This window comes from Chrysemys picta, chromosome 23 (assembly GCF_011386835.1).
Source record: "Chrysemys picta bellii isolate R12L10 chromosome 23, ASM1138683v2, whole genome shotgun sequence".
Classification (NCBI taxonomy): domain Eukaryota; kingdom Metazoa; phylum Chordata; order Testudines; family Emydidae; genus Chrysemys; species Chrysemys picta.
In genome coordinates, this window is record NC_088813.1 from 5,619,494 (window position 1) to 6,193,129 (window position 573,636).

The 573,636-nt window shown below is 50.1% G+C and overlaps 3 protein-coding genes, 4 long non-coding RNA genes and 2 other non-coding genes across 40 annotated transcripts in view; 5 read left to right on the forward strand and 4 right to left on the reverse strand.

The window, feature by feature from the left end:
- The window catches only part of PUM1 (pumilio RNA binding family member 1), a 119,412-nt gene extending 80,440 nt beyond the window's left edge, over positions 1-38,972 (forward strand). For 16 of the 29 annotated variants that reach the window (XM_024105852.3, XM_008168915.4, XM_008168918.4 and 13 more), the window contains 13 exons: positions 1,637-1,788; positions 8,136-8,274; positions 9,886-10,029; positions 11,229-11,525; positions 12,319-12,555; positions 20,669-20,936; positions 21,440-21,569; positions 22,801-22,935; positions 24,670-24,807; positions 26,936-27,061; positions 28,515-28,636; positions 30,411-30,603; positions 37,218-38,972. In XM_024105852.3, coding sequence (XP_023961620.1) covers positions 1,637-1,788; positions 8,136-8,274; positions 9,886-10,029; positions 11,229-11,525; positions 12,319-12,555; positions 20,669-20,936; positions 21,440-21,569; positions 22,801-22,935; positions 24,670-24,807; positions 26,936-27,061; positions 28,515-28,636; positions 30,411-30,603; positions 37,218-37,349 — 2,213 coding nt within the window. In that variant the 3' untranslated portion in view covers positions 37,350-38,972. The remainder of the gene's footprint in view (positions 1-1,636; positions 1,789-8,135; positions 8,275-9,885; positions 10,030-11,228; positions 11,526-12,318; positions 12,556-20,668; positions 20,937-21,439; positions 21,570-22,800; positions 22,936-24,669; positions 24,808-26,935; positions 27,062-28,514; positions 28,637-30,410; positions 30,604-37,217) is intronic. The other 13 variants (XM_008168917.4, XM_065576886.1, XM_024105853.3 and 10 more) reach the window with 2 other exon arrangements.
- Positions 6,266-6,349, forward strand: LOC112059615 (small nucleolar RNA SNORD103/SNORD85). Its single transcript, XR_002888918.1, has one exon. It is a non-coding gene; the product is annotated as a small nucleolar RNA SNORD103/SNORD85 (small nucleolar RNA).
- Positions 31,178-31,255, forward strand: LOC112059614 (small nucleolar RNA SNORD103/SNORD85). The gene has a single exon (XR_002888917.1). It is a non-coding gene; the product is annotated as a small nucleolar RNA SNORD103/SNORD85 (small nucleolar RNA).
- Positions 38,973-61,328: 22,356 nt separating the features above from the next.
- Positions 61,329-237,086, forward strand: SDC3 (syndecan 3). Of its 2 annotated transcripts, none has more exons than XM_008168913.4 (5): positions 61,329-61,716; positions 224,702-224,819; positions 226,397-226,953; positions 235,167-235,443; positions 235,730-237,086. In XM_008168913.4, the coding sequence occupies exons 1-5, from the start codon at positions 61,627-61,629 to the stop codon at positions 235,894-235,896; spliced, it is 1,209 nt and encodes a 402-aa protein (XP_008167135.1). In that variant the 5' UTR covers positions 61,329-61,626; the 3' UTR covers positions 235,897-237,086. The 2 variants fall into 2 exon arrangements, with proteins under 2 accessions (XP_008167135.1, XP_065433190.1); XM_065577118.1 differs by lacking the exon at positions 61,329-61,716 and adding an exon at positions 124,209-124,235.
- On the reverse strand, positions 217,100-252,552 carry LOC122172729 (uncharacterized). 2 transcript variants are annotated; one of them, XR_010594659.1, is made up of 4 exons: positions 252,397-252,552; positions 252,264-252,315; positions 222,851-222,981; positions 217,100-218,142 (listed from the first exon to the last, which is right to left on the reverse strand). It is a non-coding gene; the product is annotated as an uncharacterized LOC122172729 (long non-coding RNA). The 2 variants fall into 2 exon arrangements; XR_010594658.1 differs by lacking the exon at positions 217,100-218,142 and adding an exon at positions 220,721-221,869.
- Positions 252,553-254,304: 1,752 nt separating this feature from the next.
- LOC122172728 (uncharacterized) lies at positions 254,305-339,850 on the forward strand. Its single transcript, XR_010594596.1, has 6 exons — positions 254,305-258,528; positions 315,224-316,038; positions 316,943-317,026; positions 321,442-321,562; positions 323,262-323,597; positions 326,779-339,850. It is a non-coding gene; the product is annotated as an uncharacterized LOC122172728 (long non-coding RNA).
- LOC135977224 (uncharacterized) lies at positions 260,085-264,892 on the reverse strand. The gene is made up of 2 exons (XR_010594597.1): positions 264,121-264,892; positions 260,085-262,779 (listed from the first exon to the last, which is right to left on the reverse strand). It is a non-coding gene; the product is annotated as an uncharacterized LOC135977224 (long non-coding RNA).
- A 100,663-nt stretch (positions 339,851-440,513) lies between the features above and the next one.
- On the reverse strand, positions 440,514-447,310 carry LOC135977225 (uncharacterized). Its single transcript, XM_065576896.1, has one exon. The coding sequence runs from the start codon at positions 446,323-446,325 to the stop codon at positions 441,541-441,543; it is 4,785 nt and encodes a 1,594-aa protein (XP_065432968.1). The 5' UTR covers positions 446,326-447,310; the 3' UTR covers positions 440,514-441,540.
- Positions 447,311-473,572: 26,262 nt separating this feature from the next.
- On the reverse strand, positions 473,573-482,428 carry LOC135977260 (uncharacterized). Of its 2 annotated transcripts, none has more exons than XR_010594667.1 (3): positions 482,250-482,428; positions 480,966-481,079; positions 473,573-473,827 (listed from the first exon to the last, which is right to left on the reverse strand). It is a non-coding gene; the product is annotated as an uncharacterized LOC135977260 (long non-coding RNA). The 2 variants fall into 2 exon arrangements; XR_010594666.1 differs by lacking the exon at positions 473,573-473,827 and adding an exon at positions 479,249-479,467 and having other exon boundaries at positions 482,250-482,426.
- Positions 482,429-573,636: the final 91,208 nt, after the last annotated feature.

The following is a 573,636-nucleotide window of genomic DNA, read 5'->3' on the forward strand; positions in this document are numbered from 1 at the left end:
CCCCCTTCTATGCTACACTTATGCTTGGAATAGTTTCCCTGTTCTCTGATCCAAATACCCACCCTCTCTTCATTCATATGTTTGCTAAACTTGCTTCATTTGCAAAGATTTTTTTAATGAGCTATGAAAGACAAAATTTGTTCTTAATTGCAGCATTTTGCAATTGAACTTCCATCAGGTCCACAAATTCATTTTGTCTGAATGCATTGCTTGTCTGTCTTACAGTCTAAGCTGGGGTAGACAATAGGCAGACTGCGGGCCAAATCCAGACTGCCAGATGCTTTTCAACAGACTGTGAAATTGTTTTATTTTACTTCTTGTTGTTGTTGTTTGTTATTTTTGTATTATTTTCTCTGGAATCTGGACTTTGACTATACCTCTGGACCTTGACAGAAAATAATTGATTACCCCTGGTCTAAGATGTGTATTCCTCTGTTAGAAGGCAAGCATTCTGTCTGAGCATAGTAAATACTCATCTCTGCTACAGTGGAGGGCGCATCTGATGTAAAATTTAGTGTTGTATTTCATTCAGCCAAGCACATTCTAATCTCAAGTCATTTTCACTGCAACAGTGAGTAATTTAACCCTCAGGCTTTGCATTGGTTTTGAAAAACGTAGAAATTAGAAGATTTTTGTTAACCTTCTGCTGATCTCTCCAAAAGACATGAAGCAGACATAAAAGATTCTATTGCTTCCAAACACTATTGTATTGGATGGGATGCGTTCTACCAGGAAGTGCAGCATATAGATTTCTCATCTGATTGTACACCAGTCTTCTTTGGATAAACTTTTAAGGACAGAGGCTACACCAGGCCATAATTAAAATAACTGAGAGTCCTGGAAATTGACACAACCCACATGACAATTCACAAATCTATTGATCATTTAAGGTAAACATACATTCTCTCTTAAATGTGACATACAACATGTTAAAAATGGGACCTGTGCCCTTTTAATCCTTTTTTATTACTGGTTTATGTGGTGTACAAAAACCCTTTCAGGCCTTTTTTATTTTTTGTTTGTTTTGTTTTATTTATTTATTTATTTAAATTCTGTTTGTTTTTACATTGGAAATTGAGGTGTTCTCTGGGTTGGAAAAGTCTCCCTGGTGACTGGAGAACTAAATGACAGATACCACAGGAGTCTTGAGAGCAGAAGTGACTTTTTGTCAACTATGTTGTAAAACAGTGTTCACACGTATAGCTTAACAGTTCTGTTTTGGAGAAAGGATGCCTTCGTTAAAGGTTCATTAGCCATGCCTTCAGTTCTGGCATTGAAGCTCACAATAAAAATCACTTGAGGTTCCTACTAAATGTTGACATGCCCGGTATATATAAAGCAAAGAACAACAAGAAGAAAAAAACTTCAGGTCCTACTTGTATGTTGTGATAAAGGAATAAAAATGGGCACTAACCCAATCAGTGGTGTAGTAGTTAAAAAGCAAGAACTGTGTAAATTCCATGTATCCTGGACTACACTCCTGAGCCCAATGGTTTTAAAATCCTTTGCAGGTCACCTTTAAAATAGGCTCTGTTGACTCAAGTGTGATGTGTGCAGGTGTTTTTTGGTCATGGCTTACTGTTGAGCAGGTCTTGTTTACTACAGAAGTTGACTGAATCCTCCTTTGGCATTTTAGGCCCTGCAGTAGTCCCTCATCAGTACTATGGAGTTACTCCCTGGGGAGTTTATCCTGCCAGTCTTTTCCAACAGCAAGCTGCAGCAGCTGCCGCTGCAAGTAACTCAGCAAATCAGCAAACCACTCAACAGACCCAACAGGGACAACAACAGGTAAGTGGCAGTGTTTTGCAGGTCCCTTGGGTACCTGGGATTTACATAAGAATGCTCATGTGGGTTAAAGAATTGCTATTTCCAATGACAACACTTGACCATATGAGACTCAGTTGATTCAAAAGGCCTTGGCCTCTTTAAAATTGAGAGGAAAGTATTACCTGTAAGCTAACTATTGGGATCGTGCCGTTCTTTCCATGTTTGGAGTTTCCCGTATGCAGTCTGGCAGTGATGGTCTCTTTTGCACAACATTATTTGTTTCCAAATCAAGGCCAGTCAACAGTGAAAGTAGGAAACTTAAAAATAGCTTCTTGCTGCTTCAGATATCTGGCTAAACCCATGTTGGAAGCTGTAACTAGCAGAACAGTAGAATAGAAATGTGAGATCTTGTTTCATTTCCAACACACAAAGGAGATAGGGGACAGCTGTTTAAGCAAAGTAGTTTTAAAAAAGTGAATATATTGCAGCAAAAAGAAATCCCGTGATGAGAATTAAAATTATGCAAAGCAGGTTTAATGGGGAATAGGCATTTGTGTGAAAAAATTGCGTTAGGAATAAGATGTTGCCATCACATAGTAATAGCCATAGCTCTGTTGCTATTGACTATCTGCAGCTCTGAAGCTATAACGGTTTAATATGATGGAAGCAGCTTCATCTTAGCACATTTTTTTTCATACTGATGCATTTCCCAACTCCCACTCAACCCATTTCCCATCTGAGAAGGAGGGATGAGCTTGCTTTCTGTGCAGATGTGGGGTGCTTCAACATTTGCCCAGTTTAAAACAAAAACTAACATTCTTAGACTTGTATATTATCTGTCCTCCCCTCTCCCTTTCGTTCACTGTAATGTTTCAAAAACAAACAAACAAAAAAATACTAATATTCCCATTTCCCAGTGTCTGAAGCAAAAGAACTTTAAAGGGCTGGTCTACACTGGGGTGGGAGATTGATCTAAGATACGCGAATAGCGTAGCTGAAGTTGAAGTATCTTAGATTGAATTACCTGGGGTCCACACGGCGCGGGATCGACGGCTGCGGCTTCCCTGTCGACTGCGCTACCGCCGCTCGCTCTGGTGGAGTTCCGGAGTCGACGGGAGCGTGTTCGGGGATCGATACATCGCGTCTAGATGAGACGCGATATATCGATCCCGGATAAATCGATTGCTACCCGCCAATACGGCGGGTAGTGAAGACGTATCCAAAGTTTGCTGCTTCTCCTTCCTCCTTGTTCACGTTTTCAGATGGCAGCAGCACTGCAAAACAAGGTGGATCTTGCATGCCTGTTTGCAGAAACTCTAGCAGTGACATAGAGGCAAATCCATTCTGAAAACGTAGGATCCCAGAGAACCCAAATATGGAGCAAATTTTAAGATCTTTCACAACAATGTTAGCACCAACTTTGGTTATGTAGATTGTAATCTCTGTGGGGCAGGCACTGTCTTTGGTTACATGTCTGTATAGCATCTAACACAAAGGACCTCGAGGTGCTACTGTAATACAACACATGTACATTTATCTTCACCAAATGTGTCTCACGATTCAAAAGTGCTTTTGCTGCCAGTGGCAAAGTTGCCATGCTTGTAAATCCTCAAGCTTAGATGCCTGCAATACCTAGGCACAAAGGGAGAGCTCCATTGCCTTATGACTAAGGTTGAGATTTTGTCACGATTATTTTTAGTCAAAGTCACAGACAGGTCACGGGCAATAAACAAAAATTCATGGAAGCCCGTGACCCGTCAGTGACTTTACTGAAAACAATTGCGGGCTGACCAGCAGATGACTGAAGCCCGGGGATTGGGGTGAGAACAGAGCCCAATCCCTGCTGCTGGCGAAGGGGTTTCCAGCACCTGCTGCTGCAGTAGACGACAGCTCCACAGGCCTCCACTGCAGCCTCAGCGGCTTCGAGCTCCAGGGTCCCCCCGCTCCAGCGGTGCCTGGAGGCTCTGGAGCCTCCCCCCAGGGTGGCTGGGGCTGAAGTGGAAAATGTCATGGAGGTCTCTGAAAGTCGTGGAATTCATGACCTCATCTTATCCTTCCTTGCATCTTACATTGATCTGTATCACAAACTTGGTATTTCCTAAACATCACTTTTTGTGTGTTTCATTCCTCTCTTATGATAGTTTTTAAGAGCTGAAAATCCCTTATAGAAGGGTATGAGAGTTCAGATGATAGGCCATAACAGTCTGGATCCCTTAGGTCTGTTTGTAAGTATTTATGGAGACTCTAAGGGCTTGTCTACACAGGGACACTCAGAAAAATTAATCCAGGTTACCTAAAGGTGCTAAAGTGGATTAGTTAAACCACATTGAACCCCTTTGTGGACTCTGTTAATCAGAGTTAAAGTGACCTTAATTTAGTGTAGTTTAATTCACTTTCGAAAAGAGTTAATTCAAAGCAAATTAAGGTCACTTAGGAAAAAACTAGATGGGAAGGAGGAATGTGAGAGGAGATGCAATATGGAAAAGGCCAGCCAGGCTGTTTGGGGTTGGTTGGGTTATTTATTTATTTATTTTGCCTTTATCTGCACCAGAACAAGGAGGAGTATAAAGAATTTAAGAAGTAGACGTTCAAAATGAATAAATGAAATCGGTTTTTACATCAGCATAAAATTAGCCTCTGAAACTTTACTGCAGGACAATATTGAGGCAAACACTGTCATGATTTAACCAGTGTTTATAGAAATACGTGTCTGCAGCCGTAATGAGGACCAACTAGTGAGCAGATCCCAGCTGGAATCCGAAGGAATTTCCCCATAATAATATTGCAAATCAGATGTATAATGCGGCTTATATCTTCTCTGAAGCAACTATGTTTGGTCATTGTCAGAGAGAGGATTCTCAAGTAGATGGACCATTGTATTACAAGTCATTTGTCATAAAAATGCATATTAATATCGGTTTTTAATGCAGCAAAACTTGAGCCATAAAGAGAGTTAGAACATTTTGAAAAAACTTACTAAGCTATTAATGTTAATTAAGTACATATGAGCTCTTTACAATGCATATTTTATTAATAGCAACAACCCTTATTAGATGTAGATCAGGTGCGTTCAACATTAGTGCCTACAAGCAGGTGAGAGTGGAAAATGAAAATGACTCTGAAAGTACTGATATAATGTGATGTGGAATGATAGCTACATTAAATTGTGTTACTTAAGGTGGTTTTTCATTGTAGCAAAGTAAAAATGCATCATAAATGGTCTGCCTCTGTATGGAAATCCAGAAAGTTAACTTAATATTCAACTCAGTATTTTTGTTTCAAAAATAACTTCCAGATTAATGTTATAACAAATTTAAAATTATTCCATCATTGCTAAACTCTCCCAGCTCAAGATGGATGATAAAAGGGCTGCTGGTGGCACCACCGTTCCTTTGTTTGTAGTCGTCATTACCATCATGACACGAGTAAGAGTAGTCTCTGCCCCTCTCATTTTATACCTCAGAAATGCATGCTAATCTGAATTTCAAGCTCTGCATCAACCCTCTCAAATGCATTTACCTAAAACTTGTGCGCACATCCAGAGATTGCAAGTTAGATGTCTTTGAGATTTGAACCTGCTATATTTAGTTCAGAACTAATGCTGAAAACCCACTGCTAAACCAAGCACCAGGTCAGGCTGCACATAGTTTAACAACCAGTATCTAATGATTCTTCAGGGCTAGAAACAAAATAAATCTATTATACAGCTGGAAATCAGAGCGGTACCATCTTTGCAGTGGTATAAAGCATTTGTTTTTTAGCTCTTGCAGGCTGAGAGTTACTGGACCTTTACATGCTCTTTCTACGTGCCATCTTCCCTACTATATAGCTAGCATCTGGACTTAGCAGCTGTTGTCTTTAGAACTGCTAGAGCCAGAAACTAATGCTTTGTACCATCTTAAAGCCATTCCAGATAAAATAAAGCAATAATCTTTCACTCCATTGATTCTGGATCAGCGATGAGAAAGAGACCACTTTTGCTTCCTGACAAAATCAATCTTCAAACCTCTGCACCTGGCAAGTCACCAACATGCGTAGGTTGAATTGAGCTTCCACACTTACATCGAGAAATACATACACTGGTAAAGCAGAAGAAATGAAGTGTGATAGACTTGCCACTTTAGCCTTGACATTCAGAATAGGGTCCTGTGCCCTGAAATAAGGTATATGCTGAAATGGCTTTTGCAGTGATTTATAGGCTGGTTCAAAAACCATCTCTCATAGATATAACCTGTAATATCTTTCATTATTTTTACAGCCCCAAAAGTGGCCAAAGTGCTTTAGACTTAAAAATGTGTGTATATTTTAAACAAAAACCTTTCTTCCCCCATGAGACAGACCCTGCATTTCTGAGGGAAGTCCTCCCAGATGCTCCCTTGGAAGAAGTGCTTCTCACATGTTGCTGTGATTTTTTCAGAACTCGTTTGGGAAACCTAGCTTTTCATTTAAAAATACCAGTTTTGCCCTCATTCCCCTGCGCTTTAGTGGTTTTCAAAAGTATGGCGATGATGATACACTTGCCCTCACTGAGAACACTGTTCGGTAATGAGAACCTTGAAGTACTCAGAAGAGCTGAGCCAGCACTTTTGGAAACCTGCTAGAATGATGTATATGGATACTTCCTCTTTGGTGCTTGGGTGATCCCAAAGGGGATGGCAGATTCATAAAAATACCAGTATTTCACTTGCTGTGACATATCCTTCATTATGCATGTTCACTACATTGCACCAGCATTGTGCACGGTCATCAGTTCACTGCAGCTGTTGAAACCACTTAGATTGGAGGTGGGTTGAGCGTTCGTGAAAATCTGTTAACTACTTTTCTCTCTGTTGATGCACCAAGTAAATATTTGCTTCTATTAACTTTGGGGGTGGAGGGGCAAGAGACACCTTTCTATGTGATCTGTTATTGTAAAATGTCTGTATCATGCGTGGCACCAAGTGACAGCTTTTAATAGGCTGAACTCACAAGAGGGTGCACACTTTTTCATTACCACTTGCATAGTAGGCTTTCACAGATAAACCGCAGAGCAGTTAGTGCATCGCACACTTTAACCGCAAGGGCTACATATAGAAGATGTGTGATCTTGTCATTGAAGGGGTCACTGTTTCACAGATGGGTCTACAGCTTGGAAAAACTCAAGCCAAGCCACCATGTCTCACTAGCCTATAGGAACTAAACCGAGTATTTCTTCATTTCTGCTCAAGTTGGTAAGCTTTTAAGTGTAGTTTCTGTGCACATCAATAGCCAGATGTGTTATCTTCAGAGGACAAATATCAATAACCATCCTTTTCCAGGGGCAGGGACTGTTTCTTAAAGATTTGTTTAGAATGTTGTAAGTTAGAGATGTATGGAAACAGGAGTGAAAAGATTAGTGGGTGAAATTTTCCCAGGTCGGGTCTGGTAAACTTGACTGGGGCATCTTTAGGTATCATGAAAGCATTTGTACCCATTTTAACATCAAGTCTTCAGTGTGTATAAGACTTTGTATCTGAGAGCATAGTCCACTAAGAATAGAGAGAAGAAAAACTACACTAATTGTCACACATTTGTCATCGCACAGCGGTTCTCAAATTGTGGGTCGTGACCCCATTTTAGTGGGGTCACCAGGGCTGGCCTAGACTTGCTGGGGCCCAGGGCCAAAGCTGAAGCCCGAGTCCCACCACCTGGGGCAGAAGCCTGAGGGATTCAGCCCTCGGTGGCAGGGCTTAGGTTACAGGCCTCCTGCCTTGGGCTTCCGTTTTGGCTCCCTCTCCTTCTCTCCTCTCCCACCCACCCACCCACACACTCACTCTGATGGGGCTTTGGCCCTCCACTGTGGGGCTTGGGTGGGCTCAGGCTTCGGTCTCCCCTCCTGGGGTCATGAAGTAATTTTTGTTAGAAGGGGGTCGTGGTACAACTAAGTTTTGAGAATCCCTGTCACAGTGCATAGGAAGCTGTACACTTAAATAGAGAGACAAGGTGGGTGAGAACAACGAGGAGTCTGGTGGCACCTTAAAGACTAACCGATTTATTTGGGCATAAGCTTTTGTGGGTAAAAAAGGTGGGTGAGATAATCTTTTATTGGACCAACTTCTGTTGGGGAGAGAGGCAAGCTTTTCAGCTTACACAGGACTCTTCTTCAGGTGACCCGAAAGCTTCAGTGAAAGCTTGTCTCTCTCCCCAACAGAAGTTGGTCCAATAAAAAGATATTACCTCACTCACCTTGTTTCTCTAATATCCTGGGCTGTATCCGTGGCCAAAACAACACGGCATAAACTTCTTAACTAGACTGTTCATGAAAGTTTGTAGAAATGTTTTCAGTTACTTTGACTTGTAGACTAGTCTCAAAGCAGACAGAGTAGTCAATGATCCTGTTTCTCACTCAGGTTCTCCGTGGAGGAGCCAGTCAGCGTCCTTTGACTCCAAACCAGAACCAGCAGGGACAGCAGACTGATCCACTCGTGGCAGCTGCAGCAGTAAACTCTGCTCTTGCTTTTGGACAAGGCCTGGCAGCAGGGATGCCAGGTATGGACTCTGCCGATGCCCGTTAAGCAAAGGAGCGCACTAGATAAACTGCTACTGATTTTCTTTCAACCAGCCATGCTTTCTGATGGTTTAAATCCCTTTGTCGGAGATGAAAAGAAATGTTCTCTCCTGTACTGCTTCGCTTACTCTTAGGATACAGGTTAAATTTTCTATAAAGTCAGAAGAGGATGCGTTCGATAGCTTGGCTGTTTGAAGGAATTAATGACTTCTGTTGAAATTTCAAGTTTTGGGATCTATTGTATCTTTATAGATCTTTTCATTAGGTGAAATCCTAGCCACAATAAACCCCCATCGACTGTAATGGAGCTAGGATTTCACCCTCACGTAATATGCCCAAGATTTTGTGTAGACGCTAGTGGCTTTAAAAATAATAATTACAATACATTAAGTTATCTAATATGGTTTGTCGCAACTGTTTCTATTTGTACCATGGAAGCCAATGAGGAAGATGGTCGTGAACAGCTGAGAATTTAATCTTTCACTGTATTGGGCCTTTTGTGGAGCCTGGCTAGGCTGACATCTTTCTTCCTCAGCACCCTACATCATCACTTTCCAATAGCTGTTCCTGTGGGGGCACGTGCAGGCAGCCTCACTGTCAAGAACACCAAGGTCTGCAGAAGATGAGCTCCCATAACATTAGCTGTGACCCACAAGGCTGTTACAAACTCTCTTGACTGATAAATTGCAGTATTGTATTCTACTGTGTAAAGTATACAGGCCATTATTGACCCGCTAAACGGATCTAAGTATGTCTGGTTGGTCAGAGTTAGGTTAAGTGAATATTCTATAACTTTTGAGCGTGAAGTGTCTTGCTTGAGAATTCCATATGGGTATAGGCCTTCATATGACTAGAGTGTAGCTGTAGAAGGCTTTATTTTGATTATAGAGTGAAAGATAACATGCATGTTGCAAGGTGTGTTTGATTTATAGGTAGCCTCGAATTTGGCATTATTACTTCTTGGGCGAAGTTTTCAAAAGGGCTCAGCCCCCGTTGAGACATGTTAAGCACTTCTGAAAATCTGGTCACTTGGGTTAGGCATCTAAATGGGAGTTGCCCTTTGTTGACAGTCTGGCCCTTGGCTTTGGGAGGGTGGTGATTCACAATGTGTAAAAGCTAGGTGTTTTTGTGATCAGATGTTGGGATGTTCTGCATCAGTCAAGCTTTATAATGTAGTGTTTGTGTGCGTGCACTATGATACTGGGGTAGTTAAAGTATGGACACAGCTGTAGTGGTATACAAGGTGCCTTATACATGCATCGCTTATTCCTGTAAGGGAAGGGAAATAAGTTGTGTTGGTAGGACTGCTTTAGTGCGAACTCCGCACCTTTGAGTTTGCACATGCAGCGTCCACATGGAGGAGTTACAGCTCAGCACTTTAGTGCACACAACTATTTACGCCCACTTAGTCTGAACTGCGGGGCAGTGTAGACATGACCCAAGAATCAGAATTTATGCCGTTTTTCACCTATTTATATTTGAAAATGTCCTGTCGCTGTAATCCGAGCTTCTCTTGAAACAATCTGAAATGTCAGTGGCTCCTGGTGGTAGATGGCTTCGTTGCATATGTTAATTTGTCTCTGTGTTCTTAGGTTATCCTATGCTGGCTCCTGCAGCATACTATGACCAAACAGGTGCCCTGGTGGTGAATGCAGGGGCTAGGAATGGCTTGGGGGCCCCTGTGCGCTTGGTAGCCCCTGCTCCTGTCATCATCAGTTCCTCAGCAGCGCAAGCAGGTAAGTTCCACATAGCTAGAAATGTGTGTGCAAATCTGTCCCATCCATGTAGAAGATGGGGACGATTCTGTGAATGGTGTTTGTGCACTCTGCTGTAGACGTGCTGGCAATGATGACACACTTGCCCTCACTGAGATCCATTACAGGGATTGCTGCTGAGAACGTTCTCTGTACTCTGTGGGCTGAGCCTCAAAATACGTCACTGGAGAGTGAGCATAGAATAGCTTTTGGCACCACTTTGCAAAATTCTGAGATTATCAACAGTACCTGGTGGCACCTACTAAAATGAAGATTTTTAAACAATTTCCATTATAATTATTTACTATGCTCATATCTGTCACCTTTTTGGACTGAAATTTCCCAGGCTTATTTTTTGGATTACTGTGTTTGGGGTTTTTTTATTCGGATTTTTTGAGAGGTGTTGAGGGGAAGTTTGAGCCAGTTCCTTTCATACACCTTTAAATGATCGGAGAGTGGAAGGAAAATGTTCCCTAATCAGAAAATAACTCGTTTCTAAAGGAAACTCTCAGCATTGATGTTGTGTTAACAATCTTGGCTAATGTTACTTAATACCTTAGATTAGTAAAAATCAAAGTCATTTTGACTGTCAGATCCTTAGTACTGCGTGTTTGGGGTTTCACGCATGTCAGGGGAATGCTTGTTTTTAAAATTGTTTTTATTGGGTGGACATATTTCTATTGGCCTTCAGTTTTTACAAAATTTAAATTTAATCCAAGTTGACAGTCGTCCCTTTAAAATTTAGCTTGGAAGCAGCTCGTGTTTGCTTTTGCTACCTCTTGCTTAACCCTCCACAAATGGTGATTATCTTGAAAAAGACATACCCAAATACAGTGACCAGCTGTCACAGAGAGAGGAGGGGATACTGTAGCAGGCCAGCAAACGAGCAAGACACTTACAAACGATCTGGAAAAAAGAAACGCTCACTGTTGGCCGCACAACTAAAGTGATTTCAAACCAGAGCTGTGTAACGAGACAGAAGATCAACACAAGGTGTAGGCAGCACTGCATGCTGTTTAAGTGGAAGATGTATACATTTTGTGACAACTCCCTGCATGGGGGGTGAATATCAGCCAGAGGGAAGAGTAGTAAATATAATCAGTAGTAAATAAATGGGATCTGTAGTTCTAAGCCCCAATGTGGATTGTTTTAGACTATATTGTTTCATTGCTTTTCTACAGCGGTTGCAGCAGCTGCGGCTTCAGCCAATGGTGCAGCTGGTGGTCTGGCAGGAACAACAAATGGACCATTTCGCCCTCTAGGAACTCAGCAGCCACAACCCCAACCCCAGCAGCAGCCTACCAACAACCTGGCATCCAGCTCATTTTATGGCAACAACTCTCTGAGCAGCAATTCCCAGAGCAGCTCGCTCTTCTCTCAGGGCTCCGCCCAGGCTGCCAACACTTCCCTTGGCTTTGGAAGCAGCAGCTCTCTTGGCGCCACGCTGGGATCTGCGCTGGGAGGTTTTGGAACGGCAGGTAGGCATGTTAGCTGGTCTCTTGGGGAGATGGAACAGCTCAGAACACAGCTGAATGTGCTTGTTGAGTATCGATTATGGAAGGCCTAGGCTGATACAAACCTGCTTATGCCAACTTCCGCCTGGGGCTAGACAGAAATTTCCCTTATTAGACAGGTTCTGATTGTGTGTCTGTGGGGTTCTTTTACCTTCCTCTAAAGCATCTGGTATTGTCTGCTCTGAGAATGGAATTTGAGCTAGATGGGGGCTTGATCTGATCCAGTTTAGCAATTCCTGTGTTAATACTGTAGTGCTCTTTGGGGGGAGTTCTTCATCATCCTGTTGCCCATGAGGCTGACCTCTCCCCTGGTTGAACAGGGTGGATGTTTCCATCCACAGCCCATCCGTTCCTGATAGTTCAAATAGGCTCATTCAAGGGTGACACAAACCCTCTTCACCTGAGGCTGAACAAGCTACATTGTTGGGCCCCTACTAGCTCCAAGAGCCATCGTTGTTTTACTGTAAAAATCCATTTTTATGGGTAGTGTATTAGAGATACTAGATCGACAAATTCTACTAAACAAACTTGGCATTGGGCCCGGCAGCCTCTTTGCATTGATGGAAACCATCCTAGGGACTGATTGTGCCAGAGGATGCATATACGCAATTCCCATTAACTTATGAAAAGAGGAGCCCTGTGCCAAACAGTTAAAGTGGACACCGGTGCATTTTTCTGTTTATTACACACTTTTCAACACTCCCATCACCCTGAACGGTTTGTAAATTTCATTTAGTTTTATTCTCTCCCATTTCAGTTGCAAACTCGAACACCGGCAGTGGCTCCCGCCGAGACTCCCTTACAGGGAGCAGCGACCTGTACAAGAGGACATCCAGCAGTTTGACACCAATTGGACACAGTTTTTATAACGGCCTTGGCTTTTCCTCCTCTCCTGGGCCTGTTGGTATGCCTCTTCCTAGTCAAGGACCTGGCCATTCTCAGACTCCACCACCTTCCTTATCTTCACATGGATCCTCTTCAAGCTTAAACCTGGGTAAGGAATATTATCCCAACATGGAAATAATTACTGGTGAACTCTCTCTCCATGCTGAGAATTAAACTGCCGTGTCATTATTTAGGTAAGATGAGCACACTCTGGGAACCATCCACACCTGGTATTTTTATGGCAGACCTGCTACTTTCACACACCAGACTGAACTCTGAACAGGGAGTTGGAAGAGCTGGGTTCTAGTCCTGGCTTTTCCAGGGATTCACTATGATTTTATGCAAGTTTCAGTGCCCCAGTTTCCCATCTCTCCCACCTCTAAACTGGGAGTAATACTCAACTACCTTCCTAAAGCATTTTGAGTGCATGGAAGAAAAGCATATTAAAAGTGTCGAACATTATTATTTGTTTATATATATTTAAAAAAAAAAGACAGGTAGGCTTGACCCATAACCTTTTCAGATGTTTTAAGATAACTTTAACCTGTAGGTTAAAGATTTTTGAATAAGGAATTAATAGATTATAAGGCAATTTCATATTTTATACCAAATGTAGCAATTTCTGGAGCAGCATTAGTTTTATGCTGTGTTATGTTTAACTATTCAGTTGATGAAAATTTCACATTGATGTGGCCTATCAAAAGAAGATTCATAGTTGGATGTTGAGTTTAGTATATTGCTATATGAAGACATCCCTGGCCAACCAGGACTTAAATAATTCTGTAAGAAATGTCATTAAAAACAACTAGCCTTTTTAAATTATGCCTAGAAAAGATTGAAATGAAATGACTTGTAGACATTGAATGTACAAAAATATACAGAAAATTATTGGACTAAAATTCATAATAATATACTTAACTAAATAATGTGTGTGTTCATATGTGAATGATGGGCTTGTAAACGCTGCCTTCCCACATGAGAGAATTTCACTCCTCCACAGTGATTCAGGGGACCGATGACTAACTGGTTTTTTGTTATAATGTGTAGTACGAAATAGGAAATTATTCAGTATTCAGTTATTGCCTTGTTTTGACTCTTCATATGAACACACATATCCAGATTGGCAAATCTCCTAATATTTAGAACAGATCTCCCATTGCAGCCACCTTTTTTTCCCCGCTTTGCCGCTTGAGGCAGCAAAAAAGCTGGAGCCAGCCCTGGCTAATAGCCATTGATGGACCTGTCCTCCAGGAACTTACCTAGTTCTTTTTTGAACACACAGTGGACAAGAAAGACGGGCACACCAAAAAAAAAAAAAAAAAAAAAGTCAAGTATAAGCCTGCCTAAATAAATGGGCCTTATGCCATTTCCTAAAAGCAACCAGAAAGGAACTCTGATGGCTCTCCCTCCACCCTCCCTAAAAAACTCTGCTCCTAGCCACATATTCACTGTGGCTGATTCTCTGCCCAGTAGTTACACAGGGTGAAAGGTGATTTAAGAGCAGTTCCTGTACAAATTATTTGCTCTCCCTGCGTACAGCTGTTCTCCATAACGTTTGTTAGCCATTTAGATTGTTTTTAATTTTTAATGCAAACTCAATGTGGGTGTTAAAATTAAGTGAGCTTCTTCCACCCGTCTATCATGCAGTGAATGCAGAATGGGGCTTTGGGTATTCACAGTATAGGGAAAGCTGTCGTCATCCTCCTCCTAGTGGATGCCCAATTCACTTTGAGTTTGGGGATGATTTAATTATCATCTGATAACACTGCATTCATCATCTTTACTTAGTGCAGAGTCCGGCCTCATCCCCTTTAGAGCTTAATATTGGAACTAGTTTCTGATGGGGAAAGGAGGGGACTCTCGTCTCAATGAAGATTTAAAAAACAGCTGGAACAGTTATAAGGGATTATTAAACCACCTGTTCCTAATCGGTTTGCAAAAGAGGGATTGGAGAAGCCTGGTGTAGAATAAAGTTCTGCCAAGGTATCAACTTGAAGAAAAAATAAGTTAGCTTCGTTTCAGGACCACAATGAGATGATGGTAGGTAAGGCTGAGGTTTGATTTTGTTTAGAATCAGCAATCCTTTTGGTTAAATGGTGTCCGAGTTGTTCCAGGTTTGTCCTTTATTTAGCCCTGGTCTGCACTACAGAATTATGTCAGTGTCTACACTATAGCCTGGCTTCTGCTGATCTAAGTGCCATACTACACCGATCTAATAACTCCACCTCCATGAGGGGTGTGGAGCCGTGAAATTGACAAGAGAGCCACTCACAGTTCAGGCTGTCACCCTGGGGCAGGTGGGGGGCTCCAGCTAGAGCCCGGCTGCTCGCTGCCTGGGCTTCCTGCTCCCAGCTGGGCTGCTGCCCAGGGTCCTGGCTCCCTGCCAGGAGCCCAGCTCCCCACTGGGAGCCTGGCTTCTGCTTGGCTCCCTGCTGGGAACACCAAGGCTCTCAGCCAGCCACACTGCCTCTCTTAAGTCAGCAGAAGCGCTCGTGGTGAGGATGCGCACCACCAAAAGAAGGAAGTTAAGTAATTACTGCGGTGGCTGTACGTGGACCTATCATAGGTCGACTTAAGTTTGTAGTGTAGACATGCATGCCCTGAGCCATGTCATGGCTTTGGTCTTGTAACTGGGAAGTGATGTATTCTCGATTACTGAGTGCTGTACAAACCAGGAAGATTCATCCCAGCTCTTTCAGCTGTCTGATTATATCATAGCTTTAAAATATGTCTTATATTTAACCAAACTGGTTCTTTCTGGCATTGTAATCTTGAGAGTTATTTGGGCAGTACCAAGTACCGCGAACTGCAGGTAAGCAGTTCTTGAAATAGCCCACAAAGAGAGACTCTGAGTGAGTGAGATGATGATTATACCACAACTCAAAAGTACAATATTTGCATAGGCAAGATAAATATATTATTGTAACACTACCTCCATGGATTTTAGTTCAGTATACGTAACCAGTCTCTCTCCAGTAGTGTTTCTGCTCCTGTCTGAGGTTGCACAAAATATTTTTTTTCTTCTAACCTCTCCAATTCCATTGCAAACATGGAGATTCTTGCAGATATGTAGGAGAGACAGCTGTCAAATTTTGAAGTCTAGCATGTTGTGGCTCTCGGTGGAAACGTTGCTATTTAAATTCCTGTAGCACACAATGAGAGGCTATCATGTAGACATGTGATGTGTGGTAATCTCTCCTTTGCAGGGTTGGGGAAAAGAGGTGCTTAGAAAGTTGGTGAATCCTTAGGGTTTGTCTTCATTGAGAGTTATTCCTGATTAACTACCCAGATTAAATTCCTGTGTGGATGCTTTTATTCCAGAATAAGGGTGTCTACACAGAGAGTTAGTCAGGAATAGCTATTCTGCTTGAAATTCATACCCTACCTTAATCGGAATTAATTTCTCAGTGTAGACAAGTCTTTAGCTGTGATTGATGGATGGGTTTTCATGCTGGATGTTCTGCTGCAGTTAGTGGCACACTTCAGGGCTCTGCAATAGATTGTACAAAAAGCTCCCCAATGAGAAGTGTTAATCAGCTGGTATGGCAGTATTGCTGGGTAATCCTGCCCTTCCTTGCAGCTTCCAAGGCAGTTTGGTTTGAAAACTCCTTTTCCTTTTTAAACAGGATCCAGGTGCCCTCTAGTGGACAACCACTGCATATCACCCACCAGCCCAAGTTCAGTGTCTCCCTTGGTGAGAGTCACAGCTGGCTGTTTCTCAGAGAGCCGCCTTTTCATTGCCCTTCTGCTGGGAATAGCTCTCATTCCAGCAGTTCCTCCCTTCCGAGCAGCCTGGAGACCCTGCAGGCGGCGCAATCCCCAAGCGCTGCTTCCAGGAACAGTTAGAGCCGCGTGGCTGCAGCTGCCGCTTCGCTGCTCCAGAGGTCTATGCCCTCCCTTGCATAGTTCCTGAGCCCCTTGAATTCACCACCTCAGGATCTCTCTGGCTGGCTCTTGAATAAAACAGTGCCATCCGCTTAACACCCGAGTCCCCTACCATGTCCCGGCAGGCACTGAGGAGAAACCCAGCAAAAAAGTTACTGCCGGAAGTGGGAAGTGTCTTGACTGGTTCAGCACAGTCAGTGCTGGGATAGCTGCTTCTGCCTCAGAGCTCCCCACTACCCAAAGCCGGGAGACAGAAGCTGTCGATTCCCTCCTACCTAGGCCAGGCATTCTCAAGGGGCCATGGCTTCTCACTCCAACCCCAAATTGAGCAAGCCTTAGCTAGGCCCTCTGCCCTGCTCAAGGAGGTAAAACCATCCTAGATCTGTCATCTATATGACCGGGCAGGTGCCAGTTCACCTTCCCTGTTGTGTAATTCTGGCTTGTGGTAACATGTGCTTAGGACACTAGATGCAGATGCCACCTCCAGAGACAGTCTGATACGAGCTCCATTGGATTGCTTCAGTCTTTCTGGAGAGCCACTTGCAAAGCTTTTCAAGGGTCTTCAGAATAGACCAAGATAATGCCACCTCGGTTCCTCCAGGGACTCTCTAGATCCCTTCCAGGGGATTTTTGCCCTTCGTATACTGGATTATGTTCCACAGGTCCGACCAGTAAGCCCTTTCACACTGCACCTGCACCAGAAGTTACTTTGTCAGCAGGAATCTGCAATATCACATCCAACCGTGCTTCAGCAACAACCGCGACAACGAGACCTTGCCCTCCCAGTTATGCACCAGCCTAGAAAGAAGGCTGAGAAATGTCAATGTCTGGTCTTTTTCTGAGCTCCAGAAATCAAATCAAATGGGCTGCAGTGTTACCCGCACAATCTAGGGCTGCTTACTGTTATCGGAGAACCCCTCTCTTATACAGTCTTCAAATCCCACTTGTCTTGTTGAGCCCTTTGAAAAGATCAACAATTGCAGTTACCTCTGTTCAGGAACAGCATGTCAAAGCAATTTTCCTTGTCCCTCTTCAAAGTCAAGGTTTTTAATTCATGGCTTAGTTTTAGTCTCTAAAAAGATGTGAGGCTTTGTGACTGGTTTGCCCTTTCTCAACCTCTCCAACACAAGAATAAGACTTTCAGATAAAAACATTAACCCTTATGATTCAAAATTAGGGGCGAGGTCTGTGTGTAAGACCTCTACCTCTGAATAACTGTGCCAGAGAGAGAGTCACAGTAGTTGTTATGGCTCACCATAGTGGCATTACCATTTTGGAGCTGTGTCATTCAGGCCATCAGCACTAAGTCTTCACAAAGACAATGGTGATTCTGGTCTCTTAGCACACCTCAGGGAGTGTAATTCTGCCATTCCTTAGACCGGGGGTAGGCAACCTATGGCACACGTGCCAAAGGCGGCACGCCAGCTGATTTTCAGTGGCACTCACACTGCCCGGGTCCTGGCCACCGGTCCGGGGGGCTCTGCATTTTAATTTAATTTTAAATGAAGCTTCTTAAACATTTTAAAAACCTTCTTTACTTTACATACAACAATAATTTAGTTATATATTATAGTTTATAGAAAGAGACCTAAAAAAGTTAAAATGTATGACTGGCACGCGAAACCTTAAATTAGAGTGAATAAATGAAGACTCGGCACACCACTTCTGAAGGGTTGTCGACCCCTGCCGTAGACAATCTCCTGATAAATTCCCATTACATAAGAAGTAACCACCTGCACCCTGCTCCAGGTTGGTTTCATTATGAGCGGAGAGAAGAGCTCATTGATTCCATCGTAGGCTATCATACATGTGAGTGCCCATTTCAGGATGGGCCACATCATTACGGTCTGTTCTAAAGACAGTTTTCAAAAATTCACACTGATCCCTTCTGACCCCAGAACGCACCAGGCTTCAGAACTTGGTGATTATGGCAGTATGCACAGACTCAGTTTGAGGCGGGCTTTGACTTTGGGATGTCTAATTGGATAATTGGAATGTCCAGAGCGATACAATGAAGAAGAGCTTTGGGCTTCCCAGCTCAGTATGAAAATCACCAAGGGTCCCTATTGCAAGCCTCTCTCTGAGAAGTAGCTATCAGATCTTCCCATCATATGTATTCATCAGATGCCACTTCAGATGGAAAATGACCTAAATAGGAACTAGTTTGGGAGGGAGTACTGGTAAAGCATACATTTCCTGGACTTGCCATCGGCTCACTTGCTCCCAGAATTCCTGCTCAGCTAGCCACAGTGCACATAGAAAATGAGAGTCACACCACTGGCAGAGAGCTCTTCTCTCTCCTGGGGTGTGCAGGATGGTGCATTTTCATATATGCCCCTTGCATCCAGAAGAAGCTGAACAATCGAGATTCTTCCCAGGGGAGTGGGAACTCAATGAGACCATTTTCAGTTACTTGACTCCCATGGGATGCTTCCTATCAGGGAACCTCTTCACTAACTGCCGTGGGAAAGCACAGTTAATTTTGTTCCCGGCACTGGAAGCTGCAAGCTTGGCAAAAGGAGGCATGCTTTTCAGGTGGGCAGGCCTACAGATGTATGCATCACTCGCCTTCTTTCTCCTCCACCTCCCTGTCAGAGGTGCCTTATTGGATTTTGGGGCACTGTGCTCCTGTCTGCCCCCATACTGGCCTCGCAGACTGGGTTCCACTTGGGCCTAGTCTTCACTTACCGGCTGGTCCGGCGGCACGCCATCGATGTTCTGGGATCGGTTTATCGCGTCTGGTTAAGACGCGATAAATCGATCCCGGATCGATCCTGGAAGTGCTCACAGTCGGCGCCGGTACTCCAGCTCGCCGAGAGGAGTACGCGGCGTCGACGGGGGGAGACTTCCGGCCGCGTCTGGACCGCAGTAAGTCCGGACTAAGGTACTTCAAATTCAGCTACGTTAATAACGTAGCTGAATTTGCGTACCTTAGTCCGAAGTCCGGACTAAGTGGGGACCAGCCCTTGGATAAGACTGTCCTTCTCTGAACCACATAGGAAAATCTTGTTCCTCAAGATGAGTTGCAACAGCTGTCCACTAGAGGGAGGCTGGGTCCTGTATATCCGTGTTTCTCAACGACTGGTCCCCAGTTTAGGAAGGCAGCACGCAAGTCCCTGGTATCAAGGGTTGAGACAACACTGTTGTATATAGAGGGGAAAAGTCTTCAGCGAAGCTGAGTGGGCAACAGGACTGAGCGAGTTTGTAACAGTTGATGGAACTTTGTGAGAAATTAGTTATGGATAAAGAAACGGTGTTTGGGGGGTTTTAAGTCACTTTCCATCCACCTGTGCATCCCCTAAACGTAGGATGAATCCAAAACTCTTCCCCATGTCTCCTAACAGAGAGATGATCATTCGGGGGTATTTTTGAAAGCTTAAAACCTTTTCAGTCTTTATATTTGCTCACCGAGGTTTCCCAGTGAAACGTGTATTGAAAGGACAGTAGGGCGCCCGTTAACCAATAAGAAGTAAAATCACTAACTGAAAGACAGTAGTGGAAAATAAATAATTGTTTCTTTTGTGCACTTGGCAGCTCATTGTGTTGAATTTCACTGTTTTCTTGTATGGTTTATTTTGAGTGGGTCGTTTCACACGGCAATAGAGGAGAGAAAAACATTGGGAAAATTAGGAAATTATGATTGAAAAACCACACAAGTTGACAGGGAGACTTGGGAGCCGTTGTATCAGAAACACTTCTAATGCACCTGAGGATCCCTTTAAAGTTGTAAAAGTGGCTTTGGCGGCCTGCCTCACCCTGGGGGAGACAGTCCAAGATGGGCCCCACTCTTGCAACTTTAAAAGCTGCTAAATTCCTATTGCGTTAGCAAGGGCTGCCACTAGTGGAAATGCAGATGATATCCTTTCACACTTGTACATATTGCTACACTGCGTAGTCCTTAAAAGGGACTTTAAAGTACAGGGCGGGCCCTGGACGGGCTAGGAGAGTCAGAAAGGGATGCAGACAGTTGTATTGTGATAGATGGGAAAGACATGGAACTGGCAGCATGCCAGATTTGTAGACTCCTTTAAACAGTCTTAGGAACCAAAGGCCTTCTCAGTTTTAAGCCAAACTCCCCGTTGAAATCTATAGGCGGTTCTGCTTAAATACAAAAGGGCCGGGTTAAAGAACCATGCTCAAACACAGTCCTAGCTAAACTGTTTTCTGGGACAGTTTGCCCAGTCTGTCTTCCAGAACAGTTGCCTGCAAAACCAGGTTAGCTGGACTAGGAATAGCATAGAAATAGTGTTACACAGAGCTCCCGTCTCTGTTTGGAGCCCAGGCGTTCAGCTGCTCACCTCCAGCTTTTGAAACATCCTCCTTTTTGTGACCCACAGGAGGGCTCACAAATGGTAGCGGCCGCTACATCTCGGCTGCCCCTGGAGCTGAAGCCAAGTACCGCAGCGCAAGCAGTGCCTCTAGCCTCTTCAGCCCCAGCAGCACACTGTTCCCCTCCTCTCGTCTGCGCTACGGGATGTCCGACGTCATGCCCTCTGGCCGAAGCAGGCTGCTCGAAGACTTCCGCAATAACCGGTACCCTAACCTACAGCTCAGGGAGATTGCCGGGCACATCATGGAGTTTTCCCAGGATCAGCACGGATCCAGGTGGGATTAAAAACAATACACAATATGACCCTTTTAGGACAGCCCCTTCTTGATCAGCTCGGTGTGCAGTGGACATCCGAAGTCCAAAAGCAAGGAGGTGCTACACAGGAGCGGAAACCGGCCAACCAAATTGCTTTTTGTAGATGCTCTGCCACCAGTGTTTGCTCCCAAGTGCTTTGTGTGTAAATAGGAGCATTCTCATTACATAGTTAACCTGCTTGCTGTGCCAGCAGCACTTCATGCTCCCCGTGGTCAAAGGGCTGTCCGAGCAGGAAGTAAGCAGTAACCCTGCGTCATGATGTGCTTTGCAGTGCAACGGGGAGATTCTTGGGATGCTTTATGCTTGCGCCATCACCTAGAGTGTCAAATAGGCACTGAATAGAACTCGGTTTATTTTGAGCAACACGGGGCTTTGGAATGGGTTTTGAGTTGAACAAGTACAGTGAGGGAGTGTGTGCCAGTAGCCCTTTGAATTACAACATCCCACCAATCCTGTTCCTCAGGTTCATCCAGCTGAAACTGGAGCGTGCCACCCCTGCGGAGCGCCAGCTTGTGTTCAATGAAATCCTGCAGGCCGCTTACCAGCTGATGGTCGATGTGTTTGGCAATTACGTCATACAGAAGTTCTTTGAAGTGAGTTTTCATTCCCTTCTTTGCTAGTCCCTGTCCGACAGGAACTCATCTCGGGTGCTGGAGGGTAGCTCTGTAAAGACCCTGCCACCACATGGGTAGGAGATTGTTCAGCACTGATGGGCTGCTAAATTCTCCCTGCTGGGGTGACTCAGGCCTGGGGCTCTTAAACGCTTCTGAAGAGTACTTTTTTTGCCTTTAGGATGCACCCAATGTCAGAGATCTTTCTTTAAAAATTCTTCCATCCGGAGGCGCTTAGATCCTCTACAAGGCCGTCACTTGCCTCTGTTTCCAAAGGCACATGTTGGCACTGCCGAACTATCCATACTCCACATATTTAGGAATAAAGTGAACTGCATCTTAACAAAGCTGGTTTGCTTCCTTCTTGGTTGTGGTTAGGAGGGAAGAGTAAGAGCTCTGTGTAGTTTAAAAGCTTGTCTCGCTCACCAACAGAAGTTGGGTCAGTAAAAGATATTACCTCACCCATCTTGTCTTTCTAATATACAACATAATTCGGAGAGAGCATTTTCTTTAAATCAGAAAGCAAATTGAGTTTGGGATTTTCAAAGGGGTCTAAGAGGGTAAAGGGCCCAGCTCTCGTTGAATTTCATTAGGATTTGGGTGGTAACTCCTTTAGGCTCCTAATAGGTCACCCATACTCTCACTTCTTTTTTCCAAGCACATGCACCTCTGGGACCTGGGACGTTATCACAGGCTAAGGCAGAAAATGTTGTGGGAGTTCCTTCCTACTGTATCTGCAACACATCACTCAGCTAGTCTGCAAGTCGTGTTTTTAATCCCACTGTTGTTGAAGTAGAGGTTCTCCGAAGCAGCAAAGCTGAATAAATTATCCCACCTCTCCTTCCTGGAATCTCCATTTCTCCCAAGTCACTTGGACTTGCTTCCAGGATCATGGAATGCATGGTCTTTCCAGAACCTTTTCAGTGTCACTGGGTTAATCAGCTGTTATGTGTCTGAACGTGGTGGGTTCAGTACCTTTGCCACTTGACTTCCGTTGAATGCATCAGGCATGTGTGACACACCGTCCCCTCCCCGTTTTGTTGATACACGCCCAGAGAGCATGCAGTTCTTTCAAGGACTCAGCATGCTCGCCTGAGCTTTGAGATGTGAAACCAGAGACTTTAACATTACAACCTGCTTACTGCCCCTCCTCTCCCAGTCTAGTCCAAGGGTTTGTGCATGTTAGAACAACAGTGTCTGTCCTCCTTTCTAGTTTGGCAGCCTTGATCAGAAGCTGGCCTTGGCAGAACGGATCCGTGGGCACGTTCTGTCCCTGGCTTTGCAGATGTACGGCTGTAGAGTTATCCAGAAGGCTCTTGAATTTATCCCCCCAGACCAGCAGGTAATTGTAAGTTTCCATTTTAACTTTCTTCTTGATGTTGAATGTTTCTGGCTGTTTGGTACTTGAATTATTATACACTTGTTGCCATTGTTTTTGTCTGTCAGTGATTTTCCTTTGATTTGGTTTGTGGTATATATGTGATGTTTCACATGCATGATAAGTGTGTGACATTCTGTGGATCCATTGCAGACAAGGGGTGCCATCAGACTGTGCCATCTCAAAGTTAAACAATTTCTAGTGTTCCCTGTAATCACATTGTAATGTGGCACGTGGGGAGGTTGATAGTGAATTGGCAGACTTCTATTTAAATCCCTCCAAGCAAACAGTTTCCAAGGGGTTGCCTTTTAGCACTCAGTAGGACCTTGCTGCATTAATGTAGGGGGTCAGAATCCTGCCTTTCAACTTCAGCTATATACGCAACGCACTGTTGCGTATTTGGGAGGAATTCTTTATTCCTTCCAAGACATTAGCCAGAGAGACCAAGTGTTAGACACACATGGGAAATCGCCTAGATTCTGCTGCGAACAGGCTGGCAAAGGTCCCATTTTCTCATCCAGGATTTCATGAACAATGTCAATATTTAAAATGAGAAATGCAGTGCGTGATCCAGCTCCAAAGATTTTGGGGAATCACAATTTAAGGAGCTCTCATTGGCTTATTAAAGCCCATTTCAGTTTTTAATTTAGAAGTATATTCCCTTCGGGTCAGGCCTGAGCTATTTCTTCAGCACAGCAATAGGGAAGGGTAGTTGTGCTGCAAGAAATCGTGGTGTGGGCCCAAGAGAAGTTACAGTCGGTCTGGGTCTTTGCTGAATTAATGTCCCGGGATGGTGTGAAGGGGTTCTCTGATCCTGAAAGTGGCATCGTTTGGATCAGTTGTAAAAGTGAAATCCTGACAATTCTTTGTTTTTATAGATTCCATACCGTGTTTTACAAGAGTGGAGCTGTTAGCTCCACTGTCGCCTAAACACCTATTATAATTAGATGAATCTTACCTAAGTTCCACTCACTTTGTCCTGTGCTATTGTTGTGCTCTGAATAATTATCCAGAGATGGCTGCATTTCATTGATGACTAAAGTATTTCTCATGTAGTTTCACTTCAGATTTTTTGAATGTAAGTTCTGTGCATTCTGTATTATTCATATGAATTCTAACTGCAGTACATATGGATGTTTGAGACAGGATGCTTGTCAGTTGTTCCTTAGCTAGACAACTGCTTCACCTAACTTTGTAATCATAAATGGCTTTTAATTAGTTACCTTTGTAGCACAGTAAGCTTACTGCATAGCATCATCAGCTATTGGAAAACGTTCATTGTAGTAAAGAGAACAGGAGTACTTGTGGCACCTTAGAGACTAACAAATGTATTAGAGCATAAGCTTTCGTGGGCTACAGCCCACTTCTTCGGATGCATCTGAAGAATTGGGCTGTAGCCCACAAAAGCTTATGCTCTAATAAATGTGTTAGTCTCTAAGGTGCCACAAGTACTCCTGTTCTTTTTGCGGATACAGACTAACACGGCTGCTACTCTGAAATCTTTCATTGCAGTAGTGATGAGACACAACTAAGTTCTTCATGGAGGACTTTTAAACTTTAGAGTTAGCGTGGATGTCCTTAGGGTTGGTTTTTGTGTGTGTGGTTTTTGTTTTGTTTTGTTGTTAATGAAGATTCCGCATGGATATTTGTCAGCTGTGAACTCCGGGGGTGCTTTCTGTTTGTATCTGTCTTTCTTCCCAATAGAATGAGATGGTACGGGAGTTAGATGGCCATGTACTGAAGTGTGTGAAAGACCAGAATGGTAATCACGTGGTGCAGAAGTGTATTGAGTGTGTACAGCCTCAGTCCCTGCAATTTATCATTGATGCATTTAAGGGGCAGGTAAGTTCTTGAGAAGCTAGAAATAAACTGTTGAGCCTCATTATTTGTGTTATTTAGTATCACTTTGAACAGAAGCTTAGACGCTACAACTCACTCAGAGCTTTGGGTTTTCAGCTTTAACATTTTGTTTCCTGCAAACACCTTTGGGAAGAATTTAGCAATAAAATATGGCTGGACACCTCGTCAGTCACACGCATTGTCCTTTTGCCTGCAGATCTATCACATAGAGCAACCTTGCAAAAATCTATTTCCCTGGAACTAGTCATATTTTTTTTTGGTGGGTGAACAATTAGTGTGTTTCCATCAGTCTTCATAGTTAGGATGATGAGTGTGCTTTGTGGCTGGACTAATACATTTTCATCATGACATTTGTTTTGATCAAGCTTTCCCAGGGGTCCAGTTGTGGGCCAGGAAGTTTAATTTACTGCCAGAGAGAGAGAGAGAGTCATTTCTCCCCTATTCCAGTCTTGGAACTCCTGGCTAGTATACTTTTGAATAACCATTGAATTATGTAGCAGTCTTTATTTGTGCTATGGTAGTTCAGTTATCTTGACCTTTTCATTATAAAATCCCTATTTTAAGTGTCTCCAACTCTGCTGCCATAATTGGCTTTGAATTGAAGCTGAAGGATGAAATCCCAGCCTGAAAGGGAGTTTTTGTTTTGATGCTAGGAATCTTTCAGTCACAATTTCGCTGACATTTTAAAACACACTTAGAGTCAGAAAAGCAACGGTTAAAAAACCCACCTTATACCTTGAGTCTGCTCTATGGATGTTTTCAAGTTGCATCTTTCTTTACTAACACACCCAGTTTGCTTATTACCATTAGCATTGCAAAGCCAGTCAGCTATAGGACAGCAAGCAAGCTTCTAGCTGGCCATATCCCTTAGCAAGCTAGCCAGTTAAGTTCTACCTCTGCCAGTGGAGTTATCAATGCAGGAGGCAATCTAAAAGTCAGAAAGAGTATAGCTAGAAACTTAGATCCCAGACATTGGCAGTTAGAAAAATCCTCTCTCATCTTGTGAAGTGAGCCAGTTCCATCTGGACTTTATACTGAAAGAGTAAACCTAGCACCTCAAGATCATCTCCGAATGTAACTGCCTTTGAAGAGGTTTTTGTGTGCTTGTGCAACTCAGAAGAAGCTTTTTATTAAAATGTTTATAGTCCATTAGGCTCTGATAGAGTAGCGACTTCGTGTTAATTGGTTTTAAACGGCTGAAGAAAATATTTTGCTTTAAATAACAAGTTGAGCAGGAGTGCTAGAATGAGTAGGGAGGTGAGTTCTTCCCAATCCATTCTCATACTTTGGGAAGGGAGAAGATTCTTTGACACCTGGTGCCCCTACAATGAAATGGTAAGGTAAGAAAATAAACCCTGAGAGTTGAGGAAATGCAGTTCTCAGTGTATTTTATTATGTATCCTCAGTTCTGATTGAAGGACAGAATGAACTTCGCCCTCCACTAAGCTTTTTTACCTGTCACCTCTTTAAGCGAATTCTTACATAATTTTTGGCATGTAACTATAGTTGATAACCAACATAAAGTATATATACAGCCAAAGCAGAAACTTATAAAACAGTCTCTGTAATAACAACACCCAGCTCTTGTAAAGTGCTTTACAAGGAAGGTTAATATCATTCTCCCCATTTTACAAAAGGGGAAACTGAGGCACAGACGTGGCTTTCCCAAGGCCACCCAGAAAGCCAGTGGTGCAAAGCTGTCACCCGTTGCTGGAACTCTGGGGGGGGGCTCAGAAGCTGTCACCTGTCGCTGGAACCCTATAAGGGGCGGGGGGAGCCTCAGGAGGCTTTCGCCCCTCGCAGGAACCCTGGGGCTGAAGCAGAAAATGTCATGGAGGTCTCTGGAAGTCATGGATTCTCTGACATAAATGGAGCCTTACTACTTACCCAGTGTGGCCTGGTAGATAGAGCAATAAAGTGGGACTCAGAAGACCTGAGCGCTAGGAATCATTCAGTCATAATTTTGGTTACATATGTGGAACAGATTCCGTGAATAAGATGGTGCTATTTTTACCATCACTTCTCTGTTCAATTATAAAGAATGTTTAAGCTTCAAAAAGTGGGACTAATGGAAGTGTTTCCTGTGCTGACTCGTGTCTATCGAATGCAGGTGTTTGCATTGTCTACACATCCATACGGCTGTCGTGTGATTCAGCGGATCCTCGAGCATTGTCTGCCTGAGCAAACTCTTCCCATCTTGGAGGAGCTTCATCAACACACCGAGCAACTTGTGCAGGTAGCGGGCAGGAGCTGGGAGGGAGGTTGCTGCACGGCCTGTTCTAGTCACCGCTCTGTATTACGGAAGTTCCTGGATTTGGGGCTCTGGCATGGCCGGTGCTGTGCAGACGTACAGCAAAGACAGTCCCTTCCTCGGGGAGCTGACAGTCTCTAACCAGGGACAGGATGTAATGGGGTGTAGCCCACAACCAGGGGAGGATGGAGAAGATACGGGTGGCAGCATAAAAGGAACCCAAGATTGCAAGTATTTTAATCTAAGGGTATGTCTAGACCAGTGGTTCTCAACCAGGGATACACGTGCCCCTGGGGATACACAGCGCTCTTCCATGGGGTCCATCAACTCATCTAGAGATTGGCCTAGTTTTACAACAGGCTACATAAAGAGCACGAGCGAAGTCAGTACAAACTAAAATTTCATACAGTGACTTGTATATACTGCTCCATATACTATACACTGCAATGTAAGTACAATGTTGATCTTGAACTAGATTTATTTTATAACTATATGGTAAAAATTAGAAAGTGAGCAATTGTTCAGTCACAGTGTGCTGTGACACTTCTGTATTTTATGTCTGATTTTGTAAGCAAGTAGTTTTTAAGGGAGGTGAAACTTGGGGGTACTCAAGATAAATCAGACTCTTGAAAGGGGTGCAGTAGTCTGGAAAGGTTGAGAGCCACTGGTCTAGACAGTATGTGGAAGAGTGGTTCTCCGCATGTGTAGACAGACGTGCTAGCTTGCTAAAACAGCAGTGTACCTGTGGCACCATGGACAGCAGTTCAGGCTAGCCTCCTGAGTACGGACCTAGGGGGTCAGGTGTATTTGTACGCAGGGGACTAGTCTGAGCCACTATCCGTGCTGCCTGCCAAAGCCACATGCAGAGCGAGCGCATGTCTCGCAACCCAGGCTGGGGAGCACCCTCCCAGCTGTCGTGTAGATAGACCTTCTGTGTACACATTGGAAGCATCAAAGCTTTTTAGCCTTTTGAAAAGTGAAGAAAAGAAATGATTGATTGACTGACTGGCAGGCCACACACCTAGCCATTCTCATTGGGTGTTACGGTACTGGGAGCGGGGTGGAGTGTCTCAAGAAGGGATGTGGAGGGAGGATAGGGGATTGGCTCTGTGAACTGTGAGCATTCTAGTGTAGGTGTCTCAGGATTCTAGAACTTGGAGGCTGAGGACATTTGAAGTGGTTTCTTTCGGTAAGCAGTTAGTATCATCAACATGCTTCATGCTCAAGAACCAATTATTTTGGATTATAATTGGCACAGAGTTAGTGTTTTACATCATACTAAAATTTTAGAATGTGACCTTCTCTAGCAGTAGAAATATTGATTATATCATTTAAGCTAATTATGGGCTAATTAGTGTGTAGTTAAACTAAAGTTTACAAAACTTATTAGCACAGGGAGCTGGTTTAGTGTTAATGGTTTCTATATGCTTTGTTACAGGATCAATATGGGAACTATGTTATCCAGCATGTACTAGAACATGGTCGGCCTGAGGACAAAAGCAAGATCGTAGCAGAAATTAGAGGCAACGTGCTCGTGTTGAGTCAACATAAATTTGCCAGGTTTGCATTTGCTTAGTAAAGTCTAAATCCTATAAAAACACTGTTTTTCCTAGATGTACCAGCATGCCAGAAGATAGCAGTAGCAGTATAATGACAGTACTGTATAATGTATAGTTCTCTGCTTAAAAATCAGCTATACGTGAATGGGGAAATTTAAAAAGCATTTGGCCCCAGTTAGGTGGCTATCCGTTTATAGAAAGGAGGAGGATGTCCAAGCGTTACCTATTTCAAGCTCCCATGTTTAACCAAGAAGAGTAGAACACAGCTCCTTTCAAGTCTCTTAACGCTATACCTGGATTGGCTTGCTGGGGGCTCACTTGAACAGCAGCCTAGAGCATTTCACTGCCACTAGACTCCCTGGCGGGTCCCCAGGAGTTGGCTATTTTATTATAGAAATTCTTCCCTGCCTTATAACACCTTTCACTGAAGAGTCTCGTTGCTTTGCATACACTAATTAAGCCTCTCAGCCCCTTGTGAGGAAAGTTTGAATTTATAACTGTCTTACACATGGGGAAACTGAGGCACCTGGAGGTTACATGTCATGCCAGACATCAGACTATGAGTGGGGAATAAAACCTAGGGGTCTTGATTCCCAATTATCTGCTCTAACCAATAGGCCGCATTTGCGGAATCCTCTAGTGCCTGTTTCTAGCCTCTTAAATATGTAGCATCTGAGCTTCTATAAGACTTACTTTCCCCCCTTTGTGAATGATTAAATGGTACTTCGTAACGCTAACAAATGTTGTATTGGCAAGCGTTGGGTAAAGTGTGGTCAGGTGCCAGGGAAGTATCTTAACACAGTTATTCCAAATTGCTTCCTCCCTGGCTTGCCTTACGGTTGTGTACTGACCATCTCCCATGCAGAGTGTTAATCAGTTCATTGTCTCCCCTGTGCAGTGCGCGTGAGTTGTGGCAAATCACTTAGTGATTTTGTGCTATAAACCCAGATCCTCTAGAACAGAAGTTGAGACCAGCAAACCCTTTTCACTTTTCCTATGTCATATATTTTAAACTTGGACTTCCAGAAATGCCAGGCAATAGCAGTCATGTGCCTTTCTATCAAACCACAGAGTAATTATGGAAGGTGTTCACCCATGCTAAGATATCAAATCCCTCCCTTAGTTATCTTGCATTTCCCTGTTCTAACCCGGGATCTTCTTTCAGGTTGAAATACAATGCTGAGAGAGACATGTTAAGGACAACTCAGATATCACTGTGATGGATGTGGTATAAGATAGACCTACACTTAAAATCTTACACTATAGGCTTTCAGACTAGGGATGCCAGTTAATTTGGATGAAATAAGACCTGAGTTGATCCTTTGCTCAAATCTCTTATCAAATGCAAGGTCTGAAATAGTGCGGTAAATGTTGTCCATTTTTGCATGTGCTTCTGTGCTTCCTCGTTTTGCTCAGGATGTGAAAGAGCAGTTCTAGACAGACTGCTCTTGGATGTATGCCTCTCAGCCCAACCCGGGAAGTCCTGGAAATCTTGCCCCACTCCTTGTTCTTGTGAGTTTTCCCAATCAAAGTTATGTGGATGAACGTTTAAGTATTAGTCTGTGTGATCCTTTTGAGCTTTGTCCTGAAATCGAAACCAAAAGTTCTTTGGTCAAGAATCCAAAATGTCATGCTGCTGAATTTCCATACCAGCACTTCCTGGCTTTCCTAATGGCCGTTCTTGGTTAGAGACCCAAGATCATCCCTCTGGGGTTGGCTAGAAAGCGAAGTCTGGATGTTGTGGGGTGACATGCTACCACCTTCTTGTGTTGCAGCAACGTTGTGGAGAAGTGTGTTACTCATGCCTCCCGCACGGAGCGGGCCATGCTGATTGATGAGGTGTGCACTATGAACGACGGCCCTCACAGCGCCTTATACACCATGATGAAAGATCAGTATGCCAACTATGTGGTACAGAAAATGATTGATGTGGCAGAACCAGCTCAACGGAAGATTGTCATGCACAAGGTAAGCAGCTGCCACCAGTTGCTAACACTGGGCTTTGTGCTTCAGAATCCTCGTAGATTTTGGAGTGTGTAGCACGAAGATCTAAGTGGGTGGAACTTAAACCTCTTCCGAGAGCAACCTATCAGTCAGGTTATCAAGCATTGAGTTTTCCTAGTGTTACACTCTAATACAAATTCATTAATCTGTAGCAGTAAGAATGAGAAATTCCTCCTGATAAAGCTGATATTTAGTGAGCTGTGCATGGCTCTGATCCTGGCACTTTCAAAAATCATGAGAGTTGGGAGGCAGGCCTGAGATCCTCAAAAATATTCCTTGAAAGTTGGCGACTCAAGCATATATCTATCTCTGTAGAGTGACTGATACTTGTCTCCTCACAAGGACTGCCATTGCTTTATCCCTCCTAGCAGGGACACCATTTACACACGTGGAGGTAAAACGCATCCAGCGTCTTTACCAGTCTTTTCTGGCCTACTTACATACATGTGAACATGGGGATTTATAACAAAAGTGCTGATGCAATTTGAGCTGTAACAAAGCCAGCTAGACGTGTTGAAATTCAGGTACGGTTCAAAGGTCTGGCGATGATGACACACTTGCCCTCACTGAGAACGCTGTTCAGTAATGAGAACCTCACCGTGTACTCTGAGCCAGACTTCTAGAAACCGCTGAATCCAGAGCTGTTACCAGGAATTCTAAGGACAGTCACTATGTTTGTCATTTCATACTGAAGCATTACAGCAGCACTTTAAAGAGACTTTCTTTAACAACTTAATGTAACTTATGCTATGGAGTGTACAGGCTTCATCCATTTGGTGTATGCAGAATACACTGCTTTAAAAAAGCTAGTGTCAGATTACTTTTAAACAAATTTAAGAACATCTTAGATTAATAAAATTAAAAACTGAATTTTGCTTCCTATCTTTAGTTGCACTGTTTGCTTTCCGCATTTTTCTGAGCTTGGTGAGTTAACACATTAGTCACTTCTGTTTGTCAGTTTTGAATCTGTTTCAGATTCTCAGGCATTAGTACACTGTTGCAGGGTTCGAGTTTACAAAGGTTGCAAGATTATGTGTTTTTGTTTTAAAAAGGAAACAATTTTTGTCTTAAATATTGCAATGCTACCAACCTTGATTTCAAAATAATGAGATTTTAAAAATAATTATTTTGGGCTTTTTATTTGCTTTCTGTTTTTTAGAACCTTTAGCAGTTGTGTTCTTCAAGTGATTGCTCATGTGTATTCTACAATAGGTGTGCGTGCTCGCCATGTGCACCGGTGCCGGAAGTTTTTCCCCTAACAGTACCCATAGGGGAGCGCCCCCAACGACCCCTAGAGTGGCGTCTCCATGATGCGATATAAGGGGTACTGCGCGCTCCCCCCACCCTTAGTTCCTTCTTGCCGCCAGTGAAGGTGCTTCGGAACCACTCTGCTCCAGCTTTGCTGTAGCTCCGTCCCCAAAATTGCTTGTTCGTTCGGTGTACGGTACCTGTAGTTAGTTCGTTGTTTAGTTTAGTTAGCGCGCCTGGGGCGGGGCATGCCCTGCGCCCCGGGTTTTAAGTCGTGCGACACTTGTAGGCGATTGTGCCGTGAGTGATCCACACGCGGACTGTCTGAGCTGTTCGGGGGAAACTCATCTCAGCGGTCGCTGCAAGATTTGCAAGTCGTTTAAGCCTCGGACCAAGAGAGAAAGGGACATTAGGCTCCAGGCTATTCTGATGGAGTCGGCGCTGACCCCAGCTCCGGCACGCCGCTCCGAGTCGGCACCACGCACCGTATGTGGTCCGTCACTCCAGACTCAGGATGAGGCCCCTCCAGCTCTGGTTGGCCTCGGAGTTCTCCCAGGCCAGGGGCAGGATGGACAAAGTCCTCACGGTACCCGAACCAGTGATCGCCTCCCTATGGTGATGGTCCTCCCCGTCGCTGGAACTGGTGTCCGATGTGTCGGACCTGGGATGGGGGGTCCATGTGGGAAATGTTCAGACCAAAGGTCTGTGGTCGGCTCGGAATCTGACCCTCCACATAAATGTCAAGGAGCTCAGGGCGGCACGGCTGACATGCATGGCCTTCCACTCGCTCCTGGAGGGCCGAGTGGTCAGGATCCTCAAGGACAACATGGCCTCAATGTTCTACGTCAACAGGCAAGGGGGGCCTGATCTTCTGCCCTCTACCACGAAGCCCTCAGGCTGTGGGATTTTTGGTATAGCCCACGACATCTGCCTACAGGCCTACCACCTACAGGGCGCCCGGAATGCGCAGGCAGATCGCTTGAGTAGGGACTTCTCTCAGCACGAGTGGTCTCTCCACCCAGAGGTGGTGCACAGACTTCTTCGAGTGGGGGAACTCCCCAGGTGGACCTGTTCGCAACTCAGCAGAACCATTGCTGTCCCGGGTTCTGCTCCAGGGGGGGCGCTATCTCCGATGCCTTCCTCCTGTCCTGGTCAGGCCAGTTCCTCTTTGCCTTTCCCCTGTTCCCACTGATTGGCAAGGTCCTGGAAAAGATAAAGATGGACAAGGCCCGGGTCCTTCTGATTGTCCCGGCATGGCCCAGGCAGCATTGATACAGGACCCTCACGGGCCCGGTGGTCGCCCTGCCATGGCCGTTGCCGTCCCGCCCGAACCTGCTCTCCCAGGGCCAGGGCCGCCTCCTCCACGCCAGCCTAGCGGCATTCCACCTCACAGCGTGGCTGCTCAATGGTTAGGTAGGGAGGAAAGGACGTGCTCAGAAGGGTTTCAACACATCCTCCTAGAAAGCAGGCGGCCCTCCACATGCCGAGCCTACTTGGCAAAGTGGTCTCAGTTTTTCAGATGGGTGGACGAGCAGGGCGTTTCCCCGGTGGCCGCTCCGATCCAGCTTATTCTGCACTACCTCCTCCACTTTAGAGCCCAGGGCCTGGCGCCCTCGTCAGTCAAGGTGCACCTGGCGGCCATATCGGCCTTCCACCCGCCGGTGCAGGGCCCATGCTATGACTGGCTGATTCCTTACCGGGTGAATAGTCTCTTCCCGTATTTTAGGCCCCCAGTCCCACAGTGGGACCTAAACCTGGTGTTGGCCCGTCTCACAGGGCCCCCGTTTGAACTGCTAGCCACGTGCTCCTGGTCACACCTCTCGTGGAAGGTGGCCTTCCTGGTTGCGGTCATGTTGGCCAGGTGGGTCTCGGAGCTAAGGGCCCTGACCTCCGAGACCCCGTACATGGTGTTTCATAAGGATACGGTCCAGCTTTACCCACACCCTTCGTTCCTCCCGAAGGTGGTCTCTGCCTTTCACATGGGTCAGGACATTTTTCTGCCGGTCCTCTGCCCCAAGCCCCATGTGTCCAGTGAGGAGCGCCATCTCCACGCTGGATGTGAGACTGGCTCTGGCCATTCAGAAAGTCCTCGCAACTGTTCATCGCCTCGGCCGAGGATGTGAGAGGTCGGCCGATCTCCACTCAGCGCCTCTCCAACTGGATCACCTCGAGCATCCGTATCTGTTGTGACCTGGCGGGAATCCCTCCGCCACCTATTGTGAGGGCGCGCTCGACTCGGGCACAGGCCTCGTCGGCTGCCTTTTTAGCCCATGTCCCCATTCAGGACATTTGTGGGGCTGCCACGTGGTCTTCAGTTCACACGTTCACCTTGCACTATGTGATCGTCTCTCAGACCAGGGAGGACGCCAGGTTCGGCAGGGCCGTACTCCGTCCCGAGAATTTGTGAACTCCTCCCACCTCCAACAGATATAGCTTGGAATCATCTGCTGTGGAATACACATGAGCAATCACTCGAGGAAGAAAAGACAATTACCTTTTCCGTAACTGGTGTTCTTCGAGATGTATTGCTCATGTCTATTCCACATCCCGCCCTCCTTCCCCTCTGTTGGAGTTGTCTGGCAGGAAGGAACTCAGGGTGGGGGGAGCGTGCAGTTCCCCTTATACCGCACCATGGAGACGCCACTCCAGGGGTCGCTGGGGCGCTCCCATATGGTTACTGCTGGGGGGAAACTTCCGGCACTGATGCACGTGGTGAGCATGCACACCTATTGTGGAATAGACATGAGCAACACTTCTCGAAGAACACCAATACAGAAACGGTAACTGTCTTTTTTTCAAGCTTTTCTCTTCAGCCATAAGGGATAGAAACTTGTTTTAAAAAACTCCCCCTAAATCTGAGATTTTCATACAATCACACAACTCCAGGGCCTGGGGCTGTATGAAAAACACCAATTATAGCTAGACTAATAATAACATTGAGAGCTGCCAACATGGGAATGTAAAATCTAAATGCTGGGATTTTCTGTGGAGCCTAAGGAGTCGGGTACCAAATCCTAATGAAATTGAATTCCTTTACACTCCTTTGAGAATTGACGCTAGACATTAGGTCATTTGACCAGCCAGTGTTCCTTTAAAATGAAAGGAGCATGTATGTAATTTGTACACCACAGTGTGTGGGCTTGTTTGCTTGGGGAAGTTAACTGGTATAGTTATGGTGGAATAAAAAAAAATCTACAAGCAAAGGCTAAAATTCTGAACAGGGCTTAATTATCTAACTCCAAGATGGAGGGAGTAATCTGGAATACACCTCTACCCCGATATAACGCGACCCAATATAACACGAATTCGGATATAACGCAGTAAAGCAGTGCTCCGGGGGGGCGGCTGTGCGCTGTGGCGGATCAAAGCAAGTTCGATATAATGCGGTTTCACCTCTAGCGTGGTAAGATTTTTTTGGCTCCCGAGGACAGCGTTCTATCGGGGTAGAGGTGTAATGTAATTTTATTCTAGAGGTGGTGGTTTATACCAGTATATAATTCTGTGATAGCTATGCCGTCACTGGGGGGTGGGGTGGGGGTTGTTAGTACCTTGTGCTTCCTTCTGTCAAGCCAGTTCCTTTCCTTTGATCAGAATAAGCAGCTAATTAGGTTTCTGTGTAACTATGTGGTGGGCGTATTAACATGGCTTTTTAAAATGTAATCCATCTTCTACTGAGCTCGTTCAGAATAATGGACTTTGCTTGTAGATTGTTTTAATGGCAGTTTTCTACAGCCAGTTTATTGATGTGATGCCATTATAATAAAAAAACAATAAATTAATTTCAGCAAACAAGAAAATGGCCAAAACATTAAACCCTATACAATCACCAGATTTGATGGTGAAAACTCAGAAAAGTATCACAGGTGCAGGCCGTTGAGGAATATGACAAAAAGAAATACCATAGCAGAGTTAGCATGTTTTCTAGAGCCAGTTTTCAAATTATCCAGTTGAACCTGCTTTGGATATTAGGGTGAGGAGGGGAAAGGCATAATGGTTTGTGATGTTTGCTAGACAGTTTTATTGGATTCTTCAGGTTAAATGGGCTCAAATCAACTAGTGCCTGAATTAAAGGAAGAGAGGGTGGATTTGGGATTTCCTTCCTTAGGGAAATGCAACAATAATGTATTTTTCTTTCCCAGGGAGGAGAGGAGAGGGAGAATATATTTATGCATTAATTTTCAAATTATTTACTCACCATTCCTATAGTTTCAACCTTGAAATTAAAATCTGACTTCTAGTTACATCGTTGAAGAAATACATAAGCAGTGTGAACCTTTCCCATATTGCTATCATGACTCGTCCTTTTCTCTTGTCTACGTAGGGAAGTTGAGTGGCAGAACTACAGTGGCATAATTCCATGTACTTCAGCAAGGCCCCTGTGTGGATGCTCTATTTCAGAATAAAAGTGACTTTTACCTCAGAATAGTGTCCCCATGGGGAGTTACACTGTTATAGTTCTGCCAGTCAGTTTCCCCATGAAGACAAGTCCCTCGTAAACATTGAGATTCGAAATCAAATCAGAACTGTGCAGGAATTGTCCATCAGAATGATTTTCTAGTGGAAAATGCCCCTTCCACAAAATTGAAATTTTCCATCTGGAAAATCGAAACAGCAACTCCCAGTAGGCAGGAAGTGAAATTGACGAGAGCCTCCCAGCTTTGGCAGCCAGCAGTCCACCTGGAAGGCTCTTGTTGGTTTCACTTTGTCTTTAGAAAGCTGAAAAATTCCCATCTCGCAATGGGATTTTCCTGGAAATCCCTTGCCAGGAAAAACTTCACATTTTTGTCCCAAAGCAGCATGAAAAGACAAACTTTTTCTAAAATACAATGTTTTTCATGGGACGGGATTTCCATTTTCCAGTCACCTCTAAATCAAACTACCCTTAAACAGAGGACACTGCCCACCTAAAACTAACGATTACCCAAACTGCTTTTAGTTTTCCCTTGCTAAAGTCACTGCTTCACTAAAGTTACTGAACTCTAAATGAAAATTAAACCAGTAAGGGATTGGAATAGGGCTCGAAGCTGTCGTCCATAGATCAGATGATCCAAAGAAGGCTGGCTGAGTGCATAATACTGGCTCTCTTCCTTCTTTCCAACTGCTAACGTTATTAAAAGGCCACTAAACTACATGAAATACTTTCCTAATGCAACTTTTCCATGTTCACAATTGATCAGTGGGAGGAGAGTTGTGGCTGGGTGAGGGGGAATGGGAGCGGAGGTGACTATTATGATCTAAGATTGTGTCCTTGAAGGAGCACAGAAATCTCTCCGGGCTAATGTGTATGTGGTTCTGGTTTCTAAGCTTCCATAAACTTTTTTGTCTCCTAGATCCGGCCTCACATTGCCACCCTGCGCAAGTACACCTATGGCAAGCACATTTTGGCCAAGCTGGAGAAATATTACATGAAAAATGGGGTTGACTTGGGGCCAATTTGTGGACCACCAAATGGTATCATTTGAGACAATGAATTTCAGAGAAACTCACTGGCCATCAGGCATTTAAAACCAGCAACCGACAATATTCCAATATACAGTTAGAAAATGTTTTATGGTTGCTAAACTACTAAAAATACAAACAAAAAATAAGCCTTTGTAAATTTCTTTAATTTTATTATGCATAACATGTACTAATTATTTTTTTTAATTAACTAATTGCCCTGCTGTTTTACTGGTGTATAGAATACTTGTACATAGGTATCAAATGTACATGGGAGGCCACATTTTTGTTCACTTGTTGTATCTATATTCCAAATGTGGAAACTTTCAGGGTGGTTGGTTTGAAGAAAAAAAAAAATGTTTTTAATTCATCCGCCTCGCAGGTGACTTTTTTGCAAATACCTGTTTTTCTCCTTTTATTCAAAACTCAGCAAGAAGTTTGAATTTTAGTTAAATGGCACAAAACCCGCATTTAACGCTGTTTATAAATATTAAAAAAAATTCAACTTGCTAAAGCTTCAGTTTAAGAAATTTTTTAAGTTTTTGAAACTTTTTAATTGCTTTTTCTGTTTTGTTTTTGGAGTATAACATGCTAAAGAAGGTGGCTTAGCAGTCAGTTTCGAAAGAAAACATAAGCACCCAGGACGTTTTTAAAGCAAGAAGGGCGGGTGTATTTGTTTACTGCCTACTCAGTTTGTTCTGTTAACACTGAAAGACAAAATTTGATTATTTAGCATGAGGAAAAAAAATCCAACTCAGCTTTGGTCTTGCTTCTATAAATATATAGTGTATACTTGGTGTAGACTTTACATATATAAAAATTTGTAGTATTTTCTTGTTTTGATGTCTAATCTGTATCTATAATGTACCCTAGTAGTGGAACATACTTTTGATTGTACAATTGTACATTTGTAAACCTCTGTAATGTAAATGTGGAGAAGTTTGAATCAACATAAACCCGTTTTTTGGTAAGAAAAAAATTAGCAAAACCTGTGCATTTCAGTGTATATTCACACCTTTTATGGTCGTAGCATATAGTGTTGTATATTGTAAATTGTAATTTCAACCAGAAGTAAATTTTTTCTTTTGAAGGAAATGTTCTCTTTATACAGCCTAGTTAATGTTTAAAAAAAAAAAAATGCTTGGTTTTATTTGTCACCTAGTCGAACAGTAGCGATCCTTTCTAAATGTTATACAGAATGATTCAGTTCAAAATAGTGTTTTTTTGAATCTTAAAAAAGTAATGTTTTGCTTATTTTGTGACAGTAAAAAAAAGTGCAAAAGTACAGAATCCCCTAGTTTTCCTTACAATCAGAGTCCCCTTTCACCTTGTAAAGTGTGAATCACCTTCCCTTTTTGTACAGAAGATGAACTGTATTTTGCATTTTGTCTACTTGTAAGTGAATGTAACATACTGTCAATTTTCCTTGTTTGAATATAGAATTGTAACACTACACGGTGTACATTTACAGAGCCTTGTGTATATTTCCAATGAACTTTTTTGCAAGCACACTTGTAACCATATGTGTATAATTAACAAACCTGTGTATGCTTATGCCTGGGCGACTATTTTTTGTAACTCTTGTGTAGATTGTCTCTAAACAACGTGTGATCTTTATTTTGAAAAATACAGAACTTTGGAATCTGGGTTTGTGCTTTATTTGAACATTTTCAATATAGTGCCACCAGGACAAACTTTCTTATTGCCTTTGCCTCTTTCTTTCTGGTCTTAAGGAACTCTCTCAAAACAATTTTTAAAGGATGATGCATTGGGTAAGGAATCTCTATGGATAGTAATTCCATGCTTGAATAATAAGAATATATTAGTAGGGATATGTTACAGACCACCTGACCAGGATGATGATAGTGACTGTGAAATGCTCAGGGACATTAGAGAGGCTATTAAAATAAAAAACTCAATAATAATGGGGGATTTCAACTATCCCCATATTGACTGGGTACGTGTCACCTCAGGACGGGATGCAGAGAGAAAGTTTCTTGACACTTTAAATGGCTGCTTCTTAGAGCACTAGAACCCACCAGAGGAGCGGCAATTTTTGATTTAGTCTTAAGTGGAGCACAGGATCAGGTCCAAGAGGTGAATATAGCTGAACCGCTCGGTAATAGTGACCATAATACAATTAAATTTAACATCCCTGAGGCGGGGAAAACGGCCCAACACTAGCATTTAATTTCAGAAAGGGGAACTACACAAAAATGAGGAGGTTAGTTAAACAGACATTAAAACGTACAGCACCAAAAGTAAAATCTCTGCAAGCTGCATGGAAACTTTAAAGACCCCATAACAGAGGCTCAGTTTAAACGTATCCCCCAAATTAAAAAACATAGAGAACCAAACAAGAGTCACTGGCTAAATAACAAAGTAAAAGAAGCAGTGAGAGGCAGAAAGGTGTCCTTTTAAGAAGTGGAAGTTAAATCCTAATGAGGAAAATGGAAAGGAGCATAAACTCTGGCAAATGAAGTGTAAACATATAGTTAGCAAGGCCAAAAAAGAATTTGAAGAACAGCTAGCCAAAGACTCAAAGTAATAGCAATTTTTTTTTTTTGAAGTACATCAAAAGCAGGAAGCCAGCTAAACAACCAGTGGGGCCACTGGACGATCAAGATGCTAAAGGCGCACTCAAGGACGCCAAGGCCACTGAGGAGAAACTGAATGAATTCTTTGCATCGGTCTTCACGGTTGAAGATGTGAGGGAGATTCCCAAACCCAGGCCATTCCTTTTAGGTGACAAATCTGAGGAACTGTCCCAGATTGAGGTGTCATTAGGGGAGGTTTTGGAACAAATCGATAAACTAAACAGTAATAAGTCACCAGGACCAGATGGGATTCACCAAGAGTTCTGAAGGAACTCAAATGTGAAATTGCAGAACTACTACCTGCAGTCTATAACCTATCATTTAAATCAGCTTCTGTACCAAATGACTGGAGGATAGCTCATGTGACCCCAATTTTTTTAAAAGGGCTCCAGATGAGACCCTGGCAATTACAGGCCAGTAAGCCTGACTTCAGTACCTGGCAAACTGGTTGAAACTATAGTAAAGAACAAAATTGTCAGACACATAGATGAACATAATTTGTTGGAAGAGTCAACATGGTTTTTGTAAAGGGAAATCATGCCTCCCCAGTCTACTAGAATTCTTTGAGGGGGTCAACAAACATGTAAACATAGTGTATTTAGATTTTCAGAAAGCCTTTGACAAGATCACTCACCAAAGGCTTTTAAGCAAAGTAAGTTGTCCTGGGATAAGAGGGAAGGTGCTCTCATGGATTGGTAACTGGTTAAAAGATAGGAAACAAAGGGTAGGAATAAATGGTCAGTTTTCAGAATGGAGAGAGGTAAATAGTGGTGTCCCCCAGGGGTCTGTACTGGGCCCAGTCCTATTTAACATATTCATAAATGATCAGGAAAAGGGGGTAAATAGTGAGGTGGCAAAATTTGCAAATGATACAAAACTCAAGTTCGTTATGTCCCAGGCAGACTATGAAGAGCTACAAAAGGATCTCTCAAAACTGGGTGACTGGGAAACAAAATGGCAGATGAAATTGAATGTTGATAAATGCAAAATAATGCACGTTGGAAAACATAATCCTAACTATACATATAAAATGATGAGGGTCTAAAGTAGCTGTGACCACTCAAGAAAGATCTTGGAGTCATTGTGGATAGTTCTCTGAAAACATCCACTCAATGTGCAGCGGCAGTCAAAAAAGCAAACCACGTTGGGAATCCTTAAGAAAGAGATAGATAATAAGACAGAAAATATATTGCCTCTATAAATCCATGATATGCCCACACCTTGAATACTGTGTGCAGGTGTGGTAGCCCCATCTCAAAAAAAAAATAAAAATATATATATATTAGGATTGGAAAAGGTTCAGAAAAGGGGAACAAAAATGATTAGGAGTATGAAACGGCTGCCGTATGAGGAGAGATTAATAAGACTGGGACTTTTTGGCCAAGACTATAACAGGGTTAAGAAAAGAACTAGATACATTCATGGAGGATAGGTCCATCAGTGGCTATTAGCCGGGATGGGTAGGGATGTTGTCCCTAGCCTCTTTGCCAGAAGCTGGGAATGGGTGACAGGAGCTGGATCCCTTGATGATCACCTGTTCTGTTCATTCCCTCTGGGGCAACTGGTATTGGCCACTGTTGGAAGACAGGACACTGGGCTAGATGGTCTGACCCAGTATGGCCATTCATATGTGCTAAAGCATAGCCTTACTAAACTAAACACTTGGTTTTAACATGTATTGGAATGAACAATATGATTAACAAGGTATTTCCTAGTTCCATGTGAAATGAATGTTTGGATGTATCATGGTTTTCGGTTCTAAAAAGAACATGGGAGGTTGTACTCCCACAAGTTTTTATTCATGTGCTTAACTTCAACTATAAGAGTAGCCTCATTAAAGGAAAAGGGACTTAAGTACATATCTCAGTGTCTCCAGTGGGGTCTAGGGCCCAGATCCTCAAAGGTATTTGGGCTCTTAAACTTCCAGGAAGTTCAGTGCCAAAAATACCTTTAGCACCTGGATTTCAATGACTGCGTTTCCTTCGAATTCTGCACCACATTGTCACAAAATTACATTTTCCAGTTTAGTTTTTAGGTATTAAAATAATACTCCATGTCTTTGGGTCCATCAACAGCAGAAACCCCCTCCCTTCCCCTGGTGAACTGGCATTGTTTTAATCAGATAGTTTTGACACGTTATTTTAAATCTTAGATTAAATAGGTTTTCCACCACTTTTTTTTCCAGATTTTTAAGTTAGTCTCTGTGTGCAATAAGCACTAATGTCACACTGTCAAATGCAGTCAGCTGCGGTTCATGACAGGTGTTTTGTTATGCTTCTGTACTCTCTCACTGAAAATTCAAAGCCTTTCATACCACTCGAATGCTTATTGTAGCATAATAGTACTTGACATTTAGACAGTCCCTTTCATGCAGGAGCTGGGAATGCTTTCCTGGTATTAATTAATTTTTACAGCAGTCCTCTGAGCTGGGAAAGTATTACTACCATTTTACTGATGCAGGGCGAAGGGAAGGCCAACGTTTTCAGTTAGCGAGTATGATCATCTTCCATGGGAGTTATGGGTCCTGATAAGGCCAATCCTTGACCCACAAGCTCTATTACAATGAGGGCAGACGTTTTCAGGGTCAGCAGGAGACTGTCGACCATGACTGGAGACCAGTCTCTCCTTCCTCCTGCGCCTCTTGTCCTCTTCGGCTTGTCGGCGAGCAAGTTCAAAATGCAGGGGACCATCAAACATTTTCAGGAGCCTTAAGCTGACTTTCGACATACGGGGCCTGGTAATCGGGAGTGCTGCAGCCACCACTCTGGGGCAAGTCACCGGGGGCTGGGAGTCTGGCAGCTCTGGAAAACAGCCCTTAAAAAGTGTCCCAAACGGGGCCAAAGTCTGGCCAATCTTATTGCGCAAAGCTGGGCCTTAGGCCCTGATCTCCAGAGGTAACAAGCACCTGTAGCTCCTATTGACTTTCCCTGAGTTTTAGTGAGTTATTAGCTCTGCAGGCCTAGGCCCGGGCTCCTGAGTTGGGCCTAAAGTAGCTTGCTCGTCTCACTGGCAGAGCCTCCTACGGGAAGAGCACCTAAGAGACCTAATTCGAAGCCTTAGCCCCCACGTCTCATGAGTTCATTGCAAGGTGCTTCTCTTTCGATACGATTGCAGCACTGTCTCTAGAGAATACACGAGCTAGTGGCATCAGAGCAGAGTGCGGCCGTGTTAGCCATCTTCCAAACGGGGCACACACCGTTATACTGTAAAAAGAACAGGAGTACTTGTGGCACCTGAGAGACTAACAAATTTATTTGGGCATAAGCTTTTTGTGGGCTAAAACCCACTTCATCGGATGCACGCAGTGGAAAATACAGTAGGAAGCTATATATACACAGAGAACATGAACAAATGGGCATTGCCACACCAGCTATAACGAGACTAATCAATGAAGGTGGGCTATTAGCAGCCGGAGAAAAAAAACTTTTGTAGTGATAATCAGGATGGCCCATTTCCAACAGTTGACAAGAAGGTGAGAGTAACAGTAGGGGAAAAATTAGCATGGGGAAATAATTTTTACTTTGTGTAATGAGCAGGGCCAGCTCCAGGCACCAACGAAGGAAACAGGTGCCTGGGGCGGCCAATAGAAAGGGGCGGCACGTCCGTCCGTCCGTTGGCAAGGCGGCACTTCGGCAGCAGCTCAATCGGCCCGCTCCGGATTGGCGGCGGGTCCTTCACTCGCTGTCTTCCACTTCGGCGGCAACTCAATCGGCCCGCTCTGGATTGGCGGCGGGTCCTTCACTCGCTGTCTTCCACTTCGGCGGCAACTCAATCGGGTTCTTCTTTTTTTTTTGGGATGGCAAAAAAGCTGGAGCCGGCCCTGGTAATGACCCATCCACTAACACGGCTACCACTTTGTACTGTGTGGCATCGGGCAGCTGGCCACCTGCACCAGGAGTCCTCTTGCCTTCTTTTTAAATCTCATTTTAGATGCACCAGTGCCTTGCTGTATTAGTGCAGTATCCTGTGGTCTTAAACATTTCGACTAGTTTCCTATATCAGCGCATCCTAAGACCCCACCAAAGCCTAACCACCACACGAGAATCCAGAGCCACTCATTATGCTATCCATAGCCATGTGGCGTGGGCCGCTACCACCCAACAGACTTAGAAGCACTGAAGAGTTTTACACAGCTTAACTTCTCCCTAGTCCTGCAGCTTTGAATGGAGAGAGAACCTGAGCACCTCCCGTTGTAGTGAATTCAGGTTCAAAGTAGGCACAGATTTGTAACGTAAAGTTGATTAACCGCTGGGACAAACTACCAAGGGAAGAGGTAGATTCTCCATCTCTTGGCTTCAAAGCGAGACGGGTTGCCTGGCTGGAAGAGATGCTTTAGTGAAACATACAAGTTATGGAGCTCAATGCAGGGGTAACTGACTGAAGTGCACTAGCCTGTGATGAACAGTAGGTCGGATTAGATGGTCCTTCTTGGCTTTAAAAATCTATGAAAGCGAAGTGCTGAGACATGTAGATACAAAACGTGCCACATCCCACTGATGCAACATTTCCCGTGTGTGTGACCCAAAGCGACCTTAATAATTGGCTTGTCCATGATAGTGCTATTGGAAATACCCCAGATTGGGGCGGGATAATGGACGGCGCCTGGAATTGACTCGCTCCTGGCTGCATGTGTCCCGTGTGCTTCAAACCACAAAGGCCTGCAGCGTCTGTCAGTGCAGGAACTAATACATTGACGATCAGCAGCGCTGCTTGTCTTAGCTTCGTTGTCTGCAAAGCAAGGGCAGGGCATGTGGGACACAAGGGGATTTTTCTAGCGTTGAGAAACCATTTTGTCCCCTCCTGAAAACAATGGCTTGGAGATGATCTTTCAGGAACAAAACAATCGGAGTTCCACTAAAGGTGGCTCCAAAGCCCCAAATCCAGGCTCAGTTTTGAGGAAGTTCAGCCTGAGATTTAAGCTTTACAGCGTCTCTAGCTACCCCATCACTTGAGTGTCTGAGCACCTCACAGGCATCTGTGAACTAGGGCAGATTAAGTGACATGCCCAAGGTCTCACGGGAAATCTGTATCAGAGTCACAGATCTGTGTTGTCTCAGTCTAATGCCCCAAATACAGGACCATCCTTGGTGTGGAGAAAGTGAATAGGGAAATGTTATTTACCCCTTCACATAACACAAAACCCGGGGTCACCCAATGAAATTAATAGGCTGCAGGTTTAAAACAAACATAAGGAAATACTTCACACGAAGCACAGTCAACCTGTGGAACTCGTTGCCAGGGGATGTTGTGAAGGTCAAAAATATAACTGGATTCAAAAAAGCATTAGCTAAGTTAATGAGGATAGATCAATCAATCGCTCTTGGCCAAGATGGTCAGGGACGCAACTCCTGCTCTGGGTGTCCCAAAACCTCTGACTGCCAGAAGTTGCGACTGGAGGACAGGAGATGGATGACTCGATAATTGCCCTGTTTGGCTCATTCCCTCTGAAGCATCTGGTGCTGGCTACGGTCAGATGACAGGATATCATTGGTCTGACCCAGGAGAGCTGTTCTTATAGTCTTCCTCCATTTACTTTTAGCTGAATCTGACACCAACAGGATTTCAAGACACTGGTGCCCAGGCCCACGGAGTCTCCGCGCAATATTTGGCCGCCTTTAGTATTGCGCTGATCTGGTGGCGAGGTTGGACTTGAGAATCAGAACGGCACATGCATGGAGCGGCGTCCTCACAAGCCCACCCTGTCGGTGCTCTGCTCAGGGCTCGTAGGTTTCTGTATAGGCGTGTAGCCCTCTCTGGCTGCTGGGCGGGGCCTGCTAGCTCTTCAGGTGTCCCAGTAAACAGCTGCGTAATGATAGGCCCGTGGGCAGCTCCTCTCATTGGGCTAGTTATGAACGGGGGAAACCGCATCCCTGCAAGATTTACCTCAGGTCACCCAGCAAGCCAATCAGCCCAGGCCTCCTCACTCCCACGCTCACGTTCTAGGCACGGACGTCCCAGTATACGCCACCTGGGCTGGCATCGGGTGGCAGGCGGGGTCTTGTGTCAGAACGCATGCTCCCAGTTTGGCCAAATAAGAGGACAGGGCAGCAGCTGGGGCTATAAAGGGTTAGGGAGCTTGGGAGAGGGAGGAGGTCCCTGGTGAAAGGCTGAAGGGAAGCAGAGGGGATGGCCAGCAGATCTCCCTAAACTAGATCATGGGGGCTGAAGGGAGCTGCCGACTGAGCTCTGAACCAGGGCAGGAGGCTTCCCTGGGATGTCTCTCCACCCTGGAGCCAGAGAGCTGAGGACCAGGGGAAGAGTGGCAGGGCAGACTGGCTGGCCGGCCTGAGATGGGAGGTTAATGGATGAGAGGCTGGGGGCTCTGGCTGGGAAAGCCAGGGCTGCACTCCAGGGATGGCTCTCCTGGCAGGACGGGAGAGGAGTGAAGAAGAGCCCGGGTGCGATGGGAGACGCAGTAGTGTGGCATGTGCTACGCTGAAGGACTAGATGTGGTGGGATTTGAAGGACTCTCTGCGCTGGGGTGGTAAATAGACCCTTGTTACAGCTCGTGTACTGTGTGCTTGTAACAAACCGGCCCGCGGGAGGGCGTTAATGAGGCAAGAGAGCCTGTTGTGGAGTACTGGGGGGCCTGAGATGGGAAGTGGGATGGTGGCATCCAGCCTTAGGACACCCAGTTGCAACGGGGCGGGGCTCGGGGATGAGAGGAACCAGTCACAGGCTGGAGAGCAATAGCAAAGCATGTTCCCGAGCATGGCTGTGAGATCGAAACACGCTCCTCCGCTCCAGGGCTGGAAGTGCCTGGGGTGAGCCCCCTGGTGCATGGGAGAGGCCCAGCTGTCTGCCCGGAGAACGCGCTCGGCGCTCCTTGGCTGGAGCAATGGCCATTGTGACAGACCCTAGGGAGTAGCTGTGGAGTGGGTGAGCATCGCAGACCCTGGAGAAGACTCAGCGTGTGAAACAATAACAGGATCTGCCAACAGCATTGGGGGTGTCCCTGGCTTCTCAGGGAGTCATTTGAATCCAGGGCCACTTGCTTCGGCCACACGGGGGTGCTGCAGCCTAACGAACATGTCGCCGTGTTCCAGCAGCTCACTGGCAGTGATCCTCCCAACCTGCTATTTCCATAAACAATCCCTCACCTTGAGCCGCAGATAAACCCACTGATGGCTCAGCGAGAGGCGCATTGTTCAGAGACGCTGTCTTCTGCTTGTTAAGAAGATGCACGCGTCTCATTGGGGCCTTGCAAAGCTGCCAGAGGAAGAGAAACAAAATCGCCTTTTATAATCAAAGACACCTTTATGGCCCCTGGAAATTGCTTTTAGCAGCTTGCCAGGCTGTGGCCTTTCATCTCCTCCTGGCGCACGGCTCTAATCTCTGCTCAGGCATCCTCACGTTGCCGGGAATCTGGCCATTCTCACAGCAGAAAGCTAATACACAAAAACATCTTCCCCACCAGTGTTTTCTGCCTCTACAGCGTGTGAATATTCACTAACCTCCCGTGGGTATTGGGCTTGTTTATTGTCCAACGTTGCAATGGTAGCATGTTCTTGGAACCCAGGGGGTTCATTTGATTGTTTCCTCCAATTAAAACCCACCTGCCTTAGAGTTTAAGGCTAGAAGGGACCATGAGATCATCCAGTCTGATCTGCTGGATATCAAAGGCCATTCAGTTTCACCCAGTTACCCCTACATTGAGCCCGATAACTTGTGGTTTGGCTAGCGCATGTTCCACAAAGGCAGCCAGTCTGGATTCGGAGACATCGAGAAATGCTGAATCCCACCACGGCCCATGGGAGTTTGTTCCCACGCTTCGTCACCCTCACTGGTAAACACTGGTGTGTGGGGCTTCAGCTTCCAGCCACTGGGCCTTGTTCTTTCTTTGCTAGACTAATGAGCCCTTTAGACCCCAGTCTTTTCTCCCCGGGAGAGGTGATCAACTAAACAGATCGAGCTCTTTAAGTCTCTCGCTGTGAGACGTGTTTCCAGCCTTCAAATCATTGTCGTGGCTCTTCTCTGCACCCTCTCCAATGTTTCAACATCCTCTTTAAAATGGGGACCGCAAATCAGGACACCGTATTCCAGTCTGTCTCACCAGTGCCGAATACAGGGGTAAAATCCCTGTGTACTCCTGCTCTCTCCTCCCATTTATACAGCCGAGGATTGCAGCGGTCCTGTTTGATCACAGCCTGGCACTGGGAGCTCGAGTTGAGTTGCTGTGCGCTGTGACCCCTAAATCCTTGTCAGAGTCGCTACTTTCCAGCCTACAGTCCCCCCTTGAGTAGCTGTGCCCTGCATCCCGTGTTCCTAGACGTACAACTTTGCGTTTGACTATATTAAAATGAACGAATGGGCCCCAGTTACCAAGTGAGCCAGATTGCCCTGTATGACGGGCAGAGGGGAAGTCGGAGCCTATGGCGAACGTACAAAAGGGGAAATGACCTCCCAGGAAGGAGTACTGCGGAAAGGGATCTGGGGGTCATAGTGGATCACAAGCTAAATATAAGTGAACAGTGTAACGCTGTTGCAAAATAAAAAAGCAGACGTCATTGTGGGCTGAATCAGCAGGAGTGTTGTAAACAAGACACGAGAAGTAAAATCTTCCTGCTCAGCACTGATAAGGCCTCAGCTGGAGTGTTGTGGCCAAGTGGGCACCACACTTGGGAGTGACGAGGACAAATTGGAGACGGTCCAGAGGAGAAAAGAGAAAAGAAGACTGAGGGGGGACGTAAAGGTTTGTTACAAAGGGGAGGGTAGTAAATTGTTCTCCTTAGCCACTAAGGCCAGGAGAAGAAGTAATGGACTAAACTGCACCGAAGGGAGGGTTACGTTGGACACGTGGTCACACAGCAGCTTAGTGGCCTAGCCAGGACTAGCCCACTCCTGCTTCCATCATGCTAGGGTGACGAGAAGCAGTATCACCGTGGCCACTTTACCTGTCTGCTGCGCCGCTTTGTCTGTATCTCACAGGCTGATTTCCAGCCAGACAGTTGCATGGGGGGATCTCCCCTCCCTCCCTCGCTCCCTGCTGGTCCCTTTCGAGTCCTGGGATTGCAACAGGGAGGAAGAGACGGCAGGAGACTCCAGACTGATGTGCAATGCCTATGTGTGTGGCGGGGAGGTGGATGGGATATAAGGGGACTGTTAGGGAAAGGGAGCGTTTCCCATTGGTTAGAGCAGGGGCTTGGGAGGCAGGACTCCTGGGTTCTGTTGTGATGCTGCTTTCTCAGCGTGGGAGCATCTCATTGAGCTCGGACTCTGCCACGCCTGGCTCAGGTTCCGCTCAGTGTCTCCCTGTTGCGAGCGCTCCCCACCCCGTGCTACCGGGGTCCTTAACCACACCAGTCACTCCGTGCTCAGCACGGCCCCTCACTCCTCCCCACACCGGACTTGGCAGCAATTGAGACTTTAAGGTCAGAAGGGACCATTATGATCTAGTCTGACCTCCTGCCCAACACACTGCCAACTCTCACGGTACCGGAGGGGTGCGTCTCCGAGGGCCACAACGTGCAGGGAGCCACCAGGGACCTCACCTCCCACATGCCTCGCCCTGAAAATTACCTCCCTCTGTTCCTTTTGCAGCGGGACTCGCCGAGGAACAGAGAACCCACGGCGGCATCGCTCTGAAATGCAGCCAATGCACAGACAGCACGGGTGAAAAATCAGGACGGGGGTGGGGGATAACAGGAGCCTATACAAGAAAAAGACCCAAAAATCGGGACTGTCCCTATAAATCGGGACATCTGCTCACCCCAAAGCCAACCCCAAGCATCTGAACACCATGAGCCAGGCCTCAAATATCAGCAGCTTGGCTTAGAATCGCGAGGGTTTTTTTTGGTTTTTTTTAAATAATAAGTGACGAGTCTGTTTGTTTGCCATCTGAGCCTTTCGTGGGCCGTGTTTTCCAGCTTTTTCCTTGAACCTCAAAGGCCTGCGTCTTCAGTTTTGGCCTTAAAATGACAGCTGAGAGTCTCACCTGATCACCTGACTTTAAGGAAACCCTCCGGTACTGTGAGAGTGGGCAGCGCTGGCTTCCTGGACAACCTCCCTGGAATAAGGGCCCAAAGGGAAACAGGGAAATTCAGGAAGGCTCTGACTCAGCATCGCCCTCCTATTGCCTTGGGACACAAAGCATTTTGCAAACGTGAAGCAATACATACTTTACACTGAAATGCAGCCACCTCTGGGCTGCTGCGGAACCAGTTTAACGCTGCCCAGCCATTGAGAACCCGAGGGGAAGGATGTGATCTCATGGACACTGCTGCAGGGATTCTGAGCTGGAGAAAATGGAGAGTTAACTGGGGATGCAAGAAGCTGCAGGGAGTTGTTCGTGCCGACAATGTTCCAGACCTTGGTTTTCTGTCTCATCAGCAAGCCAGCACCTCCGACAACTCCGCGTAGCTGGGTTTGTTTGGCGATGACTCAAAGGGCCGCGCGCCACCTATTGACCCAAACCCAAAGTCCTCCAAGCAAGGCTCCCCTCCCTCTCTCGTTCCTGTCACTGTGATAAAATACATTCATAGTGCACCTCACCTACGCTCTGCCCATGGAACCCAGCTCCCTCCCTAGCCGAGCTGGGCAAAAAACACGGCAAAGTGGCTTTTGTTGTCAATCGACTCGTTATTGGCTGTATTTATTATTTTAATTTCCCAGCACGTTCTTTAATTCAAAAGAGCCTGGCGGTGGCAGAAGTGGGATGATCTGCCTCCACCTCCCCAGGCTAGAGAGCTAGAGAGCTGCTTAAGCCCTGACGAATGAGGTTTCATATCCCTGCCAATGCTTCGCTCGGCGTACTCCTGCTCCCCCAGGCCTTGCTGGAATCTCACTACGTTCTTAACCTCAGCAGTTCCCTCTGCCACCCTGTGTCCTAGCCCTAGCCCTACGTCTAGCCCTAGACTAGCTCACGCAACCCAGCATTATTGACCTGGTCTTACTGGGGTTTGACTCCAGCCGTTTCTGTAGCATTGCTCCGCACTTGTAACGGGTAAGAGAGAAGGAAATCAGCTCCAACAGGGCAAGCCAGGGTGTGAATCTACACCACACCACGCTGTCAAGTCATGCTACCGCACGCCATGACACGCTCCAGGACTTCCGCTGCGCTGAAGCCGTGTCCAGCCGGGCAGACTAGCTGGGGCGCTGTAGCTTCAGACCCTGGCTTGCTGCACGGTAACTTGCTATGTAGACAAGCCCTATACTCCCCTATTTTAGGCCTCATTTTTCGAGGTTTCTAACATGCATTGGTTATAATTTTCCACTGCCTCAGGGGGCCTGAATAATTGGACTTTGGGCAAGCGAGGTATTTGCTGTTACATACAAAGCGATCTATTTAAGAAAAAAAGTCCCAATAAAACTTTTTTTATAACCCCTGGACAACATTCCTGAAAGATTTGTTCTCTTACCGACATGCCAGCTGCAGTGCGTCCCGCCTCCTGCCGCAGCTCTGGGGACACTGCTGTGTTTATCTTTGCCTGCTTTACTTGGCTTGGATTTGTAATACGCCGCAAAGGTGCCTAGAGCCCTGGGTAGCAGGGGGTGGAATGCTTTTTCTAAACGGCTGTAAAATAAACATATAGAATACAGGAAGGGGTGGGGATGGTATAAAAATCTGTGCCTCGGTTTCCCCATCTGTAAAATGGGAGTTAATAATACTTAACTAAGGCCCAGAGGGGAGAAATAACTTGCCCAAGGTGACCCAGCAGGGCAGAGATAGGCATAGAGATCTGGTTGCCCTGAGTCCTAGTTGAGTGGACTATGCCCTAGCCCACATGGCCTCCCTTAAAGCTGCCCTTTTCTCTCCCAGTGTCTTGCCCTGAGAGGCTCTGTCAGCTGTCTGGCCCGGGGGCTGCCTCTCCCCTTGGGGTGTGCGGTGCCCGGCGCACGGAGTCCTGCGCTGCTGTGATACAGTTAAGAATAAGCAAAGTGTAAGAGCTGGGGACACGCCTCTCTTCTCACTGCCGAACGACGCCTTTCTGCTTCGCTGGAGGTGGAAATGGCTGCAGTGCACGATGCTGGGGAAGCTCTCAAATTAGGGGCCAGGTGGGTGGGTAGGTGGGAAGTTTCCCTCTTCCCTGTAATGCTGCTCCGAGAACCTTTTTCCATTTCCTTTCAAACCACTCAGCGTTCGAGGTGGCGGACGCGACGCCCCAGTTCAATTTACAAGGGTCTCTTTGGGCTCGGCGAGTTTCCCCACGGCTGGGCTGATGGCAACCCCGTCTGGCAAAGCCGAACACTGCCGCGTCTGTCCTACATCAGCACGGCCAGTGTCTGCTGAGTAACATGGATGGATCAGAGGGTTTGGCCATGCAGGTAGGAGTCAAGGTAACATGTCTTCCTCCTACGGGACACTGAAAACCACATTACAGAGGGTCCCGTTATATGGGGGGAAGGGCACTGTGCTATCTAAGTGGTCACTAAACAAGTACTAAGGACCATGCATAAGCCATCAACATGATATAAACTGTAGACGTGCTGTAGTACTGACCTCTATTTTTTGAGCTGAAGGAGCAAGTGTATGATCTGTTAGAAGTAGTAGGCTATTATCCTCTGTCGGACCAGCCTTTCAAGGGAGGTGCGACAGTTGGCCATTGTGTTGTGTAGAAATACCTTGTAAGAAGTCCAGACTCACCCCTGCGGCGCCTCCTGCTGGTCGTCCAGGGAATTAGCTCACCAGCCTCTGGAGCGCCCTCTGCAGGGATTTTCCAACCCTTCAGGGCAGGAGCGGGTGTCCACCCCGCTACACCCTTTATAGTGGCTGACAGTGAAGCTACAACTCAGGATCTAAAAACACAGTCCCTAGCACTTGAGCATCTGCTGGTGGTAGTCGTGGTAGTGCCGCTTTTCTCTCCTTAAGACCTCAGCCACCGCATGGCAACAGTTACACACCCGAGTCTGTCGTCTACCCCATAGAGGCCAGCAATGCATGAAACACACTGGGCCAGGTGGGGGGGTCAAAGGAACGTGCAGCACTTGCCTGCTCCCTCCTAAGACCAGCACTGACGCGGGATCTGCACCTGCCAAGGCCGGCGGTGGAGTTGATGGAAACCTGGAATTCCCATTCTGTGGGACACGTTCACATTAAACACGACCAAAAAGTTCTGAATTGTAACAAGGCCACATTTCCCACCGACAACGTTGTTTGGGGGGGGGGGGAAAGGGTTTTGGGGCGATCAAAACGTTTTGTTTTGATTGTGACTTTTTGTACTTCATTTTTATATTCTATTTTAGAATATATTTTGGGTTTATATTTGATGTCTAATTTGTTATGGAATGAGCATCACATCACGACAATTGACGATGAACCGAGTAGATTGCTAAACAAAAAGTTGTTTTAAAACGAACGTTCAAAATGTTCCATTCCGATTATTTCCCCCCAAAAAGACATGTTGTCTATATCCCCGGGCGATGTTTCAGTTCCAACGAACCGACGTCGTCCGAGGGACAGACATTCCACTAGACAATTTTTCACCCATCCCTGCGAGAAACACCTCGGGCTCCCGAGCCCCGGGCTCTCCAGGGGGCTGGTTCCTGTTCACGGAGCGCTAAGCAGAGCTGCCTGCCTTCCGCCAAGACAGGATCAGGGCTTCACCCCCCACCCCACTCGGCAGCATCTCCTATGGGCTAGCTGAGGTGGCTCCTTGCCTTGTGACCTGGTTTTTCGACACCCCACTCTCGCCCCATTCATTGCTCAGAAGCTGGGCCCGCACTCAAGTTTTGTGGCTCGCCGTGTTGGGCCAGTGATTTTCTAGGCACCTGAAGGTCAGGATCCACCAGGCTCAGGCGCCAGGCTTGCAACGTCTAAGTGCCTCTGTGGATCCCACCCAAGAGCCTGTCCGTGCAAATATCCCTGATCTAGAATCAGCCAGGGGGAAAACCGTTGAGGAAACACCTCCAACCTCATTGCTTTCCATTGTGCACCACATCAACCTCTCTAGGGTCTGAAATGAGCAGCTGATTCTTCATCCACAAGATCTGCCTAGACGAAGGGACCATTGGGCATAAGAAGAACGTGCTACAAAACCCACCCTGAGATGTGCAATACCTAGAATCACCAGGAGGGGGCGCTGAGCCACTTATTTTAGCCGATGGGGAAAAAAGCAGAAAGCCTGAAAGCGTCGTGGTGTGTGCGCATGGGGGGAGAGCACAGTGTGTGCATCTCCTCTGTAGCAGGCTGCTGCTCTGAGAACAGCTCTGAGACCGCTGCATGCAGGGAGTGCTTAGAAAAATAAAGGTGCCGTATGCAGAAAACAAAGGTGTTGCGTTTTCAGAGCTCCTGGCATGCTGGGGCTAGGTCAGGCCCAGGGCCTTAACCCCAGCCCCCGGCTGTTTCCTCTTTAACTGGTCATTGGTATGTTTCACCCCCTGCTGTTAAGGGACTTGATCCACACAGTGTGGATCCAGATCTGCCTGGATGCACAGCTTACGGACGTTGGAGCGGGGGTTCATGTCAGCCCCGGCTCCGGTTGGCCGCCCTGAGAGCTGCCTCCTCCGCTCGAAGCGCTAACCCCCTTGGCCGATAAATTCACTGCGCGCTCATTAGCCGTGCAGAGGTTTGCAAAATGAATGGGGGCGGGGGAGAGGGGAAATCATTTCCACAGCCCAGGGGAGAAGAGCAACACAACCTATTAAGGCTCCAGCTTTGAAAACTTCATTAATGCTTATTACCCAACGAGGCACTTCAGTTCAGACAAGCTTTGCAATACCTGGAACTCCTGTGTTAAGCTCCCCACAGCCCCTGCAGCCCCTTCTACCTGAGCCCTTCGCCCGGGTTTTCTGAGCCGGAGACGGGCGACGCGACGTGTAGCTCGGTGAGGCTTTCCCTCGGTTAATTTGTCTGGATTAACCACACACGCTCCTGTCTGTGCTAAAGGGTTTTAGGAAAAGCCCCTGCTGGAAATTGGATTGTTCAGCTTTATTTTATAAGAGGAAAAATCTTGGTCCTGCTTCCCCATTGCCCTGCACCTTGCCCGGGTCTATCCACCAGCCGCTCAGAGTGCAGTGTGATACAGCTCTTGTGATCTAGCAGTTTTCCACCCCACAACGGCCTGGGTGCAGATGACCAGCCACAGCTCAGGGCACTGGACCATTGCTCTCTTGGTCCATGGCCTTGACTGCAAAACTCTGTCCAGTGGAGCAATGACTTGAACATGACGTTGGTGCAAGTGCAGGATAAATGCACGGATCAGGCTGCTTCTCACGCCCTCGTGCGCTGCACGTTGGGATTTCTCGGCTCCTTCCCTTCCCTGGGAACTAGCGTTGTTTCAGGATTGTTCCATTACAACCAGAGGGCGTGAGCAAGCCGTTACCTTCTCTCCGACAACGGGAGCCTGCAAAGGCTGTGAATGTGACAGGCCTGCTTGTGCTGCCGGACATGGTAACACTGGCTAATGCCCAGAGATAGTCTAGTGACTCTACACACACTGCAGCACGGAGACGAGCCAGGGCTGCTGGGTTCTAACTGCAGCACCGTTGCTGCTTGTACTGCGGTTGGGGGTAAATACACCTCTCTTGGGGGGCGGGGGGGTTTGCATGGCTTAACCCTTGGATGGTTATAAAGTGCTTTGAGATCCTGCTCTCTTAGTGGGGCGGCTGGATGCCACAATGCCTAATTTTTCAGCCTAGTTGGGCCAACGGATGAGCTCTTGAGAAAATCTGGCCTCTTATTCTGTTGCCTTTGGAAAATTCCATCCCAAATGCTCTTATGTGAATGCAAAACCTTCTCCGGCTAAGATCTGCCTCATTCACACAGACTCCCTGAGAGGAAGAGAGAACCTTTTGCAGGGTAAAAGCAGCGAAGAGTCCTGTGGCATCTTATAGGCTAACAGACGTATTGGAGCATGAGCTTTCGTGGGTGAATCCCCACTTCGGCTGCATGTCGGTGTGCATGTGGGGTCTATTCCAGCTCTGCCACTGAGTGGCTGTGTGACCTTGGACATGATACCTTGCTTCTCTGAGTCCCATTTTCCCCTTTAAAATGGGGCCAGTGCCCTCTGCTTTGAGATCCCCCAGCACTGCCAGCCCACAGGCTTCAACAATCACCAGCTATTACCAGAATTAAGCGTTTGGGATTCTGTTCTCCCCACCCAGGGCTAGAATCTTCCTTGTAAAGAAGAAACGAAAGCAGGGAGTCCCATGCCAGGAGCTGGCGCTTTTCAGAAAGGACCCCAAAGATCCTAAGGCTAGAAATATAACGGCAAGATATGGAGCCATGAGCTCCTGGAGGGGGAGCTTGGGATCGGCTACAAAGGCCAGGCGAGCCATCCTGCCCGCCCCCCAGAAGCAGTCGGATAGAAGAGGACAGAGCAAGATCAGCTTTTACACAGACACGGAGAGAGGACACTGACCCGTGACCCCCAGGCCGAGCATGCTCAGTAATGTCCCGTCCAGAGCTCTTCTGGGGGCAATTCAACCCTTCCAAGTACATCCCTCCTGTCGCCCTCCTCCCCTGCACTGCTTCAGGGGTCAAAGAGCCCGCATTTTATAGGGCTCCAGGCTCCGCCCCCTCCCTTCCCAGCATGCTTTGCTAAAAGGAGGTTGACACGCAGCCCTTTCTTTCCCCCGAGAACGTGAGCCTGTTGTGCACTTTGCCTTGGCCTATTTCTCCGTATCGGGAGCACAGACCCAGGGGCTGCTTCCCGGAGTAGGGTGACCAGACAGACAGAATGAGTGTGTGGGGGGGTAATAGGTGCCCATATAAGAAAAAGCCCTGAATATCGGGACTGTCCCTATAAAATCGGGACATCTGGTCACGGAGGGAAGGGGAGCCCCAACTCCTCCCCGCTGGGCTTCTGCTCTGGGGCTCTCCTCCGCAAACGGGGAGAACAAGCCAGGTTTGTTGAAAGCGCAGTCGCTCCTTCTGACTTCCCGGTGACTGCGCGCTGCCCCACGGCTAGGTAAGTGCGCGGGGGGGGGGTAGGAGAGGGATCTGGGAGGCGTTGGAATGAATGAAACACTCTCGGGGTTTTGCTGCTCCCCATGCCCCACTCCCTGGCTCAGTGTTTCCGGGGCTCCCTGCTCCCCATCTCTCCTGGGCTCTGCCCCCCAGCTCAGTGTTCTGGGAGGCCCCACCTCTTCTCTCCCCGCTTTGAGCACAGTTTGCCTCAGCCTGGCGGAGGGCGTGTGGACTAGATGCCCTCCTGAGGTCCCGTCTGCCTGACATTCCCATCATTCTGTAACTCTCTCGTTCTCTAGGTTTCCGCTTTCACGGCGACGGTTCTCACACCTCAGTGCCCGACGCTCGGCTCCTACCCGGGACTGGCCAGATTTCCAGAGGTGCTGAGAACCCGCAGCTCCCATTGACTTCAGCAGGATCTGGGGGGTTTCAACACCTCCAGAAACCAAGCCAGTCTATCTCAATGCTCAGCTATAGAGTTAGGAGCCTAACTTCAAGCCTTAAGTTAATAGCTGGATAGACTTTTAGGGCCAGAAGGACCCATTATAATGCTCTAGTCTGACCCCTGGCGTAGCGTAGGCCGGAGCCTGCCTTGAGTTCATAGGTTCTCGCTGAGCTACAGCAGAGCTTCTAGAAAGACACCCTGGCTTGATTTAAAGATGTCACGTGATGGAGACTCCACCAAGTCCCGAGGGAAGCTGTTACCGTGGTTTATTACTCTCACTGTTAAATTTGTGCCTTATCTCTAGTCGGAATTGTCTGGCGTCCACTTACTAAGGTAAAGAGCCTTCAAGTTCTCACAGTCACATACCTGCTTCCCAGGTAGGTACTTATCAATGGATCCCCTCCCCGTGTTTGGAGTTTATTTACCAAAGCTTTGCATTCAAATACCATTTTCTTTTTTATGGTAATGGAAGGATATTTTTAGGCTTTTCCCAGAAAGTGTGTGAAATCCATTAGAAGGGATTAGCTGTTTCTTTTACACATCTCATTTATATCCCTTGCCTTATGCTGCCAACTCACCACAGATTGTCACCTCCCTCCTGGACCCGTAGAAGGCAAATCAGTTTTTCTTCTCTTTAACAGAGAACTATTGCAGGCCACCTGACAATGATAAGACTTGGCACTCATTATCCAAGGCGCTCCAACGGAGGAGTGAATGCGTTCTCACAGCTCTCACATCCATTTTAACAGAGGGGGAAAGAACGGGCCGAGACACCTTTGATCTTGTAGTTAAGACACTGAACTGGGACTTCGGAGAGTTGGGTTAAATTCCTAGCTCTTCCACGGCTGCCCTTTGTGACCGGAGGCAAGTCATGTGATTGCTCTGTGCCTCAGTTTCCTCATCTATAAAACGGGGATAATAATACTCCTTTCCCCCCACTGTTTTTGTCTCTTGGGGGTGGAGACTGTCACATACATGCAGTGAGTAATAACTTTCACACAGCGTTAATTTAGTATCCCACTGGAAACTTTTCTTTTAACTGGATTTAAAAAAGGAGGTGGAGGGAAATTCTGGTGGGAAGACTTCAGGCAGGAGGGAAAACGAACAGTTACAGCAGTTGAGCTTCTGTTGGTGGCAGATGTATGACTCCTGGTGGGTTTGTCTTATCTTTTAACTGAGAGCCCCTGGGTTTCCACTGCATCTGTTGTACCGCTGCCTTCCAGTCCAGGGACTGTCGGGACACACGTCTGAGACAAGGTGGGTGAGGTAATAGCTTTTATTGGCCCAACTTCTGTTGGTGAGAGAGACAAGCCTTTGGTCTCCACAGTGGGAAAAAGACCCGCTCTTAGCTGCAGTGTAGACATACCTGTTGTGCGCAGAACCAATAGAGTCTGCATGGAAGGGAAGGGATCTGTAATGTAGAAAGAACCTTTCCCTGAACAGGGGTGTGAGCCCTTAGATACTACAGTGATGGGCCGTGGAGAAAGCCTTCAAGCCAATAGCCCGGGGCCAGAATTCCTCCGTTGTGCTGTTGGGGCAGAAGGCCCTACTGGTTAGCGCAGGGGCTTAGGAGCTGGGGTTTCTGGGTTCTAGTCCCAGTGGTGGCAGCGACTCAGTGCCTGACCTTGCAACACAGTCATGTGTGGTGAGCAGGGGCTTGAAGGCAGCAGCTGCATCTAGGGAGCTTGTATAAGGGAAACATCTGGCTAAGCGGGAGCCACAGCCAAGCCCAGACAGCTGCTTGTAGAGGAAAACAGCTGAAGCACTTGCAGGACAGGGTGAGGAAGGTGCCTTGTGGGAAGCAGGATCTCCCCTGGCTACTGCCGAGTGTAGCAAGGAAAAAGACAGGGCCCCTTTTTCTTTTTATAGTGAATAAAAATGCCTGGAAACTTTTTTCTTTGTTTTTAAAGTTCTGGTGACCTGGTTTCTCCCAGAAGAGTCTCGGGAAGGCTGGAGAACCTGCAGGGGGCTCTGACCTTGCAGGTGTCGATGCGCGCTGCAGAGGGGAAGCTATTTTTATTTTGACCCATGAATGTTCTTTGCGTTCCCAGTTAACTCGGGAATACACTTGGGAGCAAGATCTTTGTTACAGATCACCTATTCAGGCGCACCCCGCCCAGTCTCTCCTCTTGCCAGACTGCCCGCGAACCTCACTTGTGTGGCCTCCACTTACACGTGTGCTGGAGTCTGACGGCCACAAGCCCCCTGCTAACGAACCCTCCCCTTTCCTCACCCGCACAATGACCCAGCCCTGCCCCCTGCTCTGCCGTTTGATTATCGGACAGAGCCCAGGCTCCAACACAACCCCGCCAGCCTAGTGGGCACTGCATACTGGGGCATGGCCTAATGATTCAAGGCCCAGACCCAGCTCTATGCCATTTACTGCGTGAAGCCCTGATCTTGCAGTGAGGTCTCGGTGGGTTGGACCCCTGCATCCATGTAGCTGGAGCGGGGCCCATGCGTCCTTCCTCCCAGGTAGGTACTCGCAGACCGTGTTCAGGTCACTGGTTGATAAGCCCTATTCATAGCATTAAAGGCCAGTCTATTCCAGACCAGAGAACTCCACGTCCTTCTCCTGCCCCATACTGAGGCTAGGTCTACACTACGGGGGGGGGTGGGGAAGGGTCGACCTAAGATACGCAACTTCAGCTACGTGAATAGCATAGCTGAAGTTATGTATTTTAGGTCGACTTACCTGGCTGTGAGGACGGCGGCGAGTCGACCGCTGCCGCACTGCCGTCGACTCCGCTTCCGCCTCTTGCCGCGGTGGATTTCCGGAGTCGACGGCAGAGTCATCGGGGATCGATTTTATCGCATCTAGTGAAGACGCGATAAGTCGATCCCCAATAGATCGATTGCTACCCGCCGATCCGGCGGGTAGTGAAGACGTGCCCTGAGCCCCACAATTTGGGGTTGGCCCAGCTTCCAGACAGGCAGCCTGGGCTTGACAATGGCAAGAGATGAAGAATTCAACACTTCCAGTGGGAATCGGTTCTGATGATTATTCACCCTCCCTCACTGTGTCTCCTTCTCATTGGAATTTGTCTGGCTTCAGCTCCCGGCCATTGGTTCTTCGCTAGATTAACGAGCCAAAGCGAGAGAGGGCCTTAAACCAGTGGTTCTCAACCAGGGGCCGGGGGCAGGTTTCAGGGGGTTTGCCAAGCAAGGCTGGCATTAGACTTGCTGGGGCCCAGGGCAGAAAGCCGAAGCCCCACTGCACGGGATGAAGCCCAGGGTCCTGAGCCCTGCCACCCGGGCCTGAAGCAGAAGCCTGAGCAACTTAGCTTCACGGTGCCCCCTGTGGCGTGAGACCCGGGCCGGGCAATTGCCCTGTTTGCTACCCCCTAACGCCAGCCCCGGCTTCTATATGCAGGAAACCAGTTGTTGTGGCACAGGTGGGCGGTGGAGTTTTTATAGCATGTATGTGTGTGTGTGGTGGTGGTGGGGGGACGACTCAGAAAGAAGGTTGAGAACCCCCTGCCCTTAAACCTCAGATTTCCAGATCTCAAATCATTCTTGTAGGTCCTCTCCGAACCCTCTCTAGCTGTCTGCACCCACCGTAAGCCCAGCCGGCCTCCGCAGCAGCTCTGAGTGCAGGACCGTGGCCCGCATGGCCAATGTGCTGAAGGCTGGGGGAAGAGGTGGGATCATAAACAGCGCCAGTCCCGGGCGGTGCCGCGTATGGGGCTTGAGCCTGCTCTGCTGCCATGGGTCTATTTTTCACACAGTCTCGGGGGGGGGGGGGGGGGAGGAGATTAGGGCCCCTCCTTAGGACTTTGGCAGTAGCCCAAACCTAACAGGGGCTGATGGGAACCTATCTCAATGGGGAAGAGGGGTGTGTGTGTGTGATGAATTGTGTGTTGCATTCTACACTTTATGCCCATTTTGTTTCCCCAGCCTGGACCCACGAGCTGTTCCCATCCGGCTCCAGGGGACTCAGGTTGCTGCTTCTCCTGACCCCCTAGAAACAACCCGGTGGCGGCGTGTAGACACAACCCCTGCTCCAGCCTCGCCACACGGGGCCTGGCCGGGGAGAGGAGCCCGGGCCGAGGTGAAGCCTACGGTAGGGGGCATTGCAAGCCCTCCATCCGCCCCGGCTCTCCCCTCCCCTCCCCTCCCCTCCTGGCAGGGAGGGATGGAGGCGGATCAGGAGCGCACGCTTCCTGCCAAGGGACGGCTCTGATGCTCGCAGGCAAAGCCGGGGGCCGGCAGGCAGGAAGGAGACGCGCAGCCCGGCTGGACTCGGCGATCGCAGCCCCAGCCCCCGCCGGGAGCGAGTCCGGGCTTCGCCCCGCCGCTGCCGCATCGCTCCCGCCGCCGGCCCGGGCTCGGCAGCTGCCCCCCGCCCGCCCCGGGGCTGCCTGGCTGCGTCGGGAACAAAGGGAAGTCGCCCCCCCGCCGCCCCTCCCAGCATGAAGCTGCCTTGGCTGGCGCCGGGGCCCCGGGCGCTCGGGCGGCTCCTGCCGCTGCTGCTGCTGCTGCTGGCCGGCCAGGCTGCGCTGGTGAGTGACACCTGGTCCCGGGGGGGGGCTTCCTATCCCCTCCCCCAGCCCCAGTGGGGGCTCGAACCCCCCCCCGCGCGAGAGGGGCCCCACCCACCCCGCCGGCACTGCCCTGCCCCCCCGGCCCCCACCCCCTAGGGGATCATCACGGTCCCCCCCCCGTCGCTGCTGCGGTTCCGATTGTTGCATGACCAGAAATGGGTCCTTTCCCCCCCCCCCCGGGTCCCAGGTGCCGCGCCGGGAAGTTGATGGTGAATGTTTGTGCCTTGGTTGGTCTCCCGCGGCGGTGTCTCCCCCCCCCCCCCCGGACCCCCAGGGGCTGCGGCCGGGCCGGGCCGGGCTGCATTGTCAGGAACAAGTGGCTACCCTGGTGCATCCCCCCCCCCCCCGGGGGAGCAGCACCGGCGTGTCTGCCAGGGAGCTGGGGGGGGGGGAGCTGCCTTGGCTCGTCCCGCACGCGGGTTTGGGGGAGGCGGGGGGGGGCTGATGTATTCGGGGGCCATTGGAAGGTCACAGGGAAGCAGGGTTTAAAAATAGCCCTGGGGGGGGAGGGGGGAGAGCCTGGTACTGCCCCCCCCGGGGGGGGCTGAAGAAAGTTGCTGGTTTTGCACCACGCACCGGGTGGCTCCTCGCGGAGCTGCTGCGGGGATGAGGCGCCGGGCTCTGCTCTGTCCCGGGCACTGTCCCCGCCGCGCCGCGCCGCTCGGATTTCCACGCGGGGGGAGTGAGACCGGTCCTAGCCGGAGGAGACTCCGCATGTCACCGCCCCCGGGCGAGCTGCGGCGCAGCCCCCGCGAGAGCCGGTTCCCGTTCGCACCGCAGCCGGCTCCGGCGGGGATGCGGCCCGGGGCTCTCCCGCCGCCATCCCGCGGGAGGTGCCGGCGCTTGGGGCGGGCTCGGAGCAGCAGGTGGGGTCCGGGGGGAAGGGGGCAGCGGGGTGGGTTTTCCTGGCAGGAGTCGCTGCTTAGTGCCCGCTGTATAGCCCGGCCTCCTGGCTTCGCCTTGGGGGGAAAGTCCAGTCCTCGGCCAGCCCTTGCTTTCCAGCCTGTGCCCAGTGTGAGGGAATGGGCCAACTCCCCGAGCGCTAGGGCAGGGCTAGCGCTGCCCTGGCATGGGGCTTTATTTGCCCCAAGGACACTCCTGTTGCAGGTTGAATTCTCCTCCCCCCCTGGATCAAAGTGTTTATTTCCACACCCTTTGCCTCCCGCTGCCTAAAAGCCACAGGCAAGGTGTGGGTGACAAACGCAACCCAACAGCCTGGCACCCAGCAAGCTCCAGGGAGACACACAGGCTGGCTTTGCCCTCTCCCTTTGGATGGAGACAAGCCACAGGGACTGGCTCCTTGCCAGTAAATGACCCTGTCGGTCAAACAACAGCCACCTTTCACTACTCCACGGAGAGTCTCTTGTGCATGAACAGATTCTTTTCATATGTCTGAGGTTGGCAGGCAAAGATTCGTGCTCATTCGTTCCTCCGATCATTGCAAAGGCTGGCAAATAGGGGTACTTGGGGAGACGTTGGGAGTCACAGAACTAGTGCTACTTTGAATGAATGATCTGGACTAGCAGAGACGGCCACTCCTCATCTCCCCCCCGGCGGTTTTTAAATATGGCCCCTTTGTGTGGTATTTTCCTAGTGCCTGTGTGTATTTCGACAGAGTTTCTAGCAATGATTTTGTATCTCAAAAGAGGCAGATGCAAGTTTTCCCCCTAAGGAGGCCAGTGCGCCTCATATTGAGTATGCAATAGGGGGCATAATCTATTTGTATGAACCAACCTGGGCTATAAATACCGCGCAACACTCCACCCTAAGAGCGGTAAAGATAGGCAGATTCTTATGCTGAGTATCAATAATCTATTAAGTTGACCAGCACATTTTGCTATTGATCTGTGGCAGACTTGGTTAAACGAACAGCTTTATTATTTCACTGTTTACACACTGGCTAAAACGTTAGTTTCGCTCCTGGAGCCCTGACTTCTTCTGTGTGTGGGTGATGGGAAGAGACAGCTCAGATGTGGGCTCAGCTCCCAGCGGAACCACGTTTGGGTGCTTGCATTTGACAGCAGGACCAAGCGGTAGGTTATCCTTGGCCATCTCAGAGTGGATTTTGTCAGCACGATCCGAGCCTGGTTATAAAAGATCTCACAACCTTTCCCCTCACGCCCCCCTCCCTGGCTCAGCTCTGCCCCCCAGGATCGCAGGAGCTCCCCCGCACTCCCTCTCTGACTTTTGACGGTTAGTGATGTTTAGATCCAACTTCTTACATGTTGTTTAATCCACAGAAAGCTCATCACTAGCAGGAGACCGCAGACTCCAGGGGTTGTTTGCTCCATGTTTGATGCTGGTAGCTCTTAAACAAAACCTGTTTCACACCCCTCTGGTTACCCATCTTAAAGCGTGTCAGAATTCTGAACTCTTTGCAAGAGCTTGGAGCGTCTCTTGTGAAGAGACAGGGCTTGGCTGTTATGGGGGATTCTTTCTGGAGGCTGCTGGACACAGACAGACCCTGTGGTCCCCTCTGGCTCTCTAGCTCCCAGGCTGACTAGCCTGGCCCAAAGTGCCACTTGAGCACGTGTGTTGCCGCCATGGACCCAAGCACCCAAGTAGTGCGTGCCGTCTCCCTGCTGGATACGCCGACACTCCTCACCAGCTCTCTGCAGCCTCCCGTGATACCTCTGCCATTCCTGCTGGGGCAGATCCCTGCTGCAGGGTGGATCCGTGCCGGAGGAGATCAGGAACCAGCCAGTCGCTATGGAAGCAGCTCACCTGAGTGGGCATGCTGGGAAATTGGTAGATTTTTTTGGACGGTGAGGGAATTATGGGATAGCTCCCAGGGAATCATGGGACAGTGGGAGTCTGACCTCTCCTCTCACTCCGCCCTGCGGTCCCCCAGAGGGCTGGGTGTAGCTGTCCAGATTGTACCCCTACTTGGAGCAATGCTGGGAGCCGTGGGACATGTGCCCCCCAGGCCTGGCTGTTGACTCACAAGTGCAGCCTGGGCACAACCACGTGAATGGGTCCACTGATTCCTGTTAGCTACTGTCTGCACCTTGGTAAGCACAGAAGTGGTCACAGGGGCTCCCTAAATCCTGGCCTGGATTTCACAGTTATGGAAGAGAGTGCTGACTACACACCCGCTCTTCAACTTCCAGTGATATTTCCCTTCCCCCCCCTACCTGTACATTTCAGTGCCCGATTTCTCCTGTTTGGGCTTTGAGTGGAAGGACAAAATGGCCATTTGCTGACATCAACCAATTAAAATCGGAATCTTTCCGGCCTAATTACAGTAAATGCAAGAAAGGATGTTAATGCCAGTTAGTAAATGTGTTAATGGGCTATTAATAAACCCTCCAGGTTGATGGTGCTGGCAGGGAAATGGTTAATTGGGGATTGGGGGGAGTTTCTCTTCTTCCTTAAATTCCAGTTTTGTAAGAGACTATTTACTGTCTGCTGCTTGGAGCCAGTCAGTCCTCTTTGTCTGCCAGGAACGGTCTCTGGGCTCCCCCATCTCCGGCTCCCCGAGGGGACTGTCAGGGTTGCCGCTCTGGGCTGTCTGGTGAGCTTCGAAGCTCTCGTGTCACTGAGGAGGTTGAGGTGGGATGTGCTGTCTTGAATCAGCAGCGTTGCATTGAATCCAAATGTTGTCACCCTGTCGTGACACAGTGTTGGGATGGGCCAGCGTCTCGCTGGCTCTGAGACAGATTTGGGGAGCTGACTGTGGCCCCGGAGCTCCGCTCTACGGGGTAATAGCAGGCCGGGTGCGTCCCCCGTCCCAGCACAGCATGTTCCCGCCGGATCCCCCAGCTAGCATGTGAGCGTCTGTTTGCATCTATTGTTTGCATGCGTTGGGAGCGTGGTAAGGAATGTCCGAGTGCAGCCACTCTGGGTTTGCTCCGTGGGGGGGCCGGTGGCAGTGGGGGGCTGTCCAACAAAGCAGCAGTGTACTGGCTTCCAAACGCCTGCCGCTCGCGGCTCCGGACTTTGGAACGACTCGTGTAGGCAGGGAGCAAAGATCGGGCCTGTCCGGGTGTTTGGGTGGGACGTCCCCCTTGGAGCCATCTCTGGCAGTTACAAACAGGTCCCCCTATAGCCCTCCCCAACCCAGCCCCTCCTTGGCACCGGAGCAGGGCTGGCTGGGAGAGGGCTGCTGTGAGTAGTGGCACCACGGGATGGGTTCTGTGTGGCGCCAGGGTGGGGCACAGCAAAGGGGTCACTAATGCAAAGCTCCAGGCGAGGGAGCTCCCTCTCCAAATGGGAGGGGACCCGCAGAACATGTGTCTATCATCAGGCTTAGCCTGCCAGAGCCTGGCACGCCCACCCCATAGGATCATAGAATCTCAGGGGTGGAAGGGACCTCAGGAGGTATCTAGTCCAACCCCCTGCTCAACGCAGGACCAATGCCCAGCTCCCCTCCCCGGCCTAAACACTGACCCCTGAACTCCTGTGATCTCACCACGCTAGCCCACAGGGGCTGGGGGCTGCAGCAAGAGGGCTGAGGCGAAACCCTGGCAGGGGTGGGAATGGGACCCAGAAGGGACAGGGTGTGAGGTGTCTGTTAATCCGTGTGTGAGGCGGGGCAAAGGAGTGGGCAGGAGCTGGGGGATCATGGACACCTGTGACAGATGGGTGGGTTTATGATGCGTCCCTGGCTTTTTTTAGCCAATCTGGAGCTCTCTTACTTGTGCTGTGGCAGGTGCCGATGGGAATGACCGACGCTCCCTCCCCTGGGGACTGTGTAGTAAGGAGGGATGGTTCTCCCCTTCCCCCGCCGCCTGGCTGTGACTTGAACGCTCACGTTGGGCTTATCAGCATTTACTCCCCGTGTGAAAATATCTGCTGGCGGCTAATCCATCCCTGGCCGTGCTCGCTCTCCCCGGGCGTGCGGCTGGTGCCAAGCGGCGCTCTGAGCAGAGGGGGGCATGTCGGGTGAGATGCTCCTGTTCCCAGGCAGTTCGCCAGGCTCCCGTGGGCTGGGAATGTGGACGTTTCTGGGGTGTCCGATTTCTTGCACCACTGCATTGGGGTGATGAGAGGAGCCCCGGGATGTACCCATAGGCGTCCAAATGCCTCTCCCATGCCATCCAGGGCAGTGTGACGTTCCATAGGACAACCACCTGCACCCCTTGGGGGCTCTGATTTACCATCATTGCCCTGTGCCTCAGTTTCCCCCTTCTGTCCCCCAGGGCCGTGGCCTATTGCTGGATCTTGGTAGAGGGTTGCTGCTGCCCTGCTAGAGATCTAAAGGTGAATGGGCACCGCATTCTTGCCCAGGTGAGAAGATGCCAAATGCAGCATCTGGGCCGACAAGCCAAGACCTGGGCAGCGTGTGTGTCTGTCCATTTGTCTGGAGGGGACAAGGCTAGTGGCAACTGTGCTGGGGGGAGGCACGGGGTAGGGAGAAGACAGCGGACGAGATGAGGGCTGGGTGGTACTGGGGCAGCTGTGACTGTGAGGAATGGGGGGACGGGGATGCTCCCAGTACGTGGGTAGGGGAGTGTGCTGTAAGAAACTCTCCACTTTTCCTGCTGTGCTTTTAAATGACCTAAACCGAATCAATGAGGCTGGAAAGCCCCTTGCTGCTAGAGGGCCATGCCGGGCGGGGAGTCCCTTGGCAGACTCAGACTCATGCCGAAATGGGGGAGAGCCTCTGCCAGGATTCTGTTAACGATTCTCAGTCAAAGCCAGGGTCCATCCAGCCCAGGGTCTGTCTCCAGCATACTCCAGATACAGCAGGGGAAGGTGCAAGAACCCCACAGGAAGCAGATGTTCCTGCAGCGGGCACCTCCCGTATCAAATTAGTGGCCGCTTAGGTCTGAATTGTTGCTACGTTGCAGGCCATGGGTACTTGGAACTTGAAGGCATTAGCTGGGGTGGAACTTGGATCCACTTCAAAAGCAGGTAAGGGCTCTGCTCTTGAGTTATAGGAGAATCACCACTAGCTGTTAGCAGTATGGGGCCTATGGTACACAGTTGAGCAGTTCTGGTTTCAGCCAGTAGAGGGCAGTGGTACATGAACACACACATACAGCGTTTATTATATATGCACAGGAGGGTCTTGAATCTTGGAATACCCCGCTTGGCACTGATGCCCACCGTGCACTTGCTCTTTGACTAGCAAAAGGGAAGCTGATTTGTGTCCTATTCTTGGCTACCTCTCAGGAGGCGGCAGCAGCCATCCTGACAGAGGGGCCCCTGCAGGGCTGCGTGGCTCCAGGGGCTGTGTCTGCTACCTGCATTATATACACAGATGTGGCCAAGAGCATACCGAGTGATTGTTTCTGGGCGCCCAGCTTGAGACAGCTAAAAGGGGCCGGATAGTCAGAGAGACTGAGCACCCGTCCTCGGAAAACAGGCTCATTTCAGAGGCTTCCGGTTGAACACCCAGAATCAGTCACTTATGAAAATCTTAGCGTCTAGGCCGGGCAACAATACAAACGGGTATTGAATCCGAGGGACGTATATTAGATGGAGTGATGAGCACTGCAGCAAGTGGTGTCTGGCTCACCCCAATGGCCGGTGCGACCCAAGGAGAGAGACGCGAGTCTGGTCCTGTGTTTGCTGCCGACCTGGCTCAGTCTCCTTGTCTGTGAAATGGGGCTGATAACGCGGGTTGAGGTTGCCGAGCGCGTTACTGCAGGGCGTGAGCGTTTCTCACTGCTGGGTGCTGCGGGCTGGTCCCTGATGTGGTGCTTTGTTTCCATTAATGGCACTGAACTCTGCAGTGAAAGCCCAGCCCGTAGCACTAATGCCAAAATAATCATACCTGGCTCTTCTACAGTGCTTTTCGCCAGCATTTATCCTCACGGCACCCTGTGGGGGATGAAAACAGTCATCCTCATTGCACAGATGGGAGCTAAGACTTTTCAGTGGGAGTTAGGCGCCTAAATACCTTTGCGGTTCTGAGAGGCTAAGTGACTTGCCCAAGGTTACAGAGGAAGTTTGTGGCACTGCAGGAAATTGAGCCCAGGTCCTTGGCTAGTGCCCTACCAACCAAGAGCCTGGGTGGCTTGTCTGGGGGAGGGGACTGCAGCTGAGATACAGGTCTACAGTCTCCTCTAGGGCACCAGCTCAAACCCACCCGCCCCATGTCATGTTCTGTTGCCCCGGCAAATTGTATCTCCAGCCTGCGGCTGGGAATGCGGCCCCCTGCCCTGAGGGCTGTTGTTGCTTGCGGACAGGACACGTGCCGAATGGGTTGTGGCGCCTGAGCCTTGTCCTGGCACAGAGGGGTGGGCAGGGACAGGGCCCGGTTGCTGGAAAGGATGAAACGTGCTGTGGTGCTGCCCGGGAACCGAGGGCTCCAGCGGGTGGCATGGCTGCCTGGCCCCTCTCCCCACGGCTCCCAGGGTGGAAGGGCAGTCCTGGGACAGGGTGTGGCTAATCCGTGCGGAGAAGAGCTGATCGCTGGGGTTTAGAGGTGTGCCAACGACAGGGTTTAACAGGCGAGGAGGTTAGAATGGCTACGCCTGGTTGGGAGAGCTCGGGTGTTCTTAGCCAGGCGGGACTATCGCCCGGTCAGCGGCCACCGCGTGACTTGGGGCTGTGTGCGCAGCATGGATCTGGCTATGACAAATCAGGCAGGACATGGGCAGGCTCCTGCTGAGAGGCTGCGCTCACCGCAGGGGCTGGGAGACAGGTTGCCTCCTGGTCAGCGCTGCGTCCGGCTCCGGTAGGGGTTGTTGCTGTCCAGCTGCAAGTGTCTGTTGGCATTTACTCTCGTCGGCCAGCCAGGGATCTCCACGCTCGTCTTGCTGCAGAGACGCTTCTCTAAGTGGCTTTCCCGGTGTTTCCTCCCCAAAATGGTCATTAAAGATCAAATGAAATAATAGCCGGGCTGCAGAGAACCGGAACCCCCCAGCAGATCCTTGTACGGCGCTCGGCCACTGGCTGGCAGGGTTATCGGGCCCTGTGGTCCGGCAGTGATGGAGAATGAATGCAGTAAGATTCTCCCAGGCCTGCCCCTCTTTAGCTTTTAAAAACCATTGATTTGTGTTTCATAGAGAGGTTTGCGGGTTAGCAGATGGGTAGAGGGAGGCATGCAGTGCCGAGGTGCGCTCTGCACGAGTCAGGATGCGGGCACGCCGGGCCGCGCTGAGGGTCGGGATGCGGGCGCACCGGGCAGCGCCGAGGTGCGCTCTGCGCGGGTTGGGATGCGGGCACGCCGGGCAGCGCCGAGGTGCGCTCTGCGCGGGTTGGGATGCGGGCGCGCCGGGCAGCGCCGAGGTGCGCTCTGCGCGGGTTGGGATGCGGGCGCGCCGGGCAGCGCCGAGGTGCGCTCTGCGCGGGTTGGGATGCGGGCGCGCCGGGCAGCGCCGAGGTGCGCTCTGCGCGGGTCGGGATGCGGGCGTGCCGGGCAGCGCCGAGGTGCGCTCTGCGCGGGTCAGGATGCGGGCGCACCGGGCAGCGCCGAGGTGCGCTCTGCGCGGGTTGGGATGCGGGCGCGCCGGGCAGCGCCGAGGTGCGCTCTGCGCGGGTTGGGATGCGGGCGAGCCGGGCAGTGCTTGCTCTGGGTGGGGAATCCTTGCCTGGATTGTTCCTTTCTCTCTAGTCTGTGACTCTTCATTCTCGTAAGCACTAAACTCATCCAGCTTAAACAGAGAATTTCGGAAGCTCGATATATGGAGGGGAGTGGCTGGGTTACAAAGTGCTTATTTATGTATTTTTAATGCCCTATGAACCATGGTAGCTAGACACCAGTGTCCCTGCCCCCACTTAGCAGAGGCAGCATGGGAGAAGCAGGGGAAATGTCCTTGCAATAAGAATGTTTGCAGCGGGGTTGGATTCCTGTAGCATTTATAAAGATTCAGGAATCTCCTAGGGGCTGGGTTGTTTTTTCTGATCTCTGTGGCACGATGGCCAAGTTCTCTCTCTGGCCCCAATTCAGGGAAGGTGCTTAAATCTCATTGACTTTGTGCCGTGGGCAAATGACTTCCCTTCTCGGTTTTCCCTCCCCCGCTTTGTGTGCTGTATCTGTTGGGATTGTAAGCTCTTTGGGGGCAGGGACTCTTTCTCTCTATGGGTCTGTACAGCGCCTGGCACAACAGGGCCCTGATCCCACTTGGGGCCTCTGTGTACTCCTGTGATGGAAATAATAATAAAGAAGACGTTAGACAGCCCTTATGAAATGAAAATCAGAATCTCTCTCCCCCTCCTGGGCGGGTTCAGTTGCCACCCTGAGTGCACTGGCCATTCCGGTAGAACAATGCCGTTCTCTCGAAATCATCCCCAGTGCTAAATCAATCATCCCAAGAAATGGATGTTCAGCAAAGGGCTGGATTGAGTTATTGGACTGCAGCCAGCTCCATTCCCCCTAGACAGGGCTCTTCCTTTAGGGGCAGGGAGGGGAAGTGAATGCTCCCGAATCCACACGGGAGGTCTGTCCGCCTCTTCCCAGCCTTTGCCCCTAGCTCCGGAGTCCCAGTCTGCTGTAGCCTCCTTACTTCCGAGACTGGCTGTAACGATTACGTTCGTTGTCAGATGGGCCTTCGGTAAATTGAACTGGAAAGGTCACTGCTCGGCAGCGCGGCTCCCCCGGCTGGTGCTGCCACCCGTTTGCTCCCTCGGGCCATATCCAGTGAAAATGGTTATCTCCTTAATAGGTTTCAACTCCAGCATGTTGACTGTGCAGAAGCGAGTTTAATTAAGCCCTGCTCTGGGGCCATTACTGGTGGCCGCGAGGGCTGGTGGGGGGAGTGTGTGAAACCAGTAGCCTCTTGTTTGAAAGCAGAGTCGGCTAGGATGCGTCGCCCAGCGGCTCAGCATCCCTGCCTCCATGGCTCCCTTCTCGCCGCACCCTCTGTCTTGTGCACGTTTCCAGGGAGAAGCATCCGTCTAACACAAAGCAAATTCTTCCTCGCTGGGCTCCCTACCTTCACCAGAGCTGAATGTGTTTCCCGGCTGTTTCCCATTCCGGCTAAGGGAGCTGTTGGTTTTTTCCCGTTTGGTTCTCCCAGCGGATTCGTTGTCCCTCCATGGTCCCTCGCGCTCCTTCGGAGAGGATGGTTTAATGTTGCCTGCTGGGTGTGTGTCTGTAGATGGAATCTGGTGTCCTTTCAAGCCTTCCTGGAGGATGCCCCGGTGAATAATCAAAAGTTTTGGCCCCTTGGCGAGGAACCATATAGAATATCTTAACTGGCAACATTTTCCCTTTAAACATGCAAAGCCAGTTTTTGACTCCAGGGACTCGAGAAGGTGTCTTGTCACAGAGGGTGTGAATTTGTGGGGGTTGCTGAGTGGATGGGTGAGCAGCATTTGGGGGTGACTCTGGAGAAGGACAAGAAAGGCTCAGCCTTAAACCTGGAGATGTCTCTGCCCATGTTTGAGTTTTAGTGCTGGGGAAAGGTGGAGACCGAAGTCCCTTCTTTATCCAGCAACCACCGTCAGGCTGGCTTCTCTTCCGGTGCGTGGAGGGGTCAGCTCTGGAAGGATGGGGGATGTTCAGCCACCGTGGCTTGTTCGCTACGCGGCCTCTCAGAGTGTCAATAAGGGGGCCAGTTAATGCCGACTGTGACGATGGGTCTTGTGATGGAGGAGACCCCTGCATTAGGCATGAGGCTGAGAACAACCTGCCTCCTTTCATGTAGGCGATGATTTGAACTAGTGTCCTAGAGGCAAAAGTCTCCGCACCCCTCCCATCCCCCCATCCCCATAGCCATCCACGGGCTGGTCTACGCCAGGTAAAAAACGGAGCTGCATCAAAGTGGGACATTTCTGTACTGACATAAGTACAGCAGGTCTACACCAGCACTTTTCACCAGGATAGACGGGAAAGTGTCTCTGCTCCGGGTTGGAATTTAGGAAGACGGAGAGACCCCAGAATAGCCAAGAGCCCAGTGGTTAAGGTACTAGCTTGGTGTGAGAGACCCAAGTTTAAGTTCCTTTTTTCCGAATCAGGTAGAGCAGGAACTAGAAGTTGGATCTCCCACATCCTAGGCAAGTGCCCAAATCGGTGTGCTATTTGGGGTGGGGAATTGTGTGTGTGTGTGTGTGTGTGTGTGTGTGTGTGTGTCTCTCTGCTTTATTTGTCACAAAAAATGTAGACAGTTCTCTGGTTTGTTCCCAGACGGACTGGGAAAAATGATTGAAATCACACAAATGTTCACAGGTCAGGAAAAGTGTTTCCCCCCCAGCTCTAGAAACGTGTCTCTCCATACAGTGTGAATTACACCCCCCGCAGTTATTTCAGTGGAAGTTTGCCTGTAGACCCGTCTGAAGCCCCCTGCTTTCAGCTGTAGACCTGCAGCATCGTCACCCCCTGTCGGATGCCGGGAGACAAAATGGGGTGTAACCAGCCCCCCGCTGCTCCTGCATTGAAAGCTGTAATGCAGCATGAGACCCTTTGTAGGGATAGCACCAACACTGCAGTCCTTCCTGAAAAACGATGCTTTGGATTTCGTTAATTTCCCTCCTCCACCACCTCTTTGCCTGGGTCCTGCATGGTGGGTAGATGAGATATCCTTTAACTACCTGAGTCCCTGCTCTGGCTCCGCTGATGATAAACCTCCGAGGGAATTTTAAATGATTATGTGAGATCTCAAACCAAGGTCCTGACCACTTTCAGGCATTAAATCTTCCCTGGCAGTCTTCCCAGCCGTGGGCCACATTCCAATATGAGTAATTACATTCTCTTTGCTGAAATTTCCCCTGCACTTTAAAATGGAAACATTTTATTCTTCACTTCCCTCTCCTGAAAATACCCATTACGTAATGTTGCTGTGTGCTGGTAAACGGCCGCCGTGTTCCATCCCAGAGAGGGCTGCATTTTTGTGATGCGCGAAGGGATTTATACACTTACAGCAGTGGTCTACAACCTTTTTACGCACAAGATCGCTTTTTGAATTTAAGTGCAACCCAGCATCTACCTCGTCCCATCCCCCAGGCCCCACCCCTCCTCTCTCTCCGTCGCTCGCTCTCCCCCACCCTCACTCACTTTCACTTGCCTGGGGCAGGGGGTTAGGGTGCAGGAGGGGGTGCAGGGTGCAAGCTCTGGGAGGGAGTTTGGGTGCAATAAGGGGCTCTGGGCTGGGGCAGAGTATTGGGATGCAGGAGGGGGTATGGGGTGCTGGCTCTGGGAGAGGGGTCAGGGCTGGGGCAGGGAGTTCGGGGTTCAGGAGGGAGTATGGAGTGCTGGCTCTGGGAGGGGCAGGGTTTGGGGTTCAGGCTCCCAGTCGGCAGTGCAGCGGGCTAAGGCAGGCTCCCTGCCTGCCCTGGCCCCATGCGGCTCCCAGAAGGGGCCAACGTGCCCCTGTGGTTCCTGGTGGGGGGGCACGTGGCTCCACATGCTGCCCCTCTCTGCAGGCACCGCATCCTGCAGCTCCCATTGGCTACAGTTTCCCGTTCCCGGCCAATGGGACTGTGGGGGCGGTGCTTGCAGGCAGGAGCAGCACAGGGAGACCCCTCCCCTGACCTCCTCCGGGGCTGCAGGAGTGTGTGTGTGTGTGTGTGTTGGCCGCTTCCGGGAGCGGCGTGGGGCCGGGGCAGGCAGGGAACCTGCCTTAGCCCCGCTGCGCCACCGGACTTTTAGCGGCCAGAGATCGCGATCGACTGGGAGAGTCTCCAGGATCGACCAGTCGATCGCGATCGACCAATTGGTGACCAGGGACCTACAGGATAAATTTCTGCTCTCACAAAGACCCGTGCCGTCTTCCTGACCGCAGAGGAGTTGCACTGGCATATTGGGGAACAGAAGTTTGGCCCCGGCCTGCAGAGTGCTGAACCAAAGGCACTGCAGTATGTCAAGTGCCATCACTATTCTTTATGACGTCTGTAAATGCCGCTAGTAATGAATAGTGGGAGACCCCGTTCGTGCCCTGGGCTTGGGAAGGAGCATTGCACAGGGCTGGGAGTCGGTAGTTCTGTGCGCCATGTGGTGCTCTGGCAGAGAGTGGAGCCTAATGGGTTGAGCGGGGGGGAATTAGGTGTTCAGGTTCCTGGGTTCTGTTCCTTACTCCCCCACTCACTTGCCATGTGGCCTTGTGTCCTCAGTTTCCCCATGTGTAACACGGGGATAACTCTTCCCTTGTAAAGGGCTGTGAGCTCCTGTGGTGGAAGGGGCTGTGTGAGGGACTGAGTGTCTGTCTAGTGATGACATTTCGTCTGGGGTACAATGAACGGCGCTTCTAGTCTTTCCTCTTTGTTTTCCCTGCCCAGAGCAGGGCTCAGAGTCGACACGATTCCCCTTCCAGATGCAGCCTCGGAGAGTCCCTTTGCCTTCCCCGAGTTCTCTCAGGACCGTATGCTCCGACTCTCCCTCTGGTGCAAATATCTACAGCCAAAACCAAATCAGTTGTGAACCTGGAAACTCGTCTGAGAAATCTGCCCCGAGGTTGTCTGCTGCTTCTAGCCAGTGGCCAGACACAGGCTGTCCCGGCTGTTCCTGAGGGAGCTGCAGTGCAATGGGGAGTTTCGCATTTTTGTATTGGCCGGGGAGGTATTTGTCTAATGTTTCATGCCTTCCCGTTCTCGCCAAGCCCCGTCGGCGTCGCGTTGGACAGAGCTTTTTGATGGTGGGAACCCCATCGTCTCGGAGCCCGTGCAAAGGACTCGGCCCTTGGGTTGGGAGCAGGGGGCCGATTTCTGGTCTTGCAGCAGGTCAGTGCTGGAATGGAGCCCAGGAGTCCTCCCTCCCTGCTCTAACCTCTAGACTGGGGGGAGGGGGGGGGACAAACGTTTTGGCCCGAGGGCCACATCGCGGTTGCAAAACTCTATGGAGGGCTGGGTAGGGAAGGTTGTGCTCTCCCCAAAAGCCTGGCCCCCTCCCCCTATCCGCCCCCTCCCACTTCCCTCCCCCTGACTGCCCCCCTCAGAACCCCGACCCATCCAACCCCCCTGCTCCCAGTCCCCTGACTGCTCTGACCCCTATCCACACCTCTGCCCCTTGACAGCCCCCCCCAGGACTCCCACACTTATCCAACCCTCCCGTTCCCTTACCCCTGACTGCTCCAACCCCTATCCAATCCCTCCCCTTGACAGGTCCCCTGGGACCCCATGCCTATTCAACCCCCCCTGTTCCCTGTCCCCTGACCCCTATCCACACCCCTGCCCCCTGACAGGCCCTCCTGGGGACTCCCACACTTATCCAACCCCCCCATCCCCCGTCCCCTGACTGCCCCCCAGAACCTCCGCCCCATCCAACTGCCCCCTGTCCCCTGATTGCCCCCCGGGACCCCCTGCCCCTTATCCAACCCCCCCGGCCCCCTTACCAGGCCGCTCAGAGCAGCATGTCTGGCATCCGCGCCGCCCGGCCAGAGCCAGACACGCTGCCATGCTGCTCGGCAGGAGCTCGCAGCCCCAGTGCCCAGAGCGTGGCCCGTGCGGCTGCGGGGGAAGGGGGGTCAGCGGGGGAGGGGCTGGGGGCTAGGCTCCCCGGCTGGGAGCTCCAGGGCTGGGCAGGACGGTCCCGCGGGCCGGATGTGGCTCGCGAGCCGTCGTTTGCCCACCTCTGCTCTAAACCCCGCTCCCAGAGCCAGGAACAGAACCTAGGAGCCCCGCTTCCCAGGCCGCCTCCTTTGTTCTTCGGGGCTTCCAAAACTGGAACCAGGAGCGGTGATTTGCCGACTCCAGTACAGAGCCGGAGGGGGCTGGGGATTCTGAGCCTTTCCCCCGCTCCCTGCCCACTCCTGATGTCCGACTTGTGCGGTGAGCGGGGACGGCGGTAAGGAGCAGCGTACCGGCCTAGAGCTTGCTGGGCCTTGCAAGAGACGGCAGTGCCAGGTGAGCCGTTCAGCATCACTGGGGAAACACTCTGGCTTCCATGAGCAGGGAGGTGATTTTGTGTGTGTGCGGGCTCGCCTGTGCCTTGGGTGCGTTGCATGGTGCTGGGTTTTGTGCATGGGAAATACAGCCCGTATTAAAGCCGACCTAGCGCTGCTGAGAGTTGCCATTCCAAGAACCGAAGCTCGCTGGTTAGCTGCAAAGCAGGTGCGGTAGGGGCAGCCTCAGGGCACGGTTCTGTCACCTCATCATGGTGCCCTGACTCGGTCCCAGGATGGGGCAGGGCGGGAGGAGAGATTTCAACCTCCTGGACCCGCTCGGTCTTTGCCCTCTCTGCTGTTCTACGAGCCGTGTGCCAACTGGTGTGAGGTTGGTAGAGACGCTGAGGTGTGGGGCAGAGAGTGAAGGTGGCTGACGGCAGCAAGGGAATGTGGGGGATGAGTGGGAAAGGAGTTAGCCTGGGATTCAGGGCTCCCGACCCCGTCTGCCAGCAGCTCTCGTTCAGCCATTGCGCCACTTGGGCTCTGCTGTTCCCTGAACCAGAACCTGGCAGAGTTTCGTGCTTGCCTATCTTGTGGGATTTTTGAATTCTGAAGCCGGCAGGTTAGCCAGGCCCCGCTGTACCTGTAACCGCATCTTTGCTTGGATTTAAAGTGACTGTGGATTTCGGCCACCAAGCGGAATCCTCTCGGTCAAGATTTTGCCTTCTCTTTAAAAGAGGCTAACGAGGTGTAACTGGAGCGCATGTACCCCTGGGAATGTGCGTGAGCCCTGACATGCAGGAACCCCCGTTGGGAGCCAGGGCACTTCCATGGCTTCTTCAAGCCTTAATCTTTTTGCTCAGGTTGCCAAGAAAGCAGCCGGGTCCTGCCAACAGATGGCCCCAAGGTACTGGATAGAGGCCACCAACCAACCATTCTGGAGCCACTACAAAGTTGGTCTGGGTTCAGCCCAGCCATTCCTGGTGCCCTGAGCCCTCCAGTCTCCCAGCAAAGGATGGGGGGATGCAATGGGGGAGGTCTAGGTTGGATATTAGGAAACACTATTTCCCTAGGAGGGTGGTGAGGCACTGGAATGGGTTCCCTAGGGAGGTGGTGGAGTCTCCATCCTTGGAAGTTTTTAAGGCCCGGCTTGACAGAGCCCTGGCTGGGATGATTTAGTGGGGGTTGGTCCTGCTTTGAGCAGGGGGTTGGACTAGATACCTCCTGAGGTCTCTTCCAACCCTGATATTCTATGATTCTATGATGGGCTGAGACGTTTGTCAGGCGGCGGTGGGGAGGCTGGGGTAGGTTTGTTGCATACAAGTGACACCTCCAGGAGCGGTCGCTGGTCTGCACTGCCCTTGCCGGTCACATGGGGCTGGCTCCTCTTTCTAGCTGCTAAGCTGCAAAAGAAGCTAAAAGTCCATTAAATACTTGGCTACTGCTGCATTTCTGTGTGAGCAATTGCTGTGGGGACCATGGTGTGGAGGCAGCGAGTGATGGGGCAGCTGAGAGTGGGTGAGGAGGAGCCCAGGGTGTGTCCCCATGAGGATCCTGCTACAAAATCTATGCCCTGGCCTACAGGGTCTTGGATCCTCCGGGGGGTAAGTAGAAGGGGCTGGGAGCTTGTCACTGAGTCTCAGAGACTCTAGCTCAGAGGTCCCCAAACTGTGGGGCACACCCCCTTAGGGGGGCATGGAGGGACGTTCGGAGGGGCGCAGCTGGGGCTGAGGCCAGCCCTTACAGGGATTGAGGAAGGAGCGTCACCCAGCTCTGTTCCTGGCCCCGGACCTGTGCCCGGGGGCTCCGCAGCCCCACGCCTGCCCTCAGCTGTGGTCTCAGCCGCCTTACCCCTGTTTGTGTCCCTTCTCCTCCCCCCCAGAGCCACGGCCCCACTCCCAGCTCCAGAGGAGGGAGGGAAGGGCGGGGCCATGGACATGGGTAAGGGGGTGTGTGTGGTGAAAAGTTTGGGGACCACTGCTCTAGCGATAGGGTGTGGTCGGGGAAGGGATCCGCGCCAGAGCCTGACAGAGAGCACAGGGAGACGCTGTCTCGGGGGGAGCGCTCTTGAAGTCGGCCATGATGAGCCGGTTGGGGAATGGTTTTTCCATCCCGTGAAAAGTTGGGAAACATCAAAAAAGTTTCCTGTGGAGACAAAAAGTCGAAAATCTAAAAAATGTTCACACATTGCGAATCTGGGAAAAAAATCATTTTTGGGGCAGATCATCTGAAATCTTTGGTTTTGGTTTTGACCATTCTCCCTCCCCCTCCCTCCCAATTAGCTTCTATTTTGAAATTAAAAGTCATTTTGACCCAGAAAACTGGGATTTCTTCATTTCAACAATTTAAAAGCTTTTCCCCCCAAATCCAAAGCCTCTCTGAAAGCCCCCCCCCCCCGCCCTTTGCCGGCCTTCCCTGTCCCCGTTCCAGTCTCAACAAATCGCCAGTTTCTGACTAAAACATTTCATCAGAAAATTCCCAACCAGCGCTGACCGGTCTCCGTGGGCTGGGCTGTCCCTCTGGGAAATGATGCCCCCACTTCCAGTGCTGCGAATGCCCTGAGCTCCTCGCCCCTGGGCTGGCAAGATGCGGCTGCACTTGCCTCTGGCTCGTGGGGTGGGAGATCCCGTCCCATGAGCAGGGGCTGACCCGCATTGTGCATCTCCAGCTCCCTGCTGCGGTAACTGGAACACCCGCTTGGCTGAGTGCTGGTCCCGCGGGAAAGGGGTGAGGTTTACCTTTCCAGCCGAGCTGGCTTCCATCTCCCCTCGTGCAGCCGCGCAGAGGGCCCCATTCCTGCCTGCGTGGGAAAGGGGGGTGCCAGGCCAAGGAAGGGGTGCAGAGCCCAGCTCACCCAGGGGATGGATCCTGCCATCCGAGTCTCTCGAGCCCTTTACAAACCCTAACAAAGCCTTGCAGGGTGTGTCGGTGAGGCAGTCAGCCAGTCCTGGGCCCCGCTGTGCGCTGTCCCCGAGGGCCTTGCGCCTCCCCGTCTGCCCTCTGCACAGAACCCCCAGAGCAGGGGGAGTGCTAGGGGGATGGGGGGAGGCTCTGGTGCTGGGTCAGGGGCTGGGAAGGTGTGGGGCTGGGACAGTGCTGGGGGAGGGGCTGGGAAGGGGTGGAGCTGGGAAGGGGTGGGGCTGGGACAGTCCAGGGGGTGGGGCTGGGAAGGTGTGGGGCTGGGACAGTCCTGGGGGAGGAGCTGGGACAGTGCTGGAGGTGGGGCTGGGAAGCTGTGGGGTTAGGAGAGTCCTGGGGGTGGGGCTGGGAAAGTGTGGGGCTGGGACAGTCCTGGGGGAGGGCCTGGGAAGGTGTGGGGCTGGGACAGTCCTGGGGGTGGGGATGGGAAGGTGTGGGGCTGGGACAGTGCTGGGGGAGGGGCCGGGAAGCTGTGGGGCTAGGACAGTCCTGCGGGAGGGGCAGGGAAGGTGTGGGGCTGGGACAGTGCTGGGGGAGGGGCTGGGAAGGTGTGGGGCTGGGACAGTCCTGGGGGGTGGAGCTGGGAAGGTGTGGGGTTGGGACAGTGCTGGGGGTGGGGATGGGAAAGTGTGGAGCTGGGACAGTGCTGGGGGAGGGGCCGGGAAGCTGTGGGGCTAGGACAGTCCTGGGGGAGGGGCAGGGAAGGTGTGGGGCTGGGACAGTGCTGGGGGAGGGGCTGGGAAGGTGTGGGGCTGGGACAGTCCTGGGGGGTGGAGCTGGGAAGGTGTGGGGCTGGGACAGTGCTGGGGGTGGGGATGGGAAAGTGTGGGGCTGGGACAGTGCTGGGGGTGGGGATGGGAAAGTGTGGGGCTGGGACAGTGCTGGGGGAGGGGCTGGGAAGCTGTGGGGCTAGGACAGTCCTGGGGGAGGGGCAGGGAAGGTGTGGGGCTGGGACAGTGCTGGGGGAGGGGCTGGGAAGGTGTGGGGCTGGGACAGTCCTGGGGGGTGGAGCTGGGAAGGTGTGGGGCTGGGACAGTGCTGGGGGAGGGGCTGGGAAGCTGTGGGGCTGGGAGAGTCCTGGGGGTGGGGATGGGAAGCTGCGGGGCTAGGACAGTCCTGCTCCTGAGTTATTTCCCAGCTGCCACAGGACTTCAGGGGCAAACCACCCCCTACAGCATCTGCTGCGGTGGCCCAGCTCAGATTAGAACCCAGGAGTCCCGAGTCCCAGCCTTCTGCTCTCACCATGAGGCCCCTTCCACACTCTTACCATCAGGCAGGCAAGGTAAAGCCTCCTCCACCCCCTTGTTAGAATAACCCAGGCTAGGCCAGTCTGCCCAGGGGAGCTGCCTCCTTCCTTGCTTCCAGGGGAGACAAAGAGTTTCTGTTTAAGGCACAGATTCCCCAGTGCCTCTGCCCTGTTCTATCATGGGCTGAGGAGGGGGATGTCCCTGAGGCCCCCCGGCAAAGCTACTGGTGGCGGGGCCCTGGGGTGACCCACATGAGCCTTTCCAAACTCAAGAAGCTGGGAGCTGCAGGGCTCAGCCTGGCTTGAGATCTGGGCTAGATGCTTTTTAAGGAGCCCTGAATTATACATGTCGTTCTGTGCATGGCTGCGAGGAAGCAGAAGGAGCAGGCTGGGGATGGCCCATGGGAAGATGTATTATTTAAGAGGCGGTAATATTTTTATATAGATCTCGGTAGACTTAGAGCCGAGACCCACCCCCTTCTCCTTCACACTTGGACAATTCCAGCATTTTAGCAAACCTCACCCCAAAGACAAAACTGAGAATCAGAATGAGAAATTCTGGCCTCCCAAAGATCTCTGGCTTTTCCCAGAAAGTTATAAGCACCTGGGAAGAGGATCTTGGAATGAAAGAGTCACCCCAGCCCCATCCAAGGGTGCCCCTGTAATAGCCTAAGGACTGTGTGTGAGATTTAATAGACATTGGGCCTAGTTCTCCTCTTGGACTGGTTTTATACTGGTATAGATGCATTGCCTGCTATGGAGTCACTCCTGCTTGACAGGTCTCAGATCAGGATTGGGTTTGAAAGATGCCATCCAGATTGTAATCCAGATTGACTCTCATGGACCATACTACCTGTGTGGGCCAGTGGGTTGGAAACTGGATGAGTTGGGTTCTATTCCTGACTGTGACCTTGGGCCAATCACTTCCCCTCTCTGCCTCCGCCCTCCCCCATCCTTCATTTCGTCTGTAAGCTTGGGGGGGCAGGGACTCTTAGTGGGTTTCTACAATGCTTAGCACCATCTTGGCTGGGGCCCTCTGGGCCCTACTGAAATGTAAAGAATTAGTCCCAACCCTGTGGGCAAAGCCACTGAGATGAAGCCCCTGCTCTTACGCTGAGTGCCTTCTCTAGACCTTAGCGTGCCTGCAGATCAGAGAAGGTCTTGGTTTGGTGGATCTTGGTTCAAAGACCCTTGCCACAGTAGCTTCTGAGGTAGACGAGTGCCCTGCACCCCTTTGGGATCCTGGTATGTATTTGAACCAAATCTGCCGACTACGCCTAGCGCTGGTGGTGAGCCAAGTTGGCTGGTTGGGGGGTAGGGGTGGTGGGTGGCTGTGTGTGTGTTGGGGCAGAGGGATATGTTACTAAACTGGGATCTGCCCTGAAATGCCAGGAATCAACCCCCTGGGCCTTGCTGGGCGACAGTTCTCTTGATTCCGCTCTGGGTTCACCCCAGGGTAAGAGGTGATGGGAGGCAGGCTTGAGACCCTCACCAGGTCCCCTTCCCATGGCCCCCAGATGGGATTTCTCCCTCTGCACTGTCTGGCGCCCATTGCAGACTGGCCCAGACAGGGGCTTAAGTATCAACTTGTCACTTTAATTACTAAGAGCAGAGATTAGCTGTAACCTTTCCACAGGTCTCAGGTAGTTGCTTACGTGTATCCGTTAGAGTTTGGCCTTAGGCTGAGGGAGAGGGACAAACCCAGAGAGAGCGAGAGTGCCGGCGTAATTCCCAGAGAGGCACTAGACCAGGGAAAGCCTGGGAGCGGAGGGGCAGTAGCTGCTGGCTGTACTCCCTCAAACTCCCCCCAGCCCATCCTGCCCTGCCTCCTATAAGCTCTCCACAGTATCCGTCTCAGTGCCGGCTTTGCCTGTGGGCCTACTTCAGCGCCTGCAAATAGTGACTCCTGAACACAACTGCCGGCTCCCGGCATCCTCTCCAGGACGGGCAGGTTCTCCCATGACACGACCCGCAAGGCTGCTCAGCAGCTTGTCTCTCGGCACGGAGTGCGCTGGTCACTGGGTCTTCTCATCCCAGAGCCTGACCTCCCAGCTCAGCCCTCAGCTGGCTTGGCCTTGGCCATGCGTTGCTGACGATGGGTCTCTCCAAGCGGCTGGTGCTTGCTACAGGTTCTTTGGTGCCTCCAGGTGATGATAGGAATTTGGTGGCCCTCTGTGCATTGCCTCTTGACGCCCCAGGAGCCAGCTGGGAGCTGGAGCAGGACTGTCTGGCCAAAGCCGTGCACACGAAATCCACGGAGACGGGACTGTTACTGGGGCAGTGCTGGAGCGAGCGGCAGGCTTGCTGATGCGGCTGGAAAGCGCATTCATTGAGAGAGCTGAAAGGTAGACTCGGACCCCTCCTTTCTGGCGCTCCTGGCCAGTCTTGCTCAAGCTGGCCTGGCTGTATTGTGCACTGCAGCTGCCTTTGCCCATCCTGGGGGGTCACCTTGACCTGCTTCGCACTTAACTTTTTGGGTACGTTGGAGCAATAACAGGTTCTAAACCCAGAGTCCACCGCACGCCTGCGAAACCAGGGCGGAGGGACAGGCTAGCAGAGACAGACTGGGGCTTGGCTCGGCAGTGAGGGGGAGAAAGGCAGCGGAAAATGGGTTTCCAGTCAGGTCTCCCTTTCAGTCGTTTCAAATTCATCTTGGACGCAGTCCAGATAGGGCTATTTGAAACGCTGCTGTAGGTGCGAGCGTGTGTGTGTGCGCACGTGTGTGTGTGTGTGTGTGTACAGGCTCCAGGAAGACAGAAACCCAGAGCACAGGCCTCCCTTCACGTTGTGAGCTTTGTAGGAATGAGCCGTCCGTTGCTGAGGTGGAGAGCTGCGGGAAGGTTTGTAGAGTTTCTCTTGGACCGGGGAGAGGGCCGTCCCTCGGCATCTGCATGGCTCCTTGCTGGGCAATAAGAGCGATCCATCTACTAAGAAGGAACTGGTGCTGCCGGCTGCCCTTTTGTGTAGCAAGTGGAGGGACGTCAGGACAGGGCCGTCCCTTGGGACAGTTCCCCAGGAGGGGTCACCCAACGCCAGCCAGCCAGGCGCGTTTTGGAGCATGGTTCCTTCGGTGCCCCCTGGCCAGTGTAGTACTAAGGGGATGGGCCTACTGGGGCTTTGGCAGAGGGGTTTCTCTGCTTCCCCTGCAGCTCTGGACTGCTCCAGGAAACACCCCAGGGGCTCTGGGAATTGCAATCAGGTTTCTCGTCTAGCAGGACGCCTGGGTTATTACGATGTCATTTGCTTGCTCAGGGAAGTGGAACTTGTTCAGCAGCCGGGGTTTGCTTTGTATGCCGACCTCAGCGATTTGCCTCTTCCAAATGCCACATCAGTGCAGCTAGGATCCTCGGGCGCTGACCTTTCCGTGGGCGGTTACATTTCCTCCCGACACACGCAGAGAGGAGGGCGATGGGGCTCTCTTCCCCACACCTGCCGTGCACGTCGGCAAGCACTGTAGGAGCCTCGGGCCCTGCAATCCACGGCACTCGTCCAGTGGCCTGCACACAACATCAAGCGTATGCCCGAGATCTAAACCACACGGTACCAAATGAGTCTGGTCGGCCTCAGCCCAAGTCCTAGTGGGATGAGATTCCACGCCACAAACACTGTCCTCACTGGCCCTCGCTGTTGGGTCAGAGCGACCAGCGACTGAACGGGCTATCGGGTCTGAACTCCCTTCTCGTCCCTTGGAGAGGGTCCCTGCAGGGTGGAGCTGAGCTGAGGTATATGGAGGAGTCACCACTGGGAAGGCTGCACGGCTGCCGTCTATCCTGTGCCTATTATGCACGTAGGGGCGGGCAGTCTCCAGCGGGGTCAATCCAGCATGGCTCTGCCCTGGTGCTAAACTATTTGATCAGAAAACAGGGAGTAAAGGAAGACTGTGGTGGAAATAAACACAATAGATTCATTGAGTCATTCACCAAGAGCACCGGGGCCCTCTTAAATCCATCCGTGTCCACCCTCTCCCCTGCCCACGGCTCCTGGAGCATCTGCTCACAATGTGGATTAAGTGTAATTTAGTTTATCTGGCCGCTGATTCTTTCAAATCTACTCCATTTAGTTTAGGGCGTTAGACTTTTAATCTGGCTTTAAAATTTTAGCCAACGTCAATGTAAAAAGGTGGTTTTTTGGGGGGCGGGGAATGGGTTGGAGTGGCAGCTGGCTCCTAATGTGATACTGAAAAACTTGTCTCTGTCTCCCTGGTGTCTGTATATTGGACTGTTCTAGCTACGGGGTGCGGGATATGGGAACGGATGGAAAGTCTGATCCTTCGCTTACCGTGGGCAAAGCTCAGATTGATTTCAGTGGGGCAGGATCAGAGCTAAGACCCTTGGACCAGGCTACACTGGTGCTCTGTGTGGTTTCGAAGTGTCACATGAGCTCCTAGTTTTCCCATATTAGAGATACTATTGTAATGTAATACAGTCCGGCAGCTTGGGAAACTACAGCTGTCCTGCCCGGTGAATCCCACTGAACAGGGGCAGCTCTATGTATTTTGCCGCCCCAAGCATGGCAGTCAGGCGGCTTTCGGCGGCGCGCCTGAGGGCGGTCCGTTGGTAACGCGGATTCGGCGGCATGCCTGAGGGAGGTCCGCTGGTCCCACGGCTTCAGCATACCTGCCGCCGAATTGCCACCGAAGCCGTGATACCTGCGGACCTTCCGCAGGCATACCACCGAAGGCTCCCTGACTGCCGCCCCCACAGCGACCGGCAGGTCGCCCCCCGCGGCTTATCGCCCCAGGCATGCGCTTGGTGCGCTGGTGCCTGGAGCCGCCCCTGCAACTGAATAGCATTGACTCTTATTTAAAACAAATGAGTTCCCATTTACCCCCATTTACACCCTATTTTCTGCAAGTCTGGTGGGATTTTAAGGCCTCAGAACTCTGTTTGTTTGAGTTTACGAAATACAAAAGTGCATCCAAAAAACTATACTAAAAGAATATCAAGTTTGCAAAGTGAAGCACTCACAGGCTAGGAAATGCCAGTATTAATGTTGCCTGTGCAACCCAACTTTGTGGGTATGGATGTCGTAAATTACACAACCACACAGTTGTTTTCTTGTAACCCCATCTTACGCAGTATACTGGCTGGACGGGCAGCTGTTCAGTATTTCCTTATCCCATGCATTGTTCCCTGCACACTATCCAAAGCCTTCTCTGAAGACAGAATCATAGAATATCAAGGTTGGAAGGGACCTCAGGAGGTCATCTAGTCCAACCCCCTGCTTGAAGCAGGACCAATCCCCAGACAGATTTTTGCCCCAGATCCCTAAGTGGCCCCCTCAAGGATTGAGCTCACAACCCTGGGTTTAGCAGGCCAATGCTCAAACCACTGCGCTATCCCTCCCTCCACAGAATTATTAATTTCCTCCTGGGCTTTTCTACGGGGCTTTCATCGCAGTATCTCAGTGCTTTACAAACACGAAGGCATTTATCTTCCCACAACACCTCTGTGAGGAGGTTTTATTAAGCCCGTTCTGCACATGGGGAATTGAGACCCAGAGATTAAAGCAAAAAGTGTTAATTAGCCTTGCGTGCCCAATTTTGAGATGCGTCAGACCTGATTTTTCAGAGTATTTAGCATTTTATAGCACTTAATGTGTTCCGTGCAGAACTCCCAGTGGCAGTTGTGAGTACTCAGCGCTTCTGCAAATCGGACGTCACGTGTCTCCAGCTGGGTTCCCAGTAAATGAGGCACTGACAAGCCTCCTGGGAAGATGAGGGTTTAACTGACTTGCCAAACAGCAAATGGGAACTCTGTGGCAGAGGCAGGGATAGAATCCAATTCTCCGTGGCCGTATTCCGTTATCCGAACCATGAAACCCAAGGCAGGGGCCCTACAGACAACAACCTTCACTACCCAACCTTGAGTCATTCCTAGAGAACAAGCAGTGTTCTGTGGACAAATTTAGTGTGTGATCCTGTAGTTAGAGACCGTGTCCTAATACAGATGCATAAGATGGCTGCATGCAGGTGGCATTTTCCAACTTTTGGGTGTGTGACTTTGCAACTCTAATGTTCTTTTAATGGAATTTCCTAAATAAAAAAAAAAAACATTAAAATTGAAAAAACAAACAAACAAAAAATGTAATCAAGTGGAACTATGCTGACTCCTGACATGGGTCATCAGCGCGGTTGGGGTCTTTACAGACACAGCACCGTTCTCCATTACGTGTAGCAGTAGAAGGTTGTTATCTCTTATACCATCCTTCCCTTAGAGTGACACCCTGTGCCAGTGGGTTTCACAGCTATCTGCTGGCAGCAGAGGAATGTAGGGGCTCGGAAATAAAGCGTTCTACACCTGCATCTGGAGGGGAGTGTTCTCTAGTTACAGACCTTCCTGCCCCGTCTGCCTGAACCCCACCCCCACGTTAGTTCAATTAGGGGCCTTAATTTCCTTGGTTTCCTTTGAAGATCTCAGCCTGGCACTCGAGTCCCTGACCCTTCTTTAGGGAAAGCTGGGGCGGGAGAGGCAGTGAAAACAGAGCGCTTTTGTGGAAACACATAGATCTTCCTCTGTTAATTAATTTGACATTTATATAGAGCCTCTCATGCAAAGATCCAGCGTGCTTTGGCAGCCCTCACAGGCAGGACAGCGTATGTAGGCAGGGTGCCCTTTGTATCAGCTAGCGATGCAGTGACGCTCCGCAGACGTCCAGGCTGGAAAGGAAGAACAGTTCTGTCCCCAGCTGCAAGTGCAAGAGAAAGAGCCTCTAGCGCCGGGGGATCAGGGCGGCGGTTGGGTTTTAATCTGAAATACTGCAGCATGACACCCCCCGCATGACAGCGCGGGATTGGGTCCGTGCTAAAGCAGAGGAAAATGCCCCTTTCACAGAGTCACTAACACCATGTCCTGTAGCAGGCAACTGCTTTCCTAGGGATCATTAGAACCATCGGGTGAGAAGGGACCGCAAGAGTCACCTGGTCTAACCCCCCCCTGCCACGAGGCAGGATTTGTTGTGTCTAAACCGTCCAGCCTCCTTTTGAAAATCTCCCATGAAGGAGCAAGGTGCCTCCTCCCTGGTCGATCTAGCTGTGGTACTTAGATGACTCCATCACCATAGATCTGGGCACCTCACACTCTATTTATCCTCACGCCCCCCTGTGAGATGGGGCAGGCTATTATCTCCACTTTACTGCAGGGGACACTGAGGCACAAGGTCACACAGGGAGTCTATAACAGAGCAAGGACTTGAACCGAGGTCCCCTACATCCCAGGTTAGTGTCCCAGACCCTGGACCATCCTGCCTGGCTTGTGTTCATTAACAGGCCACACCTGCTCCGCCCCAGGCCCTGAAGTTGAGGGTCAGGAGCCCAGCAAGGTTCCCTCTCCAAGGCAGTGTTGTATGACGCAAGATCTTTCTCCCCGGCAGACTAGGCGGGATGCTACTTGATCTGTTTGTGCACGTGTATCGCCGCCATCCCCAGTGTCTGAGCGAAGCATTTAAAGCCAACAACAACAGCCACCATCTCTCTCTTTCCTCCTTCCCAGCCTGTCGGAGAAATAGCTCCGTTCGTTTACAGGGGCAGTTTTAGGGCCGCTGGGTCTTGCACGGTGCTGAACCTATGTCAGGGCCCTAAAGCTTCCATCCTAGAGCGAATTGCAATGATCGAGCCCAGAGGTCGGGAACGTGTGGGTCGCTCGGGCCAGGTCTTTACCTAGTAGGGTGGGGCAGGATCTGGGTAGGGGCCAGGTTTGGACACCAATAGCATGGAGGAACCTTAGGCTACACCCAGCTTAATAATCAGAGGGCAGGTACCCTCATTAGTATGTGTGTGTGGGGGGGTGTTTATACAGGAGGCTGGTTTTCTCTTTTCACCAGCATCACCTGGCCCAGGTGCTGGTCTTAGCTCAGCATCGGGTCTCTAGATTCCTCTGCAGCGGCTGTGACCTCTGGCTCCCTTCCCCCTGCTGTACCCAGCCAGGAGTGGGGGGAGCCCATCCCGCCCCCACCTCCACCTCGCTTCAACTCCCCTCCAAAGTGCAGCTGGAAATAGCTTTACATTTTAAAGCCAGCCCATAAATATTTGACAGTCCCTGCATCCAGCTCATTAAAGGGATATTACCGTCTGATGGCTTTTTAGCTGGTGTCTGTCCTGCGGCTCTTAGCTCTATAACGAGATCTCGACAGGAAACCATCCCGGTTCCACGCCATAAAGATTAATCAAAACAAGCTGAACGGGGGCCGGGGGGAGGGAGGCAGGGGCTTCTGCAACAATCACTTTTATTTTCCTGGTGTGCGGCTCCAAAGGCAGATAACTAGCAAGGAATGGCCAAGAGAGATGCGTGTCACGGGGAGAGCTAGCCCAAAGCTCCCGTTAGGGAGAGAGCCCAGGAGCATTGCCAACTCTGAGCGTTCAAGCATCATGATCAAGGCCCCAAGAAATCCTGAGGTTGGCTTAAAAATCCTGAGGTCTTATTTATTCATTTGTCTTCTTCCTTCTGAGCCTTTGTCGGGGGGTCACATTTTCCATTTTTTCTCTGCTAGAGCCATTGTATTTAAATGGAAGCTGAGAGTCCCACATAATCACGTGACTCCAGGAGCTGGGGCTTTAAGGAAAAACAACCAGGGAGCGGGAGTTCCGTGATACAATTGCAAATTCTGGCAACACTGGAGGAGGGGATGGCGTGCCGGCATGGCTGGACAGTTGCAAACCGAAAGACTGGGAACAAGATCTCACTTTGCTCTGGAGTTTGTTTCGTTACTTGTTTGCCCCGTAGTAGCATCCAGAGGCCCTAGGGGAGATCGGGGCCTCATGGCGCTAGAACAAAGGCATACGAAGCCCCTGCCTGAACAGCTCTTTGTGCATTAAGGCTGGCAGCACCTCGAGTGCTGGTTTGTGTGAAGTGATCCCCTGGCTGCGATGAAACTGGAGTGAGGATCCCCCAACTCCTGTCGCGTGGGAGCCCTCAGACAGGAAGGGCTACCAGCTCACTAGTCATGGCCAGTGGGGGCTGGAATTGAAGTGACGACCTAGAGGGGGAGGCCGCATTTCCCCTCTTAGCCTCCTGAGTCGTGGGAGTGGGACATAGGCAGAGTCCAGGTCGGGGAGTTGGTGAGTTGGGCAGGGCCGGCTGAGGCGTTAGCAGCGTGTGGATCCCCCTCTGTCTTCTGTCCGTCACTAGAGCAGCTCGCTCGTCGGAACGATGCTCCAATGTATCCAAGGCCTTGGCTCCAGCCCAGTGGAAAAACCCAGAGTTGCCAGGTATTTGTTGATGAAACAGGATTATTTTATACATCTCCAGCAAAGCTTTAATCTGCTGCTGGGAGTCTTATCAGAGCAAAAAGTTCCCTTTTTTGGAGTTCGGCGTGAGCTGCCCAAGACGGAGATGCTGAGCACGGGAAGGAGTGGGCAGCCCGGGCACTGGGGTCAGCGGCAAAGCCAAAAGCCCACGCTAGGTTTGATCTGTACCACTAGCCAATGATGAAGGCAGGTCTGGGGCTGAGGCCCTGGCCTGGGGACCAGGGCTCAACTCTTGGCTCTTCCACAGACTTCCCGGGTGGCCTTGCACAAGTCATTTAACTGCTCAGTGCCTCATCTGTAACATGGGGATAATGATGCTTCGTCCAGTGTCCCACCTCTTCATCTGCCTGGTCTGGTCACACTGGAAGCACTTTGGGGCAGGGATCCTCTCATTACGTACAGCACCTAGCCCAATGGGGGCCCTGGTCTGGGCAGAGGTCCGTAAGAGTGACTGTAATGCATGTACTAGGTCTACCTCTGCCTTGTGCTTGAGGCCCGGTGACTGGGAGGGCTCTGCCGCGCGAGGGCACAGTGCAGCCCCAGTGCTTATGGTATATTTGAGGGGGTTAGTGGTGGGGGTCAGAGCAGGTTGGATAAAGTAAAACCGGACTGGGGTTTATTGCGCGGGGGACAGTTCATGTGGCCGGCGGCTGCAGCAGATGGGGCCAAGGCCTGGGCTGGGCTCTGGTCTATCTGAACCGCAGTGACCCAGGCGAGAGAAGGGCTCGCTTGTGGCTCTGAGGTTTCGGTGACTCGCCCACCAGACCTCCCTGCACACACGCACGGCTGAGTCATCGCTTCCCTGCCTGCCGGCCTGTCTGGCGGCCCAGGGAACAGGATTCCCCGCGCTCGTGACCCGGCCGTTGCGACACAAAGCGGCTGAGCAGCTGCTGGGCACGTTGCACAGAGCAGTGGCCAGTGGTTCTCAATCAGGGGCCCCGGGCTGCGAGCAGGTTTCAGGAGCCCACCAAAATAAACCAGAGAGCAGGGCTGGCGTTAGACTCCCTGGGGCTGAAGCCAAAGCCTGAGCAACTTAGCTACGCAGGGCCCCGGGCAATTGTCTGCTTGCTACCTCCAAGCCTGGCCCTGGCTTTTATAGGCAGGAAAGCAGTTGCTGTGGCCCACGCGGGCGGTGGAGTTTTTATAGCATGTGGGGGCGCTCAGAAAGACAAAGGTTGAGAACCCGTCTTAGGGGCTGGCTTCGCTGCAGGTAACGTGACTCCTCTCCGCTTGAGTCAAAGCAGCCAAAGGGAAAGGATATGCATGCTGCTGTGTCCCCATGGGCACCGCCCCACCCCGTGCGGGCGCTAGGACGTTGGGGGGCACATCCCCTGTGGCTTAGGCTGCAGTTAGCAGTGGAGCTCTTTGAACTCCTTCCCAGTGAAGGGGGCGGAGAACGTGTCTGGCCTTCCTGGCACACGGGGGGATTGTGGGAAGGCTCTGAAGGCAAATGGCGCTAGCCAGCATCCACCGGCAGCATGATTGTGTCAGCAGCTGACTAGCCGGGCTCCCGAGCGGTAGCCAGTAGCCCCACGGGGCCAGAGAGAGAGGTAGGAGCCCAACCGCACTCAGGTGAAGGGGTTAGTTTGCAGATGGGACTCGAGTTAGGGGCAACACTTGAATTATAACTCAGGTTAACTTTGCAATGACAGGCCCTAGGAGGGGTCCCCCTTGGTCCATGACATCTCCTGCCCTGCTTCTCTAGTCCTTCCCCACTGCCCCCAGGTAACGGCCTACCAGTGACACAATTACCCTGCCTTCCATGCAGCTGCGTCCCATCCCATTTGGGCAGGGCCACTGAGACTAGGGGTCGCCGGTCACTGGAGTGGCTCGTTTGCTGGTTAGCGTCCCCTTCGTTTCTGTCTCTTCTGTGAATGCTTCTGAGCCTCCAAGCCCAGCTCAAGCTACACTTTGGAATGCAAGGCCACCCCTGCCCTGGTCCTGGGGGTTTCAGGCTGGTCTGGCCCCTGTGCGCTGAGCCGTGGAATGGTGCATGGACCATTAGCTGTTCAGGACAGGCCTGGCGAGGGGCGTTCGCTTGGGCTGCCGTCAGCTAATTTGACCATGTTTATTTAAACATACTCTGCAGCCCAGATCAGAGGAGTTTGTGGGCTTGTGGCTGGTGGAGGGGGGCGGAGGGGAGGCGAAGGAATTCTCTGGCATAATCAGGATTCTGTCTCTCCTTCCTTACACATCGTAAAAATAAACCCGCGGCGAGAGACGGTTTAGAACAATATTCCATTCAGAACGTGCGCCCGGGCCCCCATCCACCAGCCAGTTCCTGGGCATGGCTGGTGTTCTTGGAGGGGACTGGGCCCATTTTCATGCCGCAGGGAAAGGAGATGATTGAGGGTGGAAAGTATCAACCACGTTCCAGCCGGAAAACGTGACGGGCTTTCTCCTCCACTTGCAGATCTCTTCCCTCCCGTCTCGCCTAGCAGGGCCCCCCAGCTTCAAAACCCAGGAGGGTGAGCTCTTGGGGCTTGGATCATCTTGTTCTGGGGCTGTGCAACGGGGCCCTGGCCCACGGCTGCGGCTCCTAGGTGCTACTGAAAACAATCCTCTGTGCGGGATGGGTTTGAAATCCAAGCGCTTGGCTCTCACAACGAGGGGCGCTGTGTAAATACTCCCATGCAGAGCAGCGGCCTCCTGTGCAGGGGACGTGTCTTGTTTGTCGCCCGCGGCTCCGGAGGTCCCCGGTTCATCCAAGCTCGTGGTTAGCTGGGCACCGGTATGTGCTGGTTGAAGGGACGTGAGGGGCAGGGTGGCTCAAGGAATTACTATGCTCTGAGAAGAAATCAGCTGCTTCCTCTCCAGCTGTCTGGAGGTGTCCATCAAGAGGTGTGGTCAGAATGGGATGGGGCTGATTGTAGCTAAGCCAGGATCTTTGCGTGGCGGGGGTTGGCATGCCCATTGCAGATGTGGAGTCCCTGCAGTCCTGTCTGGCAGGTAAATGTTAGCCCCATTTTAGAGATGAGGCGACTGAGGCCTGGAGAGCGGCAGTGACTTGTCCAGAGGGAGCTGGTGTTAGGGCTGCAGCAGGAACTCACAGTTCCACTCTGCCATCCCTAACCTGGGGCTGCTAGAGCCTCTGGTGTCTTCACACATTCGCGGCAGTGGGGGCGGGCATGTTGTTCGAAGGGTTTCTTGCCAGCTCGGTTTCGGAGGCTGGTCCTGTGTCGGGTTTGCCACCATCCAGGGGGCTGGAAGGTTTTGCTCCTGATAGGATGGGCAGTGAAGGCTTAGCCTGGCCTCGAGAACAGAATGCAGCCCACGGGCATCCCTGCTTCCTCCTGCCCCGCTACACTGGCCTGAAAATGCTACTTCTAACCACCTAGAAACAGCACCTCCGGCTGGGAGACCATCCCACTGCCCTGTCCCCGACCTGAACCCTTGTGTTCCCACTGGGGCCTTTCCCAGTGCGCTGCCTCGCCACGATGGCAGAGCTCGCTTGGCCTCACCACTATCATCTCTTGGGGGCCCCTTCCCATCATGCACCGGTGACCTCCCCTACCTGCTCAGGCCGCCTACCACTGAAAGGGGACCTTGGGAAAGAGGCCCCAGTAGTGCCCTAAACCAGCCCCTATTCCTGTCTGCTTCTGGACCCCTCCCCGTTTCCTGTCCTAGCTCAGCAAACCCTCCCCCGTGCCCTTTATGACCAGTTTCACCTGGGGAGCTCAAAGCTTCCCCCTCCCTTCAGGGCAATGGGAGTTTCACCACCAAATCGTTCCCCAGACGCGCTGTGTTCCTGGAGTTGGTTTACATATCTGATGACTCCTGGGATCTCCCCAACCCTGCAGCCCTGAGATCCTCTGCCCCCGACCTGGCCCATTTCATCAATTCCACAGAGTTTATGGCCAGAAGGTACCATTAGTTCATAGTCTGCCTCCTGTCTAGCACAGGCCAGGCAGTGTCCCCCAGATACTCCTGTATTAAGCCCAGGAACTTGGATTAGATGAAACCCTTTCAGCCCTCGGGAGACACAGTGGCCGTGTGCCACAAGCAGAAAGCAGGAGAGACCAAGGTGCCAGCCGAGTCCCCTGCAGCCGCCGGGCATCGATTCAGTGAGACGTGTCTGGGTGAAGCCAGCAGGCGAGCCACCCCCATGCTACAGAGGGAGGCAACTCCCTCCTCTCCCCCACGCAAGATTCCTCCCCATCTGATCTGGGGGGAAATTCCTTCTCGACCCCACATCTGGTGATCAGTGTGACCCCGAGCATGCGAGACAACTAAGAAAAAGGATTCTCAGGACCGCCTCAGAGCCCGGCCCACCCCATCTCAGCCCTTGATCTCCCTTGGATTCTTCGACCATGGGATGTTGTTCCAGGAAGAAGGATTGCTAGGAAGAGATGGAATCCACCTAATGAAGAGAGGGAGGCAGGCTGGCTAACCTAGTGAGAGGGGCTTTAAACTAGGTTCGCCAGGGGATGGAGACCTAAGCCCAGAGGGAAGTGGAAGACCATAAGGAAACACAAGGAGGAGGGTGCAACAGGGGAGGCCTCCTGAGTCATACTGAGAAAGTAGGGCAATCGGCTAGTTATCTTAGGTGCCTGTACACAAATGCAAGAAGCCTGGGAAACAAGCAGGGAGAACTGGAAGTCCTGGCACAGTCAAGGAATTATGATGTGGTTGGAATAACAGAGACTTGGTGGACTGGAACACTTTCATGGATGGATATAAACTGTTCAGGAAGGACAGGCGGGGGAGAAAAGGTGGAGGAATTGCACTGTATGTAAGAGAGCGGTATGACTGCTCAGAGCTCCTGTATGAAACTGGAGAAAAGCCTGTTGAGAAACTTTTGGGTTAAGTTTAGAGGCGAGAGCAACAAGGATGGTGTCATGGTGGGCGTCTGCTATAGACCACCAGACCAGGAGGAGGAGGTAGACAAGGCTTTCTTTGGAAAACGAACAGAAGTTTCCAGATCACCGGCCCTGGTTCTCATGGGGGAGTTCAGTCACCCTGACATCTGCTGGGAGAGCAATACAGCAGTGCACGGACAATCCAGGAAGTTTTGGAGAGTGTTGGGGACAACTTCCTGGTACAAATGCTGGAGGAACCCACTAGGGGCCGTGTTCCTCTTGACCTGCTGCTCACAAACAGGAAAGATTTGTTAGGGGAAGTAGAAGTGGGTGGCAACCTGGGCAGCAGTGACCATGAGATGGTCGAGTTCAGGATCCTGACAAAAGGAAGAAAGGAGAGCAGCAGAATACAGACCCTGGACTTCAGAAAAGCAGACTTAGACTCCCTCCGGAAACTGATGGGCAGGATCCCCTGGGAGGCTAATATGAAGGGGAAAGGAGTCCAGGAGAGCTTACTGGGGGCGCAGGAACAAACCATCCCGATGTGCAGAAAGAATAGTAAATATGGCAGGCGACTAGCTTGGTTTAACAGTGAAATCTTCGGTGAGCTTAAACACAAAAAGGAAGCTTACAAGAAGTGGAAATTTGAACAGATGGCTAGGGAGGAATATAAAAATATTGCTCGAGCATGCAAGGGTGTAATCAGGAAGGCCAAGGCACAATTGGAATTGCTGCGAGCAAGGGATGTGACGGGTAACAAGAAGGTATGTTAGCAACACGAAGGTGGTCAGGGAAAGTTTGGGACCCTTACTGAATGGGGGAGGTTGCCACTAGGTGACAGATGATGTGGAAAAAGCTGAAGTACTCAATGCTTTTTTTGCCTCAGTCTTCACAGACAAGCTGGACATGTACAAGTCCATGGGGCTGGATGTGCTGCGTCCAAGGGTGCTGAGGGAGTTGTCTGATATGATTGCAGAGCCATTGGCCATTATCTTCGAAAACTCATGGCGATCGGGGGAGGTCCTGGACGATTGGAAAAAGGCGAATGTAGTGCCCATCTTTAAAAAAAGGGAAGAAGGAGAATCTGGGGAACTACAGGCCAGACAGCCTCACCTCAGTCTCTGGAAAAATCATGGCGCAGGTCCTCAAGGAATCAATTTTGAAGCACTTGGAGGAGAGGAAGGTGATTAGGAACAGTCAACATGGATTCACCAAGGGCAAGTCATGCCTGACCAACCTGATTGCCTTCTATGGTGAGATAACTGGCTCTGTGGATATTGGGAAAGCGTTGGACTTTAGCAAAGCTTTTGATTCGGTCTCTCACAGTATTCTTGCCAGCAAGTTAAAAAAGTATGGCTTGGATGAATGGACTCTAAGGTGGATAGAAAGCTGGCTAGATTGTCGGGCTCAACAGGTAGTGATCAACGGCTCGATGTCTAGTTGGCAGCCGGTATCATGCGAAGTACCCCAGGGGTCTGTTCTGGGGCCGGTTTTGTTCAACATGGGGCACATGACTTATGAGAAGAGGCTGAGGGAACTGGGCTTGTTTAGTCTGCAGAAAAGAAGAGTGAGGGGGGATTTGATAGCAGCCTTCAACTACCTGAAGGGGGGTTCCAAAGAGGATGGAGCTCGGCTGTTCTCAGTGGTGGCAGATGACAGAACAAGGAGTAATGGTCTCAAGTTGCAGTGGGGGAGGTCTAGGTTGGATATTAGGGAAAAAAATTTCACTAGGAGGGCGGTGAAGCACTGGAATGGGTTCCCTAGGGAGGTGGTGGAATCTCCATCCTTAGAGGTTTTTAAGGTCTGGCTTGACAAAGTCCTGGCTGCGATGATTTAGTTGGGAATTGGTCCTGCTTTGAGCAGGGGGTTGGACTAGATGACCTCCTGAGGTCCCTTCCAACCCTGAGATTCTATGATTCAAAGCACCGGGAGCCGTTCACAGCGGGTGGTGTGGGCTCCTGGACATCAGTCGGCACAGCGCTGCCATTGAAGGTTTTCTTTGCTATGTCACCGGAGCGCCCTTTGAAGTTGCCCTCAGTTTTTTCCTTCCTGCCCTCAGTGTGGCTGAGGTCGCGGGGCTCGGCCGGCAAGCGCAGGCCAGGAACACATGCAGGAAGGGCCGGGGAAGCGGAGGGAGGGACAGGAAGGGAAGGGGGGCAGGAGGTGTGGATGACATAGCCCAGGACTTTTACCGTCTCTGCTTCAAATACCAGTGAGCCGACAGGGCCCGGCCATGGCACTGTAAATTTCTTCCGTTGGGAGATGAAAGGCCCTCAGTTTTGCTAGGGGAGGGGTGAAGCAGTGCTGGGGGCTGTTTGCTGACCTTGCGACTGTTGTGCTCGGTTAGGGTGAACCCAGTCTGTGCGGGCTGTGGCCTGGGGCTCCATGTGCCACCAGTCCCACAATGTTGGGATCGGGGGGAGGCTGGGATGGAATGAGTTTGTCAGGCCTCAGGCCATTTCCTACCAGCCTGTGGGAAATCGTCCCCATCGTAGCTGGTGCTGACTAACCCTCTCATGCACTGTCTCAGCTGGGAAACCAAGAACTGGCCAGACCCGGGAGACTGAGCTCCTCTCTCGGCCCACACTGCCACTGCCCATGCTGGAGCTGCTCTGAGTATGGAGAGGCAGTGTTGCCTAGTCAGTGAATAGAGCACTGGATGGGACACTGGAGACCTGGGTTATGTTCCTAGCCCTGCCACTGGCCTGCTGGGCGACCTTGGGCAAGTCACTTCACCGCTCTGTGCCTCAGTTTCCCCATCTGTAAAACGGGGATAATAATTATGACCCCCCCCCCCCGGTAAAGTGCTTTGTGATCCATTGATGGAAAAGTGCTACATCAAAGATTAATGAATAATTATTATAGGTCTCTGGGGTTGTCAGTCCAGCCCCTTTTAAAATCCCTCAGTGCAGCCTGTGCCATAGAGGATGCAGCATCGTGGAAGTTGCTTGGGGCGCAGCCGGGCCCCTCCCTCTGGTGCTGGCTCCAAGGGGCCTGTCCATGGCTTGCCACTGACTCCTGGCACCAGGACACTCGAGTTGTTCCAGGGTATTTGCTGGAAGCGTTGCAGGGCCAGCAGGGAACCTTCCTGCCATAGGGAGGGTTGGGGCAGAGCTGGGCCCGGCCCTAACATCCCGATGCAGGAAACGCAGCCCCCAGGAGACACCAGCCTAAACGCTCCCTCGGGGGACGTCTCTGGCCTTGGTTCCCATGTGCTCGCCCTGGGTTCTCTCTCTGTAATTACCTTGGCAGCACTCCAGCGAGCTCAAACTGCCCCCACGCTGTCTGCCGTCTGGGCTGAGACTTTCTGGCTATTCCCACCCCCTCCCCTTCCTCCCTCTGTGCAGCTCAAGGTGCAGAAGGGGCCCGTGGCCCCAGGACACTGCACCAGCAGGGCACTGCGCCCTCTGGAGTGAGGAGCCCCGTCTGGCCCTAGCTCTGTACCAGGGCTGCAGGAATCCCCGTCCCCACCCCTGATTTCTGCTGCACCCAGACGTCCCCTCTGATCCAGGGCACGAAGTCACCTAAACTCTGCGCCCCGACCAGCCGGAAGCCCGGCGCAGCCATGCACCCACCCGCGGGGCTGCCTCGAGGAAAATCGATCCCTCAGCAGGACCATGGCTATCTTCCAATGGCGCTGGCGAGCGCTAATTGAGGCCTCATTACTGATGACTGGTCGCTGATAGCAGCCAACTGCCCCACTGAGTTCCCTGCTGCTGCGCTGTCCTGGGCGGCTGCTCGGAATCCATCTGGAGCACCTGCTGACTGATTTCCCCAGGTGTGCCCGTTTCAGAGCAGGTGGCACTTCCATGGCACCCAGCCTTGGAGGAGTGCGTAGCTCTTCAGTAATAGCACGTAGCACTTGTGCAAAGCACTTTCCAGACATTAACCGGGCCACGCAGAGCCCACCCGTGACGCTAGGTCGGTCGTTATCCCCATTTCCTGATCGGGAAACCGAGGCACAGAGAGGTTAAAATCAAATGGAGTCAGTGGCAGCGCTTGGAATAGAACCCAGGAGTCCTGACACCCAGTCCCATGCTCGTCCGCCTCCCAGCATGGCATGCTGGGGGTTGTAGTTCATCGGTGGTCTTATCTGCATGTGTTTCCTTTCTGGCCTGCTATTGAAACAAAATTGGAAATTCACTAAGGATCTTGGCTGCTTGAAACGAGATCGGGTGACCTTTGCTCTGGCTTTCGTTCCACCCCTTGAGCTCCTGCCACACAGAGATTGCTCTCAGGCTTCACTCCCATGGTATGCAGCGTGTACCATACGTCTAGCCCTGGCTGGCGAGATCGGGCTGTCATGGAGCACAGCAGCACCATGGCAATGCGATGAATATGGATGACCCTATACCTACCCACTAGATATTGCTCCCCATTGGGTGGAAAGAGTGAATTCTCTGCCAGGGGCAAGTGTGGGTCTGTTTGGGCCGGATATCAAACACCTAACACATCCCAGGCAGCTGAAGGTGTGAACAGAGCGTGGTTGGAGCAAGAGACAAAGGGAACAGACAGGTGTGACCAGATGGTACTTAAGGCAGGTGCTGGGAACAATGGAGAGGGACAGGGACAGAGAGGGAGCACGGATCTCCATTTAGAGAGGACGGTGCCCATGTTCACCTAAGGACTCTTGGAGGCTAATCAATGGTACAGTGTTTTGAGAAGGCTACTGGGTGTCGCTGCAAATGCTGCCTGAGGCGCATCGTGCCCTGCGCAGGGAAAGTCTCTCCCAGGAATCTGACTTCAGCTGGACTCGCTGCAGGAGCCACAGAGAGAAACAGCTGTTGGCGCTTGGAGGCCCAGTTTTGGAGCTGTTGAGGCTGTGGGCCTGCCCTTGTGAAACAGCCTGGATCTCTGGGGTCCGGGTTACTCCCAGAAGCCTGTGTAAAGCCGGGACATAGCCCAGGCCCTGTGAATTCGTGACACGTGGTCAGAGGGAGATTTGGCTGGAGGGGTCCATCTTGCCTGGGGATACACGTGCTGGAGGAAGAGGTGCTAAGATGTTTCGTTCATCCCCCTAGGAGCTCTGAGTCCAGGAGAGGCCGGTGGGGTGAGCTCAATATCTCTGCTGCCCCGGGGAAATCCCAGCGGAGTGTGTGCGTTTGTGTGACCGAGAGCGAGACAGAACCCCTGTTACCGGTGTAATTTGGCACCCGGGCCCAGGGCTCCTGACAAGCACAATAACAGGCTGTTCTCGGCACCCGGCCTCCTTAATTGGTTGTTTCTGTTTGTGACGGAGCTGAAAGGAGCTGAGCCTGCCCGTTTATCTGAAGATAATTGGTTTGGGTGCTGCTCGGAAAGCAGCAATTAGGAGCCTGGGAGAGGGCTGCATGCGGGCTGGTGGCATAATCATTCCCCGTCTGGCTCACACACCAGCCATTCTTCCCGAAGAGTTCCCACCATTGCAAACGCCCGGGCAGGCGGGAGAGTCAGCGCAGACGGGCCGCAGGCGTTTCAGCCGCTGGGCTCTCCCCCTGCTCTGAGCAGGCCCGGTTGCTGTGGGGGAGCAAGCAACCCAAGCTCTCCCACCAGTGGGGCTGCAGCGCCTGCATCCGGGCTGGGAGATTTTAGGGGGAAAAAGCTGGGGTGGTTACAGCCGGAGGGAGCTAGAAGATGGGAAAACAAACGTTCCCCACGGGTAGCTGTGATTTCTGCCTTACTGCTGGATGTGCAGGAGAGCTGGCTGTCTGCAATGGAAAACTCAGTCCCCCTATGCCACAGCAAGGCAGCCGTGGGCAGGTTAGACGGCAACGTGGGGAATATATTCACACTTCCCTCAGATGCGGTTGGTCATTCATATTATGTATATCATGGTAGTCCCGAAAGGCCCCCACTGAGATCAGGGCCCCATTGCCACAGCACCTAATGAGAGGCAGCCCCTACCCCAAAGAGCTTCCAGGGTAAGTAGACAAAGGGTCGGAGAGAGTATCATTATCTCCACTGTCCAGCTGGGTAACTGAGGCACCGGGAGGTTAAGTGACTTGCCCAGTGTGGCAAAGGAAGTCTGTGGCAGAGCTGGGAATTGAACTTTGGCTAATGCCTGGGCTCACCGTGCAGTGCAGAGGAATATTTGCATTGCCGTATTAAGCTGTGGTACCGCGTCTTTGCCGCGCAGGTACAAGGGGAGGCTGCCCAGAGCAGGGCGCCATGTGAGACTTGAAGGGGTGAGGATGCTAGGTGTGTGTGCGTGAGGCACGGGGGGCTTTGAACGCAGGGCAGCTGTGTGGGAGACACACTGAAAAGGGGCTGGATAAGGTTCTCCTTGCCAGCTGCTAGGAGAAAGAGCTGGCTCGGTGCACCCGACCCCCGTTCCCAGCCCCCTCCTCACGGTGCATTCTGCTTGCCCTTCATTTCCACGCCTCTTGTCCTTCCCTTGGTCTCCCTCAGTCCCCCCTTTTGAATTACACTTGTTGCCATGGGAACGGTGTCATTGATGCAAGAGATGCTCGGTGACATTCCCAGGTGCCGTGCGGAGCCGGCATCTCTAATCGCTTGAAATGCTGCACCCTGGGGTGTGAGACGGGGGAGCTTGTGCCACAGATGAGGTCATGTGTGGGTGGGGGTGGTTCTGTCCCTCCAGGCCGCAGATGACCCCCCACCCTCCCCGAGTCAGTGGAAGGGCACTTATGTGGGAATTGGGGTTGGGGAGGGTTGGGGAGGGTTGTCCCCCCCAGTGCACGGTTCAGTGCATTCATCATGCACTTCGTGAACTCCGCAGCCCCACGCCCCAGTTCCCCACCATTATCCTGCAGAGAGCACGGCCCGTGCCACACAGCCATGACAGCTCTAGGCCCCCTCTTGTTTCCTCCCCACCCCCCCACCGCCCTATTCCCATCCCTTTGCTGCTTTTCCTTTTTGGGAGGCAGCAGGCTCCATTCCTGTATTTGCAGCCCCCTGGCTCTCAGCGGACAAGCTGTCATGCCAAGTCACTGGAGGAATCCCTTCCCTGTATCCCGACTGAGCCGCGGGGCCCATCAAAAAATGGACTTTGTGTCAGGGACTAAAAATAAGTTGGGCTGTATTTTTCCTGGGAGGTGGGTGGGGCTGAGTCTTGCCCATGTACACATTGTGTGTGTGGCTCTTGCGTGTGTGTATTGTACATTTTATGTGTGAGGCATGTGTGCATTTTTTGCATATCTTGCGCATGTGTGTATTGTGTATTTTGTGTGCCTTGGGTGTGTGGTTTATGGGTATCTAGCATGTGTGTCGCATGTGGGGCTCTCTCGCATGTGTGTATTGTGTATTTTGTGTGCCTTGGGTGTGTGGTTTCTGAGTATCTAGCATGTGGGTCTCTCTCGCGTGTGTGTGTTGTGTATTTTGTGTGCCTTGGGTGTGTGGTTTATGGGTATCTAGCATGTGTGTCGCATGTGGGTCTCTCTCGCGTGTTGTGTATTTTGCATTGTGTGTGTCTTGCGTGTGTGTGGCTGTGTTTAACATCAAACCCTTACAATGTTTCACGCTGCCTTGCGAGCCCTGTTCTTCGTTTGGAGACCCATCCCTGAACATCCTTGGCACTGCCCATGGGCCGGGAGCTCGCTTTGCCATCGCCTGTTTGCCTGGAGATGGCAGAGTGCCAGGCTAGAGTGTGCTTTGGAGAAATAATTATGAATCATTGCCTTCCGCGCTGTAATCTGGTTAATTCAATTTGTTCTCCACTACTTTCCCACTCGACTTCAATTTGGATCTGACTTGCTTTCCTCCAAGAACACGCTTTCCTTGAATGACTCTGGGCTTTTCTCTCTCCTTTCCCCGCATATTGGGTTATCTGTGAATTAGTGATGAAAGATGAGCTGCCCCTCGCCCTGCGCTGGTGTGGCACTCGTGTGCTAGGGCCGAGCCGGGAGATCGGCCAGCTCCAGGTTACACCACTTAACGAGATTAGGCCGAGGGTGCCTTTGAGCCCGGTTAGGGCACGCAGCCTTTAACCTCAGCATCGATTGCTTCCCAGGGACTGCGTGGAAGACAGTGGGCGAGACACTCCTCAGCATCTCCTTTAAATCGCTGGCCCGAAGCCCACGGAGATGCTATGTCTCCTACACCGGGGGTTCCCGCCTGGGCCACAACAACTTTATCTGCATACCAAGTGGATTAAAAGCCAGGGCCGGCATTGGGGGTAGCAGGCAGGGAAATTGCCTGGGGCCCCACGGCACAGGGGCCCCGCAAAGCTCAGTTGCTTGAACTTCAGCTTCCACCCAGTGCAGTGGGGCTTGGGCTTCAGCTTCAACCCCAGACCCCTGTGAGTCCAACCCCGGCCCTGCTCTCTTCCTGGTTGAGAACCCTTCCCTACACCCTAAAGACTTCCAACCAGATGCCTCCAGCTCTTAAGGCACACAGCGCTTTATAAGCCCAGGGAATACTCAGTAGGGATAACACTGTCGCAGGAGATGGGCAAACAGCCTGTGCCAAATCCCGCGTTCCTGATGGCTGGGCCATTTCCTTGGGAGGGAGTGTTTCTAGTCCAATCAGTGCGCATGGAAGAGGGAGATTCTGGCTTTTCCACCTGCTAGACTAATCACTGGCGGCTGTCGGAATCGACAATCGTGAAATCCACAAGCGAAGCCCAAGGTTGTCATGCCAACCGCTTTGCTCTGGATCTGAATGACAGTCATCGTTGCAGGCCTCGCCCTTTACACGCACGGATCCAGCTTCCCAGGTGGCGAGATGGGTGGTATCAGGTTAGCTCCGGGGGGAAATGAGGCACAGAGAGATTGAATGTTTACAGAAGTTAGGCTTGTGGCAAGGGCACTGGACTGGAATTCGGGAGAGCTGGGCTCAGTTCTTGGCTCTGCCACAGACACCCTGGATGACCTTGGGCAAGTCACTTAATCTCCGTGCCTCAGTTTCCCCTCTGTACACTAGGGATCCTCCTTCCTTTCTCCTGCTCTTGACATGTCCATTTAGACTGGAAACTCTGTCGAGGCAGGGAGTGACTCTTTGGCCCCGGGTTTAGTCAGGGCTTCTAGATGCTCTTGTCAAATAAATAAGGAAATAATTGATTTCTCCCAGCGTCCTGAGGGGCAACCGCTGTCCAAGATCAGGACTCAGAGCTCTTGGATCTCAGTCCACTGCCCCTTCCTCAACCTGCATTAACCCTTTCCTGGGGGCCTGTTTCGGGGCACAGCTTCCACGTTAACCCACAAAGGAGAAGTTTGTCAGCCCTGCCCACTCCCTGCCTCCCCGGAGTATCACAGACAGACCACCCATTGGATTCCCATACAATCTGCCCACCCCCGCCTTTGTTCCCCTGTGGGGTCTCTGTGTATGTCGAAGCATCTGCTGCCAGGGGTGCAGAACGGCTGCTCCTCGTAGAGTCACAGATTCCAAGGCCAGAAGGGACCACGGTGACCACCAGTCTTGATTTAAACGCGGTCAGCGATGGAGACTCCCCCCCGAGCCTCGGTAACTTGTCACACAAGGGCCGATCGCCTGCACGGAATGGACATAACCAGGGGTAGCAGACGCCCCGCTCTGCAAACCAGGCTCCGGGACCCTCGTCAGCCCCAATGCAGCCAGGTGCAGCTCTCGTTTGAATCCAGCCTTGTGTGTGTCTGTCTGTCCGTCTTCGTGTCTGTCGCAGGATCTGCCCCTTCCCCGGGGAGCAGCTCTACCATTCGAAGCAGGAATCGAAGTGGTGCTGGGCTGGCCCGGCAGGACGTCCCCTCCCTCCGTGCCCGGCTTGTGCCAGCTGGGTCCCTCCCTCTGGCTGAGCTGGTCGGCGCTGGGCTGAGCCGCTCCCATCTGGACCTCTCCGAGTGCTGAGTTCAGCTGTTCCAGCTGCAAGTTGCCGTCTGCTGGCTGGGCTGGGCTGAGCTCCCAGCTGGGAGAACTGTCAATTGGAGTGACACGCGGCTGGGAGCCGAGGTCCACCAGGGGATCCAGGACTGCTGGGTTCTATTCCTGGTGCAGTCTGACCTCAGGGAAGCCCCTTCTCTCAGTGCCCCGTGTGTAGAATGGGGCTGATCCCCCATCCGGGCCGCTCTATTAACTTCTCAGGAGGCGTGTGGAGTCCTTTGGATGAAAGGTGCCATGGGCGTGCCCAGTATCCAGCGTGCCTCATGACCGTGTCCCCGGGCATCCATCTGCTGCCGCGGCGGCTAGCCAGCCCAGGCCCAGGGGATGAGGCCGATCAAAGCGGTGCTTTTAGAAAAGGAGCCAGGCCTTCTTGCTCGCAAAGGCCTGTGTGTGGCAGGCCGGGCAGTGCAGATGTGCTCTTTGGGGAGGGGACACCCCTTTACTTCCTGCTCCAAGGTCTTTCCAAGTGAAAAGCAAAGGCCAGAGGAGGAGGAATATCTCTCCCCCCCATATAGTGAGGGGGTGAAGGGGCTGGCTGCTCGGTGCCCTCCGAATGCCCTTCCTGGGCGCTCGCCCGCCCTGGGGGAGTTTAGGTAGGTGTCTTCGTGACTGCTAGGTGGGCTAGCTCCCATGCATTCTGGGCCACTGAATGAAATGGCCACCTGTACTCTCCCATTGGCTTGCACTGCTGCATGGGCCCTGGTTGGTGCAAGCTACATCAGGGCATTGTGACCGGGCGATCTCTGGGCAGGGGTGGCTGCGTGCGGGGAGTCTGGGGGAGGTGCGGGGCTCTATGCAACCCCGCGTTTGTGCCTCTTCCTGCGTGTCTGTGGGCTGGGCACCTGCGCCAGTTACAGCCCATCTCCTTAGCCGCTCGAACGCTTCACAGCAGCAATAACGTGGTCACAGGCATGATCCCCTCCACGAGCCTGCCTGGTCCCTGATGCCCCTGGGGCGGAGGCTGATTCCTGGGAAGGGCAGAGAAGTGCCAGACTCTGCTCTCGGCATCCATCCGGCTCCCTGGCTGCGTCTCACTCTGGTTATGGCTGTGTCTGCATTATTACTGGCCACACGCTGCCGCGCAGCCCCCTCCGCCCGTTAGCTGCCATCAGCCTGTCTGCGCTCTGGGGGGCGAGCTGTGGCTGAGAGGCGGAGGGAGCGTTGGCTGCCCTGGTGCAGGGCTAACGCCAAGGGGATGGGATGCCCTTAAAGGGACAGTCAGGACATCTCGCCTGTGCCAGGAACCATGTAATCTCCCATCTCTCCCAGCTTGGCCTCAGTTCCCTTTTGCGGCCAGCCACAAGGATGCTGGGAGTCAGAACTGGGTTCTAATCCTGGCCCTGTCACCGGTTCCTGTGGGCCCTTTAGTGAGTGTCTCAGTGCTTCAGTCCCCTTTACAGGGGTAGTGCTACTGTAGAGAGCTGGTGTGTGTGTCTGCTCCTACTCCTACTATTTGATGGAATGAGGACTCTGTGTGTCTTAAGCCCTATACTGCTAACAGCCAATGGTGATTTCCCATTAGATCAAATGGCAGGGGACTGTGCCCCAGGAAAAGTTAGCATCCTCACTGTCATTGTGAAGTTCCAAGTAGCCACAGCATGTAGCGCAGGAACAGCTGTGAATTCCTCCACTGGCCGCAGATGAATTACCACCTTGGCCCAAAAGGGGCTGTGGGGGCTGAATTCATTAACATCTTTTAAGGCCCAGGCATTCCGCAGTTCCCCGATGGAAGTTGCTAGGACAGGGCAGAATGTGGCTATGGTAGAGTTTGGGGATAGTTTGCAAATAAACAGCGTGTGTTTGTGCCAGCAACATCCCCAACCCCAAAATAGCCCTGTGAGAAATGGATCCGTTGCTCCTTAAAAATAACACGGATAAGAAAAACCCCACCTCCCTGAACTCTGTCTGCAGGAACCTCGCTTCAAACGCTCTCAAATTAGAGAGGAAATTGAAATGATAACTTCTGTGGAGGGAAAGCAGCAGGTGTGGAGCGGATGCGACCGAATCAAGCAATAATAGCCTCTCTGCTGTGCATGCCTCATTCGTCAGTGCCCCAGTCCTTCTCCGCTGAGTGCTTATTTAGCGCCTTTGGGTACACAAGGGCATCTGTGTGTGTTTGTTCTCACTCCGGGCTAGGAGTGCCTTCCTAACCAGAGAAGCCACTCTGCCAAATTGACATTGTGGGCTTCCTTATTTAGCTCTAACACAGATTTGGGGAAAAGTGTTTTTCTCCATTTACAAATCCCAAGGGAACTTTTCTAGCTGCCAGTGATTCCAACCCAGCCTGGGATCTGAAAACCCATCTGGGTTCATTCTGTCTGTACAAGGAATGACAATGCCGGAGGAGAAAGTACGTTCTCAGTGTTAGAGCAGGGGACTGGGAGACAGGACTCCGGACTCCTGGGTTCCGTGTCTGACTACACCACTTGCTCACTGCATGACTTCTCCGTGGCTCAGTCTGTAAAACGGGGAAGTTTGAAACCAAGCTCCCAGCGATGTAGAGAGGATTAATTTAGGGGTGTGTGTATAAAGTGCTTTGAGATCCTCAGGCAAAAGGATCGCTCTGTGGGTAAAATAATCTTCATTTTGTGGTTGGAATTTAACTGACCTGCCCGCTGGGACGTGAATCAGAATCGAATCCAGTTTCCATAGCTGTATGGACTCCACAGGGCTTACAGGGATAAATGTTTGTGCCAGTCAAATCAGCAGCTCCAGGATTCGAAGACACAGATGTGTTGAGTTAAGGAGGAGCTGTTGTAACAGCTATTTTCCTGGCCATACCTGCACCCGAGCTCTCCTTTGGGGCAGGGCCGGCTCTGGCTTTTTTGCCGCCCCAGGTAAAAAAGCCTCCAGCCGCCCTCCCCCCCCCCCCCCCCCCAGCGCGGCAGGGGAGGGCGGCCGGGGCCCCAGGGGAGGGCGGAGTGCCCGGCCGGGGCTCCGCTCTCCCCGGCGGCCAGAGCGCCGGGGGGAGGGCGGCGAGCCTGGCCGTGGCCCCGTTCTCCCCGGCGGCCGGAGCCGGAGCGCTGCACCGCGCTGCCCCCCTCCAGGTGCTGCCCCAAGCACAAGCTTGGTGGGCTGGTGCCTGGAGCTGGCCCTGTTTGGGGGCACGGTGGGTTCCACACACCCCGCAGCACAAGAACTCCCTGCGAGATGCAGGTAGAAGCCCCAGCAGAGCCGGGAGCAGCTCGGCGGCTGTACGATCAGTCACTGAGGCCGGGGGAGGACATCTGGAGCACTGTCACAGGCAGCCCCACTAACTGGTCCTCGGGCCATACACCATTGGGCTCGAACCCCGCAGCTCAAAGGGGTTGCCGAATCCACGTACACTGTAAGTGCTGTGTGTTACTGTGGGTGAGGAGCCGGGAGCACAGGGTCGGTGGGGGAACCACTTGTTTTCATCAGGCAGGGGCTGAATGAGGGGGTGAGGCTGGGAGGTGGGCTCTGCCTTCTCCGTGGAACAGGCTGCTGGTGTGAAGCAGCAGGGGCTACAGGTGGCCACCCGCTGGAGATTTCAATGCCCCGCTCCCCCCACAACTGACTCTCACGCCGCATCTCGGAGCGTCCTTCCATGCCTCCCCCCCATACACCCTGAACCCCAAGGGCTGGGAAATGGCTGCATGCTGTGCCCACGCAACTAGCTTCCCAGGCAAATGGGCATTCCCCCCTCCCCCCCCCCCCCCCCCCCGATCTCTGCCTTCACTCCCATCTTTCGGAAGTAGTTTGTTCTGAGAATCTGATGGATTATAATAAATGTGCGCTGTAAAGCGGACAGGCTGTCAGCTATTAGTCTAATGCCAGGCTCCCAGATCCTCCGCTCTCTGCTCCTCTGCTGGGGGAGGGGTACAGTTCGTCATTTGTAACAATGCGGGGGGAGGGAGGGCGGGTGTCTCACATGGAGGCTGATGCGAGTTTTCTGCTGGTGGATCTGGAGACAAGGGGTTATTTATGCACAGTGTATTTCCCCCGGAAAATCCTGCGGAGCCTGATTCAGAGTGGAGGTGTGTGTGTGTGTTTGTGTGTGTAAGGTTGTCGTTTATTTCCCCCAGGGAAGTTCAGTTCAGATGCCTGTCTGCTTTTGGTGAGGTTCCTGCTTTTTCTGCAAGATTTCCAGACAGAGAAATGAGGCAGGAGGTCAGGATATAGTCCCAGTGTCTGAGTGAATCATTGGGGTATTACCCAATTTCCTCCCGGCCCCTGACCTCTGAGATCCCTGATCTTTGCTCTGAATTCCTACAGCTCCTAATCTGAGCATTTTGCCCTCCGATAAGCCTTTCTCATTACCACTCATTCCAGAGCAGAAGAACGTCGAAGGGGATTTCTGTAACGTTTCCTTGGTATGAATCTTATTCCTTTAGGTTTCAGAGTAGCAGCCGTGTTAGTCTGTATCCGCAAAAAGAACAGGAGTACTTGTGGCACCTTAGAGACTAACAAATTTATTAGAGCATAAGCTTTGGTGGACTACAGCCCACTTATTCCTTTAAAAAATGCTCCTGGGGTTCAAATATCTGTAGCTACATAATGGGCCAAATTCCCCCTTTGTGTCACGCCGGTTACACCAGTGGCATCACCCCAGGAACGGCCGTTGTGTGTGAGGCCGAACTGCGGCGGGGTGCTACTGAGAACCCACTCACTAAAAGATGTCTCCATCCCATGTGCCAATTTCCCTGCTCTAAGCAAGTGGTGGTTGCTGGCTGTCTCTGTCCCAATATAGAGTCCCTCCACCCCACCCTTTGATTATCATGCATGGAGCGGCATCTGACCCTAATCCGGTTCCCCCTGCCTGGTGTGTCTGGCTAGGCAGGTACCACAGGCAACAGGAACGAGTTAGGTTTTCAGAAGCTGCCTGCAACTATAAATATCTTGGAGAGCAGCAAAATCTCCCAAGGGTTTGGCACTAAATATAGTTCTCTGCTGCATGAAGTCATTGCCATGGAGAACTGTTGGTTGGGGTCTCGCTGCTCCCTGCCTCCCTGTTAAAGAAAGGGTGGAGGAGGAAAAGAGGGCAGAGCGGGAGAGGCGTGCAGGAAAACCATCGCGCACAGCAGGATGTGCAAAGGAGAAGACTCTCACGTAGCCAGTGGTACGGCTGTGCGAAGGGCCGGGGGTGTGGGGAGGGGTCTAGCGCGATGAAGGTGGAGACTCTGTGCTAAGCCCAGAAGAGCAAAGGTGGTTTTACCTCTTCACCAATGGAATTCTGGGCTGCTCTCGGGGCAGAGACGTTCCCCAGCGTAAATTAGAGCAGCCCCTCCCAAGGCGCCACCCAGAATCTCTGTAGCAGGAGGCATTATGGAGAACCCCTGCCCTGGGCCTGTCGCACCAGGACTTGTGATTGGCAGCTCTCTACTGTTCCCGCCCACTGCTCCTGCAACATCCCTTGCCATGCAAGTCCTGGCCTGCTCCAAATGGCTCTGTGAATGCACCGAGGTTCTGACATGCCGCCCCCTGCTATTCCGGTCCTGGGGAACACACACGCATGTGGATCTGACAGTGCACTTGAAACCTGACCCACCGCACCCCCGCCAGTGAAACTCCATTCCGACCTGCACCTTCCTCCCCAGCCATTCAAGTCTGTGACCCCACATGATACATCTTGATCCTGACCTGCAACGCCCCTTGCTATTCTGGGTTGGAACCCTCCTTGCTTAGCCCTGCTCAGTCATGACCTGTTATTCAGTCCAGGGCTTTTCCTTCTGGGTTTGCCACTATCAGTAAATTTACTGACTGTGAGTTTTTTTAAAAAGAGACATAAAAAATTTATAGCCATTGAAATTTGGCCGAGAAATTTATATCTCTGTAAAAATAGGAACGGTAAAAAAAGGAACAGTTAGAAAAATACGTTTTTTCCCTTTTATTCTGGTGTAAATTCCCAGCCCCTCTGAGCACTCTCCATATTCTTTTTTTATTTTTTAATTCTAGAATGATTGAAAACAGTGGATTCTGTTTCTAAAAACAAACCCGCTGGGACCAGAAGCAGCAGCTATTACAAATCCCCCAAATTGCTTTCTAAACTTAATTTTGTGGATTGCGTGAGCACTTTCAAAATGTAATCTGGGTTTAAAATTACAGGGCACCGGAAAGGGTCATTGCAAAACCAAAAAAAGACTAGGATCAGCGAGCCAAAATGAAGCTGGCTAGTACCTACTGAGTGGGATTAGCATGTCTTGTCTGTCTCTGAATAAGAAGTGCGTGCGTGTTTGACATTCATATAGCATCTCAGACAGGGAGAACACACACACACACACACACACACACACACACACACACACGATATTTGTTTTCGCTGCAGCGTGGTTAGTCTGGTCCCTACTCCAGAGGATCATGATTACTTTACTCCAAATTTTTTAAGGATCAGAGCTTGTTGCCTCGTTAAATGACTCCAATTTGCTGCCCCAGCTCAGATCGGCTTAGGGCTCTCTCTTATGATACAGGTCACTGCAACAGCACCAAGGCCTCGTTGCGTAACACAGAGCTGGCCGTGTATGGAGCAGCTTGACTGAGGGAGGATTGCATTGTGGGTAGTTATTTGTATTGCGGATGGCAGCTCCGAGGGACCCAGGACTGTGTTGTGCCAGGTGCTGTACAAAGAGAACAAAGAGATTGTCCTTGTCCCGATGATCTTACAATCTAAGTATAAGACAGGAGATAGTGGATGGAGACAGACAGAGAGAGGGATGGGGGAACCCAAGAAGACAATGAGACAGTACTAGTCAGCAGTGTTCCCTCTAATTTTTCCCACCCATGTGCGGAATGACTCATCACCTTCGGATCGGTGCACATAACAAAATTCATGTGGTGGGGGTGGGGCCAAGGGGTTCAGAGTGTGGGAGGGGGCTCAGGGCTGGGGCAGAGGTTTGGGGTGGGGCTCCGGCTGGGGGTTTGGGCTGTGGGGTGGGGCTGGAGATGAAGGGCTCAGGGCTGGGGCAGAGAGGTGGGTGCAGGGGGTGAGGGCTCCGGCTGGGGGTTCAGGCTCTGGGGTGGGGCTGGGGATGAGGGGCTCAGGGCTGGGGCAGAGGTTTGGGTGCAGGGGGTGTGGGCTCCAGCTGGGGGTTTGGGTTCTGGGATGGGGATGAGGGGTTTAGGGTGTAGGAGGGTGCTCTGGGGCTATGGCAGGGAGAGAGGGATCCCTGCAGCGCTGTCTCCCCGCAGCAGCACCTGGGATGGGGGGAGGTGGGAAGGGAGGCATCTCTCCCTGCCACTGGAGCTCTGGGGCTGGGGCTGCAGGATAGGTGCCCCTCCCCCAGCCGCGGCAGGTCTGGGCTGCAGGCTGACTTGGGGAGGGGGAGGACGCCCCTCCCCTGGCAGGTTGGGGCCAGGCTAGGTGGGGGCTGGGGGAGGGGCACCCCTCCCATGGCAGGTTGGGGGCTGGGCTAGGAGGTGGTCAGGGGGAGGGGTATCCCTCCCATGGCAGGTTGGGGACCAGGCCAGGTGGGGGCTGGGGGAGGGGCGCCCCTCCCATGGCAGGTTGGGGGCCGGGCTAGGTGGGGGTCAGGGGAGGGGCGCGCAGCTTACAGGGAACATATCTGGCCAGCACGAGAGGCAGGTCTCAGAGCAGCAGCAGCGCAGCTGCGGTCACGTTTTGGGTGGGCATCGCAGCAAAGGAGAGTTTGCAGGAGGAGAAGGAGGTGGATTTGCGGATATTCACGGGACAGAACACAAAGGTGTTTGTGGGAAATTTTCAGAAGTGGGCCATGGACACAGGTCTGATTGGCAGAGGGGAGGTGGGCGTTGACAGCTGGATGGTGAATGAGACATGGGTGGGGATAGCAACAGAGGCAGTGATTCCAGCCAGTGGTTTCTGACGACTCCAGGAGGAGCGATGCACGCCAGTGGTGACGAAGTCTTTTGCAGATTGTCCGTGCGGCTGCGTTCCTGCACTTTTGTTCGGCAGCCAGCGGAACAACAGATTCAAGGTTCAGGACCAGCTATGCTTAGCACCTTATGGTCCAGTAAGTCTAGATGTATAAAAGGTCACATAAGTCATGCATAGCGTGATCTTCTGACAGCAAATAGGACGGAGAGCTTGGTTCACTGGCTGTTTGTTACTTAAACATCACTTGGAGCCAAAAGAGGAACCTTAAAGGGAAGGAAACTGATGAGCAGAGTTGTGTGACACAGGGAAAACCTTTTCGTGATGTGTGCAGTTCTTGCTTTAGGGAGATTTTGCATCTGTAAAATTTTTCCTTATTTTGCAATATTATGTCAAAGCAAACGGGTGGTAGGGGACGTGTGGAATGCCGTGTTCAGGTTACGGTGAAAATTGATCTTGGTTTAACTGAAATGTAGAAAATGTCCCCTTGAAAAATAGGGCCATTTATGAAGGCAAAGTGGCCTGTTTTGACCTGAAGATGTGTGTGATTTAAACCCAATAAATGAAAACACTCTCAGTTTCTTGCAGCTGCTTTTGTCAAATTGGGCCATTTTCACAAAATCACAGCGAAAAGAAGCCAAAGGCTCTGAGGTTAATCCAGTGTTTGCTTGTGACTCTTTCAGTCTTGCCAAGCCCAGGCATTTAAAAATCATCAGTCAGGCCTCCCCAGATCGTGAAACTTTAAGAAATGATAAAATTTGGGTTCCTTTTTGTTGGTTTCTGAGCTTTTTGGGGTCACATTTTCAAGCTTTTCCCTGTAACCTGGAGGACTAGAAACTTTTTTTTTTAACATGAAAGCCGAGATAATCGTGTAACACCCTTTATTCCGGCAGATGAGGCTTTAAGAAACCCCCCCAGCATTGTGAGACTTGCCATAAAATCATGAAAGTTGGCACCAACTGCTATTTTGCACGGAAACCCAGGACTCTTTTCAAAGGGGGAAGGGCTGGGTGTATGGTACATCAAAGAGACCACTTTGGATTTCAGTGAGGAATTTGAAAATCAAACTCCCAGAATCCAGCCCTTCCCTGAAATGGTTACAAGTGACATTATCTGTACTAGTTACCAAGAGACTTAATTTAAAAAAACCCCAGTGACTTCTATATTCTTTCCAAGGAAAACTAGTCACTGCGCGACATCCTCCACTCCTCACTCAAGCGGGCCAGTAGCTGTTAGTGGAATGATCTGGGTGAGAAAGGGAGAGCGGGATGTTGTGCAGTTCGCCAGCTGCAGCAGCAAGCCAGATGTGGTGTTTATTAAGCTGTCGTAATTTGGTGCCACCCACGTGCTGTGGATTTTGCCCCCTATAGAAATCTGGCTCCTCCTCAAACTGCAAAACCATGTAGCAGAGGAAGAAAAGACTTGACTTTCTTTCTAATGGTGCTAACAGGGGGCTTTGAAATGCGGCCGTTCGCATGCAGTGGCAGGACTCCCTGACTCAGCCAGCCCCAGAGGACTGTGATTTAGGAGGGAGTTTGCAGGCAGACAAGACGCCCAAGAGCTTTGGAGTAAATCTAAACATCTGAATCGCTGTTTGTCTCGGTCAAATTATGGCTCTGGCGAAGCCGACGGGCCCAGGGGAGGATGGTCCCTGCTGAGCAGTGCTGCCTGGTGACGTAATGCCTGCATGAGCCGCAGGAGAGGCAGGCCTTGCTCAGGGCTCTGCTCCTACCCCAGATCCTCCCCTCGCCCTGGGGCAGTTAGTGGTGCTGCTGGCAGAAGGAGCCGAGTTCAGGATGCATGAGGGAGGCTTTGCCCTGTGTGAATGCACCCCTCCCCCCTCCCCGAATCTTAGCTCCCAGGTCGCCCTGGGATCCGCCACTGTCCTTACCCCAAAGCCTGGCCATGCCTCTGATTTAAAGCGGGGTTTCGGTAGCATCTCATCCCTTTGCGAAAGTTGTCGGGGGCGGGGAGAGTGTTATTTAAAGCTCCTTAGTGAGGGGCATAAATCAGCACCTGCCTTGAATACAAGGCACTGCCTGGGTATCCGCACAGCAGGGGCTAAACTTCCCACCATGCACCGGGGTCAGTGGGAGGATTCACTAGGTCTGGTCTCTCTAACAGCCGGGTCAGGCAGCAGGAAGGGATGCCCAGCAGGTCGCTATGGAAATATCCAGGGCCACATGAGGCCTTTGGCATCAGCCAGCGGGGGTGTGTGAAGGTCGGGGGGCGAGGGGTGTCTTCCAGGGACTCGGATGGAGCTGGCGGGATGTGTGGGTGGGAGATAGGATCAGGGAGTGGCTGCACCGTTTAGTCTCTGCTCCCCAGTCACTGACAGAGCACCCGGCCGTCTCCTTTGATCACGGGCAGCATCTGGCAGCGTGGAGTCGCTGGGCCCGTCACCGCGTGCTGGGGAGATATGGCTCCCACGCGGCACCCATTAGGGCTGTGTTCTTTTGTGCCCGAATAATGCTGAGACCACTGCAGTCACTACAGCACGGGTCTGGCCCCGGGGGAGGCCCGGGCTGTGCGCTCGAGCGAGGCTGCAGGGAAAGGCTGCAGTCAGCCACTGCTCTGTACCGCAGCCTTGTTCCTCAAGGACGCGGGGACGGGAGTGTCTCCCAACTGCCCTCTCCATCCCCCATCCTCTCACAGGCGCCACACGTCAGGCCTCGCTGCCTGCCAGAAGCAATCGGGCTCCACACGAGCTGCCTCCGTGCCAAGTTCTTCCTGCAGAGCTCGGTCATTTTCCCTCCCCACTGCTCTCCGGGTCCAGATGTGCATGAACCACTCTCGCTTCTCCCTGCCCTCTCCTCCTTCCCTCGCCCCGTCACACACACACACACACACACACACGCTTCTCCCTGCCCTCCCTCCCCCCCGTGGCACACACATCCCCCCATCTCCTCCTGTGACACACACACACACACACACACACACACATACACACACAGAGCTACTCCCGTACCTTTGCACTACGCTGTTCATTTCTTCTGTAAATACAACCTCAGCAGGCTGCAAACTCACTCCCCTGTCAATCATTTGTGCAGCTCTTACTGATTTCCCATCCGATGGCTGGCGGCTGCCTGTGTGAAATGAGCTGGTGGGTCTCAGTGTGGTTCCCAGCGGGGGAAGGGGCTCTCAGTGTAGGGCCAGGGGTTCTCTTGGCGGTGTAGTTAATCCACCTCCGCGGGAGGCGGTAGCTGTGTCAATGGGAGTCGACGGAGCGCTGTCTACACCAGGGGTCAGGCCGATGTGACTGCATTGCTCACAGGGGCGGATGTAGTTACACCGATGTCAGTTTGTTGTGTAGACCTGGCCTAAGGTGAACTCACACCACTGGAGGCCACGTCTGCACTATAACCTTTCATCGGTAGAACTACGTCGCTCAGGGGTGTGAAAAACCCACACCCTGAGCAATGCAGTTACATCGACCTAACCCCTGGTGTAGACAGCGCTATGGCAGCTGGAGGGCTTCTCCCGTCGCCATAGTGACCACCTCTCGGGGAACTGGAGTAACTGCGCCGATGGGAGAACCTCTCTTGTCGACGTAGGAGTGTCTTCACTGAATCGCTACCGTGGTGCAGCGTTTTAGGTGTAGACTTGCCTGGAGTGCCAGGCCAGCACCCTAATAACAAGCCAACCCTTCTCTCTCTGCTTCGCCCTGTTGTCAAATGCATCATGTGTGATTTCGCTTTGGTCTTTTAAGGCTTCAAAGTAGCAAATCTAAACCAGCTGGGGAAGGGGGTGACTGTCGTGAAACTCCTTTCAGCTGAGGCGGGAGCTGTGTGCTCACAAATCAGAGCGTGGAAGAGGACAGCTGTTTCACTATTGGCCGTGCGGTTTTTGCACTGGTTGGAAGGTCTGACAGCCCTGGAGACAGAAGGTCTCTAGCCACAGGACAGGGATGGCCTGGCAATTGGTCAGTGATCACACAGTGCTGAAGGTGCTTGCAAGAGTTCTGCTTACTTCTGTATCTGGTTCCCTCCTCTTCTAAGTGGCTGGCTTCACATAAAAAAGAACTTCACAATACTGTACCCCACCCAGGCCTGCTTCCTGGGATGCTCAGCCCTTAAAGAAACAGTCCCCATTACCACATCAGTGAGCCCCACGTCTGTGTTGGAGGGACCACCTCTAGGATGGAGAGGGGAAAGCATTCTCTGTGACTAAGGCTAAGATTTTACCTTGGATATTTTTATTAAAAGTCATGGGCAGGACACGGGCAATAAACAATAAATCATGGAAGCTGGAGCCCCACCATGTGGGGCTGAAGCCCACAGCCTCTGCCCCACTGTGGGGGACAGAATCCTGGAGTCCCACTGCCCGGGGCTGAATTCTTGGAGTTTTCAGGAAGTCGCGGAGGTCTCATAAAATCACAGAATCCGTGACCTCCTTGAGAGAGTCGTAGCTTTATCCGGGACCATTCAGTCCCGGGGCTCTCTGCTTAGGCTGCCAACAAGGCAGCCAGTAAGAGCAATCGCGTTGTCCTGTGTGAGCATGGGGGTGGTGTGGGATGTGGACATGACTGACCTGGCCTGGCGTCTTCGTGATGAGGACCAGGCTCTGCGAGGAACTGGATTGACACCTACCGATTCTTTGCGCGCAGGCCACCAGCCAGGGATTAGGCTCTATAAGGTGATGGATTCAGACCAGTGCCCTAGAGACGGAGGCCCCCATGGCTCCAGCTTGAAACCCCTGAGGCCTCAGGCTCCTCTAATAACTGCCCAGAACTGGAATAAAGTGACGGGGAGCCGTGTGCTTGCGAAGGTGGAATAACTCCTTGTCCCCGGAGAGGCGAGGGCCAAGGGGGCTGGAGGTGTCATCCCTCCCCGGGGGGTAGGGAAGAAGGGCCCAGCTCCCTTGGAGCTCTGGAAAGGAGGCTGAGAACATGCACCAGCCAAGCCTGTTGCTGGCGCACGGTTTACCCAGCTGCATGGAAGCTGAGCTCCATTGACGAGGCAGCCGAGTTCTCCCTGCGCGGCCACTCCAGCCACCATGAAAGGAGGCTTCTGCTGTGAGTGGCATTTAAGTTAAGTGATAAGGTGTCTCAGGAGAACAGGAAATTAAGCCTGTCTGTTTTCTACCTACTCTGGTGACTCCACACCTGACAATGGGGAGATGGTTGTCAATTGCAGATTGCAGCCCCCTGGCTGCATGGAATTCGGTTTCAAGAGGCAAGTAAAATGTCTTTGAGCTGGTTTGATTTGGTTTGGTTAAACGTCCTGATCTCGGTATGCTCTCTGCCCTGCCAAACCTGGGAGCTGCAAATGATTTCTCTCCCTCACCCTGCACAAGATTTTGTTCCCCTTTAAGCCAAGAGCTCCCACCGCCCCCGGAGAAAGCATTCGGGGACGGTTGTGGGTGGTAGAGTATTTTCCAGACCGAGAGCCAAATTAATTTGGAACCAGATGCTTCGGGTTTGATTCCCAACAGAGCTCAGCACCCACCCTGCTGAGAAGCTCTGAAAACCCAGTGCCTTGTTTTAGTGCCTGAATTGGAGTCCAGCTCTTGACTTGGAGAATGCCTAGACGGCAGTCACAAGGCGTGATCGCAGCCCCCTAGCATGGAGCAGTGACGCTGGGGCAACACGAACAATTCCCCAGGGTTCCGGCCGGGCTTACAGAGTGCACGCTGAAGTGCATGCTGCTTCGGCTGCACCATTCCAGCACCCTCGCCAGCGAGATGAGAGCTAGCTCAGGTACGTTGGCCGGCACTGTAGTCACACCCAAGGGTTGCAGGCTAGACATAGCCATAGAGTTGCAAGGAAATTGCAGCTCCCATGGAAGTCTGTGGCGCTCCAGTGCCTCTGAAAATCAGGCCCAACGTTTGTACATGTTCACAGTCTTGCTAACCTCCTTGCTCCTGTGGTGCCAGCCCCAGAGCAGCAGCTTAACAGGGGCGGAAGGATGGCGTGGGACTCTGGAAACCTGGCCTCAGTTTCTGCCGTGCCACAGCCTCGCTTGGCAAAATCACTTAATGGTTTAGAGTTCTCTCTCTGTCCGATGGGGATAATAGCAGTGACCTGGCTCCCCAGAGGGCTGTGAGGATAAATGCATTGGATTGTGAGGGGCTCAGATAATGGAGGCTACGTACGTAGCAAACAAATGTTGTGTTTACACTATTTGCCAGTCCTCTCCCTCCTATGTAGTGGAAACCATTGGATAGTCACTGGGGGCTTTCCAGTCACTGGTCCCTGGCCAAAAGGGGGGTCAGGAAATCACTGCACACTCTGCCAACTCAAAGTTCCTCTGGAGTTTCAGCTGGAGAAGTTACTTGCCGCTGACAATTGCAAACTAGTATATAACGATCAACCTGTGAGACTCACTGCTGCAGGAGTCTTTTGGGACAACGTTTATAGCTGGGTTTTGAGAACAGCCTGGATAACGTTCATGACCATTAATAAATACACTCCTGCTAAGATGAGGGTAACAGGGAGTAAGCTCCTTGCTGAAGGGGTCAGGAAGACGTTTTTCCCCAGCTAGAACGGTACAGTTGGCCGGGTGCATTAATCCCCCCCCTTCTTTCTCTGAAGTTTTAGATGTTGGGACTGGAGCCCACATACTTGCTAGGCTATTTGTCCATCTGGTATGGCAATACCTGTGTCCAGACCCAGAGGCAGCTACATTTCAATCCAGGTGAACCTGTTCATTATAAAAACTTTGCATGGTTCTAATCAGCCATCCTGATCTTTATTTCTAGCTCACTGTGTGGCTTACGGGGATAGGGTCAGATGGTCCAGTGAGTAGGGCACCAGACAGAGTCAGGAGATCTGGGATCTAGTTTCAGTTCTGCCACTGACCTGCTGTGTGACTGTGTGCAATTTGCTTCACCTCCTTGTGCCTCAGTTTCCTCATAGAGAGAGTGATGTGGCATCGATCCTTGAGGGGGCCACTTAGGGAGCTGGGGCAAAATCAGTACTTGGTCCTGCTAGTGAAGGCAGGGGGCTGGACTCGATGATCTTTCAAGGTCCCTTCCAGGTCTAGGAGATAGGATATCCTTTATAAATGTTTGTCCAGTTATTATCAACTGTAATATAAAATAAACAAATGAAATTAAAAAAAAATGTTTCCATCGACTTGAAACAATTTCGTTTATTTTGTTTTGGGGGAAATTTCAAACTTTTATGTTTGGCTCCAATTCCAAAGAAAACCAAATTTGGAAATTGGGGGCTTTCTGTGAAATGGTGAAATATTACAGTTATACAACAAGAAATCGATTCCAAGGCCAGAAGGAACCATTGTGATCACCTAGTCTGACCACAGGTCATAGGACTCCCCCAAAATAATTTCTAGACCAGAGTTTTTAGACAAAGGAGGAGAGTAGAAAAGAATAGTCCAGAGAAAAGAGCGGCCAGTCCCATCTGCAATATCCTCATCTTGTCTCAATGGGGCAACGGATCCACCACCGTTTGTCTTTCCAGGACTTAAAATGCAGGGTGGAAATCTTAGACATTCCCCTGGAGTGGAGCTTCTTCCCCCAGGGGCTGCAGATACTTTAAATCCTTGCCAATGCAGGAACCCAGAGCTACCAAACTCCTTCCTGCTCAGGTGCCTGGTCAGAGCTGGCTAGTGCAATGCAAACAATAGCTTGTGAAATGAATATTGGCCTTTCTCCCTCACCGGGGTTTCCAGCGCCATTTCTAATACAGACAGTGGAGTGAATGCTGCACAAACGCCTGCAAGTGAGATGATGCTACTTGGCAATGATTACATTTATTTTAATGGAAAAAACTGTATGTGTACAGAAGCAAGTTGGCTCCTTTGGTTGTTAAAGGCAGTTGTTAAAGAATCACTGGGATGTTACATCACCCGTGCAAAAAAATTGCTATAAATGAGAAATAGCGTGCGTGTGCGCACACATTGATACTGTGCTGTTTACCTTCTGAATGGCTCCCAAACATTTATTGCCTCTAGAACATCCCTATCAGTGTGGTAGTGAGCTATCGTTCCCTTCTTACAGGTGGGGAAACTGAGGCACACCGTGGTTACGGGCCTGCTTTTCAGATGTGCTGCTCAGCAGTTGCAGCTCCTATTGACTCTACTGAGAGTTCTTGGTCCTTTGCACTTCCAAGAAGCAGGTCCGGAGTTTGTCTGAGGCCACAGAGCAAGTCAGCGTCTGTCCCCGGAGTAGAACTCGGGTGTACCAGGCTCTCAGTCCTGCGAATCGATCGACAGAGACACAGTGTATAGAGTCGTCAACTCGCTGCAATGGCTGTGTCGCTGCTGTATGGAAAGTTTGGGATGCCCAGGTTGCTGCTATGTGTGAACGCCCCGACTGTGCCGCTTTGAAAGTAGATTTCAGAGTAGCAGCCGTGTTAGTCTGTATCTTTGAAAGCAGAGTGCTGGCTGCCGCTGGGCTCCCGGCTTCCCTTGATCTGAGAGGGGTGGCCCAGACTGGCTCTATGCTAGTCAGAGCTCTCTGGATTGCCTAGTTTGGGCCTGATCCTAGACTCATTGAAGCTGCTGGCTGTTTGGCCTTTTATTGGGGCAGGATCTGGCCCATTTTAAGCCTGTCACCCAGTGGAGGAACGCAGATCCTGGAAGTCGGCTGTCTTTCCCTTCTTTGTTTCGCTGTCTCCCCCAGGCAGGTGGCTCCAAGGGTGCGTCTACACAGGGAAATTAACCACAATAGCTATTTTCTGGCTTAGCTTAATCAAATTAAAGCTTAACTTCCAAATGAAATCCGAAAACGGCACTCTTACTCTGGATTCAATTTGTCTACACGGGGAGCTATTCTGGAGTAGCTACAGCACTGTAAGGCCACACTCTACATGACAATTTCCCCATGTAGATAAAATCACCTTCTCTGGTCCTGGATCCCACACCAGTGATCACACGCAGCGTTCCAACAGAAGTCACTTACAGGGCAGCACGTGCTCATTCGTGAACTGCCCAGGCAGCCGTACAGACCCAGCCGGTCGGGTCCCTCCTCTCTACACTCCCCAAACGGTCAGCGAATGCACCCCTTGCAGCTCCACAGTTAAGCAGGCTGGGGAAAGTAGGTCGTGTGGGCAGGCTTTGTCCTACATATGTAAATCACGTCTATTTATGGTCACTGGCGTGACAGCAGGATCTGGTCTCTCTCCCTCGTTCCGTCTTTGGGTGCAAGTGGTTTGTTCTGAGGCCATCTCAGGCTGGGTGTGCGCCATGCTTTGCAGTGCAGTGCCTTCGCTGTTCCTGTTTGCTAGCACTCAGTAATGAATGTCAGAGGATCAGCAATCCGCTGTGCTGTGTGGTGTGAAATAAACACGGCACTGGGGTTGTGTTACATCCGCATCACTTGTCAAGTAAAGCTAGAAGAACCAAGGGAGTCACTAGTGACCAGCTACCAGGGAAGCATCATTAGTGCTAGGGCCTGGGAGTCAGGACTCCTGGGTTCTATTTATGGTTGTGCTATTTGCTCTCAGCATGATCTCGGGCAGCTCACTACAGAGTAGAGCCAGGTACATTTTTTTGACTGAAACTTTTTTGGGGGGTGTGTGTGAAAAAATGCAAATTCAAGTGGAGCGAAACATTTTGCACATGTGTGTCAATTGGGCAAATTGTGTTGGTCAAAAAAAACCCAAACCAAACTGCCCTGAATAATGTCTGAAAAAGTCTAAACAGTTTGTTGTGACATTTTAGAAACGAAATATGCTGACTTTGGGTTTTGATATTTACCTTTTCATTTTATTGGTTTTAAAAAGGGAAAATAAAAAGCTCAATGTTGAAACAAAAAATTTAGTTGGACCTGAAACTATTCTTTTCGAATTTGCAATTTGCTGATAATTTTGAAAAGTCTCATTTTCCTGTCGACCCCAAACCAAATCCTTTTTAGATTTTTTTTTCTTTTTCAAAATTGCCCCCAAACCAAAAAATACATTATTTGCACAGCTCTAATTACAGGGGAACGGAAGGGCTCTGGGCTCTTGATTCGCTATATAACCTAGGTGCCCTCTTATCTCACAACGGATGCCACCGTTGGAGTGGAATGCTGGGGAGAGGTTACAAGACCTGGGCTTCCACTTCCTGAGTTGAATGGGACCTTCTACCAACTTATTTAGATACTTACCATATATACTCGCTCATTAGCCCGTTCGTTTATAAGCCGACCCCCCAAGATGGTTAGGTAAAAATAGCAAAAAACTATATGACCCTTTCATAAGCCGACCCTATATTTCAGGAGTTGGCAAACTTTGGCTCCCGGCCGTCAGGGTAAGCCGCTGGTTCGTTGGGACATTTTGTTTACTTGGAGCGTCTGCAGGCATGGAGCCCCTCAGCTCCCTGTGGCCGCGGTTTGCCGTTCCCAGCCAATGGGAGCTGCGGGAATTGGCGTGCCACTTCCCGCAGCGGCCGCAGGGAGCCGAGGGGCTCCATGCCTGCAGACGTTCCAGGTAAACAAAACGACAATGTATTAGATATTCAATTCAATGATTCCATAGAGTTTAAAATCATCAAATTTTGGTGTAGACCCGTTTATAAGCCGACCCCCTTTGCTCTCTGATACGTCACTTTTTTACCAAAAATATTCAGCTTATGAACGAGTATATACGGTATATGGCCTCCATCGCCTCACATCCTAACAGAGCAGCGTCTTGGTATCTCAAATAGCAATTAGAATCGCAATCTCTCTCCGGCCCAGTTAGCAGCTGAGAGCCCGTTCAGTGTATAGTCTCTGACTAAGGATGCAGGAAGCCTCAGAACAGACTTCCCTCCGCTTCTCATACTAGCAGTGTGGGGCAGGCTACCTTTATAGCCCGGTGGTAAATTTGTGACCACTTAGGACAGAGGGCTTCTCCACCGCAACACAGAGGAGGAATTCTGGTTCCACAGAGCTCTTAGCAGCCGGAGAGCCAGAGTCAGTTCCCCCATTTGTTGGTGTGGGTCTTTCTCCCAGCAACAGGGAAGAGAAAACCCTTAAAAAAAATGGTTGTAAAAGCAAGAAACTTGGCAGGGGGACTCGGCGGCAGATGCGTTATCTGAATTCATTCTTGGAAATTGACTCGATTTTCAAGTTGACGGTGCCCCTTTAAATCAGAGCAGGATTACTCAACAGACCTAATTCATATTGGAGTCCCTCGGAAAATAACAGAAGGCTCCAGGCTGCTAACACGTTTGAATTTGGCAAGCGCAGCATCTTAATCAACATCCATTACAATTTTCATGACAGCTTTGGGGGGGAGAAAAAAAACTTCTTCCAGCCAACGATACGTGAGCTTCAAACGGAGTGTCTGACTGTCAGGGATAGGGGTTTGCAGAGCTCCAGCCTTGGCTAATTACTTGTAATTAAGCCCCAGCAGGAGCAGGGAAAGGCCCAGCCAGCAAGGGGCTCCCCCCTTCCACACCCTCCCCAGCACTTTTGGGGAATCTGCGATGGTGAAGGGAAAATCTGTATTAATCTGCAGCTAGCAGAGCAGTGCCCGGGAGCCACTAATATATTCCTGATTAATCATTATTAGGAGGTTCATTATCCATAGCTCAGTGCGAGAACAGATTGGGAGGGGCCTCAAATAATTGAACTGCAACAGTTTTAGGAGTAGATATTAGGAGTAGACCGTTATTGCAGCTTTCCTTGCCAAAGCAAGTGGAAGCTTTTCCCTTTTAATGCTTGTTAAATATGCTGCGAATTAAGCCTCCCTCTCTGTCTCACTCATTCTGATTAATTCCCATAATTGTGTACATTTCTTCCCCCTTTTTGTCACACAATATGGCAATGCACCATAAATGGATTCTGTAGTGGGAGCACATCTTAATGAAACTCCCCATACACCTGTTGTGAAAGGGGTAAATTTGGGATGCTATAATGGTCACACCTGCACAGATTCACATGCACCTGGAACACCTGCCAAGCCTATGTTTGCACCCGCATGTAGGCGGGAAGTTGTGGCTGCAATGGGCATGGTGTTGCAACCACAGCAGAAAACGTTGCTCTGTAATTCCACAGGAACAGCACTATTCATGGGAGAGCACGGGGCAGGCACTGGACTAGGAGACTGGGGTTCAGGTCCTGTCTCTGCCACGAAGTCATTATGGAATCTTGGGTGAGTCACTTTCTGTTTCCCGTCTGTAAAATGAGGAGATTGCTCCTTCCTTTGTCTTGTCTAGTTAAAAGCAGCAACTGACTGCTGCTTGCTACGCGTTTGTACAGCGCCTAGCGCAATAGGGCCCCGATATCAGCTTGACTTTCTAGGTACGACCATAAAACGACTAATAATAATGCTCTCAAATAGCTGCTGTGCGGGAGAGAGTGGTTGTGCTGTGGGGATCTGTAGGGGGAAATCAGGCAGTGGTGTTGGGCTTTGTGTAGCATGCGGATGCCAGGGCCATGGAAATGGGCCTTTGGGTCGCTTTAGACACTTCAACTGACCCTGATGAGACTTCTTCATAATATTTTATGGTTCGTTGTTTATCATTTTAATTACAGTCTTGTTTTGTGGTGCTTTTTACTATACAGGGCTTAAGGGCACTTGGTGATGTACTGTATGAGTGAAACCACCTTGTGGAAGCTAGAAACTCAAAGCCATTTCGCATACGTGCACTGGCTTTTGTTATTGCAGGGTGGCTCAGGCGGGCGGGGGCTGCACAGACTGGTTTGCTCGGGAGCACTGACGGTGATTTCCTCCCCCGGTAAAGGATCACAAGGTCTTTTCCAGAAGAGCTTTTAAAATGAATTATGGAGTAATATGTTTGTAGGTTGGGAGTAGCCGCCTTGTCCCAAACTTTAAAGCTCTGTTGTTATCAAAGCACCGGTGTTTCTTGCAGATAAGAGGAATAATGGAGTGGGCAGAGGGTTTCCAGTAGGAAAAAGCCTTCTCAAAGGGCTGTGAGAGTGCAGGCATCCTGAACTGGCTCTGCTCCTTCTCCTTGGAGTCAGACCCCTCTGAATTTAAAGGTTCCCAGCTAGATTCCTTTTAGAAACCCACTGAGACCAAACTGTTGCTCTCCAAACCGAGGGTATCTCTGCGCTGCCGGAAAAGGTGTGCTCTTAACGCGGGTTAAAATAGCAGTGAAGATACGGCAACTCGATTTTTAACTCGGGTCCGCAGCTTGTGTCCACCCCAGGCTGCCCTACAGGCAAACCTGAGTTAAAAGCCTGGGTCTTCACTACTGTTTGAACCTGAGCTAAGAGCAGGTCTTTTTTTGCAGTGTCGACATACCGTTAGCGACCTTCCTAATTGCCACCACCTCAGTTAACCCAGCAGAAAAAAACGGATTTTCCGTTGAGAACTATCTCTAGTCTGAGTTAAAGGGGCAGAAAGTTCTCACCATCCTTTGGTGGCCCCAAGGTGGAATGACTTGGTTAGTGTGAGCCCAGTTTCCATCTCAAATGACCGCCGTAATGACCAGCACCGTTTGGAGACCGCCCCAGCAGAGAGGTTGGTGACTGAGCTCCATGGGCTTTAAATGCCCCTTTCCCTTTAATTTCCAAGGCTTCAGGAAGGCTCCGTGTGCTGGGTAATGCATTTCCTTCTCTCCTGACTCTCAGCAGGGACCTTCCTTCCAAATCCTTTTCTCCTAAGGTGTCTGAGATGTCCCAGGCTTCCTCTCCTCTCTCTCGCCAACTGTCACTCTTCACAGCTCACTGCTACAAGCCCATATGCCAAGTGCCACTACCCGGGGACCTTCCCAGAATGCCTTGTGTCCAGTCTCTTCGCACCTTCCGCGTTTGTTATGCTTTCCATCACTGAATTCTGGCTGGAGGCGGAGGGACGGCTGCAGCCTTTGTCCCTGCGAGGGCTGCGTGGCTGAGACTTCAGTCTGTCCAACTGAGGGGGATGGTGTGTGTCAGAACCGGATTGGAGCATTCAGATCCGGCACTGAAGGAACCAGTCCCAGGGCTGGGAGGAGAGGCACAAGGGCAGGTGTCTCTGCTGGTCTCTTTGCAGCTGTTTTATGTGCAGCTCCCGTCCCTGGGTTTCCTGTGGAATTTGCTGGGGGTGGTTGGAGGTGTTAGAGAGACGAGAGGGAGATGCAGTCAGGGAGAAATGATGGGGCAGCGGGTGTCAGAGATGTGGTTTTGGGGAGCCCAGTTCTCCCTTCTAGTGCCTTGACCATGGAACAAGGGAGACTCGGCGCTCTGACATGTAGTGCCAGCCGTGTCCCAGTGCCGGCCCAGAGCAGGGTGGGCGGGAGATGGAGCGTGGGGTACGTGGCTCACTCAGTCTGCGTGTGTAATACAGAAAAGGTGGTGTGACAGGAGCAGATCCTGTCATGTCTGCTGTTGCCCTGCAGTGTTGTAAGAGATGAAGTGTGTGTGTGGGGGTGGGGGAGGAGGGCAGGCAAGGTAAAGCTGCCAAAGGCACCAGCTCACTTGTGGGAACACAGCAGCTGCCGGTGCTAATCAGAGGCCAAATGAGGGTGGGGGAAGGGCGCAAAAGGAGGAGGAGTGTCTCCCAAACTCCACCCACAAACCAGGCTCCACCAACCAAAAGCAGGCCTCCCAGTAGATTGTTCAGCTCTTCATAAGACAGCCTTTTCTCTCTTTTCTTCCACGCTTCGATCAGCAGTGATGTAGCTAACACTTGGGGCCTTGTTGTCATTAGGCTTCATAGTGAACACTCTATGAAAATGAGTGAGGGCAGGTCACGCCCCTCACAACCTTTGTTTCAGTCTGTCTGCAGACTCAGGGAGACATCAGTGGACCGGATAACCCTTGACTCAGGGTTTGAAGGTTTTCGTCACAACCGCAAGGGCTAAAAACCTTTGTTTTTAAATTGAAATTAAAGTTTAAATTCTGGAGCAAGAAGATGTAGCCACAATGGTGGAAAGCATTGGTTTGCCAAGCCAGCCTTGTTTGACCCTCGGTACCACTGTGGGACCCATGGTGTCTAAGGGCTAGATAAGTGCATAATGCAACTGCAAACGGTATATGTGGTATGAATAGGCATGCAGTAGATTGGAACTTGGGTCCTTTTGGTTGTTATTAATGACTTGTATTACACTAGTGCCCTGACCAAGATCGACGCCGATTGTGCTCGGCGCTGTACAAACACACAGTGAGAACCCGGCCCTGCCTCCCAGAGCATGCGTTTGACCCAGCGTGGAATCTATTCGTGAGGCAAATCCCTGCAGTGGATGAGATCCTGGGACTGGCTGTGACCATGTGTACCCACGGCAGCGCTAGCCCAGAGGTGACAGACAGGCCCAGCTGCAGCAGAGCGGACGCTGTGTGCAATCTCCCATCCGAGTCTGGTGAGGCTTCCTCTGACTTCCCTCTGTGGCTAGAGGTTACATGTGTGACACTCTTTAGACCTGCCGCTGATGCAGCAAGGATCTCTTGCGTAGTTTGAGCTGACAACTAGCGTGACGGGTGCTGTGTTCCCAGGAGCTGCAAGTGACTCACTGCCTCTTTCTTCGCACTTTCGCACTTGCTGGCTGCAGCCCAGTGGATTAGTGGGGGATTGATTTACACTTGCCCGGTTTGCAGTAATTTTCGGGGATGTCTGTTTTTCCCTGGAGTCCATAGAGGGGGGTGGGGAAAGGGGGAAGGATTACGGAGTGGGGCAGCCCTGGGCTACACTATGCCCACATTATTCCCTCCATCTCACCGCCCTGCCAGCTGGGCAGTGAGCAAGCCCCGGCCGTCGCCTTCCTTTTGATAACCTCGCGCCCTGGGTGAGCCCCCTGGATGCTTTCTCACGCCAATCCTGCTGTTGGGAAGAGCTGGTTTAGGAGCCACAGGGCTCCTCTCCTTAGCATCCCCCCACTTCCTTCACCCCTCACCCCACTTCCCACCCCCATTCAGAAGCTGCCTTTCAGCAGCCGGTCGCCTCCTTGCCGAGATGGCAAGCAGCCAGCTTGTCCATTGTTGGAACAAATTCTTCGAGTGGGGGAGTCCAAGGCTCCAGACAACTGCATCCGGCCCTCCTTCGCTGGCCAGGCGGTTCCCTCTGACCATTCTCTCTGCTTCCCGGGATGCTCTGGGGTTTGGCAGTTTGGCAAAGCCCTTGGGATAGAAAGAGAGGCTTTACTGCTGCCAATGAAGCAGGGTTGTAGCCCTTGAATGGGCAGGAGAGTGGCCAGGATGCTGGGAGGGGATTAGGGGATTCAGTGCTGGTGAATGGTGCTGCAGACCCAATTCCTCTGTCTATGGAGTGGGCATTGACTCCCCTACAGTGGGCCCCCACCATGTCTTTCAGAGACCCCCTTGAGGGGAGCCAGGGAATTCAGTCTGGGCTCCGCTTCCCTACCATGACTGCCAATAAAGGGGCCCGCTGCAGCTGGACTGAGACCCACTAACTCATCTCCTGTAGAAAGCCACTGCCCAGCCCTCGCTACCTACATCGTCTGTGCCGGGGGTTACAGCAGTAAACTGGATGAGGGGAAGGCCGAGAGCCAAACCTGGACCTGCCGTAAATGCATTCACACCCTCCAGAGTTCAAAAGTCACGAGGCAGGCCCTGAAAATCATGAGATTTTAAAAATAATAATTTGGGCCCTTTTTCTTTCCTTTCTGGCTCCTGACTCTGTAGGTCACACTTGTCACGCTTTTTTTTCCCCTCTGCAGCCAAGAGGGGTAGAAAGGTCTCCTGCCGTATCTTGAGTCTGGGAACTTGCAGAAAAACATCAAATATCGTTAGAGTTGCAATCAAATCACTAGAGTTGGCAACATTTGTGTAAACGGGTCCCACCCTATTCACTCCGCTGCAGCTGTGCCTGTTTACCGCAAACCTCAATCTTCAGCTTTCAGGATTATTATTTAATGATTCCTAAATTCCAGGGCCAGAAGAGACCATTGTGATCATCTAACCCGCCTTCCTGTATAACACAGGCCAGAGAACTGCCCCCAAATAATTCCCAGAGCCGAGCTTTTAGAAAAACATCCCATCTTGATTTAAAAATTGTCAGTGATGGAGATTCCACCATGACCCTTTTGTAAATTGTTCCAGTGGTTCATTACTCAGTGTAAAAAAATTAGGCCTTATTTCCTGTCTGAATTTGTCTAGCTTCTGTTTCCAGCCACTGGGTAATGTTAGACCTTCCTCTGCTAGATTGAAGAGCCCATTATTACATATTTGTTCCCCATGTCGGTATTTACAAACTGTGGGCAAGTCACCCCTTAACCTTCTCTGTGTTAAGCTACATAGATCGAGCTCCTGGAGTCTATCACCATAAGGCAGGTTTTCTAATCCTTTAATCATTCTCATGGCTCTTCTCTGAACCCTCTCCAGTTTATCAACATCCTTCTTGAATTGTGGGCGCTAGAACGGGACACGGTACTCCAGCAGTGGTTGTCCCAGTGCCGAATACAGCAGTAAAATCACGTCTCTGCTCCTAGCTGAGATTCCCCTGTTCATGCATCCCAGGATTGCATTAGCCCTTTTGGCCACACTGGGAGCTCACATTCAGCTAATTATCCAGAGTGACTCCCAAATCTTTTTCAGAGTCACTGCTTCCCAGGGTAGAGTCCATCGTCATGTAAGTGTGGCCTGCATTCTTTGTTCTTAGATGTACAAATTTCATAGAATCTCAGGGTTGGAAGGGACCTCAGGAGGTCATCTAGTCCAACCCCCTGCTCAAAGCAAGACCAATCCCCAGAAAGATTTTTACCCCAGATCCCTAAGTGGCCCCCTCAAAGATTGAACTCACAACCCTGGGTTGAGCAGGCCAATGCTCAAACCACTGAGCTATCCCTCCCCATACATGGAGTTGTATGAAAATGCATATTGTTGACCTGCGCCCAGCTCACCAAGAGATCCAGATTGCTCCGAATCAGTGACCTGTCCTCTTCATTATTTACCACTTCCCCTCACTGCATGATGTAGCAGCTCCCATGTCAAGGTCTCCAAGCTCTTTATACCCATTCTCTCTCCCCCCTCGCCCCCCCAGGAGACAAGGTAACGATCATTACCCTGTTTCATAGATGGGGAAACTAAGCCCAAAGAGGTTTAGTGATGGAAAATCTGCATCACAGCGGGTAATCCCAGAGGGCCCGTCTTGTACAGCAGCGGCTCTCAACCATTCCAGATGACTGCACCCCTTTCAGGAGTCTGATTTGTCTGGCCTACCCCCAAGTTTCACCTCCCTTAAAAACGACTTGCTTACAAAATCAGACATAACTGAGAAATTGGTGACGTTCTCATTTTTATCATATAATAAATAATAAATATCATAAAATAAATCAATTGGAATATAAATACTGTACTTCCATTGCAGCGTATAGCACACAGAGCAGCATAAACAAGTCATTGTCTGTATGAACTTGTAGTTTGTACTGACTCCGCTAGTGCTTTTTACGTCGCCTGTTGTAAAACTAGGCCAATCTCTAGATGAGTTGATGGACCCCATGGAAGAGCGCTGTGCACCCCCGGGGGCACACGGATCCCCGGCTGAGAACCACTGCTGTACAGTGTGTTAGCAGCAGAACCACCCGTTGGTTACCCATTTTGGCCTTCAACACCCTACTTCCTGTTTCTCCCACCCTGGCACCCTAAACTGATCAGAAAGCACCTCCTTTGCAGAATACCTGGAACATATCGAGGAGGCAGAATGACCCAAACCCTCCCTGTGGATGAAATAACAATTTGGTCAATAACTGGCTGAGAATTCAGCATCCCCGTTGAGTTAAGGCATGGTCAGGAAGCGCTCAACACAAGGCATATCTATGAAAGATCTCTCTCGAGCTAGCCGGGGGGTGGATGGGAAGGGGGGCTGCTTTAGCTGGGAAAGGGTTAAGAGCCCTGACACCCATGCATAACAGCCTCTGCTCAGGGGAGCCTGCCGACCTGTACTGAACCAAATTCACTCTCTGTCAGATTGCCAGGGGCCACTTAGCTGGGACTGATGGAGAGGTGACCGCTGGAGTGAAAGCCTATTAATAGTCACAATAAGAGGTTGTGGGGTTTTCATACCATTTCGTTCTCTGGGATCAGTTTAATTACAGTCATTTAAAAGCAATCAAAAGGTGGCAAGAGGAATATTGAAACTGTAATAGCTGGGAACTGATTGCTCGTGTGATTGGGGCGGGGGTGGAATTAGAAAGCCAGATCCTCCACTGCAGCAAACGAGCCTAGTTCTTGTCATTTCAATGGGAGCTGGCGTGGGTCACACCAACTGAGAATCTGTCCCGCTGAGGTAGGAGGCAGAACGTGCTTTCGATGCGCGGAGCCAACCGAAGGTGCATTCGGCTGCCTGGAGTCCTGTTCAGAAATGGCTGCAGGGAGGGGGCCTGCGGAACGAGATCTAAAAGCCAGGTGCCCTTGTTTTTGTATCAGGAGGGGAAAGGAAGTCGTTAAGGAAAGAACGGGGAGAGTTGGAGCCGCTCTTGTGTTAGAGGAGAACAATGCACCAAGGCTTTCCCCGAGTCATGGGCTGCCAGAGATTATTCTGTTCCCAGCCACTTCCTGAAGGAAAGGTACGAAAGGAACGGGGTGGAAAAGCGCTTTGCAAAACTCTCTCACCTCATGTGACGCAGGCACCATTTAATTGGTTCCAGCTAATATAGTTGGTCCAATTTGCACCCAGGGCCGGCTCCAGGTACCAGCTTAACAAGCAGGTGCTTGGGGCGGCCAAGGGAGAGGGGCGGCACCTGCAGCAATTCGGGGGCGGCAGGTCCCTCACTCCCTAGGAGCGAAGGACCTGCCGCTGAACTGCCGCCGCCAATCGCGGCTTTTTTTTTTTTTTCCAATTGCCGCCACCGATCGCGATCGCGGCTTTTTTTTTTTTTGCTTGGGGCGGCAGAAATGCTGGAGCCGGCCCTGTTTGCAGCTACCCAGTAGCTTCTTCGATCTACTTATGTACAGCCCACATCACCACACTACGTTGTTAATAGAGCCGATCCTCAAGCCTGCCCCTTGGTGGGAGATAACAGCCTCCTCCTTTTCAAGATGGTGAATTGAAGGAGGGTAGATTAAGTGACTTGTCCAAGGTCATACCGTGAGCCTGTAGCAGAGCTGGGAACTGAGCCCCACGCTCCTGAGTCTGCTTAGCCTCCGAACCATGAGACCATCCTGCCTCAGCACGGTGGGAAAAGGCCCGTTCCTTGACTAAAGTTACGAACCGAGGGTGTAGTTACGCGGCAATCTGCTCTGTGATCTGCAGTCAGATCCAGGCTAGCTCAGGTATGTCTAGACGTGCGGCAGTCACACCTCTGACTGCAGCAGAGACACGCTCTGAGTTAGACCAGGCTGGCTGTGGATACAAACTGTGTTTGGATCCAACTCCGTCCGTGACTGATGGTGGTGTAGTCCGGGCCTCAGGGGCTGGCCATGCTTGCCTGGAGCTGGGAAAGGGTTTCCCTTAGTGCTTGTGAGGCATCCCATAGCCGGTGTCGGCAGAAATGATGTTTTCCTCCTCTTGCCGTGGGGTGGCACGGGGGGAATTTTTAAGCCCTCAGTCAGTTTGCATGTGATGGGAAAGACGAGGAGTCATGCGGGTGGAAGGCAGAACGTTAAGCAAGTCCAGGTTTAAGTTTGACAGGCTCCAGCTTAGTGAAGACACGTTATCCCGGGGCAGAGAGCTCTCTAAGGGCTTGTCTTCACTGCAGAGTTAGCCTGGGCTCGTGCTAGGATGTTTCCTTAACCCTTGTCCCATCCGTAAACAAAACCGCCTCTCCCAAATGTGGTGCTTTACACCTGAACTCAGCTAGGCCAGACCCTGGGCTTTGCTGACCCTCAGACTGGTCAGCCTCCACTTTGCAGTGAGGACACAAACGCTGATACTCCTTCAGTGCCTTCCCCCAGTTTCACCTACGTGAAGGACAGACCATTCTCGCACCGGGAAAGAATCTTAGTGTATTGCAGTGCTAAGAACCATGGGACTTGCCCCCAGAAACCCGAACGACACACACGGGGGAGTGCAGCATCAGTGAGGACACAGTCACTCGGGCAGGGCTTTGCCGTGTGGCTGCTCATGCCTGGGCTAGGCTAACCCGGGCGTTCAAAGCTAGGTGCTGATCCCCCAGGCGCACTAACTGTACAGCAACAGAGCTGCTGATGGCTCTAATCTCACATTTTTATGAAGGCCTAAATGTCCATCACTCTCAGAAATCCAGCGTCCTGAGACACGAAAAGTTGAGGACCCTCTTTTGGAGGAATATGGAAAAGCCATCGGCGCCCTCACCAGAATAAAGCAGCCTCGTGCCCTGGCTGTCTGTGAAGGCTGCGGCGGATATAAAGGTGACTCCCAGGCCTGAACCATGAAGAACTCTGATGATGTAGGATCCCAGCCTGTACACATGAATCATTTCCCTCACCACTGCAATGCAGCCACTTCTGGGGTAGGATGTGGCAGCTGTTTAGGACACAGCAATGCCACTCACCGATGCAAGATAATCAGTGGAGAAGCCTCCTGCACCCATCTGAAGCTGCAGGAGGAATTTTATGGACTCAGAAAAGAATATGTACAGCACCTAGGACAATGGTATCTTAGTCCATGACGGGGTGCCCATGCAGTCCAAATAATTAATATTCATGATGTGCTCCAGCTGTGAAGAGTGTGGGAAAACGTAGAGACGGCCTTCACTGGCACCTTTATTTTAATGTCATAGCACTTAGCTAGAGAAAGTCGGACACCTCACCTCGCCTGCAGCCGTCTGCAGGACTGATCGGTAACGTCCGTTCCCCGGCGCTCGCCCCAAGAAGTTTTAAATGCCCCGTGCGAAGGAGCGTCCCCCCTGCCCTGTTTTTCTTGGTTTATTGTTACCCAATGTAAATAATACCCGGCTGCAATGGCCATCATGGCAAAGCCACCACTGGGGAGTTAAACTTGGCACATTGAGAACTAAAAGCACGAGCCGCTCTACCTCGGAGAAGTAAATCCCATAGCTGGGAACTGTGGCAGAGCTGTATCTTCGGAGGGCCAGGCACAGATGGGGACATGTAACACAGTGAAAAGTGGGGGACATTTGTCTCTTGCGAATCCATCTGCTCCTTGTTCTAGGGCTAAATACAGAAAACATGGACCACATGAGCACAGTTGGCACTAGCAATGGTTTGCGGAGCACGGCATGAGTCACCACTGGCTGTTTATAGGAGGGGAAGGGAGCCTGTCATTCCTTGAACACGGATCAGTCAATCCTTGGCTATGCAAGGTCTCCTTCCTTGGGGATCTCTGGCACCAGGGGAAAAAGCTTTTAGATGTCCTTGTTTTCGGAAATTTTACAGGACGCTGGCCAGGTGTTTAATCATAGCTAAGGGGGCCTGTATTTTTCCCCACTCTGCATACTGCATTGTAATTATTAGCTGGAGTACAGAGGCCTCTTGCTGGTGCAGGAACGTCACTGTGGTCGTAATTAGGGAAGGTAAAACTGGGGGTGGGGGGTTAATATATAAATGTGGAGAAATGTGCAAATGAATGGAATCAATGAGTGGGGGTCTGCTTTGCTCTCCACCTATGTTCTGGTTGATGGTCTCAAGTTGCAGTGGGGGAGGTCTAAGTTGGATATTAGGGAAAATCTTTTTCACTAGGAGGGTGGTGAAGCACTGGAATGGGTTCTCTAGGGAGATGGTGGAACCTCCTTCCTTAGAGGTTTTTAAGGTCAGGCTTGACAAAGCCTGGTTGGGATGATTTAGTTGGGGATTGGTCCTGCTTTGAGCAGGGGGTTGGACTAGATACCTCCTGAGGTCTCTTCCAACCCTGATATTCGATGATGTCGTAAGCCACGGGTGTCTCTCAAGCTCTTCTGTGTCATGACTCCCTTTTCCAACCCTCCCATCAATGGCACCTCGTCCTGTTCGTTCTGCAGAGTGGCCACAGAACCCTGTAATAAGCTAAGCAAGGTCAGGCTCAGATGACCTGCTAAGGATCACTCAGGGTATGTCTACGCTGCAATGAAAAACCTGCGGCTGGCTGCAGGGGAACGAGGGTAAAAATGTACAGGGGACATCGGTCCTTGTGCCTCAGGTATAAACCATCCCCCTGCTGGGTGGGCAAGGCAGAGACCTCTTCCCTCATTCTGTTGTTGGGTCATTGTCCGGCATGGGCATGGGGATGGAGTTAACCCTTCCTATACTAGTGGGCTTTCTCCCCAGTCCGTGCATCAAAGAGCACAGTCCAGCCACTGGATTTCAGTCCCTTTTTCTTCAGGGCACCTGTTGTATTTCTTTAAATTAAAGCCAGTTAACACAAGTTTAACATCTCTGCTGTGTCCTTTCCCCCTGACCCAGGGTCTCTTGCGGAACCTACCTATTCCCTGCAGTTCTTATGCTTCACGGGACATCTGTCTGGGAGCTAGGGTGAGCCTTTCTGGTCCCTTCTCCTTCCTAGCCTCCTCCCTGCAGGAGCACCCTTCCCGGCCACCCGCCTGGGAGTCTGATGTCCACTGGGTTCTCTCCCCTGACTCGGGACCTTCCTGCTCCCTGCAGCTCTCACTAGCAGCTGAGTTACTCACTGGCTCCTGTGATAGCCTGGTGATCTTCAAGCTATCACCTGATCCCTGGTCACATGCCATCAGCTGGGAGGCAGATGATTTGTCCCACGTGGGGGTATCACGGCGTCTGCTGGTCACCGCTCGGCGGCGCCTCCTCATGGCTCATCTGGGGAATTAGCTCGCCGCTGTCCGTGCCCCGACTGGCCGCCGCTCCATTGCCCCCGGCACTCGCTCTGCAGCTGTCCTCTCGCTCATCAGGCGCTGCAGGGCCTCTCCCTCGTGGCTCAGCCCTCCGGCCAAGTCACCGTCGTCCTTCCCTTCCGGGCTATTATCAGCGTCACCTTCCTCAAAGTCTCAGGCAGCCTCCAGCTCCGCTGTGCTGACTGCGCCTCCCCCACAGTGGCTGGGAGGGGAACCCGGGCCCGCCTTCCAATCCAGGGACCCTCGAGCCAGCAGCTCAGACCTTACTGCTCCTTCCCTGACAGCTTCCTACGCTGCCTTCTGCTGTCCCTCTCGACTGCAGGCTCAGCCCTGCTCTGGCCTCAGCTCCTAGGCTTTGCAGAAGTCCCACCCGTTCCTGCCTAGGTGAGCTTGGTTCTCCATCGGTCTTAGGTCCCCAGTGGGTGCAGCCTAAGGCTAATCGGTCTCTCTTGCCCCTTTAGCCCCATCCGTGCTGGTGTCGGCTGGACGCCCCATCACTGGGGGCTCACCCCAACTCCTGTAAAGGGCCCTCTCACCCTGCAGCACCCTCCCTCTGAAGGAGCTGGTGTCAGCGCTATCCGAGACCGGATACTGGGCTAGATGGGCCCCTTCTCACTGCAGTTCTGATGCTAAGTAATCACTCACAGCGAGCTCCAAACTTGAGGGCCAGGGTACGGGTCTGATCCAAATCCCACTGAAGTCAGTGGAAAAAAGTCACTTGGACCTCCGTGACCTCTGGATCTGTTTGAGCCCATAGAGCTGCCCGGGCTAGCAGGAAACAGCTGGAAGAGGGGAAAGAAGGAGGCTGTCAGGCTGGGTGAGTCCTTTAGAGGACAAATCCTCTCGCGCATGGGCTAAGCTTCTGCCTACCTGCTTGGCCCACTCTTCGCCGGCTCCCCTCTCCGGGGGCTGATGCTCCGGCTGTTTGCTGAAAGTGACAGTAAGCCGCAGCTTTAATTCCCTTTAATCCTTACAGGCAGGCTCGCGCTGCAAATTGGAAAACGCCGGCCCCTTCCACCTAGGTGCTGGCGAGCCGTCAGCCGGACAGGAGGTTAAATGCCTGCAGCACCTCTCCGGCAGGCCGGCGCTGGGATCAATAGCAATTGGATGGGGGATGGGACAGCGAATAAATGGGCCCTGGGAAGAATCGGCTTAAGCCAAGGAGGAAGGAGGAGGAGGGTGGGGATAGAAGGGGATAAATGGCCATTCAAGTGTCTTGGCAAATATAATTAAAGTCTGGGGCCTTCTCCGGGACCCTGGGAGCTTTGATGCTTGAAAATGGCAACGGATGCCTCATCCCCGCCATCGCTATTGAGCGTTAATAACTCCAAGCTCAGGATGTTTAGTGGGCTCCGTACTCACGGGGCCGTGTAGTGACAAGCTCTGGGTTCAGTTCCTGGCTCTGCCACATACTCCGTGTTTGACCCTTGCCAAGTCACTTAGGATGAGAGTCATGGTGTGGAGGCACAGCTCAGGGGGAGGAGGTGAAACGGCTCCTGGAGGAGCTCTGAGTTACGTCAGCCCCCTCAAGGCCGTCAGAGGCTTGTGGCACAAGCCACAATGGCTGTAGTGGGAAGTTCTGTGTCCCCATCGCTTGTACAGCACAGGCCTGGGTCAGGAATTCGCCTCGGCCCCTATATACCAGCACAGTGTTATAGGGGGCCAGAGCAAGGGACAGAATCGCAGGTACTGCCTCCTTGCGCCTCTCCCCTGCCTTGTGCTGGTTGCTCCTGGGAGAAACTCCCCATCCTGCGGTGAGCCCCAAAGGCTGGACGTAACCACGGGTGGGTTTGGATTGAATTCTGAGCCTGCGGCGCGCAGGGTGTAGGGGGACGAGGCAGGCCACAGAGGCCGTGCAATGGGTCCCTGATCTCGTCAGGGGTCTTCGGGTGCCCCCGTGCTAGCAGTGACTGATCATAAACCCCCAGAGGGGTGGTTGTGTCGGCCCCCCCTCCCTTCCAGAGCTGCTTTTCCATAGGAGCTTTTGACAAAAATGAAGAAAAAAACAAGTCATTTTTGTTGAACTTTTCCCTGGGAAAGTTTGAATTTTTTGAGAAAACTCAAAAAACTGGCATAAAGTGCTCCAACAGGCGAAGCAGGTACATCGGTCTCAAGGTGTTTTATACAGTAGAGCTGTTCCCATAAGGGAAGGGGAATAAGCGACGGCACCTTTAATATCAATGTAACCGTGTCCACCCTCAGGGATGTGCTGGTGTAGCTACAGTGGTATAAAATCACCACCCTGACCACCAGGCCTGTACCAATGCAAACACTGTGTGCAGGCCAGAGCTTCGGGTTTTATGCTGCTGCCCATCACCATGGTATCTGAGCACCTTCCGTGTATCATCAGTAACAACAGCAAAGTCCCGAGTTGACTTCATTGACTCTCTAGCACTTCTCCCTTTTCGAGTTTTAAAAAAAAAGATCAACTCTGCTTGGTGGGCAGTTTGGGGTTTTTGTTTTGATTTTATTAATATTTGGGTTTGGGGGTGGCAGTGTCATGGTGGACAGGCCTGTTCAAAGAGGGAGGTTTTGCAGCGTTTCCCAAAGACAGCCAGACTCTGGATTTGCCAGATCCCCTCGGGAAGTTGGTTCCACAGCTGCCCCCCCCCAACAGGCTGTGCCTTGGGCTACACCATAGGCGCCAACTTTCTCCGCCGCCGGTGGGTCCTTGCACCCCCCCGGCCATGCCCCAACTCCACCCCTTCCCCACCTCTGCCCCGCCTCCATTCCAACCCCTCCCCCAAAGTCCCCGCCCCTCCCTGCCCCTATTGGACCCCTTCCCCAAATCTCCGCCCCGGCCCCACCTCTTCCCCGAGCGCGCCACATTCCCCCTCCTCCCCCCTCCCTCCCTCTCTCCCAGCGCTTGCCGCGCTAAACAGCTGTTTCGTGGCGCAAGCGCTGGGAGCTGGGGGGGAAAAGCGGACACACAGTGCACTCAGGGGAGGAGGTGGAGGTGGAGCGGAGGTGGAGGTGAGCTGGGGCAGGGAGGCGGGGCGGGGCGAGGCACCCACCAATTTTTTCCCTGTGGGTGCTCCAGCCCGGGAACCCCCACGGTGTCGGCGCCTATGGGCTACGCAATCTCTGATCTAACTCTGCTCTCCCTGATGTTGTCGGGAATCTTTTCAATGAGAGCAGTCGGGCTGCTTGTTCTGGAGAAATCCCCCCTCTGCCAGGGCAGGGTGCTGACAACTGCTGAATGTGAAACCTGGGGCACAGCTGCGTGGAGAGAAAGGGATAGGAATTGGGTAGTATCCCTTTAAGTAGCCCACGAGTGATGCACCCCATGTTCTGTGCTTTGGAAGCCACCAGAAGCCAATCAGCACAGGCGTGTGTGTGCAGCTAGGCCTGGCATGGTTGGGTGCAGCTAGTCACCACGGCCAGTTGGGACCCCGCTGTGTGGTTTCTGGCTAAGGACACAGCACAGAGAGGGCTGGCTGATCTGCAGGGGGAGACGGGGGACGGGGGGGTTGTTCCTCCGTTTGGCTTTGCCATTCCCTTGCTGTCACTCTGGGATCAGTGTGTCACTTTTTTGCTTGCTGGTCACCCCCCTTGGCGTGAGCGCAGGCTGACTTCCAGGGCCTGTCTCCCACTCGCTGCATGCAGATCTATTCCGATGGGTGGATCCAATGCTCCACGCTGCTCCTTGCCTCCAGCATCAGTCGCGCACAGCTCACCCAGGGCGGGGATTGTTCTAATCCCCAGGCGCTGATACCCAAATGATTTCTGAGCCCGCTAGTGCTGATTACCATACAGCTTGGCGCGCTCCAACTGATGACCCTAAAATGCCTTGAGAAGGGCAGTCAGTATCATTCCTCCCAAACAGGGAGGTGAAGAGACTTGCTCAAGGTTACTTGGCGAGTTAGTGGCAGAGCTGAGAATAGACTTTAGGAGTCCTGCATCGCTGGTTCCTTCTCTGTCCACTACTAGACTGTACTTCCACCAGCTGGAACTCCAGGGGAACTCAGGTAGGCACCGATAGTTCCCCACACCGAAATAGGCCAAGGACATCCCGACTCTTGCCAGGAGATTTCAATGACCCCAAGCAGCTAGGACCTTAGGTTTATATTTGATCTGCAACGGCACGTTCAGCAACATAGTGCTTCCTAGCACGGGCTCGGGTTTCATTTATGGGGCTTTAGCATGTTGAAGCATTGGACTTTGGAGAAATCCACCCTGCAAATGTAAATGGGGAGGGAGGGAGGGAGCAATGGGGTAGATTAATGCTCATCCCTTCGGATAAAATACAAGCTCGGGAAGCAGTCAAGCTGTTGCCCCGGGAGCTCTCTGTGCTCCATAACCATGATTCACCACCTCACAGACATTTATGGCCTCTATCAGCATGTCTGGCTAAATCTGCACCTGGGGAGAGCCGGGGAGGCGTGGTTGGGGGAGCCACAAGCACCAGCCGGGGCATTGGGCTGGAAAGGCCTGGGAAGGGCTGGCATGATGGGCATGTTGGAAGACGTGTTGAGTACATGAGCAGCACGGGGGATCTTTTCACTGCCCTAGCAAAAGGAAGGAAGAGACCCTGATATACTCAGATGTTCTCTCCCATTCTTTATCCATCTAGGAACACAGAAGCCTGTTGTTATTAGCATTATGGTAACACTTAGGGGACCACCAACCATGAGCAGGTCCCCATTGTGCTAGAGGCTACAGAATGAGAGAGAGTCCCTGCCCCAAACAGCTTACAATTAAAACAGACAGCACAGAGAATAAGTTATCTGCAGAATGGGGACGAGAATCTAGCTCTCCTCATCGCTAATGTAGTGCCCACTCCACTAGACCACACTGCTGTCCCAGGCTTGTTGGGGATGGCTTTGTGTCATAAGCGTCAGGTGTGAAATACAGCCTTTCCAGAGCTGCGAGTCCCTGCTGTGTGAGTCTCCTGGCACAGAAGATATATAGAGTCTCCTACTAATAACTATGTGCAGATCTTTCTGCTCTTTGTGGACTGTAAAGAGACCAGCTGGCATTTTTATAAGAGTCAAGGTTTTCTTTAGACCAAAATTTCCCTCTCTTTCCAAGTGTGCTTCTTAGCTGCTGACCTCCACCCCAGAGTTACTGCACTTTGGTGGTGCTGGGTGAAGCCTGTTAAAGTGGGATCCTTCGGCATTAAACTTCTACATAACTGCAATGTAGCAATTACATAGTTAAGACTACAGTAGGAGTTTTTTCCTTCTGACCTCTATTTTTGACCCCTTTCTAAACTTTTATTACAAACAAGAAGAAAAAAAAGAAAAAAACAACCTTTGGCCTAAAATTTCTTCAGCTTGGTCAAAGGCCAGGAGTGAATCTTTTAGGAGTGTTTGAAGTCAGTCGTCCCAGCATTGTCAGAGTTGGAAAGTTCAGGAAAAATGAACCCACTTCTGACCTGCATTAGATCAGAGGCCTTTGGATAGTGTCTCGGAAGCCAGCCTGCTTCTAAGAGCACAGTTATATAAAATGTTACTGCATCTTATTAATTATCTGTTAATCAGACTATCTTTTTAGTCACCCACTTAGAGGACAGCTGTCCGGCTAACGTCAGTTTCGTGGGCTAGAACTGTGTGTATGAAAGCAGAATCAGAAAAATAGCCACCCTTTACATTTTCAAAGTACTGCTGACATTAACTAGGTAATCCTCAGTACTGCCTATGAGGTGGGGGAATCAATATTAGCCCCATTTTACAGATGGGGAAACGGAGGCATAAAAATTGACAGCCACATTTCCAAAAGGGGTCTCTGTTTCTGGGTGGCTTGGTTTATTGAGCACCCACCTTGAGACACATGATTCCTGATTTCCAGAAGAGCTGAGCACCCATAACTCTTGTTGTTTTCAGCAGGAATTGTGGGAGCAAGGCACCTCTGAGAACAGGGCCCTCGGTATCTCAAACTGTATGCCCCACAGTTGAGTCCAGTTCAATCTACTGTGAATTCACTGGCAGGACAAGTCATACATGCATTGCCAATGGAGTAAAAACTCCATCACTCACAATTAGAGGCCACTTGTGAAAATTTGGCCGAAGTGGCCAATGGCTACCCAGTGAATCACAGCTGGGCTCTAGCTTCGAGCTCAATCCTTTAGCTCTCTTTAATTTTCTCTGCCCTATAGATGCACAACATATATGAAAGTATATAGGTGTGAGTGCACATATCTACATATGTATGGAAAACAACTGGTTAAAAATAGGATGTCTTAATATGAGGCATAGACAGAAAGAATCTTCTCTGAGGTAAAACAACAGAAGCAAAAGCACCTGGAATCCAAATTCAGCATGGTCAACCCCAAGCAGTCAAAAATTCAGCCTGCAAAATCATGAGATCAGTTTAAAGATTATGAGATTTATAAAAAATAACCAAACATTTGGATTCTTTTTATTTGCCTTCTGGGTTCTGAGCCTTTAGAAGACACTCACGTCATGTTTTCAAGCTTTTTCCCTGCAATCATAAAGGCCATAAAGTTGTCATTTAAAAAAAAATGAAAGCAGACATTCTCATATAATCACCTGACTCCAGGAGGTGGAGCTTCAGGAAAAAAACAATTAGTATCATGAGAGTTGACCACACGTCATGGTATTCTCCTTTGCGTTAGTGCTTTGCGAACCTCGGGAGGTTCAGAGACTGGTTTCAGGCCTGTGAAGTGAAGATTCTCCATCACTTGCGATTTTTAAATCAAGATTGGATGGTTTTCTAAAAGATCTGCCCTAGAAACTATTTAGGAAAGTTCCTTGGTCTGTGTTATGCAGAGGGTCAGCGTAGATGATCACAGTGATTCGTTCTGGCCTTAAAATCTATGAAAGTCTGGCTGCTTGGAACCTCGTCAGTCTGTCGTCAAACTAGGCTGGGGAATTGCCCAAGAACCAGCCAGCTCTCTGTCTTTTTGGTGTCCCCTGCACCTGAGCAAGCCAGAAAGATCAGAAGTGGCTGTGACGGGTTCCTGCCGGGGTGCCACCTGGAACTGGGGTACCACTGAGCCCTCTGAACCACCAGCCTGGGCTCACACTGTCCTGCTGTGACAAGCTACAAAGCCCCCGAGCCTGCACTTTCACCAGCATTCACACAGGTAGGGACACGCCCAGCTGCAGTTTCATGCAGGCTCCCTAACCACCAGCTTCCCAGCCTGGGACCCCAGAGCACCGCCGTCCTGCCCTGGTCAAATCTGGCCAGTATATGGGTTTAACACCCGGTCCGCCGCTCCCTCAATGTGAAGAGAACAATACACACTTGTGGTAACCTAGCAGAGATTTTCCCCAAGCACTCCAGTCAAAGCTCACTGCTTTAGATAAAACAAAACCAGTGTATTAACTACAAAAGATAGATTTTAAGTGATTATAAGTGATAGCAAACAGATCAAAGCAGATTACCTAGCAAATAAACAAAAACGCAAACTAAGCTTAATATACTAAATAGATAGGGTGGGAATCTGCTATTCATAAGAATGGCCCTACTGGGTCAGACCAAGGATCCATCTAGCCCAGTATCCTGTCTTCCGAGAGGGAATGAACAGAACAGGGAATCATCAAGTGATCCAACCCCTGTCGCTAATCCCAGCTTCTGGCAATCAGAGGCTAGGGACACCATTCCTGCCCATCCTGGCTAATAGCCTTTGATGGACCTATCCTCCATGAATTTATCTGGTTCTTTTTTGCACCCTGTTATAGTCTGGGCCTTCACAACATCCTCTGGCAAGGAGTTCCACAGGTTGACTGTGCGTTGTGTGAAGAAATACTTCCTTTTATTTGTTTTAAACCTGCTGCTTATTAATTTCATTTGGTGACCCCTAGTTCTTGTGTTCTGAGAAGTAGAAAACAACACTTCCTTATCTACTTTCTCTACACCAGTCATGATTGTATAGACCTCAATCATATCTCCCCTTAGCCATCTCTTTTCCAAGCTGAAAAGTCCCAGTTTTATTAATCTCTCCTCATACGGCAGCCGTTCCGTACCCCTCATCATTTTTGTTGCCCTTTTCGGAACCTTTTCCAATTCCAATATATCTTTTTTGAGATGGGGCGACCAGATCTGCACACAATATTCAAGATGTGGGCGTACCATGGATTTATATAGAGGCAACATGATATTTTCTGTCCTATTATCTATCCCTTTCTTAATTATTCCCAGCATTCTATTTGCTTTTTTGACAGCCCCAGCACAGTGAGTGGATGTTTTCAGAGAACTATCCACAATGACTCCAAGATCTCTTTCTTGAGCGGTCACATCTAATTTAGACCCCATCATTTTATATGTATAGTTGGGATTATGTTTTCCAATGTGCATTACTTCGCATTTATCAACATTCATTTAGTTTCTCTGCAATGGCCTTATCATCCTTGAGTGGCCCCACTGGTTGTTTAGCAGGCCTCCTGCTTCTGATGTACTTTAAAAAAAAATTGCTATTACTTTTTGAGTCTTTGGCTAACTGTTCCTCAAATTCTTTTTTGGCCTTCCTAATTGTATTTTTACACTTCATTTGCCAGTGTTTATGCTCCTTTCTATTTCCTCCTAGGATTTAACTTCCACTTTTGAAAGGACGCCTTTTTGCCTCTCACTGCTTCTTTTACTTTGTTGTTTAGCCACAGTGGCTCTTTTTTGGTTCTCTTACCATGTTTTTTAATTTGGGGTGTACATTTAAGAGATTTCACTTTTGGCGCTGTACCTTTAATTTCTGTTTCACTAACCTCTTCATTTTTGTGTAGTTCCCCTCTCTGAAATTAAATGCTACATTGTTGGGCCACTGTGGTGTTTTTCCTGCCACAGGGATGTTAAATTTAATTATATTATGGTCACTGTTACCGAGTGGTTCAGCTATATTCACCTCTTGGACCAGATCTTGTGCTCCACTTAGGACTAAATCAAGAATTGCCTCTCCTCTTGTGGGTTCCAGGACTAGTTGATCCAAGCAGCAGTCATTTAAGGTGTCAAGAAACTTTATCTCTGCGTCCCGTCCTGAGGTGACATGTACCCAGTCAATATGGGGATAGTTGAAATCCCCCATTATTATTGAGTTTTTTTATTTTAATAGCCTCTCTAATTTCCCTGAGCATTTCACAATCACTATCATCATCCTGGTCAGGTGGTTGGTAATATATCCCTACCGCTATATTCTTCTTATTAGAGCATGGAATTTCTATCCATAGAGGTGGTACATTTACGGTTTTTACTTCATTTGATTCTATGCTTTCTTTCACATATAATACCACTCCCCTGCCAGCAGGACCTGTTCTGTCCTTCCGATATATTTTGTACCCTGGTATTACTGTAAGCTTCTCCTAAGGCCGATTGTTTTTCCTAATGGCCCATTACCCTGAATAGGCCCTTCCCCACCAGCTATCTAGACTTAAAGTATCTTGTCTAGTGGGTGTTACCCAGGTGTAACTACATTTGTAATACAGATACATAGTTGATATTCATAACTTCAGATACAAAAATGATACATGCATACAAATAGACGAATCATATTCAGCAAATCATAACTTTTCCAATGACATCCTACATGACCCACCTTGCATCATATGCATCATAATTATGCCATAATCATATCATCATAATATCACTATGAAGAAGATGGGGGGCAGTGTGACAGTGGCATTCTCCATCTCCCCACCCCCTCGAGTTTCAAGCAGGAAAAAAAAGAAGGGGAAAAAAAAATAAAGGTGGACCTGAACTGCAGTACCCTGAATTGGAACCCCTGAACTTTATTTAGGGTAGAGGGATGGGGTGGTTTGAAATGTGGGGCAGAATTTTGCAGCTGGTGCCTTTGTAACTGGCCAACCTCCCCCTCCTTCCCCAGATCTAAATCTACCCCGGATTTTGGATCTGGGTGTTGATTTTATACATCTCCCCTCTGATACAAGGGGCTGCATGAAAACCATGGGCTGGAGCTTATGGTGCTCCAGATCTGGATTTTGTGGCTTGGGACCGTCTCATAATGTTAACTGAACTTTCCCCTACTTAAGGCTGAAGTGACAATGGCAGGAGGGTGAGGTCAGAGGTTCTGATTTTTATCCTAGTGGCTTTGCAGGGGCTTTTCCATTGCTCAGGGTACCCTGGCAAAGTTACAGCTGAGAAATGAAGATACATCAAATATTACATTCCCGAGCGGGGATATTTACTGTTACCAGTCCCCAGAGATGCAGGATGCAACTTATTAAGACCTCTGGGAATAACAGTTTTTAAACAGCTCTCAAGGAGCATCTGTGCGTTACCCCAGTCTGCTTGGTGTATACACACAGCAAGCACACACTGACATTCTGAGCATTGGCAAAGTGCCTGGGAGCATTTTAAACTCCCAGGCAGCTGACCCACTTCCCTTCATGCTGAAAAACTCCCAAGGTTTTGTGTCTTACTTGTGTTTCTGCAGTGAAGGCTTGAGGGCAAACATGTCTAGGACTCGTGTGAAGGGTTGCGATGGGGCAGCATGTGTTTTACATGTTGGACATACAGATAATGTAGAAAACACATGTGCTTTCCAGAGCGTTAGGTCTGGGCCAGTTTGCAGCAATGCAGTATCTGGGGACCAAGTCATCCCCATTGACTTCCGTGGAGTGGTGGCGGGATGAATAATATGGCCTGTAATAGCAACACCTAGAGCTGTAGGTCTCAAAGCACTTTACAAAGGAGGTCAATATTATTATCCCCATTTTACAGATAGGAAAACTGAGGCACAGAGCGGGCCATGACTTGGGCAAGGTTACCCAGCACACCAGTGGCAGGGATAGAACCCCAGTTTCCCACCAGCACACTATATACTGGGCCCCATATTTATATTAGGTAGATAGCCCTAGCTAGACACTACATGGATCAATTCCTGCTACCGTTGACAAAACTCCCTTTGACTTCACTGGGAGCATGATTTAAGCCGGATAGGAGCAAGAGTTGCCACACTGGATCAGGACCCTGATCCGTCCAGCCCAGTATCCTGTCTTTGAGTGTAGCCAGCGCCACATGCTTCAGAGGAAGGTGCAAAAAAAACCCCATGGTGGAAAATTATGGGATAACCTGCCCATAGGGGAAACTTCCTGCTACCCCCAAGCAGTTAGGGGTTGGCTTATGGTCCTGAAGTACGTGGCTTTATAGCCCTGTTTTTTTAGCCTCCCTGGTTTTTCGCCTAGCTGTGCATTCTTATCAACATCTCCTCATTTTATGAATACTTCTAACCCCCTGGCCTCAGCAGTCCCTGGTGGCAATGAGTCCCACAGGTTAATTATTTGCTGTGTTTAAAAATTAATCCTTTGATCTACATACATCTGTCTCTGCATTTATAAAATGGGCAGGATAAAGGGAGGATTCAGATCAAAGAGGATCACAAACTCTGGGACTGTTCTGCATAACCAAGTGGGTCAGGAAAACGCGGTAACATGCCTCACCCGAGGATGTACAAAGGTGGCATTGTGCTTCCTGGTGATTAAAGAGGCCGGGGCTCATGACACATGAGGCCTCTGCCAGGATGTGTCTGCACACCTTCACGTCACTGCATAGCTGAGTCTCTCTAGCCAGCGTAATGGCTGTTTTTCTTCCTGTGCGTACATTTGTGTGTGTGTGTGTGTGTGTGTGTGTGTGTGTGTGTGTGTGTGTATATGCCAGGTGTCAGAATTACAGTGTGCTGCACACACAACCCAGGTGATAAGTCATGGTCTGAGCACAGGGAACTCCTGAACTGGAAGATGTGGCTCCGTGCCTCAGTTTCTCCACCGGTAAAATGGAGACAGTGATCCTCACCCGCCTTGACAAGCTGCTTTCTGATCTACACATGTGAACGCTTGATCATTCATCCTCAAGCTCTGTAATCTCCTTGGAGGGAAGGAGCTCCGGGGGTGCAAAGTTTTTTCTTATTCTTGCAAGTTTTCAATCTAGCTGCTGCTGCTGCTAGTATTTATTTGCATTACAATGGTGCCGAGAGTGTCCCCAGCTGCAATTGGGGCCCTGTGGCGGTTGACAGACAGTCCCTGCCCTGAAGATCTTACAATTGAAATAGACAAGACGGACAAAGGTGGGCGAAAGGGAAATTCTTATCCTCATTTTGCAGGGGGATCTGAGGCACCGAGTAGAGGCATGGAACCGAACGTGGACCTGGCTACAAGCCCAGCACAGCAGGGGCACTCGCTGGCAGGTGCAGGGCACACCGCCGTCAGGGCATGCATCCGCTTCTGCCTTGACCCCTTGGGCAGGAGGCGGCGGCATTGACTCGGGTTCGGGGGCAAACGTTGGGGTTGGGTTTAGGTCAGGCCTGAAGATGAGTCGCAAGCAGACCTCTAGCGCAGAGGGAGCAGGGGCTGGTTTACCTCTCAGCCCCCAAGTGGTGCAGTGGGACAGGCTGGGTGCTGGACGCTTCTAAAAATCTCGCCCATCTTTCTGTGCCTAAAAGGCAACAAAGCACGTTGAAAATTTCGCTCCTCCTGGGGTTCCCGAGCCCTTGAACAATGGTCCCCTAAAGTACTTGGTGGAATCATTCTCCCTATTTCACAGCAAGGAGCTAAGCATTGTTATCCCCATTTTACACACCGGGAAACTGAGGCACAGAGAAGCATGTGACTTGCCCAGCAGGCCAGCGGCTGAGCCACATCTTCTGAGTCCTCGTTCAGCATCTTGACCATAAGAGCACCCTTCTTATCGTTGCTAACCCCAGTGCAATTGTTAGTCCTTTTTTCTATGTGCCAATCATCTCAATCTGGAATCCTACAGACTTATTTTGCTGTGTAAAAGAAGTATTACACATCTGCACCAGAATGGTGGAATGTTAGCACTTAATCCTCCCCAGGTAAATCCTCCGTTTATTTTGCACCCATAAAATCCATCAAATGCCAAGACACAGAAGATTTTATCCTCTCCTGCCCCCGCCCCCCGCCCGCCCAGTACAATCTGCTGGACGCTGTGTGGCTATGAGGGCTGAGTATAATCGCTTCAGCTATCACATCATTAATCTCTTTCCTATCCCCTGCCTAACTGACCACATAGCCGGCGAAGCAAGCGCAAGGAGGTTTTATGCACAGCGGACTGTCTGTTCTTATTATATTTAAGAAGAGCAATCCACCAGGGTAGAATTTTTATACAGAGAGCATTGTATGTCAAGAGAGGCAGTGTGACCTAATGGATAGGGCACTGGTCTGGGACTCAGGAGCCCTGGGTTCTGGCCCCAGCTCTTGCCTGCTGAGTGACCTGAGGCAAGTCACTTTAATGGCTCTGTGCCTCAGTTTCCCCATTTGTAAAATGGTGATAAAGATATTGGCCTCTTTATGAAGTGCTTTGAGATCTATGGATCATAACATATTAAATATGGCAGGGGCAAGTTCTGGCCCTAGTTACACCAAAACTCCCAGCCGAATGCAGGTAGGAGGCTGACAGGTGGGCGGCTGTCAGTCGTGTTAGGGAGTGTGCAGGGGCTGGGCTGATGGGGGCACAGTGACCTGAGCTGGCTGGCTGGGTGGGGAGCTCCCTGCCGCACCTCCCTGCTTCTCCAGCTGGTGTGGGCAAGCCGCGCAGTGAAACGCCGCGCAGAGAGCCCTGCAGCCACACACAGAGCCCTGCGCAGGGAAGGTGCTGGCGCTGCTGCTGTCCAGCCTTGTAGCCAGTGCAGGAGGGGGACGAATGTCACCTCCGGAGTGGCTCAGCACGTCTGCCGTGTGACTCTCTACATCTGAATATCTCGCAAGTCCTCCCCCTGGAATCCCACTGCTAGCCCACCCCGCCACTCGGCCACGTTCAACGCCTCCTCAAGGGGCTCTGGGAGGGGCACCAGCCCTGTCTCCTCTCTGTCCCCCTCCAGCCCAGATCTCTAGGTTACCCTGGGCGGCTGCTTTGGCCCTTCAGATGCCTTTGGGGGCCGTGTTGTTGCCGGCTCTGATTGTTCCCTCCACACCCACCCAGGAAGGGCCTGCTGGGGCTTTGAGGGATGTCTACACTGCGGCTCACCCAGGCTGAGGGGTATGGGCAAAGGGGCTGTTTAATTGCGATGTAGCCTGAAAGGACCTCCTAGGAGCCTGGGCTCCTGCCCGAGCCTGAACCTCTTAGCCGGAGCCCCTTAGCCCAGGTCAGCTGGCCCAGGCTAGCCGGGGGTGTCCGATTGCAGTGTAAACAGACCCTTCGAGCCCTGACTCAATCCGCTCAAGCTGTTTCTGGCTCCGTGTTTCCTAGAGCCCAGTTTGGCAACCTCTGCTCCAGGGTGGATCACGGCATGCCAGCTGCAACTGTCCTGTGACCTCCCACTCCAGATTCCTGAGCCGGGCTTAGGAACAACCAGAAGTTCTGAGCTGAACTGGCCTGGCTTGTACCTGAAGGCTCCCTGCTCAGATGTTCCCTGCCTACGTTGATTAGCCCAGGGCTGCTCAGACAGCACCAACTGTTCCTGGCTGGCAAAGCGCTGGAGTCGCTCTTCTTTCCTTTCTCGGCTCCGGCTGTCTAGGAATCTGCTTGTTAACCACGTTCTGCCAGTAACTAAAGTATATGCTTCTGCATGGGAGGATCACAAAGTCCTGAATTAACTAAAACTCCTGCCCTCAGGGTATCTGTTGCGCTACCCAATTTAAACAGAGGCACAGAGAGAGCCACCGACTTGCGTAACCTCACGGGAAGAGTCACAGCTGGGAACAGAATCCAGGAGTCACAAATTCCCTGCTCTAACCACTGAACCACACTCCCCTTGCAGAGCTGTGACTAGAACCCGGGCGTCTTGGCTACTAGACTTGTGCTCTGGCCACTAAGCCACACTTCCCCCATAGCCAGGACTGCAGCAATGAAAGCCTCCGATTGTGAGGTTCTGCGTCTCTCCTTTGATCTGCTTGATTTTTCCTGGAAGGGGAGAAGGAAGAGCAAACCTTTTCCTTGACACCCACCAAACTTCTCTCTCTCCCCTGGCATGCCCCAGCCTCTGCTCTTAGGGGCCTTTTTTGCTTTTAACTCACCTTCGTAAGAGCCATCAGCACATCCGTGCCTTTGAGGGACTCTGAGCCCTCCAGGCAGCTTGTAAGTAATATTCATTAACGAGCTTGCGAGGAGGAAAGCCGCTCTCCAATCGGTATTTATAAAACGCCGGGGCTAGATTGACATAGAGGGTGTCAGATGTGTGGTGCGCAAGGGGCCCGGCCGTGCTAAAATCTCCATTCATAATGATATAATTAAGCTCAGCCTCCTTAATTGGATTGATACCTGCAGTATTGTTTAATGCCCTCACGTTCTGGCTTGGCAGCTGTAATGTAGGTCAGTTTCAAGTGACACATTGCCCCCAGCAGCAGCATGGGCCAGCCCACGTGTGTGATCCTTCCCCAATGCGGATTAAGCCGCCCCTTTCAGTTCTGGGCAGTGGCCTAGATTTCCCCTGGCCACCCCCACCTGAGAGCTAATTCCCGGACGTCTGACTGCTTCCAGCAGCGGTAGGAGGTGACTAGCCCTGGATTTGGGCTGAGCCATGTGGTGCGCCTGAAATGGGATGGGATCATGACCTGCAGATCAGCATAAGCAATTGGGACAGCCAGGCCGATTTAGAAGATGGTTTCTGTTGGTTTTTTTAAATGTTAATGTATTTATTTAGGGCTAAGAGAGTTGGGTGATTGCTCCCATAGTGTCACCTCTCTGCTGAGCAGGAGCACATGGTGGGTTCTCTTTGTAGGAGAAAGAATTGCAACCGAATTTGGGTATTTCCTTAGGGTAAAGGTTTATTTACACTGTGCACGCCAGTCCTGGCACAGAGGCGGTCACAAACAGCATGCAGACAATCCCCTCTTTCATGGCTCTCAGCCCAAGTCTGATTGCCAGGAAGCCCAGGAATTGGCTCTAATTAGAGAGACAAGGGCAGACAGCTAACTCTCTCCTGCTGTTTACAACAGCTCCCCACCAAAATCCTGCAGCAAAAAACGAACAACAATGCAGCATTTCTTCGAAGACTGAACAGTGTCCACGCACTAAGAAAAAGTACTTGTATGTCTCCACTGCAATCACTGGGTGCAGATGCAGCTGATGTAGACACAGCTAGCTTTGATTGAGCCAGGTACCACAGCACTGAGCTTCAAGGCTGGCTAAGTACTCAAGTAATTACCCAGAGTCCCAGGCAGGCTTGTACAGCCAGCGTTGAAGCCCCTGGCTTCACTGCTTCAGGACCTGAGCTAGCTAGATTAAAGCTTGCTTGGGTATGTCTACATGAGGTGCAATCACACCCTATCTGTAACAGCTCTACCTGGGCATGCCTGCCAGAAGATATCATCTGTAGGAGGAGCTAGAAGTAACACCTAGCCTTAGCCTTGGAAGAATTCAATTTGCATTTTTTGGATCATTGGGATGAATATCATCTATTTTTAAGCAGTTTTTAAGATTTTTATGATTTTAAATTTTCACAGTTGTGAAAAAATATGGATTTTAAGCGTCTTTTTCGGCATTTATTGATTTAAATGTTCAGAGTTGCGGGACGTTATAGAGGGGGGTTCAGGCAATGAAGAGGGTTCAAACAATAATTCTTTATGTCCCCGTAGACACTGGGATTAAAAAATGAAAGTTTATAACTGTTAAAATGCAAATTGTCAACATCACATGTCAAAATATACAAAGTAGGTCTCTCCTGAAATCAAACGCTAATTGTTTCTCCAGCAACATTTTTCTTAGTTTGCTTATCTGTAGCTTCAGTTATTATTGGTGGAAGTATTTTTATGTCAGTTTGTGTGTGTTTGGTGAAATCAACGTTTATCGACATTTACGGGTAAAAATCTATCCCTTCCAAGCCTACCTGTAGTTAAGGTTGAGTCTGTTATACGCTTATATTGCCTATAACTTTAGCAAACTTTTAACTGTTTTGGCTGAAATTTTCAATGTTTTGTGTCTCTCCCGGGCTTAACTCCGCCCCCTTCTGCATATGTATTATAATACAGTATCTACAGGATCTCATATTCTTTGTTCTACAGGATCTCTGCCTCATTCTGTGCATGGCATGGATAGTGAATGAGGCAGGAGGTTGCAAGAAGAGAAAGGATGAGTTGTTGTGTTTAAATCACTGGCCTGGGACCCAGGAGATCTGGGCACTGCCACAGGCTTCCTAGGTGATGTTGGACAAGTGTGTACCATAATTCGTATTCACAAAGGGACCAAATTAGGATTGCACATTCGGAGCACTTGATTTTGCAGCCTTAATGTTCCTTTAATGGAGGGTTTTCTGTATGTACTGTAATCTCTCTCTCTCTCTCCGAGTGTCGGGTGTGCTCATACTATGTGTATAATACAGTCACCCACCACAAAGGTTCTGTGCATCTTCGTTTGGGTTATGAAACGTGGTTGCTGCATCCCCACCCCTTTTGTCTCCTCCTTTCACAAGCACTTTGTAGGGTTGTGTTTCACTAGCAGGAAGCGAAGTTGACGCTGATCACGAGCGTGTGAGGAATGGAACTGATCCCATTCCCCGGGGGCTTGGGCACCTGGTGTGCTGAGTCTGCTGTTTATTGCACCAAACACTGTCACGTACCTAGTGCCTTGTCCTCCCCTTGCACGCGTTCGATCGTAAGCGCTTTAGGGCAGGGCCCCTCTCTTTTCGTGACGTATCTGTACAGTGCTTCGCACATGGGGCCTTGATCCCAGCTTGGGGATGGCAATACAAATAATCCAACAGGAACAACATCATGAATTTAGCTGCAAATCCTGCCTGCCTCCATGCCTATCCCTCAACAGCAAATCTGCCCCAGGTCTGCTGCAAGAGGTTTCCCCATGCCCATGGAGGAGGGGGTGGGAATTGCTCCTTAAGGAGCAGACCATTGAGTGTCTCTTTTCCACTTACCATCCACCCGTGAGTTCCTCTGAGTGTCGCTTGCGTCTTTGCTGCCCCCTTCTCTTCCCCAGAGGCCCTGCAGTTCCTTGCATCTGGTGTCAAGCTGGGAAATGGAACAGAGGAAACCGACTCTAGTGCCCCTCCGGGGAATTGGCCGGGGCGCAGTGAGCTCTCCTTGTGAAATGAAAAAGGCGATTGTCTGTGTGACCTGCATGGAGCCCCTGGGAGACTGGCAGGTGCCACCAAACCCTTTGCATTTCCCAAAGGAAACGGAGACATTGAATGCCAGGGTGCTGTCACAAATTGGTGGCAGGTGAGGAGCTGAACAGCCACGCCTATCCCATGCACCACAGCCACTCAGGGCTTCACGTGGCTACGAGGATCGAATTCAAAACCTGTTCCTATAACGCCCCCCCCCCCCCCCACTGCTTCTTAAGCTAATGCATCTAGGAATTATTTCAGGGAAGTTTTTTGGCCTGTGCTATACAGGAAGTCAGACTAGATGATCACATTGATCCCTTCTGGCTTTAGAATCTATGAATCCCCCTCAGCTGGTGGCAGTATAGGGCCTTTGACACACAGTTGAATAGCTCGGATTCCATCCAGCAGAGGGCATTGGTCTGTTCATCACAGCTCTGTGTCAACCCAGGCCTGATCTCATGGATTGTATCGTGGGCTCAAGATTTGTGCTGTGTCAAGACCACACATCAAGAAACTGACATGCTCTTTCTTTGGGCCCCGATATGAACTTCACTCCTCCCAGTGTCTTACACAGCGTTGGCTCTGTCCGACTTTTCTGCTGCGGCAATTTGCTCCCATCAGAAGTGCTGCATTATAAATGAAACCTTCTAGGAACCCGTTGGAACACTTAAGGCAATAGTTCCACCCTGCCGAGAGTTGCCTGTTCAATTGGTTTTTTGATTTTGATCAGTAGTCCCACATTCCTAGAGGATTGCCGGAGAGATCCCCAGGCATCTCTGGGAGGCAGGGCGGGAAATAGCTCCCTCCAGGGTGAAGAATGACAGGCTCTGTCATTCCGGCCTTGGCGGGAGTCCCTGCACGTGTGAGGTGCTTGGGGTAAGTGTTCAGGGTGTCTGCAACCTGCCTGGCACATCCTGGGCACCTTTGTTCTTGGGAGCCAGTCGAGTTATGAGCTGTAGGGAGGTGGGTTTTCCAAAGAGGGTTTCCATGGAGCTGAAGGGAGCAGCTGTACGGGAGCACTGTTTTGGTATGACAAAATCTGTGTGTGTGTGTGCGTGTGTGTGTACATGCAAACCGTGTACACCCTCAGCCAGACCCTCAGCCAGGTGCTAATCGGCCTAGCTCCATGGAGGTATGCTAAGTTACAACAGCAGAAGATCCAGCCCTTGATGTGTGTTTGTGTCTTGGTGTGTGTGTGTGTATCTGGTTGTACAGGATGGAAGTGTTTACATGGTATCTGTATGGTATGTCTAGTCTATGTATGTGTTTGGTATGCACACTGTGTATGTGTGTGTGTGTGTGTCAGTGTGTGCATGGCACGGCTGTATCCGGTTGTGCAGTGTGGGTGTATCTGTGTACCTAGTACCTGGATTTTGTGTATGTCGGTGTGTGCATGGTGCGGCTGTGTTGAGTTGTGCTATGTCTGTGTACATAATACCTGTGCTGTGTGTATGTTGGTGTGGTGTGGCGCGGCTGTGTTGGGTTGTGCTCCGTCTGTGTGTCTGTGTACATAATACCTGTGCTGTGTGTATGTCAGTGTGTGCATGGTGTGGAGGTCTGTGTGTTTGTGTGGGTCGGTGTATCTGCCTGTATTTGTATGAAGCCCTGGAACAGCCTCTAAGCTGCTGTGTGAAGCGTTCCAATATCTAGAATTGCCCTGCGCCGCCCCTCAGCGCCCTCTCTCCCCGGGCTCCTCAGTGCCTGTGGAACCGCCCTGGACTAATCATCCCGCGTCCAACCTGCAGAGACATCGGCGTGATTCATCTCCCACCAAATCCCCCTTGAAACCTTCAACTCATCAGTTCCGGGAGGAGCCCTCCCGTGGGACCCATTGAAATGTTATTCCCCTCGCTCTGAATGCAGGGGCACTGGGAGCTGGGGAAGGGATGTTAATACATTGGGGGCGGGGAGCCCAAAAGGTCACTTGCCCGGCCAAGCGAGAGGGGGAGCTTTCGGTGAATGCCCAGGGGGGCTCTGGGCAGCCACATTAATTTTCCTGCTCGGTGACAGCAGATGATACAAGTGTGCGGCCAGAACAGATGCTGCCGAGATGCCGGCATGTTGCTTGGTGTTTTGGGGAACATTGAGGCATCCTCCCTCCCTCTCAGTGTCTTCCAGCCTTGATTGGGGAATAACGATGCTCCACAACGACACTCCATTCCCCTTCTGGATCGCCGGTCCCTCGAGGATCCCACAGCACTGGGCCATCCTTGGCAGTGCTGCTTTTCTTGGGTTGTCTGCCCCCAAAGTCAGGAGCCAGACTAGGACCCAGGAGTCCTCGTAGGGCTGGCCCTTGGAGGAGGGAAGGGACAGGACTGGGCTAGGATGACACAGCCCCGGGGTTCTCTTTGGTTCTGCCTGACTGGGCACAGCCTGGGATGCCCAGGGTCTCCCCCCAAGTCCTGGCCGGGGCAGAGGCTGCTGACGACAGGACGGTGCTGTCTGGGGATAAGCATTTCCTTGAACAACCGGCTCATTCGAAGCCGCGTCTGTTCATCTCCTGGTCTCAGGGATTCAGGACCGACATGCTTCTCTGTCGTGCTGGGTTTGTTTCAGCCGCTCCCTACAAACAGGAGAGAGCAGATCGGCTGCTCTCTGTCTACTGCCAGGGTGGTGTTCGCTCTTCCACTGCCACCCCCCAGCCGAAGGGGGTGTTCGCTCTGAGCAGACAGCCGGGGCTTTTCTCTGCACAAGCCTCTGCTCCTCCGGGGCCTGCTAAACTGTGCTGGAGAGTTCGGTGTGAGACCGAGGGCAGGACACCTGGGTTCGGTGTGCAGCCCTGCCGCTGATTCACTGTCATTTCCTCTCCTCGTCCCTCAGTTTCCCCGTCTGCACAATGGGGGTAACTCTCTGACCCTCCCAGGCAAAGCAGCATGGAGAGCCCCAGATGGAAAGCGCTCTATAAATGTGTAATATTAGCGTTTGTTGCCAGCATCCAGACAGGCCACAGGGTGAGATCTGCCCGTCTTGAGCTAGTTGGACACTTCCACTGCTTAGCCTGGGCAGAACGGGAAGGGCAGAGGCCCGGGAATTGCGAACAAAGGCACTTGGGTGGCTAGTGCACAAGAAATTTGTAGAGCTTCCAAAGAGCGTGTTCTGCACACTGGGGCCAATTCGTCTCTGGGTGGAGCTCCTTTGACTTCAGCGATATTGTCCCGAGGAAGAATCTGACCCGCTCTCTGCCGTGTGGCTGAATGTATGTTTGGAGGCATTGTTGTGAAAGCTCCGTTCATTGATACCCACCTGCATGGCTCTGGGGATGGGGAGCCAGAGCCGTCTGGCAGGCTGTGCCACAGGGTGAGAAGGGACCGCAAGGGTCATCTAGTCTAACCCCCCTGCCAAGACGCAGGATTTGTTGTGTCCTAACCTCCAGGACAGACGGCTTCAGCCTCCTTTTGTAAACCTCCGGTGAAGGAGCTTCCATGACCTCCCCTGGCAATTGCTGGGTTGCATTTGTGTGCAGATACATGCAAGGGGATTGCAAGCGAGTTGGGAGAGTTTGGGCATGGGACTGGGTCGCCAGGCCAGGCTGACGGGGGCATCTGGGCGTCGGTGTTGCAAACCAGGCCAGGAATAGCGGAAGGTATGTGGAGCTAACTGGAAACGCGGCCAGTGTGGGTGGGAAGGAGCAAGTGTGTGCGTCTGGGCAGGCTGTGCGCGAGTGTGTGTGTGTGTATGCACGTGAGTGCTTGCAGATGTGTGTGAGTGAGACAGTGTGTCCTCTGTGAGTGGGTGTGCGTGTGAACACGATAGTAAGTATGTGAGTGTGTCACTGTGTTTTTTTGCGGGTGTACATGACAATATGTGTGTGTGAGCACATGACTGTGTGTGTGTACATGATTGTGTGATTTTGTGTGTGTGGACATGTGTATGAGCATGACTGTGTCTGTAGTTTTGTGTGTGTACACGTGTGTGTACACGACTGTGTGTGTGTTGTCTGTCGTTACCATGCGGGCGAGATGTCCTTCATGCCGTTTTGCTCTGCCTGACGCTCCAGACATGGGTCCGTAACTGCCCTGGTGGAAGCCGAGCCGGCCCCCAGCCACTGCACGGCAGCTTTTCAGGGAGCCCCTCTCCTGTCCCAGGCTGACTTGAACGCAGGCAGCTCCGCCCGGCTCAGCTCTGGGAGGCCAAGGACAAGCGTCGCCCCTCGGGAGCATGCAGCAAAGCCTGGGCAGAGGAGCGTGCTGGGCAGAGGAGCGTGCCGTGGGCGAGCTGGGGTATCTACGCACACAGCTCCTGTAGACCTTCTTCTTCTAGCTGATGGCGGGGAATGTCTGTGAGCCCCACAAACTCCATGGTGCAGTGCACTGGCCCTACTGCAAACGCACTGCCGTTCCCTAGCTCCTTCCCCCAGGCGCTCCAGCATGGCGCAGGCAATTAAGCCTACAACCCTGTGCTATGTGTGGGGAAACTGAGGCACAGCGCGGGGACTCGGTTTGCCCAAGGTCACACAGCAGGTCTGCGATGAGGGTATCCCAGCACCCAGAAGGGAGTGACTGCGCTCCTGACTGTGCCCAGTTTCTGAGCATGCCCGGGGGGATGCAGCTGTTCCAGAAGCCGGAGCAGGCTCTGAGTGCTGGGGAAGATGAACCGGCTGCTGAGTCTCCTCATCTCACCTGCCTGCGGGGCCCCGCGCTCGGTGCGACAGGGGGCCGATGAACGAGAGAACCCAAGAGCCCTTGTCCTGGTCTGAGTAACAGACACAGACAGGGAGGGTCACCCATGTTGGCTCCATAAAGGGGGGTCCTCTTCTTGCTTGCTCTCTACCTAGCTTGTGACCTCCCCCTCCTCAGTATATTGGGGGGACAGTTTGGGCTCCCCCAGGTTCCATGGGCCTTTCTGCAGCCCCCTGACTACAAGCCATTGATTGTCTCTGTTGGCACCGCGAGGTAGCTCCTGCCTGATCTCCCAGCAACCCACTGATTTGCAGGTGGCTCCTGGCCCTGGGAAACAGGCTTGGACTGGGGTGGACGGGGTGGAGGGATTTGAGACTGCCCTCCAGAGAACCCTACTGCTCCGTGCCATCCTGCCGCTGCCGCTCTTACACCTGGCTGCGCTGTGCCCTCCACGCCTCACCGTGCTGCCAGGATGTTCCTGGGCCTACAGCACAGGGTGGGCTGCCAGGGCTCCATTCCCAGCTCTGCCGTGACCTGTAAGACCTTGGGCAAGTCATGCCCCCTCCGTGCCTCAGTTTCCCCATCTGCATTAATGTTTCTGGGGTGCTTTGAGATCCTCAGATTCAAGGTGCTGGACAAGCCCGGGATCCTGATTAGTGCTGTTAATTATGAATGTGCTCCCGGCCCCTTAGCACAATCCCACAGCCAGCCTCTGACAGCTGGCGCCTGGGGGATGGGCTCACCCTGCTCTGCACCCCGGCCAGTGCTGTTCACTCCCGGCTGCCCACCCGGTCTCCCTGCGGGTCAGCTGCCCTTGGAGAGCCCTGAGGCGGCTCTGCCGATTACGCACTGAGCAGATTATTACCAGGGTCTAGACGGTGTTTGTGCAGGAGCCTAGGCCTGGTTCTTTAATTCAGGGCTGCCTGGCTCCTTCAGGATCTCAACCCCAGGCCGAAAAGTCTCTGGGTAGAGCGGGTGTTGGTCGGAAATGAAAATAGCATTTTTGCCCCCTCCCTTTCTCCGGGTGTCTGCAGAATTCCCTGGTAGACCCAGGCGGTTCCTCCGGTGCTGGGGGAATGTAACGACTGCAGGTTTTTCAGCCGCTGGAGCTCCTGCGTTCCTTCTTCTCTGCTAGCTGTTCGTGGCAGCGCGCTGGCCCCTGGGCCTGCGCCGACCAGCCAGCCGCACAATACAATTTGGAGGCTCTTTCGAGGGTGAAATTAATGTAAATCCTCGCTGGCACCAAACTGACCCTTCGTCTCCGCGCTTTGCATGCTCCAGGGCTGGCTGCGTTCTCCCGTCTCGGAGCGCCGTGCGGCTCGTCTGGAGACAGCTGGGGTGGAGTTTGCCCCTTGCCGTCTCTCACAGCGCTGCAGCTGTGCCAAAGAAACCCAGGCTCGCTGGAGAACATGGGCCCACAGTGCCCCCCCTTTCCTAGCAGAAAGACCGGGCCCCGTTCTAGCCCAGCAGGGACTTACACATCTCTTATTACCATGCTGAGCACTTGACAGCTTTTAATGTCATCAGCTTCCCGGCACTCAGTGTTATCCCTCTTTTACAGATGGGGAACCGAGGCAGAGAAAGGCTAAGTGATTTGCCCAAGGTCACACAAGAAGTTGGTAGCAGGATAGGGAATTGAACCACTAGCCCCTTCTTCTTTGCCCCCAGTCCCTCTAGCGGGCCGGACCTGCTTGTACTTTAGTATGGCCTGGAGACAGGGCCGGTGCTTCCACTAGGCAACCCTAGGCAGTTGCCTAGGGCGGCAGGATTTGGGGGGCGGCATTTTGCTGTCCTCGGCGGAAATTCGATGGTAGGGGGTCCTTCCACTCTGGGTCTTCGGTGGAAATTCGGTGGCTGGGGGTCCTTCCGCTCTGGCACCCGCCGCCGAAGTGCCCTGAGGACGCAGAGCAGAAGGACCCCCGCCGCCGAATGCTCAGAGGAGGAGCGCTGCCGCCTAGGGCAGCAAAAACCCTGGCGCCACTCCTGCCTGGAGAGATCAGAAAAATTCAAATTCATCGAGTGGAGCAGAGCTGGGTTCCAGCCCCGGGCTCTTCCACCCACTGGGTGACCATGGGCAAGTTGCTGACTCATTCCGTGCCTCAGTTTCCCCCTCTGCAGGAGAGGGGACATTTACCCTCTTTCCTAGAGTGCTTTGAGATCTGTGGGTGACAAGCACAATCCAGGAGCTATGTGGTGGTCTTTCTAGAGAGGCAGGCCCCGGGTCTGTGCTTCTGCTGCGAATTCTACCTCTCTTCTGTGGATAAAGAGAGGATTCCGGTCTGCTGGGCTGTCAGTCTAGTACCTTGTTTCAGCCGCCATTAAGCTCACATTCAAAAATAAAAAAGATAAGTATGAAATCCAAACAGCAGCAACTCCAGCCTACCTCCTCTGCGAGGTCCCTGCTGTTCCGCTTCAGCTGTTTATTCCTTGATGAAATTAAATACCTGCTGTGATTATGTTAATATCGCATGCAGCCCCCAGGAAAAGGGTAAACAGCAATTGGCGAGTTCCCAGGGTGTCTGTCTGTGGTTAACTCTCACCGCGATTCGGGCCAGCCCTGGGCATGGCCAGAGGGCACGGGGGTCTTTAATGCAAGACAGAAATGAGCCTGGTTTATTAGCCGCAGAGCTAATGTGAAATATGGGTGGGTGGCTTTCCTGCTGCAGCTGTGGAATGTGCTAGGAAGGGGTGGGCAGGCAGTGCGGCAAGGACGGGCTGTTGAGTAACTTCCCTCATGACCACAGAGATCGGGGCCCTAGTTTGCCAACGCAGCACCTCCAGCTGCACGGTGCCCGCCCCGCGTCCGCTGAGTCAGCACTGAGCAGCCCTGTGGAATCGTCCGCACCCGTTCTTGCAACCCAGGGTCCCTGTGTTTGGGCACGGGGGCGCTTCGAGGGGTGAGCGCCACCTTCACCTTGGGACTGCTGCTCTGCGGTGCCCATCCAAACACAGAATGGACTGGGCTCCGCTTTGGTTGAGCTCCTAGGGAAAGCGCTTGGCACTGTGCGTCTTCAAAGCGCTTTGCGAACCAGCCTCATGCCCCTCCTATGCAACGTGAGTATCGAACGGCCCAGAGTTTGCACAGATCCGTTTGAAAATTGACCCCCAGCGCAGAAGGTAAAGTAGGCCAGGGCTGCATTGCTGGGACCTGGATCCCAAATCCTCCACCCCTCGGGGGTTCTAATCTGGGCCCCTAGCAGCGACAGTGGGATACCGGCGGGTCCAATACAAGGGATGCCACCTCTTCACAGACAATCCGTCAGCTGCTCAGAGATCCTGGTTGGCGGCACTATCCCGGAGTCTTTCCAATAACCGGGGCCCATGGCAGGCCTCTCTGTCTGCCCCTGAGCGTGGCGCTTCCATGCAACTCTGAATTCCAAAGCTCCCAGAGCTGGAGCTGACAATTAGGAGACGTTGCCTTGAGGACACTGGGTATTTTTGCTTTTCCCAGAGTAGCTGAAACATTGCTGTCTGGTTTGTTTTAAGGGCTGTAAAATTACAGCTGCAAAGGCAGGATGTAAATGGCTTGTTTAGTTACATTTTATTAAGGGACTTCGTTCTGGGGCAGGCAACAATCAGAATTGCTCTGGGTAAATACTTGTAGAGAACTTTCCAGTATTATTTTCCCACTCTGTTCCTTACCACTCCTTTCCCCTCCCCCACAAACTTCTTTGCTCATACTCACGTGTTCACACACACACAGAAGAGGCAAATCTTGTGCCGTTCTGGTCACCCCCATCTCAAAAAAGATCTGTTAGAAATGGAAAAGGTACCGAGAAGGGCAACAAAAATGATGAGGGGTATGGAACAGCTTCCATATGAGCGGAGGTTAAAAAGACTGGGACTGTTCAGCTTGGAAAAGAGACGACTAAGGGGGGATATGACAGAGGTCTATAAAATCATGACTGGTGTGGAGAAAGTGAATAAGAAAGTGTTATTTACCCCTTCACATAACACAAGAACCGGGGGTCACTCAATGAAATTAACAGGCAGCAGGTTTAAAACAAACAAGGAAGTATTTCTTCACACCAGCCACGGTCAACCTGTGGAACTCATTGCCAGGGGATGTTGTGAAGGCCAAAAGTATAACTGGGTACAAAAAAGAATTAGATAAGTTCATGGAGGATGGCTATTAGTCCATCAATGGCTATTAGCCAGTATGGTCAGGGATGCAACTCCATGCTCTAGGTGTCCCTAAACCTCCGACTGTCAGAAGCTGGGACTGAATGCCAGGGGATGGATCAGTCGATAACTGCCCTGTTCTGTTCATTCCCTCTGAAGCACTTAGCATTGGCCACTATCAGAAGACAAGATACTGGGCTACATGGACCATTCATTCGTCTGACCCACTATGGCCGTCTTATGCAAAAATGTTTGTGATAATTCCTGATGAATGGGGCAGATTCTGCTAAAATCAGGAGGGGATATTGGATTTTTTTCTCATGCCAAGTTTTATTCGTTTATAACTTTTTCAAGAGACCCTTTCATTTTGCTAGTGAAGTGAACCCTGTGGGTACCCGATGCTTTCTCTGCAAATCTGAGTGACCGGTAACCAGATACGGGAGTGCCTCCCGCCAAAAATATGCCCTTGCTCTCTTATCTCTCAGGCAGATTTTAGAGAATACTTCATCTTTCTTTGTCTCTCACAACGTTTACTTTATTGGTACCATGAGGTGTACAACTGTTGCCATTGCTAATGTACCAATCACCTGGGAATAGATTCGCCAGCGCTTCTGGTCCTAAACCCTCACACGATGATCTTCTATGCTGTTAAACAGCTGCTGCGTTCCACCCCAGAGGTGGCTGCGTTCCACCCCAGAGGTGGCTGCTTTTCAAGTAATCCTTGTAGCTGGTAAAAGTGCTTTGTGAGCCCTTTGTTTAGAGCCATGTTGTTTAGATATAATCTTTCTGGGGACAGGCCAGCAGAGGGTACAGAGGCTGTTTCTGTGCCTGGTGAATGCGAGGCACAATCTGCTCCGTCAGCCCACTGTTTGCATGTGGCAGGCACGAATTCCGTGCCTTCCTTCTGTTATGGTGAAGTTTCCCGCTTCTGACTCGGCAGCTCTAGGCAATTTTTATCTGCACTTCTGGCCTTTCTTCCTTTTATCACAAACAACATACGCCGCACGCCAGCGCAGTTTGCAGAAGCACAGAGACGCGAGTGCCAGTGAGAACGCTGAGTGGGGTTGTCCAGCCCAGTCAAACCTTAGATCGGTTACGTTTCCAGATGAGTAACCGCGGCCGATAAAGTTCAGGGCAGATAAATATAGACTAATGAGGCTCTGAGCAAGGAAGAAAAAGAGGAAATGCCTTTTATAAATAGCGACGCTCTGGCAGCATTCCGACTGGGCTGGGAGACTGGCGCTGCACCCAACGAATTCCCCCCGCTTCCCCCCACATTCACAGTGCCGGCCCTGTGCATTCGTCACAGCCCAGCTCTTCCAACGTCTCGAGCTGCCTGCCCCCCATTGATTGCAGCGGGAGTTGGGTGTCTGGGTCTCTGCCTACGTACTAGGCCTTAGCCAGAATGGATCTTGTCGGTGCACCGGGGCGGAAGACTGAGGAAGTGCAAAAAAGGATTCCCAGGATCATGGTCTCTGGGATTCACGGGCTAGTGGGCCAGGCATTGGGCCAGCCCGCAGCAGACCCTCATTCCGTTCCTGGCTCTGCTACTGACCTACTATAGGCAAGTGAGAACCTCCCTTGGCCTGTTTAGATTGGATGCTCTTGGGGGCAGGCACTGTGTGTCTGGGCTGCGGGCTCCTGATCTCAGTTGGGCCTCCTGGTGCTGCTGTTCCCCTCGTGAATACTTTGTGCCGTGAGGGAAGGCCGAGGAAATTGTGTTCGTCTCTGTGGAAAGAAAGCGCTGCCGTGCGTACAGTCTGGGAGGCCCCATAGCTTGTTTTTCGTGCTTCCTTTGCAGCCCTAGCACCTTGCTGCTGTCTTTCTAACCAGCCAGCTCTCTATTTTTAAAGTGCTAATGGCTCTGGCATCCAGATGCCAACCAAATAACACTCAGCATTTGCATGTCTTGAAAGTGCTGCTCCGTTACTGACTAATTAACTCTCACAACGGTCCTATGAGGGGTGTCTTCTGCATTGAACAGAGCAGGAAACCAAGAGGCAAAAGGACTTGTCCAAGACAACAGGCAAATCAGCGGCAGAACTCAGGCCCTCCGGTGTCTTTGGCTCCCCCACACCCCCAGAGATGATGAGATGCACTGGTCTGGGCTTGCGAACCCCATCCTCCCAATGCAGGAAGTAATGCTGGTGATGTCGATGGCATTCTTCCCTCTGAATCAGTGGGGGATCCATACCTAAACATGGTGTTGGGGGGCAGCGTCCTGCCTGGGGGTCCATTTTTTGGCTAGGGTGTAACATGGAGTCCCTGGGCACTTGTGGCTATTAGAGATCCCATGGCCAATGTAGTGACCAGATTCCAAACTGGGTAATTACGTTCTGCCTCCTGCAATCCGCCCTGCAGTGCCCGCTGGAGCTGGGCGTTCTTCACTTTCCAGCCTCACCGGCGTGGCACAGTGTGCAAGCTGGCTGGCCCTTTCAGTGAAGCAGTTCTCGGATGGTTAAGCAGGTGCCCCCAGGTGGGACCTAATCAGGGTGGGGCAGCCCCTGAGGGAGAGGCTAAAAGGAGAGCTGCAAAAGGGTGACCTGGAGGGAAGAAGCTGCAGAAAGGGAGCTTGTGCAGGGGGCTGGCAGAGGCACCATGGGGAAAGAGAGCTGCAGGAGGGGAATAGCCAGTGTCCGGATTACCCTGGGGTGGGGCTGGGAAGTGGCTTGAACCCCTCTGGAATGAAGATAGGAGGTGGTGGAGGGGGGGCAGGTGAGAAGTCTGGGGTGACCCTGGCATGGGAGGATGCTGGTTCGCTTGAGGCCCGGGGGGGGGGGGGGGGCGGGGCCCAGGCACAGTGAGAGGAGGGCCTGGAGCGGCTGGTGTGGAGAAGAGGCGGTTCACTGGGACTGTTGGGTTGGGACATTAAGGATTGCTCTAAGACTCAGGGTGAAATTATTTAGACTATTAACAAACAAACCTGTAACGAGGGTGCTTTCCATATTAAGGTATCGGAGTAACTGCTTGAGAACTGCAAGGAGAGGGTTTAGTTATGGCTGTGGCCTGTCAGGCCATACTAGGCCAGGGATCCCGGAGACAGCAACCTCTGTGATACAAGGTAACTGTGTTCAACAGTTGCCCTGTTCCACCCAAGAGGTGGCTACATTTCAGGGGTGGGCAAAGTGATCTCTAGATACCTCATTCTCCACTGGGGGTGCATGAATCTTCCTTCATGATGATAAGGGACTTTCTGATCCTCTGCTATAGAAGTATGAAGGGCTGATGCTGGCAGAGGGATTTAGTAATGAGGGACTGGAAAAAGGCTAATATAGTGCCCATCTTTAAAAAAGGGAAGGAGAATCCGGGGAACTACAGGCCAGTCGGCCTCACCTCAGTCCCTGGAAAAATCATGGAGCCAGGTCCTCAAGGAATCCATTCTGATGCACTTAGAGGAGAGGAAAGTGATCAGAAACAGTCAGCATGGATTCACCAAGGGCACGTCATGCCTGATTAACCTAATTGCCTTCTATGATGAGATAACTGGCTCTCTGGATGAGGGGAAAGCAGTGGACGTGTCATTCCTTGACTTTAGCAAAGCTTTTGATACGGTCTCCCACAGTATTCTTGCCGGCAAGTTAAAGAAGTATGGGCTCGATGAGTGGACTATAAGGTGGATAGAAAGCTGGCTAGATCATTGGGCTCAGCGGGTAGTGATCAATGGCTCCATGTCTAATTGGCAGCCGGTATCAAGCGGAGTGCCCCAAGGGTCATTCCTGGGGCCGATTTTGTTCAATATCTTCATTAATGATCTGGAGGATGGCGTAGACTGCACTCTCAGCAAGTCTGCAGATGACACTAAACTGGGAGGAGTGGTAGATATGCTGGAGGGTGGGGACAGGATACAGAGGGACCTAGACAAATTAGAGGATTGGGCCAAAAGAAATCTGATGAGGTTCAACAAGGACAAGTGCAGAGTCCTGCACTTAGGACGGAAGAATCCCATGTACTGCTACAGGCTGGGGACTGAGTGGCCAGGCAGCAGTTCTGCAAAAAAGCAGCCTGGTGGCTGTCTGGGCTGACGCTGTACTGTGGGTCGGCAGAGGCCTTCACTCGCCAGGGCTGTAATGCCAATGGGAGTCAGGACTGCATGGATCTATTCCTGGCTCTGCCAATGACTTGCGGTACAGCCTTGGGCATGTCCCTTGCTGCGAGGCTGATATTTACAGGGCCGCCCGGGGGGGTTTGGATGGGGAGGAGACATATTTTGTGTCCCCCGCCCTCCCCAAACCACACAATTCTCTGCCTCATGTGCATCCTGGAATCCCACATAAAAGGAAGCTCTCCATTCACTTGCACTGGTCAGTTTCCTCATTGCTCACCAGGTTGGAGCGGTTTCGTTGAAATCGATCAGTGATGTCGAATGCAGGGAGCTGATGGCAGTGAAATTCCAAACTAAGACCAGGTCTTTGCTAGCAAAGGTTGGCCGGGATTCCTATACCATTGTTGCTACAGTGGCAAACTCTGCCTAGCAGCGACGCAGTATACAGTGACGAAGAAAGTACTTTTGCCGGTAGAGTTTATACCGGTTTGGCAAGCAAAATGAGCTACTTCAGTGCTGTGATAAGTGACGCTCGGTCTTTTGCTGGTATAGAAATGTTGCAAAACACAACAAACAGCCCCCTCTCCATCGCACCCTTAACTGACATCACTACACTAGCCTAAGAAACCCAGGGTCTGCCCCTGCCTGCTAAAGAAAGCTGTCGCACCCCATTATCACCCCAGCTAACTATAAACCCCTCCCCATTTGCTGAGCGCCTGTCTGTGTGTGTCAGACTTTAGATTGCCTGCTCTTAGGGGCAGGGACTGTCACACTTTCTCTGATGTGCTGCCAGATGCCTTTGCTGGTGCTTTAATGAATAAATAATAGATGACCAATCCAAGCTGCGAGAGGGAGGGGATGGATCATTTCTGTTCATACCCGGTGTCCCGCCCAGCTGGGAACAACGGCACCAGTGTCTCAGTCCGGATCAGTCAAACGATCCTCAGCATCTTTTCTTTCCCTTTTCGGCATTGGAGACCTATAGAAAAGCTGCCTGTTGGAGCCCGGCAGAGAGGGGATCCAGTTTCCTCAGCTGGGCTCATTGTCATTTGATGCACGGCAGTGGCCTTTTCTCTGGCTGCCTCTTGTGTCCTGGAGTTGCCTTGATGCAGGGTCCGCGGAGAAGAATGTTTTGGTTGTTTCATGGATGTGTAAATTTCGGCTTGTCCGTGTTTGCAGATTAAGGGGCCTGGGCTCGGTGCCATTTCCTGGAACCTTGCCTGCCATTGAGCTCCTCCAGCCCTTTCTGGAAAAAGGTCTCAAATGATGCCAGGTCTGTGACCCATTTAATGTGCGAGGGAAGCCTGACGTGGGCTCCTGCCCCATGCCAGCGAAGTGGTGTTAGCTCAGTGCCGTTTTGCTAGGTGAAGCTCGTCTTCCAAGCTGGGTGATTGGCTGGGAGAGGTGGGCGTGGAGGGAAAGTCTTCACAGCTGAGGCCTGGAGAATAAATGTTTTCTCTGTTTTTTGTAGATGGCCTTGGGGCACTTGGGTGGCTTGGGGCTGGGGGAGTGTAACTGGAAAGCCAACCCCTCTGACTTGGGGGATTTGAATTACATGGGATCTAAAGTGCTAGCGGAAAAACACAGCTCTAGAAAGGGGGCCGGGAGTCTGGGGCCAGCAGGGCTGTCGGCATCTAAACCTTCAGTAAGAAACCAAGTAAACGTCTGGCCGCCATGGCTTGGGAACGTGACTTGAGGCTGCAGAGGGATTGCTCCCGTGCCTTTGGTGCTGCTCCTGCTGTTGCAAAATTTTCTGCTGCTCCTCAGAGCAACGGTGAAAGCTACAAGGCTCACGTCCGTTTTGCTCCACTGCTTCTTGAAGCAGGTGTTAACTGCGTCAGAAGAGGCGGACACTGGAGCTTATTCAAGACTGTGCAAAGGGGAGATGAAGTTAAGGGATTCAGCAAAAGAGTATCACTGCCCTCTGATGTGCCAATCTGAATGCAGCCATTTGCATAAGCAATCTGACTAGTTAACATTGCTCCAAGCCCCAGTGTTGCCGACCACCTGACCGACACAACGCACCAGCTCTTTGCACGGTGTTTGATAGGCAATCGTGAGCCAGGATTTCCTTTATCTGTGAACCAATTTAGACGTTCTCAAAGGCTGTGTAGTTTGAGGGAGACAATCGGCCCTCCCTTGATGCGTTAGATTTGCTGGCGGCATGAAACAGACGAGTGCATCGTTCTCGGTAGCTAATTCGTCCCTGTGTCCTGTAGCGACGGCAGTGCAAGGAGTGCACGGGCAAATCAGCAGTTGTAATTCGTAAGAGAATCTGTTTGTCTCCCTGACGCGTGCCCTGTTTTGCTCCGCACACTGGGCCAGATGGTGTGACTGGCTGGAGCTCCGTTGATGTCAATGAGCTGGGCCAGCAGAGGGTCTGGCCCACGGTGTGCACAGAGCGGGAGCCCCATTCCTTGCACACTCGCACTGGATTGGGGAACGGGAACGTCAGCCAGCGAAGTATCAACAACTTGTTTAGCCGCTTGGAAGAAGCCTCCCTGAGGTAATGAAGCCTGCGAGGAGAGGCCCCTCTGCCGCAGAGCCATGGAAGGCCTTTGTGCTGCGTTGGTGTGTGGGCGTGAAGCCCGGCTCTTCCCGAAGATAGTGGAGGCAGATTTTCTCCCCTCCTCGCTCTGTGCCTGGAGGGAGAGGTTCTCTCCAGAGATTCGAAAGGCCTTTCATCCCACATCCAACGTTCAGGGCAGCAGTGCTGACTTTGCTTCTGGGCATCCCTGTGAAGAGAATCTACTCTCCCTGCAAACTCCCACTTCCCAGAGCAGCCCTACTTAGCTTCTCTCTGGACCCGCCTCCCCAGCGGTAGGAATCTCCGTCCCCACCCATTGCATGTGCAGGCAGGAAGCCGCAGCAGCTCCATTTGCTTTGGCCCAGGCTGGCAGCTGACGTGTTCCTTGCCGAGGTTTCATCCCGGCACGTCTCCCCAGCAGGGGATGCTCTGCCCCAGCCCGTACTCAGTTGCTGACTGAGCAGAAGGCAGTTGCAGGCCGTCTCTTCTTTACGGTGGAAGCCTTGGCTGTGAACGCCTTGGAAACCAGATGAGGCAAAGCACTGCAGACTATTCTCTCTAGCAGGGGTTCTCAACCTTTCCTTTCTGAGGCCCCCCCCAACGTGCTATAAAAACCACGGCTCAACAGTATCACAGCAAGTGATATAAAAGCTAAGGCTGGCATTAAGGGGTGGGAAGCCGGACAGTTGCCCGAAAGGCCACGCCACAAGGGGCACCGCGAAACTCAGTTGCTCAGGCTTCAGCTCCAGCCCCAGGTGCTGGAGCTCAGGGCCCCGGGCTGCAGTCCTGCACGGTGGGGCTTCCGCTTTCTGCCCTGGGCCCTAGCGAGTCTAACGCCAGCCATGCTTGGTGGCCCCCCAGAAACCAGCTTGCAGCCCCCCTCCCCCACAAGCGGCCCCAGACCTCTGCTTGAGAAACACTGCTCTATAGAACAACTGGCTTGGACCTGTCATGGGGAGTGGATTAGGTTTCCTTTGTACTATTACAACCTCCTGCCCAGGGTTGGAAGCATGGACCTCTTCCATTTGAGTGGAAGGAGTGGCTCCACGGGGAGAAGAGACTTGACCAAGGTTATCCAGCAGGCCAGTGGCAGAGCCAGACATAGACTCCAGGGTTCCTGAGTCCCAGTGCTCTATGCCTGGCCACACTACCTATGTTCTCCTCTGCTCAGGATGACCCCAGTGCGCTTACTTTATTCTTCCACGCATTATGCTCCCCATTCCCTCTCTTTGGTGTTTACTCCCTTTATGTACCTGTGATTAACAAGCATCAGAGAAATCTTTGCAGTATGGTCAAACCCAGAGGATCACAAATCATGATTCAGGCCCCACCAACATCATGAGATTGAAAAAATGGAGGTCTTTCTGAGCCTTTATGATGCACTCGAGTCACATTTTCAAACTTTTCTCTGCAACCATGAGGGCAAGAAACTTATTTGTCCTTTTTAATGAATGCTGAGATTTTCATATAATCACATGCCTCCAGGAGATGGGGATTTTCCTAAAGCCCCCATCATTGTAAGACTCCCAATAAAATCATGAGTTAGCGACAAAACAAATCACAGCCACAGTACAATGCATATGGTAAAGAATCTCTGTGGGCTCATCAGCCATTGGTCTAGTCTCTATCTGTTGATTGAGTGTCTGAGCACATTTCTAATCACCCAGCCAAGGTGTCAATTTAACTTCCTTGCGTCCTGAAGTGGCTACATCCTGCCCTGTGGAGACTGACAAATTAGTCCCTGTGTGCACACGTTGCCCCAGGCCAGGCCCTTTCTCAGTAGCTTGTGGAGTGTTTGTCACAGGAAGGGGGTTTTGTGTCTGATTTAGGATGAAATATCACATCCTTGCTCCCTGCCAATTTCTCCCTGTCTGCCGCCTCCCCTCCAGCCCCGCAGTGGGAGGCAGCTCCTGGAAATAGCCTGGCTCCTTTCCTCCTGTCCCACCCGGTGCTGCAGAGAGCATCTCCAAGGGCTGGCTGTGCAGAGGTTTGCCAGTGCAGTTGCAAAGTGTGAACCGGGATCCTCAGCGGGTGTGTTTTGTCCTTCTCACACATGTACCTGAGGGACCAAACTCAGCCCCTGAATCTGGATTCTCCAGCATGTGTGTGTCTCACTGAATTACAGATTTCTTTCTTCCAACGTCTCTGCTTGTTCCCAAGCCAATTAAAAGCAAATAAGCAGAATGGAAAAAAACCCTCCGCTCCCAGGTTGAGCCCTTGTGAGTCTCAGCTCCTCATGGGTGTGAATTTTTACAGTTGAGTTATAAATACATCCCCCCCCCCAAATGAGTGCAGGTTTATATACAGAAGCCATTGACTGTCTTTAACCCTTCGGTAGGGACGGGCACTGTTGTAATTGCACATCTCCACCCCTACGCCGTGTGTATGTGGCTGGGCAGTGCAGCCGTGGGTAGGGAGGATGAGGAGTGTGTGCATGCTCTGCTGGGTTGAGTTGTATTCACTGTGTTGAGGGCTGTGTCTGGCACTGGTTGCGTGGGCCGGTTGTATTGCAGGCTGTAGTCAGGGCGGGTGAGTGGGGGGCTGTACTCGGTACCTGTTGGGTGACGCTGGTTGCGTGGGGGCAGTTGTATTGCAGGCTGTAGTCAGGGCGGGTGAGTGGGGGCGCTGTACTCGGTACCTGTTGGGTGACGCTGGTTGCGTGGGGCGGTTGTATTGCAGGCTGTAGTCAGGGCAGGTGAGTGGGGGGCTGTACTCGGTACCTATTGGACGACGCTGGTTGCGTGGGGCGGTTGTATTGCAGGCTGTAGTCACGGTGGGTGAGCGGGGGGCTGTACTCGATACCTATTGGGCGACGCTGGTTGCGTAAGGCGGTTGTATTGCAGGTTGTAGTCAGGGCGGGTGAGCCGGGGGGCTGTACTCGGTACCTATTGGGCAACGCTGGTTGCGTGGGGCGGTTGTATTGCAGGCTGTAGTCAGGGCGGGTGAGTGGGGTGCTGTACTCGATACCTATTGGGCCACGCTGGTTGCGTGGGGCGGTTGTATAGCAGGCTGTAGTCAGGGCGGGTGAGCGGGGGGCTGTACTCGGTACCTGTTGGGCAACGCTGGTTGCGTGGGGCGGTTGTATTGCAGGCTGTAGTCAGGGCGGGTGAGCGGGGGGCTGTACTCGGTACCTATTGGGCGACGCTGGTTGCGTGGGGCGGTTGTATTGCAGGCTGTAGTCAGGGCGGGTGAGTGGGGGGCTGTACTCGGTACCCGTTGGGTGACGCTGGTTGCGTGGGGCGGTTGCATAGCAGGCTGTAGTCAGGGCGGGTGAGCGGGGGGCTGTACTCGGTATCTATTGGGCGACGCTGGTTGCGTGGGGCGGTTGTATTGCAGGCTGTAGTCAGGGCGGGTGAGTAGGGGGCTGTACTCGGTATCTATTGGGCGACGCTGGTTGCGTGGGGCGGTTGTATTGCAGGCTGTAGTCAGGGCAGGTGAGCGGGGGGCTGTACTCGGTACCCGTTGGGTGACGCTGGTTGTGCGGTGGGGTGTACTCGGTGCCCGTTGTGCTGTGCTCAGTGGGCAAGGGGTGGCGTGGGGTGGGTGGTGCTCGGTGCTGGAGCAGGGAGGATCCCAGAGTGGTTCTGGGGGGTGAATCTAAGCAGTCCCCATTCAGCGCCAGGCAGGCAACTCAGCAACACGCCATGTCGCTCCGAGAGATGCTGCTGCCCACTGCCCACAGCCATCGGTCTGTGTGGTGAGCAAAGCCTGGGGGATTTCCCCATTGCCCTGCACTGTGTGCGCCGCTGACCCAGTGCACCGTGGGGGTAAAACGCTCCCCAACCAGAGGCTTCACACTCACTGTGTACTGGTGTCAATGGCACTCCAGGCTCAGGGGAATGGCCCCTCGTTTCCAGAGCAGCTAGTGGGGCACCAACTTGCCCCTAGCCGGTGCTAGTGATGTGTAGGGCTGTGCGCCTTACCCCTCCCACCCCACTGTGGGGTAGGTCAGCAGCATTATCCCCATTGCACAGACACTGCCTGGGGAAACTGAGGCAGAAACATGGCTAAGGGCTGAGCTTCTGACCCGCTGCCCTGGGCTCATTAACCCCTTCTTCAGTAAGGGAGTGAGCGGGTGTAGTCCGTCTCCAGGCAGCCCCTGGATGGGCGTCACTGATGGGCCTGCTGTGACAGGCGGCTGTCAATTTTACTGGCTGATCTTACCCGTCTCCATCTCCATGTTACCGCCCTGCGCCAGAGCAGGGAATGTTTCTCCTTCCCTCACCCGACTCCCCTCCTGCGCACAGAGCCCCAGGAGGCAGATGGCACCACTAGGCATGGCACTGGTAGCCTTCGTGCGTAAGACTCTGCATGCACCAGGAGCGTCGCAGTGCTAAGGAGATTCTGCTCCTGCCCCCTGGAGCCAGCTGGGAGGAGAGGAGAAGACCCTGGGACTGGGCTGGCTAAGGGGGTTGGAGACCCGGAACTCTTCCTCCTCCCTGATGCTGGTTTTGGAGAAGAGAGTGCCCCAGGAAGCCCTGGACAAGAGGAAAAGATGGCACCACATATGAGCTCCCATCTGTGCTGGTCCCAGGAGTTTACCCCCTTCTCCCACCCCAGGACAACACTGGCCTAGCAAAAGGTCACCTCTTGTCCCCTTAAACTCCAAGGACCCTCCCAGCGCCCTGGGTGTTGGGGATTTGCCATCGGCAGGCTCCTTGGTGCCTTTGATCCGTGGGCCAAAGACAGGGAAGGGGGGTGCGTGATCTGCAGAGACAGCCTGCATCGTGCAGCCAGCCCGAGCCACTCCTGTCCCTCTGCTGTGATCAAAGGTGCGACTCCCCTTCCCCAAACAAGCCAAATTAAACCCCCGTTCCTGGGCCCGGTGGCAGCTGGGCCCCAGGTGGTCTCTGCAGAGGGCTCGTTTGCCTCACCTGGACTGTGGTTTCCATAGCGACCGCTGTCTGTGGTGCTCTATGGGAACAGATGAAGCTTTTTATTCTTTGCTGCCATTGGTCCCATGTGGCACCGTGAGCTCTTCCTCGGTTCCACGCCTGGAGCTCCCCCAGGCTCCCCAGCATGGCTCTTCCTTCGCCTTCCCGGCACAGCCATCCCCCGGGAGGGGAGCGGAGGGGTGGATTTTGCATCAGCAATAACCTTTTGCTCCCCTGGGTTGGAGAGATCCCCCGGTGCTGTCCCTGGGAGTCCTGTCTCCAGGCTGGCTGTCTTCGGCATGTCACTGGCCCCCTTGCCCGGTGACCATCCCAGAGCCACGATGCTACCTACCATCTTTGCCAAAAGTCACCGACTGGCGGGGGGCTGTGCTTGGGCCTTCTGCCTTAAAGGGGCACAGACCATCTATTCTCCTCCCCATCCATAGGGGTCCCTTACACAAACACAGCCACCATCTATTCTAGAGCCGCCCCCACCCCCATTTTACTCTCCCCCTGGGACAAACAGCAGCACCCGGGCTAAACCAGAGAGCGACACAGATTAGCTATCGCAGACTGCGCCAGACACCACTGAACTCTGCACGCGATCAGATCCAGACTCTGAGTCGGGCCCATCTCTGCCACGGATCGGAAGTGGCGCTGGCCTATCCCCGTTGGGTGACGTGTAAAGAGGACACGCACCATTAATGCTTGTAAATCTAATGGACTTGCCAAGCTCTTTCAGCTTTCATAATCCAGGGTGGCTTTGCTTAGGATGTCGTCTTTTAAATCTGATTTTTTTTCTTGACAGTGGGCCCTTTATTCACTGAGTTATTTGGATTTCTACTAACTGTACTAAGGAAACTCCTAGCCAATGCTCGGGGCACCCTACGTACACTTAAAAATGCCCAGAACGACTAATCAAAGCTGCTGCGTTCCCCATATCAGATCAGCCCAGCAGGGTCCTAAAGACAATATGAATCAATCTCCCTGCAGCCCTACCCAATGCTCATCCCCGTACAGACAGGGGAGGGAAGGGTGTTTAATGTGTCTGTATATGGGTCACTGTTTAGAACAGGGGTGGGCAAACGTTTTGGGCCACATCTGGGTGGGGAAATTGTATGCAGGGCCGGGGCAGGGGGCTGGGGTGCGGGAGGGAGTGTGGGGCATGGGAGGGGGTGTGGTCTGCAGGAAGGGGCTCAGGGCAAGGGATTGGGGCAGAGGAGGGGTGCGGGGTGTATGAGGGGGCTCAGGGCAGGGGGTTGGGGTGCAGGAGGGGTGCGGGGTGCAGCAGGGGGTTGGGGTGCAGGGTGCAGCAGGGAGCTCAGGGTAGGGGGTTGGGGTACAGGAGGAGTGCGGGGTGTGTGAGGGGGCTTAGGGCAGGGGGTTGGGGTACAGGAGGGGTTCAGGCTCCGGGGTGGTAGCGACGCGCATTGGGGCCAGGGCAGACTCCCTGAATGCTTGCCCTGTCCCTGGCCCCCGCGCCGCTCCAGGAAGCACTGCAGCCCCTGGGGGGCAGAGGGCTCTGCGTGCGCTGCCCTTGCCGCACCCCCAGGTACCTCCCACGAAGCTCCCATTGGCCGCGGGTCCCCATTCCCCGCCAATGGGAGCTGCGGGGTGGGGGGGGTGCCTGGAAGCATGGGCAATGCACAGAGCCCTCTGACCCCCCGCCCGGGGGCCGCTTCTGAGAGGGGCGCGGGGCCCGCGGCACCATGGGGGGCAATCCCGCGGGCCGGATCCAAAGCCCTGAGGGGCCGGATCTGGCCCGCGGGCCATAGTTTGCCCACCCCTGGTTTAGAATGACATCTTAGGCTCTGAGGCTGTAATGAATTCTTGGCTGGCTAGGGCTCTGAGCTACCTGCTCTAAAACACACGCCCCGTGTGCTGAAGGATTCCTAGATTCTAAGGCCAGGCGGGACACTGTGATCCTCTTGTCGGGCCACCTGTATCACACAGGTCAGACAATTGCCCCAAAATGATTCCTACAGCAGGTCCTATGGAAAAACCAGCAGTCTTGATTTAGAAATTGTCAGTGAGTGATGGAGAATCCACCTTCACCCTTGATAAATTGTTCCAATGGCTAATTACATTCACTGTCAAAAATGTATGCCTTATTTCCAGTCTGAATGTCTCTAGCTTCAACTTCCAGCCACTGGATTGTGTCAGACCTTTCTCTGCTAGACTTGGCCTTTATTACGTATTTGTTCCCCTTGTAGGTACCTAAAGACTGAAATCAAGTCACCCCTTAGCCTTCCCTTTGTTAAGATAAATAGATGGAGCTCCTTCAGTCTATCACTGTAAGGCAGGTTTTCTAATCATTCTCACGGCTCTTCTCTGAACCCTTTCCAATTCATCACCATCTTTCTTGAGTTGTGGACACCAGATCTAGATGCAGTATTCCAGCAGCGGTCGCACCAATGCCAAATACAGAGGTAAAATAACCTCTATGCTCCTACTCCAGATTCCCCTGTTTACGCTGCCCAGAATTTCATTAGGAAAATCTCTGTTAACTGTATAGGGCGTCTGACACAGTCGAGCAGTGGTGATTCCATCCAGTAGATGGCAGTGTTGCATACACACCCAGTTTCTCTATCACCTAGTGCTTCTCCAGCTGTTTCTCAGTTCCTCCTCTCTCCTCTTGATCTTTCTACCCTCCCAGTCCTGTTGCTGTGTGGACCTCGCATGATTCATTGGCCTGCCCACCAGGAAATGCTCTGCCAGCTGTGTGAGAACTGCTCCACTAGCCAGTACATTCATTACAATATTTATTCTCTCTCCGTGTCTTCCATAGGAAATGCACTCAGAATGAGATCTGTGTCTGCCAGCTGCATTGTCATCCCTAGGAGTAAAGATTCTGGAATAGTTGGCAATGCAGTGGCGGCTGTGCCTGGCATTTCCAAATCATGGTGCTGGGCGTGACTGCCACTGGCTGGCTTCATAAAGCAGGCAGGGTAGTGGGGTTACCAGTCATGGGCTTCATCCTGGACACCTCTGAAAACGTTTGGCTCTCCTGGGCCCAGGCCAGCGAGTGCTTTGACAACTGGAGCTGGGTGAATAACAGATTTTTTTTTGGTTCGCTGGCAGTGCTGAAAAATTGGGGGAGGGGAATCACTTTAGGTGGACCTGAAAATGATTTTTTTCCCCCCTGAATTTTTGGTGAACCAAAGTCAACCGTGTCTCGCTCAGCTCTGTGTTCATGGCAGCAGATCTCAGTACCGTGGCAATGTGTCGCCTCTGGGTTTTTTTGCACCTCCCTGACCCTCTCCCATATAGAAGCTTGGCTACTTGCCTCACTGACCCCAACTGCTCCCGCAGGGTCTGGCAAAGCAAACGGAAAAAGCTCAAGATCAAAGATGGCCCCAGAGGCCCTGGAACATCCAGCTGACCGGAAGGGCAATGTCACACTCCTGTGGCGTTCCTGAGAGCTCTCCATCTCGGGGAGCAAGAGACGCAGAAGGGGCAGGGGGACGCCGGCCTGGGCTCTGAAGTCAGTGTTTCCAAGCAGCTACATTCCTCAGTACAGAGGAAGGGAGCCTGCTCTGCTAATCTCTGTCTGGCTGAGGAAGGCTCCCGAGGGGTGGAGCAGGAGGTCAGAGAACTCTCTATGCAGCGAGAGGACTTCATTAGGTGCCTAAAGCCATATGCTGCAATTAGTGCACCTGTTCCTGGAGTATTGTTTGCTTTCTGAAGCTAAGCAGGCTTAGATCAGGTCAGACCTGGGATGGGGGACCCCCGTAGAGATAACCTAGTCTACTGCAGGAAGTGGGATCGGGGATTCCACAGGGGGCATTCTTCTCGGTGTTGGTTCTGTGCCAATGCCCCAGCCTGGTGCTTGTGGCCCATCTTTCAGATGAGACTAAGCTAATGCTGTGACTACGTGGGGGTTATTAAGGATTGCAAGGCACTTTCCTCAAGAACTGGGGACAGTGGGGGGAGGAGGAAGAAGGTGTGTGAACCTCAGGATCCAGTTTCCAATCTAGGATAATTATGTTCCACTTCCTTAAATTACTGATTGATTGATTTGTTTTACAGTAGGCTCCTGAGGCCTCAGCTAAGCTCGGGGCCCATAGTGCCAGGTGGTGCAAAACCCCACACTAGCCTGCCCCATCCCAAAGAGTTTAGTCTTCCCCCTCTCGCTTCAGTTAGCTCTGTGATGTATCCCTTACTGTCTGGAACTGCTGTGTCGTGTGTGTTCTGCATGGCTAAAAGCTCCACCCCAGAGGTGGCTGCATTTCAGTGGTGGGTTAAGCAGGTCTTGTATGCGTCATTTGTCCAGTTCTTTGGGGTGAACTGCAGAATCTTTTTCGAAGAGCAGGCGGGTAAATGCAGATACATGGCCTGGGCTGAGGAAACGAACATCCTTATAATTGAGCGTATCTATCTTAGGCTTGGTCAGCGCTTTATGGTGCCGTGGCTCCATCGGGCAGTGGGGGGAAAAGCCCACACCCCAATCAACATAGTTATGCCCCCAGTTTAGAAGCAGCTAGGTCAGTGGGAGAGTGGTTCTGCCAACAGAGCGAACCTCCTTTGGGGAGAAGCTGTTCCTACACTGACGAATCTCCTGTCCGTGGGCACTGCAGCTAGGCTGGCATAGGGTCCCTAATGTAGACATACCCTTAGGCATTTCTATGACCTCGTTACCATAGTACGGGAGCACCCCACAATCTTTCCTGTATTTATCCTTGTAGCGCAGAGCAGGGCTCTGAGCCCCAGGTGCAGATGTAGACAGACCCGAGCTAGCTGCGTTCTAACCAGCTGGCGTAGGAATAGCAGCGCAGACATTCCCAGTGGGGTTGAACTGCCCCTGCTGCAATGGTGTTGCTGGAGCTGGCTAGACCAGAGCTAGCTCCAGTGTGTCTCCATGTGCGGCTCGGACACCTCTGAGGGCAGTGAAGACATGCTCGCCCGGGGTGTCGCAAAGGCGTCTGCGGCTAGAACAGGGCACTGAACCCACGTCTCCAACTAACGCTGCGGCCGCTGGGCCACGTGTCTGGTGTGCAGGGCTCCTGGAGTTGTGCTGAGCACGACCCCCCTTCAGTCACGTGCAATCTTTATCCTCTACCTTCCCTCCGGCGTTGCTCGCTGAATGGCTGGCTGCTAGGCAGAATGAGCGCCTCCCGGCTCGGACATTCTTGCTGTCTGCCTAGGTGTTGGTACCGTCCTGGTCACTGTGGGATTGAACCGCTTCTCCCAGGCTTCCCTGGGGCAGCTGGCAGGGTCTGTGGCATCCCTGTGAGTTACCACTGCCTGCATAGGCTGAGGTGCTTAACTCCATAAACAGACCGGGCAGCCAAGGGGATTTCCAACAGAGTCCTGTTGCAATGTCCTTCCCTTTCCCTCACTGGTGTCTTGGGCGCGAGTACTTGTCCACTGTTCATTTCGTGCTGTCTGAGGGACGCTTTGCCGCGTGGCCTTTCCAGACCTGAGAATGCAGTACTCCAGCTCTGCACCGTCAGGGGTTTTACGAGACACTTCGAAGCCAAGTTTGTGTTTCTGAACCGTGTCGGGCCCAGCCAGCACCCTCCTGAGCCAAAGGTCTTTTCTAAACTGCCGTCTGTCATGTAGCACGCATGTGGGCATTAGACAGTACTCGCCAGGCTCCAGAGGCTTGTCTGGAGCCCCTGCTGCTCCCAGGCCAGGGATGTTACAGGAGCATGCTGCAATGCTGCGGCTGAGTGCCTATGCGCTTGTCTCCCTTGAGTCACTCTAACAGCTTGATACTCACAGCCGGAGGACCTCCCCTTGTGTTTTTGGTGCCCACCTTCATGACTTCGGTTCCCGCTGCTGTCCGTGTGTGTGTGTTTGGCCGGGGATCCGATTTGTTGGTCCTGGCATGCAGGGCGGAATGTCAGCGGGAATCTGCTGGCTGTACCTCGCCCTGGGTCCCGTGACCACCGCGTGCAGGGTGGTAGGTGCAGGGGGAAGCTCTGTGGAGGAGTGCGGGAGCCTCGGCAGAGGTGACAGGTCGCGGAGCCCTGGAGAAGGTTAAAGCCCCAGGGGAAGCAGGGGCTGTGCAGCTGTTGCTGAGCAAAGAAGGATAAAGTTCAGAGGATGCAACTGTGGAACCAAATCAGTGCTGCCCCAGTCCCTAAGGAGGGGGCTCCTCCCTTCCCTGCCCCCCACTCTAGCCAGTCTGCCCATGTGTCTGTCTGGGAGGGGGATGCTGTCTGTCGGTAACCCTTGGCACTGGGCCCCTGTGCACGCCGAGGGCCTTTCTCAGCCCTGGTTGGGAGCTCAGTGGTCTCCTGGAGGGAGGTTTTACAGGGGGCGTGGCCTGTTGGTTGCCCTGGGGGAGGCGAGCTAGGCCAGGGGAAGGGGCTGTTGTTGATGGTGGGGATCCAGCCCGGGTAAGCGGGAACCTTGGGGCCGATGCCAGGGGCCCCCCTGAGCTCCGGGAGAGCAGCGTGCAAACAGAGCCCCCTGGGCCATAACAGGGACGTTCACGTGCAGCCTCCCCTCATATCACGGGACTCAGTCACCAGGGTCTGTGACGAGATAACGCCCGGCACCCGCAGAGCACCTCTTCCCTCACCCCTTTCATGGGGCGTTCCCAAGAGGGTTTTCTGGCATCAGCCCCAGGGTAGAGATGGGCAAGCTGTGGCACAGAGGAGGGGAGTGACTTGCTGTTGGGAGCAAGAACCCAGGAGTCCTGCTCCCCACTCCTAGGCTGAGGGAGACGACGTGCAGCTGGGACATGCTGCCGGGTTTGCAGCGGCGCCAAACCGATGCTGTGTGCTTCCCCTCCCCCGCGAACCTCGCTGCGTTCCCAGGACTGGAGCTGCAGAGGCAGGCGCCTAGGAGCTGGGCGTAGCCACTCAGGAAGGCAGGATAACCCTTCGCCTGCCCTCGATTGAATCGGTCCATCGATGGCTATTAGCCACAACAGACAGGGAGGCCACCCCGTGCTCGGGTGTCCCTAAACCTCTCACAGCCAGAAGCGGGGAGTGGACGACAGGAAATGGAGCACTTGATAAATTGCCCTGTTCTGGCACTGGCCACTGTCGGAAGCCAGGATACTGGGCGAGATGGACCCTTGCTCTGACCCACTCTGGCCATTGTCGTGTTCTCCTCTCGCTTCGCTGCCGCTCCCAGGGGCAGAGTTCAGCTGCTTCCTCCATGTCTGACGCCAGGAGTTAGCGATGGACACAGGCGCCCGAGCTGGCCGGGCGCACGGCACTGGCTCCTCCTGGCTCATCAGCAGCCAAGACTCGTTAGAGTAATCACTGCACACCTTCCAAGAGGGGCTTTCCCATGTGAGCAATTGCTGCAGCTGCTACGCGGGTGACATATGATGGGGGAGAGGCGGGATGGCAGGGCAGCAAGGCCGGCTGGTGCTTGGGGCGGCCAACGGAAAGGGGCGGCACGTCCTGCTCTTCGGCGGCGAGTCCCTCAGTCACTCTCGGAGGGAAGGACCAGCCACCGAATTGCCGCCGAAGAATGAAGCAGCAGTAATGCTGCCGCCGATCACGGCTTTTTTTTTTTTCCCCCACCGCTTGGGGCGGCAAAAATGCTGGAGCTGGCCCTGCAGGGGAGGCACCCAGGGACGCTCTGTCCACTTTCCAAGCACAGTCTGTCATCGTAGCATTAACCCGGGGGTGCAGCGTCAGTGCAGGCGATGCAAAAAAAGAACCAGGCCTTTTTCTGAGCTCGGGTTGCAGGCATTTCCCTGGTTCCAGTGCAGGCTGTTATTGGCCCGCGCTGATCCCTCCTGAGCTACAGACTGGCTGGTGATGGCGCCGGCCTCCGACACCTCCCTGTCATGTGTGCCGTCCCTCCTCTTGTCCAGGGGAAGAACAGGTCCAGCCTGGCCACTGGGGGGAAGGGGTCCGTGAAAGACCCCCTCACATCTGAGCCCTGAATTGGACCCTCAGCCAGGACGTTTGCATTGGAAACGGGGGAGTGGGATGATGTCTGTGGTATCGGACCCGAGGGGCGGGCTGGGGAAGAACCGCTGCTCTGTGACTCGGCGCCATAGGAGTTAGAAAGTGCTTCGGTCTGACAGCCCCATGTTCGTGGAGGATGGGTAGCGGAGAAGAGCAGAGGGCAAGGAAAGGCGGCTCCTCCTTGGGTGCTCTTCAAAACAAGCTGTCTGCTCCTGCTGGAAGGGCCAAGCCCGGCTCGCCGGCCCAGCTGTGCTGGCCGCAGCGCTGGGGCTAGCTGTGATTTCTCTTGCTTTCTGCTGATGAATTTAGTGCGTGTGGCAGGGAGAGATTCCAGCCCTGGACTCCACACGGCCCTGTCAATCCCCCTCAAGCCTGAGCAACCGCACCCCTGCCATGCCAGCTGTGACCTGCGCCCTGCTCTGCCAGTGCCCCTCAGTCCTCAACCACAGCCTCCTGCTACCCCATCCTGGGCTCCCCCCGCCCACCAGCTCTCCACATGCCCTTCAGTCCTGGCCTGCAGCCCCCGCTCTTCCTGTCCTGGGCTCCCCCCGCCCACCAGCTCTCCTCATGCCCTTCAGTCCTGGCCTGCAGCCCCCGCTCTTCCTGTCCTGGGCTCCCCCTGCCCACCAGCTCTCCACATGCCCTTCAGTCCTGGCCTGCAGCCCCCGCTCTTCCTGTCCTGGGCTCCCCCTGCCAACCAGCTCTCCTCATGCCCTTCAGTCCTGGCCTGCAGCCCCCGCTATTCCTGTCCTGGGCTCCCCCTGCCCACCAGTTCTCCTCATGCCCTTCAGTCCTGGCCTGCAGCCCCCGCTATTCCTGTCCTGGGCTCCCCCTGCCCACCAGCTCTCCTCATGCCCTTCAGTCCTGGCCTGCAGCCCCCGCTCTTCCTGTCCTGGGCCCCCTGGCATTGGAGGATCTCAAAGCACTAGAAATGGATCCCTAGCCCCAGGTCCCAGATGGAGAAACCAGGGTACAGGGAGGAGAAGTGACTTGCCCAAGGTCACCCAGGGACTCGGTGTCTAGTGTGGATAGAGCTGATCCTTTACCTGCAGTAACGTCCAGTGATCTAAATGGGAGCATACAGAGCTAAGAGCCCTGACCCTACATCTCTGGTGGACACAGGGTGTTATCCCAGCTCTTACGCATAGGGAAATGAAGCCACAGAGTGGTTATATGATTTGCCCAAGCTCACACAGCAGAACCCAGGAGTCCCGAAGTCCAGTCTTGTGCTCCTACCACTAGGCATGCTTCCCATCCAAGAGCCGTGTATGGAACCAGACTTCCAGCCTGAGGCTGTGCCCACTGGACCAACCTCCCTGCTTGCCGCTGGCTCCCTGCACATTGGGCATGCGAGTGTCTGAGCCCGACCGTGGCTGAGTACAAGTCTGACCGCAGCGTCCTTGCTTCTGCTTTGCCAAGGAAAGGAACAAAAATCCCTGAAAGGAATAGCTCACAGGGGACTCCTCTCAGCCTGGGAACTATCCCGCTGCTCGCTCAGGATCACCTCTTCATGGGAAAGCCTGTCCTGACCAGCCCTGCGTGTTTTATTGCCTACCTCGAAGCCGAGTATAAATCCTGTGTGAAACGTCAATGTCTCTTCAGGGTGGCTAATACCCGAAGCTAGTGTAAATACATTTCCCCCCCCCCCCCTCCTCAGATGGCGAATGTATCAACATTAACCACAGTCCCAACTAAATTCCTGTGCAGAGAATCACCTCGCTAAACTCCTCACCATGCAGTTTCAGTTGGCTAAATGACTTCTTTTCACTTCCTGTCCTAATCTGCTACTGCATGTTATACAGCTGGCTGTGCTCTGCTCCAGAGATGGCTGCATTTCAGCCTGGCACTTGTAGTGGGTTTGTTCCTAGCTCAACTAAAAGCCTGAATTATAGCATTGGGCAAGTCACTTGGTTTCTCTGGCCCTCAGCTCCCCATGTGTAATATGGGGATTATAACGCTTCGTTCCTCCCCCTTTGTCTGTCTTGGGGCAGGGACGGTCTCTCACTATGGATCTGGCTTCACTAGTGACTCCTCTCCAGTGAGCATAGCTTGGGTGGGAGCAGCCACATGGTGAAATAACACTAGACCTGCTGTGTCCACTGGCATTGCCCCCCGCCCCAGCCCCGTGTGTGGCACTCTGACTTCTGGGGGGACATCCTGAGGTTCTTAGTGCTGCAGGATTGTTCCCCGATTAACTGTGGGGGAACTTGTCTGTCCTTTCTGGGCATGTGGGGGAGAGGCAGGGGAGGCATTGGAGGACTAGCAGCTCGCAAGTGGCGCTAGCCTGCATCTACACAAGGGTGGCCGTGTTAACTGCTGACGAGTTGAGCTAACTGGAGCTGTAGCTTGTACCTGCGTGGGCCGGCCAGTGAGTTAAAAGCACCTCCAGCCTTGAGTGAAGGGGGTTTGTGTGTGTCGACGGGCCCTGAGTTGTAATGTAGGATAACTTTTCCGTGAAGACAAATCCTTAATCCACGTACAGCGCCTAGCACGAGGGGATCCCAATTGGAGCCTCTAGGTGTCACTGGAATACAAAGAACAATACAGTCGAGCAGAGTAGAAGACTTCTGAATTCCTGAACTGAGCCCATTTTGGCATCGCAATTGCCATACTAGATCATGGAGCAAAAAGGAACCATGTTTAAACTAGTATGGTGCGGCCAGGTATATTATATGGCTTCTTATGGCGTCTATGGACAGTCCCCCCAGTCCCTGTCCATCCCCCAGCATCATATTAAAGAACCATGTTCAAGCCAATGTAGGAGAGCCTGGAACGCCTGATTTCCAGTCTGGCCTATTAAAGCCCAGGGCCATCTTTCCATAGTAATAGAAGAACTCCTGCCAGGCAGGGGTTGTTTCCACTATTAAAACTGAGAAGCGGGGAGAGGCAGACAGCGTGTGATTTATAAAGGCTGCCGCTTGGCCAGGTCCCACTGTAACGAGCGTATCGGGGATGCATTTACCAGATACAGCAACAATCCCACTGCATGTAAAAAATTTTTTTTTAAAAAGTCCTTTGTTTCTGGCTGCATGGAGCGCGGATTCTCCACTGCGAACCCAGAGCCATGAAATACTCCTTTGTGAGAGGTGAGAAAAGCCCAAGACAGTTTTGCACATTAAGATGCGATAGGATTACACTGTAGAAGTGAATTAGATCAATTCTGTAATGACTGAAGTTCCCACTAGCATCCTGTTTCTCCTCCCCCCGCCGCCGCCGAGCTGTGAGCCATTCACAGCTGTGCAAATGAAGCCGGTGGACCAAATTCTGCTCTCAGCCTGCCAACTACTAATCTTCAACCCATGAGAGCAGGGTGTCTAAACTGCCGATAAAAACTGCTCTCCTGCTTCGCCTCTGAGAAACACAATCCTTTATGGACAATAAATCTGCAGGAGGTTAGCATGGGTGGGTGGGTGTGCCTGGGTGTAGGAGTGTTAGATTTTAATCCACTGTGTTTCATGTACCGCTAGCTAGGTAATAACATGGGAGGACTCCTGGCTTATAAAACTAAACTGGCTCTTTATGAAGCACTAATGGAGCTGGCCCTTTAGCTCCTGCCTTTAGTCCCAGGTTCGATTCCCGCTGCTGCTCTGTCCTGTTGATTCATTAAACTAGCCCCCGTGGTAGATCAGCAATGAAAAATGTTAAGGAAAAGCACCTTGTACCTAAGAGCTCACATAAATGGCTGAAGGGTCACTCTTGTAGCTACCCGAATAAGAACACAACCGCTTGGTGTATATACCTACATAGCTCTCCACTCTGTGAGTGGGAACCTTGGTCTGCTTCATTATCTCGTAACAAATCCCTGGCCAGCTTGGGGTTTGCAGTTGTTGTTGTTGCTACGCACTATGGCCACTGGGAACTTGAGGTTAACATCAAGGATAGAACTCATGCTCTTCTGGTTCAAAAGCATGTGTATCTGCCTCTTGAGGTAAAGGAGAATCACCTTTAGCTGTTAGTAGTATAGGGCTTATGACGCACAGTTGAGCAATTCCATCCTGTAGAGGAGAACTGTGCACCTAACATATATTAACAAACTAGTCAGTTAATTCATTCCAATATATACTGAGAGATTGTATATTCACACTCATCCTGGAATTTTTATGGTGTGCAAGTAGTTCGGATTTTGGTTTGGCATGTTCTGCATCAAAAGCAGTGGTCTTATTTGGGAACGGCTCTGCAATAGACAGACTCCTCAGTTCCAGCTACAACCGCGGGGGGTGGGGGTGGGGGGACGGAGCTGATTGTTGGCTTTATTTTAATGTTGTCTTAATCTATGTAACCAGTGGAGCAAAAAAGATTTACCACGGGCCAGGTTCCCAGCTGGAGTAAAGCAGCCCAGTTTGGTGGAATGACACTGATTTATACCAGCTGAGGATCTGGCATCAGGGATTCCAAGGCTGCTGACTTCATTGTTGGGAGAATATAGAAGCAAATCTCCTTAGGATCGCTTTGCAGACATGAATAGAAATGGTCTTGCTTTGAAGGTTTCAGTTAGTGATGGGCCTGAATTAGCTCCCCCACCCTCCCGATCTGAGCCCTCCCCCCCCGCAAATCTGAATCCGAACAGTGGGGCTCAGGCCCGACTCTAGTGTTTTGGTTTTTGGTCTTTGCTTTTGAAGCGTCAGTGTGTAAATTCCAGCTGGGGAAAAACGAAAGAACTAACGGTCTGTGGCCAAACTCTGACTCCTGGTCTCAGATCAGCCCAAGAGCCCCATGCCATGCCAATGTCTAGCTAGGTGTCTAGCCCTGGATCCACATCTGAGTCCTATTATGCAAGCAAATAGCCTTGTGCCAGGGACAGGCCCGCGATCTTAAACGTCACAAGCCAAGCAGGATTGGGAATCGTCAGAACGTGGGTGGGAGAGACCGACAAATGTAGGGCACTCCAGGAAGCTGTAATGGAGGTCAGCAGAGGGCACTGTTCTATCAACGTAAGCAGTGAATTCATTCCTGAGCGTGAAGGTAGGGCAGTTCTGTCTTCCAAATGAGATACAGAATAGAGGTTCCTGATGCCATGTTGCCATTCATAGGTGCTTCTCAGGAAACTCTGCAGGACAAATCTCAGTTCAGGCTCTCTGCATCTGTGGGTGGTTTTTCACTTCCTGTCTCAAACTTTTGAGGCAGAGCAGTGTGGGCTGAGCACAGAATTGGGACCGAGAAACGCCTGAGTTCTAATCCCACTTGTTCACATGATCTTGGGCTATTCAGGGTAAGATTTCTGGCTCATTTGGCCTCTCTGCCCGATAGGAATAATATTTACCTCAGAGCGGCGTTTGCAAATCAATTGGAAGTCATCTTCCTGGGTGGTGGTGCTGCACACGGTTTAACAGCTCGCCTGTTCCACCCTGGAGATGGCCGCATTTCAGTACCACCTGAAGTAGTATGTGTATGTAGAGGATGTGTGTTTGTGTGCGTGTGCGTACGCACCCAAGATCTGGTGTCAATTGGCTTCCACTGCTTTCTCCACTAGTCTGAGGTCTTAATCTAGCCCGGAGCCTGGAGAAGGTCTCTGGAATGAAAGTCTTGGGATGGTGCTGTTACAGAAATGGCTTGGCTGTGGGGGACCACTCCCTGCGGCCGGGGGATTTTGCTGCGGGATGACTCTAGCCTTTAGCTAGAGTTGTGTGCTCCTGGGCCCTCTGTGCAGAGCTGTGGAGGTACCCAATGCACCTGGTTCTTGGGTTGATGATCCCTGACTTCTGTAGCTTGGTCCTTGTGTCATTAAAACCTCCAACCCCTTTTTGTTTCCCAGTGGCCCTGCTGGGTCTGTCTGGGGAGGGAGTGTAAAGCGACCCCAGGGCATTGGGCGCAGGCCCACCCACCTGCTGGCTGCGAACAAGCCTCCCTCGGGGTCTGGGGCTGCAGGAGCCTGGCTTGGACGGCATGCCGAGCGGGGCCAGCAAAGGATGAGCCGGGGGAACTCGCCGCAGGAGCGGGGGGGTGAGGGAGGGAGGTTTTTCCAAGGCCTGGCTGTGTTGCCAAGGCGACGCACACTGCACGGTCCCACGGGAATGCCTAAGTCGGGAGTGAGTGGTAAATCTTTGGAGCAGAAACTAAATTGGCCTGGACAGGTGGAGCGAGGGAGCATGAGGGAAAGGGAGAGAGAAGGAGTGACCGTGTGAAAGGCAGAAGAGAAATGGAAAGGGAGAACCGGAGTAGGAGAGGAGTTTATGAATGAAAGAAGTGGATGAAGTCAGGGGAAGAGCAAGAGAAGGGAGGGGAGCAGAACGGAGAAGTGAGGGGGAGGAGGGAGAGCATGGACACCGTGTATGTGGCAGAGGAAGCGAGGGGAAACGGGCACATGACACGGTTAGGGCCAGTGGAGAGAGAAGGGAATCAAAGGGGGTCCCCCAGGGCCAGTGCAAGGAAGTTTCGTGCCCTGGGCGAAACTTCCACCTTGCGCCCCCCTCCCCAGCTAACCCCGCCCCCCCGTGGCAGCTAACCCAGCCCCCCACCCAGGAAGCCTGCCATCCTCCCCCCCCCCGCCTGGGGTGCCCCCCACCCGCAGCAGCTACACCCCCTCTGCAGCTAACCCTGCCTGGGGAGACACCCCCCCCCCCCCCATGGAAGCTAACCCCGCCCGGGGAGCCCGCCTCCACAGCAGCTAACCCTGCCTGGGGAGACTCCCCCTCTCCCCCCACCCCCCGCAGAAGCTAACCCCACCCGGGGGGAGACCCCCCCCGCGGCAGCTAACCCCGCCTGGGGACACTCCCCTCCCCCCCCGCGGAAGCTAACCCCACCCTGGGAGCCCGCCCCAGTGCACCTTGGCTCCGCCTCCTCCGCTGAGCACGCAGGCGCTGCTCTAATTCTTCTCCCCTCGCAGGCTTGCGGTGCCGATTGGAGGAGACTTAGAGCGGGGGCTGTGTGCTCAGTGGAGGTGATCTGGGGCGGGGACCGGTTCCCCTATGCGCCCTGCCCCCTGTTACTGCGGGCGGCCCTCCCCACGCCCTCCTCCCCCCCCCGCCCCAGCTCACCTCCACTCCACCTCCTCGCCTGAGCGGGCTTTTAGGTGCCCCCAACCACTAGGCGTCCTAGGCGGCCGCCTAATTTGCCTGAATGGTTGCACCGGCCCTGGGGTCCCCAGTGAGCTTAGACTCAAATAAGCTGGTTTTGATTTCCGCTTTTACTGGTGACTCATTGTGTGACCACGGCTAAATCCATCCATTTCGCCACCTGTGAAATAGAGTTAATCAGATATCCCCACCATTGTCAAGACCTTTGAAGTCTTTGGATACAAAGCTCTAAAAGTTGAGCGGTCTCACGTCATAGAGTCACTGCAAGAATGTGTTGATTGATTAATTGTGATTTACTTGTGAATCTTCTGCAATCAGAACAACGAGGAGTCCGGTGGCACCTTAAAGACTAACAGATTTATTTGGACATAAGCTTTCGTGGGTAAAAAACCTCACTTCTTCAGATGCATGGAGTGAAAATTACAGATACGGGCATAAATATACTGATACATGAAGAGAAGGGAATTACCTTACAAGTGGAGAACCAGTGTTAACAAGGCCAATTCAGTCAGGGTGGATGTGGTCCACTCTCAATAACTGATGAGGAGGTGTCAATACCAAGAAAGGGAAAATTGCTTTTGTAGTGAGCCAGCCACTCCCAGTCCCTATTCAAGCCCAAATTGATGGTGTTAAGTTTTCAAATGAATTGTAGCTCTGCAGTTTCTCTTTGAAGTCTGTTTCTGAAGTTTTTTTGTTGAAGGATGGCTACTTTTAAATCTGTTATAGAATGTCCAGGGAGACTGAAGTGTTCTCCTACTGGCTTTTGTATGTTACCATTCCTGATGTCTGATTTGTGTCCATTTATTCTTTTATGTAGAAACTGTCTGGTTTGGCCAATGTACATGGCAGAGGGGCATTGCTGGCACATGATGGCACATATCACATTAGTAGATGTGCAGGTGAATGAGCCCCTGATGGTGTGGCTGATGTGGTTGGCTCTTTTGATGGTGTCGCTAGAGTAGATATGGGGACAGAGTAGGCAACAGGGTTTGTTACAGGGATTGGTTCCTTGGTTGGTGTTTCTGTGGTGTCGTGTGTAGTTGCTGGTGAGTATTTGCTTCAGGTTGGGGGGCTGTCTATAAGTGAGGACTGGCCTGCCTCCCAAAGTTTGTGAGAGTGAGGGATCGTTTTCCAGGATAGGTTGTAGATCGTTGATGATGTTCTGGAGAGGTTTTAGCTGGGAGGTGTACATGATGGCCAGTGCTGTTCTGTTATTTTCCTTGTTGGGCCTGTCCTGTAGTAGGTGACTTCTGGGTACTTGTCTCGCTCTGTCAATCTGTTTCCTCACTTCCCCAGGTGGGTATTGTAGTTTTAAGAATGCCTGATAAAGATCTTGTAGGTGTTTGTCTCTGTCTGAGGGACTGGAGAAAATGTGGTTGTATCTTAGGGCTTGGCTGTAGACAATGGATCGTGTGATGTGTCTTGGATGGAAGCTGGAGGCATATAGGTAAGTATAGCGGTCAGTAGGTTTCCAGTATAGGGTGGTGTTGATGTGACCATCACTTATTTGCACAGTAGTGTCCAGGAAGGGGATCTCTTGTGTGGATTGGTCCAGGCTGAGGTTGATGGTGGTGGAAATTGTTAAAATCCAGGTGGAATTCTTCAAGGGCCTCCTTCCCGTGGGTCCATATGATGAAGATGTCAACAATTTAGTGCAAGTAGAGGAGGAGCTCTAGGGGACGAGAGGTGAGGAAGCGTTGTTCTAAGTCAGACATAAAATTGTTGGCATACTGTGGGGCCATGCGGGGACCCATAGCAGTGCCACTGACTTGAAGGTATAAGTTGTCCCCAAATCTTAAATGGTTGTGGGTGAGGACAAAGTCACAAAGCTCAGCCATCAGGTGTGCTGTGGCCTCATCAGGGATACTGTTCCTGACAGCTTGTAGTCCATCTTCGTGTGGAATATTGGTGTAAAGAGCTTCTACATCCAGGGTGGCCAGGATGGTGTTTTCAGAAAGGTCACCAATGCATTGTAGTTTCCTCAGGAAGTCGGTGGTGTCTCAAAGATAGCTGGGAGTGCTGGTAGCGTAGGCTCTGAGGAGAGAGTCCAAACAGCCAGATAATCCTGCTGTAAGAGCGCCAATACCTGAGATGATGGGGCGTCCAGGATTTCCAGGTTTATGGATCTTGGGTAGCAGATAGAATAACCCCGGTCGGGGCTCTAGGGGTGTGTCTGTGTAGATTTGTTCCTGTGCTGAAGCAGGGAGTTTCTTGAGCAGTAGTTTCTTTTGGTACTCCTTAGTGGGATCGTAGGATAGTGGCCTGTAGAATGTGGTGTTGGAGAGTTACCTGGGAGGTAGTATATCCAGAATGATGAAGGGCTTGGCTGGGCTGTATCATAGAAATCAGTGCGAGGTTTCTGAAAAGGGGCTCTGGTTTTACATTTTGGTAAAGTCGGGGTCTCCAAAAGCTGGCGGGAAACTCTACCCAGCTTCTGTTTGTTGTGCCAACCTCACTGTCGACAAAGCAGTTGAGCTAATCAATTATCCCCAGATAAACAAACCATGGTGGGCGGAAGAGAAGGTGTTTGGAAAACTGCGTCAATGCAGTAAAAGGGGAAAAAGAAAGAGAGGCAACTCCCCAGGGAGGCCTGGCGCTTGGGGTTAGCCTCCATTCCAGCTCCGGAGCTGAGAATAAATCTCTGAGCCAGTCTGAAGCAATTTGTGCCAATGATCAGGACCACAGTGCCGTGCTCATTTGTAACTTTTTATTTTGTGTTTTATATACAGCAGTAGGTTATTCTCATTCTTTTTCCTGTTCCCCTGAGGTAGCAAACCAAGCAGCATTGCAGAGAAGGTGTTATCAACAATATGTGGCAGTTGGCTTGTTATTTCTCATTGCAGCCTTCTTTTGTGATCGTTATTGTGCAGCAGGGTAAATGCTGGTGCTAATCCGTTGAAGAATCTGGATAAAAAATGATGACGGTGACAGGCAATCCCAGGCGAAAGCCTCTTCTCTTCCTGCCACACTTTATTTGGATAGGATGCAGAATGAATCACTGCACGTATAGTGGAATTAATCTGTCTCACTTGTATCTATATGGGCACATGGTGAGCTAGGGAATTGTCTCCCCCGTTTTACAAAGGGGAAATTGAGGCACAGGGTAGACCACGTGATTTTACCCAACGTCACACACCAAGTCTGTGGCTGAATCAGATATTGATCACAGCTCTCAAGTGCAAGTTCTGTTCATTATCTGCTAGAACAGTGGTTCTCAACCAGGGGTCTGGGACCCCCTGGGGGGGCCGTGAACAGATTTCAGGGGGTCCACCCAGCAGGGCTGTCATTAGACTCGCTGGGGCCCAGGACAGAAAGCCGAAGCCCCACTGCATGGGGCTGAAGCCCAGGGCCCTGAGCCCCGCAATCTGGGGCCGAAGGTGAAGCCTGAGCAATGTAGCTTCATGGGGGCCCCTGTGGCGTGGGGCCCCAGACAATTGCCCGGCTTGCTGCCCCCTAACGCCGGCCCTGGCTTTATATGCAGAAAAACAGTTGTTGTGACACAGGCGGGCCGTAGAGTTCTTATTCACGCAGCGCACAGTCAACCTGTGGAACTCCTTGCCTGAGGAGGTTGTGAAGGCTGGGACTATAACAGGGTTTAAAAGAGAACTAGATAAATTCATGGAGGTTAAGTCCATTAATGGCTATTAGCCAGTCTGGGTAAGGAATGGTGTCCCTAGCCTCTGTTTGTCAGAGGGTGGAGATGGATGGCAGGAGAGAGATCACTCGATCATTGCCTGTTAGGTTCACTCCCTCTGGGACACCTGGCATTGGCCACTGTCGGTAGACAGGATACTGGGCTGGATGGACCTTTGGTCTGACCCAGTATGGCTGTTCTTATGTTCTTATAGCATGTTGGAGGGCGTGGGGGGGGCTCAGAAAGAAAAAGGTTGAGAACCCCTTTTCTAGGGGGTACATCAACTCCTCTAGATATTTGCCTCGTTTTTACAACAGGCTACATAAAAAGCACTAGCAAAGTCAGTTCAAGCTAAAATTTCATACATCTTTTTTATACTGCTCTGTGTACTATACATTGTACAATATTTATATTCCAATTGATTCATAATTATAGGGTAAAAATGAGAATAAGCAATTGTTCAGTCACAGTGTGGCTGGGACACTTTTGTATGTTTATGTTTGATTTTGTAAGCAAGCAGTTTTTAAGTGAGGTGTAACTCGGGGGTAAGCCAGACAATCAGCCTCCTGAAAGGGGTGCAGTAGTCTGGAAAGGTTGAGAGCCTCCGTGCTAGACTACCCTTCTTATTCTTGCCTTAACTGAGTTGTGTGTGAATCTGACTGTATATATTCGGGCAGATGTGGAGGTCTGTGGGCGTGTTTGCACGCTGTGTGTGCGCATGTGCACTGGTGTATTTGTCTGTTTGTGTGACACCCTTACACAGTGTGTCTCTCTTCCTCGCTTGTGGCTGACCCACACAGAGGATAAGAGCCTACTATTGCTGCTGTTTAACAGTCACTCCTTTGCAACAAGTGGTTCATCACCGGGGCAAATCCCAAAAGGATGTGGGTACCTTGCAGATGGAGCACCACCCAGATCGATCTCTGACAAGGTGCTTAAAATGAATATCCAGCCAGACCACCTTCTTGCCATCGCTGGTGATTTTATTGTGCCGCTGACGCTTTTGGCACCCACGTAATCGCCGGCCATGCTTGGTACACGTGCTTTGGAGTTTGTTGGGCTTCCATTCTAATAATGTGTCCAGCTCCCTGGAGACAGGTAGTGCTTCATGTGGGCTCCGTGACCCGACACCAACACTCACAAGCAGAGCTAGACCTGAACTGCATTTTTCGTTTCGAGGGAAATGTTGCTGGTTGAAACTTTCCAATTGAAATGGATTGGGGGGAAAAAAGGAATTGGAAGTTTCACGTGAAATGAAACTCCCCCCTTTCCCTCTCCCGCCCCAAGAAAACTTTGGTGGGGTCAATCAAAATGATTCAGTTCGATAAAACCAAAACTTTCTGGTCTGATTTTCACCTTTTTTATTTTTAATGTTTTTTATGCAAAATATATTTTAAAAAAAAGTTTGGAAATGGAAATCTACGTGCTTTTTTTCAACTTTTTTTTTGGTTCAAAATAAAATGTCATCCATAATTTTCCTGAAACATTTTGATGAAATGACGCTTTTAACAAAACAAAGGTTGTCAAACTTTCCAGCCAGCTCTGCCTGCAAGATACCCTGGGACCATTTCCTTAACCCTTCATAAAACCCCAGATCTGATGGTTAACGTTATGTTTAGGTAGGGTGACCAGATGTCCCTATTTTATAGGGACAGTCCTGATTTTTGGGTCTTTTTCTTATATAGGCTCCTATTACCCCCCTACCCCCGTCCCAATTTTTCACACTTGCGGTCTGGTCATCCTACGTTTAGAGAGTTTAAGAAAGCATACGAGTGCGTGCACACACTGAACTGCTTATAGAATGTTTCTGGGAGGATTAACAGCTAGGCACTAAAAACAAGCCTGGGATAATTGCTATTACTCAGTAAATGTTAATTATTTCACTTGCATAAAACAACTGGCCTATTAAGCCAAAATGAATTCAAGTTTAGAAGCCTTGTTGTTCGTGTGATTGATTATGCTTTTTCAGTGCAGTCCAAAAAAAGAACTAGATCCTGCTAGCACTGGCATGAGCTAGATATGACTCCGATCCTGCGCAAGACCCTTCCCCCATCCCGCTCGGCCAGTGCACCTCATTCCTGTCCAACTTCCCTCACTCCTGGCCCACCAACCTCCAGCTCTGCCAATGCACCTAAGTCTTGACCAGAAACCCCTCCTGCAACTGCAGTTCTTCCCCGACAACTTTGTCCATATTCCCCCATTCCTGGGCAGCCTCTCGGCACCCTCCTCTTCCAGTCCTGCTCCCCCAGCCTTCAGCTCTGCCACTCCCCATGCCCATCACCTCTGACCTGCAGCAGCTCCCAAGAGGAGGCCAGCCGATCAGTGACTTGCTGTCCAGGGTTTGCTGGGCTACCCCGTCCCAGCCAGCATGTGTTCTCATTCTAGGGTGACCAGATGTCCCGATTTTATAGGGACAGTCCTGATTTTTGGATCTTTTTCTTATATAGGCTCCTATTACCCCCCACCCCCTGTCCCGATTTTTCACATTTGCTGTCTGGTCACCCTATCTCATCCTTATCCTTCATCGTTTGTTTAGCGTGCTCATTGCACAAAGTCACACCTCATCTTCTTATATATGTAAATATAGTTAGAGCGGGGGGCTGGGAGTTTGAACTCCTGGCTTATGTTTCCTGGCACTAGCACTTTAGGGAGATTTTGGTCAAGTCACTTTGCCTCTCTGTGCCTCAGTTTCCCCATCTTTCCACCTTAATGCCTGGCCCTATCAGGAAATGTGTCGCCATGTGTCCTATGCTTTTCCAGGGATACCTGGGCAGGAGGATCCTAAAAGAAAAAGGAAAAGAAAGGAGTGGAGTGTTAGGATATAGATATTCAGGCCTGTCTGCAAAGGCCTATACTTTAAGAATTTAGGTGTATTCTTATCACGTAGCTAGTTATAGAGGTATAAAAGAGAGACTCAAAATCACTGTCTGTGTAAGGGCCTTCTCTCACTGTGACAGTCTGAGGCCTGGTTCTTAGACTAAGGCCTTCGGCTAAGCAGCAGAGGCAGCCATAAACTGGGAAGTGAACCATCACATCCTCACATTCCAAACTAGTCATATGGAAATAAGGTGCTATTGGGCTGTTAGGAATACATCCTGTCCTGATATTCCTATCACCTCCAGAGAAAGGGAAGAGCCTAGAAGATGCAAAAGGAAACTTAGTTTGATAGCATCCTGTCTGGCAAGAACTCACTTATCAATAGCTGGGATGTGAAATCCTCATTTCAGTATTGTTCTATCGCTGTAGTCTTCACTTCCCTATTGTTTGTCTGTATAATCTCCGTCTGGTTCTGTGATTGTTTCTGGCTGCTGTATAATTAATTTTGTTGGGTGTAAACCAATTAAGGTGGTGGAATATAATTGGTTAAATAACCATGTTACAATGCGTCCGGATTGGTTAGTTAAATTTCAGTAAAATGATTGGTTAAGGTATAGCTAAGCAGAACTCAAGTTTAACTATATAGTCTGCAGTCAATCAGGAAGTAAGGGGCGGGAATGGGAACAGGGAATGGGGGTGGGGGAATTGGAATCATGTTTTGCTAAGGGGGGAATGGGAACAGGAACGGCTCTGTGGTGTCAGAGCTGGGAAGGGGGACACTGAGGAAGGAAACTGGAATCATGCTTGCTGGAAGTTCACCCCAATAAACATTGAATTGTTTGCGCCTTTGGACTTCGGGTCTTGTTGCTCTCTGTTCATGCGAGAAGGCCCAGGGAAGTGAGAGGGTGAAGGAATAAGCCCCCCTACCACTGACTTGCCTCTGTAAAGTCTTTTAAGGTGCACAGTGCCATGCCAGTACAATGCAGGTGAACAATGCCATGCCAGTACAATGTATTGCACATGTAGCTTTCTAATATATTGTGCTTATGGGTATTATTTTTGCCTAGTTGCATTGGGGCCCTGGTCCGCGTTGGGTTCCCCTAGGTGCTCCCACGCTAATAATAATTAATATAATTTGTACTGTCTTAGCACCTCCCGAGTGTGTTCAGGATTGCCTCATTGGGCCGGGCACTGTCTGAACCCAGAGCGAGAGCCAGCACCTGCCCCAAAGACGCGCAGTTTAAACAGAGGCGATAGCGAAAGGAAAGCTTATTTCACAGATGGGCAACTGAGCCATCCAGCAATCACCTGATTCATCCCGAGGTCTGAATGGGGGCTGGTGGCAGGGGTAGGAAACCAACCCAGATCTCCTGAGATCCAGGCCAGTGCTTTAACCACTGGACTGCCCTGCCTTTCCTCAATGGCTGTCTGTTTATAGTGCCCGTCACCGTAGCACCTGGGTGCAAACTATTGACGCTAAAAGAAGAACAGGAGGACTTGTGGCACCTTAGAGACTAACAAATTTATTAGAGCATAAGCTTTCGTGGACTACAGCCCACTTCTTCGGCTGTAGTCCACGAAAGCTTATGCTCTAATAAATTTGTTAGTCTCTAAGGTGCCACAAGTCCTCCTGTTCTTCTTTTTGCGGATACAGACTAACACGGCTGCTACTCTGAAACCTTTCATTATTGACGCTAGTCACTTATCTGTCTGGGGGGTGGGGGGAGGCACACGGAGACCCTTGCGTGATGGGGAGGAGGCCAAGGGAGGCACACAGCCTCTGTGGGGGGCAGGGAGGGAGTCCCTGAGATAGAGGGGGATGTACACAGAGTCTGTGGGAAGACTGATCCTCTGGGGTGTGCAGTGAACTTGGCCTGCAGAAGCAGTGAAGTGGCTGGTAGATTGCATCCCGCTTCTGCGGCCGCTTTGCTTCTGGGCTTTCCATCTCGCTGGGCTCCAGGGTCTGGCAGGCGTCTCCGTGCTGTGTGCCGATGAGAACCTGAGAGCTCCTGGCCATTCTGCTGTCCTGTCAGCTCAGCCCGTTGGCAGGAAATCTCCCCCTTACTGGCCACACGTCGCTGGGGAACGGGACACTTGCTGTTGTTTAGTTGTAGCTGAAGACACTCGGGGAGGGCAACTTCCCGTCGCAGCTGGAAACAGGATTTCCATGTAAACCTGATGATGCCGAAGGCTCCCAAAGCCCTTTGTAAATTAGGGCTCCGATCCCAGGCTGTACTCAAACAGGGTGTGACTTAGGGTTGATTCTGGCCTCAACCTGAACAGGGTGATGTTTCCTGGGGTACCCAGGGGTGTGAGGCACCTCACCACCACCTGTCCTTTGCACGAGGGAGCCTCATCTGGGCCCAGGGGGGGTCAGCCCCCTGACGCCCCCAGCCGCAGGCTGCACAAGCATCCTCTAGGCCTTGCAGTCTCAGCTCCCTCTTTCCAGGATAGCGATAGGGACACGCCAGCCCCTGAGCCCGCTGGGCATCACCCTGGAGTGTCCAGCCCCTGCTCCACTGGGTGCTCACAGTATTCATGATCCACTACTCCCACAGGAGCAGGACACCCCAGCGTACGAGCTCCACCTCAGATCCCTGCCCTGCTGCGCTGCAAGGGACGTAGCCGCTGCCCAGCCGATGCCCTGCTCGTGGAGCTGTATAGGAGAGCCTGGGCAGCGCGTCACATCTCGCGGGGTTACGTTGACAGTAAGAGGAGAACGGTTTTTAGGGCACACGTTTCCCACGTAGCCATGGATTTTGGGTGCCTTCACATTGCTGAACAGCAAACGCTGGTGGGCCACATTTTCCTTAGAGCTCAGGGTCAGGTTTTCAAGTGATCAGCACCTACCGTGGGGACCACAACGCCCTGAGCACCCATCACGCTGAGCCCCTGGGGGGAATCTAGCCCCAGGCCTCTCCAGCTGGGCATCCCAAATCAGAGGTCGCTTTCGAACCTGTGTCCGTGAGTATCTCCCTGGGAGGGAGCCAGGGGCCCGGCGTAGAGCGTGGGATATGGAGCCTTTCACCATTTTACACACAGGCCGTTGGCTGAAAGAGGCAGTTTGGGTGCTGGAACTAGGAGTCCTGGGGGGGGCTGCCCCCCGGCATCACATACAGGGGTTACAGTCTGGTTCAATGCCGCTCAGCACCCCCTCTGTACCCATTGTCCCAGCACCGCTGGTTTGGTGTATCGAGTTGCTGAGTCTCAGTGCAGTTGCTAGTGGGACACGTGTCCACATCCTAAAGCCCATCATTCAACTCTCCAGCCGCCCTGCCCAGAGAGCCCCCCCTCCCGCCCCCCCGCTAACGAAGTCACTTGCTCCAGCTAGGGGAGCTCCAGAAGCAAAGCTGGGCTGCCCGATGCCCTCGCGTGGGGATGCCCACAATGCCCATCCAGCTCTGGGCAGAATCCAACATGCCATTGTGACCAACCACAGCCGCCCCCTCCGGCTCTTGGGAGATGGATCGGCAGCGTGTGCCCATGCCAACCTTCTCCTGGCTGCTGGCTTTGTTGAGCCTGGATTATAAATAGCTTTGCTGAGAGCTGGGGGAAGAGGAGATGTTTAAAGCCGCGTTGTAAACAAGCTCTCTGCTCCCAGGGAAGGGCTGGGAGGGCGGAGTGACTGGAGATGCTCAAAGGAGATTGTCGCTCTAGGGGGGTCTTTCTGCCATGGCCTGAATGAATGCCAAGGAAGCAGTTCTGCCCGCTGTCTCGCTGCAGCTTCACCAGGCAACTGGGAAACTCATGCCCGCCCCTCCTGCTGCCCCCACCTGCCCATTCCAGCCCTGCCTACGGCTCCCGTACGCCAGTGCCCTCTCCTCCTGCTCTGGCCACCTCCCCCTCTGGTGCATTAGCTCCAGTTCCACCGCCCAGGCCAGCTCCTCCATACTGGCTTATCATGCCCCCTCCCCTGGGCTAGGTCCATCTCCCCCACTCAGGCCGTTCCTCTCTATTGTACGGCATGGGGGCTCCCTTGCCATAGCATGTCACTGTCCTGAGTTAGCTCGGTGCTCACCACCCAAGCCCTGGTTCACTGATGTTCTCACACGAGTCCAGCTCAGTCCATCCCTCTCGGGGTGTCAGGCTCCCCCTCCGGCACTAGCCCTCTGTCCCCCTCTCCTCCCCACTCCCCTTCTCCCACATTATTAACCATTGAGTTCCCGTGTCGGCAGCAGCTCTCCTCCACCAGTTGTCCGTGGCCTGGAAGATTGAGATAACTACTGAGTTGATTTGAAAATCCAGATTGTCCAGAGCAGGTTATGTGTCCCCAGCTGGGCCAAACACCCCTTGGTTCTTTGAAGGGAAAGCCAGAATGTGGGAGGTGGGGTCGGGGAGTCAATGCTGGAGACCGACCGCTTCAAAGTCAGTCCTGGAGCATGTCTCAGCCTGGTGCGAGGGGGGGTCTCCCGCTAAGTAGAGCACATGATAAGTAGCTCGTGACCACTCCCGGTCATTAGCAGTCCCATGGCAGTTTCACAAGAGGAAGGGTATAGTGACTTGATGCCAGTCCTGATTATTATGTTCCCGCTCTACTTTTCAGTTGCATGTGAGATTCCTCACTTCCTGTCCTGAACAGTTGTGAAGTGCTGCTGTGTGCTGTTAAATAAATGCAGGGTTCCACGCCAGAGACGGCTGCATCTGAGGCACACATAGTGTGGTACCTCCATGTATGGAGCATGTAAACCACAATTGTGTCCTTCAGGATGAAAGACTTAAAGGACCCAAACTTGGGCAAAGTTCATCCTTGGGGTATCTCCGTGGACGTCAGTGACTGGCACTCAGATACCACGGAGATGAGCACCTAACTCGAGCAGTAACGGGATTTAGGCCATAATGTTCTTGTTTTTTCGGATATTTGATTTTGACTCTAGATTAATTTTCATTGCCATTCTCAAGCCCAAACTCTTGCCCTGCCTGCTGAACCTCTTGTGGGTTTGTCTCCTGGTTCTCGGGGTACCTAATGAGATGTTAACTAGCTGCCCATTGCTGAAGATAGGACTCTAGGAAAAGACACACTGCCTGCGGGGCTGCTGCCATGAAGAGGAAAGTCAAACCTGAGCATGTAATGTAATGAATCATTCCCCAGGCTAGACAATCTCTCTGTAGCCAGGTTGTCCAGTGGTTAGGGCACTTCCATGGGACTTGGGAGAGCTGAAATCAAGTCGCTCAGTCTGTGCCTCGGTTTCCCAATGTGGATAATAGTTGGCCCTACCTCACAGGCGTGTTATTGGGATAAATAAATTAAAGACTGGCCAGTGCCCAGATACAATAACGATGGGCACGATAGAAGCACCATAGATAGATAGGTATAAAGTACTGCAAGTTTCTGTTTCAATAGGGTTAGGACAGAAGTAGCTCTAAACTGGAACCCCATATCCTAACCTCCCTCAGTTTGGGGGAAATTTTGTCTCTAGATCCAAACTTTGCAACTTAGGACCATCTAACCCAGGGGTAGGGAACCTATGGCACATGTGCCGAAGGTGGCACATGAGCTGATATTCAGTGGCACTCACACTGCCCGGGTCCTGGCCACCGGTCCGGGGGCCTCTGCATTTTAATTTAATTTTAAATGAACCTTCTTAAACATTTTAAAAACCTTATTTACTTTACATACAACAATAGTTTAGTTGACTTGCATCTGAAGAAGTGAGGTTCTTACCCACGAAAGCTTATGCTCCCAGTACTTCTGTTAGTCTCAAAGGTGCCACAGGACCCTCTGTTGCTTTTTACAGATTCAGACTAACACGGCTACCCCTCTGATACTTAACAATAGTTTAGTTATATATTATAGACTTATGAAAGAGACCTTCTAAAAACGTTAAAATGTATGACTGGCACGCGGAACCTTAAATTAGAGTGAATAAATGAAGACTCGGCACCCCACTTCTGAAAGGTTGCCGACCCCTGATCTAACCAATGAAAAGGGGGTTAAACTGAGTCCCTGACATTAGTCAATCAGTCAATATCTCCTTGCTCTTTCCACAAGAATCACAGGAGTTGACCCCAGGATCCTGGTCTCCTTCTACCTAGTGTAATTCGGCCCCTGGCATTTCATCCTGCAGTTCTAACAGGCTACAGGATTCAGTCTTATGCTGTTGCAGAGTGTTGCTGTGCTCTGTCAGGCAGCTCCACCCCAGAGGTTGCTGCATTTTAGCACTAGTTTAAACTGATCTCGAAAGGCGCTGTAGAAGCCTTTCGTTTGAAAGCCGTGAAGTGGTGATCATTATGTTGCAGTTAATGGTTTGTAATTCTCTTTGCAAAATATAGTGACCAGAACTGGGTTAGTCACTCTGGATTTACTTTGGAGAAACTGGGAATAGAGCTGGGCTCCATGTTTGTGCCCAACAAGATTTAACAGCCGACATCCCCCACAAGTTTAAATCCCAGGCTTGTTTTGAACATCTGTCCTGTCTCATCTAACCCTGAGTTACAGGTCATTGTCCTAATTCCTGCTGTCCGGAGCGTCCCTAAGTCTCGTTCCCACATGGTGTTTACATTCCAGCAGCGCAGCGGGATGGCTGGAAAGGACCCATTCCTTCGGCACAGCTGCAGGGGGGAGAGGGTCCAGCTGCGATCACTGCCTTGCATAGGGTTACCATACGTCCGGATTTTCCCGGACATGTCCGGCTTTTGGGGGCTCAAATCCCCGTCCGGGGGGAAATCCCCAAAAGCTGGGCATGTCCGGGAAAATCGGGAGGTCAGCCGGGCCCGCGGGGAGCCGGTCAGCCGGGCCGGCGGGGAGCCGGGTCAGCCGGGCCCGCGGGGAGCCGGGCCGGCGGGGAGCCGGGTCAGCCGGGCCCGCGGGGAGCCGGGCCGGCGGGGAGCCGGGTCAGCCGGGCCCGCGGGGAGCCGGGCCGGCGGGGAGCCGGGTCAGCCGGGCCGGCGGGTCAGCCGGGCCGGCGGGTCAGCCGGGTCAGCCGGGCCGGCGGGGAGTCGGGCCGGCGGGGAGCCGGGTCAGCCGGGCCCGCGGGGAGCCGGGCCCGCGGGGAGCCGGGTCAGCCGGGCCCGCGGGGAGCCGGGCCCGCGGGGAGCCGGGTCAGCCGGGCCCGCGGGGAGCCGGGCCGGCGGGGAGCCGGTCAGCTGGGCCGGCGGGGAGCCGGGCCCGCGGGGCCGGGAGCCGGGGGGTGCGCCGGGCCGCCGGGGGCCGGCAGTGCTGGGCGGGCCGGGGGTGGTCGGCTGGGGCCGGCACCCCAGGGCCCGAGCTGACCCAGGCTGGAAACGCAGGGGGGCCAGCCTGGGCCGCGCCTCCTCCCCCCACACCCACCTTACCTGCTTCAGGCTTCCCGCGAATCAAATATTCGCGGGAAGCAGAGGAGGGGGCGGAGACTTTGGGGAGGGGGCGGGGCTGGGGCGGGGCCGGGGGCCGTGGAGTGTCCTCCATTTGGAGGCACAAAATATGGTAACCCTAGCCTTGCAGCCAGTTGCTTGTTTGCACAGTGGTTATCGGGGTGCCCCAATATGCTGTATGCTGGCGCTGGGAGCTGGCAGTCTGATCTGAATGCTGGGACGGGCCGTGGGAGGGTGGCTCTGCTCCAGAAACAGTCCCACATGGTGTACAGAAGGTTCCTGTCTGCTCAGCCATCCCAGTCTTTTTAGCAGGATTTTAAACCACCTCAAGCACCGTCCAGTGAGAAAAACACCCCCTTTGGCACCACGCTGAAATTAACTAACTGCAGTACAAATTCGGCTTGTTCCCTCTGGTGGCCCCTTTGCCCTGCTCCACCCTGCTATGGCCTCTCCAGAGCTTGCTTTCTGTGACTAGAGTGGGGACCACATGGGATCAGTTTGACAGACCAGTTGAGAGAAAATAAGAACCGCTCCAAATTCCAAATCCAGATGCCTCAGGGACTCTGCACAGGTATTTTTCCTCTGTTGCTCATTTTTTCCACTGCCTCAATTCTGACGGGAAGAGTCAAAATCTCATATGGAGTTTTTCCCCCTGGTATTTCCATTCCTGGCCGGAAGCAGGAATGACTGAGGAAGCTGGTTCCCAGCATCGCCAGCTCCGGTGTGCAGACCCAAGTGGTTTGGAAGCCTCAGATAAGCAGCATCTGTATGGGGTGCGTGTGTGTGGTTTCCAAACCAGACCCCTAGAGCTTTCCCGTTCTCACGCCCCAGCGCAAGGCCACAATGTTTGGGTTGCAAATAAACGGCCGAGGGATCTTCGTTCATTTAAAGGGACCCAGTTCCTTTTCATGTGATTTGTTGGGGGGAAACGTAATCAGGAAATATTTTAGCAAAAACTTGACAAACCTTAAATCTTGGAGCCAACTTTGCTCTGTTATTGGGGTAAGATCCACACCTCTGCTGGCTGAGGGGACAAACCCTGAGTAGTTCCCTGCTGGGTGCTGAGGAAGGGAAAATTCACCCCCCCCCCCCCGCTGGCATCATTTCTCCCCTTCCTCTGGGTCCTGGAGGGAGCTGCGGGGGACAGAGAGCCAATGTGAGGGCACAGGGCCGGTGCAGGGCTTATGCAGATCCTGTGAGAGGGAGTTTGTGGGTTGTGGGGCAAATTCCCCGGCTTGTTCTTTGCAGTGCAAACCCCTAAGGAATGTTGACCGTGAAACTCCCCTCTGGTGTTTCCAGTTCTTCAGGCACGTTGTTCCCATGTCAGAGAGTATCTCCGGGGTTGATCAATAATTTAGCCATCAGTAACTCTCATTAAATTAGAGAGTGGGAATGGGGAATCCCATGGCTGTCCCCCATTGATCGATCCCCTGGTGTTCCTGTTCTTTGCTTGTTATTAAAGGGCCGACCATCTATTTGATGCTCCTTGTAGATTTCGCCCTTCGCCCTGCACACGTGCTGGGGGCTGCTGGGAAATCACCGATGCCTTGCTGTTAGTTTCTAAGTGAGGAAGTTTCAGAATGATGGGTGCATGCGGAGCACCCTGCCAGCACCCCGGTATATGCTGACACTGCCCCGGCTGCAGCTGATCCAGGAAATGAACAGTGGCCTTTCCAGTGCTTAATTCGTAATGAAAGAGGTGCCGGGGCTCAAGCAATGTTTTTCCATTCAGAACTGATGCAGCAAACCCAGAGGTGCCAGGACTATGAACTGCCCAAGCGTAGAGGTGCCTGGCACAAATTAAGCACTGGGCCTTTCCAGGAAAAGGGAACCATCCTCGCCCAATTGGCAAGAGCTCCTAGAGCCACATCTTCAAACTGTAAAAAGCAACAGAGGGTCCTGTGGCACCTTTGAGACTAACAGAAGTATTGGGAGCATAAGCTTTCGTGGGTAGGAACCTCACTTCTTCAGATGCAAGTAATGGAAATCTCCAGAGGCAGGTATATATCAGTGTGGAGATAACGAGGTTAGTTCAATCAGGGAGGGTGAGGTGCTCTGCTAGCAGTTGAGGTGTGAACACCAAGGGAGGAGAAACTGTTTCTGTAGTTGGATAGCCATTCACAGTCTTTGTTTAATCCTGATCTGATGGTGTCAAATTTGCAAATGAACTGGAGCTCAGCAGTTTCTCTTTGGAGTCTGGTCCTGAAGTTTTTTTGCTCCGCTTAACTCCCAGCACTTTGATATTCTTATAGTGAAATCAAGTCTAAGTTTATTTAACAGAGCACAAGAGGGATAACAAGTAGACGTTTTGGAAACAAGTGGTCACATATAAAATCAAATCAGAACATGCATTCTAGAGCCTAGACTTACAATGCTGCAGCTTAAGTGAAGACACTCCTATGCTGATGGGAACATAAGAACAGGTCAGACCCAACGTCCATCTAGCCCAGTATCCTGTCTTCCAACAGTGGCCAGTGCCAGGTGCCCCAGAGGGAATGAACAGAACAGGGAATCATCAGGTGATCCATCCCTGGTTACCCATTCCAGCTTCTGGCAAACAAAGGCAAGGGACACCATCCCTGCCCATCCTGGCTAACAGCCATTGATGGACCTACCCTCCATGAATTTGAACCCTGTTATAGTCTTGGCCTTCACAACATCCTCTGGCAAAGAGTTCCACAGGTTGACTGTGCGTTGTGTGAAGAAATACTTCCTTTTATTTGTTTTAAGCCTGCTGCCTATTAATTTCATTTAGTGGACCCTAGTTCTTGTGTTATGAGAAGGAGTAAATAACACTTCCTTATTTACTTTCTCCACTCCAGTCATGATTTTATAGACCTCTGTCATAAACCTCCTTAGTCGTCTCTTTTCTAAGCTGAAATTCCCAGTCTTCTTAATCTCTCCTCATGCGGAAGCTGTTCCATACCCCTAAGCATTTTCGTTGCCCTTTTCCGAACCTTTTCCAATTCCAATATATCTTTTTTGAGATGGGGCAACCACATCTGCACGCAGTATTCAAGGTGTGGGCATACCATCGATTTATGTAGAGGCAATATGATATTTTCTGTCTTATCATCTATCCCTTTCCTAAGGATTCCCAACATTCTGTTCGCCTTTTTGACTGCCGCTGCACACTGATGGGAGAGCTTCTGCCATCTGTATAGTTAATCCACCTACCCGAGAGGCAGTAGCTATGTTGAAAGGAGACGCCCTTCTGCAGATATAGCATCGTCTAGGGGCTAGGAGCGGGGGTTAAGGTCGGTATAACTACATTGCTCAGAGGTATGGACTTTTCACACGGAGTTCTACCTACATAGGTCTGTAGTGTAGACCTGGCCTTAATTAACAAGATACTCTGCTGTCTAATAAAATATTGCAGCGCTTTACAGCCAGCCTAGGTGTGACCCTTCTTTCATGAGACAAGCACATTGTCAGTTTGCCTTCTAGGCAACGGATTCAGTGTCTCTCTTTGCATTCCAAGTTATACCACAACGATCTTTATTCATAAACAGGGCACCCCCCTGCTGTTTGCTTTTTCCTGTAGCTTTCCTCACTTGTAGATTTCGCAGTCTCTCAATTCACACCTGGCTCAGCATGCAAATAGGGCTGCGTGAGGTAGACCATACACAAATGGCCAGACAGGGAGACAAGTTACCTCCTGCCTGCAAGGAACATCTCCGAGGTCTGTCACCTCCTGGTGACCTGCCTTCACTCTAAGACCTTAAGAACATCTTTTTTCAGTATAGATACAGAAATCCTTAAATATTATCCGTAGATACATTTTGCAATAATTATGATGACCAGTCAGCAACTGGCTCTCAGAAGAGACCTCACATGCCCTCTTTGGTCAGCTATTATGTAGCTATCTGACCCAGGCATCCCTGTACCACCCCATGCATCCCTTATGCCTCTGCCAGTTAGAACCAAGGGGTCTCTGGGTCACATAGGGCCCCATTGTGCTGGGCGTCACACTAACTCATAGCAAGAGACAGTCCCAGCCCCAGAGTCCTTTACAGTTAAATAGGAGGGTAAAGGAAGTATAGCCACCCCCTCTTTAGCAATGGAGAGCTGAGGCCCAGATCCCTGGAAGTATCTAGGCACTGGAATCAATGAACCATTGCTACCAATGGGAATTAGGGACCTAAATACCTTGGAGCTCTGGGCCAGAGAGACGAAGGTTATGTTGATGCTTCAAGTGAAGGTGTGATTGTAGCCCAGGTAGGTACATCTTGACCAGCTTTAATCTAGCTGCAAGTACTACTGGGAGTAAAGCTGTAGTAGCACTGGGTAGCAAGGCAATGCAAGCTTGCCAGGGCCTGGTTGCTAGCCCATGCGGCCATTGTGGCTTGTCTGAGGTAGCACCTACCAGCCCACGCGCACTCCCGACATATCCCAGCTGACTGACCCAAAGTCACCCAGGGACTGTGATAGAGGCAGGAATTGAACCTGGATCTCCTGAACCCTAGGTCAGGGGCTTAACCAAAGAGACGCCACCCCTCCCTTCCTGATTGGCGCCCGAGGGAGACGGATCTGTTTTGATTCAGCAGCCTGCTCGGACTCCATCGCTGTTTTCTGCTCATTGGTACCATGCGGCTGGGCTGGGCTGGGCTGGAACATTAGCAGAGCTGGCTGACGAGGTTGTCTTGGCAAAAGAGAAACAGAACATGAAACTGCTGGAGGAAACCTCTTGACATCAAAGTGATGCACTCTCTCTTTTCCGGAGCATAGCGGGGAGTTACACATCTCCGTCTTTAGGATGAAGGAGGTAGTTACCATAGTTACTGTTGTCATGTCAATGGCTACTGGAATAGGGCCTAATAGCATTCAGGCAAGATTCACCACCGCATCTACCTGTGTTTAAAGACTGAGTGGTTGATTTGTAAGTCTCTCTTCTCCCCTAGCTTACAACACTGTATTAAATCGACACGCTCAGCAGCTAAGATCTCTTTGCAACAGCAGTAAATTTCATTTCGAACCCAACCTTCGGGGGTGGGAATTGGCCAGTTTCTTTCTTTGAATGTGCTGAGAAACTCTGAGGGGAAACATTTATTATAAAGGATGGCGAATGTCCGAGAAATAGCCCTGAGATGACCCAGGCCAATAACACGCCAAAAAATATACAACCTCCAATCCTTCCATCCTCTTTAGAGTGTAGCTAATGTCTGGACCCAATCCTCAGCTGGTGTCAGTCAGCACAGTGCCGTAGAAATCAGCGCAGCTATGCCAACTGACGATCCGACCCTCCGTGCTTTTCTGCACATAACTGTCCCTTTCATCACACTGGCTGGGGGCAAGGGTATGTGTGTATAAATAGAATAAAAAGGTTGTGCGTATAGAAAAGTCCTATCGAATTTATCAGGGTCTCTTTGAAATTAACCAGGGTTCCGTAGAACTTACACTAAATACCTGTAGGGTTTTATAGAGAAGAAATTACTTCCTATGGAGGTTTGGTGGTGGTTGTTCTTTAACCATCCTATAGGATTCTAGAGCAAGGCTAGAACTCTCTGTTAAATTCTGTAGGATGGGTCAAAAATCCTATCATCTATTCAATTCTATATGGCTCTTCCCTATGGGGAGGTGGAAGTGTGTGAGGTGGAGGTGGTATGGGTATCTGTGTGCTGCGGGAGGGGGGTGGGACCATGGGTGTGGGAGGTGAGGGAACAGGTGGAGCAGTGGGAATGGGGAGGACTCTGTATGAAGGAGGGTGTGACTGGGATGATTGTATGGGAGTAGTGGAGTGTGGGTATATGGTGTGTCGGGTGTGTGCATGAATAGGGGTGCGTGGGGAGTGGGTGTAAGGGTACAGTGGTTGTGCAGAGACCCATGGTCCCTGAACATGTGCTTTTGCTGGGCTGTTAGCTCAGTCCCTGGAGTCTTTTCTCAATCCCGGCCTCCTCGACAGGGAGGAGTCATTGTCTAGTGGTTAGAGCAGGACTCAGGACTCCTGGGGTCTCTGCTGCTCTGCCAGGGATTCACTATTTGATCGTGAGAAAGTTGCTTACTTTTCTGTGCCTCAGTCTCCTCATCTGTAAAATGGGGATGATAGTTCTGGCCTTCCAGGGGCAGGGCGCTAGTGAGGTTTAACTCACGCCTGTGTGCTCACATGGCAGACAAGGGAGAGGGATGCAGTGCCAGGGCTGCCCAGAGGATTCAGGGGGCCTGGGGTCTTCGGCGGTGGGGGGCGGAAGGACCCCCGCCGCGGGTCTTCGGTGCACTTCAGCGGCGGGTCCCGGGGTGGAAGGACCCCCCCGCCGCCGAATTGCCGCCGAAGTCCCGGAGCGGAAGAAGCTCCGGGGGCCCGGGCCCCGCGAGAATTTTCCGGGGCCCCTGGAGCGAGTGAAGGACCCCGCTCCAGGGGCCCCGAAAAACTCTCGTGGGGGCCCCTGCGGGGCCTGGGGCAAATTGCCCCACTTGCCCCCCCTCGGGCGGTCCTGTGCAGCGCTGTCATTCTCAGAGCCCGGCTGTGTGGGGCGTGAGCCGAGGGGCTAACCTGAGCCGTCGCTAGCTTCCCAGCGCTCCTGGCTGAGGATTTGGGCGCTCTGTGTTGCTGTTGGATTGATGGCCTTGGCTGTAGTTCCTGGTCCTCCCACCCAAGGTCCAGAGGGGAGACACAGCTGTGATTGGCATCTGCTTTTTGGGGGCGGGGGTCTTTCCAAGCTCCATTAATAACCGGAGGACAGGGGGGTTCTTTGAGGTCACCAGTGTGGGATCTTTATTGTCGGCTTGTGATATTGTATTTAAAGCCATCAAACCTGAACCCAGATCGCTTAGCTCGGGGTGGGGTTTGTCTCCATCTCTTGCTAACAAACATGATCGCTGCCGAGAGGCTGAAAACCAAGGCGACGAGGAGTCACGGGCTGTGGGATGATCCCTGGCGTTGGGATTAGACCCAAGCCCAGATATGGCACAAGGCCGAGCAATAGAGCTGCCGGTGGGATCACTGAATAGTGGTTGCATTCGGCGCTGGGCTGCCTGCGACCACCTCACCAAGCGCTGGGATGCTCTCAGCTTGCTTAAGCTAGACAGCAACCGGCCGGTCTGTATTTGGATGGGTGCGGTGCTGTGCTCGTCCTTCAGCAGTGGGGGGTGTTTAAAGCCGCTGGAGCCCTTTTCTCCAGGGGTAGGTGGTTAATCCTGCTGACTTGGACAAATCCCAGCTTGGCTGATCATGACTTTCCCCCTTTCCAAAAGCTCCCTGTGCAATTGCACGCTAAGCCAGGGTGCAGCTAGGGGGGTGAACGAACAAGCCGCTTATTTTCCTCAAGGTATTCCAGCTCCCGTATGGAGACCAGCTCGCACCTTATTTTGGCCCCATGAATGGCTCCCGGAGACACAAACACCCCAAGCCCCGAAGCTCAAACACGGAGAAATTCTGGCGTGTGAAGGATCTCCTGGTGCCAGCATACCCAGCGCCAGGCTCTCTGGTGAAACACGCACTTAGACATACTCCTGGCAAGGAACCGATCCCAGCGGGTGTTGGTCACTGCCGCCGATCCTCTGAGGATCCCCCCATGCATTTTACAAGGAATTATTATTCCCATCCTTGCCCACGGTCACGCAGCCAGACAGTGGCAGAGTCACGTCTAGGACCCTGCCTTCCTGGCTTAGAGCACAGCCCCTGGCCTGCGGGAGCTGGGACGCTCCGGCTAGCACAGCCGACTCGGGGGAGCTGTGTTCAGAGCCAGCAGGCCACTGCTCAGTCTTCTGCTGCTGGCCTCTCCATTCACAAAGGGGGACAGTGTAGGGCGAGGCCGGGATCCCAGCTACCATGTGCTTCAAGCCTTCGATAAAGCCCAGCTAACCTCCTGGGAGCCCTTGCCTCCTGCCACCGTATTGGCCCCAGCTTCAGTTTGTCTAACGAAGCCCTTGTCTGATGCGGGGAAGGCAGCTCGGTGCGAGTTAATGAAACCCTCTGCCAGGAGGCATTCGCCAGCGAGATGTCGTTGTATCAATGGGAGTTGCTTTTTCTTGGCTCGCCTGGCTCCAGCCGGGTAATTGGCTCCCCTCTCCATTCTGCACACCAGCACCCGCCAGAGAGCTGGGGGAGCACATGAGAAATGCAGCTGCACCTCACCCCGCTGCACAGGGGTATTGCATTAGGCGGCCGGGGAGGGAACCGGGAGCTCGGAGCAGCTGTCTCTTGGGAGAGCAAGGACTAGAGCCTAAAGCCCGCTCCTGCGTGTTGTTTAGCTGCTGAGGGGGCCTGCCAGGGCTCCTACAGCTCTGTACGCGGCAGGGCCTGCAAGGTTGCTGCGCTCCAGCTCGATTGACGGTGGAGGTGACACGGGGGTGCACCGAAACATCAGCTCTAGGCATCGCCATCTGCACTGTCTGCCCATCCACTTTCCTGGCACGTGTGCTGGGTAACCAACGGGTGAGACGTGGGCATGTCTGAGGAGCTGGATTCATACAACTGAGGGGCTCATCTCTTTGTGAGAGCCTGGCTTGCCACGTGTGGTTCTGTCCCCCTCTGGGGGCTGGCTACAGCAACTATAACAGGCCACGACCTAACGTGGACGAGTTACTTTCTCTCCAGTGAAGAGGGGTCGTGATACTGAGGCTGAATGTCCAGGTCTGATTCCTCCTCTCTGCATGCAAGCGGCCCTAAGTTTGTCACCTACACAGAGAGCGAGTGACCGAGCTGGGAAGAGATCCCAGGAGTCCTGACTCCCAGTCCCCTGTTCTAACCACTAGATCACACTACCTTCCAGAACCAGGAGAAGAACCCAGGAGTCCTGCCTGCCACGGTTGCAGCTACCAGCCCGCGCCCTTTCACTCCGCGGTTGTGGCTGGCACACAAGTTGCTTGGCCATGTGTATTATAACCACGCAGCCCCAATGTGCGGCACAGTCAGGACATTTGTGATCAGAAAAGCATCGTAGCCTGGGTGTGGACTTCCCCCAGCTCTGAATATGTGGCTCAGTCTGATCCCTCCCTCCCATGGCGAGACAGGGAAGTTCGGGGCATCCTCGGTCACTTCTTTGCTGAGACTTCTGAAGCTGTGGATGTTTTCACTGGCCTACCTAGTGGGAACAGACCTGGCTGGAGCGGAGCTCGGGTGAGCTGAGCAGTGGGAGGACAGGGGTTTCTTCAAGGTCAGTCTTAATTGAGCTACCAGAGAGGTCACTTCCCGTGGCTGGTGATGCAGGTGGAGTGGGGTCGCTTGGCTTTCCAGGCCTCTCGTGGCTCCCTTTGGTTGGGAAGCAATCTGCAGATCGGGGTGTGTTTAGTTCAGCCACCCTGGCCCTGCCCCTGTCTCCTCTGGGAGCAGGTCCAGATGCACATGGCCCTGCTTTAGTGACTTATGCGGTTGGCCCCATGTGTGACCACCCACGTGCCCCTTCCTGGGGCCAGCTCTGGAAGGAGGGGGAGATTGTGGGTGAGGCCCAGAATTGGGAGTCAGGTTTCTATTCCTGGCTCTGCCAGGGACCTGCAGGGTGGCACTGGACAAGCTGCTGCCCTTCTCCGTGACATTTCCCCTCCTGCACAACGGGGGTGATAACACGGACAGGCCGCAGAGGCTGAGGGGAGGTTGAATCCATGGGCAGGTGTCAAGCGCTTTGAGATTCTTGGACGGATGTTGCTGCAGAGGGACAAAGTATTGTTGAGGAGCCAGCTCAGGGACCCCACTGGCCGTCCCTCATCTGCATTAAACTAGAGCTGGCGCCCGCAGGAGAATCTCTTATCCACGTCCCCCTCTGCTTCCCGGGTGCTTTTGAACCTGCACCCTGGTTTTCGGTTCTGCAAAGCCCCAGCGTTGCCATCTCATGCCTCTGTCAGACTCGCCTGCAGACGTGTTGCTGGTTCCCTCCCTTCCCCCTCAGCTGAGGTCGGTTCCCTCCAGGCTCTGAACGGTGCCGGTGAATCGTCTTCTGCTGGATGAGCCAGTTGTGCACTAAGTGGCATCGCCAGACCCTTAGGAAGCACATAGGAACTAGGGGGGAGGGATAGCGCAGTGGTTTGAGCATTGGCCTGCTAAACCCAGGGTTGTGAGTTCAATCCTTGAGGGGACCATTTAGGGAGCTGGGGAAAAAATCAGTCTGGGGATTGGTCCTGCTTTGAGCAGAGGGTTGGACTAGATGAGCTCCTGAGGTCCCTTCCAAGCCTGATATTCAATAATCCTATGTTGTAGGAGCAACCTCTGGAGGCTAGAGGAGAGAGAGAACTCTCCCCTGTCTCTGATCAGTCTTGTTTCCTGGTCTCTGAGCAGTGGAAGCATTGCACAGCTCTGTCACACTACAGTGCCCGGCTTGTACAGGTGCTGAGCTGACGGGCACTTGGCAAAGGCTGGGGCCATTGGCAGCTTCTGCCTCCACCCCGATTTGCGATGGGCTGGCTTAGTCCTGTGTCGTTTCTGGTATATGAGCCACAGCCGGATCCTGGCTGGGGGAGAGGAGCTAACAGAGCCCCAGGTAGTCGGGGAAAGGACTCGAAGCTGGCCTTTGCCACCTCACAGCTTTCATCTGCTTGGCTGGCGCTGAACAGGGAAGGTACGTCCCTGTATAGCGTGCAGCTGCCCTGCAGCATCAGAGGCCCCCAGATCCAATGCGTCTGCCGGGGCTGCAGCACATTTCCGGTAGGCCCGAGCCAACCACACCTGCGGGGTTTGTGCGTGTGCCATGCCGGTGCCCTGGTGCCGGAGCAGTGCTCCTAGGGAGAGACGTGCTTGTGCGACATCCAACATATTGTTCCCAGGGCCTCGCTGCGGGCCAGCTGGTCCCTGCTTACCCACGGGGGTAGACATCTGTCACCTGTTGCTAGGAGATTCCTGTTTCAGGGGGGGACCCCAGCCCACAGTAGAGTCCATTAAGGAGCGAACGTGATGTAAGAAAATCTCTGCTCCGCTGCAAACTGTAGCAACTAAAGACAGGACAAGGCACTTCTTTGAAATAGATCCTGGCTTAGCTACAGCGGTAACGTGGTGGAGAGAGTGGATTCCCACCCCCACAAAGCACACAGCCATCGAAACCCCGGGACCCACTGAAGGGGTTGAGCTATTATTATTTGTTTAACAGAAGCACGTAGAGCCCCCGACCCAAATCCGAGCCCCATTGTGCAAGGTGCTGCATGGACACACAGCAGGAGACAGTCCCTGCTCTAAGGCAGGGGTTCTCCACCTTTTCTCTCTGAGGTCCCCCAACATGCTACAAAAACTCCACGGCCCACTTGTGCCAGAACAACTGTTTTTCTGCATATAAAAGCCAGGGCCAGCATTCGGGGTAGCAAGTCGGGCAATTGCCCAGGGCCCCACGCCACAGGGGCCCCCGAAAGCTTAATTGCTCAGGCTTCGGCATCAGCCACATGGCAGGGCTCGGGGTCCTGGGCTTCAGCCCCATAGGGCAGGGTGTCATCTTTCTGCCCTGGGCCCCAGCAAGTCTAATGCTGGCCCTGCTTGGCGGATTCCCCTGGGCCCCGGACCCCTGGTTGAGAACCACTGCCCTAAAAAGTTTGCAATCTAAACAGACTAGGCAGGCAAAGGCAAACTGATTTGCCCAAGGTCGCACAGTAGATCAGTGGCAGAGCCAAGAGTAGACCCGAGGTCTCCTGAGACCTGATCAGCTGGAACGAGCAGTTGGTTGAATGCAGACATTCTCTGGGTGCTAGCTGAAGCCCCGAGGAGCTGAATGAGTGACATGAATTGGTTGCTCTGGCTAAAGGAACTCCTGGCACCGCTTAGATGAATAACTAAGAGCCTGTTCCTGGTCCCTACTGAGTGCGTGGCTGCGGGACCGAGCCCTGGCAGAACAATAGCGTCCATCTGTGCGAGTGAGCACGTGGAACACGCCTGCGCAGTGTTCTAGGGCACCCTGATCGGCTTGGCGCTTTCCCAGCCGGAGGGTGCAAAAAGGGAAAGGTCACGGTGGGGGTTAGTGTTTTCACAAGCATTTGCACCTAAGTTCAGGCAGATCTTGGCTGACACTAAGGAGGTTAAAAGGGACCTCACGCTGCTTCTAGAAATCCAGTCTCCCTAGTCATCCCCTTGCAGCAACAATCATGGCTTGTTTATTATCATAACTAACGCAATTTGCTGTCAGTCCAGAGCAGTGAACAGTAAATCCCGACTCCTGGGTTCTAGTCCCGACCCTGCTACTAACCTGCTATGCAGCCTTGGGCAAGTTGCTTCATCTTTCCCTTTCTGTCCAATAGGGCTCATGAAACTCACCTGCCTTTTCGGAAGCTTTAAAGTGACCAGACAGCAAGTGTGAAAAATCGGGACAGGGGTGGGGGGAATAGGAGCCCATGCAAAAAAAAAGCCCCAAACGTCGGGACTGTCCCTGGTCACCCTACTTGCACGATGAACGTGCAAAGTGCTTTGAGATCCTCTGGTAGAAACGGCCACTGAATATGAGAGGGCGCAATGCGATGGCTCCTAACTGAAGAGTTCCTCTGTGCTCCGCTTTGCCCCATCGGTCGCCGCATGTGAGACCATGGCGTGTCGCGAAGTGCGGGCCCTCACGTGCCAGGAAGCGGGGAAGCTCAGAGCCACTCCCGGTGTCTGGTTTGCCGTGGCGCTGGTGCAGGACAGCCCGCTCTGTAACCAGGACCAGCGATCAGAGCAGGCAGCCCAGTACCGTGGGGGGTGGACTTTCACGGCATGCTGGGCGGGAGATAATGAACCAGCGAGTCAGCCTGCTATGAATTTCACAGCTGCGTCCAGGAACAGAGCCAAGCTATGGATCTGTTTCCTAAATTGCTTTGCCAGTGTCCAGGCTGCCAGTCCAGATCTCTTCAGCCCTAGCTTTCCCCTGGAGCGGGCCTCTGCAGCCATGCCAGTGGCCTGCTCCCGCTGGCGCCGGGGCGGGAAATGCCAGGGAGCCGATGCAGGCTGACACGCTTGGCTGTCGATCCTGGCTGGGTTAGCTAAGTGGTTTCGCTGGAAGGGCTGGTCATTCCGCCGCCCCTTGCAGATGGCTCTTGTGGGGTATTTCTTGTTAGCTACAGACACCGAGAGACCAAAGCGCTATCCCCGGGAGATCAGTGCTGTCTCCTGGGACCCATGGGCTGGGGAAGTGACTTTGGGGGGGATTTGTGTCTTGCCAAGTGGTCTGCACAATGAGCCACGGGGACTCCATGCCTTCCCCTGGCACATGGGGGGCTGTCCCATACCACGCACACCAGTGCAGCTGCTCACAAGCTTCGTTATAGGGCCAGCCACATCTTAACACAGAGAGTGTCTCCTTGACGCCTCCCCACTTCTCGCCTGGCCCCCAGTTCCCTGATCCCCTCTCCACCTGGCCTCCTGCCCCTGACTCCCCCGGCCTTCCACCTTCCCTCCTTTCCGTAGTCACATACCTCTGGGGCAGCGACAGCAAGCACTGACATGGCAAGTAACAGGCGGGACGTGCCTGACGTATTTTTAGCTTCCTTGACTTGGCGTAGCAGCTGGAAAGAGGAAGGAACCCGTGCCGTGAGGTCAGCTGGCTTCGCGCCCCCCCATTGTCCACTGCCCACAAGTGCAGAACATCTGCTCTCGAGCTTTGTCCAGGCTGGTTTCCAGGGTCTCCCCGCCGCCTGCCTGCTAGTCGCTGTCACCGCTCTAACCTGCGATGAAACAGCCTCCGAGGCAGTGTGGGTGAGAGCCCCTGACTGGCCGGCTGGGATACTGATCCCCCGACATCTGACTCTGGCATGATGGGCGTTTGCCTGAAAGGGTTGGGAGAGCGAGGGGGTGTTTTGGCATCAAACCCTCCCGACCCCCCCGGGCTCTTGGGGGATGTTTTATTCATGGTGAGTTGGAGCTTGCACCTGTTGGAAACTCCCATGGGAGAGGGGCTGGGGGGGAGCTGCTGACTGTTTCTCGCTCCCTCTCCCAGGGAAGCCGGCAGCGTTTGCAGAACGCAGGCCGTGAGGATGCAAAGTGGAGAGAGAATTGAGAACAGAGAAGGGAATTTAGTTTCTTGAACGGATTCTTTTTGTGGCACAGAGATGCTGGGGGGCGGGGTCTAGTTCCAGACAAGCACAGAGCAAGGGAGGGGGTCTCTTGCTCCGTCCTTCGGTGTCATGCTGTGTGCACCTGGAGTGTGTCAGGATTCACACGTGTGTGTGTGTGGGGGGGGGGGGGGGAGGGTAATGAAAACGCTTTGTCCTTCCATCCAAAGATCTCAAAGCACCCTGTAAACATCAGTGAACTGAGTCCTGCAACCAACAAGCCCCCCCTCCCTGAGCTCCAACCCTATTATCCCGTCACAGCTGGGGAAACTGAGGCACCCATCGTCAGAGGTGCTGAGCACCCACCGCCCATTGACTTCGGCTGAAGCGGTGGGTGTGTGTGTCTTCCGGAAATCAGGCTCTAAGGGATTTGCCCCAGCTCACGTAGCAAATCAGTGACTCGTGTTCCATGAGCAGCACTGCCTCCCTGGTAGGGACGGAGGCTTCAAATGTCGCTGGCCTGCCTTCCAGCCGCTGTGCGTGGGCTGTCAATCTCTTTGGGACAGGCGAACGGGCTCCTCCCATACCGAGAACCCCTGTTCAGCTGCTGTCTAGCCCTATAGGCACCTAAATTCCTACTGTCCTCAGGAAACTACACTAGTTCTCTAGAACTGCAGAGAAGGTAAATGATTTGCTACTGCACCCAGTTGTCTGTTTTCCTTTAGTCCAAGGGGTAGATGTTCCATGGACCATGTGCTGGGTAATAACATGAGAGGAATCCACGCTTGGAAAACAAAATTGGCTATTTATTAGGAGAGCTAATTACAGAGATGTTGCAACTGCAGCCAGCATTCCAGCCATGTGCACACAGACTGACTCCCTGGTGCGTCTTCCGTCTGGCAACCCATGCTCCTCCTTCATAAGACCCATACAGGTTGTGAGAGCAGAGACCTGAGTTGTTAGATCTGCAGCTCCTGGGTTCTAGTCCTGGCTCTGGTGTGATTCATCTAAGAATTGTGTCTGCATGCCTGGATTCATTATAGGCCTGTTCACAGTGCAACCTTTTTGCCTTGTACAAAGTTGAGCATATACATAATACAGAACAATAATTCAGAAACCAGAGCCTCCTGCTGCAAACAGTCTCCCAGTTGTTCAAATGTTGGTGTCCACCCTTCACAACCAGTATCTCAGCAGCCATGCAGATTCCTAGACCAAGCAGTGTTGCTGTCAATCACTGGGAAATAAGCTGCCGTTGGTAAAGCACCTGGGTGTGCATTGTTCTTAATTCTTCTTTCTTTCCTAGAGACTTTGGGCATCTGAGAAGGGGTTGTCACTAGGGAAGTACGGGCTGTTCTGGAGTCTGTCCAAGCCTGCCATTGATCCTAAAAGCAACACGCTGTGAGGTTTGAAAGCGGCCATCATCCTTGTCCGTAGTTTCCTTGCTTGTCACAGCCTCTGCACTTCCAAGTTCCTCTGCAGGCCGGAAGCGAGACAGTCTCAAACAGGCTGTTTCTGTAGTATTTTCTGCCCTAGGCACAGGGGGCAGCTCTGGACAGCTCACAAGAGAGGCTGTTTCAAACCCCGCGTTGCAGATTCCAGAGGAGAGTTTGGCTGTACGGCTGGGAGGAAGGCAGGTGTGATAGCTAACAGGCTTGGCAGAATGTGATTTTTATTTTGGTATGCTTTTGACGGATAACGTCAATGTTTATTTTTAAGCTTTTTTAAAATTACTTGTATTGATTTTAAATTTTCATGGTTGCAGAAAATTCTGCCGGAGTGGCCAGGCGATATTTAATGACAGACGAGATTCAAAGAGTTTGAGCTTTATAACTGTTAAAACACAAATACGTAACATCGCATGTCAAAATATACGATGTAAATATCCTTAAATCAAACCGAGTGTGTTCTCAAGAAGTATTTGTCTTACGTTGCCTAGCTGGGCATTTGGATAACGATGGATGGAAATATTTGCTCCTCACTTTGTGGCTGCACGGTGAAATTAACGTTTACTGACATTAGCTGATAAAAGTCTCAACCTTCCAAGCCACATTTGGAAGAGGGAGCCATGACCGTGGGTTCAATTCCCAGCTTTGCCCCATGACACACACCTGTCAGGGATGGCCTAGGACAGGGGCTCTCAACCTTTCCAGACGACTGCACCCCTTTCAGGAGGCTGATTTGTCTGGCCTACCCCCAAGTTTCACCTCCCTTAAAAACTGCTTGCTTACAAAAAACAGACAGAAAAATACAAAAGTGTCACAGCACATCATTACTGAACAATTGCTGACTTTCTCTTTTTTACCATATGATTATAAAATAAATCAACTGGAATATAAATATTGTACTTACATTGCAGTGTACAGTATATGGAGCAGTATATACAAGTCACTGTCTGTATGAAATTTTAGTTTGTACTGACTTCGCTCGTGCACTTTATGTAGCCTGCTGTAAAACTAGGCAAATCTCTAGATGAGTTGATGTACCCATGGAAGACCTCTGTGTATCCCCAGGGGTATGTGTATCCCTGATTGAGAACCACTGGTCTAGGTTTACTTAATCCTGCCTCTGTGTGTGGAGGGGTTGAACTAGATGACCTCTTGAGGTCTCTTCCAGCCCTACATTTCTATGATTCTATGCAATCATGTCACTGCTTGGTGCCTCAGTTTCCCCAGCTGTGAATTGGGGATAATGCCTACCTCACAAGGGTGCTCTAAAGAACAGCTGTAAGCACACTGAGGTCCTCAGAGGAAGGGGACGACAATGTTCTTTTGAAGGTAGTTTTTTGGCAGTTGGCAGTGATGTTTCTAGGTGCTGATGTCACTCAAGAGGCCCACGAGGCGCCCTTGCGTTGCAACGCTGCAGCAGAACGCGGCGATGTCTTGATTCTATGGCCAAGCCGCCTTGCATCCACTGCATCGTTCGGCACCAGTGCAGGCCCAACAGGAGTTCATCCCCTTGGACGTTCCTAGTGAGGCGGTGACCTCATGTGCCCCTTAGGAAACCCTCCCTGAGAACAGCAGCAACATAGTTCTGTCTATGCATGTGTAAGTACCTGATTATGGGGGGATAGTTCAGTGGTTTGAGCATTGGCCTGCTAAACCCAGGGTTGTGAGTTCAATCCTTGAGGGGGCCACTTAGGAATCTGGGGCAAAATCAGTACTTGGTCCTGCTAGTGAAGGCAGGGGGCTGGACTTGATGACCTTTCAAGGTCCCTTCCAGTTCTAGGAGATGGGATATCGCTATTTATTTAAATCCCACCGGTTGCAGAGCCATCTTTCATTGACTATTCCTGGCTGGTCTTTTCGCCCAGTGTTTTGCAATTGCAGCGCCTCCAAGGGGAGGGGGGCACTGTGGCGGCGCCAGGTGGCTGGTGCTGGAGGGTTTCAATCTGTCAGGCGAAATGGATCCAGGGCCCAAAGACTGGTTTGCACGTGCCTTTCCTTGGTGGGGGTGGGTGGGGAGCTGGCCACGCTATGCAATGGCTCAGGAATTCCCAGAATGAGCTCTCCTTGTTTTGCTTTCCCATTCCAAGCACAAGTAGCCAGTGAGTCAATGGTTGGAGTGGCCTGGTCTGGTTCCAGTGAGCAAGGAATGAGTTTGACAAAGGGCCTGCCCATCTGGCTCTCGTTACTGGGAGGTTGGAGGGTCAAATAGATGGAATGTGACCTTATATGGAACTCTGGAGTCTCTAATAACTAAACCGCCAGGATCTTCCGCTAACCGGCCACGCCTGGGGGACAGTCACCCCTGTGCAGAGGGCCTGCACAAAGCAACTCTCGTGATTTTCTTGCGAGTCTCACCATAACTGGTGTAAAAAAAGCTCCTGCTCCAGGAGGCATGTGATTAGGTGAGCATCCCAGTGTTCATTTTAAGAAAAAAAAGTAAGGGTCTGGCTGTCAGGCTTGCAGAGAGGTGCCTGAACATGGGACCTGAGTGCACCCTGGAGACTGAGTGCACCCAGAAGCATAAAAAGAAGCCCAAAGGTATTATTTTAAAAACCCAACAAATCTCATGATCTTTAAGCCAAGCTCATGAATTTTTGGAGCCCGATTCATGTTCTGTCAATGCTTGTGGTGAATAGTGCTGGCTCCATTGAATGCTGCAAAGAGGGAACTGGTGTCTGGGCCTCAGTCTCGGCCTCTGTGTGGGGGTGAATCTCACCCATCGACTTTTGAAGTGACTACCAGGGAAGCCTGGGAAATCTGCCTTGTGAAACTAAAGGTACCGGGAGCCGCAGCTTGGCTTGGGGCTTTTCACCTCTCCAGGGCATTTCCAGAGCAGCTTCCATCCCATGATTGCAACGTGTTTTCCCAACATTAATGAAGACTTACAACACACCGCGAAACAGGTTCTCTTGTAACACCCGGCTAGTGAGTGTATGCGCCACTGTCCTCTACTGGGTGGAAGTAGAACTTTTCCGCTATGTGCCATAAGCCCTGTACTGCTACAAGCTGATGAGGATTCTTGTTTATTCCAACCATCAGGGGCCTGGACTTACAGAGCAGGCGGACTGAATTTTATTCCTGCAATCCCTGTGGAGTTTTAAGTGGCCGTAGCATGCAAAGAAACTCCTTGAGAGCTATCAGTGTATTACAATATTATTATATGCACGATGCAAAGGGGGAAACTGAGGCATGGAGAAGCTAAGTGGCTTGCCCAAGTCCACACGGCATGTCAATGTGCGGTGAGGTACAGAGCCCAGCAGTTCCGACACCCCACCCCCTGCTCTCAACACTAGCCAGACAATCCCAGGAGCCAGTCCCATTTCCCAGCCCTATCAATGGGAGCCATTCAGAGAGACACTGCGGGAGCCAGAGTTTTAACAAGACTGACGTACTACGCGGGCGTCAGTCAGCTTTAATGTACTGGAAGGTCAAGGTACAGGAGAGTTTCTAGCTGCCGTACAAAGACCCTTGACCCGGTTGGGAGAAACTGGCATCGTAATTGGACAGCCCACTCCCTTGCAGAGATCATTAACAATCCCCCCCCAGTAAAACGTTCCAGACAGAGACTTTTGATTACACCCCACAGGCAGCTGACGGGATGGACAGCGAACCCTCTCGCCTGGAGCTAGACTTGGCACCGTGACGGACCCTCTTCCAGGTACAGCCAGAGCCAGGAAGGGAGACAGGGGCTTGTCAGTCAATGAGCCCATTGTGGGCAAACCCCGCTGGCTGGGTCTCTGCTATGGCTGTCGGAAACCCAAATAAACTTTCCGCGTATGATTCTCGTGCGTCGGCCCCCAAGCGCAGAGGGAGAGTCTTTGCGTGGGGGGGCCTGGGGCTTAGATCTTTACTCGGAGGCTTTGACTCCGAATGGCGCCCAATGAGAGAGAGAGAGAGAGGAGAGCCCATGGTAGGTGTGCAGGGGATGTATTTGTCTGCGGGACTCCCACGTGCTGGGACAGCTGTGCGCCAGGTTTCCGTCCATCTGGAAGTTTTCTTGATGTGCTGGATGCAATTGCAGAGCCCGATCCTGCTTTCAGCTCCCCTGGTCTCCGGCAGGCGTGGAGGGTACTCGGCATCCAGAGGGATCGAGCCCTTCTTTTGGACAGGGGCTTCCAGAGTCAGGGAATTAAATAATGCAAGTTATGGCCAAAATGTAACAAATGCGGGAGAGAGCAAGGGCAGGTCGACACTTCAAACGCCGCATGGGCGCAGCTGCACGGCTGTAGCGCTTAGGTGAAGATGCTGCTGTGCTGAGGGGAAGGCTCGTGGTGTATTTAATCCACCTCCAGGAGAGGCAGTAGCTCTGTTGATGGGGGAAGCTCTCCCACCAACATAGCGCTGTCTACCCCGGGGGGGCTAAGATCGGTATAACTACGTTGCTTAGGAGTGTGGGTTTTTTACACCCGAGCGACAGTTTTACTGACCTAGGTCTGTAGTGTAGACCTGGCCAGAGAGAGACACTAACAGCTGCAGGCAAGGGAGAAAGAAGAAGTTTTAGCTGAGCTGGGCCAGGGAAAAAGATCCAAGGAGGCTGTGCCAAGGTGCAGGTGTGCGGAAGAGAAGGCTGTTGCACCAGCCATGGTGAGATTGCAGGGAGACGCACAGGGGAGGCTGGGGCCAGATAATCAGGTGCAGTGAGAGGAGCAGAGGGAGATTCGGTGAGAGACGGAGACCAGGTAAAAATGTACCGGCAATTGCTGACCTGGTTGCTAAGACTGCATGTGGAAATGGGGCGTTTACCTGGGCAAGTAGCTATGTAGCTGTCTGACTGCAGGGGGCGATGTGCGCTTACTGCAGTCGTGCCCGCTAGGCGTGCAATTGCACAAACGCTTTTGCACAAGGCCCTGCGCTCTGAAAATCCAGCTCTATAAGACACTAACATGGACCCTCCCATAAGCTGTACGGCACTCTTCTGATCCTAGATGCCCTTTAAGGGTATTGTTTTGTGGCAGACCCTTATTCTAAGCCCTACCTGTGACTGCGTCATTACCGATAAATCTGTGGCCGAGCCTGTTGGCTGATGGCAAGCGGAGACTCAAAGCATAAAACTTAGAGATGGGGAAGACCAACTAGGACATCGTCTTACCTACCTTGTCAACTGCACCCAGCACAGGCCTCCATCAAAGCGATGGATTCCTCCTCTGATTGAGTCAGTCCGAGGGAAGAGGCTCCCTCCACTGGAAGGGGATGGATCGAAAGGCCTAGGAGCGCTACTGGGACCCTTCAATAGATGGAAGAAAAGAAAAGCCTGTAATATACATCTGCGGGGTCTAGGATTCCCTAACACGTGCTGCACGCTGACCGCTGACATTGAGCTCTCCCGGCCACCTCGGAAGGGGCATTATTTTATGGACTAGCCAGGCTCTCTATCTGAGATCCCTAGGTGCTATAAACCTCCCACCAAGCCCTCACTTCTCTCCCACCTGCGCCTGCTCCCCTGCTATCGCCTCTCCCACTCTACATCCTGTCACTTCCTTGTCCCAAGGAGCTCCCCCCCTCCCTCCCTCCTCACACTGTGCCTTCACAGGGAAATTGACCAGCTTTGGTGAGTTTCACTTAGCACCTTCCCTTCGCCTACGCTAGCAGCAAAGAGAGGTGTCTGGGCTGGCCAGCTTCACTGGGCGTTTGTACAGCACCGGGGGACCTTGATCTTGGTTGGCGCCTCTGCTGTGATGTTCTTAATAATCACTGAGTTTCCCTTTGTAAGTTAATACATTACAAAGCACATCTGCCTTCCCCCCTCCCCCCTCAAAACTTCACATTCATTTTGCCTGTCCGGTTCTAGAGGGAGCTGTACTATTCACTCTGCAGAGTGAAGTTCATTGGATAATACTGAGTTCCTCTTTGAAAATAGCGCAGCAGGAGGAATTTCAAAACTCTGGGACTGTGGATTATTTGTGGAGCAAGGAGGGTGTCTTCCTCTGCGTTTGGAACGTGCCTGGCACATTTTAGACACTACTGAGATAAATAATGGATGATAATAATAATGCAGAACATTAATAGCTCCAGAGACAGAGGCTCTAGGCCCAAACAGAGACCTTGGGTCACATTTTCAAAAGCGCTTAAGTGACTTAGGAGCCCAAGCCCCATTTTCAGAAGTGACTTAGGCACTTAAGAGCTTAAATCCCATTGACTTTCAAGAAGAGTTAGGACCCTAAGTGTCAATTTTGAAGATGGGGCTTATGATCCTAAATCACATAGGTACTTTGGGAAATTTTACCCCTTGTTACAAGCCCTCCCAGTGACATATGGGCAGCAGCCTGCAGCTCCTAACAGTCTCCGAGGGGGTTGCGTGCATCCAGAACATGGGCTGTAGGTGAGTGGCAGTGTGGTCCAATGGGTAGGGCACTGGACATGGTCCCACGAGCTTAGGGTGACCAGACATCCCAATAAAATCGGGAATGTCCTGATTTTGAGGAGTTTGTCCCACGTCCCGACCAGAGTACGGTCAGGACGCCATTTGTCCCGATATTTTGTTTCCTGGTCTTTGGCAACAATTCAGCGGAGAGTCCTTCAGTCGCGGACGGTCTTCGGCGGTATTTCGGCATCGGGTGCTTCTGTCTTTGGCGGTAAGGTTTATTACCCGCCACCGAAATACCGCCGAAGACCGTCTGCGACTGAAGGGCTCTCTGCCAAATTGCCGTCGAACTCCCGGATGGGTGAGTGTAAAAAAAAATGCCTTCCCCTGCGGCGGTCCTGATATTTTCCCCTTAACATCTGGTCAGCCTACGTGGGCTCTATTTCCAGCTCATTCTGCTCCTCCTCCCACCCTTTGTCTACTGCAGTGTATTGCTCTTCAGCGTGGGGACTGTTTCTAACTCTGTGTACGTGCAGCGCCTGACACAACGGGGTGCTGATCTGAGGCGGGGCCGTTGTGTGACAATATAACGCTGCTCCTAGTAAGTTCCCTACATGACTCTCTCTCCTCTGCTTGATTCCAGGCACAGCGCTGGCGTAACGAAAACTACGAGAGGCCCGTGGACCTGGAAGGGTCAGGGGATGACGACCCCTTTGCGGATGATGAAAGTGACGACCTCTACTCGGGGTCTGGCTCGGGATGTAAGTAAAGGCCCCTAGGGGAGGGGATCAGATAAGAGCTCCCTGGCTGAATCCTGGGAGCTCTGCTGTTGCCTTCAGTGCTCGGCCTATGAGGTGACTAGAGCATCAAGAGTGTCCTTCGTTCGGCTCCAGAGAAGAGAGTAAATTACAGCTCACCCATCCCCATGGGCACGTGCCCTTTCCCAGCCCCTAGAGCGAGGTTCCCCTGCTGACAGCAGCTCTTAGGAGTTCTGTGCCTGGCCTTCGCAAACAGGCCCTGCGGCATTTGCAGGGTGCTGGCACGTGTCAGTGTTACATGGGGCTCATTGCCTTTGGGAGGCATCAGGGTGTCTGGAGTGGCTCACGGTCGTGGGTACCAGCTGCAGGGCCGGCTGTTAGAAACCACGGCACAAACCCCAGACTGGTTGTGAGCTCCCAAGTGTCAAGTGTGAACTCCTCATGCCCTATAACAGCCTGACCCTGGAGTCCCAGACAGTCCCCTTGCGCACTCTGATCTATCTTGCCATGCAGGCAAGCCTGCCTTTGTGATAGATGGTCCCTTACCCCCAAAATCACAATATTCCGCTTACTCCCAGTCCCAAAGGGCCAGGCACTTACCACAGGTCAATTGCACCTCAGATCTCAAACCAAAGACAAGGTTTGTAGCCAATCCTATGAGAAACTAGCGAAAGGTTTATTGACTAACAGAAAGAAATGAGAGTTATTTACAAGGTTAAAACAGGGAAACATTCACACACAAATGAGGTTCTAAAAGCTAATCAAAGCTTGTCTAATAAGCAAGCTCTGTTTGTCCCTTAGGGCTAAGCCAGGCCAAGCCTGGGGATCTTTTGCTTTTGCTTAGACATTCTTGCCCCTCAGAGTCCAAGCAGCATAAGATGCCGTTCCTTCCCATCAGGGATTTTTATTTTCTTGCCCCAGAGTCCACGCTGATGGGACGAGCCCACTCGCACGCCTCATCTCCATGGGGTGGGGTGAGCCATCAACCAAGTCTTTTCTCCTCTGGCTCATTTGGTTCCCATGGGCCTTCTTGTGGGCAAGACCTGACACCTTCTCTGTAAACTAGTATTTCACACTCGGTAACGCTTCTCTCCCGGCTGAGGGGTTTCTGGTTTCAGGGCAAACATTTTTATAGTTCTAAAGCAAACACTTAAATATTACCTTAGAGCCTGGGATACCGATCTGATCAGTGAGATTAATGCAGGTAGCAACTTCTAAGCATTTCTTAAAGTCCAAACACTAGGCACATCTCTAAAAGCTAATCCCTGTTTTAGCAATACTAACACACAGGTGGGCCGAACTGGTGGCCCGCTCTGCATTTGGCAGTGTTCAGTGAGGCCTACGGGCCTTGGCACAAGCTGGCACCTGGTCTGCCCGCGTCACAGTGTGCACCCTTCTCCTCTCTATAGCTGGCACACAGATCCCCTTAACTACTGCTGTAGGGCAGTCAGCCCCAAGCCCTGGGCATGCTGGAAACCCCGATCCCAGTTCTGGGGCTCGTGACTTCTCGGGGAAATCCCTGGGTGCTTCTCTGCCCGGGCAGCAGCACGTTCACAGCCTCGCTTTTGCCTCCATTGTAGATTTTGAGCAGGAGTCTGGGATTGAGACGGCGGTGAGGCTCCGCACGGACACGCTCCCCACCACCCCGGCCGTGCTGCCCGTCACATCCGTGCAGCCCGTGGCAACTCCCTTTGAAATGCTGCCTGCAGAGGAAACCACCCCTGAGCAGGTGACCAGCGTCCTGTACATCCCCAGGGTGACAGAGGCACCGGCGATTCCCAGCTGGAAAGCAACTACCCCCAGTGCCACGGCCAGTGACACCCCGCCACCCGCAACGGCAGCTGCTGCCGCCAGCCCCACCGCTCCCACTGCCAAGCCAACAACCGTCCGGAGGATCCTGCCTCCCTTCGTCACGACGACGGCCACAACGCGGGCCACCACCCTGGAAATGCCGACCGCAGCTGTGACGGAAGCCAGCACTGTCACGGAGGCTGCCACATCCCGGCTCGTCACCCCCAGCACTGCCAGGCCCAGAGCCGGCCCAAAGTCGAGCACCTCCAGGACCGTGGTCGTCACAGAGAAAAGCACGGTCTTGCTGCCGCCGGCTGCTACCTTGGCCCCCACAGACGCACCCCAGGTACGGGACAAGGGCATATCTACCCCGGGTCACTGAAGGGGTGAAACCCTCTGCCCCGCCTCCAGGCTTGAGAGCCCAGGTTCTGGCCTGAGCTGCAGCGTCACAGCAAGGTCCTCACAGCTCTGAGCACTGCCCAAGCGAGAGGGTGGGGGAGGGTGAAAGCTCGGGTCTACATAGGAATGGAGGAACGGCCAGACTGGGTCAGACCAAAGGTCCATCTAGCCCAGTATTCTGTCTACCGACAGTGGCCAATGCCAGGTGCCCCAGAGGGAATGAACAGAACAGGGAATCATCAAGTGATCCATCCCCAGTCGCCCATTCCCAGCTTCTGGCAAACAGAGGCTAGGGACACCATCCCTGCCCGTCCTGGCTAACAGCCATTGATAGACCTACCCTCCATGAATTCTTTTTTTCTGAGTCATTTCCTGCCAGACAGAGGAGGGCACATCAGAGGGAGCCCCAAGAAGAGCAACAAAAACAACTCGGGAGGTGTAAGAATCAGAACGTAGGACGCGAAAGACCCCTGAGTGGAGATAGGCTAAGCAACGGCCTCGGAGGGGATGGAGGGGGGGGAGCGTAGCGCTCCGTGGGTATCTGGTTGTGCAGGAAATGAGGAGAGGGGAGAAGGGGTTAGGACAGCACAGGAGGGTACAGCTGGCCAATGGGGTGGGACTGTGCAGCACAGATCGGTAAGCGGGTGACTTCCTGAGACAGATCCGCTGCATAGTGTCCTCACTGCTCGAGTCCTTTGAATCACACCCCTAGTTAGACTGGTCCAGTTTTCAAGTGTAGACTCCGTCCGTGCTCCGTGCTAGTGACATGCTGGAAGGTGGCACGTGGCCCTTTGCTGGACATAATGCCCGAAGCCATGTCACTCGCAGCCAGCAGGGTGGTCAGGACAAGGGGTTCCAGCCCAGAGCTCTGATCACAAATCCAAGGGGACCTTGTGGGGAAATGCGGGGATGGGGGCCTGGTCTACACACACTGTTTGCACTGGTATAACTCTGTTGGGTAGGGGATGATTACTGACATAGCTACATTGGTACAACCCAAGTATGGCCACAGGTGTGTTAGTATAGTGGTGCCTTATGGAGGTACAGCTTCTGGTTGTCAGAGGTTTAGGGACACCCAGAGGAGTGGTGATCATCTTGGCTATTGATGGACCTGTCCTCCAGGAACTTATCTAATTCTTTTTCATATCCAGTTATACTTTTGGCCTTCACAACATCCCCTGGCAATGAGTTCCACAGGCTGATTGTGCGTTGTGTGAGGAAGTACTTCCTTATGTTTGTTTTAAACCTGCTGCCTATTAACTTCTTTGGGTCATTGTGTTGTGTGAAGGGGTAAATTAACACTTCCTTATTCACTTTCTCCACACCAGTCAGGATTTTATAGACCTCGATCATATCCCCCCCACCCCATAGCTGTCTCCTTTGGAACCTGAACAGTCTTTTTAACCTCTCCTCGTATGGAAGCTGTTCCATACTCCAAAATCAGTTTTGTGGCCCTTCTCTGGACTTTTTCCAATTCTAATTAGGGCTGTCAAGCGATGAAAAAAATTAATCGCGATGAATCATGTGATTAAAAAAAGTTAAACACTAAGAGAATACCATTTATTTAAATATTTTTGGATGTTTCCCACATTTTCAAATACACTGATTTCAATTACAACACTGAATACAAAGTGTAGAGTGCTCACTTTATATTTATTTTTTTATTGCAAATATTTGCACTGTAAAAAACCAAAGAAACAGTATTTTTCAATTCACCTCATACAAGTATTGGAATTCAATCTCTTTATCATGAAAGTTGAACTTACAAATGTAGAATTATGTACGAAAAAACCTGCATTCAAAAATAAAACAATGTCAAACTTAAGAGTCTACAAGTCCACTCAGTCCTACTTCAGCCAATCGTTCAGACAAGCAAGTTTGGTTACAATTTGCAGGAGATAATGCTGCCTGCTTCTTGTATACGTAACCTGAAAGTGAGACCAGACGATTGCATTCACTGTTGTAGCTGGGGTCACAAGATATTTATGTGCCGGATGCGCTAAAGATTCATATGTCCCTTCATGCTTCAAGCACCATTCCAGAGGACATGCGTCCATGCTGATGACGGGTTCTGCTCGATAACAGTCCAAAGCAGTGCGGACCGACGCATGTTCATTTTCATCATCTGAGTCAGATGCCACCAACAGAAGGTTGATTTTCTTTTTTGGTGGTTCGGGTTCTGTAGTTTCTGCAGCTGAGAGTTGCTCTTTTAAGACTTCTGAAAGCATGCGCCACACCTCGTCCCTCTCAGATTTTGGACAGCCTTCACATTCTTAAATCTTGGGTCAAGTGCTGCAGCTATCTTTAGAAATCTCACATTGGTACCTTCTTTGCGTTTTGTCAAATCTGCTGTGAAAGTGTTCTTAAAATGAACAAGTACATAAAAGGTTGTTACAAGGAGGAGGGAGAAATTTTTTTCTTCTTAACCACTGAGGCTAGGACAAGAAGCAATGGACTTAAATTGCAGCAAGGGAGGTTTAGGTTGCACGTCAGGAAAAGCTTCCTGTCAGAGTGGTTAATCAGTGAAATAAATTGTCTAGGGAGGTTGTGGAATCTCCATCTTTGGAGATTTTTAAGAGCAGGTTAGACAAACACCTGTCAAGGATGGTCTAGATAATTCTTAGTCCTGCCACGAGTGCAGGGGACTGGACTGGATGACCTCTAGAGGTCCCTTCCAGTCCTGTGATTGTATGATTCTATGTACTGGGTCATCATCTGACACTGCTAGAACATGAAGCATATGGCAGAATGCAGGTAAAACAGAGCAGGGGACATACAATTCTCCCCCAAAGAGTTCAGTCACAAATTTAATTAACGCATTATTTTTTTAACGAGCATCATCAGCATGGAAGCATGTCCTCTGGAACGGTGGCCGAAGCATGAAAGGGCATATGAATGTTTAGAATATCTGGCACGTAAATACCTTGTAATGCTGGCTACAAAAGTGCCATGAGAACACCTGTTCTCATTTTCAGGTGATATTGTAAATAAGAAGCAGGCAGCATTATCTCCCGTAAATGTAAACAAACTTGTTTGTCTGAGTGATTGGCTCAACAAGAAGTAGGACTGAGTGGACTTGTAGGCTCTAAAGTTTTACATTGTTTTGTTTTTGAGTGCAGTTATGTAACAAAAAAAAATCTACATTTGTAAGTTACACTTTCACAATAAAGAGATTGCACTACAGTACTTGTATGAGGTGAACTGAAAAATACTATTTCTTTTCTTTATCTTTTTATAGTGCAAGTATTTGTAATAAAAAAAAATAATATCAAGTGAACACTGTACACTTTGTATTCTGTGTTGTAATTGAAATCAATATATTTGAAAATGTAGAAAAACATCCAAAAATATTTAATAAATTTCAATTGGTATTCTATTATTTAACAGTGCGATTAATTGCGATTAATTTTTTTAATTGCTTTAATTTTTTTGAGTTAATTGCGTGAGTTAACTGTGATTAATCAATGGCCCTAATTCTAATATATCTTTTTTGAGATGGGGCGACCAGAACTGCATGCAGTGTTCAAGATGTGGGCGTACCATGCATTTGCATAGAGGCATTATGATTTTTACTGTCTTATTATCTATCCCTTTCCTAATGGTTCCTAACCTTCTGTTTGCTTTTTTGACCCCCGCTGCACATTGAGTGGATGTTTTCAGGGAACTACCCACAGTGACTCCAAGATCTCTTTCTTGAGTGGTCACGGCTAATTTAGACCCCATCATTTTGTATGTATAGTTGGGATTATGTTTTCCAATGTGCATTACTTTGCATTTATCAACATTGAATTTCATCTGCTATTTTGTTGCCCAGTCACCCAGTTTTGGGAGATCCTTTTGTAGCTCTTCGCAGTCTGCTTTGGACTTAACTATCTTGAGTAACTGGACAAAACACAGTGCTATTTCCTGACGTATCAGTGTCCATTGGACAAACTCTCCAGTGTGGTAGCCTTATATTATTACTTATGTTCTGGTAGTTCCTAAAGGCCCCAGCTGAGATCAGGGCCCCATCCCGCTAGGGACTGTCCAGACACACTGAGGGATATCGACACTGCAGCCGGGAGCTAGCCATAAACTGCCCATGAACGTCAGATAGGGACCTCCCCAGATGCTCAGACGTGTGATATACGGGAAATACAGCCGCAAACGAGCTCTGTACTTGAGCTCAAGTTTTACTGCAGCCCATAAACAGCCGAGGGAAACCACGACAGTGCTGCAGCAAGTGTGAATGGGGGCCCCACTAAATGGCTCCACACCTCGATGCAGCGCGTATGGAGCGCGACCTGCGGAGCTCACAGCCCCAGCAGGACGCTGAGGCGTGACTGCAGCTCCTGGCTCAAAGCTAGCCCCAGCAGTGATAGCAGTGAAGAGGCAGCAGCTTGGGACGTGGCCCCTTGACTATGTACCCGAGGCCCTGGGCAGGAGGGGCTAGCCCAGGTAGCCAGCCATGCTGCGGTGGCTTCGCAGCTGTTGTTACTTGAGCTAGCTGGATCAAACCTAGCTCAGGTATGTCTACACCTAGTGCAGTCACACTCCCCATGGCAGTGTAGACACACTCTTAGGCCTAGTCCTCACTTACCGGCTGGTCCGGCGGCACGCCATCGATGTTCTGGGATCGGTTTATCGCGTCTGGTTAAGACCGCGGTAAGTCCGGACTAAGGTACTTCGAATTCAGCTACGTTATTAACGTAGCTGAATTTGCGTACCTTAGTCCGAAGTCCGGACTAAGTGGGGACCAGCCCTTAGTGAGGGCTGCTCTCTGCCCCAAAGAGCTTACAATCTAACAAGACAAAGAGTGGGAGGGTGACCAGAGGCACCAAGAAATGATGTGACTTGCCCCCAGGTCTCCTGGGCTCCTAGCCACGTGCCCTGTCTGCTAGACGATGCTGCTCCCCATGCAAAGGGATGGAAAAATCCATGTCCCTGCACAGCTCTGGCATGGGTCTCGTGTGGTTTGCAGGTGGCGATGGATGCGTTTCCCTGCGTCTTTTACAAGTTCCTCAAGCCGTCTCCTGCTCCCTCCCTGGCCAGTCAGAGCCCCACCGCTCTGCAGTTATGCATTTGTGTAGCATTTCCTGCCCATTGGGTCGCGCAGGCAGTGGGTTTAATCCACTGATCTCTCGGATCCAAAGGCCTGAAGCGTCTGTTTGAAGGAAGCAGTGACTGAGACGCGGAGTTACTTGTCTAAATGAGTTCCCCTTTCTCTGTGTCGCTCCGGGCTCCCTCCAGCCGTCAGTTAATCTGTCACAAAAGGAGGCAGACGCACTCCCCGGGAGCCAGCGAGCCCAGGGGCTTGTTTTAAAGGCAGCGGTGCAAAGGAGAGGACCCACTGCTCCTGCCGGCCTCGTCTAGCCAGAGAAGCAGCTGCGCTGCTCAGCAGGCCTGGAGACTGTTTTGCTTTCCATCTGCAGGCCAACCTACCCGCTGGCTCTGGCAGGTCCTGATAGTGAACACCGGGATCGCGGTGACTGGGGAGCCAGGCATTGCTCCTGAGGGGCTGGGGAGGGAAGGGGGACTGGCTCTGTAGCAGCTCAGCTAATGGAACTTCAGCAGGATTGGGCCCGCAGGGGGCCGGCGGGTAGGTTGGCCCGCAGGGGGCCGGCGGGTAGGTTGGCCTGCGGGGATCAGGCCCGCGGGGAGCCGGCGGGTAGGTTGGCCCACGGGGATCAAGCCCACGGGGAGACGGTGGGTAGGTTGGCCCGCGGGGATCGGGCCTGCAGCGAGCTGGCGGGTAGGTTGGCTCGCGGGGAGCCGGCGGGTAGGTTATCCCGCGGGGATTGGGCCTGCAGGGGGCCAGCGGGTAGGTTGGCCTGCAGATGGAAAGCAAAACAGGCCCAGATGCACAGTCTGGCTCCAGCTGGGAACTGCCCTGTAGCTGAGGGATGTTGGGGTCAGGTGTGCGACAGGGTGTTGGAGCCACAACGCCATCCCCAGCAAAGTCGAGCTTGTGACTCCAGCTCATCTGCCAGTAGCTCCGGGGCCAGGCTCTAAGAGTGGCTGAAGGGAGACAGGGAAGAGGCCCCTTGGCTCCCCTCGGGGCAGAGCACAGGATTGGACCCAGGCTGGGGAGCTCTCCGGTGCCCTCAAGCTCTTGAATTTTGTTGTGACAGACGCTAGCCCGTGAGGACAGACCCTCCTGACGATGACTGTTCGTTGGGCTCACTCAGCCCCGCAGTTCTCAGGACCCTGCCCCAAGCACAAGGGCAGAATCAGGGGCACTTACTGACCCCACCAGGGAAAACCACCAGGAGTGGATCCAAAACCACACCTGCCTCTCTGCCTTTGGAGTCTATCTCTGCAGGCTCTGGAGCGTGTGAAGTCCAAGGGCCAAGCCCACTGCTGGAGCTGAGCAAATCATGGACTTCTCAGTTCAGTGGCCTAAACCAAAAAATCATTTTGCGTAGAACGAAACATTTTGTTCCATTTCATTCGATTTGAAATTTACGTTTATTTTATTTTTTGTTTTTTCCATTTCCTCTGTGGGTGTTTCCCCCCCCCCTTCCCCTTTTGTTGTCATTGGTTTGTTTTTAAATAGAACTAGCTCAATTTTGAAACAAACCGTTTTCTCATGCACCAGCTGTGGCAGGCAGCAGAGACGACGCAGTTTGCCCCAGGCCCTGCGCCATGCACGCAGAGGGGAGGAGATGACCCGAGTAATAAATAGAGCCAGTCTAAATTATTAAACTGCAACATTTTCCCACTAGAAAATGCAGTTTTATCGAAAATGGGGAAAAAAAGCAAGAAAATGGCATTTTCAACAACATTTTTGGATGGGAAATTCCAGACAGAAACACAACTTTTTGTTACCTTTGGTCGCAAATTGAAAATTTTGCTTTGGTGTTTGAAAAATGTTCAAAATGTTGAAATTACGATTTGGGGATTTTCCCCGACTCATGGCTAGAGGTATTCCCCACCCCTCCCCTTTTTAGACACTGCAGCTTTTCAAACGTCTCCAGTTTTCCATCATGCATCCGAAGAAGTGAGGTTTTTACTCACGAAAGCTTATGCCCAAATAAATCTGTTAGTCTTTAAGGTGCCACCAGACTCTTTGTTGTTTTTCCAGTTTTGAATGAGTTTCAGCGCAGGAGCGTTTCCGCATTTTTTCCCCTTTTGCCACTCAGTTGCTCTTGCAAGTTGGAGAAGTTGTGAAAAATTACAGGGGGCAACAAGAAATAAAATCAGAAACCCAAGACATAAATCACTGTGTTGTACTCAATGGCAACAAGGAAAAAATTGGAATGTTTCAGAAAAATATTTTGTGAAAAATGGCTGATTTCAAACCCCGTGAAATGGAAACAATTTCGGATCTTTTTGCACCAAATTGTCTTTCCGTTTTTCGATCCGCTCTCGGCCAGAAAGTCGAGCGATGATAAATGCTAGTGCTCCGGAGAAGCTGGGATCCAAGATTTCAGTTTGGTCCATTATGAAGACGAGCTGTTTGCAAGGTTCAGGTCCAGATCTAGGCTGGGATTCTGAGCAGCTCTAAAACGCTTGGGGGTGTGGAGGAGGGGAGGAGGCGAGGTTTGGGTCAGGCTAAAGGCTGGGTGCTTATTGGTGTAAGCCAAGATAGAATCATAGAACTGGAGGGACCTCAAGTCCAGTCCTCTGCACTCAAGGCAGGACTAAGTATTATCTAGACCATCCCTGACAGATGTTAGAATCATAAAATATCAGGGTTGGAAGGGACCTCAGGAGGTCATCTAGTCCAACCCCCTGCTCAAAGCAGGACCAATCCCCAGGCAGATTTTTGCCCCAGCTCCCTAAGTGGCCCCCTCAAGGATTGAACTCACAACCCTGGGTTTCAGCAGGCCAATGCGCAAACCACTGAGCTATCCCTTCCCCAACCTGGTCTTAAAACTCCCCAAAGATGGGGATGTCTAATGCTCCTTGTGATCTGGCGGGACATTTCAAGGAAGCTGTAAGATGGGCTGGACTGACCCCAGCCCGCCCGACTCACCTGCCCCCAGGTGGTGCCACACTGCAATAGTTGCCTTGGGTCCCAAAGTCTCTCTCGCTGCATCGGACGGGGGCGGGAATGGAGCTGCGGAGATCTGGCAGGGGAAAGGCAGAGTGAAGCTCAAAGCTGTTCCTCCTCACGGTTTGTCCTCCAAGCCTTTGGATGACTGACTCTCTCCTCCTCCGTCTCGTTCCCTTCCTCAGACCGAGCCGCTGGACGTGACCGTGTCCACGGCCCTCGACAACGAGCTGGAGGTTCCTGTCAGTGGAGGGCCCAGCGGGGACTTCGAAATCCGTGAGGAGGAAGACACGACTCTGACGGAGCTCAATAACGAAGTGATCGCCGCGGTTACCCCGGCAGCAGGGCCGGGGCTGGGGAAGAATGCAGAGCCCGGCCTCATAGACAATACGATAGACTCTGGGAACTCGGCTGCCCAGCTCCCCCAGAAAAACATCTTGGAGAGGAAAGAAGTGCTAATAGGTGAGGCCTGACGCTCTGGTGCTGACGGGGAGTTCGAAACCTCTGCAAAAGGCCCTAGAGACCCCTCACCACCCTGAACTCCACGCAGTTGACTGGGAGGCGGGTAGGGGCAGAAAGGGAGGTAGGCAAATAAAAAGGCCCCCAATTTATTATTGTTAAATCTCCTGGGGGGGGGGGGGGGTTCATTGGTGATTTTTGGATGCCTGCGGTCAGCAGTGCTGTTGGTGGCCAGGAGACCCCGTTGTCCTGCTCACTGACCGGCTCTTTCCTTTGCTCTCCATTGCAGCTGTCATCGTGGGCGGTGTGGTCGGGGCGCTCTTTGCTGCCTTTCTGGTCATGCTGCTCATCTACCGGATGAAGAAGAAGGACGAAGGGAGCTACACACTGGAGGAGCCAAAGCAGGCGAACGTCACATACCAAAAGCCCGACAAGCAGGAGGAGTTCTATGCATAAAAAGAGCCCAGAGTGCCTCTCTCTCAGTTTCACTCGATTTCTGGTTCAACCTCCCTCTGCCCCCACCCTCCCCCATCCAATCTCTCTCTCGCGCTCTCTTTCTGATGGGACTGTGAGTTGAACAAACAAACAAACACTATAATAAAAAGAAAAAAAAAACATCTTCAGTTTAAACATATACAAATAAAGTGTCACCGATTTAACACAAATACCGTAACCTTTCTCCAGCGGACACAGCGTTTGCAGGGGACAGCAAGTGTGAGGAGCGAACGGGCAGCCAACTTTCAGTGCCTATGCAAACACTCCTCAGACGAGAGCATGCTTGGGTGGTCATTTTCCTGATGATGGTTGGAGTTTCCTGGGTTTACCAAACAACACGACTGACTCTGAGATCTGAACACCTGTTACCAGAATTGGGGTAGGGGTGGGAATTTGGGGAGAGGGAGGGGTTTCTTTCTTTTTGGGGGGTTGCGGGTTTGGTTTCTTACTGGGAATCGCTGCTCCATGGCTCTATTCGGAAAGAGGATGCGACTGTCAAATACAATGTCAAGCCTTGAAAAAGCACAATGAGATGAAACAGCGAATGCTGCGGTTTGCTCTCGGAATGAAAAATGGCCAGTGGGCTGGAGAGGAGCTTTTAGATCACCTCCTCAGAGAGTTCACATAGCTGCAGGGAGCCCCGTTTTACAGTTGTGTGGGGCTCCCTTCCTCACACCGCTTCACTTCATTGCATTGCTGTGCACAGCCAGAGACCTTAAGTGTATAGGAACCATGTTTTGTGGGCTGGCAAGGGGCTTGGTTGAAAGGGACCTTGCTTTTGCTGGGTTTTCACTGTGACGAATAAAACTCAGCTAGCGCAGTATTCCCGCTCTTTGCAAACAACCAGCGCTGATGGTTTTAAGGGAAACAGGATAATGGGGGCAGGGGCGATTGACAAGAACAACAACAAAAGGCTAGAAGAGGTCTTCTGTGTTCCTTTGAATGTGATAATATTTCACAGACCTCATCAAGCCACGCTTTGCAGCCGTTCTCCTCAGATGTTGTTTGGTGATAGCTCATGTCAAATTGCAGATACCGCAGAAAATTAAAAAAATAAAGGCGACAACGGTAGGTATTCAAGGGTCACTGTCAGGTCAGCTTAGCTCCATGATGTATCGTTTATTAAATCCAAGATTGATATGTTTCCATTATTTCTTTTAGTTTTTATTTTTAAAACTCCGGTCTAAACTTTACAGCTAGGACCCGACTGACTTCCAATGGGCTTTGGGTCAGCTTTGCATGGGAGCCCAAAAGGGAAACCAACTAGAAGCAACCGTCAAACTGACTAATGTGTTTTGAATCATCTGAGGTGCGTTGAAGCTGGAAAGGACATAAGTGGCACGAGGGACTGGGCCCTTAGGGTGGAACATTCAGTGAGAAATTTGAATTGGCCGGCTTTAATAATCAAAAGCGCTGTTCATGATACAGTTAAGGAAACTGGGTTTTTAAAAAGATTATTTAGATCTGGACCATGTTCCTTTGAGGCCCTGACTTTGCTATTGTATTTAATTAAAAATAATAATAAAAAAAAGCAGCCAACATCCTTATGTCACCTATAGTCAGTCACCTTCTAGTCTGACTCTTTGAACCCTTCCAACGGCTGACTCGTGAGTGGAGGTTTATCAGTCTACTAGTGGCTATGGGCTAATGTGAGCATTTGCCTCAGGCAGTATAGACACAGGCATTTACCTTCTGATGTGCTTGGGTCAATCCCCACAAATAACCAACCCGAAGCTGTTGTGACCCATGGAACTCTCTCGTGGATCCGTGCGGGCATACGTAATTGGGAACAGGATATGCTCTGCGAGGGACCTTGGGGACTTGTCTTAGCGGGCTGCGTCGGGGACAATCTGCTCTTGGAGCCAGAAAAAGTTTCAGCATATCCCAGAGAACAAAGCGACTCTGGCATGTGGATGGGAGAGAAGAATTGTGGCCAAAGCAAACATCCGGTGATACCAGCTGGTATCTGGTGAAAGGCACAAGAATGACACCCCGGGCTTGGTTCTGATGTCACACCAGTGTAACTCCACTGATGTCAGCAGAGTTATTCCTGATTGATCCCGGTGTAACTGACAGCGGAATGAGGCTGTCAGTCATATGAAAAGGCCCCTCCAGGGCTGGCAGGAGGTGAGAGCCAAATGTTTCAAGGTTTGGTGCAAATCTGGATGGAGGTTTTTTCCCCCCACCAGCTTTAGGCTGAGATTTTTCAAAAGGGACTTTGATTTGGAGTGTCTTTATTTCTAGGTACTGTATTGAGACCTTAAAGGGGGCTAATTCTCCGGGGTGGATTCTGAAAATCAAGGCCCTTATAGGTGTCTCAATTTGGGCGCCCCAAAGACTGAGGCAACCAAAAATCATTAGTCCCCTTTGAAAGACAAGGTCCTAATCTTTTGAGAATATATTAAAACCTCCAAGCTTTATCTTTTAAATTTTGCTTTTCTCAGCTTCCTCATTAATCTGCTCCATTCTATTTTTTCCCTTAATAGTCTGAAGTACTGTAATACAACTTTTTTTTTTTTAATCCACGTTAGACCTCTCGGCTGGTATTAAGTTGTAATCCTGATACTTAAATCTTTTACAGGTTCGGAAGGGAGTAACGATCTCAAAATGTGAGTGTTAGAGCAGGCTGAAAAATCCTCCTTTGCTTTCTCTTAAAAGAATTTAAAGTACAAAAAGACAAAAATATTGTTAATTAAATCACTGATCAGAGTTGACCAATGTCTTAATTTATTGTCCAGTAGCTGCTGCTACCACTCGCTTTCTGTGTCTCTCTTGGACTGGAAAGTAGAGGTGATCTCAAGGAGATTTTTATCTTGGTTTGTAGCACACCTTTTCTTTTTAAAAAAAATTTAAGATCAGTCACCAATAGGCCCTTCCAACCGTCTCAGCTATCCAGAAGTGAAAGGGTAGATGTAAGAATCAACAGCTAGGAATAATCATTCCAGATGTGTTTGATGTCTTCTCTTCTGTGCATGGGCTGGGGGACTGGAAGTAGCTATACCATGAATGTGGCTTCCTGTATCTTCATTTGTTGGAGGAAATCATCTAAGAGCTGTCAATAATCAGATGCTGCAAGGATTTGATCCACGGCCCATCAGAATCATAGGAAAGACTCCTCTTGATTTCAGTGGGGTTAGGATTGTGGGACCCAATTGGAAGTCAATGGGAGCTGGAGGATTAACGCCGTTGGGTGCTTTTGAAAATCCTGCTATCAACACATGAAGAAATATGAGTTTCCCCAGGGGGTTTGGTGGGACTCCGGGTGTGAGCCTTGATCAAAGGGCGGGGAGGGTGAAAAGCAGGTGGTTTTCCCCAGCTGTTGATCCGGTAATGAAACAGGAAAGGCATTATGAAAATCAACTGGCGATAGGTACCATGTAGGGCAGCATCTTACCACACCCTGGGCTTGTGTGGCTAGGGGACATGGTGCAAATCTCTGGTTACCTTCTCTGCTTCCCTTTCCTACCTGCTTCAAATGCTGATTGGTTTATAGGGCCTAATTCGGTGAGGTGCTGAGTGCCCTCAGCTCCAATGGGCTCGTAGTCAAGAAAGAAACCCCAAAATGGGATTTCAGTGATTCCACATCCAAAGTTCTGGCTCTGCGCCTGCTGCCTCTTATCTCATGACCTGCAGTACAGAGCATGCCTTGATGATCACCTGGAAAGCTTCAGGAAGCCCAGGACGCAGCTGCCCTCCAGCCCCAGGGGTTCTGAATTCACAAGAGCGCTTCTGACCCTGCAGTCATTCCCCCTTCGAACCCGGGCGGTTACAGTCTGTCGCCCTGTTTTAACTGAACTTCTGACCCGTGGAACTTTCTTCTTCCAGGTGTCAATCAAAGGCTGGATGCTGCTGATGCATGGTGGAAGGTGCAGGTATTTGTCCTGGCTTGTGGCTTAACACCAGCTAACCAATGGAAAGTCAGTTGGATGTAGCTTGTTTCCCAGCAGCAGCAGGACTGGCTTTTAGGGATCCCTTGTTGGGTAGCCCACATGCTAAGCTGATGGACGGTCTTTAATCGCTGAAATCAGAGCTTAGCTGACAAGGCTCTGGCCACAGAGGACTCCCTATCCTGGGCTGTATTAGCTCGGCAAGGAGGTATTTGTTCAGCTGAGGTCTCGTTCTCAAAGCCTGTATCAATAGCTCCCGTCACCTTCACCCAGAGCTGTAGGCATTTAGCACCTCGGAAGATCATGTGGCCCTAACGCAAGACACAGAAGGAGGTAATCGATTAAGTTGGAAAGTAACTTTTCCCCATAGTCACGTTCGAACCCTAAGGCCACTCTTCCAATTCTGTCCTTTTCTGCTGCCTGGCTTTGCGAGAGGTTTTCTGGGTGGTGAGCAGAGCAGAACCTGAGGGGATGCCATGACTGCAGGCAGACGCCCTGATGTAGAGAAGGGCTCAAATCAAACCGCTGGATTCCCCCCTGAGCTTTGCAGGGGTTCTGATTCTGGATCCGCTTTGATGACTGACCCCTTGGACTTCCCCGAACCAGGGGTCCGCGCGCACAGGAATTTCGGAGCATTCAGAATCCGAATCTGCAGCTGCAGTGGTGGAACCAGGGCTCAGGTGTGCTGAAAGCCTGGCCCAAATCTCAGAGCCCTCTCTACACAAGGGCTAGCACAGCGACAGCTGGAACATTGCTGAAACCGGGTCCAATGTTTCCTAGCCTTGCTGGCCTCAGTGGTCCCGAGAATGATTTCAGTGGCACTGGTGCTCTGCAGTGAAGCCACTTCAGATTTATACCAGTGTAAACACAAGCAGAATCTGGACCAGAGTCAATAATGGGCCCTGCCACAGGCTGCAGAGTTTCCTTGCACACTGACAGTTCCGTAGGCTGTTCTTCTGTTAGAATGACAAAGGTCCATCTATCGTAACCTGCCTTGCTCAGTTTGAGCCTTTAGCTTTTGGGATAATTCAACGGTAGCTAATCTCTAGCCCAGAATCTGATTCCCCCTCCTTCACAGAGGCTTTGTTCCATTTAAAGTGGTTAGTTCAAAATGAAAAGGGATTTTTTTCCTCCTTCTATTATTATAAATGTTCCTAGTCTGCAGCGCTCTCTGGGCTTCCAGGCTTTGAAAAGCTTTCGGCACCGAAACATTTATTAGAATAACCGAGTCTTGTTAGGCACATGGCCAGCTGCTCTGCAGTCCTGAGCAAATACAAATCCAGTCCAGTGTTTGGAGGGAAAAGCTAGCCGGCTGCAGGTCTGAACTCTTAGAAGAATATATGTATGTATGTAATTTATATATGTATATACATATATACTCATGTGTACACACAGAGAGAGCTTTCATTCAAGCCAGCTACGTAAACTGAGAGGGGGGACACTATTGGCTGGCTTTGTAGATTTAAGAGTGCTAAATTCTGCAGAGACTTTGGAGCCGCTCCTCAGTCATGGGAGTCAGTTGACATCAGAAGAGAATCTAGCCCCTTTCTCAGCAAGGGCCCGAGCCAAAGCCCGGTGACGCTAATGCACAGCCTCCCATTGACTTTGGTGGGTTTTGTACAAGGGGCCTAGAGGCAACTCAACACATCGTGCCCAGTTATAGTGTCAGGCCATTCAGAACCATTTTCCAGGGGATTGCATCTGCCGACTTTCCCTTTCCTCCACCTCTTTGTCCAGTGCAGACACAGAGGAAGATCGATCAGGTAAACCTACACAGAGCTTTCAGTTATTCCCTTCTGACCCCAAGTGTCTTATGCCTCCAGATCAGTGGACATCCTAAATAGCTACAGAAAAACTCAGTCTGGAGTGGCACCTTTTTGGAAAGTTTAAGATCCTGCCACCAGATCTTGCTCAATGCATTTCCAAAGCCCCTCAAGGGTACCAGTGACTTTCTGAGCAGTGACTTTCTGTTTTGGCTCCCAGAGGTCTAAGTCATAAACGTACAGTTGACAATCAAACCAGACAAAACAAATAATAATAATATATATATCTCCACATTGTTTGGTAAATCTGCTTTTCAAAATCACTTATGAAGCAATGTACTTATCTAATACTAACGTTCAACACCATGTCTCCGGGATAAAATGCCACCCATTGGTTATTCTGTAAATAAACACAAAGCCGACTTGTATACATTTAAAAACAAAACCATTGATATACATTCAAAACAAAAAAACAAAAAACCCAATCCCCCCATCTCTTTCCAGAAGATTTAAATAATAAATCTTCACTTTCCTTTTTGGGGCTGATTCAAAAGCCCAACTAGGAGAATGAAAAGTCTTTGGCAGCAGTTGAAATTATAGTGTTTTACTATTCAACAACTGGGGAGGAAAAAAAAAATGCATGTAAATATTTTTAATAGGAAACATATCTTAAACAGAACTTTTTTTTGTATGTACATAACTCTCCTAGAGTTTAGTACTGAAATTGCTTCATAGTGTCTGTTAAAAACGAAAATAAAATAAATAAAAATGTTTGTTAATTGTTTTTGTTCTGACTCAATGGCCAAAACTTTAAAAATAATAATAATAATTAATAATAAAGACTACAAAATAATCTTTGCCAATGGATCTAGCACTGTAATGGTACTGTCTATTTTTTTTAATGATTTCTGTGCTGTGCCCATTTATAAAAGGAAAAATAAAGTCATTTAAACATGGATCGCTGGGAGCTTTGTGTTCTGTGGCTTGTTTCCGGTCCCTGGGTGTTTGTTGCGCCAACGTGTGAGGAGGGCTAAATAAAAAGATAGACCTTGTTATCCGGGCTGCTCCAGTTAGATAGCATCAGGCGAGAGGCTGTGTTTAATTAATGGTCTCCATAGCAACACTTCAGCCACCTTAGAGTGACAGCAGCTCCCCTCTACATGGTCTAGCCGAGTGCAACCCAATTAAGTTTTGTGCTCAGCACATCACAAGTCCTTGCTCATCTTGCCACAAAAGAGACCATAATACCTGGGCATGGGAGCTGAGTCTAGGAAGGGCTGCGTGGTGGAAGGCTGCTAATAATACATTTATAATTACATATAGGGATCCCTTCACACACCACCGGAATGCTGCCACCACTGGGGTGGAACGTGACAGCTGTTTAATGGTTCACAGTAACCCTAACAATAGTTACAAAACAGGAAGTGAAGATGACTGCACCCCGCTGAAAGTGCAGGAAGAATTTAATGTAATCACCAGCGTTGGAATTTGGCTAGGTCTCCTGGGTGGGGGGGGGAAGGAGGAGATGGTCTTCAAAGTGCCTTTGGTTTTGAAGACCATGAGTGGTCAGCGCTTTGGATTTGTGATTCAGCCAGAAGACGATGCCTTCAGCAGCGCGCGGTCACCTAGCACCACTGAGTCAAAGAAACCCCCTGCTAAAAGGCCAGTCCCACTTCCTGCAGTACCCTGGGATTTCCTTGACACTCTGCCATCAGAGACGGAGCAGGACCAACCCTCGGAGTTTGTCAGAACTGATGGGACCTCAACCCAAGGTGGTATCTCTGCAGCTATGCTCAATGCACTGTGCTAAGCAGATTTCTGCTTTCTAACAACCAGGTGAGAGGCCACCAGAGAATAGAAATGACCATCCAGTAATGATTGAGCTCCTGTCTAAGTATCCAGAGAGCCTAATGGCAGTGCTCACGGGGGATGCGAGGGGTGTGGTGATGTGCTGAACGCCGCAAGGAACTACCTATACAGGCAAAAGCGCATGGATGATGAAATCATGTATAATTTACACAAAAGCGTCTTTAATAAGGCAGGCGCTTTGCTTGTCATTTGCAATGCCTCTTGGATAATTGATCTTTGCGGTGCCCATCAGCGAGCCTTGCATCTAACACCAACCGCGTGTTAGGAGCTTTTCAGGCAGTAATAAGCTAAAGTGTCCCTCCCAAAGAATTACAGCAGCAGGTCCCTGTCCTAGCCAACCCGCTAGGATGTTCCTGCCTCTACAGATGGAGGATGGGTGAGGTGATGCAGTGCAGTTACTAACTGATTTGAATTCAGGACCCGAACTGTGACTTTCCTAGCTAATAAGCCCAAGTGTTCACTGGCAGATAATGCTGGTGAACGATTTGGCAGCAAATGCACTGTCTGCTTCCCAAAGGAGACATCTGACCACATCCCACTGGTTTGTTACCAAGGCTCCCATGTTATAGACTTCAGAATTCCCAGCAATCAGCTGTGTTCATGGCAAAACGAGGCTGAGGTGATGCTGCCTGATTGTTGATGACCCCAGGTGTCCAGACCTGGCTGCCAGAGGAGGAAGCCAGTCGTTTAAGTGGCAATGTTGCTAACGTGATGTTGCAGTGCTGTGGTGGAGTCTAGTGAATCATTCTTTCACTGCTGGTTTATATTAGTGACGTCAAACCCTTTCCCCTCTATTATAACCAACTTTCCCAAGCCGGCTCAGAAATGTGGCCCATTCAGTCCGATAGCTCCCTTATTGCTATTTGGGGACAGAACATTACTGCATCAAGGCCACTAGTCAGCCTCTAGCAGTGGCTGTTGCATGATATTATCGAGGCCGGCGTGCCCCCACTGTTCCAGATATATGGGGTGGGGAGTGGGCAGGCACGGAGTCTTTCCTGACTACGGCAACGGCTTATGCTGCATGTCATGAGATCTCGTCATCCATATCAGCACATCAGAAAATTACTCTTCTTCTATGAGTGCTTGCTCCCGTCCGTTCCATTTTAGGTGCTCGCGCGCTCACATGTGCGGTCGTCGGAGATTTTTGCCTTAGCGGTATCTGTACAGTCGGCTGTGGTGCCCTCTGGAGTGGCGCGTTCATGCGTCGGTATATCAGGTGCCACCGGTCCATGTCCTCTCAGTTCCTTCTTATCGCCCGTGGTGGTTAGTCGGAGCGCCTGTTCCTTGCTTGGAAAGGGCTAGCATCAGGGAGCTCAAAGTGGTTCGTCTGGTCTGCCAGGCTTTCTTGCCCCGCCTGATGGGCAAGGTGGTGCAGGTCCTGAAAGACAATACTGCCGCAATGTATGACATCAACAGGCAGGGCAGAGGCAAGTCGTCGGCCCTTTGCCAAGAAGCTCTCTGCCTTTGGGACTTCTGTGTGTGGCAGGCCATTCATCTGGTAGCCGCACATCTGCCCGGGACCGGGAACGTGTTAGCAGATCGCCTCAGCAGGACCTTCTCATCTCGCCACGAGTGGTCACTCCATTCAGAGAGCTAATACGAACTTCCAAAAGTGGGGAACTCCCAAGGTGGACTTGTTCATGTCCCATCAGAACAGGAAATGCCACATGTCCTGTTCACTCCAGGGGCTTCCTGTCAGATGCTTTCTTGCTCCCATGGTCAGGTGCCCTGATTTACGCCTTCCTGTAGGTGCTGTTGATCCACTGAGCCCTCGTGAAGATCAAACAGCACAGGGCGAAAGTTATCTTGATAGCCCCCGTGTGGCCTCGACAGAACCGGTTCAGCACCCTGCTGGACCTTTTGGTAGCCACCCTTCTGCGGCTTCCTCTCTGGCCAGACCTGCTGTCCCAGGACCACACCAGTCTCCTGCACACGAACCTGGAGGCGTTGTGCTTGTCAGCATGGCCACTGCATGGCTGAATGCAGAAGAACAGGAATGCTCGGCCCGGGTGCAACAGGGCTTGCTGGGTATCAGAAAGCCCTCCACCAGAGTGACCTACCTGGCCAAGTGGAAAAGGTTCACGTGCTGGGTCTCAGAATGACATATCCGGGCCGAACAGACCTCGCTGCAGGTGATCCTGGATTATCTTCTGTACCTCAAACTCCAAGGATTGTTCCTGTCGTCAGTCAGGGTCCACCTAGCCATGATTTCAGCCTTCCACCCTCCGTTCCAAGGCAGGTCAGTCTTCGCTCATGATACGATGGCCCGGTTTTTGAAAGGTCTGGAGCATCTCTACCCTTACGTCTGGGATCTGGTCCCTCCCTGGGACTTGAATCTCATGCTGTCACGGCTCATGGGGCCTTCCTTCGAGCCTCTGGTTTCCTGCTCTCCTCTTCTTCTCTCCTGGAAGGTTTCGTTCCTGGTTGCGGTAACGTCTGCCCACAGGGTGTCTGAGATCAGGGAGCTTACTTCAGAGCCGCCCTGTATGGTATTCTACAAGGATAAGGTCCAGCTGCAGCTGCACCCAGCGTTCCTGCCCAAGGTAGTTTCCCAGTTTCATACCGGCCAGGACATATACTTACCTGTCTTTTTCCCAAAGCCTCATAAATCGGAAGAGAAACGCAGGTTGCATGCCCTGGACGTCAGGAGGGTGCTGGCCTTCTACATCGACAGGACAAAGCCGTTTGGCAAGTCAACGCAGCTGTTCATTGCGGTAGCAGACAGGGTGAAAGGTGGCTCAGTGTCTGAGCAGAGGATTTCATCCTGGATCATGGCCTGCATCCACCACTGCTATGAGCTGGCAAAAATGCCTCTGCTGGCAAGCGTGATGGCACACTCGACTAAAGCGCAAGTGTCATCGGCAGCCTTCCTGGCACAGGTGCCGATCCAAGAGATCTGTAGGGCCACTACCTGGTCGTCTGTCCACACGTTCACGTCTCATTATGCACTTACAAGCTCGAGACGCTGCTGGCTTTGGCAGAGCAGTGCTGCAAGCCGCAGGACCCTGAACTCCGAGCCCACCTCCATTGACACTGCTTGTGAGTCACCTAGAAAGGAATGGACATGAGCAAGCGCTCGAAGACGGAAAAACGGTCGGAACTGTTGTTCTTCGAGATGTGTTGCTCACGTCCATTCCATTACCTGCGTTCCTGCCCCTGTGTCGGAGTTGCTGGCAAGAAGGAACTGAGAGGGCATGGGCCGGCGGTGCCTGATATACCGACGCATGACGCGGCACTCTAGAGGGCGCCACAGCCGACCGCGCAGATACCGCTAAGGCAAAAATCTCCGACGACCGCACACGTGGGCACATGCGCATCTAGAACGGAATGGACGTGAGCAACCCATCTCGGAGAACAACAGTTACCGTTTTATCCCAATCTCCAGGTCTGTCCACACTGCAATCAGAGGTACGACTGCAGCACATGTAGACATACCTGAGCTCACTTTGATCTGGGCACACTCGCCCAGAGCCCTGGATACTTACTTGAGCAAACTAGCCCATGCTGCAGCATCACGACTGTATCGCTATGTAGCATCACTACTAGCTACCGCTAGCTAGACCGAAGTTAGCGCCGGTATGTCTACACATGCTGCTGCAATCCCACTCTGACTGCAGGGTAGATCGCCACGTCCTGCTGGGGCTGAGAGCTCCAGGGGTCATGCTCCATCCATGGTGTATAAAGGGGTGAATCCATTTATTGGGGCCACCCTTCAGTTTTCCAAACTGCTCTGAACAAACATACTGCCGGGCTAATGACTTCATGATGCAGGCAGTCAGACTACCCAGAGGCTTGGCAGCGGCAGCTGGGCTGCTGCCATTAACCGCTAAGTGAACAACTGCTTACGCGTAGGTGTGGGGAGTTTGGGCTGAAGGCTTGAAACCAGCTCTAATTATTCCCTCTCCCAATGGCTTAGTGATTTTCCCATCAGCAGTTCTGTGAATGAGCTGGTCCAGCATCAGAGCTGGAGTAAGACCTCCCTGCAGAAAGCAATACAGTGTACTGAAATGTCCGCCTGCTTAAGGAACAGGCTGCAGAATAATACGGAAAAGATGCTAATGCCATGGCTTTCTGTTCGGTGTTTGTACAGCACCTAGCACAATGGGGTGCTGGTCCATGACTGGCACTCCCAGCTGCTGCAGTAATATAAATAATAACACTAATAGTAAATTAATATCTCATCTGAAGTACTGTGACTTTTTCTGGTCACCCCGGGTAAAATTCGCTAAAGTTTTTAAAGTCAAAGGCACTTAGGTGCTTCTGAGACTGTTCCCTCAGACCACAAAGGCTTTACAGAGCAGAAGTCAAGCAAGTTCAGAGCCTGGTGGCTAGACTGGTCAGGGGCCTAGAAAAACTTCCACAGGAAAAGGGATTGAAAAGTCTGACTGTTTATCTTGGAGAGGAGACTAATCAGAGGGGAGATGATAATGATATAGAAAAGCCATGACTCGTCGAAGGGAGATAGATCAGGTGCTGCTCTTCACTGCTTCTCCTATAATAAAAGTCAGTGAAACTGAATGTGGCAAACTCAAATCTGATCAAAGGAATGAGAATTTGTGCATGGTTAACCTGTGGAACTCACTGCCACAGAATATCATGGCAGCTAAGAGCTTAATAGGATTCCAAAAGAAGATTAGGCCTTTACATGAATAACAAGACCATCCACAGTTATAATAACAAGGCTGAAAGACAAATCAGCAAACAACAAACTCCCGCGAGGTGCGGAAGGGATCTAAATCGTCCTGCTTCAATTCATAAGCCAACGTCTTTCTAATGAGGGCCAGGAAGCAACTTTCCCTGTGGGCAACCTCCTACTACAGGGCTTGCTGCAGCTTCATTCTAGAGCAGCTGGGACTGGCTCCTGTCAGACAAGGCACTTGACTAGACGAGCCACTGGTGGAATCCAAGCTGGCAGTTCCTAAATTAGGGCAGTATGACTAAGTGTTGAAAGGGCAGGCACTGCGCACCTTTAACAGTGCCCCGGTGCCCCCCCCCCACCCCCGCTCCCACTGAAGGCAATGGAGTTTTGCCAGTGACTTCAAAGGGAACACCACTGGGCCCAATGTTTTTAACTACTTGAGCCTCAGAAATTAATCCAGTCAGAGATTCATCTTGGGCCTGCTTTGCAGAGGTGCTGGGCCCACAATTCCAGCCAAGGTCAATGGGCGCTGCAGGTGCCCAGCACCTCTGGCGGTCAGACCCCAGGGGCCTGCTTCTCCATTGCCCTGCACTAAATGTTGCCATTTATACCCGTGTAAAGATGGGGTGAAATGCTGCCAGATCACACCGGTGGTGTTTTGCAGTCATGTCGCGCTGGCATAAATGAAGACACAAAGTGCAGGGTAATGGCCAAGCAGGTCCCATATAATTTTCACGGTCCCTGACTCCTATGACCGATAGAGCAGACGTCTATCTGTATTGGATTTAGTCGCGTCTGCACAACCCTGCAGAGGGCCAGGGACAGATGCATTAGAACTTTATGAGCTGTTTCATTTGAATGCATTGATTTTTATGTTTGGGCAGGTGGGGGGTGAGATGAGTGAAATGAATTAAATTTGGGGCTGGGTATAACGGGCAGGTGGCTGCTGGGTAAAGGAGCAGATGAGAGGCAACGTTCTTTGGCTCTTATGTCTGTGTTTGAAAAAAAAAATCAAATACTAAAACAACCTAGTGTTTCCTTTGCTCGCTATTTATACTCTTTAGCACGTACAGGAATCCACTGGTTGTATAACTGTGATGACCTTGGTGGGGAGCAAGGGTCACACTCAGATGATTATGCATGAAATATACAAGAGCATCCTTACCTTGGCCTGATCTTTGCATGTTCCCTGCATTACATCTTGGATAAAACCAAAGATATTTTAATCTGTGGATCTCAAAGCACTTTAATAAGGCTGATCCTTAGTCTCCATATTTTACAGATAGGGAAATCAAGGCAGAAAGGTGACCTGACTTGCCCCACTTGAGCCAAGCTCAAGGGGAAGGGGCAGCAGGGGGCATGGTTCAGGCACATGGTTCGTGCGTCCTCAGCTTGGGGTGTTTAATAATGGATTGTTTTAGCACTGGTCTTACACCGCTGCACACTGAAATCAGCTATCTGTTGAACAGGTATAGCACGAGTAATGGCAGGGCAAGTAACCATGCACACACACAGTATCCCCAGCACGCACAGCAGGGTATGGTACAGTAGGACTGGTCAGAAAATGTGGTCCCCCCGCCCCTGGAAAATTACAACTCTTAGGAGAAAAACCAAAAAGAGAAATATTTCAATTTGGAAATGCTGTAACAGTGCATCATGGGAGGTGTAGGCCCAGTTCCTCATGGTCCCATTCGCCTGTACAGGCTGGCCTCCCCCACTGAACTACTTCTCCCATGATGCATCATGGTCTCCCTTCAATTATACGGAAATCTGCAAATTAGCTCATTAAACAATTCGCCATATCACAGTTTTATACAACTTAGTTACAAATATACAAATTAACCTATTTATATTTGCATAATCAGACTGGAAATAAAGCATACATTTTTTAGCAGTGAGGGTAAAAATACATTGGAATAAGTTACCAAGCATTGTGGTGGCTTCTCCTTCACTGACCATTTTTAAATGAAGATGGGTTGTTTTTTCTAAAAGCTCTGCTCTGGGGATTGTTTGGGGGAAGTTCTCTTTTACAGTGTTTAACAGGAGGTCAGATTTGCTGAGCACAATGGTTCCCTGCTGGCCTTGGTATCTACGAATCCATAAAGTGTCACGTACAGAGTGGAACAAAACTTGGAAGCACTGATGTTGTTGGATTATTTTTTTGCCCATCACTCAGCCTGGCCAGTGAAACTAGACTGATATATTTCTAATCCATTTCATTTGCAGGGTCTCATGCACTCGCATATTGTGAGGCACTATTTGGGTTGTAAACCATGCAAGGAGAATGGTATTTCTTGAACAATAATAATACCCAGCACTTAATGCTGCATCTTGTCAAAAGAGGATCTCAAAGCTTGTATATGTATCATTAGCCCTATATGACAGGTGGGGAAACTGAGGCAGAGAGAGGCCCGCTGAGACCAGAACCCCATTCTTTTGAGTCCCAGTGCCATGTGCTAACCACTAGATAATGCTCCTTATTTTTGATTTTCTGGACAAATGCACGGTGGCCTTCAGAATGTAAAACAACCCCTAAACATTTCTGTGGATGTTAAGCTTTGTAAAAGTTTGTTTCTACCACACCTGAATTTGTGGCTTAAAGCAAGCCATGCCCTTTAATGGTCACTTTGAACCACATTCATTGTTGGGATCCTACATCAATAGAGCAGTGAGATGGTTTGAAGTGAAAGTGAGCTAAATAAATAAATGCAATCCTTAGCTGAAAAGCTGCAAGTGTCTTTTTCAAACTTTCCAGGAAGCCACTGCCAGGAGGAAAAAGAAAAAAGCAGCTTCTACTTTGAATGATTATAATTTGAGAGACTGCAGAGCCCCTGAACAGCCTATGTTGGTTTCCCTGCCTTATTATTTTGGACAGCAGAAGTTCCCAGATGTAGCCCTGAGCGCCAGGGGCTGTGCTGAGAACTTCCAGCTGTCGGTACAGACTTCATAGTACTTCAGTGGTTAAGGACTGTTGGCTCTAAAGAAGCCCCAAATGAGCTGCTGAAGAGGGTGTGGAATGTTTTATTCAGGAGCCGTACCGCAAACACTTCCTGAATGCCCTTATTACCGCATAAAATATCACAACCCCTCTGTACTCGGGTTGGGCAAAGCCGTGGGATGAAATAGGAACTGATCTGAAAATCTGCCTGTAACACCAACTTAAGCCTTTTATTAAGATAAAAAGTATAAAGTAACAACAGGTAAAAACAAAAGTAAATACAGAAATTGCCGTCTCAGATCAGACCATTGGTGCAGTTAGTTCAATAGCTTGTTTCTGACAATGGGCAGCACCAAATGCAACAGAGGTAGGTGCAAGGGACCCTGCAGTGTGCAGTTTTGGGCTCACCTGTCCCCAAGGAAAGATTTCTCCTAACCGCAAATAGCTAGAGGTTGGTTCATGCCCTGTAGCATGAGAGTTAATATCGCTCCCAAAACTCTAGGGTTTTTTGTTTTTTTTAATATTTACTACTTTAGCTTTGGATGTTTTCCATGTAAATGTCCTGTCACTTTGGAATCCTTCTTAATGATACCTTGTGGCAATGCATTCTACAGTTTAATGATGTGGGGGCGCCCTAGGCAACCGCCTAGTTTGCCTTAATGGTAGCACCGGCCCTGGGGGAAGTATATTTCCTTTTATCTGGTTAAAATTTACTGTCTTTCAATTTCCCCTGGTATCAAATGACAGGGCGAAGATCAGTGCTCCAAAAACACAGGCCTCCTAACACTTGAGTTAAAGCACAAACTCCATCAGCCAACATGGGAAGCTCTCTGCAGACCTCCAGCCGGTAGAGGGCTTGACAAACACAAATACCCACAAACAGTGCTGCTTCTGTCCAGTGAAGTGCACCGACTCATGAGCAAATCTGATACTGTCCTTAAAGATATTTGTCGCTCTGCTACCCTGTGTCAAATTTCAGCCAAACACCTTCCCCAGCCCCCCCGCCTGCCTTCCTGCTGCAAATTTAAAGAAACATTCCAATATCCTCACACTTGCTCCCTCCCATAGCTGTATATGGCACAGCATCTCCCCTGTCCTGTAGGATAATGCAATCTGTGCGCTTGGCTTGCTCAGAAGACCTACTACACCTATCTTAGTATTTGTGTTTACTGAATGTTTTTCACAGACTCTTCCCTCCTCCCCAACTCACATACTCGGGGGCAACTTACGTGGGAAGATCTTGTCTCCTTTCGGTATTTTTGCCACCCAGGAGCTGCAGTCCTATGAGATAGAGCAGACCTCAGTGCCAAGCAAAAACGTCAATGCTTAATAATAATAATTATAATAAATTACTACACATACTAATAATTAACACTCTTGAATTAGTTCTGCCTCCTAACGAGCTCCCTTGAAACCTTTTAAAACACAAATCCCAATAAACGCAAACATTGGCACTCCCACGCGAAGATCAGAACCCGCTCCAAGCCCCTGCTCCTGCTGGATTGGCGACATCGGACTGATTTCTATAGCAACAGGCTGTGGTATCTTAGACACAAGACTCTGACTTCCCGGCAGGAGCAGAGGGAGCCGCTGACCTGTGAAGCAGAGAGCACTCGTATGCACTAATACCTTCAACAAAAGCAAGAGGAACACACTGCAAAATACCACCAGAGTGAATTCCTTGCTGGTTTGCACGTTCTCTTATTCCACATTTGCACCATTGCAACCTGTGGCCACCTCAGACCCATCACCAAAGCTTGTGCAGCTCAAATATGTTTATTCCCAGGCTAGGTGAGTAGAGAGCTCAAAATGTCACTGAATTTCTGGTCGCTGGAGACTCCTGTTGCTAAACTCTCTGGGCATGTCTACACTGCAGTCAGACGTGTGATTGCCGCAGGGGCTGCCTTATCTACGCTGTGAAGACGTGGCATGGGCTTCAGTGCTGGCTGCACCCGCCTGCCAGGGCCATGCGTACGTACTTGCACTGCTAGCCCATGCTGAAACCTGTGCTGTGTCTTCACTGCTATTTGTAGCTCTGCCAGCTAGATTAATCACACCTCCAGTTGCTGCGCAGACATAACCCTCTGTGGCTGGGCAACGGAAAAGTGACCATGGCCATGCTGGTGAAGCCCAGGCATTGGCACGAGTGATTTCAGGGTTGGAGACCGTGGAGGAGGAGAGTTTCTCTGCCATGGAGCACTCTTGGATGATTGTTAGAGCACTGTAGCATACAGGCGGGTGTATATCATGTGCATGACTATCCTCCACTAGCTAAGGGACCACTTCACCTGGAATGGTCCCTTAGAATATGTGCAGGGGTGAAAGTAACGTAAAGGACTTACCGGTACACCGGCGTCCTGGGCGGGGGCGTGGCCTCAACCGGAAGAGGCGGGGCCTCAACCAGAAGTAGTGGGGGCCTTTAAATCAAGATTTAGAGCTCTGGCGGTGGCTGGGAGCCCCGGGGCCTTTAAATCTCCCCCGGAGCTCACAGCTGCAGAGGCGGCTGGGAGCCCCGGGGCTAAGGGGCAATTGAAAGGGCCCGGGGCTCTGGCCGCCGCTACCACAGCGGAGCTCCGGGCCCTTTAAATTGCCAACGGAGCCCTGCTACCGCTACCCCGGGGCTCAGACAGCGGGGCTCGGGCGGCGCTTCAAAGGCGCTTACCTTCACCTCTGAATATGTGTGAATTACTTAAACAATCTGTCCCACCTTTGCATTTTGCATGTGTGTGTGTGTGTGTCTGTGTGTGTGTAAGCACCTCTGGCTTCTCCTGTGTATGCGTGAGCCACTCCTCTCTACCGGCCCGACCCAAACCTGTGGTTAGCATGCCCTCTAGGTCTGCAACAAGCCTCTAAACCCTAATTATTTTGCCTGCCACCAGTGGTTCGCCTTTTTCTCAAGTGTTAGAGGCCTGTTTTCACTGTTGCCATGGCAACCCACTGGTCAGCTTCTGTTATGCCTCCCCCTCTGTGCTGATCCCCTGAGGACGAGAGGCTATTCCAGCTCTGACCTGGGGAGCCTGGCTCCTTAGCTCTAGCTGCAGTGACTCGGGCGTCTGGCTCTGTAGCTCCCTGGTGCTGGCTGAGATGGCGGCTGTCAGACCGGGTCACATAATTGGATTGTGAGGCTTGTGATGTTTCTCATGATGCTCACAATTGCCAGTCTGAGGAGCATGCAGGGAGGGAGGAGATGGGGTGGGGTAGGAAGAATCACAGAATAGAATAATAGAAAATGAGGGTTGGAAGAGACCTCAGGAGGTATCTAGTCCAATTCCCTGCTCAAAGCATGACCAACCCCCACTAAATCATCCCAGCCAGGGCTTTGTCAAGCTGGCCTTAAAAACCTCTAAGGATGAAGATTCCACCACCTCCCTAGGTAACTCTCTCCAATTTGTCCACATCCCTTCTGTAGTGGAGGAACCAAAACTGGACGCAATACTCCAGGTGTGGCCTCACCAGTGCCGAATAGAAGGGATAATCACTTCCCTCGATCTGCTGGCAATGCTTCTACTTATATAGCCCAATATGCCATTGGCCTTCTTGGCAATGAAGGCACACTGCTGACTCATATCCAGCTTCTCATCCACTGTAATCCCCAGGTCCTTTTCTACAGAACTGCTGCTTAGCCAGTTGGTTCCCAGTCTGTAGTGGTGCATGGGATTCTTCCTCTCAAGTGCAAGACTCTGCACTTGTCCTTAGAATCATAGAATATCAGGGTTGGAAGGGACCTTAAGGGGTCATCTAGTCCAACCCCCTGCTCAAAGCAGGACCAATTCCCAGCTAAATCATCCCAGCCAAGGCTTTGTCAAGATGGGCCTTAAAAACCTCCAAGGAAGGAGGTCCTTGTTGAACCTCATCAGATTTCTTTTGGCCCAATCCTCCAATTTGTCTAGGTCACTCTGGACCCTGTCCCTACCCCCCAGCTTAGTGTCATCCGTGAACTTGCTGAGGGTGCAATTCATCCCATTATCCAGATCATTAATAAAGATGTTGAACAAAACCAGCCCCAGGACCGACCCCTGGGGCACTCCGCTTGATACCGGCTGCTAACTAGACATTGAGCCGTTGATCACTACCCGTTGAGCCCGACAATCTATCCAGCTTATAGTCCATTCATCCAATCCATATTTTTTTAACTTGCCGGCAAGAATACTGTGGGAGATCGTATCAAATGCTTTGCTAAAGTCAAGATATATGACGTCCACTGCTTTCCCCATATCCACAGAGCCAGTTATCTCATCATAGAAGGCAATCAGGTTAGTCAGGCAAGTTTAGCCCTTGATGAATCCATGTTGACCTTCCTCTCCTCCAAGTGCTTCAAAATGAGTTCCTTGAGGACCTGCTCCATGATTTTACTGGGGACTGAAGTTAGGCCGACCGGTCTGTAGTTCTCCAGGTTCTCTTTCTTCCCTTTTTGAAATATGGGCACTATATTTGCCTTTTTCCAATCGTCTGGGACCTCCCCCGACCACCACGAATTTTCAAAGATAATGGCCAATGGCTCTGTAATCACATCAGCCAACTCCCTCAGCCCCTTTGAATTGATTAGATCTGGACCCATGGACTTGTGCATGTCCAGCTTTTCTAAATAGCCCTTAACCTTTTCTTTCACCACTGAGGGCTGCTCACCTCCTCCCCATACTGTGTTGCCCAGTGCAGCAGTCTGGGAGCTGACTTTGTTTGTGAAGACCGAGGCAAAAAAAGCACTGAGTACTTCAGCTTTTTCCACATCATCCGTCACTATGTTGCCTCCCCCATTCAGTAAGGGTCCCACACTTTCCCTGACCTTTCTCTTGTTGGTAACATATCTGTAGAAACCCTTCTTGTTGCCCTTCACATCCCTTGCTAGCTGCAATTCCAGTTGTGCCTTGGCCTTCCTGATTACACCCCTGCATGCTCTAGCAATATTTTTATACTTCTCCCTAGTCATCTGTCCAAATTTCCACTTCTTGTAAGCTTCCTTTTTGAGTTTAAGCTCACGAAGATTTCACTGTTAAGACAAGCTGGTCGCCTGCCATATTTGCTATTCTTTCTGCACATCGGAATGGTTTGTTCCTGCAACCTCAATAAGGATTCTTTAAAATACAGCCAGCTCTCCTGGACTCCTTTCCCCCTCATATTAGCCTCCCAGGGGATCCTGCCCATCTGTTCCCTGAGAGAATCAAAGTCTGCTTTTCTGAAGTCCAGGGTCCGTATTCTGCTGCTCTCCTTTCTTCCTTTTGTCAGGATCCTGAACTCGATCATCTCATGGTCACTGCTGCCCAGGTTACCATCCACTTCTACTTCCCCTACCAATTCTTCCCTGTTTATGAGCAGCAGGTCAAGAGGAGCACAGCCCCTAGTTGGTTCCTCCAGCACTTGCACCAGGAAGTTGTCCCAAACACTCTCCAAAAGAGAGAGACAGGACAGTGACGGACACATAGAGGACTAGAAGGGCAGCTTTTTGCCCCAGCGGTTAAGAGAGGGCGAGGGGAGCCTCCCTCTGATCAGCCAATGAGAAGGCTGCATTTTTGCATATGAGCTTAGGCTTGAATTTTGATTCTGAGGCTGTGACGGTTCTTGGGGTACCCAGGACTGTGAGGCACCATGTTATCCCACTGCCGTCAGGGTGAGGGAGTCTTGCTTGTGAGTAGCTGGGTGTCAGCTCTTTGGCTCCTCCAGCCTGTCACCCCCGCACGCACTCTCCTCTGGGCCATGCCAGCCCTTGCTGTGCCTTGCAGGTTAACAATAGGTGCACCCAGTCCTGGAGTTCCTTTGTAGCATTCCCCAGTGATAGCCAGCCCCTGACACTCACAGAAATACCAGCTCTGCTGTCTCCAAAGAAACAGAACCCACCAGTGGATACGATTCAGCTCAAGGCCAGCACTTTGCTTAACACCCCGGCGCTGAGATATATTTATCGTGAAATCACGAACAAATTCATTACCAAAGATGATAATAATAGAATGATAATTCAAGTGACAGTGAGTGAGAATGTTGGAAATACAGGGTTACATGTAAAACAAAATCATAACAACTTTCTCGAGACTAAACTTAACTACCAAGATAACCTCCTGTCCAAAAAAAGTTTCTCTCACCCAAAATCCTTTGCAGATTTTTCAGCCCAGGTTAGTTGAGATCCTGTTTTCATGAATGTGAACCCACTCTCTGTTCACTTCCTAGGTGTAGGACGAGGGGCTGTCTTCTTTGTCTCCTAGATATTCCCCCGGGGATCATTGGCTTCGCACACAGCCACGATGAACACCTGTGGCTTGTTGTTCTGTGTGCTGCTTTGCTGCTCACTTCACATCTCTTTGTTAACGTTTGATCTCGTGTGCAAACACCATCCATAATGTTAGGTGACAATGCTTACTTACAGCCTGACAGAGAGAGATGCATTTCTTCCTTCCTGTCTGGAGGAAAACCTGGTTTTCACCTTTGCTGGTGACTAATACCTTAATACAGGATCTAAGAACAGATTTCTGGTATATATACATTTCACAGTGCTAAGGATAAGATTTTGTCATGGGGGTCACGGATTCCATGATTTTCGGAGACTTCTGTGACATTTTTGGTCAGGCCCCCAACATGTTATTTTTGGTAAAAGTCACAGGCAAGTCACGAGCTTCAGTGAATTTTTTTTTTTATTGCCCGCAACCTGGCTGTGACTTATTATAAATAACTGTGATAAAAATCTTAACCTTAACACCGACCAGTGTGACGCCGGCTTTCACATGAGACCTCACACGACGTTCGCTGGGGAACTAGAATATACACACCAGTGCAGGCAATTCCTGTAACCCCCGGCCAGTTGGCATCGAGGAGTTCTTAGGTCACAGAGGCTCCTACACACTCCAAGGGCAGCATCTTCCCATCAGGGTCAGCTGGAGAGTTAAAAACAAATTAATAAAGCAAAAACCAGAAAGTAAGTTCATACCCACCCAGCCCCAGCAAATTATTATGATTTTTGAAAAAAATCCTATGATTTTAAGCCAATCTCATGATTTTGGCGGCCTGACTCATGAACTGTGAAGGTGTGGAGTCAATGATGCAGTGTTTTTGGGTACAGCGTTCTGGTCCCCAAGTCTCCTGTCTGTGGCTTTACCTGGGGGTGTTCCTGAGTGAATTATCCCTGTGGCATCAGGATGTTTTGCTTTGGGGGGTTTGACAGACATTTTAGGAGGAGAGGAGTTTGTGAGAAATGAAGGGGGAGGGATAGATCCCTTTTTTGGACGCCAGCCAGCCAGTTAGCTATAAAGTCCCTCTTGGTGGCTGTTCTCTGCTTGCTTTACCTGTAAAGGGTTAACAAAGTTCCCCAGGTAAAGGAAAGGGAGTAGGCACCTGATCAAAAGAGCCAATGGGAAGGCTAGAACTTTTTAAAATGGGGAAAAAAAACCTTCCCCTTTGTCTCTGTTGTTTTCTCTGGGAAAGAGGGGAACAGGGAGCAGTTATGCTGTGAGAAGCCAGATATGAAAATCAACAGATCATATCTAGAACTACTTTTAACAACCCAAATATGTAAGTAAATTGTGCATGTTTAGAAAAACGCAATTAGGTTTATTTCTGTTTATTTCTTATGGCTCCTCTGTGCTAACCCCAGATGCTTTTGTTTGCTTGTAACCTTTAAGTTGAACCCCCAAGAAAGCTATTTTGGGTGCTTAATTTTTGGAATTGCTCTTTTAAAATCTAGCAAAAGCCTAAGTTCCAGATGTATTTTTTTTGTTTTGTTTTTAATAAAATTTACCTTTTTTAAGAACAGGTTTGGATTTTTGGTGTCCTAAGAGCACATGTTGTTTAATTAGCTGGGGGTGGGGGGGAACAGCTAATTTCCTTTGTTTTCTTTCTCAGCTCTTTCCTGGAGTGGGGGTGAAAGGGCTTGAGGGTACCCCACAGGGAGGAATTCCCAAGTGCACCTTCCTGGTTCCAAGGATTTTGCATTTGGGTGGTGGCAGCTCTACCCAGCCAAGGTCAGAGAAAAGTTGTAACTTTGGGAGTTTAATACAAGCCTGGAGTGGCCAGTATTAATTTTTTTAAATCCTTGCGGGCCCCACATTCTGCACTCGACGGGCCAGAGTGGGGAATCAGCCTCGACACGGTGGCAGAGCGGTGGGATCATTTTGAACCAGAAACACAGACCTCGGGATTTTAAAAGGGCGCTACTACCCCCACTTCATTTATCACCAGTTGAAAGGGGTGAGGGAAGGCAGCCCAGGAGGAACAGGCGAGAGGGTCTTCACCAACACACCGGGGATCTCCAGAGTTAAAACATGAGCTGCTACAGCTTAATAACCCATGCTCCATTGGTGAGGTGTGCAACGACTGGTATCCCCTGTGGAGTGGCACAAGGCTAACCTGTAATGCACTTACCACTGGGTTACAATAGCACATTGTGGGGATGTCTGCACTGCAGCTGGGACCAAGCCCCCCAGCCCAGGTAGACAGACATGCGTTAGTGGGGCTCATGCTAGTGCGCTAAAAATAGTGTGTAGACGGGCCAGCCATGAGCTCAAGCCCACCCTACACCCTGGGTATGAGCCTGGGTTGCTAGCCCAAGCCGTGCCAGGGCCACACAGCTGTTTTTAGTGCCAGAGCATGAACCCCACTAGCCTAGCTGGGCTGGGGGCTCGTTCCCAGCTGCCGTGGCGACACACCCTGTGATGCGCTGGAGAGAGACAAGGGCAAGATGCGTATGATGAAGAGTTTTCCAGACATGGCGCAGGCTCTAGAAACCTGCTGTCATGAAACCCAGTCACTGTGGTGTTCTGCAGAGGGGGAGGGAAGTCTGAAGCCCAGGTATTAAGGTGGGTAGAGGGGGGATCATAAGACACCGCTCCCAAAAAGCTCCACTGAAGTGAGTTTAATTTAGTCTTGTCTTGCTAATTCTGTGCGGGGGAGACCAGTAGTGGCTCCGAACAAGGTGTGAGGTGTTGTCAGATGCTACCGGTGTGGTGCACTGCTTTCTCCTGTTGATATCACTCGGCTGCGTGAGCATGTTCCCTCTGTGTGCTGCCCCAGCTCTGCGCAGATAGCTGACACAGCAAACCCGACGAGAACCCCCAATAACCAGAGTCTAGTAAGGTACGAAGGCACCTCGGCCAGGTTTATTGCAACCCTGACACAATTTCAGTTCCCCGTAGATTAATTAGTCTACCGGGCATACTGCTAGAAAGTGCCGCTCGGCAATGGACTCAGCTCAGTCAGTGGCGGGACTTTCCACCGCCCCCTCGGCTGGACAAAGATATCCACTCAGGGATGCCTTCTTATCCACAGATACAAACAAGTTACACATCACTCCTGACGTAGCAAGGTACAACTCCTCTACGTAGCAAGGTGCCGCCTCTCACCTTGTACATGTTGGTTCGATCAAAACAACTCTATCCATCATTTTACCCTTTTGCCCCTGTCATTGGGATGGGTCGGCCTGTTCCATGTTATCTGTGGAATGTTCCGGTATAGTGTGTTCTGTACTTTAACTTTGCTAGGTGAATATATATTTATGCAACATCAGCCCTTTTCCTGCCAGCTTCTGTGAGCAGGGCCTGCCTCTGGCTCACAGCTTAACTTTGCTTTATGTTAGCAAAGTCTTGACCATTACTTTAGTGTAGGCCTTAGGCCTCATACCGGGCCTCTGATAGCAAGGTTTATATCTCAGGGCCTCCAAGATGTAGTATTGGTACCCAGACACTGAACAAGATTGTTTTGAATAACATGTGCCTCAGTTAGGATGCAGTGTCACTGACCCAAATTATGACTGGTACCAACAGGCAATTTGTTTACCCAATTTGTAGTTACTATGTAACTTTTTGTTTGTTTACCACTTTGTTTTTTCCTTGCCTTCATGTTGTTTGCTGCCATTTGTTTGTTCATTTTTACCTGTGTGTTGGTTAAACAGTTTAGCAAGGTTATGCACATTGTAAGTGTTGTACAGCAATAATACAATATAGCAATAAGACAACAGTACAACAATAATACAGTAGTACAGCAATAATACAGTTGTTTTTACATAGTATCCAAGTTGAAATTAAATGATGGCTTATTTTGGTCCACCTAGTGGTTTTTAGCTGATTGTTAACTTAATTGTCCATATATGGTAGATAGAGGTGTGTTTGACCAGTCTCTTATTTATAAAGTACTTCATTTTTCTTTTCTTGATGCTTGGGGGTTTTCTTCAGTGTATACTGATATCATCTGGTATTTTTGTGGCGTGATGTCTTTTGGTGTCTTTAGTCTGTGGGATGCAACTTAAACAACTTTTGTTAGTTAACAGAGTAAAGTTTTTTTGTTTTGTTTTGTTTTTGTTTTCTGTAACCCAAACTTAATACACAGTTTAACTTAGTTTGTTTACAATGTAATAAGAACAAGGTAATAGGGACCGAGCCTTTTATAACACAAGCTATACTTTTGCAATTGTTGTATAGACATTCATTTTCATTTGAAGTGCATTACTAATATTTTTATACGAAATGTAATGCTTAACGGATAAAATAAATGCTCACAATCTTCCATGCGAATGTGTATTGCTTTCCCTTGCTGAACAATTTGTTTCAGCAAAGGAGTTAACAGAATTTTTACCAAGCTTTTTAGAGTTAATTTGCTTGCGATACCAATTTCACTTTTGTTAACTGTTTAGAAGCACTACTTTAACAACCACTGCTTCCCATTAACATAACATAACAAAAGAAAAGCATAAAAAATTAAACCAACTATAAAATTAAACCAAAATAAATTTTAAATACAGTACTTTGAGGGTATTTGAGGGTATACTTTCATGATGCTTTATGTTTGGGAGCCAAAGGTGAAAACCTGTTGAAATTGTTTGGTTAGCTTTATGCATAAATTGTTATTTTAAAACATTTTGGTTATGACATTCTTATAACTATATTTAAAAGTGCAAACGAGTTTATAAAAAGCCCCAAAAAAGAAATTAACATTTTGTTAATATTATCTTTACCTTAATATTGAAGGTTTCCTCTTACATTTTTTCTTTGAATAACAAATAAAAAAAAAAATCTTAAAAATCACAACAAAACTGTGATTGATTAGAGAATATTTTTTTTTGAAATTGCATTATTTGTTGAGGCAGAAATATATGGAAATATATGTACATATATTTGTCTAATAATACTATGATTATACCCCAACCATAATCTTAAAATAGTGTGGTACCACATATACATAAATTTTTAAAAGGGTATAAAATTGACTTTTGTTGCAACAAAATAAAAATAATAAAAAATAGTCACGTAACACACAACATACAACACACATGACATACAGGACAAACTTACAATTAACAACAAATGGCGCCAGAATTCTATTCATAACTATACAAAGTAAGACAAACAAAAATAAAAAATAAAAAGGGTTATACTTGAATAAACAAATTTATTACCTTATTTAAAACTTGTCACATAAATTGTTAAAAATACATTAATATTTGCCAAATGAATTGTATTAATTTGGTAACAAGGAATTTTGCATTACTTTTATATTTAACATTATTTTAAAACTCTGCTATATGGAAATAAGAAAAGCCCATGTTTCAAATATTAGTGAGTGGTTAGGATTAGAAGCAGAGTGTGCATTTCTGTTGCTTGGCAACCCTATCTTCAAGAAAGTTAGGAATAATTCCAGCTGTTGCATTCCTGAAGAGTTAAAATACTTACTGGATTTATTTAAAGTAAAGTTTTTACCTTGTTTTCTTTTTGTTTCTTGTTTTATTCTGTTTTCAATTGCTTTATCTTTTGGAGGTTTCTGTAACAACTATAACTTTTAAAACAAAGAGAGAGAGCAGAATTGAGGAGAGGCGGGGGGAAAAGGGGGGGGGGTGAAGAGCAACCTAGGAAGGTAGCAAGACCTGAGCCAAGACAGATTAACTCTATCAAGATATTTGAAAGTACAGGCAGCAGCAGCAAATTTAGCAAACTAAGAAAGCATATAAAGGACAAAACTTAACCAGTATGTAAAAATATTTGAGAAAGAAGGTTCTATTTTCAGATATGAGCGTGGAGTGTGGTTCCGTGGGTCAAAGCAGTTGGGAACCTGCACAGTTAGGACCCGCACCCCTGTTTTTTATCCTGGCTTTGAGAGGAGAAGGGGGTAGTTACCTGCTCTTGTAAAACCTGAATTTGTTCCTCCAATGTCTGTTGCTTTTGTGTGCATGCCAGATGGATGGCGGGAGTGCCCTTTTTTGCTGCAGTTAACTGGTTTTGGGCAACTCCATGTGTTAATGCATCAATTTTAGGTGTTAACCCACTTAATTTTGGTTTTTTACTTTGAAATTCTTTTTTATTTACTTCCCTGCGATCGAGTCGCAGCTCCTGTCTCCTAATGTGCTCTGTGAACTGTTCCATATTTTCCGTCATTTGATTTACCAATTCTGTGAAAGTATTATGTGCTACTCTTTCCTTCTGTGCACTTACTTGTCCCGTTCTGACCAGCACCAGTCTAGGTCTCAGTGTAAGTTTAACTGGAACCTGGCTTTTATTATAAGGTGGTGGTTGCAATGCAGTGGATCCCGTTTCATCTTTTAATTTTACTAGGACCACCTTTTTCCACTTCTGTCCCCATTCTTCAGGCACAGGGGAGCTACATGAAGCCTGCTGTTTACCACCAACATTTATAACAGGGGACGGCACTTTTTGCTTCTGCAGGTTTTCTACAGCTGTTTCCAATTTTTTATTTTCCTGCTTCACTTGCTCGAGCATATCATGAGTTTGCACCGCCTGTTGCCCTGCTAACAGCGCTTGGGCTTTCCAGTGCTTGACTTCCCGGGTCTCCTGTTTTTTCTATGACTTGTTTGGCCAGCATGCCAGCATGCTGTCTGAGCCATCTCATTGCCATAGACATGAGTTGCAAAATTCTTGCTTTTTTTACTCTTATTACTGTTTTTCAGAGCCTCGGTTTCTACCATCGCTCTGCATATGCCAGTCCATTTTTCCCCACTCTCTTTTTAAAATTCATATGGACCCCCCTTACTGGCAATCCAGCGGGTCCAAGAGTTATCAAACTCCGTGGGGATCATAAGGGAGGGGATCGGGGGGTTCCCTAGCTCGAAGTTTTCTGCCATGTTAGGTTGCGATTCTTACAGCGGACAGCTCGCTTACTCACCAGATCAGCGGTCAGGGTCACCAGTGTTGTCAGATGCTACCGGTGTGGTGCTCTGCTTTCTCCTGTTGATATCACTCGGCTGCGTGCATGCGTGTGTTCCCTCTGTGTGCTGCCCCAGCTCTGCGCAGATAGCTGACACAGCAAACCCGACGAGAACCCCCATAACCACAGAGTCTAGTAAGGTACGAAGGCACCTCGGCCAGGTTTATTGCGACCCTGACACAATTTCAGTTCCCCGTAGATTACTTAGTCTACCAGGCATACTGCTAGAAAGTGCCGCTCGGCAATGGACTCAGCTCAGTCAGTGGCTGGACTTTCCACTGCCCCCTCGGCTGGACAAAGATATCCACTCAGGGATGCCTTCTTATCCACAGATACAAACAAGTTACACATCACTCCTGACGTATGGAGGTGCAACCCCTCTACGCAGCAAGGTACAACCCCTCTACGTAGTAAGGTGCCGCCTCTCACCTTGTACATGTTGGTTCGATCAAAACAACTCTATCCATCGTTTTACCCTTTTGCCCCCGTCATTGGGATGCGTCGGCCTGTTCCATGTTATCTGTGGAATGTTCCGGTATAGTGTGTTCTGTACTTTAACTTTGCTAGGTGAATATATATTTATGCAACATCAGCCCTTTTCCTGCCAGCTTCTGTGAGCAGGGCCTGCCTCTGGCTCACAGCTTAACTTTGCTTTATGTTAGCAAAGTCTTGACCATTACTTTAGTTTAGGCCTCAAGCTTCATACTGGGCCTCTGATACCAAGGTTTGTATCTCAAGGCCTCCTCTTACTACATGAGGTTGGCAGCGGAGGTGGCCATGAGGATGGTGGGTCATGGACGAGAAGCTGGATATGAGTCAGCAGTGTACCCTTGTTGCCAAGAAGGCTAACGACATTTTGGGCTGTATAAGTAGGAGCATTGCCAGCAGATCGAGGAACGTGATCATTCCCCTCTATTCGACATTGGTGAGGCCTCATCTGGAGTACTGGGTCCAGTTTTGGGCCCCACACTACAAGAAGGATGTGGAAAAATTGGAAAGAGTCCAGCGGAGGGCAACAAAAATGATTAGGGGGCTGGAGCACATGACTTCTGAGGAGAGGCTGAGGGAACTGGGATTGTTTAGTCTGCAGAAGAGAAGAATGAGGGGAGATTTGATGGCTGCTTTCAACTACCTGAAGGGGGTTCCAAAGAGGATGGATCTCGACTGTTCTCAGTGGTGGCAGATGACAGAACAAGGAGTAATGGTCTCAAGTTGCAGTGGGGGAGATCTAGGTTGTAGGGTTACCATATTTTGAGTGTCCAAAAGGAGGACACTCCATGGGGCCCCGACCCCGCCCCAGCCCCGCCCATGCCCACGCCCCAACTCCACCCCTTCCCCAAAGTCCCCGCCCCAACTCCGCCCCCTCCCCTGCTTCCCACAAACATTTGATTCGCGGGAAGCCTGAGGCAGGTAAGAGGAGAGTGGGGGGAGGAGGCGCGGCCCAGTCTGGCCCCCCCAGGCGTCTCCAGCCTGGGTCGGCTCGGGCCCTGGGGTGCCGGCCCCGGGCCAGCCCCCGGCCGAGCACCCCCGGCCCGCCCAGCACTGCCGGCCCCTGGCTCGGCGCCTCCGGCCCCCGGCTCGGCACCGCCGGCCCGGCCCCTGGCCCGGCACCGCCGGCCCCGCATGTCCCGATTTTCCTGGACATGTCCGGCTTTTTGGGATTTCCCCCCGGACGGGGATTTGGAGCCCAAAAAGCCGGACATGTCCGGGAAAATCCGGACGTATGGTAACCCTACTAGGTTGGATATTAGGAAACACTATTTCACTAGGAGGGTGGTGAAGCACTGGAATGGGTTACCTAGGGAGGTGGTGGAATCTCCTTCCTTGGAAGTTTTTAAGGCCCGGCTTGACAAAGCCCTGGCTGGGATGATTTAGTTGGGGTTGGTCCTGCTGTGAGCAGTGGGTTGGACTAGATGCCTCCTGAGGTCCCTTCCAACCCTGATATGCTATGATTCTATGATTGCCTGAGATCATTAAAGAATCATAAAAGAGAAGGCGCGCCGCTCTCTGTTCACTCTGAGCACTGCACTCAGCTCGAATACTGTGTCACGTCAGCGACCCTGCCTGGTTCTCGTGCTCCAGCACAATGGCTGTGCTCCAGCTTCAGGAGAATTTTTACCACCTGAAATGAAACGGTTCAGAGTGAAATTGAAGAAGAAGGGCTGGAGGAATAAGCAAGACAAGAGTTCACTAGGGGGCTGGGCTACATTTTCAGGTGTTGGTAAGAGGAAGGGAGGTCTTCTGGTAAGGCCCTGGGACGGGCCTCTGTGTAGCCACCTGCATAGAACAGTGATGCGCCCCACAATGCTGTGTGGTGCAGAAGGACGGGTGACAAGGAGACGGCAGGTTCACTGCCTACAGGCATTCGAGAGGAGATGTCTTCACGCCATAATAGGTGTGACACAAAGAGTTCGAAATGAAAGCATTAAGCCAGAAGTCTAAGTCTGGGATGTGGCTGATAGAATCTAGGAATTCACTGGCTTGGACTCCGACAGCGGATGAATGAAGGGGATCTGGTAAAGACAGCATCGCAGGCGAGGAAAGCTAAGGAAGCCATGGATGGATTGCATCAAAGAAGATGGTAAGCAAGTGCACCATTGTGCCACCTCAGACAGACAAAGCTGGCAGATGCTCGCACTATGATGTGACCGTTGATGGGACAAGGGGAAGAAGGGTATCAGGAGACTGGGGTCCAGGTCCCAGCCATGCTATAGGTTCCTTACTTAATCTCTTTGTGCCTCAGTTCCCATCTATAACATGGAAATAATAGGTCTTCCTTTTGTCTACACGCTGGCTATGCAGAGCGTGTGCTGTCTATCTTACTGGGCTGGCTTAGTGCCGAGCACAATGCAGGCCTAGGGTAAAAGCTTCACAAGCACCTAAATGACTCGGGTATTTTCCAGAAGTGACTGAGGGTCTGTCTACACAATAACTAAACACCCATGGCTCCAGTGTCTACACTGCGTTCGGAGGGCCTGAATCCCAGATTTACTAGCCCATATCCCAGATTTACTAGCGTCTTCTCAAAATGTGGCTGCTCTAGCCCTTTGTTCATGGTGCAATGTTAGAAAATTTGACTGTCCACCATGGGCGGTGGGTGAACTGGCTGTAGGGCGAGGCTAGCTCCCAGTCCTTCCCCTTCTGCCTGAGGCCCCTCTCCACCCCCTCCCTTCTCGCCCCCTTCCCCACTTGAGCCCAGAGCACCACCACTGTGGCCACTGGTGCCCCTGCCCCAGCCCTGGGCCACCTGAGCGCCTGCAGCCCTGGAGTGCTGGGCAGGTGCCCCCCCCCCCCCCCGATCAGGGCTGGGGTCACGGGCGGGGTGGAGTGCACCAGCCCCAGCTTCTCCGAGTCCCAGCGGCAGGCCATCCCACCCACCAGCCCCAGCCTGGGCCACGAAAGAGCGGGAAGGGAACTCTGGAAGCAGGCACAAGGCACTTCTGGGGGTGGAGCATGGGCAGGACCACGCCAGGCTGTTTGTGGAGGTTCAGCCTCCTCTGGCCTATGATACCCACCGCCCATGCTGTCCACCAAACTTGACTGTCCAGAGGACAAAGAAAGTCCACCCATGGGATTGTGGGATACTTTTGGTGGAGTCCCAGAGCTCGAGTCCATTGGGGCTGTGTCTACAGCAGTTAGTGCCTGGGCAGTGACAGGGCAAAGTCCCTGGCGGCATGCCCCAAAGCTGAGATGAAGGGACCACCTTTGACCACAATGGAATTCACTGCCTGGCCTCTCTGCTGGGACTGCCAGTAGGAGATCAGTTACACGGGTGATTTTTATAACCACCTGGAACTGGATTGAGACTCACCAAACCATTTCACGTGGGCCACCAAAAAGAATCCCCATCAATGTGAGCTAGATTCAAGCCAGTGACTTCTGCTGGTCTCCTGATCCTGAGCCACGTGGTCCCCACGGAGAGCTGCTCTTTAATCAGGCATTGCTAACATGTAATGAAAGAGCTGGCTGGGGCAGGCAGCCCTGAAGTTAAAAAAAGGAAGCTACAATGAAGTTAAAATGAGAACCAGCCTGTGAGTCTCTTGCTCTAAATTACCCTCTTCCCCAAGCAGCCAAAAACCTCAGTGGATCACCTCCCTCTAAATTATCCTTTTCTCTGCCAGCCAGAAACCTATCTGCATCTCCTCCTCCTAAATTAGCCTCGTCTCTGGCCAGTCAAAAACCTCAGTGCATCACCTCCTACTAAATTACCTTCTGCTCTGCCAGCCAGGATAAATTCCTTCAATCACATTTTAATCCCTAGCTCCTGGCTATTTTCAAGTGAAATGTCCAGTGATTGGGCTGGGAAGAGATTTCTTGGCTCTCCAGATTTGTGCTTGAGTCATTAGGCTGGGTGAGGCGGGAGGGAGGGGGAGAACCAAAAATGGGCAGGAGCCCAAAGAGAATCTTTCAGATGGGAGATTCCTGCCCAGAGCTGCTCCTTTAAAGCATCTTCAAATGCGCTGGTAGCTCTCGCAGTCTGGTTTTAACTATGAAAAAAGCCTCTGTTACTCATGTGATTTTTTTGGAGACTTCGGATTGGTTTTGCCTGAAACAATTCAGAGAACTTGGCACACGCTTGTAACATATTTTGCTCAACCCAAATCTGTATTTTTCATCACCAAAAGGGTTTGGATGAGAGATTTTGCCCAGCTCATTAAGATCGGTTGTGTTGAGATTTAAAGGGCCCAGTAGTTAGAGCCGCAGAGAAGCCTTGCAATGTAGTATACATCTACCCAGCCTGTGACCGTGAGACTCAGAGGCAGACAGGCTCGCTGGGCTCACAATACCAGGGTAAAATGGCTGTGTAGAAGTGGTGGCTTGGCTGGAGCTCAGGCTCTGAAGCCCACTGCCCCGTTGACCTGGGCTCTTGGACTCTCTGCCACTCGCTGTGGAGACGTACCCTCATCAGCCTCCCGAGACCACCTGGGTGCGAGTCCATCCATGCCCTACCCAAGGAGGTGGCATGGGAATTAATTTGGTGCTCAGGAAAGTCACAGGGGTTCATCCTGCAGTACTTGAGCGAGGTGGAACGCAGGAGAGTGATGTGCAACCTGCCTCCCCCAAGTCTGCCAAGCAACCTTGCTACGATGTGCACCACCACGTGCCATCTCTGTCCTGGATGGTCTTGTGGCCAAGGCATTGGACAAGGACTCGGTGGGTTCCTTACCTAGCTCTGTTACTGACTTCCTGTGTGACTTTGGGCAAGTCCTTTAATCTCTTGGGGCTCCAGTGATCCATCTGTAAATGAGGAGGAGGATGCTCCCCTTCTCCATAGAGGGGTTGTGAAGAGAATTCAATTAATTAATGTTTGTGAGATGCTCTGATAATGTAGCAACGTGGACCATAAAAGGAGACAGACAAGCACAACTCCGCCAATGCCTCTTGATCTGCTCTGGCTACACCCCCTCCAGTGTTCCCATCCTGGGCACCCCTAGTGCCCTACAAAGCATCTCCACTGAGACCTGCAAGGGTGCGTGACTCGGGGAGAGACTGCTTAACCAAAGCCAAAATGCATGGTAGTTCTGTGACAAGCTGGCCAAACAGGACTGGGCTGAGAAACCATCACAGTCATTTTTCACTTGCCAACGTCTCCACGTGGGTCTCTTTGTCATGGATTTTCAGTGACAGCTCGCAGTGCATTTTAAACAGAGAGATCCCTTGCAGACCTGACCTGAAGCCTTGTATGCAATGATGAAGAAAAACTGCCTGCCATCAACCTACAACCTCTTAGTTGCAGGAGGCTTCCAATCTTGGACAAGTGGAAGCACATTCAGTTACTAAAGATGTTGTTTGTTTTGCCCCTGGTCTATGAATATAACTGGCTGTTTCTTTTGTTCTCCAAGCAGCAGCAAATCAGTATTTCTGCTCTGTTTTCATTACCCGCTCGGTAATTTTTTATTGTGAAATGTTCTGGGAGACGAGACGGAGGATGCTAACAGCTTTCCTTCCCCTCTCTGAAATACCCTCTGCTTCTGAGCTGGCAGATGGCAGGCGAGTCCCCTGGTTTTAAAGGGGAGGGATTAGGCCCTACATTTGAGTTTTGTGTATGTGATTTGGCCTGATTGTGACTGTGACTTTTGGTTTGTGGTTTGTGCTGTTTTTATTATCAATGAACATGAGCAGACAGAGAACCAGCCCCTCGGCTAGCCAATAGCTTGGTGGTTTGGCTGCTCACCTGTGATAAGGAAGATCTAGGTACAAGATCCTGATTTGGAGCAGGGACTTGAACCTGAGTTTCCCACATCCCAGCTGAATACCCTAATCACAGGACGACTGGCTATGCTGGGGTCTCGCTCATAGTTTTTTTTTTTTTTTTTTTTTGTGAAAAATTTCAAAAGGTCTCATTTTTGTTCCAATCCAGAAATAAACCAAATCCTGAAAAGTCAAAATATGTTGTAAGAGGGAATTCTTGTTTCCTGGCTAGCCCTAATTTCTGACGGTGTGGAAGCACGAAGGAACCCTCGTCCTTGACTCCACTGGGCTAGGTGCTAGACAAACACAGAACAAAAGCGTCCCAAACGGCTAATGTGCATACGTCGGTTACTTGCAGAGGTCTGAGTTTTGCATGAGCCGAGACCCACAAAGCCAGCTTTTCTATTCTGAAAGATTGATAATCAATGGCAGTTTTGAAAAGAATTCCAAAAATAATAGCAAAATTCTCTCCGTCGAATTGTCCGAGGAAAATGGGAAAGGTGGAAGAAACACCAACATGCTGTCTGGAAGTCTTTCGCGTTCTTCAAAGCAGCATTTTTCAACCCAATGTTTTGTTTGAAAAGTTTCATCTGGCTCCACTCTTGGCTGAGACAGCAGCTTGTGCTGCAATGCAGGGCTGAGTTGTCAGACCTGAGAGCGCTGAAAGTGACTGGAGATTTGAGGTACATAGACAGAGCTACTGGAGGGGTGTGTTTTGGGGGGAGGGTGCTCAGAACAGCTGGGAGGGGCTGCAGAGGAGGTTAATTATCAGAGGCTTGCAGGAGACATTTGGGAATCATTTAGTCTCTCTACGTTGGGCAATAGACACTGCCTAGCCCAATGGGGCCCTGATCCTTAATTGGGGTTCCTAAGTGCTATTAGAATATATATAATAATAATTACACTAAACCCTTATTTTCCTTAGTAACAAGTCCCCATCAAGCCTCATTTTTTTAAAAAAATCCCAGTTTTGCAACAATTCTTAATGCTCTAGCAGAGCGCCCCGGCTATTTATATACATCTCCTCCACGTCTAATAACCACAAGCATAACTAACAGGAAGTGCTTGGAGCCCCTCTCAATTAGTCTGACGTTAGCGGGCTCCACTGCCGTTAGTTAATTGATAGATTTTAATGCAATTGAGTTTCAGAGGCACTGAGTGAGGAATTCATCTGCCTCCATGTGAAGCAGAACCAGCTCTGCCCACAATTCTCTTGGGGCAGGAGAATCTGACGCGAGAGCAATTGATGGCTGAATTGAAAGGAACCAGGCTTCCAAGCGTGGGTTGAAGTACTTAAATCCCCATGCAGCTTCTGTTGGAGACAGAATGCTTCTTCGCATCCTGACCTGTGCTGCGGAGTTCTGTTCTCAGGCACCATCCGCTCTGAAAGTGGCTGCATTCCGTGATGGGAGAAGTCGTTCTTGTAGGGGATACAAGACGCCGGGTATGTGTGAAGCACTCTGGGATATAAGCTGCGATATCTGTGAGAGACCCATTCGCATTATTGGGAGGCAGGGTGGTGTAGAAACTAGGGAGTCGGGAGGCTGCGGGGGGGGGGTCTATTCTCAGCTCTGCCACTAACCTGCTGTGTAACCTTGGGTGACCAGACAGCAAGTATGAAAAATTGGGCCAGGGAGTGGGGGGTAATAGGTGCCTCTGTAAGAAAAAACTCCAAAAATTGGGACTGTCCCTATAAAATCGGGACATCTGGTCACCCTAACCAGAACTAATCACCCTACTCTTGTGAAAAGTGCCTGGGGATCCTTCATGACCACAAGTGATCAGAACCATTGTTTTGATAGCTGTCAAGATAGCACAGCACCTCCCAGCTGAAGAGTTGGGTTCCAGATTGACATAGTGGGAAGTGCTACATAGGCATTTGGTGCCCCACCAGCACTTCCTAGGATGTTCTTTAGAGATTTCCCTTCCCGGATTCAAAGCTTCTGAACTTCTGAAGCTTGACGAGCTCTTTGCTGGAGGTGGTATGATTGCAAAAGAACTCTGTGCTGGGAACACATGAGGCTTATTTGTCTTGGATTTATACTGACATCTCAAGAACCCGACTTCTGGAAAAAAAAACCCTCCAACGTCTGAGTTTGCAGAGCAAGAGGTAAGATGATAAAAATGTGTGAAATGAAACCCTGGGGAAATGACCCAAGATTTAACCCTTCACCACCACTGAGTTGCCAAAACTTGCAGAGGCAGGTTATTGAAACAGCAAATAGATGGTGAGGTGTGCTGTCCGCATTCAATATTCTTAGTGGACCTTTCAAAGTAAAAAGCTGGGTGTATATATAAAGGAATTAAGAAGCAGGAAGTGGCTGTCTTGATCATCTGAGACTACAGGAGTAAAGTAACAGTTTGCACTTATTGTATTGTATATAATAATACTACCCAGCACTTGATGATCAATAGATCTCCAAGAGCTTTATAAAGGTCAGTATCACTAACCCCATTGTACAAATGGGGAAACTGAGGCACAAAGTGGTGCTGAGACTTGCCTAAGGTCACCCAGTAGGCCAGTGGCACAGCCAGCAATTGAATACAGCTCCCCTGAGTCCCAGGCCAGCGCTCTAACCACTAGGCCACAATACAGCACCATGTAGGTAGCCATCTCAGTGTTTTACATGAATTAAGCCCTGTTGCACCTCCCCCTCCTCACCCTGGTAAGGTTGGGATGTATTAATATCCCTATAGTAGATCACAAATTCCAAGGCCAGAAGGGACCATTGGGATCATCTAGTCTGACCCCCTGTACAACACAGATCAGGGCACTTCCCCAGAATAATTCCTAGAGCAGATCTGGTGGATAATAGCAGGCACAGAGAGGTTAACTGGTTTGCCCACAGTCACACAGGAAGTCTTCTCCCTCCGGCTTCTCCCTCCAGCTCTAACTACTAGCAACATCGCCATCTCTCCTTATCACTAGATTAAAAGGACACTCACAGCTCAGTTGCAGCCCAGATTTTTGCTTTTAGGGACTCTACGCTCAGCCACACTGATTCCATGAAACTAGAGCAGTTGAGACCTTTTTTTTTTTTATCATAGTCTTTTAATGAAAACTGGAAAAGATTTGGCACTCATTTTTTTTTTTCAAATTTCCCCTGCCCGAGATGATCTGAGCAGCACTCTAGTTGGTGAGAAAATACTTTCATTAGCAAACAGGTATGAAAAAAAAACAACAACCTGGGAACATTTTTGGCAAAAAAGCATTGACATTTTCCAAACAGGTCTACTGTAAATTGAACCCAGAATCCAATTGAAACATGATAGAAACATTCGCTGGAAGCCATTGCAACCCCAGCACTGCAGCATTTTGCACATCTCTCGTGAACAAGAGTCAGGGAGCAACAAAAGCTATCCGAGAGGAAGGATGATCTAGTGGTTCTGGCAGCAGTTTGGGATTCAAGCAACCATGGCTCAAGTCCTTAATCTACCGGACCTCCTGTGTGTGATCTTGAATAAATCACTTAGTCTGTCTGCCACAGGTCCCACGTACAGAATGGGGACAATAGAATTCACATACCTTACGGCGTGTTGTGGGAATACCTACATTAAAGATAGTGAGGTGCTCAGAGACTCTGGTGTTAAGGCCCATGTAAGTACTTAGATAGAAAGGAAGGATTGGATGCAATCATGGAAATTTCCCCCCAGTAACACAGCAGTTCCAGGGAGGCCAGCAGATAAGTTTCTTTCTATGTCTTGCCTCTTGCAAGCAGCTTCCGTCTCTCTGACTGATCTATCAACCTTTGATCTGGTTTTGCACAAGCACCATTGTTACTGGAAAGAAACCAGCATGTTTTTAGCAGCACATGTTGGCCTTTCAAGAAAGATGCTTTGATCTATGCTCTTCATAAACAGACTCCTGGCCTGATGAGCGTCAGAAAGACAGTCATGAGATTCCTTTTGTAATTTGTGTAAAGCTATGAAACGGTATATTGGCAAAGCCGCCTGCATCTGCTATCCCGATAGAAACGTCAGCAGAGAAACTCTCGGTACTAACTAGCCTGCCAGCTGGCAGCCATCCAGTCTGGAGCACTGCTACCGAAGGCAGGGGAGGAAATAGACGTCACTATGTGAAGGCAACTGTCAGAGGGTCTGGAATTAAAATTTGCACCATACTGGGCTGTCCAGGCTGACCACGCTAGAGACAAAAAGGTCCCGGGTTCTGAACTTCAGCCCTGGGGTTAATTTCTTCCAGACAGCGATGTAGGGAGGCGGTGGCTCTCTCTTTACACCTCGGGCCAGAAGGTTGGCGTGGTCACATTATCCAAGCCCTGTGCTCTGCTGTGCCTCGTGGCCTCCATTTACCCTGCGCAGAGGGAGGAGACGGCTCAGGCCTACCGAGTCTGCTGTTCTAGCTGGCCTTTGGCTCAAGATAAAAGACAATAACCGAGGTGAAGGAGAGCGAATGAGAGGGGAGTGGAACCCGTCAGTGCTGAGCTAACAGGAAAGAGCCAACCCTTCTCCTCCTGGCTCACAGATTACAGGGGCTTCCCCTTTCACCTATGGGCTAGTTGCCCAGATCCCACTGAATGCCATTGGGGAGTTAGCTGCCTAACTCTCTCTGGTCCCTTTGAAAATCCCAGCCTTGCTTTTTATTGGGCCAGGCTGATCCTCCCACTAAGTTTCACATCTGCCTGTTTGAAGCTTTGTGAGATCAAATGCGTCTATTCTAGCTGGAGACTCCCCTTTCAGATACTGCTTTCAGTAGCAACTGATGTGTAGCAGTGTAAAGGTTTCTCCTGCTCTCTTTCCTTCATGCCTTACCCTCCCTTTAACCCCCACTTCACACACCTCCTACTTGCTTGATGCCATTCCAAAGATTTTCTTTACTTTGAGAGGCCGTGCATCTTCTTGTCCTTCAATGACACCAAGTTACTCTGGACATAGCGGTTTATGAACCATCCCGTACCGTGGTGCTCAGTTATTCTGTGATTGATCGGGGCATTCTGAAACACGGATGTCTTGTGAAACTGAAAGGAATTGAATCGGCAGACATTTTGTAAGGTGTTTGTGAATTTTCTACCATCTTGGGTGACATTTACAAACCAAAGACACCCCACCAATCTGCCCTCACTGAACCTGATGACAAAGTCTTATGGGAGCAAGACCAAGCCCCATCTGAGCATGGTTGGTGTTAACACTAGAGCTTACCCCCAGACAATGCAGGCTGCATTTAGTCTCTCTCTTTCTCTCATTGACCATCTGGAGCCTGTCTGGATTGGATTTGATTTGTTGTGCATCAGTTCTTGGTTTGGTAGAAAACGTGGCAATTAAATGTTTGCTCACATTAAGCTGGACTCCTGGAGTGAACCGAATACATTGCTATCCTGGCAAAATAAGCATCAACCCCATGGGGACCTAGTAGTGAGCCAGTAGATTATGTTAATAAGATATACTGAGATGGAGTTCAGGAAGTAATCGATTAATTCTGAAGGAGACGCTGAGGGGACATAAGCTCTTGTCACTGTGTTAATTCACAGTATTAGACAGACACTGCAATTTAGTTAACACGGCAGCAGTGGGACCATGGGATCATGACCAATGCGTCCCAGGGATGGGACATTAAGGACTCAGCTTAGTCCTTCGCTCCATAGTACATGAGTTGGCAGTGCTGCAGAGAAAATGTGTGTGGAAAGAGGACCATGTCATAACACTGCACTTGAGTGGCTCCCTCAAACCAACCCAGAAGTAACACTGATGTTCTTCTCAGGGATCTTGGCCCAGATGCTCAAAGGTGTTTAGCACCTGACTCCTACTGAAACCAACAGAAATAAAGAATGAAATACCTGCGAGAACCTGGGCTGCAATTCCTATTGAAATCAAGGGGAGTTAGGCAACTAAATACCTTTGAAGATCTAGGGCCTGGTCTTGCTTTCTTTAGCTAAAATATTGGGTTTGTTTCACGATGGAGGAGGGGACAAATGGGCAACAAACTAGAGGCCAAAAAAGATGTCTGAATCTTTATTTAAAACTGTATCTAACAGAGATTTTTAAATCATACATCAGTGTTATTTAATTGACAGTCATCTTCATTTTGTATTGAACTTGGAGATGAGCCCCAAGCCATGAAGTTCTCCTCCAAATTTCCTCACAGTCTAGGTCCAGGGTTTTGGTTTGGTCCATTCTCTAAGCCTAAATTAACATGGAAACATTAAAGATTGACTAAACCCCAGTATGATCAGCACATTCCTCCTCAGGGTTAGCCAGGTTGGGCAGGAATGGTGTCTCTAGCCTCTGTTTGCCAGAAGTTGGGAATGGGTGACAGGGGATGGATCACTTAATAGAATCATAGAATATCAGGGTTTGAAGGGACCTCAGGAGGTCATGTAGTCCAACCCCCTGCTCAAAGCGGGACCAATCCCCAACTAAATCATCCCAGCCAGGGCTTTGTCGAGCCTGACCTTAAAAACCTCTAAGGATGGAGATTCCACCACCTCCCTAGGTAACCCATTCCAGTGCTTCACCACCCTCCTAGTGAAAAAGTTTTTCCTAATATCCAACCTAGATCTCCCCCACTGCAACTTGAGACCATTGCTCCTTGTTCTGTCATCTGGTACCACTGAGAACAGTCTAGATCCATCCTCTTTGGAACCCCCCTTCAGGTAGTTGAAAGCAGCTATCAAATCCCCCCTCATTCTTCTCTTCTGCAGACTAAACAATCCCAGTTCCCTCAGCCTCTCCTCATAAGTTATGTGCTCCAGTCCCCTCATCATTTTTGTTGCCCTCCGCTGGACTCTTTCCAATTTGTCCACATCCTTCTTGTAGAGTGGGGCCCAAAACTTGCTCATTACCTGTTAGGTTCACTCCCTCTGGGGCACCTGCCATTGGTCACTGTTGGAAGACAGGATCCTGGGCTAGATGGACCTTTGGTCTGACTCAGTGTGGCCGTTCTTATGTGCTCAGGAGGCAATTCGTTGCTCCTGGAGTGAGCAGGCAGCTTTGCAGTTGCACCATCCATCAGTACAGATCTTGACACTGAATTTCCATTGAGTTAAAGAAAATCTGGAACTGGACTTCAAGATAGATCATTGGAGGGGTGATTTGGCAGAGGCCTCAATCACAAAGCCAAAGGCAGTCCAAAGACTCTTCAGGGAGACTCTGGGGCTGGTGTTTCTAAAAACAAATGCCTAGAACTGGACTCCTAAATCTGTAGTCACAAAATATGTGCCTGATTTTCAAAAGAGCTGTGCATGCAATAGCTCTAAGTGTAGTCTGCTGGGAGCTGCTGGTGCTCAGAACTTTTGTAAAGCAGGGCACCTCTGTCAGTGTATAAATATGGATGCAAGGGGGGGCTTTTCAAAAGCACCTAAGTGACTTAGGAGCCCAAGCTCCATTGAAAGTCAGCGGGGCTTAAGCTTGTGAGCTAAAGATACTTTTGAAGTATCCCACCCATACAAGCCTAAGATTAGACTCCTACTTTTGACAATTGCATCCCAAGTCTCTCTACATCGTCTGCCTTCCCTGTTGGGCTCAAGTGTGTGTTCACGGACAGCTCCCTCATGCAAGTTATGGGCCACAGCAAGTCCATCTGACATGCTGCAAAAGTCAGTTCCAGCTACATGAATCCCCAAAACATGCTGGGGTCCTTCCACCTTGTGGAGGATGGCTGGGTGTTTTATTTGGATTCAGTCTGAAACCAGAAATGGATCAAAGATTTGGAAACTCATGTTTTGGGCGATGTCCTGAAATTGTCCTTTGCCTTCTCTCTGTGGCTGGCTCGAGGGTTTTATTTAAATTCAGTTTTGCTTTGACAGACTAAACTAGAGCCGTAAACAGCCTCTGCTCACCACTTCCAACAGAATTTTGGCTTCCTCATTCCCATCCATGCAGGAAGCCAGCGCTAAGCCTGTTTAAATGGACTCCTTTGAACACAGCTGCAGCATCCATTGATATGGGTGTGCAGAGTAAAGGTTTTAATGTCCATGAAACAAACCAGGCACTAAAAAAAAAGTTCTAGACCATAAACATCTGGCCTGAGTTCTTGGAAGCAGATTATTTTCTTTTTTAAAATGACAAGAAGAAAAGTCTTTCATGGCTTTTCAGACATGTGCCTCTGAGATTTCCACATCTTTCAGTGGATGCATCGCTTCTGACATATTGGGTTGAGTTGTGCTCATTCACTGTGCTGTAGAGGGAACATGGGATGCACCATGCCTTGCCGTAGGCTGACCTTCCCAACCACAATTCCAATATCCCACATGTGGGGTTGAAGGTCATATCCATGTTGCCTGCAAACCCTGCTCTTGTCTGAGTGTGTGCATGATCAAATGGCCCACGATCGGTGTGATGTTAAAGGCTCTATTCCTTTAATAGAGGAATAGAGAGGGGACATGATAGCAACTTGTTCACCTTAGCCTCTAAGGATAGAACAAGAAGCAATGGGCTTAAACTGCAGCAAGGGAGGTTTAGGTTGGACATTAGGAAAAAGTTCCTAACTGTCAGGGTGGTTAAACACTGGAATAAATTGCCTAGGGAGGTTGTGGAATCTCCATCTCTGGAGATATTTAAGAGTAGGTTAGATAAATGTCTATCAGGGATGGTCTAGACAGTATTTGGTCCTGCCATGCGGGCAGGGGACTGGACTCGATGACCTCTCAAGGTCCCTTCTAGTCCTAAAATCTATGAATCTATTTCCCTGGGACTATATTCTGCTCTCGGTTACATAGAGTGAAATTTGGAACAACTCCACTAAAGCCAGCAGAGTTACCCTAGATTTACCCTGTGATTACTGTGGCCAAAATCTAGCCCCTTGATCCTTCTCTGCGCTGCTTCTTTTTCCCATCAGCCTCTTGGTCATTCCATGCACTGACAGGGTGTGATACTGTTTACCATGTTGTTGGGCACGGCAAGAAAACTGCTTGGACAAACATGGCCTTGTAAGAAAGCTGGGGAAGGATGATCGATAATCATTTCAGCAGAAAAGTTTATCTGCAACGCGTGCAATTTACCCGATGAGGAGAGCTGCGAGAAGGAGTGGGTGACATTGTTCTGCACGTGTCCTCACCAGAGGCACAGCCCCCAACCAGCCATGCATTGTGCTGTCCCCTCCAAAGAGCTCACTTTCAACCTGCAACAATTCCACACTAGCCTCAGCAGAGAATCTGAATTGGATCAGATGCCACGGAGAACTGGTACCCAAGCTAACGTCACGGGAGCCAATCCCCGACAGCTGTGCAGAAATTGTTACCTGTGGATGTGTCAAAGGGTGCATGTCACAACACTGTAGCTGCTGAAATGCCACAATGGCCTGCATTGGGGCCTGTAAATGCAAGGGGTGTGTCGGCACACATAGGAACTGTTACATTACGCTTGCCTAAACAATGTGCAGTATATATAGTAACTGTCTGTAGTGGAATAAAAAGCATTGAAATTTATGAATTTTTCAAATTGTTCTTAAATTTTGAGCTCCAATTTAGAAAGTAAAATATTCACCTTGGTAAAAAAAAATTTTTTCCAGTTCCAGTCCATAAGAACATCCATACTGGGTCAGACCAAAGGTCCATCTAGCCCAGTATCCTGTCTTCCAACAGTGGCCAATGCCAGGTGCCCCAGAAGGAATGAACAGAACTGGTAATCACCAAGTGATCCATCCCCTGTCTCCCATTCCCAGCTTCTCGAAATCAGAGGCTAGGGACACCATCCCTGCCCAACCTGGCTAATAGCCACTGATGGACCTATCCTTCATGAACTTATCTAGTTCTTTTTTGCACCCCATTATAGTCTTGGCCTTCACAACATCCTCTGGCAAGGAGTTCCACAGGTTGGCTGTGCATTGTGTGGAAAAAGTACTTCCTTTTGTTTGTTTTAAACCTGCTGCCTATTAATTTCATTGGTGACCCCTAGTTCCTGTTATGAGAAGGAATAAATAATACTTCCTTATTTACTTTCTCCACACCAGTCATGATTTTATAGACTTCTAACATATCCCCTCTTAGTCGTCTCTTTTCCAAGCTGAAATGTCCCAGTTTTATTAATCGCTCCTCATATGGCAGCGGTTCCATACCCCTAATCATTTTTGTTGCCCTTTTCGGAACCTTTTCCAATACCAATATATCTTTTTTGAGATGGGGTGACCACCTCTGCACTCGGTATTCAAGATGTGGGCATACCATGGATTTATATAGAGGCAATATGATATTTTCTGTCTTATTATCTATCCCTTTCTTAATGATTCCCAACATTCTGTTCGCTTTTTTGACTGCCCCTGCACATTGAGTGGATGTTTTCAGAGAACTACCCACAATGACTCCAAGATCTCTTTCTTGAGTGGTCACGGCTAATTTAGACCCTATCATTTTCTATGTATAGTTGGGATTATGTTTTCCAATGTGCATTACTTTGCATTTATCAACATTGAATTTCATCTGCCATTTTGTTGCCCAGTCACTCAGTTTTGAGAGATCCTTTTGTAGCTCTTTGCAGGCTGCCTGGGGCTTAACTATCTTGAGTAGTTTTGTATCATCTGCAAATTTTGCCACCTCAAAATTGAAGTCCATTCAAATTACGAAAGAGAACTTGTTTAACTACTTTCCCCCCAAAATGCTTCGTACGTCTTATTTTATAGAAAACGTGCCCCGTCTAATTGTCAACATCTCTGGGAATTTTCCTGTCTCTCTCTCACTCCAATGAGTGCCTGCCTTAAGGGCGGGAGCCAAAGCCCCTTGGAGTCAATGGGAGTCTTTGTGACTGCGGGTCCAGCTTTGCATCTTCCAGCTAGATCATAGTCTGAGATGACATCCTGTCTGATTAAGAGACCTTCGGATACTCGGAAACTATAAATTGCAGGTGGGGAGAAAAAGATGCCAATGGGTGCAACCAAATCATTATAGCTGGGGCTTGACAGTGGCTGATAATAAAACAATAACCACAACAAATCTCTGAAAAGAGTTAAGAAGGGAACATTTTACACCCCTGCCTCTTTCAGACTCCTGGGGAGATTTACTCCAAACATTCCTGAAAAAATTCTATCTTGGAGGAAGACCTGGTGTATAAAATGTCAGCTGGATCACTCAGCATTTTAGTCAGGTTATGAGTGGGGTTGGACTTCAAGTTTATAATGGAAAATGAATGGCCTCCTTCACTAAGGAGAGGCAATGCATTTCTCTGGGATACGCTACACTCACGGTGGTTGCCATTAAATAGTCATCATTTGCCAGTGGTCACCACATAGTGGTTTAAGAGATTGCCATGGTTTCCCCAGCTATATACTCAGGGTATGGCTACACTACGGGATTAATCCGAATTTATATAATTCGAATTTGGGAAACAGATTGTATAAAGTCGAATGTATGCGGCCACACTAAGCACATTAATTCGGCGGTGTGCGTCCATGTACCAGGGCTAGCGTCGATTTCCGGAGCGTTGCACTGTGGGTAGCCAGGGCCGGCTCTAACTTTTTTGCTGCCCCAAGCAGCAAAAAAAAGCACCGCCCCGCCGAGCCCCCCCTGCTGAGCACCGCACTGCCGGAACCCCCCCCCTTGAGTGCCGCGCCCCGTGCCGCCCCCCCGCCAAGCGCTGCGCCGCCAGAGCCCGCCCCCCCCGCCGAGCGCCGCGCCACCGGAGCGCCCCCCCCCCGCGGAATGCTGCGCCGCGCTGCCCCCCGCCACCCCAAGATTGGCTGCCCCTTACCAGGTGCCGCCCCAAGCATGTGCTTGGTTGCCTGGTGCCTGGAGCCGGCCCTGTGGGTAGCTATCCCATAGTTCCTGCAGTCTCCTCCGCCCATTGGAATTCTGGGTTGAGATCCCAATGCCTGATGGGGCCAAAAACATTGTCGTGGGTGGTTCTGGGTACATCCTCCCCCCCTCTCCGGGGAAGCAATGGCAGACAACCGTTTCGCGCCTTTTTCCTGGGTGAACAGTGCAGACGCCATACCACGGCAAGCATGGAGCCCGCTCAGCTCAAGACAGCAGTCATGAACATTGTAAACACCTCGCGCGTTATCGTGCAGTTTATGCTGAACCAGAACCTGCAAAATCAGGCGGCGAGGAGTAGGCTACGGCAGCGCGGCGGCGAGAGTGATGAGGATATCGACATGGAATTCTATCGAACCGCGGGACCCGGTGCTTTGGAGATCATGTTGTTAATGGGGCAGGTTATAGCCATGGAACGCCGATTCTGTGCCCGGGAAACAAGCACAGACTGGTGGGACTGCATAGTGTTGCAGGTGTGGGACGATTCCCAGTGGCTGCAAAACTTTCGCATGCGTAAGGGTACTTTCATGGAACTTTGACTTGCTGTCCCCTGCCCTGAAGCGCCAGATACCAAGATGAGAGCAGCCCTCACAGTTGAGAAGTGAGTGGCGATAACCCGGTGGAAGCTTGCAACGCCGGACAGCTACCGGTTAGTCGGGAATCAATTTGGCGTGGGCAAATCTACTGTGGGGGCTGCTGTGATGCAAGTAGCCAAAGCAATCACTGAGCTGCTGCTACGAAAGTTAGTGACTCTGGGAAATGTGCAGGTCATAGTGGATGGCTTTGCTGCAATGGGATTTCCTAACTGTGGTGGGGTGATAGAGGGAACCCATATCCCTATCTTGGCACCGGAGCACCAGGGTACCCAGTACATAAACCGCAAGGGGTACTTTTCAATGGTGCTGCAAGCACTTGTGGATCACAAGGGACGTTTCACCAACATCAACGTGGGCTGGCCGGGAAGGGTTCGTGACGCTCGCGTCTTCAGGAACACTACTCTGTTTAAAGGGCTGCAGCAAGGGACTTACTTCCCGGACCAGAAAATAACCGTTGGGGATGTTGAAATGCCTATAGTTATCCTTGGGGACCCAGCCTACCCCTTAATGTCATGGCTCATGAAGCCATACACAGGCAGCCTGGACAGGAGTCAGGAGCTGTTCAACTACAGGCTGAGCAAGTGCAGAATGGGGTAGAATGTGCATTTGGACGTTTAAAAGGTCGCTGGCATTCGTTACTGACTCGCTCAGACCTCAGCCAAACCAATATCCCCATTGTTATTGCCGCTTCCTGTGTGCTCCACAATCTCTGTGAGAGTAAGGGGGAGACCTTTATGGCGGGGTGGGAGGCTGAGGCAAATCGCCTGGCTGCTGATTATGCGCAGCCAGACACCAGGGCGATTAGAAGATCACACCAGGAAGTGCTGCGCATCAGAGAAGTTTTGAAAACCAGTTTCATGACTGGTCAAGCTACGGTGTGAAAGTTCTGTTTGTTGAAAACCCGCCCCCTTGATTGACTCATTCCCTGTAAGCAAACCACCCTCCCCCCTTAAATCACAGCTTGCTTTTCAAGGAAATAAAGTCACTATCGTTTAAAAATCATGTATTCTTTATTAATTGATTATAAACATAGGGAAAGAACCGATAAGGTAGCCCGGGTGGGGTTTGGGAGGAGGATAGGAGGGAAGTAAAAGGCCACTGAAAAAATTCAATATAATGACAGCCTTTTGGTTGGGCTGTCCACTGGGGTGGACTGGGAGGGTGCACGGAGCCTTCCCCCCACGTTCTTACACATCTGGGAGAGGAGGCTATGGAACATGGTGAGGGGGGAGGGAAGTTATACAGTAGCTGCAGCGGCACTCTGTTATCCTGCTGCCGTTCCTGAAGCTCCACCAGACGCCGGAGCATGTCCGTTTGATCACGCAGCAGCCCCAGCGTTGCAGCCTGCCACCTCTCATTTCGAGTGTCCCTCATGACCTCACATTCACTGGCATCTTTCCTGTACTTAGATACTGTGTCCTTCCACTCATTCAAATGTGCTCTTTCATTTTGGGTGCATTCCATTATTTCTGAGAACATCTCATCTCGCGTCCTCTTTCTCCGCCGCCTTATCTGAGATAGCCTTCGGGACGGAGGAGGGAGGCTTGAAAAATTTGCAGCTGCTGGAGGGATGGAAAAAAGGAGAGAAGTTTTTAAAAAGATACATTTTATAGAACAATGCTTATACTCTTTCACGGTGAACAACACTATTCACATTACATAGCTCATGTGATTTTAGTACAAGGTCGCATTTTCCATCTTAATATTGAATGCCTGTGGCTTTGGTGTTAGAAATCACAGACGCAGGTCTGGACAACAGAATTCGGCTTGCATGCGGCCATGGTAAGCCATTGTCTTTTGGCTTCTGCGCCCTCCTTTCCCACATACCAAGCAAAGCCCGTTGACTGCTGCGGATTTCCTGTTAACCTTCAGCAGCAGAAAACAAACTAGCCCCCCCCCCGCCCCGTCCAATTCTCTGGGATGATCGCTTTATCCCTCATCCCACCGCGTGGTTGGTAGCAGAGAAGATCCCTGCAGAAACCAAACTAACCCCTCCCCACCCGCCATGAATTATCAGGGATGATCGCTGTACCCCTCCGCCCACCGCGTGGCTGGTATCAGGGAAGATCCCTGCTAGCCAAAGGCGAAAAGCTCAGCGCCAATTCTCTCCCGCCCCCTCGCGTGCGCTTGGCTAACTGCAGGGAAGGATTTCTTTTCAGCCACAGGCAAACAGCCCAGTAGGAACGGCCCGCTCTGTCCCCTTAGTTAAATTCCCGTATTTCAACCAGGTTACCATGAGCGATATCACTCTCCTGAGGATTACACAGCGAGATAAAGAACGGATGTTGCTTGAATGCCAGCAAACACCGGGACCATACGCCGCCAGGCTTTGTCATGCAATGATACCAGATTACTTGCTACTAGCATGGCGTGGTCAAGTGTCCTACTATGGAGGATGGAATAAGGCTGCACTGCCCAGAAACCTTCTGCAAAGGCTTTTGGAGTACCTCCAGGACAGCTTCATGGAGATGTCCCTGGAGGATTTCCGCTCCATCCCCAGACACGTTAACAGCCTTTTTTCCAGTAGCTGTACTGGCCGCGAATGCATCCCAAGTTCTCAGGGCAAATTAATCATTAAAAACGCTTGCTTTTAAACCATGTTTTATATTTTAAAAGGTAAACTCACCTGAGGTCCCTTCCATGGGGTCATGGTCTTGGGTACTGGCTTGGGAGGGTACTTCAGTCAGGCTGAGAAAAAGATCCTGGCCGTTGGGGAGAACGGAGTGGTGTGTGCTCTCTGCAAGCTCATCCTCGTCGTCCTCCTCCTCCTCCACTTCCCCTCAGGTATGGCTGATGAGATTACTCCCGCCTCGGAATCCACGGTCAGAGGTGGGGTAGTGGTGGCGGCGCCCCCTAGAACTGCATGCAGCTCAGCGTAGAAGCGGCATGTCTGCGGCTCTGACCCGGAGCGACCATTTGCCTCCTTTGTTTTCTGATAGGCTTGTCGGAGCTCCTTGACTTTCACGTGGCACTGCTCTGAGTCCCTATTATGGCCTCTCTCCATCATGCCCTTGGAGATTTTTTCAAAAGTTTTGGCATTTCGTCTTTTCGAACGAAGTTCTGCTACTACTGAATCCTCTCTCCATATAGCGATCAGATCCAGTACCTCCCGTACGGTCCATGCTGGTGCTCTTTTTCAATTATCGGCCTGCATGGTTACCTGTGCTGATGAGCTCTCTGTGGTCACCTGTGCTCTCCTATGCTAGGCAAACAGGAAATGAAATTCAAATGTTCGCGGGGCTTTTCCTCTACCTGGCCAGTGCATCCGAGTTCAGATTGCTGTCCAGAGCGGTCACAATGGTGCACTGTGGGATAGCTCCCGGAGGTCAATACCATTGAATTGCGGCCACACTAACCCTAATTCGAAATGACAATATTGATTTTGGTGCTACTCCGCTCGTCGGGGAGGAGTACAGAAATCGATTTCTAAGAGCCCTTTATTTCGAAATAAATGGCTTTGTTGTGTGGATGGGTGCAGGGTTAATTCAATTTAACGCTGCTAAATTCAAATTAAACTCATAGTGTAGACCAGACCTTAGACATGATGGAGGCTGGCTTTTCAGAGGGGCCTCCATGAAAGTCAACTGGAATCCTGGAGGCTCAGTCCCTGTTAAAATCAGGCCCAGATTATATTTATTCCAAGAGAAACCAATATTTCCCTCAGGTGGAATCCAAGGACTGACCCTGTGTATTGGATTCTGGATTAAAGCCTCACAGGTGTCCATGTGAGGTTGGTAAGGAGCATACCAGGAAGGGGTGAATATTATGCATAGACTCTGCCGGGTCTCACCTCCCTTCCTTCAATCCCTCCTCAAGTCACTTCCTCTGAATTCATAAACAAGAAAAACTCACGATAGCCATGAAAATGCCAGCCTGAACTGTCCCCACTCCCCACCACACCCCTTTCTCCCAGCAGCATCAGGGTGAGGGGAGGCAAATTTACATAATAGCATGCTGGCAGGGCTGTTTTGCATAAAGTCAGGCTGAATGGGCCAATGGTGGGGCCAGGCTGAAGTCATGCCCTCTCCAGGAGCTGGCATAAGAGGGGGCTGATCCGGAGTGGGCACAGTCGAAGGACTTGGGTAGTGAGTGGGTGGGGTAGCACTGTCTCCTGTGTTATCCAGAGCGGTGAGGGCTCAGAGGGCCCATTGAGGCTGAGCGAAGGAAGGAAGGAGAACAAGGAACTGCTGAGGGTGGGGCTTTGCAGGGGGGAGCCCTTGAATCAGATGGGGCTGAGTGCCAGAGGTGGCGCAAGTGGGTTAGAGCAGGGGAGTATTAGACTAACAAAGTGGGGGCCTGGGTATAACCAGAGGCCAGACACATTCCCTCCTGCGCTACTCTGGGAATCAAAACTCCCAGTCCCTCTGCTCCACACTCTAGATCAGGGATCGGCAACCTTTGGCACGTGGCTCACCAGGGTAAGCACCCTGGCAGGCCAGGCCGGTTTGTTTACCTGCCGCGTCCGCAGGTTCGGCCGATCGCAGCTCCCACTGATCGTCGTTTCAGGCCAATGGGGGCTGCGGGAAGCAGCGCGGGACGAGGGATGTGCTGGCCCCTCTTCCTGCAGCCCCCATTGGCTTGGAGCGGCGAACCGCGGCCAGCAGGAGCTGCGATCGGCCGAACCTGTGGACGTGGCAGGTAAACAAACCGGCCTGGCCTGCCAGGGTGCTTACCCTGGCGAGCCGCGTACCAAAGGTTGCCGATCTCTACTCTAGACAGACTCTCAAAGATCTGGATCTAGAACCCAGATATCCTGCCTCCCAGTCCCCTGGTCTCACTGTTATAGCACATTCCCACCTTGACACAGTGACCCAGATGGAGCTCCAGAACGGAACCGAGTAATTTCCAGCCATCTTTTCCATTTGGGCTGACTGAAGACGCAGGAATTTAGCTGAGGCAGATGGGGTTAACCAGCCCCACAAAGAGCTCTTCTGTTGTGAGATCAAAAGGCCCTTTGCAGCCCCCTATTAGGAGTGGCCCTGCACTCTATGGATGACTCCATTGTATTTACTCTCACAATGAAAGTATTGTGAAGAAGGGAAGATATATAGCACATTGTTGGTGAGAGAACGTGTCTGAGACCAGGGTTGTTTGACACATCTGGGATCTTTAAAAGATGGGTAACACAAGGGAGAAAACATCTTCATTTAAAGTCACCAGCTGCACAAAAATACGTGGGTGTGACCAATATTTTCTTGTGGGTGCACGAATGTGTTTTCTCAGGGCTTTGTCCTTCAAATACAGCTCAGCTCTTCCCCTGTAGTATTGTAAGTAACCGGATAGTGTCTGTGTGCACCTCTGGCCCCTACTAGATGAGATCAGAACTGTATGATTTGGTGTCATTGCCCTCCTACTGCTAAGAGTTCATTGAGATTCTTTTGGAGCAGGAAGATCTCAATTCTCTCCTCGTCACTGGGATGCATTGGGCTCACTTGAGGAGCAGCGTAGTGACCACCAGGAGCTTCAAGATGTCTACATGATTTGTTACGGTGTTGCCATCACAGTTGGAGGAGTAAACGTGGGTAGCAGCTAGCCAAGAGCATGGGGCACACAAATTCTCGCCGTCAACAAAATCGTACAAACTAAAAACAATGGTCAGTTTTGCCCTTATTTCTTACATGCTTTCCATCTCCTGAAAGATGGGTTTTTTTAAGTTTGCTTCTTAGCTAATGCCCCAGATCCATTTTTTTTATAGCACCCAAAGTGGTTTTTCCTATGAATTCCTATTTTCCTATTTATTCCTATGAATTCTTCTAGGGAAAAAATGCAAAAAAATTCAAGTCTTGTCTCCTACTTTGTGTCACCATTGTATTTCTGGCATCATGGCACGAACATTACAAAAGGAAAATGGACGATGCTCACCAAACCGGTCAAATTCATCTGTGGCGAAGATTTTATTATTGTTAGAAATGATCACAATTTTTCCCTCAAAACAATTTTTTGTTGGAAAATTGTTTTTTTCAATGAAATAGGCTTTTGCATGGGGGAAAAAAAAATCTGTTCCCCCCCCCCTCCCCCACAAAATTGAGGTTTTCACTGAAAAAAAAAATGAAAATAAAAAGAATTGCTCTCAATTTTTTGACAAAAAACTGGGGAAAAAATGTCATGGGGAAAATAATTTCTTATCCAGCTATTAATTATATTATAATAATTTTTATTTATGGTCATGTCTACAGGCCCCTGCCTTACAATATGTATCATTTCAGGCCTTGATTGAACGAGCACCCAAATACGTGCTTAATTTCAAGTGTATGCTTAAGTCTCATTGAAAGAAATTAGATTGAAGCATATTGTAACCCTGGGCTGCACTAGAGACCTACGCCGGTTATAACGACATCGCTCAGGGGTGTGAAAAATCCACACCCCTGAGCAACAAGGTTATACTCACCTAACCCCTGTGTAGACAGCGCTATGTCTGCGGGGGCTGTTCTGCTAACTTAGCTACTGCCTCTTGGGGAGGTGGATTAACTCCACCGATCGGAAAGTTCTCTCCCCTTGGTTTAGAGTAGGGTTACCATTCGTCCGGATTTACCCGGACATGTCCTCCTTTTGTGTGCTAAAAATAGCGTCCGGGGGGAATTTGTAAAGCACTCACAATGTCCGGGATTTCCCCCTCCCTGGGCAGAGCAAAGCGAGCGGCTGGGAGGGCTGCAGGAAAGTCCCGGGCTGGACTCCGGAGCAGCTTCCTCCTCCCACCCCCCCCTCCCTGCATTCTGAGCCGGCCGGCAGCTCCTCCTCCTGCAGCCCGCTCCGGCAACCCTGTGCAGGGCCAGGGACCGGGTTTTGTGTTGTGCAGGGGAGCTCAGCCATGTGTCCGGCTGGCACAGAGCCCAACACCCTGTTCTGAGCAGCAGGGTAAGGGGGGGCAGGAGAAGGGACAGGGAGGTTCTGGAGGGGGCAGTCAAGAAACGGGGGGGGCTTTTGGAGGGGAGTGGAGAAAGTTTTGGGCAGTCAGGGTACAGGTAGGGGGTAGGGTCCTGGGGGGCAGTTGGGGGGGGGTCTTAGGAGGGGGCAGTTAGGGGACAAGGAACAGGGAGTCTTAGGTAGGGGGTGGGGTTCTGGAGGGCAGTTAGGAGCAGGGGTCCCAGGAGGGGGCAGTCAGGGGACAAGGAGCGGGGGGTAGGGGGCTGGGAGTTCTGGGGGGGAGCTGTCAGGGGGCAGGAGTGGGGAGAGGGATCGGAGCAGTCAGGGGACAGGGAGCAGAGGGGTTTAGATGGGTTGGGAGTTCTGGGGGGGCTGTCAGGGGGCAGGAGTGTGGAGAGGGATCGGAGCAGTCAGGGGACAGGGAGCAGAGGGGTTTAGATGGGTTGGGAGTTCTGGGGGGGGGGCTGTCAGGGGGTGGGGAGTGGTTGGATGGGGCGTGGGAGTCCCAGGGGTCTGTCTGGGGGTGGGGGTGTGGATAAGGGTTGGGGCAGTCAGGGGACAAGAGGCAAGGAGGCTTAGATAGGGAGTGGAGTCCCGGGGGGCAGTTAGGGGCAGGGGTCCCAGGAGGGGGCAGTCAGGGGACAAGGAACGGGGGGAGGGTTGGGGGTTCTGGGGGGGCGGGAAGTGGGAGGGGCAGGGTCGGGGCTAGGGCGGGGCTCCTCCCGTCCTCTTTTTTGCTTGTTGAAATATGGTAACCCTAGTTTAGAGCATCTTTGTTAAAGTGTTAGAGCAGCATTGGTAAGTGTAGACAAGCCCAAAGTGCTTTCCTGCATTGTGGCCTAAACAAGCAAGACACAGACTGGGATGAAGGAGAAATTTTGATCATATGTTGGGAGAGGGCTCAGTGACAGCTCCTCTCTTTGAATCATCACGTCATTGCCAAAGGCTCCTTCTCTTCTGGTATATTCCATTGCTAGCCCTAGGTACCTTCTTAATCTGTCAGCTGTGACCCAGAGCAGAGTGAAATGCTGGAGGCAAAGGGAGTCCAGATTCTATTAGCTGCTAGCAGCAGACAGACTCTCAGACACCGGTGTCATTTAAAGGAGAGCTGTGAGTTATAGCATACGAGGTGGCAGGCAGGAAATCCTCTTCCACTGAACAAATCTGGCGCCTTTCCAGATACCATGTCATCACTTTTGTGGACATTAAAAAAACTGACCTTCAGCTGCCTTTGCTTGCAGCTAGTTTAAATTACTTATGACTTTTTTTTCTTCTTCCAGATCCTGTTTTCTTAAATTACTTACTGAAAAGCCCAAGTCAATCTACATATTAAACATTCTGGGGATAGGACTCCAAGCCAACCTGTGCATGACAGTACCAGGAAAGAAATCTCACTCCCGATCCGCCTACAACCCTCTCCCCGTCTCCTTTCTCTTTAGCTTAAGACCATAAAACTCTGAAGATGTAATCTAGACATTATCTGCCTTTTCAGACAATGTTTAACAATAATTTTATTGTCGTCTTTATCTCCAAAACAGTTTCTTTAAATTCACATGCTTCCTTCCCCTACGTAGCAAATAACTTTCTGTACATTTCTTCCTTTTGCTTAGTTTTCTTGTCCTGGTTTATTACTGTATATTTTCTCCCCTTTGTCACATGCTTATATTTCTAATATTCTGTTTGGGTTTTATATTGCTTATCTATAATTAATTAATACATATGTATATATTGCACAATCTCAAAATGTCTTCCAAAAGTGACGCCTGAATTCCATTCCTGCCTTTCATTCTGACTCCCTAGAAACACAAGAATTGCCATATTAGATCATAACAGTGGTCTATCTAGTCCAGTATCATGCAGTAGGCAGTTATGGGATAACCTGCCCCCAGCAAAAGATCCTTCCTGACCCCTATTAGTTAGTGGCTGGTTTAAGCCCTGAAGCATAACATTTGATATCCTTTGTTTTGTTTGATCTTTGCTATTAACTATGGATATTTGTGTACTCCATGTGCATGTCCAATCCTTTTTTTTTGTATCTTAGTAAACTCTTGGCCTCATTGCAATCTTGTGGCAATTCATTTCACAGGCTAATTGTTTTTATGTGGAAAAAGTACTTCCATTTATCAATTTGAAATGTGCTGCCTTTCAATTTCTTAGAATGTCCTCTTTGTTTGCATAGTATGAGAGATGCTGAAGTAGCAGAATGCCAGCACCCCATCTACCTTCTATAGATAATTCCTTATTTTGTACACCTTTATCAAGTCCTATCAGAGGGAAAAGATGATCTAGTGGTTTGGGCACTAGCCTGGGTTTCATGAAACCAAGGTTCAGTTCTCTGATCTGCTACAGCCTCCCTGTGTGACCTTGGTCAAGTCACTTAGCCCCTCTGTGCCCCATTTTCTCATCTGTAAATGGGGATGATAGCATTTCCCTTCCTCACAGGGGTGTTGTGAGAGTAAATGCATCAAATAATGTGAGGTGCTCAGATACTGCAGTCAGGGGGCCATGCAAGTACTTAAGTAGGTCATGTCCCCTCTTATTCATGTGCCTTTTGGTCCTTTCTCTCACACACACTCCTCTGTGATGTCTCCTGTGTGCCCATAGGCCATAATCATTTGAAAGGTCACCGTAGTTTCTGTCTCTTTCATTTTTTGCCCCCGCTGAACCCAAGTAGTCAGGACATCAAACTGCTTTTTTTTTTAACTTCAACAAAAAATCAGTTCACTGGGAGAGGTCACTGATTGGGAGCGATCTGGGTTGCATGGTAAACTACGTGCAAGCCAACAATATGCGTTTTAACACAGCTCTGTGTAAATGTGTACATCTGGAAACAAAGCATGTCGGCCATACTCACAGCGTGGGGGACTCTCTCCTGGGAAACAGTGACTCTGAAAAAGATTTGGGCTCATGGTGGATAATCAGCTGGCCATGAGCTCCCAGGGTGATGCTGTGGCCAAAAGATCTAATGTGATCTGGGATGCATAAACAGGGGAACCTCGAATAGGAGCAGAGAGGTTATTTTACCTCTGTATTTGGCACTGGTGCGACCACTGCTGGAATCCTGTGTCCAGTCCTGGAGCCCACAATTCAAGAAGGATGTTGGTAAATTGGAGAGGGGTCAGAGAAGAGCCATGAAAATATTAAAGGATTAAAAACCTGCCCTATAGTGATAGACTCAAGGACTTTAACCTATTTAGCTTAACAAAGGGAAGGTTAACAGGTGACTTGCTTACAGTCTATAAATACCTATGTGGGGAACAAATATTTAATAATGGGCTCGTCAATCTAGCGGAGAAAGAACTAACACGACCCAAGGGCTGGAAGTTGAAGCTAGACAAATTCAGACTGGAAATAAGATGTAGATTTTTAACAGTGAGAGTAACTCACCATTGGAACAATTTACTGAGGGTCGTGGTAGATGCTCCATCACTGGCCATTTTTAAATGAAGCTCGGATGTTTGTCTCCAAGCTCCGCTCTGGGAGTTATTCGGGTCCAGGTCTCTGGCCTGTGCTGCACAGGAGGTCAGACCAGATGATCACAGTGACCCCTTCTGGCTTGAGAATCTATGAGGTCTGCACTGATTCTTATTTTCTTTTCCTCCTCCTTTCTCTCTCTCATAGAATCATAGAATATCAGAGTTGGAAGGGACCTCAGGAGGTCATCTAGTCCAACCCCCTGCTCAAAGCAGGACCAACAACAACTAAATCATCCCAGCCAGGGCTTTGTCAAGCCGGGCCTTAAAAACCTCTTAAGGATGGAGATTCCACCACCTCCCTAGGGAACCCATTCCAGTGCTTCACTACCCTCCTAGTGAAACAGTTTTTCCTAATATCCAAGCTAGACCTCCCCCACTGCAACATGAGACCATTACTCCTTGTTCTATCATCTGGTACCACTGAGATCAGTCTAGATCCATCTCTTTGGAACCCCCTTCAAGTAGTTGAAAGCAGCTATCAAATCCCCCCTCATTCTTCTCTTTTGCAGACTAAATAATCCCAGTTCCTTCTCCAACAAATCCTTCATCATTAGTATACACCCTCAAATATATATTCCTACCACCCTCCTCCCAGGGACATAACCTTCTTCCAATAAAACTCCTCTCTTGAAGCTGGCTCTGGCTCTGACTTTTGTGATGAAATGCGCTGAGTTCAATGCCCTACGAAGGAAGTGATTTAGCAGATAAAGTCTCTTGTTCAAAGGGTGATGTGTCTATTCCAGTCTGATCTGTATCGGGCTCCCTCTTGTCATGTGCAGTATGTGGCTCAGCCAGCCATGAAATATCACGTTTGCCAGTAATATTTGTTTCATTCCCGCCCCCTCCCCCAAAGTCTGTGCTGGATCAGCCCTAGGATGTATGAGGTCCTCTTCAAAATGACATGTGAAGGCAACTTTCTGGTTGCCTCATCTCAAAAAGGATAGAGTGGAACTGCAAAAGGTTCTGAGAAGGGCAACAAAGATGATCAAGGGCATGGAACAGTTTCCATACGAGGAGAGACTAAAAAGATTAGGCATGTGACAGAGATCTGTAAAATCACAAATAGTGTGGAAAAAAGTGAATAGAGAAGTGTTATTTTCCCTTTCCCTAAATACAAAAACTAGAATTCCCCTGATTAAATTAGTAGGCATCAGATTTAATACAAACAAGAGAAAATGTTTTTTCACACAACACACAATTAACCTGTGGAACTCCTTGCCATGGGATGTTGTGAAGGCCAAAAATATAACTGGGTTCAAAAAAAGAACTAGATAAGTTCATGGTGGCTAGGTCACTGGCTATTAGCCAAGATGGGCAGGGATGCAACCCCGTTGTTGGAGTGACCCTAAACCTCCAACTGCCAGAAACCGCGAGAGGAAGACGGGGTGGATCACTCCAACAGCCCTGTGTTGTACAATCCCCCTGGATCACTGGCACTGGATACTGGGCTCGATGGACCATTGGTCTGACCCAGAATGGCTGTTCTTGTGTCCCTCTTCCCTGCCAGTCCTACTCTTTCCTGTTATAATGGGCTGTGTGAGAGAGAGGGAGAGAGGGAGATGGGGGTTTGTCGGCTAGTGGCTGCCCTGGTGATAGACTATGGGCCGTGTTACAAAGCTCTAGGAAGAGCTCTCACTCAGTACACGTGGCAGATTTTGGTGCTGAAGAAGCAGGGTGTTGTCCCAGTGCCCTCTGCACCTGAGATTCATAACCAGGTTGCTTGCTAGCATGATTTTGCTATGGTGTGACATCCCTCCACCCTGCCCCCCCAGGCTCGACGACGACAGTACCAGCTTGTGTGAGAATTCTGAATAAATCCTGCTCTCAACCTAAGCTGTGTGTGCGTTTTAGGGGCCTCTGCCCAGTGGTGGGCACAGATGGGGTTCCAGACAGGAGACTGGGTCACACAGGAGTGGGCACGTGCTGGCAGCTGGGTCTCCCACCTGACACAGAGGTTGGCAGGATTCCGACAAGAACCTGCACTGTTTTGTGTCCTTTCCAGGGATTAGTGGAGCAACTAATCAGCAGTAAAAGGCAGCAGTCAGTGGTGGAGCTAAAGCTAGGAACTTTAACAGTGTTGGGTTTATACAGAGCCCATAATAACATCCACAGCTCTGCTAATGCCACCATTTGCTTAAGTGTGGTGTTCGCGAGCTGTATGCAACCACATCCTCCTTGACATGTTCGTCTCTTCTTCAGCATGTAAAATACTCACAGCCTTTGGCCGAGACATTCTGAGGCTCCTCCACCCAGAACATCCCTTCAACACAGAGTCTGTTTTATCAATGGCTCGTGGCAATGCACAGCGTCCGTCTCATTAAACCAAGGCAACAGCGCTTGCCTCTGGGTTGATGGCCCAGAGAAGAATCCTTCACAGGTGGATGGGTGGAGTGGGGCTACATGGGTAGTGGGGGTGGGGAGCATGGGGGTGTCTCTCCACTTGGCCATTATTAAGTGATGGGAGTAGAATGGACAGAGCTGGAGTGAAGATTATCTCTAGGAACGGAAGTAGGGCTGTCAAGCGATTTAAAAAAATTAATCGCGATTAATCGCACGATTAATCACGCTATTAAACAATAATAGAATACCATTTATTTAAATATTTGTGGATGTTTTCCACATTTTCAAATATATTGATTTCAATTTCAAACAGAATACAAAGTGTACAGTGCTCACTTTATATTTATTTTTTGTTATACATATTTGCATTGTAAAAATAAAAGAAATAGTATTTTTCAATTCACTTCATACAAGTACTGTAGTGCGATCTCTTTATCATGAAAGTTGAACTTACAAATGTAGAATTATTCACAAAAATAACTACATTCAAAAATAAAACAATGTCAAACTTTAGCGCCTACAAATCCACTCAGTCCTACTTCTTGTTCAGCCAATTGCTCAGACAAAAAAGTTTGCTTACATTTGCAGAAGACAATGCTGCCCGCTTCTTGTTTACAATGCCACCTGAAAGTAAGAACAGTCATTCTCATGGCAGTTTTGTAGCCGGTGTTGCAAGATATTTATGTGCCAGATGCGCTAAAAATTCATATGTCCCTTCATGCTTCAACCGCCATTCCAGAGGACATGCGCCCATGCTGCTCAATAACGATCCAAAGCAGTGCAGACTGATGCATGTTTATTTTAATCATCTGAGTCAGATGCCACCAGCAGAAGGTTGATTTTCTTTTTTTGGTGGTTCGGGTTCTGTAGTTTCTTCATTGGAGTGTTGCTCTTTTAAGACTTCTGAAAGCATGCTCCACACCTCATCCCTCTCAGATTTTGGAAGGAACTTCAGATTCTTAAACCTGGGGTTAAGTGCTGTAGCTATGTTTAGAAATCTCACATTAGTACCTTCTGTGTATTTTGTCAGATCTGTAGTGAAAGTGTTCTTAAAACGAACAACATGCTGGGTCATCATCCGAGACTGCTATAACATGAAATCTATGGGAGAATGTGGGTAAAACACAGAGCAGGAGACATGCAATTCTCCCCCAAGGAGAATTTAATTAACGCATTTTTTTTAACAAGTGTCATCAGCATGAAAGCATGTCCTCTGGAATGGTGGCCAAAGCGTGAAGGGGATATGAATGTTTAGCTCATCTGGCACGTAAATACCTTGCAATGACAGCTGCAAAAGTGCCATCCGAACGTCTGTTCTCACTTTCAGGTGACATTGTGAATAATAAGCAGGCAGCATTATCTCCCGTAAATGCAAACAAATTTGTTTGTCTTAATGTTTGTCAGAAAAAGAAGTAGGACTGAGTGGACTTATAGGCTCTAAAGTTTTATGGATGCTCCCCGACTCATGTAAGCATTCCATTCCGGATTGCCTTGCGTAACTCAAATTTTGCATAAGTCGGAAACGTATACCGGCAATTACGCAAAAACAAACAAACAACCCTCCTATTTCTAGCGGATTTGCATAAATTGGGTTTGCGTAATCTGGGGGACGTCTGTACATTGTTTTGTTTTTTACTTACATTTTTTACTTACACTTTCATGATAAAGAGATTGTACTACTGTACTTGTATGAGGTGACGAACAATACTATTTCTTTTATCATTTTTACAGTGCAAATATTTGTAATAAAAATAATATAAAGTGGGCACTGTGCACTTTGTATTCTGTGTTGTAACTGAAATCAATATGTTTGAAAATGTAGAGAAACATCCAAAATATGTAATAAATTTCAATTGGTATTCTATTGCTTAACAGTGTGATTAAAATTGCGATTATTTTTTAAATTGCGATTAATTGTTTTGAATTAATTGTGTGAGTTAACGGCGATTAATCCACAGCCCTTATAGGAAGGATGGTCTCATGGTTTGGGCACTAGCCTAGGAGGGCAAGGCACAGGCACTTGTGGGGCACGATTCTGATCTACTTATCTACATTCATTACCATGTTGTCTGAGCTACTTCCCACCAGTATGCTTAAGCCCGGCCCTGGAGAGACCATCTCTGGGAATGGAAGGAGAGTTTGGTCTCTCTGGCCATTTGTTCCTTAACCAACTCATCTCACGCTGACCACTGAAGAGTTACCCATTGTCAACAACATTCAACGCTCGTTTGGGCTGGATTAAATGAAAGACTCATATGAAAGATTTAATAACCCATCCTTGGAACTATCCAGTCTCTATTGCCCGGAAGCAATTGCTGGAGAAAAGGCATATGACCCAATGTGACTCTCTCTCTTCTGAGACTGTAGCCATTCCCCTCCCTGAGAAAAAAAAAAGTGGGGGGTGCCTTACTCTCTGGGGCCAGTCCCATGTGACCCCAATCCCTGCGGTCACAGAGATCTCTTGGTCATGGGGGCAGATGGCCTGGCCTGGCTGATGAATTGAGAAGCATCACATTCTTGGTTATATCACAAGTATTAGCTATTTCTTTGATTAAGGGCCATATCTGGAAGCAGAAATTGTACCTGAAGGACTATTCCATCAAGAAGATGCATTAATGCACCAGAGCAATTTTTTTTTGCAAGACCAGCACAAGCTATTCATTGTCCTTTAGCCCGGCTTGTTGTAATTTAACCGGAGTCCATATTTTAATGTGTTTCAGAAACACTGACCAGCAATATTAACCCTGCTCTTTTAATGACTGGCTAAAGGAGGCATACTTTTAAAATATTTATTTAAAAAAAAAAGGCTTGGAAGGAAAAAACTAGTTATCATAGATTCAGGTGAGCTGAAACTAGATCAGTCTCATCCCCTCTCAGTCTCTTGAGGCATGGAGTCAAATATCAGAGGGGTAGCCGGATAGTCATGGAGTTAGTTTGCCACTCTGGGAAAGTATGTCTTTAAAAAAAAGGTTAGGGAGAAATGTAACTTTCATGTTCGTGTACAATTCCTGGAGTTTCACAGATGTTAAGGTCAGAAAGGACCACTGGGATCATCTTGTCTGACCTCCTACATAGCACAAGCCAGAGACCTGCGTCCGTGACTGCTGCATCCAGCCCATAGGCTGTGGTTGAACCAGAGAACAGCTTGTAGAAAACATGCCATCTGGATTTAAAGACTCCCAACTGATAACAAATTGAGCTGGGTGAGATTTTTCAGACAAAACTTCCCACTCCCTCAAAACATGCCTATTTGGGTCGACTGAAACAAGAAAATAAAAAAGACAAATTGGAAAAAACAGACATGGTTCGTGTTGACATTTTCAAAATGAAACGCGTTGCTTTTTCAATCTGAAACTTTTTCATTTTGAATTTTATAACCATTTTATTCAAAAAAGAGGAGGGGGCTAAAAATCCTCAAAACCAAAATGGAACATTTCATGTGGGGTTGAATGAAATGTTGCCTTTGACTCCAAACAAAACATCTCCCGATTTTTCAGTTTGGCCACCGCACAGCCCTACTCATCAATCATCCCTTGGTAAGCTGGTGCAATGGTTAACCATACCCACTGTTAAATATTTGTGCCTTCTTTCCGGTTTGAATTTATCTGGCTTTAATGTCCAGCCATCAGATCTTGTTCTGTCTTTGTCTGCTAGATTAACAATGTGTGAGCTCAGTTTTCTAGTTGGGGCGGCAATGTCATGCCTAGACACTCTGATCAGTACAGGGGGCCTATGCATTGATTTTTTTCAGACACTAAGAACAAAACATGCTGTCTCTTAAATAACTTTTATTTTAGATTCTGGGTTACTGCGAAAAGAATGAATCAAAGTAAAGTCTGAATAAATGAGCGCAGTGTGTGTATTTCTCTGGAACAGACTGAAGGACAAAGTGGCTGCTGGGTTTTACAGAGATTTTAGGAATTTAAAGGCACAGTGCACAGAAAACAAAACACATCACAGTTCATAGTAGCTGCCTAGATCGCAGTAGGAGGTGAGTGACTGGAGTAGGAATCATGGAATTTGCTATGTCAGATCAGATTATTGGTATTTCCATTTGAAAACTGGACACCACTATTAGCCAATTCCTGGTACTTCAGAGAAGCGTGATAGCTTCCCATAATGCTCCTGTGCAGTTGTATAATGCAGAATGTATACAAGTTGTACCTCACCCAAGTGACAATAAATATAGGGAGTAAGGTATGAGATTTGGTTATCCCAATCTTAGCCCAGCCAGTTACAGACGAGGTTACTGGTCAGATATTTATCCAGCTGAGCTGTGAGACCCAGTCTTGACCATGGCCATGCAGGATGGACAATACGCCAAGCTGGCCAGGGGTGTGTATACTGCTTTTTTTAATTTGGGGGCTCTAAAGTTAAAAAACAGTAGCTGTTGAATATCACGTCAGTGAGTAATTTTGAACTACGAGTAAATTTGTCCATTTTTAATAAAGTGCGTGAAGTGAACTTCTTTTCCAAATTCAGGGTTTCCTTTATTTATTAATGCAACCCCTCCATTTTTGTTGAGGTGGGGGGAGGGGAGGAAAGTCTGCTCTCCCCATGCTCCCAGTTGACTACACCCCTAGTTCCCTTGTAGCAACTCCTGAACTGTCCCAAAAAGGAAGGTGACTGTTCTAAGACCTGTACTCTACTGATCTGGACAGAAGGACCCAGGCAAAAAGGAAGACATGGATAGGATGACAAATGGTTCTTGCATTTAATAAGCAGGTTATTCTTATTTAAAGTGCTGGTGTGCTCATGCTCTCTGGGGAGTTGCATTGTATGTAAGAGAGGAGTATGACTGCTCAGAGCTCCGGTATGAAACTGCAGAAAAACCTGAGAGTCTCTGGATAAAGTTGAGAAGTGTGAGCAACAAGGGTGATGTCGTGGTGGGAGTCTGCTATAGACCACCAGACCAGGGGGATGAGGTGGACGAGGCTTTCTTCTGGCAACTAACAGAAGTTACTAGATCACAGGCCCTGGTTCTCATGGGAGACTTTAATCACCCTGATATCTGCTGGGAGAGCAATACAGCGGTGCACAGACAATCCAGGAAGTTTTTGGAAAGTGTAGGGGACAATTTCCTGGTGCAAGTGCTGGAGGAACCAACTGGGGGCAGAGCTTTTCTTGACCTGCTGCTCACAAACAGGGAAGAATTAGTAGGGGAAGCAAAAGTGGATGGAAACCTGGGAGGCAGTGACCATGAGATGGTCGAGTTCAGGATCCTGACGCAAGGAAGAAAGGAGAACAGCAGAATACGGACCCTGGACTTCAGAAAAGCAGACTTTGACTCCCTCGGGGAACTGATGGGCAGGATCCCCTGGGAGAATAACATGAGTGGGAAAGGAGTCCAGGAGAGCTGGCTGTATTTTAAAGAATCCTTATTGAGGTTGCAGGAACAAACCATCCCGATGTGTAGAAAGAATAGTAAATATGGCAGGCGACCAGCTTCGCTTAACAGTGAAATTCTTGCTGACCTTAAACGCAAAAAAGAAGCTTACAAGAAGTGGAAGATTGGACAAATGACCAGGGAGGAGTATAAAAATATTTCTCAGGCATGCAGGAGTGAAATCAGGAAGGCCAAATCGCACTTGGAGTTGCAGTTAGCAAGAGATGTTAAGAGTAACAAGAAGGGTTTCTTCAGGTATGTTAGCAACAAGAAGAAAGTCAAGGAAAGTGTGGGCCCCTTACTGAATGAGGTAGGCAACCTAGTGACAGAGGATGTGGAAAAAGCTAATGTACTCAATGCTTTTTTTTGCCTCTGTCTTCACAAACAAGGTCAGCTCCCAGACTGCTGGACTGGGCAGCACAGTATGGAGAGGAGGTGACCAGCCCTCAGTGGAGAAAGAAGTGGTTCGGGACTATTTAGAAAAACTAGGTGAGCACAAATCCATGGGGCCGGATGCGCTGCATCCAAGGGTGCTAAAGGAGTTGGCGGATGTGATTGCGGAGCCATCATCTTTGAAAAACTCATGGCGATCGGGGGAGGTCCCGGCTGACTGGAAAAAGGCTAATGTAGTGCCCATCTTTAAAAAAGGGAAGGAGGAGGATCCGGGGAACTACAGGCTAGTCAGCCTCACCTCAGTCCCTGGAAAAATCATGGAGCAGGTCCTCAAGGAATCAATTATGAAACACTTAGAGGAGAGGAAAGTGATCAGGAACAGTCAGCATGGATTCACCAAGGGGAAGTCGTGCCTGACTAACCTAATTGCCTTCTATGATGAGATAACTGGCTCTGTGGATGAGGGGAAAGCAGTGGATGTGTTATTCCTTGACTTTAACAAAGCTTTTGATACGGTCTCCCACAGTATTCTTGCCGCCAAGTTAAAGAAGTATGGGCTGGATGAATGGACTGTAAGGTGGATAGAAAGCTGGCTAGATCATTGGGCTCAACGGGTAGTGATCAATGGCTCCCTGTCTAGTTGGCAGCCGGTTTCAAGCGGAGTGCCCTAAGGGTCGGTCCTGGGGCTGGTTTTGTTTAATATCTTTATTAATGATCTGGAAGATGGTGTGGACTGCACTCTCAGCAAGTTTGCAGATGACACTAAACTGGGAGGAGTGGTAGATACACTGGAGGGTAGGGATCAGATACAGAGGTACCTAGACAAATTAGAGGATTGGGCCAAAAAAAACCTGATGAGGTTCAACAAGGACAAGTGCAGAGTCCTGCACTTAGGACGGAAGAATCCCATGCACTGCTACAGACTAGGGACCGAATGGCTAGGTAGCAGTTCTGCAGAAAAGGACCTAGGGGTCACAGTGGACGAGAAGCTGGATATGAGTCAACAGTGTGCTCTTGTTGCCAAGAAGGCTAACGGCATTTTGGGCTGTATAAGTAGGGGCCTTGCCAGCAGATCAAGGAACGTGATCGTTCCCCTTTATTCGACATTGGTGAGGCCTCATCTGGAATACTGTGTCCAGTTTTGGGCCCCACACTACAAGAAGGATGTGGAAAAATTGGAAAGAGTCCAGCGGAGGGCAACAAAAATGATTAGGGGTCTGGAGCACATGACTTATGAGGAGAGGCTGAGGGAACTGGGATTGTTTAGTCTCCAGAAGAGAAGAATGAGAGGGGATTTGATAGCTGCTTTCAACTACCTGAAGGGGGGTTCCAAAGAGGATGGAGCTCAGCTGTTCTCAGTGGTGGCAGATGACAGAACAAGGAGCAATGGTCTCAAGTTGCAGTGGGGGAGATCTAGGTTGGATATTCGGAAACACTATTTCACTGGGAGGGTGGTGAAGCACTGGAATGGGTTACCTAGGGACAGGGCCGGCTCTAGGCACCAGCAAAACAAGCTGGTGCTTGGGGCGGCACATTTTTAGGGGCGGCATTCTGGCGTGGTCCATGCCGCCCCTAAAAATGTGCCCCGGCCGCCCTAACTCACCTCAGCTGCTGCCGCTCGCGCGCCGCTGCTCGCCCTCCCTCGCAGGCTCTCAAACCCAGGAGGGAGGGGGAGATCCCGAGCGGCCGCAGCGCGCGAAACAGCTGATTTGCGCTCCGCGGCCACTCAGGATCTCCCCCTCCCTCCCGGGTTTGAGAACCTGGGAGGAAGGGGGAGACCCCGAGTGGCCACGGCGCACGCGCTGCTTCTCTCTCTCCCTCTCTCCTACAGGCCAGGGCTTTATAAAGCAGCGCACAAGCGACCAGGGAGCTTTGCGAACAGGGGCTGCTAACAGGGAGTTTCACAAGGGAGTTTGGAAGGGGAGCAGGAAGGGGGCGAGGGTCCCTTGCCAGTTCCATCTGTTTTCTCTTGATTCCCCTTAATACCTATAAAGCAACTACATTCATAACTTTTTGCTTAAACAACCCTTTCAGCTGACAGGGGGCTGCAGACGGGAGTTTGACAGAGGGAGGCTTACGATGGTTAGGAAGACCCGCAACACCTGTGCCAGCACTACTACTGTCTCCTCCACCTGTGCCTGTAGCCAGACAGAGTGCCTAAGCATGGATGCCTCTACCCAGAACCTGGTGTGGTTTTGCAAAGACTGTAACTTGCAATTTCCACTTACTGATATCCAGGCTGGGGGGACCATCCAATGTGAGAGGTGCCTGCTGGTGGAATCTCTCAGGCAGCAGGTGGGAGAGCTACAGGAGGAGGTGGCTAGGTTGAGGAGCATCCGTATCCACGAGCAATTCCTCGACAGTGTCCATGTGGAGACAGCTGAGGTAGCTGTCCCAGTACACAGGACTGCTGATACACCACTGGTGGAGGAGGAGATGGCTCAGGGTGGACACTGGCAGCTGGTTACTTCTGGCAGCAGGCAGTGCTCCACCCCTGCTCCGAACCCTCCTGCCGTGGTTATACGTAACCGTTATGCTCTTCTCGATACAGGAAAGAAGGAATCACTCCCTACAGTAGAGGAGGAGAAGCCTCGTACCCCTAAGGCTGGAGAGTCTGCTGCCACCACTGCGAATAGGAAACGTAGGGTAGTGGTGGTCGGAGACTCTCTGCTGAGGGGGACGGAGGCGCCCATCTGTCGCCCTGACATTTCATCTCGGGAGGTATGCTGCCTGTCGGGGGCCCGTATCCGAGACGTTACGGAGGCATTGTCGAGGATTATCCAGCCCTCTGACTACTACCCCATGCTACTCATCCATGTGGGCACAAATGATACTGCGTGGTGTGACACTGAGCGGATCAAGAGTGACTACAGGGCTCTGGGAGTACGGGTGAAGGAGTTTGGAGCGCAGGTGGTATTCTCTTCAATTCTTCCTGTCAAAGGTAGGGGCCCGGGCAGAGACAGATGCATCATGGAGGTGAATGCCTGGCTGCGAAGATGGTGTTGCCAGGAGGGCTTTGGCTTCCTAGACCACGGGATGCTATTTGAGGAAGGACTGCTAGGCAGAGATGGCGTTCACCTTTCGAGGAGAGGAAAGACCCTATTCGGACACAGACTGGCTAACCTAGTGAGGAGGGCTTTAAACTAGGTTCGACGGGGACAGGTGAGCAAAGCCCACAGGTAAGTGGGGAACATGGAGTCCGGGGAGATGGGTCGGAAACAAGAGGGAGTGTGGGCTATACTGGCAGAGAGAAAGGAGAGTCAGGACAAAACTGGGAGGAAAGATCAAACCAGTATCTTAGATGCCTATATACAAATGCGAGAAGTATGGGGAATAAGCAGGAAGAACTGGAAGTGCTAATAAATAAATACAACTATGACATTGTTGGCATCACTGAAACTTGGTGGGATAATACACATGATTGGAATGTTGGTGTGGATGGGTACAGCTTGCTCAGGAAGGATAGACAGGGGAAAAAGGGAGGAGGTGTTGCCTTATATATTAAAAATGTACACACTTGGACGGAGGTAGAGATGGACATAGGAGACGGAAGTGTTGAGAGTCTCTGGGTTAGGCTTAAAGGGGCAAAAAACAAGGGAGATGTCATGCTAGGAGTCTACTACAGGCCACCTAACCAGGTGGAAGAGGTGGATGAGGCTTTTTTCAAGCAACTAACAAAATCATCCAAAGCCCAAGATTTGGTGGTGATAGGGGACTTCAACTATCCGGATATATGTTGGGAAAATAACACAGCGGGGCACAGACTATCCAACAAATTCTTGGACTGCATTGGAGACAACTTTTTATTTCAGAAGGTTGAAAAAGCTACTAGGGGGGAAGCTGTTCTAGACTTGATTTTAACAAATAGGGAGGAACTCGTTGAGAATGTGAAAGTAGAAGGCAGCCTGGGTGAAAGTGATCATGAAATCATAGAGTTTGCAATTCTAAGGAAGGGTAGAAGGGAGAACAGCAAAATAGAGACAATGGATTTCAGGAAGGCAGATTTTGGGAAGCTCCGAGAGCTGATAGGTAAGGTCCCATGGGAATCAAGACTGAGGGGAAAAACAACTGAGGAGAGTTGGCAGTTTTTCAAAGGGACACTATTAAGGGCCCAAAAGCAAGCTATTCCGCTGGTTAGGAAAGATAGAAAATGTGGCAAAAGACCACCTTGGCTTAACCACGAGATCTTGCACGATCTAAAAAATAAAAAGGAGTCATATAAAAAATGGAAACTAGGACAGATTACAAAGGGTGAATATAGGCAAACAACACAGGAATGCAGGGGCAAGATTAGAAAGGCAAAGGCACAAAATGAGCTCAAACTAGCAATGGGAATAAAGGGAAACAAGAAGACTTTTTATCAATACATTAGAAGCAAGAGGAAGACCAAAGACAGGGTAGGCCCACTGCTTAGTGAAGAGGGAGAAACAGTAACAGGAAACTTGGAAATGGCAGAGATGCTTAATGACTTCTTTGTTTCGGTCTTCACCGAGAAGTCTGAAGCAATGCCTAACATAGTGAATGCTAATGGGAAGGGGGTAGGTTTAGCGGATAAAATAAAAAAAGAACAAGTTAAAAATCACTTAGAAAAGTTAGATGCCTGCAAGTCACCCGGGCCTGATGAAATGCATCCTAGAATACTCAAGGAGCTAATAGAGGAGGTATCTGAGCCTCTAGCTATTATCTTTGGAAAGTCATGGGAGACGGGAGAGATTCCAGAAGACTGGAAAAGGGCAAATATAGTGCCCATCTATAAAAAGGGAAATAAAAACAACCCAGGAAACTACAGACCAGTTAGTTTAACTTCTGTGCCAGGGAAGATAATGGAGCAAGTAATTAAGGAAATCATCTGCAAACACTTGGAAGGTGGTAAGGTGATAGGGAACAGCCAGCATGGATTTGTGAAGAACAAATCATGTCAAACCAATCTGATAGCTTTCTTTGATAGAATAACGAGCCTTGTGGATAAGGGTGAAGCGGTGGATGTGGTATACCTAGACTTTAGTAAGGCATTTGATACGGTCTCGCATGATATTCTTATCGATAAACTAGGCAAATACAAATTAGATGGGGCTACTATAAGGTGGGTGCATAACTGGCTGGATAACCGTACTCAGAGAGTTGTTATTAATGGTTCCCAATCCTGCTGGAAAGGCGTAACGAGTGGGGTTCCGCAGGGGTCTGTTTTGGGACCGGCTCTGTTCAATATCTTCATCAACGACTTAGATATTGGCATAGAAAGTACGCTTATTAAGTTTGCGGATGATACCAAACTGGGAGGGATTGCAACTACTTTGGAGGACAGGGTCATAATTCAAAATGATCTGGACAAATTGGAGAAATGGTCTGAGTTAAACAGGATGAAGTTTAACAAAGACAAATGCAAAGTGCTCCACTTAGGAAGGAAAAATCAATTTCACACATACAGAATGGGAAAAGACTGTCTAGGAAGGAGTACGGCAGAAAGGGATCTAGGGGTTATAGTGGACCACAAGCTAAATATGAGTCAACAGTGTGATGCTGTTGCAAAAAAAGCAAACATGATTCTGGGATGCATTAGCAGGTGTGTTGTGAGCAAGACACGAGAAGTCATTCTTCCGCTCTACTCTGCTCTGGTTAGGCCTCAGCTGGAGTATTGTGTCCAGTTCTGGGCGCCGCATTTTAAAAAAGATGTGGAGAAATTGGAAAGGGTCCAAAGAAGAGCAACAAGAATGATTAAAGGTCTTGAGAACATGACCTATGAAGGAAGGCTGAAAGAACTGGGTTTGTTTAGTTTGGAGAAGAGAAGACTGAGAGGGGACATGATAGCAGTTTTCAGGTATCTAAAAGGGTGTCATGAGGAGGAGGGAGAGAACTTGTTCACCTTAGCCTCTAAGGATAGAACCAGAAACAATGGGTTTAAACTGCAGCAAGGGAGGTCTAGGTTGGACATTAGGAAAAAGTTCCTAACTGTCAGGGTGGTTAAACACTGGAACAAATTGCCTAGGGAGGTTGTGGAATCTCCGTCTCTGGAGATATTTAAGAGTAGGTTAGATAAATGTCTATCAGGGATGGTCTAGACAGTATTTGGTCCTGCCATGCGGGCAGGGGACTGGACTCGATGACCTCTCGAGGTCCCTTCCAGTCCTATAATCTATGATTCTATGATTCTATGATTCCTCCCTCCTAGGCTTGAGAGCCTGGGGAGAGGAGGCAGGGCTGGGGATTTGGGGAAGGGGCGGAGTTGAGGTGGGGCCGGGGGTGGGGTAAGAAAAAAACGGGGGGGGGGGGGGTGGCGGCCAAAATTGTTTTCGCTTGGGGCGGCAAAAATCCTAGAGCCGGCCCTGCCTAGGGAGGTGTTGGAATCTCCTTCCTTAGAGGTTTTTAAGGCCTGGCTTGACAAAGCCCTGGCTGGGATGATTTAGTTGGGAATTGGTCCTACTTTGAGCAGGGGGTTGGACTAGATGACCTCCTGAGGTCCCTTCCAACCCTGATATTCTATGATTCTATGAGTGGGATACACACTCCCCTGCACTGCAAATGGTTGTAACCCATCACACAGGCCTAGGAGGCACTGCAGTTGAGTGGACGGGAGGGTCTGGGCTAGGAATCAGGAGAGCTGGGCCTGTCATTGCCTCGCTGATTGATTTTGGAAAAGTCACTTCCTCTCTCTGTGCCTGTTTCCCCTTCTACCCTTTGTCTGTCTTGTCTCTCTAGACTAGGGTTACCATATCTCATAAATAAAAAAAGAGGACCCTCCACGGGCCATGGCCCCGCCCATTTCCCCACCCCTAGCCCCGCCCCAACGCCGCCCCTTCCCCCACCCTAACTCCGCCCCCTCCTCCCTCCCACTCCCAGCCAGGGGGAAAGGGCTGCCCCAGTGCTACCAGCTTCACGGTTTGCCGGGCAGCCCCCAGACCCTGCGCCCCCGGCCGGCGCTTCCCCAGCGCAGCTGGAGCCCCAGCGCGCAGGGTCTGGAGGCTGCCCAGCAAACCGTGAAGCTGGTAGCGCTCGGGCTTTGGGCAGCCCCTATGCCTCCGGACCCTGCGCCCCCAGCCGGGCACTTCCCCTCCGGGGCTCCGGCGGCTCTGCGTAACTTACACTGTATAAGTTACACAGAGCCGAAGAGGAGCAGAGCCCCCGCAGCTGGAGGCTCTGCTCCTCTTAGGCTCTAAGAGCCGGGCTGCCCCAGCGCTACCGGCTTCGGGCAGCCCCCGTGCCTCCGGACCCTGCGCCGCCGGAGCCCGGGAGGGGAAGTGCCCGGCTGGCGGCGCAGGGTCCGGAGGCAAGGGGGCTGCCTGAAGCCGGTAGCTCTCGGGCAGCCCGGTTCTTAAACAGAGCCTCTGTGTCAGTTACACACAGCCCAGGGGGCTGGAGGCTTTGCTCCTCTTTGGCTCTGTGTAACTGACACTGGGTCAGTTACACAGAGCCCCGGGGGCTGGAGGCTCCAGCCGCCCCCGCTCTGTTTAAGAGCCGGGCTGCCCAAGCGCTACCGGCTTCGGGCAGCCCCCGTGCCTCCAGATCCTGCACCCCCAGCCGGGCACTTCCCGTCCCGGGCTCCGGCGGCGCAGGGTCTCCAGGCACGGGGCTGCCCGAAGCCGGTAGCGCTCGGGCAGCCCGGCTCTTAAACAGAGCGGGGGCGGCTGGAGCCTCCAGCCGCCGGGGCTGTGTGTAACTGACACAGTGTCAGTTACACAGAGCCACAGCCACTGGAGGCTCTGTTTAAGAACCGGGCTGCCCCAGAGCTACCGGCTTCGGGCAGCCCCGTGCCTGGAGACCCTGCGCCGCCGGAGCCCGGGACGGGAAGTGCCCGGCTGGGGGTGCAGGATCTGGAGGCACGGGGGCTGCCCGAAGCCGGTAGCGCTCGGGCAGCCCGGCTCTTAAACAGAGCGGGGGCGGCTGGAGCCTCCAGCCCCCGGGGCTCTGTGTAACTGACACAGTGTCAGTTACACAGAGCCGCAGCCACTGGAGGCTCTGTTTAAGAACCGGGCTGCCCGAGCGCTACCGGCTTCGGGCAGCCCCCTTGCCTCCAGACCCTGCGCCCCCAGCCGGGCACTTCCCCTCCCGGGCTCCGGCGGCGCAGGGTCTGGAGGCACGGGGCTGCCCGAAGCCGGTAGCGTTCAGGCAGCCCGGCTCTTAAACAGAGCCGCCATTTTCCCGGACATGTTCGGCTTTTTGGCAATTCCCCCTGGACGGGGGTTTGACTGCCGAAAAGCCGGACATGTCCGGGAAAAAGAGGACGTATGGTAACCCTACTCTAGACAGTACGCGCTTCTGGGCAGGGATGGCCTCTGTGTTCGTACAGCACCCAGTGCAGTGGGGCCCTGACCTTGCTTGGGGACATCTAGGTGCTACTGTTATAGTAACAATAATACATTATAAGGATGCAGAGACCTTCAGAAGTGGCAGGTGAATTTAGTGAGAGACAAGGGAAGCAGACTGAGCGTGAGTAGGTGGAGGAGGTCACATAAGGTTTCCAATTATGGTTGGACATATTCCTGGAGGTTCCTGGATGTATTGCTGGAGGTTTTATCACATGAAACACCTGGCTGTATTCATGGATCACAGGATGGATATAATCTGGGGGGAGGGATAGCTCAGTGGTTTGAGCATTGGCCTGCTAAACCCAGGGTTGTGAGTTCAATCCTTGAGGGGGCCATTTAGGGATCCGGGGAAAAAAATCTGTCTGGGGATGGGTCCTGCTTTGAGCAGAGGGTTGGACTAGATGACCTCCTGAGGTCTCTTCCAACCCTGATATTCTATCATTCTATGAACCTGCCAATGTGATGTGGCTGTTTGATGCGGTTCACAAACCCCTCACTAAGGGGAAAGGGTGGCAAAATACTGGGCCAGGAAACCTCTGTTCCTCACACAATGCCAAGCATGCTCGTAGGGAAAGGAGCAGTATAAACAGAGGTCCAGCATCCCTGGCCGGGGAGGAAAGAAGTCATTTCCTGGAGGAGCACTACCCTGAGCAGGAGGAGATGAAGCTCTTGTGGAGGAGGTCTGGGCTGTGAGTCTTTCTGTCCTGCTTCTTTGAGACATCAGGCCAGATGCAAGGAAAATCAAGTGCGGGGTCATGTGAGTCGGGGGGTTTGGAGCAAAGGACTAGAATCAACAGCAGCCATGCCCCAAACTGACACATTGGGTGGGGGTAGCCAGTAGCCCAGGGGAAACAAGAGGTGGGCCAAGCCTAGGCCAGTCTGTGTTGTCACATTTTCAGGGCCTTGGGCCAGGACCTGGTGGAGCAGGATGGCCTGTGTCCCCCTATCCATCCCGGATTCCTCCACGCCGAGCCCTGGGACAGGCAATACCAGGGGTTTATTTCCAAGGAAGCTGACCCAGATGAACCCTGCTTGGGGGTCCTGGACACATTGTATGAAAAGAGATGTAGGGGCAGCAGGCCCTGATCACTACTCCTGCTGACCAGACTGACAAACCCCATTACAGGCCATGAAAAAGGTTAATGCGATCCTAGGCTCAGGGGAGGTATTTCCAGTAGAGACAGGGAAGTGCTAGTACCGTTATACAAGGCGCTGGTGAGCCCTCATCTGGAATACTGTCTACAGTTCTGGGCTCCCATGTTTAAAAGAGATTAATTCAAACTGGAACAGGTGCAGAGAAGGGCTACTAGGATGATCAGAGGAATGGAAAACCTACCTTACGAGAGGAGACTTTAGGAGCTTGGTTTGTTTAGCCGAGCCAAAGGAAGGATGAGGGGAGATATGACGACTCTCTATAAATACATCAGAGAGATAAACACAGGGACGGGGGGAAGTTATTTAAGTTAAGGTCCTATGTTTGCACAAGAACAAATAGATATGAACTAGCATAGGCATCAACTTTCCCTGGCGCCGGTAGGTGCTCATGCCCCCCGGCCCAGCCCCGACTCCACCCTTTCCCCGCCCCTGCCCTGCCCCCATTCCAACCCCTTCCCCAAAGTCCCTGCCTCGGCCCCACCTCTTCCCCGAGCGGGTCGCGTTCCCCTTCGTCCCCCTTCCCTCCCAGCGCTTGCTGGGCAAATCAGCTGTTTCACGGTGCAAGCGCTGGGAGCCAGGGAAAAAAAGCGGGCACACGGTGCGCCCAGGGGAGGAGGCAGAGGCAGAGCAGAGGTGGAGGTGAACTGGGATGGTGGGGTGGGGCGGGAGCCGCCGGTGGGTGCTAAGCACCCACCAATTTTTCCCCATGGGTGCTCCAGCCCGGAGCACCCACGGAGTTGGCACCTATGTGAACTAGTGATCAATAAGTTTAGTCTTGAAATTCTATGAAGATTGCTAACCATTGGAGGAGTGAAGTCTTCGAACACCTTTCCAATGGGAGTAGTGGGGGGGGGGGGGAAACCCTAACTTGTTTTAAGATTGAGCTTGTTAAATGTACAGAGTTGATGTTATAATGAGATTGCCTACAATGGCAAATGACCAGTCTGCACCGGCTATTAGCAAATATTTCCAGTGGCCCCTGATGGGACACTACATGGGGTGGGCTCTGAGTTACTACAGTGAATTCTTTCCCTGGGGTCTGGATGGTGGGTCTCACCCACATGCTCAGGATCCAACTGATTTGGGGTTGTGAAGGAATTTCCCACCGGGTCAGATTGGCAGAGACCTTGGGGGGTTATTACCTTCCTCTGCGGTGCAGGGCACGGGTCACTTGTTTTTTGAACTAAGGGAAATGGTGGATTCTCTGTAACATGAAGTCTTTAAATCAAGATTTGAAGGGAAATTTGGGAAATCCTCGGTAGTGAGAGATGTCTGCGAGGTGTGATCTTCGGTCTTAGGAGATGGATTTATCTCTGCCTGCTTTGTCACAGCAAATTGCAAACCTGATGAGGTGCCGATCAAAGTTTCCAACCCCTGGTGCTCAAGTAGGCAAAGCAAATCAGCTCACCTCTGCTCCAAAATATTCATAATTCTGTAGTGTCAGCATTAATAAGGGTGAGAATCTGTGAAACCAGCTCCTGTGACATCTATATCTATGTAATGGAGAGAGGTAATACACTCACCACATATCATAAATCCAACCTGGGAATCAGCGTCAACCTCTGAATGCGCGGTGAATGCAAATATGCAGATTATGTGTCTGTATGGTAATAAAAGGGCTAAAATGTCGATGTATCAACACATCACTCTTAATTTACATTGCTGGCATTATTTGGGACGAGGGTGCTATTGAGGTGAGATTGGGGATGTCTGCCTGGATTTATGGAACAGCTGCTGAGGTGGGAATCTTCTCTGGTTGTTGTGGACTGAACAATCAACACCAGCTTTGTCTGAAACTGGTGCATCCAAATGCAGAGAAACGTTGGGGTCTTGGCATTACTGAGTGCTCAGAATACGTCTCTCAAACTACCTGAATTCTACAGGGGAATTCAGTCCTTCTCTTTATGCAGCCTGGGTGGGACCAGACCTGGAATACTGCATTGCTTTCTGGGCATTGGGTATCACACCGATATTGACAGACTGGAGAGTACTAAGAGGGGAACAAAAAAAATTCAAGGGCTGGGGAGAGGGGGAAAAAAGCTCAAAATTGTGCCAGAAATTCTCTCTCTATGGCTCCCAGCATCACTGCTTGTCACAATCTTTAATGTATTTACCCTCACACACCCCTGTGAGGTTCGCTCTTGGGACTGAGAGGGACCAGACATCAATCCAGGCTCTCCAAATCTTTCTGAACAAGTCTCTCATATTTCCAACTTGTAAGTAAACAGCCAGGCAAGGCGTGTTAGTTTTTATCTTTGTTTTCTCAACTTGTAAATGTACCTTTTTGCTAGAGTGTTTATCTCTGTTTGCTGTAACTTTGAACCTAAGGCTAGAGGGGATTCCTCTGGGCTCTTTAAGTTTGATTACCTTGTAAAGTTATTTTCCATCCTGATTTTACAGAGATGATTTTTACCTTTTTCTTTAATTAAAAGCCTTCTTTTTAAGAACCTGATTGATTTTTCCTTGTTTTTAAGATCCAAGGGGGTTGGATCTTGATCCACCAGGAGTTGGTGGGAGAAAGGAGGGGGATCCCCTTTGCCCAGACGGGGACCAGAGGCACAGACAAGCTGAGTCACTTGTCCGTGATCACAGAGAAAGTCTGTAGGTGAGGAAGGAACTGAACCCATGTGTTCCACAACCCAGCCTAGCATCCTCATCGCTGAGCCATCCAGCCTCTGATGTCTTCTTCTTCCCTCTGTGGCCCATCGGCACTGCTATAGCATTGAACGGGGCTGTCAGCTGGGGGAGAATTCTCCCGGCTCTGGCATTTTGTCTCACAGACATAAGCTTCCCCATAAAAGTTCCTTGGGGGAGGAAGGGCTAGGGGCAAAAGTAGGGGAATGAGGAGTCCCTGTAGCAGGCACTTGTGTCCCATAGGCATCTTTGAGCAGGACAGGGAGAAGAAGGCTGTAAAATCGAGCAGTTCCTGGATGAAATCAGTGGAGTCACACCAGCATAAAAGCTGGAGTGTCACGGTCATGAGTCAGGCCCGTGGCCGGTAATTCTGCATGGTGCCATCAGGTTCACGAATGGTTCTGCGTAAATCAGTAGAGGGTGAGACTGGAAAGATGAAATGCAGCTCGGAAAGTGCACTGGGAAACCCCTCCCTGCGCCTGGTTACACAGCGTGTGACTCACTGTAACTCTGTCGCTTAGGGGTTCGATTGCTGAGACGGTGATAGCGGTACAAGCCCTAGTGTTTGCACCTGGACCCGAGTTACTGCGGCCCCACCAGTGCGCGTTGTATCACTGTAACGATAGCAGTAGGGATAAAACGATACAGTTTTTGTGTGTAGACAAGACCTTGACTGTTAGAGAGTGGAGGATGGGGAAAGTGACCCTGATGAGAAGGTATTGCTCTGGCAGGGGGCGGGAGGGCTCACAGTTCCCCTTTCAGTGATCTGGGAGAGCTGAGAAAGGCTTAACCGTTGCTGACCTGCTTGTTCAATATTAGTGTACAAGCCGGCCATTTCTTTCCTGTCATGGTTATTGGGCAAGCTGCACCTTAGCCCCTGTTCTCCCCCTGGAGTGCACCCCTCAGTCAGGGCCGGCTCTAGGCACCAGCAAAACAAGCTGGTGCTTGGGGCGGCACATTTTTAGGGGCGGCATGGCCGGCGCCAGAATGCCGCCCCTGCCGCCCCTAAAAATGTGCCCCGGCCTCCCTAGCTCACCTCTGCTGCTGCCGCCGCTTGCACGCCGCTGCTCCCCCTCCCTCCCAGGCTCTCAAACCTGGGAGGGAGGGGGAGATCCCGAGCGGCTGCGGCGGGCGAAACAGCTGATTCGCCCGCCGCTGCTCCCCCTCCCTCCCAGGCTCTCAAACCTGGAAGGGAGGGGGAGATCCCGAGCGGCCGCGGCGCGCGAAACAGCTGATTCACGCGCCGCTGCTCCCCCTCCCTCCCAGGCTTGAGAGCCTGGGGGGAGGAGGCAGGGCTGGGGATTTGGGGAAGGGGCAGAGCTGAGGCGGGGCTGGGGGATGGGGTAAGAAAAAAACAGGGGGAGGGGGTGGTCAAAATTGATTTTGCTTGGGGCGGCAAAAATCCTAGAGCTGGCCCTGCCCTCAGTTGAGAGGCCTGGCTTCCTGCACCCCTCTCTGGCAGTCCATCTTCTCTTAGACTAGTTCTACGGGCTGCAGCACATCCCCTACCTCCCCTCCCTTCCCCTCCCATTTCCTGAACTGTATTAACCCAACAGGCCCAACTGAGTTTGGTACCTACGAGCCTTTTCCTCCGGCCGATTGCTGACTCCACAACAGAGTCTTCAAAACAAAGTGTTGTTTATTCGTTCACCCAAAGGCACAAACCACACAGAGCAAAGGGTGAAAACAACAGGACCCATACACCTATTTACCCTTGTTTATGATGCCTTAAACTTCCCTTGCAAGGATTTGTAAGTTCCCTTCAGTCCAGCTCAATTCGGCCTCTGGCTGGGAGAGGCAGACTCCCCTGTTAGCAGTATGTTCTCTCGGTCTCTGTGCATCCCAGTCAGTTGGGGTGGCTCCCAACCCCCCTCCTCGCCCGTCTTCTTTAGACCCGTACTTTTAAGATTGCAGGGTTCCCTTTGATCCTGAGTTTTTGGTCTGGGAAGAATACCCTTGGCTGGACTAGCTGGAAGCAGGCAAAAAGTATTTCCCCAATTAATGGTTTCCCCATTGTTTCCTCAAGGGCTCGCTGTGATGCTGGTAAACCAAGTGGGTCAGCCCTGGCCAAGGCTGTAGGCGTTAGCTAAGACCTGACAAACTCATCACTGGAAAACAAACCAGCTCACCGGTACGTTAGTGTTCTTCAAAATAGGCATTGGTCTTATAAGACTGTATTCAGTGTTTAGCCTCTATAACATTAAATTAAATTAAATTAAATTAATAGAGATGTCCTATCTCCTAGAACTGGAAGGGACCTTGAAAGGTCATTGAGTCCAGACCCCTGCCTTCACTAGCAGGACCAAGTACTGATTTCACCCTAGATCCCTAAGTGGCTCCCTCAAGGATTGAACTCACAACCCTGGGTTTAGCAGCCCAATGCTCAAACCACTGAGCTATCCCTCCCCCCGCAAATGCTTGTAAGTTGCTGCGTGTTGTGATGAAGTGGGGGATGTTCTTGTTTTTTCCTTGTTTTTCCAATGGTTTGCATGCAGAGGGGGTGGGACTCAGTTTCCCTGGGTGTTACTGGTTTAACGAGGTGAGGGGAGAGGGAGTTTGTTCTTACAGAGGACCGGAGAGGGAACTTGGGACCCCAGCCGGTGGCCTGGAGGACGGATACCCCAGCGACTGGTGTCCGGCCGACCTGGTGGCCCGGAGGCCCAGCTCAGGAGTTGCAGCCGGTTCTGGCTAGTGGGAGGACAATGGGCTGTAAAGAGAGAACCCCGGTGACCGGACCAGGTGATTCCAGCCAGAGGGGGCCAGAGGACAGAAGAGAGGAGAGGAGGCCCAGATGACCCTGTTTACGACCTTGTTTACCTGGAGAGAAGACAATGGACAGAGGTGGGGCTTGGGGCCGGTGATATCAGATGCCCAGCTGGGAAGCAGGGGGGCTCTGGGCTGTAGAGGGGGAGCAGGCAAAGCCCACCTGGATGCAGAAAGACTGGGATGTGCTGGGCTGAGGGAGGCCAGGCCTGAGGCCCTGAGAGTTTCCTGTCCTGTGTTCAACGCTCAATAAACCCTCCTGTTTTACGCTGGCTGAGAGTCACTTCAGTCTAGAGAACAGGGTTGCATCATCCCCTTCGGGGGGTTGGAGGCCCCGGGAGTCCAGAGCGAGGTGACTCCCTGAGGGCTCAGAGAGGTGCGGCTCCAGGAGGTGGAGGGGCCTGACCCCGGGAGAGAGTGGACCCCTGAGAAGGGCTGTCTCACTGAAAGGGGCACCCCCCCACGGACCGCATGGGGCCAAGAGTGGGCACTATCTGTGCGTCTGTGACACATGTATTAATCTCACTTGTAATGTCTGTATTCCAGGCTATGAGGAAATATGTACATTTTGCTTCATAACGTTGAAAATGTTTGCTCTGAACTTGTGAACCCAGGCACGGAAATCGTCCCTCCCACCCATTCAGGAGGCCTACCAAGATTAAAAGGGCCACTAAGGATCATCACAATTCAAAGGATTGGTGAAGGGCCCTATCACACATTGGAAATGTTCCGTGCAAGGGCTGGAAGGCTAAATGCAAAAGATAAAACAGGGTCACAAGAAAATTTTCCATTTCTTTCCCATTTGAACCCTCACAGGGCCAGAGATGCTAAACTAAGGCAGAGATCCCCATGGGTTACCCCGGTCTGCCCTGACAGATTACTACATCTCCGTCATCTTTAGGAACCATAGATTGTAACTCATTTGTGTGTATATACTTGCTTGCTTTAACTTGTAAATAACTCTTTTATTTCTTTTTCCTAGTTCATACACCATTAATTATTTTATTAGAGGATTGGTTACAGGCGTTGTCTTTGGTGTGAGATCTGAGATACAAATTGATCTGAGGTATGTGACTGGTTCCTTGGGACTGGAAGTAACTTTAATATTTTGTGATTTTTGGTGTAAGTGCCTGGGTGACATGATAGACAGGCGAGCCAAGGGACTGACTGTCTGTGACTTCATGGTAAGACTGTTCTCGTGATCCAGGAGTTCACATTTGTTACTGGTTTGGTGAAATCTGATTATAGAAACACACCACACAGGGTGTCTGCCCTGTCCTCGCTTACAGACAGCCCCCCAACCTGAAGCAAATACTCACCAGCAGCCACACACCACACAACAAAAACACTATCCCAGGAACCTATCCTTGCAACAAAGCCCGATACCAACTCTGTCCACGTATTTATTCAAATGACACCATCATAGGACCTAATCACATTAGCCACGCCATCAGGGGCTCGTTCACCTGCACATCTACCAATGTGATATGTGCCATCATGTGCCAGCAATGCCCCTTTGCCATGTACATTGGCCAAACCGGACAGGCTCTATGCAAAAGAATAAAAGGACACAAATCTGACATCAGGAATCATAACATTCAAAAACCAGTAGGAGAACACTTCAACCTCCCTGGTCACTCAATTACACACTTAAAGGTAGCAATTTTGCAACAGAAAAACTTAAAAAACAGACTCCAACCCGAAACTGCTGAGCTTGAATTAATATGCAAACTAGATACCATTAACGTGGGTTTTAATAGAGACTGGGAGTGGCTGGGTCATTACACAAATTGAATCTATTTCTCCATGTTAAGTATCCTCACACCTTCTTGTCAACTGTCTGGAATGGGCCATCTTGATTATCACTACAAAAGTTTTTTTTCTCCTGCTGATAATTGCTCATCTTAGTTAATTAGCCTCTTACAGTTGGTATGGCGACTTCCACCTTTTCATGTTCTCTGTATGTATGTATATTTCTTACTATATGTTCCATTCTATGCATCCGATGAAGTGGGCTGTAGTCCACGAAAGCTTATGCTCTAATAAATTGGTTAGTCTCTAAGGTGCCACAAGTCCTCCTGTTCTTTTTGCGGCTACAGACTAACACGACTGCTACTCTGAAACCTGCCCTGTTTTTGACAGTCTGCCCTGAGGTTGGCAGTCAGGGTCGTGAGCCACTCCAGCCAGCGTGACACTTTCCATATATGTAATCAAAGCGCCACAACTCTGCCATTGTTTCATTTCCTGTCGGTTCCTCCTTCACAGTCTCCTCTGATTTAAGTCTCTGCATTCAGGGTAATATCACACAGGTAACCAGAGGGACATCTGATATTTATCTACTACTCATCACCTCCTCATTCTCCCCTCATTCCATGAGATCTCTTCGTCTCCCGTATGCCTGGTGGTTCATGGTTGCACAGGATGTTTGTTTGTTCACGTAAATAGCCCATGACAAATAAAGAGCAAAGAATCCAGCACAGTTGAGCCCAGAGGGCCTAGTCCTGCTCTGGCCCGTGTGGGTGCACAGGGAGAAGAGGTCTTTGGAAACTTTCTGACTCTCTGGCCCCCAGTTGAGCAGCAGGGCAGGATCGCTACCGAGGGCTAGGCTGTGGGTGGGAAACTGGCTTGATGCTGGCTTGAGCAGCCTCACGAGGGCATGGCCTACTGGTTATATGTGGCCATGTCTGCAGCACATGTTCTATGATCTGCAGCACAGGCTAACCAAGATTGCAGGTCCTTCCAACTCAGAGTGCCAGCTCCCACCTCACACTGAGTCACCCTGCCCCGTGACAACACGACTCCTCTCTTTGGAGTGGCTTCAGCTGGACTCAATTGTCAGATCATGGAAATGGTCAGCATTGGCCAATATCATATCCATGGCTACCTAGGGCTTCTTGATGGTCACTATGCTGCCCTCCATCTCCACCCAGAACTTCGTGGTGACATCGAACTTCACAGAGAACTCAGATGCTCCGACTTAGAAAGCACAGGCCCTGTCACTAGAACTAAATGAGAATCCCTATTAACTCTTAGCAGTATAGGGTCTAGGACACATTTTAGCAGTTCTGACTCTATCCAGTGCTGAGCATTGTTCTCACCCACACACGTGCTGTATGTTAACGTGTTACCCTGCATGCAAAGTCAAAAAGTTACAGAATAATAATTACAGAACCACGTGTGCTCTGAAGGGAAAAAAAGGCACTAAACTCTAATGTCATTTTATTGAATAAAATGATGTAATCACCCATCTGGAAGTTAAATTTATACCTGCCAACCTTAGTCATAAATGTCTACAGAAATATGCATTTTGCAAATCAATTAGCAAAGCTCAGAGGAGAGAAATACTTGTGTCATCTCGGAAGGCTATTCTCCTTTTGAACAGTCAAGGTTAGTAAGTAGGATACAATTTACTGGTGCTCTGGCTAATATATTCTGCTTGTGACCCTTGCCCTGCATTCTTTCTGACATGGTTGTCAGCATCTAGTGTCTGAGGTTATGTCTACACTACAGAGACTATACCGCTACGGCTAAATTGGCGCAGCCTCCCCACTCCCTCCCCTGCCTCCTGAACGCCGCAAACTAGCTAATTGCCATGGGCAGGAGGCGGGGGGAACAGGGGAAAGGCGCTGATCTGCGGGGTCTGGTGGCGGGTGGAAGGCGCTGGGGGTGGGGCGTAGGAGAGCAGATAGGGGGGCTGCCAGCCGTGGACAAAGCAAGCGGCCAAATGACGTTATAGGGGAGCATTGCACAACTTTAAACGAGCATGTTCTGTAATGGAACAGGGACTTAACATTGAAACAATGTTAAGCGAGAGGACATTAAATGGGGTGTTACTGTAGTTAAACTGGAATTAATGGGCACTCAATTAACCCACATCACAACAAGAGCAAAAATTCTGTCCTAGACATTCCCTGTGGCTATGTCTTCACAGCCCCAAAGAGTGGGCAGTCTGCTAGTGGAGACACTAGCTTTTACCACGATGTAGCTAGGTCAATACTATACCCGTCACCTGGGGTTGACCTCACCTAGCCACATTGGAGTAAAAACTACAGAGCCTTGTCTCCACTCGGGTTTTACGGCAAGATAGTTAACTCGAGTTAGTTATCTTGCTGTAAAAAACACACCTTTGGGGACAGCCTTAGCGTTCTAGCAAAGGAAACTAATGTAACCCAGTGCTTATGTACCACAGAAGCATTTACCTTCCTTGTATCGAGGATAATTCATAACTTTGTATGACTGACCCAAGATATTTGCATTTTGACACTCATTCAAGGTCTTTGTTCTACAGCTGAAATCAGTGTTTTAAAGGTGACCCGCAAAAGAAATGTTTAAAAATAGGAGGTTTTCCCTTTTTGGTTTCTTTGTGACATGTAAAGATGGCCTGAAAGATTTTTAAATATTTTTTGTTAGTTCCTGATTGTTTTTTACCTTAGAAATAACAGGAATGGTGAGTCTGGTTTTGCCAGAAGACTTGCTGGAGGTCTCAGATTGGGAGATTCTCATACCTATTTGAAGGTGTGTGTGGGGTGCTGAGTCTTTCACAAAGACATTCTTTTTCCCAAGTGTTTGTTAGTCATATAGGTTTAAATATGTATTAACAAAACCAAGCAGACCCAGCATTTTAAAATGTCAGCCTAACCCCCAAGTCCTGCCATTCAATCTCTTGTAATGTCATGAGTCCACTAATTCTCTAGCTGATCATAGAATCGTAGGTAGACAAGACCCGCATAAACAATCAGAAAAAAACTTAAAATACCTACAGGCCTTCTTACATCATAAAAGGAGGAGACCAATTTATTTTTCCTTGCAGTTCGCCTTTGGGTTTTGCATAAACATGCCATTATCCTGGTTTCCCCATTAACAATGTCTTTTCCCTCTATTTCTTCCTTGTCCAATGGACCAGTGCGTCCAGGCCTAACCTTCTGTGGTCACCAAATTACTAAACTAAAATCTTTCTGTCCCAGCCAGTGCCTGCTTTGGACTCCTTCTCCATCCTTAGGGAAAAGTCTAACAGAATTTAATGGAGAATCCAAAACTTCCTATCAAATTTGTAAACCTCCTTATGGAATTTGAGAGCAGGGATATGCTCCTATTCCGTTTTAAGTCTTATTTGCACTGGGGACACCAATGACCAGGGGAGGCTAAGCCTCCCCTAAACCAAGCCCTGACCCGCCGCCCATGCTCTGCCAAGCCGGTGGAAGGCAGGAGCTTAGCAGACAGCTGGGGCCAGCGCGTGACCCAGGGTGGTCGATGGGAAGTGGGGTTGTGCTGGACGGTGTTCTGTCCCTTAAAGTTTGGGTGTTGTTAGGGACTGTGTAGTGCTTTTGTACATGTTTATAAATCGAACCCTGTGGGTTTTCCAGAAGATATGGATTATGCAGCGCTTGCTTTACATTTATACATGTGACTGGGTGTTTTCTTGAACCCATGAGTTCCACAGTGCGGTACATTTACACAAACTGGTGCTACTTCTCCCCACAGGCCCAGGAGATCGAATAGGTCCTGTCTACTCCAAGCAGGAGCATGTCTGGTGCATGGAGCCAGCATGATCGATTGGGCAGTTGTACACAACGAGGGAGAGCTACGAATTGTGCTTGCCAAGGTGGGCAATCAGGAAAAAGGATTTAAAAAATATGTGGGGTGTTTTTAAGGGGTGTGGAAGTTGGCTTCCTGTTTCCGTGACCCCTGGGTAGTGGAGTTCACAATTGTGGCCAGAGCGGCCACTATGGCAGGGAATGGGGCATTGTGGGACAGCTGCTGGAGGACTGTTAGGGTTGACACAGGTCACGCAGTGTCTACACTCGCACTGCCTTGATCTCAGTAGGTCGACTATGGCACAACGCTGTCTGGGGAGCCGGTTTTATTGCATTGCTGTAACAGCGTGCGTACAGTGGCTGGAGACAAATCTGAGCACAGACACATGCACAAATACGTCGACACAAGGTGGCTTAACAGTGTAGATCCATCTTGAAAGTCTTGGCCATGGTAATCCATGCATTTGTTACCTCAGACTGGCTTGTTACAAAACACTGCTCTTGATCCATGCTGTTTTCAGGCTTGTCTTCACTAGCAAAATTTTCACCGATAGACACACTGCATCAATGCAGGATGGAGTTTGCATCATTGCAATTCACCCTGGTAAACGACCAGGGTTCAGTGCACCAATGCGAACCCTATTTTACATTGATGCTTTGCAGCTATGAGTTTGCATTGGTTTGCATTGTATAGACAGGGCCTTAATTATTAGTTAGCTTTCTTCTTTTCCTCTCTGTTTTGCATGGGAAAGATGATGAGTAAAGATAAAAGGAGCCTGTCAGCTGTGCTGGTAGCCAGTCCTTTCTCTGACTTGAATATCCTTTTCCTATCTAGTGATTTTCCATGTCATGACGATAGTGGAGGAGTTGAGCCGTAATTGCTCTGTGCTTCAGTTTCCCCACTTGGGCAGTGAGGATAATAAATATCTTTCTAACGGAAGCATTGCAAGCCTGGATTAATTAGTGGCTGTGATGCACTGTAAGATCTCCATATGGAAGGTGCTAGGTGCAATATTTGGCCTTGTTTACACTACAAATACTTTGCCAGTATAGCTATATCGGGATAGCAATACCAGCAGAGCTCCCTAGTGTAGACACAGCTTCTGCCAACGGAAGGAGTTTTTCTGTCAGCATAATAGCACCACCTGCCTGAATTGGAGTAGCTACACTGACCGAAGCAGTTGGTTGTCGGCATGGCTAGATCTGCACGAAGAGGGCGTGGCTTGTTCACACCTCTGATGGACACAGCTGTGCCGACAAAACATTGTATTGTAGACTGGCCTTATAAAGGAGTGACGTCCTCCACTTTAATAGAGGCAAATGGTTCCTCTAGCTGCTTTCATCAATCCTGACAAGAACACTTAGAATCATAGAAAATCAGGGTTGGAAGGGACTTTAGAAGGTCATCTAGTCCAACCCCCTGCTCAAAGCAGGGCCCATCCCCAGACAGATTTTTGCCCCAGGTGACTGCACATGGGAGGGGGTTGGGCTGGGAGACAGCAAAGGGGTGGGGCCAAGCTCAGGGAACAGGCGGGGAGGTGTCCACGAGACAAAGTCTCTCTCAAGATGTGGTTTACACTGTGAATCAATAGGAGACTGCACCTATCCGCTTTCTTCTCAGGCCTGACCTACAACTAAAACTTAGGTCAACCTGGCTACATCACTAGGGCTATGAAACATCCACACCCCTGAGCAATGTATTTCAGTTGACCTAAGCCCCAGTGTAGACAGTGCGAGGTCAACGAATGGATTCTCCTGTCTACCTAGCTACCGCCGCTCGGAGAGGTAGATTTACTACAGTGGTAGTAAACCCCACCAGCCTCACAATTGTCCAAGCTCCTGGCTGTGTGACAGCACACACAACTGAATGGAAGGTCGGAGCCGTGCCACTGGGATCCACCACACCTGCTTGTGATTGAAGCAAGGAAGGGAGCACCTCGAATACTAAATACTCATATGTGAACCACTGACTGGCGTACATTGGGCCAGCAGATAGCCTCTGATCTGGTGGAACAGGGGCTGTGACGGACGTTCCTTTCCTCCCCTGACAAACTCCATCCCTTCTGCTGGCACCAGCCTCATCGGATTTGCTGTCTTCATCAGGTATGTTCCACTCTCAGTGAGAAGTGACCGGGCTGGATTGGCTGCCATGGGCTGGCCCATCACAACACGAGCCCGTTTCCGTTTCCACGACAGCAAGGCATGGCCTCTTCCATTGTTAGCAGGTTTGGATCTGCCTGAATGAGCGAAGCCGCCTGTGGCTCTCGTGGTTAGTGGTATGAGCTCTCAAACGGCGCCGCTGTGATGCTTTTGGGTATTGTGACAGGCAGCGCTTACTGGTGGTGCTGCATAGTGGTTAGATACTTCGCTCACAACAACCTCCCATCTCTAGTGTCCCTGCCGAGGGTCACGCCGGCACCGTACAGGTCTCCTTTCTGGCACAGGGTAACTTGGCCCTCTGACTGGCTCACCACTTGAGACTGACCCCTTCCAGGGGGTTAACAGAGACCGACAAAATATATAAGTCCAATGTCCCCCACAAAAGAGAGAGTCTTCAGCCCACATCCAGGCCCCTGTGGGCTGCACACCCTTGCGTCAGATCTTACAAGGTCTCTATTTCCCTGATCTCTGGGGGTGAAGGGATTTGCGCTACACTCACAGGAAGGTGGCTGGTAAACTGTGTCCTTCCTCTCCACCATGCTCCAGCCCTGGGCCCTATGAGAAGCAGCGATATCCCTGGGCCGCTTCCTACCACTTACCCTCCCAGTCCATGGCGTGGTCAAAAGCCTTGCAAATGATCCACCAGGAGATGGAGTGAAGGGTTGTCTAGTCCTAGGCAAAGGCTAATCCTTCCTCAAGGGCCTGGGATTAGCTGCTGCTCGCAGCCCTTTCCCCTGCAGCCAGGACTCCAACTCAGCCTTTACTCCAGAGTTCCCACGACAGGTCTATCCTCTATCCTGTTTGTCCCCTTCTGAGCTGTCTGGTTCTCTTTTAAGCTGCTCCTCCGCCAGCGGGAACAGGCTCTGCAGGTGCAGCGTGCCAGAGCCACCTATGGCCAGAACTGCTCCTTTACCCTTTCTACCCCAGTGTGGGGTTTACATGCCCCATCACAGGTATGTCTGCACAGGAGCTGGGAGCATATTTCCAAGCGTGGGTAGACAGACATGTGCTGACTCTACTCAAGCTAACATGCTAAAAAGAGCAGCACGGTTGCGACGGCATGGGCAGCGGCTCAGGCTAGCTGTCCAAGTATGTAGCCAGGGTCTTGGATGGGATTGCGGTCTGGCAGACAGCCCGTGCCACCGCAGCCACCCGGCTATTTTTAGCATGCTAGTTTGAGCAGAGCTAGGGCGTGTACATCTACCTGCACTGGGAAGCATTGTGCCAGCTGCTGTGTAAACATACCCTAAAGGACAGTCTCTGGCAAGTAGACAGCTGTAAGGAAGGTCCAGTGGAAAAGCTAGCAAGTGATCAGGTAACTAACGACTGTCTCGTGCTAAATATGCACAGTGGGGCTGATTTAAAGTTGCCCAGGCAGCCTTAAATGTGGCATTTCCTACCTGCAAAGGCTTGGCTTTGCAACCGTAGCAATGTTCTTTCGATGGAGCTTTTTTTCGCGGCATTGGGATAATCCAAGGCCAGCTCTCAAGAATTAAAACAGATCAAAAACCTATGAGAGCGTAAGAGGAACGGGAACCTGTCCAGCACGAGATGCTACATCCGAGAGGCAGAAGACACAGAGGAAGCCTTTTTAGGCTGGTTTGCTGGAAACCAAAGTTCTGATCAGCGGGTACCTATTGTTGGGGGGAAGTAACAACGGGCAGCTCGGGAGATATTGGGGTGACTCGTAACAGCTCCAGCAACAGTTTGGTGGCAAACAGGACACCGATGCAAGTTTCCTTTGAATGTGACAGCAGCACCCCAGCAGGATTGTTTCAGTCCATAATGTCTGTTCGTGTTGCTTGCCTTCACCCTGTTACAAGGGGGCGAACGGCGAGCTGCATGTCAGTAATAATGTCTTTTTAATCAAACGAATCGAGACATTTCCTTGGAGCCTTTTTGGTGTCCTTTAAAATCCTACACTGCTGTAGTGTGGGTCTTCCAAATCCCCCGCTGGCTTGGCGGATGTACAGCTTGAGAGAGCGTTGCGTTGAGGGCTCCAAGAACCAGCAGAGTGCACTGAACAGGTTTGTAAAGAACAGTTTCAAGCACAATCTTTCTTCTTGAACTTACCTGCCGAGCTCTGTCGTTGGAGCAGGGTCTGTGTGTTGACGATCACGCCCCATAACATGCAGTGCTTTATTATCAGCAGGCTCAAAGCACTTCACAGTCCGTAGCCGTCCAACCCCCTGTAAGGTACAGCAGTACTACCACTGGGGAAGTAAGAGGCTAAGTGACATGCCAAAGCCACACAGGAGTTCTGGGTCAGAGCAAGGAATTGAACGCTGCTCTCCCGTGTCCTAGAGAAATGCTCAAACAACAGGACTGTCCTTATTTCCAGCTCATAAATGGCAACTGAGGCACAGAGGGGGAGCAGGCTCTCCCCAGGTCATACAGAGAGTAGGTGTTAAAGATGGGAACAAAACACAGATCTCCTCACTCCCAGTCCAGTACCTCATCTTGGCACTCTCAGGGCACCCAGGGCTGTGTCACCTGGCTGCCACTTGCCTCCAGCGTGAGGGAGGCGTGCCTGTGCTATCTGGGTGTCAGTACCCCGACCCCACCAGCCTGTCAGCCCCTCAATCACTCGCCTCTGGGCTATACCAGCCCTGCCTTTGCTCTGCAGGTCGGCAGGAGATGCACCCTGGTTCCCAAGTCCCTCCAAAATGTCCCCGTGCAGTGTCCAGCCTCTAATCACTGGATACCCACAGAAATCCCAGCTCCTCTGTTCCCATAGGAACAGCGAACTCCCCCTTACCACTTTTACCTAAGCCCACCGTTCCCGGACCACACACAGCACACGAGTTCAGGTACCACACAGCCAAAGGACATTCAAAACGGACTAGAGATCCCACTAGAAACATGTGTGAATGACGGAAACCAATGGTCACATAGCAAATAAAATCATGCAACATGCACTCATGAATAGTTCCTTTCCTATCTCCCAGAGCAGATGCTCACCCCCAGGTGCAGTCTTTTGCACTGCTTACTAGCCCAAGGAGCTGGGACCCCCTTTTTCATGAAACACCCCATCTCATCAAGGTACCTTCTCAGTGCCTGGATGCAGAGTGTCTTTTTTCCCATCCTGTGCTCTACTGAATCAGTCCTTTGTCTTTATTCACAGATTGGGCCATCCCCTTTCTGCTGCAATGTTCCTTTTTACCTCCCAGGGGCTTCGATATTTATAGTTGATCTCTGATGACTTTTCTGGGTTGTTGCAACGGTGGACAGCTGAGCGTTACATGATGTGATCGGCTAGCCAGGGAGTGCTGGCAACGCTCTCCTGCTTGAAGGGCCAGTACCGAGACGTGTTTCCTTGGTGACTTGCTTTCACTCCAACACCATAAGAGCATATTACTGTGATGGGGTGTGTGCAGGTAGAATGGGCCAATTACCCCCATGACAGTCTGCACGTGGAGGAGAGTCAGGGCTGATGAGTTCTAATGGATGATGAAGCCCAGCTGGGCAGAGCAGGCTGGGCTGGCATATCGCTAGGAAGGGGCTGCAGGAAGGAACTGGATAGTCACTCCCTTGAGTGAAGGGGAGTTGGCAAGAGACCAGGAACAGTCCTGTGATCCTGCCTGGGAAGGGAACACAGACTCTGGCATGAACTCGAGGGGAGTTGAAGTAGCGATAGGGAGCAGAGGATGCTCCAGTGGTACCCCAGGTATGGGCCACAAGAGAGCACAGAAAGGTAGGAGGGAGTCCAGGGAGATAGTGACAGGGTCTGGGAGCTGGAGCGGACCGTGGTGGCTGGACATATGGTCCCTGTGCTGGATCCAGGAGAAGAGGGCAGGCCCGGATTGCCCTGCCAGCCCCCGGGGAAGTGGCACAGTCTGGGCAGCGGAGTGGAAGCCTTACCTGGGACAGTCCAGTGGTACATTGACACAAGTGAGTCCAGAAAGAGACATGGAGCGAGCAACCCAAGGAGGAGGCGACAGACCGGTTGAGATAAATCCCATGAAGGCAGAGTGAGTTTGTCAGGTCTGAGACTGGAGTTGCTTGTAAAGATCTATCCCCTGCCTTTCCAGTGCCAGTGGTACCGGGCTTGCTTCACCCCCAGTGTCACAGGGAGATGAAATCAAATCTCTCTACTATAGCCTGGCTCCTTTTAGTCCAGGGCTGATTCACCGAGAAGGTGGCAGTGTTTTCACCAGACTCCTTTAGGTGCTTTCTGATGTAATCAGTCTCTCTCCTTGTGCCCCAGGTCACAACCCTTCCCGGTCTGACACCGCCCACTTTTGGGGCTGCTCTTGCTGGCTGCATGTCCGATAAGGTTGATTTTGTGTGGTGTGCACAGGTGCCAGTGTAGAAATGAATCAAAACGTTCCAGCGTTCCCAAAATGGAATGTTTCGAGTTGAGACGTTTCAGTAGTGTCGCAATGAACCATGTAGAGTTGACCTGAACAATTTTGTTTGGATGTCCAGGCGTTTTGACCAAAGCAAAGGATTCACTTTCCTTATAAGTTTTAGCCCATACTTAGGGCACTCGCCTACAATGTGGAGACCCAGGTTCAATTTCTCTCTCTGCCTGGGGAGCAGAAAAGATTGGACCTTGGCTTTTCTCTGCCGCAGGAGAGAGCCCAAACCACTGCGCTACGTGAGAGCTTAACATGTGGGGTCTCAGTCTTTCCTCTTGATGTTGCTCCACTTTTTAGAAATAATTAGATGGTCATTGGAGCAAGGACTTGAACCTGGGCTGCCTACATCCTACCTACCGGGCTGCAGCACTGTTCTCATGCTCTCGCCCTGGCCCGATGACTAGCCATTGTCCTGCCTACGGGCAATTCATGATTACAATGAATAGCCACTGAGCTGAGAAATGAGTAAGAACGATTCTATAGCTTGGTTGTTAGGGACTCATGCTGGAGATCTACGTTCAAGTCCCTGCGCCAATGACTATTTATAAAAAGTGGAACAACTTCAAGAGGAGAGACTGAGAGAGGCCTGTTCCAGAATACCCCCTAGCCTAGGGCATTCTCCTGCAATATGCGAGACCGAAGTACCAATCATTCCTCCTCATCAGGCGAAGTGGGAAATCAAACCTGAATCTCCCGCACACCAGGCGAACACTAACCACTGGGCTAAAGCATAAAGTGGAAGCCCGTCTTCTGGCTGTTTTGTGAATCCTTTGCTTTGCTTTCATCAAAATGCCTGAACACCGACAAGACGTCGAAAAGAAGTGTTTCGTTTGGCCATTGCTGAAACACTTTGACTTTTTTTTTTTGTTCCGTTTCAAACCATTCGCTGAACTCAGTGTGAATGCGTGAAGTTTTGGTCGACCTCAAACTGCATTGCTCAGCGGATAAACCATGTGTCCAAAAAATGTTGCCCATTGGTTTAAGACAACAGAAGGCAGCGTAAACGAGAAGTGGACTTGGTCTATTGAGGTGTCTGTGCAAAGGCCTCTATTGAACACTAAAAACAAACAATACAGGCATCTCAGCTGTTCCCCATGTAAATGTGTGTATTTGCAATGCTGAGCCCCAGATCCATTCTGCTCATGACCTGGGATCTCAGATGTTTAATTTGTTTATGCCTAAAAGCATTTCAAGTCACCTTTAAAATAAGAACCCAGCTCGCTCGCTCTCCCCGTCCCCCTTCTTGAGGGGTTAGACATATTTTAAATTACCTCCATCAGTCCCCTGCTGCAGCTTCGCCAGCTCTGTGATCTGGGTAGCTGCGTGCATGCATTATTGGCCGGTTGATAGTCTGGCTGATATGATAGCATTACTAAGTACCCTCGGCATGCTTAATGCTGCAATTGTTATTCCGGTGGGCATCCACAGAAACTTCTCGCAGTTGGATGAGTCTAGCCTTTTACCTCTGCTCCATTAATAAACAGCTTCATTATCCTGAAAGCGCTAATGGCCCACAATGTGCCTAGCTCCTGGAGTCACTTGATCCTCCCCAACCAAAGGGGAATGGCAGGGGAGCTTTCTTTAATACATAGATCTTGTCTAATGATAATAATAATAATAACACTTTGAACATTTAGGGCACCTTCTATCAAAGGATCTTAAGATGCTTTAGTATTATTTTCATTACAATAGCACCTAGAATCACCCCTGACTTTATTAACAACAACCAAAAAAAGTAACAAAAAGATTAGCTAAGACTGTTCCTCTAGGTTCGGCTGCCCCTACACTCCTCCCCCTGACTGCTCAGTCCACACCCTAGATCCTCTCGTAAGATAGCCTTCTCCCCGCATCCCACCTCCCCTGTTTCCAGGTGGGATAATGAGTGACCTGCCTTGGTGAGTCAGTGAAACCCACTTAATCTACTGACGAAGGGAAGTGTTTGTGTTGTAGCATAATGATGGGAGGGTGTTTGAGGACTAACCCTGGCTCTGTCCATGACTTGCTGTTTGACCTTGAGCAAACCACATTCGTGTTTATTCTTGTTGTTATTGGGTCTGAAGTATGCTACACACATCCAAATTGGAAAAGAGCTTTCAGCCCATCCCTTTGGTTTGGGGACGCTGCTTCTCCTCTGAGTGCATCCCATCAGGATCGCAGAATCCCACTTTGCAGACACAGTGGCTAGCTGTCTCCGCTGAGGTGTCTACAGACCCTGACCAAGGGTTTGGTGTGCAGGCAAAATCCACCCCAAGTTCTGTGGTTGGAGTTTTGTTTTATTTATCCCCTTCTCTGTGTGTGGCACCTGGCATCTTGGAAGAGGAAGGGTGGATGGCTGCATGTGAACTACCCCCGAAACCTCTGGGATTGGGTTAATGGCTTACATGGGAACACAGGGATAACTGTCAGACTGGATCATGCCCAAGGTCCATTTAATCCAGTCTCCTGTCTCTGACAGCGGCCAGATGCTTCAGCGGAAGGTGCAAGAAACCCCCGGTAGGTAGATGTGGGGTGTACTGCCCCACCTGAAAGTCTTACCCTAATAGTTACAGAGTGGGTTTAAGGCTCGAAGCACGAGGCTTCCAACACTCTCTTTGGTTAGCATTAACTCTTACAAACTGGATATTTGCATTGTTATAAACGGTTTCTGTCGCACTAAGGGAGGCAGGCAGAGTGGGAGGAGAGAGATATTTGCTGAACTTGCAGAAAGGCCAGGTTAGGTGCTGAGAGCCCTGTGTTTATAGGGAGCAGCTTGGCCAGCAGGTCGCATCACTGACCTCCAGGTGTCACAGCCTACTAGGTCCCTCCTGAAACTTCACCTTCCTTCTCCAGTCCCATGAGTCAGACTACACACACGTCCCAGTCCGTCGGTTAATTATTATTGTGTATTATGGTAGCTCCCAATAAAGGGCCAGGCTCCTTCTAAACACATCTCTGCCCCAGAGATGTTACAAATTCAGTACATCCTGAGCCTGACAATTGGGGTTGAGGGAATGTGGGCAAGACTTACATTTGCACTTCCCATGAACATTGCTGCCAACATAATCCAGAATACGTCCACAGGAAGTGAACATGGGAGAGGCACGAACCCACTGGAAGCAAACTCCTGTTTTTACCGGGGTGGCTGTTTGAGGCAAAGGTTTTGCTGGGCAGTGACGGGGGCCAGGCAGGCTCGCGTTCCTCCCTCGCCTGCCTCGCGGCTGCAACAGCTCGGTCGTTGGGGGTGGATTCATCACGCAGCCTGAGCATTTTCTGTTGGTTTATTCATTCCCCGGCTTGTTTTGTCAACTGAGCAGCTCTTGTTACCCCCCAAAACAGCTTGGGGAATGATGTATGGGCCTGACATCAAGATTAAACATCCCATTTACTGCCCTGCTCGGCCTCCTGAGTGCAGGCAGCAGAAGGATACAGAACAGTAACAAAACACAGGGAAAGCCGAGACTTGTATCTCTAGTTTCTGTCTCTGGGAGTCGGGCAGGGAGAACAAAGGGAAGGGAAGGGATGGAGTCGGAAAAGAAACAGAAAGGAGGGAAAGCAGGAGAAGAGGAGAGACTTGAAGGGCCACAGTCCGCTGTATTAATTTAGACGAGCACATTGTTAGGGCGACATTAACAGCACAAAGTCCCTCTTAAAACGGCAGTGGCTTAGCTGAGGACTAGACAAATGGGAGTCTTTTCTTCTGCTCATTTGTGCTTAAGGCTGCCTGAAGTGCTTGCTCCTGACACATTTTTCCCCCCCTAGGAGCTAGAGACTTGCAAGGTGGGCCTGGAGCGAAATGGGCCCGCGTGGCAGATACCCTGGGCATTGCCTTCCCATTCCTTCTGCAGCAAGTGGGAGGAAAACGGAGCCATCTTAGAAAGATGGGGCTGTCAGGATGGAGGTGGGGTGGGGGCTGGTCTGTGCCAGAAATCGCTGTGTGAGGGGCTCTGGCCCGTGTTATGCAGCAGGTCAGATAAATGATCCACACGGTCCCTTTTGGCCTTAAAACTGATCAGTCTATAACCTGTGCCACAGAAGAGAAGGAGAGAGAGGATCTCATTCATCCAGCTGCAAGACAGTGGAGGACACAGCGCGGCTTTCCCACCCGTTGGCAACTGTGCCTGCACTGGTTATTTTTAAACCCTGGAGCCTCGTGGCTAGTACGAGGCCTGGACCTTAGGAGAGCTGGATTCTAGTCCTGGCTCTGCCGCCGGGTGACTTGAGGCAAATCACTTCCCTCCCTGGACCTCATTGTCCCCTCCCTAACTGTCCCCTGTAAAATGGGCACAATAATTCTGCCCTTTTTAGAGCGCTTTGCAATCTACTGAGGAAAAGTGCTACACAAGAGCTAGGTACGGTTATGAATAAAAGGAGCTCCTCTCGCTTTCTGGACCTGGCTGGCAATGAAGTTCAAATAGCTAAAAAGCAAGATGTAGAAAGGTCAAAGTAATAGTGGGCAGTTTGCCACCTAGCTCTCATTACTAATAAAATCTCGTTAGCTCCTTCCTGTCTTTTAGGGTTGGTCTAGCTTAGATGAGGGAAATTTGCCCTAGTATAGCTATAGTGATGTAGGCATACCAGTGCAAACCCCTCGTATAAATCCGCTGCACTGGTGTAAAATCAGGTTTACACTGGGACAGATTACAAGGATAAATTGCACTGATTACAATCCCCATCTTACACCACTGAAGCACATCGATTTTCAGTGGGAATTAGGTACCTGCAAAGTTAGACAAGGCCAATCCTGTATTTTGACCAGATGACCCTCTTGGTCCCCGCCAGCCCTAGGGTTCTGTGATTCTATGCATTTCAGTTCTTTGCTGAGTTGGGGCCATTGGAGACATGTGGTTCTGGGTCACCGGTTGGACGCTTTGTAAATCGTTACCATCAGTGAGAGATGAGTTGGTGATTTCAGGCTAGTGGCTGGTGATTGGTGTCCACATCACAAATGGTGCTAGTTGGAGCCCTTGCTGTCGTTCTCAGAAAAGACGGGGCCACAGAGACTGAGCCGGAAGAGGAAGGATGGTCTAGAGGACAGAGCAGCAGCCAGAGACCTGAGTTCAAGTCCCTGCTCCCCCACAGCCTTCCTGTGTGACTGCGGTTCTCAACCAGGGGTATGTGTACGCAGAGCTCTTCCAGGGGGTCCATCAACTCATCTAGAGATTGGCCTAGTTTTACATAAAAAGCACTAGCGGAGTCAGTACAAACTACAAGTTCATACAGACAATGACTTGTTTATGCAGCTCTGTGTGCTATACAACTGACGTGTAAGAACAGTGTTTATATTCCAACTGATAGATATTATAATTATATGGTAAAAATGAGAAAGTCAGCAATTTGTCAGTAATAATGTGCTGTGATACTTTTGTATTTTTATGCCTGATTTTTGTAAGCAAGTCATTTTTAAGTGAGGTGAAACTCGGGGGTAGGTCAGACAAATCACACTCCTGAAAGGGGTGCAGTTGTCTGGAAAGGCTGAGCGCCCCTGTCCTAGGCTCTCTGGGCTCCGGTTCCCCATCTGTACAATGGGGATAACAGCTTTGCCCTCCCTGCCAGGGGTATTGTCAGGATCAATACATTGCAGATTGTGAGGTGCTCAGATACTGTGGTTGTGGGGGGCATATAAGTACCTTATACAGAGACTGAACCACCTTTACTGACCTGCGACTACATGAAGCTGCATGCTGTGCCGGAGCTGTGGTCAGGTAAATAAAGATCTGAGCTGCTGAGGGGTCCTATAAATAGACTTTGGCTGGAGCAGTTCTTAAATCCTGCATAAGGATCCTTGACCTTTGGCTGTTTCCCGCATCAGGTGGCTAACCCAGTGGCCCCAACTTGGCTTATTCCGCCTCCTTTTCAACTTAATCATGGGTGTGGCTTGGGTAGAGCTTGTGAATTTTTCATGGCTGGGGAAATGTCACAATGAAATGATCAGGACTAACCATGCAGGATGTATCAGCAATAAAAAAAGGTCAACCCCCAACCGTAAATATTTCAAGCCTCGTGAAATATTCATCCCCAGCCATGAATATGTAGGAGGTGGGATTGGCAGGAACCCTCTTCTCCCCACCCCACCCCACTCCATGAGGCACACCTCTCCTAGATCTGCTTCCTAATCATCAGTGTCAGGGTGTCCTGCCCCAAAGGGTTTTTCAAACCCTCCTTCCTGGTTGTGTGATTTCTGTCCTGCAGGAAAGGGAAAGACTGGGGGGGCTATTGCAGCTTGCTCCAAAAACTCCTGCCTTAAGTTACCCATGTAAGAAATCTCTGTCATTTGGGGGCTGGATGGCTCAGGAGGTTGACAGATGGGCTGCAGAGCCCCTCCTTTAATGGAAGTGTAGCAGCTAGAGATAGGGCCGGTCTCCTCGAGTCCAGAGTGAGTCCCCACTACGCTGCCCAGTGTAGCTTGAAGTCTTCAGGGATAGCGCTTCTGCTACTTCCTTTGGGGGGTATTCGGTGGTACAAGAGCGAGCCTAGCCCAACATTTCCCTTCTTTCATCCCATTCCTTCCCCCAGCACCATTTCACCACCAGCTCCCTGGGTGGGGATTGAACCCAGCACCTCTGGATCTAAACGGACAAGGCAGCATTGCCTAATTTACTAGCCAAGGGGCTAGCAGGTGCATCAACCACTATCTGGGCCCCAGCCAGCCTATAGGGGATGTGGTACCACACAGTAGGTATGGGTTACTACATGCTGAATAACCAGTGGGACCTGTGACACCTGCCAGTGAGTATGTGAAATTGACACACGGAGTGTCACTCAGAGCCAAGGTACCGGGACAGCGGCAAGTAAAGACAACGATAGATCTTATTCCAAACAGGGCAGGCAGTGCTGATACACCTGGCTCTGCAGAGCCTCCACTGGCATTAGTCGAGCTGAATAAAAACGAAGGCCCCAATTCTGATTCCTCTAAACACAATAAAAATAATGTAACCCTCTCCCCCAAGAACCAAACAATACAATTGGAAACAAAGTTACATAATGAGAAGTTTCTAACCCCGACTTCCCTGCCCCCGAAATTCCATTCAGTGAGAAATTTCAAAACTATTTGGATTTGTTCCAGATGGGAATGAAAACAGCTTTTGAAATGTTGACATTTACTGCAAAATGAAAATGCCTAAGCTCTGGTCAACACTAGAACATTAGATCGACCTAGCTACGTCGCTCAGGGGTGTGAACGTAACGGTGTAGTTAAGCTGATCTAAATCCCTGTGTAGACAGCATTAGGTTGACAAAAGGATTCTTCTGTCGACCTAGCTACCACCTCTTGGGGCACGTTTTCACTACCCGCCGATACCTAGCAATCGATCTATTGGGGATCGACTTATCGCGTCTAGTGAAGACGCGATAAAATCGATCCCTGATCGCTTTGCCGTTGACTCCGAAAATCCACCACAGCAAGAGGCGGCAGCGGAGTCGACGGCGGCGCGGCAGCGGTCGACTTGCCGCCGTCCTCACAACCAGGTAAGTCGACCTAAAATACGCAACTTCAGCTACGCTATTCACGTAGCTGAAGTTGCGTATCTTAGGTCGACCCCCCGCTGTAGTGTAGACCTAGCCTTGGGGAGGTGGGTTACCTACGCCGATGGGTGAACCCCTCCTGTCCGCATAGGTAGTGTTTACAATGAAGCGCAACACTGCTGCCTCTGTACGTTCAAGTGTTCACAAGTCATAAGAACATAAGAATGGCCGTACCGGGTCAGACCAAAGGTCCATCTAGCCCAGTCTACCGACAGTGGCCAATGCCAGGTGCCCCAGAGTGAGTGGACCTAACAGGCATTGATCAAGTGATCTCTCTCCTGCCATCCATCTCCATCCTCTGACAAACAGAGGCTAGGGACACCATTCCTTACCCAGCCTGGCTAATAGCCATTAATGGACTTCACCACCATGAATTTATCCAGTTCTCTTTTAAACACTGTTATAGTCCTAGCCTTCACAACCTCCTCAGGTAAGGAGTTCCACAAGTTGACTGTGCTCTGCGTGAAGAAGAACTTCCTTGTATTTGTTTTAAACCTGCTGCCTATTCATTTCATTTGGTGACCTCTAGTTCTTGTATTATGGGAATAAGTACATAACTTTTCCTTATCCACTTTCTCCACATCACTCATGATTTTATATACCTCTGTCATATCCCCCCGTAGTCTCCTCTTTTCCAAGCTGAAGAGTCCTAGCCTCTTTAATCTCTCCTCATATGGGATCCGTTCCAAACCCCTAATCATTTTAGTTGCCCTTTTCTGAACCTTTTCTAGTGCCAGTATATCTTTTTTGAGATGAGGAGACCACATCTGTACACAGTATTCAAGATGAGGGCGTACCATCGATTTATATAAGGGCAATAATATATTCTTAGTCTTATTCTCTATCCCCTTTTTAATGATTCCTAACATCCTGTTTGCTTTTTTGACCGCCTCTGCACACTGCGTGGACATCTTCAGAGAACTATCCATGATGACTCCAAGATCTTTTTCCTGACTTGTTGTAGCTAAATTAGCCCCCATCATATTGTATGTATAGTTGAGGTTATTTTTTTCCAATGTGCATTACTTTACATTTATCCACATTAAATTTCATTTGCCATTTTGTTGCCCAATCACTTAGTTTTGTGAGATCTTTTTGAAGTTCGTCACAGTCTGCTTTGGTCTTAACTATCTTGAGCAGTTTAGTATCATCTGCAAACTTTGCCACCTCACTGTTTACCCCTTTCTCCAAATCATTTATGAATAAGTTGAAAAGGATTGGTCCGGGGACTGACCCTTGGGGAACACCACTAGTTACCCCTCTCCATTCTGAGAATTTACCATTAATTCCTACCCTTTGTTCCTGGTCTTTTAACCAGTTCTCAATCCATGAAAGGACCTTCCCTTTTATCCCATGACAGCTTAATTTACGTAAGAGCCTTTGGTGAGGGACCTTGTCAAAGGCTTTCTGGAAATCTAAGTACACTATGTCCCCTGGATCCCCCTTGTCCACATGGTTGTTGACCCCTTCAAAGAACTCTAATAGCTTAGTAAGACATGATTTCCCTTTACAGAAACCATGTTGACTATTGCTCAACAGTTTATGTTTTTCTATGTGTCTGACAATTTTATTCTTAACTATTGTTTCGACTAATTTGCCCAGTACCGATGTTAGACTTACTGGTCTGTAATTGCCGGGATCACCTCTAGAGCCCTTTTTAAATATTGGCGTTACATTAGCTAACTTCCAGTCATTGGGTACAGAAGCCGATTTAAAGGACAGGTTACAAACCTTAAGGTACGTCTATACTTACCTCCGGGTCCGGCGGTAAGCAATCGATCTTCTGGGTTCGATTTATCGCGTCCTGTCTAGACGCGATAAATCGATCCCGGATCAATCCTGGAAGTGCTCGCCGTCGATGCCGGTACTCCTGCTCCGTGAGAGGAGTACGCGGAGTCGATGGGGGAGCCTGCCTGCCGCGTCTGGACCCGCGGTAAGTTCGAACTAAGGTACTTCGACTTCAGCTACGTTATTCACGTAGCTGAAGTTGCGTATCTTAGTTCGAAATGGGGGGTTAGTGTGGACCAGGCCTAAGTTACTAGTTCCGCAACTTCACATTTGAGTTCTTTCAGAACTCTTGGGTGAATGCCATCTGGTCCCGGTGACTTGTTAATGTTAAGTTTATCAATTAAGTCCAAAACGTCCTCTAGTGACACCTCAATCTGTGACAATTCCTCAGATTTGTCACCTACAAAAGCTGGCTCAGGTTTGGGAATCTCCCTAACATCCTCAGCCGTGAAGACTGAAGCAAAGAATCCATTTAGTTTCTCTGCAATGACTTTATCATCTTTAAGCGCTCCTTTTGTATCTCGATCACCCAGGGGCCCCACTGGTTGTTTAGCAGGCTTCCTGCTTCTGATGTACTTAAAAAACATTTTGTTATTACCTTTGGAGTTTTTGGCTAGCCGTTCTTCAAACTCCTTTTGGCTTTTCTTATTACATTCTTGCAATTAATTTGGCAGTGTTTATGCTCCTTTCTATTTGCCTCACTAGGATTTGACTTCCACTTTTTAAAGGAAGTCTTTTTATCTCTCACTGCTACTTTTACATGGTTGTTAAGCCATGGTGGCTCTTTTTTAGTTCTTTTACTGTGTTTTTTAATTTGGGGTATACATTGAAGTTGGGCCTCTATTATGGTGTCTTTAAAAAGCGCCCATGCAGCTTGCAGGGATTTCACTTTAGTCACTGTACTTTTTAAATAAGAATAAAATGGATACAGACAGACAGACAGATTATTTAGTCTGTAGAAGAGAAGAATGTGGGGGGATTTGATAGCTGCTTTCAACTACCTGAAAGGGGGTTCCAAAGAGGATGGATCTAGACCAGGGGTTGGCAACCTTTCACAAGTGGTGTGCCGAGTCTTCATTTATTCACTCTAATTTGAGATTTCGCATGCCAGTAATACATTTAAACATTTTTAGAAGGTCTCTTTCTATAAGTCTATAATATATAACTAAATTATTGTTGCATGTAAAGTAAATAAGGTTTTTAAAATGTTTAAGAAGCTTCATTTAAAATTAAATTAAAATGCACAGCCCCCCAGACTGGTGGCCAGGATCCGGGCAGTGTGAGTGCCACTGAAAATCAGCTCGCGTGCCGCCTTTGGCACATGTGCCATAGGTTGCCTACCCCTGACCTAGACTGTTCTCAGTGGTACCAGATGACAGAACAAGGAGTAATGGTCTCAAGTTGCAGTGGAGGTCTAGGTTGGATATTAGGAAAAACTTTTTCACTAGGAGGGTGGTGAAGCACTGGAATGGGCTACCTAGGGAGGTGGTGGAATCTCCTTCCTTAGAGGTTTTTAAGGCCCGGCTTGACAAAGCCCTGGCTGGGATGATTTAGTTGTGAATTGGTCCTGCTTTGAACAGGGGGTTGGACTAGATGACCTCCTGAGGTCCCTTCCAACCCTGAGATTCTATGAGACAAGGTATTATTTTAATAAGCAGCAGTTTTATATCATAACATGCTCCTCCCCCCTCTCAGAATTATAATCAAATATCAATAGACACCACTACATTTGTTTCTACTGGACCACTGTTTCAATAACTAACATTCATTCTCCAGGGATTCATAGAGACTCCCTGTCTATATGTCTCCATTTATTGAAATAAAACTTGGTTAATAATCAATAGCCAATTGAACAAGTCGCATTCCCTGGTTCAACTCGAACTCATTTCCGCTGTGCTATAAACTGCTATATAAACCAGGCAGTTCGGCCTTGGGGGAATTCTGGTTCCTCTTAATTAGAAAGAAGATAAAGACTTTTAAAATCACAGAAGACCTTAGAAAACTCTCATTAGAATCCCTCCAAGCCTGTTCTCAGGTTTTTCCTGATCTCTTAGAAAAGTAATTTTGAAGAAGCATCTTGGTCTCAGGAAACCAACCCAGGACACTAAGCTCTTTGAGTCAGGGGCTATCTTCAGTTTTTGCCTTGTACAGCACCAGGCACATTGTCAGCACTTAACAAGTACTAAATAATGTAAAGCAGGGAGTAGGGAATTCCTGAGCTCTGCTCCCTGCTCTGCTGCAGACTTGCTGGGTGTCCTCTGGAAAGTCACTTTGCCTCTCTGTGTCTCACTTTCCTCAGCTCTAGGAAGATGCTTAGAGTTAAGCCAGTAATTGAGATTTTTGGTTTGGTGGCCAAGTCAAAATCCCGCCCCCCCTCCCCCAAATTAATTTCAGGTCGACCCAAAATGGACACTTTTTCATTTTCCTCACAGAAATGAAAAAAAAAAATGGAGTTTTGGGTCCAACTAAATGTTTTGTTCGACCCAAAAGAAAATTGTTTTCGTTTTTTTAATTTAATTTTGGTTTTAGCTTTTTTTAACCTTTTTAAAAATAAATCTCACTAAATTTCTAATCAAACCATCATTTCAAAAAGAAAAATCCAAACGTTTCATTTTAAAATTAACAAAACAATTCACCTTTTTTTTTTTTTGGCTGAAACTATTTGCTGCATTCAACCTGAATTCACAGGTAGCTTTTGTCAACCTCAAATTGCATTTTTTGGGTGATTAAACGAGCCATCTGAAATATTTTGCCCCACTCTAATGCTGATATTAAAACTACTTCACAAGGGGGCTTGGGAGGATTGACTGGTTAATGTTTGCACAGTTTTTCAAACAAGCACTTAATAATAATGTTCAATAATACTTAGTGTTATCAGAATTTTATATAATAAAAGCAGCATGTGTATGTACGTAGATAGCGAGTTTATATGAAGAGTGCCATCTATTGGTATGTAAGTGTAGGGTGCATTGTTTGTACGACTGTATCAATAAAGTTGTTGTTATGCACTGCAAATGGTTTGCAGCCCTTTACACTTAGCACTTATAAGTAAAACTTATTAGCGCTTTCTACTTGATCTCGTTAAGAAATTACCCATTGCGTGAATAACCAACAAACTTCACTCAGCTCAATAAATAACTTGCAGTTGCAATTCCTTTTGGCACAAAGCTGGAGAAAACCCATTTGATTTGCTTTTTCAAATGGTTGCAGAACCAGTATGGGTCAGTAAATAGGCTCTCAACTTGGCCTCAGGACACCTGAGGTCTTTTCCTCCCTCTGTCGCTAGCCTTGTTGTTTCCTTGAGTTTGTTGCTTCACTTCTTACCCTTTGTCTATTTAGATTGTAAGCTCTTTGGAGAAGGGTCTGTCTTGCTGTCTGGATGTACAGCGCCTACCGCAATCAGAGGCGGCTCCAGACACTAGCGCTCCAAGCGCGTGCCTGGGGCAGCAAGCCGCAGGGGGTGCCCTGCCGGTCCCTGCAAAGGCAGCAGTCAAGCAGCCTTCAGCGGCATGCCTGCGGGAGGTCCGCCGGTCCTGCGGATTCAGCGGCAATTCGGCAGCAGGTACGCCGAAGCCGTGGGACTGGCGGACCTCCCACAGGCATGCCGCCGAAGGCAGCCTGCCTGCCGTGCTTGGGGCGGCAAAAAAGCTAGACCCACCCCTGACCACAATGGGATCTCTAGGTGCTACAGGAATATAAACATATATATAATATGTCTGAGGTGAGCACCTTATGCTGGTGTCAGTGAGAGGTGAATCAGACCCATATATGGGGAAGAAATAACCTAAAACATACCTAATCATTCAGTCTGACAGTGAGAGATGACGACTGTGAAGGAAAGCACGTCCTGGAAAGATCAAGGGGCTGACCATCCCATCAAAAATAATGCAAATCTATACAGGTCCAGGCCCCGTTGAATTTCCTGATGATTTATCTGTAGACACATCAAAATTAGACTCCAAGGCTGTGTTAGCCACTGGGTGGCAATGATCTACAGGAGTCTGGTTCTATTCCCATTGAAGTCAAGAGCACAATGTCAGTATGCAGGTTTGAATTTGGCCAAGACACAGTGCAGTTGCCCCTAACTACCAACCAAAAGTGCTCTGGGATCTTTAAAGTGCGGTTCTACTCTATGTCGTGGCTCTGTAAAAATGGCATCCTGGGGTCCATATTTATCTCTCTATAGCTCCAGCTCAAATAGCCACAGTTTACAAGGAAAAAGTTTGGTTTTTTCCCCTTCGCTGCCACCATTGCAAATGCCCCCCGCGGTCAGAGAATCAAGCTGTGTTTCTTCCATTTCCTGCACCATCACCAGTGATAAAAAAAATGCCCGTGTTGAAACCTGGGCCATGCCATTGACGTGAGTCACTTCGCACAGGTGTGACTGATTGGAACGTCGTTCTCACGTCTGTCGATGACACACAGGAAGGAACCAAATCTCATCATGCCAGCTGGCTCTGCAGGGCTCAGAGGAGTCAAACGGCAATAAAAGCTTTATTTTAGTGACTAAGGCCTAAAGGTGAGAGTGTGCCAGGGAGCAGAGCTGTTGAGTGAGGTGTTATTTTTATAGTCACTTTTCTGAGCACTTTAGTGGTCAGGACCTTGGTTCTATACCTCACCAGTTAAAAGACGGCTCTAGCAGCAGGAGTGTCCCCTAAATCCCGTGCTGGGCACTGACTCAGAGAGAAGACGGACGCCATTTCCTGTAGCACTCCGGATTATCCGTGGAGGTCTGTCAGCCAAGCTCTCCCCACGCCCACACAGGCTTGGGTGGTGTGGTCACCCAGGACCACGTTGCACAGTGTGGTGTTGAAGGTTTGTTTCCTAAGGGGTTGTTTACATCACCCCAATTTGGTTTCCTTCTTCAGTGCAGGCTGGCGGCTGAAGCACTTCCACGGAGTAGCTACAGCATCAGTGCAAGATTCTCCTCCACCTGGAGACATGCTTCAGCTGTGACCCACCTCGAAGACTGCTAAGACAGGTCAGTCTCCATGGTCCATAGATCTCCGAAGATCTCTGCACCGTAGCAAGAGCCAATCACCGCTAGCACTGGTGGTTTCTGTGAGGTGGACAGATGTGCAAAAAGATGCTGCTCCCCCAATCCCCTTAAGTCATGTGGCTGAACAGCTGTCAGGTAGTAATGGCTTTTGGCCACTACTATCCTGGGCTGGATGGGAATTGGGCTCCATACTGTCATCCCCTTAACCGTCCAGCCCCCAGCTAAGCCATTCCTGACGTGGCATGTGGCCAAAAGCCAGCCCACCTGAGCGCTGGGATGTGCCAGAATTGCTGATTTAAGTATTGCAGGCCTGTACAATAGTTTCCATATTAAAACAAGGACCAATGGATTTTAAATATGTATCATCTGACAGAGAGCTGTCCTGAAATGAAGAACATGGCTGCTGAGTATGCGCAGGGTTTTTCTGTTACTGAATTAATCGGCACCGGAGAAGCTGCAGACACAATTATTTGTCTGCATTTCAGAAAACACCCACAGCTTGACTGCTTGGCGTGTCCTGCCCGGGCTGATCTGCCGCTCTGTAGATGGGCCAGCCCCGGCATCGGCGTTTCTGCTGTCCAGCCACACACTTTGGGTTTTCTCTTGCTCTGGTTCAGCTGGAAGCATGAGCTGTCCTTTTTTGGCAGGGGAGGGGTAGGGTGGGGCTGGAAGGGTTTTCTAACCAGCGGCAAGAGCTAAGAGTCAGCAGGTGGAACCGACGCAAACACGCAAGAGCAGGTGTCAAGGCGGATTCCCCACTCTGGCACTTCGAGTGCAGAAGGTGGGGGCCCGCTAGGATTCTAAAAATGAATACTGGCCACTCCAGACTTGTATTAAACTCCCAAGGGTTATATTTCTCTGACCTTGGATGGGTAGATGCTGCCACCACCCAGAACCCCTTTGGGATCCCAGGAAAGCGCACTTGGGAATTCTTTCCTGTGGGGTACCCTCAATCCCTTTCACCCCTTCTCTGGGGAAGAGGTAAGAAAGAAGAAAAGAAAAAAAAAATCAGCTGTGGCCACCAGCTAGTTAAACAACATGTGCACAAACCTCTTAAGACTTAAGACACAAAAATCCAATTCTGTTCTTAAAAAAGGTAAATTTTATTAATTAAAAAAAAGAAAGAAAATACATCTGGGAACTCAGGCTATTGCTAGATTTTAAAAGAGCAACGACAAGGATTAAGCACCAAGAATAGCTTTCTTGAGATCCATCTTAAAGGTTACAAGCAAAACAAAAGCACCTGGGGTTAGCACAGAGGAATCCACAAGCCATAAAGAAATAAAAGGGATAAACCTAATCGTGTCTTCCTAGACGTTTCCTGATCTACTTACAAATCTGGAGTTTCAAATGAGTAGTTTCTAGGTATGATACTGATGATTTTTTCATACCTGGCCCAAGCTTCTTACAGCATAACTTTGCCCTGTCCGCCTCTCCTCGGGAGAACAACCACAGACAGACAAGAGGGGAGTCTTTTCTCCATTTTAAAAAGTTCTAGCCTTCCCATTGGCTCTTTTGGCCAGGTGCCCACTCACTTCCTTTTACCTATGCATCGCAGCGAGACTTTTTAACCCTTTCCAGGTAGAGCAATTAGTGAACAGCTACTAAGAGGGGTTTTATAGCCACTGGCTGGCCGGGTGTCCATCAAAGGGAGCTCCCCCGGCCCTTCGTTTATCACAGCAGGTCAAGGCCTTGATGCATCTGATTGAAACCAAGGCAAGTGATGCCGCACTCCTGCTGCTGTTTCTGGGCCTGAGTCAACAGAAAGACTCCACTGGCTTTCATGTGCTTTGGATCAGCCCTTCTACTAGTAACACAGGAACTGCCAGACTGGATCAGCCCAGGAGCCCATCTACTTGTGTCTGATGCCGGCCAGCACCTGATACCGCGGAGGAAGGCGCAACAAACTCCCTGGTGCTCCTGGAAGGGGCAGAAAGTTGATTTGTGGACCCTGCAGGTGAAACTCCATGAAAGCAAATTGGATCCCAGCACGGGTCACAGCCACGTTCCATAGCAGGCTATCTAGCTGGCCTGCTGGCTGAATCCTTGTGGGAATCTGAGGTCTGTGTGGGCAAAGGCCATACACCTCTTTATGGACAATGGGATTTCAGAAGCTCGGCACATGAGCATGAATCCTAGGCCTCAGTGGTCTTCCATTATTTGCGCTAGTGAAGCTAACTGCTGCTTGGAACCAGAGCAAATCAGGGTTTACTCTGCTCACGCTTGGGCTTTGCACCGGGGCAGCTCTGTTGGTGTTTGGCCCTGATGGCTGAATTTGGGGCAAATCCCCACCAGACAAGGTTTGCCAGAGAGATGCAGCGAGGGGCGTACGTCTAAGGAAGGTGCCGAGGGGGTATTCTGGATGCTGGAGCCCATTGGGTCTCAGCATGGGCTGAAAGGGATTGTTTGCAGTCTTTTTTGTCCTTACATTTTCCCCCACTGGATTAATCCAAACCCTCCGCTCAGCATTTCATTGTGTGCCTTAACAATACGGGTGCATTTTCCCTTGCTAGTGTAACTGGCTACAAGTTTCAGAGTAGCAGCCGTGTTAGTCTGTATCCGCAAAAAGAACAGGAGTACTTGTGGCACCTTAGAGACTAACAAATTTATTAGAGCATAAGCTTTCGTGGGCTACAGCCCACTTCTTCGGATGCATATAGAGTGGAATAAATATTGAGATATATATACACACATACAGAGAGCATGAACAGGTGGGAGTTGTCTTACCAACTCTGAGAGGCCAATTAAGTAAGAGAAAAAAAACTTTTGAAGTGATAATCAAGCTAGCCCAGTACAGACAGTTTGATAAGAAGTGTGAGCATACTTACAAGGGGAGATAGATTCAATGTTTGTAATGGCTCAGCCATTCCCAGTCCTTATTCAATCCTGAGTTGATTGTGTCTCGTTTGCATATCAATTCCAGCTCAGCAGTCTCTCGTTGGAGTCTGTTTTTGAAGTTTTTCTGTTGTAAGATAGCCACCCAAAGGTCTGACATTGAATGGCCAGACAGGTTAAAGTGTTCTCCCACTGGGTTTTTGAGTATTATGATTCCTGATGTCAGATTTGTGTCCATTAATTCTTTTGCGGAGAGACTGTCCGGTTTGGCCAATGTACATGGCAGAGGGGCATTGCTGGCACATGATGGCATATATCACATTGGTAAATATGCAGGTGAACGAGCCCCTGATGGTATGGCTGATATGATTAGGTCCTATGATGATGTCACTTGAATAGATATGTGGACAGAGTTGGCATCGGGCTTTGTTACAAGAATAGGTTCCTGGGTCAGTGGTTTTGTTCAGTGATGTGTGGTTGCTGGTGAGTATTTGCTTTAGGTTGGGGGGTTGTCTGTAAGCGAGGACAGGTCTGTCTCCCAAGGTCTGTGAGAGTGAGGGATCATCTTTCAGGATAGGTTGTAGATCTCTGATGATGCGCTGGAGAGGTTTTAGTTGGGGGCTGAAGTGGTTTTCTGTTATTTTCTTTGTTGGGCCTGTCTTGTAGGAGGTGACTTCTGGGTACTCATCTGGCTCTGTCAATCTGTTTTTTCACTTCAGCAGGTGGGTATTGTAGTTTTAAGAATGCTTGATAGAGATCTTGTAGGTGCTTGTCTCTATCTGAGGGATTGGAGCAAATGTGGTTGTATCTTAGGGCTTGGCTGTAGACAATGGATCGTGTGGTGTGTCCTGGACGGAAGCTGGAGGCATGTAGGTAAGTGTAGCGGTCAGTAGGTTTCCGGTATAGGGTGGTATTTATGTAGCTTAACTGGCTACAGTTATGCTTTGGATGAGGTGCTTGGTTAATGATTCCCAGGAGACCCAATTTGCAGATTACAGGAGATTTCATTTCCCCAACCAGCATGTCCATTGTTTCCCTCATTTAGCTCCTGAATGCTTGTGTTGTCTCCAGCCCTACAATATGGGATCAAATGTCTCCTCCCCTTGCTGGATAATAGCCCTTTGTATTCCGTCTGAGGATTTCCGATTGCTTTGCACATATCAGTGCGAAACCTCAGGACAGCTCAGGGAAATGGGTGAGTACTATTGTCCCCATTTTGAGGGTGGTAAACCGAGGCACGGCGGGGTCATCGTGGCCACAATCGTCATCCCTAGCTCACACAGAGTAGTCATAAAATGGGTGCAAATGCAGTCGAAATGAGTTTGTTTCCGAGTTCCAGTGAATGTTTGCTGAGAACGTGCGTTGCCTGGCTACCTCTAGTCCTCATGGGTGAAAGCCAGCTACCCAAATGCCTGCATTTACATTCCTTTCCTGCAGCCCCTGGGTGGTACTTGGATCCCATCCCATCCAGATTCAAATTAACACCAACCCAGCCTGGATCCACAGGTGTTAGGATCAGCTACAAACCCTGGGTAGCCTGAGAACTAGGGAGCCTGAGAAGGCTCCCTAGTTTTGGTGGCATAACTGAACTGAATCACAGCTCCAGCCCTCAGAGATTTGCCTAGCACTTGGGTACCAGTCTCCCAAGCATGCGCTTTCTCCCATCCCTGGCTGCAGATATGTTTGCTTTCTCAGAAATAAGAGTGCAGCCTTAGCATCCCGTCACCGGCAGGAACTCAGCCAAATGTTGCCCCCCTCCTCGCTGCTTCTTGCATTCCCAGCTTTTTCGAATAAGACCCAGCTGCCCCTTGTCAACTTGTCCAAACACCCAGCGGCTGTGCAACGCTTGCTGAGCATCTGCAATCCATTAAACCAAGGAAAGGGTTAGTGGGGTGGAGGAGAGAGAGAAAATCTGCCAGGCCTCCCTGACACATAAAATCTAATGATCAGGTAATAATCAGAAGGTCATCCTATGGACAGGCTATAAAAACAACCACTGACACTGCCCTTATGATCCACATAACCGTTCTGCTTGGGGTTAGTTGTGAAAATCAACAGCCCTTCTCTAACGTATATAGCAAAAGAGAAATGATCGCCACTGGGGAAGGGGGAAACAAACGTCCAGATTCCAGTGCTCGGACCCTTTATGTATACGGGCAGCGGTTTCTATTTTTATATTGTTCCCTTTCAATCACACCATAGGCTGTGGGGTTGGAGGTGGTTCCTGAAGTGTAGGGAAGGTTTCCAGTACTGCTGGGTCTTTAGCTGTTCAAGCATCAGAGAAAAGGCATCTATAAATAAATAAAGCAGGAGGCTAGCTAGGAGCCAGGTTTCCTGGGTTCTATTCCTGGTTTGTCCCTAAGTAGGGCTGGGTCCAAATTTTCTATCAGAACCTCTTACAGTGGCAAACTGGATTTCTGATGGAGTGAAAATTTTCGTGGAAAGTCTCCTTTCCTCAAAAAAAAATTCAAATTTTTGTCAGAAAACTGAATGTCGTTAGATGAAATTTCTGATAAAAAGTTAAAATTTTCTGCTGAAAATGTTGATGAAAACAAACTTCTTTTGTTTTTGTTGAAATTTTCTGTCGGATTTGCGGGGGGTTTTCTGGCTACCTCTGCCACGGAGTGACTGGGTGACCTTGGTCAAACCTCTTACACTTGATGTCTCGGTTTCGCCCCCTGTAAAATAAGAATAATCAGATCTCTCACCCTCCTCACAGGGATTCAAGAAGCTTAATTCATTTGTGTGCACAAAGCCAGCTGATGGGTTAGTCACCAAGAGAAATTGGGCTACATTTGTCAGTTCAGTTTTTCACTGTGAATAAGTCACCCAGTTCTAAACCTCTCTCTCTGTTGTGGCCCAATCCAATGCCCTGCACCATTGGTTTCAACAGACATTGGACCTTAATGCTCCAATAAAGGATCTAAATTTTTAACAAGACAACAAATTAATTTATTGTTGATATGTTAGCAGCTAGACCTTGTACTGCACATTATGGGGGGGGGGGGAGTGAACCCCTCCTCATATGGAATTGTGGTAGAGTAAAATATGGACTGTCCTTTGAATGGAAAAACTTTCACCTCAAGTACGTACACAAGAGAAACGTCAAAATGATGCTAGGTCTGTAGAAATGTGGTCACCCTTTCTAGCATACTCACCAGCCAGTAATCCAGAGGCTGTAGCCAGGGTCTTTAGCTAATAACCAGATCCTGAATAAGTAATGTAGAGTGTAGTAAGGTTAACAGTTTATTGTAACTTTGCCTTAATACAAAGTTTTAAGAAAAGTCCCCGGCTGTGTGAGAGCTCCTGCTGAACATTTCCAGTCCCTGCCTTGCCCTAACTCACCAGCAAGTGAAGCACTTTGTGATACCTGGAGTGTGGAAAGTGCTATAGAAATTCTCTGATGCTCTACAAGATGCAATTTTGTTTTCAACAGGAACATTGACAGCACCAAACCGGCAGGGCAGTTGTAATAGAAAGCAGGTGCAGGGACCACACGGAGGTGTGGAGGGGTAGCAAAGGTTTTAAGGAGTTGTCTCGCTAATGGGAATCAGAAGTGAGTCTACTGAAGGCAATGGAGTTACACCGGGCTGAGTCCAGTGTGAAATCAGAATGGAACCTGTTCTTTTCAGTCCATCACTGACCCTCTGCCAACCTAGAATGGAAAATATCTGCCATGGCCTTTGTGAGTTGTGTCTGCGTTGCACCGTCTGGTGCCATGTACTCTGATCATTGAATTGGGGAGTCTTCGGGCCCCAGGCTTCAGCCTCAAGACCACATCCCCCTTCATGTCTGTTTACTCCTTCAATATGTCCAGCTCCACATGATTTCTGCTGGTCCCTGGGAACTCTGCAAGCTGATGCACAACAGTGAGTTAAAATAATGCAATAGCTCTGACTTAGGATATTTCACTTGAATGTTTCTAAGGCAAGTCGTAGTATGAGACTCCAGTTCAGAAAAGCACAGAAATCCAGTTCCGCGTCTTCTCTTCACAGCAAGGGACCAGCAGCCCTAGTGCCAACAATCCCAGGTTTTCAAAAATCATGAAATTTGCCAAAAACTTGTGAGATTTTAAAACAAGAATAAATGTGGGGTTCTTCTTATTAGCTTTCTACGTTTTGAGCCTTTGTGTACAGCCCACCAGATGTGATGGAGCCCAGCAGCTCGCTGGGTGCGTCCTCTGTCTTACTCCAAGCCCCACTGATGGAACCTTGTTCCGCTTCAGCCCATTAAATAGGAGGGGACAACAATAATCCTTCTGAAGGCACCGATGAGTATCCGTGAGTATCTCTAACTCAGAACCTAACTCTCCTGACTCCCAGCCCGGTGCTCCATCCATTGCCCCACGCTGCATCCCCGGTGTTGGATTGCATGGCGCTTTGTCCCAGTGTGAAGCCCATGCTCTCGTCTCTGTCTGCCCCTCTATCTTCCTCGGCTTTTATAGTGCTCCCTTCATCTAGATGCTGTATTTATGGGTCACAATTAGTTTTAACCATAAGGAAATCCTCTCCCTATAGCTGCAGTTTCTGGTCGTTTTGCAGATTTCGTTTCCCTTCTAATCTCTTCCTCGCAGGCTGCCTGTTAGCTCTTCTGCCCTGTCACTCTGTCAAGGTCTGGACCGGGACAATGGTCAGAATACAGCACGGTTTGGACTCATTCTCACCTCTCGCCACAATGAGTTCTGCATGTGGAAGCCCTCTGCCCTAATGACATTGCCTCTGGCTCCCAGATGTTTCGGGTCATCAGCATCCCTGAGCACAGGACATGAAGAGATGATCTCAGAGGCAGCCAGCCCCCCAGGCTGAAGGATAAGGCCTGGGTCTCGAACTGGCTCTGGAAGGGCATAAAGAGACAGGGAGCATGGGGGACACTCAGGTGATGTGCGTCTGCTGGTGTCTTAGACAACTCTCCACATGGTTGTCAGCTGGGCAAAGCCTGGGCGCTCCATTTGACATCCATGCAGCTGCGTTAGCTAACACCTGAAATCTGAAACACAGGTGAACCCCAGAGCAGTTGCTTGCACTGGAGTGAAGTCTGGCTCTGACTTTTCCTAGGGCAGGCTCAGATACCCTGGAAATTCAAGCAGCGAGTCCAGTGAATTCACTTGCTGTTCTGTTCATGGCATTCACACAGTGAAGTTGGGTAAAATACTCTTGCTGGAAGGTTTCAGAGTAGCAGCCGTGTTAGTCTGTATCCTCAAAAAGAACAGGAGTACTTGTGGCACCTTAGAGACTCTAAGGTGCCACAAGTACTCCTGTTCTTCTTGCTGGAAGGTTGCCATGTAGCACTGCTTTATTCCCCAGAATGCTAAACAAGAACGAGACAAAACAGGCTGCTCCCTAAGGTGGAGCGGTACAACTCCCACCACCTTGCTCCATCCTGGCTCTTTGCAGACTGCCTGTTGCTAGCCCCAGACCGCATGCTTCCCTGCAGAGCCCCTTACCCTGAGAGCAGGACCAGCAAAGGCCAGACAATTTAAAATGACAGCTCGTAATTTTAACGCAGTTGCCAGTGCACCACATTCTCCATCCCCCGTGTTTCAGTAAGAGCGTTTCACAGCCTAGACGGCAGCTGGCCGGCACATCCAGCTATTAGTATTGCCAGGCACTTCAGCCACAGTAGCATCTAAAATGTGCCAGGGACTTTCCAAATACAGAGGAGGACATGGCCCCTAACCCAAAGGGGAGAGGGAAGGGGTACAACAGTCAGCCCAGGGGAGGGCAGGCACATTCCAGATCAGACACATGTCTGCTGGCAACTGGGTTTTTAAACTAAACGCACTGGGCCAGATCTCCAGACCTGCTAAAGCCTTGTTGTGCTGCCCGGGCTTTAAAGGGCAGCTGGGGACACATGGTTGGAGAGGACATGGCTGGAGCTTGCTGTGATCCGACGATGCCCACCAGCATAATGGCAACCAGGGGCTGTTATTGGCGAGTGCTGGTTAAAGCAGACCTAGGATTGAAGGGGTGGAAAGATGGGTGAGATCCACCTTTGTCCCCCACTCTTTCATCGGTTCAGGCATAGCTGGGCCAGATCCCGGGTTCGGTCCCTTCCTCCACCATTCATCCCCCCTCATTTTCTACACAACAACAACCCCCAGTGTCCTCACAGCCTTCCCAACATTCAGCTCCTCCACTCCAGGTAACTGAGAGTGAGCTCACAGGAGCGCTACATGCAATGAAGATTGTAAGCTCTTCGGGTTGTTCTGTGTTTGTACAGCACCTAGCACCGTGGAGGCCTGGCCCACGACGGGGACTCCCGGGCATTATGGCAACACACATAATAAACAATAATAATACGAGAGCAGGGAACATGATTCAGCGCTCGCATCGTCCAGGCCTGCTCCAGCTGGAGACCGTGTTCTCCAAAGGCAGTTTTAGGGCTGTGCTATTCACTGCCCCGTCCTCCGGCAGCCGGCCAGGATCCTTTCGAGCAGTGTGATGGCCGCTAGGGAGCTGCTCCAGGAGGACGTTCTCTGCTGCTCCAGATGGGTGACGTCCACCAACTAGCGTCGTGCTTTAAGACTCAGCACTACTGTGGGGAAATTTACAAAAGCAAATTCCCACCCGTTCTGAGCCTGGCTGAACTGGTGTCAGTCCAGGTGGGCACCCTCGTGTTGAAAAGGCTCCGGCATCTACTGCTCTTTTTACCACTGTGCTAGAAAAATGGCTGAAAACCAGGTTTGATTCCCCTGATGGTAAAAAGACGGTCCTAGTGAGGGGACTTTTCATTACAGCTCCCAGTGGTTCTAACTCTTTTGTAAATTCCCCCAGTTCGGTCCAGGCTGAGGAGTGTATATTGAGGGGGAATCATTTGCCTCAAGTTCCCAGAGCATATAGTCTGGGGGAGGGCTGAGTGGTAGTTATATGGCCCCTGTTACCTTCATATCTGAGCACCTCCCCGTCTTTAATGCATCTGTCTTTCCAGCACTCCTGTGAGGTACAGCACTGCTATTACCCCCTTTTACAATGGGAAACTGAGGCACGGAGCAATTAAAGTGACACACCCAAGGAACCTGTGACAGAGCAGGGAAATGAACCACAGTTTCCTGAGTCTGATGCTAGTGCCCTAACCATGGGTCCCATTCTTCCTCTCCAGTAACACCACTGGCTGGGCCAAGCTACCCCAGTTTGGATGCAGTAGTGAGGTGGCTAATGATGATTCCTGCTCTTGGTTAGGCAGGAAAGAATACATTATCTAATCCAGATATATTTCCTCCCTGAGGAATGGGAGAGTGAAAGAAGGAAAGAATGACACGTGACAGATGCTAGTCATGTCACTTAATGCTCTATTAGAAGGACCTCAGATGCCCCAATGATTGGCTTGGTATAAAAACCTGAATAGAATAGAATAGAATAGAATAGAAAGTCTTCATTGATTCCGGTCCCAAAACCATAGCAGAGAGACCTTTCTGCGTGATCCTTGTAAATATCTATCTACCTATCCTTTGTGACAGGGAAATATTTCTTCAGATATATATGTTTCCACTGAAAGAAAGTAAAAGGGACATTGCAGCATCTTCTCTAGGAACTTGCAGATGAATAATTCTGAACTCAAACTACAAGTGGCAAATAAATCATCCTTATAAACCAAGGCATTCCAGCAAGGCGGGAACTATCAATATTGCCACGGTTACTAATATACCCAGAGATCCCTAGGGGATCTGAAGGGAGAAACACACACTAGTTCCAATTTACATAACCTTATATTTTATTAAAAATGCTGTTGTCAAAAATGGGTGTCCCAGGCTAGATAATTGATGTATATTTATGATCGTCTTGGGGAAAAGTGACGTGATATTGATAGAGTGCCAGCTGCTTGCACTGAGTGGGAGATTTTCCTTTCGAAGGAGCATCTGGAAAAAAAGCAAAAGGTCAATGCGCGCTGTACAATCTCTTGGGACAGAGATGTCAGTTTCTCCTCTGAAGTGCTAAGTTGCTATAGTTCTTTCTTTGGAAGCAAAGCACATCCGCTCTTTGAGTCTGAGCTAGTCGGTGAGACCAGAGCAAGGGCAGGGAACGCTCAGGACTTTACTGTTACTCGTTTTATATGAGCACAACCCCCCCAAACAACAATCCCATGGCAGGCAACTTGGCCAAGCTCCTGCAACTAGAGATGAGTCTCAGTTGCCATGAACTGAGAAGCAGTTTGGTTTTCAGGTTTTTGCTGAAAAGCTGAGAAATGTCCATTTCAGCACGGGACGTTGTTCATTGAAAAACTGTAGGTTGCGGCTAGGACTAGAACCCGAGGTCGCCTAATTCCTACTCCGGTCTGCCCCAGCTGCTCTGAATTTTTCGTGGGACCCGGGGCGACTCATTCAGTGTCTGTGCCTCAGTTTCCTTCCGTGTAAAATAGGTACCTACCTCAGTGGGTGGGTCGTTTGGGTGGGTTCATTAACATTTGATTAAAATGTGAGGAAGCAAGTGCAACAAAAGTAAATACTGCAGGATTATCCCAGAGAGAGACCTGAGCCTTTTTATGCTGGAGAAAAGAGGAAGATTTATTAACAATACTTTGCACTGTGGCAGCACCTTGCATCTGTAGAGCCCCGTCGTTAATTAAGCCTCATAGCAATCAAGGACTGGTCTCTTGTGCAAGTACAGCCCGCCAATCTACAGGGCCCCAGCATGTCCCTTTCAGTTTCTCCTGGCCTAGCCAACACCTTTCGACGAGCTGGCTGTTGTCAAGCACGCATGGATTTCTGAATGGCTGAGTGCAGGTGGCTACTTCCTGGCCTCTGCAGAGAGTATCATGGGCTCTCTGTGCATGCACAGACAAAAATCAGATGCAGGATCGATATGTGTTTCTATTCCCTTAACCTCTACTGTGGCAAATTCACAGGCTATTCATTATGGGCTAGAATGAGGTTAGCAGGAGAGCTCATTAGCCGTTTATAGCCCTTTTCTCAGCAATAGCTGAAGTATTATGAAGGCCCGACCCCAGCTAGTCGAAATTAACCGCCGCCGCAGTAGCAGGGGCAGCAGCAAGGAGATGGTTTGAGGGGCTCCTGCTCTTTATGGAGTTGTCTCCTTCCATGGGGTAGTGTGGCAAGAACAGGCAAAGTGTTGGGGGAGGGAGGAGGCTCCTTGTATACTTGACTATCCCCACCATACCCACTGCAATATGCATGCTGGCAAAGCCCCCAGACATGAGGAACGGGGAGAGATGGGGCTCTACAATTCTTTATACAGCACAGCTACTGCATGAGGAAGGATGATCGAGTGGTTATGGCATTAGCCGGGAGACGTGTGTTCGAGTCCTCGCTCCAGAATTCCTATGTGACAAGTCATTCAGCAGCTCGGTGCCTCAGTTTTCCCACCTGTAAAATGGGGATAATGATGCTTTCCTACCTTGCAGGGACAAATACATTAGAGATTGTGAGGTACTCAGATACTACAGTAATGTGGGACAGATGTATAGTTTGAAACTATGAAGCTTTTTTGTGTGTGTGAAGTTTTTACATTGCTGAGCACTCCCCCGACGTGCAGAGACAATGGCCATTTTGTTCGCAGAGCTGCTGCAGCCTCCTAAAGAGGAGACTCATCCACACAGTGCTCTCTCCTGGAGACGTGACTTGTCTTCTTTCCTGTTCTTTTTACTTTAGCTAAAATGAACATTGTTTTAATCGATAAATGCAGAGTTTGCTACTTGTGCATGGAAACCCATCCCAAATTGTCATGCTATTCACAATGGGGTTTGTTACCTTGCCGGTCATGATACAAGGCCTAGATCCCACGCAGATGGAAGCTAGAGTAGGTGCATGACCTCAGGGAGACAGCTGGCTCAGACAGAAACCATCCCATCTGTCACCCAGAGACTCTGGCAAAACTGAGATGTCTGGGTCTGCATCTTCCACCTTTCACGCGATAGCCTTAGCCACAAGACCATCCTTCCTCACATGCAACGCTGCAGTTTGCAGCTTACATTGATAGCAATATCTTTAGAGTAAATGCCTCTTACTTAGGGAGACGAAGCCTAAAACAAACAAAGGAAGAGTGAAATCAGGGATGTGAGATTTAAATGATAAGAGAGCAACTGAAATGAAGCTGAGTGCAAATAAAAGGTGGAATCAAAAGTCTTCTGGCGAAGGACAGCACGAAGCGATGTGTGCGGAATGGAGAGCATCACCGCATACTGATCAGCAGCGAGATTTCAAAGGTCTTGTAAGAGAAAATATCTCTAAAGCCTTCAGCTCTCCTGCATGAGGCGCAGAGGGTGGGTGGCATCGCACAGGAATAGAATACAGATCAAAGGAAGAATTGACGTTGCTTTGAATAAAAGCTCCTTGCCTTGAGCGCAGAGCCAGGTGCGGGGGTCACAGAACGTCAGGAAGGGAGGTGCTATCGTATGCGTAAGACCCGGCCTCAATACATCTTGAAATGACTCGGGAATGCTGGACTGATTGTTCCCCTGGAAAAAGAGAGGAACACAAACTAGGAGGTCTAGAAGAAAAAGGTTAGGTAGGGTTGTTAAAAACAGCTACAAGTAACTAGACAGACTCCCAGGGGGAAGAGTGTGAATACGAGATGCTGGTTCTGCTTGGATTCTTTGATCCGATGGAGTTACTGCTGATCTACACCAATGAAAGTGAGAGTAGAGTCAGGCCCTGTGGGTTCAACTAAAGTATTTCAAATCTGGGATGTTGTTTGAGTCACATTTATGGGAGGCTTGGAGAGGTACCCCGTGTTTGTATAGGACCTAGCATAATGGAGTTCTTGTTTGTGATCTGTATCCCCCGGTGCTCCTGCAATACAAATAAATAGTAATAGTGTCCCCAAGTTATTCTTTGCACCTTCCCTCTGAGGATCTGAAAGTCCTTCATTAATAGCTGCTTAGTCTTGCAGCGCCCCCAGGAGGTGAGGTTGGTCCATTACAGAGACTATGACTTGGCCAAGTTAATACAAGGAGCCTGTAGAAGAAGAACTGGGACCAGAACCCACGTCCGATGCCTTAGCCATGTGACCACCTCCCTCCTCTCCTGACTGGGTGCAGCTGGTAAGAAGTTAAAGAGATTCTTGCTTCTAGAGCATCAGCTCACCTCTGCCTTCGGGAGGCAAGTGGTGAAAGCTGTTCCCGGCTGGAGGGCGAAACAGGCTTCTGGTTTTGGTCACATTCTCAGTGTCTACCACAGGCTACAAGAGCACAACTGTGTGCTGGCCAACGCCCGAACGTTTCGGATTATTCTTGTAAATCAGAAACTCGATGTAGAATTCCCAGCTTTCAGATGTTTGAGTGTTTGAGATGAAATAAGGGTGGGGTTTTTTTGGCCAAATATATAGACTGTTCATCTTCAGAACGTCTGGTAAGCATCCACACAGCCTTCCTAGGCCCCTGTGTGGTAGGCAAGTCAGTGCTACTAGAGAGAGACAACTGATTCTGTGCGGAGGGCACTGGCCCAGGAGTCCTGAGCCCTGATCTCAGGGCTGACCTGCTGCGTGACCTCAGGGAAATAGCTTCTCCTCCTGCTCTGTCTTATTATTTATACTGCAGCAGCATCTAGGCACCCTAGTCACGGGCCAGGCCCACACAGTGCTAGGCGCTGAACAGACAGAGCCAAGAGATGCTCCCCGCACCAAAGACCTTACAATCGAAGCACAACAAGAGATGGCAGGTGGGGGAGCAATGGGACAATGTTGGTCCGCATGATCGGCCGTGGGCTAAGTGCACCAGCTGCCTCACCATTGTCAAGTCTCAGAGACTTTAAGGCCAGAAGGGACCATCGTGATCATCTAGTCTGACCTCCTGCACATCGCAGGCCACAGAACCTCACCCACTCCTGTAACAGACCCAGAACCTCTGGCTGAGTTACTGACATCCTTAAAACTTGGTATAAAGACTTCAAGTGACAGAGACTCCACCATTTACTCCAGTACAAACCAGCAAGTGACCTGTGTCCCACACCGCAGAGAAAGGCAAAAAACCCAGTTGCCAAACTGACCTGGCGGAAAATTCCCTCCCAGCCCCAAATGTGGCTTTCTGCTAGACCCTGAGCATGTGGGCAATCAATAAGGTTGGTCTCAAGACCGATCCTTGAGGAACTCCACTAGTAACCTCCATCCAGCCTGACAGTTCAACTTTCAGTATGACCCGTTGGAGTCTCGCCTTTAACCAGTTCCTTATCCACCTTTTGATTCTCATATTCATCCCCATCTTCTCCTCTTTAACTAATAATTTCCACTTGGAACATGCTTCATTTCAGGAACTCCTGTCGAGGTTCAGGAATTCAAGTCAGCAATTTGACATCTGTCCTTCTTCTTTATTCCCCTTTTTGGGGAAAGTTTAATAACAAAGTCTGTGCTTTTCATAAATCAATGGCGGAAGAGACAAAAATAATTTGTCATGTATTTATAATATGTTTTTATGTAGTGAACATTTCCAGACAGTGATAAATGCATTGTGCATTGGGCTGTCGGGTAATGACGGTTGTATTTTTGACAGCTTCAAGTGGAAAATATTCATCTTTCACTTTTATTTGTTTTTTTTTATTCCGAAGCAATCACACTCACAGTTGGTTGAGAAGTAGGAAGGAACTACTGTAACTAGTTGAGAAGGAACGTTCCTGCAGAGGGAAGAACTTTTATAGTGAAGTCTGCAAGGAAAGAAAGCTCAGATGAAAGGCGTGACATAGAGGGAGAACAATACTTCTCCCTTATAAACAGTTTTCACAAATAGATTTCCAAGAACTTTTTGAGTTGTGTGACTAATATCGACCCTTTCCTACAGAGCAGAAGACTGAGGCTCAGAAAGGTTAAGTGATTTGCCCAAGGCCATAGAGTAAGTCAGGTGCAGAGTTGAAAACAGAATCCACAGAGAAGATTTTCAAGAATGGCTAGTGACTTGGAGTGTCTAATTTTTTGAGTGCCCAACTTGTTGGATGCCCCAAAATATTAAAAGGCCTTAAAGGTTCTTGACTTCCTGAGGACAGGTGCTCAGCTCAATCTGAAAATCAGAGCCCTTGAAGGTGTCTCCAGGTGGGTAGCCAATAACGGAGGCAGCCAAAATCTCAAGTCACTTCTGAAAATCTTGCTTTTACAGGTAACATTTTCAAAAGCACCTGTAGTCTAAGTTCCATTTTCGAAAGGAATTTAGGAACTTAGGAGCGTAAATCTCATTGAAAGTCAGTGGGATTTAGGGTCCTAAGACCCAGGTCCTGTGCTTGCTATGGGAGTTAGGCCCTCAGTGCCTGTCACTTTTGAAAATGGGACTTATGTTCCTAAGTCATTGAGGTAAATTGAAAAATGTATCCGAAATCCCACTGTGGTGCTCTAGACACTGTCTTGCACTGCCTCTCTTTAGCCTTTCGATTAAAGATGATCAGGATTAGGGTTACTATTTCTAGAATAAATTGATTTTATGCTTTTTCAAATAACTTATTTAATAAATACATCTCAGTTGTTTGCCCAGCTATAAAGCTGGGCTGATGGTTGGACAAATGTTTTCATGAATAATATATTACATGAATGTTGCAATTTTTTTTTAAAAAGATCCAATTTAACATGTTTTAAATTCTCCACCCATTTGTCTTGCTTTATATTCTGCGCTGGCTGATCTGTCTGGGAATCCTCCCAGGACTCTATTTTCTAAGAGCTTTGTCTCTGCAGCTGGAAAACTGTGGTGTTGTTTTTTTAGCTGGAAAGTTGCCCTGCAGAGTGGATTCCATGTTTAAAATGAATCGCAATGCCTAGTGCTTTTCATCAGCAGATCTTGAAATACCTTACAAAGGTCAGTATCATTCACTCCGTTTTATAGATGGGGAAACCGAGGCACAGAGAGGTGGCGCGATTTGTCCCTGGTCACCCACCCAAGTCTCAAGGGTACTAATCCACTGTGCTAGCCGCTGCCCCACACTGCAGGCTGCTGGTGTGCAGAGATGGGGTCCCTCTGTCTTCACCCCAGGGTACTTCAGAATATCATATTCCCTGGGTGGGCACTGGCAATGAGTGCCTAGCGCCAGGTTGGAATGTATTCACAATGCAGTAAGCGCCCTGCAGGCACGGCCCAGCATGCTCCTTGGAGACCAGAAAGGGAGTTTCTGTGAGAAAGAAAGAGGCCATTTCTTGGGGGAACGCTGCCGATGGCAACAGGAGAGGAAGTGTCCACTGAGAGGACCTGGTTGTGAGTCCCCTGGCAGATACTTCCTGAGAGGAAGGGAGAATTGTGGGCAAAGGCTCGAGAAGGCCCCAGGCATTGACTCTAGACTGTGGGGGGTTTTGAAGTAAAGACTCTTAAGTTTAACCGCTATGAGCATGCCCCAAACTGAGACACAGTGGTGGTAGGAAGGGGCCCAGGCACTTAGGTGGGTGCATGCCAGGACCTGGCGGAGAGGGAGAGCCCGGGTCCCCACCTCACCCCCAGAGCTACAATCACTGGTCCCAAAGAGGGCAGAGCGAGGGGTTACCATCAAAGAGGCCAGTGCAGCTAAGACCTCATCTAGAGGGCTGGGACACCTTGAACTAACAGAAAGGCAGGAGTCGAAGGCTCAAACCAATAGGCCTGCTGACCGAACAAGCCACCCAGTGGTTTCAGCTGGGCAGATAAGCCCTCCAAGTGTATGCAAAGCTTCTCCTGGGTCTGCAAAACTGAGCTGGGAAGCTCATCAGACAAGGGCCCCTCATGAGCTCTGACTCCAGCGCTCTCTGCTTCCCATTGGGCTGGGAAGCCATGACCATGGGCTCCGGGTGGGAGACAGGCAGGGCTGGGGCAGCCGCAAAAATGGAAGATCGTGGTGAAACGTTCCCCAAAGATTTGGAAACCTCAGAAAGGCCCGTGTGGGTTTTCAGCCTTGGTTGGAGGTTGGTGGTTCTCATTTGATCTGAGCCAGTTTGCCAATATCTGGGGCCAGATCCTGCCCCAAGTCTTCTCCTGGGGGTGGCGCTCTGGAACCCTGAGAGGAAAACCGCTACTCAGTGGTTCCTATGGACCAATCGAACCTCGCCACCTCACTTGGAGGTGTAATCAGTGACTCCGCCCTCCCAATAGCATGCATGGCAGTGGGGGCGTGGAGGCGGTGATGTAATAGGTGACAAATCTCCCCCAGCGTCTCAGCGTGGAGGGGTGGAAAGGCTTCTGTCTTGCTGCGGGGTAGTTGGGAAGATGCCGAATGGGCTGGAGGATGATCTGAAATGGACCTGGCAAAGGTGAGCCGATTATGGCTGAAGAGACAATAGGGTGGAAAGAGAAGCTCACGTTCCCCAGAGATTTCCCCACCCACAACAGAGCTAGTTTGGTCTCCCTCCCCCCACATCCTGGGTTTCCCCTCCCCCAGAGCAGCAGCTTCACAGAGGTTAGCCAGGCTCCAGGGGAGCCAGATCTGCAGAGGGGCTGGTGAGGGGAGCAAGGAACTGCTTAGTGCAGGGGGGCCAACCTGGGGCTCCAGAGCCGCATGTGGCTCTTCAGAAGTTACTATGCGGCTCCTTGTACAGGCACCAACTCCAGGGCTGGAGCTACAGGCTCCGACTTTCCAATGTGCCGGGGGGTGCTCCCTGCTCAACCCCGGGCTCTGCCCCAAGCCTGCCCCCACTCCACCCCTCCTCGCCCCCAGAGCCTCCCGCACGCCACGAAACAGCTGATCGGGAGGTGCGGGGAGGCGCTGATCAGCACGGCTGCTGGTGGGTGGGAGACGCTGGGGGTGGGAGCTGATGGGGGGCTGCTGACGTACAGTAACTCCTCACTTAAAGTTGTTCTGGTTAACGTTGTTTCGTTGTTACGTTGCTGATCAATTAGGGAACAGGCTCGTTTAAAGTTGTGTAATGTCGTTTGGCAGCCGCCTGCTTTGTCTGCTTGCAGGAAGAGCAGCCCGTTGCAGCTAGCTGGTGGGGGTGGACCGGCAGCCCCCTATCAGCTCCCCATATCAGCTCCCTGCTCCCCTCAGTTCCCTGTGCAGCAGCTGCCTGCCGTTCAGCTGTGTCCCTCTCCCCACTGCCATGTGCTGCTCCCGCCCTCTGCCTTGGAGCTGCTCCCTGAGACTCCTGCTTGCTGTGCGGGGAGAGGGGAGGAAGGAAGAGGGGGGCTAATGTCAGGATGTCCCCTTCCCCCCTGCTCCTGCACCCCGCTTACCCCATCTTCCATAGAGCAGGGGGGACAGACCAGGACTCAGGACGGAGGGAGCTTGCAGCAACTGCTCTCAGCAAGCTGATCTAATTAACAGGGCAGTGTACTTACGGGAAATGCGCATCTCTCCCTCCATTCCTGCTGCCTTGCAGAGTGAGAGAGTTAACCCTTGAGGGCTCAGCCAATTGCTAGTTCATCATTTAGCAGGAAGGGAAATATCCCACCCTCTGACTCTTCCACCTCAACCAAGCTTCACAATCATCATCACTGTGTACCAGTATTAAATTGTTTGTTTAAAACTTATACTGTGTGTGTGTATATATATATATATATATATATATATAAAATATAGTCTTTTGTCTGGTGAAAAACATTTCCCTGGAACCTAACCCCCACATTTACATTCATTCTTATGGGGAAGTTGGATTCGCTTAACATCATTTCGCTTAAAGTCGCATTTTTCAGGAACAGAACTACACCGTTAAGTGAGGAGTTACTGTATTCCTGGGGCTCTTTGGCAATGTACATTGGTAAATTCTGGCTCCTTCTCAGGCTCACGTTGGCCACCCCTGCCGTAGTGGAGCCAGGGCCGGCTCTGGCTTTTTTGCCGCCCCAGGCAAAAAAGCCTTTCGCCGCCCCCCCGGCAGGGAGTGTGGCAGGGGAGGGCGGTGAGCCCAGCTGGGGCCCCGCTCTCCCTGACCGGCTGGAGCACCAGGAGGAGGGCGGTGAGCCTGCTGCGGCTCTGCTCTCCCCGGCGGTGAGCCCAGCCGGGACCCCGCTCTCCCCAGCACCACCCCCCTCCAGGTGCCGCCCCAAGCACATGCTTGGTAGGCTGGTGCCTGGAGCCGGCCCTGAGTGGAGCCCTCCAGCAGGTCCCCATGCAGAGAGGTTGCTGGCCTGCTGCCCACCCCTCTCCATGAGACCTGATGAGGTGGGTAGGAATGAAGGGTAACGTGCCCATGGTATATGTGGCCAGACCAGTTCAGGAGTCCCTAATGGGGGACCAACTGCAGCATAGAGCGACAGCAATGAACTAAGACAGCGCTAACCCCGCTGGCTGGGGCAGGATGGGCCGCATGTCTCAGCCAATGCTGCCTGCTAACCTCACAGGAAATGCTTGCACAGATGAGCTGATAGAGAATAATTACCCACAGCTGCCCACCATCATTTCCCTGCTTCCAAAGTAAACACACAATTAGCGCTAGGAAGATACTGGAGTGATTTACGCTGTAGCAGTGATTGCCTTTCCTCTCCCTCCCCCCCAATTACAGAATTAGCGCTAGAGGAAAGCAAGGGTGGCCCTTTGGCTGATGAGGGCTGGGACGGGAGGGTAATTAATACTAATCATGGGTAATTGTCACAGTTGCAGGGTAATTGCACATATATTCCCCCTTTGTGGTCCCTCAACAGCCCCCATTTACAGGTTTCCAGCCCACAGTCATTACCTCTCCTGGGCACAGACCTGTGTCTCCTTCCTCCCTGACCCTGGCTTTAAGGCTGCACAGCTCCCTGTGTAGACTGCGATATCCCCAGCGAGCCAGTCTAGCCGTTAGTCCCCGTGCTTTGCTTTCTCTCCGAGGGAAGATGACCAGTGTATTGTTACCTCCTGGCAGCTCCTTCTAAGACAGTCATTTATTCTTCAGGTAAAAGCACCGCAGAGAAAGCGTATAAAAGCAATAAAAGAACCAGCTACACACATGCTAACGCCTACCAGAGGTCACCCCAAACTCCACCAGAGGGCTCTGGTAGGTGTCAGTCCTTCAAACCCCGTAACTAGGTTTTCCCCGTGGTTACAAGTTCACATGAGTCTTTAGCTCGGACTCCAGACTGGGCAGCTCATTTCTTTACACAGCTGTAGCCTTTGATCTCCGGTCCCCGGGAACAGGCCATCCGCCGTCGAAGACCCACTCAGGTTGCAGCTGGGTTTTTTTTTTGCATAACCAGAGCACAAGCACTTTGAGACCCATGGCTAAGCAGGGCTATTACTTGAAAGCCGCTAATGGTTGCAACCCATGTAAAGTCATTTATTTTAAACACATTGCCTTACCCGTGTTCTTGGTAAAAACACACATTTTTCAAAAACGGGAGCCAAATATTAGGCTCCAAAATCTACAGTCAGAGCTAAATAAGGCGCCTGGAAGAGAATTTGATGGGAGCTTCTAGATTCAGGTTGCTTATAGAGGCACCTGAGGCTAAAATGGCTGCAAGGGACTGTAGCGGGGTGGTCACCGGCTCCTGCCCTGAGGGGCTTAGAACAGCCCAGCAGAGGGCTGTGGCTGGGGCAAGCAGCTCCCGGGCTGATTGGGGAAGTAGGCACAGCTGGGAGCCACGCCCCAAACAGACCACAGCCGGCCCCTATAAAAAGGCTTTGAGCCAGGCCCACAGCCACACTCTGTCTGTCTGTAGAGGGAGAAGGGCCTGGGTGCTAGGGAGTTGAGAAGGTGTCCTGGGTGGAGCAGGGCTGGGGGAAGGTCAAGGGAGCTGAGGAGCTCTGGCCTGGAAAACCCCAGGCTGTGGCCTAGTCTAAGGCCAGCTAGGTACTGGGGTTGCAAAGGGACAGCCCTGGGTAGGCTGAGGCAGCAGGTCCAAACCCCACCTTGCCTGTGATGAGTGGCTGATCCTGCAGTCTGCCCCAGGGAGCGGGGGCTAGACAATGACTAGTTATAGCCTATGATTGTGGGGATAGGGGGTGGGGGTTCCCCAGGAAGGGGAGACCCTGAGAGTGAGCGGTTACCGCCAGGGGGTAGCACCCCAGATAACAGGGCACCGGAGTCCAGGGAGGGATGTGGGGGCCTAGTGGCAGTGGGACACTGGCCTGCAGGGGGTGCTCCAGAGACTGGACAAGCTAATTCTCGAGATGACCAGAAGGAGGCGCTGCAGTGGGCTCACAATTCTGGTTCAATTTTTGGGCGAAATTTCAGACGTCAATTTTTGGGTGTGCACCTGGAGACACCTTAAACACCCTCTCTCTGAAAATTACACCTTTAAGGGTCCATCTACACTGCTAATGGGAGTGAGCTGCCCAGCCCAGGCAGATAGACTCGCACTAGCAGTGCGCCAGCTAGCACGCTAAAAATAGCAGTGTGAAGGTTGCAGCTTGGGCAGAAGTTCACATTCACAAGGGCACGTGAGCCCCTTCCCCCCAGGCTTCAGAGCCCGAGTTCCAGCCTGAGCGGGAGCATCTATTCTGCGCTGCAAGTCTGTCTGCCCGAGCTGGGATGCTCACTCCCCTGCAGTGGACACCTCGCCAAAGGGCCTCTCAAGTTAAGTGTCCAGCAACTAAGGCAGCTAAAGCTGTTTTTATGAAGCCCGACTTCTGCACTAATTCAGGATCTGAATTTTAGACTCTTGTTTCTGACACGTGTGGCCCTGGGATGTAAAAGTGGGAAGAATTTTCCCTTTGAGCCAGGGACCATCTTTTTGTTCTGTGTTTGTACAGCACCAAGCGCAAGGGGTGGGGCCCCGAAGCAGTAACACAATACAAATAATTCCCAATACCCATCGTTTTCCTTTTTCAGGATGTGTGCACCCTCCAGCCTGGGGTTGCAAACACTGAGAGAAGGGGTTTATTTTAGAACAACTGGTTTCCACTGGATTTTTTATTTTGAAAGAGGAAAAGATCCAGGAGGAGGCAGAGAAGGACCCATTCTGCCTATTTGGCCTGGTCTAAAAGAACAAGCCGTGCTTGGGCAGTGGTATTTTAAACATGCCCTGAATTCTTAGTGATCTGTAAAGTGGCCATAATCAGCCAGCTGCAGTTTCGAGTATAGTGGCTGCTGCAGACCCCAGCAAAGCTCTCCTTTTCCAGGCAGTGATTCTGGGATTTCCTTGAGAGGCTCAATGCACAGGCGTTAAAACTCTCCCCTCTGATCCTTAGAGTCAGTTAATTTCCGCAAGGTCGTGCAGGTCGGCAGCCGCTGAACTTTACCTGGCAGACCTCTTCCACCAGCCTTATTCTCCTGTTCAGCGTGTTGTCCAGTTTGCTGCCATGCTGAGATGGGCCACGCGGTCTTCCGTGCCAGCTGAGGCTGGGGTTTGAGGGAAATGTCCTGTTTGGATTAAACAGGGAAATGTCCTGTTTGGATTAAACAGGCTTGAAATCTCATGAGCCACTTGTGTAAGATCTCGGCCCCAAATGATTTGACCATATTTCCTGCCTGCCCTTTTGAGCGACGGTTAATATGATTCATTGTATTACCATAGCAACTATGAGCCCTAGTCATGGACCACAACCCTATTGTGCTTGGTGGTGTTGTGTCTCAGTACAGCAGCTGTTACCAGGTCGCAACCAGCCCTGGGCAATTGACCCCTTGGGTTTGGGACCGAGCCCAGAACTAAACCAATACAGTTGAGTTGATATCTGGAGACTAAGACTCAAACCCTCCCACATCACCCGCACACCCAGGATCCTGAAGGGACGTGAAGTTCCACGTTGGACCCATCGCTGTGTGCACTTGAGCCTCCATTGTGGCTAAACTCACATCTCAGCAGCGTGCTCGTGTCCCTTCCGCTGCTGCTTCCGTGCACCTACATTATCCCTCTTCTCTTTTACTGTTAGACTAAATATGCTCTGGATCCGCCATAAAAGTCACTTGCGTTTTTTTTGCGGGTGGCTGGGAAGCAGCTGTGCGACTTGGAAAATCTGGGGTCTGTGGTGCTGAGAGTTTTGGGGAGCGCTTTGCAGAATCTTGGAGGTTTGGGGGGACCCCTCAGGGCCCAGGCAGGCCTATCCGTTGGATCCTGCCGTCACATCTGTCACTGTTGTGGTTGCTGCTGGGAATCTGATCGGCAACGCTCCCTTTAAAAAAAATAATAATAGCATGCAGCACCCTGGCGGTGCTGACAGTCCGGCTAGCTCCACAGGCCGCATGCTCTCCTTACTGGTGCCCTCTGCTGGCTAGTGACCCGCAGACGTCTCTGGTAATCAGCTCCGTGTTGGTTTATTAGACAACAGCAGAAGCAGAGATCAGAATAAGCAGCCCAGAACACGAGTGATACACCACTTAGCAAGTGCAAAGGACCTGAGGGTCTGTAGGTAAAAGCTCTGTAACACGATGCAGAATGCACTGAATAAGGTGCTGGACTGGAGATTGGTAAGCAGTCAAGGAGGATTTGCCTTTTTGTTGAGTGGTTTCTGATAAAGCAGCAGCCAGGGGAGAATCTCAGAAGGTTTGGGTATGGACAAGTCCACGCACGCGTGCACACGCACCCCCGCCTCTGCTTCCTGGGTTAGTCCTCCTTCCAGGCCCGCCTCTCCCACAGTAAGAAGCTAACGGGCTGATTCTCGGTTGCCTTGCACTGTGTGTCATCCTCCACACGCCCAGTGGGTGTGAGATGTTCCTAGACCAGAATGCATTTGCAGTGATGGTGTAAGTGACGCAAGATGCAGGGCAATGGAGAACCAGGCCCTAAATCTTTTACACGGCACAGGGCGGTGGATGACTGTTACCTAGAGTCAAAGAAATTCAGGGGAACTCAAGTAAACACACTGCTAAATTGGCTTAATGGAACTGGCCTTGCTGCAGTGCTAATGCTTGGGAATGGAGAATTCAGTCCCACACCATGGCAAAGCAAAGTCTTTTAAGCAACCTTAGTGGGAAAGAATGGGTCCTTTCCTATCAGTTTGGGTTGAGAAAGCGCCCATGCCTTTTTCTTGCCTGGAATGGAAGCTTGTCATAAAAACAGAGAAACTGGAGTTGGAAAAATACCTTTCTAGAAAGCCCAGTCCATCCCCTGTCTATGGAGGATTGTTCCTTACACTGTATTTTCATAGGTTTTAAGGCCAGAAGGGACCATGATGGTCGTCCGTTGGACTTCCTGTATAATCTAGGCCAGAGACTGTAACCCTGTGATTCCTGCAATTGATCCCAACGCCATGCAGTTGGACAAGAGCACATTAAGTCTGGAGCATTCACCAGTGCTTTATCCAGCCTAGTTTTAAGTGCCACGTTCGGCACTTCCGAGGGGAGAATATTCCAGAGTCAGATACATGGCACCATTGCCAGTGCTCAATTCTTCAAGAGGACTGGCACTAGAATATTTGTAAATGGGGGGAGGAAATATTTTTGCCCAAGGAGACCAGTGCAAAGCCCACCCTTCAAACAAAGAGAGGCAATTGCACATCCACCCCTTTGTGCCTAGTTCCTATGGCAGTGGTTTCTTCGGCAACCAATTTGTAGCTCTCTGGGCCCAGTTCTCTATCAAAGTGTCGTCATTTACATCCGTGATCTGATTGTATTTTACATCTACTTTGCACTGGGGTCAGTGACTGCACAGAGCACAAGCCAATGGAGAACCAGACACTCCTGCTCTTAATTGTGATCTCCAAGGGGCAATGCTCACTGCTCAGTCTGCATCTCCTTTGCTTGGCCTCTGGCCTTTATTAGATCTCTCACACTCTCACACCCTGATTGCAGGAAAGGACCCCAGGATAATGGTCCAGAAGCATGGGCTGGCAGGGAGCTAACTGCTTCCGTAGTGTCTGTGCTCCCGGCAATTGTAATTTCTCTGGGGGCTAGCCTGGTGCACTTCAGACTCACTCATCACAATAAGCCTCGTAGGACAAAGTTAACAGCAAGTGCGGAAGCTAGCAGGAGAGTGTGGTGGTTTGTACTAGTGGCTGGCTGGGCAATGCAGCTCCAGCCCAGAGGCTCATGGGCTGCATGACAGGCACCTCCTTGGCTGACAGAGTGGGGGACTGAACCAGGGACCCTAAAGGCATAAGCACCTGGAGTTTGAAATAAAGAGCCAAAGCTCCGTAGCTGGGGGCTGCAAAAACACAACTTCTCTGTGGACCAGCCTAGAGGCGCACCCTTACCACACTCCCCAGTGGGTTACACATGTGCACCAGTGGGGCCGTTTATCATTGAGTTACAGGAACTTCAGTCCTGGGTAGGAGGCGGGGCGAGGATGCAGCATCTCTGCTCAGACACCATGAGGGGGACAGGGACAGATGCCAAGATACCATGGAGTATAGGGGAGAATGTGCAAGGACAAATATTGGGAAGCCCATACACCAGCATGGACCCCGTTTTACGTATCATGTTGATTATGGTAGTGGCTAGGTGGCCTCCTGAGAACGGAGCGCCTTTGTGCTGGGCAGAGGCTGGGGGTGGGGAGGTTCTCTCCTGCACATTTCTGGGTCCAGAGGATGTTGGGGATCAAGTGATCCATCCCCTGTTGCTCATTCCCAGCTTCTGGCAAACAGAGGCTAGGGACACCATCTCTGCCCATCCTGGCTAATAGCCACTGATGGACCTATCCTCCATGAATTTACCTTGTCTAGGTAGGATAGAATCTTGTGGCACTTCCTTCTTCAATGTAATAATGAATACAGTAGCTCTGTCTAGGTATCCCATCTCTGATTACCATACTTTGTGGCACAGCAGGTAACCACGATACACACAAACACTAAAATAAAAGCAAAGGTCCCCCATCACAGAATGTATTTGGTTCATTTATTTTGACGAGAGTAGCTTAGGTTTAATTATTTATAGTACTTCAGAGCATATCAAGAGATGTTCTGTCGTGTATTTTGTAAAAGTAATGGAGCCTTCAGAACAGCACTGTGATGTCAAATCACTGCGGAGAAGCAGGGTATGAGATGGAAGGGTTTGGGGGGGTTGAGTGTGACAATAACAAAGTGGGATTTATCAAGGATTTTGTGTTCATATCAGACTCTTTCATCCAGATGGAGCCAAAAGCATGGCTTATACTTATACAGGAGTCCTCTCACCCACTAATGAAATGCAGCTGCTTCTGGGGTGGAACACAGCAGCTGTATAACAGTGCACCAGAACACAACACAACACTGTAGGGCAGCAGGTGAAAAAATAATGTTATAGCCCATGAAAGTGCAGGGGGAATTTAAGGTGGCGGAGTGAAATTACCCAAAATGGAACCTGCCCAGGCTACTGACACAGGGAAGGGGCACTCCCTGTTCTCCAGTACAGAGGGGGTTAATTTCAGGTTCACTTTCCTCCCCACTCGCATAGACAGCCAGGGGAAGGGCTGCTGGAGAGGCAGAAGTGGGGAGAAGCTGAGCTCTAGCTGGGGGATCTTTTTGTTGTATTCAGCCGAAGTGATTATCGTTTATCGGTTTTCTTTTGGGGGTTTCCTTATTTACATTTTTTTCTTATTGTCAGTTTTGACTGGATGGCTCAGACATGTGGTGGGGTTTAAATTTAAAAAAAACCTGGAAAACTCAAATTTTCAGAAATTGGGGAAAATTCAGTTAAAAACAGGATGAGAAATGTTGGAAAAGGGACCCATTTTGAACTCAAACAGAATGAAATCATCTTCAATACAGTTGCAAAATTAATAACAAGAATTCAGCCTGGTCCATGCGAGTGTGACACGGCTGACTTCAGTGGAATTACTCCCAGTTAACGCCGGGGTACAGGAAACACCACTGCAGTCACACTGGTTGGTGAGAGGAGACTCAGGCCCTGAGACTTTATCGTGTATTAGAACATAAGAACGGCCGTACTGGGTCAGACCAAAGGTCCATCTAGCCCAGTATCCTGTCTACCGACAGTGGCCAATGCCAGGTGCCCCAGAGGGAGTGAATCTAACAGGCAATGATCAAGTGATCTCTCTCCTGCCATCCATCTCCACCCTCTGACAAACAGAGGCTAGGGACACCATTCCTTACCTATCCTGGCTAGTAGCCATTAATGGACTTAACCTCCATGAATTTATCCAGTTCCTTTATTCCTTCCCTTAACCCAGGACACAACATTGGTCTGAAAGCGCTGGGCGTGCTGCAAACACCAGTGATGTATCAGTGGAAAGTCAAGGGCATGTTCCCAGGATTCTGCAGGAGTGGGGAGGAGATGTTTCTGTTGCTTTGAATTGCTGGGTGGCTGAGTTAATTTGTCACCATTCGTGATTGTTTAATGGTGGTGGCGGGCAACGTTTACATGTTATTGTGACAGCTGCCATCTTGGCTGACATCAGCGATCGACCTGAGCTAAAAATGTGAGTTTCTACTGCAGAGGCTAAACAACAGGGCTCTCTAGGAGGGGCTGTAGCAGAATTGCATCCGCTGTAGATCATGCACGGAGGAAAATGTATAACACTCACTAACCAGCGGGTTACATTATGCAAATATGTTGTAATTATTGCTATGTTATAAAACTAATTGTCAGGGAGATTCAAGCTTTTTATCTGGGTCGTTTGTTTAGTTGTTAGTATTGTTTCAAGCTAAAGAAAGAATCAAAACGACAGAACATTGACTGGTGTTCAAGCTATGGGGACACTAGGAACTCTTTGGCGGTTTGGAGCATGCCAGAAACTCTCGAGAATGTTCTAGACCAGCGGTTTTCAAACTGTGGGTCGGGACCCCAAAGTGGGGTCACCAGGGCCAGCGTTAGACTTGCTGGGGCCCGAGGGCTTCAGCCAGGGGTGGCAGGGCTTGGGATCAGCTCCCACCCTGCCCCCCACCTGGGGTCATGTAGTAATTTTTGTTGTCAGAAGGGGGTCGTGGTGCAATGGAGTTTGAGAACCGCAGCGCTAGACATTAAGAAGATGACAAGGATGGCGTCTGTTGATTTAATCTTAATCCCCCAGGGCTCTCAGAATATGTAGCGGTTCTGGCAGCTAGAGAAACAGAGTTTAGGAAAGCAGAGGAGGTCAAAAGCATCTAATCTGTAAAGACAAGGACATGACAGCCTTTGACACTTTCTCAGCCCAAACAAGTCTGGTCTCCCAAGCTGGAGTGAAAACTCCCTTGATACTTCAAGGTGTCAGTTTAGTCTTCAAGAGAGTTGGTGTAAATGCTTCCATGAGTGCTGATCATAGCCAGAAAGGGGCATATCTCTTGGAACAGTGTCTAGCCATATGTAATCCCATAATGTTATGCCTGCATATTTAAAATGTCTCAATCCCTTAAACAGAATGGGAGTTTATTGTGTCACAATATATTTTTAAAGCATCAGGAAAGGGGGCCAATTTTGTGATGTGTTTGGCAATGAAGTATAAATATGAGCTCTATTAAGTGGATACCTGCAAAATATTGTAGGTTACATGTAACAAATCTATGGACAGAGATGACTTTTCCATATGGAAAGAATTGTAAATGTCTGTTTTTCTTAAGGGAAAAAATGGCTCTTTTATTTCAGTCTCCAGATCTCAGAATCATGGGATAAACCCGAAGCAATATTCCTAGATTCCCGCAAGGACAAGGCAGACGGGAGCCTGGGAAAGTTTATATTTATGCACAGTTGGCTGTCGGATGCATTACAGAACATTGCCTTACAATGAAGATTAGGAGCATAGGAAGGAAGAATCCCATGCATCGCTACAGGCTGGGGACCGACTGGCTAAGCAGCAGTTCTGCAGAAAAGGACCTGGGGATTATAGTGGACGAGAAGCTGGATATGAGTCAGCAGTGTGCCCTGGTTGCCAAGAAGGCCAACGGCATATTGGGCTGCATTAGTAGGAGCATTGCCAGCAGATCGAGGGACTTGATTATTCCCCTCTATTCAGCACTGGTGAGGCCACACCTGGAGTATTGTGCGCAGTTTTGGTCCCTCCACTACAGAAGGGATGTGGACAAATTGGAGAGAGTCCAGTGGAGGGCAACAAAAATGATTAGGGGGCTGGGCCCCATGACTTATGAGGAGAGGCTGAGGGAACTGGGGTTATTTAGTCTGCAGAAGAGAAGAGTGAGGGAGGATTTGATAGCCACCTTCAACTACCTGAAGGGGGGTTCCAACGAGGCTAGAGCTAGACTGTTCTGAGTGGTACCAGATGACAGAACAAGAAGCAATGGTCTCAAGTTGCAGTGGGGGAGGTTTAGGTTGGATATTAGGAAACACTATTTCACTAGGAGGGTGGTGAAGCACTGGAATGGGTTCCCTACGGAGGTGGTGGAATCTCCTTCCTTAGAGGTTTTTAAGGTCAGGCTTGACAAAGCCCTGGCTGGGATGATTTAGTTGGTGTTGGTCCTGCTCTGAGCAGGGGATTGGACTAGCTGACTTCCTGAGGTCTCTTCCAACCCGACTATCCTATGATTCTATGAACTGCCGGATTGGATCAGACCCGAAGTCCATCTAGCCCAGTGTCCTGTCTTTAACAATGGCCAGCAACAGACGCTTCAGAGGAAAGTATAAGAACCCAGCAGTAGCAGTTGTGGAGTAATTTTCTCCTGCAGCATCCTGGTCTCAATAGTCTGAGACTGGCTTATGCCCGGAAGCATGAGGTTTAATAACCCTTCCAGAATTTATCATGAATTAAAAATATGTATTTCATGACATAATGAACTCAGATGGGTAACCATCCAGCAAAGCTCAGGGCAGGGTGTTTGTGCACACAGATACACATGCACATGCCCCCATTTTCAGCCAGATTTCCAAAGGGGCTTCAGACCAACTTTTCAAGGACTGAGCAAGCTCTCCCTCCCCCACCCCCCTGGGACGCTAATGGCCAGATTTTCAAAACAGGTGAGCACATCACATGCAGGGCTCTTAAATTATGGCCATTGCCTTAAGTTCTAAAATGGATGTATAATAATAAGATAGATGAGGTGACATGACTTCCCCAAGATCACACAGTGAGCCAGGAGCTAAGAATAGGAGCCAGATGTCCTAACTCCAAGTTCAGTGCCCTTTACAAGGCACACAACTTGAGCCCCAACCCAAAATAATTTTTACCTTAAGAGAATCCAAGAACCAGACCTGAACATCATTATGATCGCATCAACGTCCTTATCAACCAGGTACAAGCACTCGCTACTTCTTTGTGCTTAGTCCCACCACTGGGGTTCCTTGTACATATTACAGGCATGTAATAACAGGTAGAGGCATGTAGGAAATTAAGGGAGGATGATCAGAGACAAGCAACCAAAATTAGTAGAGAACAAGAAAAACTTGTTCACTAAGGAAGATTAAAAGAGACAGATATGTGCCGATTGGGTGAACAATGGCAATAATATTAATCTCATATTCTAGGCACTTTCCAGACTTTACCAATTACTCCACGGGAAGAAGGTAACTATTATTATTAAAACTGTCTGGAGGGCAACCGTTTTGTTTGGCATCCACATGTGACGTTTTGAAATTTGTCTTTGTTCTGCATTGGAATGAAATCAAAAGCTTTAGAACATTTTTCAAAATGGAATTGCGTCAAAATGGTGGTTTTCTGATCCAGACCCTGAGCTTTTCAATTCCTCTGTCTCAGAAGTGACCAGAGGATGGTCACAGAACCGAAGACAAGAAAGCCCTGGACCTCACAGTCCTTCCTGATGAAAATGTAATCAAATCCCATAAGATCTCTGCAAAACGTTTTGGTTCTGACAAAACAACATATTGAACAAATTTCATGTAGTCAAAAATATTCTGACCAGCTCTAATTATTATCCTGTGGAAGCAGAGAAAGAACTGTCAATCCCCATTGCCCAGCTGGACAAATAGAGGCAGAGAAACTAAAGAACTTGACACAAAGTCCCCAACACAGCAAGTCAGTGATTATAGCTGGTGCAGGATGCAGGAATCCCATGCTCTGAGCCTCTTGCTCAGTCCACTTGCCCTTGTTGTCTCTTGCGACCCCATCTGCATCTCATACGCTCTGATTTAGTTGGGGATTGGTCCTGCTTTGAGCAGGGGGTTGGACTAGATGAGGTCCCTTCCAACCCTGAGATTCTATGATTCTGTACTGTGCTGTGTCCGGATTAAAGAAAGGTGACATACAACTGTGTACAAATATTTGAGGGATGGTAAAATTAGACCCAGTCAATATTTTTTGAATTTCAAAATTTTGATTAAATTTTGAAATGGGGGGTGCATGTATGTGTTGGGGGGAAGGAATAGGAAAAAAAATATTGAACAATTGTGACATAACCTAACCATCCTTGACTGGTTAGAAGTTGCAGTCAGACAGAATCACGGACAAAAATCAGCATGTATTCTTCTTAAATGCCTGGGATTCCTGCTGGATCATTGCATTTGTTGTCTATTCTGCATCTGTTTTTTTTCTCTCTCCCAACCTTCCCTGATCCTGGACATATCCCCAATGCAAGGGATGGCATGGGAGAGAGGAGGCAACCTCGGGGTCAGAAGGATACTCCCCAGAGAGCAGAGTATCCTAGACTTACCTCTGAACCAGTTGTTGACGGAATACTAGGATAGATGGACAGCTGGGCAATTCTGAAGACCCTATGAAGCTGGGTGCCACTCAGCATCCAATCTTATTAACAGTTGGTTTGGCTGCAGAGCAGCAGGGTGATTCATTTGGCAGGATATTTAAATAAGGGGGGAAATGAAAATACCTGGTTGCTATTGATTTTTCACTCATGCCATAGTCGTTTGTGCCGGACTCTCCAAACCATTTTACATGATGAAACCATTAGGAGGAGACTGGCTGGCGGGGCTGGGGCGATGGTCTGTTTGTACTTATCAAGCTGTCTACTTTGGTTTATCCCCACGTTTCATGCAACATTAGCTGTAAACAGCCTGGGCAGACTTGTTAAGTTTCCTAAGAGTGAATAACAAGCAGAAAATCCCATAATCCAAAGGCATATTACATGATAAAAGGTACAGGTCTGGTCACCGCTGACAGTGGAAATGAGATGCAGATGCAAGTCTGGACCCGTTCAGAGCAAACGGTTGCAGTAACTCATTGGAATGGAAAAGTGTTATTGGTTTTCAATTAATGCCCTTGCTATTAGAATTCCATTAATGACTAAACACGGTTTCCACTTTTGACAGTGTTATTAGGTTAAGCTTCATTTCAGATGCAATAACCCAACACAAATGGCTGGTGCTGTATACTGCTATTAAGTGGCAACAAAATTTAAAAAATCAAAAGCAGCACAGAGGTTGAATTACTAGGCTGAAATCATTATAGGCATTGACTTAGAATTCTTTCTTTCTTTCTTTCTTTCTTTCTTTCTTTCTTTCTTTCTTTCTTTCTTTCTTTCTTTCTTTCTTTCTTTCTTTCTACAGGAATCACTTCCCTCATTTCTTTGCCTATAAACATGGCAAAAAGTCGTACCCCCTGATTAATGTTGCTAAGACTTTCCCTAAGATTGCCCTCTGGGAGAGCTCGGCCTTTTACCCCGTTTGGTTCCCTGCTGCCCTGCCCCAAAGCAGGGCTATTGCTGGTTCTTAGTACCGCTGAGGCTTCCATATGGAGGAGTCCATGCTGGCTAAGTCTGAGCCAAGATATTTCCCAACAATAACACTTGCTTGGATGCCCAATTCCTTAATTATAGCAATGCTTTGCACTTATGGCTCCATATCTCTGTGGAGCTCAAAACACTTCACAGATATTAGTTAATTAGGCCTCTCAGCATCCCCATGTGGTAGGTATGTCACTTATTATTACACCATTTAAAAATTAAGAATGGAAAGGGTACACGACTTTCCCAGGGCCATACAGCAAATCTCTTGAAGGCCCCCAACAATTAGACTTGAGAACAGGATCCCAATCTTCCAAGTCTCTGCTAGACCACTATCCCTCCCAGACTTATAAAGACAAAAGTATTGCTGTGTAAATATTACTGTACGCCATGAGAGGTGCTCTGTCCCCCTCTACTGGTGGTGGGGCCACAAAGAGCCTTTTACAGGCTTGGCAACAAGTGCTGCTCTGTTTTTTGCCACCCCAAGCATGGCAGGCAGGCGGCTTTCATCGGCACGCCTGCGGGAGGCCCGCCGGTCACGCGCCTTCGGCATCCCCACCACCAAATTGCCGCCCAAGCCACGGGACCAGCGGACCTCCCGCAGGCGTGCCGCCGAACGCAGCCTGACTGCTACCCTCACGGCGACCAGCAGGCCGCCCCCCGCGACTTGCCGCTCCAGGCACGCACTTGCTGCACTGGTGCCTGGAGCCGCCCCTGCTTGGCAAGGAGAGCAGGGTCTTTTAGCTCCGGCACTAGAGCCAGGGATGTGGCATTACATTAGTTGCAGCTTCCCAGCTTCCCTTGCAAAGGTAGGGGGCTCTTCCAGAAGCATAGCCAGAGATTTAGGGTAGGACTTTGGAAAGTCCTCGGCATTGCCCAAACTGTCCTCACACTGACGTCAATGAAACTCCCACGGACTCCAGTGGGAACAGAGTTAGGGTAATGCACCCATAAAGCCCCAATACAACAAACAGCGGCATAAACACTGGCAGATTCATTGGTCCCGGTGCCCACAATCTCCCCATGTACACTTTCCGGTACAGTCCTCTGCCCCACATTAGGATCATATGGGGCTAGACCAATTTAGCAATATGTTAAAAATAGACCTGTTGAAGAACCTCCAGAGACTTGCCACTCACCCTAAGTATTGTTCGGCTTAAGGCGATAAATGCACATGCTGTGCTGTACCGACTGTGTTTGTCTCCTTTCTTGTTCCAAGCCCTGACTCACAAGATACTTAACCACATGCATAACTTTAAGCGTGTGTAAAGCCAGGCCCACTCAGTGTGGAGCTCTGTCCCTCACTGATTGGGGCTTTACCACCTAGTGACTGATGAGCTACCACAGCGTTAGCTAAGAGAGGTGAATCTTTTAGCTCAGGCAGTCGAGGCTCCTGTATTAAGATCCAGAGGTCCCATGTTGGATTCCTGTTGCTGAAGACCAACCCAGGGGCATCGGCATTACACATGTAAATAGTCCTATTGACTTCAGCAGGACAACTTGTGTGTTTGGTGTCACGTGTGTGAAAGTGTCTTTCTGAATTGGGGGCCCAGTTAGTAGTAGGTCCATACGATGTACCATACAGATTTACGCCCCAAGGGCTGGAGTTATCGCTAGATGGCAAACTTTTAATTCAGTAATATGGCCAGCCTCAGATCCACCATTTTTGCAAATAGCATATAAATGAGAGAACGAAAGAAGCAAAATGTCCTTTATTTATAACAAGAACGGCCAGACTGGGTCAGACCAATGGTCCATCTAGCCCAGTATCCTGTCTTCCAACAGTGGCTCATGCCAGATGCTTCAGAGGGAATGAACAGAACAGGGAATCATCAAGTGATCCATCACCTGTCACCCATTCCCAGCTTCTGGCAAACAAAGGCTAGGGACATCTTTGAAAATTACCCCTATTTTTGGTCAGATGAAATATTCTTCCATGTGCTAGTGGCATTCAGTGACTGTTTAGATTAATCCTTTGGCCCCATTCCCCAAAGATACATCTGTATCTTACAGATTCTGGTTTCTGTTGAAAGGACATGCATAGGTAGCATTCGGCTCTTTTTTTCTTTTTTCTTTTCAGTAAAAGAGTCATGAGTGTTTTGCAAAAGTTGAATGTGAAAGGAAATTTCTTACATTTCTAAAAATAGCACAATAATGAACGAGGAGAAGGTCCTGTGGAAAAACTAGTACTGATCATGTAATTAAAGACTATATAATGATGCATATGCACAAGAGGGATCCAATTAAGTTTGCACATGCAGCCTTAATTTGGGCATTTCCTAATTGTTGAGTGCTTGACTTTGCAATCTTTATACTGACCTAATAAGATAGACCGTTGCATGTAATTATTATTTATATGCCGAGTAAACAGGAGAACTCCTCATCAGAGCACCTCCTCTTTCCCAGACACTGCATTGCAGGGGTTGTGGTACTCTAACTTCCCCTACTGTCTGCCATTCTGGTTCTACAGCTGTCTCACCTTCCAGTCAGGCCACCTTTCAGGTTGAGTCCCCTTCCTGGAGTAAAAGAAATGTCCAAACAGAAACCTGTCCCCAAAAGTCTAAAGCCCTTTATGTCAGGCCTCCAGCCCCCACCTGGGACTCATCTGTATTTGTCCCTTTCAGTCCCAAGGATTGTACTTCCCCTGTGTGGCGGTGTATGTGGGCAGATGCAGCCCGAAACACCATAGGAGCAGAAAGTCAAGGACAGCCAGAGAAGCACTTGTAGAATGATCCTAAGAGAAGGATGAAAGAGCTTTTTGCTGGCTGGAAAACCAGGCTTGGAATAATGAGCAAAAAAAACTGTCTCCTGATTGAGTCCTACTTTGTTCAGAGAAACAGAACTTTGTATAGTCTTTGAAAATAAACAGAATTGCATCAAGGAGATACCTGACTCCACCATCAATTTCTTCTCTTACTGGAAACAACCTTCAAGACCCTGAATATTGACTAACTGCTCAGATCAGAAGGGGTAATAATCTGTTAGCCCACGTAATTAACGCAGTGCTCCTCTACCACTTTTCCCTCCTTCCAGTATCCTTAATACCATCAGCTGTTTAAAAAAAATTGCCCCAAACTATTTTAAAGTAAACATTAAATTAAAAAAAAATCAAAATCCCCAGGTCCTAGCCCCCCAAATCTCATTAATAGAACCTCAAAATATGAAAAACTACTTACCTGTAGTAAAGCTAAATGCCATATATGAGAGAGGCTATCAATAAATTGGCACACATAACCTGGTGGATGGTACTGAAATGTTTTAGAGGAGAAAGTTGCGGGGTTAAATTACCATTAAGTGACTTCAGACTGTCCAGCCTCCATGAGAAAACGAGGCAGGTCATTAAGTGAAAATGACTTTAACAAAACTCTGTCTGAGCTAGGACTTTCCATTTGAGCTGCTTCGAAGCTCTCTCCCATCTCCAAGCAAATTCAAAAGGAACAGAGAAACAAACTGAAATTCATAAAGCAAAACAATGAGAGAGTGATGATAATTAATCTCGATGTGATTAAGAAGTTGGAGGAGATGGGAAATCTAACTGTGCGACAATTACTTTTATTTATCAGTTTTATAATGAAGTGCTAGCAGGGGTGAAAGTGAACTGGTACGGGCCGGTACCCCGTACCGGTAAGAACCCTCACCGGCCCATACCCAGCCCACATTAAAGCGCTGCCCTTTAAATCAACACGGGAGCCCTGCCCCTTCCACCTGAGGCCCTGCTCCTTCTGGGGGCCAGAGCCACCCCCGCCCCCATACCTGAGTGCTAGCAAGGAAGTTTCTCCGGAGATCCAGCCAGACACTGGTTATTTTCCAAACTCCATCTGCTCTGTACAGTCGCCTGCCATTACAGCCTCAGCAGTGAAAGGAGAAGCACAGCTTCATAGCAGTATTGATGCTGCAAATCCAGGGTGGGAATAGTGGAGCCCACAGACCTGTGGAAGATGCTGACAAGCAAGGGAAAGGACAGACTAGCCCAAGGAAGGAACAATCATTGGCCACCTAAACTGGGATCCCTGGGCTGGAACCCAGAGGAGAGGGTGGGCCTGGGTTCCCCTACCTCTCCCCAAGCAAGACGGGGGAAGTATTGGCTTCAGGATGGAAAGAGGCCAACAATGATGGAGTCCCAGGTAGGGGGTGAGGGCCTGGCAGAGAAGCCACTAGATTTTGGTCCTTCCGTTTTGGACTTTTCCGTTAAGCCTGGAAGGAGACTGGACTGGGAGGTGACCTGGCTGGAGGACCAGGCCTTGGAAGCTGCAGACCACTGTGGAACAAGGAGGATGGACAAAGGGACCTAGAGTGGGAGAATCCCTGCAGCACCACATCCTGACACAAGGGGGCGCTCCGATGGTGACTGTGCCTCCTAACAGTTGTGTTTCAGTGTTATGGTTTTGGTTCATTTTTGTTTTGACCTTTATATTATACTATTAGTTTCAATATTATAGAGCTGATATTTAATGTTTTAGATCATATTATATGTCATCTCTGAACATCAAAAGGACACATTTTGACACTATTGAAAGAAGTATCACTCTTTCTGACTTAAACGTTTTCAGAATTTCCATTCCATGACAACATTTTGAAATTTCAATGTTTTGTCCTGATTTGGGATGATTTTTTTCAAGATGCTGGAATTTCCCATGGCACAGAAATCCATTTCCCTTCAAATGCCTTTTTTCCCCCCAAACAAAACCCCCCAAAAGTCAAAGAAGAATTTTGATGCAAATGAAAAATTTTTTTTTGCATCAAATATTTTGCGAGGGGGGGGAGGGAGGAAACAACCAACCAACCTTTCCCAACAAACTCTCCTGATGATCCATGGTTACAAACAGCCTGTTGGATTCTGTAATGATCTATAGCAAATGTGTAACCATTAATCAAAACATCTGTTGCTCATTTATTCACTCTTTACAAACAATAAACAGAACTGATGACCTAACAGATATTAGTTAGCCCTGAATCCTCCTGAAGTGCTGTCCCTATAACCTTTCAAGCTGGCTAGAGACATAACCAAGAGGACAAACAAATCACAATTCTGCAGCTCAGAGGCTGGGATCACAAACATCACTTACAGAGAAAATGAGAACAAAATGCTTGACCTTTCTCAGCTTTTCTATCTCGCTGACTCAACCTTTAAAGCCTGCTACTGTTATTTTTTTTTTCTTTCAAACTGTCTTTATTACAATCCCCTGCTCTCTCATTTTTATACCTGCCACTGGGTAAGCAATTGGCCAGAGACTGAACAGCACTGGCTCCCTTGAGGAATAGTAAACCTTGGCAGCTGAGTGTTGGTTTTGTAATCCTTGGCCAATGCATAGAGTTTGAATACATGTTCCCCGTCCCCATCCCAATCAATAATGCATTGTCTTGGATGGGGGAAGGTTGTGGGGAGACAGAGTTTTGTTGGTCCTTCTGTTTCCTTTCTGATATTGTTATGTAGAATCAATGCTACAAGGGGAGAGCAATAGAGATAGACGTTGTAAATTGCAGTCCGGGTTTATAGTTTAATTTCATGTTATAATGTAGGTGTTTTATTAAAGCTAGTGTCAGGAAATGACAGGGTCCATGTGAAAATTATTCTCTTCCTTTGCGGTATAGGGAACTGCCTGCAGCTCCATGTTACGGCCCTGCACTGGCACCAGAAGGTTGGGGTGGGGTTTGTTGCTAGTTCCAGATGTTGGACTTTTGAGAGGTAATTGAGAACTGGCCTGGTGCCATGGCTAGGTGACTGGCCTGGGAGTCAAGATGCCTGGGTCTGCCACTGACCTTGAGTGAGTCCCTTCATCTCTCTGTGCCTTGGTTTCTCTGTCTGTAAAATGGGACGAAGCCATTTGCCTTCCATTGCTGGGCACTAGGAGATCGGTGGACAAAGATGTTGTTACTAATACTAGAATTGGGGTGCAAGGTCAGGGCTGAGGTGGAACTAGCATCACAAGCTGTGCTGTCGTGTCGGCCAATAGACGGCTTTCAGAGGTGCTGGGTGCTCTTGAGGTCAAGGGGAGAGGTGGGTGCTCGGCACCTCGGAAAGTCACGCTTGGATGCTGTGTAACCTTCACTGATGAAAAGAACTTGGGTGTGAGCTTAAAAGGGTCAGGCCCTATGAGGCCCGTGTGTACAAACTCTCATTGTTCAAAGGCCCCTGTCCACTGCGCACATAAGGGTAGTGTTTTAAAGGTATTTAGGCTCCTGACTCCCATGCACAATTACTAGAAGCTAAAGGAAATCATCTTGAGAGAGACTATTAAAACACTAGCCCAGCCCTATATCCTTTCCCCTTAACTCACTCACTCCAGAGGAAATAGATAATGGATCTTGTAGCTGCCGGGATGTGCTGGACCAAGGAAGGGAACTGAATTCCAGGTGTGAGGACCTCTTACTCAAAACACACCCCCCAACAAGCCCCATCACGATTCAGTGGGGGAGCCTTATCTGAATGCCCTGGGAGAGGTCGTCTTGGATCGCTGCATACAGAATCCTAGAATCATAGAATATCAGGGTTGGAAGGGACCTCAGGAGGTCACATAGAGCATCTGGCAGGGCAGTGATGATGGCATGGTCAGCAAAAACAGTGGTCTATCTCCGTTTGGCAGCTGGTGAAACTGAGGCTTGCTCAATGTTACCCACTGAGTCAGTGGTGTAGCTGGAAATAGAGTCCAGGTTAAATGGGCCCCTCTTGATGTGTATTGCAGTGATGCCTAAGAGCCATAGTCTTGGACCAGGACCCCGTTGTGCAAGGCGCTGTACAAACACAGGACAAAAGATGGTCCGGCCCTAAAGAGCTTATAAGCTGAGTAATGAAATCTTTAAATTCTCACTTCTGCTGGACTGATTTGATAGTCATCACATTGTCCCTTGCATGAGGTTTCCAGATGCTGCCCAACAAACCCCTTCCCTCAGTTAATTCCTTACTCTGACTCCCTTGTTTGGATAGTTGTATTTTTGAAGAGCTGCATTGACCTGGTTATTGGATCTCCTTGGTCTGCAAAGACTTATGTTTTGCCCAGAGTCCTCGCTGCTTTTCATCTGGGCCGAGGGAAGCCGGGGTGGAATACCAGGCTGTAATTGGATGGCCCGTGGCTATTGTATCTCATAAACCTTGGCGTGGATATGGGGGGTGAGGGAGGAGATTAAAAAAAAGACTGTCTTAGGCCAGTGGAATGCAAGTCAAAGGAAGAATAAACCAGCAGATACCCCAGGGCAGTTTCCCAATGGACCATGTGGGGGGGTGGGTGGGCTGTGAATAAAGTCTGTCTTGGCAGCCAGCTAACACAAGGGCAGGTATTTGAAGTATTTCCTGAATGGCCCGAGGCTGTTATTTGCAGAGGAGGGAGCCTTCTTCTGGTGCCACTTAAGCAGAGCCACAGCAGGGGGTTAACGAATCCTGGGCACTGCAGAGGCCAAGGAATGGGAGGAGGGGGCCCCGATCCGGCAATGGGGTTCCAGGAAGGCCCAGGAGCTCAGAGCCTTTGTGAGGCCCTCTCTGACTGCTGCCCATGGCTAATAATCAATAGCTCACTGGTGAATCTTAGCCATGAGCTGGTCCTGTTAGCAGCCCAGCAGCCTGGCACACCCGTTGGTACCCGTTAGAGATTAGGCCTGTGGTTAATTTACTGTGTGGAGGGGCACTGAATCTAGGCCTCTCTCCTCCCAGGGATGTCCTGTAGTACTCTTCCCCGTGTAACGAAGGTACCCTCTGTGTGCCTGACCTCCAGGGACTCTATCCCCTGTGGGTGAGCCATCTCACAAAGCTTCCCTTGTTACCTCCACCGGAGGCCAAGGGCTGAGGTAAAATTCCCAGTGCTCTCGACTGCTAGGCGAGGCTTTTGCACCATTTCCCAGAGATCTGAACATGGTGAGCTGTAGAGCACAACTCCACTGCTGCTTTACGCCAGCAGCTGGGACCCAGGTGCGGCTGCACAAACAAGGCGGGGACGACACTAGCGCTGTGGTGTGCAAACCACTCTGGGCTACTTGTAACTAGTTAAACTGACTGGTTGCCCCGGACTGGTGACGAGTTGTAGTGAGGCCGACCTTCAACAGAAAGACCCATAGTTCAGCTTTGTGTGTCTTTGAGGTTCCCCACCAGCCCCAGTGCTGCTCAGAGCAATCAGAAAAGACAGACACAACCAAGTCTGTCTGACTGAATTACTAGTAGAAAGGATGATTGGCTCCTCCGAAGCTCCTGGCAAGGCCTGGCTCTAGCCCAGTGGAATCTAGCCACAGGCATTTTATTACTGAATAGCAGAGAGGAAAAGGAAGATGCATCTTCAGAGAAGCATTTTGAGTGAGCTAATCCTTCAGGGGACCGGTCCTACCTCAATAGCGGGGAGGAAACAAAGTTTGGCTTGTGAGGACAGAGCTCCAACACCTGATGACACAGATGAGTGGAATTATTTACTACTTGAGGTGTCACTGCCACACAAAAGGACCCAAAGTTTTATCTAAGTCCTATATAACTGATGTCAACTTTTATCACTTTCCCGTCTGGCTCTTGGGTTGCTAAAGTGGAGATCTGGTTGAAAATGCTAAAGAGTTTTTGTGAAAAAATGTTTCTAAGCCCTGGTTTACACTGGGGGGGAAATCGATCTAAGTTACACAACTTCAGCTACGTGAATAATGTAGCTGAAGTCGACGTACTTAGATTGACTTACCGTGGTGTCTTCACCGCGGTGAATCTACTGCTACTGCTCCCCCGTCGACTCCTGTACTCCACCGCCGCGAGAGGCGCAGGCAGAGTCGACGGGAGAGGGCTCGGGAGTCGATTTAGACATGATAAATCGATCCCCGCTGGATCGATCGCTGCCCGCCAATCTAGCAGAGAGTGTAGACATACCCTACATCACTTTAATCCTGTGGGTTTCCAAAAGGGATACAGCTGACCTGCCTGGTGGACAAAGGGGACATTTAAAGGGGGCATTGGAAGGAGCCAGACTAAGAAGTCAATTGCACTCAGCAAGGACACAAGCAGTTCTCCGGCATGCTATCAATTGCAGGACAGGGGCCTTTGGTTTGATACTGCCAGCCTCAAGCATTCAGAAATCACAAGTCAAGCCCTCAACATCAGGAGACTGGCTTCAAAATCATGAGATTGTTTTAAAATTATAAAGTCGTGCCTTTATTTGCATTCTGGGTGCTGAACCTCTAGGGGCCATATATTCAAATTTTTTAGCCATTATGAGCCTGTTTTTCCCAAGCTTTTTTCCCCAACCGTGAGGGTAAGAAATGTACTTTTGTTATTTAAAATGGAAGCCGAGATTCTCACATAATCACCTGACTCCAGGAGCTGGCCGATTTAAGAAAGAATATTAAATAAGAACATAAGAACGGCCGTACCGAGTCAGACCAAAGGTCCACTAGCCCAGTATCCTGTCTACCGACAGTGGCCAATGCCAGGTGTCCCAGAGGGAGTGGACCTAACAGGCAATGATCGAGTGATCTCTCTCCTGCCATCCATCTCCATCCTCCAACAAACAGAGGCTAGGGACACCATTCCTTACCCATCCTGGCTAATAGCCATTAATGGACTTAACCACCATGAATTTATCCAGTTCTCTTTTAAACACTGTTATAGTCCTATCCTTCACAACCTCCTCAGGTAAGGAGTTCCACAAGTTGACTGTGTGCTGCGTGAAGAAGAACTTCCTTGTATTTGTTTTAAACCTGCTGCCTATTAATTTCATTTGGTGACCCCTAGTTCTTATATTATGGGAATAAGTAAATAACTTTTCCTTATCCACTTTCTCCACATCACTCATGATTTTATATACCTCTATCATATCCCCCCTTAGTCTCCTCTTTATTATCAAACTCATGACAAAATGACAAGCATTTGCAATACTGCAACTATAAGTTATTTATTCAGGGTAGGCACTGTCGCTTAATAAATGCCTAGCACATTGGGATTCAGATCTTGGCTGGGAATAGAGATGGTTAGAAAATTTTCACTGAAACAATTTTCCAAGGAAAAATGCCATTTCAACAAAACAAGAATCTTCTGTGAAATCATATTGATTTTGATGAAATTTAGTTCAACCAAAAATTGAAAAAAAAAAATTCAAAAACATCAGAACCTCCCATATTGCCATTTTTGAAACAAAAATGTTTGATTTTTCACTTCAAAATGATTTTTTGTTTTGAAATTTACTTTATTTCATATTTTTAAAATTTAAAAAACTTTACAAGGATCAAAATGAAACATTTTGGCTGACCAAAAATGAAATTCTTTTTGAATTTCATTTAGTGAATTTTTTTTTTGAAATATTGGGTTTTCCTCTTGATTTGGGACAAAATTCTGAAATCTCAAAATTTTTGGTGGGATGGAAAGTCTGATTTCTGACCTGCTGTAGTTGGCACCTCTAGGCATGACTGAGATCCAGATAATATTAACAATGGAATAGATTGATAGTGCAGGGAATATCTTTTTGTTCTGTATTTGTACAGCACCTAGCACCATGGGGTTCTGATCCAGGACTGGGGCTATTAGGATATACCGAATATAAATAATAACCACAACCACCACCACCCTTTGGTTGTTACTCTTTGTTGGCTCACTGGGATGTTGTGGAGACCTGCTTGAGAGCAATGTTACAAAACTGCTCCATGAGCCCAATTCCTAGCTGCTAACAATACATTTTTTCAGGATCTTTACAGAGCATTGTGGTGCTGGATGCTATCAGGAGGGAAGGTGTGAGTTGCAGAAGCTAGGAGTGTATGGATTGCAGGAGAGGAGGATGGGATAATACTCTAGTCTCAGAACGGATAGTCTCAAAGACGGATTGAATTTTAAAAGTACAAGGAGCCCACAGGACCAGGAAAGCTTGGACGGTATTGACAACACGTGGACATGATAAATATGCTGATGTCGGAGGAATCAATTCATTTTAATTTGGGAACAAACAGGGGGAAATGACTGAATTATCTCCTCTCAGGGGGACTGAGCAGGCAGTCCCACGTAATTGGATTTGTTCTTTGCTTTAGAAATTATTATTTTATTTTCTGTACTTTGGAGGAGTTTATATTGGACGGCCTGACAGTAGCCTAATGGCCTCCAAGGGTTGCACAGAATCAAGTGAAGGAAGCATTTGGGAATAATATTAATAATAAAATAATGCCTAGCACTTTTCATCAGTAGATCTCAAAGCACCTTACCAATGAGGTCAGTATCGTTATCCTCATTTTACAGATGGGGAAACTGAGGAACAGAGGGGGACGTGACTTGCCCAAGAGCCCCCAGAAGGTCAGTGGGAGAGCCAGGAATAGAATTCAGGTCTCCTGAGTCCTACTGCAGTGTGCCTTAGACCACGCTGCCTCCTGTTCAAGTTCCTCCTGCCGGAAAGGGCTTCCTCACCCTAGACTCCATTCCCTTCCAAAATGGAGTGTTCACCCTGTTCTTCCTCTCCCTGCTTCAGAGTCTGTGCCGCTCCACTGAAGTGAACAGATCTCTGCTGGTGTGTGTCAGCTGAGAGTCTGGCCATGGGATCTGCTGCACATCAGACCTCTGGCTTGGATCCTTCCCACGCAACGAGCCCTCTGAAGCTAACGGTGTTGTGTGTGAGTAAGGGGCTGAGCTGCAGGCAATCTCTGGATACAGCTTCAGACCCTCCATGAAGATGCTACAGTTCCTGATTGTGACTGTTCTTGTCTTGTGGGTCAGTGCAGAAAGCAGGGGACTGATCAGTTCTCACTGCATCCTTTTATCATCTTAGACTCCTCGGTCAAGTGCCCTCCTAACGCTTCTTGGCAGGCTGAGTAACCCTAAGGCCTGTACTTTAGAGGTGCTGACAGCTCCTCAGATTTCCATGGGAACGGGGGACTCTGAACCTCTCAATGTCTAGCCCCTAGATTTTAAGCTGTCTCTTGCTGCCAGACCTTTAACGGTGACAGCCTGGGGCCTGTCCCTTTCTCCTGGCTCCATGTGAACTCAGGGGCAGCATTGCCTCCAGGCACCAGCGTTCCAAGCGAGTGCCTGGGGCGGCAAGCCGCGGGGGGCACCCTGCCGGTCCCTGCGAGGGCAGCAGTCAGGCAGCCTTCGGCGGCATGCCTGCGGGAGGTCCGCTGGTCCCACGGATTCAGCGGCAATTCGGCGGCGGGTACGCCGAATCTGCGGGACCAGGGACCTCCTGCAGGCATGCCACCGAATCTGCGGGACCGGGGACCTCCTGCAGGCATGCCACAAAAGGCAGCCTGCCTGCCGTACTTGGGGCGGCAAAAAAGCTAGAGCCGCCCCTGCTCAGGGGGAGGGATTGCTGTTTGTCTTTGCTAACCTTTGACACTTATTAACATCAGTGACCTTCACGCCATAGGCAGGGTCAGGGGCATTTCTAGCAATAGGCGTCCCCACCAGATTCATTGTAGCCCTCTCCTGCCTCCCTCGGAAGCATGCACTGCAGAGAGAGCAGGGGGGATACAGGCCAGCGGCAGAAAGTCATTATTGCCCTCCAAGGCCCAAGAAGATGGAGGCAATCAAAGGAGGACGCAATCCCCACCCCGCCTGCAGCATCACCGGCACCAGGCCCAGACATCTGTTCCACTAGCTCTTTCGGGGCAAATTTCAGGGGTCTCCTCCACAAAAGATGTTTCATCAAAATCAATTACCCCTGTCGAGCCGAAGCGTTCTTGGTGGGAATCCGCCGTGACGTCTCCGTGCCAGACCCCGGTGTGAAGATAGATGGCGCTGTGTGCCGGGATGTAGCTGTTTTTCCCATGCAGCGGAAGAAAGGCAGGTCTCGGCTCTTGCGACGATCGGCGCTTGGAGCTGCATCCCAGGGGAGCCGTAGGTGGAGAGAGTGCTGATGAGCGCTCAGCTAGACGGTGACATCCATTAGTTCGGCTTGGAGGGTTTACTGAGGCTGCCTGGCTTAATTGGATTTCTGTACGACACAAATCTGCCCAGTCTGGAGCAGCAGAAAATTAAACAAACGCAAAAGCATTTACATGTGAATGCTCAGCACGGCACAGCTCACCAAGAGTTTGAGCTGGAGAAGGACAGGGGCTGGTTTTGTTCTGCTGGCAACAAAGGGATGGGACTGAAATGGATCAGGGGAACTGTCTGAGCAAAGCCATGAATCGAGCCCAAACTCTGGGTCGGGGGCTGAGACCGAAACAGACACGAGCAGGGTTCACCTCAGGTGACAGCAGAGAATCAGGCCGCGGTGTGCCGGCCACCCCGCCTCCACACCCACGCTGTATGAGTCAATGCAACTTGGATGCTCCTGGAAACAGAAGGAAAAGCAAGTCTCGATTAAAGACCCAGGGCTAGTTCTTGCCAGCCTTGTTCAGGGGAGTGGCTCAAAGCTCTGCAAGTAGCCCTGTTGAAATCCATGGGCAATTTAGGTAATTGGAGGGAACCCATCACCAGACCAAGGACTGGGAAACCTGATGTTGTCCACAGAAACTGGGTAGTATCCTTTTAAATAGCATGCGAGCCGTCTGGTGGTGCTCACCGTGTTCTATGTTTCAGATGCCATCGGAGCCCTGCCAGAGCAGAAGGGTGGAGCTGGAGCTAGGCCGGGCATGTTATCTGTTTAGTTAACAGGGTTGGTTGGGTTCCACCTTTCCTGTGTGGTTCTTATATTGTGTAAAAAGCAAAATACGCAACAGCTGGGTTCTGTCCCAGGCTTTGCCACAGACTCGCTCTGCAGCCGTGGTCAAGTCACCACACCACTCTGTGCCTCAGTTTCCCCATCTGCAAAGGGGGATAATACTTCCCTTGCTCACAGGCATGCTGTGAGGTAAATTCTTCAGCATTTGGGAGGCACTGAGGCTAGGTCTACACTACCCGCCTGAATCGGCGGGTAGAAATCGACCTCTCGGGGATCGATTTATCGCGTCCCGTGGGGACGCGACAATCGATCCCCGAATCGACGCTCTTACTCCACCAGCGGAGGTGGGAGTAAGCGCTGTCGACAGGAAGCTGCAGAAGTCGATTTTGCCGCCGTCCTCACAGCGGGCTAAGTCGGCTGCGATACGTCGAATTCAGCTACGCTATTCACGTAGCTGAATTTGCGTATCTTAAATCGACTCCCCCCTGTAGTGTAGATGTACCCTCAGAGACTTAAGGGGGCAGGCCGAAGATAGTCTATGAGGTCAGATACTCTGACAATGGTGGTAGGACGAGTAGCACTGGAGAGCTCCTTACCAGCCGGCTGTCATGAAAGAAAAAGCTGTCTCCTCTCGGGGGAGTCACAGAGCAGGGGTGTGGTGTCCTGAAGGCTGCTGAGGACTCTCTTTGTAGTGTTGGAAGCCATTGGGAGCTGAAGGTTGTAGCACTCCTGGACTTCTGCTTCCAGGAACCAGTTCCTCAATCGGCCTCAGTGGGGAAGACTCCCATTGACTTCAATGGGGTTTGGATCAGGCCCTCTAGCCTGCTGACCCTGATAGCACTAAATATGTATTCCTGGTGGAGAATTGAGCTGCTCGAGCCAGGCTGGTCACAAACGGCCTTTCGACTCCCTCTGCAGCGATGTTCCTTTGCTTAGATCAGCACATTGTCTCTCAGATCTCCTTCCCCTATGATGGAGGCCGACTGAATTTGCAGTTGACCATGTCAAGTCAGCTGCATGCTCACCTGAGGGATGGGACCCCCTCTGCTAGCGATGCTCTCCGCCGTTCCCATCAGCGAATCCCACCGTAACATGTCTCGCTGAAGGTGTCACTATGGCGCCTTGGCGGTGGTTGCCTTCCTTTTCACACTCGAGGTGCCAGCAACTGGAGAGCCAGGTCCGTTCTAACCCACGCAGCTTAACCGGCTTGGCCTGAGGAAGCTGGAAGCAGGCAGATGGCGTGGCATGATCTCCTGTCCACCTGACGTCCCGAGTCGACTGCTCTTATGGAAATCTCCTCTAGTCCTCTTGCCTTTAACGTGCCGCTCAACGATCTTGCCAAGATCTATCCTTTGTTGATTCCAGAATCCATAAGCAGTGTAAAACCCATGCCCCTGGACAGCCCGGACAGTGGCAGCATCTTCTCTGGTATCCTGCATTCCCCACCAGCTCTCTGCGTTCACCTGAGCAAGAAGATGCAGGAGCTGAAACCTGTATTGTCAGTGCTCACTGTTTGCCCCCTGCCCTTATTGGTCAGACAAAGGGAATTAGTATTAATTACCAGAGTCTAGGAGCTCTAATCATGGGCCAGGATCAACTAGCTATGGAATGCACAGGTGCCAACTCCATGGGTGCTCCAGGGCTGGAGCACCCATGGAGGAAAAAATTGGTGGGTGCTCTGCACCCACCGGCAGCTCCCTGCCCGAGCTCACCCCTGCCTCTGCTCCGCCTCCTCCCCTAAGCGCGCCGCTGCGTCTTGCTTCTCCCCCCTTCCTCCCAGCGCTAGGGGCCATGAAACAGCTGCTTCACGTGGCAAGTCTGGGAGGAGGGGGAACGCAGCATGCTTGGGGGAGGAGGCGGGGCCAGAGTGGGGATTTGGGGAGGGATCCAATAGGGGCAGGGAGGGGCGGAGTTGGGGCAGGGACTTTGGGGGCAGGGGTGGAGTCCGGGCGGGGCCAGGGGCAGGGGGGGGCACGAACTTCCACCGGCGCCAAAAAAAGTTGGCACCTGTGATGGAATGTCCTTGGCTGTAAGGAACGCTGGCAGAATCTGCTTGCATGGTCAATCCTGGATACAGGGCTAAACTGATTGTTCCTGGAAATAGAGTCTATTAGGGCATCATCCTTTTATATCTCACAGACAAGGTGGGTGAGGTAATATCTTTTATTGAACCAACTTCTGTTGGTGGCAGAGACAAGCTTTTGAGTTTACACAGATCTCTTCTTCCAGTCTGGTAATGCTACTCAGAGTGTCACAGCTAAATACAAGGTTGGAACAAATTGTTTAGTATAAGTAGTTAACACATATTGTAAGAGACCACCAAGGTGAAGTAACCTGTTAACATCTCTTCAGTCATAGGACAAAAATTGGGGAGTTAGTGGATTACAGATTATTGTAATGAGCCGTATCCAATGTCTTTATTAAGTCAATGGTTTCTAGTGTCTAGCAAAGTTATGAATTTAAGTGCCCAAATTTATCTTTTGAAAGTGTGCAGGAATTTGAGGCTGAGGACTGAGAGGTCAGATATAGAGTGATCGCTTTGTGGAAAGTGTTCACCCCTGGGTTCACCCCTGCTTGTCTCTTTTATCATATTTCTGTGTGAGTTCATTTGAGAGCAGAGTGACTGTCTGGTTTCAGCCACATTGTTGGTAATGGGCGTTTAGTGCACCGGATGAGGTATACCACATGTTGTGATAGGCATGTGTAGGACACATGGAATTCAAATGTGTGTTGTGTGTGGGGGGGTGATTGTTGTAGCAGTGGAGATATGTCTGCAAGTTTTACATCTGTTCTGGCAGGGTCTGGTTCTGCTTTGAGTTGGTGTGTGCTGGTCTGTGGGAAGCTTGCTTCTGACGATGAGCTTGGCAAGACTGGGGGTTGTTGGAAGGCCAGAAGAGGGGGTCCAGGAAAGATTTATTTCAGGATGTTGTCCTCAGCGAGAATGATTTGTAGTTATTTAATGATACACTGGAACTCGTACGGGGTATCTCAGACATTTCTCCCTGAAGTGAGAGAGAGAGAGACGAGAAGGTACCTGGGATGGTGTCCTCAGTCCTGGGCTAGAACAATTCATAGGATCTTGGAGTAGGAGACTCCCCTACCTTTTTCAATCAACTTTGAATTCAGGGCTGGAGAAAGGAGCCAGACTCCTGGACACTGGAGTCTCCTGTTAGGAGAACAGGAAGAAGGCAAGCGTCCCTGCTACTGCTGTGCCACAGTACCACTTGGAGACTGCACTCTGAAGAACGATAGGGCCGTTCAGACTCTGTGTACATTCAGGCCTGGCTCTCCAGGGATGATGGGGAAGGGGGGCGTGACAGGCAGGGTCCAGGAACCCCAGGGGGAGAACAGAAGGGTTAAACCCCTAAATAAGCAGACAAACCAACCGATTGCATACGGTGTCATTGTACTACAAAAATATATTGAGTAAGATCTTTATGAAAGCTTGTAATGTTCTGAACCGGATGGTCATTATGAGATATGTATACAGCCATGGCTTGCAATGTATATCTGTGTATATATAGCAAACTTTACATTGCAACTTTAGCTTCACCTCACAACAGAGCAGTGAAGTAACCGGCAGGGAGGGGCCATCTCCCAAGCCAATTGTTTACACAAAACCAATTTCAAGTATTCAGTCCTAGCACAACCCAGGAAAAGACAATGGTGTGATGTCCTTGATCTTCCAATCTAGGCTGAAAATCTGGTCCATGGTGTGACTGGCTGCATAGGTTGGATCAGAGATGACTCGTGAAAGTACTAGGGAGATGAGTCTTTTGTGTCTGCAGCCTTGTGGATATGCCTATTGAAATCTCCCAGGATAACAAAACTGGGGTATTTCACCCCCATCACCAACAAGGTTTCCGTGAGCTCCCTTTGTCTGTGGTGGTCTGTAAATGAACATAAAATGTGTTTGCTTTGGCTGTGGTTACTGTTGTCGGATGAATGAACTGGAATGAAGTTATCTACCGGAGGCACCTCTCTTGGATTTGATGTTTGCAGAGAAGTTGAATGGAGCCTCGATGCAGCCTCAATTCACATACTTTTCAACTGATTCCCTGCAAGAAGAAATGTGACTAGGGCTGTTTTATTAGATTCACCTACATGTGTAATCATAACATCAAGGAAAACACAGGCACCTGTTTTGCTGTTCACTGGGAAAGGGTTGGGCACTTTTTATTAGTCAGTGTAGGCTATGCTTGTCCGTAGGGAGGAAGGCTGGACCAGTGGCTAGTGCTCTAGGCTGTAAAAAAGGAATCAATTCTGAAGCACTTAGAGGAGAGGAAAGTGATCAGGAACAGTCAGCATGGATTCACCAAGGGGAAGTCGTGCCTGACTACCTAATTGCCTTCTATGATGAGATAACTGGCTCTGTGGATGAGGGGAAAGCAGTGGATGTGTTATTCCTTGACTTTAGCAAAGCTTTTGATACGGTCTCCCACAGTATTCTTGCCGCCAAGTTAAAGAAGTATGGGCTGGATGAATGGACTGTAAGGTGGATAGAAAGCTGGCTAGATCGTCGGGCTCAATGGGTAGTGATCAATGGCTCCATGTCTAGTTGGCAGCCAGTTTCAAGCGGAGTGCCCCAAGGGTTGGTCTTGGGGCCGGTTTTGTTTAATATCTTTATTAATGATCTGGAAGATGGTGTGGACTGCACTCTCAGCAAGTTTGCAGATGACACTAAACTAGGAGGCGTGGTAGATACACTGGAGGGTAGGGATCGGATACAGAGGGACCTAGACAAATTAAAGGATTGGGCCAAAAATAACCTGATGAGGTTCAAAGGACAAGTGCAGAGTCCTGCACTTAGGATGGAAGAATCCCATGCACTGCTACAGACTAGGGACCGAATGGCTAGGTAGCAGTTCTGCAGAAAAGGACGTAGGGGTCACAGTGAACGAGAAGCTGGATATGAGTCAACAGTGTGCCCTTGTTGCCAAGAAGGCTAATGGCATTTTGGGCTGTATAAGTAGGGGCATTGCCAGCAGATCGAGGAACGTGATCGTTCCCCTTTATTCGACATTGGTGAGGCCTCATTTGGAATACTGTGTCCAGTTTTGGGCCCCACACTACAAGAAGGATGTGGAAAAATTGGAAAGAGTCCAGCAGAGGGCAACAAAAATGATGAGGGGGCTGGAGCACATGACTTAGGAGGAGAGGCTGAGGGAACTGGGATTGTTTAGTCTCCAGAAGAGAAGAATGAGGGGGGATTTGATAGCAGCCTTCAACTACCTGAAGGGGGGTTCCAAAGAGGATGGATCTAGGCTGTTCTCAGTGGTGGCAGATGACAGAACAAGGAGCAATGGTCTCAAGTTGCAGTGGGAGAGGTCTAGGTTGGATATTAGGAAACACTATTTCACTAGGAGGGTGGTGAAGCACTGGAATGCATTACCTAGGGAGGTGGTGGAGTCTCCTTCCTTGGAGGTTTTTAAGACCCGGCTTGACAAAGCCCTGGCTGGGATGATTTAGTTGGGAATTGGTCCTGCTTTGCGCAGGGGGTTGGACTAGATACCTCCTGAGGTCCCTTCCAACCCTGATATTTTATGATTCTAGGATTCCCTCTGTTCTGCTCCCCTTTCCCTCTATTCCAGGTGCTCTGCTGTACGTCAGTCTCCTACAGGTTAGGGCTATGGGGTGGGGATTTCAAAGCCGCATGGGAGCTGCAAAGGCATCGTCTCTATTTGCATTGCTGTGATTGCAGGCATTGCCCCAGGTGTCAGGAACACACCTCGCTATTGTAAGCGGACAGATGCCTGCTCCCTGCAGGCCCCTCCGACAGCTGCATTATGAAATATTAAAGGGCTCGCAAAGAGCACGCCTCTCCACCCGGCCCGAATGAATGAGGCTGAAATTGAAATGTCAAGCAAGTCCCGTGTGAGCGGAGCTTCTCCCCGCCCTCGCGAGGCTAGATGGGGCCTTTCCTGGAGTTCTTCCCTGCAGACAGAGGACAGATGCTCATGATTATCACTGGACACGAGCAAGAAAAATGATGGCCATTGTACCGTTTTCTCCCTGTAAGGAAAGGGTTTTTTCAAGATGCCTCTGACAGCTGGATGCTGGCCCCTTAGAAGTTCTGCTCTGCATCTCTGCTTTGTCTCTCCATAAGCAGTCTCTCCGCCCCTTCCCTCCCCCTCCCCAGCGCATAGCCTATATTTAGAGTGTTTAGAATGGCGTACTTCAATGGCAGGCTTAATTAAATTCTCCTGCCGAAGGAATCAGCCTTTATTGCTTATGCATGATCCTAACCAGTGGGTTGCTCTGGCTTAAACAATCAGAGGCAGAGAGGGACCCGGGAGGCCTCCTAGAGCTTGCGCAGGGCAGATGGTCCAGAGGTGCCGCTAAATATTGTGGCTTTCCAGCCGAGCCAAGGGATTCTCTGCTTTGCCCTTTTCCCCTCAAAGAAGAATCCCATCGAATGAAACCGGCAAGGTTCTATAGCGGTTACTACTGGATTTAACAGAGTATTGTTTGGCAGGAGACAGCCTCGCTGCTCCTAGCGGTCCCTTCTGGCCTTAAAAATCAATGAAAACGAGATCCTTCCTATAGGTATTTCGAGCCATTCTAGAGCAGGGAGAGAATTCTGCATTCTACTCTATAGGATGATTCTGAAAGGCTGTGGTTATCCATTCATTTCTATAGGGCTTTTCCATCAGAAAAGAGCAGCCCTGCGGGGGTAGTGTCAACATGTGACAGATGTGTAGTCACATTGCTTTACGCACAGCTGGAAGGGACTCAGATACTTAGGTTCTCAGAGCATGCTCATCACCCCTCTAGACGAGATCCGTGTCCTATAACCAAAATATTATCCACAAATAATGAATGTGTCCGTCACTGGGGAAAATACATTGAGCATACTATTTTGCGAGCGTAATTCAGCCATCTATACAGACCCTTATGGGGGAGTATTGAATAGGTATGAAACTAGCAAGACTGTACAGAGATTTAAGGCAGATTCTGCCAGCTTTACTTGTACTGAGTAAAACCCTACAGCAAAAGTAACCCCACAGGGAACTTACTACTCAAAGGTTTCAGAGTAGCAGCCGTGTTAGTCTGTATCCGCAAAAAGAAGGACTTGTGGCACCTTAGAGACTAACAAATTTATTAGAGCATAAGCTTTCGTGGACTACAGTTATGCATCCGAAGAAGTGGGCTGTAGTCCACGAAAGCTTATGCTCTAATAAATTTGTTAGTCTCTAAGGTGCCACAAGTCCTCCTGTTCTTCTTTTTACTACTCAAAGGTAGTACTCCCACTGAGCAAAGGTAGCAAAATCTGGCCCTCAATAGGGTTTGATAGAAGTCACTTTAGAAACCTTCTGCAGCCCCCCCAGGCTTGGGGAGGGTGAAGAACCCTAAGGAGCAGAGATGAGGCTGCAAGGGGGATGAAGTGAGGAGGGGCGGGGGATGATGGGGTGGGAGGGTGGGTTCTGAGCAGATGGGGTGAATGCTGGGAGGGTGAACTGAGGACGTTGGGGGTTGATGGTCTACGGGACTGAACTGATGGGGTGGTGATGATGGGGCTGGAGGACTGAACTGAGGGGGGTCGGGTGGGATCAGAACAGAGGGGAGAATGGGGGACAGGGTTAATGGCTGGACAGGAGATGGGCAGATGTGGGAGTGAGAGCTCCTTCAACAGGGGCCAAAATCCCTTTATCTCAAACATGTGGGAGAGTGGGCGGCACTAATTGTCACATGCACACACCTAGGAATGGGCGGGGCAGTTCACAAATCAAGAGACTGACCAAAAAACCACAACATCATGTTTTAAAAAAAAATCTCATGATTTTCGAGGTCCGACTCATGGTTTTTGATTTGTTTGAAGTTGGCAATCCTGCAAAATTCACTGTGTAAATTGTTCACAATGAACAATTCAACTTCCTCTGCCTGGAAGTTCAGAATCATCAGGTTTGCTGGCGTTTCTCTGCTCAGTAGCGTCAGTGTTGGATAGTAGAGTTAGAGAGTTCAAGGCCAGACGGGACCCCCAGAATGTCCAGCTGACAGGCTACCAACCCCACCCAGCACCCGCACCCTAAAGCCAACAAACAAAATTTCCCAGCCCGCAGGAGACTAAACTGTGATGTGCCACAGGCGGAGAACAGGAGGGACTGAGGTGCACCAGTTCTCGACACCCATGCAGTGGCAGTTCCAATTACTGTAGCAGCTAGGAGCTCTAACCACGGTCCGGCCCTGCTGGGCTAGGTGCTATCTGGATATATATTAAGAGATGGCTCCTGCCCCAAAGAGGTGACACTCTAAAGAGGTAAAGGAGAGATTACGTCCCCTGCCTTGACAGATAACCAGCTGAGGACAGAGCAGTTAAAACCACAGAGGAACTTTGTGGGAGCATTGGTATTTGACCCCACATCTCATGAGTTTTGTCTCCGGACCTTAGCCACAAGGCCAGCCTGACAGCCTTTATGGCTCTTCGGTTGGTGCGGACACAGTTTTCTCATTCCCGGCTAGCTGGCATGATGGGTAGATATTGATTATGGGATTTTTTTTGTGGGGGGGGGGGGGGGGAATTCCCTTTATGTTATACTGAAAACTTTGGCGAAGAAATCACAGAGAACATAAGTGAATTATCTGGGTGAGACCTTGGAAACGGAGCTCTGCATGGCTGTTTCAGTGCACGATTTATAGGAGCTGGTGCTTGTTCTGGTGTCCTGGATCAAAATCTCCTCTTCCTTCACTGTTATACAGTCTATGTCATTCAGCTGGCAGCTACCCTGAAGTCTGGCCTGAGCACTCAGGTAAAGAATGAAAGAATGACTCCCTTGCGACTTGCAAGGGTTCGCTCCAGCGTCTGCCGTCCTGTAACCCAGGGAAAGCATTTCGTAAGAAATCTGATTGCAAATACTTTGCTGATTGACCATCCTCCTGATTTAGCGTACACGAGTACCTCGGAATTTGTAATGTATTTATTCTCGTTACATCCCTGTGAGGCAAGGGAGTACTACTCTCCTTGTGGTCGAGATGGAGAACTGAGGGACTAAGTGTCTTGCCCATGGCCACACACAAGGTGTGGAGTGGAGGAGGGAATCGAAATGGGGATTCCCACGGTGCAGGTGGCTACTCAAACTGCTGGACCCGATCCTTCTTTCACAGTCACTGTTTCATGGAGCCTCCTCCAACCCGTTTATAAGAGCTAATGTAGGGGCAATATTCCCACATCTTTTCTCACATCTTCCTGGTAGACTGACAGCTACATTCTCTCTCTACATGAGGGGGTGTCTTGCCGTCATCATTATGAAAAAGACCTTAGTGTTCAGAGGAGGGTAACAGACTAGTGAGATGTGCTGATCTTTGCTCTTATCGTGCCAGCCAGTCAGTTCTTTTCCTCTCTAGAAAAGCACATTAGAACCTGTCATAAGCATGTGTGCAAGCCCTATGTTAATAGCCTGGGCCAGCCAAGCATTGCCGTCTGCCGCGCTCTTGTATTTCATCTCCTGCAGGTGTCACTGTGTGAAGATCCCTAATACCCCTTCAGGATAAGCGAAACTGAACAGGCTTCATCCACACACTTACTTGCTAATTCTGTGCTGATCAAGGCCCGGTTTGGTAATCCATTACTGTGGAAGTACAGCTCAGACTGCCGAACAGCTCAGCCAGCGAGAACAGAGGGTTATCCGCTCTTCCACAGTTAACTCCTGTTGGCAGTTGCCCAGGCAGGACTGGCCATTCCGATTTAAAAGGATGGCCCAGCGCCATTGACAGACGTGCTATGCAATTCACCCTAGTGGGGTCAGGATTTCGTGGGACCAGCCTGCACACAGCTATGTGGAAGGAGCGTGAAGGCGATGGCACAAATTGACAAACCCAAGGGAATTCAGAGCTGACTCCAGTCCCAGATTCCCATCCCATTGCATGCAGCGATGTCAGCATGTATCATAGATAGCCTCGATTATACATTCGCTCTAGCTCTGACGGAGTGACTGAATCTAATGACACAGGGTGTAAGCTGATCACTGCAGAGGTCAGGAAGGAGTCTGTCCCTCGTGTGGTGTTGCACAACTTGTGCCACTAGGGCGACGATCACCCCAGTACAATGAGCTTGCACAAAGTCTCGTGCACCACTTTGTGCACCACCTGGCATTTTCACTAGGGATTGTGGGGTGTTGTGACACTCTGTACCTCGGGGGAACACCCTACACCCCCATGTTCATCTTTGTAAAATGATTGTGTGGTATCCAATGCAAAGTTTGTCATGTCGGATGTCTTCAGAAGGCTCATGATGCACTGAGCATAATTGTTATAGTGATGTTATAGTAATGTTATAGGTTATAATTTCATGTATATAGTTATGAGGCTGAAAATGTATTCTCATGGCTTAAAGCAAGCCCAGACAAAAACTCTCCAAGAGCAGAGAGGCAGTTCACACCTCATCAGGGCAGGCAAACCCAGCCCAGCCTCGCAGAAACAATGGACGCTGGCCTAAGCAGCAACAAAAGAATCTGTTAGACCCTCGAGGGAGTCACCCCCTTCCTTTGGTCAGTTTGGAACTGTGATGAGGTAATGCTCACCTGACTCTGAAGGGGGGGGACAAAGCCCAGAGGGAAGAAAGGACATGATAAAAGGGAAGAAAGGACATGATAAGAGCATGCCATGCTCTTCCTCTCTCTTCCATCTCCATCTACAGACACCACCACCAAGCGACTGACGCGCTGCTCAAAGGGGAGAGCCTGGCTGAAGAGCAACCAGAGCCAATGGTGAGAAGCATCTAAGTTTGTAAGGGCACTGAAAGTGTTAAAATTAGCTTAGAATGCATTTTGCTTTTATTTCATTTGACCAAATCTGACTTATGTTTTGACTTAAAATCACTTAAAATCTGTCGTTATAGTTAATAAATTTGTTCGTTTATTCTACCTGAAGCAGTGCGTTTGGTTTGAAGTGTGTCAGAGACTCCCCTTGGGAGAACAAGTCTGGTGCATATCAATTTCTTTGTTAAATTGATGAACTCATATAAGCTTGTAGCGTCCAGTGGGCATAACTGGACACTGCAAGACGGAGGTTCCTAGGATTGTGTCTGGGACCGGAGATATTGGCTAGTGTCATTCGGTTGCACAATCCAAGCAGCTTACATGCCAGAGGCTGTGCATGAACATCCCGGGAGTGGGGGTTCTCACAGCAGAGCAGGGTAAGTCTGGCTCCCAGAGTCGAGGATTGGAGTGACCTAGCAGATCACCGGTCTGGATAACACCAGTGGGGAACGTCACAGGTGTACAGCAGTTTGTGTGTGTCTTCTGCACGGGGGCGAATAACACTCTCTGGGGTTCTTCACCTTCCTCTTTATCATCAGGAATTGGGCACTAATGGAGGCAGAATCCTCAGTGCTTTGGACCATGTGGTATGGGAATGGATTTCCCATAAGTGTGTATATGCCCGTGAATTTCCTTACTTCAACTGGTATGTGTAATATCCTAGGGGTCTGACTGTGTTCCTTGCACACCCCCATTAACTCTGCCAGGAGTGGTGGGTACACAAGGACGTCAGGATCAGACCTGGAGGTGCTGTAATTCCCTGTGTCAATTCCTGGGATTTTCCCTCTCCAGGCACTGTATTAATATCAATATCACGCTGCACTGAAAGCCGCGCCTGCACTCTGCAAAAGCCCTAGAGAAACAGCCTTGTTTTGTTCCTGCTGTTGTTGCTCGTGGTAGTGTGACAGTGGTAGAAATAAAATGGTTTATTGATGTCTCTTTATTTCCTGCTGGAATCATATAAATATGTATACACACACCGGGCATGTATTTATACAAGTGTAAATTATTGCTAAGTGCCATTCCAACGAGAACATTGAAAGGAATCTTGATTTGATTTCAGAACAAAAATTATAAAGAGACAGAGTCGTTTTTTTGAGGGCTGCTCTACACAGAGCTTTCTAATGTGCTTGCAACGTCCAAATATAGCAACCCTCATGGCTGAGTCCCTGGCAGAGACTGACCCCACTACCTTGAAACAGAAGCTGTGAACCACTAGTTCTTAAACTAAGCAACCAAGTCTGTTAGCTCAGAGGCAGTAGCAGACTCATATAAGTCCCTATATATGGTCCACTAGAGGGAGACAAAGAGCCACACGGTTAGCGTGGGTCGCACATGTAACCAACTCAATGTGATACTCTGTTTCCATTTCCCCACATCACTGGGTCTCCGATAGAGGCTAATGAGCCTGGTACAGCCGGGGCTAAGAAAGCTGGGCCTTTTAGCTCCTGATTTTTGATCTGGAGCTCCAAGTTCAATCCCTGCTGCTGAAAAAGTGTGCGGAGCTGTACACTCATGATGTGCTTCCGGGCCATGCTGGTGCACTCTGCTTTGGTGTCAGTTTTCAAGCATGTTTTGATTGGTGCAAGTCGCTCCTACTGCAGTTCTCCTGCAGTGAGGCAAGGCCCTGTTACCAAGTTAGCCAGTCTGCAAGCTGCTCAGCTCTCTTGGCACTGCAAACAGCCCCCAATCTCCTGTGCTACATTTGTAGACCATGGCCGGTGGGGAGGTGTAAACATGCTTGTGCCTGGATTAAAAACTGAACTAGGTTTTCTGTGGCCGGGTCAGACAGGTGGGGAAAGAAGAACCATCTCTGGGTAAACTAGTTCTTAACTGTCATGTAGAGAAGCTGAGCTCGGGTGAAGTTAGGGTTTATTGTGCATTCAGTACACAGAGACAGGCTCCAGGGAGGAGTTAGGTCTGGAATATTATTTGTATTGTATTACCCTAGCGTCCAGGCGCTCCAGTCATTGTACAGTGCCTAGCGCAATGGAGTCCTGGCCCAACAGTACACAGTGATGGTCCCTGCCCCAGAGCGCTTACAATCCAAGCAGGGAACCTGATTTTGGGCCTTGTGTTAGGGGCAGGGTGCTAAGAAAGTTCACAATCAGGCTAATGCCTCCAGCTAGCAGCATTATCACTGAATTGTTATATGTGGGGAGTGCTGTCTGCAGTGTCTTCAGGAACCATAAATAATGAGTCGTAAAGAAGGAAAACCCTGTGCCTGACGCTGGACGAGAGACAGCTGAGAGGCCATCACGCGGCCTGGCAACCTGCCACCGGATCAGCAATGGATAGGGTTACCATATTTTGAGTGTCCAAAAAGAGGACACTCCACAGGGCCCCAGCCCCGCCCCCGCCCCAACTCCACCCCTTCCCCAAAGTCCCCGCCCCAACTCCGCCCCCTCCCCTGGTTCCCGCGAACATTTGATTCGCGGGAAGCCTGAAGCAGGCAGCAGGTAAGCGTGGGGGGAGGAGGCGCGGCCCAGTCTGCCCCCGCCCCCCAATCGAGCGGCTCCCTCCGGCCCCAGCGCCCCCGGCCCCGCACCGCCGGGCCCGGCCCGGCCCCGCCCCGCACCCCGGGCCAGCCCCCGGCCGAGCACCCCCGGCCCAGCACCGCCGGCCCCTGGCCCCTGGCCCCGGCCCCGCACCCCCGGGCCAGCCCCCGGCCGAGCGTCCCCGGCCCAGCACCGCCAGCCACGGCCCGGCCCCCGGCCCAGCACCTCCCTATTTTCCCGGACATGTTCGGCTTTTTGGGATTTCCCCCCGGACGGGGATTTGAGTCCCAAAAAGCCGGACATGTCCGGGAAAATCTGGACGTATGGTAACCCTAGCAATGGACAGAAATGACAAATGGACGCAGGGGCTCAAACCCCAAGCAGAGTGACTGACCTGTCCTGAGTGAGCGGCACCCGCCTGACCGATACGGGAAGGGCCTGGCTTTTTCTACGCTTTGCCAACACCCATGCAGCTTGTCAGGGCAAAAACGGTCTCATTGATTTGGACAGAGTTGAACTGAGATAAATAAAGGGGTAATAGACAGGTAAAATACCTCCAGTTGTACCATCTGTTACCATAGAGACTCATTATCTATCAGCTTTATGCTGCTGCCTGTAACAGGGTGACCTGGCTGCACAACATCAAGTGCTTGGGTCTGACGATTCCCGGGTGGCAGATCTAAATGAGGGTCCCAGTGTCAGGAGGGAGCCTGGTCCCAGAACAGGGCTGGGAGTGCACCGGCCTGTAGCTGGAGTAGATGGCTGGGCTTGGGCAAGCAGGCCCTGAGGACCTGCCTAGGCTGGGGAAGGTCCGCCTCCATTCAGCTGATGGAGGCCCCAGTCTAGGTTGGGAATGGGACTGTTACTCTGTTCTTGTTCCAGATTTTCTCTTTTGTGCTGGAGAACAAAGAGGGCTACAAAGTGACGTGTTTTTCTCAGGGCGGCGATGAGGTCCACCTGCCTACGTAGGACCCAACTGGCTCCCACGGAAGTTCAGTAGCAATAGGGAAATCCTTAGCAGGCTTCATCTTTAGTGCTTTCCAGGATGAAATCCTGCACAGGAGCGGTTGGAGCCGTGGGCTGTTCCCCAGATGTGGCTCCAAATGCAGCTGTGTGGCACTAAGCAGCGGGAATAAGAAACCTTTGGAAATCTCCACGCTGGAGCCTGGGGTCGGGGAGAGGATCTGAGACAAATAGTTCATATCCAGTCATTAATCTGAGGTCGGGGGAGCAGGGCACCTCCTGCTGCTGCTGACAGCAATGAGTGAGCCCTGGCAGAGAAATACGGGGGTCAAATTGCAAGTTTCAAGAGAGAAATAAATTGTGGGAGAGGCAACAATTGGTTGTCAAAGAGGACAGAGCAGCAGGAGAGAGGAGTTCCCTGGTCTGAAGTCAGCTGTTCCCTCTCTGGTTACTACAGTTCTTCCCCAGCTGCTTGGAGGGCGACATGGATTTTCCCTGGCCCTGTCGCCCTGCCCTGCCCCCGGCTGGATCCAGGAGCAGGCAATGGGAGGGAGAAACGTGTAAACAGTAATAGTCAATGCTAGCAGCAGACTTCGAAGCACTATACAAAGGAGGTCAGTATCACTATCCCCATTTTATAGGTGGGGAAACTGAGGCACAAAAGGGCAATGACTTGGCTAGGGTCAGCCAGAAGCAAAGCCAGGGAGAGACCCAGCTTTCCTGAGGCCCAGTCCACTAGGCCATCCCGCTCTAATGGCGAGGCAGCCCCTAGAAGCCCCAGCTGAGATCAGGGACCTTGTGTAGGGTGTTGTACATGCACCATGCTGAGAGACCATCCTCAGGCGAAGGGTGGGAAGATCAGCCAGCAGCTGAGCTGGGAATTGAACCCAGTCTCCTGTATCCCAGTCCAGTGCTCTAGCCACTAGGCAGTACTGCCTCCCCATGCTCTCAACCTCTGAAAAAGCCAGGGCCGAGACTTACATCATTCCAATCCCCTGGAGGGAAAGGAGAGAAACCTGGATGATCATTACTCAGAGCTTTCCCTTTTGGTGCAGCTGAACAAGAGAGTGAGAGGAGCAGCTCTGACTTCCCAGCATGCTCTGGTAGCTTGTTCTAAACATGGAGCTCCCCGCCCCCTCCGCGGTACAGACCGAGATCTCGCTCTGTCTCTGTGCAGAGGATATCGCAAGTGGGAGCGCAGCCCCCATTCCTGTGCTAAGAGCAGAGGGCTGGGGCCATTTCCACTTCCTCTCCTAGCCTGGGGGAAGCCCAGGCCCCTGGAACTCCCCCTCTTCCCTGGTCATGAGATGAGGGGGCACCGGAACCTGGCTGGGGAGTTTAGGGGCTCCAGGAATTCTCACCCACAAGGGGAGCAACACCTGGTGGGAGAAGAATTGTCCAAGCTGGGATTCCGCTATGTGCCCCTTTCCTCCCCTGTAAGCTCTGCCTGCTCCCCTCTCTCCTCCAGTGTGACAGAAGGAAAGAAGGAGACTGAGTTCCCCAACTCTCCCTCCAAGGGAAAAAGGAGACGCAGGCAGTGGCTTCCCCGGCCCTAGGGGAAACAGAATGGCCCCATCAGTCCCCTCTCTTTCCTGGCACTCCACGGTGGTGGGGGGAAGATGGTGGGGATGGCTGGAAGCGATAACGGTTGTTCCCCTATTCCGTTGTCATGCTCCATTCAGATACATTTTCCATGGATACCACAGATTGGTCTGACTGTGGCCACAGCTGGCCTGGGCTGCCTGCCTCAGGAGACGGGGCTTGGGCTAAGGGGCTGCTTAAATGCAGTGTAGACCTTCGGATTTAGGTGCAGCCTGAGCTCTGGGACAATCCCATCTCCCTGGGTCCTAGAGCCTGCGCTCCAGCCGAGCCCGCATGTCTAAACTGTGGTTAAACAGCCCCTTAGCCCAAGCCCTGTGAGCCCGAGTCAGCTGGCATGGGCTAGCCAGGAAAAAGGGGAAGGGGGGGGGGGGGAATATTTGCAGTGTAGACATGCCCAGAGCGTCATAGCCTGCCCCACCGAGTTTATAATCTCCACAGCCAAGACAGACATAGGAAGGATTATTATTATTTACAGGCCCTGGAAGCTTAAGGGTGATATTTTCAGAAATGCCTAAGTGCCTAAATCCAATTTTTAAGTGACTTAGGGGTCTAGTGCTCTGTGAAAGTTAATGGGACTTGGGCTCCTAAATCACCGAGGCACTTTTGAAAATTTACACCTGAAGTGACTTGCCCAGCGTCACCCAGGCAGCCTACAGCAAAATTGACTAAGATGGCTTTAGTTCCTGTCTAGGGCCTTCACCGCAAGCCTGTCCTTCCTTAGTCACTGCTTACTGCCAGACTGGTGAAAATCACAGCTCCACTCAGCGGCTGTTTGATCCTAGGCAGATGGTGTGCCTCGGGGTCAGAGCAGAGCCTTGCCTTTATACTCCAGGCTGGGCCACTGGCCCCTGTGAACTTGGCTGAGTCACTTTAGCCACGCTGGGGCTTGTTTCTCCATCTTTCCAGGTGGTGGATAAAATTACCGCCTGACCTACTTCACACGGACATTGCGTGGGTTCAGGGCTGTGAGATCCTTGGATGAAAGGGCCCATTGAAGTGCAAACTAGGAATGTTTCCCACTAGAAAATGCAGAGGGGAAAGTGCAGCGTCAGCAGTGAAAGGCTGGAGTGGAAGAGTCATTACAGATAGGAGATGGAGCAGAGTTACACACCCTGGGGTAGCCAATGCTGGTGAAACTGGCACGGGTTTTGCTACCGTGGGAATGATCCATTCGAACTTTACTGCAGCATTGGTGATTGCACAGCACAGCGTTGTATGAGCAAAACTGAAATGGAGGAAGTTTGGAGCAATGGTACTTCTGAATGGAACAGAAAGTGGCTGACGAAACTCGGACATCTTCGAGCATCTGCCGCCCCAGCCTGCGTGGATATTTGCAGACATACACAAGCAATGTTTGAGTTTCAGCTGTGTCCCAGGTTGCATGAGCCGATGACGGCTGTGCAGATGCATAGGTCGAGGTACACCCGGTTAGTTGAGGCTGGCGTGACTGGGGCTCTGGGCTAGGATAGCTGGGTTCAATTCCTGGCTTAACCCCGGGCTCCCTGTGTGGCCTTGGGCAAGTCACTTAATAAAACTACCCTGTGCCTCCGTTTCTACTTTATGGGGTCGGACCCTCAGCAAGCTGAAGGACAGCCATGCCAGAGCCAGGACCTGAATCTGGATCGGCCGAGTCCCACACCCGTGTTTCGATCACAAGGCCGCCCTTCATCTCAATATGTTCTTTACAATCATCTCGACCTCCCTTGCGATCACCTTACGCCTAAGTGTTCCCTCAACGACAGCACCGGATCCTGCCTTTCTCAGCGGCTCACCCAGGATTACAGCCTGGCTTTATCGCACTCCCATATCTCCTGTTAATAAAGTGGCAGGAATTCGTTTCCTTCAAGGACTGAGCGGGTTCAGGATGACGAGAAGCACTACCGTAAGAGACAGGTCAGGTGGGTGAACCTTTGCATACGACTCTCCACAGCAGCGACACAGAGCCAATGGTGCCTGGAAAGACGTACTGCCCCGTTGTGAGCAAGTAGGAAGAATGTGAGGTTTTTCTATACATCTCTGACATTATTAGCTCCCAAGAGAAAACAGGGCCCTGGATTCCAGTATGCCACAGCCTGGGATCTGTGGGGAAATGTTCACCTTCTCTTGTCTTACATCTAAATTGTCTGGCTTTCGTTTTCTCGGTGACAAATGGGAACTTTTTAATGGGAATCTGTGCATCTCAGAAGGATGTAGGCCGAGTTGACCTTGTAGGAACCAGTGTTTCCAGGAGTGTCAAACAGGATTGTTCAACTGTCTCTTGCAGGCTAGAGACACACACCGGTTACAGAGAATTTCTGGGTATAAGCAACCCCCTGCCTTGTACAGCCTATTCTGTGGGTCAAGATTTTCAAAAGCAACGAGTCATTTTGGGTGTCTCCATTTTGGCATGAGACACCTTAAAGGCCCCTGATTATCAGAGGGTGGGTGCTCGGCCCTTTCTGGGAATCGGTGCCCTCTCAAGTTGGGCCCCCCCCCAAACAGAGGCCCCCCAAATCCAGTTATCAGTTGTGAAAATCTTGGCGTACAGATAGTCCCACAAACATTTCAGAAAGCGCCATCAAATCACGCTAAGGCAGAGCGAGGGGAATGAGCTGATTCAGGAAATCTGCATTCGAGAGCTTCAAAAGACAAGACTAATCCCCTCCCCCTCCCACACAACCCAAAAGCCAAATAAATCACTTTCATGACTGTGGGGGGAAAAAAAACCTTCATCATCACCTAATAGCTCAGCAAACCTTGAAAATAAAGTTAAATTGCAGCAAAACCACTCCGACATGAGCGGTGTGCTGGGTCGCCTAATGAGTTGATTTCTGTTTAAGGCCTGTCATGCCAGCATGCCTAGATTAGATGAAGGCGTGCGGCTGTACTAAATTTACTAAAGAACTCGTGCTCAACAGCAGTGGGTGGAAACATCTCATAATTCACCCCGAGTGTGATAACAAAGACGAGCATGAGACCCTGACGGGACCCTTGCCTTCCCCTGTCAGCCTTGTTTCGAGGGAGTCTCATACCCTGGGTCGCGTCTGCAAGGCTGGCTCTGGTCTCCCGGAGTGCACTCCCTCAGATGTCAGGTCTTGGGCCTTTGCCCCTCCTGGGGTAGAATCCTGTGATTTTCCCTCTCTGAGACCAGCCCTAGGCTACAGCACCCTGAGTTTCAACTGTGCTTACCCCACAGATGCTGTGACGCTTCCCTTGGGGAGTCTGTGTCCACTGGTGAACAGGATTTTAACCCCACTTATCCAAACCAGTTTGGTACATTCTGCAGGGGGATCGAGCCAGCATCTACAGAGGCAGTGGTGCTGCCATTGTCCTGTAACAACCCTAAAGTGTTTACCCTGGGATGACTTATCTGACTGCGAAGAGTTACACAGGGATCTCACGAAACTGGGTGAGCAGGCAACAAAATGGCAGATGAAATTCAATGTTGATACATGCACATAGGAAAATGCAATCCCACCTATACATACAAAATGATGGGGTCTAAATGAGCTGTCACCACTCAAGAAAGAAAGAGATTGTGGAAAGTTCTCTGTGTATAGCAGCAGTCAAAAAAGTTAACAATGTTAGGAACCATTAGGAAACGGATAGATAAGACTGTAAATATCATAATGGCACTATATATATCCCTGGTACACACATACCTTGATCACTCCATGCAGTTCTAGCTGCCCCATCTCAAAAAGATATATTAGAAATGGAAAAGGTACAGAGAAAGGCAACAAAAATGATTAGGGGCATGTAACAGCTTCCATATGAGGAGAGATTAAAAAGACAGGGACTGTTCAGCTTAGAAAAGAGGCAACTAAGGGGGGATATGCTAGAGGTCTATACAATTATGAATGGTGTGGAGGAAGTAAATAGGGAAGTGTTATTTATCCCTTCACATAACACAAGAACCGGAGGCCACCCAATGACAGTAATAGGCAGCACGTTTAAAACAAACATAAGGAAGTATTTCTTAACACAATGCACAGTCAACCTGTGGAACTCACTGCCAGGGGATGTTGTGAAGACCAAAACTATAACTGGATTCAAAAAAGAATTAGATAAGCTCATGAAGGATAGATTAATCAATGGCTATTAGCCAAGATGGTCGGGGATGCAACCGCAGCTCACGTTTGTCATAACCTGCTTAGAAGCAAATGAGCCAGATTCTGTGCAACTAAGTGATCTTCATCACTATAGTATTTGAGCAGCTTAATGGATTTTTATTCTCTTAATGTCACTGTGAGTTAGGAGACTATTACCCCCTTTTAACAGATGGGGAACTGAGGCAAAGGGTAGACATAGGCCTGGCCTACACACACATTTTTGTATGTTGGTTGGGGTGTGATTTTACACTAATATAGCTATATCATGGCTGTATTGCATAGAATGTATTCTGCAGATGTAGAGGCTTTCTCTAATTATGCAGAGTTAGTTCAATTCCCTCATCCTCGCTCTGAGTTGCACTTAACTTTACAAGCAAGAACTGCTTGGAAATAGCATCAAAGCAGGTTGATTTTTTCCCCCCTCTTCCCTCTTGCCAGCCAAAGCTACTGCAGTGCAGAACAGTTTGCAAATCTATTGCTGAAAGGTTTTGTTCTTAACAACACTCCAAGGGCTAGATTCATAAAAGCAGCATGATGTATGTTGCTTGGGTTGCCGTTGGGTGTTTTTTTGCTGAGTTCACTTAGAACTAGGTGCTCCTGTTTCTGCACTGAAGGCATATTATTTATTGGCTTAACTATGGCATTCATCACTGCAGCATCCAAATGCCTCACAAATGTTAACAAGTCAGAAGCATCGCTATCCCTGTTTTATAGACAAGGAAATGGAGTTAAGATTAAATGACTCTCTTAAAGTCGCCCAGAAAATATGTAGCAGAGCCCGGACGAGAACTCACAGCTTTTAAGTCAATGCCTTAGTGCCATATCCAGCCTCTCTCTTACAATGGGATGGGCTGTATAGCAAAAGTCAGCAGTCTGTTGTTACCATACACATGTAGGTGGTAGGTGAGAGGGAGATGAGATCTGAGTCAATAGGGCTGGGGGGCTGTGATGGGATCCCCAGGGTGCAACCTGGGACTGTGGGCCTGCTGTGCCCCCTTAACTCGCTAATCTGGGCTCTCTCTCACAATGCCTTACTGGTGACATGCAGCAAACCCCTCCAGGTGCTGTGATCACTCAGCACAACCACATGTGAAGCCCCATACCAGCTAGATTGCATGAATGCTCCCAGAGCCACTCACAAATCACCAGCCAAATCCCCCCAGCTCCCAATCTTGTACCTCAGGAATATACCATCTTGCACTGCTCAAGACCCTTTCTTGAGCAATTCAAGTTTATTAATTGGTTCACCACTTCTTCAGGGAAAGTGGACATATGCCAGCCTTTGTAACCTGAACAGATTTACCAAGCACTTCAGTCAAACTTACTGATAAGGATAAACACTAGAATAAGTTTATTGATTACAAAAGATGGATTTTACGTGATTATAAGTGATAGGCAAAAAGTCATAGTAGTTACCAAAAGAAAAGATAAGTACGTAGTCTAAATTCTCAACCTTACCAGACTAGGCGATATCTGGACTAAGTAGTTTTTCTCATCCCACTGGATACTGCAGGTTGGTTACACTCTTTCATACACAGGGTTGTTAGCCTGGGAACCAGACTCCTCAGCTCCAGCATTCTCGTTGCCTTCAGCGTGGGTAGGGGAGGAGAAAGGACAAACCATGCAGCCTCTGATCTCTATTTTATATCCTCAGTCCCTGTGCTTGGGGAACACAAGACCAGGCATATCTGAGGGGCATTGCTGAGTCACCAGGCAAGGTTGAGCAATTCCCCTGGTGTGGCTTTGAATTATGACTCCCTTGCTGGACAATGACTATTGATGGTTGTTCAACACGCACCCAGGCATTGGTTACCTCCCTTGTTATTGTCTCTGGGGGATCTAATATTTGGGTGATTCCCCAAGTCACAGCATATTTTTGAGGGACAACCAAACACCACAATCCCATCTAATGATAGATAGAACAATGGCTTTCAATGGATCATAACCTTTCCCATTATACTTTACATGGTATGCTTTCTATGAAATATCACAATTATATATAAATGATGAATATGGGCATTACAGGGTGCCCTCCCAAGGTGTAGAATGTCACAGGGGCTGTGACGGTTCTCAAGATAACCAGGACTGAGTCACCTTGTTACCCCACTGATTGCAGCAAGAGAGAGACTTGCTAGTGTTTATTTGGGTTTCAGCTCCCTGATACCTCCAGTCTGTTAGACACCCAAACAATCACTTTTGGGCAATGCCAGCCCTCACTTTGGTTTGCAGGTTAACAATAGGTACATCCCAGTCCCCGACCCCTTTGAAATCCAGCCCCTGTCATTGGCTCCTCCCAGGTTTGTTATACCCCAGGGGACAATGCACGCACCAACTTGCTTGATTCAACCGAGGATTAGTGCCTATAAAACATCACACCACTGAGATATATTTATAGTGAAATGATCATAAGTTTATTATCAAAGTTAAGATTTAAGAGATAGTGAGTAAGGCTAATGGAAACAGAAAGGTTACATATAAAACAAAATCAATACATGCTCTCTAGAGATTAAATTTAACTTTAACCATCTGTCTAAAAGCAGTCTTATTTCACCTAAATGTCCTTTACAGTGCATCCAACAGAGACAGTTGGGTTCCTGTTTTCATAAATGTAATCACACTGCCTGATTACTTCCTCAGGTGCAGGGTAAAGAGGTATCCTTTTGCCTTCTGTTTATAGCCCCCAAAATATGTTGTTTTGTTCTCAGAGTCAGGATGAACTGCCAGGGTTTATTCCCTGGTAGGGTGACTTCACACGCTCACGTTGACTTTGTATGCAAGCAGTGCTTCCATTGAATTGACTTACAATGCTTAATCTACCTGTTGTAAGGATCTGAGGGTTTGAGTCTGCAGTTTTGATGGGTCTGCAATGCAGGGCTGTGGGATCCCTGAGACTCCTTCATCGCCATCAAGGGAGATAAGCAAAGTAACAACTTACCAGTCCTGGAAGGGCAGCCCCCATAAGAAGTCCTATCAGAATGTCCAAGGCATGTGGTTACCCAATTGGCTTGTACCCACTACTTCAGCCAGGAAATGAGCTGGGTATGGGTGGATTATCTGACAAGCTGTATGCTGGTATTCCCTCTGAGCTCTTTTCCACTCGGTTTATCCAGAACACCTCATCCAGTTACAGAGTAACAGCCGTGTTAGTCTGTATCCGCAAAAAGAAGAACAGGAGTACTTGTGGCACCTTAGAGACTAACAAATTTATTAGAGCATAAGCTTTCGTGGACTACAGCCCACTTCTTCGGATGCATCCGAAGTACTCCTGTTCTTATTTTTGATCATCCAGTTAGAATCATAGAATATCAGGGTTGGAAGAGACCTCAGGAGGTCATCTAGTCCAATCCCCTGCTCAAAGCAGGACCAACAACAACTAAATCATCCCAGCCAGGGCTTTGTCAAGCCGGGCCTTAAAAACCAATAAGGATGGAGATTCCACCACCTTCCAGTGCTTCACCACCCTCCTAGTAAAATAGTGTTTCCTAATATCCAACCTAGACCTCCCCCACTGCAACTTGAGACCATTACTCCTTGTTCTGTCATCTGCTACCACTGAGAACAGCTGAACTCCATTCTCTTTGGAACCCCCCTTCAGGTAGTTGAAAGCTGCTATCAAATCCCCCCTCACTCTTGTCATCTGCAGACTAAACAAGCCCAGTTCCCTCAGCCTCTCCTCATAAGTCATGTGCCCCAGTTCAGGGAGCGCACTTTAACCAGTTCTCTAGAGTCCAAGAAATCAGTTCAACTCCAGACTCGTCACTGAGGTTTCTTTAATTTGCATACAATCAAACTACACTTGAGTTGATTAGGCTTAAGCATAGGGGGTGGGTACAGGGCATACTTCACATCCAACGTACATAATCATGAATCAGTTTATATACACACTTACACTTAATACTATTGGTTAATACACCATATCATACAATTTATGATTGGTCCACTCATTTTTGTAGCCAATCCCCATCTAGATCATGAGCTATTCATGCATGGCACTACATGCTAGGCCACAGCTGCAAACTATCATGCATTGCTTACTATCCTACTATCTCTTTTCTACCAGGTACATCGATTACATGTTTAAAAGCCTATAAGGTGATTGTAACTTCCTGCTTTGTTCACTGTTTCATGTCCTTGCTCAAAACAGGCCTACACTCCACTTTTTTTCTTTATAGATACAACTTTTTCATTTTAATCATATTTCTTTCCCGTATTGCTTATTTTTAAGGCATATTATCCAGCAACAGATTCCTAGGCCTACAATGGTGGTTATTAATTGTACAACCATTAAAAGCAAACGTGATCTCTGAATTATATGATGGAGACCTACTTCCTCTGGAGTGTTAGTCACCTTTGCAATGGTGGTGTCTACCTCACTAGTTGGTTCAGGTATGAGCTGGGTGATGGGTACCAACTGTTCCAGCGTGCATTCCGCTACCCCCTCATTGATTTCTTCTGTTCCCTAAACCAAATGAATTACAAACGTATTACTGTATTTACCATGTGTCGCGGAGTGTGGGGGAGTCAGGGCCCTGCACCCCTCTTCCCGAGATTCACTGCGACTCTCAACCAGCCAGTAAAGCAGAAGGTTTATTTAAGGACAGGAACACAGTCTCAAGCAGAGCGTGTAGGTACGACCAGACCCCCTCAATTAGGTCCCTCTGGGAGGTTCAGGGAGCTTAGACCCCAGCTTGGGGTTCCCTGCGTTGCACCACCCAGCCCAAACCGAAACTAAACTCCCAACTCCTCCTGCTGCTCCTCTCCTTTGTTCAGTCTCCTGGGCAGAAGGTGTTAATTCTCCCCACCCCCGTTCCTGGCTCAGGTTACAGCTCAGGTAGCTTCCTTCAAGGGAAGTCCCCCCTCCTCACTGCAATCCCCCTGCAACATTCCCAGGTCAAATCTGCCCTGCTCCCTGCTCCGTCACACCATCCGATAACCTTGACCACATTATTGTAATTAATCAGGTGTTCTGAGGTTCTAGACATTAAGCTTTTAAGATCCAGGTTTAAGAGAGGAATAGGATGCTCAAACTTGCATACTGCTTTTAAAGCATCCTTCTACAATTTTAACGGTGCCTATATTTCAATTACATTATAAAAACTGCTAGGGGATGTAATGCTTTTATTTATCAGCACAGGAAATCGAGGTGTGAAACAGTGCCTAGGCCAATTAAAATAACATTCCTGGGTCCATACTGGAAGTGGTCCCCTTCAGCCACCACACAATACTTGCCATTCCTAGTACAGTTCGTTTTTACTTTCACAGCTTCCCAGCAGCTCAATTGTACTATGCGATTTGCAGATTGTCCGCCCAGAGTGAACCCACATGCTGGCAACTCTGTAAACACCTGCATATGCAGGTGTCCCAGGTAGAAACAGCAGGACCAGCCTGGGGTTTTCCAGAGCTGGTCATTGTCTAGCAACACTATTTGAGGAGGGAAAACAAACTCCTTCCACACTATATGGGCTGCAGTCGTTTCACATTTAACTTTATTAAAAAGAATAATAATAATGGAGATATCCCATCTCCTAGAACTGGAAGGGACCTTGAAAGGTCATTGAGTCCAGCCCCCTGCCTTCACTAGCAGGACCAAGTACTGATTTTGGCCCAGCTCCCTAAGTGGCCCCCTCAAGGGTTAAACTCACAACCCTGGGTTTAGCAGGCCAATGCTCAAACCACTGAGTTATCCCTGCTCCTTGTATTAACCCTTGTTAATTTCTTTGTCATGCACCAACTGACCTCACCGCTCTTGTACTACACTTTTCTGTGGTGGTAAAAGAGGGCAAGTTTTCTTGCTCCATATTATTTAAGGCCATTTTTACTTTGTATAGCCAGGGCCGGCTCTAACTTTTTTGCTGACCCAAGCAAAAAAAAAAGAGTGGCACCATCCATAGCGCCGCCATAACACACACTCTCAGCACCGCGACGCCACCCCCCCCACCCCCCTGCAGAGCGCCGCGCCGCCGAACCCCCCGCCGAACCCCCCCAGAGCGCTGCACCGTCAAACCCCTCAGCCCCCAGCGGAGCACCGCGCTGCCGAACACCCCCCCCCCCCGCGGAGCGCCACCGAACACCGTGCCACGGAACCCCCCCGCGGAGCACTGCCGAACACCCCCCCCCCCCCCGCGGAGCGCCACCAAACCCTCCAACCCTTGCGGAGCGCCGCGCTGCCGAACCCCCCCCCCCCCGCCGCCACACACACCTCCCGCCGAGCGCTGCGCCGCCAAACACCCCCACCGCCGAGCCGCACTGCCGAACACTTCCCCCCGCAGAGCGCCGCTGCCGAATCCCACCCCCCAGTGCCTCCTGCGCGCCCAGCCGCCGAAACAAAAACAACCCACCCACCCCCAGCGCCGCCCGACTGACCCCCCCCCCCAAAAACCCTGACCTCCCCCCCGCCACCCTAAGATAGGCCGTCCCTTACCAGGTGCCACCCCAAGCATGTGCTTGGTTGGCTGGTGCCTGGAGCTGGCCCTGTGTATAGCATGTATCCCCACATACTGCACGTCACAGTATTATTAATTAAAACTAGGGTGACCAGATGTCCCGATTTTATAAGGATAGTCCTGATATTTGGGTCTTTTTCTTATACCGGCTCCTATTACCCCCCACTCCTTTCCTGATTTTTCACACTTGCTGTCTGGTCACCCTAATTAAAACACATTGACTTAATCCCATACATCCTTTAAAAGAAATTACAACATCATGGATATTATAAACAGTTAACAAAGCTTCATTAATGAGTCCTTGGTTTTGCTCATTCAATAGATGCAATATTATTGCTATCTTCTGTTGAAATGCTTGATCGTGTTCTCATAGCATCTCTAAGTCAGCTTGGTCTCAGAGTGACATATCAATTTGAAACAGTCCAGTTTTTGTGCCAATCCTATTCAGTTTCCTTTGGTGTAGTTATTGCTCCATCTTGGTAGTTTTACACATTCTAAAATATACATTTTTGTCTAAAAGTCCTTAACCATAAGCGTAAGAATCTTAACCATATTCCGTCAAACTCCAATTCACCCAATCTTTTAGGTAACTGCAAATTGGAAAAATCAGTAACACCGATTCATAAAGGGAGCATATTTCTACAATATTTCCCCAATAGGTTTTAACCCTAAATCATCTGCTTTAATTCCAATCTAGGACATTTTAATCCTTTTTTAAATGATTTACAAAACTCCACCATACCGTTTTTTGATTTTACTCCCATAGTAACATTAATTTTACAACAGAGTTAAACAGAACATTTGGAAAGATTTTAACGGGTTTTATTATGTTTTTAAATGGCCACTGAATCATTCAAAGTAGCTCCAGCATCCATAATTAATAACTGGTTAAAAGAAAACAAAATCTGGAGGGCCGCTTTGGATAGGATTTCAGTGATTATATTACTGATTTTCCTTGGTACAAAGTTGGTTTCTGCTGTCAAAGCACACTGTCATTTGAAAAAGAAAACAGAGCCTATCATGGCTCCTCTTTGGAGCGGTCACCTTGCCTCAGTGGGTCATAACTGCAAATACCAAATTCAGGACAAGCTGCTGAGAAAGAGGGCAGACGCACCCCAAAACCGGTGGTTATTCTTCCATAAGACACACAAATCCAGCAACAAAAGTAAACTTCTGTCTCACCACCCTGGCTAACATGAAGTCAGAAATGCAGCCTCCGTAGGTATTCCAGTCCTGGATTCAACACCCAGACACGACTGAATGAGGAGCGGTTATTTAAAACTTATTTAATCAACAAAAGGGTTCTTCTGATCCCAAAGGACCAGCCAGGTACCCAGGTCAATATATAACTTAGATCTTACCAAATAATCATGCTGTTGCCAATCCTTTAGTATCTAATAGCTAAAGGTTTATTTATAAAGAGAAAGAAAGAGGTGAGAGTTACAATTGGTTAAAGGAATCAAATACATACAATAATTGCAAAGTTCTTAGATCAGGCTTGAAGCAGTGATGGCATAAATTGCTAACTGGTTAAGTCCCTGGTTGCTCCCAAATGATTGGAAGGTCCTCTGTCCCTTGGTTAGATGCTCCCATTAGTATAAGTCCATAGTCCAGAGATTAAAGCAAGAAAGAGGCAAAATGGAGATGTTTCCAGGGCCTTTTATAGCTTCTGCCCTGTGGAGGGATACCCATTGTCTCAGTTTGTGGAAAATTACAGGCACAAGATGTAGTTTGGAATCACATGGGCAAGTCACAAGCCCTTGCCTGCTTTGATGACTCATAGCAGAGGCCTTTACCCATTTTCTAGCTAGAAGGTCTGCAGGAAGGGCCATCAGGCATGGATGGGTGTCTTCCATGGTCTATTGTGAGTTAAGTGTTCTCTGATGGGCCATTCAACTTGAACAGTCCCTTCACAATGTGCTGGCTTGTTACATGTAAGTACCTTGTGGGTGATACCACTGGAGCAAACACATTTGAAGTACAGATACATAGTACTCATAACTTCAGGTACAAAAACAATGCATGCATATAAATATGATTATCCTATTCAGCAAATTATAACTTGTCCATAGACACCTTACATGACATACTTTGTACAAGACTTGTTGCGATTATATAACAATGGTAGCAACAATGATCTACATCAGGGGTCGGCAACGTTCAGCACGCGGCTCGCCAGGGTAAGCACCCTGGCGGGCCGGGCCAGTTTTATTTACCTGCTGACGCGGCAGGTTCGGCCGATCGCGGCCCCCACTGGCCGCGGTTCGCCGTCCCGAGCCAATGGAGGCGGCGAGAAGCGGCATGGGCGAGCGATGTGTTGGTAAATAAAACTGGTAAATAAAACTGGCCCGGCCCGCCAAGGTGCTTACCCTGGCGAGCCGCGTGCCAAACGTTGCCGACCCCTGATTTACATGGTCATATTTTAATCACATAACATCACAAAAAGAACAGGAGTACTTGTGGCACCCCAGGAGCCCTTGTAGGATTTTAATTAAATAACATATCTCGTTTACATTTCTTTTACCCCTTTTTCTGTATACACTGCATATTCCATAGGAAGGCATGATGCTTTCAGAGTTTAACTCCATTTTTTATTTGCTATAACACCATATTAAGTTAATTATATATTATTATTGCATATTAATTGTATTAATATAAAATGGTACTGTTCATTTTGTGCTCAGAGTTTTCATGTATTCCTATCACTCAGAGCCCCCTTAAGGCTCTGTATTCCTAACATTGCTTCTCTTGTTCCAGCCCCTAGAGTAGTTCTGGAGGTGCACTATCATTTTGTTTTATTATTATTTATTATTATTTTTTTTATGTCTTCTCTTCCAGAGTTCTTTCAGCTGTGACTTCATTACTAAATAAGGGACGCAGGGTCTCTCTCCACTATCCTGGTTCTGGCCACCCTTTTAGTCCTCATTTGCAGTGACTAAGTTATTTTTAACATTTATAACCAATTTTTTAAAAAATGTTAAACTTTGTAAAAGCACTAAGGCACCCAAAGGGTTAACTAACGAAGTTAAGACTGCCAGGAGACATTGGCTGCTGCCCAACGTGTGTTTGTGTCAACTTTGCAACCTTGAATGAACGAGTGGCGGGTTTTAGTGGAATCTTTTAAAAGCCAATTCATTTTGCATCTATATTTTACATTTTCTTTTTAATACACGTTTTCTTAAATTCTGCCGTCGCCTGTTATGTTGTAAACAGTTTATCACGAGAGACCAAATAAATATGGCCAGCTGAACCTTTGAACCTTCTTTTTTCCGAAAATGGTTTTACACTCTGCAAGTTTTCCCTTTGTCAATGGCAAGTTATGAGCAGATGACAAATTTAAAGGGCTCGCATTTCTAAACTGCCATTTTTATTTTTAGATTTAAGCTTTGAATACGTTTTTCACAGGCGAGGGAACGGTTTCGGCCAGGGCTCTGATAATTGCTGTATTCTAGCAATGTTTTACTGCCGTCTTCACGCCCTTGTTTTCCTTGTGTTTTCCAGCTATTTGAGACTTTAGTAAGCTGATCGTTACAGTTAATTTTTTCTTTTTATGACAGGCAATATGTCTCTTTCGACTTACTATGTGTTTTCCCCCCTTTTTTTTTTACAATCTGTTGTTTGAGGTGATCAACGCCCCTTGCGTTGCTCATAGTTCTTTCTCTACATAGCTGCACCCAGGGGACATCCCCACTGGCACAATCAGTAGTCAAGCCATGTAGAAATCCCTATTTCCTTTTTAGTGATTTTCACTCAATTGTCCATAGTTCAATATTTCAAATCAAATTGTCACTCTGTGCCCGCAGCATCATTTACAATTGATTATTTACAGACCACATTCATTGTGCAGGGACCATTTTCTTCAGAATGGCTGTAAAGGCTTCTGGGGACAAAAGCAGAGTGGTGGTGGTGGTTACCATCTGACCTTCCCTTTGCATAACTTGTTCGATTAGGAAGGATTTCACCAGGCATGACTGCACTGAGTTTTATGGCCATAACTGGGTTTCATTACCGGACCAAGCATTCCTTTTTTAAACTCTTTAACATCCTCTTTTTTGACACTGTAACATCCTATTTAACACTTTATCCTGTTCACTACCCCTGACTGCTAGTCCAGGGGTAGGCAAACCTTTTGGCCCGAGGACCACATCTGGGTATGGAAATTTTATGGTGGGCCCTGAATGCTCATGTGAGTGTAGGAGGGGTTCCCGGCTGGGGCAGGGCGTGCGGGCTCTGGCTGGGGGTGCAGGCTCTGGGGAGGGGCTGGGGATGAGGGGTTGGCGGTGCAGGAGGGTGCTCTGGGCTGGGACTGAGCTGTTTGGAGGGCGGGAGAGGGATCAGGGCTGGGGCAGGGGGTTGGGGCATGGGAGGGGGTCAGGAGTGCAGGCTCCAGGCAGCGCTTACCTCAAGGAGCTCCTGGAAGCAGCAGCGTGTCCTCCCTCCAGCTCCTACGCAGAGGCGCTGCCAGATGGCTCTGCGCATTGCCCCGTCCACAGGTGCCACCCCTGCAACTCCCATTGGCCATGGTTCCTGGCCAATGGGAGCTGTGGGGGTCACGCTTGGGGCGAGGGCAGCATGTGGAGCCAGCCCCATGGCTGCCCCTATGCGTAGGAGATGGAGAGGGGACATGCTGCTGCTTCCAGGAGCCAGCTGGAGCGAGAGCTTGAGGGCCGGATTAAAACGTCTGAAGGGCCGGATGCGGCCCCCGGGCCATAGTTTGCCCACCCCTGGTCTAGTCCCATCTGAGCTCTGCAGGGTTAATTTGTGCTAAAGCTCCTTTTAAGAGAACATACCTTTTTCTTAAGTCACTCACTTCAGTTTTTCATTGTTTAACAAGACACTTCCCAAGACCTCACTAGCTGCTAAATTCTGGGACTGTAACTTTTCTGTTTTCTCTTCCAGAGTAACACATTTCTCAGCCGACTTTTTCTCAGCGACTCTAAGCTAATCGTTTTATGGTTTTTTTGTCCTTATTTCTTAATATCATATACTTCACCTGCAAAGCTGTACTCACTACATACAGTCCTTGAGGGACACCTGTTTTTTACTTGGGATTTATACAAATAGATAACAAACATTGTTTTCTCCCTGACCTTTCAGGAATCTTTTCCATTTAGTTTGTTTCCTCCTCTACAACTTTGATTTGGTCTTTATCTTATTTTTAACATTCATCCCTTGAGGTTGCACATTTTGTTTGTAAAGTTTAGCCGCCAGAAACTATCCTTGTGAAACTGCGTGCTTGATTTAGACTGTCTTTGTTTTGTTTTATCCTAAGGCAAACAAACAAACAAACAAACAAACAAACAAACAAACAAACAAACAAACAAAAAACCTAGATACTATTTATCTCTGGCTACCAATAGCTCCTATTTTTTAAAAATTTCAGTGGCATTCAGCAGAACTTTGCTAGCTCTACCAAGCATTCTTCTTCTTCTTCTTTAACTTAATACCAGACCCTGAACTTCCTTTTTCACCTGATCCCACTCTCCCTCCAATACTTCTCTGGGGAGTCCAGAGAATCCACCCTTAGATTTAGCCCACTTCTCCAGCATGGTACTAACTTCCTCATGGCTAAACCCTTCTCTTCTGGCTACTGGATCTGACCCTTGGCTTCACTCCTGATTCTGACTCCAGGTCTGACCCTGGCTGTGACCCCTGGCTTACTTTCTGGCTCCTGCTCTGACCAGCAGGTCTGACTAGGGGACCAGACGTCCCGATTTTATCAGGACTGTCCCGATATTTACTTGTTTGGTCGGGACGCGAATTGTCCCAATATTTTGCCCTCCGGCACACAGGCGGAGGAGGCTCGCACCCCCCCTCCCCTACTCCGCCCCGGCCCCGCCCCAACTCCACCTCTCCCTCCCCCATTGGATCCCTCCCCAAATTCCTGCCCTGGCCCCGCCTCTTCCCCAAGCGCGCCGCATTCCTCCTCCTCCCCCCTCCCTCCCAGGCGTGCGCTAATCAGCTGTATGGCGGCGCAAGTGCTGGAGGGAGGGGGGAGAAGCAGGACGCGGCAGGGGGCGGAGCAGAGGCAAGCTGGTGAGGGTGGGACAGGGCGTGGTGCTGCCGGTGGGTGCTCAGCCCCCACCAATTTTTCCTGTCCTCCGGCGGCTCTTTCGGTTTATTTTTTTTGCTACGCCGGCACCCCCTGCCCCGCGTCCCGATATTTCACATCTCTCATCTGGTCACCCTAGGTCTGACTGCCTAAGCCCTAGTTCCTAACACATGCAAATCTAGGCAGACAGGTGAATGTACATCCTTTATTGGGCATTATTTATTGTTAACCCTGCCTTGACTCAGACTTTGATAGGAATATATTTTCAGTGTGTATAGATGTATATACACACCCAGCTTCTTACATGGTATCTGTACATACATCTCACAATGATGTGAATGAGAAGTGTTGACCCGGCTTTTACTGAAGAGCTCAGGTGGCATTCTCTCTGGATAAATACCAGGGAAGCAACACGTTAGGTGTTGGGAGCATGTCAAGCCTCTCAGAAGCTGCGATTACAGAACAGTGAACCCTCTGCCAATTGGCACTGAGTGGTTTTTAGGATCACAGGGACCCAGAATATTCTGCACTGGCTAATGTCAAGGCAACCCTGCGCGCAGGCAATGGGCTGAGCTTGCTGGGATGTCTATTGTCAGAGGAATTGATTGGATTACTTTACCCTTCAAGAGGGATAATGAGTTCTTGCTGTCAGGATGCCCTGGAGGGGCACTCAAAGCAAACCACTCTACAAGGCACCCAGGTGAAAGGGGCATCAGAGGGGCATGTACACCAAGGCCTCATTTGTCTCTTTGTTAACACCTCCCCCCAGCTACTGTTGTCTTTCCTCAATTAAAAAAGTCTGTCGTAGTTACCTGCTGCGATGTGCTGCCTTAGAGACGGGAGCCAGTCCTGTAGCATAATAGTTAGTGCTCCATGTTACTATGCAGGAAACTTCATCGCTGATTCTCTTAGGTGCTCTGGACTTTTATACAGGAGAAGCCCTGGGTTTTGCTTATGCTCCATTTCCAGGACAACCCAGCATGCTCTTCTGCGCTGTCTGTACATCTGTCTGTATGTGGCAAACCGGCCTGGATCCCTACCATGGAGAATCCAGTCCGGTTTGTCCCTGTGTCCAGTGGAGCATGAGCTCATTGGGGATATATGGCTAGAATCAAGGCCCCGCCGATATGATAGTTTCCCAATAGGACATGCTGAAGTGCGGGAATATACTTAGGTATAGGGTAATGTCTAGGGCCTTGGAGAAGTCGGCTTTCAGGAGGTGCTGAAGGCGAGGGTATGTGGAGGAAAGAATAAATCCCGAATGTTGCACGATCTCAGCTCTTTTTTTAATGCTGGAACACTGAACACACACAACTGTGTGTCTGTGGTCCTCTGATAATGTAACGCTCCGTAGTGCGCACACACAGTACCACAGTGCCCCGGTCAGGTTGGAGTGGTCCCTGAGCACTCAGAGGAGACGCAGAAAAAAAATCTGCATTTTGTTAAAAGCTAAATTCAACCGCACAAGCGGCTCTGCACATCCTGTCACCGCATCATCACACTCCTGCCACTTTCCTGATAAGACTCTGCACTTTCCCTTTTGTTCCCTTCTCCCAAAAATGCCTCTGTGCCTTCTCCCCTGGGGCACTAGGGCCAGACTGCCCTGCCTACCAGGAAACCGCTCCAGTGCCACCACCTCTCAGGGTTTTCTCGTGAGTGATGGGATTGCAGCCAGGGCTGGAGACCAGTTTCAGGGTGAATGCTTCAGCCCACTCGCAAATTTCAGCCTTTTGATTGGCGACCCATCCCATTCGCCCACCTCCTGGGGCTGAGTAGCCAATCAGAGCTGCTACAGGCAGAGCTCTTGCTCCACTCAGCAACCTAAAGCCATTCACACAATGGGGGAGGAGGGAGAACAAAGAGCCCAGCACTCTGGTCTCTCCTCCGCTTTCCCTCCTGTGAGCAACGGGGATGGGATGGTTCCCTCACTCCTTCCCCTACCACCTTGCAACACCCAGTCTGGAAGGGGACAGAGGGGGGTGAAGAGCCCCTGTAGACACTACCTCTCCCAGATGGGAAGGGAAGAGGGGACACTTCTGCAGCACCCAGGCCTGGGGGGACAGTGCAGAGCCCCACCAGGAGCAGAAGTGAGGCTGGAGGGAGACTGAACTAATTGCTGGGCAGAGGATGGGCAAATATGAGGTGAGAGCTCCTGCAGTGGGTGCCAAAATCCCCTTACCCAATAAATTTGGGAGAGGGCAATACTGATTGTCACACATACACACTGGGGATGGGCAGGGGAAGATCAAGAATCAAAAGACAGACCATGATTTTGAGGCCAATGATGATTTATTGGGGTCTGACTCACGGTTTTTGGTTGGCAAGACCGCCATCCTGCTCCTCCTTTAGAAGGCAGCTGTTTGTGCAGTTCTACACACGATGATCCTCTAATCCTTTTAAAATGTTCGATACTGAGCAAGTGTAAATCATCATAGCTCATTGACTTCAGCAGGGTTACTTTGAGCTACACCAGCTGAAGAACTGGCCTTAACATTTTAATCTTAAAGATACTAAACTCCAGGAATTAAACTCAGTAGGACTGGATGGGAAACTGTTTTCCTGTCCTGGGAGAATTTTTCACATTTAGATTTTTTCCCCCATCCCAAATTGGGTCAAAAAGCTGAAAACTTAAATTTTTTGGAAACCAAAGAGCCACACATTTTTTTTAGTTCTGGTCAATCAAAAAATGTTGTTCCGATTTTGACGTTCCCTCCTCCCTACCTTTCAGTGTAAATTTACAAAAAAAATTCGAAACAAAAAGTTATTTCAACTTGAAAAGCAGAAACTTTCCAGTTTGGCAATGTTAAAACTTTTAACCACATTTTTTTCTGAGTCAGGTTTTTCAGTGAACCCTGACGCTAGTTTATGCACAGTTTCAGGTTTGACCCATTGGCCTTTTCTGACGAAAAGTACATTAGTCAAAAAATTCCCGACCAGCTCTATTCATCAGAGCAAACTCTATTAACAGCTGATCAAGATTTCTGATTGCAATTGTCAACTGCTAACCATGAGTAATGCTATCATGGGTATCATATATCAGTCAGCTAGACATGGAGAATAGATCTGGAAGTGGAGGATGTTCAGACAGTCTATGACTCAGAGAAACATTGAAATATTTGGATGCTCATTTGAACTGAATCCCTTGATTACTACAGTGAGGCAGAAAGTCTCATGAGAGCCTGGCTTCTCAACATTTCAGTCATTTTTAACTCCAGATAGAATTATTATTATTTTAATTTTTCTACATTTAAAAAAAATACATCTGTATGAGCCATCCAGTGCTCTGGGTACCAATTCCATACATTACAACCAACTACCAGGTCTGCTAATATTAAGACCAGCTTTCTGCTTAAAGCTCAACTCTACGTGCTCTAAAATCCTCATGGTTATTTGGATTCCCTTGAAATTTGGAGTGGCTCAGGGGGTTGTTGCCTTGGCTTAGTGATACAAATTTGGGGGCATTTGACCAAGGCGTTCCTGAGATACAGACCTCTGAAAATGGTTGTCCTGAAGTTCATGAATTCTGCCAATGTATTTTTGCCCACAGATGGGGTCAAACCAGGGCTATGATCATTGTTCCAGGCTCTCAATCACTCAAGCTGCCCATAAATACCTCCACCTCACCCCATTTCCTTCTCAACTGGCTTTGCAGTGTGTTCAAAAACGTAACAAATCTGGGTTCTGGCAGAGCAAGGTCGGGGCGAGTGAATTACAAGATCAAGAAAATACTGTGGGACAAACCTCTTGTGCAGTATTGTGGTGCTCTGGTTCTGGACCTGACTGGAGATTGGAATAAGGAAGGGCTGAAGATGAGGGTGGACATTTCATCTGAATATCACAGAATCTCCCACGGGAGAAAAAAAGTTTGGCATCATTTCAGTTCTACACATAAGCAGCCACTTGGTGTATGCATGTACACACCTGTCAAGGCTGAATTCCAACTGTCACTGCGGGTACAGAAGTGGGGCCCACAAGGATTTTAAAAATTAATACTGGCCACTCCAGGCTTGTATTAAACTCCCAAGGTTACAGCTTTTCTCTGACCTTGGCTTGGTAAAAGCGGCCGCCACCCAAATGCAAAAAAACAAACAAACAAAAAAAAACCTTTGAACCCAGGAAGGAGCACTTGGGACTTCCACCCTGTGGGGTACCCTCAAGCCCCTTTCATCCCCCCACTTCTTCAGGGAAGAGCTGAAAAAAAAACAAAGGAAATTATCCGTGGCTACCAGCTAATCAAACAACATGCACAAACCTCTTAGCACACCGAAAATCCAATCCTGTTCCTAAAAAAGGTAAATTATATTAAAAACAAAAAGAAAGTACCGGCAAATATATCTGGAACTTAGGCTTTTGTTAGATTTTAGAAGAGCAATTCCAAAAATCAAGTATCCAAAACAGCTTTCTTGGGGGTTCAGCTTAAAGGTTACAAGCAAACAAAAGCATCTGGGGTTAGCCCAGAGGAGTTCACAAGCCAATAAGAAATAAAAGAAATAACCCTAATCGCATCGAGCTAAACATTCTGATCTACTTACACATCTGGAGTTCAGATAAGTAGTTCTAGGCATGATCTGATGATTTATGATCATACCTAGCTTAAGCTGCTGATAGTATGGGTGCTCTGTCCCTCCAGCCCAGAGAACAACAGACAAAGGGAAAGTTTCTTTCCCAATTTTAAAAAGTTCTACCTTCCCATTGGCTCTTTTGGTCAGGTGCCCCCTTTTTTTTCTTTACCTTTTTAACCCTTTACAGGTAAAGCAAGTAAACGACAGCTACCAAGAGGGATTTTACAGCTAACTGGCTGGTTGGGTGTCCATCAAAGGGACCTATCTCCTCCTTTATTTATCATAGCACCTGTCTGTTTCTTATTCCATCCAAACCACAGTTCACCTGCCTGTCAGTGGAACCCACAATATTCTGTTCCCAAACCCAGGCCTCTTGAGTGAAGGTAGCTCCAGCCTGCAGTACTATCAAGGATAATTATCTGGGCCTTCACTTGCAAAAGATTAATCTAGATCTGGAGGGGATCTAGATTTTTTTTTTTGAGGGGGTGGGACAATCAACCCTACTCACCATTTTTTGTGGATGCTCAGGCCTGAACCCCCCTTTGTAATACAGGACTGCAGCCAGTAGGAGGCATCAGGATCAAAAACATTTGGGCAGGTGTAGAAGAACTTAGGGCATATAAACACTAGCCAGGAGGATACCGTATGGCAGTGCAGTACAATTCTCTGTGCTCATATCTCTCTCTGTAGTGGGTGGTTCAGAAATTGTGAGAACCTGCCACTTACCTATCCTTGATAGGGTTACCATGGTAGCTCCAATGGCAGGTTCATGTGCTGGAGATTCTGGCTTTGATACCTGTGGTTTCCAAATGCGTACGGCAATGGATTGTGATAGCAGGCGAGTTTTATGGATGGCCGTAGATAGGAGATGCTGGCACTTTCTCAGCCATTTATTATGGGATATGTTATGTGAGCTGGCTGCTCTCTGCGCTATGAAAATGTATTTTATTCCTACCAATTGCTTTCTGTGGTGGCCTTTTATGACTATGCATTTCCCCCCCATTTCCCTTAATCAGATGAGTGATATCTCCATCCCTCTGTTCCCAGAGCCCTTCTCTAATGCTTTTCTGTTAACACCATTGCTAATCTGTATTCATGTCCTCAGAGCGTAGGACAGCACGTGTGTGGCGGGGAGTTTAGGGAAACGTTTGCACCATAGCCAATTCATCATCACTCTGATGCAAATCCCACCCCTGTTAGGGGCTGTACTTCTGATTACAAGGAACAATATGTGGGATGGCCTATGGAGAAATGTGCCAACTGCACTAATAAACACACTCGTGGGGAATAAGGAGTATTTTGTGCTAGACGCTCAAAAGATACAGTAACAACCTGAAAAGGTTTGGTTTTGGTTTTGATTTGGTTTTGTTTTTTTAACGAGACCATGGCTCGAAACAGCAAACGCCCCTGAAACTAAGTGTTGCACTTTGCAGCTTAAATTGCTTTTATCAAATGGAAGAAAGAATCAGGCATGTCGGCCCGGGACCTCATCTAGAAACAGGAGAGCTGTCAAGACCAAGGATCCATCTACTGTGGTATCCTGTCTGTGGCAGTGGCCTGTGTTGGGATGCTTCAGTAGGAGACCAAACGATCCATAATGGTCTAGGTATACTTAACAATGGATGACCTCTTGAGGTCCCTTCCAGCCCTACGTTTCTATGCTTCTTGAATGGACACAGGAGGCTGGACCAGTGACTAGGCCCCTTGGGAGACTAATGTTCAACTCCTGCTTCACCACAGGCATCCTTTGTGTGATGTTACCTCTGAGCCTGCTGGGGCCTGAGCTACCTCAGGCTCTCATCCTGGAGCCCAAGAGTGCGATGAGTCATCAGAGGCAATTACCTGCCGGTCTTGTGATCGGCCCCAGGCTGTCCAACCAGGGTTCAGCCAGTCCACAGGTGATCCCAAGGTCGGCTCCTAAAGGAAGCAGTCTCTCCAGTCTGCTTAATGTCACTGCCTGACAGGGAGCCCTTCCATTGCCTCATGGCTCTGACAGACTGCTCCTGCTCCAACCGCTGCCTGCTTCCAAACTAGCCCGCCCCTGTTCCAACCTGCCTCAGATGGCCACCTGGCGAGGCGGACGCTGGGTGACCTTGGGCAAGTTGTTCAGTGTCTCCGTTTTTCACAGGACTCCGCCATCTCACAAGAGTGTGGAGAGATTAAATGTGATGGTGACAGAGGCCACGTAAATATGATAGGTGGATTGGGGGCCTTTGTGTGGCAGCCAGATGACACAGATGCTGTTGAGGGTAGAAACCCTACTGGGTGGAACCCCTTTTGTTGAAAGGACAGAGACAAGGGGCTAGTCTGTGTTTGTCGGACACAGTGCACGCTAAAGGGTGGTGTGTTGCTCTGTTGTCTCAGGAGCGTCCCAGGGAAGGAAGTGTGGCCCTCTCCCCTCCCAACTCTCCCACATTGTCTCAGGGGAATTTTCTGCTGGCTCATATCGGTAACAATTTATTGCCTTTCCCGGCACTGGCTCAGATCTGGTGGCTGGTGAATTGAGGGGGTGGATTGGCCTGCCCTCTAGGATGGGGAATAAGCAGACCTTCTCCTTGGTCACCTGGACACCCGGCCCTGGACTCCACACTGGGGCCTCAGGGAGGTTCTTACTCCTCCGGACTTGGACAGAGCATGCTCTGAGCCACAACGCCCTCCAGTGAAATGTGAATACAGCAGCCGCCATTTACAGAGGCAGCATTTCCCCTCAGCTACCATGCCAGGGTGTCTGAAGCAGTCTGCCCTGAGAAGAGTTAGCCTGCTCGTCCTGAGAGGATGGCCCAGGGCTCTCTCAGGGTACTACGGCTATGGCTGGTTCTGTTCACTGACAAGTTGCTTCAGCAACCTTCTCCCCCGGTGACCTATCAGCACTGGAGGGATAATCAAAGTGACCTACCTGCCAGGGGCCTTCTGAGACCAAGACGGGGCTCAAGAAAACTGCACACAAGCAGCCTTCTGTAGGGCCCAATAGCAGGAGGGAGTTATACTGGCCCTATATAATCCAGGAACAGCACCGAGCCTTCTTGAGCGCCTTCAACGACGATTTACACATAGATAGACATCTCTTTGGTAGAGCAGGAGCCTGGGCCGGGAGTTCAGGCCTGGATCTAGAGCCAAATGATGTCCCGGTTTGTAAGAGTCCACATTTGGGGTTTGGGTTAGCATTCCTCAGGAGAGGAAGGATGATCCAGTGATGAGGGTCCTAACCTGGGACTTTGGAGTCTGGGTTCATCTCCCTGCACTGCCACACACTTCCTGTATGACTTCGGGCCGGTGCCTCAGTTCCCCATCTGTGCAATGGGGATGGTCCAACGCTGTGTTGTGGGTTGGGCCATTTCAAATGAGACTGTTTGAGCTCCTCAGAGGAAAGGGCAGAGAACCATTGTTTAATGTGCCCAGTCTCTTTGTGACTACAGGAGCTGTTTTGTGCACATTGTCTATTCTGGGACTTGAGCCACCGGTCCAGCGGCATTATTCTATCTGATTTGCACAGCTGTAAACTGTGTCTACACTAGAGGGGTTGCACTGCTGCAGTGACACTGGTGTAGACTAAGGGCTTGTGTCTACAAGGAACTCTCCTGGTGTCACACTGGCTGGAGGGGCTCACGACCGTGAGGGCCTACCTCAGGGCAGACTGTCAAAAACAGAGCAGACCCCCAAACTGGTGGTGTGCTCTGTAATTAGAGTTCACCGACCCTGTAACAAATGTGAATCCTGGATCACTATAGCAGTCCTACCACGGAGTCCCTTACACATTTCCTTATAGCATGACTTAATTTCCCAATGTAGACAAACCCTAAACCAGGATTTGATTGTCGGAAACTATTGGCTCAATCAAAAGTAGTCCCTCCATTGTCTGCAGTTAGTGAACCAGTTGGGCCCAGTCCTGCACAGCAGTGAGCACCCCCGGCACCCCTTCTTACTAATTTCAAAGGGTCTGAGAGCGCTCAGCGCAGGCTGATGCAGCTCCCTTTGCTGCCGAAGACAAGGTTGCAAAGCATGTTTCCAGCCACATTAGCATTATTCATCCATTTGCCACGGAAACGGAGATGAACTCGCTCGCAAATGGCCCAAAGACTGTGTTTTATTTTAAGGGAAGCGGAGACATAAATAGCTCCCATTATGGTGAGATTTCGTTAGCCGGACTTAGATAAACCTCGTGTGCGGCTAGTTTTTTGCCGAGCAGTTAGGGCAGTGGCCGAGTACATTATCATTTTTTTAAAAAACAAGATAAATGGTGTCCCTGGGTGTAATCTGGCGGGGCCTTTAAAACTGTTCAAGGAGACAAGCGGCTCCTAAGTGTACAGCCACTCACAATCTACATAGGCAGTATTGCTCTGATTAGCTGGCCAAGAGTAAACAATAATAGTGTTCTCGAAGGCAATAAGAAAAAGGAGGTTGATGTGGTGCTACTGTTATTATTATTGTATATTGTGGCAGTGCCTAGCGCAGCCCCTGTCATGTACTAGGACCTCCATTGTGCTCGGTGCTGTACAAACACGGAATAAAAAGACAGCCCCTGCCCCCAAGAGTTTACAGTCTAAGGATATCGCCGTAGTATGAACTCCAACATCGCTTCTCTAGCCTGGACGGTTAATGCACTCTGGGGTTAATGCCTGGTGGGGAAGGCACAGGTGAGGGAATTAGGAAATGTGGCTTCTACTCCTGGCTCTGACATTGCCTCACTGAGTAACTTTGGGCAAGTCAGTTAATCACACTGTGCCTCAGTTTCCCCTTCTGTGGGTACTATGTGTCAATTCAAACCATGCCAATCAGCAGCACATTCATTTGCTTATATAGTATAGTTCTGTCCTTTAAGACCCAATCCAAAGCCTACTGAAATATAGGTGTCTTTCCATTGACTTCAATGAGCCTCGAATCAGGCCCTTAGATGGTTCTATGGCCTGTGTTACGCAGGAGATCCGAGTAGATGATCCTTGTTCTGTGTTTGTACAGCACCTAGCACAACAGCATTCTGGTCCATGGCTAAGGCTTTAAAAACTATGAATCTATTAATTGTAACCCCCTGGGGGCAGAGAGTGTCTCTTTATCTGTATTTACACAGCTCCCTCAAGTACAATAGGGTCCCAAGATTGAGTGGGTCCTTCAATTACTATAATAATAATCAATTAATAACACAGTGAAGCCTTCTGATTCTCAGCAATCAGTGTGGTGGTGGAAGGGGTTAATCAAAGATCATGCTTCAACCCGGGCATAAAATAATCTTCTCTTGGGTCAAGAAGGAATTTTCCATCCTCTTCATCATCATCATCATCAGTGCACAGCGAGCTAAGTGTTTCATGGTAGGGGATGCCTCGAATAAAAAAATCCCGTTTGGCATACCTTTCCCCCGCCAAAGTGAGGGAAAGTTTAGATCCAGATCTGAATTTTGCAGCTAAATCCCATCTCTAATATTGCACATAATCCCAAGATTATTGCAACATTTAGCACTGAATCTGGAGGTTGCTGAGTTGGTTGCCTGATACATCCGTTAGTAAATACAAATACATGGATTGTGAATGCCGAGCTCAGGGAAAGTAAAAGATCTCATTCAATTACCTTTAAACCCCGTGCTATTTGCCAGGTTTCTGTGGCACATGAACGTTATTAGTGACGTGAACACTAATGATGGCCTGATCTGGGGTTCGGTGCGGTGTTATATTTAGCCTGATTAGTCCTACTTTAGATTTTAACCTAGTTATCAGACTAGCTAAAACCAAAATGGATGTGATCTGGTCCCGGCAGGATAACGTCCCAAGGCCCGGATGTGGAATGCTTTTCAAAGCAAATGAAATGTAATGAACGATGTACAGGAGGGAACGTAAGAAGATTGGATTTGGTTTAATGGTTTTCTATAAATATCCTGTCCAGCTGCAAAGTGCAAGCAATTGTTTTTGCAGAGGCCTAAGAGAGCCTTGCACGAGTGCATCCCTGTGAATAATCAGTCCTTCCAACTGAGCAGTGGGAACTCATCTCATGAGGGGAAATGCACATGCCCTGACCTGGGCTGCTGTGTCTCCTGTCTGTGCCTCGGTAGCGCCTGATCCTGCCAAGGGCTTAGCATTCTGGAGGGAGTGGGTAGTAGGTGTTCTCCAAGAGTTTGACCAAAGGTCCATCTGGCCCAGTATCCTGTCTTAGAATCATAGAGGATTAGGGTTGGGAGAGACCTCAGGAGGTCATCTAGTCCAATCACCTGCTCAAAGCAGGACCAACCCTAACTAAATCATCCCAGCCAGGACTTTGTCAAGCCGGGCCTTAAAAACCTCTAAGGATGGAGATTCCACCACCTCCCTAGGTAACCCATTCCAGTGCTTCACCACCCTCCTAGTGAAATAGTGTTTCCTAATATCCAACCTAGATCTCCCGAGACCATTGCTTCTTGTTCTGTCATCTGCCAACACTGAGAACAGCCGAGCTCCATCCTCTTTGGAACCTCCCTTCAGGTAGTTGAAGGCTGCTATCAAATCCCCCCTCACTCGTCTCTTCTGCAGACTAAACAAGCCCAGTTCCCTCAGCCTCTCCTCATAAGTCATGTGCCCCAGGCCCCCTGATCATTTTCATTACCCTTTTCTGGACTCTCTCCAATTTGTCAACATCCTTTCTGTAGTGGGGGGCCCAAAACTGGACACAATACTCCAGATGTGGCCTCTCCAGTGCCGAATAGAGGGGAATAATCACATCCTTCGATCTGCTGGCAATGCTCCTACTAATGCAGCCCAATATGCCGTTAGCTTTCTTGGCAACAAGGGCACACTGCTGACTCATATCCAGGTTCTCGTCCACTGTAATCCCCAGGTCCTTTTCTGCAGAACTGAATCAGATTTCTTTTGGCCCAATCCTCCAATTTGTCTAGGTCACTCTGGACCCTATTCCCATCCTCCAGCGAATCTACCTCTTCCCGTAGCTTAGTGTCATCTGCGAACTTGCTGTGGGTGCAATCCATCCCATCATCCAGATCATTAATAAAGATGTTGAACAAAACCAGCCCCAGGACCATCCCCTGGGGCACTCCGCTTGATACTGACTGCCAACTAGACATCGAGCCATTGATCACTACCCATTGAGCCCGACAATCTAGCCAGCTTTCTATCCACCTTATAGTCCATTCATCCAATCCATATTTTTTTAACTTGCTGGCAAGAATATTGTGGGAGAACGTATCAAATGCTTTGCTAAAGTCAAGATATATCATGTCCACCGCTTTCCCCATATTCACAGAGCCAGTTATCTCATCATAGAAGGCAATCAAGTTGGTCAGGCATCACTTGCCCTTGGTGAATCCATGTTGACTGTTCCTGATCACCTTCCTCTCCTCCAAGTGCTTCAAAATGGATTCCTTGAGGACCTGATCCATGATTTTTCCAGGGACTGAGGTGAGGCTGACAGGTCTGTAGTTCTCCTTCTTCCCTTTTTAAAAGATGGGCACTATATTTGCCTTTTTCCAATCATCCAGGACCTCCCTTGATCGCTATGAGTTTTCAAAGATAATGGCCAATGGCTCTGTAATCACATCAGCCAATTCCCTCAGCCCTCTCTGATGCATTAGATCTGGACCCATGGACTTGTGCATGTCCAGCTTTTCTAAATAGTCCTTAACCTGTTCTTTCACCACTGAGGGCTGCTCACCTCCTCCCCACATTGTGTTGCCCAGTGCAGCAGTGTGGGAGCTGACCTTGTCTGTGAAAACCAAGGCAAAAAAAAGGATTGAGTACTTCAGTTTTTCCACATCGTCTGTTACTAGGTTGCCTCCCCCATTCATTAAGGGTCCCACACTTTCCCTGACCTTTTTGTTGTTGTTAACATACCTGTAGAAACCCTTCTTGTTACCCTTCACATCCCTTGCTAGCTGCAACTCCAGTTGTGTTTTGGATTTCCTGATTTGTGTCTTCCAACACTGGTGCCCCAGAGGGAATGAACAGAACTGGTAATCATCAAGTGATCCAGGCCCTGTTGCCCATTCCCAGCTTCTGGCAAACAGAGGCTAGGGACACCATCCCTGCCCATCCTGGCTAATAGCCATTGATGGACCTATCCTCCATGAATTTATCTAATTCTTTTTTGAACCCTGTTATAGTTTTGGCCTTCACAACATCCTCTGGCAAAGAGTTCCGCAGATTGACTGTGCGTTGTGTGAAGAAATACTTCATTTTGTTTGTTTTAAACCGGCCTATTAATTTCAGTTGGTGACCCCTAGTTCTTTACTCTCACTGGCAGGATCAGCTCAGCCTTCTTGGGAGGTGCTTAACTTGCTCCATGCCTCCTTGCAGTTTAAGTTTAAGCACCTCCCCCGAAGATCAAGTCCTTAGGGCTTTTTTGAGATGGGGTGACTACATCTGCACACAGTATTCAAGATGTGGGTGTACCATGGATTTATATAGAGGCAATATGATATTTTCTGTCTGATTATCTATCCCTTTCCCAATGATTCCCAACTTTCTGTTCGCTTTTACTGCCACTGCAAATTGAGCAGTTGTTTTCAGAGAACTCTCCACATTGACTCCAAGATCTCTTTCTTGAGTGGCATCAGCTAATTTAGACCCCATCATTTTATATGTATAGTTGGGATTATGTTTTCCAATGTGCATTACTTTGCATTTATCAATATTGAATTTCATCTTGTATTGTTGCCCAGTCACCCAGTTTTGTGAGATCCCTTTGTAGCTCTTCGCAGTCTGCCTGGGGCTTAACTATCTTGAGTAGTTTTGTATCATCTGCAAATTTTGCCACCTCATTGTTTACCCCTTTTTTCAGATCATTTATGACTATGTTGCACAGAACTGGGGGACACCACTATTTACTTCTCCCCATTGTGAAAACTGGTCATTTCTTCCTACCCTTTGTTTCCTATCTTTTAATGAGTTACTGATCCATGAGAGAACCTTCCCTCTTATCCCATGACAACCTACTTCGCTTAAGAGCCTTTGGTGAGGGACCTTGTCAAAGGCTTTCTGAAAATCTAAGTGCACTATATCCACCGGATCACCCTTGTTCACATGCTTGTTGACCCCGTCAAAGAATTCTAATAGATTGGTGAGGCATGACTTCCCTTTACAAAAAACCAAGTTGACTCTTCTCCAACAAATCATGTTCATTTCTGTGACTGATAATTCTCCTTTAGTAGGCCCATAACCTCTGGCTGAATTATTGACATCCTCAAATCTTAAGTGCTTAAGTACTGTGTCAAACAGAGATGGACTCAAGATTTAAGTGGATCATAGGCAGGGTGAGTGGGAATTTTGTCTCCAATGGATTGGGGTTCAAAAGAAATATTCTCCATGACTGTTTCCCAACAGTATGATAAGGAGAGGAAGGCCTGTGAAAGAGACATGGCTGTATTATTACAAATTTAAGGTGATCGTTTTCCTTGAAAAAACACCCCCCTGACCGACATAAGTTTCACTGACAAAAGTCTCGGTGTGGACAGTGCTATGTTGCCGGGAGACACTTTCCCAATGATATAGCTACCGCCACTTGTTGGGGGTGGTTTAATTTTGCAGGGAGGAGATCTTTCTCTCCCGCCAGCATAGAGCGGCTGCACAGGAGACCTTACAGTGGCACAGCTGAAGCGGTATAGCTGTGCCGCTATAAGGTCTGTAGTGTAGACAGAGCCTAACATGAAGGAAGAATGGGGAGGCTCCTATGTGCTAGAGATAGAAAAAGGGTGATGGATACAACTTTTTCTGAGTGGCAAATAGAAAAGGGGAAAAAAAGGAAGAGAAAGTGTGTGTGGGACAACCCCCCAAAAACAGTTCTGGTTTTCGAAGGAAAAAACCTGAAATATTTCAAAAGAAACACAAATTTTCCACAAAACTTTTCAGTGTGGGGAAAAAAAACCGCTTTCCAGTAAAAAAACATTTTCAATGGAAAATTTCTCCCCACCTCTAATTATAACCATTCATAGACTCCCATGGGATCATCTTCCCTCATGATCTTATTTGGTTAACAATATAACTTTTAAAAATTGCTGGTTCCTTCTTTTTCCTTTTAACTTTTTTCTCCCGCACAAGACTTGCCAGAGTCCATCTCGGCCAGTAGCCTGTCTCTGACCATGGCCAGAGCCAGATGCTTCAGAGGAAGAAACCTGCAGTAGGTGTGGGATAATCTCTTCCTCCCTTCCCAATAGGTCTCATCCTGATCTCTTAAGGCCTTGTCTGCACTAGGTAAAAAGTGTGTTCTTAACTCATGTTAGCTAACTCCAGATAAAACCATAGTGAAGCCAAGGCAGTTTGTAGTTTTCACATGAGTCAGCAGATTGAGATAAAAACTAGGCTTTAACTCAACCGCTAACACATATGAAAACTATAAACTGCCTTGTCTTTACTAGGGTTGTACCTCAAGTTAAGAGCACATCTTTTTCTCCAGTGAAGACAAGGCCTTATAGTTATACACTTGGTTAAATCCCATAGCATGTGGGTTAATATAACAGGGATTAATTTTGGGAAATTCTAAGGTCTGTGTTATCCAGGAGGTCGTTTTATCTAGGAATATCTCTTCCAAAATATGTTGTTTCTTATATTTGGATTGTTCCTATTTCTGTTTGTTATTTATTGAGTGTTATTTGAAGATTACTTTACTCTGAAATTAACATAACATTAGGGGCTTGACTTTGATGCCCTCTGCCCCAGCCTTTTCCATGTGGACCCATGCACTGGGAGATATCTGTATTGATGGAGTTATACGTCTTTGGAGAGCGAAAGTCTTTTATTTTTTTTTATTCGTCAATAACAATTGGTTAAACAAATAAGAGACATATGTGGGTTTAAGCTCTTTGGGATTTAAATCCCCCCCCCGGCACTGCTGGAAACCAGGGGGATATGATTTAGACATCACAAATTCAGCAGCCATAGGACTTTGCTGCAGATTTCGGCTGTGATTTTCAAAGGAGTCAAATGCCCAACTCCCAATGAATTTTAATGACCCTTTCCTGCCTAATTCCATTCGGTTCTTTTAATCCCAGCCTTAAATTAGGAGAGCCACAGATTTCAGATCCAGGTCCAAATGTTTTGGAACTGAGGTTCTGATTTGGGTATCTTTTTGGGGGGGCGGGGAAGGGGGCACATGATTCAGCTATGTATGTACCTTCAATTCCCAGGGAGGCATTCTGCCATGTAGCTGTTTCTACACTCCTTGGCAGGAGCTCCCAGAACAAGGGTCATTATGGGGGGGCATCAGGGAGGTCTGGGGCATGGCCATAGTATGTCTGTGTTCTAATTATTCCGCATTGTTGCAATGGCTCAGAGGGGTTATTGCAGCAGGGGAGCAAGTTAGAGCAGCCCTCAGGGCTGCTCTAACCTTCTCTAGGCACCAAGCTGGCCTCCAGCAACCTCAGGATAGGGGAGACACATTAGTTTGTTTCTTGGTTCCTGCATTGGGCCTTAGTCTCTATCATAGTGAAGACAGCACAGGACTTGGCTGTAATGACTATAAAGGGGATTCTTGATGGAGGCTGCTGGGCACAGACAGACACTGCGGGTCTCTCTGGCTCCCAGCCTGTGCTGCCTAGTGTCACCACAAGGGGTCTCCCTAAACCTGACCTGGATGAAGCCGTTGTGAAAGGGGGTGCTGTGGACTACATGAGTGGGCCTATCTCTAGGAGAAGGAGGGTGTAGGCCAGGGGTCTCAAACTCAAATGACGACGAGGGCCACATGAGAACTAGTACATTCGCCCGGGGGCCGCATTACTGACACCTCCCCCCGCGCCGCCCTCGGCCCCACCCCCACTCCACCCCTTCCATGAGGCCCCGCTCGTTCCCTGTCCCCATTCCAACCCCTTCCGCCAAATCCCCACCCCAACTCTGCCCCCTCCCTGCCCCCAGGGGGTACAAGAGGAGTGTGGTGGGGCTCAGGGCAGGGAGTTGGGGTGTGGGGTGCAGGAGGGGTGAAGGGTGCAGCAGGGGGTCAGGGTGCAGGAGGGATGTGACGGGGCTCAGGGCAGTGGGGGGGAGCTGTGCGGGGTGCAGCAGGGGGTTCAGGGCAGGGGGTCAGAGTGCAAGGTGTGGCATGGGGCTCAGGGCAGGCAGGCAGGGAGCCTGCCCTGCCCCCGCTGTGCGTCGGTCCCGAGCTGCTCTGGGTAAACGTGGGGGCGGGGGCGAGGAGCTTGCGGACCGCAGAAAATAACCCTGCGGGCCGCATGCGGCCCCCGGGCCGCGTGTTTGAGACCCCTGGTGTAGGCTATAGGAATGGGAGCCCAGGAGCACCCTTGATAATTAGTAAGTGTGCTTTAAATAAAGTTATGCTGTGTGTGTGGATGGAGAAGAATTTATGGCACATTGAAGCTGGATCTGTCAGGTTGGCTCTCCAGCTGGTGCAGATGAGAGCAGCTCCGGATCTAGGCTTGAGCAGTATTTAAAATGAAACTCTCTCTAACGACAGCAGGGATGTGCATGGACGCCGAGACACACAAGCGTGCTGCGGTTGCATAAAGTTTCCTGAATTATTTACTGACTAAGAAGTGCAGCTTGTGCCAATGCCGAATGCAAAGTCCTTCCCCCTGAGCACAAGACGCCACTTCCCACTGCACCTGCTTCATTTGCGTCCTCTTGCCCTTTCTCACCTTTCGAGTAAACACCCCAGGCTGCACGTACACGCTCACTGCTCCAGCTTCTCCAGAGGGACGCGGGTTTTCCAGATCTCACGCCAAAGCACGCTTCCGTGAGCATCGCAGCTCAGCCAGGATTGTCTCCAGAGGTTTATGCTGCTCTAGGCAAAGCTGAAAATGTCAGTCCCTTCCTGGCTCCGGCACTCGCACAGTAAATAAACAGGCGGTTCATGCAGGGCTGCAAAACGTGAAGTGACTCGTTTGCAAAATCTGGAGCGGGGTTTGGATTTTGGATCCCCTGCTCTAGGGTTTTGCCTCAGACTCCTCACTAGTGCACCCAGCATAGGCCTGGCTACTGGGCTAGAACAGAGGCAAAGCTCCCTGCTTCGATGCCTTCTATACAACGGCATCGGGAGGCGAGTCTGATACACAGGGAGCATCTGACCATGCAGTGTGTCTCGAACTTTTATATTGGTGACCCCGTTCACACAGCAAATCTATGAATGCAACCCCCCTTATAAATTAAAAACACTTTTTTTTTGTATTTAACACCATTATAAATGCTGGCGGCAAAGCAGGGTTTGGGGTGGAGGCTGACAGCTCACGGCCCCCCATGTAATAACCTTGCGAGCCCCCGAGGGGTCACGACGCCCAGTTTGAGAACCCCTGCATTAATGCCTCTTCTAGCTTTGGGGAGGAGGAGAGAGTGAATAGGGCCCTCTCTCTCAGCTGGGTTGCGCACGGGGTCATGTGTCGGGGTAGACCAGGCCTTGGTGGCTCCCTACAGGAGGCCTTGTGGTCCTACTGCACCCCGACCCCACCCCAGGCAAGGAGCAGGCCTCCTAGAGGGCTAATGGAAGCAGCCAATCAGAGCCCAGCAGGCTGAGATAGAAGGCGCTGCGGGGCGTTAGCAGGGCAGTTCCCAGATCGTGGCTGGGGGTTCTGGGCTCCTCTGTAGCCACCCAAGCTCAAGTGACCGCCAGAGATAGGTTCTGGCTACACTGGTTTAGCTGGGTTTGCAGGGAGACAGAGGACCAAAGACCCTTTACCCTGAGCTAAGGAGCTGAAAGGGGCCCTGTAGGAAAAGGCTCAGGGAAGCAGCAGCAATGAACTGAAAGGGAGCAGTGCATGGCAGCTGTGTCCAGGTCCCTGGGCTGGAACCCGGAGGAGTGTGTAGGCCTGGGTTCTCCTACTGGCCTCTGTGCCCTGCTTGGGAGTTAGCTGAGAGCCCCAACAAAGGGCTGACTTTAAAGGGCAACCTGGGATGAAGACCCTAGCGAGGGCAAAGAGACTGTTTGTTTATTGGACTCTTTACTACCCCGGAAGAGTTAGTTTGGATTTTGTGACTTGGCCGGAGGGCCAAGCCGCTGAACACCCACCACCGTTGGCTGGCAGCCTGCAGGCGGAGCCGGGGGGAGAAAAGGACTGCGGTGCCACACCCAGCCACTAGGAGGTGCTCAAGAGGTGAGTACCCTTCATCACAGGCCGTTAGGAAGTCGCATGACAGGTCAAATTCTCCTAGAGACTCTCTGCAGGACATCTGGTTATTATGACACTTATTTTTTTTAACCTTGATGTCTAAGGCCCAGCTCCTGAAAGGTGGGATTTCAGTCGAAGTTAGGAGCCTAAATACTTTGCGGGTCTGAACCACATTCTACTTTAGCCATCAGTATTCCAAAGCAGGGGCTGCATTAGCCACCCGGTTCCTTGTGACGTGAGAACTTGGCAGGTTTCATAACACGACTTTGCACTTGTAATTCCTTCAGATTTGACAAGACCAGCTCGCCTCCCCAGATGGGTACCTGGGTCATAATTACCTCAGGCCAGGCCTCGTTTGATCATAACCCAGCTCTGGGCCTCCTGACTCAAAGAAGGGGAGTGAGGAGGGTGACTGGCAGCCAGAGACTGGAGCAGGCCCTGCAGCTTCTCTAGCTGCTCGGAGAGTAGGAAGTGACAGTCCCTCAGGCGAAGTGGCCCGGCCCGGCTGGGTCTATATTTTTGAGTTTATTTGGACTCAAGGTAGAGCCCCAGCAGAGGACTTCTGTCTCACATCTTTGGGCGGTGCAGTGTTCGTAAGGGGCCGTCCCCGTGTTATGGATGGAGAACACCCCAGGCACAGATGGGGAAAGTGACTGGCCCGAGTCTGTCTCAGAGCAGAACCCATCTGTGACAGGTTCGGTAGCTCACCGCTGTGGCGCCTCCTCCTGGCCGCTTCGGGGAATTAGTTTCGCGCCAGTAGAGCGCCCTCTTTAGGTGGCGTTCCGCCTGTCGTCTCGCCTCTGTGGGGTGCACGGACTTGCGTTGCTCCCGACGTCGGCGTCCTCTTCCGGAGCACTGCCCTCCGACAGTGTCCCTTTGTCCAATCACACCCCCTTCCGGGGGGGGGGGGTAAACAACAGCCCCACACCTTCAAGTCCAATCCTTACAGTCTAGGATCTGGTGTGGTTCTGAGCGGCCGCTCCCTGCGGCCTGTGGCTGTGCGTGGGGTAGCACAGCAAACAAAGGGGGAAAAAGGGGGGGGGGGGGGACTCAGGCCCGCCCACTACTCTGAGTCCCGGTCCAGAGGCCCTCGTGTGACAGTCTCACTGTCTTCCTTCTCCTTCCTCCTCTGACTATCCCTCTGGACCGTTTCCCCAACAGCCCTTCGCTACGCTAGGCCTCCTCCTCCCAGGCCTGCCGCCTAGCAGGCTATGGAGTAGGGCCTTCTCCCACTCGCTCAGGCTGGCCTGCACTGCGCTGTCCGTGGTGCTGGCCTCCCAGCTCTGGAGACAGACCTTCCCCTCTGAAGGCCTGGGACAGACTGACTGCTCCTGCTCTGGGCAGCCTTTTATATGGCTAAGCCGGGCTCTGATTGGCTGGCTCCAATCTGCACTCTTATTGGCTCCCAGTAAGCCCTCTCCTGATTGGTTGGGCGGCTGCGCAGGCGCCTAGACCTGCTGCAGCCTACCCTCTCAGAGTGTGGGCAATCGCCCCACCACACACCCTCCCCCTTAAGAACCTTCCCGGGGGGGGGGGGGGAATATCCTAATCGGCCTAATGTTCAGGAGCTCGGAACTTAGCCTTTATCCCACAGTGGCTCGGCTTACCGGCTCACAGTCCAGAAACATAGCCCTTGTCGCGGGACCCCATGGCCTACTGGCCCCCAAAGTCACGGAAATTAGTCTTTGCTACCAGGCAACCCGGCTTATCCGCCGCCTCAGCGGGGGGATCCCACCGAAACACGCTGAGGCTTACCAGGTCCGACGTACCAGCCTGTCGATTCCCTGAAGCTGCCTCCTATCCGTTCAGCTGCCGGAGTGTCCCACGGGTCCCCTGATTCTCCACGGGTCTCGTGGTCCACTGCCTCGGCTGGTCCTTCCCACAGCGAGGCTCCCTCTCGATCTGGAGAAGTCACAGTCCCCGGCGGTTCCAGGAGGGTGTGCTGGTCCTCCACCGGGGCTTCCCGCAAGGGTTCTTCTCCCACGACCGTCTGCCTAGGCTGGGGTATGCTCCCTCTTTTCACGCTCTCCGTGCATTTGGGACACACCCCGTACGACCGTGACGGACCCTCTGCCGTCAGGGCTGACTGTCTAGGACCTGGGCAGTTGGATGGGGGCTTGGCTGCCCCCTCGCAGACCACCCCCTTCGCTACAGATCCCCCTTCCTGATCCGATTCTTCGCCCTCCTCCCCTAGCCTGGAGAAGAAATCGGCATTAGTATGGGCCTTACCCGGTCGGTGGAGCACCTGGAAGTCGTAAGGCTGAAGGGCGAGGTACCACCGCATAATTCTAGCATTCGTGTCTTTCATGCTGTGGATCCATCGCAAAGGGGCGTGATCTGTGATTAACTTAAAACTATTCCCTAGCAGATAGTAACGGAGGGCGTCGATGGCCCACCGCACTGCCAGGGCCTCTTTCTCTATTGTTGAGAAGTGTCTTTCTCGGGGGAACAGCTTCCGACTCAAATACAGTACTGGGTGTTCCTCCCCGTCTACTTCCTGGGAGAGTACTGCACCTAGGCCGACTTCTGAAGCGTCTGTTTGTAGAATAAACTCCTTCGTGAAGTCGGGGTGCCGTAGTACTGGTTCTTGAGTGAGCCGTTCCTTGAGCGTGTTAAAGGCTCGCTCGCACTGCGTAGTCCACTGTACCTGTCGAGGCTGGGAGTTCTTCGTTAGGTCTGACAGGGGGGCGGCTATAGATGCAAAGTCTGGTACGAAACGACGATAGTACCCAGCTAATCCCAAGAACTGACGCACTTGTTTCTTCGTCGTGGGGGTGGGTACATCTCTGAGGGCTTGTACCTTGCTAATCAGGGGTGTTAGTTTCCCCCCTCCTACCGTGTATCCCAGGTAGGTCACTTCTTTTTGGCCTAAGTGACATTTCGCCGGGTTAGCTGTCAGGCCGGCCGCTCTGAGGGCTTGTAGCACTGCTGCCAGGTGGTGTAAATGGCTCTCCCAATCAAGGCTATAAACCACGATATCGTCGATGTACGCCGCCGCGTATTGGTCGTGGGGCTGGAGGACCTTGTTCATCAGACGTTGGAACGTGGCTGCTGCTCCGTGCAAGCCGAACGGCATGGTTACGAACTGGAAGAGGCCGAAGGGCGTAGGGAAGGCCGTCTTCGCTCGGGAGTTTGGTGTCAGTGGGATCTGCCAATATCCTTTAGTTAAATCTAAAGTTGACAGGTACTTGGCTCCTCCGAGGCGCTCTAACAGTTCATCCACTCTCGGCATTGGATAGGCATCAAAACGAGAGATAGCGTTGACCTTTCTGAAGTCGATGCAAAACCGGGTCGCCCCATCTGGTTTCGGTACTAAGACGATAGGGCTTCGCCACTCACTCGTCGATTCTTCTACCACTCCCATCTCCAACATAGTCTCCACCTCCCGCCGGACGGTGTCCCACATTTTCTTGGGTAACGGTCGATGGTTGTCCGTCACTCTCTTCCCGGGGTCTGTGGCAATATGATGACTCATTAGGGTCGTCCGGCCCGGGCGGGCCGACAAGACATCTGAAAACTTCTCCAGCATCTGTTGCAGTTGTCCTCTCTGTCTGGGGTCGAGGCCTGACCCCACCACAGCCGGTCCGGGGTCGGGAAGATCTCCTGCTAGGGGTCCAAGTTCCGACTCTGGGGTAGACGGGCCGATGAACATGGCTTCCCGGGCCTTCCAGGCCTTTAGGAGATTAATATGGTAAATACGGGTCTCTTTGCGTCGACCCGGTAGTCTGACCTCGTAATCGACTGGTCCCACTCGTCGGATCACTTCGTAGGGACCCTGCCATTTGGCCAGGAGCTTCGACTCGGACGAGGGCAGCAGCAGCAACACCCTATCGCCTGGGGCGAACTTCCTCCCTCTGGCCCTTCGATTATAGAGGCGCTCCTGACCTGCCTGGGCCCGTTCCAGGTTTTCACGGGCGAAGGCCCCTAACGTTTGGAGTCGCTCCCGGAGCTGTAGTACGTAGTGTGTGGTCCCAAGGACCCGTGTTTCCTGTGCTTCCCACTCCTCTTTCAGGAGGTCCAGTATTCCTCTGGGCTGCCTGCCGTATAGGAGCTCGAAGGGCGAGAACCCCGTCGAGGCCTGTGGTACCTCTCTTATTGCAAACAGCAGGGCCGGCAACAAGGTATCCCAATGTGAGGGGTCCTCCTCCACAAACTTCCGCAACATGGCTTTTAGTGTACCATTGAACCGCTCTACCAAGCCATCGGTCTGCGGGTGGTACACCGATGTCCGGAGGGTCCGGATGTGGAGGAGGCGACATAGCTCAGCTATTAACCTGGAGGACACATTGGTGCCTTGGTCTGTCAATATCTCACCGGGTATCCCAACCCGGGCGAAAATCTTTACCAGTTCGCCCGCAATGGTCGGTGCCGTCGCTGTCTTTAGAGGAACGGCTTCGGGATAGCGTGTGGCGTAGTCCACGACTACTAGTATAAAGCGGTTCCCTGTCTTGCTTCGCTCAAGGGGGCCGACGAGGTCCATCCCGATCCGTTCAAAGGGTACCCCCACGACTGGCATGGGTACCAGGGGTGCAGGAGCTACCCCTTTCGGTCCGGCTCGCTGGCATTCTGGGCACGAGGCGCAAAAGTCTGCCACTTCCCGGTGGATGCCTGGCCAGAAAAACCGGCGGGCCACCCTCTGTAGGGTCTTCTCGCGTCCCAGGTGTCCAGCCCAAGGGTTCGCGTGGGCTAAGTGGAGGAGGCCGGCTCGCAGTCTCCGGGGGACTAACAGCTGACGGAACGTCTCCCGGGTCTGGGGTTCTTGCGCTATTCGGTACAGGCGATCCTGCCATACCTCAAAGCGGGGGCCCTGCGGAATCCGTTGCGTCCCGTCCCCCTCCATGACCGGGTTGTTAGCTTGTTCCCAGGCCCGGCTTAGGGTTGGGTCTTCCCGTTGCTCCCGTAAGAAGTCCCCGTCACGCTCTAACTCTGCCTGGGCGTCCTCCACCGAACGGGGTCTGTCTCCTGGACAATTCGCAGGGGTCTCCGCCGCCGAGGAGGTCCCCTCACCGGGGTCATCCCTTAGCCTGCTCCCAAGCAGCCCCGTTCCCGGTGCTATAGTCCTGTCTGGTCGGGGCTTGGGTGGCTGATATCTTAGGAGGACCTCTCCGAAGCCGGGCCAATCTCGTCCCAACACCACCGGGTAGGCCAGTCTAGGGGCCACTCCTACTCGGAGACCCTCCTCTCGGCCGCCTACTCCCATCTTGACCCAGGCTGTGGGATACTGGCGGATGTCCCCATGCACGCACTGCAGGTAGATCGGGGGCCCCGAAAGATTGAGGTTCGGGACCAGCCCCTCTCGTATGAGGGTCTGACTACACCCTGAATCTACGAGGGCATTGGTGGGATTCCCTTCAACCTGGACTGGGACAATCAACTTTCTTACCCCGTTCTTCCGTGCCCGTTGTCCGGCCATCCAGGCCTGCCCATAGCTGCAGTCCATAAAAGGGCAATCTCGCCGGAAATGTCCCTCTTGACCGCAGCCCCAGCACCTCTCTCGGGTTTCGGCCGGGCTGGGGCCTCCTCCGGGGGGGCCTGTTCGCTCCGGGGGCTGTAGCTCCTTTCGAGTCGCCACCGGCCATAACTTGGGTCGGGGTTCAGGGTTGGGAGGTCTCGGGTGCCGATGGCTGTTGCCTGCCAGTGGTCCAGAGGCTCCCGTCCCACGAGGGTTCCCCTTCTCTGCGCCGCCCTTGCGACCAAGGCTCTCGGCTGCTCGGGGTGGCGCCTCTGCCCCCTCGGCCGACAAGTAGTCCTCCATTAAGGCCACTGCTGCGGAGAGGGTGGCCGGTCGGTGCCGTCGCACCCAGGCCCTCCCTCCCGGGGGTAGGATCTGGGTGAACTGCTCTAAGGCCACGAGCTCCGCCACCTGGGGTCCCGTCAGGCCCTCGGGGTTCAACCACCTCCAGCAGTGGTCCCGGATGCGTTGGGCTACGGCGCGGGGTCGGGCCCCCGGAGGATATTGTTCCTTACGGAGACGTTGTCGGTAGGTCTCTGGGCTAATGCCGGTGTGGTCTAGGATGGCCGCCTTGACTCGGGCGTACTCGAGCGCTTCCCGGGGGTCGAGGCTCCGATATGCGGCCTGAGCCTGCCCCGTCAAATAAGGGGCTAGTAACGTGGCCCAATGTTCTGAGGGCCACCGGGCAGCAGTCGCCACCCGCTCAAATGTGACCAGATAGGCCTCTGGGTCATCCTCGGGCCCCATCTTGGTGAGGCGTATCGGTAGGGCCCCTGTGGTATCCCCCAGTCCGTTTCCCATGGGGGCGGCAGGGGTGCCTCCTGCCGGCCGTAACAGTGCGGCCATCTGTTGCACCAAATGTTCCTGCTGCACCCGCTGCTGGGTGGCCAACTCTCGGAGGAGCTGCTGCTGATTCTCTTGGTGCTGAGTCATCAGCAGCTGCTGCTGAGTGGTCATCTGCTGCAGCATTTGCACCTGCTGCTGGTGCTGCTGGGCCGACTGCTCTTGTTGCTTCTCTAGCAGCCATTTTAATAGCTTCTCAGCCTCCATGTTGGGGTTCAGCGGGTTACTCCCGGTTCAATCCCCTCACTCTGGACCCCTTTGGTGGGTCCGGGTCCGCACCCACAATCCGGGTCGACCGTCTGTCAGCGCACGGCACTGCTCTGGGCAATAGTCCGCAGTCTTGGCGCTGGCCCCTCGTATCAGGGGCGGACCGCTATGCCCGCATTCTCCACCACGTGTGACAGGTTCGGTAGCTCACCGCTGTGGCGCCTCCTCCTGGCCGCTTCGGGGAATTAGTTTCGCGCCAGTAGAGCGCCCTCTTTAGGTGGCGTTCCGCCTGTCGTCTCGCCTCTGTGGGGTGCACGGACTTGCGTTGCTCCCGACGTCGGCGTCCTCTTCCGGAGCACTGCCCTCCGACAGTGTCCCTTTGTCCAATCACACCCCCTTCCGGGGGGGGGGGGTAAACAACAGCCCCACACCTTCAAGTCCAATCCTTACAGTCTAGGATCTGGTGTGGTTCTGAGCGGCCGCTCCCTGCGGCCTGTGGCTGTGCGTGGGGTAGCACAGCAAACAAAGGGGGAAAAAGGGGGGGGGGGGGGGACTCAGGCCCGCCCACTACTCTGAGTCCCGGTCCAGAGGCCCTCGTGTGACAGTCTCACTGTCTTCCTTCTCCTTCCTCCTCTGACTATCCCTCTGGACCGTTTCCCCAACAGCCCTTCGCTACGCTAGGCCTCCTCCTCCCAGGCCTGCCGCCTAGCAGGCTATGGAGTAGGGCCTTCTCCCACTCGCTCAGGCTGGCCTGCACTGCGCTGTCCGTGGTGCTGGCCTCCCAGCTCTGGAGACAGACCTTCCCCTCTGAAGGCCTGGGACAGACTGACTGCTCCTGCTCTGGGCAGCCTTTTATATGGCTAAGCCGGGCTCTGATTGGCTGGCTCCAATCTGCACTCTTATTGGCTCCCAGTAAGCCCTCTCCTGATTGGTTGGGCGGCTGCGCAGGCGCCTAGACCTGCTGCAGCCTACCCTCTCAGAGTGTGGGCAACCGCCCCACCACACCATCTCTCCCAGGCTCGGGCTCTGCCCCCTCAACTGCTGCCACCATTTGAGACCCAAACACATCTCAATCTTCACTCTTTATTTCAGGGAGCCTCTAACGGGCTGCGGCAGCTGCAGTCTGAGCGGGATTCTTAATAGCACTAGCCATCTAACGAATGTGTTCCAGACGGCATAGGTTACTCCTGCAAGCCCTCTGCCCTCCACCAAGAGAATAAGAGGAGAAAAGAAATAGACCATTCTCCTTCCAGTGGCTCAGAGCCTGGTTCCAGTGCCCAGTCTTGTGACAGGCTCACGGACCCTTCTAGGGGTTTCATGCACTGTCAACAGCATCCCTTGGGCATGTGGGAAGAGACTCTAGTGTCACGAGTAGCCTCTCAGACATACAGTTTCAGTCCTATGATCCCAACACCATTGGCTCAATTCTTAGCGTGACCCATTGTTCAAGATTATAGTGTAACTTCCGGTGAGGCAGGTCGGGTCAGCGGCCGCCCACAGATGAACCAACCCGTGCAAAGCACCTTATATCCTGGGACTCTATTGTAGTTTTCTAGTCCACATAAGCAAGGAGAGATACAGGCTGTCCTCAAAAAGGACAGATCCGCATCTATTTAAGTTTAGCTGATTGAATTGTGTGTGCTGTCTAATTAAGAATGGCCTCTTATTTATTTATGAAAGGGTTTATGCAACATGGATTAATTTAGCTGCAGAGAGGGACAAAACAAGCTGATCTAGAAGCAGAAGCCCTGTAGCCTCATCCATTTCGTCATTCACTGAGAGACTGGCAGGTAATTTACGTCCAGGCAGAATGTTGGGATGTTGCCAACGCAACTCACCTTTCATATCAAGGCTGCAACCTTAGAAACGAGGCTGAAGAAAGAAAAGGGAGGAAAAATCCTGGTAAGCTTCTGAAAACTTAAAGCTTTGTTGCCAGTGTCCTTTCATCGCTGGGATAATCGGAGACTGATCTCTGCATTATTCATCAAAGCGGTTGGGGAGAGAGAGAGCAGGGAGTCTTAGCTGTCCAAGATACAATAGGCATCAATCAGTTCAGATATCCAGTGTCTCATCTAAGCTGGGCTGGAGCAGATGAGGTGGCAACTGGTGAATTGCAGGGTGGCAGTTAGTCTGAACTTTCTCGTGGGCACTTTGTCTAGATGTAATCAAAAGGACAGGATTAGTGCTTCTTCAAAGGACAACTCCAGTGTCATGGACAAGAGTAGCCACTGCAGAGAGGAAAATGCCAATGCTTAGTAATAATTATCCCCTAGGAAGCTGCTAGCTTGACAGCCTTTTTATTATTATGGTTTGTTATATGTAGCGCGATAGCTCCTGAGACCATAATGCAGGCGCAGGCCCACTGGCGCAAGGCGCTGTACAATCACAGAACAAAGAGATGGTCCCTTTCCCAAAGAACTTACAATCTAAGTAAAAGATGGGAGCTCAAGAAAACAATGAGATCGCGTCAGCCAGCCTGGTGGACTCTGGTTTCGGCTCACCAGCAGACTAAACACTGTCCAATTTTTTGTAGGTCTGGTGGCAGCGTGGGGGGATCCATAACTGTGGTAGTTATGCTGTTCATAGCCTTCAAGGAGGAAAGCAAAGCAGGCCTGCTTAGGCCTTCTGACTTTGCTAAGGAATTCACAGTATAGTCAGGGAACTGTGCAGCCTGGAAATAACTCTGGTCAGGAGGGAGAGAGAGCCTGAGAGAGGGTGCTCGTGGTGGACCCCAAGGGGCAGAGAGCAGCGCCGTTGCCCTAGATTCTGACAACAGGCAGCACGGAAGAGGAGAGTTTTCAGACGGGATTTGAACGTCTGATGATGATGCAGAATAGCAACTAGAGGAGGCAGCTACCATTTGAATGCTGTGACGTTCAAAGCTGTCCCAGTAAAAGTCCTGTCTCATTCTTACGTTGTGTTTAGTTTAGGGCTGTCGAGTTATCAGTTAACTCATGCGATTAACTCAAAAAATTCTTTAAGATTAAAAAAATTCATCGCGATTCATCACAGTTTTAATCGCACTGTTAAACAATAGAATACCTATTGAAATGTATTCAATATTTTTGGATGTTTTTCTACATTTTCTAATATATTGATTTCAATTACAACACAGAATACAAAGTGTACAGAGCTCACTTTATATTACTTTTGATTACAAATATTTCCACTGTAAAAATGACAAACAAAAGAAATAGTATTTTTTCAATTCAGCTCATACAAGTACTGTAGTGCAATCTCTTTATCGTGAAAGTGTAACTTACAAATGTAGATTTTTTTTGTTTTGTTACATCACTGCACTCAATAACAAAACGACGTAAAACTTTAAATCCACCCAGTCCTACTTCTTGTGCAGCCAATTGCTAAGAGAAACAAGTTTGTTTACATTTATGGGAGATAATGCTGCCTGCTTCTTATTCACAAGGTCACCTGAAAGTGGGAACAGGCATTCACATGGCACTTTTGTAGCCGGCATTGCAAGGTATTTATATGCTCCTTCATGCCTCGTCACCATTCCAGAGGACATGCTTCCATGCTGATGGTGCTTGTTTAAAAAAAAAATGTGTTAATTAAATTTGTGACTGAACTCCTCGGAGGAGAATTGTATGTCTCCTGCTCCATGGTTTTACCCACATTCTGCCATATATTTTGTGTTATGGTAGTCTTGGATGATGACCTGGCATATGTTGTTTGTTTGAAGAACACTTTCACTGCAGATTTGACAAAACACGAAGAAGGTTCCAATATAGGATTTCTAAAGATAGCTACAACACTCGACCCAAGGTTTAAGAATCTGAAGTGTCTTCCAAAATCTGAGAGGCACGAGGTGTGGAGCATGCTTTCAGAAGTCTTAAAAGAGCAACACTCCGATGCAGAAACTACAGAACCCGAACCACCAAAAAAGTAAATCAACCTTCTGTTGGTGGCATCTGACTCAGATGATGAAAATGAACTTGAGTCGGTCTGTATTGCTTTGGATCATTATTGTGCAGAATCCGTCATCAGCATGGACGCATGTCCTCTGGAATGGTGGTTGAAGCGTGAAGTGACGTATGACTCTTTAGTGTATCTGGCATGTAAATATCTTGCAGCACCCACTAAAACAATGCCATGCAAATGCCTGTTCTAACTTTCAGATGGCATTGTAAACAAGAAGCAGGCAGCATTATCTCCTGAAAATGTAAAAAAAAACATTTGTTTGTCTGAGCAATTGGCTGAAGAAGAAGTAGGACTGAGTGGACTTGTAGATGCTAAAAGTTTTACGTTGTTTTATTTTTGAATGCTGTTATTTTTTGTACATAATTCTACATTTGTAAGTTCAACTTTCATGATAAAGTGATTGCACTACAGTACTTGTATGAGGTGAATTGAAAAATACTATTTCTTTGGTTTTTTACAGTGCAAATATTTGTAATCAAAATAATATAAAGTGAGCACTGTACACTTTGTGTTCTGTGTTATAACTGAAATCAATATATTTGAAAATGTAGAAAACATGCAAAATATTTAATAAATGGTATTCTATTATTGCTTAACAGTGCAATTAATCGTGATACATTTTTTTAATTGTGCGATTATTTTTTTAATCACTTGATAGCCCTAGTTTAGTTAATTAGTGTTAAATTGGCCATTAAAAAAGTATAGCTTACCATTACCTTGCCCCATCTTTGAAAGTCCCAGCTTTTTCCTTGTTGCAGGGACTGGGACGCAGGCCGGGGCACTGGAACAAGGGGCTGGGGGGGCAGCAACACCCCCTGGCTTGAAGTAATAATAGCAACCTAATGCATGGCTTCCACCATAGAGGTTACAGTTTTGTTCAGTGGCTTTCAGTTCCCCCTTATAAACATTGTTCCAGCACCCCTGGCTCAGGCAGGAGATCTGGATTCTGTTCTCATCGCTGCCTTAATAGTGAGGTCATGGTGCCTCTTTGCCTCAGTTTCCCCATCTGTAAAACTGGGGACATTGATACTTGCCCACCTCTTGGCAAGATCTGGGATGAAAAGAGCTTACTGGAGGTGGTGCTCAGCCCTTCTATAGTGACTGGGATACAACTAGAGATGTAGGGGTCTGTTGGTGGTTTGGAATGGAAAGAGCTGGTGTGTTTTGCTGAGGCAACAGTCTCATGGTTTTTTCTTAGATTCCCGAGGTCCTGGGTTTGATCCCTATTTCTGATGGCTCCATTGAGGGCATCACATTACACATTTATGTGTGGTGGTTTCTAAACTATCATTGCTATTATTTTGCTCTCCCTCTGAGCTTTGTATGACTTCAATAACTGTACGAAGGCACCTGGTGTTACAGGCAGAAGGGGGTGAAGAGCGGGCCCAATTAACATTGAAAAACTCTCTAAAGCATTTCTAAAAGTTTCCCTGCGATGGATGCGATCTCTAGAGCATACACCGCGGCATGGTGGAGAGGTGTAACTGGATGGAACGTGTAGCATACTGCCATCTGGTGGACTCTGCAGTTATCCAGCGGGAAGTAGGCTAGAGAGAGACACGGAGACAGAGTTTAGGAATTCGGAGCTAGACAATGAATTTGGAGTCAGCCATTAAATTGTTGATGTCACTGTTAAATAAAACGCTTTTCACTGGCACCTAAGACTCCTTGATTCATCAAGAAACCTGTAACCTGCACAGCTCCCACATGCCTCCAGCACTGCCAGCCAGGGTGACAAAGCCTTATACCACATTCCACCATGGTGTATCCTGCATATTAGAAAGGGCTGTGTTCTGCTCTCAGTTGTACCCGTCTACATTCAGAATGACCCCACTGAAATCAACCGTTCTCCCAGCTTCACAAAGTAGAGCAGAGAATAGAAATGAGAGCAGAGGCCTCAGTTTATCTTAGCCCTAGACCCACCCTCTCCAGCTGCTGCCGGGCGCTCTGCTTGAACACAGCCGCTCTCTTTGCACATTTCTAAAACGATAGTGCTGATTATGTCAAACAGCTTGGAGACTCAGGCAGCCGGGGTCAAACTGTGCTCTGTGGTCCTTAGTTACTGTTGCTGCTGTTCTGAACACAGTAGAAAAGAACAGGGAAGAGTCTGGGCATGAGGGAGTGAAAGGGAGATGGACAGCAGGAGGGAGTAATGAACTATTAAGAAAAGGGAAACCAGCGAGGATAAGGGCATTAGTTTCTGCCTGTGCCCATAACTTTCCCAGCGTGCATCTTTAAGGCATGAAAAATAGAGGGCCAGATTCTTCATCGCCATGTGCCTTGTGTGGCCATTCACACCAGGGAAAAATGGGCGCAAAGTGATACCAGATCAGAAGGTGGCACTACAAAGACAAGACACCAGCTCACTTTGTGCAGGTGGAAACAACTCCCTAAGACGCAGGACAATAGAGAAGTGCAGGGCCGCCCAGAGGTGGGGGTAGCAAGTGGGGCAATTTGTCCCTGGCCCCGGAGGGGCCCCCACAAGAATATAGTATTCTATAATATTGCAACTTTTTTTTATGGAAGGGGCCCCCGAAATTGCTTTGCCCCCAGGCCCCCTGAATCCTCTGGGCGGCCCTGGAGCAGTGGCCCCGGAAACTGAAATGCAGCCATTTTGATTCGCTGCAGGAAATGCCACTAGATCCTGCAAACACGTCTGCATGTGAGTAACTTTACACAAAGGCGTAACCCCGGCTTGGGGCTATAAATGGCTTTCCACAGAGTGACTTTACTCTACTGTACAGTAACAGCAAATACGAACCGCAAAGGAAAGAGCTGTATTTCTGTATTGCCAGCCCTTTGCTCTCATCATCTCTTCTATCACAGGAGTTTACTCCTGGAATAAACAGGCACCGCTCCAGAGCTGTCTGGGGAGCAGCGCCCACTTACACCAGCTCTGAATTTGGCCGGGGGAGTTTGACTCCAGCCCCATCTGTTCTCTTATATAACCACAAAATCCTTATGCCGTCGATTTGGCTTAACTGGGACACTGTTAGGATAAAAATAGTGGGTGGATTCCTATTGATGCTCGGGTGGTCTGAAGGGCCCTTAAAGTGATGTACTGCTGGAGAAGAGTCGCAGAGTCCCAGTGGCTGGTCATTACGAATCATCATTTCCCCTGTTTAACGTCTCCCTTGGCCTGTAGTTTACACCAGTGTATCGTTAGCCACCTGGTGCAGTGGAACTGAGGGGTGGGAGCCAGGGATGCCTGAGTTGTAGTAGTCCGGGCCTTGACACTGAAAGTCACATCACCTCTGCCTCTCCAGTGTCTACACAATGGGGATAGTACGCCAGGGCTCATCTCATAGGAGTGCTGGGTGGATTAAATAAGGTTTGTGCAGAATTTTCAGGGTGCAAAGTGCTAATTATCCTTCACAGCACCTGGGTGAGGTGGGTGAGTGCCCTTATCCCCATTCTACGGGTCAGGAAACTGAGGCACAGAGCAGGGATGTGATTTGCCCAAGGGTTAGAGAGAGTGAAATTCATCCCTGCAGGGGGCCAGCATGAGGCTTGAATATCCCACTTAAATCCCACCGCAAACAGAGCTTAAGTGTGGTCTAAATGGGACAGGAGGCTTGCATTGACCCTCTGAAAAGGGATGAGTTTTACCCCAACCAGTACAAAGGATGGCCTAGGTGACTGCAGTAGGACTCATGAGATCTAGGTTCAATTCCCAGCTTCCTCTGGGACTTAGACATAAGTGATCTCTCTTCTGCCATCCATCCACCCTCTGACAAACAGAGGCTAGGGACACCATTCCTTACCCAGCCTGGCTAATAGCCATTAATGAACTTAACCTCCATTAATTTACCTAGTTCTCTTTTAAACCCTGTTATAGTCCTAGCCTTCACAACCTCCTCAGGCAAGGAGTTCCACAGGTTGACTGCGCGCTGTGCGAAGAAGAACTTCCTTTTATTATATTATGGGAACAAGTAAATAACTTTTCCTTATTCATTTTCACCACACCACTCATGATTTTATATACCTCTATCATATCCCCCCTTAGTCTCCTCTTTTCCAAGCTGAAAAGTCCTAGCCCCTTTAATCTCTCCTCCTATGGGACCTGTTCCAAACCCCTAATCATTTTAGACCTTGGGGAAGTCACTGTATTTATCCTGTGCCTTAGTTTCCCAGCTGTAATACAATGTGGATACAACTTCACTATCTCACAGGGGTGTGTTGAGCATAACAATCCATTAATGACAGCGAGATGCTGAGAGACGATGGTGAGGAATGCCAGATAGAGCAGTGAGTTAAATGGAGGAGCTCTGATTACCATTTTGCTGCCCTAACCCTAACCTCCTCAATTATAATTAAACACTTATTGGACCCCATTCACAGTTAATTGCTGCCAGTTAGAGCCGGCTCAAAAATTTTAGATGGAATAATTTTCTATCAGAAAATACAGTTTTGTCACAATTGAAACGTTTCACAGGAATACGTCAATTTCTATGAAATTTCCAATGGGCGGAAAAAGTAGCGATGAATTGTTTTGACGTTGTCGTCTCATTTCAGGGCTGAAATGTTTGGTTTTGCCTTTGTTTTGATTTATGTAGTTAAGGCTTTTATATTATAATAAAATAGCAATTTTAATATCACATTGTACATAGATTTAATATGAGAGATAATCTGTTTAACATTATCCAAATGAAACATTTTGATGGTTCCAAATCTTTTTTTTGAATTTTCATGCCCTGAGAAATTTCAAAACTTTGGCATTTCTCACTGCTTGGGAACAAAAAGATATTTCAAAATGTCAGTTGCCTGTGGAATGCAAACTCTGTTTTCCACCAGCTCTGCTAGTGATAAATAATAATAATCTTATATAGCACTTTTCATGAGTGGCTCTCTAAGCACTTCACAATGGAAGGCAGTATCATTACTCCCATTTTACAGATGGGAAAACTGAGGGACAGAGCATGGCAGGAAGTCTTCTCAGGCCTAGTCCAGTGCTCTATCCATTAGGAAACACTGCCTCCTCACTATTTAGGCCAGTGGAGTTTGCATTTGAAGTGAGAGCCGAACCTAGCCCATTGTTTTCTCATGACATGGGATTTTTCTGATGCCTCGTCATACAGTATTATGGTGAATTATTTTACAATGCCATGTTGCACTGAAGTGAAACGGGTTCTTGTCCCATTGACCTTAATGGGATTTTGTGTTGTCAGAATAACAGGCAGGGTTATTGCTTTATTATATTACGCAGGTAGAGCAAGAATGGGAACAAAACAATTGCTGATCCAACATATAGGATTATAATATTGTTCTGCGAGCAGTTTGGGCAATCGACCTGTGGGAACATGCGTGGCATAAAGACAAATGCTCAGGCTGAATTTGAAATAGGAATGAGTAATTTTATGACCATTAATAACCTTTGATGATGGCTAAGCCAAGGCTGTGATAAGGGTAATGAAACCTCATGCTTCAGGGCCTCAGAACACTCGCAAGGAGATGGGAATGAATTCGTTCCCTCCCATTGAACAATTGGCTGAGCACATTATGAGTTCTTCTGCCCTTTCTCTGAAGTCTCGAGTGTTGGCCATTTCTGGAGGAAGGATGCTGCGACCCAATGGACAGATGGTTTGGTCCAGCATGCAATGTTATTACCTGTGACAATGTCTTTCACTAGGCAAAGTCCCATTAAAATAAATGGGATGATTGCCCCATTAATCTCAGTCGCTCTTGGGCACAAAGAGTAATAGGGTTGGTGCATCGTCCTATGAGGAAACAGGCCAGGCCTTTCCAGAGGATTGCCCCATAAAATTCATACTGCCATTAACATCCTGGGCCAGATTGGTGTGTGACTTCTTTGACTTTAACGTAGTTGCACCAGCGATGAATTTGGCCCCTTGAGCACCTGCAAGGGCAAGTCCCCGCCCGAAGGCCCCATCAAGTTTCAAGTCGTACCTAACTGACAGCCTAAGTCCATTTAACCCCTCATGTTATGCCTTGTACTGGCAGTAAATTCCACCTAGGAACTCAAGGGTATATGCCGGTCTGGCAGGGGCCCTACTGGCACAGGGAGAGGAAGAACTAGCAATGGTGTCGGTGACATGCTGTTTTCCTCTCATTAGGGGGTCTTCTTAGGAAAATACCTGCAAGTTAAGGAAATGGGGGGGGGGGGGAACCCGAGACACACCCCTACCTTCCTCTGCTGACAAACTCAGCTCAGTCTCCCAGCTGCCTTCAACTCACTAGCCAGGGGACTTAATAAAGTACCTTTTTCAGTACTAGCAGAAAGTGACTCTTTCGATGCCATTTTTTCGTTTACCATTGTCACATGACAGTATGCCGCCCTGGCAACCATTTTGTTCCCAGAGTTGCTCTAGTGCATTCCAGAGGTGACACACCCACCCAAAATGCACTTTCTGCTGGAGACTTTACTTTTGTTCTTTCTTCATGTGACTCCCCAGCCAGGAGGCCTGGCACACGGACACACGTGGAGGATGCTCACAAGCAGGCATCGGCAGAAGGGTTGGGTGGCAATGAGACAGCCCTGACAAGTGATGGTCCTTGTGGCACCTACGCCCTCAGCCAGGTTGCTGTCAGTGTTGCTGGCTTGGCTGCTCGATGAATCCTGCCGGCGGCCAAATTCTGCAGCGATTAATGGAAAGTGGGACAAACCCCCTTAGAATGGGGTGCTGGAAGAGCCCTTGACATCAGGATGCTCCCCGTTTCAGGAACACGCTGTCACCCATAGGCGCCAATTTTTCCCGATGCCGTTTCAGTCCCCGCTCCAACTCCGCCCCCTCCCTGCACCTATTGGACCCCTTCCCCAAATCCCTGCTCTGGCCCTGCCTCTTCCCCGAGCGCACCGCTTTCCCCCTCCTCCCCCCTCCATCCCAGCGCTTGCCGCCACGAAACAGCTGTTTTGCGGCAGCAAGCATTGAGAGCTAGGGGAGAAGTGGAGAAGGCGGGCTCAGGGGAGGAGGTGGAGGTGAGCTGCGGCTGGGGGGTGGGGAGCTGCCGGTGGGTGTAGAGCACTCACCAATTTTGCCCTGAGGGTGCTCCAGGCCCGGAGCACCCACGGAATCGGCACCTATGCTGTCTCCCCTACTTTGCAGCCAGGCTTGGTCAACATTGAAGTGGGGGGCTGACCCACTCTTAGCCAGCCTGTGAAGGTCTCTGTTGAGCACCCGGGGCACCCCCTGCTTTAGGGGTGGCACCTGTTGCCTCTGCATCCCTCCCAGCCCCCGGGCTGCCTTCCGAATAAACCACATTTATGGCAAGGTTCAGCCCGTTTAAATATTAAATAGGAAACTCATATAAATTAATGGTGCTGTTTTAAAATCTTCCGTTAAAGCCGGCCCTATTGGCACTGACAAATTGTCTCATTAGGGGACATTAATTTCTTGCCATTTATTTTAGTGAGTGAAGGGAAATGTATGGCTCCCTTTCCCCAGGGCACGTTGGCACCAAGCAGCCGGGTCACAGGGAGGCCATCTCGACCCGTGAGCGAGTAGTTAAGGATCTGACTGGGGTAGACGAGCACGCTGCTTCTAGGCTGAAATTCACTCCTGTGCTGAGGGCCAGCACCAGGGCAAGGTGCCTCTTAAATGGTGCATGTTGGGCTACAGCCAGGTTGAGTCTCATCTCCACTGAAGACTGTGTGGTGCCTATGTAACCACCTGGTCAGTGGGTATGTTCTGGGTTCCCTTCTGTGACAATCAATAGACGCTATACGTGGTTTGCTCACGCTTTTAGCTCTGGAGGTTCCCCGGTTCAATCCCTGTTTTCAAAAGCACTTGATGTTGGTCTAAATCTGCTCCCAGTAAAGCCAATTGCAAAACTCTCGCTGATGTCAACAGGGGCAGAGTTTGGCCAATGCTGAGAGGTGTTACTAGTCTCAGCCAGCATTACGAACAGAAACGGTCAAAGCGTTGCATGCAGATAATATGCTGGGTGAATGTGTCCTTTGCAAATCATTCCTGATTCCTGTCAACACACTCGTCATTTGGAAGCTTTAGCGGAATATTTTGGATGAACAATTCTCAGCCTGTCTGTGAGCTCTTTGGGGTAGGGAGCATCTTTTTTTCTTCTGTGTTCGTACAGCACCTAGCACGGGGGGGCCTGGCCCATGACTGGGGTTCCTGAGCAACCACAATACAAATAGGTTAATAATCATAATAAATGTGCTGTTTGCAAACGGTTCATTTCTGCTCCTATTCTGGATGTTGTGACTGGTCACCTCAGGCACATGATATTGCTTTCATTACTTTCTGGGTCACCGATTGGCTGAATTAAACTTTTTAAACGAATGGTGAATCCCAGGCTTCCCCTGCAAGGGTTCAGATCATTAATCCTTTGTGCTAAAGTTTGTGGCATCATTCCAGGGCTGGAGGCTGTTTAGAGTCAGAGAGTTGAAGGCCAGGAGCGCCTGCCAGATGATCTAGCCTGACCTCCTGTATATCACAGGCCAGCACCCCAGCATCTGCATCCTAAACCCAACAATTGGCATTACACCAAAGTATTACAGCATGGGGCACCCAGGTCACATGGTATTGCTTCTCTTCCCTAGCCCACAAGCATTTGTGATTCGGAATTCACCATTTGCTTTCTGCTTATGTTCTTTTGTTAGTCTGGGATCTCCAAAGGACCTAAAGGGAATTACATGCCCACCTCCCCTGAATTAGGGGGCCTAATTCCCTAGACCCTTTTGATAGGGTTACCATATCTCATAAATAAAAAAAGAGGACCCTCCACGGGCCATGGCCCTGCCCATTTCCCCACCCCTAGCCCCGCCCCAACTCCGCCCCTTCCCCCACCCTAACTCCGCCCCCTCCTCCCTCCCACTCCCAGCCAGGGGGAAAGGGCTGCCCCAGTGCTACCAGCTTCACGGTTTGCCGGGCAGCCCCCAGACCCTGCGCCCCCGGCCGGCGCTTCCCCAGCGCAGCTGGAGCCCGGGAGGGGAAGCGCCCAGCCGGGGGCGCAGGGTCTGGAGGCTGCCCAGCAAACCGTGAAGCCGGTAGCGCTCGGGCTTTGGGCAGCCCCTATGCCTCCGTACCCTGCGCCCCCAGCCGGGCACTTCCCCTCCGGGGCTCCGGCGGCTCTGCGTAACTTACACTGTATAAGTTACACAGAGCCGAAGAGGAGCAGAGCCCCCGCAGCTGGAGGCTCTGCTCCTCTTAGGCTCTAAGAGCCGGGCTGCCCCAGCGCTACCGGCTTCGGGCAGCCCCCGTGTCTCCGGACCCTGCGCCGCCGGAGCCCGGGAGGGGAAGTGCCCGGCTGGGGGCGCAGGGTCCGGAGGCAAGGGGGCTGCCCGAAGCCGGTAGCTCTGGGGCAGCCCGGTTCTTAAACAGAGCCTCCAGTGGCTGAGGCTCTGTGTAACTGACACTGGGTCAGTTACACAGAACCCCGGGGGCTGGAGGCTCCAGCCGCCCCCGCTCTGTTTAAGAGCCAGGCTGCCCAAGCGCTACCGGCTTCGGGCAGCCCCCGTGCCTCCAGATCCTGCGCCCCCAGCCGGGCACTTCCCGTCCTGGGCTCCGGCGGCGCAGGGTCTGGAGGCACGGGGCTGCCCGAAGCCGGTAGCTCTCGGGCAGCCCGGCTCTTAAACAGAGCCTCCAGCGGCTGGGGCTCTGTGTAACTGACACTGTGTCAGTTACACACAGCGCCGGCGGCTGGAGGCTCCAGCCCCCCCTGCTCTATTTAAGAGCCGGGCTGCCCGAGCGCTACCGGCTTCGGGCAGCCCCCGTGCCTCCAGATCCTGCGCCACCGGAGCCCGGGAGGGGAAGTGCCCGGCTGGGGGCGCAGGATCTGGAGGCACGGGGGCTGCCCGAAGCCGGTAGCGCTTGGGCAGCCCGGCTCTTAAACAGAGCGGGGGCGGCTGGAGCCTCCAGCCGCCGGGGCTGTGTGTAACTGACCCAGTGTCAGTTACACAGAGCCGCAGCCGCTGGAGGCTCTGTTTAAGAACCGGGCTGCCCGAGAGCTACCGGCTTCGGGCAGCCCCCTTGCCTCCGGACCCTGCGCCCCCAGCCGGGCACTTCCCCTCCCGGGCTCTGGGGGCGCAGGGTCCGGAGGCACGGGGCTGCCCGAAGCCGGTAGCGTTCAGGCAGCCCGGCTCTTAAACAGAGCCGCCATTTTCCCGGACATGTTCGGCTTTTTGGCAATTCCCCCCGGACGGGGGTTTGACTGCCGAAAAGCCGGACATGTCCGGGAAAAAGAGGACGTATGGTAACCCTACGGGAAGGTGATTGTTGGGTCTGGAGCTGTATATCTTGTGTCCTGTCTAAAGTAAAGAGTAGCTGCTTTAGAAGCCCTTTTTGCAAAGCTTCTGTCTTACGTGGTTCAGCTACAGGGGTGAGGATCTCCAGGGTTGGGGCTCTGGAAAGGGTGTGCTTACGCGACCGGGGAGCTGGCGCTAGTCTCTGTGCCTAGGCACTTGGACTGTGGGGCCTCCACAGCCAGAAAGGGATGCTAGACAGAGCATGTGCACCCCAAGAGTTTGCATAGAGACACCCTCTGCGTTCAAACAGAGGCAGTGCCTGAACTCTGCTCAGACTCAGGCAGCTTAAAGCACGTGGTGCCCAAACACTCCAGCAAGGGGCGCTCTACCAGGATCATGTGGCAGCTCCATTCTGATGTTCCATTTTTCAGACGGGGCATAAAACCAAAGTCGTGATCCTTGGGACTCTCTCCAAGCATGGGAACGTAGCATCTAATTTGGAGGTTTGCACTCCATTAGGATGACCAGATGTCCCGATTTTAAAGGGACAGTCCTGATATTTGGTGCTTTGTCTTATATGGGTGCCTATTACCCCCCCCACCCCCATCCCTTTTTTCACACTTACTATCTGGTCACCCTAGCTTACATTCCACCTGCATGCTGCTCGCTTGCTTACCTGAGGTTAACTATGGTGCTGTTAAACGCCTGCTATGTCCCATCCCCCCTGGAAGAGGTGGTCGGACGTCTCTTGTGGGTATAGTGAGTTTTATACAGACCGTTTGTAAAATGCATCGGGCTCCCGTGCAATGAAAGCTGCTCTGCATCTCCACATTATAGTTACGCCTCCAACATAGTCCCAGCTTCTACATAGTCCATCCATACCGCCCTTCTGCATTAAGTCCATTAATGGCTATTAGCCAGGACAGGTAAGGAATGGTGTCCCTAGCCTCTGTCTGTCAGAGGGCGGAGATGGATGGCAGGAGAGAGATCACTTGATCATTACCTGTTAGGTTCACTCCCTCTGGGGCACCCGGCATTGGCCACTGTCAGTAGACAGGATACTGGGCTGGATGGACCTTTGGTCTGACCCAGTACGGCCATTCTGATGTTCTTATGTTCTCACCCTCTGGGGTATCATTACAGTTCCCTGGAGGCTGGTTATTAACCTGCCTACGCCACCTATTGCAACCTGAAATCTGGATTTTGCTGCAGAAGGCCCATCTCTCTCCCCCGCCGCCCCCCCAGCGTTTTGTTTAGCGGCTGAGGTGTATGAATAGGATTGTCAAAGGGGCCGTATAGCATCTTTAGACTCTTTAAGGGCAGGGTGGCTTTTATAGCTCACCACTAGGGTGACCAGACAGCAAGTGTGAAAAATCGGGACAGGGGGTGGGGGATAATAGGATCCTATAAGAAAAAGACCCAAAAATCGGGACTGTCCCTATAAAATCAGGACATCTGGTCACCCTAGCACACCCCCAGGGAGTGGCGGGGACCCACACACGTGAAACGGAGCTCATTAATAACCGATCAACAGCATATATGATGCAATGTACAGAATATATAATTTTATTATTTATATAGTTATGGAAAGTAAATAATACATGGAAGAAATTAAAGGCTTTTTTTTACATTTTTTTTTTTTGTTAGTCATCCCTGCCAGGGCCCCGCCCAAAATGTTTGAATTGGGCCCCGCCCTTCCTAAAGCCGGCCCTGCTGGAGAGAACAGGAGGATTTAGTCAGCAGGGGCTGCCGATCCGTCCCATTCACCAGGGCTGCCATCCTGCGGCTTCAGCATTAGTGGCTGGGGTGACTTGGGGAAAGGTCTCAACCTCCCCACATCCCACTTCACTGCTGCCAGAATCCCTCCTGCCCCCTCGCTACAGTCCCCTCCCTACCCAACCTGGGTGGGGCTGGAGGAGAGGGGTCTGAGAACTTGAGCTGTGGATTGGAGGTGGAACAGCTGTCAGGGGCACTGAGGGGGAGGTGGCAGGAGCTCCCCGTACAAGGAGGGGGGTTGCCACTGGAGGTCACTAGGAAGGACAACAAGACTCCATCCTGGGGGTCAGGAGGGGGAATCCATCCCTCAGAGGTGGGCAGGGGCTGGGTGGAAATGCTGCTGGTTCCAGGGGCCGTTAATCCCCCCTGATTCCTCGGAGGCGTCTGAGTCTCAGACAGGTTCTCGTTCCCTTGCAGCAGGAGGACGTCACGGCCAATGTGATGCGCCAGCTCCGTATCATGCGGCACTTGCGCCAGGTGCCCGAGGCGCTGCAGGGCCTGTGCCTCTGAGGCCACCAGCAACTCCCGCTCCCTGCTGCAGGTACTGCTCTGGCTCTCTGTAAATGGGGAGCTAGTGGAAGGGGAAATGGAGCCCCCTGGCACTCACAGAAAGCTGATTACAGAATGAGCCCGAACTGAGAGGCACCATATCCGCCCCCCTAAAGAGCCAGACTTCGGTGGTGATACAGCCCAGCTGGGGTAGCAACAGGATTGAGAACGAGGTAGGAAGTTCAGAGCAGCAAGGAAAGCCTGGAGGGGAACTTGAGAAGAGAGGTTGGAAAAGTGCAGCAAAGAGAAAGGTGCAGACCTAGCTGTTGGGTCCAGGGCCCTGAGCTGCTATCAATGTCAGGGTGGGACTGGGTTCCCCTACCGGCCCCAGAGGAGGCGGCGTACACGCACCTGGAGAGGGTTCCCAAGCCCAGCAAGGGGGCTACAGGCTGAGCAAGTGCCCCAGCGATGGCAGAAGGACTTCTGTCTGTGGAAAGACCTCTTTGGACTTTTAGTGTGAGGCAAGCTGGGCCCCAGAAGGGTGGACTAAAGGTGGTGACCTGGCCGGAGTTACCAGGCAGAGAAACTGCCGTGGTGCTGGAGCGACCATGGATGGGGGACGCTAGCCCAGCGAGAGGGCTGTGATGCCATGCCTGGCCGCCGGGGGACACCTAACGATGAGTAGATTCATTTATGATTGGCATAGTTAGCAGGATTGAGTTCCCCCTGTGATCCGTGAGGGAAGTCTTGGTTGCTGAAGGAATCATAGAATATCAGGGTTGGAAGGGACCTCCGGAGGTCATCTAGTCCAACTCCCTGCTCAAAGCAGGACCAATCCCCAGACAGTTTTTTGCCCTGATCCCTAAATGGCCTCCTCAAGGATTGAGCTCACAACCCCGGGTTTAGCAGGCCAATGCTCAAACCACTGAGCTATCCCTCCCCCAAGCAGGTGTATCAAGGAACCAAGCTGGTCGCTGGATTTCCCACTTCAGTTCCAGGGACTGGCTAAGCAGCCAAAGCAGATCTAGGGGTTTCTCCAGCAGCTCCTAGAAGACCAACAGACGCAGAAGGAAGTGCAGGTGGAGCTACAGACGCAACAGCAGCAATACCTGTGAGAGATCCTGCAAAGGGAAATCAACCCAGGGTCTGCTATGCCCATGGACAAAAAGAGCAGAGAAGAAGAGCATGCCTGGGCTGTGCTGAGAAGGTTAGCCCAGGGAGAAGGGCATGAGAAAGTGTACAAGCGTGGCCTAATGCCAAGATGGGAGCAAGAGTTCTTTGTTTTGGGGGCAGAGAAGCAGGCCATATCAAAAGACACGGCCTGCTTAGGAAATTGCTGAGTGGCTGAACGAGGGGCCAGGGCCCTAAGAAGTTAGAAAGGAGAAGGTGTCCTCTGACACAAACCCCCATGAGGCAGGCAAGGTGGAGGTGGCTGGGGTGGCCATGGACCTTGCAGACCCTCCACCAACACCCCCTGTCGGGTGCTGCAGGGAGATGAAGGACGAAATGATTGGCCCAGAGATGAAGCAGACTGGAGGAGGGACAAACACAAGGGTGGAGCAGTCCATGGTGGGTTCTCAGACCCTGACCGAAAAGGTTTTGGCAGATGCAGCGGCAGTAGCAAAAAGGCAACAGAAGACGCTAAAGGCTTCAGAAGAGGCTCTGCAAGCAGCTGTTCATGAGACTGAGTGGCTGCAGGAAGAGCGTCGGGATACTGCAGAAGAGAAGGTTTGCCCCGAGCGAGCTGGCAGTGGAGCTGCAGACACTGCGCACAGGCTGTACCAGCGCGCAGCCGGTGACAGCGATGAGATGAGGAGGGATGAAGCTTGGAGAAGAACAGAACTTGCCCCCGCGTGGGCCAGGTTCTAAGGAGGAGGGTATATAACGGGGGGCTTGGCCTGTGGGCCATAAAGCCTGGAGCTAGGCCAAATGGATTACAGAGTGAGCTCCAGCTGAGGGGAAACCAGGGGAAACCGCAACAAAGGTACAGGAGCAGGCCTAGCTGTTGGGTACAGGGCCTTGGGGCAGAACCTAGAATCCAGGGTAGGACTGGTTCTCCCACGGTCTCTAAGGAAGGGGATGTACAGGACCATAGAAAGGGCTACCAAGGCCAGCAAGGGCAGGCCGAGCCAAAGTCAGGCTGAGGAAAAGCCCCCAAGGGATAGAGGATCTTATTTCAGTTAAAGACATTTTTTGACTTTTAGTTTGGGATGAGCGCGACCCAGGAAGGAGTGGGACTAAAAGATGGTCGCCTGGCCGAAGGGCTGAGTTCCCAGCCAAAAACCTGCTGGTGGAGGTGCTAGCCCAAGAAATCTGTGACTCCAGGCCTTGAAGGAAGGGGCACCTATCGGTGAGTGACCTCTGTTACAAGCCTGCTTCCATTGTGGAAACAGCCTGGTATTGGAGAGTGGTGGGGATGGCCTGTGGGAGAGGATGGCTGGAGGGGTCATACAGGAGGGGCAGCAGCGTCCAGTGAGGAGATCAGGGAACGGGTTGTTTGCAGTCCTGCCACTGAGCGGTAACGTGATCCTGGCCAGGTCACTCTCCCACCTGGTTCCTCACTTTCTCTTTGAAATGGGGATCATCACGACCCACATTAAGAAAGGGCTTGATCCTCTGCTCTTGCTTCCCAAATCCCTGCCCTCCTTGCCCCACACAGGCCTCTGCCCTGTTGCTCAAACTCCCATGCACATGTTAGTGCCTGTGTCACCCCCGCAACTGCAAGGTCTCATGTACAGTCTCCTGCCAGTAAAATGAAGCTGCCACTAGATCCAGAATAGGAATCGCAGTTCCTGTGCGCTGCCCTGAATGGAGTCCAGACCCTGGGCATGGGGAAGGCCAACGCTCACATCCAGGTAGATCATCAACCTACTCCTCTGTCCCAGGAGCAGGAAGGCCTCTGGTTCGTGCTCCCTTCGGTAGCTGGAGCTGCTGAGTTGGGAGTGTGGTGGGTAGAGATGGGAACAGGCCATAGGATGAATCAAGTGTCAGGGAGAGACTCCCCTTGTATGGGAGATGATGTTGCCCCTCTGTGGGGAATCCCTTCCTTGCAGATGCTGGGCTTTGGGTCCTGGACTCTGCCAGGAAGCCCAGCTCCCATCCCTAGCAGCTTGGCTGTTCCCTACACTGCTGTGCACCAGGCCCTCTGCAGAGAGCTGCTCTGGGCAAGGACTACAGAGCCTGCTGTCATCCTGGCAGGTGTCACCCCAGGTTCCATAATCCTGACCCCTGGTCTCCCTCCGCTGGCAGGCTCTGAGCAAGGCCTGCCCAGAGAACATGGATGACGAGCTCTCGATCCTGCTGACAGCACCCCCCAGCACAGACAAACTCCAGCACATCTTGGAGGTGAGCAGAATGGGGAGGGGCCGCAGGGGTTTTACCTTAGCCCTGGGGACTCCTAGAAAGAAGAGACTGGAAAATCCATGTTTCTATTGGATCCTTCTGAGTATGCATTTGTGATATAAACTCACTGGGTGACCTTGGGGTAACTCACTTCCCCCTTACGGCATCAGTCTTCTCCACTATCAAATCTACACTGGGGAAGAAGGACAGAAGCCCCGACAATCACCTTCACCTCTGGGTGTCTGGTCCTGGGAGCCGAAACCAACTGGACTATCTGCCCCATCTCCTAAACTGCCCTGTCTTTCCCTCCTAGGGCCTTGTCCTTAGTGCTCAGCCTGGCCCCTTCCCAGCTTGTCCCTTGGGGTCTCTCTCCTTGCTGAGCACAGGCTGCCCTTCTATTTCTCAGGAGGCCTGGGTCCTAGTCACAGGCTGCGTCTTGTCACGTGACCCCCACACTTATTCCCTTCACCCTAGGGAGCTGCATCACCTGGGCCAGGTGCAGTTGAGCTCCAACCCCTTTCCTGGCCATCTCACCCTGGGACAGGTTGAAACTGGTAACCTGTGGGTAACAGTAACTGGTTGCTCCCAAAGGTGCTGAAGACACAATGGAAGAGGAAATCCTTTGGCCTGGATTGAAATTATTCCGACTGAAAGTGAATGAGAGAAAATAGGTCCAGAGTTCTCTTCCTAGCAGCAGAAAATGTAGCGATTGATAGAGGTTCAGGTCAGAAAGGACCATTATGTGCATCTAGTCGCCCTTCCTGTATAACTCAGGGCTAGAATGTGACCAAGTGGTTCCTTCAGCCAACCATAGCATGGGACTGAGCCAGAGCACGTCTTTTGGAACGACATCCACATGCAGGAGAGCCAGCTGGCTACCAAAAAATCTCTCTTCTGCAGTGACGTGGGGTTAAGGGACACGGGGGAAAAGACATGGCGGCTGTGACTAAACTTAGAGCAGGGTGGGAAACCGAGACACAGTTGGGACCAGTCTACACTACAGGTCTGTCGTGCATTTGTAATCTGCTGACCCCCACATGTTGTTCAGAGCCTATGGACAACACAGCGCCTAAAGTGTGTTTGTTCTCTGCTTATCCCGTATGTACCAGCAGGGCTGGACGGCCTTTCTCACTGTGCTGTGGGGAGCAGGTCCTGGGTACTAAGGGTCTGAAGAAGCTCTCAAGGACTAATTTTTTAAAATAATTGTTATCAATGAATTGGGAAAAAACATACAATCACTGCGGATAAGATTGGGGGGTGACAAAATACAGGCAGAGTGGTAATTCCTGATGGCGAGAGGGCAGTGATATACAGCGATCTGGCTCATTCTGCCAGCTGGACCCATTCAAAGAAAACAAGTTTGAGCAGAGCCATCATTAGACGTAGGAGAAGAGCCGTGAGTAGGATAGGGAGGTGACACAGCAGCAGTGAGACTGCTATTAGAATACTGCCTCCAGTCTTGGTGTCCTCCTTTGAAAAAGATGGTCCTAGAAATTGGAGCTGGGGCAGCAAAGAGCCACCAAATGTTCTGAGGGCTGGAGAAAAATGCCTTCTAGTCAGCTCTTGAAAGAGCTCAACCTGTTTAGCTTATCAAAAGAAGATTGAAAGGTGACTTCACTGAAGTGTTGAAATGCGTTAATGGAGAGAAAATACTGGGTATTAAAGGGCTCTTTAATCGAGCAGAGAAAGGCAGAACAAGACCCAATGGCTGGAAGGTGAAAAGAGACAAATTCCTATGACAAATAAGGCACAAATATTCAAGAGCGAGGATGATTGACCACAGGAAGAAGCTACCATGGAAAGTGGTGGATTCTCCATCTCTTGATGTCATTTAATAAAGACTAGATGCCTTTCCGGAATGTGTTTGCCCCAAAAGTAGCTATTGTGGTAGACAGGAGGCCTGTGATATGCAGGGGGTCAGATTAGATGCTCTAACGGTCTCTGCTGCCCATAAAGTCTACTCATTTCTGAGAAACCGAGTGTAGCATTGGGAGCAGCCTCTGCTTATTAAACAATCAGTTTGTCAGCACCTGCAGGACAATTTGGTTCTTAGGACTAGTGAGCATGGACTTGTCAAGAACAAATCATTCCAGACCAATCCTAGCTCCTTCTTTGGCAGGCTTAGGGGCCTAGTGGAGGTGGGTAAACAGTAGATGTGATCTATCTTGGTGTTAATAAGGCTTTGACACAGTCCCATAGGACATTCTCACAAGCAAACAGATGCTGCTTAGCACTGTCAGAGCAGCTTTTGCTGGGGGATTCTCCCAGCACTTTCCAATAGTGGGAAAGTATGAAATCCCCATTTGACTGCTGGGGACAGAGCCTAGATGGGGCAGCAACTTACCCCAAGTCCCACAGGTCAATAGGAAACCAGCAATGGAACCCAGGAGTCCTGACTCCCGGTTCCCTGCTCCAATCATTCCAGCGGAGCACACTCCCTCTCAAAGCAGGGGGACCGGACAGGAGGGCCTGGTTGTAATTGCCAGCTGTGGGAGGGAGTGTGCAGCAGTGGTTAGTGAAGGGGCCTGGAAATAAGGACTGCTGGGTCTATTGGAGAGTGTCACTAGGAGCAGTGCATAAGATGAGGTGTCCTATCATGTTTACTCAGATCAGATTAGGACATAATAGAATGGCTGAAATAGTTTATTTGATTTGTATTGTATTATTTTGCAATTGTTAAGAGCAGCAACTACTTAGCTCAGACTGAAGCATCTTATCTAATTTTTGAGATCTAAGTGTCTCCTCTTTGAGTGCCACGAGACAAGTTAACACATTGTGACAAAGAATTTTCATTGCCACTTGTTATGATTTCAAGAAACAAACTGGTTTAGTTTGAATAGGATTTTCGGTCAGAAACGGTTTCAATGAAATTTCCCCACCATCTCGATTCCTGGGCTCTATCTCTGCCTTTCGGGGGGGGAGGGGATGCTGTCTGTTAGAACAAGAGTCTGATTTGGATAGGGATAGAGACCTCTTCGATCTTTTTAATGAAGTAAATACTAATGGGAATTGTGTGATCATGGGAGACTTTAACTGATGTCAGCATCTCTCTGTGAGGTCACCACCTCCCCAGCACCCTTGACCAATAGGCTGAGGTCCTGCAAAAGGCCTTTGTGATGTCACTGTCACACCCACCCCTCCCCTGCCGTGCTAATGTCCTGCCGCAGGCCAGACCCTTTGGAGGTTTGAGCTACTCCCTGTGGATCACCCCGCTCAATGAGTGTTCATTCTAGGAAGCAAGCCGGCTAGACAGTAAAACAGCAGAGGCTGCTCCCAATGCTACACTCGGTTTCTCAGAAATGAGTAGACTTTATGGGCAGAAGAGACAGTTAGAGCATCTAATCTGACCCCCTGCATATCACAGGCCTTTCTGCACCATATGGGGCAGGCAGAGCTCTGCCTGGGCGCAGGGGGAATGGGATGGGGGTAGATCAAGGAAAGGGGGGAGGGGAATGGGTGTGAGGGAAAGAGCTCCTGTCCCAGATGAAGGAATTTGGGGGCAGAGGAAAGGACCCTGCTCCACAGAGAGGGGAGAGGGTTTCTGTGAGTGCCAGGGGGCTCCATTTCCCCTTCCACTAGCTCCCCATTTACAGAGAGCCAGAGCAGTACCTGCAGCAGGGAGCGGGAGTTGCTGGTGGCCTCAGAGGCACAGGCCCTGCAGCGCCTCGGGCACCTGGCGCAAGTGCCGCATGATACGGAGCTGGCGCATCACATTGGCCGTGACGTCCTCCTGCTGCAAGGGAACGAGAACCTGTCTGAGACTCAGACGCCTGCGAGGAATCAGGGGGGATTAACGGCCCCTGGAACCAGCAGCATTTCCACCCAACCCTGCCCACTTCTGAGGGATGGATTTCCCCTGCTGACCCCCAGTATGGAGTCTTGTTGTCCGTCCTAGTGACCTCCAGTGGCAACCCCCCTCCTTGTACGGGGAGCTCCTGCCACTTCCCCCTCAGTGCCCCTGACAGCTGTTCCACCTCCAATCCACAGCTCAAGTTCTCAGACCCCTCTCCTCCAGCCCCACCCAGGTTGGGTAGGGAGGGGACTGTAGCGGGGGGGGCAGGAGGGATTCTGGCAGCAGTGAAGTGGGATGTGGGGAGGTTGAGACCTTTCCCCAAGTCACCCCAGCCACTAATGCTGAAGCCGGAGGATGGCAGCCCTGGTGAATGGGACGGATCGGCAGCCCCTGCTGACTAGGGTTACCATACGTCCGGTTTTTCCCGGACATGTCCTGCTTTTCGGCAATCAAACCCCCGTCCGGGGGGAATTGCCGAAAAGCCAAACATGTCCGGGAAAATGCCGGCCGGGCACTTCCCCTCCCACGGCTGCTCCGCTCCTTCCCTCTCAGACTTTAAGAGCCGAGCTGCCCGAGCCAGCGCTACCGGCTTCGGGCATCCCCCCCTGCCTCTGGACCCCGAGCCGTCGGCCAGGCACTTCCCTTCCCGGGCTCCAGCTGAGCTGCTCCGCTCCTCACCTCTCAAACTTTAAGGCTCCAGCTGCGCTGGGGAAGCGCCGGCCGGGGGCGCAGGGTCTGGGGGCTGCCCGGCAAACCGTGAAGCCGGTAGCGCTGGGGCAGCCCTTTCCCCATGGCTGGGAGTGGGAGGGAGGAGGGGGCGGAGTTAGGGCGGGGAAGGAGCGGAGTTGGGGCGGGGCTAAGGGTGGGGAAATGGGCGGGGCCAGGGCCCTTGGAGGGTCCTCTTTTTTTATTTATTAGACATGGTAACCCTACTTTAAGAGCCGAGCTGCCCGAGCCAGCACTACTGGCTTCGGGCATCCCCCCCTGCCTCCGGACCCCGAGCTGCCGGCCAGGCACTTCCCTTCCCGGGCTCCAGCTGAGTTGCTCCGCTCCTCCCCTCTCAGACTTTAAGAGCCGAGCTGCCCGAGCCGGCGCTACTGGCTTCGGGCATCCCCCCCCTGCCTCCAGACCCCGAGCCGGCGGCCAGGCACTTCCCTTCCCGGGCTCCAGCTGAGCTGCTCCGCTCCTCCCCTCTCAGACTTTAAGGTTCCAGCTGCGCTGGGGTAGCGCCGGCCGGGGGCGCAGAGTCTGGGGGCTGCCCGGCAAACCGTGAAGCCGGTAGCGCTGGGGCAACCCTTTCCCCATGGCTGGGAGTGGGAGGGAGGAGAGGGCAGAGTTAGGGCGGGGAAGGAGCGGAGTTGGGGCGGGGCTAAGGGTGGGGAAATGGGCGGGGCCAGGGCCCGTGGAGGGTCCTCTTTTTTTATTTATTAGACATGGTAACCCTACTGCTTACTGAATCCTCCTGTTCTCTCCAGAACGGGTCCAGCCTTGCCAGCAGCAGGACAAGCGTCCCTGCCCATGTGCCTCAGCCCTGCCTGGTCAGACGCCATCACCCGTCAGTCCTTGGCCTCCCAGGCTGCCAGTGATGGGAGCAACTCTGGGTGGTGGCTCGGGTGACACAGACACCAGACCACTAGGAATTGGGTGCGGCCCTGTGGGACAGGAGAGTCTCGCAGAGGGCACTTGGGGGACTCTCCTGCCCTTCCCAAGAGCGATAGCACCCTGTCCTAAGAACATAAGTCTGGGATGAGGCAAAGCTTGTCATTAATTAGCCTGGCTAAAGAGCTGGGTGGAGCTGCTCCGCGGACAAGCTGGCTCGCTCCTGCTCATGGAGGTGAATTCATCTCCCTTCCCAGGAGCACCTGCTCTCCCTTTCATTCCCCACCAGGCTCCTTGTGCCAGGCCAGCGAATGACCACAGGATGGGAATGAGGCCTGGGCCCCGCCCCAATCTCCTGAGTCTAATGCAGCTGCTCACCTTGTCCCCCATCAGCTGCTGGGTTTCCCCCAGGAGGGAGTAGGTGACATGGAGAGAGACACAAACACATTTGTCCTTCTGGTTGCAGGGCTTGTGTCCTTCCAATCCCATTGGTGGCTGCACAGTGGGCAGAGTCCTCGCTGCGTGCCCGGCCCAACAGAATTGCAGGGCGTGGTGTGGAACACAGAAAGAGATAGAGAGACTCATCCTCCAGCCGGGGTCAGTCTGAGAGAAATTGGCTGGGGTCCCAGTCTCACTCTTCTAGCGGGTGCCATTTCCCAGCTGGGTTCCTTACCCCTCTGGTGCAGCAGCAGCTGGTAGAGCCGGTAAACCCCCTCCCTGGCCTGCCGGCTGATGTCCTTGGCTGGGTCACTGACGGACAGAGCCAGCTGTGCCATGTGGTGACCCATCCTGGGGAATTCCGCTGAGTTCTAATGGACGGGAGAGGGGACTCCATCAGCATTTTCCTGTCAGCTCCCAGTCCTCCCCGGGCCAGGACTCTCCTTCCCCTCAGCCCCTCTGCAGGAGATGCTAGAGGATAGGAGCTAGAGCCAGACCCTTAATTTCCTCTGCCCCCAAGGAAGCCTGGAGCACAGGGCTGTGGGCAGGGCCCTCCATGAGGACTTGCTTCCCCAGCTGCTCCAGGATGACAGGGAGGCATGAACCTGGAGCACAGTCCCCTTAAAAGCCCAGAGTCACCACTTAACTAGGACAAGAAGAACTTGACTCAAGCCAGGCTCACTCTCTGCTCTGACTCTGCCTCCCCAAGAGGAACACTCCTAACCCACAGCCCCTGCAGCAGCAGATCCTACAGCCCGTCGGAGCCAGATCACCTACGCCTGGAGTCAGGAAGCTGGGGTCAGAGGTCACTTACGTCAAACTCAGGGAGGGTGATGGTGGATCTGAGCAGGGCCGTGCTGCTCTTAACGGCCCTGGCTCTCTCTCGCGGCACCCTGGACACGATCCAGTAGTTAATGTGCTGTGGGGAAAGGAGGCATTGCACTGACTGCCCTGACCAAGGATGCCCACTGGGGGCCCGGCTAGGAGGACAGACTGGAAAATAGATCTAAGAGTGAAGGTAAAATTGCCCCCACCCCTCTCATCGGGCTCACCTCCAAGATGTACTGGAGGCTGTCGGTGTCTGGGGACTCTGCCAGCAGGTTCCCCAGCATGGCGTCCAGGAGGTCTGGCAAGACCCTAGGCAGATCCTGAAAGCAAGGGACAGCCATGGGTCAGAGTTAGGGAAACTGGGGCTACACCTGCCACAGGATGGGAAGTGGGCTCTCTGGGAAGCACTGGTGTGACCCCCAAACACATATCCTGGCCTCTCTCATTCACATCCCACTGCAGGCAATTAGCAAGGACTCATGGCAGGATGACAGCTGGCTCTTCAATCCATGACTTTAGCTGATCTACCTGGACGTGGGTGGTGTCCTTCTCCGTGCCCAGGGTGAAGACGGCGTGCAGGGCAGCTTGGAGGAGGTGGGTCTCCAGCTCTGGCTCCAGGGCAGGTGTCATGGTGCTGGCAAGAGAGAGGAGCCAGTATTAGACTGTGCAGTGCGGGGATGGGACTGGCACCAACACGCAGGTTAAACTGCAGGGAAATAGGCACAGGCTGGCAAGAAGGGAAACTGAGGCACCGAGCCAGGGAATGACAAGGCCAAGGTTTCTCAGACAGACAGTGGCAGGGCAGGAATAGCCCCTGTTCCCTGGACCCTTCTGCCCCTCCTGTATCTGATCCTGGGAGTGAGCCTCACCCCAAAGCCATTGCAATGTTACTGGAGTGAAAAGAACAGCCCAGCCAGGAGAGAGTGACCCTTCCCCCCACCTCTGCCAGAGGAGCCACCCTTGGGCGGTGACCTGGGAGTGGGAGGGGCAGTGACTCCCAGCCCTGCGCCTGAGCAGCACTGGGGTTAGGGGAACCGGGCCGGAGGGTCTCGGTACCTGAGGTTGCCCACAGCAATCAGGGAGTTAGCGAGGACGGCGCCGGGTGGAGAGTTATCAGGCAGCTCCTCAATGAGCTCCTGTGAGACCCAAAGGAGACAAAGGAGCGTGTGAGATTCGGGCCTCACTGACACTTCCCAGTGAGGAGATTACACAGCCAGGGCCCCACACAGCCAGCAGGATCCCCCCACCTGCCCCCCGCTCCTCCGATTCCTGCCCAATAGTGACCACTCTCCGAATTTCTCCCGTCTCTTCTCCCCAGTCTTCAGCCCCAGCAATCCCTGCCCTCAGCTGCCCCTCCAGCACCAGCCATCCCCCATCCATTGGCCTGGGGAGACCCCTGCCCCTCCCATGTCTCTGTCTTTCCTCCAGCTGCTGGGCGCCGTGTCTCGCTCACCACAATCCTCTCCGCCACAGCTGCCTTGCAGCAGTGTGGCTCCAGTGTGTCCAGCCCTCTCTGCTGTGCAGCGAGACGCGGGGTGGATGGCGTGCAGGAACACGAGCTGCTGGGCCTCCTCCTGCACCCACCAGGAGTGGGGTTAGGGGAGAGAGAGCCAGTTAGCCAGGGACCTCCCTGCCCCCACACAGCAGCTGCAGGACTCAGGCCTGAATGGGGGATAGTGGGGGACCTGCCCATTGTCCAAATCACCCACCACTCCACCACAAGCAGGGTCAGGAACTGGGACAGTGCCTGTGGGGGGAGGAGACCTGGCTGGTGTGTGACAGACACCCCCACCTCTGGGGTCCCAGATCATGGAGGAGAAAGGTCCCCATTAGGGCTGGTAGATCATCAGGGACAAGACCCTCTGCAGGGGGTCAGGTGCTGGGAAGGGGCAGGACAGTCTCGGTTCCAGCACAGCTGGGGTACGTTTGTACCTTTTCTCCGTCTTGGAGCTGCTCTTGGATGTTATTGAGAGCAGCCTCCTCTGTGGCCACGTCCACCCATTCCTCCTCCTCGTCCCCTGAGTCCCTGGCGGTCCCTGCACCAGGGAGAGAAGGGGACAGGGTGACCCCTGCTGCCACTCGGGGGGAAGGATAGGGGCACGGTGGGGCAATGTGTCCCCTTCCCACCTCCAGGATCCAGGGCAGATCGGGCCCCACACTCCCCCGTCTCAGTGATGCCTTCAGCCCCCAACTCCTTCAGAAGCCCATAGCAAAGAGACCCCCCCATGCTGTCCTGGACTCCCTGGGAGGTGCCTCCCCCCAACTGGAGCACCAAGGACCAAAGTGGCAGCATCTAGTGTCAGTGGGGTTCATGTGGCTCAGGCCAGACCCCTGGGCTGGGGACCCACCCCCATAACACTGATCGAGGGCCTGGGCCCAGGGTGTTCACAGCCCCGCCCTCACCTCTCCCTGAGCCCATCCTGACTCCTCACCTGGAACAAAGCTGCGGCGTCCATCGGCCTCGCTGCTGCCCGAGTCCCAGGCACTGCTGCTGTCCCATGGGGAGCGGGCCGAGCTGCTGGTGGTGGGACAGGGATCCTCCACCTCCTGCCCTGGGGAGGCTGGAAGGTCCTCACTGACCGGGCAGGGCGATGCCTCCTGCTGGGAATCAGGGCTGGGCTCCTGGGGCTGGTGCTTCCCACACAACAAGCCCCAGAGTCACCCAGTCCGGCTCCCCTCCTGCGCTGGGTCCTGCCTGCCCAGCCGCAGCCTGGCCCAGCTCCATTTCGACCTGGCCTCTCCCACCTCGGTGCCTGCCCTGGGAGCGGGTTTTCTCCGCCAGAAGGCTGGGCACTTCCACCTCCTGGCCTGGCCGGGAGCTCCTTCCCCGCCAGTGGGGACGGAGGAGCCGCTCTGCTCCCGGGGAAGATGGCAGCTGCTTCCCTCAGGCTCTGGGGCCACCTGCAGAGCCTTCTTCCTGAACATCCTCAGGAGCCTGGCCATCCTGGAACCGAGCGGGGAGCGGGCGTGAGTCTGGGGTCAAGGCAGCCGCTCACTAACCAGCCTGTTTGGTCCCTCCCCATCCCTGCCCCAGCCAGAGCAGCTCTTCCTCCCCCACAGGGGTGCATGTAATGCAATCTACACGCACTGGCAGGAGTTCATTGCATGATCTGCTCCCAGCGTTCCCCCTCGTCACCCCTGGGGCTGCAATGACCGGGGAGTCTCCTCCTTTTCCATCACTGGATTCAGTCACTTTGGACAAGCAGCTCCCTCCTGCCGTCCCAGGCCACACTCCCCCCCAGGCTAGAGAAGGAACAGAACCCAGGAGTCCAGACTTCTCCTGGGAAACCATTCCCCACGTCAAAGTCCCGAGGCAGAGCAAGGCCAGGACCCCCGCCTTTCACATTGATTTCCATGCTCAGCAGCTCACAGGGTCTGGCCCAGCTCAGAGACACTCAGCCTGGGGAACGGTCTCCCACAAGGGAAGGGTTGGGAGCCCCATTGCTGGGACATTTCCAAACACACTGGAGACGGCTCTGGAGAAGCCCCTCCCCGGTCTGAGAGCGAGGGGCTCCTGGGGGCGGTTTGCAAATCCAATCTCCTTTGGGAGAGATTCTTTCCCCCTCTTTTTGCCTCTCCCCAGACAGACAGGGGACGCCAATGGGGAACCCTAATGCCACTCACTTGCTCTGCTGACGGAGCGATGGATGGAGGATGTTCAGTGTCATCCCTCGCCCTTCTCCTCACTCCCCAAAGCCAAGGCAGGCTGGAGAGGGTGGTGGTGACCTGAGGAGTTACCCTGCCCAGCCAGCAGGCAGGGGGATAGCACTGGGCGATCGACTGGCTGTGAAAACAAGAGTCTGTTTTATTGCCAAGGGACAGAGAAACTCGGCCAGCAGCAGGGGGTGCAGAACACTGGCCTAGTGCGGGGGTGACAGCGCCTCCGGGATCCTGACATCCCGGCACTTTTCACACCTTCCTGGAGCCTCCCAACCCCCCTAGTCTGTAGGGGCTGCGACCCCAACCCCACTGATGAGAACCAGGCCTGGGGCGGGGAAGCTACTGGCTCAGGGTCACACCAAGTGTCAGAGCCAGGGATGGGACCCAGCAGTCCTTATTTCCAGGCCCCTTCACTAACCACTGCTGCACACTCCCTCCCACAGCTGGCAATTACAACCAGGCCCTCCTGTCCGGTCCCCCTGCTTTGAGAGGGAGTGTGCTCCGCTGGAATGATTGGAGCAGGGAACTGGGAGTCAGGACTCCTGGGTTCCATTGCTGGTTTCCTATTGACCTGTGGGACTTGGGGTAAGTTGCTGCCCCATCTAGGCTCTGTCCCCAGCAGTCAAATGGGGATTTCATACTTTCCCACTATTGGAAAGTGCTGGGAGAATCCCCCAGCAAAAGCTGCTCTGACAGTGCTAAGCAGCATCTGACCATTAGAGGTCGGAGCGCACTGCCCAGGAGGAGGAGTGTTTGGTTCCGGGCTGTTGGAGTACGGGCTTGCAACCATCTGTGCACACATATTATACTAATTGCATCTAGACCACATCTCCCTAGTTTGTTTGTGAGAATGTCCTTATTAACACCAAGATGGACCACATCTACTGTTTACCCACCTCCACTAGGCCCGTAACCCTGCCAAAGAAGGAGCTAGGATTGGTTTGGAATGATTTGTTCTTGACAAGTCCATGCTCACTAGTCCTAAGAACCAAATTGTCCTGTAGGTGCTGACAAACTGATTGTTTAATAAGGAGTTCCAGTATCTTTCCAGGTATGTTAATGGATGGGAAGACGTTCTTTTTCAGGGATCTCTGACGAGAACTGGGGCACAGCACTTAGTTTGCTGAGGCCATAAAATGGAGACAGGCACCTCTTCTCTTCTCCCAGCACCCCAGATACCTAAAAGGGTGGGACTCACATCCCTCAATGGGCTTTAAAAAAGACAATGGTTACAATCTGGCCCCAACCATTTCTGGTTTCTGCAGACTAGATGTTTTAGCAAAGTTTAGAATTCCTTGGTGCTCAACACCGTGAAACTCCCCTTTCTCCTTTACAAAGGGCTTTAACGCCCCTTATCTCACCCACGCTCTCGACTGCCCAAAGTTGGAGAATTGTTCCTGTTCCCACTGCAGAGCACCCCCCACGAAACACACACAGAGTCCTCCTGGTGGTGGGAGGGGAACAGAGGAAAGGACAGAAAATGTAAGAGATGAAGAGAAAGGAGGGAGGGATGGAGGAAAAGGTAAAAGAAAAAGGACAAACCCTAATGTCCCCAGTGATTCTAAGGGACAAAATCCCAGGTGGGGAATAAAATTTGACCACCTTAAGCTAGTGTTTTCCATGCCTAGAATTCAGCTGGCGCCAGATGCATCAGACTGAACAGGTTCCAAACCTCTCGGAGGCTCTTACCTTCTAAACAGGGACGTCAGTTTTCTAGTAAAATCAGGAAAAAGAAAAGAGAAAACTCAAAAGAGGTTCCTCCTGGCGCTCATGTACGTGAACCTAAATACTCTCTCAGTCCTCAAAGAGAGACCTCGAGCAGGAGACTTGCTGAAGCAAAGCTACAGGGGACTCTGAGGTTTCCCTGGCCCTGCGCCCCTGTCCTGCCTGGCTGATGTCAGCATCTCTCTGTGAGGTCACCACCTCCCCAGCACCTTTGACCAATAGGCTGACGTCCTGCAAAAGGCCTTTGTGATGTCACTGCCACACCCACTCCTTCCCTGCAGTGCTAATGTTCTGCCACAGGGCAGACACTTTGGAGGTTTGAGCTACACAAAGAGGAGACACTTAGATCTCAAAAATTAGATGAGATGTTTCAGTCTGAGCTAAGTAGTTGCTGCTCTTAACAATTGCAACATAATAAAATACAAATAAAATAGACTATTTCAGCCATTCTATTATGTCATAATCTGATCTGAGTAAACATGATGGGACACCTCATCTTATGCACTGCTCCTAGTGACACTCTCCAATAGATCCCCATCCTCCACCCGCCTGGAGGTAGGTAGGGGCGGATTGTTATCCCTACTTGAAAGAGGGAGAAGCTAAGGCTGAGAAAGGAGAATTGACTTGTCTTAAGTCACACAGCCAGTCCGTGGCTGAGTTGGGAATAGGACCCAAGAGCCCTGATTTTCAAACTAACCATCGGATCTTGAATTTCAGACATTGAATGACCTGAATAAAGTGCTCTCAAGTGAGTTCCAGACCAGCAAGAGTTCATAGTAATTATTCAGCAAGTATTTTAGGAGAACTGGAATGGTAGAGAAAATAATGAACTGCAGAGAAGCAGCAAAATTTGTCGAACATATGACTGGTTATGACTATTTACTTGGTCTTAAAAGAAAACAACAGGGACCTGAGTCTCCTCCCTGTCAATAACCCCCTGCTCAGCCAATCAGGGTAGAGACCGAGGGGTGGGAGGATGAGGGTTCTCACCAGAGAGCCCAAAGGATGGCCCAGGTCACCGCTGGGGATCACTGTCTGAGCACTATTTCAACGCCACATTTTTCGGTGGACCTCCCACAATGGGAGTTGTAGAGCACCCCCCACGACACACACACCCCCCTCCTGGTGTTGGGAGGGGAACAGAGGAAAGGACAAAAGAAGTAAGAGATGAAGAGAAAGGAGGGAGGGATGGAGGAAAAGGTAAAAGAAAAAGGACAAACCTTAATGTCCCCAGAGATTCTAAGGGACAAAATCCCAGGTGGGGAATAAAGTTTGGCCACCTTAAGCTAGTGTTTTCCATGCCTAAAATTCAGCTGGCGCCAGATGCAGCAGACTGAACAGGTTCCAAACCTCTCGGAGGCTCTTACCTTCTAAACAGGGACGTCAGTTTTCTAGTAAAATCAGGAAAAAGAAAGGAGAAAACTCAAAAGAGGTTCCTCCTGGTGGTCACATACATGAACCCAAATACTCTCTCAGACATCAAAGAGAGACCTCGAGAAGGAGACTTGCTGAAGCAAAGCCACAGGGGACTCTGAGGTTTCCCTGGCCCTGCGCCCCTGTCCTCCCTGGCTGATGTCAGCATCTCTCTGTGAGGTCACGACCTCCCCTGCACCTTTGGCCAATAGGCTGAGTTCCTGCAAAAGGCCTTTGTGATGTCACTGCCACACCCACTCCTCCCCTGCAGTGCTAATGTCCAGCCACAGGCCAGACCCTTTGGAGGTTTGAGCTACTCCCTGTGGATCACCCCACTCAATGAGTGTTCATTCTAGGAAGCAAGCCGGCTAGCCAGTAAAACATCACAAGCTGCTCCCAATGCTACACTCGGTTTCTCAGAAATGAGTAGACTTTATGGGCAGAAGAGACAGTTAGAGCATCTAATCTGACCCCCTGCATATCACAGGCCTCCTGTCTACCACAATAGCTACTTTTGGGGCAAACACATTCCGGAAAGGCATCTAGTCTTTATTAAATGACATCAAGAGATGGAGAATCCACCACTTTCCATGGTAGCTTCTTCCTGTGGTCAATCATCCTCGCTCTTGAATATTTGTGCCTTATTTGTCATAGGAATTTGTCTCTTTTCACCTTACAGCCATTGGGTCTTGTTCTGCCTTTCTCTGCTAGACTAGAGAGCCCTTTAATACCCAGTATTTTCTCTCCATTAAGGCACTTCAACACTTCAATGAAGTCCCTTTCAATCTTCTTTTGATAAGCTAAACAGGTTGCGCTCTTTCAATAGCTCACTAGAAAGCATTTTTCTCCAGCCCTCAGAACATTTGGTGGCTCTTTGCTGCCCAGCTCCAATTTCTAGGACCATCTTTTTCAAAGGAGGACACCAAGACTGGAGGCAGTATTCCAATAGCAGTCTCACTGCTGCTGTGTCACCTCCCTATCCTACTCACGGCTCTGCTCCTTCGTCTAATGATGGCTTTAGCCCTGTTCACCACAGCATCACACTGGGAGCTCATGTTGAGTGGCTTCTCCACTCTGGCCCCTAAATCCTTTTCAGAGTCACTGCTTTCCTGGATACACGTCCCCATTCTGGAGGTGTGGCCGGCATGCCTTGTGGCTACGTATAGGACCTTGCATTGGGCTCTGCTCAAACTTGTTTTCTTTGAATGGGTCCAGCTGGCCGAATGAGCCAGATCGCTGTATATCACTGCCCTCTCGCCATCAGGAATTACCACTCTGCCTGTATTTTGTCACCCCCCAATCTTATCCGCAGTGATTGTATGTTTTCTCCCAATTTATTGATAACAATTATTTTAAAAAATTAGTCCTTGAGAGCTTCTTCAGACCCTTAGTACCCAGGACCTGCTCCCCACAGCACAGTGAGAAATGCTTTCCAGCCCTGCTGGTACATAGGGGATAAGCACAGAACAAACGTACCTTTAGGAGCTGTGTTGTCCATAGGCTCTGAACAACATGTGGGGGTCAGCAGATTACAAACGCACGACAGACCTGTAGTGTAGACAGGTCCCAACTGTGTCTCGGTTTCCCACCCTGTAAAATGGGGAGAACAAACAAAACCTTGATTAGCTCCATTTGATAGCTGGGGAAACCGAGGCACCCAGCGGTGCAGAGACTCGCTCGTGGTCCCAAAACCAGGAATAGAAAACAGCAGATCTGATAGCCAGGCCTGGGACCTAACCCTGGTTTTCCTGGCCTTGCTGCTCTAAGTTTAGTCACAGCCGCCATGTCTTTTCCCCCGTGTCCCTTAACCCCACGTCACTGCAGAAGAGAGATTTTCTGGTAGCCAGCTGGCTCTCCTGCATGTGGATGTCGTTCCAAAAGACGTGCTCTGGCTCAGTCCCATGCTATGGTTGGCTGAAGGAACCACTTGGTCACATTCTAGCCCTGAGTTATACAGGAGGGGCGACTAGATGCACATAATGGTCCTTTCTGACCTGAACCTCTATCAATCGCTACATTTTCTGCTGCTAGGAAGAGAACTCTGGACCTATTTTCTCTCATTCACTTTCAGTCGGAATAATTTCAATCCCGGCCAAAGGATTTCCTCTTCCATTGTGTCTTCAGCACCTTTGGGAGCAACCAGTTACTGTTACCCACAGGTTTCCAGTTTCAACCTGTCCCTGGGTGAGATGGCCAGGAAAGGGGTTGGAGCTCAACTGCACCTAGCCCAGGTGATGCAGCTCCCTAGGGCGAAGGGAATAAGTGTGGGGGTCACGTGACAAGACGCAGCCTGTGACTAGGACCCAGGCCTGCTGAGAGATAGAAGGGCAGCCTGTGCTCAGCCAGGAGAGAGACCCCAAGGGAAGCAGGCATGGGAGGGGCTTGGAGAGTCCTTTAAAGGTCAGGGACAAGCTGGGAAGGGGCCAGGCTGAGCACTAAGGACCGGGCCCTAGGAGGGAAAGACAGGGCAGTTTAGGAGATGGGGCAGATAGTCCAGTTGGTTTCGGCTCCCAGGACCAGACACCCAGAGGTGAAGGTGATTGTCGGGGCTTCTGTCCTTCTTCCCCAGTGTAGATTTGATAGTGGAGAAGACTGATGCCGTAAGCGGGAAGTGAGTTACCCCAAGGTCACCCAGTGAGTTTATATCACGAATGCATACTCGGAAGGATCCAATAGAAACATGGATTTTCCAGTCTCTTCTTTCTAGGAGTCCCCAGGGCTAAGGTAAAACCCCATGCGGTCCCTCCCCATTCTGCTCACCTCCAAGATGTGCTGGAGTTTGTCTGTGCTGGGGGGTGCTGTCAGCAGGATCGAGAGCTCGTCATCCATGTTCTCTGGGCAGGCCTTGCTCAGAGCCTGCCAGCGGAGGGAGACCAGGGGTCAGGAGCCTGCATTAGCCCCGGTGTGCCATTGACCAGGAGCTGGCTGAGGTAAGCGCCGCCTGGCCGGAGCTCGCACCCAGAAACCCTGCCCCAGGTCGGAACCCCCTCCCACACCCAAATTCCCTCCCAGGCTGGGCTGGAGTGAGTGGGGGTGGGGCCTTGGGGAAGGGCATGAAAGGGGTTGGGTCAAGGGCGTTTGGTTTTGTGCAAGTAGAAAGTTGGCAACCCTACTTAAGGACCTTTGAAAAGCAGCCTCCTTTGCACCGCTCCTGATACGAGGGGTCAAGGCGCCCCCGGACATGAGAACCAGAATAGGCCAGAGCAAAACGCTGCGTTAGAAATCGGAGCTCAGGCTGCCAAGCGAACGATAGCTGACAGACAGGAGATGCGGGAATTAAGGTTGTGCCTTCAGCCAGCAACTGGTGTTCATCCGTTTGCACCACACACACACCTGTAGGCAGGGCCACTATTTCCTTGTCTGTCTGCCCGTTTAGCGTCTCTCGGTCCTTACTGTGCCCATCACCGTGTCTGAGTGGCAAACCAAGTGTTTGACGTGTGCATATGAAACTGCCTGACTGGAAGGACATGGTTTGGTGTGGATCAGTGACTGCTGGGGCGATTGGTGGCAGAAGGCTCTGAGGGCCTGGCTCATTCCGACCTGGCTCATTCCAATGGCTTCTACAGCTGAGAGCAGCCCAGTCTCCTGCCTGGGTCCGATGCAAACCAGGAAGTACAGAACCACGGTTAATAAGAACAGCTCAAAAGATCATTTTCGCTGACCCCAGCCCTGCACAGATTTCCAGCTTAGGTTTGCATTTTCAGCAAAAGTTCTTCTTGATTATTTTCTCCCAACCCCCTTCTGCCTCCATAATAGCCAGCCACCCCGTCAGTCGCATCCTGGGGTGCTCCAGGGACAGCGTGTGTGCGTGTATGTGTACGTCTGTACATATGTGTATGTGTACATGTGTGTGCACATGTGAGTGTGCGTGTGTATGTGTGTACATGTACCCCAGTCAGATGTATACATCTGGATTTCCTTTGAAAGAATTTTCAAATTGAGCTGATCAAGTGCAATGGCAAAGCACCCAATTCCTCTGCCCCCCAACTGCCTTCGCTGCTTTAACGTACAACCTGCTCCGCTGACACCTCTGACTCCTGAAAGCCCTAACGCTCCAGGGGTGCAGGCCTTGCCCTGCCCTGCCCTGGCTGCCCCGGGTGTTACCTCGGAGGGAATCGTTCCAGATTAAATGGGTGGCAGGTCCAGGGAAGAACCTTATCTGGGGGGAGGCTGTACCAGACCCGCCCGACCCAGGCAGGCTCCCAGGTACTCTCTGCTTGGGGCTGATAAGGCTTCTTAGCAGTTTCTCTCCAAACAAATTCCGGTTCAAGACACCTGAGAACTCCACAGCAGGGCAGCATCCCCAGAGCGCAGCAGGGCGGGGGTTAGGGGGAGCAGTCGGTAGCAGCACCTGCCCCTCGTACGGCAGGAGCGAGAAGTGCCAGCCTCTCTGCACAGAGCAGCAGCGTTCAGCCTGGGCCAGACGTGCTGCGGTGATGGGTAAGAGCGGGCTCGGAGAGCCAGAGGGTCTGTGGGGCAGCGCTGGGCCCTTCTGCTCCGCACTAGGGCCGGGTGGGCGTGTTCAGCTGGGATTGGAACCCACCAGCACTTGTGGGTATGAATGCGGGGCTGGAACGCAACGTGGGGCTCTCCCACCTCGCCCAGGGGCGACTGGGGGGAAGGGCAGAGAGACACCTGGGCTGAGACTCAGAGGAGCAGAGACCCCAGCTCCAGGGAGACAGTCACTCCTGCCCAGCCGGGTTAAATTGCCCAGCTGTGTGACAGCCCCCGCCATCCCTGAGGGGTCCCCCCCCCCCCGGTATGTCAAAGCAGGGTAATGTGTGTACTGAACGGCAGGGGTTGCCAGAGACTGGCTGGGAGAGGCCTTTGGGGATTGAGGAAGCAGCGCTAAGGTACATGACAACCTCCCTACAGAGGAGGGGCCGTGCCCCACAAGTGTGGGGCAGGGAGCTGGGACACTGCGCGGTGGGTCATTGTCTGGCCCAGGCCCTTCCTAGCCGGAGGCCGAGGCATTTCCTTCAGGTCACCTTCCGCTGCAGCTTGGCCACGGGCCCCCATAGCCACTAGCCCAGCCAGGGATCCCAAGTGGGGATTGTCACGGCTGGCTCCTCCCTGCCGCCAGCAGCTCTTCACTGCCAGGGAATTCCTGAAATCCTGTGTGCCCCTCCCCCACCCACCTCCTGGGGCTGTGAGTGTCCCCCCCCGGACAGGACAGCCCCCCCCGGGCTCTGAGTGCCCCTGACCAGCCCCCCTCCACCTCCTGGGACTGTGAGTGCCCCCCCGGACAGTCCCTCCCCCGAGCTCTGAGTGCCCCTGGCCAGTCCCTCCCCTCAGCCCCCCCCCCCACTTCCTGGGGCTCTGAGTGCCCTCAGCCTGTCCCCCTTCCAGACCCCGGGGCTGAGTGACCTTGGCCAACCCCCGTCCCTTCAGGAGGAACTCCCAGTACCCACCCAGCCCCCACACCTCTGGGTTCCCCTCCCTGCGGCTCTGTGGCCATCCCCCACCAGGGCCGGCTTTAGGCCAATTCAACCAATTCCCCTGAATCGGGCCCCGGGCCCAAGCCCCGGTACGGTGTACCGGCAAGAGCCGGTGCGCTGTACCAGGGTGGCCCGGCTTCCCCAGGGGGCAATTTAAAGGACCTAGGGCTGCCAGCAGGGGCTGGAGCCCCAGGCCCTTTAAATTGCCACCAGACCCCCACTTCTGGAGCCCTGGGGTAGGGCTGCGGGGCTCTGGGGGCTATTTAAAAAGTCCGGGGCTCCCGCTGCCTCTAACGCCCCGGCCCTTTAAATAGCCACTGGAGCCCCGCTGCTTCCCCAGGGCTCCCGTGGCTATTTAAAGGGCCAGGGCGGTAGAAGCAGGGGAGCCCTGGGCCCGTTAAATAGCCCCCAGAGCCCTGGGATAGCGGGGGGCTCAGGGGCTATTTAAAGGGAGGGGGCTCCAGCTGCCTCTGCTGCACCCCGTCCCCGCACCAGCCCGCACCCCCTGCCCTGCCCGCAGCCAGCCCCGTCTCCAACCGGCCATGCATCCCCTGTCCGCAGCCAGCCCCTGCTGCACCCCTGCCCTACCTCCAGCCCCGCCCGCCCTGTTCTGCCCACACCAGCCCCTCCCCCCTGCCCTGCCTGCAGCCAGCCCTGAACCCCCTGCCCACAGCCAGCCCCTGCCGCACCCCCTGCCCTGTCTCCAGCCAACCCCTGCCGCACCCCCCTGCCCTGCCCGCAGCCAGCCCCGTCTCCAGCCAGCCCTGCACACCCTGTCCGCAGCCAGCCCCTGCTGCACCCCTGCCCTACCTCCAGCCCCGCCCCCTGTTCTGTACGCACCACCTCGCCCCCCTGCCCTGCCTGCAGCCAGCCCTGCACCCCCTGCCCACAGCCAGCCTCTGCCGCACCCCCTGCCCTGTCTCCAGGCAACCCCTGCCGCACCCCGCTGTGGCCCTGCGCAAAGCCAGCCAGCCCCACACACCCCTGTCTCCAGCCAACCCCGCACCCCTTGCCCTGCCTGCAGCCAGACCCTACCTCCAGTGAGCCCTTGCCCTGCCTCCAGCCAGCCCCATGTCCACTGGTGCCCTGCAGTTCCCAGGGCAGTAACCCTGCACACCTGCTTCAATGAGGAGGGCAGGGAGCAGCTGGGACCCACACATGTGCACACCACTAGGGTGACCAGACAGCAAGTGTGAAAAATCGGGACAGGGGGTGGGGGATAATAGGATCCTATAAGAAAAAGACCCAAAAATCGGGACTGTCCCTATAAAATCAGGACATCTGGTCACCCTAGCACACCCCCAGGGAGTGGCGGGGACCCACACACGTGAAACGGAGCTCATTAATAACCGATCAACAGCATATATGATGCAATGTACAGAATATAGTGTAAGCAGAGTCAGGATGAGCTCTACCCTGACATCTGGTGGTGAATTATGGCGAGTGTGGAAAAGAACTCCAGGGGCGGATCTTGTTTGCATAGGCACACCCACTCGCCTGGCATGAAACAACAGCAACTCAAAGTGGTTACTTTGGCTGGTGTGGGATCCCCAGTTTCTTTGTTATTGGGGCAGGAAGAATAAAGTTTTGTTACCCTGATTCTGTGAATCAAGGACAGTGAACCTGTTGTATGACAGAAGGACTGAGTGAGTCCATCACCATTACCTAAGTAGCACTTGCTTGACAAGGGGCATGGGTTACAAAACCCAGTGAATAGAGAGAGGATGGGGACAGGTATTTGTACCTGATGGTATGACCCCCTCCCCGAGGGGTTGAAACACCAATTGCACTACCTCCTCTCTCCACTGTTGAATGTCAGAGCTAACTTTGATTCCATTAGAAGTCTAATTACAGACTGCTGAGCTGAATTCACTTTGGGCCAATGGTGCACTGGCACTGGGGCTCCCCTACTATGAGCTGAAATCACAAAAGAGCTGAGATCACTGAGGCTGTGTTAACTAGTGGGGGAGCCTGAAGCTATATTGCTAAGCGGCTGGCGAAGCAGCTAGCAGAGTGGAGCCTCATGGGGACGGTTGGAGCGGAGCGGAGCGGAGCTGAGCGACTCACAGGTCGGTGAGCAGGGTGGAGCCTCATGGGGACGGTTGGAGCGGAGCGGAGCGGAGCTGAGCGACTCACAGGTCGGTGAGCAGGGTGGAGCGGCTGGAGAAGCAGCGAGCGGAGCCTTGTGGGAGCGGCCCAAGGAACAGCTGAAGTGGAGCAGAGCTCAGTGGCTCACAGGTCGGTGAGCAGAGCGGAGCAGCTGCCAGAGCAGCTCGTGGACGGTGGGAGTGGCTCATGGGACAGCTGGTGGAGTGGAGCGGCTCGTGTAGAAGGCTGCGGCGGAACCCCACGGAGAGGCAGCCGGTCGGCCTTGGATCACGTAAGGTGCCCCTTAACACCCTGTGTGCCCCCCCCCCCCCCCGCTTGAACTCTGGGGCTGCACTGACCAGGGACAGAGACTTTGGGGGGTTGTTGGACTTTGGGGACTTTGGTGATCCTTGGGTTGCTGGACCCAAGAGACTTTGGGGGGTTGTTGGACTTTGGGGACTTTGGTGATCCTTGGGTTGCTGGTTTCAAGAACCCAAGGGAAAGGACACAGCCCAATTTGCTGGGGTGAGTTTTTTTTGCTCATGAAGCCTGTTTGTGGTGTTTTTCCAATTTAACGCTGATGTTGTTTACCTCATGTTATTAAACATTTTCTGTTACACTCAGACTCCGTGCTTGCGAGAGGGGAAGTATTGCCTCTTAGAGGCGCCCAGGGGGTGGTATGTATTGTCCCAGGTCACTGGGTGGGGGCTCGAGCCGGTTTTGCATTGCGTTATTGAAACGGAACCCCTAGATACAGAACCCGGCCCTTGTTGCTGCCAACTTAGATGGGCAGAAGGGTTACATTTTTGGGGGCTCGTCCGGGATCCCCTGGGTCAGTACCCCTCGCAAGCACCTGTTGAGTGTCCCACTGCACTGGGAAACAAGTGTGTTTATATTTTGAGGAAATTACTGTTTGTATAATGGCTAATATGTCAGGTTTGTTGGGCCCCGGCCCTGCAGCCTCTAGCTCAGGGGCCGCAGCCTCAGCTAATGATTGGGCAAAAGCACTGGGGCAAATATTGGAAAAGGTTGTGTTGTCCCATGCTAGGTCAAACTCTTGTCGTGAGTTAAGGTTATTTGCTGGGGCAGAGGAGTTCGAACCCTGGTTGGAGCATACCACTGAAATGCTGCGGGAGTGGGCCGTACCTGATACAGAAAAGCGAAGATGTCTAATAGAGAGCCTTAGTGGCCCAGCATTAGATGTGATTCGCACCCTGAAGCTCGTTGACCCTGGGGTCAGTGTGAAGGACTGCCTGGAGGCCCTTGATCATACCTTTGGGAGTGTAGAGGGCCCTGAAGACAGTTACTGTAAGTTCCTTAATTCCCGACAGCAAATTGGTGAGAAGATTTCAGCCTATATACAGAGGCTGGAGAGACTGCTTCAGAGAGCTGTCATGAGGGGTGCAGTGACTGCTGAACAGATGGATCGGACCAGACTGGCTCAAATTGTAAGAGGAGCTCAGTATCAGAACCCGATTCTACTCCATCTCCGGCTAAGAGAACGACGGGAACATCCCCCAAGTTATTCCCAGCTGATAAAGGAGATCAGAGAAGAGGAAGAAAGGCAGGCTGCCAGTGAGTTTTGGGAAGCCCAAACATTGGAGCCAGCCGGCACAACACCACTGCAAACGGCCAGTGTACTGATGGTGAGCACCACAGAGGAACTTGCCCAACAAGTGCAGGTCCTGACAGAACGGATAGCTGAACTGCAAAGCACCATTGACCGAGCTAAGACTTCCGGGAATAAGGAGCCTCTGACCCTGGCGATGGAGAAGTCAGCATTTAGAGCCACCATCCCATCTGGGCGAAGGGGGAAAGGACAATTCTTCTGCTACCGATGTGGTCAGGATGGACACAGTGCTGCCAAGTGCCATAATGAAGAAAACCCCTCCTTAGTGTATGGAAAGCTGAGGATCAGTTGGGAGAGATCCGGTAGCTGCCAGAGAGTCCGGGGACGGGTACCACCCAGGCCTGCAGGATTTGAAGATTCCCCCAGAAAAGACCGTCCAGCTGGGATCCCCGCAGGACTGATAGGGCCTCGAGCAGAGGTCATGGTGAAGATTGAAGGGGAGGAGTGTAAAGCCGTGCTTGACACTGGATCTCAAGTGACTATTATATTTCAGTCATTCTACCAACAAATGCTTAGGCACCTGCCTATACAGCCACTGACTGGCGTTGGGCTGTGTGGCCTCAGCATGGATGAATACCCCTACCAAGGGTATGTCATAGTGCACCTGGAATTCCCAGAGGAGGTTGCTGGAGTAAGAGAAGAGGTGGACACAGCTGCATTAATATGCCCTGACCCTAAAGGGACCTCTGATGTGTCTGTGCTGATAGGGACCAACTCCAGTCTCTTCAAGGTGCTCGCGGATTACTGCAGACGACGGGCTGGGGACCAGTACCTGAATACCCTGATGATCCATACGCTTTGTGCTGAAGCCTATAGGAAGATTGAGGGTGCTAAAAAGGAGACATCTGAGCTACCGATTGGGGCACTGAAGTACATGGGCACGACCCTTAGTAGTGCCTGCAAGGACGGAGCAAGAAGTGCTTGTCATGAGTACTCGGCTGAAAGGCAGTAAAGGGGCATTAGCAATGGTAGAGCAGCCAGCTGAAGGAGAGCTCCCGGAAGGAGTGCTGGTCCCCAGTGGAGTCATAACCCTACCTGCTGAAGCCCAAGAAAAGGTGACTATACTGATTGCTAATGAAACAAGTCGAGATGTTGTTGTGAAGCAAGGACAAAAGATAGCAGATCTCTTCGAGCCTGAATCAATTGTAAAACCCCAGTGTGAGACCCAAGTTCCGACAATAGACCCTGCAAAGTTTGACTTTGGAGATTCACCATTGTCCGAGGAGTGGAAAGATCGCCTGAGGAGGAAACTTTGTGAAAGATCCAAGGTGTTCTCATTGCATGAGTGGGATGTGGGATGTGCAAAAGGAGTAGAGCACAACATCAGACTACATGACTCTCGACCTTTCAGGGAGAGATCTAGGAGGATTGCCCTCTCCGAGATGGAAGATGTGCGACAACATCTTCAGGAGCTGGCTGCGAATGGCATCATTACAGAGTCCCGCAGTCCATACGCCTCACCCATTGTGGTGGTCCGTAAAAAGAATGGGAAAATCCGGATGTGTATTGACTACCGCACCCTAAACCGCCGTACTGTGGTTGACCAGTACACAATGCCCCGCGTCCAAGATGCCTTAGACTGTTTGCTGGGAAGCCAGTGGTTCTCTGTGTTGGATCTTCGGAGTGGATACTACCAGATCCCTCTGGGTGAAGAAGATAAGGAGAAGACAGCCTTCATCTGCCCATTAGGGTTTTATCAGTTTGAACGCATGCCCCAAGGGATTTCTGGAGCCCCTGCCACATTTCAACGTCTTATGGAGAAAGTTGTAGGAGACATGAATTTACTGCAAGTGCTAGTTTATTTGGATGACCTGATTGTGTTTGGAAGAACCTTGGAGGAGCATGAAGAAAGACTTCTTAAAGTGCTTGATAGGTTAGAGGATTATGGTTTGAAGCTTTCAATTGACAAATGCCAGTTCTGCAGGACCTCAGTGAAGTATGTGGGTCACATCGTGTCCCAAGAGGGTGTGAGTACTGATCCTGATAAAATAGAAGCCCTCACTACATGGCCATGTCCAAGTAACTACAGAGAACTCAAGACCTTTCTTGGGTTTAGTGGCTACTACCGCAGATTTGTGAAGAACTATGCTACGATTGTAAAACCTCTGAATGATCTTACCAGGGGATACCAGTCCAGCAGGAACAAATCTAAGACCAAGAATAAGGGGAGGTCCCCAAAGCCTCCTGTGCAGAGACACTATGGCCCCTTCGAACCATTTGGGCCACGGTGGGATGAGAGATGTGAAAGGGCTTTTCGAGAAATCATTACATGCCTAACTCATGCTCCGGTCCTAGTCTTTGCTGACCCAAGCAAGCCATTTATCCTGCATACTGATGCCAGTTTGGAGGGTCTGGGAGCAGTACTGTACCAGGAAGTGGAAGGAAGACGTAAACCTGTAGCCTTTGCCAGCCGAGGACTGTCTGATAGTGAAACTCGCTATCCCACCCACAAGCTGGAGTTCTTGGCCTTGAAATGGGCCATCACTGAGAAATTTCGAGACTACCTGTATGGTGCTCAGTTCCAGGTGTGGACGGACAACAACCCACTGACCTATGTGTTAACAAGTGCTAAGCTGGATGCTACAGGGCAAAGATGGGTGGCCGCTTTGGCTAGCTATGACTTCAGCATTCAATACCGATCAGGGAGAAGCAATGTAGATGCAGATGCATTGTCCAGGCGTCCACAGGCACCAGGAGTTGCTGTGATACCCACAGATGGAGTGAGGGCTATTTGCAGTGTGAGTCGCCGGGAACCAGAGTCCCAGGAGAGTCTTCATGGATGTGCTGCAGAAGCTTTGGGCCTGCCCCCTGAATGCGTGCCTTCTGCTTCAGTGAACTATATTGCGTTGGACCAATCTCCTTTGCCCATGCTCAATGCGGCTGACTGGCAGGAAGCCCAGCTGCAAGATATTGACATTCGTGATACACTACTTGCAAAAAGGGAGGGGCGAAGCCCAGCTGTGGTTGTCCCACCTAACCCGGAGGGTAAACTACTATTGAGAGAATGGACCAAACTAAAACTGATTCAGGGAGTGCTACACCGAGTGACCACAGACCCTTTACAAAAGCAACGAGCACAGCTAGTGCTGCCAAAAGAGTACAGAGCCCTGGCCATGAGGGCCCTGCATGATGACTTTGGACATTTAGGGATGGAGAGGACCCTGGAACTTATTCGTAGTAGGTTCTATTGGCCTCGGATGGCTGAAGATGTTCGCAGGAAATGTGAGACCTGCGCTCGATGTGTTCAAAGGAAAACTCTGCCCACGAGGGCTGCATATCTGAAGAACATCACCAGCAACAAACCTCTGGAGCTGGTATGCATTGATTTCTTGTCTTTAGAAGTAGACAAGAGGAATATTGGGAACATTCTAGTAGTGACTGACCATTATACGCGATATGCGCAGGCATATCCCACACGTGATCAGAGGGCCACCACTGTTGCTCGAGTACTGTGGGAGAAATATTTCTCAGTTTATGGATTTCCAGCCCGGATACACTCGGATCAGGGGCGGGACTTTGAGAGTCATCTTCTGAAGGAGGTGCTGAGGATAGCGGGAATTAAAAAGTCTAGGACAACGCCTTATCACCCACAAGGTGATCCTCAGCCAGAGAGGTTCAACCGAACCCTATTAGATATGTTGGGGACTTTGCGGCCAGAGCAGAAGGCAACCTGGAGCCAACATGTCGCATTTCTGGTGCACGCCTACAATGCCACAAGGAATGATGCTACAGGAGTCACCCCATATTTCTTAATGTTTGGACGAGAACCAAGATTACCCATAGACCTGTGCTTTGGTGTATCAGAGGATGGAGATAGCTATGAAACTCATCAGCAATATGTATCCCGACTAAGAGAAAAGCTGCGGGATGCTTATCACTTAGCTACATCTGCTGCTCGGAAGAACGCAGACCGCAACAAACAGCGATATGATGCTAGGGTACGTTTACAAGAGCTCCAGCCGGGGGACAGAGTCCTGCTGCGAAATTTGGGTATTGCTGGCAAACACAAGATAGCTGACAGGTGGAAGGCAATACCTTATTTGGTGATGGAAAAGCTAGGAGACCTGCCGGTCTACAAGATTAAACCTGAAGAGGGTCCAGGGCAGATAAAGACCGTGCATAGAAACCTTTTGCTCCCTGTGGGAGAACTGGTAGACACCCCGTATGAGATGGGCCACAACAGGGCAACCGGGCGGAACGAAGGTGCTGGACCAAAGCTGCCCTCCAACGTGGACAGCCAGCCCCCTGCAGCTAACCTACCCCTATACAGCACATGCGAGAGTGAGTCTGAGGAGGAAGACACAGCCATGGTGTATCCTGGAATGGAGACAAGATTTCAGTCTCGATCAGCATCAAAAGAGAGCTCCTCTTCTTCCGCCCTAAACCCCATGGCAGAAGTATTTAGGCCCATTCCTGACACCCCTGGGCCACTGGTGGGACCCCCATGTGATGACACACACAGGTTATTGGACAGTGAAGACATACAGGTGGAGGGCACCTTGGACCCTCCATTGTTAGAACTAGAACTGCAGGGGCCTATGCCAGTAGCCGAGGGGCCCTCAAAGGAAACCTCCCCATCTGTCGTTCAAGAGGCTGTCCCCTCTACCACGACAACAGAGATTCTCAATAGACGAGACAGGGTAATAAGGCCAGTAAAACGGTTGACTTATGATGCACCTGGGGTGACTAGTGAGGAACCAATATGTTTAGCACACAGGCTTGTGGAAGCTAAAGTGGGCTATCTAAGGCCCTTTGGAGGGAACCTGTGAGTTGTTATAATAGGGAGTGTGATTTGTCGGGACGACAAATTTTTGGCTGGGGGGAGGATGTAAGCAGAGTCAGGATGAGCTCTACCCTGACATCTGGTGGTGAATTATGGCGAGTGTGGAAAAGAACTCCAGGGGCGGATCTTGTTTGCATAGGCACACCCACTCGCCTGGCATGAAACAACAGCAACTCAAAGTGGTTACTTTGGCTGGTGTGGGATCCCCAGTTTCTTTGTTATTGGGGCAGGAAGAATAAAGTTTTGTTACCCTGATTCTGTGAATCAAGGACAGTGAACCTGTTGTATGACAGAAGGACTGAGTGAGTCCATCACCATTACCTAAGTAGCACTTGCTTGACAAGGGGCATGGGTTACAAAACCCAGTGAATAGAGAGAGGATGGGGACAGGTATTTGTACCTGATGGTATGACCCCCTCCCCGAGGGGTTGAAACACCAATTGCACTACCTCCTCTCTCCACTGTTGAATGTCAGAGCTAACTTTGATTCCATTAGAAGTCTAATTACAGACTGCTGAGCTGAATTCACTTTGGGCCAATGGTGCACTGGCACTGGGGCTCCCCTACTATGAGCTGAAATCACAAAAGAGCTGAGATCACTGAGGCTGTGTTAACTAGTGGGGGAGCCTGAAGCTATATTGCTAAGCGGCTGGCGAAGCAGCTAGCAGAGTGGAGCCTCATGGGGACGGTTGGAGCGGAGCGGAGCGGAGCTGAGCGACTCACAGGTCGGTGAGCAGGGTGGAGCCTCATGGGGACGGTTGGAGCGGAGCGGAGCGGAGCTGAGCGACTCACAGGTCGGTGAGCAGGGTGGAGCGGCTGGAGAAGCAGCGAGCGGAGCCTTGTGGGAGCGGCCCAAGGAACAGCTGAAGTGGAGCAGAGCTCAGTGGCTCACAGGTCGGTGAGCAGAGCGGAGCAGCTGCCAGAGCAGCTCGTGGACGGTGGGAGTGGCTCATGGGACAGCTGGTGGAGTGGAGCGGCTCGTGGAGAAGGCTGCGGCGGAACCCCACGGAGAGGCAGCCGGTCGGCCTTGGATCACGTAAGGTGCCCCTTAACACCCTGTGTGCCCCCCCCCCCCCCCCGCTTGAACTCTGGGGCTGCACTGACCAGGGACAGAGACTTTGGGGGGTTGTTGGACTTTGGGGACTTTGGTGATCCTTGGGTTGCTGGACCCAAGAGACTTTGGGGGGTTGTTGGACTTTGGGGACTTTGGTGATCCTTGGGTTGCTGGTTTCAAGAACCCAAGGGAAAGGACACAGCCCAATTTGCTGGGGTGAGTTTTTTTTGCTCATGAAGCCTGTTTGTGGTGTTTTTCCAATTTAACGCTGATGTTGTTTACCTCATGTTATTAAACATTTTCTGTTACACTCAGACTCCGTGCTTGCGAGAGGGGAAGTATTGCCTCTTAGAGGCGCCCAGGGGGTGGTATGTATTGTCCCAGGTCACTGGGTGGGGGCTCAAGCCGGTTTTGCATTGCGTTATTGAAACGGAACCCCTAGATACAGAACCCGGCCCTTGTTGCTGCCAACTTAGATGGGCAGAAGGGTTACATAGAATTTTATTATTTATATAGTTATGGAAAGTAAATAATACTTTAGAAATGAAAGGCTTTTTTTTTACATTTTTTTGTTGTTGTTAGTCATCCCTGCCGGGGCCCCGCCAAAAATGTTTGAATTGGGCCCCGCCCTTCCTAAAGCCGGCCCTGCTGGAGAGAACAGGAGGATTCAGTCAGCAGGGGCTGCCGATCCGTCCCATTCACCAGGGCTGCCATCCTGCGGCTTCAGCATTAGTGGCTGGGGTGACTTGGGGAAAGGTCTCAACCTCCCCACATCCCACTTCACTGCTGCCAGAATCCCTCCTGCCCCCCCCGCTACAGTCCCCTCCCTACCCAACCTGGGTGGGGCTGGAGGAGAGGGGTCTGAGAACTTGAGCTGTGGATTGGAGGTGGAACAGCTGTCAGGGGCACTGAGGGGGAAGTGGCAGGAGCTCCCCGTACAAGGAGGGGGGTTGCCACTGGAGGTCACTAGGAAGGACAACAAGACTCCATCCTGGGGGTCAGGAGGGGGAATCCATCCCTCAGAGGTGGGCAGGGGCTGGGTGGAAATGCTGCTGGTTCCAGGGGCCGTTAATCCCCCCTGATTCCTCGCAGGCATCTGAGTCTCAGACAGGTTCTCGTTCCCTTGCAGCAGGAGGACGTCACGGCCAATGTGATGCGCCAGCTCCGTATCATGCGGCACTTGCGCCAGGTGCCCGAGGCGCTGCGGGGCCTGTGCCTCTGAGGCCACCAGCAACTCCCGCTCCCTGCTGCAGGTACTGCTCTGGCTCTCTGTAAATGGGGAGCTAGTAGAAGGGGAAATGGAGCCCCCTGGCACTCACAGAAACCCTCTCCCCTCTCTGTGGAGCAGGGTCCTTTCCTCTGCCCCCAAATTCCTTCATCTGGGACAGGAGCTCTTTCCCTCACACCCATTCCCCTCTCCTCTTTCCTTGATCTACCCCCATCCCATTCCCCCTGCGCCCAGGCAGAGCTCTGCCTGCCCCATATGGTGCAGAAAGGCCGTTGTGTCAGGGCCCCACCCCTAGCCCCACTGGAGCTCGTAAAGCTCCACTTTTGAGGAGGTGGGGGTGGGACAGAGGCTCAGGGCTAGCTTCACCTCCTGCCCTTTATTCTCCCCTTGGCCCTTATATGGGGTCTCTGGGCGTGACAGGAATGGGAGCCTCATTCCCAGCTGTCTGCCAGGCCCTGGGATCTGGCCCAGCCTCCCAGATGGGCACAGCCTGCCGCTGAGCCCCGTCAGGGAGCAGTGGGGACAGGTCACCTCGTCCCATCCAAGCAAGCAATGCTGGGGGTCAGAGAGGCTTAGATGGGAGACCCTGCTCTCTCATGGAGGTAAGAGCCACTTACTCCTTGGGGCATGTGGGTCTCTTGGGGGAGAAATGGGATTCTTGATGCACAGCCTGGCTGGGAGCTTCCCCCCCTCTGGGAGAGCGACGCCTCCATCATCGTGCCACCCTGGTTTTGTTCCTAAGAAGAGGCTCCCCAGAGACGTCCTCGAACCTGGACTCCTGAGAACGTTTCGAGTAGGAGGCTCCGGCCCCTCGGGCATAAAGAGAGCATCTGGTAGTCTCATTCACATGGCATCTCCGGTCTCCAGCCCCACTTCCCGCAGCAGGGAAAACGAAGCCATCAGCTCCCAGAATCCCAACTCTTTGACCCCCTTCCGCTCAGCAGTGGGGTTTCTCCAGCTCCCTCACCACACCTGTCAGCCTCTGATGATGAAGGGCCTGAATGTCAGAGTCACCAGAACGAGCAAACTCCAGTTCCAGGCAGAGGAGCCTGTGCGTACTCAGTCCCTCTGGAATCCAGGTGTGAAATGGGGAGCAAGGACCCCAGCCCAGTAACAGGAGGAGTGGGCAGAGCAGGCCTGTAACAGGGTGCTTTCCCCTGGGCTGCACAGCCTGGGGCTTAGCCAAGCTGATTACAGAATGAGCCCGAACTGAGAAGCACCATATCCGCCCCCCTAAAGAGCCAGACTTCGGTGGTGATACACCCCAGCTGGGGTAGCAACAGGATTGAGAACGAGGTAGGAAGTTCAGAGCAGCAAGGAAAGCCTGGAGGGGAACTTGAGAAGAGAGGTTGGAAAAGTGCAGCAAAGAGAAAGGTGCAGACCTAGCTGTTGGGTCCAGGGCCCTGAGCTGCTATCAATGTCAGGGTGGGACTGGATTCCTCTACCGGCCCCAGAGGAGGCGGCGTACACGCACCTGGAGAGGATTCCCAAGCCCAGCAAGGGGGCTACAGGCTGAGCAAGTGCCCCAGCGATGGCAGAAGGACTTCTGTCTGTGGAAAGACCTCTTTGGACTTTTAGTGTGAGGCAAGCTGGGCCCCAGAAGGGTGGACTAAAGGTGGTGACCTGGCCGGAGTTACCAGGCAGAGAAACTGCCGTGGTGCTGGAGCGACCATGGATGGGGGACGCTAGCCCAGCGAGAGGGCTGTGATGCCATGCCTGGCCGCCAGGGGGCACCTAACGATGAGTAGATTCATTTATGATTGGCATAGTCGGCAGGATTGAGTTCCCCCTGTGATCCGTGAGGGAAGTCTTGGTTGCTGAAGGAATCATAGAATATCAGGGTTGGAAGGGACCTCCGGAGGTCATCTAGTCCAACCCCCTGCTCAAAGCAGGACCAATCCCCAGACAGTTTTTTGCCCTGATCCCTAAATGGCCCTCCTCAAGGATTGAGCTCACAACCCCGGGTTTAGCAGGCCAATGCTCAAACCACTGAGCTATCCCTCCCCCAAGCAGGTGTATCAAGGAACCAAGCTGGTCGCTGGATTTCCCACTTCAGTTCCAGGGACTGGCTAAGCAGCCAAAGCTAGGGTTACCATATTTCAGCGAGCAAAAAAGAGGACGGGAGGAGCCCCGCCCTAGCCCCGCCCCTGCCCCTCCCACTTCCCGCCCCCCCTGACCTCCCAACCCTCCCCCCGTTCCTTGTCCCCTGACTACCCCCTCCTGGGACCCCTGCCCCTAACTGCCCCCCAGGACTATCTAAGCCTCCCTGCCTCTTGTCCCCTGACTGCCCCAACCTTTATCCACACCCCCACCCCCAGACAGACCCCTGGGACTCCCACGCCCCATCCAACCACTCCCCACCCCCTGACAGCCCCCCCCCAGAACTCCCAACCCATCTAAACCCCTCTGCTCCCTGTCCCCTGACTGCTCCGATCCCTCTCCGCACTCCTGCCCCCTGACAGCCCCCCCCAAAACTCCCAACCCATCTAAACCCCTCTGCTCCCTGTCCCCTGACTGCTCCGATCCCTCTCCCCACTCCTGCCCCCTGACAGCTCCCCCCCAGAACTCCCAGCCCCCTACCCCCCCCGCTCCTTGTCCCCTGACTGCCCCCTCCTGGGACCCCTGCTCCTAACTGCCCTCCAGAACCCCACCCCCTACCTAAGACTCCCTGTTCCTTGTCCCCTAACTGCCCCCTCCTAAGACCCCCCCCCCAACTGCCCACCAGGACCCTACCCCCTACCTGTACCCTGACTGCCCAAAACTTTCTCCACTCCCCCCAAAAAGCCCCCCCCCCGTTTCTTGACTGCCCCCTCCAGAACCTCCCTGCCCCTTCTCCTGCCCCCCTTACCCTGCTGCTCAGAACAGGGTGTTGGGCTCTGTGCGAGCCGGACACGTGGCTGAGCTCCCCAGCACAACAAAACCCGGTCCCTGGCCCTGCACAACAAAACCCGGTCCCAGGTCCGGACCGGGTTGCAGGGGAGAGCTGCCCTTGTATCAGCACAAAGTGCTCTTGCTCCCGTTTTGCTACGCTGCATGGCAGAAACCGCTCCCAGTTGCAAAAGGGGAGGGCTGCACTTTGTGCTGAGACACTTGCTCAGAATGCAGGGCGGATCCGGCTCCTCTCCAGCTGCTCCGGAGTCCAGCCCGGGACTTTCCTGCAGCCCTCCCAGCCGCTCGCTCTGCTCTGCCGGGGGGGAGGGGGGAAATCCCGGACATTTTGAGTGCTTTACAAATTCCCCCCGGACGCTATTTTTAGCACAAAAAGGAGGACATGTCCGGGTAAATCCGGACGAATGGTAACCCTACTTTTGAAAATCCCAGCCTCAATATTTGTATTACAGCTCCCCTGCGGGACCCCAAGCAAGATCAGGCCTCGCTTGTGTGTCCAGAGAGACAGTCCCTGCTCGAATGAGTTTAGCAGCTAAGGGATTCTCTAATATTTGAGTCTCCCCTGCCTTAGAGCTTATGTGGTCCCTGACATCTGTGTGCAAAGTGAGTGTAACATCAGAATGGTGGTGCAAGGACAGACCTGGGGGAATCACCTGCAGGGAGTGAAGCCGGGGCCTTTGCATCTAAAAGTAGGTGCTTCCCACTGCTCTTTCCACCTAGTGTGTACCAGTGCAAAGGATGGCCCAATGGGCAAAGCAATGGCGGTTCAGGCCCATCGTATTTTGCTGCCATCCCTGCTGGATGCTCACATCGTGTATTTTTTCTGCATTTCCTTTCCTGTGACTGCTGGGAACAGCAGTCCCAAGAACTAAATTTAAATTGTGCTGATTTGCAAGCGCCCCTTGGGCTGCGGTGCTTCAGAACCCCTGGAGCACAGCCCACTGGATTCTGGCCTGGGATCTGGGCCATGAGGTGCCCCAAATAAATTGCCTCCAGGGCTTAAGCGTTCATCAAGGCCCGTATCATTCGATGTTGCAAACTGTCAGGTGAAGACGACGGGTTGGGGTTTTCTTTCCCTTTGCTGGTGGGGCACTTTTCCTGGCTAACACAGCACGCTTTGAGCTATATCTCTAGCTATATGAAGAGTGCAGTGAATTATGTATGTTGGGAATATGTTTTTTAAATCCCTGATAAACAGCTGGAGTCCTTGATGAGCTTCCCACAGCACAAAATTCATTTAGCTGGCCTGTAAACTCCCAAATCAGCAAGGCCAGGCTGTGCTGGGCCCACTGGCTTGCTTAGGTAGGCAGCTGATGTTCTACAGTTCTGTAGTGGCCTTGTGGCAAAGTTGTCTATAAACGAGAGTCAGGGTTTTCACCTGCGTGTGGAGAGCCAGGCACAGGGTGCAGATAGTCGCAGGGGCAGGGGCCTTAACCTCTCTGCACCGGCACTCGCCTTCCCCTTGGCGGGCACATTCATCGCCTGGGAGGATATCATGAGCAGCCACGACTGCACTGAACGGTGCACGTTGATTTGTGAAGTGCTAGGTGCGTCCTACATTTGCGGCATAGGACAAAACTGGCAGCCCTGGTAGAGGGAGGAGTCCCGGCTATTCTAGGGGATGAAATGGTCCTGTCCCCGCAATTTCGGTCGCCTCACCTGTGCCACTTGCAGGGCTCTGCATTAGGGCTTCCCCCCGGACATGCCCCCTCAACGCCCCCCCATGGTTCTCCCACTGCTGCCTGGGGTGAGTGTGTGTGTCTGTGGCCGTGGACAGAAGCCCGGGAACATAGACATTTCCAGAGTGGATCAGACTCGCGGTCCGTCTAGCCCAGCATCCGGTCTGTGCCAGTAGCCAGAGCCGGCTGTTAGAGGAAGGTGTAAGAACACCATAGTGGCAGATGTGGGAGAATCTGCCCCTCGTGTAGGTATCATCCTGGTCTCTACGCGTACGTCTACACTGCAGTGAGATGCCCGAGGCTGGCCCGTGCCAGCTGACGTGGGCTCACGGGGCTCGGGCTAAGGGGCTGTTTAAATGCAGTGTAGTTGTTCGGGCTTGGGCTGGAGCCTGGGGTCTAGGATCCTGTAAGGTGGGAGATCCTAGTGCTTGGCCTGTAGCCTGAGCCTGAACGTCTACATTGCAATGAAACAGCCCCTTAGCCGGAGCCCCACGAGCCACGGGCCAGCTACAGGTGTTCAATTGCCCTCTAGACACAGGGCTAGTCTACACCACTGCACCGTAGCGCGTCTGGTGAAGACGGGCTATGCTGACGGGGGAGCACTCTCCTGTTGGCATAATTACTCCACCTCAACGAGAGGCGGGAGAGCGTCTCCTGCCAACATAGTGCAGTGTGGACAGCGCATTAAGTCGACGTAACTTGCGTCGCTCGGGGAGTGTGTGGCTTTTTCACAGCCTTGAGCGACATAACTTACATCGATGTCAGCGGTAGCGTAGACAAGCCCATTGTCAGAGATCAGCTTAAGCCTTGAAGCCTGCGGTTTACTAACCCTTCCAGCCCTTTGGTCATCATTATCCCTCGCTGAAACCGTCCAGCATCAGCCCCGTGTGTATTTATGAAAGCCGGGATGGCGCTGTTCATTCCCATTCATGCACAGTAGGGGCGTGAGCAGGAGAGTGCAGAGAGGAGCCAGTCATTTGATGTTGGCAGGCAGCTGGGATGGGAGCAGGAGGGCTGGTGGCAAAAGAAACGCTAAGACTCCCCTGAGTACATGGGGTGGGCTGTCCTCTGAGTACGCAGGACCACAGCTTTTAAAGCCCCTAGCACCACAAGTGAAATGGATCTCAGAGTATCGACCTCAAAAGGCTAAGGAGCCAAGCTGACCCTAGAGAGATCAGCGACTTGTGGATCTCAAAACACGTTCCTCTTGGACGTTTCCCTGCTGAGATACCAACCTGCCGGTTGAAGGGCACCAAGGTATTTTTGGACCTGATGCACACGCTGTTGAGCCATCCTCTTTGGCTAAAGGCGTCGCTGTTACGCAGAGCAACACATTTGCAATTTAAGGGAGACTTTGAACTCTGTAGCAGCTGTGGCTTCGCAATGACTACACACCACGTGGAACTTGTGAACTCTTCTCCTAAGGTGGACTGAGAGATGCAAGTGCTGGTCTGTCTGATTTCAAAGACACTCTTTGCAGCCTTGCACGGCTACTGGCGTCCACAAGATGTAATTTCCCCCCGATAGATTTGCTAGTCAAATACCCAGCCGCCCAAATGACAGCAAAAGCCTCACTGCTGGACAATCAAGACGCATTGGCTCCTCCTTGCAGCAGAAGCTAATGCAGAGGTGGTCCAACCTACGTCACCTGGGCACACCATTAACTTTGTTACCCTTTGGAGCTTCTCCACAGTTGGAGATTTATGCGCTGGGACCCTCCCAAACTGAAGGCAGAAAATATCCATGGCTATTCCTCCGGGGCAGAGGTACTCTGAGCATGCTGCCTCCATGTCCAAGCACAGGGAGGTGACTTGGAGTACGCCAATTCGCAACTGGCATGTGTTCCAATGAGATGATAATTATTTGGTGTCCTGTAAATTAGAGCAGCCCCTATGCTGCTCAAATTTAAGCCAATGAGGTAGAGTAACTTGCTCACCGATGCTCTCTCCAACTCCAGTGCCCAGCAGATCTCCATGCAGGAGAGAATCTGGGCCAGTTTTTAATTTGGCTCTTGCTGGGTCCACCCTTAGGGAATGTCTTAACTGCCGAGTTAGCCCAGGTGATCAGCACCTGGATCTGAGCCCCCAGGTCAGCCTAGCCTGGATGTGAGCAGCCACACAGCAAAGCCCTGCCTGTGTGACTGAGTCCTCACTGGTGCTCCGCTCCGCCATGGGTGTTTCTAGGGCTTCTGGGAGCACATCCCATGGTTCTGCAATAAGTTGAGCCGCTCTATGATTATTTCCCGATGAATTGTCTGTCCTTGTGGGCACACGAGAAATTGTAGGAAGGCACTGGAGGACTATCAGCACTTGAGAGATTTAGCATGTGTCTTTGGATTACCAGCCCGAGTGAAAGCAGCTGATAGCACCACTCAATTCCGGTGAAAGGGTTTTGTGTGTGGACAGAAGGAGGGTTTGGGGCAAACCCAAGGAAGGGCCCAAATTAACTCTGCAATGAAGACATAACCTGAGTCCATCCCACTGTCTCTCAACAATGCTACAACTGGGATTAGGGCCCTGGTGTGGAATACTCTGTGGCCTTGATCTGGAAGAAGGAGCTAAAATACAGCCAATCACATAAAAATACCCTTTTCAATATTCTTGTTTATGTTGCGGGAGTTGCCTAGTCGTGGCATCCCCATTGAACGATCACACATTTATCAGCTGTGGGAACCACGGGCCCAAGAATGGCTTGATATTGCACTGACACTATCGTGCAAGGCCCTTTACAAGGGAAGAACAAAAAGACGGGCCCTGCTGCCCACCTTGGCCTGAATTTAGCCCACATGTGGTGATCTTGTAGCACATTGCTATAAAGCTCTCATGGGATAAGAGGGAAGGTTCTCTCACGGATTGTTAACTGGTTAAAAGATAGGAAACAAAGGATAGGAATAAATGGTCAGTTTTCAGAATGGAGAGAGGTAAATAGTGGTGTCCCCCAGGGGTCTGTACCGGGACCAGTGCTGTTCAATATATTCATAAATGATCTGGGAAAAGGGGTAACCAGTGAGGTGGCAAAATTTGCAGGTGATGCAAAACTGTTCAAGATAGTTAAGTCCAAAGCAGACTGTGAAGAGCTACAGAGGGATCTCACAAAACTGGGTGACTGGGCAACAAAATGGCAGATGAGATTCAATGTTGATAAATGCAAAGTATTGCACACTGGAAAATATAATTCCAGCTATACATATAAAATGATGGGGTCTAAATTAGCTGTTACCACTCAAGAAAGAGTCATTGTGGATAGTTCTCTGAAAACATCCACTCAATGTGCAGCTGCAGTCAAAAAAGTGAACAGAATGTTGGGAATCATTAAGAAAGGGATAAATAATAAGACAGAAAATATCATATTACCTCTATATAAATCTATGGTACACCCACATCTTGAATACTGCATGCAGATCTGCTCACCCCATCTTAAAAAAGATATATTGGAATTAGAAAAGGTACAGAAAAGGGCAACAAAAATGATTAGGGGTATTAGTCTCTTCCATATGAGGAGAGATTAATGAGACTGGGACTTTTCGGCTTGGAAAAGAGACGACTAAGGGGGGATATGGTTATAAAATCATGACTGGTGTGGAGAAAGTAAATAAGGAAGTGTTATTTACTCCTCATAACACAAGATCTAGAGGTCACCAAATGAAATTAATAGGCAGCAGGTTTAAAACAAACAAAAGGAAGTATTTCTCAACACAACACACAGTCAACCTGTGGAACTCTTCACCAAAGGATGTTGTGAAGACCAAGACTATAACAGGGTTCAAAAAAGAACTAGATAAATTCATGGAGGATAGGTCCATCAATGTCTATTAGTCAAGATGTGGAGGGATGGTGTCCCTAGCCTCTGTTTGCCAGAGGTTGGGAATGGGCGACGGGATAGATCACCTGATGATTCCTGTTCTGTTCATTCCCTCTGGGGACCTGGCATTGGCTGCTGTCGGAAGACAGGATACTGGGCTAGACGGACCTTTGGTCAAACTTTTGGAGAACACCTACTAAGGCGGGTGTGACCCAGTATGGCTGTTCTTATGTTCTTACGACACCCATTAGACAGAGTTTTTGGAGAGAGCTGACAGTTGTGTTCACACAGCATGGAACGGCTTGAGAGGAGCTGTTGTGTAGCTCACTGGCTGGCGTAATTCCTTTATGAAGGAATAAAGACAAGTGCAAAGTACTTCACTTAGGAAGGAAAAACCAAATGCACAACTACAAAATGGGGAATAACTGGCTAGATGGTTGCACAGCTGAAAAGGATCTGGGGCTAATAGCGGATCACAAATTGAATATGAGTCAATAATGTGATGCTGCTGTGAAAAAAGCTAATATAATTTGGGGGTGTATTAACAAGGAGGTCTATGTAACACACAGAAGGTAATTGTCCCACTCCACTCGGCACTGGTGAGGCCTCAGATGGGGTACTGTGCCCAATTCGGGGCACTATCCTTTAGGAAAGATGTGGAGAAATTGGAGAGTCCAGAAGACAGCAACAAAAATGATAAAAGGTTTAGAAAAGATGACTTATAGGCTATGAGGAAGGGTTAAAAAAAAACGGGCATGTTTAATCTTGAGAAATGAAGACTGAGGAGGACTTGATAACAGTCTTCAAATATGTTAAGGGCTGTTATAAAGAGGACAATGATCAATTGTTCTCCATGTGCACTGAAGGTAGGACAAGAAGTAATGGGCTTAAGCTGCAGCAAGGGAGATTTAGGTTAGATATTATTAGGCAAAGCTTTTGATTTATTAAGGTAGTCAAGCTCTGAAACAAGCTTCCAAGTGGGGTTGTGGTTTCCCCATCATTGGAAGTTTTAAATAACAGATTGGACAAACCCCTGTCAGGGCTGGTCTCAGTTCACTTGGTCCTTCCTCAGCATAGGGGGCTGGACTTAATGAGTTCTTGAGGTCCCCACATTTCTATCAATCTGTGCTTCATGATTTTAATGCTGTGGTGGTTCCGTTGTAATATTCATTGTGTGTTAGCGCCTAGAGCCTCATGTGGGCATCTTTTTATTATTATTATTTCTCTTGAAATAAACCAATAAATAAACAAGAACTGGAACTTGTATATCCAGTTCTACGGGAGAGCCTGCTCTGTATCCAAAGCTGGTATCAAACCCATTTTGAAAGCTTGATTTTCAAAGCACCTCAGATGTCCCTTCCCAAATGTCTGATAGATAAGGGCCAAATTTACAGTTTCATAATCAGCCGATTTCATATTGTTTCACTGCAGGCTTCTTCTTCCTCCCCTTCTTCATAACAGGCAATACCTGTACGCATGGAAGTTCAGTGCCACAGGCTAGTATGGCCATGGTGGAGTGAGAAGTGTCTTATAAACAGCATTTGGGATATTTACATTTCATGGCTCCTTTATGATCAGAGAAGGGGAAAATGGAAAATAGGCAAATAAAACAAAACAAAGCCGTAGTTTTAAGAAGGTGCCTGCCCAACCGGTGCTGTTATATTCTTGGCTTTCATTTATACCAATAGTGTATCAAAGAAAACAAAACCAGATTCTAATGTCTATAGTAAAGGAACAGCCCTTTAGTCTGGATTGGCGGGAGTGTGAGCGAGTGCATTGGGCACAGGACTGTGATTCTAGAGTCTGGAATTCTATTTGTGCCACTGACCTGCTGTGTGACCTCTGGCAAGTCACTTCATCTGTCTGTGCCTCAGTTTCCCCCCTACTTTTTGTCTATTTAGCAAACTCTGTATACGTACAGCACCTAGCCCAAATGGGGCCCTGATCTCAGGTGGGCCTTCTAGCGGCACTGTAATGCAAAGAATAGGTATTAGTAATGTTGCAAAAGCAATTGACTTGGGTATTGTTCTTTTCCACATGACACACTCCAGGTCTATGTAACACGCTTGTGAATGAATATATCACGGTAAGTCTTTTTGAACCAATCTAAATACAGTCCTGTCAAGGTTCATTACAAACCTCCTATTTTTTTTGAAGTGTAGCTTTCTTTTTTCCCCATTATTTTCACCAAAATCTGCTTGACATCTTCTTATCAATCATACTCCTACAAGGAGAAGTGTAACAAACATTTTAAAAACCCTTCCTCCTGCGATTCAAGACAGCTGAGTGTAACATGTTATCCTTAAACATACAGTGGCTATAATTACTAATGGGGAGCTCAACCACCAGCTAATACAGCACTTTGCACCAGGAGATTTCAAAGCACTTTACAAAGAAGGTCAGTATCACGATCCCCACTTTACAGATGGGGAAACTGAGGCACACAGAGAAAAGTGATTTGCGCAAGGGCACTAGCAGATCCGGGTCTAGCACCAAGGTCTCTTGAGTGCCAGTCTAGTGTGCACCCCGCAAGGCCACACTGGCTCCCCTACTTCAGGGGGTGGAGCACAGCAGCTATATAACAGAGCACAGAATGAGAACCGGGAGCATAGGATAATGTATCCAGTTGAAACCACAGAGGGAGTTAAAAGAGCCTGATTGTCAGAGGTGGTGAGGACCCACAGCTCTCAGTTGCGGTCATGGGTAATCAGCACTTCTGAAAATCAGGGCCTAGGAGAGGCAGAAGAGAGCTCCCAGAGTTGGGATTTGGACCAAACACCAGCACTTATGCTCCTGTTCCTGCAGAAGATTCACGGGCTCTTTAATGGCCACAAGTGGCCCAGACCACAGTCTTACACTCCAGCCAGGGGCTTTTCAGTGCATCGCTAAGCTTCCAAACCATCAAGGGTCACTAATTAGAGCAGACACGTCCCCTAAATCCCATCCAGCATCTCTTCAGCAAACTTACGCTCTGTGTCTCAGTTTCCCCACCTGTAAAATGGGGATAATGCTACTGACCTGCTTTGTAAAACTCCTCGAGAGCTATGGATGAAAAGCCAAGAGCTTGTTGTTGTCATTCGTATTATTTGCTAGGAATCGTTTGGCCCCAAATAGCGCATTCTAACACCCAAAGAAACAGAGCGGGTGGGGAAATTTTCCACATCAGAAAATGTTGTTTCAACAAAACCATTTTTTGTGTGTGCAAAATTGTATCAATTTCAACAACATTTGTTTATAAAAATAATTGGAAATAAAGGATGAATTTTGTTACTCTTAAACCTCAACATTTTTCACGGGGTGGAAAATCCATTTTCTGACCAGCTCTACAGAAAGTCTCCCATTGATTTCAATTAATGTTGGAGCAGGCTCACAGCGAAGCTATACTGTAGTCACTTTCACAGGCAGATCCTCCGGTGATTTAAATAAGAGTAGTTTCATTGACTTCAATGGAGCTAAGCCAGTTTATCGTCTCTGAGGAACTGGTCCATTAAACCAACACAAGTTATGTTCTCAGAAGTGCATTCCTCTTCCACTTCTTTCCAAAGCGCTGCACTCTTTCCAGCAATAGATTCCTCAGCAGAAAGTTGCAGTCATATTGTGACCTGTTTGAGCCACTCTCTGCCATTTTAGTCTAATTAAGACTTGGGATTTTCACCTCTCACTTAATAGCCAAGCGCAGCTCCAAAAGGCCTTTCACGGCTACGGCTGCAGGAAAGAGGAAAGCTTGTTTGTGTAGCCGGCAGAATGTAATATCAATGCTGTTGCTTATGCTCTGTGTAATTGCCTGCAGTCATGCTGATAGCCATGGCACAGTGAGGAACGCTCACTCTTAGGGGAATGGTTTTTAAAAATGTCTCTCTCACTCAGAGCAAGTCAGCCCACTACAATCCACTGAGCAGGCAGTCTGGCATTGTTGGTGCTTAGACGGGGAATGGATGAATATTCTCCTTCCTCTGAATGCCTCCGCGCAGATGGAACGAGAAGGGTCCCGTTGATGGGCCTTTATAACTGGGCAGCAAACAACCCGCAGCTGGTCAATTGCCCCCCCCCCCCGGGGCAACAAGGGGAAAACTGCAATGAGTCAAAAATCCTCCTACAGCATGTAATGAGTTGCAGTCATGGACCCTGAGCCCCTGCAAATGTCGTCTTAGGCTTGTCTATACTTACGCGCTGGTTCGGCGGCAGGCAATCGAACTTCTGGGTTCGATTTATCGCGTCTTGTCTGGACGCGATAAATTGAACTCAGAAGTGCTCCCCGTCGACTCCGGTAATCCTGCTCACCGCGAGGAGTACGCGGAGTCGACGGCGGAGCCTGCCGGCCGCGTCTGGACCGCGGTAAGTTCGAACTAAGGTACGTCGACTTCAGCTACGTTATTCACGTAGCTGAAGTTGCGTACCTTAGTTCGATTTGGGGGTTTAGTGTAGACCAAGCCTTAGAAGGCGAAGGCAAAACAAGGCTGGTGGCATGGTCAGTGAAAATCTATTGCCCTTAATCTTGAAACAGCTTTCAGGGTTTACAATAACCCGGCTCCCAGCAAGAAACACTAGTCGAGAGGGAGGGAAACTGAGGCACGGGCAAGAGAGGCTTCCAGGGATGGCTTGAATGGCAGAGAGATACAGGGAGGATCAAGCTGCAGAGGAGATGGTGGTGAGACCCTGAGGAGGGACGGGAGGAGGCCAGTGCTAGGTAAGTGGATATAAGCTCCGTACTTAGGACAAGTCTGTGGAGGGTATAGAGCAGTATAGTGCGAGTTCTCCATAGCCATGAATCTTTAGGTGATTCTGTATTTAGGCCCCAGTTCTCATGTGGAATAGCCGTGTTACCACACAGGCTGTCTGTAAATCTTGGCTTGGACCCCACGGTCATGGAACGGGCTGAAAACCACATTACACGCTACTCTTCTTCTTCTTGAGAAGCATTTCTATAACCCTGCCATTTACAAACTCGAGACAAGACACATCCCCTGCCCCGAGGAGGTCACAATTTAAATACCGCCAGGCAGACAAGGTCAAACCAGGCCCAGGCCAACAGGGCTGCAGAGGGAGAACGTGGGAATGATGAGTGTTAAGGAGGAAGGGCTGAGGTGTTTTAAGAAGGGCTTTCAAGGAGACAGAAGGGGGTGCGTGTGATGGCTCGGGTTTATTCAGTGTTACAGGCAAAGGGCCTGATTCTCCATTGCCCTGGACCTGTGTGGGCTCAGCACGAGTGTAAAGTGAGTGGAAAACACAGTCGTTCTGATTTACTAGCATTTTGGGCTCACTTTGCACTCATGTAAAAGCTGTTGCACGGAGCAGGGCAGTGAAGAATCGGGCCTATTGGGGAAGCACGTTAGAAAGCACAGAGCCATATTCTGCTGCATTGAGTTTAGCCTCAGCTCTGGGCCACCTTGACACTCCCAGTATTGCCAACTCCAGAGGTTTAGAAGTCATGAATTCAGCCCCTCCTCCCCCAAATCACAAGCTGGACTTACAGAATCATGAGATTTTTTGTAAAATAAGAAAAACGAGTCTCCTTTTCTTTGTCTTTGAGTTTTTCAGCGGTAGGGACATACTCCGATCACATTTGCAAGCTTTTCTCTGCTCCCACAAAGGCTAGAGACTTACTTCTTTTTTGTTTGTTTTTTAAATGGAAGCCGAGATGCTCATGCAAGGTCATGATTCCAAAAAAACACACCAAGAGTTGGCAATATGCTCTCCCCTGATCCTGGGATACTTGCAGGGCAAAATGGGCCCTGCTATAACATAGAGCAGCTACAGAGATGCTCTGAATTACGCTGCCAGTGGCTGCAGGGAGCCGGAGGAGGACTACCCTCTGCCCTGCCTCCTCTCACTCTTGGTGTGCTCCCGCCCGGCCCAAACATGTCCAGGGAGAATCTTCATCTGCCCCTTTGGGGCACTTCTCTGGCTGCTTCACACTGCCTCAGAGCGGGAGCCCAGGATTCATCCCCCCCATCATTCAGGGGGCACGCAAATCATTGTGAGCACATTGCATTTTCAGAGCTGTTTTTATCAGGCTGTTTGTTTTGTTGCAGTCTCCACTGTGGAAAACGAGACCAAAGATCAGTTCCGGGGTTTGTTTTTGAACAAAAAACTCACTGCCGCAGTTCTCGTCCTTTGAAATAAATGACAGTTAGTTTTATAGGGGAATAAGCAAACCCTCCCCCCCATGCTTTGAGCTTGGAAACTGATGGCTTTTGTTTTCTGTGCATGGCTAAGCATGTGTGGCGTGGAGCCCAGCAGCCATGTTGGTCTCAGACCTGCTGCAGTCTGTTACAGAGAATACGCACATGCTGTGCTCTCCAGGAGGCTTCACTTTAGTTCTTTCTTGGTGTGGTTTCCATAATCCTTAAATGAGTCATTTCAGACTGAAAATACCTGTTTTGCTCTATATGTATGGAAGCATGATGCTGTCTGTCGCAACTGCCCCCTGCCTCATAACGAGCTAAATCCAATCTATCTACAGTACTTATCTGATACCCCAACCTGTAGAATCTGGGCATCTTGCCATCTTTCCTGTATTTAGTGCCACAGCACCACGGTATAGGAGAGCAGTGCTACTATTCCTCTTAGAGACTGAGAACTGAAGCACAGTGAGATGTAGTGACTTGCCCAAGATCACACAGGGAGTCTGTGGCAGAGCAAGAACTTGCACCCAGGTCTCCCAAGCTAGTACCCTAACCACTGTGCCATCCTTCCTCTCTTAAGCTGAACCTCCTTACTAAGTGTTTACTCACTCCCTGTTCAGAAAAAATTCCATCCACATGACTTGAGTAAAGCCGTCCGTTAGGAGATGTGGCATTCCCCAAGGCGTGTTTGCTTAAGTACATCACAGATTATTTTTTGTCGTCCTCTCATAGAGGTTGATGCACAGGTTGAGGCTGGATTAGATGGCCCATCGCTCTGAAACACTATTTCACTAGGAGGGTGGTGAAGCACTGGAATGGGTTACCTAGGGAGGTGGTGGAATCTCCTTCCTTAGATGTTTTTAAGGTCAGGCTTGATGAAGCCCTGGCTGGGATGATTTAGTTGGGAATTGGTCCTGTCTTGAGCAGGAGGTTGGACTAGATACCTCCTGAGGTCTCTTCTGACCCTGATATTCTACGGTTCTGTCTTGCAATGGCAATTCTTGGGTTACTGTAGCAGTGCCCTTGTATTCAGAGCCATGCCCAGCCATATTAACTTACAATAAATATTCATTAATAGACCACACAGCCAGCATGATGAAAATCCTCCTCTCTTTGCTTCAACGCTTACAGAATAAAATTGACATGAGCAGATCTGTCCTTGCTTCAGCATGGTCCTGTGGGCAGGGGCTTTCACTCAGCTGGTTCAGTAGCTATGGTGGTGGTGGTCATGGGTCAGAATAATGTCTCTGGTAACATAATGCAGCTCTATTAATGGGCTCCTTAACATCATCTCTAAGTCTCAGAGCCACCCAGATTGGTGGCTGCTTATTTTTAAGTGCCAGTGGAAGTCCAGCCGTTTGACAGCCCTGAAAACTAAAGACGCAGGAGTCCAGAGACCAGGGGCAGTGCAGCTAACACTTAGCCGTGACCCCTAGGGGCGTGGCTGGGGGGAGTTCAGTCTCCATAGCTCATTCAGGGCTTGACTTCTCCACTGTCACTGCTAACCAGGCAATGCATGATGCCCGCTGGGATGGGGTTCTTCAATGATGCAGGCACCACTGTAATGATGCAGGGAGAGTCCCACCGAACTCACTTGACGTGGGCCCCCCGAACAGGCAGCAGATGGCAAAACCTTTCCGTTTCTATGGACCTGGACTGGATTTGAATGAATGATCTAGTAAAGGATCTCTAGCCTATTAGCAATACCTGAGTCATCCAGTCTCTGGGGCAGTGACTCCATCAGCCCTGCCTGCTCTAGAACAAATTAAACAAGGTGGTACATTATACAATAGCTTATTCTTGCCACTGTTGCATCCATGGGATTGTGGGCAGCTGTGGGCACTGAAATGGCCCTCTGTGTAAATTAGAGCAGCCCCAAGGGTGCTCTTGTTTCTGGCAGCTTCCTGTAAGATGCCTCTGAGCAGCTCCATAGAGTGGTGCAGCCCAGAATCTCCAAAGAGGTGGGTGCTATGGAGACTCGGACTCCTGCGCCAACATGCTGGCTCTGCCCTTGGCATGCCCCCTTGTTTTGGGTGTCGCAATGGGACCAGCACAGGGCTGCTTAATGGCAGTCCTACACTGTGCTTGAGTGGGGGGAGGGTGGCACTTGCAGCATAATTCTGGCTTCTGTCCCCATCGGGACGGGATAGAGGATTGAATCTCTCCCAATATGTGTCTTGTCTTCTCAGAAATGAGTGGGGGGGAGGGAAACAGGTTATATGTGGCCTGGCACAAGCACATACAAACAGCGCTACATTTGCAGTGCAGACAGGGCTTAAAGGTGGCCCTTTTCAAACAGACAAGTAAAACGGGGGCAGGAAAAGAAATGGGGTAGGACAGACTCACAAAACCACGCCATGGATGGCTGAATTAAAATCATGGAAATGTAGGCCTGGAAGGGACCTTGAGTGAAGTCATCTAGTCCAGTCCCCTCCCGAGGCAGGACTAAGTAAACCTAAACCATCCCTGACAGGTGTTTGTCTGGCCTGTTCTTAAAAACTTCCAAGGTCAAGATTCCATAGCTTCCCTGGAGAACCTACTCCTGTGCTCTACTAGCTTGAGAATGAGAAAGTTTTTGTTAATATTTAACCTAAATCTCCCTAGCTGCAAATTAAGCCGGTTCCTTCTTGCCCTAGCCTCGGTGGAAGTGGAGAACAATTGATCGCTGTCCTCTTTATAAGAACCTGCTATGTCCCCTCTCAGCCTTCTCGTCTCTAGAGTAACTGTGCCCAATTGTTGCCTCATAGGTCATGCTTTCCGGACCTCTTGTAGAAGTAGGGCTGGGTGTGAGACGGTGGCCTGGAATTCGGAGCAGACTGGAGTATTTCAGGGGAGCGGCACAAAGCAGAGATGGTAATCACCATCAGTGGCCATGTGCAGCAATAGATACTTCAGATAGATAAATAGCCCTTTAAGTGGGACAGATCAACGGCATTTGAGATTCCTGTTATGTGTCTTCAAGTGCTCGGTCAAGGTTAGTTGGTTAACGACAGCGCAACCGTTACACAAATGTGAATGCTTCCTGGGCAGCTGAGACATGAACCCGGCCCACGCCCCCAGTAGCATCTCTCTTTTTCATTTGTTTCTCCTGCCACGGGACCATAGAGCCTTGACAAGCTGCCTTGATTAATCGCATGAGCTCCCTGGCTCTCATCTGGGGCTAACTGACAGAAAGTGAAGCATGACAGTGAATAATGGCAGGACCTTTGAAAATCCATGAGAAATTAAATAAACGCAGCAGTATTTGTTCCATTCCCCTCCCCCCCTTTAATGACATTTCAGGCTGTGCCGCTGCATTCCCCACCTCATAAAACAGGACCCAACACTTCTGAGAGCAACAACCTTAGAACTGCCATTGACAGGCGCGTACGATCCCTGAGCTGGGTGGTACGAATTCAATGGAGGGATGGTCAGAGTATGGTAGAGTGAAAAGGTAAAACTAACCTGAAGTGTGGTTGTATGTGCAGCACCTAGCACCCTGTGGTGCTACCAGGAACAAATAATAAATAGTATCAGCAGAGTGGTCTAGAAGGAGGACTCTGGATTAGGAGACCTGGGTGCTATTCCCAGCTTTGACACTGCATTCCTGTGGAACCTAGGTGGAGCCTGCAGCAACCAGGGCCGGGTTCAATATTTAGGGGTTTCTTTCCATCGATACAACACAGAACCGGTCAATCCCCCACCCAGTAACCTGGGAAAATTACACACCACCACTGGGCACCTCTGCGAGGCAATACTTCCCCACTCGCAAGCACAGAGTCCGAGTGTAGAAAAGAAACTTTTAATAAAAGGAGGGAAGTAACTCGGCGTTAATTTGGGAGAACACCACAAACAAGGTTCATAAACGTCAACCGTGAGTAAAAGACCCACCCCCAAGTAGATTGGGCAGTGTCCTTTTCCCCTCAGGTTCTTAAGTCCAGCCACCAAAAGTCCCTTTAACACGCCCATCCCTTCTTTGCACCCATTCACAGTTGCTGTCCTTGGTCAGTGCAGACCAAGAGTTCAGAGGTGCATCTACAGAGTTCACCTCCCACCCTGGGTGAGGGATAAAGAGGCATCTTACTCGCTCCGCTGGCCGTTCACTGCCCACTTGCTTACCGCTCTCACAGCACCTTTCTGCTGCTGGCCGCTCTTCGTGCCTCTTCGCCACTGCCCTGCTGGTCACTCGTTCGCCAGCTGATTCTCAGTCACCTTCTGCCTGTCTGCTATGACCTCTGCACATCAGTCTTCTAGTGATTTTTAGCTCTTTTGCCGGCTGGGCAGAAACATTGCCCCATCCCAAGTGATTTCCGCTTTCAGTGATTTTCGCTCTTAGCAGGTAGGGTAGAAACACACAGTTCTACCACAACTGGTTTCAGCTCTGATTGAGCAATTAAAATAAAAAGAGGCTCCCAATAAAGCCTATTTAGCTCTATTCTTTGAACAATATAGAAAAATAGGTTAGTCCAGTCTAGAGAGGATTGCAGGGGGTGGGTGCAGCCTTCTGATCAGGGCACCAAAACTCCTGTCCTCACCCCTCTTACTTTCACAAGGCTGTGACATTCGAGCCCCTGCTTAATGAGGTTCTTTCAACTGACGGTGCCCCCCATCATTTGGGACAGGTTAAGCACAGACCTGCTTTCCTGTATTCCTACAATAATTACAACATTAGTAACCATAATTCAGTTCTAAGGTCATTTGTAGCCAACACCAGCCAAAGTTGATCCTTTGACACAGCTGTAAGTGATGAATATGTAAACAGAGCAGGAGCAAACTGTATTTATATAAACACACCCATAGTGTCTTCCCCTCCCAACCAGCTGTCAGAGAAACGTTCATTCAGACCCTGCTTACATCCTCCCCCCCCAGCCAAGAATTTGTCGTTCTGGAAAATTACACTTCAGATTATACCAACTACGTGAGTTCTCCTCAAAAGGTCTGAGGAAACTCACTGTGGCTGCCACAAGCCAATGAGCTAACTAACCACTTCCTTACTAACCACTTCAGGTGCATCGTAAGTTAGCCTGTTTCCTGGCCTTATAACACGCCTATTGAGAGTGGGCATGGCAGGGGCAGTGGGGACTTCTTCTGGTGCTAGGGATGGTGAAGGTTCCCTTGGGGTTCCCCCCTCTACAGGCACAGGCCCCTGCATTTCTTGCTCCAGTACTGGGATGTCCAAGGCATCAGGGACACCTTCCACTTGTATGTCCCCTCTGTCCACCAACCTAGGGGTGTCATCACAGGCCTGTTTCTCTTCCAGGAGGTCTGGGAATGTTGGTGGGACAAGCTCATCATCCCAGGATGGTCTCATCATTGCCGGGAGCATTGCCAGCAACAGGTCTGAATGCTTCTGCCCGGGGATTTAGAGCTGAAGAAGTGGAGCTCTCCCCGTATGCAGTTGATGGAGTCTGGAATCTGATCTCCATTCTAGGATACTCTATGGTGGTGTTGTCCTTTTCAGGCTCACTCTCAGATGTGCTAGATACGGGTGGATTAGCCCCACAGGGCCCACTGCGTGTGCTTGGTGGTGGATTTGGTCCAGCACCCCTTTTTCACCCAGGTCCCATGTTATGGTTCATTCCATAAGGGGCGCCTACTAATTCCTCCACAGGCAGTAGGAGGTTTCTATATACTGTTTTTATTTGCCCCGACCCCGTCTCAGGTTTAATCTTGTAGACTGGCAGATCTTCCAGTTTTTCCACCACCAGGTAAGGTATTGCACCACGGAACCCTGGATGTGTGCGTTGTTCTGTATTTAGTCTGGCCTAGTGGATAGAGCAGCAGACGAACTCACGCTGTCTGGATTCTATTCCTGGCTGTATACTAGGGTGACATTGGACATATCGCATCACTGCCCCGTGCCTCAGTTTCCCCATTTGTGAAATAGGAGTAGTGAGGGTGAGCTCCTTTGTAAAGCACTTGGAGCTCTACTGAGGAAAAGCAAGAGATACCATTCACTTGCTAACTGTCATGCTTGTCGCTACAGCAACACGCGTCCCCTTCAGGCGGTGGTGCTAGGGAGGCTGCCATCATTTCAATCAGCTTTCTGGACTGTGTAAGTCACACCGGGGCCATTTCAGCCCCTAAGCAGCCTAGAATTGGGACATGCAAGGGTGTCCTTAAAGACAACTTCTCCCCAGTTCCTGTTCCCTGAGAAGTGCTGTACAGAACACTGAAGAATCAAGGGCCCTGCCCCATGAACATTATAACATAAGGGCCGGTCCTGACGAGTGCCTGAGGCCCACTAGGAAGCAATGAGCATCCTGAACTCTCACAGGCTCCTACTGGAGAAGGGAGACATGAGAGCAGAGATGTAGCCGGTGGTCGTGCAGGCCCCTGAAGTTAGGACTGGAGTGGAGAACTCCCATGTCTCGTCCCCAGCTATGACTTTTTGGGTGACCTTGACAAGTCACGTCATTGCTTTGTGCCTCGGTCTCCCCACCTAAAAAACCCAGGGATGGTCAGACTTCTGGCCTAGGATATGAGGTTCAATGAATGTTGGTAAAATACTTGGAGATCCTCAGAGGGAAAGCGTTGCATAGAAATGCAAAGTTAGACTCCTTTTGGTTAGAAAGTTGGGCTGAGATTTCAAAGCTTATTCGGCTGATTGACTCCCATTAAAACGAATTGGCGTTGTGGATCTGAAGTCCCTTTTGGTAGCTTTGAAAATATCAGCCTCGGTTTGAAAATCTCCCCCAAAGGAACATTTTTTTCATAAGATTTACGGTATTGGCTGGGTTGGAAATTCACGAGCAGCTTCTCACATGTATTCAGGTATCTTTGCTTCTAGAGAAAAACTCAGGAAGCAAACAGGTGGGCAAAAACTAGTGAGACTTTTCTGACCCTTCCCTAAAATGCCTGGAGGCTGGGATCAAATTTTGGATGAAGATTCTGGACTTGTCATATCCTGATCAGGCTCATTCATCCCTGACTGAAATCACTCTTGCCATCAAGGGAAATGTCAAATGAGGCTTTTTCTAAGTGGAATTATCTGTATTTTAATGTTTGTTCCTAAGGACAGAGAAACCTACTGTTCAGTTCAGAGCTTTCTTTCTTCCTGCCATGCATGTGCCTTTCCTGTTTGGAGACCTTCAGCAGCCCTGAATAGACAAAGGGACAGGTGATCCCTCCTTAATTGCCACAGTAACACATAACAACATGCAAATCAGGTGGCAGTTTGATTTCACTCTGCGGAAAGGCAGTAAAAGGGAGGGAAAAAATATGGACGTGAAGGAGTTAGCAGTTCTGGCCAAATCAGCCATCTTGCTGGAAAAAATGGAAATAGCCTATTAAGCACATAAGACTGGAGCACAGAGAATATGTGAAACCACTACTGCTTGGTCCCACGTGGTAGATAAACAGAGGGATGAATTCCGCAAGGCTGTTAATCCAGCACCAGTTTTCATCAGCACTGAATTCAGTTCAAAGAAAACCCTGCTTGAGCCCTACCAGGCCATTATACACAAAACAGAGACAAAGAAAAACCCAGGTCACAATGAGTAGAGGTATTACTATAGCACTTAGAGACCTCAACTGAAATCAGGGCCCCGTTGTGCCAGGGGCTGTACAGACACCTAGCAAGAGGCAGTCCATGTCCTCAAGAAGCTTAGTCTAAAGAGACAAGACAAGACAAAACAAAGGGTGGAAGAGGAATCAGGTCCTGGCTCCAGGTCACTTAGCAAGTCAGTCACAGGAGCAGAACAGAGAATAGAACCCAGGAATCCGAGAGCTAATCAAATGCCTGATCTACTGGACCACACTGGCCCAAAAAGAGCACTTCCCCCACTCCATTCCAGTTGTAGGCCACGTGCTCCATTGGTTTCATCTCTGCTCAGAATACCCACCTGTCTTAGACAGATCTTTCCCCTCCCCAAATAATTAATCGCTTCCTTTCTCATAAGTAATCCCTGACTCCTCAAACCTCTCGGGCTTGATGGGTCACTGGGAGGTCAAAGCAGCCCCTGGCATAGGTGTCAACTCTGTGGGTGCTCCGGGGCTGGAGCACCCATGGGGAAAAATTGGTGGGTGCTCTGCACCCACCAGAAGCTCCCCGACGCACCGCTCCAGCTCGCCTCTGCCTCCTCCCCTGAGCGCGCCGCTGCGTCCTGCTTCTTCCCCCTCCCTCACAGCTGTTTTGCGGTGCAAGCGCTGTGAGGGACGGGGGAGGAAGAGGAACGCAGTGTGCTCGGGGAAGAGGCGGGGGTAGGGCGGGGATTTGTGGAGGGATCCAATAGGGGCAGGGAGGGGGAAGAGGTGGAGTCGGGGCGGAGGCGCGAGCACCCAGCAGCGCCAAGGAAAGTTGGCACCTGTGCTGGGGGGATGAATGACCCATAACACTGTATTGGGTAATGTGATGTGACCTCAGGCAGGTGGATTGACGCATCATTCAAACTGTTGTTAAGTCCAAGGGATTCGGATGCAGTTCACCACCAGAAACTGAACAGAGAGACACTTCAACTCACGTCACATGGTGCTTAAGGCCAGAAGGAACCACCATGCACCAGAGGCCACTCAATTACCCCGTATTGCATCCAACACCCGGGCTTGGACTAAAGTCTTACAGCCCTCTGGAGACTGAACTATGGTGGCCAAAGGCAGCAAAGAGGAGGCCCAAGTGAGGCAATGCCTGAGGCCCCTGCTGTGCCAGAGAAGTGACTTGGTTAGAGATACACTCATGATCCTAGCAAGCAACCCACACTACAGAGGAAGGCGAAAAGCCCACAAAGCCCCTGCCAGACTGGCCAGAGGGAAAATTAGTCTGGAGATCAGTTCGACCCTGAGCATGTGAACAGGACCCACCAGCCAGGCATCTGAGACAATTTCCTGTACCACATAGACTACTGGGCTTTAACAGTTTTTTCCCTAGGGCTCCATGGTTGTGGAAACCACTCCATCCCTTAAACTATAGTAGTATCTGTGAAGTGGCTTCTGGGTCACGAGTTCTGGGGCGGAGGGGGGCTGTCAGGGGGTGGGGAGTGGTTGGATGGGGCGTAGGAGTCCCTGGTGTCTGTCTGGGGGTGGGGGTGTGGATAACGGTTGAGGCAGTCAGGGGACAGGTAGTGGGTAGGATCCTAGGGGGCCAGTTAGGATGGGGGAGGGTCTCAGGAGGGGGCAGTCAGGGGACAAGGAGCAGGGAGGCTTAGGTAGGAGGTGGAGTCCTGGGGGGCAGGTAGGGGCAGGGGTCCCAGGAGGGGGAAGTCAGGGGACAAGGAGTGGGGGGGAGGGTTGGAGGTTCTGAGGGGGGGCGGGAAGTGGGAGGGAGTGGAAGGGGCAGGGGCGGGGCTAGGGCAGGACGGGGGCGGGGCTCCTCCCGTCCTCTTTTTAGATTGTTGAAATATGGTAACCCTAGGCTTCACTATGATCCCATGGTGTGAGGCGCTGAGATTCCTCAGGCCAGGCCTCGCCAGCTGCTGATGGACAGAAAAGATACATGAAGAGAGCAGATCATCTCGAGACCCTGTAAATCCCCAGATGGTTTCAGTTCAGCCCGGAAAGGGAAATGGAGAGATTCCACCATCTGTTGTTTTAAGGGCTACTTCCCTTCCCTGTTAAGCCTCTGCTCTGCCACAAGGGTTTTGTTTCAGATCCAGACACAGAACGTGTTGTGGAGTGTGTTGTCTGCTGCCTCTGAAGGCTGAGGAGATGGCAGTGTTGCAAAGCGAAGCACAGTGCCCTTGGAGGCAATGTGCAGGCAATTACAGGTTGAGCTTTGCTGTGCTGCCTTGCTGAGAAAGGTTTCAGAGTAGCAGCCGTGTTAGTCTGTATCCGCAAAAAGAAGAACAGGAGGACTTGTGGCACCTTAGAGACTAACAAATTTATTAGAGCATAAGCTTTCGTGGACTACAGCCCACTTCTTCGGATGCATATAGAATGGAACATATATTGAGGAGATATATATACACACATACAGAGAGCATAAACAGGTGGGAGTTGTCTTACCACCTCTGAGAGGCCAATTAATTAAGAGAAAAAAAACTTTTGAAGTGATAATCAAGCTAGCCGAGTACAGACAGACAGTTAGATAACAAGTGTGAGAGATTCAATGTTTGTAATGGCTCAACCATTCCCAGTCCTTATTCAAACCGGAGTTGATTGTGTCTAGTTTGCATATCAATTCTAGCTCAGCAGTTTCTCGTTGGAGTCTGTTTTTGAAGTTTTTCTGTTGTAATATAGCCACCCGCAGGTCTGTCACTGAATGACCAGACAGGTTAAAGTGTTCTCCCACTGGTTTTTGAGTATTTTGATTCCTGATGTCAGATTTGTGTCCATTAATTCTTTTGCGTAGAGACTGTCCGGTTTGGCCAATGTACATGGCAGAGGGGCATTGCTGGCACATGATGGCATATATCACATTGGTAGATGTGCAGGTGAACGAGCCCCTGATGGTATGGCTGATGTGGTTAGGTCCTATGATGATGTCACTGGAATAGATATGTGGACAGAGTTGACATCGGGGTTTGTTACAAGGATAGGTTCCTGGGTTAGTGGTTTTGTTCAGTGATGTGTGGTTGCTGGTGAGTATTTGCTTTAGGTTGGGGGGTTGTCTGTAAGCGAGGACAGGTCTGTCTCCCAAGATCTGTGAGAGTAAAGGATCATCTTTCAGGATAGGTTGTAGATCTCTGATGATGCGCTGGAGAGGTTTTAGTTGGGGGCTGAAGGTGACAGCTAGTGGTGTTCTGTTATTTTCTTTGTTGGGCCTGTCTTGTAGGAGGTGACTTCTGGGTACTCGTCTGGCTCTGTCAATCTGTTTTTTCACTTCAGCAGGTGGGTATTGTAGTTTTAAGAATGCTTGATAGAGATCTTGTAGGTGCTTGTCTCTATCCGAGGGATTGGAGCAAATGCGGTTATATCTTAGAGCTTGGCTGTAGACAATGGAACGTGTGGTGTGTCCTGGATGGAAGCTGGAGGCATGTAGGTAAGTGTAGCGGTCAGTAGGTTTCCGGTATAGGGTGGTATTTATGTGACCATCGCTTATTAGCACAGTAGTGTCCAGGAAATGGACCGCTTGTGTGGATTGATCTAGGCTGAGGTTGATGGTGGGATGGAAATTATTGAAATCATGGTGAAATTCCTCAAGGGCTTCTTTTCCATGGGTCCAGATGATGAAGATGTCATGATGTCAGAAGATGGCTGAGAAAGCCAGTCCTGATTCAAAAACCCTGCTGGACGAATGGCAGTGGTACGAATTATACACTACCCCGGAGCTGCACGATCTGTGGGAGGCCCCACATTCTGCTCGGTAATAGATCTGTTCTTCCCGTCCATGGAGAGAGGAGGAGCTCATTTACCTTTCATAGGCTGAAGATACAGTTCTTCTGTATGTCCTGTATAGGAGTTTGGTAATAGCCCTTTAAATAGCGTGGGAGCCCTCTAGTGGCTAGTAGTCCTGTGTTGCAGAAGTCATGAGAGCCCTGCCAGAACAGCAATGCACATAGGTAGCCAGGCCTTGTATGTACATCATTAATAAACAGTGATTTGGACTCCAGCTAGGGTGCCTAGAAAGCAAGTGTGAAAAATCGGGACAGGGGTGGGGGGTAATAGGAGTCTATATAAGAAAAAGACCCAAATATCGGGACTGTCTCTATAAAATTGGGACATCCGGTCACCCTAACTCCAGCTGGGCTACTGTGGTTCCCCATATCCTCAATATGGCGTAGGGAGCAGAGCAAGGAGACAACGTGGTTGCTCTCCCATTACATTGTGTAGTGATTTTGTATGTGCTTTCCCCGTTACATCAGCTCTTGCTGGGTCTCACTCAAGTGTCTGAGAGCCTAGGATGGGTCCCAGATTTTCAAATGGGACTAGTGATTTGGGGTGCGTGGCTTTTGGGGGGCCCAACTTGAGACACCTTGAAGGGGCCTGACTTTCAGACAGTGCTGAGCACCTGCCATCTGAGAATAGGTTCCCTTAAAGTACCTCAGTTGGGCCCCCCAAATCAGGAATCACTTTGAAAACCTAAGGCTGCAGTAGGCTAGGGAGGGAAGGTGCTCTAGTTTAGTGCACATCTTCTGGACAGTCCCAGTTTTGCACCCTCTTGGCAGCAGCAGCCCCAGTGTGATTCACTGCTATTGCAGCAGGCTGATTTGCATGGATAATTAATTGCAAAAGCATCCATAGAGCCAGCAACTCAAAAAGGTCAAATCATTCATGTTTTAACCCTGTATCCCATACACTAAATCAGTCCAGGCAACTTCCCCCTTTTACACTCCTACCCTGCCAGTCCCCAGCAATCAAACAGTCTAGCAACGGATGTGTGAGGCGAGAAGACCCACAGCAACAATTCAACTGGCTCGCCTTTGCTTTAGGGACCCACTTTAAGTGAATTTCTGTAATCTAATCCCTCCCGCCATCTCCCTCCTAGCGCTGGGGGTGTTCCAGGAAAATAACGGAGTGATCCTGTCTCAATTTCAATTCCTATAATGCTTAACCATGCGTGATATCGTTTTTTTGTTGTTGGCGGCCTTAATACATTATTATCAGATTAGCATGCTAATTTATACTACAAAGAAATTAAAGCATTTGCCATGGCATTAAGTTATTCATGCAGATATAAATCCCTCATGGCAACCTATAGTAACTCTCCGTTCTAACCAAGGGGCTTGGAATATGCAAGTGATAAATGATCTCCCACCGGCACCGCACAGTCCGCAGGCACAGGGGGCTGGGATGCTGCTTTTAATCAGCGTGGCAAACAGTGGGACATGTTGGGTTTAATCGTTTCCAGTCATTCAGGTTTAGTGGCATCTTTTGTGTGTGACAGATTCAAGCTTAGCCAATCGAAGAGATTGGCTTCTGGGTCCTGTATTTTTCCTGCTACATTATGTCACCGGGCAGGGAACTGTATCCCTAGATCTTAGGGATGTCATCAGCTCTAGCTTGAAAATGTCCCATCTGCATAAGGATTGACAAGAGGATGACAATAGGAAACAATGGTCATTAACGGACTCCTTCCCTCTCAGTTAAAATTTGCCATTTGAAAATTTACTCGGAGCTAGCAAAAATGCTCAGTTGCTGGCATTGTCCTCTAGGGGGCGCTCAGCTCATAATGGCTCAGTTATGCCTTAAGGCGTGGCGGTAGAGCTTGGTCAAAAAACTTTTGATGGAACAGTTTCTGGCCAGAAAAATGCAGTTTTGTTGAAATCAAAACAGGAATGTGTCTATTTCAATGATATTTTTTATGGGGAAAAGTCTAAATGAATCACTTTGACTTTCTTGTTTCCCTGTGATAACATCAAAATGTTCAATTCAGTACATAAAAATGTTTATCACTTCACTGCATTTTGTTTTGACTTCAATATTACATTAAAACATTACATTAACATTAATGTTAGCATTAAATTATATTTATATATCGTCTCTTTAATGTTCTATTGAATGTGCAGTATTAATATTTTATATTATTTCAGTATTACCAAAATAAAACACTTTCACCATTTTGAAATAGATCAGTTTGGTTGCTCTGAACTGAAACGTCCCAGAATTTGTATTCCATGGGCAATGTTGTGTTTTTGTTCTGAATCAGAGCAAAATGCCATTTTGAAATGTTGGAATTTCCCCTGAAAGAGAAACAGCAGTTTCTGACCAGCACCAGTTGGCAGGCTGGTGCAGATCTCAACCTTACCTTTACCCAGAACTCAAATTCCTCTTGAATTGAGACATTTTTGGAGGTTTGGAAGAATTCAGACAGTTTGAAATTTGTCCTGTGTGTAATTCATGCCTATGGGATGTGGCTCTGAACCTGTTTTGTAGCTAGCGCATGTACAGACGTTGATGAGGTTGCTGTGGTACTTAACTCCAGGAGTCTGAGTTCTTTGGCTCCAACAGCAGACTTAGATGTCCTGGGTTCAGCCCTTGCTCCTACAACCCAACCCAGGGCTTACCTTAGAAGTGGTGACCTGTTGGGGGATTTGTGCTGTGGTGGGACAAACTTCCCTGGCCAGGGGGAATGTGTAATGTATACATTGTGGCTCTGGCCCCTGTCTATTGACTACTCCATGTATAGCGGTTTGTGGTTGAGCCTTTAAACTAAGGGACTTGTTCTTGTGGTCATGTGTTTTTTTGTTTTAAGATCCAGAGGTCTGAGGTTCAATTCCCACCCAACCAGATGTTGCTTGAAATACTGAATAAAATAACCCCAGTGAGAGTCCACGATGCTGCATCTTTGCACCAGCCTTTTGTCAAAAAGTCATGCTGCTAAAGGGTTTTTGGTATTTCAGCATCTCCAGAAGCATATGGTGCTGGTCTCACCATGATAAAAAGTTCACACTTGTCTTCACCCCAGGATCTCCAAGTGCTTTACAAACAGCAGTGGCCCAATTATCCCACCAGCTCCACTGACTTTAATGAGAGGAGCATGCACAGAACTGACAAAAAAACAGGGCCTGCTTAGTTAAGCTTCTCGCTGTCCTTGTGAAGGAGGCAAGTGAGATTTATCGCCGTCTGTAAAATGAGGATATTTGGGCATTGGGAGGATGACACCAAATGGTTGAAACCTGATTCCTAACGTTATGCACCTAAATTCCGATCTAGACACCTTATAAAGGGGCCTGTTTTTTTATTTTCTCAGAGTGGCTGAGCACGGGCAGCGCCCGCTCACTTCGGTGGGAGTTTTGCGCTTTGCCCCCATTTCAAACTCAAGTCACATAGGTTAATAAATACAATGCACCCCAACTTGCCCAAGCGTATACAGCAAATCAGTGGCAGAGCCAGGAATAGAACTTAGGAGTCTTGACGCTGAGCCCCCCTGCTCTAACCACTAGACACTACCTTCCCAAGCTAGGAACAGCACCTGGTCACATGCCCTGTAACCATTCTAACATATACCTTCCCACGGTGGAACAGACTCAGTCCACTGGCCTAGTGTCTCACCAATCCCCAACCAGTCTGACACTGGCGTCTCCCACTAGGGATTGGCTGCTAAACAACGAGCAGAACATGGGCAGCAGACTTTCCGTGCTCTTGTTCTTTCTCGTGCATTCAAATGCAGAGCCACGCTCCTATTTTCATATACAGCATGAGGCTGTCAGCTTCCTCTTTAATTGCTAATTATGTTTTCATTATATTTATGGCATTAATTTATTTTTACTAGTTAGGGGCTGCAGCTAGTTTGCAAAGACATTTACATGAATTATGTTATCAGAAATCAATGTGTACGGTCATGATGTTTGCTCATGCCTGTATCTTCCTCCAGAAAGCAACAGAAATGGCTAATTGTTTTCAGTTTATCAGCCGTGGAAACTGTTGCTTTGCTCAGCAGATGGTGCCACTTAGCCAGTAAACTTCTAACAAGTTTACCTTTGACTGGCAATGCTGCCTATCTTAGGACTCAGGAGCAGTGCTAGCTCAAGGTGTAACGCGTGTTGCCCTAACCTGACTCCTGTCCACACACACACAGACACTCGAGCTCCATCTGAGTAGTGTTTTAAACGCAAGCTAGCTGGCTTGTTAAGGAAGGCGGCTTAAATGCAGCTGATGCTTGAGCTAGTAATGCGGCGGGGATGCAACTACTCTGTGTGGCTAATCCAGTCTCTCTGTACTGCAGGTGTTAATTTGCAGTGTGGTTGCTTTCACTAGAACCAGGCTAAAGGTATGTCTCTGCTGCAATTGTAACCCACACCCCCCCTGGGTGTGGTGTTCTGTCCCATCTAGTGGCACTGAGACCACTTAGCGAGAGATTAATGAGTTTGCTCTACAGACTTAGCCAACAGCCAGCTGGCTTTTAGCTCATGCAGTAGAAGCTCATACACTAAACTCCAGAGGTCCCAGGTTCAATCCCACCTGCTGACTAGTGGGGTCTGTCAGTGTTACACAATCACAGGGTGTGATTGCAGCTAGCTTTAATCTAGTTAGCTCGGGTCCTGGAACAGTGAAGCTATAGCCATCATGATTTAGGGCAGGCTGGCCTCCCAAGTAGCTACCCAAGGTTCTAGGTGAGCTTCTACACCCCTTGCTTAAAAGTCCATGCTACTATGGCTTCATTGCTCCAGTATTCAAGCCCGTTCAGGTATGTTGACACAAGCTGCAATCACACACCTTGCCTGCAGTGTAGATATATAGCCTAGTCCAATTAGGGTAACGAGCTCATACTGCAATGAAGACAGGCCCTTAGTTTCCTATAGCACCTATTAGTGTTGTGTCTAAACTCTTCCCAGGTAAATTAGATTTGCAAGGTGGGACTTCATGGAGTCATCTGCTCATCTCCTTTCCCTGGTATAGGAGGATCTTCATGAGATTGGCAGGTTTGACTGTCTCTGACCTGCACCTTGTACAGTCCTTTATGCCAGTGCAAAAACAGGTGCAAGACACTCCTGAATCAGAATGGGGCCAGAGTCTCTCCGCTTCTGGCCACGCTGTTCTCCCCCCAGACTCCGAAGCAGCTGCAGCTCTGGGGCTGGCCGGCTGCAGCTGTGTTGCTCGGCCCCGCCCCCCAGAGCAGGCTGTCGCCACGCCGCCCGGCCCACCGGAGCACTGCAGTTCACCTACCTCAGTTTCCCCGTCTTGTTTCTCCAGCTAGTTCTCATGCACCCAGGAGTTTTAACTGAACATTCCCTACCCCCACCCTTTGAGGTCTGGTTTATTACGCCATCACAGAATGAACACACCGTTCCTTCTGCATTTAATGCAGAGTCCTCCTTCAAGAGATTGTGGTTGAATCATGGTAGGCTCCACCAGCCAACCGTCGCTGTAGCTATGCGATAGCAACGCCAGCTTATTCAAGCTGGTTGGGAATTTGTTGATAAAATGTTTTTTATGAAAAATTCCAATTCGTTGAAACCAAAATGGCCTGGGAAAGGGTCAGTTTCGACTCATTTCCCGAGTTGAAAAACATTGAGAGAAAAAGTTTGGAAATTCTCAGGGTCCCATGGAACTGGAAAATTTTGTTTTTTCCCATTGAAATATTTTTTGAACAAAATTAAATTGGTATATACTCGATCATAAGCCGGTTCGTTGATAAGCCGACCCCCCCAAGATGGATAAGTAAAAATGGAAAATTTTTATGACCCATTCATAAGCCGACCCTATAATTCAGGGATCAGCAAACTTTGGCTCCCGCCCATCAGGATAAGCCGCTGGTGGGCCGAGATGGTTTGTTTACCTCGAGCGTCCGCAGGCACGGAGGTAAACCTAAGTAAACAAAGTGTCCCAGCGCACCAGCTGCTTACCCTGACGGCCGGGACAGCAACTGGTGGGGAAATTTTTTGGGGGGAGAAACTGGGAGTCAGGGGAGTAACCCCTGTGACCACCCCCCACATGACCCCACCCCTAGCCCGTGACCCCCACACTCTCCCCATCCTTTCCCTTCCCACCTTATCTGGGGAGGGCCAGGGGAGGATGTCTCTGGCCTGGCTGGAACTGCTCCGGCAGGCTGGGCAACACGGCTGCAGTCTGCCAGCCCCGGAGCTGCAGCTGCTTCGGAGGCTGTGGGGAGAGCAGCGTGGCCAGAAGCGGAGACACTCTGGCCCTGCCTCTTCCCTTCTGGCTTTGCTGGCTGCGCTGCCTCTCCTTGCCCCCTCTGTTGGGGAGAGGGGCTGTGTCCCACCTCTCCCTCTCTATCCCCGTTCATAAGCCGACCCCCTTCTCCGGTGCTTCCCTTTTTTACTATAAACATTCGGCTTATGAACGAGTATATACGGTAATCTATATCAGAGAAAAGTTTGTTTGTTTTTAAGGGAGGAAAGATCAAATTAGGTTAAAATCAAAACAAAATGTTTCAAAATTATTAAAGCAAAACCTTTTGATTGACCCTAACCAAAAGTAATTTTTTTTGGTTTGTTGTTTCGTGAAAATTTCTAAGATATCAACTTTTTGTACTGATCAAGGATGGGAAGAAATTTTGAAACCTTCAAAATGTTCATGGGCTCAGAAAACAGTTTCCTGCCTAGCCCTACTTCATAGTCCCTTCTCTTCCCTCCCAATCAAAACTGAAGGCCCTGCCTTTTCATTTCCTACCTTGGCCATATGATTAGTCACCTGATGCCCTTTCCCAGCTTGGCCCTTTCTTAGGGTTACCATATTTTAGTTTTAAAAAAGGAGGACACTCCATGAGGCCCTGCCCCCGCCCCAACTTCGCCCCTTCCCCGCCCCAGCCCCGCCCCAACTCCGCCCCTTCCCCAAAGTCCCCGCCCCAACTCTGCCCCCTCCTCTGAACACTCCGCCCCCTGCTCCTCCCCCTCCCCTGCTTCCCACGAATCAAATGTTCGTGGGAAGCCTGAAACAGGGAGGCAGCAGGTAGGCTGAGGCTGAGGCTGGGGCAGGTGTGGTGCGGCCCAGTCCGGCCTCCCTGGCCGAGCGGCTCCCTCTGGCAGCTGGCCGGCCCAGGCCAAGAGGCTCTGGCCCCGGCGTCTCCCGCCCAGTGCGGCTCGGGCCCGGCCGAGCACCCTCGGCCCAGCACCGCCGTCCCCGTCCCGGCCCCGGCCGAGCACTGCCGGCCCCGCACCCCTGGCCCCCGGCCGAGCACCGCTGGGCCCTCCCTCCCTATTTTCCCGGACATGTCCGGCTTTTGGGGATTTCCTCCCGGACAGGGATTTGAGGCCCAAAAAGCCAGACATGTCTGGGAAAATCCGGACGTATGGTAACCCTACCCTTTCTAGGGGAACTAAAAGACCCAGAACAGCTGTTCTTAAGGGGGCCAGACCTTGGATACAGTTGGCTGATCACAGGCCACATCCACCCTGTAGAGGAGAGACTGCCTTGTTATGAGAGCATTTAAAATCCTCTGTGCAGAAGTGTAAATGGCCGTGGAAAGTGCAGGGTAACTGAAAACCAGGCCTGTGTAAGAACAGAGTTTTTAAATTCCCTTTTCCCAACCTGCTTTCGTTCGGGTTATGGTGGAGGAGCTTTCTCAAAGAGGAGAGTCTTGCGATGTGCTGGAAAGCAGATCAGACTCTGCATTAACCTGTCCTCCTGGGGAAGGCCGTTCTTCCTCAGGAGAGAGGGTGTTATCTACAGCTCCTGCATTCTGCATCCCAGGCTCGGAGCTGCAAATTGCTCTTGACAAATTCACTTGAGCGTGTTGTCAGGGTAGCACTGTATCCAACCCGTGTTATTTCACACGGGGGGTAGGAGGTGAAGACCTCAAGGGTGGATCTAGGATCTCTTCCCTAGGCAAAAGTGGATGGAAATATCTGCTCATGGGAACACGCTGATAGTTTCGAAACACAAGAGCATTCTTCTGGGCTTCAGCCTGCCCTAAGTTGTCAGTGCTCATCAATCCTAACTTGATTTAAAGGTCTCATCCTAGAAAAATGCACATGTGGGGAGCAAAGGAAAAAATGCCTTCCTTTAGGAGCTTGGGGAAATGGTTAATATACAAAGCCCACTTAAAAGCTAAGAAGCGTGTCTATAATCTTTTTTTTTTAGACAGGGCTGTCACAAACTGGGTTATGTCTAAAGAAGACATGATGCTTCCATTCCACCTATTTGTGCAAAATCTGTCCCTTGGCTACTTTTACTCTGGAGAAAAACCCCTTTCCATCGAGATGAAAAGGAAGGATTTCCACAGAAGCAGAACAGCTCAAATGCCTTCTATCTTAATGCACTTAATCATCTGCTCGGGGAGCCTTGCTCCACAGCAGGGGATAAAATGTAGTCCCCAAGGGATCTTCGTTACCTGTGTGAATGCAAGTGCAGCAACAGCTACATCGGAGGTGGGGGTGATAGGAGTGTAATTGGAAGTAATTTTACCTTCTTTCAGATTAAGCCTTCAAATATGCTAATTAACACTTCGTCTGCACTATGCACCATTGGTGGCGGAGTGTTGCGTACGTGTGGATCTGTGACGCCAGGGCCGGCTCCAGGGTTTTGGCTGCCCCAAGCAGCCAAAAAACAAACAAACAAACAAACAAACAAACAAAAAAAGCCACGATCGCAATCTAAAAAAAGCCACGATCGCGATCTGCGGCGGTAATTCGGCGGGAGGTCCTTCACTCCCAGGCGGAGTGAGGGACCATCCGCCGAATTGTCGCCGAATACCTGGACCTGCCGCCCCTCTCAGTGTGGATGGAGAGGCAGGGCTTGGGCGAGTAGAGAGATGTGTAGGGTATCTATTCAGGTACATACCCACATCCTTCAGGCGTTTCTGTATGTGACTGGCCTAAGCAATGCCTCACCATCTACACTGCTGTTTATACCCGTACTAGGGGTGTTCCGTGTGTGTATTCTACATGCCGCTGAAAAATGGTGTACAATGTAGACATACCTTTAGTCAGGGAGAAAGAAATCAGACTGCATGGGGTGAGCAGAGAAGACTGCAAACCAGCAGAGACCCCAGCCTCTGTTGCTAGGAGGGCTCCTAAAATGCAAGAGGCTGTTCACATACCGAACTGCAGCTAGTGACCTGGGAATGTCATTTCCTCTCTTTGTGGCTCCGTTTCCCTATCTGTAAAATGGGAATAATGATACTCACCTCCTTTGTGAAGTGCTTTGAGATCTACTAATAAGTGCTATATAAGAGCTGGTTGGTGGTGGTTATTATAGCCACTTTTGGGCTACTTTGAAATGCAGCCTGCTCGGGAAGTCTGTGGGTGGACAATTTATTAATTCTTTTTGTACAGTTTTGTGCTGTGCTTATGTAACCCCGACAGACCCCAGTCATTGGCAGGTGGGATTGAACCTGAGACCTCTGGAGCTAAATGCAGGAGCTAAAACCCAACTGTCTATTAGCTAAGACTGTAGAGCAGACTCATAATCTCTCTCTCTCTCTGTGGTCTAAAGAGATGGACAGAACCCCACCCACCCAAAAGGTTTGTGGGTTACATACTTCCCCTAGCTGAGGAAGAGCATCCCGAACTTCAGAGACTTCCCAGTTGAAATCCCTGATGAGCCCACACTTGTAACACCGACAGACCCCAGCAGGGCTGGCTCCAGGCACCAGCCCAGCAAGCAGGTGCTTGGGGCGGCCAAGGGGAAGGAGCGGCACATTGGGGGCGGGTCCCTCTCGGAGGGAAGGACCTGCCGCCGAATTGCTGCTGAAGAAGAAAGCAGCGTGGTGGAGCTGCCGCCAATTGCGGCTTTTTTTTTTTCAGCTGCTTGGGGCGGCAAAAACCCTGGAGCTGGCCCTGGACCCCAGTCGTGGGCGGGCAGGATTGAACCTGGGACCTCGGGAGCTAAATGCATGTGCCTCTACCACATGAGCTAAAAGCCATCTGCCTGTTAGTAAAAGACTCTTAACATAGCTATCTCTGTCTCTCTCTGTTGGTCTGTCTCTCTCTCTTCTCCCCACCCCGCCCCGGTGCTACTTGATGGGACAGAACACGATGCCCAGGAGGTGCGTGGGTTACACTTATGACAGTAAAGGTCTAACCTAGCATGAGCAGACACTGTGCAAGCTTACTCACTCACACGCACACGCCTGCAAAGGCACCTTAATCCAGGTTTGCACCATCCTTTGCTTTCTATTCTTGTGACTCCAAATGCAACTTTCCCAATGCAATTTGGCCTTGATTTGCAACACTTGTGATGCCAGTCAGACACATTGGGTCTGAATCTCTTCTCACTCCCGGTGATATAAGCCAGAAGGAACTCTGTTGTAAATGAACTTGCACCAGTGTCTTATCTATGTAAATGAAAAGACAGTCAGGCCCAGAGTCATGATGCTCAGGACTTCCCAAAGGTTTGGGATGCAGGTAAACAGAATGCAGCAGTTCCCATTCTCAGTGTTGTCAGTGCTGCGATTTTATTGCATGTCTCATGATATTTGGTGTCTTAGGGCTTGTCTACACTATCGCGCGGGGTCAATCTAAGATACGCAACTTCAGCTACATACTTAGATCTACTTACCATGGTGTCTTCACTGTGGTAAGTCGACTGCTGACGCTCTCCCATCGACTCCTTGTTCTGGTGGAGTACCAGAGTTGACGGGAGAGCGCTCAGCGGTCGATTTATTGCATCTATACTACACGCGATAAATCGACTCCCACTGGATCGATCGCTGCCTGCCGATCCGGCGGCTAGTGTAGACAAGCCCTTACTCAAAGCGCCAGCTCTTGGAATCCTGGGATTATATGAGACTCTCCGCTTTCATTTAAAAAGAAAAATAAGTTTGTAGTTTTTGTGAGTGCAGAGAAAAGTTTACAAATGTGACCTGAGTGCTTTCTAAAGGCTCAACCCCCAAAAGCAAATAGAAAGAACCTAACTTTTATTGTTGTTTTGAAATCCCATGGCTTCTGAACACCTGGAGTCGGTAGTACTGCATCTGATCAGCTACCTGGCCATCAGTGCATGGATAGGTTATGGTGAGAGGGCACTTCAGAAGATTATAGGTACAGAGCCAAACCTTTAGTCCAGGGCTGACCCAGCAAAGCCTTAATGAGCTGTGTGAAAGACAGTGTAGTACAGTGGTCAGTGCCCTGTTACAGCATTCAGGACACTTGGGTTCTATTTCCCTGTCTCCCATTGGCCTGCTGCAAGACTTCAACAAGTCACCTTACCCCTTTGTGTAGAAACTTACTTATCTGTGGAAGGAGGCTTTTGATGCTTACCTCTGTATGTAAAGTGCTTTGATGATGAAAGGAAGGAAAGCTCTAATTAGCATCATCGTTATTCATGTGAATAAGTTTACAAAGATCAGGACATGAATCTGTACACAAGCAAAACTCAGAGGGTACGTCTACATTGTAAAGAAAAACCCGTGGCTCGGAGTCAGTTCACTTAGGCTGTAGGGCTAAGACAGCAGCGATAGACACTCCTGCTCAGGCTGGAGCCCCGGCTCCGAGGCCCTCCCCTCTTGCTGAGTTTCAGCACCTGTGCTCCAGCCCGAGCAGCAGCATCTACACTATTTTTAGCCGGGGTGCAGGGGCTCTGAGGCTCACAGCCATGGGCTTTTTTGTTTTGTTTTTTTGCAGTGTAGACATCCCCGCCCCTCCCCCAGTGACCTCAATGAAAGTTTTGACCGAGAAGGATTTATCTTGTGGATACATTATAAACATTTCAAGTCAAAATAATTTCTCCTGACCAGCCAGGACCAATTTTCCCCTTGATGATGGGGAATCATTTGTTTATATTTTATATGAGATTTTGATGGCATTTAATTTTTCTGGGTAGCGCTATTACAGTGCATGGCCAGCTGCAGGAACGTAAGATAGCCACGGTGCTCGCACACGTACAGTCTATGGGCTTGAGTGGTAGTGATAGGTGGGACAAGGTAGACACAAGGGAAGGTGAAGGGACATAATAGAAAAGGAATGTGAGTTAATTTGTGTCAATGGGGCAAATACATCGGTGCCGACTCCTCGGGCGCTCTGGGACTGGAGTAAAAATAGTGGAAAAAAATAGCGGATGTTCAGTTCCCACTAGCCACCCGCCAGTCAGATGTTCAGCGGTGGGAGCGGCGTGGGAGTGGAACACCACCCAGAAAAATGGAAGTCGGCGCCAGTGAGCTTTCTTCTTTTGTTTGTATGTATCATGCTTAGAGTTGGTTGGAATTTTTTCAACTAATAGTTTTTTAATAAAAAAAAGCCTATTAATTGGAACCGAAACTGTTCGCAAAACAGGGTGGGGTTTTAATGACTCTTTTGACTAAAAAAAATAATTTTTTTTTTAAATTGATGAAACGCTTTGTTTTGACTTAAAAAAGCCACAACAAAAAGTTCTGGTTTTTTGGTTCAGAACCACTTTGCTTGAAACAACCTAATTAGACTGACCGTTTTTTTTTTTTTAATTTAAAAAAAAACAAGGTTGGGGAAAGGTCAAAATTGAAATACAAACGGCTCTGTTTGACCTGACCCAACCTTTTGATTTTTTTTTTTATTAAAACGCTTTTGAGACTTTTTTTGACTTTTCATCCTGATCTGCGAGAATAAAAATGTTCAAATTCTCACATTATTAACAAGATGGAAAAGCCGTTTCCTTCCCTGCTGTAATCCTGCTCTTTGAAGGCCAGGAGCAGGAAAGGGGTCTACCGATGGAAGCCGAGAGGCAGTCAGAAGTAAACCCTGTGACCGACCTATGCAAAGTGTCCAATGAGTTTCCTTCTCAGTGGCTTGGAAACTGGCTTAGTGGGGGAAGGAGCAGATTATACAGTATCTGTGTTTACTGGAGCCCTTAGAGAGCAGAAAAGGAAGAAGGGCTGATTCTTGACTTGCCCTTTGCACCTTATAACACGCCATTTATATTTAATCTTCCCTGGTGCAATACTTGTTCACCATCGCCCCAATGTACTAGATGGTGCTCAGAATGAAACTAAAGGGAGCCACCTGCAGATATGCCCCCGATCTGTTGAATTACCATCTGTGATTGTCTGCCGTAAGTGCAGCACACAGCATATCTTTGTGGGGTTGCTATTTTCACTTGAGTGGCAGTGCTGAATGAAAGTCTAGGAAGGATCCAGCCACAGCTGTTTTCACAGCATTTGAATGTTTGTTCTCACTTGCTGTAACATTTCATAAAGGACCTTTCTTTGCAGAATCATTGGATAGCAGCTGAACTACTCTGACTGCCTTTGTGCAAACAGCACTGGGAAGAAAAGCAAAGAAGCCACTTTCTGTGGAACTGCGTAAAAGAAGAACCAGAAATCCAGATCATAAAATCATAAAAGATTAGGGTTGAAAGAGACCTCAGGAGGAGACCTCAGGAGGTCCAACCCCCTGCTCAAAGCAGGACCAACACCAACTAAATCATCCCAGCCAGGGCTTTGTCAAGCTGGGCCTTAAAAACTTCTAAGGATGGAGATCCAAACCTCCCTGAACTTTGGGAAAGTTCAGATCCAAACTTTACGTGAACATTGGGACTTAGTAAGGATGTGTCATAACAGACCCTAAAGAGGAGGCATTAATTAAAGAAAACAGCTACAATTATTGCCAAAAGCCATGTCCTAGCCTCTGTCAGATTCATTGGCCAGGTCCTCATTGAAGAAGTTTGTGGGGTCATAGTGGCAAAGGGGGGTGGGAGATCCTTCCCTGGATCATTTAATTGCTTCTGGGACTGTTGTCCAGCAGTGCCCAGTCCCCTATGAAACATGCCACATCCAGTGCAAACACCTGTCTGCACACGTTTAACATTTCCTCCTTGTGAGTCCTCGCTCATGGAAGCTTAGAACTGGCTGCTCACAAGTGTTTCTGCCACTAATACCAGGTGGCTGGAATGTTTGCAGAAATCAAGCAAAGAACTGGAACCTGAGCACAGCTCAAGTTATTTCACTTTTAAATTTGGGCTCATGGTAAATACCTTGGGGGTATGGGCCCACTTCCTGCTCATAGAATATCAGGGCTGGAGGGGACCCCAGGAAGTCATCTAGTCCAACCTACTGCTCAAATCCCTAGACAGATCAGATTCTTGCTCCAGCTCCCTAAATGGCCCTCTCAAGGATTGAACTCATAACCCTGGGTTTAGCAAGCCAATGCTCAAACCACTGAGTTATCCCTCTGTTGTGCCAAGCTAGACCTTCTTGACAGCTGCTACTGCAGTGAGCTCAGTGCAGGCAGTCGTGGTTGTTGTCCTGGATCAGCAGGGCTACGTGTGCAGCTCGATCTGGGGCTAACTGATTTTTGGAGGAGTACGGGGAGGAAATCAAGTTAAACTAGACAATAATGGAAGGGACTAGGGTTTCTTCCCTTACCTTTTGGGATCAATTTCCCACATTTTAGAAGATTTAAAAGATCTAAGAACATAAAGCTATGGCAGCATAACATTTCTATCTGGAAGACCAAGAACTGGCTCACCCTGGTGCCTCTGTACCCTGCTGCCCTCTGCGTCTTCCCTGGGGGCAGTGCCTGCAGGGATAAGAGGCAGCTAGTGGGAGCAAGGAAAGGAAGAGAAGCTTTCTGCGCTAAGAGGGAGGCAGTTGCAGTCTGCACTGGGCTGCTGGCTAGCTGGAGGCCAGGGATTTTGAGGGCTTATTGCTGGGAGCTCTGGCTAAGGCACCAGCACCCCCTACTGGTTCTCCAAAGCCACCGACCTGTTTGGAACCCCAATCTTCTGTGTGTGTCTATGGGGACATCAGAAGGCGTCACCTTTCCTCATCGAGCTTTGTTCCTCTAGGAAGCTCCAGTTAGCCCTCAGTGTTTGCTGTACCCAGGGTTCCCACCGCAATCTCCCACTGGAAACGCTGTGGACATGAGCTGCAGCAGCCAAAAAACAGACACTCCTAATACTTCCCTGACAAGGCTGCTAAGCAAGCCAGTTAGGCTTTATTCTCCTCTCCTAATTTGGCGGCTGCACTGTATTCCCACACTGATTAATGTCACTTTCCCTCATTGTCTGGAGATGCTGCGCAGTGATTTAATTTCTAAGCGGGGACGTGTTTTTCGGAGCTGTCCTGTGCTGCTGCTGTACATGATGTTCGTTTGTCAAGCTGACTGAATTGATTTTGCCCATGACATGTGGTAATGGATAGACTCCTCTCACTCTGTGAGGGTGCATGGCAGGGAGAGAAGGAGCCCTCTTCATTCCAGATGGGTTAAGCGGTTTGGCTGAATTAAAAACCCCGAAGCCAGGTCCTGTTCCTGCTCTGCTCCTAGCACTGCACATGCACACTGGGTATATTGGGGACTTTTCCCCACACGAGGTTGCCTTTATTGTTTACTGAAATAACCAAAAAGATATAAATAAACGTAAGCTTCCAGTGGAGTTTGGCGGTTTCTACAGTTCATGCCAGTAGAGCCGCCTCTACCCCAGTCCCTTTTCCCCTCTGCCATAGAGAGATGCTTAAAGTCATTGAAGTGGATAGGACTCACCTGGTCCGGCTGTCAGTGCGAGTCAGCAAAATAGTTCAGCATTTCCATGCAGGATCTTGGCACCTACCACCCTGTCACAAACCGTCTTACCCTCCAAATTCTCTCACTGAATGAGAACTCAGGAGCAGCTGGTTTGTCAGTATAGCAGGCCCTGCAGTTTTTTTTAACTGCAAGAGCACTTAGACTGAGCTAAGTTTGCTCAGGCTTCTGGGAATATCTAGTTCTCACTAAGCATGCTCAGAAAGCTTAAAACTGGTATTAGCACAGTGTGACGTTCCCCTGGTATTATCTGGACCAGTGATCTGCTAGGTCACTCCAATCCTTGACTCTGGGAGCCAGCCTGATCCTGCTCTGCTGTGAGAACCCCCACTCCTGGGCTGGTCACGCACAGCCTCTGGCATGTAAACTGTTCCTTGGATTGTGCAACCGAATGACACTAGCCAATATCTCCGGTCCCAGACACAACCCTAGGAACCTCCATCTTGCAGTGTCCAGTTATGCTCGCTGGATGCTGCAAGCTTATATGAGTTTGTCAATTTAACAAAGAAATTGGTATGTACCAGGCTTGTTATCCCAAGGGGCTCTCTGACACGCTTCTAACCAAACGCACTGCTTCAGGTAGAATAAACAGAGTTATTAACTATAAAGATAGATTTTAAGTAATTATAAGTCAAAGCACAACAAGTCATATTTGGTCAAATGAAATAAAAGCAAAACACATTCTAAGCTGATCTTATCACTTTCCATGCCCTTAAAAACTTAGATGCTTCTCACCACAAGCTGGCTGGTTGCCCTTCAGCCAGGCTCTCCCCTTTGATCAGTGCTTCAGTCGCTTGGTGGTGATGTCTGTAGATGGAGGTGGAAGAGAGAGGAAGAGCATGGCAAACGTCTCTCCCTTTTATCGTATTCTTTCTTCCCTTGTGGCTTCGCCCCCTCCCCTTCAGAGTCAGGTGAGCATTACCTCATTGCAGTCCCAAACTGACCAAAGGAAGGGGGGTGACTCACTCAAGAGTCCAACAGATCCTTTTGTTGCTGCCTAGGCCAGCATCCTTTGTTCCTGTGAGGCTGGGCTGGGTTTGTCCCATACATGACCTGATGAGGTGTGAACTGCCCCTCTGCTCTTGGAGAGTTTTTGCCTGGGCTTATTTTAAGCCATGAAGACACATTTTCAGCCTCATAACTATATACATGAAAGTATAACCTATAACATTACTGTAACAACAATTACTATAACATCACTATAACAACAATGCTCGGTGCATCATGAGCCTTCCGAAGACACCCGACATGACTAATTTTGCATTAGATACCACACCATCATATTATAAGAATTAACATGGGGGTGTAGAGTGTTCCCATGAGGTAGAGAACGTCACACACAGTCATTCCCTTACTAATATAATCCACTGGCTAAGTGTGTATCTATGTCCCCTCTAGTATCTTGTCCACATAGAGGATAAAAGACTACAAAAAATTTCTCCTCTACCTCAAGATGTATAAATATGTGCTTTGGTGATAAAGGTGCCTACATTCAATCTCCACTGGTTGTGGGGCTTATTATTTTAAGGTTACAAAACCTCATTTGCAGAGTCACTGCTGGGATCAGAAGTAACCTGATCTTTTGAGATTGCTCATTGCTAGCCACGATTCAGCAGTTTCCATCAGTTTAGAAGCAAGCTGTGTGGCCAAGGCACTGACATCTCCTGGCTTGAGTGGTGCTTTATACGCACACATCACCTGGGTATCAAACCAGACTAGGCTGGAACAAGGGTGTAACCCGAACAAGGCAGATTATCTGCCGCCGTCGAGAGCTGCTTGGTACACCAAAGAGGGAGTCCTCTGATAACACGTTAATTACACCCTCCAGCCATTGAATTCATTATGCCTTTGTCTGCTGAATTAAGGGCCCTCTTCTACCAGCTACCTTTTCCCTGCGTAGGTAATTATAGACTATGCCCAAGTTGCTTCTTAACCCTCTCATCAACAAACTAACCAGACGCCGCTTATTACGGCTCATTACAGGGCAAGTGTTCCAGACCATGAATCCTTCTTGTAGCTCTGCTCTCTCCTTGTTAGCAACCTCCTTGTTGTGACCTTCCTAGCTCCCAAGAAGATGACAGTCATATGTCAGATGAATCAAATATAAGCTAATAAAAGGTTGCACAACAGTTCCACTATCTGTCGTGGTCTGCTGGGCTAGGAGGCAGGAGATTTGGTTTCCAGGGCTCTGCCCCTGACCTGTTGTGTGACCCTGACAAGCCACTTCACCCCTCTGCTTCGTGTCTTGTCTATTCAGCTGCAAGCGCTGCACGGCAGGGCCTAGCTCTTATTGTGCAGGGCACTGCAAGGACACAAAGGGGTCCTGAGCCCAGCTAGGGTGACCAGATGTCTCGATTTTATAGGGACAGTCCCGATTTTTGGGTCTTTTTCTTATATAGGCTCCTATTACCCCCCCACCCCATCCCGATTTTTCACACTTGCTGTCTGGTCACCCTAATCCCAGCTGGTGCCCCTAAGTACTACTGTTACACAAATATAAATAGACATCCTGTTGAGACCCAGATATATTTAGGCATTCCTTGGCAATATGTCTCCCATCTTAAAATCAAGCAACCTCTCATTGAAATGCCTATCCAGCTGGCAAAGTTTTGTCTCCGTTTTCCCTGATGAATTATAAAGCACTTCAGGATAGCATTAGCATTTTTAAAGTGCTGCCATTAATGGCCACACCAGTATTTATGTAAACAGTGTGTGTATAATTTAACTGTTTTAATATAGGCGTGGTTTATGAGGCTTGTTGGAGCTGAAAGATGAAAATTGCCAATGGGAAGAATGGCTTTGAATACTGCTGCAGCCCCCAACATGGACAGAGATAATAGAAACTGGAGATGGGAAAGATCTGAGGTATTAGATCATTTAGCCCCTCTCCAGGCCAGTGCAGAGTAGCTCCCTGGTTACATTTCCTAGTGCTTTGCCTAGTCTTGTTTTAATCAGAATACCTAGTTCTTCTGTAGTGCTTTTGATGAGTAGATCTCAAAAGACGTTACATAGCATCAATATTTTACTTATGGAGAAACTGAGGCCCAGAGGTGAAGTGACTTGCCCAGGGTAACTGAGCTGGGAATAGAATGCAGCAGAATCTGCTAGGCAACACTGCCTCCCAAATGGTCATACTCATGGGACATTCACCACTTCTCTTGGGAGACCCAGACTGAGGCTAGGTCTACACTACGGGGGGGGTGTCGACCTAAGATACGCAACTTCAGTTATGCGAATAGCGTAGCTGAAGTTGCATATTTTAGATCAACATACCTGGCTGTGAGGACAGCGGCGAGTCAACCACTGCCACTCCCCCGTCGACTCCACTTCTGCCTCTCGCTGCGGTGGAGTTCCAGAGTCGATGGCAGAGCGATGGGGGATCGATTTTATCGCGTCTAGACTAGACATGAAAAATAGATCCCTGATAGATAGATCGCTACCCGCCAATCCGGCGGGTAGTGAAGACGTGCACTGAGAAGCCAGTGGGGCCCACCCGCTTAGTGCTCTGGGCTGCCATAGGAGAGACCTCAGCTTTGTGTCTCACTGTCTGGGCCAAGCAGAGCTGAGACAGCATACCCAGCCCATGGGGGGGAGGAATCGCATCGCTGGGGAACTGGAAGGAGGTGAGTGTGGAGAGGCAGATGGAAGTCCTCTCCTCTGAGCGAAATAAAGGAAACTAGGGGTGGGTCCGTAAAGAAAATAATTGAGCAGGAAGCTCAAATTAATGAGTGGTTAATTTCTCCAGCATAATTAACGCCTTTTATAGCCTCATTTACATTATTTTGCATTTGCAATAGGAATGATTTACCATCATGAAAGTGAAATAATTCTAGGTCTGTGTGGTTGGCTTCAGTTTCTCGTGGAGAACAGGGAGGGACAGCTGAGCGAGATGCAGTGATTATGTGCCCATCTCCATTCTCTAGCCAGGCTTTCAGACTATGGTTTTCACCGGAGCCTTATTTTATTCTCCCGTTTGACATTAAAGTTGCCTAAGAAACTATTCTAACGCTCAGTGGATTTCTTGAAACTATCCCACTCAGATATGTATTTGGCTGTTATGCCGAGTAGGGGGAGATGGGCCAAATGAAGGTGCTTGGATGGCCCAGCCCTTTCTCCAGGGGGCAGCAGTTTTCAGAGTTAAGACGAAGGAGGCAGTTGATATCTGTTGGAGCCAGTGTTTCACCATTTTTTGTTAATGAATGGTAAGATTCTGATCTCCTTTAGGAGCTGATCTCATCTAAGAACTGGGGCCTTATGCCCGGCACTGTTGTGGTTATGTCATAATCTGGCCCTGATCACAAGGTTCATGGAACTTCAAAGGGGGACCTCATCTGAGTCAGACACAAACTCGGAGGGGGCATATTCCTTTCCTGGACCTGTTTGCATTTCTCTTTGTTCTGCTGCTTGGCATATGAATTTGATGTCCCTGAGTAGCCCGTTCATATAATTTTTTCAGGGTTGCACCCCAAAATGACATGGTCTCTAATGTGGGATTGGGAGGGGGTTTGCAGACCCCCCACTACACGCGGGCAAGGCTGAGAGCAGTGCTGAGCTAGGGATGCCCCACCCTGCAGCAGCTACAGGGCACCCGTCAGGTGGAGGGATAGTTTACAAGGGCATTGATAGGCCGGGGAAGGCACTAGAGGCTGCACCAGGGGGTGGGGCTGATGCCCGGAGCTATGAGAGGAGTGTCCAGGCTACTGTGGAAGTGGGGATCCAGATTCTCCCCCAACCCCTTGCTCTTGGGAGTTGGAAAAATCACAAGATGACAAACAGGGTGTTGTCCCACTGGCAGACAAAGCGGTTACCCCTAAATCTGACCATGTCCCGAACGGAGGAGCCATATAGCCCTGTAGTAAGTGACCTGAAGGGGAGTATAATTTGGGGTGGACCAATGAGATGTAACACCCCTCTAGGGTCCAAAATGGGGACCTGTTGGAGTGAGTGGGCATGGTCCCCTTGCCTGGCTTCCCTGTACCTCTGCCATGACAGCAACCTAAGGGGAGTAGAAGGGATGGAGGCCCACCACGTATGACCCAGCCGGGGCCCTCTCTAGAACAACCAGGCCAAAAAGAAGTGTGGAGCCACTGCCTGACCACTAGGCCAGCTGGCTACGAGACTGATCCACTATAAGGATATTATGGGGTTCTTGAAGCTATAACAAGATCCAGTGGCTGGATCCAATGACTGTAAAAAGTCAAACTGGAAACCAGACACGGCTTTTAAACAATGAGAGTAATTAAGCATTGGGACAGCTCACAGAGGCACGTGGTTAATTCAGTATCACGTCAAGTTTGAAATCGAGGTGGAATCAGGTCTGATTCTCTATTGTCCTGCATCTCGTGTAGTCATTAACACTAGTGCAAAGCTTGGGCACCGCCCTGCTGTGTGACCTCGTGAAAGTCATTTCTCCTCTGTTTCCCCTCCCACCCTTTGTCTAGCTTGTTTATTTAGATCGTCAGTCTTTCGTGGCAGGGACTGTTCCATACAAGCTCTCAGCACAACAAGGCCTCGGTCACCGATTTCTGACATTTTTGGGGGGTTGAAAAATCCAGATTTGTTAAAACTGAAACTGTTCACAAAACAGAGTTGGTTTCAACAAATTTCAACCCTGAACATTTTTTGGGCGTGGAAAAAACAGGTTTTCAAATTGACCAAATGCTTTGCGCCTTCTAAACAAAACAAAACCAAAACCAAAAGTGTGGTGCCGGTTCAAAAGCGATTTTATTTTTTGTTTAGAAACTTAAAATAATAGACTTAAAAAAAAAATTTTCAAGTCAAAAGAAAAATTTAAAATGTTGAGATTTTTGAAATACCCTTTCAGGTGACCCAAACTGGATTTTTTTTCAGTACCTGAAGTTGAGATGTTGATTTTTCAGCCCAACTTGAGATGGGGAGGTGGGTGGCAAGACAGGACTCTCAGAAAATTTTTGTGGGATGGGAAATTCATCTCCTGCCCAGCCTTGCTAGCCACCTTTGGTAAATCAGGGCCTAGGTGACTTGCCCACATCATACAGGAAGTGCGTGGTGGATCAGGGAATTGACATTAAGCCTACAGCATTACAGCTTAGTGATCTTCAAGTTGGACCCGATTTCCTTCTAGCTGAGGTTCTGGTATTTCTGGATTCAGCCCCTGACTCTATCACAAATCTTTGGAGTTTGTTCTGTCCCTAAAGTTCTGAGCCCAGAAGAGAATCTGTTTCCTCTCCTACACGTACATTGATTTTTGTTTGAAGGCCAGAGGGTTAAATGGGTATCACAGAGCAGCACATTTGCAAAGCAGAACGGTGATTTTTTTTTTTTGACTCAACATATTCTGTCTTTAGTCATTAAGCACAACCAACAGCATGAACATTTCATGAGCAGATAGTTAAATTTTAATTTCCCCATTGAATTCATTAAGGTGTGATCATGCATCTGAATTTAATTTTGCAACCTGGCAAGGAACCAAATTAAACATGACATAGTGACAAGGTTTTTTTCATTGCATTTTCTTCCACTTGCCCTCAGCCCTATTAAAATGGGTTCTGCTCCCCCCCCCCCCCACACATATCCCATGACCATTTCTTAATCAAAGTCTTTGCAAAAGTGAAGTAAAACTACCTTGCCCTGAAGCATCAATCAAAGACGTATACAATGCACTAAAAAGGGGTCTGACAGAATTGATTGTTTATGCTGGCAGATGGAGTGACTGCAACATGGAAAAACAGGTGTTTTGTAGGGAACGATAGTGGTCTCTGTTACGACGGTTAATTTATTATATCAAATAAATTGCACACAGGCTGGGCTAGCAACAAACAAGCTTTTCCCTGTTGCAAATGCAAACCTCCCTCAACTCACTCATTTCCCCCACGTGCGCTCTGAGAGGCAGTTTCCTCCTAAAGCTCCATCTAGTGACTCCCTAAGAAGTGAGCTTAGCTGGAGCTGGTGGGTTTGGGTTCATGGGAGCTCATAGATTTTTTTTAAGGCCATTATATCATCTAGTCTGACCTCGTGCATGTCACAGGGCATGAAACTTCATCCAGTTCCTTCTGTGGTGAGCCCAATGACTTGCATTTGGCTAAAGTTTAACTTCCAGAAAGGCGTTCAGTCTTGATTTGAAAACTTCATGGAGAACCCACCACGTGCCTTGGTAATTTGTGTTAGACCTGCATGAGTCCCCCTCAAGTGGGCAGTTACCAGTCTGCGGTACTGGACCCAACCTTTGGATCTCACCTGCTGCTAAGCCAACCGGGTCTGGGAAGAGCCCAGACACTGACTGAAGTCCTGGCCTCTCAAACCCAGTCCTGGGGTAGATGCTGTATGTCTGGCACCCACCTTGGACGGTGAGGTCTCACATCCCAACTAGCCTTGGCCCTGAGATCAGTTCTGAACCCCACAAAGCCTCCCCAGTAATTTAGGCATGCTTTCCAGGAGCTCCATTCCTATGGGTGCTCTGGATTATAGCTTGGGGACCACATGACAGTTCAAGTATGGAATACAGGCTTTGCAAAGGAACTTCTTACACACCCACTGACTCCTTAAACCCCTCTGAGGAGCAGTGGACACTGTTTGGAGTTCTCTGCTTGATGTCCCCCTCTGGATCCCTTATTACTAATCTTTGACCTCATTCCCAGTCCTGGTTTGGTTGTTAGCCCCAGAGATTACTAGTAGCCTGGCCTCAGTGGCTCTGCCCCCTTAGCTGCAGGGGTGGGCCTATAGTGTCCACACTCCCTCTCTACTTAAGTTTGGGAAGCATAAGAGAGAGGCAGATCCAGAGGTGAAAGAAGAAGAAAAGGCTATGCACAGTCCTCCCCTTTGAGGTTGCCCCTCCTGAGAGTTCACAGGGTGTCTGTGTCCTGGAGGGAAAACAAGCCCCTCCTGCCCCACTCCATGAGCATGTCTTCTCTTTCTGGCAGGGGTACGGCCCTTCTTGCTCAGGGAGCAAGTCTCTTTTAAAAAGGAGTCTGGAGCCTTTTGTCATGTCCTCAGACAGCACCCCCCCAACCAGGTTTCTGTGAAGAGACAGTGCAGGCAAAGGCTCTTGCTGGCAGAAACCTCATTGTCCAAGCAGTTAAGAACCATTCGCTGTTGCTGTCTCCTTGCTGGCCCCGTCATGCCTTTCCAGGCAGACAGTCTGCTTGCCATGTGCCAGGACCCTGCTAGCAAATGGCTGAGCTAATTCACAGTGACTGTAGCAATCATAGATGATATTTCATATAACACAAAGGAATTCTTAAGCTGACACTGACATATTCCCCAAACTGTCACAGTTTGTTGCACTGGCTAACCACCCTCACTGTTAAAGTGTGCCTTATTTCTTCTCATTTGAACGTCTGGCTTAACTTGCACCTATTGTTTCTAGTTCCTCCTTTCACTGCTAGATTAGAGTCTGTTAGGACCTGGTATTTCTCCCCATGAAGGTCCTTGTATGCTATAATCAAGTCACCTCTCGGTCTTCTTTTTTGAGCTCTCTCTCTCATTGCGAGGTGTTTTCTCAATGCCTCAACTTAGTTTTGGGGCTATTCTCTGCACCCGCTCCAGTTTTTTCAACATCCTTTGTGGAATGTGGACACCAGAACCGTGTGCAGTATTGCACTTTGTCTCACTACTGCTGTATAGAGGTTAGTATTCTCCCTGCTCAGACACACTATTCTCCTGTTCATACATTCCAGGACGGCATTAGCCCATTTTACTACTATACAGCATTGCACTGGGAGCTCGGGTTCAGCTGGTTGTCCACGATGACCAGGGCCGTATGCAGCATACACGTCTACGTAGGGCATCCAAAAATTTGGGGCACCTCTGGGTCGTAGTGTCCTCCCTGCCACCTCTTCCTATCCCTGTTCTGACCCTTCCTGTAGGCTCCCACCACAGTTGGCTGCTGCAGCCTAGTGAGTCTTCCTCGGGAGGGGATCTAGTACTTAAAAGTGAAAAAGCCGCCAGACCCATTAGCTCTACACTGAAACTGTTAACGAGCCTGGAGCAGGGCAGGTTCCCCGCTCCTGGAGAAAAAGACTAGGCTGATTGGGGAGGTGGCCACAGCTGTGGCCGCACCCAATCAGGCCACAGCTGGCCCTGATATAAGAGCTAAGAGAGGCACTGGGTCAGTCTCACTCTAGCCTTGGAGTGGGAAGGACTTGGTTGCCTGGGAGACCAGGGTACCTGAAACAGAGCAGGGCTGGGGAAGGGTAAGAGGAGCTGGGGAGCTCCCGCCTGGCAATTCCCCAGGCTGAGGCCTTGTCTAAGGCCCAAAGCAGGGACTAGAGCTGTAGCCTGGGGATAGGCAAAGGTAGCAGGTCCAGCCCCCTTGCTAGTGACTGCAGTTTGTCCCAGGGAGTGGGGCTAGATGATGACTGGCGGTAGCCACTGAGGCAAGGTGGGCATAGGGAGAGGGAGAGTGTGGGGGCACTGCTGTGGGGCAGCACCCCCAGGGAAGGGGACCTGGGGTTTGGAAGGGACATGGGGCCTGAAGCACATCAGACACTGGCCAGCAGGAGGTGCTCTGAGGCTGGAAAGAGCTAATTCCTGGATGACCAGCAGGAGGCGTGGTGGTGAGTGCTTGAGCTGCTACAGAGCCATTCAAGGGGTAATGAAGCCATTTGCCAACCCCAGGTATATACTGTCAGTTTTTGAATTTACTGACAAAAACAGTTGTGCGTGATTGTCGTATTTACTCAGAACATGTTAGTCTACAGCAGTGGTTCTCAAACTTTTGTACTGGTGACCCCTTTCACATAGCAAGCCTCTGAGTGTGGACCCCCCTTATAAATTAAAAACATTTTAAATATGTTTAACACCATTATAAATGCTGGATGCAAAGTGGGGTTTCAGGTGTAGGCTGACAATTTGTGACCCCTCATATAATAACCTCATGACCCCCTGAGGGATTCTGACCCCCAGTTTGAGAACCCCTGGTCTACAGGACCTTAGTTTAAAATTTGCTTTAAAAATATTTCATTAGTGTGTTGAAGAGTATAAATCACATCTCTAAAAAATGCTTGCATAGATTTTTAAATACACAATCTGAGTATTCATCTTTAGCCTTAAATGCTTGGATCTTCAGATGTATAGTGTTTTAAATAAATCCTTCAAAAGACCCCCCCCCCCCATCTAAAATACACATGTGAGCCTGGGCTGCCATCAGGCATAGGGGCACCAGTTTAATAATACTGCATAGGGCCCCATAAAGCCTAAGGGTGGCCCTGACTATGACCCCTAAATCCTTTTCAGAGTCACTGCAGGATACAGTCCCCCCTTCTATAGCAGGGGCCTGTTCTCTCTCCCCTCCCTTCCCCCCCAAAATATAGTACCTTCCATTTAGCTGTAATTAAAATGCCTTTTGTTTGAATGGGCTTGGCTTGCAAAGCAATCCAGATAGCTCTGTAAGGCTGACCCATCCTCTTCATTATTTACCACTCTGCCAATTTTATCACCAGTGGATTTTTTTTTTCACATGTGCTTCCAGGGCTCTGATAAAAATACGGATTAAGCTTTGGGCTTAAAACAGTCCCTGTGAAACCCTTCTAGAAATACTACCCCCCCCCCCATTCAATGATGATTCCCCATTAACAACTACCTTTTGAGATGTCAGCCCACTCTTAATACAAATAACATATTTTATTGATATTGTACAGTGCTAATTTTCTAATCCGAGTACCTTGTGATACTATGTCAAATGCCTTACAAAAACCAAAGTAAATTGCATCTGTGCTGTTACCTTTATTAATCAAACTTGTAATTTCATCAAAAAACAAAATCACTTTGGTTTGACAAGACGTATTTTGCATAAAAACATATAGACTGGAATTAATTGTATTCCCTGCCTTTATTTGTTCTTATTGATTTGAATCCTATATCAGCTTCTCCATAAGTACGCTCAGGATTGATGTAACGATAAATGGCCTCTAATTACCTTAATCATCCCACTTGTCCTTTATGAATATTGGCACAACATTAGTACTTGTTCAGCCTTCAGGAATTTGCCCAGTATCCAAGAGTCATTAAAGATTTACGTCAAAGATCTCCTCAGACAACACTTCTAGGACACTTAGGTACGACTTATCAGGCCTGCTCCATTAAAAATATCTATCCCTAGCGTTGATGCTTTTTAAGTCCTCCTTAGTTACTAATGAACTGGAAAATAGTTCATCATGCTGTATGAATAAATCATCCTACTTCTTTCCAAATACTTCTGCCTCTTCTGCCTCATCATTAACTACTTTACTATCAAGGGGAAGACCGTTGATCTTGTGTTTAAGGAACTAGATTATCGCCCCATTAACAAGGGCTCAGATCCTAAATCTGCCACAGATCTTCCTGGGTGACCCTGGCAAGTCACAAATCACTGAATCAGTGTTTCATTTACCATCTGTACAATGGGAATACTACTTTTTTCTCCCCCATGCTTCTATCTTGTCTGGTTAGGTTCTAAGATATTGCAGGTCTGGACTGTATCTTATGTCTGTGCAGTGCTTGGGCTCTGCTATGTTAGAAGAAAGTCCCTGCTACTATTATCTCAATTCACATCGTTTTCCATACCATAGCCAGATCCTCAGTTGGTGAAAAATTGATGCAAGTCCCTTGAGGCCAACAAGGTTACATCAGATTACACCAGCTGACATGACCCTCATATAATATCTCAGCACCTCACAGTCGTTGATGGATGTTACCCTACCAGCACTGCTGTGAGGGAGAGATGCATTATCCCCATTTTTATAGTTAGAAAACTGAGCCAGAAACAGGTTTCTCAAGGACCCACAGGAAGTCTGTGGTTCCGTCAGTACTGAACCTAGATCTCCTGAATTTCACTCGAGCCCAAACCACAAGACCATCCTTCCTGCAAACCATTTACCGCAACTCTGCGATGAACAGTTGTGAATAGCAAGGAGGTTCCTGGAAGCCAGGATCATCAACAGCTAAAACAACTTAAATCTGTCACATTTTTGGTTCACCGGTGGTGGCTTCCCTCTTGTGAGCCAGTTTTACTCCAACATTTTTTTCCAGGTGCATCAATGTTTCTTCCTGATCATCTGATGGGCTGGCCTGCTCATTTCACACTGATTTATGGGCATTTGTATTTTGTGTGATTAATAAATTCTGCCGTGATTTATGTTTCAGGCAACTTTTGTGATTATATTTCATGTTTCCCGATGTCTCTCTGGGATGGATTTTTGTTATATTGAAACTGATTAGATGCCTAACTGTCACTTTGTAGGAGATCATCAACTTTAATTCTTTAAGCACATCTTTGCTTTTGAATGATTTATTTCAAATAATAAATTAATCTGCAGTGTGTGTGTGTGTGTGTGTGTGTGTGTGTTCAGATTTGCACAGATGCCAGGATTATATTTCACGCCAGTAGCCTGGTTCTCCACTGAAATCTCAGGGTTATGCATGGTAGGGTTCTAGTGTATTGGCAAAGCAAGGAAAGGGAAATTTGTACTGCCACTGTCTCTGTTCAGTGGATAAACAGAAGGCATTAGTCTCCAGGGTTATTGCAGGGTGCGCTGAGTGTGACCCATATGCCCTATGTGTATCAAGAAAGCAGGGGTGGCTCCAGGAAGCGCGTGTCTGAGGCGGCAAGTGGCGGGGTCGCAGTGAGGGCGACCTTCGGCGGCACCTGTGGGAGGTCCGCCGGTCCTGTGGTTTCGGCGGTAATTCGGCGGCGGGTACACCGAAGCTGCGGGACCCGCAGAAACGCCGCCGGATCCATGTGACACCTGACTGCCATGCTTGGGGCGGCAAAAAACATAGAGCTGCCCCTGCTGGAAAGGCTGAAGATGACTATAAAAAGCCTGATTCTTTATTGCCCTGCACCTCGTGTAGCTATTCACATCAGCGCAAAAGGGAGTAAAATGCTACCAGACCAGAACAGTAACAATTTGCCTTGGCATAAATGATGCCACAAGGTCCCAGGAAACATGGATTCAGACCCATTTGAATTATATGAAACACCTGCAGTGTTTCCTTTTGGCAAGCCAGCCAGGACACCAGCTCACGACCATATTTTGTCTGCCACTTGCTGCTGCTGATCAACAAGGCACAGGTGTGCTGCCCACAGTAACTTTTCCAAACTGCTTATGACTATGTATTAGAAAAGCATCTCGCTAGGTTTCCCTGTGCCCCTCATTGCTCTGATTTTAAAAAAACACACTCCAGCATAAATGGGGAGGGTGAGCCACTTCCTGAGTTCAACTGTATTAATCAGAGCCACTAGCACTCGGATTGGGTTCACTTACTGTATTAATCATTGTGTACGTCTGCACTGCATTGGTACGGTGTGACTGCAGTGCGGGTAGACATAGGCGAGCTAGCTTTGATCTAGCTGTCACACCTCTCAACTGCCATGAAGACAGACCCTACGATCAACTTTAGCATGTAATGCAGTTTCCAGTCCTCATGATTGCGGAGAAAAGATTGAAACTGTAACCTCTGAAAGGCTCATCAATGAGGGGAAATAAACAAAACATGATTTTATCACATGGTTTTTTTGGGGCCCATTCTCAGTCTTCTGTAATTTTGGGGGATGGTACCCATGTAAGTAAGAAGAAAATGTCTCTGCTTTTGTGATGAGCGCACACTTTGCGACTCAGCATAAGGGCCAGATCCTCCATGGGTGCAAACTGGTGTGGTTCCCTTGACTTTGCTAGAGTGACGCTGAGATTGACCCAATGGGAGGCCACCCCATAAAACATTATTTTATTAGCCACAAAAAACAGATCTTCTAAGTTCTGGATGTCCATAGGGTGTTAGGTTTGTACCATGTAACAGCTGTTCACATCCATTGCTGCCTCAGGAAATTTTAGTATGGTTAAGAGACTGGCTGTCCGTAAGTTGCAAAACATAATGTGTTAGCCCCAAATATGATCGTCATTTATAAAACATTGTAAATTCTGCAAGTCAAGATGTCCAATAATCTGAAACTGCTTTAGAGCTCTGACTGTTGGACTCCAGCTTTCTGATTGGCTTGCAGTGATCTCAGATATGGGCTTGGTAAATGTACTGGGTTTAGTTATTTCCTTGATCTATTTATGAATTCTGTCTCCTCAGAGCAATACAGGGCTGGGAGCTGTGTGTTTCAAGTGGATTATTATTGTCCTTCAAGGCTAGTCAAAGTCACTTATCTTTCAGTCTTCTGTATAACACAGCAGTGACTTTCAGTGACCTCAGCTGTTTGTTTGAGCAGCATGCAAACCAGGGTGACTACTACACAAAGCAGGGTGAAATTCTGAGCCAGCACAAGGCCTAGGCTCTGCATAAGGACCTCCTCCTTATTACTAGTATCCAGTAGCTATGAGAAGCTCCAACCAAGATCAGAACCACATTGTGCTAGATGCTGTACATGCATATAGCAAATTTTCAACTGAAACCTTTTTTTTTTTTTTTGGAGGGAGAAAATGCCCTTTTGAGTCGATGACACCAATTCACAAAATGTTCAATGTCTGTGAATTGTTTCAGCTTGGGAGGTGGGGAAGCCTATTAAAATGAAATGCCTTTTGATTTTTTTTTTTTTTAAATTCCAAAAGGACTTCTTGTTTAAAAATGTCCTTTAATTTTATTTTTAAGCATAATTTTTTTTTTTTTTTTTTAAATGCTCAAAATTGAAAAGAAATGTTTTGGTTTTCATGTTAAGCTCAATGTTTTGTTTGACCCAAAATGAATTTTTTGACTCTTGACTCTTTAATTTATCGGGAATTGTAAACATTCATTGTTTGGTCGATCCAAACCAGTTTTTTTATTTTTGTTTCAGACTTGCCAGCAAACCAAAAAGATCTATTCTTCTCACAGCTCTAATTAAAGCTATTTCTAGCATGTAATGCAGACTCAGTGCATACAATGTGTGACAGGGCACCCCATATTCTTCATAGTTGTATGATTATGGCATAATTCTGATGCACTTTGTACAAGATGGGTCATGTAGGGGGTCATTTGAAAAGTTTTGATTTGCAGAGTATGATTATCCTATTTGTATGCACATATCACTTTTGTATCTGAAGTTACGAATATTGACTACAAATCTGTATTTCAAATGTGCTTATGCTGGAGAACACTCACCGCTAGCCTTCCAGGTACAACAATGATGACGCTAGACAGTACTGATGGCTCATCAACACAGACAATGGGCTGTGGAAAAGCTTAGCTTTCCTGTGAATGTTTCAGCAGGCATGTGACCAGACATCACCTAGGAGCCTCACTCCCCACACGAGAACTCCTGGAAATACTTGAGCAACTAAGGCCTTGGCTACACTCGCAGATTCACAGCGCTGCCGCGGCCGCCGAGGAGAGCAGAGCCCCGGCCGGGGAGAGCGGAGCCCAGCGCCGCCCTCCCCCTGGGGCTCTGGCCGCCCTCCCCCCGGCGCCCTCCCCTGTCATACGTCGGGGGGGGCACGGCTGGAGGCTTTTTTGCCTGGGGCGGCAAAAAAGCCAGAGCCGGCCCTGGCTGCAAGTACTCCACCTCTCCGAGGGGAATAGCTTGCAGCGCTGCGAGCGAGCATGCAATGCTGCGGGCGCTGATTACACTGGCGCTTTACAGCGCTGCACTCGCTGCGCTCGGGGGGGTGTTTTTTCACACCCCTGAGCGCAGCAAGTGCAGCGCTGTGAATTGCCAGTGTAGCCAAGGCCTAAGACTGAACTGGGGGACGTGCTGGTCCCATGCTAAAAGGATTTCTAGCCTGTGTATGGAAACCTGGTGGATTGCTTGGATCATCAGCCAGGGTGAGAGAGAGATTGTATATGAATGAGCAATCTAGTACATTAGGCTTAGTTTGCGATTTTGTTATTTACTAGGTAATCTGCTTTGATCTATTTGCTATCACTTGTAATCACTTAACATCTATTTTTTTTGTAGTTAATAAACTGTGTTTTTGCTTCATCTACACCAGTGTGTCTTTCAGTGACATGTCTGGGGAAAAATCTCAGCTTGGTTAACAAGGGCTTGTTGTATATTCCTCTCCACAGTGAGGGAGGGGCAAACTATTTATGAGCTTACCTTTTACAGATTCTTGTGCAGTGCAAGATGGTATAATTTTGGGTTTATACCCCAGTGGAGGGGGTGTGCCTGGGGAGCTGGAACATTGGCTAACATTGGCTGCTGTTTGCACTCAGGTAGCTCATTTTGGGTGAGTGGTGCCACCTGCTGTCATGTTGGGGGATACAGCCACCCTCACCGGGCCCATCATACAATGTACCAATGCAAATGTTACTTCTGAGGGAATTCTGTGCATGCACATAATTAATGAGCCATGTGTATTTTTATTTTTTTGTGCAGAAAAAGGCTTGTCCTGGAAAGTTGCTGCAGTTCTGCTTTTTGCTCACCAGAGGGTGCTGCAGCAATAGAACAGAGCAGCAGCTCCCCGCCAGCTAGGAAAGAGAAAGAGCCTGCCTTCTTAACAGTGCCTGTCAGGCCAGGTCAGGAGCCAGGGGCTATGGGGAGACAGACAGCATGGGGCTGCTGGGGCGTCAGACAGGAACTCATAGGGCTAGTGAGGGGAGGACAGAGTGGGACGGGCTGAAGGGGAGTGGAGGCACAGGGCCACATGGGGATGGGGGGCTAAGTTCCCTGTAAGCTGCACAGTTGTGTACCAGCCTATTCAGCGCCATGCAGGAGCTCAAGGAACCCACCCAGGAACCTGCCTGAGCTGTGGGCAGGGCACCCCTCCCTTGTTGTGCACGGGACATGGGGTGACCCTCCCCCAGCCCCAACTCTGCTGCAGTGTGGTCTGGGCCTGCCCCAAGCTTGGCTGGAGTGGCCCGGTCCCAGGCATGGATGTGCTGGGGCCAGGGGCAGGGTGCCTATCCTGCAGCTCCAACCCCAGAGCTGCCATGGTGGGGAGGGGCACCTCTCTCCCCCAGCCCAGGTGCTGCTGCTGCAGGGAGAAAGAGCTGGGGGGAGTTCTCTCTCCCCACCATAGCTCAACAGCCCCCTCCTGCACTCCAAACCCCTCATCTCCAGCCCCAGCCCAGAGCCTGCACCCCAACCGTCTGCCCCAGCCCCGAGTCCCTCATCACCAGAGCCTGCACCCCCAGATGGAGCCCCTGCACCCCAACCCTCTACCCTAGCCCTGAGTCAGTCATCCCTGGCCCTATCCCAGAGCCCTCACACCCCAGCCCTGAGCCCTCTCCCACACTCTGAACCCCACTAAAGCAAAACTCCTTTCTAGCTTTGTCCATTTCCCTTTGGCAAATGTTGTGGATTTTTTTTTTGTAAGGGTCAAATCCTGCTCCCAGCGAAGTCAATGACCATTTTGCAGCTGAAGTAAACATGGTTGTTTTCCATTTACTGTGTCTATCCTGCTGTGGGACTAGCATACGTTTGCTACTGCACAGAGAACACGAGCAAAAATATTGTGTATTTTTATAGGTCCCACAGAAATTGGGCCGGTTCTTTAAACTTTATTCCTTTAACAGATGATGATTAATCCAATGAGTCATAGTTTGCATCTCCTACTACCCTACATTCTTTTCTTTTTATTTATGTGAAATAAGTGACTAAGCCAATTATTCTGCAATCAGCCTCCAGAAATCCCCTGTTTTTCCAATGGATACCAGAGGGCTCTGAAAAAAGCATCTTGTATTTCTGTATCACTGACACTCTAACATGCTCCCTTTCACGTAACAGTGACATAATTTCAGTGTGACGTACAATAATGACTAGCAGAGTCCCATTCTCCTCTCCTCCTTGCCCCACTGGTTCCCATTAGATGGACGCCTTTCTTTAAGGACTCTGGAAGGTTCCAGCTCTCCAGAATCAATATCCCTTCTGCTGGGATACCCAGACCTCTAGATGTTAAGGGCATTTTGATAGAGTTGAGTAGAGAAGAATCCTGTTTTTCGATTTAAATGAATTGGATTCAGTCCTAACCATAGACATTTTCCTCCAGCCCTACTCTAATCTGGCTTCCAACTGGCAAATTTCGGCCCAAATTGTTAAAATTTGGCCAAGTTTTTGCAGATACTCCCTGATCTTGGAATGCCATCTCCGCTTGCAGCCCTGCACAAAGGAGTCATGTTCTTGGCAGGAATATTCAGATTGTAGGGCCTGTCTCTTGCTTGAAGCAAAGAGGACAATAATTTTTTTTTTGGTATGTTTGATTGTGTTGGTTTGTATGTGTGAGCTTGGGAACGTTTGCACTTTGTGCTAGAACTTTGTCCCATTATGCATTATTCATAACACCTGCCAAGACTGTCAATATCTGTTTATACCAAGCTTAACCCAGGTGTTCTGTTATTGACTTCAGGGGACTTACACTGCACATGAAGTGGACACGGAATTTTTCTCCTGACAGCGTTTCTTTAGAAATAAAAGAATTCCATCTTTTGCTGTGCACTGGATTCTCAGGTCTTGAGGAGGTCAGTCTGGTGGTTAAAGTACTTGATTTGGGACTCAGGAGATCTCAGTTTAGTTCCAGCTCTGCCCCAGACAGCTTGTGTGACCACAGGCAAGTCACTTAACCTCTCTGTGCCTTCTGCTTGCATGGCTTCCTCCCACCCGCTGCCTGTCTTGTTTAGTAGACCCGTAAGCTCTTCAGAGCAGGGACTGTCTCTCTGTACAGTACCTAACACAATAAGCCTGGATCTCAGTTGGGGCCTTTAGTCGTTACAGCCGGAACATGAACGCTGCTGGGAAGGCGCTGTTTCAGGCAGCCCTGGCTATGAATATTTCCCTGCAGAGGATGGCATACCTTAACAAGGGACCGAATAAAGGACTTCCAACTGCTCCCGTTATTCGCACACACCTGCACAAAATAGCAATTAATTTTTAATATGGTGGACGGACCTTCGGGGCTCAGCTATAGAGAGAGATGCTATATACTAGATGCCTAATTCGCCTAGACTTTGCTGCCAAGCTCTGGGGGACAGGGAAGCGCCTATCTTGTCAATCAATTCCGTTGGCCTGTGTTTCTGGGTATCATCTTGGGGCAGTGTCAAATGTACTTTAATTACTGCTGAGCTCAATGGCTGTGACTTAGGCTGTTAAATGTTAATGTGATGTGTTAAGCTAGGTTTGCCTACAGCTATGGGCCCTGCCTACCTGGTATCGCCTTGACTTTGTGCGCCGATAACATTTGTAAAACTAATTAGTGACTTTGAGCTCCTGATGCAACACGATGCACTAAAACGGCGCGCCTTATGGGACGGAAAGTGGAATCCTGCTGCTACCATTACACAGACTGTGAAAAGAAAAGAGAGAGCTACCCTTACCTTCTCTCCCCGTCCCCCTAACCACACCACCAAAAGTGTTGACGGCGCATGTGAGGATCAAGGTTTAAGGAAAGATCATAAGTATATCTATCATATGTATCGTTCCTACAGGAGCCATGCTTGCCGGAGCTGTCTCTCTGGAAATGACACAGCATGAAGAAAGAACTAGCTACATCTACCTATCATCTACTTGCCTGGCCCTCATCACTTGAGTACCTGAGCACCTACCGACGGGTGTTCACCAATCCAAGGGTATGCGGCTGTTCCAGAATTCAGTCTTGGGATGCGTTTCCATAGTTCTTTCTACAGTTCTTCCTCGTCGCATACAAACTCAGTTCTGTCACCCCAGTAAGAGCCACCACTTTGCAACGATGCGCGTCCTTTCCACTCTGCAAGCTGCAGGAGAACGCAGCCCGCTGCCTGGGAGGTGTTTCTCTTTGGGGAAAATGCATTAGTGATGCATCATTGTATTGCTGCGGTCTCACTGCCGCTCTGCCTCATTCTGCTGCATGTGCAGAGAGGTATTAGATGTGTGCTCTTGGACAGAGAGAGCCCTTAATCTTACCCAGCCATCCCTCATTGTATTAAGTTCTTCCTCCAACACTTCCTGGTCCCCTCTAGGAACCGGAAAAAGGAAGGACTCTGATTTAATTCCACTGTTTCCTTTCTTTATAATGTTAACCCATCTTTCTCCATCAGGATATAAACCAGCCAGGAATTCAACTCCATCAGTTCATGGTCCTGTGGAGAGATGGGACTGGTCTAGGATTAGGCAGACTAGGGTTTTATTCCTGGATCTGCCACTGATCTGCTCTGGGCCCATAGGCAAGTCATTTCCACTCCTATTTCTAGTCTGGTTCCACTGCAAGTTCTTTGGGACACTATCCCTTACTTTGTGTCTTTATAGCAGGTAGCATAAAGGCACCCTGGTCTCATCTGGGATCGCTGTGTCTATAATAAAGTCCTGTTTTCCTGAACACAGTCAGAATCACACAGCAAGAGACAGTTTCTGTGCTCACAGTTGCTCAAGCCCCTGTCCAGCCAGCACTGAACCCAACAGCTCTTAGCTTCTCCTCAAAGTCATGCTCCTAGTGCTTCACTGGGTGCATCTGGTGCTTCTTCGCTGCCTTGTGTCTCCATCTGTCTCTGTGTGCGCTTGCTCCACCAAATAACACCCAGCAAAACCTCTCCACCCACGTAGCTCACTTTCTGACTGACCCTGCATGGCCTGTGTTTTGAGTGGTGGCTCCTGTTGTTTCAGTGATCTGTTCCATAAAGGAGATTAATTGTTACGTTTATCCTGACTGAAGGGCATTGGTCTAGCCCAACCCGCAGCATAACGTTATTAACTGAGGGTTGGTTTGTGCGCCATTCACACCACAGGGTCTGATTCCAAAAGTTCAGAGGTTCCTCTTGGATAAACATTCCTGAGTTATTCTATTCAGGGGAGTCGGATGGCTCAGGGGACTATTAAGGAGCAGTGGCTCTTGTCATGTCTAGATTGTGGGTCCCGGTCAACTCCATCCCAAATTAGTAGTAACCCAGCATTGTTATGCAATGACTGTTCTGTGGCCTCTGGGCAAAGAGTTGCGGGTGCCTCAGTCCGATTCCCAGCAGGTATGTGTCAAAAACAGCTGGTGTTGATAGGCACCATAGCTAGAGTGCACAAAGAACACTTATAAGTTATCACTCCAGGCAAAGGAAGGTCTCGCTGCTGTTCCTGTTTTATGGATGAATACAAAACCTCCCACTCTGGGCTAAGCCCTCTGGCATCTTTCACCAGCAATCAAGTTGAGTGTGTGTGTTATAAAATGTGCTTGAAGATGACTTTTCTGCGGAGCCTTGAGTCTGCAGTGGGACTGGAAGTGCAGCAGGAATAACTTTCTCTTGTAGTTTTTGCATAAACTGAAACCAGGCAGTCAAAAAGTGTGAATTTAAATAAAGGTGTGTATGGGTGGGGGGGAATTAAGCCAGTAGTCAGTTTAGAATGTGGCTGGCTCTTAGTTTCTCTGCTAACCCAAGAAACCTCACCAGTGGGTGGTCTGTTTTAAAAAATTCCCTAATCTTTCTCCAAAGTAGTCAGCACATCTAAATAAATGCTGCAGCAAAATGAAGCTAAGGCATTCCTGCATTCAACTCTCCAAGGTCGGTTAGTGCAGTTTTGAAGACTACAGGACCCCTTAACAGATGCTGGAGGAGGGCTCGTTTTTGGTTTTCGGGGGAGGGGGGGGGGGAACTATATATAGTATTCTGCATATGCCCCTTAGGGTGCAAAGGCTGCTGTTTACTCCGAGACCAAGACTCCTGCTGTGAGCTCCAGGCTGACAAATTTGTGTATTCAGAGGGTGTGTGTGTGTGTGCGTGTGTGTGTGTGAGAGTGTGTGCGCAGGGATCTGTTTGTGTGGACCTTATTTGGGGATTGGGTCCCAAAATTATGTCTCTTCTTTTATGGCCCCTTAATGGTAGCCTCTAAACCTATTTAAAAGACTATATTTATTTATTTAAATTGTTACCGTACTGTATTCCCAGAGGTCCCAACTGAGATCTGGGTCCCATTGCTCCATGCACGGTAGAAAGATAGAACTGCAGATTTCGTTTATTTAAACCTCTATAACTTGCACTCCTCACATGGGGGCTCTGTGTAGACCTGGGTTGAAAAAAAGGGGAGAATTTAGCAAATTTAAAAATAAAATCCCATTTTCTTCACATTTGGAATCCTCCCCCCCTCCCCCAATTCAGAAAATCTCAACCACTGGCAGTACTGAAGTCTGACTTACTTATGATTGTAAAGCATTTTGAGTGCAGAGGAGGGGACGGCCTTTTGGCAGAGATCCCGTGTAGCATGTGACTGGCTGTTTCAGGATGGGTTTGTGGGTATGTGCACACTGCAGTTAGAGGTATAATTTCCAGCTCAAGGAGACATACTTGCACTAGCTCTGATGGAGCTGGTATGCTAATAATAGACTGTAGCTGCCGCAGCTCGAGCATGAGGAGGGGCTAGTTACCCCAAGTATGTACCAATCGGAATCATTGCCAATTCATGCCACGGCGGCAACACCTTTATATTAGCTTGCTACCCATGCTAGCTCTGATCAGGTTATGTCTCCTCAGGCTGGAAGTCTCATCTTCCGCTCATAGTCTAGACATACCCTGTGACTTCTTAACCAGAGTGGGGGAGGCACCTCACGGTCTTGTTGAATGTATCTGATTTAACCCGATTAACATGAGAACTCGCAACTGCTAAGGTTCCAGCACCTGGTGGCTTTTGTAGAGCATTCCCCCCATGCCACCCGCAATCACACGGCTTCCCGTGTAACCCTGCCTCTGTCACCCACTCCCCATACAACTGCCTCTCAGCTGCCACGATCCTTCTGCCCGAGGCCCGCTGAACGTGCTATTGTGAGCAGATAGGGGGATAGCTTTTCCCATGACAATTTAATATCTACAGTTTGCACAACCCCTCCCTGCTCAATGTAACACTCTGTCCCTCTCCAGTGCTGGCTGGGCCACTGCTAGAGACAGAGCTGGATACCCCCTCCACTAATAGAGAAGTGTCTTTTAGCTCAGGCAGTAGAGGCGGATGTTTTAAGACTCAGGTCCCAGGTTCCATCCTGGTCCCGGCTAACTTGCCCAGAAGCCGTGGATTTGCATATGCAGGGAGGTGAATGACAGCTTCACTGCTTTCCCTTGTATCTTAGGCTAGGTCTACACTACGGGGGGGTCGACCTAAGATACGCAACTTCAGCTACATGAACTACATAGCGTAGCTGAAGTTAGCGCTGGGCTCCTACCGCAAGATGCACAACACCCTGCGGAATTAAACCCTAACTTCCTGATCCTAGTATCAGAGGGGTAGCCGTGTTAGTCTGAATCTGTAAAAAGCAACAGAGGGTCCTGTGGCACCTTTGAGACTAACAGAAGTATTGGGAGCATAAGCTTTCGTGGGTAAGAACCTCATTTCTTCAGATGCAAGTAATGGAAATCTCCAGAGGCAGGTCTTAAAGGTGCCACAGGACCCTCTGTTGCTTCTCCTGATCCTATAAATCCTTCCTTACAAACATGTCCTGTTCACAGTTAGATTCCTCCCACCTTCTGCCCTTGGCTGTCCCTTCTACTTTCACCCCAGGGGTCAGTGCCTGCAATGGCTAATGACTGAGTGCCAACCTCAGAGCAGACACCCCAAAATGGTGGTATGTTTTATAACTAGATTTCACCAACCCAGTAACAAATGTGGACTCTTAGGCCTTGGCTACACTGGCGCTGTACAGCGCTGCAAATTGCTGCGCTCAGGGGTGTGAAAATGCCCCCCCCCGAGCACAGCGAGTGCAGCGCTGTGCAGCGCTCGGAGAGGTGGAGTACTTACGGCACTGCGAGAGAGCTCTTGCAGCGCTGGTGACACGACTACACTCGCGCTTCACAGTGCTGCCGCGGCAGCGCTGTGAATTCTCGCGTGTAGCCAAGGCCCTAGATCTCTGTAACAGTCTTCCCAGGAGTCACAGACCGTCGCATCAGACTCTCGATCTTGCCAGCCAGGCAAGCCGGACTGAGTGATAAATGGTCACTTATACCAAAAAGCTCAAACTATTCAGTTTACTCCCAGCTCCAGTCACTCACCCCAGCTCAATTTATACCTTAGATCTCGCACCAAAGACAACGCCTGTAGCCAAACCTGTAATAAACTAATGAAAGGTTTGTTAACTAGGAAAAAGAAACAAGAGAATTATTTACAGGGGTTAAAGCAAGTAAACGTATATGCACAAATGAGTTTGTCTCGTTCAAAAAGTGACAGACATAGCGATCTGTCAGTAGTGAATCTCTCTTTAGGGCTTAACCCAAGTTGACCCTGGAGATCTCTGCTATTTGTTTCTTAGCTCCAGTCCTTGTAAGAGTCCAAACAGTGAAGAGATGAAAAATCTTCGTTGGCTATTTTTATTTCCCTCTTCTGGCATTGAAACTGATGGCCAAGGCCTTCTGCATGTACCTCTCCCTGGGTGGATGGGGCAATCTACAAAGCTTTTACTTTTTCATAGCTCTCCTCGATGGGCGGAAGGAGCCACTCTTCCTGTCTGAGTTCACACGTTCAGAGCAGGCATTTTTACAACTATAAAACAAATGTATATTTTACTGTGTAGCATGGAATACAGACATTACAACTGAGTTTAATGCGTGCAGCAGCTTACAAGCATTTCATAGAGTCTAAACACGTTCTTATAAGGCTAATACCTACTGTGAACAAAACTAACATACAGATGGGCTGGGCTGGTTTCCAGCTATGAATTTTTCAGTGCTCAGCGGATGCCTACAGACTTGGCAAGAGCTGGCGCCCGGTTTACCAGCGTCACACAAGGTTGCCCCCGCCTTGTCATGCTAGTGGTTACAAGAGGAGCAGGAGATCTGGGAAATAGGAGTTCTATTTCCAGCTCTGATGTGGAGAGCATGTGTCTACCTTGCAATCAGAGGTGTGACTGCAGCCCATGTAGACATGGCTGAACTGGTTTAAATAACATAGCAGTGAAGCTGCAGCGGCCCAGGGGGCAGCACAGGGTGTACAACCCTGCCCGATACCCTGGGTCTGTACCCAAGTGGTTAGCCCAGGCTGCCATGACTTTCCTGCCATTGTTACTCATAAGAACGGCCGCACTGGGTCAGACCAAAGGTCCACCTAGCCCGGTATCCTGTCACCGATGCCAGGTGCCCCAGAGGGAGTGAACCTAGCAGGTAATGATCAAGTGATCTCTCTCCTGCCATCCATCTCCACCCTCTGACAAACAGAGGCTAGGGACACCATTCCTTACCCAGCCTGGCTAATAGCCATTAATGGACTTCACCACCATGAATTTATCCAGTTCTCTTTTAAACGCTGTTATAGTCCTAGCCTTCACAACCTCCTCAGGCAAGGAGTTCCACAAGTTGACTGTGCGCTGCGTGAAGAAGAACTTCCTTGTATTTGTTTTAAACCTGCTGCCTATTAATTTCATTTGGTGGCCCCTAGTTCTTGTATTATGGGAGTAAGTAAATAACTTTTCCTTATCCACTTTCTCCACATCACTCATGATTTTATATACCTCGATCATATCCCCCTTTAGTCTCCTCTTTTCCAAGCTGAAAAGTCCTAGCCTCTTTAATCTCTCCTCATATGGGACCCTCTCCAAACCCCTAATCATTTTAGTTGCCCTTCTCTGAACCTTTTCTAGTGCCAGTATATCTTTTATCTGTACGCAGTATTCAAGATGTGGGTGTACCATGGATTTACATAAGGGCAATAATATATTCTTCGTCTTATTCTCTATCCCCTTTTTAATGATCCCTAACATCCTGTTTTGCTTTTCTAGAACTAGAACAAAAGTAGCGCTCAGGTACGTCTACACATGCTGCAACCACACCTCTGACTGCAGCATAGGTGGGGAGTTATATGGGCCCGTGGGGCCCATGCTCCACCAATATTTAGGAATGTGGGCCTGGCTCCACCAATGTTTGGGCTTACCACGCTTTGGGGGGCCCCACACTTCAGGGGAACACAGGTCCAAGGTGGACTGGGGGGCTAGCGGGGGGCCTGGCACCAACAGCAGCAAATGACCTGGCCCCAGCCCACCCCACCCCACTCCACTCCGCCCCGGCGGCTCCTGGCGTTGCTCGGGGGAGGGGATGGAAGCCAAGAAGAGGCAGGGTGAGGGGTTGGAGGAAGGGCTGGAATGGGGACAGGGAGGGGGCATAGCAGGGGTGGGATGGGGCCAGGTTGCTCGCTGCTGCCGGCCCAGGCCCTCCGCTAACCCCCCAGGCTGCCCTGGACCCCACATCTCCCTGAAGCACGGGGCCTCCCAAAGCACGGGGTAGTTGCCCCAGTCTGTCCCATGGATGGGACAGCTCTGCCTGGACCCCACGTCCCCCTGAAGCACAGGGCCCCCCAAAGCGCGAGGCCTGGGGCAGTTGCACCGGTCCGTCCTATGGACAGGACGGCTCTGCTTGGGCCCGTTCTGGGCACCACCAAAAATTATACAAACGTGGCACCCTTGGACTGCAGCGTAGATATACCGAGATGGAGCGGCCTTTGGGCAAGTCATTCCCTTTCTTTGTACCTCAGTTTCTCCAACTGTAACGGGGGATAACACCGATTCCCGTTTGTAGATCACTTTGGGTCAAACTCTGACATCCTTACTCCAGTTCATTAGCAGCTTACGCACAAGAATTGTTCCATCGCCTTCAGTGAGTAAGCTCCTATTCAGGGTGAGAATCTGGTCATCGGAAATCAGAGAATGAAGGCTGTTGCATAATTGCTGGTATTCGTATTCCTTCTGAACACTGGGTCCCATCTGTATTTTCAGGGCACATCCGGGTATGCAGATAGTGGTCTATGTTTAAGCCTGGTCATTAAATAGTACATACAGTCTGCAGAGTGGGCACTCACCGCTTCGCCACTTTTCCTCACATCTTAGCCAGGGAATAAATAAATAAAATAACCTCCCCATATTTTCTTTTCTGCGAGACAGGCCCATTTAAACCTCATTTATTATTAATCGGCCTCTTTGCTGCTTTGGTGCAAAATTAGCCTCATTAATATCAAGGTCTCGGGGAAAGTGGCTCAGTGTAATTTCAGTCGTGGCTCGAGGTAAACGAACTCCCGGCAATGGGAAAGTCAGCCTTCATCAGAGCCTCGTGCAAGCTGCTTCCTCCTCCCGCCTCGCCTGCCCCATGCACACGCACGTCGGCAGGGAAAGAAATCCACTGGGAAACGGCCTGCTTCTGTGGTAATGAGCGTGATTAAAAACGCTGGCATTTGACAATTGCAGGCACCTTTGACAAACTGCGAATGGCCTCCTGGGTCTGTCGATTTATGCATCCTTTGACTCCCTCTTGTGGCTGAACGTGGGAGGCGTGCATCTTGACAGGCCGAGATGGGTTCTCAAAGACTTCTGCAGCATGTAGGGCCTTGTCCACAGCCTGATGGAGTCCAGGGGAGTCTTTTTTTCTTGACTTCCCTGGGCTTGGCGTCTGCTTCGGCATTGGCTGGGAAGGAGGGGGTTAGCTTCCAGGAGATGTTAGAGCACTTTTAAATGCAAAGCATGGGGACTTGATTTGTGGAGATACAATAACACCATGGTCACTCTGTCCCCACTCCTGATTTGTGTGTTGACTTTTGGTTCTAAGTCCTTCAGGACAGGGACTGTTTCTTTATATTGTGTGTGACTGGACAGCAACTAGCGCAATGAAGCCTTGATCCCACCTTGGGCTTTTCAGTGCTACCAGAATACAAATGACAGATCATGACGAGACAGAGGAACAGCAGCGGCAGAGACAAATGAAGGCTAGAGTGCCCCTTGCTCAAAGGTAAACAAGACTGCCTTGCTAACCACGCGCTTTTCTGTTGAGTTTCTCGGCAAACGGCAGGGTGGCTCTTTTGCTTGGGATGGTCTGTTCTCTAGTGGTTCGAGCAGGCACCTGGAAGGCAGGAATTGTATGTTCTAGCCCTAGTTCTCCAACTGAAGTGTGAATTTGAGCAAATTTTATTCATCTGCTCTTTTCCTCTGCTTTCCCATCAGTAAACGGACACACATTATTACCTGCTTCCCAGGGAAGGGTGTGCACCATTGATCATTAATATCTGTGTTTCGGAGCTCGCCTTATGCTATGTAAGTAATCTGAGGGCATGACACTGTCTGTACAGACTCAGACCATCCCAAAACACTACGTGGGTCCCCCATATCCCTCATTATCAAGGGCCATTTAAGTGCAAAGTACATCTTGTCAGAGGGTATGTCTATGCCGGAGCTGGAGAGGTCGTTCCCAGCTCGTGTAGACATACCCACGCTAGCTCTGATTGAATTAGCGCCCTAAAAGTAGCAGTGTAGCTGCAGTGGCGTGAGCTTTGGGAAGGGCTAACTGCCTGCGTATGATCCCCTTAGAGACCCTAATACGTAGTCAGAGTGGCTAGCCCGTCCTCCCCACTTGCACTGTCATGGCTACACTGCTAATTTTAGTGTACTGGCTTGATCAGAGCTAGTGTGGGTATGTCTGCCCGAGTTGGAAATCACACCTCCAGCTCTAGTGGAGACATACCCTTAGAGTAATGTAGCACAGCCCTAGGGCAAGGCTGAGGCCTCCTTGTGCTACTGCAATACAAATACTAAGTAGTAATACACTTACTTCTGCTCCACGGCAGAGTAACTGCCTAAACAAGGGCTCTGCTAACTGAACGAGTCCACCAGCGTCAAGCCACCAGTTTGTAGGTGGGACCCATGCAGCTGGGTCTTTCCCAAAGTCTCTTGTCATTCTGCGGCCGAGCCCCCCGCCCCTTCCGTCTCTCCTCTCTTCCCCTCTGCCTCAGCTCTGCCAGAATTTCGAAGTGGAGAGGCTGGTCTCCCCATAAATGGGCTTTTCACCAGCCCCTTTCCCTGCCATCGCATCCCCCCTTCCGAACCGCAGTGTGGAACTGAGCCTCCCAAGGCCATTCGGAGCAGAGCTGGAACCTCCATCAGTGCCACCGGATTGGGGAACCCCCCAGCTTTCAACGCAGCATGAAATCTTCTCCTTGACTTTAAATGTCGGCTTGGGAAGGGGGGTGATCTGGCCTTGTGTCGCCGTCTTTACCACGTGGCGTTTGCAATGAGAATCTCCGCGTATTGCAGAAAAGATGTTTGTAAAGGAAACGTGATCATGTTGTGATGGGATTGGACGAGGGCTAGATGAGGCGAGGACTCTGAAGATCTGGGTTTATTGCCTGCCCTGACACAGATTCCCTGTGTGAACTTGGGCAAGTCACTGAGGGTATGTTTACTATAAGGCCGTTTCCCCTGCGTGGATCAGCAGCAGCGGGTATTGAGTCTGGGATTGCTGGATCTGAAAACGTGAGTCTCTCTCCTGCCTGTGCTAAAACATCCATTTCTCTTGGCCAAGGCTGTAGCACGGGGTGGGCATACTACGCCCTGCGGGCCAGATCTGGCCTGCCAGCCATTTTAATCTGGCCCTCGAGCTCCCGCTGGGGAGTGGGGTCTGGGGCTTGCCCTGCTCCGGCGCTCCAGCAGGGTTGGGGGCTACTCCATGCGGCTCCCGGAAGCAGCAGCTGGCCCCCCTCCATCTCCTACACATAGGGGCAGCCAAGAGGCTCTGCTCTGCACGTTGCCCCCGTTCCAAGCGCCGCCCCTGCAGCTCCCATTGGCCGGGAACTGCAGCCAATGGGAGCTGCAGGGGGAGTGCCCGCAGATGGGGCAGTGTGCAGAGCTGCCTGGTCATGCCTCCATGTAGGAGCTGGAGAAGGGACATGCCGCTGATTTCGGGAGTCGCTTGAGGTAAGCGCTGCCAGGAGCCTGCACCCCCAAGCCATCCCCCGTTACCCAACCCCCTGCCCCAGCTCTGGTCCCCTTCCCACCCTCCAAACCCCTTGGTCCCAGCCTGCAGCACCCTCCTGCACCCCAAACCCCTCTTCCCAGCCCCACCCCAGAGCCTGCACCCCCAGCCAGAGCCTACACCCCTTCCTGCACCCCAACCCCCTGCCCCAGCTCTGATCCCCTTCCCACCCTCCGAACCCCTCAGTCCCAGCCTGGAGCACCCTCCTGCAGCCCAAATCCCTCTGCCCCAGGCTCACCCCAGAGCCCTCCCCGCAGCCGGAACCCTCCCCCCCCGCTGCATCCCACTCACCCACCCCAGCCTGGAGCTCCCTCCTGCATCCTGAACTCCTCATTTCTCACCCACCCCAGAACCCGCACCCCCAACCAGAGCCCACCAGAGCATTTTGTGGGCATTCATGGCCCGCCAGACAATTTCTATTCCCAGATGTGGCCCTTGGGCCAAAAAGTTTGCCCCCCCGCTGTAGCAGGCTCATCAAGCTCTGGTTGGCCGAGTCACCGCTAGAGGGAGCCCGAGTGCCACACTAAGCAGAGGTGAGACTGCTGCACATGCAGACAAACCCCAGCTAGCTCTGAACTAGTCCCGATGGAATAACAATAGCCGTGAAACTGTGGCTAGCTCAGGTAGATCTAGACATGCTCCAGTGTAGACAGACCCTTGGTCTTGGTCTAGACTAGAAAATTAGGTCAGCATCACGAGATCCCTTGGGTGTGAAAAAGCCACCCCTCTCCCCGAGCAAGGTGGTTAAGCCAACCTTATAGTCGGCACTTGGTTGACAGAAGAATTCTTCCGCCAACCTAGCTACTGCCTCTCGGGGAGGTGGGTTGTTTACCTCGCCCGTTGGCATAGATAGTGTCTACACTGAAGAACTTCAACGGAGCAGCTGCAGTGGGAAAGCTCTGCCCCTGTAGCGGTTTAGGTGTAGATCTACCATTAGTCTCTCTGTGCCTCAGTTCCCCATCTGGAAACAGTAGTAATTCTTTTATCTCATTCTTTTTCTGCCTGTTCTATTTAGACTGTACATTCCTCAAGGCACAAATTCTCTCTTCCTATGTGGATGTACAGCGCCTTGAAAATGGGGTCCAGATCCTGCTTAGGGTCTTTAGTGCTACCACAATACAAACAGCACTTTGGTTTCTGAAGCCTGGATTAATTCTCTGGAGAGTAGGGGCCTGTCATTAAACCACACTGGCTGTGATTAAATATCTTCATTGAGTGGATGCAAACTGAAACAGCAAGGGTTCAGGGAGCCAAATGGGAATCCTGAACTCTGAAATAGTAAAACCACAATGCATTTGCACAAAGATGGATCCAGTGAACACCTGAAGGCCTCTGAAACATGCATCACGTTACATGCTCAATGCTTGGATGTATGCAATTGCATAGGGAAGGAATAGTCTCTTTGCAAAGAGGAGACTTGTGGATTTTGTATGCAGGGAAGATAGAGTTAGTGAAACGTGACTAAAGTTTGCCAGAATTGTGTATATCCCTTGTCTTTTGCTTTGACTAATAAAAAAATGCTGAAACTATAAATTGGATAATAAAATCGGTGAAAATCCATTTCTCCCCCCGCCCCTTTTACCTTGTTCTTTCACCCCATTCAGTTATTTATGGCTGGTTATTACCATTTCCCATCATGTGGGATGGCCTGCCTAGATCGCTTCATAAAACATGCAGTACTTTGATTAACGGCATTTCTGGAAAGGGGAAGTATATTTATTTAGCTGAGCCGTATGAGAGAGACTAAATCTCCTAATAGTCCCTGATAACAAGATACGAATATATAACTTGTAGATTCCCTCTCTCCACCAAGAATTCATGGAAACGTATTCAAAAAATATTTCATAGGAATATGTGAATTTCAAGTCAAAATCCACTGCAGGGTGTTTGTTTATTCATGAAGTGTTTCAGAGGTGCTATAAAAACAAATAACTTCCCTGGTGTTAGGTTTTTCCCTTATACACAAAAAAGGAAAACATGTATTTACAGCCTAGATAAATTTTTAAATTTCAGTTTAAAGAAACGCAACAACAAAAAGCAAATAAGAAGTCCCCACAGGGGGCGAGAGCGAGAGAGAACACAGAGTGTGACACTCACTCTGTACCATTCTGCACTGAAACACAGGAAGGCATTTAACAGTGCAGAATACATAAAAGAGAATGGCAACATCTTTCAATTACATAGCTTCGCGCACTGCACCTCAGGTTGTTAGATGTTACATGACCAAGAATTTTTACTCTAGAGCCCCAAGAAAACTTATAGGGTCAATGACCCACATGCAGAGTTTTCCCCATATTGTCAACAGCTATAAAGTGACAGTTCTGCTTCCATATGAAACAAAAGGAATTGCTAAAAACTGGTAGGGCTAAGGACATTGTATCTTAGTCTGAATGTGGCATCATGCTTCTGGGTACTATTTACTACATAACACTACACACAACCCTTGGGTTAGAGTATTAAAGTTTCCTTTACAGGCATTTCTCCGGACGGGGGAGGTCCCGGGGGAGGTCCTGGACGATTGGAAAAATGCTAATATAGTGCCCATCTTTAAAAAAGGGAAGAAGGATAACCTGGGGAACTACAGACTGGTCAGCCTCAACTCAGTCCCTGGAAAAATCATGGATCAGGTCCTCAAGGAAACCATTTTGAAGCACTTGGAGGAGAGGACGGTGATCAGGAACAGTCAACATGGATTCATCAAGGGCGAGTGATGCCTGACCAACCTGATTGCCTTCTATGATGAGATAACTGGCTCTGTGGATACGGGGAAAGTGGTGGACGTGATATATCTTGACTTTAGCAAAGCTTTTGATACGGTCTCCCACAGTAGTCTTGCCAGCAAGTTAAAAAAATATGGATTGGATGAACGGACTATAAGGTGGATAGAAAGCTGGCTAGATTGTCGGGCTCAACAGGTAGTGATCAATGGCTCCATGTCTAGTTGGCAGCCGGTATCAAGCGGAGTGCCTCAAGGGTCGGTCCTGGGGCCAGTTTTGTTCAACATCTTCATTAATGATCTGGAGGATGGGATGTATTGCACCCTCAGCAAGTTTGCAGATGACACTAAGCTGGGGGGAGAGGTAGATATGCTGGAGGATAGGGATAGGGTCCAGAGTGACCTAGACAAATAGGAGGATTGGGCCAAAGGAAATCTGTTGAGGTTCAACAAGGACAAGTGCAGAGTCCTGCACTTAGGACAGAAGAATCCCATGCACTGCTACAGGCTGGGGACCGACTGGCTGAACGGCAGTTCTTCAGAAAAGGACCTGGGGATTACAGTGGATAAGACGCTTGATATGAGTAAACAGTGTGCCCTTGTTGCCAAGAAGGCATATTTGGCTTCATTAGTAGGAGCATTGCCAGCAGATCGAGGGAAGTGAATATTCCCCTCTATTCGGCACTGGTGAGGCCACATCTGGAGTATTGTGTCCAGTTTTAGGCCCCCCACTACAGAAAGGATTTGGACAAATTGGAGAGAGGCCAGCAGAGGGCAAAGAAAATGATCGGGGCCTGGGGCACATGACTTACGAGGAGATGCTGAGGGAACTGGGCTTATTTAGTCTGCAGAAGAGAAGAGTGAGGGGGGATTTGATAGCAGCCTTCAACTACCTGAGGGGGGGTTCCAGCGAGGATGGAGCTCAGCTGTTCTTAGTGGTGGCAGATGACAGAACAAGGAGCAATGGTCTCAAGTTGCAGTGGGGGAGGTCTAGGTTGGATATTAGGAAAAACTTTTTCACTAGGAGGGTGGTGAAGCACTGGAATGGGTTCCCTAGGGAGGTGGTGGAATCTCCATCCTTAGAGGTTTTTAAGGTCAGGCTTGACAAAGCCCTGGCTGGGATGATTTAGTTGGGGTTGGTCCTGCTTTGAGCAGGGGGTTGGACTAGATGACCTTCTGAGGTCCCTTCCAACCCTGAGATTCTATGGTTCTATGATTTCCATCCTTCAGACGCAGAGATGAAGGGATCTCTGAGTGAGCTGCCAGTGAAGTTCTGTGGTTGAATTTGTAGATGCCTAGTTTAAGGGCTTCTTGATATTTGTAGCGGTGCTTAGAGGTTCCATTTCGCTAGGTGTTGTACAGTCTCTAAGAGACCATGTCCCTGCCCCAAAGAGCTTACAATCTAAATGGACAGACAGACAAACTGGAAAAGGAAATGACTTGCCCAAGATCGCACCCCAATAGCAGGGCCAGGAATAGAACCCACCTTCCAATTTAACGTCCTGTTCACCGGAGTACACTGCATCTCTACTTCTCTGTCTGACCGTAGGAATCTCTTGCATGTAGCTAATTTCAAGTTAACCATTCTGCAGCAGGCAAGTCGATAACACCGGCTATGGAACTGATTTTCCTTCTGGTCCCGTTTGCACCTGGTTCTCCTCAGTCTGCACTCTGCTATCCCCACCTCTGGAGCTACGTCTGCATCCTGGTGTGTGTGACCTCGACTGCTGGCATCCCAGGCCTATGGCGGGTGGATTTCGTGTGCGTTATTACAGCCTGACTTGATAATACATTTATTGCTCAGCAATAACTCAATAGCCTCTCCCATGACATCGAACTCAGTTGAAAACACCCCTTTCCAGTGGCTGTACAGCTCCTGTTCCTATTGTCATTGAGTGCTGTGGCCGATTGCAGCAGGAGTTAGTGTGTTAATAGTCATATGCTGCCTTTAATCCAGGCTCACGATGTACTTTAAACACTAATGAATCCTCCCCAATCCCATGCCCATTAAGTAATGGTTGTTATAGCCCAGTAATAGGTGCTAGGAACCTCACATACAGGTGAGCTGAGGCACATGGGGGTCAAATGACTCGCTCAGGAGCATGCAGAAAGTCACTGGCATGGCTAAGTAAAGAACCCAAGAGCGTGTCTACACTGCAGCTGGGAGGTATGATTCCCAGACTAGCTAGACAAACTCGCACTAGCACTAAAAACAGCACTGTGCCTGCAGCAGCCTTGCTGGCGGCGTTCGCTGCCCGAGTCCAATCCCACCCGAACCTCTAGGTCCAGGCTCGGATGGGTAGCCCGAGCTGCTGCCCAGGCCGCAACCGGCTACACGCAGGGCCGGTGCAAGGAAGTTTTGCGCCCTAGGCAAAACTTCCACCTTGTGCCCCCCGTCCCCCCAGCCCTGCGGCAGCTCCCTTCCCCCCCCCCCCCCCCCGCCCTGAGGCGCCCCCAGGGAGCCGTGCGGCAGCTCCCCAGCCCAGCTCACCTCTGCTCCGCCTCCTCCCCGAGCACACCGCCCCTGCTCTAATTCTCCTCCCCTCCCTGGCTTGCGGCGCCAAACAGCTGATTGGCGCTGCAAGCCTGGGAGGCGGGAGAAGTGGAGTGGCGACCGCGCGCTCGGGGAGGGGGCGTAGCAGAGATGAGCTGGGGTGGGGAGTTGCCGCATGGCTCCCCGGACCGGGGCCGGTGGGGAGCTGCCGTGGGGGTGTGTGCCTCAGGGCGGGGGAGGGGAGCTGCCGCAGGGCTCCCCACCCTAGCTCACCTCTGCTACGCCCCCTCCCCGAGCACACCGCCCCCGCCAGCAATGACCATAATTGCATGGAGCGGCCGCTGCGCTGGGAGGGGGAGTCTGAGCCGCACGTGTCAGTGCGCCACTGGCAGCCCAGCCCAGAAATGCTGTAAAAAAAAATTGGGGGCACCGCTTTTTGGCGCCCCCAAATCTTGGCGCCCTAGGCAACCATCTAGTTTGCCTTAATGGTGGCACCGGCCCTGGCTACACGCTATTTGTAGTGCACTAGCTTGAGTCTGCCTGTGTGCGCTGAGAATCACACCTCCCAACTGCAGTGTAGACAGACAGACAGACACACACACACACACCCTGAGCTCTGAATGAGGCAGTTGGTCTCCGCTGCACTTCTGGGTGTGACAGCAGCCCGTGTCGACGTCCCCAAGCTGGCTTTCATTTAGCTAGCGCAGGTACCAGAAGCAGGGCCTAGCTGCCCGAATACACACCCAGTGTCGCGGGTGGAGTTGAACAGTCCAGGCTGCGGCAGCTGCATTGTTGTTGTTGTTGGAGGTGGCTAGATCAAAGCTAGCTCAGGTCTGTGTAGACATGACCTTCGTCTCCTACTCTAACTCCGGCCGTTGTTTGAGCCCTGCCCAAATTCAGCGTTGGTGTAAACGGGCGTGACTCTAGTGAAGCCAATGGAATTGTGCCTGCTTAGCCCAGGGTTGACTTTGTCTCACAGACTGCAATTTCCTGTAATGAGCTGGTCGGCTGGGTTTTTCATTTCCTCAGTGCCCCTGCTGACCTCTCCCGCGAGGATTTCATGGTGCGGAGCCCTGGGGACAGTGATAATTCTGTCTGCTGTCTTGATAACATCCCTCCTCCAGGACTGACGCTAATGCTAAACTCAGAATGGCTGGCAGCGCTTTTGCGAGTCTTTGGTCTATCCACGCTGGACATATCCGGTCCTGCTCTATCTCACAAGGAATTGTCCGTCCAGTGATGACGCAGGTGCATGGGGTGTATTAAATCCTTGGACGTTTCATCATGGCCCTGCAATGTCTACAGGCTTCCACTGAACCTGTTGAGTTAGTCTTTGTATAGACACATAGTAAGACTCAGTCCTTGCCCCAAAGAGCTTGCAGGCCAAGTAAACAAGACAGTGGATAAACAGGAGCCAAGAACGGTTGAAGGGACTCGCCCAAGGTCACCAGCAGGCCTGTGGCAGAGCTGGGAGTAGAATCCAGTTCCCCTGATGCCCAATGCTGGGCTTTATCTACTAAGCCACACTGCCTCTCAAGTGATGCCTGCCCCATATTTCTGTACTGAAAAAATAGCACACCGTTTTCTCCGTGTCCAGAATTACTTTCCACCCTGGTCAAAGAGTAAGGGAGGGAGAGCGATTGGAAAAGAAGAGCAAAGACAGCAGATTCTGCCGGGTGATTTCTCTTGAATACTTTCAGCAGATGCAGTGGAGTGAGGCTGATGCAGTGGCCGATTAAGAAGCACCCATTACCCCTCATTTTTGCAAAGAAATTGCATTTAATTGTTAAATGGTCTTTTCCGTTCTCCTGCACCGTAATTTATGAGTGGCCCTCGAAAGATGCTGAGATGATGCATCCCATCCTGCCACCCAATGCTGTGCTGAAAGCTACATCTATTGATGCATTCTGAAAATATACAGGGACATTACAAAATAAAATAAAAGATCCACGCAATGAAACACTTTACCTAGGGTGCCAGAATAGCCACTCATGATTTCCTTTCAATTCGGA

Excerpts from the sequence above, each read along its gene's own strand:
- LOC135977225 (XM_065576896.1), bottom strand. The coding sequence starts at position 446,325 with ATGGAGGCTGAGAAGCTATTAAAATGGCTGCTAGAGAAGCAACAAGAG.
- SDC3 (XM_008168913.4), top strand. The coding sequence starts at position 61,627 with ATGAAGCTGCCTTGGCTGGCGCCGGGGCCCCGGGCGCTCGGGCGGCTC. Across the intron at positions 224,820-226,396 it reads CTCGGGGTCTGGCTCGGGAT|ATTTTGAGCAGGAGTCTGGG; the intron begins GTAAGTAAAGGC and ends CCTCCATTGTAG. Across the intron at positions 235,444-235,729 it reads GAGGAAAGAAGTGCTAATAG|CTGTCATCGTGGGCGGTGTG; the intron begins GTGAGGCCTGAC and ends TCTCCATTGCAG.